Source organism: Triturus cristatus, chromosome 4_1 (genome assembly GCF_964204655.1).
Source record: "Triturus cristatus chromosome 4_1, aTriCri1.1, whole genome shotgun sequence".
NCBI lineage: Eukaryota > Metazoa > Chordata > Amphibia > Caudata > Salamandridae > Triturus > Triturus cristatus.
The window spans coordinates 729,585,366-730,072,952 of NC_140585.1; the positions used below are offsets into that span (position 1 = coordinate 729,585,366).

The following is a 487,587-nucleotide window of genomic DNA, read 5'->3' on the forward strand; positions in this document are numbered from 1 at the left end:
CATTCTAGCACTAACCTACAGTCTGTATGTATTCAATATTAATACTGTAACATTTATTGGTGTGCAATAAAGTTTGTTTAAAAAAAAACTACAGTCTGTGTGCTACCGAGGCTAAAATACTCCTTTCAGACTAACCGGATATTTTTCAAAACCCCATATAAAACGCACAATAAGCTATAAATTGGATGAACATAACCGAATATCAAAATTAAGTATGCAAAATGGGATTGACACAAAGCACCTAATGGGCTAAATGTTCATGGAAAATTCATAACCCGGATGAATTGATACTGATTTGCACAGGAATATTAGATAACCCCAGGGATGTTCTTTCCCTCCGCCACCCAGGATTACCTCGTGTATCTCCTAAACAGGTGGAGTTAAACCGAGCTAGGATTTCAGAAGCTGAGATCTGTTTGTCCCGCAGCCAAAGAGCTATTCAAACACTCCTGGTGTGCTCCATCCCATCTTAAACATTTTACAAAAATTAAAGTTGAGAGATTTTCAGACGACATTTTTGTTTGCAAAAATGAAGGGAACATAGAGAAACCATTATGTTAGTGTTGCAAATAAATAAACTGTCTCACACAGAGGATGTAGCCTTACGGCTGGAGCGGTCGCTCTCGAATCTGGGGAACCTGGCTCAGGTCTCGGCAACGACGCTCAACATCTGGGCAAATCACTTAATCTCCCCGTGCCTAACAAAAATGAATGTGTCCATCTGTAACGAAATTAGTGCTCATGTAAAGCGCTCTGATACCTGATATCTAAGGGTCTAAACAGCAATATAAAACAAAAAAAAGTAATCCCCCCCCCCCCCCACCTATTGCTCGGATCCCACAATCCACCTCTATATCTCCAGGGACATGATGGCATTGAATTACATTCATTTGCCGAAGAAATATAGTAGTGCAGAACCGAAACCACTAACATTTGTGGCAAAAATTCTTAGTTTAAAAAACAGTACACCGAGCTCTTTAAAGAATCCCTAGGGCAGAAAATCGAGTGTTAGAAAGTAAGTTGTTTCAGGTAAGTCACGAGTGTGACACGTGGATAATTGGATTGTGCATAGATGTAATTGAGAAATGGCACTGACTTGCCCCTCGTGTTATCCAATATAGGGGTGCCTACTGGAAGAGGTCAGGGGCTGAATTGAGACTTGTAGGGAGTTTAAACCCAGAGAGCAGCATTTCACTGCCAGTAGGGTTTTGTGCATGGTAGAAAACAATTCAATAAAGTCCTACCTAAACATAAATAAAACAACAACAAAAAAAAAAAAAAAAAAGAGTACAGTTCACTTCTGCAGAAAAGATAACTCGCTTGGAACTCGCTTGGAAGAAGACAATACACATCCAGACAGTTGACTTCTGAGAACCTGCACATCTTATGGCTTGGATCATCCAACATTGTAGAGATGCATTTCTGAGAGCCGCCACAGGCCAACACGCACTTAAATGCTCATCATGAATGCCTTCTTCCTGTAGGTACTGAACTACTCAACTCCTTAACACGATCAGTAGATCTGTAAACCTCTATAACGAGTTTTGTTCCCTCGCCTGATTTGAGTTCTATTTCTGATTTATGTCATTCTACAAAACACCATTAGGATCGGCTATTTAAGAGAGCGAGTTACTGAAATTTTACAAGTTGTAGTGGCCCTACCTAACATGGCTGTTTTTAGTGGATGGGGCAAGAATGAGGAAACAGAGGGGAGGGAAGAAAGAGGGACTAAAGAATAGAGAGTGAAGAGAGGGCAGGAAACAAATGAGAAAAGAGGTCGCAGATGAGGAAAGGAAGAAAAGGATAGAGGGAAACTGAGGATAGAGGGACACTGAGGATAGAGGGACACTGAGGATAGAGGGACACTGAGGATAAGAAGTGGGAGCAGGTTGGGAGTAGAGTGTGAATAGAGGTTGCAGAAAGGAGCGAGGAGGAGAGGGTGAATGAGAGGGGGAGGGTGGGGAACTATCGAGAGTGTGTTGATATGTGCGGTGGTGTGTGTGTATACGGCCGGGAAATATCGGTTGTAGCCACATTGGGCACCACTTGCATCACAGAGGAAGTGGAAGACACAAACCGAGCTTTTTGTGGATGCGTTATAATTTTTGATTTTCATTAATATAGCAATCATTGCTACCAGTAGCCTGATCCTGAACTGATGCTACCCCGCCCTCGTTTGTGCGCAGATGTACGTGTGTGGACGAGAAGGCTGTTGGTTGGTGTAGACTACACACAGAATCGTAGCTGGTGTTTGGGCGACTACCGAAGAGGCCTTCTAGCTGCAATGAACAGAGGATGTAGCAGCATACTGCAGATGGCCATCTAACGCCAATTTTTCACAGGGACTCCAGGTGTTTCAGTCCTGGGTAGCACTGAGGAGCAGTGTTGAGGCAGCAGCACACGAAGGCTATCTTGCAATGCTGCCTGTATTTGACATGCCTGCAGGACAGAGAAAATAGCGGTGCAGAGAGAAGTATATGCAATTAAATTGAGGTCTGGCTTGTCTGGGTTTGAGGAGCTGTAATGTGGCTCAATGTGCATTATTCAAGCCTGGTATATTAGCGCCTTTATGCGCTGTTCATGATAGCAATACACTTGCACAGGGAACAGCAAGCGCCACGCGCACATACGCTTGGGTTGTACAGCTTGTATAACAAGCATTGGCCACGAAAGTCATAGCGATCACGATCGCTGTGAAAGCGAAAGTGATCGAGATGACGCAGAAAGGCGTTCGAGTGCTGCTGGCTGGCCTAGCGCATGGCGGATGCCGCATGCACGCTCACGTGCACGCAAGCGCTTGGCCAGCCAGCAGCACTTAAAAAAACACATATAAAATGTCTCTCCGAGCAGCGCATGCGTGCTGACTCAGCGAGACCCAACAAAAAAAAAATGACCAATGGCAGGCTCCTGCAACTGTGGCGGCTGTAGGGCCAGCCGACCACAGAATAAGGGCCTTTGGGTTCCCTACCCCACAACCCTCAACATAAAATGAAAGATTTGGGTGTCCCGGGTGGGCACTGGGACACCAATAATATTTTTAAAAAGGAGTGTCAGAGCCACTTAAATATTATTCACTGCTCCAGACAAGAAGCAACCCAAAATGCCCTGCAATGGTGAGCGAACTGAACTTCAAAACGCAAAACACCTCAAAACACCCCAAGAATTACCCAAGGAGTTCCGCTCCAGGTTTTATCTTGCACTAAAAGGCACCCTCCTCCGCACCATCAATTTTGCAGAGTAATAATCATAAGTAACTGGGACCACTCAATATTGGAGCGCTAGATCAGAAGGAAAAGTTAAAGGGTTTAATTACAAAGTGTAAAAAATAAGCGATAAACTCGGACTGTGTATGGGGGAATCAGGTCAGAGGGTCAACTGGGCCAAGTTTCTTGTTTCCCTTGAAGGGAGATGACATTACTGGTGATTGGCAGTCCCAGCTTCCCAAAAGAAGGTGCAGCTTCCCATATCTGGAAGGTCAACATAGCCCTTAAAACGTACCTCACATGGGCCCTACATCTATGGCCTCCTAAATCCAATCTGACAAGATTCTTGACTTCCTAGGCCAAACTACCACTTAACTTACTTAAAATGATTGTCCTCCCCCGTATACTATGTCACTCAGAATTTCCCTCTATGGATCCATCAAAGCTGGTTCCAAATGTTACTCTCCCGAAATTAAGTCTTTTTTTGGGGGCGACTGCCCGCCACAAGTTACCTATAGTAAATGTACTTGATCGAAATATGATGGTGGACTGAAAATGGCAAACTTTCAAGTCAATTACTGGGACTCCCATCAAATAGTGATTAATGAATAACTAAATGGCAGATGGGACGATTGGGTAGATCGCCTTGAAATTGAGAGAATGGGGTGTCGAACCTTTATGGGATACCTACATGGCGATCCAATCCCCAGAGATGTACAGGAGATCACCCAGAGCATCTTGCGGTCATGGAGAGCGACTTTGCGATGGACAGTCTGGGACCACAAGATAACCTTTGAAACTCCCCCCTGGAGGTAGCTGGTTGCAACACTGCAAAACTTACAGGGTTTAGGAAGTGGGTCCTCATAGGCATTTCAGTGTTGGGAGACATATTGCATGGGTCGCATTTTAAATCTTTTCAGAAACTTCAAGCTGAATTTTCCCTACACAAATCTCAGTTCCACCGGTATCTTGGTATCTGCATGTTAGGCATGCACTACAAGCACACCACGATGCCTTGATTAATGTGCTTGGCTTCAACCCTCTAGAGCCAAAGCTCCTTATGGGTCCTCTGAGAGAGAAAAGGATTTTGCAGGTTTAACAACCCCTTGTCAAATACTGACCTGGTCTGGCCTGCCCCCACCCCCCGCACCCCTCCCCACCAACTCAAGGCCTGCTTGGTGGGGCCACTGGACGACCCTGATTGAGAGATGCATGTATGTCCCCTAGAATAAAGGTCATTTGCTCTAATCTCCAAGTTATACAATTTAATTTCCTCCCTACAACATGCCTTACACCGGTCAACCTGTAGAGGACTAACAAGTCATCATCCCCCTTGTGCTCACGTTGCCAAGCAGCAAAAACCCATTACTTCAATGTAGTCTAGAAATGCTCAGTGATTCAACAATATTGAGGGAAATGTTCAACACCCTTACGCGTGTGCTGGGCACGACGGTAGACCCTTGCCCCAGGGCTGCCTTGGTGGGAACAATCAATGATTTGGGGGAAACGTGTGGTGACTGAACCTTACTGGGGACTGGACCAGTACTCGCTAAGATAGAACTCGCAAAGCACTAGAGCTCACCAATGTTCCCTCCTCGGTCAGCTTGGAAGATTGCCATGGACTGGTAAGCTAGACTTGAAAAGAATCTACAGAGCCAGGGGATGTCCGCGGAAGCATGAAAGCGTGGGGGTGAAATGGTAGGAATACTACAGACGTTAAGGTGTCTAGATGGGGGTTTGCACATAGTATTTACCTGCTCTGTTTTGGAAATATCGGGTGTGTGCTTGTTGAAAACCAATCAGATTTGTTTATTAAAACCAAAAAACACAATTACACATGGAGTTATGAAAACGGCCATACTTAAGCTTGTACCTGGCTAATAAAATGCAGTTTCCTTCCCGGATAAAATTAATTGTGATCTAAATATCAGTTCTTTATCCTTCAAATACGATTTCATTCTTGGATACCCATACTTTCAGAAAACAGTCACCCCATGCTTTAGATAACTAAGTCACAATAAAACATCTTGCACTCTTAATAGGATCCCTAAGAGCCTTTTCCACAAACACCGAAAGCAGGATTCAAGTTCTGTGAAGAAATACCTAATAAAACTCACATTATTTGCTGTAACAACACAAAAAGTGCCAGGACGCAATGGCTTGCGACCTTTGGGTGAGGTCCATTTCTCCTCTATGTTATATGAACTTGACAGTGTGGCCCAGATGGTGGTTAACATCAGATAATTCACTACTGCTGAGTTCCGCATCAGTATACAGATTCTCTTTGTTCCACTACTGATACCATACTTCCAAGTCTCGTCATAAGGAAAGCCAAACACTACTCGGTGCACCCCAATTTCCTATTTTGGCTACTGTTCATTGTCATCTGATATTTTAAAACAGGTTTTTGCATAATAAGCCAGTTTGTTTGTCAAGATGGGAGATTACATAAGGAAAGAACAAGTTCACCCTCGGATACAACAGGAGCTCCTAGGCAGTGCATTCTACCCATAAGTAATAATTGTCATTTTAACAGATTTGAATCTAAATCAGCAAATTGCAGAGCAATGTTGAAAGGATGTGACTTTTTATTGGCCTTCTGAAACTTTACCAAAGCTAACACAGGCTTGTCACTTTTTTTATATACACAATCACATTTTTTCCCTACAGCCATAGTTTCATCGTTCATGGCTACCATGAATTCTGCCTCGGTCGTCAGATTTTTATTTATTGAGTGATTTAGCAAGGGCATAAAAGCCCATTCTACTTAGGCTGCTTCCAACTATACAAGTCAGGTGAGCTTACTATTTCTCCAGGCTACCTCTAAAGTGTGAGGAAAGGGACTAGAAAAACTGCAAAGCTGTGTGGAAGTAGACCAATTTTAGTTAGCCGTCTTTTGATACTATTTCCAAAAAGGTATGGTATGGAATACGCAGGTGCATTCTTTCTGGCAAGGATCTGGTCTGCCAGACAGTAACCCACCATATACTTGGACTCTAAGAATCTGCTTACTATACTTGTGCCCCTATGGTTAAAAGAATACTCATGCTCTTCATAATAAAGCGGCTTCAGTTCTACTTGCATCTCTGTCCCTTCCACCACCTGTCTGCTTCCTAGGAACACAGGCTTTCACTGTACCTTTCCACTACTGATCCTCCCTAATAGGTCAAGTTGTCTCAGTTCAACCACACTTAGGCAGGATGCTGCATGACTTTACCACCATCTTGCTCATCATGATGGGAGAGTCTGCAAGAGGTAGAGAAACTACTGTAAAACTTAGACACAAGGGCAAACACTTTAATTTCATGGGGAATTACCTGGCAATTAAAACTGCTGGTTTGCCTTAAGGGAACATTAGCCAAGCTGGGGCAAGGCCTGTCAGGAGACATGCATAAACCAGAAGGAAGTTAACTGGGAAACTTGAACCTCACTATCGAAACACACGAACACACTGTAAACAGTAGACATTTCCAGGAGTATTTTACCAGTGCAGACGCAAATGCCAAGACAGTACAAAAATAAACTTGAAAAATCTTCCGAATTACCTCAGAAGATCCATCATTGTTCACTTCCGCCACATTTCCTGGCGTGGCAGTTGAATCTAAATCGGAGCTCTGTGATCCTGATCTCCCTGGAGTCTGAAACGCAAAAAGAAAATAACATTTGCATTCGATTACCTGGAAGTGTGTGTGTAAAGGTTTAAATTGAACTTGTATTGTTATTGCTGCTGCCCGTAGCAAAACAAGGTCAGGACCCAGAAGGTACACTTTACAACGGACATTGCTGAATGTAAAATAATTTGCAACACTTGTGTGCGAGTGCTGTGATCTATCTTGAGACCTTAAAGAACCACAAAATGACTATTCTTCTCTTCCACGGCTGCTTGATCTGTGAGCATGAGAAAACAGCAGTGCAGTTACCTTCTCATTGCTCCATGCTATTTCTGCTACCCTTAACGCTACCTCTGCCTATTCGTATTGTTGTCTGAAACATGCCAGCAGCCCGCACTGTACCTCCAGCTGGCTAAACAATGGAAACAGGGTGGCCAGGGGGCATCCTCCATTTCTCCACACACTCAGAAAAAGCCCTATGGGAATTGAGATGTGGAAAACAGAGAAAAGGCATAAACTAAGGAAAATAATAAATATCCTCTTGCAGAAGTCAGGCGACAAAGAGGAATTGTGGTGCTTAAGAGAAATAGAGAGCACTTGAAAGAAAAACAAGCATTGGCATAGCCAATAGGTCTCGCTTTTGGGACCTTATAAGTGTTGAGCCATGCAACAGTTGCATAATTAAATACTTATAAGGTCCCAAAAGCGAGACCTATTGGCTATGCAAAGCGGCACTGTTGCTCTAGGCTGGCCTGGTAGCACATTTTGGAGCCCTCTCAATAAGTCTCGCCAGACCAGCGCATGCGCTGGGTCAGGCGAGACCTAAAAAACATACATGAGAGAAACAAGATGTGTGGCTGTTTTTCGGATATATAGATGAGAGCAGAACCGTATTGAGACTGGAAGCACTGTTCGGAGAGGACAGTGGACGAAGAGATGTAAAAAGTACAGTGTGTTGGAGGGCTAGACGGATTTGAGGACCCAGGAGATCACGTGGAGGAGATAAATAAAGAATACAGAGCATGCAGAAGGATAGGAAAATAGACTGGGGGAGGTTAGACCTGGCATCCTTGGCATGGCTCTCCCCCTGACTCATTACCTTCAACCCTCATGTTTAGCGGACGGTTTTTGCTGGCTTTATGACTGCACACTTAACCACTGCAAACCAGTGCCAAAGTGCTTATGCCCTCTACTTTAAAGGTGGTAGAATTGGCTTACACAAATTCGCATATTCAATTTACTTGCAAGTCCCTAGTAAAGTGGTACTACATGAGCCCAGAGCCTATAAATTAAATGCTACTAGTGGGCCTGCAGCTATGTTTGTGTCATCAATTTAAGTAGCCACACAACAGCAAAGATCTCTTCAACATCATCAAGGAGTTCGCCCAATCCACCAGCGAGTCCACCGACATCCCACCCTCACAAAACCTCTGTGACAAACTCAGCACCTTTTCCCAACACAAAATCAAGAGCATCTACGACAACTTCGACGAAGACAACCAACACACTGAACCCTCACCAACCACCCCCGGCACCCGGAAGCCAGCGATCGACAACTGGACAGCCCTCACCACCGAAGACACACTGAAGACGAAGTCAATCCACTCCGGGGCCCCCACGGACCCCTGCCCCCACCACATTTTCCACAGAGCCGCCGACACCATCGCACCCATGCTCTGCCACACCATGAACCGCTCACTGGCAACAGCCTCATTCCCTGACGACTGGAAACACGCTGAGATCAATCCCCTCCTGAAGAAACCCTCAGCGGACCCCACCGACCTCAAAAACTACAGACCCATCTCCCTGCTCCCATTCCCAGCGAAAGTCATCGAGAAAGCCATCAACAGCCAACTCGCCACATTCATCGAAGAGCACAACATCCTCAACTCCTCCCAATCCGGCATCAGAAAAAAACCATAGTACGGAAACCGCCCTCCTCGCCGCAACAGACGACATTCATTCCTTACTGGACAAAGGAGAAACCGCAGCCCTCATCCTCCTTGACCTCTCAGCGGCGTCCGACACAGTCTCTCACAGCACCCTAATACGCAGACTCCACGACACAGGGATCCAAGACAAGGCCCTTGACTGGATCCGCTCCTTCCTCTCCGGCAGAACGCAGCGGGTCAGACTTCCCCCCTTTCCGCTCGGACCCTACACCTACCACCTGCGGAGTCCCCCAGTGGTCCTCCCTCAGCCCTACGCTCTTCAACGTCTACATGGCTCAGTTCGCCCCCATCGTCAGAACCTATGGACTTAACATTGTGTCATACGCAGACGACACCCAACTCATCCTCTCCCTATCCAACGAACCCAAGACCGCCAGACACAACTTTCGAGAAGGCATGGAAGCAGTCGCCAAATGGGTGAAAAACAGCTGCCTACAACTAAACCCCAACAAAACGGAAGTACTCATCATGGGCCCATATCCCGATGCCTGGAACGACACCTGGTGGCCCCCCCCGCCCTCGGAAGCCCACCCACCCCCACGGACCACGCACGCAACCTGGGAATCATCCTGGACTCAGCTCAAAATGGACCGCCAGATCGACTCCGTCTCGTCCTCCTGCTACCACACCCTCCGCCTCCTACGTAAGACCTTCAAATTGATCCCCCTCGAACACAGAAAGACCGTCACTCACGCCCTGGTCACCAGCAGGCTCGACTACAGCAATGCACTCTATGCCGGAATTAACAAAAATCTCACCCGCAAGCTACATAACATCCAAAATGCCAACGCAAGACTGGTCCTCCACCTGCCAAGAAACTGCCAGCACCTGCACACACTCCACTGGCTCCCCATCGAAGCTAGAGTCACGTTCAAGATGCTAACCCATGCTCACAAGGCCCTCCACGACACCGGACCAGCATACCTGAACAGCTGACTCAAAATTCACGCACCCCAAAGGACACCACGATCAGCCCAGCTCTCCTACGCCGTGGTCCCCTGCACCAGAAAGACCAGATCGGGAGGACGCTCCTTCTCCTTCCACGCGGCCAGATCCTGGAATGACCTTCCGCTCCACCTCAGACAGATAACATCGCTCCCCATCTTCGCAAGAAACCTCAAAACCTGGCTCTTCGACAGACCCCCTCCTTGATGGGCTGGAACCTGCGACCCCCCCAGTGCCATAAGACCCTTACGGGTGAGTAGTTGCGCTTAAACACCTGATTGATTGATTTTTAGACGTGCCATTACAGTCTGTGTGTGCAGTTTTTAAACTGACATTTTCACATGGAAAAGTAAACCTCTTTAATACATAGACGTCACCCCAAGGGAACCCCTGAACTGCCCACAGGGCAGGGTGCAGTGTATATATAACGTAGCACATGTACTTTTACGTTTTACATGTCCTTTTAGTGAAAAGCTCCTACATTTGTTTTCCACTACTGCAATGTCTGCCTCTCCCATAGGATATCACTGGGGTTACCTTATTACATTTAACAAGCTGAAACTTCCAAATGGGAGCAGGTAGACAGATCTAGTTTGGTGTCAACAGAATTGTAATCAAAAGCCATCTAAATGTGGAGTCGGATTATTAGTCACAATTCTGAAAATGCCACTTTTAGAAAGTTCAACACACCGTGTTAGGCCAACCCAGTAAACCCCCAGGAGACTGGGTATGAACATAAACACACAACAGAATCCTCTTAAGGAGATCATTTAAACTTCGTAATTTGTTTAAGGGAAAGCAGTATAGAATATATCTGCTCTCCTTATTACCATATGAAATAAATTGCAATTCAACAATGTTGTATCAGATATACAGCGTACTTCATGTCCAAATTTCAAATAAAATGTATTAATTACAAACTGATATTAGGCAAAAAAAAAAGGGGAACAATTAATTATAAGGAGTTCAAAAACACAAAATAACTTGCACTTTCCCATTATAACACACAGATCATAACAAAGTTCAGATAGTGATCCAAGGTATTACAGGGATCACCCAATAATAAAGTCCACCTTATAGGCATTATGAGACTGGAAGCATTATGTGACTGGAAGTCTCTTAGAATAATACCCCAGTGGGCTGCTGACGCCCCACAATGACACAGTTCTTTATATCAATGACTTCACCTTTAAAGTCACTTTCCCAGTGCTACCAATCGATACTCACCTGAGCGAAATTTGAAATAAAAGGAGGGAAGAATACTGTAAACCTTGAGTGCTGGTCATCTGTGTTGCAGTCAGCATATGAGTAAGGGCGTTTAGCCCGAAAAGCGTCAGGAATGGCTGCGCTGTGAGTCACCGGCGAGCTTTCCCTGATCTTGATTTGGCCTGCCTGTAGGTGCGTCTCGCCTAGGGGCAAACTCTATTCCTCTCATACATATGGCCATGCCAGGTCGTGAGACGGCACCACCGCGGAACTGAGCGGGTTCGCGCTGTTGGATCGTGACAGCGTATGCGGAGCCGGAGGTGATTGGTAGCACTGGGGAAAGTGATTTTAAAGGTAAATTCATTGATGTAAAGAACTGTGTCATTGTGGGATGTCAGCAGCCCACTGGGGTATTATTCTAAGAGACTTCCAGTCCCATAATGCTTAGCGATCCTCACCTGAGGTAAATTTGAAATAAAAGAGGGAAGAATACTGGAAGCCTTGAGTGCTGGTCATCTATGTTGCATCTATGTTGCAGTCAGCTTATGAGTAAGGGCGATTAGCCCGAAACACGTCAGAAATGGCTGCGCTGTGAGTCAACGGAGACCTTTCCCTGATCTCGATTTGGCCTGACTATGGATGCGTTTTGCCTAGGGGCAAACTATTTTCTTCTTATAAATATTATATATTTTCACTGAAAAAACCATAGGTTTCAGGGGCGTTCTAGTTAGTTGGACATTTCACTCGTACAAAACCAATGAAATTCCCCCGTTATAGTTAGTTCAGCTAACTATAACTTGCACACCCACCATGCACTGCTGATGACGTCACATATTACATCACTCATGACATGGTCAGTGACCTCACTCATGACATCATCCTTGTGATAGAGTGGCAGACCTTCTCTCACCCTAATATAACCTTTGATACACACACTCAAAAATAGAAACAAACATTTTCAAAACAATGGACACACCAATACCAGTTACAACATACCTATTCAGTAATTCCAAGATCTAAAAACACATACACTCATTCAGCAATAGTCCTATACAGTCACTCATACATGCACTTACTCGTCATATGTACTCATAAACCTATACATCCTGTTACACACCGCCACTCATCCATAGTTACACAGTCACACATGCAAATAAAGTATCAAACATACATTTACTTAGATATATAGTTATACACACACACACCACCACACTTACTTCTACAGAAACTTGCACATACTTACTCTCTTAAACAATCACTTATAGAAACACATTTATTTATACAGAAACTTTCAATCTCTCACTCTCACATACACTCACTTATATACACCAAAACTCACATATACTAGTTTAAAACATATGTAGTTACTCACAAAGACACTATTGAGACAGTCATTCACTCACTAACATACCCATACACACACTCATCAACCCATACAGTCATGCTGTCTTCAACACATACAAACAGTGAGTCACTCATTCATGTACTAAGTAATACCCCCCACCGAACCATACAGACACTCATACTGATACTCAAAAAAACAATAACCCATATAGACACTCATGTAGCAACTCACCAACCCATGCAGCCACTTATACACAAAGTGAGAGACTGATACAGATATGTACATATTTAAACATTACTTGCTAACCCATGTATTCACTAAGATACACTTAATCAGTCAGTTACACAATCAATTTTACAACAATAAAAAATCATCCATTTAGACACTTATATACCCATTTATTTTTCCATCGGCCTTGAGATATACATATATAAAACATTTAATTTTCTGAAAACACACACATTCACTGGATGATGTCATCAGTGATGTCATTTGAGATATCATGAATGAGGTCATGAGTGATGTCACTGACCATGTCATGAGTGATGTAATATGTGACATCATCAGCAGTGCATTGCGGGCTGAACTAACTACAACAGTGGAATTTCACTGGTTTTGTACGCGTGAAATGTCCAACTAACTAGAACGCCCCTGAAACCTATGTTTTTTTTCAGTGAATTTCTAAGGTTTTTCAAATGCTAATTCCTAACTATAACGTGCCTGAAACCTATGGTTTTTTAAGTGAATTTCAAAGCTTTTTTAAAAATGCTAGTTTCTAACTATGCCTACAGAAGTAGGACATGTGAAAAAAGAAGAAAAAACGCACAGAAAGAAGAAAAAGAAATGCAGAAAGAAGCAACAGAAGTCCTCAAAGACGAAGAAAAGTGCAGGAAGAACCAACAGAGGAGGAGAAAGAGGCCTTCTTACAAAATCATCCTGTGACCACAGCTTTTTCAGACGGGTACTGATGTTAACTGACTAACCAGACCTAGAGCCAGTGGTATGCTGAAAGACACTTAGAATACAGTGAAAACACCTACATACACTAGGGAACACTATGTGTTGGAGGTACCCCTGTGATTAGCATGACCTCCTCTGTAAGCCCCTAGTATATAATAGGGCAGAGGGATTAAAACTAACTCTTAAAACACGCCACGGGGTGCGTTTGCACACTGGTGAAGGGAGGGGGGGGCCTGATATGACAAATGTGCAAACACGCCCTGTGGCACGTTTTAAGTTGGGGGATAAAGTCCCCTTGAATCCCGAGGGTCCCAAGGGTCCAACTAGCCCACTAGTTACCTCCAGTAAGCGCCCCAGAGCGGCGTTGCAGAGAGGTGTAAAAAGGGGCGTGGCCTCTGAACACATCTCTGCAACTCAGCTCCCTGGTGCATGCTGGAGGTACCTGGTGGACTAGTTGGCCCCCAGGGACCCTCAGTATTGAAGGGGAATTAATTCCTAAAAATGTTACTAGACATGCAGGTCGAGTGACTTAAATAATCTACTCAACCTAATTGAGGAGAGGATACGGTTTAGATTCTCGGCAATGGCGCTCAACATCCTGTGATTCTGGGAAAATCACTTCATCTCCCAGTGCCTAACAAAAATGAATATGTCCATCTGTAAGGTAACTGGTGCTCATGTAAAGTGCTCTCATACCGGATGACTCTGGGTCTAGTTCGCGCTATATAAAAATCTCAACAACAAAAAAATGTATAATGCTCTAGACCCATAAACGGGTTTAAAATTGTGGGATCCTGGGCAAGTACTTTAATTTACTGAGACGCCATTTTCTTCTTGATCACAAATGAGAGCACCTTCAAATACACAAGTTTGGCATGTCTGCTGTACAGAAAACTCTTGTTTGATTTAGTAGAGTAAACTCTATATATAATACAAATCTAGCCACATATGGGATACACATGACCACTGACTTGCCTCAGTTCATTAACTGCATTGTCATGAGTGCGGGGCAGGAATATTTCTCAAATCAGGTTTAAAAAATGTCACTTTTATTAAATACATAACTAAACCGTAAAGTAGCAGCACACTGCCATTTGCAATCAGCAGATTTTACATTTAAATGGCCACAGAATTTCCCACTGACATGTTTTAAAACTACGTAGTGTACAATGTCTGGAAATCGAATTTCTGTAAATATTTGTCATTTGCACATTACCAAGTAAAGTGTTCTGATTTGTTATGTGCCTATGTAAATCTTTGTTTGCATCACACTTCTGAATTTCCAAAAAAGGTTTTCATAATTCCCGATATATACTTGTACTATTCATTACAAGCTGTTTAAATGTTAGGAAAAAAAAACTGACATTTGGCAGCCTTTTTGTCCACAATTATTGTCAGATAACTCAATTGACAAAAAGCACTACCTATATCATGAGATAAAAATTAAACACCATTTTCCAGGAACAGATAAGCAACTGTTAATAAAAACAAAATGACCTTTGACCACTGTCCTTGAAAGACTAAAATAAGATTTAAAATTTAAAAGGCCTCCTTATTGCTCATTCACTTTCTGAAAGAAAACAACACAGGTTCCCTTCAGCTTAAATTAACGTGCCAGCAGGGACGAGTACATTTTAAAAATAGCTCGACCTGATAAAATCTCACTCGCAATTGCGAGTGGATTTTTCGAGGCCTGTTTCTGCAAAATTATTGTCAGCGCATAGAATTATCTAAACAGTTATATGCACAACATCTTCTACTCCATCATATACAGGGCTCGAAAATCATAAAAATGTCAGAAGACCTGCAGGTCCAGTAACTTGAAAAATCTACTCGACCGAACTGTAATGTAATGTACTTTACCTCTGTCTCTGAAAGCGGAGCAAATGTGACAAAATAACAAGATTTAAAGGCAACTTTATTGCTCTTTCACTTTGTGGGCAATAAAGAGGCCAAAAGGCAATTTGTCTTCCTACTCACCAGAAAGGGCAGTAGGCACTAAAAATAGCTCATCCTGATTAGATCTGGTTCGCTATAGCAGACGAGTGGATTTTTCGAGCTCTGCCATACTACCCCATCAATGTGACTACATCGACAATTACTAGGTTGTCAAAGGAGTTTAAGATTGTCCTCATCTTAACCACAAAAGTAACACAATTTACTAGAATTCATATTTTAATATATTCTATTCAATAAACATGAACACTAAACCAAACCATAAAATATTACAATTATTTGTACTTAATGTAATGTCTTATCGCTCCAATGTAATCCCAGTCATTCTTAATTAATTTAATTGACATAATAAAGCTGGTGTTATCATTCTGGTCCTAATACTAATTCTAACTCTTACTCTCTGTGTATTTATTCATTTGAAAGTTTTATATAGCGCGAACAAGACCCTTGCGGGTATCAGAGCTTTACAAGTCAAATATTGGAAACACGTATAAGCCTGGTGAAGTACAAGTATAGGTGCTTCAGATATAAGGTGCTCCATAAAACATACTAGTAATTAAAATACAATATTAAGTAAGTAATTCACGTGAATTTAGCCATGAGAATTGCTTTCACTTCTTTTTTGAAGGAGGCAGTAGAAGGGTTCAGTCTTGTTTCTGTGGGCAGAGCATTCCAGATCCTGGGAGCTATTCCAGAGAAGGTTTGGTTGTAAGTTTTTTCTTGGCAAACCGTTGTGGTTTCAGTAGAAGATTCTTGAAGCTCCTGGAGGGTCTGTTACCAGCGGAGAGAACCAGTTTCTGAGCTGGGTAGCTTTGAGAGTTGAGGTGTACTGCCTTGTGCGTCATACATGCGATTTTCAGATGAATTCTGGCTTCAAATGGTAGCCATTTTAGTGCTCCAAGGTCTGGAGAGATGTGCGAGGTTCTTTTTGAACCTGTGAGGAGTCTTGCAGCTGAATTGATAGCAGCTCTTAGCGGGGCTGTCACCGATCTAGGGAGGCCACACAGGGTTACAGCCCCATATTCCACTCTTGGGATTACAAGGGCTTGAACTGCGTGCTTGAAATCGTTTGCTGGCAGGAAGGGTTTCAGTTTTCGTAAGGTGTTCATGTGGAAATTTGCTCCTTTTGTGGAGGTGCTGATATACTTCTGCATCTTTAGGTTTCTGTCAAGTGTCACACCTAGCGATTTCGCTGATTCAACAATTAGTGGTTGCCCTTTGCGTGCTATTAGGTGCTTCATCCAGTCATGGATGGTGGATGATTTGTTTGGGGGGCGATTAAGAGGAGCTCCGTTTTGAGTGAGTTTAGTTTCAAGTGGTTTTCGGCCAACCATGTTTGAGTTTTTTGTAGCGTTGTGTTGAGGGATTTGATGTCCTCAAGTGAGTGGATCTTGATGTAGAGTTGGGTGTCGTCTGCATACATATAGAAATGGATCTTGGAGAGACTGGGAAGTTCGGTGAGTGGTTCCACAAGGAGGTTGAAACGAGTGGGTGAAAGGGAAGATCCTTGCGGCACTCGTAATGTGACTGGCACTGGGTTGGACAAGAATGGATTGACCTTGAATCTTTGAGATCTATTTTGGAGGAAGGAGGTAAACCAGGAAGCACAGATCCAGATAATCCCATTCTGTGTTTCAGGAGCTCTAGCAAGTTGTCATGTTTGACGGTGTCAAAAGCCGATTTCGGGTAAGATTAATAAACAGGCTTCATTTTGGTCCAGGATTTTTAGAGCGTCGATTATGTGCGTCATGGCTGTTTCAGTACTGTGACCTGTCCTGAAGCCCGAATGGTATTGGTTAAGCAGGTTGAATTGTTCGATGTGGTGGTTAAGCTGCATGTGCACACATTTTTCCAGGAGCTAGGCTAGAGTGGGGATATTGGGCGATAGTTATTCAAGTCCGACGGGTCAGCTATTGGTTTCTTAAGAATAGGGGATACTGGACCCGATTTCAGGATTTCTGGTATGGTTCCTTGAAGGAGGGAGGTATTTATAATCTTGGTCCAGAGAGGTAGTAAAAGCGGAATGAGGTCTTTTAAGTTGTTAGCCGGAAGCAGGTCTGAGAAGTGGCTAGAGGGATTCAAGGCAGTTAGTGTCTTTAGTATTGCATCTTCACTGTAGGTGTTGAAGCAGGACCAGGATGCGTCATTTTTAAGGTTGAATTTAGTGGTGCATTTGCCTGGGGCATCCGTCAGGGGCAGTACAGAGTTCTTTTGTATGTCCGTAAGGGATAACAGGTCATTGAGTAAGTCAGTTTTTATGGATTCTGATTTCGAAGTAAAAAAGGAGGCAAATTCCTCACAGTTGGGTTGAGTGTTGGAGATAGACTTGGGGTGGGTGGGTGCACTCTTGGTTTGGGCTTTGATTAGATCAAATAGTTTTTTGGGACGGTTCTTGGCTTGGTCAAGATGAGTACTGAAGAAGTCGGTTTTAGATCTTCTGATCTTTCTAAAGTAGGAGTTTCTGGTAATTCTTAATAACTTGAGATGGTCAGCTGAAGGTGCAGATCTCCACCGTCGTTCAATTACTCTAAGTGAACGTCTGTCTTCATTTAGCCTACCATCATACCAGGGTTTTGAGTCTTTTGTGGTGGTTCTTTTCAATTGTAGAGGGGCTATTTTATCTAGGAGGCTGTTCATGGAGTGGAAATAGTGGTTGGTCAGACCTTGAACTTCTACTAAGTCTTCTGGGGGACATAGGATATTTGGAATAGAAGATGCCAGTAGGTCGGCGTCCATGTTTTTCAGATTTCCCTTCCAGATCTTTATTCTTGGCAGTTGAGTGGAAAGACGTTTGACTGCTTCCATGATTTGGAATGTAATGATGTGATGGTCAGACCAGTCGCAAGGGAGGATCGAGTCAAGCTGAGTGCAGTCAACTTTGGAGATTACTAGGTCAAGGATTGCGCCTTTGTCGTGTGTGTGTGTGTGTGTGTCATGTTACAGATTTGGTTGAGATTAAGGTCTGAGAGGAAAGCTTTGAGACTGTTGACCTCTGGGTCGTTTTGGTCATCCTAGTGTAGGTTGAAGTCACCTAGGAATATTAGCAAAATTTGTTCACCGTCATTTGGGGATAAAATATCCATGAGGTGTTCTATGAAAGTGAGGTTATCTTCTGGCAGGTGGTAGAATGTGTGTAATGAACATATTTGGTTAATATTATCAGAGATGTTTAAATTAAGGTTTTCACAGGAGGATGGTGGGGGGGCATTGGCCACTGTTAGAATGCTCTGATGTATACATGCGATCCCACCACCCGGCCTATCAATTCAGTCTAGTCTGGTGATGTCATAGTTAGGGGGTACTAGTATGTCCAAGATGGGTGTGGATGATTTATTTAGCCACGTTTCCGTCAGGATTTAATTTATTGTAATTACTTAACCTTGACATATCCCTCAGAGTAAACCGAATTATATCACATTAAGGATTCTATTGCAAATAAAAAGTGAGAATGTATTGGTGGTGGAGCCTCACTATCAATTTGATTGCCTTGGTTAAAATTTAGTTATTAATTTTTGGATTGAGTTTTATTTAGTTTAATATATTTTTGTAAATTTCCATTTACCTTATCTATTTCAATATTGTAGCAGTCACCAAGTATTGCCCCAACTAAGTCAATGCACTGATGTAGTGGTGGTACATTATGTAGGGCCTCATTATGCGTGCCCTAGTCACAAAGCTATTTCTGGCCCAATCAGATTTAATAGGGGACTCATGTAGACTCTTAAAGCCTATATCCACGGATCCAAGAATATCATCTGGTAATGTAGCTAAAATAACTCCACAGACGTCTTTGTGTATCTGATACAATAGGTTTTGAAGCACACGCCATTCAATTCAAAAACAGTTGTAAACACAATTGATGAACATAGGAGATTTCTTTTATTTTTTCAATGTAGATGTATTTCTTCCAGATGACCTTCTTTTAGCCAACATGTGTTTCGTCGTTAAATGGGAAGTAAACCAACGACTTCATCAGGGCTAAAAGTAATACAAATACCACCGTTTGTTTCATGATATTTTGACACAATGCTACAGAGAAATGTTTACAAGTTGTAGGTCTCTAGTGTGAACCCTATTAAGAGCCTTCGGTGGGTTTAGAGATTCAAAAAAGATTTGCGCATATGAAGATCCAATATGTTAATTTAACAAATAGGAACATGAACCTGCTGTAAGACTAAGTGCAATTTGCAAGGCATACATTTGAATCCCTATAGGGCCAACTCCTACTTTCATTGTTCAACCAGCTACAAACAAATATGATGGAGAGTGATAGTATTTGAGATCTATATTAACCGCCAAGAAATAATTTTATGTTGGGTGCTCTATACTTGGTTATTCATAGCACATTTCTTTACCTGTTATCCCAATGTACTGGATTAATTGTGCAATGAGGCAACAGTTTTGTTTCCGTTCATACCATGAAGACAAGATGAAGCAGATTTTCAGTAGCTTCTGCTGTCTTTCTTTCTGCCATACACATTTTGTGAAAAACAGTTTGCCTTTTCAGGTATTTAAAATGTATGCTTCATTCAAATTTCTTTTTGGCACTGAAGCAGAGTGTATCGGAGGGTGCAACAGTCTCTCTGTTAATCTTACACAAAGTCTTTGCTAGGGTACTCAAATAACTTTGAGTGCGCCTGCTTTGGACAGTACTATGGAGGCTGGCACAGCCCGAGAGCTCTAGCTCATGGTCATGCAAAGAAAGTAATAAACAGGCAGGCAGAGACTGTGCAGCCCTCAACAGGGGTGTTTGAACAACTTTCAGATTGGGGGTGCTGGCCATCAATGTGAACTCACCAAAGCTAGTGAATAATCCTAGTGCTCTTACCAAATAAACAAAAGCTTAGCCACTAGAGAATCTGTGAAAATAACGGTGCCCAGTGGCGATTTCTGGAGTGCATTTTCGCACTATATTGCTAAATCATGGGGAAGTAGAGTAGTGCAATTTATAAGATCCATGCTTCATCAAAAGGACCTCTCTGTTCACCTAAGTGACCAAAGCAACTACTGACTGCCAACTCAGTTATGACTGGTGAAGAGCAAGGCCCTAATCATTTATCAACACTTGTGATAGCATGCATTAAAGAAAGACAGTGTATGAAGTTGACTTGGCACTGTCCTGAGAACCTTCAATCTCCAATGTGTGATACTTTGTGCCTTGGGGTTAGAGTGACCAATCATAAAATACTTCCCAAAGGTTTGGAACACGCCACATTTTGTCGGTCTCAGATTCTGTTTCCATCTATCCCCATCTCTCCTTTACCTAACACACTCCCTCTCGTTCTCTATTTTGTTCTTTCTGCTAATGTCATCGGAAATGTGAAGTAAGAAATTACAACATTAAGTGGCGGTGGTGTACTGCTTCTCAGTCTTAACTATCTAGTCCTTTTCCAGTCTCCACAAAAAAAACAAAATCTAATAAATGAAAACTCAATGGTAACCTCACAAAAACATGACCATTACATTGCCACAGCATTGGTCCTCTGCAGCTTAAGAAATAGTTACATTCCCAAACGATACATTTTGAGCCCAGTTTGTGTAATTTTACAAATTGTCTAGTTCTGAAACATTGAGCCATTTCAAATGCAATGAACATCCTAAGGACTGTGTCACGAGAAGCAACACCATTAGGAATAGATTGCTTTTGTGCAGTAAGAACTCCAAGTTTCATGTGTCCAGAAGAAACAATCTACAAAAGGAGGCACAGAGGGCAGATAAAGGTCCAGCACACACTCCCCCAGGGATACAAGTATCCACAGAGGTGTGTAGTTCCTATTGCAAGAAAAAGGTCAGACGTGCATGATGGATCAAGTCAGGGGAACTGATCCTTCAGGAGCAAGAGCCCTTACACACCCCAAGGGGTGTCATGCTTCATCATAGGGCGGCTCCTTGTTGGGTTGGCACTGCAATGCCCAACAGGCCCAGCAGGGGGGGTTCTCGGTCGGAGTTCTTTTAAGCTGCCATCATGAAGTGTGAGGTGCAATGTAGAAGTGCTGTGAGTGAATGGAGTGGTGTATTGTGAATCTAAAAGTAACTTGAGGTAATCCCAAAGAGAAAATTTTATGTATGGATCCCTCGGTTATGTTAAAAAAATGTATAAGGCGAAGAGTGGATGTAATGATCCAAGTTGGCTCTAAATACAGGCGAAGGTCAACATGTTTATTGCCATGTATTTGTCAAAGAGATGATCGTGGCAGTTCGTCAGGACAATGAAAGGTGAACACTAAACTTTACATGGGGAGGTCGGCCAGGAGTACATGTATTTCCTAAAGCTGTACCAAACCTCAGCTCATTAGAGTATATAGTATACCCTGATGCAATCGATGTGTTAACTGGCCTAGGCGGGATTAAAATAGAGAATATTAACATTCAGCGACAACTCGTAGTTGGTGAGTATGTTTGGGCATGCAGTGCAAGTCCAGCTGCAGGGTCAGCACCTGGTGGATATAACAGTAAAAACAACAGCAAACACAGAGATGGCGAGCATGTCATCGAGAGGGTAAAGTGGGTGTGGTCTGTCAAAATAGGCTAAACCTTAAGTAGAGGTAGAACCCAGGACATACCTCAAGGTTTTTGCATTTCCTCATGAGTAGCACTGGGGAAGTATGCACACAAATGCAGTGCATCTGTCTAGCTTCATGCAGGGTGCAGAAACCTCGGTCGTATGGTAAAAAGCCACAGTGACGATAGTGATGGGAAGCAAATTGTCTATAGGGTAGAGTGAGTATGGTTTCACATGTGACCACATGAACGGATGAGGTACAGCTCAAGGTCTACCTTGAAGTCTGTGGGTTTCCTCGTGTGCAGTTTTGGGATAGAATACAGGATAAATTCAATGATCAAGTGCTCTTACCACTAAAAATGCTGGGCTAAGGCTCCATGGACAGTACCAGAGTTCTGCTTCAAAAGTGTTGTGCCGCCTGATTGAAAAAGTTAAAGGGGCAAAGACATATTGAAGTATTCAGGTTCCCTTATACCAGCTGCCGGCATCGTTTACGGTAACATTGCCAACCAGGTAGAGTATTTACTTGCGTAAATAGCCGCCGCGTAAAGCGTGCGACCTACCCCGGACTTGGCTACTGCTAGTCTGTGAATGAGGTAGCAGAGCCGGTGAGGGAAAAGGTTGCGGTATGTGTCAATGGCATGTCTGCGATCCTAGACCTCCCCCGACTGCTGGCGAGAGGACAGAATAGACCAGCGCGATCTTAGAGCGGGGTGGGAATCAAAGGGAAGCCGATTCAATATAAAAAATATTAATGTGGCTCGCTTCCCACAGATGTCAAAGAGTTCAATTTTAGCAGAATTTAAGCAAGCATATCACTAATAGGAGCTGTCAGTGGCACCTGGAATAAATGGGAAATTGTGGTAATTTCACACACTATCTGATTTTTTACCAGGATATTAGTAGGAGCATATGTACTCTTTGAATGAACCTCTGAAGAAGGCAGAGTATTGAATCCCAAAGCAGCACAAGAGTATGTGCAATCTGTTGTTTGGGTAACCAGATCACTGGTACTGTGGGTGGCATATGGGGCACGTAACGGTATTTCAAATAGAGCTATTATCTTGTCTGGATGAGGTTAAGGGGCACCTGTTTTTAGCATAACCGAGGGATCCATACATTACATTTTCATTTTGTGATTACCTTGAGTTATTTTTAGATACACAATACACCACTCTACACACAGCACTTCTACGTAGCACCTCACACTTCACGACGGTAGCTTAAAAGAACTCCGGCAAAGAGCACCCCCCCTCCCCCCGCAGGCCTGTTGGGCATTGCAGCGCCGTCCCAACAAGGAGAAGCCATATGATGTAGCACCACACCCCTTGGGGTGTGTGAGGGCTCTCTCGTGTGAAGGTTCAGATCCCCCGACTTGATCCATCCGGCACTTCTGACCTTTTTCTTGCAATAGGGACTGTCCAGAAGAAACAACACATCATAGTGCTAGTCTGAAATAAAGTACGCCCCCACTTACCCCAAAGCAATGTACTACAGAGCTGTGCTTCCTGAAATAGTGGGGAATGCCCAAGCATGCAAAATACTGTGCCGGAGGCTGGTACCAAATAAGCAACAATAGACCTATACCATGCTCAATAACTGGGGTTGCCTGGTCAGTTGAACCCTATGAACCCAATGAATTAGGTTATGAATCATTGATATCCGGTATGTGTCAGCTACATATGCATCTTTTTAAACTTTTTGTATTGACAAACTGGTTTTGCTATCAGGTGGGTTAATCCAATTGATTACCTTGGGAGACAAATGGAAAATACTACTCACACACTGAACTTATTTTAGAAGTAAACCAGCGGCTGAGGCAATGGGGTCTTATTGATATGAAGCAACCTGAGCACTGTGGAGCAAAGCCAATGGTGCACAGGACCCTTGCAGCATTAAGTTCACGCTGGGCAGCACCCTGACCGAACTGCCTCAACAACACTCTAGTCAGGGTTGATACCTGCACGTCAGTGCGAGTATAAAGAACGATGCTGACTTCTGCAGTCAGTAGGTGAGCTTAACCCATACTGTCTCTTACCAACTCCCCAAACCATGCCCTTTCCAAGTGGTTTGTGACATGAATATTAATTTAATGTAACTTAGTAAAGTGCCATATTTACTAGAGTTTATAAACTAATTGTACGCAAACAAACTTGTTATTTTTTTTTAAGTAAATATTCATATGCAGGGAGGCAAGTGCTAAATTGCTGAAACGCTACTTGTAATAAAGAATCCTTGCACTCAAAAGTCCAGATTGAATCATCAGAACCTGACTCTTACCCAGCAGTTGAATGCCAATTAACGGCACCGTAGAATTCTCGGTTAATGCACCTGCTGTACACACAAAACAATATGGTGAAAAGAAGGAAAGAATAACGACTACCACAGATAAACAAAATACATTGAGGAGACTGTAGAATGGCCAAAACTTTGAACCTAAATAAAACAGAAGGGGTTTATTTCTACCTTTTGCTAAATAGGGAGGTAAAACAAGTAGCGGAAATAGCAGTTCTTCAAGTCTAGACGAATATATGTCGTTACTACGCATTCCGTTGCAGCGCATGCCTTTACCATGCATGCGTTACAACGGAATATTTTTTCTACGCTTTGCCTTTACCTCGATTTTTCCTTTACCCCGCTTTTTCTTTTTTGGGGGGGGGGGGGGGGGGGGGGGAGGGGGAGGAGGGGGAGACCCCCCCCCCCCCAAGCCGCCTTTCTTCTTTTTTTGCCTTTTTCGCAGGTCTCCGCCGACACTGAAAACAGACTGACGCATTTTTTCAGATTAGAAAGACGATGTTCCGTGATGACGTTGCTTGCGTGGTAAAGATGGTCGTTGAAGCATTACGCGTTGTGAAGACGTTTACGAGGTAAGTGTACCGTTGTAAACGTAATGCGTAGAAAATGCTTCGTGGTAAAGGCGGTTTCCCGTCTACACAGCGTGTGTTGAAACGTTTATGGGCTGATTTTGCACATTTACATCCCCGCATTTAGCCCCATCATTAGGTCTCGCCTGACCCAGCGCATGCGCTGGTCTGGCGAGACTTATTGAGAGGGCTCCAAAAAGTGCTACCAGGCCAGCCTAGAGCTACAGTGCATGTGCGCGGGCACGCGCGCCGCGCTTTACCGCAATTACTTTCACTTTCGCGGCCCCACGGCTGCTTTGATGTTTGAGCGTGATCGCGATCACTTTCACTTTCGCGGCCGCACGGCTGCTTTGCATAGCCAATAGGTCTCGCTTTTGGTACCTTTTAAGTATTTGGTTATGCAACTGTTGCATGGCTAAACACTTATAAGGTCCCAAAGGCGAGACCTATAGGCTATGCCAATGCTTGTTTTTTTGGTGGTAATATGTCCTAGTTTTTGCTTCTGGTCGGTACTGAGAACAAGCACTCCCACCCACCCCCCAAGAGTACCAAAACTTCTCTAATGTCAAGAATACCAGTACTCACTGCATCAGGTCAGCATTTCAGGTCACAAATAGTCATATGAGCACGCATCACATTTCTGCACTGAGGTGCATGCTCACGTGATGGCAATTTCACTCTGGTAGTGAGGCTGCTACGGCAGAGCAAAGTGAGAGGACGCAAAGCACCGTGTGACGACGCACGCCAGGTAGCTGTGCAGCAGGATCGAAGGGATGCCCTTCAAAAACACGGAATTTGCTCTGGCTTTCCCTTTCGTCTTTATCAGCACAGACAGCAGGACAGAAATAGGCATAAAATTCCGAGGAGGAGGCAAAGAAGAACACGTGCAAGAAGCAGATTTGCCACCAGCCCCAGTCAGATTGAGGACACAGCGAGGAACCTTCTGCAACTCCGACATAGGTAAGTGCCCTGTGTGCTGCCTAGGCCCCACACACCACTGCAGGGAAAAGGATGTGGCGTAAGGGCCAAAGCTGCCGATTTTGTGTAATGTAACTGGCGCTCATGTAAAACGCTCCGATAACTTCGGTTGAGTCACGTTTATATAAAACTTTTTTAAAGTACTGCATCACACAGCTGACACCTCTTTTTAGTTTTTGATGATGCTTTACTGAACTGTATTTTTAACACGCAGTTGAATGCCAAACCTTTATACAAGTGCAAAAAGAACAATTGATGGACAGACAGCAGAACAATGTCATACATTCAGCCCAGTACAGAGATCTGAGCCTAAATCCATCGTTTTTTTGCTCACCATGCCATTCCAGTTTGGACCAAGCTATATGCAAATCACTCTTGACCCTGCGCCCAATGGGAACAGTTCAGCCCGAACTGCCAGGCCAGGTCCTCCTTGGACTGGAAACAAGCATCCTAGGACCGGTTTCGGGCTTTCAGCCCTCATCAGCCAGGATAGCTTGACTCCAGTGGCATGGAGAACACGAGACCCACGTCTGGGCATACCCGTACCACGCGGGGTGACAAATGCAAAAAGAACAATTGCTAGACAGAATGCAGAACAATGTCAAACATTCATCCCAGTACAGAGATTTGGGCCTAAAACCATGTTTTTTTGCTCACCATACCATTCCAGTTTGGACCCAGCCATATGAAAATCAGTCTTGACCATGTGCCCAATGGGAACAGTTCAGCCCGAACTGCCAGGCCAGGTCCTCCCTGGACTGGAAACAAGCATCCTACCACCGCTTTCGGGCTTTCAGCCCTCATCAGCCAAGATAGCTTGACTCCAGTGGCATGGAAGCTACTTCTGAAAACGCTGTCAATCGCCCATGTGTCCCGGAGAAGGCAAATTGCATAGGAGTCCATCTATTCACCCCATTCTAGAACTTCTAATTTTGGTTTTATCCCAGAAGTGTTCCAGCTACAATTAGCTAAGGTGTTTGGAGACAATTATAAAGAACGGTTAGGCAGAGTGGCTATATGACTGGGTGTGAATGCAAAATGTATTCAGCATTCCGTCCGTTTGTTTACATAGCACTTTTTGCCCTAAGTGGGATGGTTGTGCCCAGACGTGGGTTTCTTGCTCACTGTGCCACTAGATTCAGGCTAGCCTGGCTAATAAGGGAGTAATACCCCAAAACCGGTCCCAGGATGCTAGTTTCCGGTCCAGAGAGGACTGCACTTGGCAGTTCGGCTGGACTGGTCCCATGAGTAACAGGGTCAAAACCTATTTGCATATGGCCAGGTTTAAACTGGGGTGGCATGGTGAGCAAAAGAATGAGGGATTTAACCCAGATCCCTTGACTGGGGGTGAATGTTCTGATTTGTTCTGCATTCCGTCCATCAATTGTGTGTCTTTTGCTTTCTCGCCCTAAACCTTTATACAAGAGCTCAGCCAAGGCAGATGACAGACTGACTAGTTCTTTGTAGCTACAGCTCCTGGAGGTGATAAACATGTGATAGAAGCTTTTTTCCAGTTTGAGTTACTGGGCTTTGAAGCACATCCTACACAAACAGCATGTGAAATACAAGCAGCCTTCTGGCCGCAGTTTGTAAAGCATCTCACTTGTTAACTGGAGTAATGAATGTCACATCTCCCTAGAACCACGTGGTTGGCTGAACTGTGCGGAGTTATTCAGTGAGAGTACAGAAAGGATTGAGTTTAAATCCCTCTGCCTGGTGTTCAAGGCTCTGCACGGTACTGGACCCAAACCCATGCAGTACAAATTTGGATGGTATGTCCCAACCCGGATTTTACGCTCATCCTTGGCCAATCTGGTTAAGGTGCCCAAATTCAGAAAGGTAAAATCAGGTGGGAGAGCTTTCAGCATTGCGGCAGCAAGGCTTTGGAACAGACTCCCTACTAATATCAGACAGTCAGAAGATCTGATGCAGTTTAGGAAAGGAGTCAAAACCTGGCTCTTTCCCAGGGATTGAATCATCCCATAAAATCAGCCTGCCTCGATCAATCTGCTCACGGCCGTAGATCCATCTACGGCTGATTTGAGCACATGTTTGACAGCGCCAGGATACCCTTTGGGTGACGGTGAGCTTTACAAGTGCTTAATACAATACAGAGGGTAAACTGACAAAGGCACCAGAGGGTGCAGAGGTACATGGGGTAAAGATGCAGTACACGGAGGGTACATAGGCGGATTTACCAGAGGGTAGAGATGTAGTGCACTGAGGGTGCAGAGGTAGAGATGTCAAAGGGTAGAGATTTATTGCAGTGAAGTCACAGAAGCAGAGACGTCATGGGGTAGAGCTGCAGTGCACTGAGTGTACAGAGATACCAGGCGGTAGCAATCCAATTCCCTGAGGAGGCAGCGATGTTACAGGGCAGAGATGTAGTGGACTGAGAGTGCAGAGGCAAAGAAGCTACAGGAAAGAGATGCAGTGCAGTGAGGATTCAGAGGAGAAATGTCAGAGGGTACCAAAGGCCTCAGTTTGTAAAGTGGCTCATTCGTGAACTGGAGTAATGAATGACATCTCCCTAGAACCACGTGGGTGGTGTTGCTGCACTGTGCCAGGTTTTTCAGTGAGGGTAGTCTGGAAGAGGCACCAGAGGGTAGAGATGCAGTACACGGAGGGTGCATAGGCGAATTTATCAGAGCCTAGAGATGCAGTGCTCTGAGGTTGCAGAAGCAGAGATATCAGAGATTAGAGATGCAGTGCACTGAGGGTGCAGACACATTCAAATGGGATTCACGTGCCATTGGTGCACAGGCAATCTTCAAATATGTAACATTTGAAAGAGAATGTTTAAAGTACCCTTAATACATGCAAGGGTACCAACAATACATTACAGATTTTAGCAATTTGTCATTATTCGCACCCAAAACATTTATTGAACCCTTAAAAAATGTGGCATTAGCCCAGTCGTTAGTCCTTCCTCTAGCCCCAGCTCCTTGCCACACCCCCCAGGCCACAGCTCAATTTGATGAGTACCTACATTTTTCCCCCATATAAAGCGCTGCTTGCTGCCATGTGTTTTTACCAGTTGTCACATTCCTACTTCCCATGCTGCTGATATATTTTGAATCATGCAGATTAAGCAAATGTTCTCTTTACGTGGCAAAAAAAATGAAAAAATTCCATGCTGTAATAAACCCATTTCCCACTATAGCATCCCTAGATTAAAAATACACTACTTTGCAGCCACAGAAACGAAAGGAAAACACACCTCTCTCCGTGTTGAAAGAATTATAAGCAGTTTGTCATAGAAAGCATGCACACACTCGTCCCTCCCTCCTCCGTCTTTGAACGTACAGAAAGTGTTACAAAGAAAACGATTTAAGGGCCTTTTCATGACCGATTATCCAGCTTAACAACACAAAAGTTGTATGGGGATTCTCCAGGACCCCCAAGTCCAGTGCTCCAGGCCCCAGAAGGCTGCGTTTCTTATACGTATGGTCAAGGATGATTCAGGATAGAGAGGCAGCCTCTAAATTGAAATCATCTAGAAAATTAAAATTATTTAAAGTCAACATATCTTTGATGAATATGTGAAATACCAATGGACCCCAGTTTGATGATCACTCTTATGGTTTTGGGGTGGAGCAGAAGGTGGGGTTGTGAGATCATGGAAAAAGAAAGCAAAATCCCCCCTTGCAGCTTCATGTATTTTGAGGAGAGAAGAGAATGTGCTCTCAGGCCCTTCCTACGCCTATTTATACTTCGTAGCTGTTCCTCTTTCACAAATCAACTCCTTTCCAGCCCCATCCAATCAATAACAAAGACACGCCCCTTGAAGTAGGAAGTGGAGAGGCGTCTAGAAAACTGTGTAGATGTCCCATACTCATACTTAGTCAAGAGAGCAAAAGGGAGTACAAAAGAACGGGTGATGCCGCCGTCACTAGCAGAAAGGGACAGAGCTCTGTCGGGGTCTAAACTGAGACTCTTATGTCTCCAGCCATCAAGCATTGGCAGGCTGGATCAGTGCGGCAGGAGCAAGGAACGGGTAGTAGTTATTGCACTCCCAACCTTTGACGCTCTTCAGTTATATTAGAACATGAAACTAATTGCAAAAGTTAAAAAGCATGTCCATCTAGTCAAATGAAGCGTACGACTTCTGTAGAAGCAAGGGATATTTATTAGTTTCGCATGTGATAGACTCCAAACCACTGCACCTAAACATTTAATCACTTTGCTACACCTTCATGCATATCTGAAGGCATCCTACGATAAGTGACAAGAGGATCCATGTCAGACGCCACACCTTCAACGAGTTAGGGCTCATTAGCAACATCATTTAGCCCGTTGCGATTTTAGACCAAGTATTACAATATTAAAAGCAATACTGCAAGTCCCATAATGCAACGTATTGCTGTTAAGAAGCCATCAGTCTGAACGTGTTGCATATATCATGGACTCTCTTGCCAGTTAAAGATGGATGCCCCTTGCTGGTGGAGAAGCAACGTGTTGCCTATACATGTAAAGTCCTGCCTGGTATGGGGCATATGAAAGCGTGTGAAGCAGCTTCAACGCATGTCATGGTTTCAGCTCAGTTCAGAGATGCATGACAACAGAGAGATTGGAGGTGAAAGGGGCTCAGATAGGTGAGCTCACTCACCAACTGCAGTATCCTCCGGAACATGACTGCAGAATGCTCGCTACAACTCGGATGCACCAGTTATCGGCGGGCTTCAGCCTCGGCTCCTCCGACCAGCAGCACGCGCACACACCCCACTTAGGTGCAGCTAAGCGGCCATTCAAGTGACAGGGAGTCGCAGACGAACACAGAACTCGTCAGAGTCACGTGCTCACATTCTTTCAAGGCGGGTCTTTCACCGGATGTTACTCGTAAGAGTTCAGGAAACGGAAACAAATATAAATTACACTATCAAGAGGAGGCCACTGAGGGAGGCGTAACCAGAACGGAGCTAATACTAAGCTACAACATTGACACTTGTGTTAATTGGAAAGGAAATAAAAAGAAAAAAAAAGGTTCCATTGATTGCGCTGTGATGAACGCTCTGCCTGATCCTACCATGGCCACGACAGGAACTTGCCCATATGGACGTGCGCGATGATTAGTATTTTTGATCTAGGAATGTCAACAATTTTGATTTCTTTTTTCTTGTACGTGCGATCGATGGAAGTGTGCCTAAGGTGCATACACAGAAGGAAGTGCGGAAAAACGCGTCTTGCTGATCCCGGTAGTAGAACATAGGTAAATAAAAGCACGGGCCTCTACTTGAATCAAATCGGTCAAGTGTACGGAGTGTATGCGTGAGGAAGAAATACAAAATAAAAAAATGTCTTGGAAAAGTGAAGGTTGTGATGGAGCATGAAACCACTGACCTCGTGGAAGTGCACAAATAAAGCAAGGAGAGCTGCGAGCACAAAGATGTGTAAACAAACGAAGGATACGCAGGACACAAGTCCTAAGCAGGGCTGTAAGTGAGATACAAAAAAGTGTGGGTGGTCTCTGGAGGAGGCGTAGGCTATGTTAAGGACCTGTTCTAAACATGTGAACTACATTTCTGTGATTCCCATTGATAGGCATCTGACCGGTATTTTTGTGCCTTTCTCAGCTTTCTTTTATTGCTGTCAGATATGTAACACAGCTGACCTACACCTAAAAACAGCCAAGACTATTTGCTTGATCAATGTTTTTATAACAATTTAAGATAAAAGTGCACCAGCAGTGAGTTTGTTGTAAAAAATATTGAAAATGTTCCAGTTCAGACATTGTGAGACTTGTAAACGTTACTAAAGTCTGTTACTAAGATTTCGAGGTCTCAGTCGCTCTGTCTTTCCTTCATACCACTTTTCTCTGCAGTCTCTTAGTATTATAACTTTACGTCCTTTTCCAACCTACATCTTTCTGAAACGATGCATCTGCATACTTCACACCTCATCTCTTTCCTCTTCAAGCCCTTTTTTCACTTTCTCCTAAATGTACTTCCTCACATCTGTACTTCTCCAGCCCCAAAAAACACAACACACTCTCTCTGCTTTTTTCTTTTTCTTTCTTTTATTTTTGCCTTGTCAATATTTTGACAACTGTGTACCTCATTCACTCAATTTTGCACAGAATCACACTTTTAACTGGAATAACTCGCCATTGCTCTGTGCAGTTTGCAGAGAGGCCAAGTATTTGATGACCAAGTATTATGAACACCTTTTTGACCCACTGAGAGCCACTGGGAGAAATTCACATGGCCTTCAGCCTGAACTCCAGACCTCCTAATTCTGGCCTCTTATAAACACTTGGAGGTGACTCAGTTCAAAGTATGCACTAAACAAGAGTAATATGTTACATAAAATAGAGAAACGCTTCATCCTGCAATAGCTATCACTTGTACAAAATGCAAGATTAAGTAGAACATGAAATATTAACACGGACTAAATCACAGATAAAGATTACCCTAATATTTCTTATATTCATTATTCAGAATTTTTTGGCAGTAAAGTTGAAGACGTGAACATAGGGACCGATAAGGATCTGCTTCAGGTCTGAGTCCCAGAGTGTCTCAGTCCTAAGACAAATAGCGGGTCTGGGCAACTAATTAGCATATGTAAATGTCAATGACATCACAGGAGGTGATCTCACAATATTAATGTTATACCCTTATAATGTTCACACACCTGTGATGTGGAACGGAGCTATTTCTCGAAAACAGCACGTTAATATATATCATGCAAAAATGTGAGAATAAAGTTTTGGTTTGTTTTAGTTTTCATGAATAAAATAACGTTTTTCACATCTCAGTGTGTAACTGAGTTCAGAAGTGGTTGAAAGGAGCACAAACGTGTGGAAGTTCGGATTACATTTCAAACTGTGTTTGGAGAGTATACAAAATTATCGTGATGAGTTTTTTTATTTCAATTAGTTAAACTTGTACGTTTCCTTTCTGCTGGTTTTCTTTGTTCAGCTTCAACGCACAAAGGTATTGCATATTTGCAGTTCTTTAGGCACTACAAAGGTTGATGTGAAGTTCCATGTTATTTCACACTTAAGACATCCTTCTGCACCTCTCCCACAAATATATGGGAGGCTACAGGCAGGAATGAGGGTTACAAACACACTGAGTCCAGGTTGCACACACAGCGTTTATAAATGCAAACAGCTTCAGTGCTGGGGCATACAATGACACCTCTAATGTAAAGGGAACAGAACCCCCTTCCAAAAAAAAAAACCACACAAAAAACCAACTCAGTACACCAGCGTCCACCTCCGACTTGTGCCCTATGGATACACAGTGAAACCCAAACTCCGATAAAGAAGTGTGTGTGCAGAAACCAGCAGCTGTCAGGGTGGTTACTAGGATCTTCCTTTAACACTCAAAACCAAACTTGGTAGACATCGCAGAATTAGTATTGAAAACTAAATGAAAGAAACGCACCAGTAATAATTGTTCTGGCTGCACACATTATTTTGAAACTAAGAACCCTTTCCAATACTTTACACTTGAAGAGAAAATAAAATTAGTGACCTGAGCCAACGTATTATTGGTGTGCCCTAGCCACAATTTATGTTGGGAGCTTGGTCTTGGTTGCCACTAACTTGTGCTCATGCTCCTTGGTAAGAACCCCTAAACTGAGCACGCGCCAGAGGCTCCAGCACCACAGATAAGCCACGTACGTATTAATGTGTAGCCACAATCAACGAGCGCTAGAATTTCAAAATGTCTTCCATTAGACCAGGAAGGTCGTAAAAAAATAATTGAGTGACTATTTAGCATAAGCCATGATGTCACTTCTTCATAGGAGAGTGTAAAGACGGGTCTCAAGCGGTGATGAAATTAAAATGTTTATTGAGAAATAAACATATAAATAAACCCACCAGTGCGGATGACAGAGACCCTCCAGCACCGGTCAGCACAGAACACATAATCCCCAAAAACATTCTTATACGTAACTAAGTAACATAGAATGCACCTACATCAGAGTAATGACATATAAAGATTCCAAAAAGGAAGAGTACCATTAAAAGGTATAATACACAACATGTCCCCTTGTTTTTTTTTTTAAAACCAGACATAAGAAAACAAAACAGAAAGATAAAACAAATCATTTCAAAATAAAATCATCACATTTCTTGGGTAATTTCACCACCCTTTTTAAAAAAACATCAGAAATAGCATTCCCAGAAAGAATCTCCTCAGAAGAAGAGACACCGTGAGAATCAGAGACAGGAGCAGATGAATCAGGACAAGAATTAGAATCACATTCAGATGAGAAATTAGCCAAATGTGTACTCTCAATAGAATGTCTAACATTGGGAGCAAATGCACCTTTCTCATTGGAAGGTGCTATATCCAAAAAGGAATCATTAGAATCAAGTACATTAAACAATTTTTCTTGCCCAGGTTTAAGAAGAATTATGGAACTTTTATTCCACCAACCTCTTTTGTGTAAGAGAACAGCAGTTTCAGAGACTTTAATGACCTGTACTGGAGTAGAGAACTTAGAAAAACCTTTCCGTGGCAAACCTGGCTTAATTATGCGTACCCAATTACCAACACATATATTTTTGTATTTGGTTCTATGTATGTCATCATGATATGCTTTATTTTTTAAGGCAGCTCCATCCAAATTATCTTTCACCTTATCTATAGATTTCTCAAAATTCGTATGAACAGGCAACTCAAACGAAGGTGAAACAAGTGTACAATTCCCTCTTCCTCTCATCGAATAAAAAGGAGAGACTCCTGTCACCGAGTGCGGCATGGTATGGTATGACCAAAGCTTCTCATTAAGAAAATCAAAGACATTCTTCTTACTCTCCACAGCACACTGAATGCCATCTTTAATTAATCTGTTAGCCCTCTCCACTTGACCATTAGCTTTAGGACAATATAAAGGAGCTCTCTCAGCTTGAATGCCACATTTTTTAAGAAAGGAAACCATTCTAGATGAAATGAACTGAACTCCATTGTCTGACATGAGTAACTTGGGAAAACCTTCAACTATAAAGATTTTTTCTACAAATTGCATCACTTCATCAGTGTTAGGATTCTCAACGAAAGTGTGAAAAATCCATTTTGAAAAGTTATCAATTAAAACAATGAGAAATCTATGTTGTCTGCCTAAAATATCATAAGGACCTGAAAAGTCAATGGATACCTTCTGCCAAGGTCCTTTAGTAATTTCTTGTAAACCAGCAGGCTCACATGAAACTTTGCAATGTTTATCTGAACGCACACAAACAGCACAAGCATCAACACATTTCTCAACTGAAGCATCCATACCAGGCCACCAGTAATGTTGTCTAAGAGATCTCTTAGTCCCAGAAACACCATTATGACCATGATGAGCTAACTCAATAAGCTTAGACCAGAGACCCATAGGAGGAACAAACACACTGTGTCTAACCAGAAAGCCATTCTCAATACTGAGTTCACTAGATATTTGTGCATAACTGTGTAATCCTGCCTCAAGATTCCTGGTGGGAGGCCATCCTTGGACAAGAAACTTTTTGACTTTGTTAAGCAAAACGTCTTCTTCACTAAATTTGATCCAGTCTGCTTCAGAAACCTTACTCTCACAACCGTTTAACACATCCACCAAGGCAACTACACATTCATGTTTATCAACATAGAAATCTTCATTGACATCCTTAGCTGGCAATCTAGACAAACAATCTGCAGTGATGTTCTTCCCTCCAGAAATATGCTGAATTTTAAAATTAAATTCTTGCAACCTAGCAATAAGTCTAATAAGTCTGGAAGAAGCATTACCAGAACGTACACCATCCATCATAAACACTAAAGGTTTATGATCCGTAATTAACTTAAAAGATTTTCCCCATAAAAAGTTTTTAACTTTTCCACAGCCCACACACAGGCAAGCACCTCTCTTTCAATCGTACTATAATGTAGTTCAGAACCTTTCAAAGCCCTTGAAATAAAAGAAATGGTTCTTTCTTACCCATCTACAAATTGGGTGAAAACAACCCCTAAACCAATAGAACTGGCATCAACAGTTACAACGGATTCACCATTAGGATCAAATGTTTTCAAAGCAGGAGCTCTAGAAATGAGTTATTTTACCTTTGCAAAAGCATTGTCATGCTCTTCTGACCATACAAAAGATACACCTTTCCTAAGCAATTGCCTCAATGGTTCGACTATTAGAGCATAACCCTGTACGAATCTGGCATAATACTCTCCAAGTCCTAAAAAGGACCGCAGAGAATCCTTGTCATATGGCTTAATAGCATTGTTGAGAGCACTGATCAAATCAACCTTAGGAGAAATACCCTTCCCTGAAATTTTGTGTCCTAAATAATCAATTTCTTTCACACAAAAAATCTACATTTTTCTTTGGATACAGTCATACCTCTGTCCTCTAATTTGGTAAGAACTTTATCTAATATAGAGTCATGCTCCTCATGAGACTTAGCAAAAATTAGGATGTCATCCTGAAAGGCTTGTACACCTACAAGATTTTGAAATAACACATCCACTAACTTTTGAAAAACACTGGCAGCGGAAGCTAGCCCGAAAGGCATACGCAAGAACCTATAGACTCCAAAAGGAGTTACAAAAGCTGTCAAATCTTTTGAATCCTCATCCAGAATTACTTGATGATATGCCGACTTAAGATCCATAATGGAGAAATATTTAGCATTATTGACAGCCATGAGTAATTCCTGAATCCTTGGAAGAGGATGACTGTCAATAATTATGTTCTTATTGTGTGACCTTAAGTCAATACATAGCCTCAAATCGCCATTTTTTTTTAGTACGATCACAATAGCCGAAATCCATTCTGAACTATTGGTGGTTTCAATTATGCCCTCAGAACATAGATTATCCAGATGCTCTTTTAGCTTTTGACGAACTCCTAAAGGGACCATGCGTAGTTTGTGCTGTACAGGTATAGCACCTTTCTTTAATTTGATGTGATGAGTAAAACCTTTCACATGACCAACTTTATCAGCAAAGACAGCATTGTGTTTTGATAGAATAATATCAGTATTAAAATCTTGTGTATTAATTTGATTTATAGAAATGTCACATAATCTAATAGGAGTATCAGTACCTGGACATAACATTATTCCTAATTTGCCTAGATCGTACCATCCAACAATGTTCTTACCATTGACTGCAACATAGATTTTCGTGAAAATACAACGTCCCTGAAAGTTTAGATTTTCCTCAAAATAACCCAACATTTCAATATCAAAATTTCCAAATGCTTTAGGATTGACATCCGTGACTCTAAGTTGTATACCTGTCCACTTTTCTTCAAAAGTAGCATCAGAAAGCACAGTAATAGGAGAGCCAGAATCAGCCATTACTTCCAACGTGACATCACCAATATGGACTTCTAAAGGTGCTGTGAAATTAACATTAATCATATTAACGTCAAAGATAGGATCATACAAAGTAATGATCATATTCTCTACCTCATTAGTCACATCATTAACAGAGTTTACACTTATACTGTTGCTATTTGCAGTAAAACTACTCTTTACATACTGTTTGAAAATTACCAACCTTATTGCACTTAGTACATCTTCTCTTGATGGCTGGACATTCTATGCTATTGGCAAGATGAAATTTGGATCCACATCTATAACAAGAGGGTTTACTAGACCTGGACACTATGTTAGACTTAAATACTTTTTTACCAACTTGAATGGCACACACGGGATTGTGATTGTTAACTGAACTCTCCTCAGAAGATAATACTTTAGATGATTGTATAGAACTTTCAATACCTTTGTCAATATCTATAATTTCATTTAATGTAGGATTACGACAAGCTAGTAACCTTTCTTGTATTTTTTTAGATTCGCAATTAAATACAACTGATCCCTTATGCAAATATCAACATTGGCCCCAAAATCACAATTGGCAGCAATTGCTTAGAAGAATTCAGCTACATCGGAAGGATTCAAGACAAAGTAAATTGCCTTCAGTAAAAAAAAATTTGAATAATAAAAAATAGTACGTGCAGAGGAAATCTCGGGTCCTTCCTTCACGGTGGGTGATCCCAGTCGTCGCCAATGTAAAGACGGGTCTCAAGCGGTGATGAAATTAAAATGTTTATTGAGAAATAAACATATAAATAAACCCACCAGTGCGGATGACAGAGACCCTCCAGCACCGGTCAGCACAGAACACATAATCCCCAACAACATTCTTATACGTAACTAAGTAACATAGAATGCACCTACATCAGAGTAATGACATATAAAGATTCCAAAAAGGAAGAGTAACATTAAAATGTATAATACACAACAGAGGGCTTGTCAGATATCCTATTTGCTGTATAATACCACAGCATGGAAAACATAACATGAGAAAAACACGTATTCCGGGCACATTGGATCCTATTATACATCAGAACAATTCTCCAAGTGGTCACAATGTCTCTGCAACATGATTCTATCGTTCTCTACAAATTTAACCCTGTGCATCTTGGTTTATAACAAGTTCAGACCGACCTCAGTGGAGCTCGGGTCTGATACAGGGATCGAGTTCAGCCCACTGTAAGTTGTACCTTTTTCTCTTTGCTGCTGTGATACGAGGTGCTGCGTTGGTCTGCGCTGTTCTGCGTCTGTTCCAGTGATACTTCCGATCAAGTGCCGCTATGTGAGGACCTGTGTCACGCTGAATTGGTTCCATTGAAGCTATCCATCAGGAGCTATGAGGTGTTGTGATGTGAGGTCCTGTGTTGGACTAAGTCGCATCACGTTTCCTCGGTTCTGGTGAAAGCACTGTTCCTGATGAACGGCAGACGTCTGGCACCGGAAATTCCCTTTGACATCATTCCAGCTAATAATTAAGTCGACGGGCTCACGCATGGATGGTATTACACTCCTACACCAAGCTCCAGCCAGCATCATACCTGGGCCTCGCCTTTTCCCCTCATCTAAAAACCAAGTTCTTAGAATTGCGCATGGGGAAATTGCCCTCTAACGCCGACCTTCCCAGCTGTGAAGTCCCAGGGCTCAAAAGCATGCAGCCTATGTGGCTCACCAATACAGGACTTCATACATCTAATATGTATTTGCCCAGCATAGGGTCCTACCGTAGACATCTGTTGAGACAGTTTAATGAAAGCGGCATCCGCACTTGCAGATCCGCAATACTAAAAAGTCTGGACTCAAAGCACCCGCAATTAATTTGCCAACTGATAACATTTCTAACCTGTTTCGAGAACTTAAGGAAACAGTGATACAGGCCAAACATCATTTAGTTGTCCCTCCCTATCTTTTAAGAGTTATAACGTTGTAAGTAGAACTAATTAATCAAATTTGAATGTATAGAACAAAGATGTGGTGTATCAGCTGTATATACCTACTCTAACTTTGCTTTTTTTAATATCAAAGAACGTGGGGTATTTTTAACATGCAGCCAAAGGGATCTTATGTATCGGAACATTGTGATGGTTTTAACTAACTATACAATAAAGAATTTTTCACTTCACTGTTCCTGATGTTCGAGGTGCTGCAGTGTGAGGTCCTGCGTCAGACTGAATTGTGTAGTGCCGGTTCCTGTGAAACCTTCAGTTGCACCAGGAGCAGTAAACTCTGACTCCAGCCAAGGTACAGGACCTGGAGGACAGCTTTTGGCAGATCATGTCTCACTCCTACAGGGGCTAGCAGAGGGCACCAGGTCGGGTTGGTTTTTGTCAGCTGGGAAGCAGAAGAGGCCTCTGGAAGCTTGTGTCTTGTAGCTCACACAGGTCGTCAGTCAACTGACCATTGGAGTCACTGTGGATAGCTTGGGTTCTGGGCAAGCAGGTCCAGTCTTCCTTCTTCAGACAGCAGGGCAGTCCTTCTGAATCTCCCACAGCTCCAGGAGTGTTCAAATGAGTGGTTCCATTTTTATGGGGTATTTCCCCGACCTTTCCTCAAAACTGGATCTGGTCAGTTCTTTCCCTGGCTCCAAATTTGTCTAGGGTGGCAAAAGGCAGGTTAGGCTTGGTGACAGGTTCCTTTGTATGTACTGCAGGCAAGGACCTTTGAAAGGTGTAATTAGGGCAAGGCCAAGCTCCTCCCAACCTATCCTCTCAGGAAGTATCTCTCCCCTCAATTCTAGATTTCCTTTGTCTCGCTGTCTGGAAGCAATACACAACCCTCCCCAACAGCAAAGTCATTCACAGTCAGGTGGCCTAGGGCACTGGCAGAAAGGCACAGTAGGTTGGAGCAAGTAAATGCCAACTTTCTAAAAGTGGCATTTTCAAAATTGTACTTTAAAAAAAATTGAACTTTATCATTAAAGATGATATTAAACTACAATTCGTCTGAATGTAAACAGCATAGATCTATCTGCTCCTGATCTGGAGTTAGCATTTCTTAAATGTAATTAGTTAACCCTTTGTTAGTCAATAAAAAGAAAGGCCTTACAGCTGTTAAAGACGACTCTGGGAGTTATTCACTGTCAAGATATGTAAAACTTAAATACGCATATCCTACTTTTTAAATATCATGCACCCTGCCCTCTAGGCTTTAAGGACCTACCTTAGGAATGACATTGTAAGTATTACAAATAAATGTTTAGGCATGGCAAAAGGTTTATTTTGCCAGATCGAAATGGCAGTTGTAAAACTGCACTACAGGCTGCAGTGACAGGCCTGAGACATGTTTGGTTGTAGTGCTACTTTAGTGGGTGGCACAGTGGGTGCTGCTGCCCACTAGAAACATTTCATTCACAGTCCCTGGGGACATGTAGTATCACTGGGGACTTCTAAGTAAATTCAGCATAGAAGACTAGCTTGGTATGCAGCCTAAGAGGAATGTTATAAGTTAGTTTACAGAAGGTGGTAAAGGAGGAAATTAAAGTGTCCTGGTGACATGGATTGGAAAGCAAGGTGTATTCAGGAGAGTTGAACGATGCTATCTGTGTATAAAATAGAGACATGAGAGTAGTAGGAGAGGGAGTTAAAAAACATGGAAAGCCAAACTGGGGCGTGGAGTAACACAAATGAGAAAAACACATTTACAAAGAACATTTCCACTAGGTGTCAGGGTCAATATTATAGTGCCCAGGGTGATCTAAAGAACATTACAGTGCAGAATATATAAAATGTGTTTGTGTGTAACACAGTTTCTTCATATTAATCTGATCTGCAGTTCAGCCAGGGGAAATAGCAGGATTGGACAAGTGGGTTTCTCTCCTACGTACACTGAACTTTCTCACATGGCAAAAAAAAGTTAGTATGTCTTTACTGATTCATCCCCAACACCAGTGGCCTTTAAATGTCAATGGTGTGCCCCCCTGTAAATAAAAAATAATTTAAATCCTCAGGCCCCCCTCCTCGATTTGTTATACAATTATTCTGCTACATTGGAAATGTTTGAATATGTCCAATCATATTTAAATGTTGCAGTTAAGCTCTGTTACCCCTTTTTAGGGCTCGTGCTTAGCAGCGATGCAATGCGTAGCACTGCTCGCGCAGGCGAGAGCCCTTTTGTGGAGGGTTCCAAAACAGACCCTGGAATCACGCACATGCTCGTGCGTGTGCGATTCCTTTTGGGCAACGTAATTGGCGTTTGCAGTCGTCTTTTTTAGAAAGACAGCACGCAATAGGCCAAAGGCGGTCGCGTTGCTCCGCCCATCGCCTATTGGTGTCTGTTACCCGCACGCCGACATCTGTTTTCAATTACCGTGCCCAGACACGGGCGCGATAATTGAAAACAGATCGCTCGCTGTGGCGTGCGTGCGCGCACCACTCGCGGGCGTGTTCTTGGCTGCGGTGTCCTTCTCGTTGAATAAGGAGGCATGCTTCTGATGCGATTTCATAAAGGATAGGTAGTTAGGTACTGCCACGTTTAAATTGTTTGCCATCTGGTAAATATACCATGTTTTTTCATTGTTTCCCGTGTGCTATTCAGGCATTCAAAGTACCACATACAGCGCATGACAAAAACAAACGTAAGGATGTGTCTTTTGTCGGTCTTCTAATTGTTCCCTCACAGCTTTCCCAGAGCCACACTTTCCTCTCTTTGAGTCTGTAATCGCAGCCTTGGCGGAGGACCTGCTCATAACGTCTGTTTAACACAAAGGATCTCGGTCTTGTAATGGGAATTAATCTTTTGCTCTTGGGGGCCTTCATACGCACTGGCCTATGTACTTTGACAGGCCTATTCAATGCTTGTGTAGCGCCAACCTACTGCGGGAGTGCCTTGGTCTATCCCTGCCGTGGAAGTGAGATCTTCTAGGGCGGAATCATTACTGCAACCCGGGGGCAAGGTTTTAATCGGTTTCCCCATTTTGTCAAATTGTGTGACCGTGGTTAAATCCCTTCTTTTGGCAGTGTCCATTTTATACTTATTTAAATTAAGAAGCAGTTTGAAACTGGCAGAACTGCATGCGATACAAGTTAAACATTTTCTTCCCTCATTAGAATGGACTTGTCGTGTCCCCACAAAGATGCAGGACACAGGTAGGGGTTATCACTCTTCTTTATTTCGTGCCTACGTAGCGCTGCTTGCACCCACGTCTGCCCACGCTCCCTCGTCCCCTTGACTGCCCCTTTCCCACACCCTTGACCGGATGTGGTGTCCGGTTACCCTTCTGTCCACATTGTCCACTGCAGGGTCCTAGTGCCCTGTCCCAGGTCACTACATCTCCCCCCTGTGTCACAAAGAATGACGAGAAAGTGACAATACACAGATGTGTCGGTAGGTGATAGATGCAGGTCTGTCATGGCATAGTTCAGTATGCTCCCCATCACTACATTTCTTCTATTAGTCTCTTTGGGCGCCGGCATGTTCTTCGCGGGCCGGCCTCCGCTCGTAGCTCTTCCTCTAGCCCTTCTCTATTTCTTGTTTCCTTCTTGTCGTGCTCCTGCTTTCCTTGTTCTGCTGTCTCCGTGTCATCTTCCTTTAGTCCTTTGAAGTGGGAGCTATTTCTTGTTATCCTCTGATGCTCTGACTCTGCCGTGATCATTGGGCCATTCACTCTTGTTACTGTTAGCGGGTCTTTGGAGAACATGCTGTCAGATTTTCTTTGTTGCCGTACAACTACCGTGTCTCCTTCCTTTATGGTCGACGGGATGGCATGTCGCTTGGCGTCTGCATATCTTTTCATTTTTTCTTTCGCCTCTCTGTCCCTATCTGCAATGCTTCTATGATCAGGTGGCACTGTTGCTTCCATCTGTGGTAGCCTCGTCCGACTCGTTCTTCCCAGTACTAGTTCTGCTGGGCACCTTCCTGTGGAGTTGTGGGGTGTGTTTCTGTAATCACGTAGTACTTGGCACAGTGCTTGACTAAGTGATATCTGTGCTAGATTTGCCCTTTGAACTGCCTTTTTGATGTTCCCCATGAACCTCTCCACCATTCCATTCGCTTGAGGCCATAGCGGTGTTATTTTCCTGTGGCTTATCCCGAGATAGACCATGAATCGGCGGAACTCTTCTCCTTAGAATGGCGGGCCATTGTCTGTTTTTAGTGTTTCTGGTGAGCCCCATGCTGCAAAGATGTCATCCAATATCGGTAGTGTTGCTGTGGCTGATGTTGATGAGACCTGGCGTACTATCGGGAACCGTGAGTATTCATTGATGACCACAAGCAGGTAGTTGCCTGTGTCTAGGGGCCCAAAGAAATCAACTGCTAGTGTTGTACTTACCGCTCTTGGAAGATCCGACATTTGTAGTGGCTCATGTTTAGCCGGTGGTCCTATCACTTGACAGAGGTGGCATGTCGCTATAGTCTCTTCTACCATGCGATCCAGACCAGGGAACCATACTTTCTCTCTTAGTAATTTCTCGGTGGCTACCACGCCTCTGTGTGACACATGAGCCAGATTGACCAGTTGTCTTCGGAGTGCGTTTGGTATCACGATTCTCGTCCCTCTCATCATGATCCCTGTGTCTGTTTCGGACAGTTCCTCATGGATCTTCTTGAGAGCCAGCACTTCTTCTTTGCATACTCCTGTTCCCCAGGTGCAGTTGTTGTTGATGTTCTTCCACCTCTGCTTTCTTGTTATGTCCATTGCTGTTTGCAGCATGGCATCGCCCTTGCTCTCTTTTGCTAGTTCTAGTAGTGTTATCGGCGCTGGGGTGTTTTGCTTCAGTATGAAGTTGAGGTATTCTTCTGCAATTGATGTCGTCTCGTGGAACCTGGGCAAAGGGTGTCTCGACATGTAGTCTGCCGGATTGTGTTCTTTCCCTGGCTTGTGCACAATCTTGAAATCATAGTCCATCAGTCTTATGCCCCAGCGTTCAATCCTGGGTGGCATTTTCGCTGATGGGCTGCCGTAGATCGTCACTAGCGCCTGATGATCAGTTATTATTGTAAATGATTTACCATAGATGAACATGTGGTAGTGTTCACATGCCCATACCACTGCTAAGCTCTCCTTCTCTGGTTGCAAGTATGCTTTTTCAACGTCTGTTAAGCTTTTGCTTGCATACGCAACAATTTTCCTCTGTGAGTCTCTCCCCGGCAGGTGCTGCGCTAGAATTGCTCCTAGTCCTACTGGGCTGGCATCGACCGTCAGTTCAGTGCATAGTAGCAGGTTGAAGTAGGCCAGGTGTTCCACCATCATCACTGCTTTTCTTATTTCTTCGAATGCCTTGTGACATTCCTGGGACCAGATGAACTTCTGCCCTTGTTTGGTCAGTTCTCTTAGTGGTGTGCTCACTGTGGCGAAATCCTGTATGTATCGCGCACAGTAGCTAGCGAGGCCCAGGAAGGATCTTACTTCCGCAACATCTGTCGAAGGAGTTGCGTTCTTCAGTGTTTCAACCTTGCTGGGATCTGGCCTCATCCCTTGTTTAGAGAAAATATGTCCGAAGAACACCAGTTCCCCTCTCCGCAGCTCACATTTCTCTCCATTTAATGTTAGGCCCGCTTGCTCCAGTTGTGTGCACACTTGACGCAACGCTGCGTCATGCTCTTTGTCTGTTTTTCCAAATACCAAAATGTCATCACTGTAGTTGAGGCTGTTCCGCACTGGCCTTATCACTTGCCGTATTGTTTCCTGGAATATCTCCGCTTCAGATGAGATTCCGAAGCTTAGCCGCTTGTATCTGAACAGGCCCAGATGCGTGGAGAATGTTGTGATGCATCTGGACTGGTGATCTAGTTCTAGCTGATGGTATCCTTTGCACAAATCCAGCTTTGAGAACCGGCACGCTCCAGTGAGGCAGCTTATCATGTCATTTAGGTGTGGCCCTGGGTGACGTTCCCTTGCGATTGCTGTATTTGCGATCCTCATGTCCACGCAGATGCGGATCTTTGAGGTGTTTTTCTTGGGAACTGTCACGATCGGAGACACCCACGGCGTTGGTCCTTCCGCTGGTTCAATTATGTCTTGCACCAGTAAGTTAGTTATTTCATCTTCAACTTGTGGCTGGAGATGTATTGGTACTCGTCTATGATGCTGAGCTACCGGCTTGATCGCTTCATTGATGTGCAATGTTATTTGTTTCCCTTTCAGCTTACCAATACCTTTTAGTATGGCAGGGTATTCTTGTAGAATGTTTTTCGTTTCCGACATGTGGTATGTCATTGCTAGTAGCCCCATCATCTGTGCCGTCACGTTGCTGAGCAGGCATGGTGCTGGGATGTCTCCTTTGAGCACATGTATTTCTTCTTGGTAGCATCTGTCTTTGTACGTCAAGATCTCCGTGAATTTTCCCATGTTTTCTACTGGCCTTTTTTTGGAACCCCAAGTGAACACATCTACTGTTGACGGTGATAGCTGTGGTTTCACTCTCATTTTCTGGTATTCTGACATGCACATGATGTTGCATGTTGCTCCACTGTCAAGTACAAACTTAGCTTGGTGGCTCCCTATGCCAATGTCCACCGTGGCTGTCTTCTTTATTTGTTGTTTTTCCACAAGATGAATGTGTTCTGTCTCTTTTCCTTCTCTTGGTGCATCTGACATGAGGTATAGTCTTGCTTCCGACGCAGGAGCTGCCGTTTCTTCTGCTTCGTCGGAGGAGCTGCGATTTGCTGTTTCCATGTGTCGTGCGTACCTGTTACTGGTCATTCTTGGTCTCATTGTTCTGCCTCTTTCACTTCTGAATTGTCTGGTCATGCACATGCTTGAAAAAGGGTTGTCCCTGTTGCACTTCCTGCACTTTTGACCCATAGCAGGGCAGGCACCGACATGTGGGAATTCGAGGCCGCATCAGTAGCATGTTTGTTCGCCCTTCTTTGGTACAGTCTGCGCCTGGAATTCCTTCTTTTTGAAGTTCCCAGTGACGCGATGTGCTACCGCTACTTTCTTCTCTTTTCCTACCTCCATCTGCTTGGCGTGCTCTGTCACCCTTGCTTCAGTGCGAGCCATCGTCAATATTTTTTCCAGCGTCGTGGGTTCCTTCAGAATGCGTTCTCTGAACTCCACCGATTGACAACCTTCGATGATGCGCAGTCTTATTGCTTGCTCATTGTCAAATGTGTCAAACTCGCAGTATGTGACCAGTTTTCTTAGTCTCGTTGCAAAGTCATCTAGACTCTCTTCTCCTTGTTGGCATGCGGCGTTGAATGTGTACCTCTCGAAATCGACATTCCATTGGGGGTCAAATTTTTGGGTGAGACACTTTATCACTCCTTTGTAATCGGCCGTTTGATCGGCGGGGAATGTTAACAATAAATCCTCTATTTCATCCCCTGCAAGATTCAGAAGCAGTGTAGTTGCTTGCTGTCCGGGACATCAGTGGCACTCATGTAGCGCTCGAATTTCCTGATCAATCTTTCCCACCGGATGCCTGCTTGTGGCTCCGATAGACTGAACGGTAGAGGCCTGCGGAATATGGCTTGCGTGCTCATCTTCTCATCATTGTCGCTCATTTTCCTTCTCTTGTCGTTCTTTTGTTTATTTATTTGTGTTTATTTATTTATTTATTTTATTTCCTTTCTTTATCCTTTTGTTGCCACTGTATCTTGCTTGCTTTCGCTGTTTTTTCTTCTTTTATGCCCTTTTTCCTTCCTTTTTCACTTTTTCTATTGATTCCAATGGCTGCCTGACTTCAAAATGGCCGCCACGCTGATCTTCGTTCCTATTGGCCCGTTTTGCCTGACTTCAAAATGGCCGCCGTAGTCTCGCGATGTTTCTCTCTTCTTCCAGTGTGCCTGACCTTTCAAAATAGCCGCTGCGCTGTTCTTCGTTCCTATTGGCCCGTTTTGCCTGACTTAAAGATGGCCGCCGCTCTCGCGAGAGTTCCTTTGAATCACGCGCGCTTTCCCATTCAGTTCAGTACTGTTTCTGTACGCTCCGGTGCTGGCGCTTCACGCTCTTCGCTTAATGGGCGGGGCGCTTAAATTATTTAATTTATTCTGCTCTTACCGCTGCACTTTTCCGCGGCCGGGGTGGGCTCCCGCGTCGATTCACACTTCACTGCTTCCCTCAGACCAGGGTGGGCTCCTGGCTTCTTTGGATCGGGGAATCGGCGCGATGATCACCGATCGTCGCGATTCTTCTCCAGCCGTCCAGCGGACCAGGGTGGGCTCCTGGTTCGTCGCGCCTGCTTCAGGCAGGTCAGGGAGGACGACGATTCTGCTTCTTCCTGTTTCTGTGCATCCCACCTTCGTCGCCAGTTGTCGTGTCCCCACAAAGACGCAGGACACAGGTAGGGGTTATCACTCTTCTTTATTTCGTGCCGACGTAGCGCTGCTTGCACCCACGTCTGCCCACGCTCCCTCGTCCCCTCGACTGCCCCTTTCCCACACCCTTGACCTGATGTGGTGTCCGGTTACCCTTCTGTCCACATTGTCCACTGCAGGGTCCTAGTGCCCTGTCCCAGGTCACTACAGGACTAAGTGGAGAGATCCAATCACACGTGAATTTATTAGCTAATGAAGTAGATGATGAAGAATTTGCATATTTGAACATTGCAAAAATATTAGATACCTCAAAAGGGCAATCACACATGTAATGGCTGCTACAGTAGGCATGGGGTGGGGGCATTCTTTGGTTATTTTTTTTGTAGAGTGTTCCACAGGTCTCCCTGCAATCGCTTCAGAGGGTATTTGAAAAGCTCTTGTCCTAGTTTCCATTGCAGGCGGTTGTAGGTTCTGACATCAGGGAGTACGTAATGGTTTCGAAGGGAGAGTTTTAAACCTTTATTACATATCTGGCTTAGTGGGGTGTCAATCTCCAGAACAATATGAGCAGTGACTGTTGCATTCAATGCAGGGATCCAGGATGGTCATTACTTCAAAGCAAAGCTCAACCTTTCATCATCAGGATAAAAAGCCTTGTTCAATAATTTACAGCAAAGATTGGAATGTGAGAGCTGTCGCTGCTCCTGCCACAAAACCAAATTTCCTGGAAACAACTGTGTCAGGGGGTGCTGCAGCAGGACGTGCACAATTACTGCTCGTTGCTCAACTTAGCTTTGTTTAGTGGGCAGCAGATCAGACCCCGTGCAGCGCACTATTGCTGATGTTCAGTGCATAGGAGTGTGGGAAGTCACGGGCTGCCTGCAGCACAGCCCATAAGGGCACAAATACCCTCCGCTCAATCCAACCCACATAATTCCACTACACACCACATACATAACATTCCATAACACATGGGTAAAAGACATTGTCATTTCCAACGCCAATAGGTCTAACTCAAGCCAATGCGAGACCTATTGCATTTCCAATGCTTGTTTACACATACTTCCAGTCAAGATGTAAATGACAAGAGTTGTTAGCAATGGCCCATTACAAGGTGGCTTACTGCCGCTCTTGTTTTTAACACTTAAAACAAAGCATGATGCTTTGCTTGGATAGAGACTGGCACCCCCCCTTCTCCCGAGATAACTAAGGCCCCCCCCCCACCACGGGGGCCCACCACCCAGTTTGAAGTACTCTGCCCTACACGTTCTCGCCACCAATTTGTACTACAGTATATATTTATGTATATTTAATATATGTACAATAAGTGGTGCTGTTGCATTGAAGCAGGTATCACACAAGACTCAAACTGCACCTATTTCTGCTTCATTAGGTGATATTTTCCAATAGTACTTAAAAAAAATGTGCATTTTTATATAGCATGGACTTGGCCCCAAGGCATTAGATCACTTTTCAAGAGAGCAGGACATACGTTCTGGTTAACAAACATCATAAAGCAATCATTTAATAGCAGATAGCAGGAAAAACAGAACAAACGGTTCATACAAGCAAGGATGTTACTATATAAGAAGTAGTTAGGTAACCATCATAGTAAATCAGCAGCAAGTAACCTAGAGAGCGGAGAGAACAAACATTTTGTAACAGGAAAGATAGGTCAAGGCAACATAGGAGAAGCAACAATTCCGACTTTAACCAAGGTGTCTCTCAAATAGGAGAATTTTGAGTTCCCTTTTGAATTTTAGCAGACAAGGGTGTGTGAACGGCTCGTGGGAGGGAGTTCCAATGCCTTGTTGCACTACCAGAATGCCTCTCTCATACATCATTCTAGCTGGAAATTCGGAGGTTCAGTCAGGAGCTACTCAGCATTTCTTGATCATCCTTGAGCTCAAGAGACTTTGTTTTTCAACCAGGTGCAAGGAAGTCTTTATGAGCAATGCATGCAGCCTTAAATTGGACTCTTGAATCAATGGGGAGCCATTGCAGGATGCACAGTATAAAAGAGGTATGGTCAAACTTCCATGGCTTGTCAGAAAGCAAGCAGTTGCATGAAACTCCGCTTTTAGAGTAGCTAGATCTGCTTAAGAGAGGCCAGAGAAGAGCATGATACCATACTCTAGCCTGGGAAGAACAAGTGCCTGGACCACAGATTTCAAGTTTTGCTCAGGAGTGAACAGCCTGTGGTCACAGAGCAGTCTTAGTCCATGGCTGAGATTTGCCTCTGGAAGTGGTAGTCAAGGATAATGCCCAGTTATTTGACGTTTTCCACATTAGCTGGATTGCAGTTCAGGGTAGAGAAGGGTTCCAGCAACTCCTAGGTAGGGAGGTTTGATTTTTTGAGACATTAGTAGAAATTGAGTTTTAGTTGGATTTAGTTTAAGTGGTGGTTCGTCATACATTTTAAAACTTTTTCAAGGGTGGTACGGGGAATATATCGGAAGATCTTGGAATCATCTGCATAATCTTGGACGAATTACCGATTTTCTGAAAATCCCTGCAAAAGGCTCAAGATCTAGATTAAACAGGATTGAGGAGAGGATACATCCTTGTGGGACCCTTTTGATTTGGGTTGGTTTTGTTTTCTATTTTCACCATTTGTGAACGATTCAACCAAAAGTAGTCATAACACTTTAGGAGTCTCCCATCAATGCCCATCCATTTCTTAAGGATGCAGATCAGACCGTGATGGGGTTTTTTAAACTTGTTTTTATTGGCATTTTCGTGTATGACAAACTTTCAACATATATCACAAAGCTCCACACCCAACTGAGTGCCATTAGTTAACATACTTTAACAACTGAACATTTAAACACCAGGTCAGTGCTGGAGGTAGGTCCTCATGTGCATATATACATGACAGATGTGTTATAGAATCATAATTTGTAATAGTTATCTTAATTTCTATACGCAGGAATCACAGTAAACCTTTCTACTGGGGGAGTCAAAACAATCAGCGCAGGAGTACTAGCAGGCGCATCTGTCCCATCCACCACGATATTGTCGGTAGGGCAGAGCTCGTGAGTGTGTATCGCTTCTCTGTTTCGAAACCAGTCGAGCATAGGCTCCCAGGTATTAGGTAGTAGGCATTAATTCCCAGAATAGTGAAAGTTGGGTGTGACAAAAGGTGATATCTTTCAACCAGCTATTGACTGTTGGGGTTGTGGCTGATCCCCAATGCATGGCCACTGTACGTTTCGCCAGCTGCAGTAACATGGCAAGTAATCGGCGGGATCCCGGTGGTGCATCTTTTACATATCCTAGTATGCCTAGTAAGGGTGTGGGTTTGAATGGCGCTCAGAAAATATAGCCAATAGTGATGAAAATGTCAACCCAGTAGTTCGCCATTGGGTGACAATACCAGACCATGTGTAGGAAAGTTGCAGGCGAATCCTTACATCTCCAGCAGCCGGGATCAGGCCTAATCCCTATACGTTACAACTGCGAAGGGGTGCGATAGAAACGATGTATAAATTTGAAGTGGATCAACCTTAATTTATAGTTAGGAGACAACTTACGCAGTTGACCACAGCTGTATTTCCATTGCTCCTCTGTGATCGGAGGACTTAGCTCTTCACTCCAGCTCACTAGCGCTTTGGGTATGGCCACCGGGTGTGTGTTTTGCATGGTGTTGTACAGTTGTGTGATGAGTTTACTCTGTGAAGAACATGTCAGCATTTGCTCCAGAGCGAATAACATGGGTGGAGGTTTGGGGAAAGACTCATGCCTATGTCTGCACTCTGCTCGAAGGCGATGATATAGAAAGCATTCAGCAAATTCAGGCTTTAACCCCTCTTTCTCAGCCGGGGAGGCCTGAAATTATCCGCTGGATATAGGTCAGCAAATGTATGGAGGTCTAAGTGTTGTGCCAGAGTCACTCCGCCCTTATCTCCTAAGGGGGGAGATGTGGGTGAAAGGCCGACTTCATGGAAGGGGAATATAAATAATCAAGTTTGGCTCTGTGTTTTAAGCCCTCCCAGCTCCACCGTAGTGTCTCTACTGTGTCGATCTCTTCTCGGGGGCGTCGGTACGGATGGTACACCGCTACCGAGAGTGGAGTTGGTGCAACTCTGTCTATCTCCACAGCTACATGAGGCTGAAATGGTATTGGATGGATCCAATAATGCAGGAACTGGGCTTGTGCACAGTAAGCGTAGAGCTGGAGGTCCGGGGCACCCAATCCGCCCTGCGCCAGCGGGAGAATTAACAGTTCCCATGATAGACGAGCCTGCTTGCCTGCCCACACCAGGGTCAACATTAGGGAATGCAGGGTTTTAAAGAAGGCCTCATGAGCATAAGAGGGAAGTTCACTAACAAATATAGAAATTTTAGTAGCACCACCATCTTGGCAATTGCCACCCGCCAGGCCAGGGAAAGTGGTAGTCGGGCCCAGGTTTGCACATTTTTTTCCAGCCAGACGACGGCTTTGCCGTAGTTTTCTCTCCAAGCTTCTGCATATTTATAGACAGCCAGATGCCTAGGTATCGGACAGGACTGTCAGCCCAACTGAGGGGAAAGTCCAGTGGGAAAGGCATAGTGTTTTTAGTTAGAGGAAAGAGGACTGATTTTGCCCAATTTATATGTATACCAGACAGTCTGCCAAATTTAAGGAGCTCACGTAAAACCGGATTAAGATTATCTGATGGATTATTGATATATAGGGTGATGTCATCTGCATATAGGGATATTATTAGCCCCCTGGAAGTAAAGCCCAGTCCTCTAGCAGTGTGATGCTGCCTGAGCAGTGCTGCCAAGGGCTCCGTGGCTAAGGCAAATAATATCGGAGACGGGGGGCAGACCTGCCTTGTTCCTCTGGTAATGGCCCAACAGAGCGTGATGGTTAACTCTGTCACTGACAGGCAAAATGTACAAGAGAAAAAAAATAGACATGAGTTCCCAGAGTCTAGGAGGTGGCGAAAGTCATCCACAATTTGTAGAAGGGGCGTTTTTGTGCTACAACCCTGTCTGAAGCCAGATTGGAAGATACCAAAGAGTTTATTGGCCTGGATGTGGAGCGATAGCTGTGCTGCTATGCAGCCTTCTAACACCTTTGAGAAGAGGAGGAATTGGGTGAAAGTTGTTGAGGTCATCGGTGTCATTGGTCGGCTTTTTCAGGATGACGAAGATCTTTGCAATGTTCAGACTGTTTTACGAAAATTGTTTCAGTGAGGAGTTACTAAGAAAGTCAAGTATGATAGCTGCTTATTTGCCCTTTTCTTGCTCAGTGAGCCAGTTAAAGCATTAAGAGAGGTGATTGGAAGGTGTCACTTTTGTTAAAGGTGCAAGTAACTCTGGCTGAGATATTGTGCGACCAGGACCACTAGGCTTTGTGGGTCTGTGTTGAGTCTTTTGGGATAGTGGATTTTGGCAGAAGCAATTGCCCAATAGACTTTACTTTCCCAGCAAAGGAGATTGCAAGTTGTTCACATTTGAATGCTGTTGCAGAGACTGTGCTGGTGAAGGAGTGGGAGTATGATAGTTTGATATAGAAAAAATAGCTTTGGGTGTGGTTTAAGTGGAATTAAGCATGGATTTATTGTGGCTAGATTTAGCTTTGAAAATGGTCGATTTTTAGTTTTTCCTGGAAGCCCTGAGGACAATAAGATTCATGGATGAGGGTGCTTGTCTCCAGAATTTCTAAAGATGCCTCAGATGTTTCTTTCTGTAACTAGATCCAGCAAGAACCAGGGGAGGGAAGATTTAGGTCATTTTCTGTTGAATTTCAGTGAAGCGTATTCATTAACTAGGTTACCCATTCATTTGTTGTATTCTTCTGTTGTAGAATTGATGTTCTGGCAGGAACACAGTGAGATGGATAACCCAGGCTTTGTTAGCCAGGCTGTTGATGTCTGTGTTTTCAGTATCTGGGAATCATGATTCTTGAATTGGTCCAAAGTTTTCGGGTGGGCAGTGGATAACATGAATGTGTAGTTGGTCAGATCAATCCCCAGGGATGGGCTCTTCAGCAATCATAAGTGCACCCCTGAAGATAATGAGATTCAAAATAGAGCCTTTGAAATGTTTTGAATTCTGACAGTTTTTCCTGTAGAAAAGGAGAGACCAAGTGTTATTTTCACCCTAGTGAAGACTAAAGTCTCCACTAAAGATGGACCTCATGTATACCAGGTTCGATGATATGCATTCCATGCATACCTTGATGAACGTGTTGTTTTCACAAGGAGGGTGATATACGACATTTATTTTGAAATTGGAAGTCTTGCAGGCACCGATTTCAAGAGCTATGCAATGGAAGGAGGTGAAAGTATCAGTTGGAAGTAATTTGCAGCTATTGATAAGAGGAAAAGTGGGTGTAGATAGTACCCAAAAGAGGTAGGAAGTATTCGAGAGGACAGTTGGATAGAGCATTGGGTGGAAAAGAGAGATTTAGTGAAGAAAGGCTGATAGGTAGATCAGCGTTAGGCGAGTTGGGAATAGGACTGAGAAGGGTGGATTTGGGCCGGGATTGGATCAGAAGAGTTTTATACAGGAAAAAGGTAGAAACAATAGTTGTGGAATGGTTGTTGAAGGGAGTGTTAGAGGGAGAGTGAAGAAGAATAGTTGTTGGGAGGGAGATTGTAAAGCAATGATGCAGTAGACTTAGAGCTGTTGCATTGGCTGGGTAGGCGTAAAGGTAGTTAGAAGAAGGATCATTTTGAAGCAGTGGAGAGCCAAAGGGGTAAAGTCAATGTTGGGTGAATTTGGAGCAGGGAAGAGTAATCCATGGAGAAGGAAGAAGGCCAGTAGGAGTCATATCAGGGCTGAGTTGGTTAGGAGCAGGGAAATCAAAGGGTGGCAGTAAAAGGGAAAGAGTTTTAGGGTTTGCGAGATTGAGAAAGGTGACCAGTCTAGTGAAACTAGCTGTACAATGGTAGATTGGAACATAATCTTTCCATTATTGAAAATGTAAACAGAAAGATAGCCACTGAAGTGAGAAGGTGAAAGCTTCAGTTTAGTTGAGGCAATATTTAGGGTTCTGTGTAAGATGCTGTGCCATCAGTTTGTGTTCTGAGCTAAAAGTAGATCATCAGTTTTGAGGGATCCCTTATAAGCACAGTGATACTGTCACAAGACCTGTGCCTTTGGGTGACAGGACATCAGTATGAAGGCACCGTGACTCTCTACCAAATCAGTACCTGGCAGCCCAAATCTGGGCTAGCTCACAGTGCCTCACCTGAACAACTACCCTTCCCAGAGTAGAAGGTGATTTTGGCAAACCTAGAACATGAACTCTAGTCCCCAAGGGAGCAGTGGAAACAAACCATCACTCTCATATCTCACTGATGCATGCCATTAGTAAACAAAAAAAGACACAATGAAAGTTTATAATACATTAATTGAAACTATTGTGGTCTATTATGAAGCAGATGTGCTGTGATTAGTAGACAAATAGAACTAAGCAAAGTAATCAACAATACTAGCAGACTGTATACAATGAACAACCCAACCATGGCAAATTATCTATTGGTCTAGGCCTATTCTTACTGTGCAAGCAAAGGGATATTAGTAATCTCTGGAATTAGCAATAGACCCCATACCTAATGTGCATTTGTTCCAGGACAGGTGTCTGCCGAAATTCTCCTCACTGCCCACAAAGGGACAAAATACAGTTTATATGATAAAACTACTGTATTGGAAAGCTGCAGCTGGGCTACCATGTTATGTCTAAAATATTAGGAGCTGTTGCTGACTGAGCAGAAAACAGTAGAACATGGTGTTATGTGTTCAAAACGTCCTTGCATAAAATGTACAGACGGAATCCCAAGAAGAAATACTAAATAACAGAACAACATGTGCAGCGTATTTCTAAAAAAATGTCACAAAAACAAGTTTTATGTGCAGCTGCGCAATCAGAATCAGCCTAAAACATTTAATATGCTAAACTAAGAGAGAACCGAAGAGGGCCCAGAAGGGACATCGCTTCACCCCATCCTTGGTCGAAAAAGTAATTTAGTGACTAATAAAATAATAAACGTTATAAGCTAAGCAAATTCAATGCAATGGAAAGAAGCATAATAGTAAAATATATAAGTATAAGAAAAAATGAAACTGTAAATTAAAAAAAGGTGCCATATAGGGTTGAGGTAGGGGTACCCAAGAGTTATTCCACAAGATCAATGTTTAGTGAATCCAGAACAGATTTAATCTCCTCAGATGAGGATTCCCGAGGAGCTCCATTCAAAAGCTCCAAAGAGTAGACATGATCCTCATCATTAGCCAAAGCTGAGAAAGTAGTCTGTAGTCCTGCATCCGTGTTATTAGAGCCACAAGTTTGGACATCCTGATGTAGAAGCACCCATCTCCCCAGTAGGGAGCAGCTAATACCATGCTTCTTGAAACAGCTGCAAGTTCATGGGACAACTCCAAAAGTGGTTAGTTATCGGACTCATCAACAGGTTCATGTCCGTAGGAACAGGCAGTTGCAATGCAAGGAAGACGTCAAGTGCCCATTATAAGAGACACCATAGGCAATGAAACACGGGTTGTACGCAGGTAAACCGGGCATGTTGGAATGACAATGACCAGACAGTGTTCATTTCTTGGAGTAGCGTGACTCCAAAGAGTCGTATCATGATCTCACGGTACAACTGGACCGATGGTAGTTCCATTACCAGTAAGCATCGAAACTGAACAGCCATTGCTGAGTTGCAAAAATAGAACCACAATTCTGCAAATGAGAAATAACACAGATGGTATGCCCTCCAAAAAAGACTGGAAAACAGGGAATGTATAAAGGCCGGTATTACTCTGAAGATTTTCTGAAAGGTACTGACTAAGCCAGTTTCAATTGTTTTAAACAAGTGCGCAATACCAGCAGTATTGGAAGCATTAAAGATGCAATGCACAAGCTCACCAAAATACTGCAGGAAATTTGTGCTTAAAAGAGACTGGATGTCACTGGATGTCCTTGCATCCTGAAGTTCAAAGGTTTCTCGGGCAGATGCTAATACCACACCTTTTTGAAGCAATAAAGCTTTGAGTCAGTTTAGCTTGTTAAAGTCTGCCTTCAAAGTTGGAATCGAAGGCTACATCGAACTATCAGAAACGACATGTGTTGGTGAGAAGAGGATGTTATTGCAGAATTTCACTATCTGGGAAACAGAGCACATACAGGATCCCAGACTTCATACCACACCAGTCTTGATTGCTCAACAATTAATAATTTCCATCAGAAAGAACAGCAATGAGGGGCTGGGATTCCTTTTACAAAACAGGCCAAATATACTACTGAAGTGTTACATGCCTTGTGAATTGTAATGTGTTTACAAATAAGTGGATTGCCAATGAATGAGTCACACTCCTTTCCAGAAAGGAATACCTCTCTGTCGGCCTTTTCACATCGATAGTCGAAAGGGAGTGTCAACAATTTGTGAATAAAGCTTCTTCCCAGGGCTTCATATCCACCGACCGGGAAATGTTTCATTCAAGATGTGATGTGAATTGGAATGTGGAAATCAGCAAAGATATAATGCTGTGAATTAACCAATTTCGCGGAGGGTGTTTCAGCTACAAGAAAGGGCAGCTGTTCTAACTTCTCGATATGTAACATTGTGTAAGTGGCATCTTTTTTGGCCATGAGTCGATGTTTACATGTCAAATAGAAAGGCAAGAATAACTGTGTCAAATTAAGGTAGAGCCATGGGATATGGCAATTCTTGAGGGCCTGAGGTGTCCAATTAAAATGCATAATAGGTCTAAGCTGACTTTGCCCAGGGTATAATAAAGACATGCCATTTTTCATAATATTAATAACAGACGACACAATGTTATTCAACTGTAATTGCAAGAAGACATCGTATTAATGCGATTATCAACAACAGCAAGTACCTTATCCAAGTTACCTTGATCATTTTGCCTTAAACGTGCAGCTGCTTCCATTTATGACAATTTCAAATTTTCCTAGTAAGTTGCAGAAAGAAATCTTTTAGAGCGCAGGGACTTAGGACCCAACAAGAAATCAGATAGGGCAGTGACTTCGGATAGGAGGGAAAGATGTTGTTTTAATGCAGACAGTGTGGAATTTACCACCTATTGCTAGTGCAATTTCTCTACCGAATAGATGGTGGCTATGCCTAAGTGTTACAAATTGGAATAATGAGGGTTAGGTCTGCTTGCCTTAAGCCCTGGTGTGAAATTCATAAAACGAGCATAACAACCATTTGTGTCCACTGGCTACAATGACCACCCGTTTGGACCTGAAAGTGAGGAGTTAAATGTACTATTCTGCACCATATTACTGAGCTGTTTTTCAGTATAATTTGTTAAATTTTGCCAATTGTCAAATCGGGCAATGGATGGAATGTTGAGAAAATTCATGTCTTTAATTTTAGCAAATCCTAGAGAAGTAGTCTATTGAACGGTATCATTTAGGAAAATGGTTTGTGTTGGAATTAAACAGGCTCAAAATAAAGTGTCTGTTCCCTGAACTTGCCCATGTTTGGTACCCCAAAGTGATTTCATGTCAACTGTTTCCTTCCAATGCTCATATCCTTTTAAGGATAACTGTTTGACAAACAAATCTGTATATATTAGCCTGGCTTATGTCAGCATGTATTTTTTTGCTGGTGCAGGAACAAGTTTAAGAAAAAATATTTAGGTTTTTACTATATTATGTCCAGAAAAATATGTGAATTTATCCCTATATGTTTTTGCGCTTCCCTGTGTGGGAGTTTAACAGTGTTTCCATTGTGTGTAATGAGGATAACAGAATATTTCACCATATTTAGCAGAATTTGGATACAGGTCCTCACCTTCAAAAACAGTGTAATTTTCCAATTGGTAGAATGTAACCCAGGTACAATAACATCAGCCATAGAGACTTTAAAGATGGAAGGATTGTGCAGTATTTCTGTAGGGCTGAAGATATCATAGATTCAATCTGTTACTGGGGCATCTGAAATGTTCACCAGGGACGGGTCTCTTTCCAGTCTATGTAAAGATGAGTGAGGTGATACCTGATCGACCAGTTCTGTGGCAGAGAATTCTGGAAGGTAATCGCCATTGATTAGCAAGAAGAAAACAGTCACAAATCCAATCCAAAGAAATAGGAAAACCAAGCAAAGTGTTATCCAAACATTTATCCAAGGAGGGAACAGATAAGATAGAACTGTCAAAGGAGTCGGATGAGAGATCATCTGTTCCCATAAAAGAACCAGAAGCAGTTTGGAGAAAAACAGGAGCCACAGGTGAAGTAAGAGAACTGGTAGATTCCACTAGCGGTGGATTAGTATAAGCAACATCATCTGCAGGAGACTCAGTAGTAATACAGTACTCATATCCGTTGTATGGCTGGCATCTGTAGTGGTGTTTTAAAGTAACTGAAGTTCATTCTCCCCCCCCCCGCGCTAGGGAGAATCAGCTTTGAAGTTCCTCACAAGCTGTAGAGAAATTTCCTGTACAGTCACGAGAGGTGTAAGGAACTACCAAGGACTCCTCACTGCCTACTGTTTAGAATCTGCTACATGATGCAACTTGATGTGATAAATGAAGACAAAACAATTGTCTGTAGAACCTGCAAGTGGTGGCAATATCACACATTTTGTACCGTGAATTCCAAGGATTGGCTCCTGTGATCGATATGATGGGCCAAATTCCTTCTTTACCTCAAACTTTTCTTGAACAATATCCCCAAGTTGAGGAATCCAGCCAGAAAGGGCTGGCTGCTTCTTGATTCTGTGAGAGGCACACGTCTTCAACTGCTCGTTGGATTGGCTGTCGCACAAGTTGTGTAAATCCTTGCAAAACAGCACAATGATTATTTACATCAAAGGGCTTGGCCGCTGCCATGATGGCTTCACAGTCAAGGCCTGGAACATACATTTTGATGCCAAAGAGGACCTCGTATGGGGCCGGCCACCCAGAGAGCATTTAGGGAGATTATTAAGTGTCCTTTGCACCCTATATAGGTGATGAATCCAACTACACCCTGTACCTAATACTCTTGCTGTTAAGGATTGCTTAAAGTCACGGTTCATCCTCTCCACCACCAAATTTCCCTCGGGAAGGTATGTAGAGGAGCACCTCTATACCCAGGGAAGCCATAGTATCCCTATACGCTTTGAGGGGAAAGCAAGTGGAATGTAGTGCATACATGTGTTCTAATAAAGACTTGCAAATCTTAAATAACAGTGCGAGCATCAGCCACACGTTGTGGCCACACCCAGATGAACCTTGAGCAGGAATCAACTGCAAGCAGGATAAATTTGGACACTCCATCCGAATTAAGAGGAACGCAATAGTCCGCATAAATGCAGCCAAAAGGTTTCTTTAAAATCAACAGGTGTGTCTGTGGTGGGCACACCACAGTAAAACCTTTAATTTTTTGACAAATGTCACAGCAAAGGACATACTTCTTGGTCTGTTTATATAAGGCATGCCACCTATAACGTTGCTGTAGCAGCAAAATTGTGTATGCCACACCGGCATGAAGTGCATCAAATGATCACCAACTTCTGGAATTGTAACAAAGGGAACCTTTTACTCACTTAAATGGTATGTAAATTTAGCTGGAAAGGCTTTAGGCAAAGTGGAGCAGTTACATGTAGCAGCAATGGCAGCTAATATATCTTCACCTACCCTCTTATGAGAATGAGTAATCGCAGCAACTGTTGCAGTCATAATTGCAGAATTGGCTGCTCCATCATCAAAGGAATTCCCTATAACGTGTGATTCCACACATTGATGACTCAGGGTATGAATGACATGAGTCTGGGAGACCTATCTTTTAGGTCTGCAACTTTCACCCAAAGCGTTTTATGCTTTATAGTGTTGCCTTTAAAATCTTTGAATGCATTTTGGGGCCAAAGTGTCATTAAAAGACTGCACACTTTAATACAAATCACACTCTATGAGTGTGGGGAATTCAGGAACCGTATTTTCCAGTGCAAGAAGTAAAACTTTCTGTTCAGCCAACTGTGCAGTGCAGTACCCAAAGGACTATGTGAACGTTTTTTGCGGTTGGAAATTGACATCCAACATCACTAGAAGAACATTGGCCCACGCTGCCGAATACTGGTGCTTAGTACCTATAGCAAGCTGGGCTGAACCATCAGTAGAAAATAATGTATTTATTACTACTCGAGAGGCAAAAGATTGCTGGGCATGGGATAAACATGCTCATATTGAAGAAATTCTTGCACCTGTAGCTACTTGTCAAATATGAAATCTACATCAACAGCTGTTAAGGATGTTGCCCATTAAATTCATCTAAGATAAAGAGCTTTAGCATTAGGAACGCTTGTTTTTGTGACAGCCTCTAAGGCTGTAATGGGAGTAATGACAATGATGCGTTTCCCTTCTGAAAGTGGCCTTTCTTTTAGTATAGCCATCTGCACTGCAGTCAGTATTTTTTCAGTGGATGCAAAACGCATTTCCGAATTTGAATGTAAATACGATTTACATGCAATCACCACTTTGTCACCTTCATTAAAGGTGCCATTTGTCGAGCCATTGGCACCTACGACTATAAGGATGACCAGACTTGTAATATTTGCATGTGTATGTAAGTGACATGTTGCATGCAAGTCAGACTGTAGTGATATGAGCTTTCCAGTGTTTTCTGATCTCCAATATGTACTGAAAGAATGGTGGTTGTAGTAGAACACACTTCTCTATGAAGTGTGGTGCAAGGCCTTTTCCCTCATGGGAATGTTTGTATCCTAGAAATAGGACACCTAGAGATACTATATATGATTTCTTAAAGTTGAACTTGTAGCCAAATTTGGTCAATCCCAATATAATACGAACTACTCTGGCCAAATGCATATTGAACTCATCATCCGTCAGGTAGATATCATCTCCATAGGAGAATACGCCTTGGTCCATACCATGTAGAATTGACACAGTTCAGGAAGCAAATAGTCCTTGACTGTTCCTATACCCCATGGAGAATCGAGAAAAACGATGTTGAAAGCATAGCCACGAGAATGCAGTCCAATCTCTGCTTTCAGGCTCTATATTTTGTCAGAAAAAAACATTGGAAATATCCAAGGTTGTTTTGTATTATTTACAGACAATATTATGTATAAGTGACGTATTGTGTGTATTTTGTATTGCACATGTCTATAGTCTAAGACAATATTATATGAAAGATCTGATTTTAAGACAGGAAAAGTAGGATAATTCATTTAAGTGGCACAGGGTTCAATTACTCCCTGGTACTCCAATTGATAGAGAATCTCTCTAACAGGTGCCTTAGCATCCCATTTTATTGGGTATTGTGGTTGCACTTGTGGGCTGGTCATTATGGGTATAATAAGATGAGGAGAATCCTTATTGCAGTCGACATGATAGCAATATAAAGCTAGGACTAGTGCAAGAGCCCAATCTGCTGCATATGCTTGTTCGACCTCATCAGGGGCGAACGCAGAAAATGTGGGTAGTTTAAAATCTATACCTTATGGGGATGTACGTACAAACTCTGGGGGCCAATTGATATCCGCTAAGAGAATTTTGTATGATAAAGTAAAATGTTCCCGGAATATTAGTAGAAGAGTGCATTTGTATGTCCAAATCATATAATATGTCTGGAAGAGCTACGCATCCGTCTGAGGTTTCATGTGTTAAATATTGATCAGTTGCTTTCACTGCCAGAAACTCCTGGAGATTCCGGCGCACTATAGTGACCTCTGCTGCGCAGCTGAGGAGAGTTACCACCCACCTCCTGTTCAGGAGGAGAGTTCTCATTCCTTGTGGTGTACTTTCCGGTTAAAGCCACAACTTTCTTTTTCTAAAATTGGGGTTTGAATTGAGGAGGTTTCTCCTCCTTCTTTATCTATACATCAGACGAGCATTGTGAGTCCTTTTTTGGTTTCGCAAACTCTTCTTGTCTGCATTCAGAATTCCCTCCTCTCTCTTATTGCTTGTCAGATGAGTCCTGAAAAGAATGAGAAGGATGAGTATCAGAAAGCTGATACTTATCAGGTGCTTTCAATGGTGTATGATCACGTTAGTTGTAGCATCTGTCAGAGGGCTCCGGTGGCGGAGAACCTCCTCTAGACCTAGCTTTTTCTTTAGATTTGGGCTTGTCCTATCATTTTTTAACAAAATCTTGGTTCTGCATGGCAGTGTTCTTGTTGGAGATAGGTTTGCCAAATTGTGGTTAACTGGGCCTGGTTCCTAAATTATTGCGAAGTGTGGAAGTATTTACTTCAGCAATAATTATAGGTAGCTCACGCACCTGGTTGGCTATAAGCCAAAGAAGCTACTTTCCTTTAATGTTAGACAGAATCATTGAGGACACCACAGGAAAGTTTCCCATTAATTTCATCCCCAAATCCAGGACAGTAGCTGCCCCGTGTTCATTCTGTATTTGTTTTAACACCTCCGGTAAGACTGACATGGACGAGTGCCATGTGTGATGGCATTGACAGCAGCAAAGAGTGTGCCCCAAGTGTTACAGTCACCTATTTGGGGGAACCATCCCATGGGGTAAGCACATATTCTATTCTTGTCCTGTGGTCCCGTAAGGGGAAAAACAGCTTCAATTTGATCCTTTTTTGGGGCTATGCTAAAATGAACTTCTTCATGGTTAGCTGGGATCTTTCCCATAATTGAATGAATAATTACAGTACTTATTGTAGGTACTGCAGGCAACTGTGGTTGCTTTGCTAGGCCTGCCCTCAATGGGACAACCTTCAAGGTGGATGAAACATGCTGAGTTAATCGTCTTATGGTCTAACTAGACCAGTGTAGCTCATTAGAATTGAGACCCTGTAGGTTAGGTAAGGGTGGATAACCATCTAAAGCTGGCCAGGTGGACCCTTCATTACTAAGGGGACCCATGCGTACGGGAGCAAGTATGTGTATATAGGCTCCTTGGAACCAGTTTTTATATTCCCAATGTGAAAGTAGAATTTCTAAGAGCTTTGTGAAGTTGCGGTGCTGCAGCGTTAATGTAATCAAGAATTGTCCCTGTGTTACCATCCACAGCCATAAAATAAAAGACTTCTAAATGGTAGGCATCGTGGGCTTCAAGCACAAAGATTATGTCACTGCCAACATTGCCAAGGCCATGTAAATTTAAATGTGTATGAACTGCAGGTCTGTAATTGTCATACAGACAGTGAATGCTCCATGAACAAAACAATAACGGAAAAAAAGTGCAAACACTACTATACATAATCCTTTTAGCAGTTCAAGCTTGAACAACCAACAGCAAAAATGAGGTGCTTCCTAAAATACTGTGGATGATAAATCCCCAACACCACGGATGTCTCCGGAGGAGGTGTAAGGATACTATGGACACACACACGTACTACTCATGGACCTGTTAAATGAGCACCTGACCAATCGTTGGTGGCACCATGTCGCAGGGATTCTGCTGTTAAGCAGAACTGTGCCTTGGGGTGACAGGACGTCAGAATGTAGGGACTGTCTCTCTCTACTACTTCAGCACCTGGCAGCCCAAGTCACAGTGCCTCACCTGAACTCCTCACCTTCCCAGAGTACAGGTGATTTTGGCAAACCTAGAACTTGAACCTCTAGTCCCCAAGGGAACCGTGGAAACAGGTCATTACCTTTCTTATCTCACTCATGCGTGCCTTTAGGAAACAAAAAAAAACCACAATGAAAGTTTATAAAACATTTATTGAAACTATCTAAGTCTATTATGAAGCAGATGTGCTGTGATTAGAAGACAAATACAACTAAGCAAAGTAATCAACATTTCTAGCAGATCATATACAATGAACAACTCAACCATGGCAAATTATCTATCTGTCTAGGCCTATTCTTACTGTGTAAGCCAAACAATATATTAGTGATCTCTGGGATTAGCAACGGACCCCAAACCTGGGGTACATTCGTTCCAGGGCAGGTCGCTCTGCCGGAATTCTCCTCTCTGCCCACAAACGGATAAAACAGTTTGTGATAAAACTATTGTGTTGCAAAGCTGCAGGTGAGCTACAGAGTTATGTTGAACACATTAGGACCTGTTACTGACCCAGGATGTATTCTAAACACCTTTGTACGAACTGAGCAGAAGGAATTCCAAGAAGAAGCACTGTATAACAGAACAACATGTACAGCATATTTCTAAAATAAATTCATAATAACAAAAGTGTTTGTGCAGCTGTGCAAACAGAATCAGCCTAAAATATCTAACACAGTAATCTAAGGGAGAACCAAAGTGAGCCCATTCTGGTCAGCATTGAGAATTTCCAGAAATTCCCTTAGAATCTTATGTTTGAAATTTTCATAGCATATTTCAATAAATTTGGAGGATAAGTTATTTTAAGGGAAATTATTATCAGGGAGAGTGGTGTTTTGAAAGGGAAGAGGAGTCCCTGAATGCCACATTGATTGCTATCTGGAAGGGTCGGAGAAGTATATCAGGAAGTCGTGGAGTAGTTATCCCAAATGATTCCTGACAGGCGATAGAAGATTGGGATAGTGGGATGACCTATCCTAAGTGCATTAAGCAGATTGATGAGTGACCTCTGCCTCCAGAGTGAAGAGGGGCCTTAATCTAGCAGAAGAGTTGTATTATGTTGGTCGATAGGCCTTATTCTGGAAGACATGTCTTGTCACAGAGGTGGTGGGCCTAACTCTGGCAGGAAAGCCTTGTTTTGTTGGTCAATAGTGAGTTTACAAAAGGTTTGGAGTTCCGTGAGAACGGTCCCATTGGCCAAACTGTGGTCAATAGGCCCTTTCAGATTAACAGGAGCATGCTTTGTCGGATGCACAGTCTCTCACTCACCAAGGTGGCTTGCTTCATCGAATTGTGTTTCTCATTGGGCGGCCGTTGCTAGGCCCAACAGGTCCTGCAAAGGTGCTCTTTGCTGGAGATTTTTTCTTAAGTGTTTGATTGTATTCAGATATAAGACAGTTGCCCTACGGTCCTGGGGTGCAAATACGGATAGTAGATTGAAGTGGTGATTGTGAATAAAATTAACTGAGGGCACCCAAATCAATTTTATTCTCTGTGGATATCCTTGGTAAGGTTAACAAGCAAAAAGTCATACTTCTAGGATGTCAGTGGTCACGGAGTTCAATCTGTGGTCGGCATGTTTTTTGCCTCAAGTGGTGTATCGAGAATTAAATGTCAATTAATCAGGACCAAAAACAAAAATTCCTAATCTACTTTTACAGGCACCCTAAGGTGCAGAAACGGTGCCCAGTGTAAGTAACCTAACTAGGATTATTTACTTCAGTATGTTGCGTAGTCCCTATTTTTGGAAGTTATGTCCTCTTGAACATGTGACCTGAAAGATAAAAGTAGCAACAGACAAACATTTAAGTTTTTATTTATTCACCATGAAATGCGAAACGTCTGATCCATAAGCACCCACATACATGCATACTAAGTGTCATAGTGGTCACAACACACTTCACAGAGTGATGGATGTGACCTGATAAACAAAATATGATGTATTTGATAAATGAGATTGCCAATCACTTGCCTGTTTTCTAAGTTGGTCAAGACCCCTGTACGAATGCGTAGATGAAAATCTACCCTGTGGCTATCTTCTGATCAATAAAGTTACTAGGGGGTTCTTTAGATGTCCATACCATTGTGACAAATCAAATGCCCCGTTTCACTTACTTGTCTCCATCCGATGGGCATTGCAGGGAGAGCACAACCTGATAAAGCATACACCTTGGTGGGTAAGGATCTGTGCAACCTACAAAAAATACTCCTGTTGATTTTAAAGGACCTATTGACCACAGTTCAGCCAATTGGACCATTATCAAGGAACTGCACACCTTTCGTAAACTCAGTATTTGATTGGGAGGACCTGTGCTGAACTGAAATTTCTTCTCCTTCCACGCCAATATATTTTTACTTCTTGTTGGTCAATAGGACTTATTCTAGCCGCAAGGCTTTGTCTTGACTGGTGCTGGCCTTATTTTGGCAGGAAAATCTTGTTTTGACAGCCTTGTTCAGAGCCCAGCAGACTTCTTTAAAATGGCCAGCTTAGAAAAACCTGAAATGGTCGAGAGTGCTATTTAACGCTGCAGATCCTTCACAATGCTTAGTGGGCACTGAGGAGCCTCAAGCGTGATGAGCACCAGCAGGGCCCTGAAGGACACAGGGCTTGGCTCTTAAGGCAGCTGCTGGGTTTCTCACTGGTGGCTGGGCACTCCAACTGTCAACCTCAGTTCTCCTATGTAGCTCACTCCTGGCAGTTGACAGGACAGAGCTGGATGTGCGGAACACCCATGGTAGCCGGAAAGGTCAGGTTGCGGGGATGGAGATTCTCCTCTGCTTGCTGTCGAATACTGTATTTTGATGCTTCTTTATGGTGCAGGATGGTTTTGTTGTATATCAGTAGGAAGATCGCGGATTAACGACAGAAGTTCACTTCCTCGAGCAAATACCCTTATGCATTGCCAAGGTGGAAATAGTTGTAGGATAGCAATCCCAGGCTGCGCCTCAGCAAGGGGACTCCATCTAGATGGCCATCTTCATTCCAGGTTCCATTTGGACTCAGAGAGCATCTCAGGCTTAGGCATATGAACACAATGCAGATATGTAGAATACATACTTCGGGGCAGATTTACAAGCCCCTTGCAACAACTTTGCGCTGCTAGTGCGTCACTTTTGTGACGCAGCAGCGGCGTAAAAAATGCGGGCTATTTACATCATGGCGCATCTATGGAGATGCATCACATTGTAAAGCCCTGCGTTACATTATACCTGCGCCTGGTATAATGCATGCAGGGTGGGCGTCCCCACGCAGGAAAGCCTTGTAAAAGTGACGCACTGAAATCTACAAGACTTCACTGCATCATTTCTAGGATGCCACAGCATCAAAACCTTACGTTTGCTTGAAGAAGGCGTAAGGAGTGACGCAGTATAGTGGGAATAGGCCTCAAAATGCGTTTCTGGTGTTGCATCGTGCTTGCAACACAATTCCAGCAATGCGTGACTTTTGCCCCAACAGATGCACCAAAATTATTGACACATGTCAATCCTTGCGCCATGGTGCGCCGTATTGTAAATAATGGCGCATCCATGGTGTCGCAAGGGTTTCTCAGTGTGGCGCAGGTAAGGTAACTTTCTTGTAAATCTGCCCCTTCGTTTATATTGGAAGCATAATGCTCCCCATCGGTTTACTGGGCCTCACTTTTTCCGCATTATGGTTGCTCTTCTTCACCTCCTCACTGGCCTCAGCCTTGCCTCTTCTTCCCCCTCTTCCCACAGCAGGATCCTCACTACCTCTCTCTATATCCTTGGTGCTATGCGAGGCAGACAAATAATGAAGAGAGAAATTAAGCAGCAAAATTAAATTTTTTCACATTTGTAACAAAGGGAGGTCTTTTTTACTAACCTTCAGCTTCATTGTAGAGGGCCCTCAGTCATTACAGTATGAATCAGGGCTACTTGTTTTTAGGTCTAGACTGCGCGCATGCGCTGTCTCGAATGGAGACATGCTGTATCTACTGTTGTGGGCTTCAGCCTGCCCATAGGCTTCCCATTGGCTGGCACCATTGTCGCTCCATTTGTCATTCCTCCCATTTGTTAAGGGTTTGCATACGTCATGCCTCTTCAATCAATCAATCAAGCATTTGTAGAGCACACTACTCACCCGCGAGGGTCTCAAGGTGCTAAAGGGGGGGGGGGTTAGCCGCTACTGTTCGAACAGCCAGGTCTTGAGAAGTCTCCTGAAGGTCAGCAGGTCCTGGGTCTGTCGCAGATTGATGGGAAGGATGTTCCAAGTCTTGGCGGCGAAGTGGGAAAAAGATCTGCCGCCGGTGGTCGTTCGGTGGATGTGTGGAATGGTGGCAAGGGTGAGGTCGGCGGAGCGAAGCTGGCGGTTGGGAGTGTAGAAGGTGAGACGTTTGTTGAGGTATGAGGGTCCGGTGTCGTGGAGTGCTTTGTGATCGTGGGTGAGGAGCTTGAAGGTGATCCTCTTGTTGATGGGGAGCCAGTGCAGGTCTCTCAGGTGGGCAGTGATGTGGCTGTGGCGGGGGATGTCGAGGTTGAGGCGTGCAGAGGCGTTCTGTATGCGTTGGAGTCTTTTCTGAAGTTTGGTCTTGGTTCCTGCATAGAGGGCGTTGCCGTAGTCCATCCCGCTGGTGACGAGGGCGTGGGTGACAGTCCTTCTGGTTCCGGTGGGGATCCATCTGTAGGTCTTGCGAAGCATGTGGAGGGTGTTGAAGCAGGAGGAGGAGATGGCGTTGACTTGCTGGGTCATTGACAGTGATGAGTCCAGGATGAACCCCAGGTTGCATGCGTGGTCGGTGGGTGTTGGCGCAGCTCCCAGCAAGGCCGGCCACCAGGAGTCATCCCAGGCGGAGGGGGTAGGGTCCAGGATGAAGACCTCCGTCTTGTCCGAGTTCAGTTTCAGGCGACTGTTCTTCATCCATTCGGCGACGTTCTTCATTCCTTCGTGTAAGTTGGTTTTGGCGGTGGCGGGGTCCTTGGTGAGGGAGAGGATCAGCTGGGTGTCGTCGGCGTATGAAACGATGTTGAGGTTGTGCGATCGGACGTTGTTGGCGAGTAGTGTCATGTAGACGTTGAAAAGGGTCGGGCTGAGGGATGAGCCTTGGGGTACACCGCAGGTGATCTTGGTGGCTTCGGATTGGAATGGAGGGAGGTGGACTCTCTGAGTTCTGTCGGTGAGGAAGGAGGTGATCCAGTCCAGGGTCACGGATCCCTGCGTTGTGGAGGCGTGCGCATAGGGTGTGGTGGCAGACTGTATCAAAGTCGGCCGAGAGGTCCAGGAGGACGAGGGCAGCAGTTTCGCCGTTTTCTAGTAGGGTCCTGATGTCATCGGTGGCAGCGATGAGGGCGGTTTCGGTGCTGTGGTTGCTGCGGAATCCAGATTGGGACGAGTCCAGGGTGTTGTTCTCTTCGAGGAAGCGGGTCAGTTGTCTGTTGACGATCTTCTCGATGACTTTCACCGGGAACGGGAGCAGGGAGATGGGCCGAAAGTTTTTGAGGTCCTATGGGTCTGCCTTGGGTTTCTTGAGTAGGGCGTTGATCTCTGCATGTTTCCAGCTCTCTGGGAAGGTGGCCCTCTCAAAGGAGCTGTTGAAGATCTTCCGGAGTTGGGGTGTGTCACGAGACTGTAAATCAGATCTCAATGCATGAACTAGAGGACGATACCCTCCCTGATCACGCCATGCCTTTTTTATCCCATACCGACCCCCTGCCGTGCCTTTACAGTCTCTTCCCATAATCGGAACCCCATTTGAGGGGGTCGGAATGGATCTTATCGGACCTCTCCCTAAATCAAAGAAGGGAAACCAGTATGCCCTGATAATTGTCGATTAAGCAACTAGATACCCTGATGCCTTTCCCCTTCGGCCCCCAAATACTTCCACCATTGCAGAGAAGTAGGTGGAGTTCTTTTCTCGGGTGGGGTTTCCCAAAGAAATCTTGACCGACCAGGTTACACCCTTCGTATCACGCCTTATGCAACAAGTGTGTAAACTATTGAAAATAACTCATATTAAGACCTCAGTATATCACCCTCAAAGAGATGGTCTTTGTGAGAGATTTAATGGAACTCTCAAACTAACACTCAAAAAAATGTTGGCTAGAGAAGGAAAGGAATGGGACCTGCTCCTACCCCTTACCCTTTTTGTCATTCGAGGACAAAAACAGAGTAGTCTTGATTGCTCCTCTTTTGAGCCGTTGTATAGCCATCAACCCAGAACACTCCTTGAGATGACAAGGGAAGCATGGGAACAGGAAAAGGTAGGGGATACCCCAAATCTGTTTGAGTATACCAATGCTTTAAAAAGTCAAAGTTAGGGAAATTGCGGGACCTAGCATATTCCAATTTAGAGAAAGCTCAACAAAAACAAAAAGCCTTTTATGATAAGGGAAAACAATGGAGACAACTGCAAGTAGGTAATTGGGTCCTGGTATCTGCCCCCTCTGTCCTGGCAAAAGGAAAAGCAACTTGGAAGAGTCCATACAAAATAATAAAAACCATAGGACGTACCACCTATGCTATCCAAATAAGTCCCAGAAAGACACAGACACAAACCTCCTGAAGAAATGGATAGGGCCCCCTCCCAAGTCCGCCAACCTCATACAGGGTTGCGATCTCCCCCCTTTGTCCACACTGGGGAGTCTTGACATCAATAAGGCCCTTACCACCTCTCAGAGTTCTGACCTAGGGAACATGTTACTTCCCTTTTCTGATATCTTTTCTGATCTTCCGGGCCGAACATACCTGGTGGAACATGCCATATATACAAAACCAGGTGAGATAGTCAAACAACGTCCTTACCGGATACCAGCGGCCCGAAGATTTATATCTGGATATTCTGATATAGCTACCCCTCTCACAAACCTGTTAAGGAAAGGAGTGATCAATCCCCCCTAGAAGCCCAGGAGGCCTTTCTAAGATTAAAATCGGCTATAACTTCCTGCTTTGTCCTGGTGTCCCCTGACTTTACCAAACCTTTTATTCTCCAGACTGACTCCTCGGATATAGGACTGGGGGCTGTTCTCTCCCAGATGTCAACTACAGGGGAAGAACATCCCATCCTCTTTGTCAGCAGGAAGCTCTTCCCTAGAGAACGCAAATACCCAGCTATAGAAAAAGAGTGCCTCGCCCTCAAATGGGCAGTAGAAAAGCTACGATACTATTTGGAAGGCTCCTACTTTACGCTATACACTGACCATGCTCCTCTCCTATGGATGAGTCGAAACAAGGGAAACAATCCTAGGGTATTAAGATGGTTTCTTTCCCTTCAACCCTTCCATTTCGAAGTACGACATCGGAAGGGCACCGCGAATGGCAATGCCGATTTTTTGTCTCGGATTCCCTGTTTCCCCGAACGGGAAAAGACTGGTAGGGGGATGTGTCACGAGACCGTAAATCAGATCCCAATGCATGAACTAGAGGACGAAACCCTCCCTGATCACGCCATGCCTTTTTTATCCTTTCAGGACAACAGTCTCGGGATGACCACCTACAATGTAGTACCACAGGATTACGGGCCCTTTAAGAAGCACCAGGTATCTGTGGCTAGCCCCGCCCCGAGGGAGTGTGTCACGTATAGCATCTTCCCTGAAAGGCCGGAAAAAAAGGACGTAGAGGAGGAACCCGGAAGACGTGGTGTGTATGCGGGACTTCAGAAGACGCCGGAAGAAGACGCCGTCTACAAGTCCAGCCAGTGGAAGTCACTACTGACACCGAAGCCGGAGCCTGAAGGAAACAATGGAGCCACGGGGGTCTCGTCCACCATTCCTGACCGAGAACAAAGACTACAGCGACACCACGCAGAGACCTGCCACGCTCCTGGAGGAGTGTGGCTTGCAGAGGTATGTGCCCGTTTACGGGCATTAAGGGGAGGCGGGTTACCGACACCGAGTGAACCTTGCACATCAGTGTGTACTCCTGCCTGTTTTCCCCCTTCCCTCACATTCGTGGCCGGCTGGTGCTTATCACCTCACTCCCTATCCCCGTAGAGATAAGCACTTGAGAAAGAGACCTCTGACTCTGGTTTCTTTGTGTTTTTTTTGTTTGTTTTTTTTGTTCTCTTCCGAGCATCCTACAAGCAAGAGGATCCAAGAACCGCGTGACACGAGTTAAAGACATTTTGAGCCTGTTCCCCTGCACAAATTACGGAGAATGGTTGTCTGTCTAAGTGTCTAAATAAAGAGAGGTCAAAAGAATAGATAAGTCTCACTCCGTCCTTACCGCCTGAACATTGTAACACGGTGCGATGATGGAGCTCGCTTTGTTGAAGATGTGGTGGGGGCAGGGGTCTGATGGTGAGCCGGAGTGGATGGTGTTCATGGTTTTGATGGTGTATTCGTCGTTGACGTGTTTCCAGGAGAGCAGGAGGCCGGTGTGACTGGGGGCGGTGGGTCTGAGGTGCCGGCGGCTGTCGGGGGGGTCTGGGTGTTGAGAGTTGCAGATGTCTTGTGATGGCCTCTTCCTTTGTTTAGCACTCCCTAAGCGCACCGCTCAACTTCTTTTCAGCAATACGCACTGCCAATTTAGTGCATTGTTTCTGCACTACTTTTTTGTTTCAGAGCGATTTTCATGAGCACTGGTTATGGTGCGCATTTTCCCTTATGTCCTTTACTTCACTTTCTTTTCTAGGCCTGTCAGGGGATGTCTTTGTACGATCAGCCGCCTGAAGAGGACAATAGACATCTTCCCCCTTATCTCTCCCCTGTTCTTTGTTTACAGTCCACAAGAGGAATAGAAACCGACGATCCCTTTAAGGATGACCCGGCGGCAGATGACATCACACCCCATGTGACCGCATCACGTGCTTTGCCCACCGAAGCCTACCCAATCGCGGCGGTATTTAAACCAGCGAAAGGAAGCGAGGCGCGCGCTGCTGTTGTTGTGGCGAGGAGGAGGTGCCTCACGGAAGAGGAAGAAGCAGACGAACGGGACCCCATCGTTTACCTGGCAGCGTCATCCAACTCGTCCCACGGGTCGGCGGAAGCAGAGGTTGCAGACCCCGAGGAGTCCCCAAGGTACCGAGGACAACGACACGGAAGAGACCCACAGCGGGACCCAGAGAAACCCGGCGAACAGCAAAAGAGGGAGCCGGACCCAGTCCGGTACCGCGAAGACTCCAGCCACGCATCAGGAGATGCGTGGCTTCCTACGGTACGTGCAAGGGTACGGGGCTGGTTTAGTAGGAATGCCCGACTCGGGGGAGAGGGAGGGTACCGTTAAAGCTCCGGGACTATCTTTTCTTAAGCTCAGGAAACACCTGGTGACGGTACGTGTGTACAACCCTCACCCCCTTCCCCTTTAAAGAGCAGGATAAAGAAGAGGATTTGTCCTTAAACATTTTCTTTTCTTTCTTCTTTTTTTGTTTTTCCTTGTTCTGTGGTGCATTCGGACTCTCTCGACTGAGTGTCTTCACCTACCCGACCCCGGGGGAAGTACGCCGGAAAAGACTTGAAATACAGAACCCTGTCACGCCCTGAATAACAAGAGCGGAGAGAAGGACTATATGATTTATATATCGGACCTGCGTGAATTAATAAAACGCCCTGAACTAACCCATCTTTCTCTGGCCTCCTCGTGTTTATGCACACATGGTGTCAGAAGTGGGATTGTCCATTAGACTATCCGTAATGGAAAACCTAATACAACAACTCATTGCAGGCCAGGAAAAGTTAGAATGGGCACTGAAGAGACATATGTCATCGGCTCGGGCCGACAGAGAATTGTTCAGCACATCTATAAACCAGCAATTAGAGAGTCTTTTCAAGATGTCAGACAGACAGGAAGACCTTGCCAAAACAGTACCCGTGAGACAAGGAACCGCTCATACCTATCCTACGGTACCTCTACAGAAATATCATGAAGGAGAGGACCCTGACTCCTTCCTTCTTAATTTTGAGAGGGCAGCACAAGCGTCCGGCTGGCCAGAGGATAAATGGCCGTTTTTCTTAGCTCCATTGTTAATGGGAGAAGCCCAAGAGGCATACCAAGCAGCCAATCCGATGGGTACTTCTTCATATACGGAGATCAAGAAAGTTATACTTGATCATTTGGGTCTAGAAGCTGAAGCTTACATGACCCGCTTAGAAAAGAGAGAGGGAAACCCGGGGATACACCAAAAACCCTGTTTCACAAGCTAAAATCTGCCGCGGACAAATGGTTAAGACCACAAGATCACACCAAAGAAGAAATCATGGCTATGATTTATCAGGAACAGTTTCTAGAAGCTTTACCATATGCCACACAGAGGTGGTTAAAAGAGCATGCAGGTCTCACCCTCGAACAAACCATAGAAATGGCAACCACCTATTCACGGGCTCAAGCACCCCCTACGGTCTGGGAGATAGAGAATAAACAGCGACCAGGGACAGGGAGACAGGAAAAGAAACCACCCAGAGTGATACCAGACCCCAATAAAACCCGACTCTCTAAACCCGAGACCCTGACTGGAAGGGGTCCCCAGTGTTTTGAATGTGGTACCTGGGGACATATAGCCCGCTTATGTCCCTCGAAAAAACCAACCGAAGAGCCTATGGACATAAGCTACCTACCCCGGCATGTCCTGTACACTGAAGAATTCGGCACAGGGTATTACGTAAGTCTAGCTTTGGATGGTGTTTGTGTGAAGGCACTCCTTGATTCAGGTTGCCGACAGTCTGTCATTCAGGATCGTCTCGTCAGACCCACTGACATTATTCCCCATCGTCTCATACCCATCAAATGCGTTCATGGGGATGTTAAAACATGTCCGGCGGCGCAAGTGAAACTACGATTACCAGACAATAGGGTTTTGCCTGCCATTGTAGGGGTTCTCCCTAACTTACCCGAGAAACTGATTTTAGGTACCGACCTCAGTTCATGGAATTACTACACTCAAAACTTTAAAAAACCATAGGAAAACCGACGGTACTCCTTAGTCAAGCCTCATGGCAAGACGACCGGAGTTTTAGATACGCCCAGAAGAATGACTCTACCCTCCAGCTAGCGTGGCAACAAGCCTCCACACAGCTGACCTCTTACCCTGGCTTTCTTATAGAAAACGATCTCCTCTATAGAATAGCTGCCCCAAATTCCACTAAACAACTGCTTGTACCCACAAGTTTTAGGGAACTGGTAATGTTTTTTGCGCATAGCCATCTATTGGCCGGTCACACAGGATCTCAGAAAACTAGTGAGTCCATCCTCAAACATTTCTATTGGCCTGGAATAAACGCAAATATTTCCAAATACTGCCGGGAATGTGAAATCTGTCAAAAAAAGAATCCTTACCACCCACCAGCCATTCCCTTACAACCTCTACCCATCATAGGCAAACCATTCAGTCGTGTGGGAATGGACCTTATAGGACCCCTACCCCGATCCCGGAAAAGTAACCAGTACGCCCTTGTCATCATCGATTATGCTACCCGTTACCCCGAAGCTTTTCCCCTGAGAACCCCCAATACCACCACAATATGTGAGAAGCTGATAGAATTATTCACCCGGGTGGAGTTTCCACATGAGATCCTCACAGATCAAGGCACCCCCTTCGTTTCTAAATTAATGGGACAAGTCTGTAAGAGCTTAGATATTGCGCAAATCAGAACCTCAGTATATCATCCACAAATGGATGGATTGTGCGAGCGTTACAATGGTATCATTAAGCTCACACTAAAAAAAATGATGACGGCCGAGGGACCTGATTGGGATGCTCTTTTGCCCCTAGCATTGTTTGTCATTCGTTGTCAGAAACAAAGCAGTCTCGGTTGTTCTCCGTTCGAACTCCTGTACGGTCGCCGACCGCGTACTCTCCTAGAGATGACCATGGAGGCTTGGGAAAAAGAAACACCTGAGGAGACCCAGGCACTTCTTGATTATTCCAAAGGATTGAGATCACAGTTGTCAAAACTAAGGGAGTTCGCACATACCAACCTAGAAAAGGCACAAACACGACAGAAGTGTTCTATGATAAGGGCAAAAGGTGACGCCATCTGCAGGTGCATGACTGGGTTTTAGTCCTTCTACCAGCTATCGTCCCCAAACACAAAGCAGAGTGGAAAGGCCCATATGAAATCATAGAAAAGATCGGGTTGACCACCTACCGATTACGTCTCTCCAAAAACAAGACCCAGATATTCCACATAAATTTATTTAAAAAATGGCTAGGACAGCCCCCTACGAAAAAAATACTCATAACAGAGAAAGTACCAGGTCTGTCTACCGCTCAGTATCTTGACATTAACAAGGAACTTCAGACAAACCAAATGGAAGCACTACAGTCTCTATTTTCTAACTATTCTTCCATCTTCTCTGATGTCCCAGGTCGGACGAATATTGTCCATCATACCATACCCTCCGCACCAGGGAAAATCATTAGACTGCGTCCATACCGAATCCCTGCGGCTCGAGACGGAGGTACAAGACATTCTCACTGCCAGCATTATACGACCATCAAAAAGCGAATGGTCATCACCCATCGTTCTTGTACCCAAACCGGATGGATCTGTGCGCTTCTGTATAGACTTCAGAGCTGACAACTCCATCACTCAGTTTGACTCATACCCCCTACCACGGGTGGATAAACTAATTGAGCAGTTGGGAGAGGCCAAATACATAACAACATTAGATTTGACCAAAGGGTACTGGCAGGTACCACTCGCTCCCCAAGACCAACATAAAACTGCGTTCTCCACTCCCTCTGGCCTATACGAGTTCACAGTCCTCCCTTTTGGGCTACATGGCGCGCCAGCCACTTTTCAGCGGCTAATGGATATAGTATTGAGTCCCCACCGGAGTTATTCGTCCGCGTACCTGGACGATATCATCATATATAGACCCCAACTGGGAATCACACCTCCTACATTGTGCGGCTGTATTTGGTGCCCTACAAGACACCGGGCTACATATCAATGCAAAAAAGTCCAAAATAGAATATCAGAAGGTCCGCTACCTGGGTTATCTCCTAGGGGATGGTCTAATTGAACCCCAACAAGAAAAAATCAGAGCCATCACTAATGCGCCCTTCCCCACAACCAAAAAGGGGGTCAGAGCCTTCCTAGGCTTACTCGGTTATTGCCGTAGGTTCATCCCCCACTACTCTCAAATTGCCTCCCCCTTGACCGACCTCCTACAAAAGGGAGTAAAAGAAAGCGAGCTTCTCACCCCCTCCATAGCAGCCCTTCAAGCCTTTAATGAACTAAAAACAGCTATAACATCCAGCCCTGTTTTGGTCTCCCCGGACTTCACACGCCCCTTTATTCTTCAAACCGATGCCTCGGAGATGGGGCTAGGGGCCGTGTTGTCCCAATAAGCATCCGATGGAACCGAGTGCCCTATAGCCTTAATTAGTCGGAAACTCTTTCCCAGGGACAGAAACTACGCTATCATCGAGAAGGAATGCCTGGCAGTGAAATGGGCAGTCGAGAATTTACGCTATTATCTGGAAGGAGCCCCGTTCCTACTCTACACCGACCATGCCCCACTCCAATGGCTAGCTCGCAACAAAGGCAACAATGCCAGGGTGCTTCGCTGGTTTCTTGCTCTCCAGCCCTTTTCATTTGAAGTCCGACACCGAAAAGGCAGCTGCAACGCTAATGCCGACTCCTTATCCCGTATTCCTCAGTTCCCCAAACGTGAACTGCCTAGGGGGGGGATCTGTCAGGGGATGTCTTTGTACGATCAGCCACCTGAAGAGGACGATAGACATCTTACCTCTTATCTCTCCCCTGTTCTTTGTTTACAGTCCACAAGAGGAATAGAAACCGATGATCCCTTTAAGGATGACCCGGCGGCAGATGACATCACACCCCATGTGACCGCATCACGGTCTTTCCCCACTGAAGCCTACCCAATCGTGGCGGTATTTGAATCAGCAAAAGGAAGCGAGGCGCGCGCTACAGTTGTTGTGGCGAGGAGGAGGAGCCTCACGGAAGAGGAAGAAGCAGACAAACGGGACCCCATCGTTTACCTGGCGGCGTCATCCAACTCGTCCCACGGGTCGGCGGAAGCAGAGGTTGCAGACCCCGAGGAGTCCCCAACGTACTCAATCAATCAATCATGAACATTTTTAGAGCACGCTACTCACCCGTGAGGGTCTCAAGGTGCCGGGGGAGGGGGGGGAGGTGCTACTGCTCGAAGCCAGGTCTTGCGGTGCTTCCTGAAGGAGAGATGGTCCTTAGTAAGTCGTAGGTGGATGGGGAGGGAGTTCCACGTCTTGGCAGCCAGGTAGGAGAACGATCTTCCTCCGGTGGTGGCTCTCCGAATCTGAGGGACGGTGGCGAGGGCGAGGCTGGCGGAGCGGAGCTGGCGGGTAGGTGTGTAGAACGTGAGGCGGTTGTTGAGGTATTCGGGGCCCATGTTGTGGAGAGCTTTGTGTGCGTGGGTGAGGAGCCTGAACGTGATCCTCTTGCTGACTGGGAGCCAGTGCAGGTCTCTCAGGTGGGCAGAGATGTGGCTGTGTCGAGGTATGTCCAGGATGAGTCGTGCGGATGCGTTCTGTATGCGCTGGAGTCTTTTCTGTAGTTTAGCTGTGGTTCCAGCGTAGAGGGCGTTCCCGTAGTCTAGTCGGCTGGTGACGAGGGCCTGGGTGACCGCCTTTCTGGTTCCGGTGGGGATCCACCGAAAGATCTTACGGAGCATGCGAAGGGTGTTGAAGCAGGAAGATGATACGGCGTTGACTTGCTCGGTCATCGTGAGGGAGGAGTCCAGGATGAAGCCCAGGTTGCGTGCGTGGTCCGTGGGTTCGGGGGCGGTGCCCAGTGCAGAGGGCCACCAGGAGTCGTCCCAGGCGGAGGGAGATGGTCCGAGGATGAGGACCTCTGTCTTGTCTGAGTTCAGTTTCAGACGGCTGAGCTTCATCCATTCTGCGACGTCTTTCATTCCTTCCTGGAGGCTGGTTTTGGCGGTGGCGGGGTCTTTGGTGAGGGAGAGGATCAGCTGGGTGTCGTCAGCGTAGGAGATGATGTTGAGGTCATGGTTGCGTGCGATGCCTGTGAGGGGGCTCATGTAGACGTTGAAGAGGGTCGGGCTGAGTGAGGATCCTTGGGGTACGCCGCAGATGATCTTGGTGGCTGCGGCGCGGAAGGGCGGGAGACGGACTCTCTGGGTTCTGTTAGAGAGGAAGGAGGTGATCCAATCCAGGGCCTTTCCTTGGATCCCGGCGTGATGGAGGCGGGTCATTAGGGTGCTGTGGCAGACTGTGTCGAATGCGGCTGATAGGTCGAGGAGGATGAGGGCGGTAGTTTCCCCGTTGTCAAGCAGGGTTCTGATGTCGGTGGCTGCGATGAGGGCGGTCTCGGTGCTGTGGTTGGCTCGGAATCCGGACTGCGATGGGTCGAGGGAGCCGTTCATCTCGAGGAATGCGGTCAGTTGTTTGTGGATGGTCTTCTCGATGACTTTAGCGGGGAAGGGGAGGAGCGAGATGGGGCGGAAGTTCTTGAGGTCCGTGGGGTCCGCGGTGGGTTTCTTCAGGAGGGCGCTGATCTCTGCGTGCTTCCAGCTCTCTGGGAAGGTGGCGGACGCGAAGGAGTTGTTGATGATGTTCCGGAGATGGGGTGCGATGATGGAGTTGGCTTTGTTGAAGATGTGGTGGGGGCAGGGGTCGGCTGGGGAGTCGGAGTGGATGGTGTTCATCACGTGGGTGGTGTCTTCCGTGCTGACGGGGGTCCAGGTGCAGAGGGCGGTGGTGGGGGGCGTTGGTTCGGTGGTTGGGTGCGTGGTCTGGGCACCGAAGCTGTCGTGTATATCGGCGATCTTGCGGTGGAAGAACGTGGCGAGTGAGTTGCAGAGGTCTTGCGATGGCGTGATGGCGTTGTTGCTGGAGCTGGGGTTGGAGAGCTCTTTAACGATGCTGAAGAGTTCCTTGCTGTTGTGGGAGTTGTTGCCCAATCGTTCTCTGAATGATGTACTTTTGGTGGTGCGGATCAGCTGGTGGTGTTTGCGGGTGGCGTTCTTGAGGGCTGTCAGGTTATCTATCGTCTGTTCATGGCGCCAGGCTTTCTCGAGGGTGCGGCAGGATTTCTTCGAGTCTTTGAGGTCGTCGGTGAACCATGAGGCTTTCTTGCTGCCGGGTTTGCTTGTAGGGTTCTTCAGTGGTGCAAGGGCGTCGGCGCAGTTGGTGATCCACTGAGTGAGGTTGCGTGCTGCGTCGTTGGTGTCCGTAGTGTTGGAGGGTGGTTTTTGGCTCAGGGAAGTTGTTAGCTGGTCGGTGGTGAGCTTGCTCCAGCATCTTCGGGGCACCTGTTGCTGGTGGCGGTGAGTCGTGGTTTTCCTGAAGTTGAAGTGGACGCAGCTGTGATCGGTCCAGTGTTGTCCGGTGGAGTGGCTGAAGGTGACGTGGTTGCTGGAGGAGAAGACGGGGTCAAGCGTGTGTCCGGCGTAGTGGGTGGGGGTGTTCACCAGTTGCTTTAGTCCGAGGTTGCCGAGGTTGTCTAGTAGGGTGGTGGTGTTGTTGTTGTTGCTGTTTTCCAGGGGGAAGTTCAGGTCCCCTAGGAGGATGTAGTGAGAGGAGGCGAGGGCATGCGGGCTGATGAAGTCGGCGATGGCTTCGCTGAATTGTGTGCGTGGTCCCGGGTGTCTGTAGATGAGGGTACCTCTGAGGGTGGTCTTGGGGTTGGTGTGTATCTGGAAGTGAAGGTGTTCGGCGGTGGTGAGGGTGTCGTCTGAGTTGGACGTGATGCGGATGGTGTTCCTGTAGACAATGGCGATGCCTCCTCCGGTTTGGTTGACGCGGTCCCTCCGGGTGATCTTGTAGCCGTCCGGGATGGCTATGGCGATGTCGGGGGCAGAGGAGGCGTTCATCCAGGTTTCCATGAGGAAGGCGACGTCTGGCGCTGTTGTGTCAAGGAGGTCCCAGAGTTCGATGGCGTGTTTGTGGATGGAGCGGGTGTTGAGCAGGATACACTTGAGGTGGCAGTTGTTGGCGCCTGGTCTGGCGGGTGCGGTGCAGGTCCGGAGGCAGGTGTATTTGCACGCTTTGCAGGTGAAGGGTCCGTGCGTGCGCTTCGGGGTGGCTTGGTAGCAGGCGAGTGGTCGTCCGGTGTTGAGTGCGTTGAGGGCGGTGGCGTTGTAACTCAGTCGGGTGGGCAGGCTTCGTCGAGGGCCAGGGGTCCTGGCACTGGGCGTGGTCCAGGCACAGACGGGCGTGGCCTCCATATGAGGGGGAGAGGGAGGGAGGAGCAGCTGGGAGGCAGGAGCGGGCGACCAATGGGTGACGAGGGGGCGGGGCCGCGGGGGGCGCGAGAGGTGGGAAAAAGTGGCACAGAAGGCAAAAGGGGGCACGGGGGAGAGCCGGGCACACAGAAATAGGAGAAAAATAACAAGGGCACAGCGGGCACAAGGGGCACAACGGGCACAAAAGAAAAAAACAAGGGGCACAAGTAGAGCAGGAGGGCAACCAGTCAGCAGCAAGCAGGCAACGGAGCTGGGAGCAGGCAGCAGCGGTACACAGGGGGTCTGCGCGGTGGCAGAGGGGGCGACCTACCTGGTCACAGGGTCAAGGGTCGCTGAGGACAACGACGCGGAAGAGACCCACAGCGGGACCCAGAGAAACCCGGCAAACAGCAAAAGAGGGAGTCGGACCCAGTCCGGTACCGCGAAGACTCCAGCCACGCATCAGTAGATGCGTGGCTTCCTAAGGTACGTGCAAAGGTACGTGGCTGGTTTAGTAGGAACGCCCGACTCGGGGGAGAGGGAGGGTACCGTTAAAGCTCCGGGGCTATCTTTTCTTAAGCTCAGGAAACACCTGGTGACGGTACGGGTGTACAACCCTCACCCCCTTCCCCTTTAAAGAGCAGGATAAAGAAGAGGATTTGTCCTTAAACATTTTCTTTTCTTTCTTCTTTTTTTGTTTTTCCTTGTTCTGTGGTGCAATTGGACTCTCTCGACTGAGTGTCTTCACCTACCCGACCCCGGGGGAAGAACGCCAGAACAGACTTGAAATACAGAACCCTGTCACGCCCTGAATAACAAGAGCAGAGAGAATGACTATATGATTTATATATTGGACCTGCGTGAGTTAATAAAACGCCCTGAACTAACCCATCTTTCTCTGGCCTCCTCGTGTTTATGCACAAGGCCGTAATACAAAGACGCTGGCATCAAGGCAGAATCTAGTTTTTCTTGTTTGAATGTTTGATGAATTAAGTTGTTTTTCGCCGTTTCAGACCAAGATGGAGCTCAGAATATTGCGGGAAGTGATACATTTTGATTGACTGACGTGTAGAGAATGGTAACCCATTGGTTCAAAACTCGCTTGGCACTCTCATGAACGGGGTCGCTTTATTGGATTGCTTTTCCCTCATCCTTTTATTTTTTATATCACACAGAATATTTAATTGCAAACCCCTCAGACTGGATAATGTTTCAAGTTTGCTTCATAACTGTTTCAGTAGTGTATGTGTCCCGTTTGGAAGTAACTCTTTCGTGCTTGGCTATCATTGCGCAATGTTTTTATCAGATATCTCTGATGTATGTGGTGAGCAGTAGCCCATCGGTTCAAGACTCGCTCGGGCTATCAACCCTTAGTAAGTTATTATTTTTCTTTTATTTACTTTTTATTGTATATCACACAGAATATCACATTGATAGCTCCATAGACCTGATTATGTTGAGGTTTGCTAAATAATAGGCTTCACACTTCAGTGTTCTTATTTGATAGATCTCTACAACTTTTTGATTCTACATTTCCTCACTTATGCTTCTCTTCTAGGACGCATTTTTCATTTGCCTTTTGCTTACGGGGTGATTTGTTCATTTATAACTTTTTCAAGATCAACATTCACCTGCAAGTCAAGCAGCTGACAACAATTTAGTGCTAATTAAGCAGCAATACATATATAAGACTCACATTGGCAGTGAGATCTTAGCTATTTGCGAGGAGGCTTGATGAGGAAACTTTTTCAGATTCAGGCTTAGAGAAGAGCAAGTTGAATGCTTTTCCTCTGTCGATATTCCAGTTTTAAATGCCGTTACTTTGTTGCACTTTTAGTGTAAGCTTCTTTTTTATATTCCCTTTTCTTTTAGCACTATTTGATTCCCTTGGAGCATTTTGGTAAACGTATGACTTTCTCTAGATAGTGTGTATAGTGTTTCACTACAGTGCATGAAAACCTGAATGGACACAGCTCCGTTTCGAGGATGCTTATTAGGTACTTACCGGTGAGTTCTCATCATGCTACATTTTCTTTTGTTCTACCAATCTCAGTTTGTCTGTTTATCATCTACCCATATTTTGTGCTCAGCATTAGACAGCACTATGATATCCCTACAGTGGGCAGTTCAAGGGTTTTTCAACCTTCGTATGCTGTATCTAAATTCGGATTTTAAGTGCCGGCAACGTGGTCTGACTCCTGAATTTTGCCATGTTTGTGTGTTTATTTTTTGTACACTCTAGTGCCCAGCATTACACAGAAAAGAGATATTGCGTCATTAGGATAAGCTCAAAGGTTCTTCTATCCTGCATATGGCGTTTTTAGGTGACGGCGAGCATGTATGAACTGTTGTGGTCACTTCTCCGAAGGTGGTATGTGGAAAGGCGAGAATATTTGCAGCATGTATTTGTCTTAAACACGGACCAGGAGCCATACTTGTTGGTAGCTGTCTTGCCTGATGATAAACCCAATATAGGTTGTCTCCCCCATCTCCAGTCCAGGATCTTTTGGGGGCGAACAATAGTGCACTGTTTTGCCGGTCTGTTCAGTGCACAGCTTCCACGTGTAGGACAGCCATAGCACTAGCATGGCAGAGAGGCCCTTCGTAGCTCCATTTAAAGAACTGACGGCTTCTGACATGACGTTGAAGGGCGGGGAGGGGGTATTTATTTACCACAGCATATGTGAGTGTGAACATAGCCTGCAGGTGCAAGTACCATCACACATTCAAAACACATGTGCAGCAACAGAACACATGCATTCATTATGTTTATGAAATTATAGTACAACCAAGGATGGGTTATTTCTGCGTTGTTTTATTTATTTAATGAATAGGGACAATTGTAAACCTTTATGTAATAGTTGCTAAATCGAACATTTCACAGCAATTTACCCCAATATGTATTAAGTGAAAACTGTAAATGTCACTTTATATTCCAGACTGCTACATAACATGGCCAAAAGACATTGACAAAGACAATAGCTTGCACATTGCAGAGACCGATTGGCTTTGCCAATACTTGTTCTGTTTCAGTGGCTGGTAAAGGAGAGTCATTCTACTATGGCAGTGGATTAGAGTCGAGCTAGTAATTTTTCTATTACAATGATTATGGAAGGCCCCAATCACTCCATTTTAGTGTCTTCCTTGTGAGGAAGTAGTCTATAATGAAAAGAAGCATTTCCATTTCTGCCCCACGTTCACGTTTATGACTTTGTCTGAGGGCCTAATCTGGTCGCACTTGAAGGGTTATAATGACCTTGAGGGATGCTTGGGGTTGCAGGAGGAGAGGTTCTAAAGATGCCTTGAGCATGCCAGGCCCTCCATTGTCGGAGCTCCTCACTCTGAAACCACCCACTGCATCCACCATGGGGGTCAGCCGCATTGTAGGAGGGATTACAAAGAAGGCCACAGTTAATATTGTGGAAGTAAATAAGCCCTTATCCCTGGTAAGGCAGGGAGAGTGACAGTAAATCTACTCAAAAAGGGGCATATGGTTTTTTTTAAATTTCAAAGTATTTTATTAATTTTATAAACAAGTACATTAACATTTCTGTTACGAGGTTAGCCAAACGTAGTTTGTGTTGCAGTTATTACAGGTACTTTGAGATATATGTTTAGCTAATCCCCTCTACATTGACTTTCTGGGAAATTAGGCAAAGGATGATAGAAAGAGAGAAACAGGAAAGAAAGGGGTGAAAAGAGGATACAAGAGGTACTATAGCAGTGAGCCTAATTTGGGTTTATAGCCATGTGACAAAGGCGACACCCCACTAGTTAGTCTTTGGCACGATTACCAGTCCTGTGAGGCCCCTCGAAGCCCCTTCGGCCCATGGTGGTAACCTTCTAGCTCGCTCGCCCCCCGCTCCCGGGGAGGAGGGAGTCGGGAGTCGGAGTGGCCTCACGGGGGTTCGTAGGAGTCTAGATACGTGTCGAGTGACACATCCCCCTGATTGTTTGTAGGGCAATGTTATCCGCGCCTCTGAGGTACGTCACCCAGTTGACCCAGCCTTTGTATGAGGCCTTAGTTGTGTCCTTCCAGCTGGACAGGACCATTTTTACTGCCGCATTCAGAAGGAGGTCTAGTAGGTCTTTGTCATGCACTGATCTTAGTCCTGTGGTCATGAATGCGGTGGCGAGGGAGGAAAATTCAGGTGTTAGTGTGCACCCCCGTGCTTTATTTATGAAATCAAAGATTTTCTCCCAGAACGTTTTGAGTGATGAGCAGTAATAGATAAGATGTGCTAGATCCCCCTTTACCTTGCTACAGTTCCAGCATGGATCATCTTCCCTGAGGCCACGTGAGAATAATCGGGTGGGGGTCCAGAAAGCCTTGTGGAGTAGCCAGAATTTTGTTTGTGATAGTACCAGGGAGATTTTATTATGTGAGGGAGAGGTCCAAAACATAGTCAGTTATTGCTCATTAAGTGAGATATTGCTTTGTTTTACCCAATAGTTAGTTGTCTTATCGTTAAGTTTGGTGGAGTTTGGGCGTAGAAGTTTGTAGAGGTGTGATACCTGATGACCTAGTCTGTTGATTTTCACCATATACTGTATGCTTGAGGGGATGACAGGCGATAGTTTGGCTTTGGATAGGGCTGCTTTGATTTTTAGGAAGTTGTAGAACTCAATGTCAGTTAGGTTATGTCTAGATTTCAGTGTGGCAAACGTGATGGGGTAGCTCCCTTCCTCTAGTTTGGCTGGGTGAGAGATGCCTTTCTCCATCCATGTGTCAAGGGCTAGGGATTTTCCCTTGCATCTGATCTTGCTATTGGCCTAGAGTGACTCCAGCTTCAAGTCCTTTATGCTGTTCTCCATTTTCTTATCTATTCTTAGTAGGGCAATTTTTGTGTTTTTGAAAATGGAGCTGGAGGTGTGAGTATGTTTGTTAGCTGTTAACAACGCCATTGGGTTTAGATTTTTCAGTATGGCTCTCTCGACTAGTAGCCATACCGGTGTGTATCCGTGAGGGGTGATATCCAGCAGGCCCCTTGTTTTGCCAGGAATGCGGTTTGTAAGGTTCTAAAGTCTGCTAGATTTAACCCTCCCAGATTTTTCTCCAGTCTTAGTTTTTTTATGCTTATCCGTGCCTTCTTTCCACGCCATAGGAATTTAGTAATCAGGTTATCTACTTTACGGTGGCAGTCATCTGTAAGTAGTAGTGGGACCATGCTGATCAGGTAATTGATCATTGGGGTGATCATCATTTCGATCGTTTTGATTCTGCCCCACCAAGTTATAAATTTCGGGGACCAGGTCTCCAAGAGTTTCTTTATTTTTTCTAGAAACAGTTTCTCATTGTGGCCTAATGTTTTCATGAGGTAGTTACCAAAGTGTATCCCTAGATATTTGATGAACCCTGTTTGCCAGGTCAGACCCGATCCCCTTAGGGTGTCCCTAGTGCAGTGGATGTTCAGGGGTTTGCATTCTGATTTGTCCCTGTTGAGCTTATATCCTGAGTGTCCTGAGTATATCTCTATGGTGTCTATCAGGGCCTCAATTGAGGTCTTTGGTTGTTCCATTACAATAAGAATGTCATCCGCGTATGCGGCCAGTTTTATTTCAATGCCATTTTTAATATTGACCCCCTTTATTTTCACGTTTGCCTTGGTGTCGGTGATCAGGGGCTCCAATGCCAGCAGAAAAAGTGAGGGGGACAGTGGGCAGCCCTGTCTAGTGCCGCGTTGTAGCGTAAGTGGTTCAGAGAGTGACCCATTAATGACAATACGTGCTCTTGGGTCCCCATACAGTGCCATCACCTTCCGTATATAACTTTCCCCTAAGTTGAAGGATTGCATGCATTGCTCCAGGAAAGTCCATGATACTCTATCGAAGACCTTCTCGGCATCAAGGTTGATTCTCATAGCTGGGTCTGTTACTTTTGCTGTGTGTTCTAGTATGTGGCAGAGGAGTCTGGTATTGTCGTTAGATATTCGGAACCTTAGGAAACCTACTTGGGAGCTGCTTATTAAGTTGGGTAGGACGGGATTTAGTCTTGTTGCTAGGATTTTTGCATATATTTTGCAGTCCACATTAATTAGGGATATGGGCCTGTAGTTCTTGGGTAACAACTGATCCTTACCCTCCTTTGGGATGACTATTATTTTGGCTTCGGACATGGAATGTGATACCAACCCATTTTCCGCACAGTAATTGAACACCCTCTTCATGGTAGGTTTCAGTTGCTCAAGAAAGGACTTGTAAAAGGTGGCTGTGTACCCGTCTGGGCCTGGGGCTTTGTTATCCTTCATAGACTTGACTGCCATTTCAATCTTGGCGATGCTAATTTCTTGCCCTAATCTCTCTGCTTCTACACTGGATAACTGTGGGAGGTCAAGTCTGTTGAGGTATTTTGTGCACGCCTCCAGATCTAAGATCTGGTTGTTTTTATAGAGTTCCTGAAAGAACTCTTGAAAGGTCTTGAGGATGTCCTTGTGTCTTCTGCGGATTTTGTTGTGTGGATCTGTGATGGATGAGATGGTAAATTGGTTACGCTTGTGTTTCAGGTAGGAGGCTAGGAGCTTCCCCGCTTTATTTGCTTAGCAGAGGTTAATGGCCTTGTATCTGTTAAACCACAGTCTGGCTCTCTCACTCAAGATCTTATGGTATTCATACTTTTTTCTGGTTAGGTCCGTTAGGATTTTGGTATCGTGAGTGGCCCTGGCATGGGCCGTTTCTAGACTTTTGATGTCCTGCTCGAGCTGGGGCAGCTGTAAGTTTGTGTTTTTGTTTGTTTTGGATTTAATTTCGATTATTGTGCCTCTGACGGTGGCCTTGAGTGCGTCCCATAAGGTAGTGGGGCTTGTCCCCGGTGAATCATTGTGTCTAGGGTATTCCCTTATGGCCTCCTCAATCCTTTTTTGTTTTCGGGGATAAATAAGACATCGCTGTTAAACCGCCACCTCCGGGGGATGCTTCGTTGTGGCATCCGCTCAGCTTTAGGCTGATGCATGAATGGTCTGACACTAGCCTAGGCGCCATGTCAAAATGTTCTATTAGGTGTGTGTGTGGACCTGTGATTAATATGTAGTCTATCCTGCTATACGAATTGTGCGGGTTAGAGTAGAAAGTGAAGTCCCTAGTGTCCGGGTGCTGGAGCCACCACAGATCCTTGAGGTTGAATTTGGAGCAGATGTTCTTTAGTGTGGTGTATGCACTTGTGGGCTGGTATTGGCAGGGTGACTGTCTATCCAATATGTGGTCCAGAGGAATATTAAAGTCTCCCGCCACCACCGTGAGGTCGTTCTGTGGGAGGCTATTGAGCTTGTGCTATACCCCTTCCCAGAAGGTGGGGTCGTCTTTGTTTGGGCCATATATGTTAGCTACGTGGATAAGCTCCTCCCCCCTTCTCAGGTGTGTTATCAAGAGTCTACCTGCTTCGTCATGGCACTGTGATTCTAGGGTTAGGTTGGAGTTTTTGGATACCAGTGTGATTACCCCACGCTTCTTCCCTTCTGCCGGTGAGCACGCCACCTGTGAGATCCAGTTACCTTTCACTAGCCTGACATCACCCAGGGACAGTTTGGTTTCTTGTAGTAGGACCACATCTCCTTTAGTTTTAGCAAGGTAGTCTAGTATCTCCTTGCGTTTAATGGGGTGGTTGAGCCCCTTGACATTGAGGGATACTATCTTTAGATCAGAAGCCAGGTTAAGATTGTTGGTGGGGGCCATTATCTAGGGTGAGTCATGTTTGGTAAACCTAATCTGTGTCCCCAGCTCTCGTTTGTTGTAACTCCTCCCCTCCCGCCCGACCCGGCCACATGGGGTAGGACGGGTGCCCGCCCTTTGCAAGCCACAGTGATAGGTCTCTCTTTCTACCAGTTCGAGGGTCTGGTTGAACCTTCTCTTCAAGAAATGTGAGAGTAAAGAGGTGAAAATAGAAAGGAAGACAGCGAAAAAAGAAAGCAAAGAGTTTAGGAACCCCCCCTCACCCCCTCCCTCTCCCCTACACAGAAACATCGTATGAGGAACGTGCGACGGCAGGGTCACCATCCCGTCTCACTGGGAGTTGTTGGATAATAGTTCTGTGTTTCTCTTATCCCAAGAGTGTATCCTTACGGTCTCTTTGCCATGTAAAGTCTGTGTTAGTGCCCCCCCACCATCATTTACTGCCCTTGTGTCAATATAAGTAAAAAGGATATGATGGTTGTCTTGGATTCCGTGCATAGCAACAAGTGTGTCGGTTGTGCCGCTTGCCCTCCTACATCTTCCAATGTCTGTTGTCAAGGTCGCGGTGAGGTAGTTTGCAGAAGTCTCTAGCGAGGTAGCTAATGTTGAAGCAGTGGTCTCTGGGTATAGGCACTTGCGCAGGGTTGAGTCCTTGCACGCCCGCACGGCGCGCAGGATGTGCTCTCCTTTTTGTGAACTCAAGGTTCGGGAGCTGAGAGTCTCCAACAGCTGTCGGTTGTTGATTGTCGAGGGCGAGGTGTCGGCTTGGTTGAGCCCGGTTATGCATGGCCTACAGGGCCTTCGGTGAGACTACATGTGTACATTGTGTTGCTTTTTGATGCTTTGCGGCATCTTTTCGGTAGTTCGGGAGTGTTAGTTGAAGTTGAGGTAGCTAATGAGGTAGATTGAGTTGTTACAGTAGTTCGTTACGAGTGTACAGGCTTTGTTTCACTCCTCCCCCAGCTCCGGTGAGGCTCTTCTTTTACTGGTGTGTGCTTGAGAAATCTCCATTTCTTGGGCTGTTGGGCCATCCAGATATCTGCCTAGTTCTCTCGGGCCATCGAAGATATGAGAACGTCCGCTCTCATTTATCCTGAATTTTGCGGGACCGATAAATGAGAACTGTATGTTTTTCTTCCTCATTTTATCACGTAGCGACAGGAAGCCTTTCCTAGTATCCACCTGGGCTTGGAGTAGTCCTGCGTGAAGATAATCTTCTGCCCATTCCATGTGATCTGGTGGTTTTTCCGTGCGAAGTTGAAGATGGCTTCTGTATGTTGTGTTCTCAGAGGTTTGCAGATTATTGGGCGAGCTGCGCTCCTTGTTGTGGATCTGAAGGTGGGGACTCTATGAGCTCTATCCAGCTCGAACTGATGGTCAAATTTTAGGTTTGTAATTTTGGGGACCATATTTTCGAGGAAGGCCAAGCATGAGCCCGCTTTATCTTCCGCCTCCTCCGGGACTCCTAGGATTCTTATGTTCCCCCGACTGTTTCGGTCTTCCAGCTCCGCAGTTTGCTTATGGAGTGTTGCTGTAACTTTTGTAAGAATTTTCAGCTCTTTGTTTACTTGCAGGTTCGCATCTTCGATATCGCTTATTCTTTGTTCCGCTGTGGTTAGTCTATTGCTAGCTGTGTGCATGTCCGCCCTGGCCGCTGCTATCTCCAGTTGTATCGCATCTGTGGTCTGCTTTGTGGTCTTGGCCAAATCATGAACATCCGTCAGTTTTTTTAGGATCATCTCTAGGGTGCCGTTGATGTCTGATTTCTGCTTGATTGGTGAGTCGGATTTTGCGGGTTCGCCCTTGTTTTTTTTTAGCTGTTGCTGAAGTCTTGCCTCACTCCCCGCCATGTTCGCTAGTCCTCTCTTCCCCTGGTGTAATTCAATTTGTTTGTTGAAACATTTTTTATTGTTTTCGTAGCAACAACACAGTACAAACCCGCTTCCTCCACGGCCAAAGAATGTTCAGTACACATAAAGTTACCAGCCAACAACCGGGAGAATGAGCTTCCGGCCCATACCGGCCCTCCCCCCTCCCTCCCCACCCCATGTCAGTGTGCCTCCTGTCTTTCACCTCGCTCCCGATGTGCCCCTTCCCTGCCATAAATCAGACATGGGTACTCGCCCTCCACTAGGAATTCATGTCTTTCGCTTACACTTAGCCACAGCCTTGTTGCCAGCGATCACTACTACTCCCCTTCTACTCCCCATTCACCACCTCCTCCTGCCCGCCAGATGTGTCCCCCTCTACCCCATTGTCAGCCATCAGCCCCTGAAGTTCCACCACCAGCGCCTCCCACGCCCGGGCCGTCGCCAACGCCTTTTCGTCATCACGCCGAAGAGCTAATTGCAACCGGAGCGCACCCTCAGCCCCCGCCCAACGCACAAAGGCCGCCCTCCATCGCAAGAAGCTAGGCCCCGTCCTGGATTTCCAGTGCATAGTCAGTTCCCTCTTGGCCATTATCAATCCTAAGTCGTAAAACTTGCTAGTGACCTTCGTCCGGCGGGTGTGCGGGAACCAAAGCAGCAAACAGGCCCCCAGGTCCGGGTCAATAGCTCGGTCCGTCACCTGATTAAGGCAATCCATGACCTCTGCCCAATAATCACCCAGCTGGACGCAGGACCAAAACATGTGACGAAAATCAGCGCCCTCTCTCCCGCACCGCGGGCACTGCGAGTGCGCCCCCCCAAAAATTGCAATATTTTCACCGGTGTCAAATACGCCCGGTGCAACGTGAAAAATTGCACCAACTGGAACCGGGCATTGCGCGTTCCCTTCCAGGCCCGCCGCACCAGCGTGGACCAGGTAGTCTCGGGGATCGGTTTCTCAAGGTCCAACTCCCACTTGCCCCTCAAGGTGGCAAGAGGCGGCAAGCCTTCCATCGCCAGCCTGCGGTATAGGCAAGTAAGGGCCTTGGACGTCCCCGCTGCCATCACTACATATTGGCAACCCGCAGCGACCGGCGGCACCGAGAGCCCCGTATTCCAGTGCCGCTGAAGGCTCGCTACCAGGGCCGCGTGAAGCAAGAAGTCCCCACGAGGGAGCCCATAGGAGTCCTGCAACTCTTGGGCCCCTGGTGTAATTCAAATCTCCCCTTTCTCCTTGTTTCTACGCCCGGGACTCTATGGTCTCGTGTTTCTCTCCCTTGTGTCTGTTGGGGCGCTTGCGCGAGTTCCACCTTCGGGAGGGTTTAATTGACTGCCTTCTTTTCACTCTTCTCACTCTGACCCACAGCACACCCTTTGGTAGGTCTTCCCCTGGTAGCGACAGTGGGGCTGCTGTTGGGTTGCTTGACAGCTGCACTGATTGGTGTCAGGCTTTTGTATGGCCTTCACTCTGGGCACCTTACTCTGCTCCACTCGCACTCCTCCTTCCCCCTCTGTGCTTGATAGCAGTCCCACGTGACCCTTGCTCTTGTCGCAGTGTCCCTCTGTGTCTCTCCTCACCTACTTGCTTTCCAGCGCACCTCCAGCAGTCCCACCTTAATCCCGCTGTGGATGAGTGTCTTATACCCCCCTCAGTGACTCGTAGGGTTTACCCCCACTCGGGTTGCTGGTTCCTCTCTCTCTTTCCAGACCACTGGTCTCCGCTGATCTCCACTCCTGGCTTAAATGGTGGCGGGGATGCTATTGCCTGCTCCACAGAAAGAGCTTCAATTTCAATAGCTCGTAGTCCAACAAAATGGCATTCAAGAGTCTTTCACTTTTACCAGTATTGCTTGTATTGGGTATGGCGCAGCTCTCCGCTTGTGCTAATTTGCTCCGGCGTGCTTTCACGATGCGGGATGCGCCGTCGCCTTAGTCCTTCTGTGCTGTGCTTGCGGATGAGCGTCTTGGTGAGCGTCTTTCCCCCCCTCAGTGTCTCGTAGGGGATGGGCAAATTCGGACTCCAATGCGGTGCTTACCCCCACTCGGGTTGCTGGATCCTCTCCCTTTCCAGACCACCTAACTCTAATCTCTGGCTAAAATGGCGGCGGAGGTGCTGTTGCAGCCTCGGAGCTTGGTTTCAGTTTTGCTCCTAATTGTAGTCCGCCATTTTCCCTTTGTCTTCTCCTGGGCTTCTTGTTGTTGGGGGGGGCAAATCTGCTTACCCCTGTTTCACAGTAGTCTGTGCCAAAGCCCCTCATCGATTGTTGCCTGCGCGTCCTGCTGCTTCGTTTTATTTTTTTTGCTGATTTTGAGTAAACTGGAAATTCCGTAGCTCTGTCTTCCCCGTCTAGTTGGCGCACACTCAGTTTCCTTGACTTAATCTTGCCACGTATGTGGAGCGCAGTGATCACTTTTCTTCTCACCATGTATGACTCTCAGGCAGCGCACCCCCGGTGATCGGTCCCATTCATCTCTTCGTTCCGTACCTACTCTCCGTTTACAGCGAGACTCTATCGCCTCTCCTTCCACTGTGAATACGCTCTGCGGTGTCACCCCCTGTCCACCACCGCCTAGTCGCAGACAGTAGCCAGGGTCGGTAGGCAGCAGCAGGGAGGCATCAGGTGGGTTAGGTGAGCCAAGCGAGCAGGGTCGGGGCAGTGGTAGTGGCGGAGCTACGGCTGGGGCTCAGAGCCTCATGGGTTTCGGTTTTGTTTGGCCGCCATTACCTCCTTCACATCGCTAGGAGCCCAGTGGTCTATTTGCAAATATCTGCTCTTATCTAGCTGCAGGCGTCCTGGCGCTGGTATTTTCGGTTGCAGTCACCATTCCGCCGCACGTTAGTGTCTTTGTGCCCCGTGTCTGGTCATCGGGTCTCTTGGGATCGTCGGTAATCTCCCTGATTCAACGGAGCAGCATACTCAGGCAAGCATCCTCCTTGCCATAAGGTTCATGCCACAGAGACTCAATATCAAAGTTGCAGCCATTTTGTTCTGAGCACAACCCTCTGGAAAGCGGCAGCACAACTCCAGTGTACCTCAGAATTCACTTCCCTATTGTGTGTTTCTCATTTATATATATACTTATATTTTTTAAAGGGCTGCATTTGCCGTAGTATCCAGTGTGCAGCACACACATCCCACTCCTCACCTCTTAGCCATTGGATTAGAGCCATCTCTGACCAGCAGAGCAAGAAAATTATGAAAATAAAGCCAGTCCCATCATCAGAAGCACAGCCCGTGGCCTGTTTATAGGAAAGTGCCCCGTTTTGCATGGTTGTTCCCCACGTTTTGTCTAATGTTGATGTACTCTGACTTAGTGTGCCCTGGGTTTCTACCAACCAGGTACCCAAGACCTATGTTCTTTCCCTAAACTGCACTGTTGAAAAACCCAATTGGCACATGTAAGTCCCTTGTAAAGGGTAGCACAGGTACCAAGGGCACTGTGACCAGGGAAGGCCTCCAAGGGCTGCAGCACTTATTGTGCCACCCTTAGAGGCCCTGTACCTTTACACATGCACACTGCCATTGCATGCCGCGTGTTGTGGTGCAGAACAAATTGAAGAGTCAACATGGCACACATCCCTGAGTGCCATGCCTACAATCCACTGCCATGGCATTGTTAAGCCACCCCTCTAGCTGGGTGCACTATACCAGTGGTGAAAGTACGGTTGCATGAGCCCTGTACCCCTACAGTGTCTAAACCAATTGTTAGACATTGTAAGTGCAGTAATGTCATAAAGAGTATATGGTATCAGAGTCTGTCATTATGAACTCCACAGCACCATAATGGCTTTACTGAAAACTGGGAAGTTTGGTATCAAACTTCTCATCACATTAAACCCACACTGATGCCAGAGTGGGATTTAATGAAAAAAGGCACTCAGAGGGCATCTCGGTGGTGTGCCCTGAAAAACAACCTAACTATAGTGTACTGGCTGGGTGGCTGCTCGCCAGCTGCCATCAGCGTACATGTTTCTGGAACCCTTGGTCGAGAGCCTGCCGCACTCGTGGTCCTGAAACAAAGCACATCCTGGGACAAGGTGCCAAGCCTCCTCCCCAGGATGGGCTGGGTCCATGAAGAGGAAGCTTCAAAGGCTTGCTGCCTTTGTAAGCCGCCCCAGCCATTTGATGCTCTCAGCAACTGGCCCCCACCGGTTCTGACCCCTACTTTGGGCAAAAGAATCGGCGAGAAAACCAAGTTTAGAGGAGAGGTGTGCCCACCTTTGCCTACCCCACCCCTCATGTGGGGGAGGCAAGGTGAAGTTCAACTCTCAGTCCCCGCCATCTTGAAGATGGGGACCCAGCCAACCAGAGTGACGCTTATACCTCCCTCCCACTGGAGGGTGGCATAATAGGGGGTGTGCCCACCCCAAGAAAAGGACCCATTGGTCCCGACCTGTACCTTCCTATAACACCCCTAAATTTAGTATTTAGGGCCAACCCTGACCCTTGCCTCCTCAGACAAGAAGGACCCGAGAAGCAGTGCTGAAAGAAGAAAAGGAGGACACCAACTGACTTGGCCCCAGCCCTACTGGCCTGTCCCAACCTCAACCTGTTCCACCGAAGTCCCAGTGTGGCCTGCAGCCAGCAGCCCCCAAGAACCCAGAGGACCTGCCCTGCCTTCCCAAACCAGACTTCTTCTCCCGTGAGCACCGGATTTGCTCACCCACAGCCTCTGGCTCCGGCAAAATCCGCGAGTCTGCACCACTCTGCACCCGATGCCCACGGCCAGATTTCAAGTGGCTCAAACAGCACGATCCTGGCCTGGGATCTGGCAATTCCTAACCTACCTCAAGTCTCCAACCGACATCTGCAGCCCCTTTCTGGAGGATCCCCCCGACAGGAACTGGTAAGAAAAACCCAATGCCAAAAGACACCCTTGCAACCAACATCCAACGGCGTTGGGTGGCCCAACCGATAGTGTCCTGATATTCCAACTTACCTCTCCAACCGGTGGTCGCCTCCAGAAGATATTTGTCCCTGAGCCTGCAGTGTTTGTTGCAACCAGAGAATCTCCATTGAAAACAGGGCACCCAACGCAAAACTAGCACCCTGTACCCAGCTGCCCCTGCGTTGCTGTGGGTGCACCTTGTGTGCTAAATCGTATCCCCCTTTGCCCTGAACCTAGGTCTAGGAGCTTTGTTCCCACAAACTTGAGTCCTGCTCATGAACAGTCACAAACCGGAAGCCCCCTCATTGAATAACATTGGGCCTAGGCACTCTTCACCCGGCTGCCCTAGTGCCGCTGAGGGTGCTTTGGGAGTGCATCTTTGACCCTGGGGGAACCCTGGTTTTAAACCCAGAAAACCAACTCTGAAACCTAAGTACTTACCGTTAGGTCGATGACATTGTTTTCTCCCATAGGACTGCATTGACTGCTTTCCTGTGAAAATTTAACTGTGTGTGGAGTTGGTTTGTATGAACCCTTAGGAAATTGTATATGTACACAAACTGATTAACTTACCTATAATCTAGGAAATGACCCATTGTGATATCTAGGCATATCACACTGAGTAGAGAAAGTAACTTAAAAAGTAATATGAAAAGCAACTTGGAAAGTAATCTGAAAAGTAACTGCAAAGTAATTCAAACTGTTTTATAAACAAATGGCTTACCTGTAACCAATCCAATTGCATTCACCTGCATTCAAACTGTACTTAACTGCATTATTCTGGCAAAGTATTATTAAACTTACCTGTACTAGGCCCAGCTTGGTTCTAGAAAATAAAACACAACTAAATATTTTTAAACAAACAAATTGGTCTGAATTCAGTATTTGAGTGAGTGACATCATTTCTTGCTTGAGTGTGTACAATAAATGCTTAACACTACCCTCTGACAAAGCGTTACTGCTCGCCCACACTACCACAGTAGAGTGAGGTATTATCTACTTTTACCTCTACCTACCTTTGGGGTTCCACTGGAATCTGTACACACTATACCTTACTTTGGTATAGTATATACAGAACCAGCTTCCTACACTGTTCTTCTTCGCAGCATCTTCAGAATCATGATATTGTCGGAATCAAGTAGAGCCGCTTCCAGGTGAAGGGAAGCACCTTATGATGTTCAATTTATGCTTGTGTCCTTAGTTTGCACCAATACTACAACTATATAAGGAAACTGCTCATGTCTCACAAGAAGAAGCACAGCTTAAATTTGGTGTTACGGGGAAGGAAGTAATCAGTAGCACAAGGAGAGAATTCCACTGGCATACTGCCTTATGTAACATGAACTGGTAAAGCCAATAGGTCTCGCCTTTGGGACCTAATGGCTTTGCCAATGGTTTTAACCATGCTGCATAGGATCGCTGATGCAATGCAGCATAGTTAATGAACAGGGGGAAAAAGAGCCTGCACATCATTGTGTAGGCAAACACACACATCAAGCCTAAGAAACCAATTGGCCGCACTCTGCTCGTCCTACCAGCGTGTTACCCCAAGGAATTGTGGTCCATGTAGTAGCGACGGCGAATACGCCTGTGCCAAAGTTTTAAGTGAAAGTAAGTGTCGCGTTAGCCATCCCTGGACACGTGTTTCGAGGTAGTTGCCTCTCGTCAGCAGGGAGTAGGTATGTGTGTGGGGTTGCCGAGTAGACTGCCAAAAAAGTATTCTCAGGTAAAGTACCACTCATGGCGCGCAGGTGCTGGTCCAGGGCTCGTCAGCCCAACCGGCTCAAGGGAGCCTTAATACAAAGAAACCGATTGGCCGCACTCTGCTCGTCCTACCAGCGTGTTACCCCAAGGAATTGTGGTCCATGTAGTAGCGACGGCGAATACGCCTGTGCCAAAGTTTTAAGTGAAAGTAAGTGTCGCGTTAGCCATCCCTGGACACGTGTTTCGAGGTAGTTGCCTCTCGTCAGCAGGGAGTAGGTATGTGTGTGCGGTTGCCGAGTAGACTGCCAAAAAAGTATTCTCAGGTAAAGTACCACTCATGGCGCGCAGGTGCTGGTCCAGGGCTCGTCAGCCCAACTGGCTCAAGGGAGCCTTAATACAAAGAAACCGATTGGCCGCACTCTGCTCGTCCTACCAGCGTGTTACCCCAAGGAATTGTGGTCCATGTAGTAGCGACGGCGAATACGCCTGTGCCAAAGTTTTAAGTGAAAGTAAGTGTTGCGTTAGCCATCCCTGGACACGTGTTTCGAGGTAGTTGCCTCTCGTCAGCAGGGAGTAGGTATGTGTGTGGGGTTGCCGAGTAGCCTGCCAAAAAAGTATTCTCAGGTAAAGTACCACTCATGGCGCGCAGGTGCTGGTCCAGGGCTCGTCAGCGCAACCGGCTCAAGGGAGCCTTAATACAAAGAAACCGATTGGCCGCACTCTGCTCGTCCTACCAGCGTGTTACCCCAAGGAATTGTAGTCCATGTAGTAGCGACGGCGAATACGCCTGTGCCAAACTTTAAGTGAAAGTAAGTGTCGCGTTAGCCATCCCTGGACACGTGTTTCGAGGTAGTTGCCTCTCGTCAGCAGGGAGTAGGTATGTGTGTGGGGTTGCCGAGTATATACAGAACCAGCTTCCTACACTGTTCTTCTTCGCAATCATGATATTGTCGGAATCAAGTAGAGCTGCTTTTAGGTGAAGGGAAGCACCTTATGATGTTCAATTTATGCTATGTGCCCTTAGTTTGCACCAATACTACAACTATATAAGGAAACTGCTCATGTCTCACAAGAAGAAGCACAGCTTAAATTTGTGTAGGCAAACACACACATCAAGCCTGTGAACGCCTTCAAGTTGACAAGCATTTTTTTCTCACTTTTATGCATTAAGCATCTTCCGCCCTTCACGTACGTCAGTGACGTCTCCCCCATCACCACCCCCAGCAGAAGCCTAGGGCCAGTCACGGATGTCCATGGAAAGGGCCACACCTGGTAACATTCACTGCTAATCCCACCCCGAGCTGAGACCAGCGCTGATTAGCCAAAGGGGGCGCTGCCGCTTCCAGCCTCAGTCAATGGCCGCCGGGCCTGCCTCCGTGTGGCCGAGACTTAATGCTTCCGGTGTCAAGGACGCTTTGGAGGCTGTCACCAGCCACAGGATATTGAAGCCATTTTTAATGGGACAACAGCTTGGGTCATCTGATCTCGGGGTTTAGAGGGGCCTGTCTCCTTGTTCTTTACCTCCCAGGCCCTGGTGCAGATTTAAGCAGGAAGGGCTCTGCGGTGAAGCAGGCCTGGAGCCTGTTGAAGAACATGCTACCTACAGGGGCAGAAGACATGGGGCTTTAATAAATCCTGGAGGGTCAAGGTACACACCTCTCAAGCTGAAAGGCAGGAAGTACCATGGACATAAAGCCGCCAATGTGCAGCGCGGCAAATGTGAAAATCACCCATTGGGCAAGACAGCTCGCACAGAAAACCACAGAGTGAGAGCGAAAGGCTGCTTTATTAGAGCAAAAAGGAACAAAACACCCGAGAACCTCTAAAACAAGCAATTGCATAGCCAATAGGTCTCGCCTTTGGAACCTTATAAGTGTTTGGTTATCCAGCACAATATCCTTGGTGCAACAACATCAACTGTTGCATGGCTAAACACTTATAAGGTCCCAAAGGCAAGACCTATTGGCTATGCCAATGCTTGTTTGTTGTTTCATTGGCCTATTACCACACCTCCGCTGGTTCTAACTCCCTTTTTTGTTTAACACAATTTTCTAAGAGTTTTGAGATACACATCACTGTACATCATAGATTTTCGTTTTTGATTAATTGTATACATTCAGATCATTTGTATTCTTTGTCACGCGTCTTCGTGACAGTGCAGTGTGGAGAACAGCCACATGGTATATAAGACTGTGATCCATGACACCATTTTAAATTTACAATAATCTGGCTAGTACAATCCTTCTCATAACTCCGTATAAAATCAGTTTTGTTCCCAAACACCCACCCTCAGTATGCCGCCCACAACTCTTCCCTCCCCACTAACCAATAAACATAAACTTAGCCGCTGTATTCCAATCAGTCCTGCCGGGACAGGCTCCTGAGGGTCAATCTAGGTAATGCTCTGCTAGTGTGAACCAGGGTGGGAGGGGGGTGCAGGAGAGAAGAAAGGGGGGAGGGGTTGGACCCTCCTTGTCCAGACCACCTTCCAAGCAGGGATCCGGTAGTTGTATCTAGGTTAACAGTAGGTCCAGGGCCTCTGCTGCATCTTCGTCTGTTTCTGCTTTAAACTACTCTAGTACTTGGGCCCATTCCCGGGAAATTGGTCTTTTCCTTAATCCCCTGTATTCCTCGCGACTGAGCGCCTCCCCCTCTGCCACGCCCATCTATTGACCTCCTCTCTCCATTTGCCCTCTCGTGGCGCCGTGCGAGACTTCCAACGCTGTTTTATTCATCGTTTTGCAAGCATCAGAGCTAACCCCGTGAAGCGACGTAGGAGTTTCACCTTCTTTGGGAGTGGAAAGAGACCCAACAGGAAACCCTCCATGCTGTCCCAACGGGTGGGTCCTGTGAGTTTAGAGAGCCCTTGGGTAACCTCTGACCAAAACCTCCCTAGGGTAGGGCATGACCATAGCATATGAGTGAAATCGGCAGGGTGATGAATACATCTGGGACATTGTGCAGTGGTCTAGGGATACATTTCGTGAATAGCCTGCGGTGTAAGATATGCCCTGTGTAGTATTAGTAACTGTATTGTCTTCAGTCGAAAATTACGGGACACTCGCCGGGGATGTTCTAGGGCGGCGTCTCATTCCCTATCATCTAACTCCCTTGCCAGTGCCAGTTCCCACTTCTGACGGAGAGGCAAGAGTGATATATGTAGATGTTCTCGCAGTCCGCGGTACAACCAGCGTACAAGGTGGCGCCCATTGCCCATGATGTGGAGAGACCGCAGTAACTGAAATGTAGGGGGTTCTTTTTGTGCCACTAACCAGTACCTCTGGATATAATTCACAACCGCTGCATGCGTGAGGAACAGAGTCTCTGGCACTGCATTAGTGCGGACAAATTTGCCATGCATGTGAGAACTTGGCCTGGTATATGCTGTCCACTAATTATAGTGGGCACCTTGCACCAGTCCAAACAACCCCTTATTGATGATAGGTTAAAGACAACCTTTATTGAAAGCTATCCTAGTGGTAGCTATGGAGAGCAGCCTTCAGGCTAAGTCTTGAAGGAATGTAAAGAAGCTTGTTTTACCAGTCTATAATCTCTTGAATGACCAAATGAAAGGGAACCACACCAGGTATATATATAAAATATATGTATTTATTACTGAACATACCCCTGCAGTCTCTTTATGAGGCTAGAAGTAAAAGCACATAACTTTCACTTCAATTATTACAGTAAAATTTCACAAATATACGGAAGGCCCTAGGGGCGAGCCAAACCATATACTAAAATAGTGGTATAAGAACCATGACTTAACTAGACACAAGGCCTAGAGCCTGTAGAATCGCTGGGACCCCAAGGAACCACCCAAGGTAGTGACACAGGGGACCCACGGGGGCCGTGTGCAGTGTGAGAACACAGCCACGAGCTCCCGTTAGCTACTATGGGGAAAGTCGCAGTTAGATTTTTAAAGATTAGGAACACTTAGAGATGAGCTAGGACCAAACCCTTTTGGACTTAAGAAGTTCTAGGATCAACACCCACAGGAGCACCGGAGTACTCGAGTTACCTCACCCAGGGAAGCCGGGTGCATAGGTGTCAAATGGTGTCGGGTCGCGTCGTCTCTTTCAAGGGGAGCTGGCGAAGAAGTGCTGCTGCCGGAAAGATGCGAAGTGCCCGAAGAGATCCAAGCTTGCATCGAAGATGAGAAGTACCTGAAAGCAGAGCGGACACAGTTTGGGTCATTAGCCAGTGACCAGGGGCCTGATAGACGAATGCCCACCGATGTCGGGTGATTTCAGGTGAAGAAAGTGAAGCTTGACTCTTCAGCCACGAGGACCAGGAGGCGTTTAGGATGACCAGGAGCTGGATTCGAGCTGTCTCACGAAGGATGTCGAGTGCTGCAGCGTCGGTGCCCGGATTGGACACAACAAGCCTTGGCAACACAACCCACGCAGAAGGGAGAAAGATGCTTAGGTGCAGACCAGCAAGGTCTGAGGGACTCACCACGCAGTGAAGAGTCAGGGCACGTCTGGAGCAACCAGGGAGGCCCAAGGAAAATCAGAGTTGCCTTCACAGGGACCCACCAGTCGACGGACCAGGGATCGCGAAGGGACCTCGAGAGGAATCACAAAATGGCGGCCCACGGGTCACTCGGGGTGACTAGGCTGATAATATTCTGTGGATTCTCTGCTCGGGGTGTGGACTACAAGTAACCCAATGCACAGCCTCAGGGGACGTCGAAAAGCTGATGCACTTGCAAAGGTGCACGGTGACCAGGAGTTCCGGTTCCACGTTACTCACGAGGGCTGCTGGTTTCAGCTTTGCTGGGGACTCGGGTCGGCCTCAGAGAAGTCTGGAAATCCTCTTCCTGGGCTGCAGATACTTCGGAGTCCGGCGGGAGCTTCGGAGATGCAGACTGGCAATTGCTTTGTTGGTGCCTGCCAAGCAGGGGGGTCACTCCTTGACCCCAAGGGAGATTTCTTCAGTCCTCTAATCTTGAGTAGAGCATCGAAGTTCCAGGATTCAGTTGCAGAGTTTCGTACAGGGATATCTAAAGTCCTGTTGCCAGGGGTTCTGTACTTATACCTAAGAAAGGGGTTGAACTAACTCTGGGGACCCACCTACGGGAGGGTTTGGAAAGAGGGGTGGCTACACCCATTTCCTTTTTCCAGTTTCGCACCAGAGCAGGGGCTGGTAGCCCTTGCAACCGGTTTGAGCTGGACTATGCACAGGGACACCAACTGTGCCCCAGTGTAGACTTCAAAGCACTCTTGGAGTGCTCCCACCCAACCCCAATACACTAAAGCCTGTCTGGGAGGTGGTTACACCTCCCTGTGACAGGAAACCTATTGTCCAGGCCTCCCCTGCCGGCGTATTGGTCAGCAGCAGGAGGACAGACTCGTGTCTGCGGCTGCAGCATCCATTTTGTGTACCGGGTATATCGGTGCTGTCATGTCTCTCCCTCTAGAAGGGTGGGATCATACTCCCACACCAGTTACTGGTGTGGGGGTGTGATTCCAAGGTGTTTGACACCAAACAGGACATGTTTCCATGCAGCCAGTCCAAAGTTAGCATTTACCGTTTAGCTATAATGCACTTAAGAGTATATGGTCAGGCTGCACTACTGACAACCCCAGAGGATAGATTCCGAAGGCTTGAGAGGGGCTCAGCATGAATCATGCCTGGGCACCCTCTCACATATAACCAAGCACCCTGCCTTCAGGATTGATAAGGCCTTCCATAGAGGTGACTGATAGATTTCTATATGCAGTGATAGGTGAGATATAGTGAACCTATATCTCTGTAAGGGGTGCATGCACCACCTTACCCAGGCTGCAGTGGCAGACCTGTGGTGTCATTTTGGAGGGCTTTCAAGGGGTAGCATAATAAATGCTTCAGCCGATGGTAGGCCGCTGGGGTACCTATGCCCTGGGTACATAGTATACCATATACTAGGGACTTATAAGGCCACCTCAGAATCCAATCTGTGGTGTACCTACGGTACATGGAATCAATTTAGAGAGGAAGCAGCTAGGCTGGGGTCCTGAATAGCAGGCCCCCAGCCAGACTAAGGTCGAAAAACAGTGAAACATCAACAAAAAGTGGGGGTAACCATAAGAGGCAGATCCTACTCTTCTACACAGCGGCATTAACGTACCGTCTAGGAAGAGATCCCCAACTGTGGATGTGCCCTCCTGTATCTGGTCTCGCACCCTAGCAGTAGACAAAACACCACGGCGGGTAGGTAAATCACAAAGGGGGAGGTTGGGAGAATATGGATTCAGGACCTTTGCAGATTTCTGAGCTTGCTTCCAGTAGTGTAAGGCAATGGACAACAGAAAAGGAGGGTCCTGTATCTTGTTGGCCCCAGGACATAGCAGCGCCTGCAACTTCCCTCGCTGCAAGTGTGCCAGGGTATATCCTATTTCGAACAAGTTATGTCCCGCCAACCAATACGCTAGCCATTGCAGCTGCCCAACAATACAGTACATTTTAAAATCAGGTGCTCCCATACCGCCTGCAGTGTTCGACAGCTGCATCTTGGATAGTGCTAGTCTATGTCTCCCCTTTCCCCATAACAATGACGTTAGCAAAGTATTTAGTGTCCTAAAAATCCAGGCCGGCAGAACCACAGGGATATTCACAAAATGGTATAAGAGTCTAGGTAGCATAACCATTTTGGACACCGCTAGACGGCCCACCATTGACAACGGGATGGTGTTCCAAAAGGACACATGTGAACGGAGCGAGTTTATGGTTCGCACCACATTCCCGTCAATAGTGTCAGCGGAGGACCTATAAATTTGTATCCTGAGATATTTGAATGTTGTAGGTTCTATTCTGAACTGCTCTGGACCAAACTGCAAGTGGATTCCTTCGTATGTGTCTTAGAAGGAGTATGCTACTGACTTTGTGGCATTTAGATGCAGACCAGAGATATCTCCAAACTGCGAGAATACTGCGGCAATGGGCTGCATGTCCATGCCAAGATCTTTAAAAAAATAACAGCATATTGGCCGCGTAAAGTGAAACTGAGTGTATTACTGGTGGTATTGGTATGCCAAATGGAGCCATCAAGCATCGCAATCGCTGGGCCATTGGCTCTAACGCCAACACAAACAAAAAGGGTGAGAGGGTGCAACCTTGACATGTCGCCCTATAAATACGATGAGGAGTTAATATAATCGTTCCTGACTTGGCGCGGGACGTGGGGTCAGTATAGAGTAATTGAATCGACTTGCAATATTCGGGGGGTCCACCAAACTTTACCAACACTGCAAGCATGTATGTCCAGCTTAATGTATCGATCGCTTGCCGTATATCTAGGGACAAGCATCCGACCAATGGCAATGACCCCTTCACTGAATGCATCAGGGCGTGTAACCGACGAATGTTGAGAGAAGTAATACGCTTGGGGATGAAACCACACTGGTCTATGTGTAATAATTTAAGCAACAGAGGAAGTAATCTGGACGCCAAAAGTTTACTTAGGATTTTATATTCCATAATAAGGATCGATAACGGACGGTATGACGCCAAGTCGGTGAGGGCCTTATCAGGTTTCAGTACGGCCGTGACCATTGCCTCCTTAGTAGTGGGGGGCAGCGTACCTTCCTCTAGGGAGGTGACATATAATTGTAACAGCTTCGGGGCCAACGCGTCCACATAGGTGGAGTAGAATTCTACAGGCAGGCCATCTGAACCTGGGGTCTTATTGCGTGCCAGTGCTTTTATTGCAACCCGGATTTCCGCTATGGTGATCGGTGCTGCCAACAGCTCAGCCAATGCGCCCGTTACCGTGGAAAGGTCTATATCCGCTAGGAATTGTCCTCTTATTCAACTTCTCTAATGGTTGTGCACTATACAAATTAGTATAATGTTCTTGAAAAGTCTTATTGATTTCACTCTGGGAAGTCAGCAACGAGTGGTGTGCATCACAGACCGCCAAAATGGGGGTGGGACTTAACGGGGGAGCAATCAGTCACGCTAGCAACGGGCCAGCCCTATCTGCTTCGGTGTGAGTACGCAGCATGTACACATGTAGGTCTACTGTCTTAATAGCTCGGCGTACCTAATCCTAGCCTCCTGCAATTGCTCTGCTGCCACTACATGTCCCTGAGCTGCCACCTTTAGCGCCTGTAGTTTGTCTTCCAATTCCACCAAGTCCCTGGTCACCTCTCTTCTGACCCCAAGCAAACTTCCCATAGCAACCCTCCTTATTGTAATTTTAAAAGCCTCCCATTCAACCGACCTAGTTGAAGCAGTGCCTTAGTTTTCAGTAAAATATGTAGCAATAGGGTCAGCTAGTTTAGCACGAAACACTTGATCTTCCAAGGCCACAGGTTGCAGCCGCCATGTTGGTATAGTCATAGGGACCCTTCCCCAATGCAATGTCAACTCTATTTGATTATGGTCAGAGATGGTTTTACCTAGGAATGTACTCTGATGTATGGCAGAAGATAAATATACGGTGCAAAGAAAATGATCCAATCGGGTATGTAGGTTGTGTGGGTGGGAGTAAAAGGAATATTCCCGCATGTTCGTGTGTTGGGACCTCCATACATCTAAAAGGTTCCACCCCCGCGCCCACCTAGTCAGAGCAGCAGCTTGAGACACAGTGCTGGTGTTCGTTAAGGGGGATGAGAGCGGTTCCAGTGTGTATCAAACACAGCATTGAAGTCTCCACCCAACAACCATGGGTATTGTACCCAGTCCCAGAGTGCCTGTGTTAACCTGGAGAGAAAGGCATCTTGATCCATATTCGGAGCATAGATGGAGCCTAACATTACCTGCCTACTATCCAGGGTCCCGCGAATCAGGACATACCTGCCTTGGTCATCTATTCGGGACTCACAATGAGCAAATGGGATCCCCGCCCGTATTCATATTGCAGCCCCTCTAGAAAAGTCAGAGTACGCCGTAGCATAAAATTAGCCCCGCCACCTCCTCTGCAGTTTACTTGATTCTGTTTGCACGAGGTGCGTCTCCTGAAGATATACTATTTGAGCCCTGCGACGATGTAGCTGAGCTACGATTCTTTGTCGTTTCATGGCCGACTCCATCCCTCTAACATTCCAGGATATGATAGTATAGTACAGTTTCTCAACCGACATTGGTAGGTGTAAAACCAAAAGCCCCGCCGACCCACTTCTACCCCACCACCCCAACCCCCCGAATTCCCAATCAGAATATGCGGCAACCATTAAACCAACAAAAACAATCCCCAATACAGGGTCTAACGACAGAACCTCGTCCGACCAAACTGTGCAAAACAGTGTTAACATCCTACACTTAGAACTCTTGCTTTCGCTTGTGGGGGTAGGCTACGTGTGTACCACACAAGTTACTCGAGCAATAGTAGGAATACATGACAAGTCGGGCCGGGCCATCATGCTAGTATAAGATCCCCTTTTATGTCCCCATGTGTAAGCAGTGGCACCACTTATACATTGTACAATAAAGATAAGTGAGAAACGGAGTTAAGCATAACAAGTAGTAATTTGCTGAATTGGGTGGACATGGTTCTAGCAGTTCAGCATCAGTTTTCTTTCAAAAGACCCTCCAAGCTCAACCTAATGGGTCTCGACTGAGCTGAGTATATGCGGACGGGAATAAGGCCATGCTACCCCCGGAGTCGGAGTCCGAGTTGGCCGCCTCAGAAGGGCTAGTGCTGATCGCCGGCCTTGGGACTCTGAGTGTCTCGGCTGTCCGGAGGGATTCTAGCCTCCCCTCCATCACTTGCTGGTGGGGTGGGGAAGAAGTCCCCGCACTCTGTGTGACCATGCCCTTCCTACGCCGACTGGAGGCCCGTTGAGATTTCGGCTGCGTGGAATTCATTCTCCGTTCTGACAGTACATCAGGGAAATGTCTGTCCAGCCATTCCCACGCACTATCTGGGGTATCGAAGAACAAGGTCCGTTGGTTATGGTTGATCTTGAGCTTGGCTGGGAAAAGCAATGCACGGACTCTTACTTTGACTTCCAGAAATGAGAAGCGCTTTCACTGAACAGCTAAAGTATAGTCCGGGAATATAGACACCATCACATTCTCCACCAGTAGCGGGGCTTGCTCCCTCGCCACCTGTAGCACCCGGTCTCGGTCTCTATAGTTCAATATTCGCGCCAACATTGGACGTGGGTACGAGCCGGGTATGGGGCGTCGCGTAGGCACTCCGTGAGCTCGCGCTACAGTAAAATGCGGAGATAGACCCATAGGTGCCACCACAGTTTTCAACCACTCCTTGATGTAGACTGTCGGGTTGGGCCCCTCCGTTCCTTGCGACAGACCCACTATTCTGAGGTTGTTTTGCCTTGCCCACACTACCGCATCGTCAGCACAGGCGTGCAAGGCCTCAATCTGCTGTCGCATCTCCTTCAATTGGCCAGCGTGATCAGTGATTTGAGGCCCCATTGTGTCCAGCAGGTGTTCAGTATTTTGAACTTTATCGGATAACTTTCAGTGGTCATCTTTGAGTAGGTTCAAGTCCACTGAAATTGTGCCCAGCTGACTTTCGAGTGCAAAGCGTGAATCACAAATTTCTCTCAGGATCATGTCTAATTTATCCCCCGCTTGGGTGGGTGCGTGTTCTGCCTCCATCCGCAGAGATCTGGCAGACGAGGACTCCGAGGGCGGCGAGCGAGATCCCCCTCTGCCCGACCACGAGGCGGTCCTAGTCTTCCCCCTGCCCATGGTCTACTCCAGCCCAGGCAGATCCGGTACCCAGCAGGAAGGTGCTCTTTGCGCTCGGTGTTCCAGAGCCAGCAGGCAGTTATGTAGGGGGGGTAAAACTCCTCCAGGAGGGACCTTACTATGCGAGTAGCTCACCCCTTGTAGAATCAGGCTATCTCCCGGACCCAAGAGACATCTCAGCTCTCCGTTCGGGGTCGCGACCAGGAGCCTCCACCCCAAGGCCTGAAAACCCGAGTCTGGCACCCCAGGGGGTAGAGGAGGGTGGGGTAACGTGAGGGTCAGCATGCATCCGCGCCACTCAGCGGTATGCCCCAGCAGAGTCTCAAGCAATGCGGAACCTCGTGCAAGAGACAGAACCTGGGCGTCACGTGGTCTCAGGCCCAGAATTGTGCCAGCAGCCCGTCCCTCAGTAAGCGCAGGGCCTCAATGGACTTCGACCACGGGGGTGTGTTATTCCTCCCCGCTTCAACTACCGTCGCGCCACACCTGTTATCCGGACAGCAGCTCCATCCTGATGCCTCTCCCAGTCGGATCTCGGAGGCTCCACCAGCCGCTCCAGCCCGCGGGGAGGGGGGGGGGGCTCGACCCCCATCATTTCGCACCAGGTCGAATTAACACTGCTCAAACCCAGGGGGTCCCTGCAGGGCCCAGAACCCCAGGGCCGCCCCCGGCGTCAGTGTCCTTCCAGGGCGGCCGGGCTGGGGGGGTGGGGGCGGAATAAGGAGAGAGTCCCCTTCCGATTCTGCCAGCTTTTTGTTAGGTGTAATTAGATAGCGGCCTCTCCTTTGGATGGATACTCTCAATTGCAATGCTGGTCATCACACTGTCAAGTAGTAGTACATTTCAGGACTACCTTGTATTGTTGGACCTGGAGACTTGTGACCTGCTTGGGTTGTGACACCTAAATTTCAATTTATATTGCTGTAGGTCCCTTCCTTGACTTGCGATTTTCTACTTTTAATCCTTTTCTTCTTCTTCATCATGGAACTCCTTAGGTAAGCCTCCACTTGGTGATGGTGGCTTTTTAGATTTCCCTTATACACACGCTTTTTTGGTGTAGCTTTCAAATTTCTTTACCCTTTTCTTTTTGTCTAGGGTGCTCCCTACTTAATATCCTTGTGACACATTATCCTCATGGTGGCCCTGGTCAAGTTCACGTTTGGGCTCAAACGTTGACTTACTTTAATATAATATGGGCTGTCTGAATCAATCTTAGCTGGAAACACAATTTCAATAAATATGTGATATTCTCTTTTTGAATTTGTTTGTTCCAGTCGGTCACTGCGGCCTGTTATTCCATATTATATATCCGTCTGTTTCCATTGCACCTGTATTACTTGATTGATTATAGTATTGTTTGCTTCTTTTTGTTTTGAATTATTCAAGAAATATTTTGTATTAATCTTCTATTGTGTGCATGAAGTCATTGTATAAGGAAATATTATTATTTGTATTTTCTTTCAACATGTTTGGGTTCTGTCTATTTTCCATCTCTCCCGAGTGAACCATTGTCTTTTGATACAGCACGGTCTAGTAGGCTTCAACCTAAAAAAGGTTACCAACACAGTTGACTGCAGCAGAAACAAGGCACCATTTGTTTTCTGATTAAATAGAAACAAATAAACCTGGCAAGTTTGTAAAGGCTTAATATTTCCTGAATTCAGGGGAACACGGGCCATGCAAGACAGTGTGTGCAATGGAGTAAGCCTCCAAAGAAACCTCTGAAAATCTCATAGAACAGGAGTGATGTGATTTTATTGAGAGGATCATGAGAATAGCCTTGACATTGAATTAGGGAGGTGCTGCAGCCCTTTCATCAAGATAGATACATGTTATTGTTTCTAGTTATTAAAAACCGTCACGATATAACATACAAGGTAGAATAGTGAGACATTGTAAAAACCACAAATAAAAAGTATGACTTCAATCAATTGTCATAAAACTGAATAGAATGATGGCGCATTATAAAAATGACAAGTAAAAACTCTGAGCAGTGAATCGAAAAGAGATCGATATCTGTAAAGTGCCTGTGCTTCGATTAGAAATAAATTAAAACCAATTCCAAAAGAAGAATCTGAAGCTCTCCCACAATTTTTTTTTAAAACCCTGATGCCTAAGAATTTGATCGAGCAAGCCGCGTTAGGAAGGTTAAAAAGTCGTCTGTGACACCTCAATTGGGCTTTGTCCAGCCAAACACAAATGTCATTAAAAATCAAGGTTCCATACGCAAGAATGGGTATAAATTTGGCGTTCATTACATTAGCCTGTGGGATCTGGCCCATTTAATGACACGCTATCCTCTTGAAATTCATTATCATTGATAAGGCGGGCACTTTAAGGTGCTCTATGTGTGTAGCATGTGAGCCAACGCAATTAAAGTAGATGCCCAAATATTTTAAGCTGGTTACTTGCTCGAGCACTACATAGTTTATACCGAGATTGGATTTAGCCGGCCATTTATTTCTCAGTCCACAGGCCATTATTTTCCTTTTTTGCTATAGTTGATTTCAAGCTTATTTTCTACACAGTAGCCTGCAAGGACCGTCAATGAATGCTGTAGTCCCACCGCTGTATGGTAAAAAAGTAACGTGTCATCCGCATATTGAAGACAATGTAGGCAGCAAACTGTGGGGGAACTGCATTTACTGCCTCTAATGCTATGTTAATGTTGGCAAGATTGAGATTAAACAGCAGTGGCACCAGAATACAGCCTTGTCTCATTCCAGTGGCGGTCTCGATTTTATGGGTAATGACTATCGGGTGTTACTTTTACTTTTAGTCATGTGTCATTGTATAGGCTTATGATAGCACTCGAGAGGCCTACAGGTATGCCCCACATCTACAACATTTTCCATAGTCTCCCTCTGTCCACTCTATCGAAGGCAGTTTTAAAATCAATAGAGGCCACATATAAAGGTGGAGAGTTAGTGGAGTTCGCAGTTTTAATGAATGCAGAGAGAATCGTCAAATTATCTTCCATTCCATGTCTGCTCCTAAGGCCAGTTTGGGTGATTGGAATAAGGGCCAGTTCATTATTTAGAAATGTTGCTAAATATTTGCCGTCCTCATCCAGTAGGGCAATAAGTCAAAAGTTGGCAGGGTTATCACATGGGCCCTTTTTGTGGATTGGGGACAGTATGGTGCCCCTCTAACTGTCCGGGACTGTGTTTTCTATTAGCCAATTTTTTAAGAGTGGCTCGAGAAGGTCAGCCCAAGCTGCAGCAGCAGCTTTGAAGATCCTTGTAGGGATGCCATTTGGTCCAGGGGCTCCTGCAGCTCTACAAGAGGCTAAGGTGCGCTTAATTAAATCTGTAGTAAATGTGCCACCTGACCACAGTGATGTATTTAGAGTTCTCTCTTGTTTCTGTGGACTGACGCTGGCTTCCCCACTCGCTATGTCACTGATCTCTAAGACACAGTAAAGAAACGGTGAGTTGAGAGGTCACGATCCTCTTTTTGAAAGTGCTACCAAAAACTCGGAATGACCTTGATCTGTTGATCTGTGACAGCTCCGCTATTTATATAAGCGGTGAGAACCACATCTCCATGAAAGTGATTATTCGTGTTGAGTCCAACCAGTAAAGGGTCATTTCTTATATGCAATATCTACTGTGCTGAAGATGGTCTGACAGACTGACGCCATCCAAGACCGAAACGTCGACTCCATCTATTTCCGCAATTTTTATTATATTCAGTTGATCATTATTCTCATCAGGAGATATGTCATTGTTGTTTCCATTGGAATAGATGTTTTTTCATGAAGTGTAGGATAAATTTAGGTTTTCCTCATTCATGATTTATTGCTGAATTAACTGTTCATCTGTACTCCTTTTTAATTTGATTTATACATATAAATATGTTTGTATACTTCACAAAAGATATTCCTGTTGTTTGTGCTTTATATATTTATTCATTCTTTGGTCTAGTCGATTGACATTGGGGTTTCTGTTCTTAGTAGACTCACCCGTAGAGAAACTCTTGGATTAATAATTGGAGAATCATTTTTAAACAAAATCCCTTGTAGGCACCTTGACCTGTTAATATTTAGAGTTGGGCCAGTGTCCTCCAGAAACTCTTTAAAAAAAAGTCTCAAGGCTGCCTACTAATTTATTGGAGTTATATAGATTATAGATGTAATGATTCCACTGCTCGGCTGATACAGCTGGAAACTTCTCCATGTTATTTTGGTTTGATTTTCTCTTAACAAGTGGCGAAAAGTTCTATATTTCTTTTGTTTTCGTGGCCCTGACCAGTTCCACCCACGCTTGCTCTTCTTTGGCCATGGTAATTTCCCAGGCTTTTTGTCTGTACATCTTCTGGGCCGTCCTGACCTCCATTAGCACTTTCTCCGTGGCAAAAGCCCTTATGGACCAGCCTCCGGAGTTCGTTTAGATCACATTTCAAACGCCTCAGTACAGGATTGTTGGTTTCATGTGTAGCAAGCTCTACCTATTGTTTGGGGATTGTGTACCAATTTTGCTACTAATCTAGTCATTAGAGTTTGCCACGTCAAGGAAGAAATTAATTTTGTTGATGTTATACTTTGCAGTTCGTTTCTCAATTCTGCCAAATCACCCGTGGTCAGATTCACAGACCATTTTATTCTTGGCATCCCACCAGTACCAGCTTCTGTAATTGCGGTAATTTCAAAGTCTCTCTATGGATGGAGCATAGGAGAAAAGCGTGGTCACTAATTGGGGAGTGGCAGTCTTGAAAGTATGCTGGGAGACCTAGTTAAAGATCATTAGTCAATAGTCTGGAAAACACTAACGAGATAACAGCTTGGTTTCTATGAGAATATTATAGACGAGGAAATAAATTCACTTGGTACGTGAAGAAATCCAGATTTTTTTTGTTTTTTAACAGAACAACCGACCTCTATGTCATAGTAGCCTGTTATATTATGTTGAGGATTTCTAGAGCATGCCAACACTATGAGGTTCCTGGTCTCCGATTGCTGGCAGACAAGATAATTCAGGTAGAACAAGCAATCATCCAAGTCTTGAGATATTTACGGAACAAAAGTCGATCAGCCTTAAGAAGCATGGAGAACATTCAAAAGAGTGGGCACCAGAGTAGGAAGAGATCCTTACTGAATGCCACAAATTGAACTAAATATCATTTATAAAAATACCACCCCATTGGTGTGAAAAATACAAAAATCTACACCCAATGGCATGACACTTTTGTAAACGACTTTTAGGACATTTATATCAGATAATATTTTATGATAGGATATTATGGCATAACTGTTGACACATGCATGGGGGATGTCAATAAAAATTTGCAGATTAGATTAATTATTTTGACACATCCAGTTCACTAGAGATTAAAAACAAATGTATAGAGGCCAGCATAATGAAAGGTAGCGATCTGAACTCTGAGGTGATTTGGGCATCATCAGTGTTATTCATGAATTCAAGCTATAAAGAGAAGGAGGGCCTAAAAGCATAGATATACATTGAATAAAAAGTGATCCACAAGGGCCAGAGTCATGCAAGGTTTTCAAGTTGACCATTACGTATGTAAATGATTTATACTTCTGTTATTTGTAAATTTATCATATTCAAAATCCAATACTAGGCACTCCTATTTTAAGCACATTACTGAATACAGTGGGCCTTTCTCCCTGTTTTGTTTTTGTCTAACAAGACAGGTAGGATGACAACTCAATCAATGCAGTCCTTGAATGTCAATCTTCTCCAATTAAAACAGTGTGGCAGGGTTTACAGCGTTGATAGTGGATGATGGGCCCAATATAACCAAGACTGGCAAGAGATTTTTATTATTCCCTCCGAACCCTTTCATTTTTTCCATTATTCCCCCACCAGTCATCTATACCTGACTATTCCTCTTTCTTCCAGTTATTCCCTTTTGCCCCCTGTTAGACCTGGCATCCTAGGTGTGGGTTTCCCTGTACTTGTGCCTTTGCCTCCTGTGTTTTTACTGTGTGTTGGACTTCGTTTTTGCTGATCTAGATGCTTTAGACACTTTGCAACTGCTGTTCAGTGCCAAAGTGCAAGTGCTCCCTTTGTAAATTGTGTCATGGATTAGTGTTTCCATAATTGGCTAATTTGGTTTATTGTTAAGTCCCTAGTACAGTGCACTGTGTGTGCCCAGGGCCTGTTAACCAAATGCTGCTAGTGAGCTTGCAGCACTTATTGGGCCACCCACACAAGCAGCCTTGCAAAAGAGTCTCCGACCTACCATTGCAGTGTCTGTGTGCAGTCTAGTACTGCCATGTCGACCTGTCAAGTGCACCCACTTGCCAGGCCCAAACCTTCCCTTTTCTTACATGTGATTCACCCCTAAGGTAGGCCCAAGGTACCACTGTGGGCAGGGTGCAGTGTATTTGAAATGTAGGACATGTCCTGATGTGTGTGACATGTCCGGATAGTGAAATACTGCCCAGTTTGTTTTTCACTATTGAAAGGCCATCTGTCCCATAGGATAGAATGGGGAGTTTACTTATAACATCTTACATGTAAAACTGCCCATGGGAACAAGATGGGAAACTGGAGTTTAGTATGACTGAACGCAAAATCTGAAGCTGCATCTTTTAGTAAGGATGATTTTTACATTCTGGGTTTGAAAATAACACTTTTAGAAAGTAGGTATTTTCTTGCTTAGCCATCCAGTGGGCTTGAGGTAGAGCTTGCCCCCTGTTCACAAAGTCTCAGGAACAGCAAATCTTTGGAACAGCTGGTTTCAGTCACCGCAGAAGAAATGAGTAGCCGACTGTCACCAAGTCTGTCGCTGTTTCCCTGCGCTGAAGGCTCTGCCACACTTTGCACTGCATCCTTGGTGCCACCGGCGCAGCGCCGAGCCGTTGCTTGCACCGCGTCCTGTGGATACTGCACTCCGCACCAACTCGCTTAACTCAGCCCAGACATCCCCAACAACGTCGCTGCCCGACCCGAACATGACCGGCTCCGTCGCCAGCACCGTGACCTGCCAGCACTGCATCAAGCACTGCCTCACACCACATCGTAAGCCTTGGCCTCACTGATGCCGTTGGTCTACTGTCACTGAGCCACTGCCTGAACGGCACTGTGATGGCACTGTGCGCTGCACCGCTTCCACTTCACATTGCAACTGCAACAGTTGCCCCGACCGGCCAGCAGGTGTCGGCCGCAACAAGAAAGGTACTGTCTACGAGTCAGTCGACGCTTTAGCTGGCCCGTAGCGACGCAGTTGGCTGGAACTGTTGGACACTGTCGTTTTCAGCATTGCGGTAGCCCCGGACGGAGCTACCGACTTGGAAGAACTGTGTTTTTCAGCTGTTCTTGCAAATTGGAAGTTATCTTGCAAAGTAACTATTTTTACAGTATTGTATCTTGGAAGTTTGGTATTGTTAATATAGATAAAGATTTGCTTATTTATCTAAACTGGTGTGGTGTCCATTTGCAGCGTTTTCACTGTGTTGCTGTATGCATGCACACATGCTTTACACACTGCCCCTGAAATAAGCCTGTCTGCTGGTGCCAAACTTTGAAGGGGGTGAGCAGGGGTAATTTTCGAAGTGTATCCCCCCTTACCCTGACTAGGAAGAAGTGTCACTACTTGTACAAAGGTGCAAACCTTTGCCAACTAGAGACCCCCATTTCTATCACCCACTCTTTTCAATATCCTCCTCCGACTCCCGCAAAAACCATACCTTTATCTAATGCATATCTACATTTAGATCTCTGGTCTGGTCTGCCTTCTCCCTCTTCACCCATGCTCCTTCCTTTGAATCAAGACACAAGCGATGAAGATCCCTTTCTTTCCCTCCAAACCTTTCCACTGCCCTCACCTCTCTATCCTTGCCTCTCAACCCCCACCCCTTTTACCCGGCACTGTTTTATCATTGCCTTCTGCCTCTCTGCCATTCACTGCTTAATCTATCTTCCCTAAATAATGGAAGTATGAATTAATTTCTCTCTTCAAATTCACTTACACCAACCTTCCTCCACTACTCAGAATCTATCATACATTCTTAATAATACAAGATAAATCAACAAAGAACGCTTAAACATCCACAACTCGATCTGACTTGAGCAGGATCAGGTCTTTTTAACTAGAGTATGTGTGTCCCCATGCTTCACAAAGCCATACCACCTGGATAATAAACTCTTATAAGAAACCATCCCACTAAAAAGAATGACAGACAAGTGGCAGTCATCTTCATGATTTCTTTACATGCCACAAGATTTTTCAGCTGAAACATACAAATCTTTACTATGATCATTTGGTTTCATAAACCAGAACAAACTTAAAAGAAAACCTTCCTTTCAGATGTACAGGACCAGAGTGTCTTCCAACTGCTCCTTTCCTAATGCGGACGGAAAGCTGCACCACCTCTTAATGTCATTTTCAAAACATCATTTCCTTCTTCAGGACTTCAACTTAGCCCAATCTTTTGGATTGTCCACCCCCTTATCCTTTTTAACTTCAACTTCCTCTTAAGCTATAATGCACCACCAAGAAGAGTCAGCAAGTCCCTCTTCAGACAAGAGAAACTAAGTGTCTCCACTAGCAGCTAGTATGTACTTTCAACAATCAGTCCAATGGCAAAAGTGTAACAGTGCTACCTCTAGCTGTCATCCATTTTCAACAAATTGATTACTTTCAATAGCAACAGCAGACCAGTAGGTTCTACACAAATGTAAAGATGTTGGAGACAGAAAACATAATCCACTAAAGACACTTAAAAAGGAAACACCAACAAAAACATCCAACTTAACCAACATCCAAGAATATACCATGGTACCACAAATAAACAAATGGCTCCATTACTCTGGATACAACTCCGAAGCACTGTGACCAGGTAACCAATTTTAATTGACCTTATTTCACTCCTGAAAACGCACCTCCTCTGGCATTGCCCGCTGGAAAATAATAGCAGACTACAATGTAGCAAAAACCAAGAAAGTGGAAAATTACTTTATGAATAAGTCAGACGGCGAACTGCCCAATGACTTGTAGATTCTAAAATCCTCATTACCCAGGAATGTACAATCTTGCCCCTACCTATGCTACCTTCCTTCTCAGACATAACTTTTGAGTTATGTGGGAAGGCCGGTGGTACTGCCAGTTCTCTAGAAGACCCCTACCCTCTGAAAATATTCGAGGCATCTTCCTCTGCCATCTTACTAGCCATAATCATCATCAACAGATCTTTTGTGGCTGGCAAGCTTGCCGGTATCTCAGACCTCTTAAGTTAATTTAGTCCTTACAAAACAAGGCATCAACCTCAGAGACCATCTAGCTTCCCACCAATTTCCAATAGTTCGTTCATGGAAAATTCATTGAAAGGTCCACTTATTCCCATATCTCTTCTTTCCACAAAGAAAACAACCTTTTTGTGACCATCAAATAGGATTCCATGAAGGCATATTCAAGGAATCTTCGCTGCTCGCCATCTTAGATGCTCTGAAGACCACATTAACAAAACTGCAGTGGCCATGTTCTGTACTGAATTTCCTATTACCTTTCTTAACGATCCAACATTGGTATACTTCCAACTTTTTACTATTCGCCTTTCAATGCTTATACTGACATCCAGTAAGATTCCACCATTTCTCTTCTCCTCCTCAATGCATGCCTTAGTCCTCTAGTGGTCTTAAAAAAATCATTCAACCGTATCTGGTACAGACAGATGACACCCAGATCATTCTGAATCTCAAACGTCCCTCCGATCATCACTACTGTTAACCTAGGCGATTGCTTCCAAACAGTGGTCTTCTTGCTGCTACTCTACCAGGTAATGCTCACCTCATGGAAAACAGAGGCCTTCACCTCTTGAAAATGGACAAAGTACCATCTGGTTCCTTCTGGCTTCAGGAACACATACCCACCAACCATCTTTACTGAACTAAGGAACATTGGAAATAGGAACTGCAATCTGTCCCTTGCAAGGCAATTCAATTAAGTGAGCAAAATTACATTCTTGTTGATACAAACGTTCCACTGCATTTTCTCACAACTAGGATTCTTCCACATGGTTCACGCCACAATTGATTTGGTCCTCATAGCTAGACTGCACCAAGAAACTGTACCTTGGGCCCTTCTCTATGTGCTGTAAATAGTCCAGAGATTCAGGACTGAAGCTGCCAGACTATTCCTAAGTCTATTCCAAGTATGACTGCAGCTTTTCAGCGTTGCAATCTTTCCTTGGACTGTCTATGGTTAGATGCAGGTCATTTGGGCTTTTTGCTTTTACCATAGCAGGTGATCCACAGTGTCAGGGCTACCTTGTTCCTATCAAAACTACAGACATCCTCTCATAGAAGAATGCTCCAGTCTTGCCTGATTCTTCTCTTGACCATGCCGTCGTTCCGGATAAGTGTGTTGGAGGTACTTTCTTTGTACAGACAATTGACTTCTGAGAAGGCCCGTCTATGACCACTATGAACTCTGGATGGTTGTTTCTAAACATATGAAGAGACGATCCCTCTGTCAAATTAGACTATAACGGTACATAACCGTAATCCTATTTTACACTTCTGACTCGCAATCTATGAGAAAATCCAGGTACAATATCACCATGTGACAATTGGATCGTCCCTCTAAACATAATGCTGGTCATGTAGGCCACTGTCCAAACCCACACTCTACCAACCAAACATTGCAATCACTGTAGCCACTTAACCAGTCAATTGGAGTATGGCAAGTTATGTCCAAGTGCAAATCTAACTTTACTGTTTCACTCAGTGTTTAAGTGACACCACAAGTCTGGCTAAGCTTGACTGATGCATCTCTCTGAAACTCAGGTACGACAATGCTGCTTTCTACATAGGTCAAATTATAAACTTGGGGGCATTTTTATTAAAGAGTTGCGTCACCCTTGTGCCACGCAATGGGGTACAAGAGCAATGCCACTCTTACGTTAGATGTATACCACGCATGGCCACCTGCCCCAGGGAGACATTCCATGGGTGAAGATTTGATATTTCCTTCGCATCCACCCATGAATTTCGGCGCATTCCCAGATTTACCATTACTGTTAGAGCTGGGAATGCGTCAAATTGCATTGCCTCCCCAGGTTAGGCGTAACAAGGAAAATATCTTTATTTCTCCTCTTTACTTCCGCTCTCTATGCCTCGGGATTTTCTATTATGCAGGAAGGTGTCCCCTCCTGCACAAAAACAATCCTGCTGACAATGAAGGCACCCTGCACCATGGTGCAAGGGTGCCTGCATTGGTGCTAGGCAGCACATTGTGCACCAGCACAGGGAAAAGACGGGAATGTGCCGTATAATGTTAGATACGGTGCATTCCTGCCCTTTCCCTGTCACACAGCGCAGCAAGGTGACTTGCTGCGCTGTGTGATTTTTTAATATGCCCCTCAGAATCTACTAATCTGGTACAATACAATACATTCAAGTATACAGAAAATAGCAAACTCAATCTCTCATCCAAATCAGAAGTCTGCCTTAAGGGTACACATGTGAGGAAGAAGATTGAAAGCCGATCTATTACACTTTAAGTTACCAGTAAATGGTCAGGCATGGCCAGGCATTTAAAGGTAGTTTAGCTTATTTGTCTATGCTGCTGTACCATATTCTGGTTAGAGGTGCTAAAGTTTGACTCTTGAAGTTACTGACAGAATCTTCACGTCAGAGGAAGTCTCCTTTTTAAGTTGTATGAAAACAAAGACTAATTGCTCCCAATGTAATTTTCAGCTATTTGTTAAACAATATCCCTCAAACAATTTGAGTTAATAAAAAACCTTAAATATACTCCGATACACAAATATTGATTTCAATTAGAATTACCAATGTATTTTCAACTATGGGCAGTTGGTTTTGATGGATTAAGCAAGAAACTAGAACAGACGTCCTAATCAGTGCTTATGCATCTCAAGATCCTCGGCTTCAAGAGCATATGTGCTAAATATAAGATTATAAGATGTCCTTTATTATTCGGGCAGATCCAAAAATAATGTCGTCAATGCTTTTTATTTCAAACAAATACAGCTGGGTTAAGAGCTCTTAATATGGTTTGAAGATACAATAACACCATTCTTGCCTTAATATGCTCGTATCCCTAACTACTGGGTACAAAATGAAGGTTATTTTAAATACTCAATCGTTTTTCCCTGTGCTGAATCTTCCAGGCCCTTTCCAGTATGTGACCTCTATTATGGTATGGGTTCAAATTGGTGTTTATAAATTACGAGAAACTACTTGAAACAGGGAAAGGCTATGAGCTTCCGCTCAAAGCAACAACCAACTGAAGTTCCTACACGTCAAGACCTATGAAGATGCATTAAGTGCTAAGAATCAATCTAAAAAAAGAAGATAGCTGTCCAACTCAGAAAGACTAGAGGAACAATCACGCAGGACCACTGAGTACCCAGTACATCTATTTTGGGCTTTTCTCTCACTCGAGGTTGGATGATTTATTCCGTAATCTAGATTTGATCTTTCTTTGAAATTCTTTTGCTACCAGAAAAGAACATGCATGCAATAAATTGTCTTCCCATCTTAACTAAAACCGTACAGTTTCCCAAATTGCTATTCTGCAGGTCTTCTAATTTTAATAGACCAAAATGACTGTTTTGTAAACAAACGATTGTTACTTTCTAACTCCTTTATGCCATCTGAGCAATCGGAGAGTATTTTCAGACACACTCACCGAAAAGTGTATTTCGGTTTCAAAACATTATGTAAACCAAATATATATTAATTATATTAATTGATAGAATATTCATAAAGAATATAAGTTATGTATATATAACTTATATTAAAAATATAATAAATATTCCTTTCAAAAACACTCTTCACTCGGGTTACCAGAATATAAATAAAAAGAGCAAAATATTAAGTAGAGAATCACAAAAAATATATAGGACGTGAAAGTCGAAGCTCATCCCGGGAAGTTCAATTCTGCACAATGTTCTTTTTAGTTTATAACCATTGGAGGGTAAAAGCAAAAGTCTTCATAGGTCTGCAGTTGTGGTAGGAGTTTCAATTTAGGGTCAGTGTGTCTTCTTGAATATAGCAGCGTTTTAGTTTTCAAATTGTCTGTTGCACGTGAGCTTTGGCCACAACACGGTCATCCATCTTGACATAAGCATTCATTTGGGCTTTATGTTGCATCTCAGCAAGCTGCAGATTTAGTCAATATTGCTCATCTTTGGTTAGTGCATCAATAGCTTCTGGTATCCATGAAAATGAAATCGCCTTCCATTTTGCTAGTGTGCTAAAGAGGAAAAAAAATTGGATGTTTGTTTTATTGAAATAAGAAGGACAGAAAGTTTTACTTTTTGGAATATCACGAAGACGTGATAATTTTTCAAACATTATGCATCATGATTGTATAAATTGCATGAGGTTTAAAAAGACAATTAATGACTGATTTGGTAGGTTTGTTTCCCACAGAGTTTCATTTTTTGAGGAGAGAGTTTTCAGACATTTTAAACCAGTGCATTGAAGTAGCGCAGTTTGCTCAGCACCCAACCCATTATACAACAAATGATGGGGGATGAGCATGCCCTATAAAGGTACAGAGAATACAAATCACAATAGGTCCAGACTTCGTGCTGCCATCCACGGATAGGGCGGAGGATGCTTTCAGAATAACCTCCTAGTAGGGCCGGGGTATCTTTAAGGGAAACCAAGCGAGTCTGTAACCAAGGGAGAGTGGAGGCTTTCCTTGGTGTGCATTTGGGAAGCATGTGGGTGAACATCAGGACACCGATCTTTGGCAGGGGGGCCGGCGGAGGTTGAGGGCCATCACAAGTGGTGAGACAAAGGGTCAGGGGAGAGTCCAAGACTGCACAATTGTCCAACAAGGATTTGGAAGTTACCCAGCAAAGGCTGAGGGTGTCACATCACTGGCTGCAGTAATTACAGGACAGGAAAAATAGACATTGTTGAAATGTTGTGCAGAACATATAACCATCGAAATGTGTTGCAGTGCCACACTAATGGCAGATTGTGTACACTAACCACATAAGTGAAAATATACAATGATAAACTACGTGTAAAAGCATTTTATTGAACGTTATGTAAGAAAAATGTACTGGACAAAAATATATATGCAAATATTTGTAAAAACGTAATTTTCAAACATACTAACCCTACACAAACGTAACCCAAATTCCAATCCAAGTCAGCTATATTTATGACTTTGTTTGCAAATGTTTTTCACCTCTCGTGTGTTTTTATAAGTTTTTCCTAACAATATTTAATATCTTAAAATCTTTCCAGTTCTAACATACTACAATTGTTCGCTTCTAAAATGAAGATGTTTTGATACTGCTGTTCAGGTACCACTACTACTGCTTTAGCTGCCTGCCAGAGAGCAGGTCATCGCCACTAAAAACATGCACAGCAAGGGGCTTTGGGTCCGCCCCCGTCAGGAACCGCTTCAAGAAAGGGTCACTCACATTTTTAATCAGTTTAGTATTTTACTCTCACCACTAGCGAACAGGTGCGTTAGTTCGCCTGCCTAAAGATAACCTTAGATTGCAATGTATTGGCACCTATTAAAGTATTCTGCATCATGTCAGAGGGCAAAGAAGGTATAGCAAAATAATTTTGAATTCTAGATCCAGGATATAGTGGAACGATTAAAAAGAACCTCATGGTTAAGATATGTCATTAATTAATGTAATGCATACGAGTACCTCATTCATGAAGATATTGTGCCTGAACTGTATTACGCCCACAATAATGTTCATCTAGGGGTTGAGGAGCTCTCAAGTACTGAGTAATGCATAACTGAAGAGTGAAGTTTTAGGTTTTGAACTGGACTGCCCCAATGTAAAGTTTTTACGGAGTGGATGTCTTTAATGTCCTCTGCCCACTCTAGAAGGGAACCAGTATACTTATATGTATGGAAAAAACGGATACACATTTGAACAAAGAGTGGGTTCTGGTGAATAGAGCCTCAGGTCTAGACTTGTACGGGTTGGACTTGTACCTGGTAAAAAAAAAAAAGGGATACAATTGTCTGAGGCCGGAATTTGCCAAGTGCAGAATCAGCTTGTCGGGGGTTAGAAAAATGAAAAGGCCATAAATTGTACTGTATATTCATGCAACAAAATGAAATAGGCCGCCCAATGATCTTTTGACTGAGTTTAATGGATGGAATGGAAAGGAGATAGCGCAGTACAAGACAGTAACGTGCGTTAACCAAGGTTAAGAAAAGTGTTAGATCATTGGAGCAAGGTTTGTTATGACGAGTTTTCCCAATGAACAGAGTGGAGAAGCTGAGAGAAGAAGCATCTTAGTGATTGATACTATTTTGGAGGTAAAAAAAGACGATAGCCTTGTTGTCTTTTCTTCTTCTTCGGTAATTTCTTTGTTATTATTATTTGTCATTATTATTATTACTGTGTTTATCATTTATTTGTTCTTTTCTTGAAAACGCAATAAAAAAAATGAGATAAGAAAAAGACAATAGCCTTCTGAAATGGGCCACTGACATAAGTAAGGTGATTAGGTTTCCGTCTTTCCACAGAGAAATAACCTCCTCTCCATAAATGTAGGTTTAAGTTGCCAGGAATGGCCATCAATTTTGCTCTAAATAAAGTGTAAAAGACACAATTGATGGACGGATTGCAGAACAAATCAAAACATTCACCCCAGCCAAGAGATCTGGGTTAAATCCATCATTCTTTTGCTCACCATGCCACCCCAGTTTAGATCTGGCCATATGCAAATCAGTCTCGACCCTGTGCCTCCTGGGAACAGTCCAGCCCGAACTGCCAAGCCAGGTCCTCCCTAGACTGTAAACAAGCATCCTACAACCGGTTTTGGGGGATTCACCCCTCTTCAGCCAGGATAGCTTGATTCCAGTGGCACAGTGAACCCAGGACCCACGTCTGGGCATACCTGGCGCACTTAGGGCAAGAAAGCAAAAGACACACAATTGATGGACAGAATGCAGAACAAATCAAAACTTTCACCCCCCAGTCAAGAGATCTGGGTTAAATCCATCATTCTTTTGCTCACCATGCCACCCCAGTTTAGACCTGGCTATATGCAAATCAGTCTTGATCCTGTGCCTCACGGGAACAGTTCAGCCCGAACTGCCAAGCCAGGTTCTCCCTGGACCGGAAACAAGCATCCTAGGACTGGTTTCAGGGTAAATAAAGTGTGGCATATGCTGATATCTGGTGGCTAAAGGTAGCCTCAAAAGGGAAGGATTATGTTAATGGAGAACGTAATCATGAAAAGTGACAGAAAGTAGCCCATAAAGAGTTTGTTTGGTGACTCAAGGAAAGTGTAAAATCATGCTTCCTGTATTAGGACGGGTATAACACCCTATTTAATGAAGGCTGTGGAGAAAAAAGGGATGGTATGATTTCTAAAGGAGAACTTACCATTTTTTTCTCATTTATGTTAACTTATAATGCGCATGAATCACCCTCAAAGGGGTATCTCAGCACAGCAGAGACCTACAAGCGGGTGGCCAAAGTATTAGAATAGTTCGGTTTAAATAAGTTTCCTGAAGCTACGGTTAACAGTACACTTTCATATGGGAGTTGAAAGTTTATTCCAGTAATGAGGGGCCAGAAATGAGAAACCTCTGCCTCCAGAGAAAGATTTCTTGATTCAGAGTACCGCAAGTAGCGACTTGCTCATTAATTTTAAAGGCCTTCCTGGCTGATAAGGAATTAATTTCTCCACGAGGTATCTGGGTCCCTTGCCATTTAGCACTTTGTGCACTAAGCAGCACATTTAAAAAAAATATATTTTACGCACCAGAAGCCAATGGAGCGAGCACAGCAGGGGAATGGAGGCAGATCTTGCAGGCAGCTGTGTTTTGGACAACTTGTAGTTTATCCAAAATGGATTCTTTAACAGCCGCAAGAAGAGCATTGCCATAGTCCAGGCGACTGATCACCAAAGCCTGAACTAAAGTCTTGCGCACTGAAAGTGGGAGCAAGGGAAAGACTCTGCACAGCAAACTCATTGTGTGAAAGCAGGTGCCAGCGGTAGCCATTGCCTGATCTTTCATAACAAGAGTTGTTGGGTCGAGGTGAACACCCAGTTTTTTTTTTTTTACTGACGATATGGGGGTGAAAGTGCTGCTCCTAGTTCTGAAGGCCACCAGTCAGGGGACCATAACTGCAGTGCAGTACTGAAAAGCATAATTTCCGTTTTGCCAGTGTGTAACTGGAGGAAATTCTCCGTCATCCAAGCCGAGATGGCTTTTATCCCATTAGTAAAGCGATCTCTCTTTGCAGAAAGGTCTTTATCAAATAGGATCAAAAGTGGAGTATCATCCGCATATGAGAGAGGTGCCAGTCCAAATGCTCTTATAGTGTGTGCCAGGAGGCTACATATATATTAAATAGTGTGGGGCTGAGACAGGAGCCCTGAGGCACCCCCTTCTTAATCCCCATGGTACGTGATCTGAAAGGAACCAGATTGATGGTCTGAGTTCAATGAGACAGGAAATTTCTAAACCATTGCAGAGCTGTGCCCTGAATGTCTATCTCCTCCGGTATCAGTCTGGAGTGAGATATCATATCTTTTTCTTTTTATCCTGGCAGCATCTAATATGGTCCGTAACTGCAATTTATGCATGCAGTTCTGAAGTGAGGTTTCTGCTAAGGGCAGATAGTTAATTATGCAAAACTGGCAAAAAGGAATGGTAGACAGTGGTAACATTAGGCAGAACAGATGGCAAGTGGAGTAGAGAAAGAAATGATCATTCAGGAAGCAAAAAAGATACAAGTAGAACCCCCTTCTAAAAGCATCGCATTAATTGATTATTTGCACAGACGCGTTTCTGGTTTGATGAAAGGGACCTTCATCTGTAGCATCTCACAGAACCAGTGGTCTAGCTAAAGCTTTTGCCACCCGGGACAGTCCCTGAGTTTGTCACCCAGTGACGGCCAGTGCAGGTAAAAGCGGAGGGGGGGGGGGGGGGGGGAGGAGGTGGAATCAGTCGACAGACTACGAGGGGAAAATACATTTAAAAAAAAGAAAAACACATGTGAAGTGCCGCCCTCCAGCTACGCCACTGCGGGGAACTGTAGATTTCAGGAAATGCGATATGAGAGTTTTTTTTAGGGAAACTTGCAACGCTTTAATGCATCTATTTGAATGATGTTAAATCTAAGTGACAATTGTAATTTTAGAAGGGAAGGAAGTTCAAAGTGGTTTAATTAGTGTAGAAGCTAGAAAGCTTTCCTTGCTGATACAGTGTGGAGTAAAAACGAAAATTATAAGTAAGAAGGGTGAATTTGTTTATTCAGCTGCTTTCTGTGCAAGAGTGTGTAGTATCATGTGATCACGTGCAGTAGGATCCTTGTGGTCCTCGGCAGACTCCCTACACAGTTACTTAATCAGTTGGGAGGTATCTGGGTGTGGTCAATAAAGCTTATGACGAAGTGCATTCAGTTAATGGTTGCATGCTGAAAATGAAGACGTATTACAGAGCTCCGTGCGTGGCGTGTTCCAGAGGTGGGGTGGACGTGATAGTGAGGTTTTGTTCTAAGTGCAGTGAGCAACAGGTAGTGTTATCTGAAGTGTTGTTGATACAATCAAAATTGTGTTTTTGGGCCTTGCACTAAGTTACAACTTAAAAGGTATAGTTTATATTGTGGCCGATTAAGGAATATGAAAGATTATATTGAAATCATTGCATTTAAAGGAAAACTAATTGAAACTGTGTTTCTATCAGAAAATAAAATTCGAAAGGTTTTTCTGCCAGGAAATGTGGAAAGTGTTTCTCCGAATATGTGCATTAAAAGGATTGTAATTGAGAACCTATTTTACTATTATGCCATACACAAATGCATTTCAGATATTTATGTTATTTGTATTTTACGGTTTAAAAGGATTCCTAAAAAAAATATATTAAACACAATTGTATTCTTATATCACTGGTTTAAAATAAAGTAATTAAAATATATCCTGTAAAGTGTTTCTAGAGGGATTAATGCTAGCTGGTAACATATAACCTCTTCCATGCTCATGACGTCTCCCGGCCGTCATGAGTCACGATGGGCTTGTGGGGACGACGGCCGGGAGATGTCATGACCACGCCCACGAATGGAATGTCCAGCACTGCAGCCGAATTTGCGCCGCAGCGAAGAGGCTAAGTGTATATGGTTTGCCAGGAATAATCATTTGTTACTTATTTTGAGTCTAACAGAGAATCTTTTTGGACAGTTTTGAATACATGAATCATTGTATTTGTAAGGTTTTAAACTATATAGGGATTTACAACTGTGATAATTAAAAGACACACTCTTTTATTATACAGTTAATTAAAACCGTAACATACAAACATCATATTAGTACTTAATAAAATTAAGGATTAAAAGTTGAATACACATTATACAATCTAACAATACAAAATAAATGACAATTCCAAAACAGCATTTCAGGTTGATGACAATATATCACAATTAGCCGTTTAGCGCCAAAAGCGAAGTGTGTAGTGCAGAAGGCAATAACAAAATGTCCCAATGCTTGTTACAGATACCGATAGCTAATTTTCATCAAAGTTCATTTGTACAATAACAATATAAAATAGAACTTGAGATTGATACAGCGGCTCTTACTAGGCTATCTCTGTAAGTGTGTTGTTAATCCCTGCAAGGAGATATGATTTAGCCCCCTTAAGCCCATCTCATGTTCTATGTCTATTTCTCAGTGCTGGGCTGTGTGCAGTGCAGTTAAAATAATATTAACAAACTTCCCAGCCCTTGCTAGAACTTGAGCTGAATTATTACTGATTCACAAATCAGATGCTTACCTGCAATGCCTCAGTAACGTATCCCGATAGACTGGTACCATTAGACATCGACGGTCGTGAGCAAGATGAGGGCAACAACATGGCAAATGTAACCAGGACTCATGTGGATAATTACAGAACCTACATGTTAGCTGTCCATTCCTCCGAGCCCACAGCGGGTTAAAATTGTAAATTGGAAGAGCTAACAGCCTCATGTAAATAATTTTATTGCGAGTCTGTGGTTGGAGGGTGTAATTAAAGTATGGTTGAGGTTTCCCCTTAATATATGATGCGTCCAGAGCTGTGAGGAGTGGCTTTTTGGGAAGCCGAGAGATGTCTCTCTCAAATGACACTAGGGTAATTTGGCTTTTTATTGTTTTTTTCCACGTTGACAGGGGAATGATTGGGTTAGAGAGGTTTTCGGTTTCAATCTTCAGAGTGGAAATGGCCAAGTGCAGCTGTCTGTTCCAGGGAGAGAGTTGGTCCGTGAACAATGATTGCAGTTGTTTTTTCATGGATTGAGCTGATGCACACAGACTTTAGATGTAAAATGTAATTAAGTCGCCTAGGCAGTGAAGGTCTGCACTTGCCAGGCCCAGCTCGAGTCTCAACCTGGCCCTCCTTGCATGCTGGGGAGCCGAAAATATTTTCTTATAGGCCATTGTTTGATAAATCACGAGGAATGAGTCCATTTTGCCCGGGAAAGCCAAGTGACCATAAGACAGTTTGGCACGTAAGACCCTTAAAATTGGCTCGGCAGTGGAGCTGTGCAAGTGCCGATTCAAGCGCCTCATACTATGTATAACCCTATCTCCCTTGGGCCGAAGATGTTTGAGATGGGCCACTTGGTTTGCTCTTTCATTGAACCAGACTCCCAGATAATTATAGCTGGTGCAGGTGGCTATTTGTAGACCACCTACTCACCAAGACAGGATTGTCTTTCTTTGATGTTTCCCAAAAATCATAACTTTAGTTTTTGACTCATTCATCAGAAGATTATTTTTTATGTTGTATGAATTAAGGGCAGTGAGCGCTCTTTGTAGTCCTGTTTTTGTATGATCCATAATGATCAGGTCATCGGCGTATTGCATGATCTTTAGTCTTACGCCGCCCAGTTTTGGGGCAACCAAGGTTGCACCTGCCAATGCTTTAGGCAAGTCGGCAGTATAAAGATTAAAAAGTAGCAGGGCTAATACGCAGCCTTGTTTTAGACCATTTTTGTTGCAATTTTTGCAGATACTGTTGTAGCGCTGGTTTTAATCCTCACCCAAATTTTCGGATGTAGTGACATCAGTGCAGAGAGAAGTGTAGGGGATATCCCCCAAGAATGTAGCTTGTTCCGTAACAACCCTCGATCGACTGTATCCACGAAACAGCAGAATAGAGGTAGATGATTGTCCAGAGTGGCTCTCCAGGACAAGTAAGCCAGTGCTATTAAGTTATCGGTTGTAGAGCAGCCTGATCTAAAGCCTGACTGAGTACGGGGGGAGGATGCTGTTGTCTGGGACCCAGTTTTTGAGTTCTGGCAGCAGGATACGGGCGTAAGCTTTAGCTTCGATGTCCAATAACGCTATTAACCTGTAGTTGGACGGATTTGAACGGTTCCCCTTTTTGTAGATTGGATGTAATATTGAGCCCTGCCAGGTAGATGTAATTGTGGCTGTAAGAAAGGCTTGTTTAAAGAGCGGCGTGAGGAGCTCTGCCCAAAAGGATCGATTCGATTTAAAGACTGCAGTGGGTATTGCATTGGGCCCCAGTGTGTCATTGTTCCTCATGCGACTAATGATTTTGATTACTTCAGCTTCAAAGATGTCCGGAGCCTGAATGTTTTCATAGTTTGGTGCTTGGGGCGAATGGAGGGGTGGCGGCTCCCCTGTCCTGCTGCTGTAAAGCTGTTTGATGTGATTCACCCAGACATTCTCGGGTACCCCATTCTCCTTATACTGGCCACTATTGCCAACTTGATTAATATATTTCCAGAATGGAGCTGGACTTTTTTCCTTGAGAAGAGAAAAACTTAAGCGTTTAGTGCGTTGCTCCCATGCGCGTTTCTTATAAACAGCTCGAAGTGATCCAATAGCAGCACCCTACAAGGCTTTTCCCCCTCTTTGTTTTACTTTTGGTGCATTTTTGAGAAGCTTTCATTTGCTTTCCATCGTTTCCTTATTTGGGTACCGGTTTAGCTCGTTTGTCCCCTGCTTTTGACGAGTGTCCGATATTCCACCCCGCGCCCGATGCAGGTCCATGAGGAGGGTGGGCTAGTAATCTAGCAGGGCTTGTGAGCCGAAAGAGGTTTTTAATTGTTAATTTTTAATTGTCCATGCGGACAATTTAGTGCCAAGGTTAGTGGTCCATTTTATCCTACGGGGGACTTTATCGCGTTCTTCACCCATACATTCACCTACAGGTGTGAACTTGCAAGATACAGCAGTGAAAGACTAAAGGATGCTCTAAGGGGCCTGTGGTCGCTCTCTACTCGATTGTCAATATGAAAGTCATTCAGATGTAAGGCTAGTGTACTGCCGACGAATAGATAATCGATTGTGGAGATGTTCCTGTATGTTGGGAGCGGGGCCCATGTCTGATCCTTTGCTTTCATAAGATTATGGGCGGATGATATATAGCAGGCGTTATGAGGCTTTTAGTACAGCGACCTCTTTAGATTGTTTATTTTCCTTTCCTGTCTTGTCAAGCGATCTATTAAAATCCCCAACTAGAAGTGGATTGTGATAAGGATATTTGATGAGAAGATCTCCAATGATGGCTCTCTGGTCATCAAGTGCTTGGTTTCTCTGATGCAAAACTGGATTGACATAGCAATTAAATTATAGCAATCGAAGCAGTTTATGATGGTTTTTTATTCCATTGATAAGTAATGCTTGGATTCCAGGTGAGGGGGTGCAAGTGTGATGGCTTGCAACCTTGAGGAATGCTTGATATAGACAGAGGCCACCCATTGGCCACCCAAAGATATTAAGTCTTGAGGCCGGGACATGGATTTCAAAGTACCCAGAGAGAGCTGTGGTAGACTCTGCCCATGTCTCCTGGAGACAAATTATGTCACTACTTTGAAGGTAATCTAAGGCAGATTCATTTTTAATCAATTTCTGAAGGCCAGCCACATTCCAAAAGATGATCATTAAGTGATTATTTTGCTCGTTCAATGTGTAGTCTGTATTGCCTCTAAGGGACATGGAGATGCCTTTGGGCCGAGTGATGGTCGCGCTTGGCCTGATGTCTGAATTGGCTGTTAATGTCCTGTTTGCTAGAGAAGACTCTTCTCTGATTAGTGGAGCAGGTGATCCTCAAAGGTTCATGTTGGGAGAGAGTACCGGTGAGATTGTTACCTGGACGGGTGCCGTTAGCGCATTTTAAGATGGAGTAGGTCGTTGTATTTATAGGTTTGTTGACTAAAACGTGAGGGTATCTGTCTTGAGGTAAGTGCCTAATCTCAATGCCCCAATCTGCCAATTGATTGGCTTCGAGCAGCATTGCCGTCTGGTGTGACTGTAGGTATAGGCTTTGGAATTTAACCCAGGCAATATCTGCCGAGCTTATAAGCTCCAATGATGGTATGTGATTGAATAAACGCAGAATGTTGCCTCTGTTCAAGGTATCATAATTGCCTTTGGCGTGGTATCTTGGTGTAAGTACGGCCTCCACCACTTCTAGTTGTGAACAACTGCTGCTTGTTAAAATTCCTGATATAACTTGATTGTCAAATGCTAGTGTGGGTTGATATGTTGGGGGGGGGGTTATCTACTGTAGGGCCAGGAGGAGATTTTAACGCCTGTGGATGCTGCATGTTAGTGTTATTTGCGGCACTGGAGAGTTGTGGCATGCCAGCCTCCGCCTGTGTCCCTGAGGTTATGGGCAGCAGTGTTGGCCCAGGGACGAGGCTAGTCCTCACATGTGGTCCTTCCATAGACTTAGACTGAGTTGATGTTGTACGGCCCCCTTCTCATTGTCAGGAAAAGAGGTAGAGGGGGCATTGGAGGAAATTGCCCCTCGGGCGGAATCATCCGCTAAACTCTTAATTGATGATTGTTCACTGAGTCGTAGATGGTTTGATGTCATTTTCCTATCCCTCTTTCCTGATGTCTTTGCTGAAAAAATTGGATAGAGTCTAACAGGGCCCGTGTCTGACTCAGTTGTATATGTACGAATAAGGAGGGACACTGCTCGATGTTTGGCTTTTACCCTTTTTTGTAGTTTCCTCAGTTTTTTCTTTGCTTTCCTAGAGAGCGAGCCTTCCTTCTGTTTAATCACTGGCGCGACGTCAAGTTCTTCTGCTATTTGACATCTAGTTGAAAGGCACAGTGCAGCAGTTATGGGCCCCGTCCAGTGCTTAATTTGTAAAAGATTAAGTGCCGGGGCTCAAACTTTACCTCAGACAAACTCGGCCGGAGTCATGGAGCTTTGGGGTGCTAAATACAAAGACTGAGACTCTTGCTTCTATCTCAAGTTTCTTTAATCCACCACCAGACACTCCCTGCCTCTATATCTCACTCGTGCAGGTTACTTTTCTTCCTTACTCTCTCTCTTTGTCATTGTTTTTCTGTTCTTCTTTTCCTCGTTCTTTACCCCTTTTGTATTTTTCCTCTCTGAGGCCCTGGTTTAAAGTTTGTTGAGGTAAAATACATGCTGTGCCCCTAAAATCAGTGCTGGTGGCTGTGGGCTTCACTGGGCAACCCTCACCTCCGATTAAGCACTGGCAACACAGTCTGTTGCCTCTGGGTCACAAACCGGGGAATCACTGTGAGGGAGGCAGCAATGGGATGAGTTCTGGCCTCAGCATCCCACCTCTGCCCTTTACAGAATAAGAGCGGTTGGAACATGCCACGTTCCAACCCAGCTGCTGCACATGGTAGAAATAGGGCTTTCCACGGGCTACAAATGAAAACAGTTCACATGGCCTGCTTGCTTTTAAGGTTCCCACGCTGATATAATCTACTAGGAATGTTTGCAAATAGTATTTTCTAGGTTTTTATATGGGGTTTATATTGCACGATGAAAGCATATACGATCAGATTTTCACTGCACGTTATGAACATATATAGAACCTGCTCTGTCTCCAAAGCTATACAAGACAGACTCCATTATGCAACTACTTCTTTTAAATAAAAGCTGTAATACATTTTAATGTTGTCATTGTTTTGGGATCAAAACGCAGAAGAACTAAAAGAATCGGTTTAAATATCTGTTCCCTCTTGGAAAATGGTACAAATGGCTTTGTGTCTCTTTTGACGTTCCCTTTAAGAAACAACACAGTACATTGTTTTTCTTTGTTGGCTATTTAATATTAAGAGATGTATAATTTCAACGGGTGATTATGCATATACTTTTTATAACATGGATTAAAATTAAATATTCCCCCAAAATGACGCTACTCAGACGAACTGCCGGTGTAAATGTGAAAAGGCGAATGATAGGAAATCAGTGAACACACACATCTACCTTTTGCAAATTGTACAGAACCATGTTGCCTTGTCCGACTGCCTGACTTACGTGCCTTTGCTGTGCCAAATATGGATGTCTTCAAGCAAGCAGCAAGGGTCTCACAACGATAATGCTCGGTCTCAAACAAAACGACGAGGGCAGAATAAGGCCAGCCGGTATTATTTCTAGGCAGCGAGGAGTGCAAACTTTTAACTTGCTCTTCATTGTTGAGGGCCTTTGCAGAAAACTTCATCCTGCACCTGCGCAGTTCCAGCTTGCCTCGCCCCAGCTCAGCTACAGGAGCCTGGTGGCAGGCTTCCAACAAATCTATCAAATCTGCGTCAGCAAAATTGACTAAAAATTACGATGTGCGTAAGAAGCAACCGTGCTAACGTGAAGAAGATGCAGTATCATCATACCAGGCAGCCATCCTGAAGGACAGGTACATTTATTTTTTAGTAATTATCGGGCCAGCCACCCATTGAAGGAAAACTTTATAGCCCCGGCCCTGTGAAATAAGAGCCGGGGCTGAGCACCGGAAAGCACCGGCACAAATTAAGCACTGGCCCCGTCGGAGATGTTAAACTTAAAACAGTGGGTGATGGCAAATGTAATGTTTGATTGAGCTGATAAGTTCAATATTTGGTGCAAGTCCATCTTGGTGGATTGTCAAAGTAGAGCTTTGGCAGGTGTATATTGTGGGTTATTGAGTTTTGGCGACTGCGAGGCAGCCGTAAAACTTCGGTTTTCCATGTTTTGGGAAGTGCAATGATAATGATTTGTTCCACTAGATAATCTATGCAGCTGTGGAGTGGACTCCAAGGTTTGTTCAATTTTAGTTTCAAGTTGCTGTAGAAACGATGATGAAAGTTCTCCCAAGTCATCTTGGGGCAGTATGAATGTGCAGTGCTGTGGCACTTGCTGTGCACTTGCCTCCACTGTGATATGATGATTAATCCTGAGACGAAATAGGATGGTGAACTAGGGAGACCAGGTAATTACTAGGTAAACGTAGGTAGACTGTGAGCAGGGCACACTGGTGAGCCGCAGGCCGCACCCAACCTAGTTGGGCTGCTTCCTGCGGACTCACTGGGCACACTCAGCAGCTGCCCCTAATGGCGGCTGCGCTCACTTCTCGCTCACCTTCCCTGCGGCCGTCTTTGGTCCCCTTCATGCACAGTGAGAGGTTCGCGGGTCTCTCAGAGGCTGCTATGTCAACGCGACCTTTCCGAAATGCCTCCGTCTTCCGTCTCACGGGGGGGCACCCCGGCCCAATACTTAGCCACGGTGTAGCCGCCGAACACCCGCAGTGCTCCTGCTCCTCTGCTTTTCTGCTACTGCTGCGCCGTGTCAGCGCGAAAACCTGTACCGGAGTGGAGAGCAGATCTCCCAATGTTGTTAGTCCAGCCTACATTATAGGCAATCCACTGAGTCCAAGAGATGGGGGTTAAATAGTGTGTGAGAATCTCAGCTATTCTGTGCAATTTAGTGTTTGGACACGTAAAAGCTACAAGGAGGTAAGAAAATGCTCACCACAAGGAGCCTAACAGAGATTAAAGCAGCGGAATGGGACAAATTGAAAGCATGAGGACAGCTGGACAGCAGTTCAGACAATGCTGAGGTCTCTCCTTCAGGTTGTGATCTTTTTATGTGGCAATCTGTGGCTGTTTGAACACATTCTTCTCACCGGTTGCTCACACAGGCAAGGAGCTGAGTGACAGAAACTATAGCATTAAAGCAGGACATCTTGCCAGTCTGCAGTGCAGGTCAGGACTGCCTGCAGGCCGATCTTGCAGATGAGGATTTCTTGAGGCTGACAGCCGGGCGGGCAGAGTGTGTCGGAATTCAGCTTAAACCCTACTCTATCGCTCTCATTTAACAGGCAAGAATCTTGCCAGGCAGAACACAGGGAAAGAGCAGAGGAAATGTCGACCTAAATAAGCAGGGGGATTAAATCATAACAGCTAAGCTGGACGTTTGTAGGGTATTTGTATAGCAGAAACGTAGCTGTATGGCAACTGAGCACTGTACATGAGGGGGGAGTGGGATATAACTCTGCTGTGTCGGTCTCCTAAGCTTCATTAGTCCCAACATTAACTCCCTTGGAACAATTATGTAAGTTATTTTACCAGTAGGCCACATGCTATCTTTCTATGGTTAAAATACGCGATTTATGTCACCGTGTAGGATAGAAAGTCCACCTACGGGTAAAAAGAAAATCATACATTTTGCCTTAGTCTGCCCTTTGTATTCGGGGCCCCCTGGTGGAGATTGTGTGCCAGTTCCGATAGGAAGGACAGGAGGACCAATTGATCACACTTCAAAGTCTACTCTCCCAAAATGGGACACTACATACAAAATCAGACAAATGCACCTATGTGAGAGAAGTATACAACTGGTCCCGCCATCATCTTGATTAAGGTTTTAATACTGATAAAAGCGAAACTCCTCACCCTTGAAATTTAGAGGTTGACAGAATTCAGGAAGCTCTGTGGTTGTCCTTGGTTTCTGGATGCACTTGAAAATGGTGCACTTGGTGTTGCAAATGAAAGCTTTTCATGGATTAGAACTAATGTTTCGGAACAACGTTTAAGTGTATACTTTAAACTGTGTTTGATTTTCAAAACACATATCTGCTGGACACAGAGTCTGCTCTTACTGTTCCACTGTCTCAGAAATACCTGTTCCATTGCACGCCCACACACACACACACACAAAATACTGTTTCTGAAGCGTTTGCAGAGGACGCGAGGAGCAGTTCCAGAATGCAAAGTACCTATCATGACAACTGGTGTAGACCCCAACACACATGGAGTGCACCTTCCTTGGAGGGACATTGAGGCATAAATGTGATAAATCAGGAACCGAAGTGAGGGGAAGAAAATGCACCACCGGCAGGACCTACACAATTCATATGCTTATGTGAACATGGAATAATGTACACTGCTGATGATCAATAGCAGTGTACCCTGAATTACCATCCCCCATGAATCATTTTTGGTAGGTTCTACAGCTGTCCATATGCATAAATCTGCCATAGATGCTAATGTTGCGGTTACTTTAACACAATCACTTGGGGCAAGGCGTAATCGCCTATAAACATGATGTGTAGCTTTGTCATGTGTGCAAAATGTCTGATGAAGCCACTTTTTGTAGCTCTACTATGAAAACGCTCACAGGAAACTCTGGCTCTGGATTGTACCCTCTAAATCTTATATCTCAAATATCTACGTTTTGATCAAGAGCAGATGATTAAGTGCTGACTGATTGAGATCTCCTAATATGGGGAACAAGTGAAAGGATAGGCATAGATGAAAGGCCTGCAATCTGAGCAAAATACTTTTCATCTATGAATAATGTTCCATCGTAGTAAACGTTCTGTTGATGTAAGGAATTTAGCCTTTTCATCATTACGTTGCCATAAGATGATCTCTAAGCCATGTGGCCTGCACCCACAGACAATGTAGTTGTTTTGGGGGCCCAAAATACAGGACAGTGGTCTCAGTTTTACAGGTATCCTTAACCATCTGAAAAGCCTTAGTTTTAGCTTCTCTCCATTCTGAGTTGGAGGATGACTTCTGGAGGGGCTGTGACCGAGACAAGGGTGAGGACTCAACTTCAACAAAACCTAGGAAAGTATAAAGTGAAATACCTTGGTGGGTGTTATACTAACCTTCAAAAAAATAACCTCTATTTGGCTTCAGGAACTCACATTGGACTTGTTGAGCATAGGTCCACAATATTTCAACATCACAAGATAGCCACTAGTGCAGTCTTGAGCGAGCAGCCGCCCTTTGCGTAGATCAGATTATCACTATAGTTCTGAACTACCAGTAGGGCAGAAAGAACTGCCGCTCAAATAGTTGCTAACTTAGAGGTGTTTGTATCCAATGAATCCAACATTTATTATAAAGGTGATTAGGCACACATTGCTGAGCTCAGTAACATTTGGCAGCAGCCAGATGTTAGCCCAAGATTGGAAACAAACATCAATGTGAGCTGCAGTGCAATTGTTTACCATGGGATGTACTTCCTCATCACAGCAAATATGGTGCTTCAGTCAATGACACTATGCATGTTCAGATTTGCATTACATATTGGCAGATTGTGAAGCATCACAGTGCACAACAGATGGTTCGATGTTGTTAATCCACAGCTAGTCCAGTCTCAGGATATTGCTCAATGCCTGACCATTGTTCAGTCCATTTCTTCCTGTATGATCTGTGAAGTCTTTCAAGGCCTTGGATGTACTGGTGGACTCTTGTCAGGAAGGATCTGACATACCCTGGTATGGTTGCCCTGTGGAAAAGAGAAGGAAACCATTACTACATCACTCTGAACCTATAGCTCTACTTGCTATCTAACTTTCTTCCCTGCTTGAAATAGTGCTCTAGAAAAGTGAAGTATTGACATCTCTCCTTGCATGTATAGAGATTGGTTCCTATATGATAAGGGCATATAGGCTCTGTTTTCCTGCACTGAGGGAGTCACCCTGACCTCATCATTGTATATGGTGATACCTGCTGCTTTCTTCTCCACTCTCATCATGGCCACTGCCCAGTGTGCAGAGCCCTTGGGTCAAGGTAAGGGACCCTCCAGAAAGACTACTGTGCCTGCCCCCTTAATCTGGGGATACAACTTTGGGAAAGGAGGTCTGCTTCTCTGCCTGCCTGTAAATGGTGCTCCTTTGCCTGGAGTAGACAATGTAGTCCCTGGTACAACCAATGCCTAGGGGTAACAGTGCTGGACCAAGGGAGATTGGCGGTGGCATGTCAGTGCATCCTGCGTCCCTGAAGTTTCATTCCACACCAGCTCAAGAAAGGCAAGCCACAGAATACCCTGGGACCTCAGGCACTAAGGGACAGACAGCAGGGGAAGTTCTACGACCCAACCACACCCAGGAGTACCACCTGTCATGCATGAGAAGTCCTGCAGGGTCCACTTCATCACACTAATAATTATCATGGAAAAAGTGAAACAGTGAGTCCAAGGCCAGGCAGTGCTGCTGGCTTTATAAAAATATATAGAAGGTCTGGTTTAAAGTATGTTGAATCTCTGCCCCTCATTCTGCAGTCCTCACTCTTTGCTTAATAGAGACCTGTCCCCTCCCTACCCCTTGTCCTGTCTTTCATTGCTCTTGGTCATTCAATGCAATATCTGAAAACACAACTTCATATTTGTCAGAGGTGATCTCCAGTAAAGATCTGTTTGTTTAGGTTACACTTTTGCCTTACCATTGACGAATCGGTAGATATGTAGATGATGGTTTGTAAGTAGACAATTTAAGAGTACAAAGTTCAGTAATCTTTGAATCTAATTAAAATAACTTTCCTGTTATTGCTACTTAACACTCTAATATAACCAGACATTAACCCTGACAAACTATGCAAGAACAAATAAATCAAATGTTACTTGCAAAACGCGACCCCTACACCTCTTCTAACAGCTGCTAGTGTGTCAGTAAAGGGCAGGAGATCGCACCTAGCCTCCCCTCAAACACCAGGGCTTTATGATAGACAGGGTATACTGTTCCAGTTTGTGCCGCACCGCAGCTTTAAATAAGCACGCCAGAGCAAACACAGATAATGTACTGCTGGTAGTCCATTTAATGAAATATATCATGGCTGACAGAAGCAGCCGATTCGTCTCTCTGTGCAGGTGGCACCCCTTGCACATTAAAGAGAGGACAGAGATTCCCGTTGCAGGGGGGGGGTTCAGCGAGTGACTACACTCACCTGCAGGATGATGTGGGGGGGGCTTAGGGACCCCTTATACTCCTTGTTGGACTTAGCCCTTTTTGCAGGGTCATCCCTGAACGTTTTGCCTTCCTCCTAGTCTTTTTTCTGACATGGTGTTGGTGGTTTTAGGACTCTGGGCACTTAGCACTGCTGTCCAGTGTAGAGTGTGTGTGCTCTCTGTGGTAAACATGGTAAGATTGGTCTACACCTATTTGGTGTATTTAATTTACCTGTCAGTCCCTTGTAAAGTGGTATCTCAGATACCCAGGGCCAGTAAATTAAATGCTTTGGTGGGCTTGCAGCGCTGCTTGCACCACCCACCAAAGTAGCCTTTCAAACCGGTCTCAGGCCTCTGCCATTGCAGGGCCTGTGCGTCCAGTTTACTGCCGCTGTGACAGGGACCTAAATTGTGTGCCACGTCTGTGACCCCCTTTTACTGCATGTCATTCACTCTTAAGGTAAGCCCTTGCTAGCCCTATGGGCAGGGTGCATTGTAGGTAAAAGGTAGGACATGTACCTTAATTGTGTGACATGTCCTGGTTGTGACAAACCGCCATTTAGGTGTCTCACTACTGTGAGGCTGCCCTCTCATACGAATGCATTGGGGATTCCCTGATAAGTGTTTCGGTGGCAATTCCTGATATGAGAGGAGCAGCGTGGTCAAGTTTGGTATGTTTGGAATAGTAATAATAAATGGTGCGTGATGGTGTACGTAGATTTATTATCACTATTTTAGAAATGCCACTTTTAGAATTTGGCATTTCTGTGTGCTATGTGTCTTTGCCTGCCTGATGTATATTGCATGTCTGGCTCTGGAGTGACAGGGGCTGGTGAGGTGTGTGGCTCCAGAGGGGCAAGGTGAGTCAGTGCTAGGCTGAATAGGCAGATCTGCATTTGGAGTAGTGGGAGGAGTAGCCCCTAACCCTGAATAGGTCTGTGCCTGCCTGGTTCAATGCTGGCTCCGCCCCCCTGTGGTGTCTAAGGACAGAGCCCAACCTGACAAAGGAGGGTGTGAGCATGTAAAGAAAATGCTCCCAAACCCCCCAGATCCAGTTGGGACTGGATCCCCAAGCCCTGTGCCAGGGCAGAACAAAGACCAACCTGGTATAAATATTTGGGTTGTGACCCCTTGTAAATGTTGTGCTTGGGTGCTTGCTTGTACCTGTTGGGGGCTGGAAGGACTGCTGGGCCAGAAGGAACCGCTGTGGGACCCAGCTGCCGCTTTCTGAGGGTCCCTACGTGCTGGCCTGCCTGTGCCCAGCTCTGTCCCTCGGACTTTGAGACTTGCCGCCTCGTGAGCGCTTCAGGATTGCCTGCCTGGTGCCAGGAAGCGAGAGGAATGCTGGTGCATTGCAGCGTGGGCCCACACTGCCCTGAGACTGGAGGAGTACCCTACGGGTCTTGCCACCCGTTCTGAGGGAATCCGAGCATGGGGATTCCCCCGTGCTGCCTAGCAGTGGAGCGGGAGCCTACCCGCATTTTGGTGCAGAGAGAAACCGCCGCACCACAAGCGGCGTCCAGGAAGTCAGGCAAACTGCCTGACTGTGGGCTGGGTCGGCAGAATCGTGACACGAACACCGGAAGGGAACGAGGGTCGATGGAGGCTTCACTCTGTGTGTGTTCCAGACAAGGCAGCAGGTCAAGACTGTGTCTGGTGCTGGGCGGAAGCCTACCCCACACTCGAGGGCGTCCAGGGCCCCAAAGAAGAAGAAGACAGGCGGTGGCGGCCGGATGGAGTGCTGTCAAAGCAGACAGGCAGAGGTTGCCTGGTCCAAAGCGGGGCTCCCGTAATGCTGAGGAGAGCCCCGCGGGCAGCTACAAGTTGGGCGGTGCCTTGCGGGCTCCCGGCTCACACCTGCCTTATTGTGCCGAGTGGCGGTGAAGTGGGGCAGGAAAGGCACGGTGTGTGCAGAGTGATTCCCACAGCTGCACCACCATATGCGGGTAGCTGCAACGTCGGGGGCATTTCTTGGCTGAGAAACACTAAGGGTGGATTGCACCCTCACACATTCCATTGAGTTTTGGGCCCGTGGGCCCCTGGTTCTACTGCATCCACAACAGGAGGGCTAGTGGAGGTCCCGGGTGAAGGGACAAGTGGAGAGGAGCCCTGACTTTTGGACAAGGGCATTGCGGGGCAAGCCCAGGACAGGGCCCCCGCTTGGTGAACATCAACTTGGGGACAGGATCCCAGTGGAAATTGTTACTATTGTGCACAGCTACTGAGGTGATACACAATGTGTATGCTGACCATGTTTTGCCTTACAGGCTGTCCTAGGTGATATTAGGACGTGCACCACTGTTGATGAGGTTTAGGCATAATGTGTTATGCTCAGTACCCATGTGTGCAGTGTTTATTACGGTACACTGCTGCTGACAATGTGGAATGCCTAATGTGATTTATGCCTAGGTGCCTTTACCAGTAGTTACTGGTTGTTGCATAATGCGTTTATACTACAGACAGTGGTACCCGTAGTTACTGGTTGTTTCCTTATGTTTACTACCTGTGAGTTCTTTTGGTTATGACAGTGGCCGATTGGCCCCGTCATGTATATCACTCCCTGTAAATTACTACCTAGTGCCAGTTGGCACAGTGTATTTTGTGTGATTAGGAACTACTGTGTTTATAATGATACAAAGGCTATTTCTTTTTTAATATAACCTTGTGTGGAGTCTCTTTTGTGGGGTGCCTAGTGTGTCACTGCTGTGTGTGTGTGTGTGTGTGTGTGTGTTGCTCAAACGCTTTACACATTGCCTCTGGGATCAGCCAGACTGCTCGTGCCAAGCTACCAAGGGGGTGACCCGGGGTTATCTTCAGCGTGTAACTCCTTTGCCCTGACTAGAGTGGTGGTTTCTGCCTGGCTTAGGCGCATGCCCTACCCAACCAGAAATCTAATTTTTAACACTCCTTAAGTGGGCAGACCTCAGGAGGCGCACTCACAGTGCTCCACCTTTTTGTGGTGCACGGTCAGTGCGCCACCTAAGCGCCTGTTTTTCTCTGTAAAGTATATCCCTCATTTGCATGTGGCCACACCCCCATCCAAATGAGGGAACGTCCTCAAGATGGTGCTGGTGCAACATGTGCGCTAGGAGGGACTGCATAAGTATCTGCGGCTCCTTCTAGAATACTATAGTGACCCGCAGGCACACTAAGCAAGGACACAAGCCCTTTGTTCGTCCGGGGCACCAAGCATAATACGGCTCCAGGCGCACTGCAGTCATGTGGAAAATAAGGAAGTAGCCAAGCACATAGAAGCCCACAGTGAGCGTGGTGCCTGCCCACCAGCACCCGTCCTCACATGAAGCTCCAGGACTGAAGAGCATCTGGTGCAGTCCACCACAAGAATGCCACGACTTCAGGGTTTGCGGATTGTGTTTTTCAGGCTTTACAGAGCTTATTCAGACCCTCCAGGATTTCGCGATTTCGCGATATCGCGGTTTGCCGCGAAATCGGCACTTTTGTAAAAATGCCGCGATTTTTACAAAAGTGCCCGCGAAATCGGCACTTTTGTAAAAATATCGCAATTTTTACAAAAGTGCGCGCGAAATCGGTAATGCACACAGACAGCAACTGCTGGTGACTAAGTTTCATGGGGAGACACTTATAGTTATAGTGCAAACAAACAGGATTTGTGCAAGGTCTTTATCTTGTGACATTAGTGACTACTTTCTTTAATTCAATTTGTTTTGTTGGGACGAGAGGGTGACATCAGTGACTACCTTCTCTATTTATTCCTATTGAAGCCATGGAGGGCATAGTGGCTCACATTCAGTTTCTCAGAACACCTGGTGAACCTGTGGTGTTGTGGGATGAATGCAAAGAAGGACTTCAAGTGTATGTGGAGGCTATTGTTAGTGACATTTATACAACTTTGAGCAAGCTAGCCATGTTGAAACATTGCTTAGGTGCTGAGGGTCGTAGGATTTTAAAGCATTTACCCCTTTTACCAGAGGAGGAGGAGTTTTCAGATACTGATGACTACGAGATAGGCCGAAAACAACTGCATATAAATGATGGCAAGAAAGTTCATGTTGTAGTAGAGAGATTTACATTTTTGCAGGGGGGTCAAATGCTTAGGGTGTCTATTGACAATTTTTTGACTGATTTATATAGATTGGTATCAACCTGTGATTACAAAGGATTTAAAGATGAAGTGCTGCGTGATCAACTTGTACAAAATATTTCAGACAAGCGAACTCCGGAAAAACGATTGAGCACTGAAAACTTTACTCTGTCCAAAGCTATAGATATGGCTAAAAGGTCAGAGAATACAGAAGAAGGGATTAAGGAATTGACGTCCAACAAAGCTGGAAAGGTGGAGACGGTTCAAGCTAAGTCATCCAACATTGTTAAGAACAGAGGGGCTTATTTACAAGCCCCTTGCACAGCCGGTGCATCACTTTGTGTAATGTACCGGAGAAGCATTTTGCTGCCCGATATTACCAAGGACAGGTAAAGCCACCCTGCACTGCTTTTCCTCTCCTTGTAAATACAGCCTCTTTTACATGCAGCACTCCCCGCCTCTTGATTCTACCTCATGCCTCTTCTTTCATCCACCACCAGAAGCTTCCTGCCTCTTGATTCCACCTCATGCCTTTTTTATCCACCGTTGCATACTCTCAGCCTCTCGATTCCACCTCATGCCTCTTCTTACATCCACCACCAGATGCTCCCTGCCTCTTGATTTCACCTCATGCCTCTTTCTTTCATCCACCATCGGACACCTCCTGCCTCTTGATTCCACCTCATGCCTCTTCTTTCATCCAAAACAGGACACTCCCTGCCTCTAGATAATACCTCATGCTCCCTTCCTCTTGATTCCACCTTATGCCTCATTCATCCACCACCGGATGCTCCCTGCCTGGTGATTCCACCTCATGCCTCTTCGTTCATCCACCACCGGATGCTCCCTGCCATTTGATACTACCGCATGCCTCTTCTTTCATCCACCACCGGACACGCTCTGTCTCTTGATACTACCTTATGCCTCTTTTATCCACCACCAGATGCTCCCTGCCTCCTGATAATACCTCATGCCTCTTCTTTCATCCACCACCGAACACTCCCAGCCTCTTGATTCCACCTCATGCATTATCTTTCATCTACCACCGTTCACCCCCTGCCTCGTGATTCCACCTCACGACTCTTCTTTCATCCACCACCCGATGCTCCCTGCCACTTGATACTACCTCATGCCTCTTCTTTCACCCACCACCGGATGCTCCCTCGCTCTTGATGCCACCTCATGCCTCTTCTTTCATCCACCACTAGACGCTCCCTTATATGGGCTTCTCAGAACCTATACTAAAGCAAATGGAGGAATGCATTTCCAAGGGATAACAGCCTTCACCTATGGGCTGCTTCCTCTCTTCCATATCCCAGGTTGCCTATTTCAAAGAAAATACTCTGCTAAAACAGTTTCCATTGATTTAAGGCTGAGAATGAATGATTATGAGTAAAATAAAGTGCCGCAAAAATGCCGCTAAATTTCCATATTTGTGCCGCTAAATTTCCATATTTGTGCCGCTAAATTTGCTAATCCATGCCGCTATATCCTGGGGGGTCTGCTTATTAAGAAACTGAACAGCTGCAGTCTCCTCTTACAAGACCCTGAGGAGAAACCACAAGGGTTTGCTCTCGCCCCCACTCACCCTTATCTGACCCATCGAGTTTGCATCGTCTTTTTCCCTTTCTTACCCCGCGTTTTATTGTGCGCATAAACAAGGAAAATGTAACTACACGAAATGCAAAACAAATGGCTTTTCTAAGGCAAGTTAGAAGTCGAGTTTACAGTTAAATAGGTATCGAGTTAAACGACGTGTCTATTTTATGTTGCCCACTCTGATGCAACCTCTTTTGTGCATCCCGATTTGCTTCAGTTTAGTGTCATTTGCAACAGACTATTGTTTGTGTGGCGCAATAGTTTAATTTTTAAAGTTAAATTGTGTACAATTTAAATGACAGCAATAATACATTACACATTTAAGATATGTACAGCTGTTAGGGGAAGCATTTGACGGGCCGGCAGTAGTGCGCACAAACTCGAATTAGCTGAAGATGTAATGATACGTTTACCTATTTTATATCGCGCCTTCGGTCTTATCCCAAAGCGTTCACTTCCCGCTCTTCTTGAAACAGATGGAAGAAAACAAAGCATAATATTAATACGAATTTAGAAACTCTACCAGACAACACAGATTGACGTTAAATTATTTTCCATAATTCATTATAATATTGACGTTAAATTATTTTCCATAATTCATTATAATTTCAGTCCATTGTATCAGGAGGCGAATGTTTTTTTCATTAAGTGAACGGAAAATGCACATTTGTTTGATATAAAAGTAGTGATTTCACTATTTTTCTCCAAATTTGAATGTCACGGAGGTTTAGGGTGGAAGAGACCACCAGGAAGTAGAGAAATTATTCATAACTAGATCTTTACTTTTTACAATTACCAATAAACATGGCCTACTTACTGAATAATGCTGGCTCTCCAAGTGGGTTTACAACTTACAGGTTATTCTTCCATAAACTTAGTCAAAGTTCATAATTGGAAATAGCACCGTCCATTTAAAAATCTCATTTATTTGTTCACCTATGTAGTGCCTTTGGTAGAACTAGAGGCAGGCGCGGAATGTCCATAGAGGTGAAAGGGTTTCAGCGCACCCCCCCTCCCCCGGTCGTGTCTCAGCCCGGGCTGCTGCAGCTCCAGCTGCCGTGGGCTCGCCTGGGCAGTGTCTGGAATCTTATTTCTGGCACCTGAGTTTTTCACAGGTCTTTGAAAGGCCATTTGCATTATTACACCTTTTGTAAACTGGTTACAGAGGCCTGGTTTTGTACCTGCTTTCCTTACCCCCTGGGCCTCCACCTGCCTATTCATTATATTTGGATTTTACTTTTACTGTGCTGGTGTGAGATTATATTCCTTTTCAAGTCAAGTCAAGAAAGCTTTATTCGACGATTGTCATAAAAGCATACAAAATTTATATATATACACAATACACAAGACATGTTAAAATAGTTTAAGACAATAAATAAAGGTATTTGCAGAAAAATTAACATTTCAGGGTATAGGAGTGTTTACCCAGCCAATATTTTGCTCCTAATCACCCACGCCCTTCCAAGAAACTTGGCAACAGAGATATAAACAAGTGGAATTTCAGCAGAGCGCAAGATACGTAGTGCCACTTTAGCATTCCTAGTACCCAACTGTCGGCACATTGATTTTAGCCAGGTCTGATGGGGAATTACATAAGATGGGCATTGAAACAGGAAATGATTAACAGATTCAATAGGTGCAGTACAGCCAGGACAATTAAGCACGTTAGACACGGCCCATCTAGATGAAAACTCTCTTAATGGGAGACTGCCAACTCTGAATTGAAAATAGAGCTTCCTGTCCAAAGGATTAGTAATGTCATCCCAAAAAGGTGCCAACGAAATGGTATCCTTAAAATCAAGAAAGATGCCAGACAATGAGAGCGGGGCTGTGGATCTGAAAACTCGGGTAGCTACCACTTCCCAGTATAAAGCCTTCAGTACTTGCTTAGACGGAAAGCTAGCATTTAGTGGATCCTCCCACAAGATTTTTAGGCCCAGATCCTGAAGCGACTCACGTAGCCTACGGAGCCACTTGACCTTACGAAAGGTATCCAATTTAATAATATCCATAAGGCCAAGAGCAAAGAGCCTAAGTTCAGAAGTGACCCATAGGCGCCGCCAATATAATATGGGGCGAAATAGGGCAATTAATGCTATTGGCCTTATACCTAGGTCGTAAAACAGGGGGCAAAGGGGAGTACTCTGAGGTAGTTTGATAAGATTCCTTAAAAATCTATTTTCAGAGGTAGATAGTTTGTGTACGTTATCAAATCCCCACAACTCGACTCCATAGAGCGCAGCACAAACCACCTTGCCATCGTACACCCGTAGTGCAGGGTCGATGGGTTTAGTCAGGGATTTGGTATGTTCTTTGCTTAGCGTGCCAGAGAGCTGAGAGTGTTTAAGGGATGCCAAATCCACTTGCTTTTTCCATCCCAAATCATGTTGGATGCAAATACCTAAGTAAGTAAAATCTTGAACCTGGTCCAATGGCATATTATTCATATATATTTTGTTTTTAAAAGATTTGGACTGGTTAAAAAACATACATTTGGATTTTAAAACATTAATTTCAAGCCCGCGGGCTATACAGAAGTCCTCAAAAATGCCCAAGGACTTCTGTAAGCCACTCGGGGTTTTAGAGATTATAAGACAATCGTCAGCAAACATTAAAATAGGAATTTTTCCACCTGCCAATGAGGGGGCATCAACATTTGCATCTATTAATAATTTGGCCACATCGTTAATATACAAGGAAAATAAAGTTGGCGCGAGTACGCAGCCCTGCCTGACCCCCTTCTGAATAGGAAACTGCTTGGTAACTTGGCCGACACCACCCCATCTAATCTGCGCAAAATTATCTGTATGGAGTCTAGCAATTAGGGAAATTAGAACTGGCATCCCCATCTTATCTAAAACAGCCCATAGGGATGCCCGGGGGACAAGATCAAAGGCTGCCCTAAGATCTATTAAGGCAGCATATAAGCTGCCCCCCCCCCCCAGTAAACCACCTTCCAGTAGAGCATGGCAAAATGTAACACCTGGTCAATGGTGCTTATTCTAGCTCTAAAACCAGCTTGTAAATGAGAGAGGATTACATTATCTAAAGCCCAGTCCAACACTTTGTTCAAGATCAACCTGCCTAAGATCTTTTGCGTGGTATCAATCAAACTGATTGGATGATAGTTTGCAGGGAGGGACTTGTCCCCTTTCTTGAACACTGGAATGATTTCAGCACCTTTCCAGGAAGTGGGGATCGGGGCACCTCTGGCAATCAAGTTGGCTAGAATTAAGATATAGTTTCCCCAGGATTCGTTATTAATCAAAAAGATGTCAGCAGGGACTCCGTCCATCCCAGGGGCTTTTCCAGGAACCAGCGACTTGAGGGCAATTGCAACATCACCCAGGGTAAAAGCGTCTTCCTTGTAAAAAATAGTTTGGTAATTAGAATGGGGACACATATCTTCTTCAACAGCATAAAGGGCCTCAAAATGCTTGACCCAAGCATCTTGCGAAACCCAATTTTGGGGTTTGTCAGGGTTACCCCCAGTACCCCATCTAAAAACAGACCAGAAACGTCTCATATCCTTTTGGGCACCTGCTTCCCTAAGTTCCTGCCACCTTTGGAAATCCCACGCTCTCTTAGATTTAAAAATAGCTTGCTTATAAGCATATCTGGCAGAGCGAACTTTGAGACTATCGCCAGATTTTAATGCGATGCCCAAGTTCACACGAGCATCTCTACAGTCAGTAGTATACCATCGTGGTGACAAATCATGTTTGGGCTTAGTTAATTTGCAAGGCCTTACAAAAATATCTTTAAGTTCTAGGAAAAAAGAATCATGGATCGACATTCCAGGTATGCAATGTGGATCCAAAAGACACAGGTTATATGCCACCCCTAAATCCTGGGTGGCAAGCTCTAGACTGTTAAAAATACGAGTTAAACAATCTTGACTTTGAACAACCTTGGCCCACTTAACGTGGCGCAGATCGTTAGCAATGACTACATCTTGATGGTACTGTGGAGGAGAATCACTAAGGGCAATGGGGGTCACCCAGTACAAAGTAGATAAAGAGAGAGGATTGTGGTCACTCTCCTGTCTGTCTATAACCATCATACCCCTCAGGGTCTCCCAAAGATCTAGTGATAGCAGAATATAACCAATCCTGCTAGTGCGGCAACCACTCTTAAATGTAATAGACCCTAATTTGTCTTGTTCAGACCTGCCATTTGTTGCACGAAGCCCCATATTCAAACAAAGGGCATTGATCTGAATTACTAATTCTGACCAGCGAATAGTAGGTTCAAGGTCTAAACTTGGAACACCCCATAAACCATCCTCTACTTCCAAAATGCTCCGATCAACACCAAGAAGGGGTTCAAAGGTTGTATTAAAATCACCGCCTAAAATAACATGGGAGTGCTGGGAATAAAGAAGCATAAGTTCATCCAATCGGCTTATGATGTCAGACTTCTTTCCACCTGTGCTTCTAACATAAACATTATAGATATCCAGCAATTTTCCGTCTTTAAACTTAAGGTTAAGTAGCTGAATATCTGGGTGTGAAGTAGGAAGCTCCTTAACAACAATACCAAGATCCTGTCTAATCCAGATGGTAAGACCACCGGAGGGGCGACCCTTTTTGCCCTTGACCGCCAGAACATTAAAATTAAAAAAACCCAACAAAAACTGAGCCTCTAGTATCCAGGTCGCCTGGAATAAGCAGATGTCATAAGAATTTATAAATGATGCCCAGTTAGGATCTTTCAATTTAGATTTTAATCCTGCAATATTCCAGGACAGAAGCGTCCCAAACTCTGTATGGGTTGCACTGTCAACCTCAGGGGTCTCCGGAATACTACTCAATTGATTTATCCTTGCTGTATCTATAGAGAGGCCATGCGTTCCCGCCTTAGCCAGAATACCTGGCTCGACAATAGGGACGTTATTAGACAGGAAAGAACAAACAGGAGGAGCTACTGGACTACACTTTTTACACAGTCAGTCATTTTGTTCTAAACATGACTCTCCCAGGGGCAGTCTAGAAGCACCATCTGAGCAAGGAGAACAAGTAGGAGTAGGCCTCATTTGGATTGCAGAGTAATCCGGGGAACAGCTTCTAAACTCAAGGTTAATTAGGTTCTCATCTATAATAGGATCAGTAATAGTAACCTCAATATAGTCCATCCCTCTACCAGCCTGAGAGATCCTACTTGCTCCAGCACTGTCAGCTCTGATTACAGAACAGCAACCCCTAACGTGTCTAATCCAGTGAATAACCTTGTTGGTCAGGGATTCGCTGGTTTCATAGTCAGACCCAGAGGACAAACTAGGGACATTCACCATATAAATTTTCCGAGAGTGAGAAATACGAGTGTGTGGCCCATAGTTTTGCGCTTGGTGGTAAGGATTACCCCTAGGGTTGATACCGGATCTTTCGTTAGCAAGAGAAGGCCCTCCAACAAACCTGGAATCCTGTCATATGCCAAGGGGAGCTCTGGTAGGATGGCTAATATGAGATGGAATACAAGCAGGGGGATGATCGACCCTTGATAGAGCTAGGGGACGGAACTGATTAGTCAGAGGGTGAGAGACATGGGGCAGAGTCTTACCACGTATATTGGATGGCTCACGTAACCCATCTGCCGCCTCTGGAGGGGTCTTAGTCAGACCCCCCCAGGTGTGGAAGAATTAGGTTTAAAGTGAGTACCAGAGCCCAAATTAGAATTTTCTAGTTTTTTGACAGTAACCGTTAATAATTCGATCTTAATTTGCATAGTTTCAATCAATGAGCAAAGATTTTTCACTACCACCAATAGCGATTTCATATCCTGATTTCTAGATTCAAACCCCGGGAGACCCTCGTATAGATTAGTGGTTGAACGATCCCCCGGTGTAGAAGCACCCAGATTAGTGTCCAAAGGTTCAGTAGAAGACAAGGCAGGGCTACAGGTTTCGATGTCAATGTCACTCAATACAGAAAACCTATTGCTACAAACAATACCAGATGATTGATTGGAGGCAAGAGGAGGCTTAAGAGAATGAGCTTGCTCCCCAACCAATGGCACAATAGGAGAAATAGGAGTAATAGGAACCAATGCTTTGGCCATTTCCCCGTTTGATATTTCTTCCCCACCCTTTTTCAAGAGAAACATATCCGGAACCGTAACGACACCTCTAGTAATCTCCCTCCTCCCACCAGCGGCTGTCGAAGGGATGGAATTAAGTAGTTCCCCGCATTCATCAACAATAACATCGATACGGTCCATCACACAATTACTACCCGCATGCTGGTGACTTTTCTTCGATTTAGTCCTCCTCAGCTTGGATTTAGCAGGCAGAGAACTAGATGACTCGGACCCACCCTCCGGGGCTTTCCTCTTGCCCATGGCTCAAAACACAAACAACAATAGGCAGTACCTTATAGTCCCGGACGCACGTAATCAGAGGGGAGTCCGACCCGACCCTGGTCGACCCCGGACGGCCACAGACGGCCCGCCCTTTGCCCGGGCTTCGCCCGGCGCCGCCCGCGCGCGTCCCGCGTCGCGGAGGAAGCCTGTCGTTTAAGTAGCGCCTCCGGGCGCACTGTTAGCAGGAAGTGAGGCGGGATGCGGAAGCCAGGAGCAGAGGATGATGGGAACTGTGGTCTCCCCCAACTGCGGCCAACGAAGGTGAGTGGCGGCGAGGGAGACACACAGCGTGGGCGTCCCGTGGAGATTCCGCAGCGTCTGCCAGGTAGGTCCGCTTCCAGTTTGCGTTAGAATGTGGCCCTCCTTTTCATGAAATGCAAAGTAGGGTTGCCAAAAGAAAAATACCAGCCATTTGTTGTTTAAAGAGCCTGCAAAGGCCTCGTCTTGACACTAAATAGGGTTATAAATAAAATCATATGTATTCATTTGTGATGTGACTTTTCTGTCTTTGTTCCCTTTAATTATCAGTCATGGATTATTCAGGCAGCCCTAGAACACAATAAAAAAAGCTTTCCATTTATATTTGCTGTTCCAAGTATGCGCAGATAAGTGCTGAAAACAGGCTTTAGGGGACTGCTTATTTTTGTAATATTTGGACATCAATATAATGAGCTGGCAACCATAATCACAAGACTGGAAGTTTGTTGTAGGATGAGCACAATATTCATTTCCTCCGCCCTTTATCCCTGGTCCCTGAATAATGCCATAATAGCAATAGTTCTGAAACCCTACCTACACCAGCCCTCAATAACATGCTGAGTTACTTCAAGTGTCTAGGAATGCACCTTGCATTCAGACAACTCACTACTCATTCTCGCCCTTCACTTTCACACTCACAGCGATCACAATGCACACTATTCACCCTGCACTCACAATGACCACACAGCACTTATGCCACTCACCATGAACTCACACCGTTTTCCCTCCACTTACCCTGCAGTCACATGAGCACATCACACACTCTGCACTCACAGTGATCACTCTGCATTCACAATGCCCTTGCGCTGTTCACCCTGTACCTCACCCTGTAGTCACACCAGCACACTACTCACCCTGAACTAATGGGACACTTCACTCATCTGTCCCCCTCAGCGCTCACGCATCAATCTCAAACAAGCCCATCACTAACCATACACTCATTCGTCCCACTCTGCCCTTACATGCACACCCAAATTCATATGGTCACATCACTCACCCAGCCGTCACCCCTCTCATCCTACTCTCACACGGTCGCATCGCTCACAGTGCGCTCACAGTGCACTCACATGGGCACTCCTGTCACCCACACAGCGCAGAGGGTTAATGTGCTGCTGCAAAGAACATGTACCAAGCAGATCACTGAACTGAATGCGAGTAAACTACGAGTAGCCCTATATAAAAAATTACATGTTTCTCAGAAAGGGGCTATAGAGAGATGAGGTGTATTACTGGTGAGTGGTAGTGATGGAATTCATGGGGAAGGAGGAAATGGGGGAGGGTGCCAAAAAAGACTGTTGCACCGTGTGCGACCAGTACTAGGGCAAGCCCTGGCTGGGAACATTAGCCCCCCCGGACCACCCCCAAAGTTCGAGTCTAGTTGCGCCCCTGACTAGAGGGCAGGGGTATGTATATTCGACCGTTCATTACTACTATGTAAACTGATTCATTAAGTGTGAAAAATCAGCTGTTTGTCTCGTTATGGTTCAAACACCACATTACAAAATAAGCATAGATGAAACGAGTAGACTGTTTCAAACAATATAATATATTTGAGGGTCTACCCATAAAACTTGAAAAGATAAAATTATATAAAATAAACCTTACACATAGAAATTCAAAATATTAATCTCACAGGCCTGTATGTCACCTGATAACACATGCTATAAAAAGGTATCGAGATGCATGCGCCACCGTTTAGACAGCGTTAAATTCTTCGATAGCTCCAAGGCTAGTTTCAGATTTCACAAGCCTGTAGCTCTTATTTTTTCTGAAGCGGATAAGGATGCATCCATCTACACCCTGGGTGCAGGGGACCATAAATCTCGTCTTCAGTAAGGTTAACTCCGCTTGGACAGTAGTATGTTTGGGGAGACGACAGGGCCGTTTCTAGGTGTTTTGCCGCCCTAGGCGAGAATTGAAAAATGCTGCCCCCTCCCTTTTACCACCATCACTCTCTTCCCCCTGTCATCCAGGTGTTGGGGAATAGAGGCCTGCTTTGGTGCCTCTCTATCTAGTCTGGCCTGTCAAATCCGTATTAAAGTAAGTCATCTGTGTCAATTGTTGCGGCCATGTAAGTTATTGCCCTGTTCTGAGGGGTATTAACTCAGTTATGCTATCATGGGCTTGAGTTGGGAGAACAGTAGGGCTACTGGCCTCTACCACCTCCAATCACACCCAACACAGGCAGATACACAGACCCACGCAGAATCAAACCAACCCATAGTATGCTGCTTTATGGGGCCAGATTCTCGAGACAGAGCAAGCTTTATATTAGACAAGATATCAAGCATTGCCAGGATAATCTTTTTCGGGGCGGGCCCCGGTACCAGCTGTACAGTAATAGCACAGGCACACAGGACTCTTGGTACTTAACAGGTGGAAGACCCCATGTGATCTCAAGCATTTGCAATGCAATAGGTCTCGCATTTACGCGAGTTTAAGCTATTGGCATTGTAAATGACTATGCCTTTTATTTCGGTTTTAAAAACCAAAACATAAAAATAGGCATCGTCATTTACAATGCCAATAGCTCAAACTCGTGTAAATGTGAGACCTAGTGCATTGCAAATGCTTGTTCAAAGTGCGACAGAATACTAATGTGCCGTTCAAATGACACAAGCGCTTCCTTTTACCCGCCTCGATGTATTTTTACTTAGCCTGGATAAAAAACTCTGTAACCATCTCCAAAAAGCTTGTTCCAAGAAGGAGACCACCACAGGCTCCCACATGTGAGATCTGTAGTTTTAAAAGTGATGTCTGGGTTTTTAATTAAGCAGACCGGAACGTCACTTGTCGAGTTTTGTGCCAATATATTATGTACACGTTTCTGCTGCATGGTTTTCAATCCGCATTAAATATCCAGAAGAGATGGTGGGCCCCCATGGCGACAGTAATGTTAACACAGGGCAAGTGACAGTAACGGGGGAAGCACAGCTGCAGTGTGCATTACAAGAGTACGGAGGCCAGAAGACAGTAATACAGGCTCACAGTGGCAGACACTACCAGCAGAGGGCAGTGTAACATCTGTAAAGGTGCACAGAGCAGGCAGCACTCACGGTACACCTGCCGTCACGATACATCAACAGTGGACTGTAAAGGAAGGCATGAATAGAAACAGGAATATAGTGCCGTGAAACTTGAGACGTGGCTTCTAAGAGCCAGGCCTGGTCTAGCAGTCCCTGTGGCACAGTAAGTCTGTGGCCTAGTGGTGTTTTTAGGTACTCGTTCCATCTAGGTTGAAAAAATGCATGTGTGCCCCAAGTGAGGCCCTTTGAATGCGAGTGACGGTGGGAAGGGGAGCAGGGGGGCGGTGTATCCCATTATCACTTTCTCAACCCCCAGACTGCAGCTCATGGGGTACAGCACATACTGAACGCTTGTGAGAACATATGCAGCACTTTTCACGTGTCCCGCTGTCGGCACACTTCCCAGGGGCACAGGCGTTTAACAGAAAAAGAGCCCCCATCACCAGAATCCGCATGGTTCTTGCTTCCTGGCCTCGGTTAAGTGTGACAGAAAATGCTGCTCAGGCCCTACTCCCTGCAGATTGTGATGAGGGGCCCCTGACTCTGCCGTACGACACAGATATTCATTTACCCCTGACAAAATGGGGTACTGAGTCCTGAAGGGTTGGGGCCTTCTGTACCCTGGGACTGCGTTACGCGCATGCACGCATTTTTAGTTTTTTGCCGCCCTCCCCCTTCTGCCACCCTAGGCGGCTGCCTAGTCTTGCCTAATGGTAGAAACGGCCCTGGAGAAGAGTTACCTCACTTAGAGGTAAACACGTTCAGTGGCCAGATAACCATCCCGCATGTGAAGAACAATGTTTTAGACAAGACTAGGATAACGTCACACATGATGGTTCAAATTTCTGTATGTGACTGAAAACCCAGAGTCAAATTACCATGTTGGAGTTTGAGCAACGGTTTCTCCTCTGGCCAGAGCTTATACGGGGCCTAACTTCAGAGGCACTGTTGGGTAAAACCCTTTAGGGAATTTCCAGAGATGAGGAAATTAAGAGTTACGTTTTGGCCTCTGAGGTTATAGAAGTAATTCCAAAGTTGGGTTCAAGGGTACTACTGATGTACTAGGTGGCAGTTTCAGTGGCCTCTTTCAACTGTGAAAGATTTGAATGGCCCCAAATTTCCGCTCCATAAAGAGAAGCATTCCAGCATTGTGCTTTGTATACTTCCAGGGCCAGAGATACCAGGTGCCTCCTACTTTGAGGCCTTTTTCCCAGTTTGTACCAGGATGTTCCTCATTCTGGAAACATTAGTCTTCCATGTGGTACAAGATGACAAACTGAACCCCGAATATGGGGTACACATCTAAAAATGTCTGAAACGTTTAATCATTATTTACGTTATTTCCTGCATTAACCTATAATTAACTAGACTTTTGTTCATAATGTAAAGCTTTAATATAATCAATATTACGTTGTGGCTGTGTTAATTTACTGTGGGATATTATGTGATCTGTGAACCTGTCTTTTCACCTGTCAACTCTAACCCTTAACCTCTGGTTATTCCCAGATCTGTCTACTATGGAACTATGATGATCACATCATAGCACATGTATGTATAGTGTTAGCAATAGACACCCAGTAGTTATGGCTGGTACCTTTAAATCTATAGGTAAGGGTGGTTTGGATAGGTAATAATTTGGTACAGTTTCGGGAATCTAGGTTGTCAGAAATGTCTCAATTCGCCTACTTTGTTTTCAAAGTGTGTCTTGATTGGTGAACAGAGGAGTAATGGCTTTGGGGAGGGTGATAAAGTAGCATTATGCATTTCAATCCTGTAAGAAGGTTTGCTCTCTGCTGTAACGGAACAGAACTGCCCCAAATATGGTTTGAAGATAGAAACACACTTTGGCACAACTCTGTTCAGTTGTAGAGATATACAACTTTCAAAAAGGGTTTTGGTGAGCTTTGAACGGTTATTCTTTGTATAGCAGCACTGTTGGGTGAAGGACATCCCATTGAAAAAAAGTGGTACTTAGACCATGGCAGAACCAAGGTTGTCATACCCCCCCCCGCCCTAACCCACAGGGAGGGCTGTGTCGATCATCAGAGGGGAGGAAAATGTAATTTGCTGCAAGAAAAGAATGGTTCTATTTAGCCAAGGAATTTATGAACAGTTCACAATGTGCTCTTTTTTCATATGTAACAAGCTCAAGGAATACAGTAATCTTAATTTTAACATTAACCCTACCCTGCATTTGACATTCATAATAGTAAACGCGATACAAATACGTTCATGCCTTGTCAACAGTGCCAGTTGTAGTAGCATTTTTCTAGGCTCATATTTTTTGTGAATATGTTGCTTGAGTTTGAAATGTGTCCACTGTAGAGCCAAGTGTTTGAACACATGGTCACAGGTTCGAATCCCAGCAGGTCCACACAGCCTTTCATCCTTCTGAGGTCAATAAAATGAGTACCATTGAGTTGAGTAACAATAAACATCTGTTATTTAGTGCCAAGAAACCCTTGGGTGAACGTGCACTTTATAAATACACATTATGTTATATATAGTTCACAACAGGCGATTTTGTGAGGGACGAGATTTCATTTTCAACAAAAAAATGCTTTGATGTGCATATTAACTTTTGCCCCTATAGTCGATTCTTCAACTACTCTACCGAACTCATGCACTTGGGCAGTTACTTAATTTGGGGTCTGTTCCCTCTGCTCGCTTCACCTTCCTATTTACTTGCATTCTTATCACTTTGAAGACTGTTTTTACAGCAGTTTATCCCCAATTGTATAACCTTGCATACCAACAGCAACATAACTGGCAACAGTGATTTATAAAACTGGATATCCATTGTGGGAGTCAGGAAAACCAAATCAAAAAAATCATAGTTCTTTGTAGATTGTGCAATGCTTGAATGGTAAGTGTCAGTGTTCCATTGTCCATGTCATTCCCTGGTATGAACATGCAGCCGGCGATGCCGATCTTGGCACAGACCCCTCCCTCCATTGCGGTCAAAAAGTCCTGTACATATCAGTGCTGCATTACCATGAGGCAAATTGCTAGCAGAGCTCAGTGCTGTTCATTATTTAGAGCATCTCCCTCTGGGTGATTGGTTGCCAGCGGGCATTCTCTTTTGTTTGCAGGGTGAAGAAGGGTATCAACCCCCCCCCCTCCCCCCGGTCCCTAGCTGTGCTTCAGTGAACATCCTAAATTCTTCTGGAATGTTCTTGAACTGGGTCCAGCCAAAATAGTCCGTGGCTCTACTTTCTCGAGCTTGTTGTAACAATATTGTCTTCTTTCTTAACGGGTGTTGGTACAAGTCTGATGGTTCTTCTCCATGAATGACCAGGGTTGTGAGTGTGCATGGTGACCAGGGAACACACTCCTCTCGATCCGGGAACCAACTGAGTGTAAGCGTACTCACCGTGCTGCCAATAAAAATCAGTGTGGAGGTGCCCCATTACTTCACATTTAACATTCATGCCCATCAGAAGCTTTCCTTTGCCTATGAAACATAAGGAGTACATTGTTAGTTTTTGTACAATCAGGGATTTTCCTTTCCCTTCTAACCAAGTGTATCCACCCACATCGGTGCCCCAGATTTTGAGACATGGAGTGGTTATACTTTTCATTCAACCCGCCTTCATGCGACCCATTCCCCTTTTTATTCCTGAGCTGGATGGCCCTAACTTCCATGTTGGGGTACAACTTGTTCTTTAAGAAGACCGCCCCTGTTACACTAAGAGCCACTCTCCGTCCACAGACGGATGCTGGAGCAGACATATTTGTGCACCGAGTTGGGGGTTTTGCTACCTCTGAAAATCTTTTCTCTGGGAAATCATGGGGCCATGTGATATGTTCCCCTATTTGGCTCTTCCTACGCATCCTGTCCAGCCGGTTTGGATATCAGTGGGTTCAGTCAGGATATACAAAGCTGTTGGGTTGGTGTCATATCGGGTCATGTTTACAACTACCCTGTGTGGTTTTACCTTGTTACGATGGATCTTGATCCTTATTCTACCTAAGCAAAGATGTATAAGGTATTTTGCTTTCTCGGGGGCTACTTCCTGAGACAAGTAAAGCCTCTCTACGCCTACTACATGTGGAATTAACAGACATAACATGAATTGGTTGATGCTTGGGAGCCAACTGAGGTCATGTGTTGGTACAATGTGTTATGCAGAAGGGCACTGTGCAGTGCATGTGGGACGCTGGTGTTCTGTTTGGTGTAATTCTAGGTGACATATTAGAGATCCCCACACAGGCACTGTGGTAACCTTTTAGTGAACTCCTTTTTGCTCGGCAGTATCTCGGTTCTACTCAAGTGTGAGATTACCCATAGTAGGCAGATCATACATAACCATATAATTATACATAACTTTTGAGGTGATAATGCAGTTCACTGTATGGATCCCCTAGGGGTCGTCTGTGCTCCTCTGGTGGCTGTGTTCCTTCTGACCAGTTCGTAAGAGTTCACCGTTTTTGGTCCTGCGGTGATGTTGCCATTGAATGGCTTGTCAGCACGTTGGAATGGCGCACCCACGCTCTCTTCTCTTCCTCTTTGTGGACCATGGGTGTCAGGCAGCCCCCTTGCAAAGGGCCATGGTATTTTCTTTCTATTTGCAAAGTTCAGAAATGTTCTTTTTCCCTTGGATCGTGGAGGTTGATTACAAGTTGGCGTCGGTGCACTTCGTTGTCCTTGTTGCTACCTGTGTTTGAAAGAACTTTGTTGGTTGTGAAATCAGTTAATTAAACATTACACTTTGTTTCTCAATGGTTTTGGAGAACCTGTATTTTGCCAAAGGGGTGTGATCCCATTAACATAATAGTCGTGACCTGGTGAGGTATCGTAAGGTGACCCCTGTTGAATGATTTCTCAGTGATTAGGGTAGTAAGAGCGATTATAAAACATTATTAATGGGACAGATCTCATTTTATAGGCCGTTGAGCCTCCCCCTCATCCTACTTGGGTGTTTGCAGAACTGATCTGTGTTAGGTTTATTGTGAGGTGGCCCTGTCAGTTCAGGGAAGGATAGCTTTGTGGTTTTAGCAGGGGTTCTATGGGTGTAACTAATTTTTTCCAAACTCACCTCGCCTGGTGCGTGCATATGAGCTTGATTGTGGTGTGACCCCCTTCCAGGGACTATTTCCTGCTGGGAGCTACCGCTTCAATTTTCCCCCAGTTGCACATGCTGTTGGGTGTGTCTCTGTCCTTGCACATATGCTACACACGCTTGGTAATGAGGGAAGAGGGGCGTGCTGCCACTTGGGGTTGCATTTGCCCTGGGAACACGTTTCTATGCTTGTGGGTCTCCCTGTTCCAGTCACATGGTGCACTATGTGGCCCTTACTCGTGGCATCAGACACCTGGCTTTTTCTGATTTTGCTCCCACCTTTTAACTAGAATCTTCTTTTTGGGCTGTTTTTGGGCTTTCTTTTAGTTTGGGCATTTCTCTTGCATAATCCATTGATCCCCTTACCCCATGGGGAGAGGGTCAGAGGCTGTTCTTTAGCGGGTCAGAAGTCCATGCAGACTGTATTCCCTGAAAGGTGCCTGCAAGGTTGGAGCACCGTGAACGGACTGTGCTTGGAATGGAGTTGAGCGCATCAGATGCCCCGCATTCCATCTGGAGCAGGAGCGGAGGCTTAGAATACTCCATCATGAGTATCCCCCTTTCCATCGGGTCACAGCCCATTTTCTCTCAGCGTTTTTGGTAGGCCCGCTGTCCCTGGCTTCTGGCTGCGGTCTCTACAGTCATTAATTACCTAACTACATTAGTGACAAACTCGTTGATCTCCGTAAGGGTTAGGGGTAATGTGACCAGAATTTGAAAGCCAAAACTGGGACATGTCACAAAAACAGATCGGTAGAAGAATTAACTCAACATGAACAGAGGGGCCCAGAATGGCCACACTCATCGATATTAAAACACAGGCGGGGCACTAGGGGGAAAAAGGCAATTCTAATAGAAGCTGCTAGCTAGTACTGCTTTGGGTCACAAAACGTGCCTCTGCTTGCAGTTGACTCTCACCGATAAACCCCTGGACCCAACTCAAAATTTCAAAATACGGCCGGGCCTCCTGGTCAACCTCAACTGGAGTCTTGAACTCACCATCATGCTTACCTCTTAACTCATTGACTCTTATGTGTGAGAGATGTGGAGTTTTAGGGTCTTATGACCCCAGGTGCAATAAGGACATTGTTCCCGTCACCGCGGATGGCTTCATTTTGTAACTAAAAGCAGCGCTCTATTGATATGGGGGCTTCTAGAGCATTTGAGGCACTGGTGGGACTACATACCACGAAGGAAAACTGAAGCATGGGCATGATGCCTGAAAACAGGGTCCCTTTGACTTGATAGGAATACAGCCCATTAGACTTTTGGCTGCAGGCCTTGGGTCTCTGCTTTTTAAAACAACTTGAAATGCTGTCCTGCCCCCTTGTCAGATTGCCCTGCTGTGGGGCGTGGACAGCAAATCCCACTCTGGCGGATCAGCAGCCGAGCGGTACCTTCTGCACTCCTGTAGTATTTTAGGGTGAATGCCCAAACGACGCAGCTCTGACTGGCCAAGTAAAAAAGTTTTGGATCCCCAATGTTGTCTGTTAGACAACCAACATTCAGATCAGAAAAGACTCTTATCGGAGGAGGTCTACTGGGGGTTAAGTTGCTGGGATTATTGCTACCGGTCTTCAGTTACTTTGAATTTTGGCTCGGTTGTGTGAAGGCACTACCTCCCCACATTGTCACCCTCCTTGCTGGGGTTGTGGCCCGGTCCCTGTTATGTCGGGTTCCCTTTCTGTGGTTGTTGTTGCCACATGCTCACCCAATTGCTTGATTCCTGCTGCAGTTGCGTGGTGCATGGTGGACCTCCCTGCAACTGCACATATGTGTCCTGATTACCCTTTGCTTGGTAACATGTGTTACTCAGTGCCAACATACCCTTATGGGTGAAAATGCACTTTACAAATAAACAATATGTTATGTCACAGAGGCAGGATGTTGAACAAATCCTGTTGTATGGTGTTTTGTGCCAGCTGGCCCATATTTCCTAACCTCTCCTGCTTTTACTGCTCATAGTATGGCTTTAGCCGGCATGCCCCTGCCAGGTGATCCCGCCTCTAGCAATAGTAGCACTCTGTAAGGTCTGGTGGCAGTCTGCCTCCCTGGCTTCGATTACTGTAAGGTGTTTGGAACCCTTCAAACTTTTGCAGTGGAGCCCCCATTGTGACTGGTGCCATCTGTACGGCTGGGGCCATCGTTGCTCCCTCGAGGGCAGTCCTTTGCAGCTTCTGCAGGTTAGACCTGGCCTCCTTGGTGTGGTTTTCCCTGACTTTTTACCTCTGCCTCCTGTGTTTTTGATGCTGTGCTGGATTTTGTTTTTGGCTGGCTTAGATGCTTTGGGCACTTTGCCACTGCTGATCGGTGTCAAGGTGTAAGTGCTCCCTGTGTAAATGGATTGTGATTGGTTCTCCCTGATTGGCACATTTGTTTTACCAGTGGGTCCCTAATAAAGTGCACTGAGTGTGCCAGGGCTGGTAAATCAAATGCTACTAGTGGGCTTGCAGCACTGATTGTGCCACCCACATGAGTAGCTCTGAAAAGAGGTCTCAGGCCTACCACCGCAGTGCCTGTGCGCAGTTTGTTAACTGCCATGTCGACTTGACAAGTTCACCCACTTGTCAGGCCCTACCCTTCCCTTTTCTTACACATAAGACACCCTTATGGTAGGCCCAAGGTACCCCCCTGAGCAGGGTGCAGTGTATGTGAAAGGTAAGACGTACTGGTGTGTGTAACATGCCCTGATAGTGAAATACTGTCAATTTCGTTTTCCACTATTGAAAGGCTGTCGCGCCCCATAGGACAGAATGGGGAATGCTTTGTAACATTTTACAAGCATATCTTCCCATAGGGATAAGATGTAAAAATGGCGTTTGGTATTACTGAACTCAGGATTTAATAACATCTTTTAGTAAAGATGGTTTTTAAATTATGTGTTTGAAAATAGCACTTTCGGAAAGAGGCTATTTTCTTGTTCAACCTTCCTGTGTGCCTCTGCCTGTTTGTGGATTGACTGTCTGGCTTTGGACTGACAGGGGCTGGGGAGGTGCAGTGGCTCCAGGAGTCTGGATGAGTCAGCACTAGGCTGAATAGGCTTGATCTGCATTTGGAGTGGTGGGAGGAGTAGCACCTGTACCTGAATAGGGCTGTGCCTGCCTTCCACAATGCTGGCTCTGCCCCCCTGTGGTGTGTCTGGAACCAAGGCTCACACTGACAAAGGATGTTGTTGTGCACTTGCAGAGTGTCCCCCAGACTTTTTGGGGTACAAGTATTAGACCTAAAACCCCTGAACTTTAGATCATTCCTGGAATTTGAGCGGATCCTTTGCCAAGGAGAAGAGCTGGAGAGACTGAGGAAAAGTACTGCCCTTGCTGTGTGCCTGGGGTTGGCCTGCAGTTGCTGTATCTGCCAAGGAAAGGAAAATGACTTTGCTGTGTACCCTGCATGAAGGAGATCTCCAAGGGCCTGAAGTATGCTGGCCTCCTGTTGTGAAGTCTCAGGGACACAAAAGACTTCCTGCAAAACGGCTGGTGCTGCTGGTAATCTGTGAGTCCTACCCTTGCCTGAGGTCCCTCCTTCCAGGTACAGGGCCTCAAGGTGGGTTTTGCAGCTAATCTCTGCAAGAACTGGGGGTGTGGTCTCGCCAAGCAGCAAGATGGCCGCTCTTTGAGTGCTCTCTGCCGGCCGAGACAGGATCCCATCATCAATCTGCACTAGCGGCACCACAATGTCAAGAATTGATTCCCTGACATTTCGGTGTGAAGTTTGATACCGCTTCGAGGGTGGAACACACACTTTGAGGCATTAATGAGTGGCTGTGAGGGGCCCAACACTGGCTCGTGCGATGCAGACAGAGGGCGATTGCTTCAGTGCTTGCCTCAGCCAATATCTGCGCAGCCATCCTGTAAGGCGGAGAGTGGTTTCGGGTGCGGCTGGCTGCTGCGCACACTAAACGGAGCTCTTAAGGCCTGTGTGCAACGTGGCAGCTGCGGTGGCCGTGAACTTTGGAGCAGCCATCTTTGAGCAGGGCCCTCTGGACTGTGTCAGACTGCCTCATCCCGTGCCCCGGCCGCTGTGATCACAACCACCAAGGAAGAGCGGTACGAGCGAGATGAATCCGGCGAAAATCCTGGCAGACTGTAGCGGTGACAGTTATCTGTTTTTTGGGAGCAACATCGCCGACAGCACTCCTGGGGGAAAGGGAGGCAGCCAACTCGGAACGCTGCAGCCGGGACCGCCAGCACACCAGAAACCACAGTGTCAGTCGCCCCCGAGAGGAGAAGTGAGGTGGGAGGTGGCACATCGGGAACCTCTTGCCCTGCACCGAAAGACCTGTATCCATCTGCTACATTGCAGCCGTGAAGAGGTAGCGGGGAGGAGCCAAGGGGGTGAGAGGACAGGCCTGGCTTGTTTTGCAATCCGGACCTGCCGTGGGTCTCCCCTCCTGGTGAGCACCTGCTGAACTCATGAGGAGGGCACCTGCTCGATCTCTGGGGCCCTTTCTGAGCAGGAATTTGGGCTGCAATTAAATGTAGACATCCTGGGAAATACCGCACATTTTCATAACTCTAGATACTAGGTTGTCTAACTCAAAAGCTGACTGCACGTAGGAGAAGCATACAAAAGCCAACCATAGTCGCTTAAGCACTTCCCCATGCCGAGCTGCACAACCAGAGAGATCTAACTGGGTGATAAAGCGTTGGCAGGTCTGGAAGGGGAATTGGTGCTTGTGCTGGGGAACCACTCTCCTAACAAGGACTACGCCAGAGGCCTCCCATGATCACCTCATTTACCCTCACAGCACCGTACTTGCAGCGTTGGGGCGGCAACAGAACTGTATGATGTGATTGTTGAGAGTTTGTGGTAGATCTGCCAAACGCCGTGTGGCCGGACGGTCCCGAGCTGTGCATCCTGTAGAGATCTGCCCAGACAGGGTGGCCTATTGTTAGTATTACTACACAGGCCCAGACCAACTCGGAAATAGGGAAAACAGACACTAAACAGTCCAAGTAGTCCTTTGACAGCAAAAGACATACGTGCCGGACTTTGGGACTGAAGGTGAGGGTGATAAACCCCTCCAGTGCATACCGAAGACCATGGCAAAGATCTACGTGCTCTTCTGCTGGAAATGAGATAGTCTTAAGAAAATTGATACCAAACTTGATGTTCTCACTGTGCAACTGGACCAGGTTAAGAAAAGTGTGGACACGCATGAAACCAGGCTGGACCAACTAGAGAATCGTTCATCGGATGCCCACGATTTTCAGGTGGAGGCCAAAGAACAGTTGTTGTAAATGGACAAGGTTAGAGCCAAAAATGACGATTTAGAAGCCAGGTCCAGGCACAACAATGTACGCATAATGGGGATTCCCGAAATGACTGCCATTGCTAAAATTGAGACATTTGTGGAGGAGATTCTGCGTGATTTGTTCTGAGCTAACTTGTCATCAGTCTTTATCGTGGAGCGTGCGCACTATACCCTGGGCCCTAGACCACCTGTGGGCGCCAGTCCATGCCCGATACTGGCCCGGTTGCTGAATTACCCGGATCGAGATGCGGTGCTCCGCCTGGCCAGGAAAAAGGGGTCCGTCCAACATAAAGGTAACTCTGTCTCTTCCTTTCCTGATTTCACCCGGTTGGTCCAAGCGGCTAGGCGCAAATTCGTCCCCATCAAGCGTCTGCTCCTACAAGTGGAGATCCCATATGCGCTATTGTACCCTGCAAAGCTAAAGGTCACTTACAACAGTACCTCCCATTTTTTCACAGACACTAAATAAGCGATGAAATTTGCAAAGCACGTGGGGGGATGAGACGCAACACTGCAAAAGGGCACCAGAGTCCAGAAAAAAACCTCAGTGACAATGATTGAATGCTACGTACACTTGGTATCTTGTTATCCTTTGCTAGCATTACAGACCCTGAGTACCCGCAGTTGATATGATACAACCACATCAGTGGTTTGAAAGACTGTCCTCAAACGGTATGTTTGTCTGGATTATGGAGAATTAAGGTTACTAGTGCGCCAATGGTGCATATATATTCCTCGACCATCCTGCTTTCGGGCTGGGCTGTGTGCTGGTGACCCCACGCCTCCTGGGAGAGCTCACACGTCTAGTCACCAGGTCTTTACCTGGGACACACAGTTGGTTATGTGTTGTAAGGGGGGCTTTAATGCACAACCTAATTGAAGGGTTGGTGGGGGAGTGGGATGTTATTGTTAGCAGAAGTGTTCTATTTGCTTGTACACGCAACGCTACAACACACAGTGCACCAGTTAGCCATGGTAAGAAGCACCTAAGCGGACCGGGGCTCCTCTTAGAAGAACGCAGTATGCGATTCACATGACTACAGCTTCTCATGTCAGGTACATCCAGCAGTTATGCGGATACAGAAGGGACATGACTCATATTAGATTTTTAACTTGGAATATACGTGGACTAAATGATTGTAGGAAAACTAGACTAATACATGCTTATTTAAATAGACATCATAGATATATGCATGATCCAGGAGACTCACCTAAACAGCACCTCACATAGTAAGCTGCACAGAAAAAACACTGGGGACACACCTTCTCTTCTATTTATTCAAACTATGCCAGGGGCGTCGCCATACAGGTCAGACAAGGGTTGAACTGGAAAACATTGGAGTCGCAACTAGAACCTGGAGGGAGATGTGTACTACTCTGTGGTATACTGGGAGGAGTGAAAATGACACTAGTCTCAGTCTATGGTCCAAATACCGACTGCCCTGAAATCTTTCGGGATGTATGGGCAAAAGTTCAGCTCATGGGGTGCAACACGATAATATTGGGTGAAAACTTTAATGCAGTACTCAATGACACGTTAGATAGGAAGGGAGCTTCTCGCAGTATGCACCGTAACACATGCCAGGCCTTGACGGAGCGGATACAGGACGGAGGGTTGATTGACATCTGGCGAATGAGGCACCCAGAATTTTTGGAGGGAACATGTGTGTCAGCGTATCACGGGGCATGGTTGAGGTTGGACTTCTGGTTGATGTCATGTGACATCGCTGCCTAAACCTCTGACAGCACACACTACCCCAGGACACTGACCACGCACCTTACTTGCTACAGGTGACGATCGCAGATATCACCCCCCAGATATATAGTTGGAGACTGGTCCGGATGCTTTACTGGACTCTGCTTTTAGAGAGGAGATATATAAGGACATTGAGGAATACTAGGAGCAGAATAACGGTGCCGTTTCCACATATGCCACATTATGGGAGGCATTTAAAGTGGTGGTGAGGGGAAAGTGCATATCATGTCATGCAGGGGTGCCCAAGGCTATCAGAGGCAGGTTATCCTCTCTGGAATCTCGTGTCAGAGAACTAGAAACACACTATTTTGATAAAGACAACTTCACAACACTGCCTGTTATACGTGAGCTCATTCCAGAGTTTGAAGACGAAGCTCAGCAAGAGGTAAAGTTTATGGGAAAAGCATGCTCCGGCCAGGCGATACGGGAAGGTGACAGGTCTGAGAAAACCCTAGCTAATATGTTGCGGACTCCATATACAGCCTCATATATATCAGAAATTTTAGGTAGCGACTCCACTGTCATAAGAGGCCCTAGAGAGGTTCTAGAGGAATTTTCAAAGTACTACACCAAGCTATACACCGCCACGCATCGATCGGAACCAGAGGGGCTAATACCGCTTCTAGAATCTCTGGAGTTGCTCTGGCTGAGCGGGGAACACAGGGAGTATCTGGACAAGCCCTTTTCTAGTCATAATATCCTACAGGTGATTGGCGTCCTACCTGCGGAAAAAGCCCCGGGATCAGATGGGTTAACCAGTGAATTTTATAAAGCTTACGCGGAGCTATTTGCACTGCATTTGCTGGCAGTATTTCAGGAGGCTCAGGATACTGGTGAGCTCCCCCCGTCAAAGCGCAAGGCGATAATACTAATATTGCTGAAACCAGGGAAACCCTGTCAGGAAATGCATTCTTATAGGCCGCTATCTTTAATTAATATTGATGCTCAAATCTATGCCAAATTATTGGCCAATAGGCTTAAGCCTTTACTTCCCCCTAATCGCAAGACCCAATCAATCCGGGTTCATTCTTGGCAGATCCACAGCCCACAATCTTCGCACCTTCTTCACAGTGCTACATTACTTAAACCCTGATACCAAGGCGCTTGTGGCATTTTCGGATGCTACAAAAGCATTTGATGCACTGGAGTGGCCCTATTTGTTCACCATATTGGGAAGGATGGGCTTCAGTCCAAACTTCATTGCCTTAATTAGACTGTTGTACACCAGGCCGACGGCAAGACTAGGTATGAATGGTATGATCTCAGATCCCTTTGCAATCTCTCGAGGGACATGATAGGGATGCCCCTTGTCCCCACTCTTGTTTGCTATAGCAATGGAGCCGATGGCGGCCAGAATTCGCAAACATCATTCAGCCAGGGGATTGGGATTCAGCACTAGAGGGCTAGTGATCTCGTTATATGCTGATGAAATGACGCTGTACGTAAATGACCCAGAGGTAAATATAGCGCCACTACTTGGGGAGCTAGTACGGTTTGGTGGCCCCTCAGGCATATTTATAAACTGGTCCAAGTCGACCCCGTTTCCCCTCACGCAGGCAACTAAACCCTTTGACCAGGACTACCCACTGAAGTGGGAGGTTGTACCGGTGAAGTATTTAGGGATCTGGTTCAGCCAGGATATGCAAGAACTTTGGAGTTTAAATTATGGCGTGCAGTCACCTGGCTCGAAGGGAAAATAAAGGTATGGGCCAAGCTGCTGCTCTCTCTCGCTGACAGAATAGCCATCGTGAAAACGGTTGAGTTACCAAAATTTTTATATTTATTTATTAATACACCAATTCCACTGACGCAGGCATTTTTTATCACCCTCCGGTCTCTTATGATCTCCCTGGTCTGGGCGGAGAAGCAATCTCGCGTCACCTTGGAGATACTCACTCTTCCTCTTTTTCAGGGGGGGCTGGGGGCTCCAGATTTGCCGCTATACACGTATTGTGCTCAGGTGCAGTACTTGCACTTCTGGGTACATCCTGGCCCATTTCAGCCCCATGTGGCTGTCGAGGTGGACATGGCTGCCCCCACTTCCCTCCAAGTGGCTAGGTATGAAAAATACTGCAGACCCAGGGATGGGATACAGTAGAGACTCTACGGTGGGCATGGGAAAGGCTATGCCTAAGAGCTGGTTTGGAGATACTATACGCCCCATCCGCTCCTTTACCTCATAATCCACAACTTCCGGCCATGGCTGACGACGGTAATGTGGCACTGGCCAAGTCAATGGGACTCAAAGTTTGCGGACCTGTACCCTGATAACACGTTCTGTGCCCCACCGGAATTTACTGCCGAGACCCTGAAGAAATTTTCAGCACATTTTCTTTATTTTAAGATCAGGGCAACTTGTAGGCAATTACACACAACATTTCCTAATCCCCCGGAACAGCTACCAGTGCTTGAGCAGTTGATAAACACTGCAGATTCCTGCAGACTAATAACAAGGATGTACTGCTCTTTGCAAACCACGACACCCTTGGTCATACCTAAAGCCCAGCAAGAATGGAATGAAGAACTTGACGGACATGTGTCAGACGTAAAATGGGTTTTCTGCTGCAGCCAGCTCCAATTACTTTCATCCAATTATAAATTGAGATTAATACACTTCAAATAAATACTTGCATAGATTTTTCAGAACACCTAGTCAGCTACACCGCATGGGATTAAGAGCAGACTCTAGATGTTGGAGGTGTGGATACTACCCCGCCACCTTTTTACATATGGCATGGCACTGTCCACTCATAGCCTCCTACTAGACTGCCATATTCAGCACCATTCAAGAAATACTAGGGACACCCCTAGAACCACAACCGATAATAGGGCTCTTGGGCTACGTTATGGACACCAAGGCCGAACACCGCAAATTACATGCCCTGCTACTTTTATTGGCTAAACGTAGGGTGTCTATCCACTGGGGGTGGCGGGGAAGAGAGCACCTGCTCTGAAGGCTTGGATACAGGACGTCCCTTTTAGCCATACTCGGCTGTCGATATTTTGGGAGCTGATGCCTGCCGCCTCCAGACCAAAAGACATATGGGGGCCTTTCATAGACTGGCTAAAAACACAGCAGGATGGTGCCTCAACCCCTCCCACTGCAGCTGAAACTGACACTTCGCAGGTAATAGAAGCACATGTAGAAGCAAACTCAGAGTAGCCCAAGTTTTGTTTAGTTGGATGGTGTAGTTTGATGCATGTGGATGGCCTGTGGTGGGATCCGGGAGGCACGTTGTTTGGGAACCTTATCGAGTCATGTTCTTTGTGAAGCCCGGATCACTGTCCATTGTTTGCATAATGGTGTTGGAAGTAAAGGAATAACCTCCTGTCCGTTTTTAAGCAATGTTTCTACTGTTTTTGTTAGCTTCTTTACCCACTCATATGAGATAACCTCTTATTCTGGCTTTACAGATTTGATAATGTGAAGCTGTAGGTGTATTGCAAAAATGCCAATCATAAACAAAGAAAAAAATCTCTGCAAGAACTGGCGTGAACCATTGCAAAGCCGTGCAAAGTCTCTCGGAACCGACACCAGACACTGCAAAGCCTCGCAGAGCGACGCATCACCTCTGGTGTGTCACGCATCGTATCTGTGCACCAGGTTTTTCCACGCATCACCCGCACACCAGAATCTTCTTGGATTTCAACGCCTCACTTACCCCTACAGTCCAAATTCGATGCATCACTCCTCCTGTGTACAACAGAACTCTAGCCTTGCCTCCCCAAGGACTCAGGAACTGATACATAGCTGTATTTTCCAACGCTTCCTTTCTCTGCGGCTGTTTGGCCTTGTGAATTTTGATGATCTTCAGGTACCTTGTGTAAAAGTCACGCATTCATAGTTTTCTATGGTACAAGTTCTTGAAACCTATGAAAGTCATATTTTTCACTGTATATGTTGGATTTTTGTTGTTTTGGTCTTGTTAAGTTTAGGTAAAGATACTTTATTTTTCTAAACCGGTGTGGTGTCCATTTGTGGGGTTTTCACCGTGTTACTGTGAGTGTTGGTACAAATACTTTACACTGCCTCTGAGATAAGCATGTCTGCTCATGCCCAACTACCTAGTGGGTGAGCAGGGGTTATTTTAGAAGTGTATCCCCCTTACCCTGACTAGAAGCAAGGGTCCCTATTTGGACAAAGGTACCTACCTCAGTCAACTAGAGACCCCCATTTCTAACAATGCTGCACTAATTTTGCTGTCTCTTTGGACCTGCTCCAGCTTCTCTATATATTTTTCTTTCTTTTTGTTAGGCTAATGGAGTATATGAGCTTGCATTTCCTGCCAGGGTTTGGTATCTAAGCGAACTACGCTGTCCAGCCCACTTTGGATCTCGATGGGTAACTTTCTTCAAGATATTGTAGAAAAATGTGACTTGTAGGCCCGTAATGGCCCACGACTGTCCGGTTTCCTGTCCCCATTTTCTCGCTTTCTATTTAGGAAATGGTTTATGCTTTCCTCTAGATTCATGGTCTCTGCCATTAGCCCTCCTACAACTGGAAGGTCCGGGAATATCTCTCTCTGGGTGGTCCATATCGGGTGCCTAAACGAATTAAACGTGGCCCCCGTCATACTGGATATTTGTTAGTCTGATTGCAGGAATGTAAGCTTGAGTGAAAACCGTGTTTGTCTGTTTACCAATTAGGCTGCTTAGTGTCTCTTAATGTCACCTATTGCTAGGTTGATACCTGTGGTGGTGTTCTTGAAGCATGTAATCCATTTCCCTGCCCCATCGAGCAATGATTTTAACTTCATTCTCAACCCCTCTTTGTCCATCTGGGCCCATGACACCCATATAATTCCCGCCGCACCCTTCTGTAGTAAGGGGCACATTCTCATTCTGGATGACTTTACAGGTTTATCCTGAACATAGTGCTCCTGATTTTGCGAGGCATTGCTGCATGTAGAGGAAGGTCCAATTGGGGTTTGCTCCTTCATGTCTGATGCAATCCTCTGCTACTGCCATGTCGTCCTCTGGCTCAAACGATCCTTCCCTTGGCCAAAACTTGTCCTATTGGTCCCTCACCTCGGTCCAATCTGCAAATAGGTCGCAAAATAGGTATGCAAAAGTCTTGCCTTCCTTTTTGGCTCTCTCTTTTGGGGCTAACTTATCTTTATCGTGCACCCATGCAGAGCAGCACGTATCCTCGTTGCTTCTCCCCTTGTGTGCACGTAAAGGTGCCATCGGGTTTTTTCTTCGTCAAGGGTGAGTAAGTAACAGGCTACCTTGTTCTCTTATATCTTAATCAGGCTTTCACATTTGTTGACTGAGCAGTGTGACTCTGAGCCCTGCTAGTAGCCTTTCATCTACCTCCATTTCTTCCCAGTGTTGCGCCCTGTACCCGGCCTACTTCCCTCATAAGAAGAGCGTGTTGTCTTGTCCTCTCATTCTAGAACCTGGTTGCGTGCCCTTTCTCTTGAGCATCCGCTTGCGCCTCGGTTCCTCGCCTGCCTTTTTTGCTCTTAACTACACGCTGCTTTTGGTGGCATGTCTTTACATTAAAATTCCCTCCCCATTTACTCCTCGGCTACCTGGGCAAATGCGGTAGCCCCCTCCATCATCATCAGTTCCCGGTGGACTGGAGCTCCCTTTCTCTCCCGAACTTGCTGAGTTGCTATTGAGAACTGCCACAAACTTTTCTGACACTCGTTTGCACCTGCCTGAACCAATGGAAGCGTGTGCTTTACTTGCCTTTGAGGTGTCATGTTTTGAGCATTGTGGACCAGGAGTCGAGTTTTTTGGGGCCTTCCCTTGGGACATGGGCTGTGCTGGTGGCGTCTGGGCTTGCTTGCTTTTGGCTTTCTTGGTTTTAGACCTAACTGACCTTTTTTGGTGGGTAGCTCATCAGCTTTTACAATGGCTGGATTTGACTATCTTAGTGCAGTGGGAGCTGGTCTAAGTACATCCATATTATAGTCACACGGATAGAGCAAGAGATTACCTACTTAGTTGCATTCTTCCAAATAATCACTCTCTCACAAACGGGCAGCTGGATGAGAGGAAAGAAAATGGGCAGAATCTAAGAAAGACACCACTTTATGGTCCTGCCGAGGTATCCAAAGATATTGGAATAGATACCTCACTCACTTTAGCGTGACATGCTTCATCATTGGTGCCTATCTACACTCTGGTAGGGTGGTACCACTAGTGCGAAATCAACCAAAAGAATGGGAGTTCTTAGATAATGTTTTGTTAATAAGGACGAGATTTCATTTTCAACGAAAAGTGCTTCCATGTCCAGATTAAGAAATAAATAATCATTTTCGTGATGATGCAATACATAAATGCTGAAATAATATGATTGCAGTTGAAACAAATTTAATATGACTTACAACAGTGTGTATATTATATGGTTTAGTTGTGTCACATTTTCACCAAATTGCCATATTAGTTAACATGGATGCTGTTCTCTTGCGATACTGCTCATTCACTCCTGCTCTTTTCCCCTCCCATCTCGTACCCTTGCCATCTAGCTTGACTCTAATGGCAAAGTGAGCAAGGGACCAACGTCTGGGCATACCCTGCCAACTTAGGGTGAACAAAGCAAACCCAAAGAGATGAACAACATGGGTCCCTTGCTCACTTTGCCCCTGGATTCAAGCTGGCCTGGCTGAAGAGGGTGTTAACCCAAAACCGGTCCCAGGATGCTGGTTCAGGGAAGACCTGGCTTGGCAGTTCGGGCTGGACTGGTCGCATGAGGCACAGGGTCAAGACTGATTTGCATATAGCTGGGTCTGAACTGAGTTGACGAAGTGAGCTAAAGAACGATGATGGATTTAACCCAGATCTGTGACTGGGGGTGAGTGTCTGAAATGTTTCAGCACTCTATCCATCTCCTTGTGTTTATTTATATAGATAGCCAGTATAGGTTCGGAGTTATACATGCCTTTGGGCGGGGCTTGGAATGCAAAGAAGATGTCAGTGTGAGCGTTCAGCTCCGGCTCGACTGGACACCTTTATACAAAGTACATCGTCTACTTGACACCCTATGCAACCGGAATAGCAGGGAACGGTTAATATGCAGATACCGCAAGAAATGTGTGGAAGAGCAGATCTTTTACAGTGGGGGAAGCACCAGAACATGACTTGATCCTGAAGGCGCCCCGATGCCATGATGTGTTCCACCGCGACTCACACAGTGAAGACCCGGAAAAGCAGGAAGACCTCGGACACTTCTGTCTATCCGTTCAACTGGAGCTGCGGTTCCGGACACGAAATACCAGTCATCAAATAAAGAAAAGTAAGAGTGACCTATGCAGCGCCGTGCTTGAGCAGTGCTCTGATGCCTGATCCTAAGATGGCAGACATCCTCAAGGAGCTCCACTAGAACTGCTAGCATATTACGCTACCAGAATAGCAAGGAACGATTAACAAACTGATCCAGCAAAGATATGCGTGGAAGATAAAATCCATTAAAACGGGGAAACACCAGAATGCAAATCGGCCCTAGGCCCTTGCGACGCTCTGACCCCATAACGGGATCCACTGCGGTACGCAGATAGTGGGGACTTTCAACTGGATATGCAGCTCTAGAGGCAAAATACCAGACACCCATAAAGAGGAAAGTAAGATTTGCATTTTCATTCAACGCCATATTCACACATGGCACTGATGCCGGATCCTACGATGGTGGTGTCTGAGTTGTACCACGAGGACCTCCACTAGCCCACTCTATAAACATGAGTAATCCATGTAACCAAGCATGGCTTGCAGCGTAATCCTTACTCTAAGCACAAGCGCTTGGCTAAATATTAACCCATTGTGCAGTATAGAGCACAATAGAGTGCCTGACCCCAAGATGGTCGCCGCATACTGTTCAACAGGCTAACCTCGAGGTCTCTCGATTCCTGAAATCTCCAGAAAAGATATTACCCTGAGTTGCATGTATCCGACATGGAATAGAGCTATAATAAAGGCCAATAGCTCTGGCAAACCATCCTAAAAATAACTACAGCAATCTATAGAGCGGTTTAGAGATTAGTCGGGTCACCCAACCTCAAGATGGCCACCACGCATGGACAATTGGATATCCTTTTCTGGTCAAGATCTCCTCTTGTCTATAAATTACAATATCACCTGGTACAGGTACTAGTGGATACGTTGTCCTCAAACTGCTCAGATCACCATAATACACTCTTCTGACAAATCCAGATGTTATGAAAAAAGATCAACACAAGGAAATACATCCAACCAAAGATAGCTGAAAAAGAAAACAAGACAAATCTTAAGAGAGTTAAAGCAGACCCACTGAACCCAGACTCCCTGGTCAAAACCAAACAAGATATCAACAGGACTATGGATATCATCCTAACGAAACTGGCAGAATTCCATGAGCTAGCAAAATCAACCAAAGAAAATATGAACTCCATGTAAGTTGAAATACCCACAATACCCAAAGACATCAGGGATACCAACTATAGGATCACCGAAGCCGAGAATAGAATTGGAAGACACGATGAGTATCACGAAAAGGTCAGTAACGGATCTTGGGTTAAAGTCTCACACCCTCACTAAACAAATCGCTGATCTGGAAGACAGGAACAGAAGGGAGAACCTTCGTATATCTAACATTCCGGAAGGAAGTGAGGATGAAGCAGGCTCCTGTAAAGCATTTTTAGAGAAATAGGTTCCAAAGATGACAAACTGACCTTCGATAAACCGCTGGAATTTGATAGCGCCAACAGGGTACCAACTAGGAAATATCCGAACCAATCACAGCCGATACCCATTGTGTATAAAACGCCCAGATTCCAATGTCAAGTTTATCCTTTCGTTTATGAGGAAGCAAAATCACATACTGTGGTATAGACACAAGATCTTTATCACTCAAGACTACTCAAAAATCAACAGTTGACATAAGGAAAAGTTTTCTGGCTCTTTGATCCAGGATGAAAGAAATGGGGTTTCAATATTCTTTTACTGGCCCGTCGAGATGTTGAGTGACTGTACATGGTACCCCACATCTTGTCTCTGATGGTGTAGCTCTTAAAAAATTTCTAGACAATTATGAAGACCCAACAATGGACACTTCTGCCCAAGCTGAACACGCAGACAGCGCTGAAATCTGAAAGTTACGCTCTACATGATCATTATATCATTTAAATTAACCAATTTGCAGGTATCACAGAACAGATAACTCTAAATAACCATTACGGTAGTTGCTGCAATATCAGATATTATACTCCTGTAATAGAGTTGGTGAAACAGGTTTACTGTAATAATCAATGCCTAGCTGGCACCAAAACCGTTTAAGGGTCAATAACCTAGCTGCTGCAATAACAGATATTATACCACTGTAATAGAGTTGTTGAAAGAGGTTTACTGTAATAATCAATGCCTAGCTAGCACCAATACTGTTTAAGGGCCAATTAGATCGTTGGTGTTTTAAAGACTTTAAGGTTACTTATACAAGTTTATATAAGCTCACCAGTTATGTAAGATAGGATCTTCCACAAGCAGACTAGTCTTTGCCCAGAGTAAATTAATTAGTTGGCGACCAATTGTAATTTCCCTTATATGTGTCAATTACCTGCCTTATGGAGAACTGTTCTTGACCCACAAAAACAGGCAACATGATAATTTTTAAGGTTGTTTACAAAACTCGACAAATTGGTCTTGACAATATGATGAGAAGACCAAGTTTAGTTTTTCTTTTATAGTTTTGTTAGACCTTTCATCTCAGATATGTGTCCCTGAGCTAAACGTGCTATCTTCTTGCTATCGCCATGCCTACTATTCACATAGGGGGGAGGGTGGGTGGGATAGAAGGATGGGGGGGAAGGGTTGGTTTATGAGGTTGTCTTTGTTTAAAAGTGATTCTTTTATTTATTTATTTTAACCTTATCGTTGTTTTTTCTTTACGCTTACTTACACTTTTTTTTTTTATCCTGTGGTCAAAGGAGTACACACATTCTATACATACTCGAGTCCTAGTCCCAGTAAGGTACAAGACAGCACAAAGAGCTGATGATAATCATACTCCGGTGTACGAATCACTTCATATCGATGGATATGAATCTGACGTGGTCACCTAAAAACCTAACATGATGTCTTCACCCCCAAAAATCATTAAAATTATATCATTGAATGTAAAAGGCATTAACCATCCGGTCAAAAGGAAAAGGATTTTTGACTACATCTACTAACTAAAAGCAGACATCACCCTACTGCAGGAAACAAAACTACATGGCAACCTTGCGGAATCACTCAAAGGAGCCCAATTCTCAGACGTAGTATCTTCAGCCTCTATAGTTTAGAAGAATGGGGTAATAACACTGATTTTAAGGAAAGCTAGGATAAACATAATTTTAAACTCTGCTGACAGACAAGGGAGATGGGTTATCTCCGAACTACAAAAAGAAAATGGTCTTCTTTGTAACAAATATATATACGCCCACCAATGAATACACTGATTTTTTGGAAGACCTAGAGAAAAACATAAAACTGATTCCAGACACTGCTACCTCAATCATTGCTGGTGATTTCAATCTCTCACTAGATTCCAACCTAGACAGGAATTCCTCTTGCCAATTTAAACCAAACAAATTCCATAGGGCTCTCAAAAACCTTAGTATTAAATTTAACATCATAGATGCTTGGAGATTACCGACCCGACCCACACAATTCTGACTCTCGTATAGATTACTTTTTAATATCAGAGAATTCAATAGGTAAAATAGACCAGGCAATGATAGAACCTAGAGTGGTGTCTGATCACTCTTGCATTACACTGACCATTACAGATACAACCACTCCACTTAAGAGCCTCTGGCATTATGGAGATTTAATGAAGAGGTCCTCTCCTCTCTGCAAAAACTAAAAAGCGATCAAAGAGTGATCGAAGAGGCAATTAAAAACTACTTGCTTGAAAATAAGGAGGAGAACAAGACATCACAACTCGTAAGATGGGAAGCATTAAAATCCACCGATAGAGGAGTAATTATCAAAATTAAATCAAGAATGAATAAAGAAGCAGTTTCACAACTATTAAAACTAGAATATGATATTTCCAACATGGAGAAACTGCATATTTTTAATAATGATCCCCAAATCTTAACCAAGATTTTAAATAAGAAATAAGAATACTATGAAATAATTAGTATTACAGCAGGATTCTGGATGAACAAACAAAAAAGTCTTCTACTCTGTGAAGCTAATAAAGCAGGGAAGACGCTAGCCGGGTGCTTAAAATTTAAAAGCCAGAGATATGCTATTGATACAATTAAGGATGGTAATGACAGTATCCATACCAACCCACACATAATTGCGGATACTTTTACCAAAACTTGTATGACTAACCCAAATGTAGGCCACCATAACATTAGGAAATACCTTCAAGCAATATAACTCAATACTTTAAATGATCAAGATATGGACGCTATTAATGGCCAGATTATTATGGAAGCAGTAGAAGCTGCCATTAAGAAACTCAAAACAGGTAAAGCACCTGGCCCAGATGGTTATGATGCCACCTTCTATAAAACGTTTGCTGAACACCTAAGACATCCACTACTGCTCCTGTACAATCTTTAGAAACAATTAAAATGATAATGCCTCTTATCAACTACTTTTCTAGTATGCTACCTATGATATTATCAGAAAACTTCCTAAAGAAAATCGATAAGGCCCTCAATAGCTTTTTTGGCAAGGGTTTCATCAGGAAAACTCAGATTGGCCAAGAATACTGGGAGGTGTATGTCTGCCAATTTTAGGTTTAAGATATTTTTTATTGCAACACATATAAACAAACAATACAAATCAGCGAGAGTGTCGGGGCACCTCGGCGAAGGTCAGATACCGGGCTGGAGGCCCTGCAAGGAACATTCCAACAAAACAGTAGCCCGCCGTGACCCTCGGGGATAAACAGTGTTGCGAAAATCGTAAACAGGCCCCCCCCCCCAAGCCACCCTCCCCAACCCCCAACCCCCCCACCCCCCCAGCCCCCGCCCTCCCCTCGTCCAGTGCGTGGGTCTGATCCTCCCCGTGCCCCCCCCCCGCCTCCCCAAGATGGATTTCCGCCACATGACCAATGAGGAGGCCGATTCCTCCAGCGTCGTAAGCCGCAAGAGGCGAAGATATCTAGGGCAGGTCAGTTCCCTAAATTCAGTAACCAGCAGGGACTGAAACGGCTGCCAGAGATCATTGAACTGCTCTATATCCCCTGCCACTGTAAGCGACAATTTCTCCATCCCCAGCACATGCCATAATCTATGAAGCCAGCCCGTGACAGTGGGGAGTGTCGTCGAGCGCCAGTGTGCGAGAATGTTCTGCATCGCCGACCCAAGTGCAATAGCTATCTGTCTACCCCTGCGGGATCTCAAGGGATACATCAACCCGTTCGGGAGGCCTAGTAATATGTATGTTGGGAGGCGCGGCAGTTCAGTGTCAAAATGGGAGTCGATATCGTCTATCACCTCTTTCCAGTAAGAATCGAGGAGCGGACAGTCCCACAGGATGTGTGTCAGCGTGCCCACCCGCCCGCCCGCATCCCCTCCAGCAGGTAGCGTCTTTGCTGTGGTCCATGTTGTGTATGCGCTCCGGGGTGTAGTACCAGTACGTCGAGACTTTGGTTAATGTTTCAGTGAGTCCCATATGGTATGCAGAGTGCCTGGCCCTATATGCCACCTGTTCCCATTCCTTGTGGCTCAGTGACCTGCCCAATTCCCTCTCCCAGCGCTCCCGTCCCAGATTATAGAAGTGTGAGGAAGGTGTTTGTAACAGCTGGTAAAGATCGGTTATCAGCTTCGTGTCGGACGTGCGAGTTAGAAGCCAGCGTTCATAAGGGAGAAGTCTCCTATCAGCCGTCTCCCGCACCTGTGGGTGCAACGCCCAATGGCGGGCCTGTAGGTAACGCAACCTCTCGGTCTCCGGGAGCGCGTACTCCTGCCTGAAGCGCATGAAGGGGATGACCCCTTCCAGCTCGTACATATGACACAGGGCCCGACACCCCGCTGCGCGCCCGAGAGCCCCCCTCTCCAGTCCCGGAGTGAAGTCCGGGTTATCAATCAAAGGTGTGAGAGGCGAAGGGAATGTTGTCAGGCCGTGCGCAGCGTTGGTGGCATCCCAGACCCGCATGGGCACCCTCGTGACGAAGGAGGCGTATAGATTTGCAGGGCGGTGAGCCCTACGAAGGAAAGGCACCTCTTGCAGGGGCCTACCCGCCACCGCTTGGTCCTGAAAGAACCAGTGCTTGTCGGATTCCCACCTACTCCACTCCACCAAGTAGCGCAGCTGCGCTGCCTGAAAGTACCTGCGGAGGTCCGGAATCCCCAACCCCCCGGCCTCCGGCGCCATCATAGAGAGCGCCCTCTTCATCCTGGGCTTCTTGCCCCGCCATATGAAACGCGCCAAGTCCTACTGCATCTGCTGGATCCAGCCTGTAGGCGGCTGCAGCGGTAACGCCCTAAACAAATACAGAATCTGGGGCAAAACAGTCATTTTGACGGCAGCTATTCTGCCCAGCCACGAAAGGGCACTGCAGTCCCACCGGCCCACCTCCTCCCAAATCCTCCTGCCCAAGGCGGCATAATTAGCCGCCACCATAGCCGGCAGGGTAGGAGCTAGTTCGATCCCTAGGTAGGGCACCAAATCCGTCGACCAGAGCATCGGGAAGAGGTCCTGCAACGAAGTCCTCGTAGCTGGCGTGAGAGACACATCCAATGCCACCGACTTCCCCACGTTCATTTTGAAGCCCGAGACCGTAGCAAAGGAGTCTAACTCCTCGAAACAGGCCGGAAGGGCAGTGAGCGGATCATCCAGCGACAGTATGACGTCGTCTGCATAAAGGCTAATGGCATGAGTGAAGCCCCCAAACCTCACCCCCGTTACCGCCGGGTTGTGACGTATCCGTTGGGCGAAGGGCTCCATGTACAGGGCGAAAAGCAGGGGTGACAACGGGCAACCCTGCCTCGTGCCCCTCTCGATGTCAAAACTCCTGGAGCTATAGCCATTCACCCGCACCACCGCCGTCGGGAATTTGTAGCAATTGAGAATCATTGATCGGAATCTGTACCCTATACCCACCTTCCGCAGAACCTGCTCCAGATAAGGCCAGTGGAAGCGATCGAACGCCTTTTCCGCGTCCACTGAGAGCATCATTCTCTCCCCGGGAATTCGTGATACCTTTTCTAAGAGGTGAACTATCCGCTTGGTGTTGTCTACCGTCTGCCTTCCCGGGACAAAGCCCGCCTGGTCTGGATCTATAAGCTCCGGTAGGTGGGGGGGGGCCAATCGGGCCGCTAGGATCCCGGTGAACAGCTTGAGGTCTACGTTCAAAAGTGAGATCGGCCTATAGGACCTGCATTGCGTCCGGTCCTTCCCCGGCTTGGGGATAACCGTAAGAGAGGCTTGCAACAGGTCCGGCGGGATGGCTCCAGGGGCAGAGAACGAGTTGAAGAGGCGCGTGAGGAGCGGGGCCAGCGTCGCACAAAACGTTTTATAGAAAAGGGACGTGTAGCCATCCGGCCCTGGGGCCTTCCCGTGCTTAAGGTTGGCGATGGCGGAAATCACTTCCTCAACTCGTATATCCCTGTCGAGGTGCTCCGCCTGCAAAGGCGTCAGGGAGGGGAGGGAAACCGAGTCCAGATATGCCGCCGTCGCAGGTGCATCCGGGGGGTCCCCCGAGTAGAGGTTGGCATAGAACCTATGGAAGGCCTCGGCTTTATGAGCGTCCTCCGTAACCATCGACCCTGTGGAGTCGGAGATCTCCCTCACCAGCTGCTGCTGTCGAGCCACTCTAAGCCTGTTCGCCAGCAGCCGGCCGCATCTATCCCCTCCCGTGTAGTAGGCATGGCGCAAGCGCAAAGCTGCGTACTCCGCGCGGTCCATGTCCAGGGCCACCAGAAGCTTCCTTGCCTCCTTGAGCTGCCGCCATATTCGGGGAGCCCCCGTCCTGTAGTGCATATGTTCCAGTTCGCGGACCCGCTGGGTTAGCTCCTCCCTCTTGCGCTGCCGCTCCTTATTGTCAGCTGAGGAGAGAGCTATAAACTCCCCCCGGAGTACTGCCTTCAGAGCAGCCCACTGTGTCGCCCGGGAGGTATCGGAGTCATCATTATGGGACAGATAGTCCCGAATTGCATGCGTCACGTGCGTGACTACCGCCTTCCTATGCAGTAGTCCCGCAGACGCCAAACCCGCGGTGGGCACGAGATCGGCTGCAGCCAGAGTTCGACGGTGACCGGGGCGTGATCAGACAGGGAGACCACCCCCATCTCCGTCGCGGTAGCGAGTGCACACACCGGCGCGGTGACCAGAAGATGGTCCAGGCGCGCATAGGTTTTATGTGCGTGGGAGTAGAATGAATAGTCTCTATCAGTAGGATGCATGCGATGCCAGAGGTCATGGAGGTCCAGCTCCGCCAGCTGTGCCTTACACCCGGCCGAGAATTCCCCAGTTTGCGGAGAGCGATGCGCGGATCTGTCTCAGGCCGAATCAAAGACCATATTAAGGTCACCTCCGAGGATAATGTGCCTGTCCTGTGTGGCAGTGACGTCCTCCAGCGCTGAGCGTAAAAAGCGCTCTTGTTGTTCGTTGGGGCTATACACGGATCCCACTGTGAAGTGGAGATCCCCCACCCTAAACCTGTAGGCTAATAGCCTGCCTTTCTGTTCCGAGTGTTTGTGTAGGACCTCTCCCCTAAACTGCCTGGCCACCAGGATCGCCACCCCCACTGTCTTTGTGTTGCCAGAAGAGAAGAGTTGTGTCGGGAATTTGTGGGAGCGGAGCCTGTGACAGTCCCTGGGCAACAAGTGGGTCTCCTGAAGGAGGCAAATGTCCGCTTGCCGTTTGACCGGGTTGTTGAGGCCCCGAACATTAAGTGTCATGATCTTAAGAGTGGTGGGCGGCATAGGTGAGGATAGGCGAGATAGCGCAGAGCCTCCGCATACGCAGAGTTCGTCTCAAGAGTGCCGCCGCGGCGGCCATAACCCCTATGGTGCACTGGACGACCCCCCCTCCCCTCCCGGTTCCCCCCCAATTCCCCCGTTCAACCCCCAAACAACTCCCATTCCCCCCTCAACCATACAGCCTATGCAAAACCCCCCTGCTCCCAACGAACAACCCCTTAGGCAACAATCCAACAACCCCTGACCCCCCCCCTCCCTCCCTCCTTCCTCCGACCCCCAACCCCAGGAAACCATAGTCCCAGTCGAGCCCCACGAGGGACAAGTCTGTGGTAAGTGACTTGAGTGGACGTCCAGCCACCGTCTCCTCCCCGCAGCCCCCCCCTGGAGCCCCCAAACCTGCAGTATGAAGTAGGCTGTGACGATCTCCCCCCGGAGTGTTCTTACGCCGTCAGCGCGATGTCACCGGCAGCAGTGTCCCTGGCCACCTCGAGTACTGCGCCGGCCATGATGGTGGGTGAGTCCGGCCTCCCGGCGCAGCCAGAAGAGCGCCGCCCCGCCGCCCGTTGCCAGCCATCTCTAGTAGAGCGCCTCCGGCGAGGCGTAGTCGCGTCCTCCTCCGTCGCAGTGATGCCCAAGACCCCGCAGGTCTCCTGCAAGGAGCGTAGTTGGTGCAAAGTGCCATTCCACCGAAAAATGAGACGGAAGGGGTGACCCCAGGCATAGGGCGTTCCGTGCTCCCTCAAAGTCCGTGGCGATCTTGAAAGCTTTGCGTTTCTGAAGCGTTATGGCAGATAAGTCTTGATATAAAGCTACTGGGTGGCCTTGAAAGTTCAGGGATGGCCTCTTCCTTGCCTCGGCAAGGATGCGCTCCTTGAGTGGGAAGTCCGGGAGAAAGGCCAGAATATCCGGCGGGGGTGCCGACGCACGCCTCGGCTGCCCCACACTGTGTGCTCTGTCGATCCGGATGGGGAAGTCCGCCGACTCTCCCAAGATCTCCCTGAACAGGGACTGTAAGTAGCCTGCCACATCGGACCCCTCGTCCGCGGATGGAACTCCCCGGACCCGAATGTTGTTCCGCCGGCATCTGTTTTCCAGGTCCTTGTTATGTGCCTGAAGATCGAGCTGTTGGTCCCGGAGGTGCAGCACCTCCTGCTGCAAATGTTCGATATCTTCGTCCCTTCTCTGGCCGGTGCCCTCCACGGAAGCCACCCGCTCTCCCAGGCCATCCACTTCTCTGCGCACCTCCCGCATCTCACCGGCGACCTCCTGTTTCAGCGTTTGGAGGTCATCCCTGAGGGAGCTAAAAAGGGACTCCATGAAGGCTCTAGTGACCGGCAGCTCTCCCTCGCCTGTCTCCCGCGTACCCCCGGAGGAGCTCAGCGACGGCTGCCCCCTGTCCGCTCTGGTGGGTCCTGCTGAGCATCTCGGGGAGAATGCGGTCCCCCCTCTTGCCGCCTCTGTGGCCTGCCATTGTCAGGGGGACATAAAGCAGACGGCTCTTCCTGCGTCTCAGGTGCTCAGTCGTGCCAGCCGTCCGCGCTATACCTCGGGGGCTCACCTCTCGCTCCACCGGTCACCTGTCCTCCTCCCGTGCCGGTTGATCGGGTGCCGTCGGCCCTCCAGCCGTACCCGGCTACGCAGGCAGTGTCCGGGACCTACTCCCTCCGATGGTTCCCTCCGCAGACTCCAGGCCGCTCCGCGTATGATGCCACGTGTCCTCTCCGGTGTCGCAAGCCGCCCGATCCAAGCCCTGTTCCACCACTGCAGTCCCCCGGGGCTCGCCGGCTACTCAGCGAAGCGATCGGCCAATCTCTGTGCTCCACAGGGGCGACTCCCCCAGACGGGTGCGCGCCGGGCCCCAGGTCAGGCCACAGGGGTGCTACCCGACCTCTTCTCCTGTCACGTGCACCCTGCGCGCTCTTCCTCGCTCCCCACCGGGCCCGGAACCTCTCCGCCGCTCCTCCTCTGGCATCAAGCGGCCCGCGGGGCCACCCGCCGGGGCCCCTGCGGACTCCAGGACCCTCCGCCGACGGGCCGGCGGGCCCTCTCATAGGCTGTCCCTCCGGATTTCCTCCTCACCGGTGCCTCAGAGTCGTGGCCCCATCGCCGTCGCTCTCCACCTCGAGCGCCGATGACCCGCCTGTAGGCCGCACTCCCGGCCAAGCGCAGTGAAATGGCGCCGGGCCCCGGGCTCGGCTCCGCCTCCAGCCGTCTTCAAATGTCCTCTCCCCGTGAGGCTCCTCCGGCAATCCTCCTCCCGGCCACTCCGTCAGGCGAGGTTGGCTCACGCCGGCCCAGCCTCGTCAGTGCTCCGGTTCCACACCGTGGTCTGCGTCGGCAGGCTCCGGGTCTCGGTCCCACCTTCGTGCTGCTCCGTCCCGTAAGTGCTCTCCGGGCCTCCCGTGGTGCTGTCCGGGGGCCACGCTAAGACCGCAGCTGGGCCGCCGATATTCCCACTCTTCCTCCACGATCTCCCAGCAGATCGGGGGAGATTCTGCTAAAAAGCGCGGTCCAGGGGCCTAGGGTCTCGGGAGCTCACTGAGAGTGCGGCCGCTCACCTCGCCATCTTGGCCACGCCATGTCTGCCAATTTTAAGGACTACCAGATGGCTTACCTTTGTAAATAAGGAGCAGCATGGTTCCTGGAAAAGCTTGATTACAAACCACATTTGCTAGAGATAGAAAAAAACTTGATAAACAAGATTCCACTCCCGGCTATCATGACCATGCACATTTCCATCCTGCTGCACTCCAAGTATATTATCGAAAACATGAAGAATTCTTTGGCCCGGCTTTCTTTATGTCAGAGGGTGAACTGTGTTACAGACCTGCTCTCACCTCCCGGTCCAAGGAGACCGCAAGGCTTCTTTTCTCCGCTCCTGCCAGCTCCCGCCTGACGCCTGCGCCATAACGGTTGGAGGGGGACCGCAACTACCAGCATTCCCTGTGAGGTGCTCGGCCACCTACGTCATCGAGAAGTGCCAGGAGGCGCTTCTAAAGCAGCAACGGGCTCCCGCATTGAGGGACGCACGCAAGCGTGCCCGGGCCGTGCGTGGGCGTGCCCGGGCCAAGGGCGGGCCCAGGGCGGGCCCGTCTGCACCAGTCAGAGCCAGGAAGAGGCTGGGCTGGGCCACCCCCTAAAATCTGGACTTTTTTGCGGACATTGCTTGGGTAATAATTCAGTGTGTGAAGGTATTGTGACATTCTTATTGTAAATCTCCTTTTATGCTTGGTTACTTGCGAGTTAATTCAATATTGATAAACGAAAGGGGGTTGTAGGTACTTTAGATGCATTTTTAGTTAGGGCAAAGTCATTATTGATGCACGAAATAGAAATAACTGAGCGGCGTCTTTCCCTGGATCCATCTATTTTTCAGAGACGATTATCAGTGGGTATTCCTTCATCTATATCTGGAGATCCAGTACAAATATGTCTGCCCGTTACACCTACAAATGTACCGTTTACCCCTTCCCCTTCTGTGCCAGATTTAAACTCTTTAGTACCTGTTGCACCAGAAGTGCCCGGTAGAGTTACTAGGACACGAGTCCCTAATAATCCTGTTGCAAGGAAGGTGGCAGAACCACCAGCAAAACAGAAACAGGGGATCGGTGTAAAAAAGGCTAAGATCCCAAAGGGATCTCAAGTGACTAATTGCACCAATAACGTTAATAATGTAAAGGTTGATTTATTGAAAAGTAAGTCTGTTGGCACACAAACTGACGAGGTCTCATTGACTTCTGTTCCAAGAGACGTTAATACTGTGAATGTATGACCGAAACCGATGATTCGGAACTAGGGTTGGTGTTAACCCATGTTCATGATTTGGTCGAAAAGGATTTTGCCCTCTGTTGGAACTGGATTTGCCAATTCACAAGGGTAGCCTGGCGCGAGACAGGAAGGCACCAAAAGGCATCCTGTGTGAAGTAGCTGTGCAGCACACGCATCCACCCAGGCAGAGTAACACACGCAATGATCTGACACCACACCACTTGTGTTTAAAAACAAGACTCTTTATGTAGCGTTTTGCAGGAGAAAGAGGGTTAATTCAGCATGTAATCATCTCTCAGTTTAACATGTAACAACAAATCACTGTACCCCTCCCTTTACACTTTAAGGTCGCTCGTCAGCACCCCGTAGGTACTAAATCCACCTCAAATCAGCTTAAATTCATCAATGTATTAGCATAACATTAGAAATAAATTAGCATGAATTCATCAATGTATTAGCATAACATTAGAAATAAATTAGCATGAGTTCATCACTGTACCAGCACTTCAACCCACTTTAATAGTGTCACGGCAAGTGGAGACTATATCCCATTGTAAGGGGAGCAATCTGGTGTATGGCTTCCATGTACTACCCCCAAGGGGGATTCCTTATGGGCTATAGCACTTGCCTTCCCGCTCTCCCCAGCCTCACACGCCCGGTCTCAGTTATTGCAGGAATGACACGAGCCTCCCGGAGTCTCCCTAGGCACTCGAGGCCCAGTCCCAGTCTCTCCCGGGGAGGGGCGGATGCGGGGCTGCCTTCCGTGGGATGAACACTCCTTGGCAACCCCCCCGCGCGCGCTCGAGTCTCCGCCTCCCTCCCCGGGGATGTTACCTTAGTTCTTCGGCCCTCCGGGGCCATTGCGCCTGTCTCCTCAGGCCGACGCTCTCGGAGGGGGGATTCTGAAGAAGACGCGGTCCCGCTACGCTCCCGCTAGAAGCAGCGCAGCTCGCGGGGAGTGATGACGAGGGGCGGTGGAGGTCGGGCGGGGGCGAGGCCTATGACACGGCCGGCGCCCCCGTCACATGACGGTGGAGGATCTCCTCAGGATGGATGCGGCTGCGGCCGCGGGGATGTTCTCCTCAGCTGGTGTGGGGGTCACGACATGGACGGCCGGCCCCCTTTACAGTGGTGGCTACTCCGGGTAGCGGCGGTGAGTTTGGGGTTAATTAGCACTTCACTGCTACCGCGCTGACAGGAACTCGGGCAGCGACGGTGAATGGGGTTAATTAGTGTCTCACAGCTACCGCGCTGACAGGAACTCGGGCAGCGGCGGTGAATGGGGGAATTATCAGCGCTTCAGGGCTCAGCGCTTCAGGGCTCAGCGCTTCAGGGGAAGGACAGCGCCCATCCAGTTTAGTGCTTCTAGCGCTGGAGTCTGAAGGGGTAACAACGCTGGCAGAGTCAATGAGGGGGCTCTGGGGAGGATACTCGGTTGAGTCCCCAGCAGTCCTTCGTTCAGGTGATGGTTTCTTGTGGCGCTGATGGCTCGTTGCCCTTTTCCCAGTTGAGGGGTTGGTTAAGGCAGTGAAGGGGGGGGGGGGGTTTGAGTTGGAGGCTGCTGTCAGTCAGGCCTTTCTGGATGGTCCCCTGGGGATTCCCCCACACTGGGCCAGGTCAGTGGGTTTGGTCAGGATTCCTCACACAACTTAGAGGGCAAGGCCTAGAACCAGTCACCCCTAGTGGTATAGGTGCCCCCTCCCCCTTCTGCCTAAAACTCCAGTACAGGGTCCCCCCCAGGTCAGTGATGCCCCAACTGACTAGAAAGTTTCCCGCCCTTCCTTTATATACTCCCAGGTCAGGTGACCACTCTATTCCGGAAGGTTCCAGGGGCTTCCACATTCTAGCTATGGTCAGGGGAGGCAGGCTGGTGATGTCACAATAATTAGAGGTTCCAGCCAGCTCCTGACAACTAGGGCGCTTCTAGACTTCTAGCCTGGGCAGGGGTCTGTGACAGCCATGTTAGTAGTAGAGAGCACCTGCACCTTAGCATTGGTTAGCAATGGTAAGGTGCCCGGAGACCTAGGGCCAACCAAAAAGAGGGTGGAAAAAACGAGGCAAGGGCGAAAAAAACGGGAAAGACCACCCTAGGGCGGACAGGTCTAACAGGCGTCCCCCCCAGCCGAAAGCGGGGAGACCTACCCAACCTCTAGGGAGCTCTCATCGCTAAGGCGGAAAAACCGGGAGAGACCGTCCACGTTGGTGTGGTCAACTCCGGGCCGATGTTCCACCCGAAAGTCCATCCCCTGTAGGGAAATGGACCACCTTAGCAACTTTGGGTTCTCGCCTCATTTGCATGAGCCAGCGAAGGGGGCGGTGGTCGGTCTGAATGAGGAAGTGAGAACCAAAAAGATATGGTCTCAACTTCTTCAGTGCCCAGACCACCGCAAAGGCTTCACGTTCGATGGTGCTCCACCGTTGTTCCCTGGGAAGGAGCCTTCTGGATATAAAGGCCACCGGTTGGTCTTGGCCATCCTGGTTCAGTTGCGAGAGCACAGCGCCTATGCCGTGCCTAGACGAGTGTCTGCACAATGAATTCCTTGGTATAGTCAGGCGTCCTAAGCACCGGAGCGGTGCACATCGCATGCTTCAGGGTGTCAAATGCCTCCTGGCAAGCAGCTGTCCAGTTGACTCTCCGTGGTTGCTTTTTAGATGTCAATTCAGTCAGGGGGGCAACGATGGTTCCATACCCCCTGACAAACTGCTGGTAATATCCAGTGAGGCCGAGAAAAGCTCGGACCTCAGTCTGAGTCTTGGGGGGCTCCCAGGCCAATATGGCCTCAATCTTGGCCTGGAGGGCTTGCACCTTACCCCCGCCCACCAGGTGTCCCAGGTAAACGACAGATCCCTGTCCAATCTGGCACTTGCTGGCCTTGATGGTTAGCCCAGCTTGTTGCAGAGCCCGCAGCACCTCCTGGAGATGCTGCAGATGGTCCTCCCAGCCGCTAATGAAGACAGCTATGTCATCCAGGTAGGCAGCTGAGAAGGACTCCATGCCAGATAGCACCTGGTTCACCAACCGCTGGAACGTGGCCGGAGCATTTTTGAGCCCAAAGGTAATCACTTTAAATTGAAAGTGGTCCTCGGGGGTGGAGAACGCTGTTTTCTCCCGTGCTCCGTCCGCCATGGCAATCTGCCAGTACCCCGACGTCAAGTCAATGGTACTAAGGTACCAGGCTGCTCCCAGCCGGTCAATCAGCTCATCCACCCGTGGGATCGGATGAGCATCCGTCTTGGTGACGGAATTCAAACCCCGATAGTCCACACAGAACCAAAGTTCTGGTGTGGTGCCCGGTGGGGTCGCTTTTGGCACGAACACTACCGGACTTGCCCAAGGGCTGCTGGAGGGCTCAATAACTCCTAGCTCCAGCATCTTGGTCACCTCACCCTGGATACTATTCCTCACTTTGTCGGACAGCCGATAAGACTTAGCTTTAACCGGTGGGCTGTCCCCTGTGTCCACATCATGGGTACACAGATGCGTGATTCCAGGCGTGAGGGAGAACAACGAGGCATACTGCTCCAGCACCTGGCAGCAGTCCCTCCGTTGTTCCGGGGTCAAGGATGGGGAGAGGACCACTCCCTGTACCGAACCATCCTTCTCCTGGGCCGCCAGAAGGTCACGAAGAGGCTCGCTCTCTTCCTCCTCGCTCCCATCCGTCACCATGAGGATGGTCATCTCCGATCTCTCATGGTGCGGCTTCAGGCGGTTGGCGTGGAACACCCGATGGGGCTGCCGGGGGGTCTTCCAAATCTACTACGTAGGTGGTCTGGCCTCGTCGCTCCACAATCTCGAACGGACCAGTCCACCGGTCCTGGAGGGCGCTAAGCTCCCCAGGCTCCATGACCCACACCTTCTGTCCAGCATCCAACTCCACCGTCCGAGCGTTGCGGTCATACCACTCCTTCATGCGGCTTGACTGGCCTCCAGATTGGCTGAGGCCTCCTTCTACAGCTTGGCCATCTGGCTGCGGAATTCCAGCATATAGCTGACATCACGGGGAAGCTTCATTGAAGTCTTCTCCCACCCTTCCTTGACAAGGCTGAGGGCCCCCTAACGGGAGGGCCATAGAGCAGCTCAAAGGGGCTGAACCCGACTCCCTTCTGCGGCACCTCGCGGTACGAAAATAGCAAGCAAGGGAGGAGGATGTCCCATTTCCGCCTCAAGTCCTCTGGCAGGCTCCGGATCATCCCCTTTAAGGTCTTGTTAAAGCGCTCTACGAGCCTGTTAGTCTGGGGATGGTAAGGAGTGGAGAACCGATAGGTCACCCCGCACTCCTTCCACATGGCCTGCATATAGGCTGACATAAAATTCGTGCCCCTATCCGACACCACGACCTTGGGGAATCCCACTCGGGTAAAAATCCCCATTAGGGCCCGCGCCACCACAGGTGCAGTGATGGTCCTCAGAGGAATGGCCTCAGGGTACCGGGTGGCGTGGTCCACTAACACCAAGATGAACCGGTGTCCCGAAGAGGTCGGAGGGTCCAATGGCCCAAAAATGTCGATCCCGACCCGCTCAAAAGGGGTCCCGACCACCGGAAGCGGTTCCAAAGGGACCTTCACCTTAGTCCCTGTCTTGCCAATTGCCTGGCAAGTCTTGCAGGTCTTACAATAGGTGTCAGAGGCAACTCTCATTCTGGGCCAATAAAAATGCAGGACCAACCGCGCGAAAGTCTTGTCTTGGCCCAGGTGTCCAGCTAGAGGTATCTCATGGGCTAACTCCAGCAAAAAGGTCCGGTAGCATTGGGGGGACTACTAAGGCCCTTGAAGATCCATGCACCGGAACCTTAGGCTCACTGTAAAGGAGGCCATCCTCCCAGTACACATGGTAACTACTGGTCTCCTTATTGGTCGCTTGGACTGTGGGCTGTCGCCACATGCCTTCAAGCGTGGGGCACTCCCTCTGGCCCCGGCGAAATTCCTCCCGGGTAGGCCCTCCTTCCACGCACCACTCGGCCGGGATAGGCAGGTCCCCCACAGGAACAACATCAACCTCCGCGGACTCTGGGGCCACAACCGCCGGTTCCCCATCCATCCCACGGGGGGTGTCCACCTCCTCCTCCTGACCAGCCTTGGGCTGGGCCGTTGGTTCCGGCTCCAACCCGGTGTGAGTCCTTTGCCGGGCAGCCATGGACCTTGTGACCACACAGGCCCACCCTGGTAACTCCAGCATTTCTGTGTGGGCTCGCAGCTCCACTTCCTTCCAGATGTTGGTTTCCAAGTCGTTTCCGAGCAGACAGTCCACTGGCAAGGCGGGGCTCACGGCAACTTTCAAGGGGCCTTTGACTCCTTCCCACTCAAATGGAACTTGAGCCACCGGGTAGTGACTCAGGCTGCCGTCAGCCAGCACGGCCGGATGGAACACGTCAGGGATCAACTGCTCAGGGGACACCAGCCGCTTTACTACGGTGGTCATGCTGGCACCTGTGTTCCTCAGAGCCTCCACCTCCTGCCCATTCACCTGCACCCTCTGCCGATACTTGGCAGTATTCGATGGTAAGGATATCACTGGGACCTCCTCTCTATCCCCCAGTGAAACCAGGGTCAGGCCTGTCCACTCCCCCTCCTTATCTAGGGGCAACTCCACCCCAAGCGCTACACTAGCCACCCCGGGGGTCTTACCTCCTGTGGGGGCGGGAGTTCTTTTGCGAAACTGGGCATCCCCCTTATAGTGTCCCACCTCCCCACATTCATAACACTTGACTGTTCTTGGCTGTTGACCCTTGTCAGGGTGAGTGGGCTTTGGGAAACTGGACTGAGAGGGGGTCCCAACACCTTTCCCGAACTGTCTGTTTGGTGGGCCTCGGGAGAGCTCCTTTTTACCTTCCCCCTCTTTCTTCTGGGGGGCGCTCTGTCCACCCTTCGGGCCTTCTCCCCCGGGTCCCTTGGGTACTAACCCAAGTGTCCGCCTCCTCCGCAAGTGTACGGGGGTCGGTCAACTTGCGGTCCACCAGATGTTGGCGCAGCTCCGGAAAACACTTATCCAAGAGGTGCTCTCTCAAAAATAGGTTGTACAGGCCCTCAAAATCATGCATCTCGCTGCCACGCACCCATCCATCTAAAGCCTTCCGGGCATAATCATAAAAATCCACCCAGTTCTGTGTGTTTAACTTGTGACTGCTACGGAATCTCTGACGGTATCTCTCAGGGGTGAGGCCAAACTTTTTGAGCAGGGCCTCCTTCATCACAGGATAGTTGGTTTGGTCTACCTGCTCTAAATACAGGAGGGTGTCCCTCACTACAGGAGGTATATATCGGTACAGCCCCCCCCCCCCCAGTAGCTGGTGGGCACCCCATGGACCTTCAGGGTTACTTCATACACCTCCAACCACTGGTTGATGTCATCCCCTACACCGTAACTAGCGATCAAATCCTTTGGGAGATAGAATTTAGGCTCACGTGGAACCTCTGGTACGCTGCCACCATTTACATTCCCTTGCGCACTGATCTGTAATGCCCTCAACTCCAATTCTTTTAGCTGGAGCTCATGCGCAAGCTTACTCTCCTCCATTGCTAGCCTCTTATCTTCCTTTTCTTTCTCCAACTTTGCAAGCTCCCATCTTAGTATCCTCTCCTCCCTCCTGTCCTCATACTCCTCTGGCGATGCACTCCTTCTAGATACACTACTGCCCGCCCCAGAACGTCTCCCTGACAACAGGTTTTCACCGACATCAATGGGCAGTAGGTCTAGCTCTCCTGACGTGCCCGCCTCCCCTAGTGCCCCCTGCCCCTCCTGTTACTCGTCCCCTTCTCCCTCTGGGTGGGCTAATACCCATGCTTGTAGGGCTTTACGTAGCTCCTCTCCTTTGGCTCTCTTCCCAACAGCCACCCCCATCCCCTGACAAAAATTCCTCTGCTGGACCACCGAGTACTCCTCTATTTTGGCCAGCTGGAACTCCATTTCGACAGGTGGGGTCCCAGACAATGTAAGTGGAAAGGAAAAAAAAAATATTAGGACGTAGGTAACAGCTTAGGGCAATCCCCTGAGCACACAGTTAGACAGTGGGGGCCACTTGGCTATGCTTGCTGAACAATAGGTGTCCAATTGCGGCGTACTCTGCCTCACTGGAGGGTGCTGGTAAGGTAAGCGTGGAAGGTACATAGCACCCAAACCCGGATACCACAAGTCCCCAGCAGTCCTTTGTTCAGGTGATGGTTTCTTGTGGCGCTGATGGCTCATTGCCCTTTTCCCAGTTGAGGGGTTGGTTAAGGCAGTGAAGGGGGGGGGGGGTTGAGTTGGAGGCTGCTGTCAGTCAGGCCTTTCTGGATGGTCCCCTGGGGATTCCCCCACACTGGGCCAGGTCAGTGGGTTTGGTCAGGATTCCTCACACAACTTAGAGGGCAAGGCCTAGACCCAGTCACCCCTAGTGGTATAGGTGTCCCCTCCCCCTGAAACTCCAGTACAGGGTCCCCCCCAGGTCAGTGATGCCCCAACTGACTAGAAAGTTTCCCGCCCTTCCTTTATATACTCCCAGGTCAGGTGACCACTCTATTCCGGAAGGTTCCAGGGGCTTCCACATTCTAGCTATGGTCAGGGGAGGCAGGCTGGTGATGTCACAATAATTAGAGGTTCCAGCCAGCTCCTGACAACTAGGGCGCTTCTAGAAAGACTGCTCCGCCTGGGCAGGGGTCTGTGGCAGCCATGTTAGTAGTAGCGAGCACCTGCACCTTAGCATTGGTTAGCAATGGTAAGGTGCCCGGAGACCTAGGGCCAACCAAAAAGAGGGTGGAAAAAACGAGGCAAGGGCGAAAAAAAACGGGAGAGACCACCCTAGGGCGGACAGAGTCTAACACCCTCCTATGGGAAAAATTGAATAAAAAATTGAATCAAGTAGATACTGCTATAAAAAACTTAAGTTGCAACAATGTGGGCAAACAAGTAAATGGAGTGGAAAGAAAAGATTTAAGAACAATGGTGGATTGTAATCTATCTGTAACAGAAGATGGAAAAGCTAAAGAATATCATTTGATTAATCTTATTCCCAACAATACGGAAAGTAGAAGCAGGATGTTTTTAATTGTTTGAAATGTGTAGGCACACAAGACACCCACACAGCACGTTTAGATTTAGGAACTACATTGAGTGCTTCAATTAAGAATACAAGAGTTGATTTATTTAATAATGGTTTGAAGCCTAATGTAGATGTGTTGAGCTTACCCCCAGCTTCATGCCCTTATGTTCTAATTTTGTCCGGTGTTCCTACCCTTAGGGAGGACCATAGAGAAACTTGCGTTGACCTACGTAGTAAAGCTATAGACTGGCTGACAAAATACAAAAGGTTCCACCCTTCAGATGCAAAGGATATTTTAATGGTTCATAGAGTGGGATGGGTAGGCCAATCCTTTGAGTGCATTAAAGGCGACTGCATTGTGATTAATTTTCTCAGGCCGCAGATGGTTCGTTATCTTTTGAATTACTGTGAGTTAAGTCCTATTTCTCATACTAGTATCTGTGCACTCCCTTTGGGGTACTTTTATAAACCGCCGGTTGGGCCCCCTGTAATCAGGCCTACTCCAATTCCTATGTCAAATAGGTTTCAGGTATTGTCGGATGCCCAGGACTGACAACTACCTATATTACAACAAGAAATGGTGTCTGCGGACAGAGTTCAGGTCTCGGCACCTATGCCTTTCGTTATTGGTCAAAATACAAAAGCGAATGCGAACAAGGCGCATGCAGGAATTGACTCCAGCACTCTTAAAGAGGATGAAGGAGGGTTACTTTTAAAGATCAGTCCTCAGGGCCAAATATGTAGTCCTAATGACAGGGAAGATGGGTTCAACATATGGTACCCTAGATGTGCCGCCTATACTTCTACCTGATGAGAATGGGGCAATAGCCGAGGCTACTTATTTACTGCAGAATAATGAAAGGGACATTTCCAAATACAACTCCAATTCTAAATTTTGCTGTAGAATCTCAGAAAACTCTAGGATTAGGAAACGAAAATAAAGGAATATCTAATCAACAAAGTAGGAACGACTGCCAAACAGAGATAAGATTGATTTCTTGGAATATTGCGGGATTGAAAAGAAATCAAGAGGATGTAGTGTGGCAGGAGTATATTAGACAAAATTAAATAATTTTATTACAAGAAACATGGGCTTTGGAAATACCCCACAAAGTAGGATTCAAAACATAGTATCGCTGCCACCCCTTCGGCTACAGGGAGGCCTTCAGGAGGCCTTGTGATTAGGGTAAAAGTTACCATAGGTACTGACATAAAGCAGGTGGAATTCCTAACTCAGGACATTGTGGGAGTAACGTTTTTAACACTGGATAAAAATGAATTGTACATAGTAAATATCTGCAGCAGACCTAGCTTAGCGAGTAGGGAATCTGTGGTTATTGAATATTTAGACCAATTGCTATCTTCAATTAACCCAAGGGCAGTGGTAATCGTGGCAGGTGATTTTAATCGTAAATTTTAACCTGTGGCGGGATTTGAAAATATCTTCGAAGAAGAAGATATGATTAATAATATTCCCACGTTAGAATGTAGCTCGGTAGTAACCTGTACATCCGCCGTTGCGCAGTTAATAAGACTGGTCTCGGGACATGGCCTTCGAACCTGCAATGGCCGACTGCCTTCTGACAGCCCGAATGCTCCCACATTTAGTAGGAGTAATTCCAAGAGTTGTATAGATTATATACTGGTATCGATTGCCTTGTGGCCAATTCTACATGATTTGGTAGTTGATGATAGATCTGAAAGCGATCACTATACCCTATATCTGACACTAGCTGCCCACCTTTTTAAGCCAGCTACTTTGAGGGTAGGAGACACTAATTGCAATGTTACTGAGCCATTATTAAGTAACAACCATAGAGCCCGAAAGTGGCCTTCTATAGGGGTTTATAAAGTGGCGATAAAGCAGATCTACAATGTTTTTGCAGAGACTATTTCCCTGTATGTAGATTCATTTGCTACAGAGATTCCAATTATGAGTATACACCAGGTATTGGTAGAAGCTCTGACACCCATATTAAGTAGGATCCCCAAACAGCGTAAAAAAGGGATAATAGATGTGAGTAATTTGGATAACCCCTGGTATAACAAAGAATGCTGAGAGGCAAAAAAGAAACTCATTTTGGCAACCACAGTTAAAAATGTAGCGACTTTAAGGGATAAAAGGAACAAGTACAAGAGATTATTAATCCAAACTAAGAAAAATTTGGAAGATCACTCAGGCTTTTGGTGCCTGATATCTAAAGGTAATAAAAAGGGAAGATGTAGCAAAGACCTATTTCTAGATGCCAAAACTTGGGTAAGCCATTTTTCTCTCCTTTATTCGATATCTACGAGTGACAGAGTTCAGTCTTCAAGATTATTTAACCATCCCAATCATAGCTCCATTACATTTTAGTTTTGATGAAACATTGGCAGCAATAGATGCAGTTAAACCAGGGAAGGCACCAGGACCAGAAAAGACACCAGGAGACTTATGGAAACATGATAAAGAGGTTTGGGGCCTCTATATTAATCTCGTATGTAACTCAGTTGTTGCAGGTGCCCCTATACCGGAATCATGGAAAGGAGCAGAGATTAGAAATATTTTTAAAAATAGGTAACCACCAAGACCCTTTGCGTTATTGACCGATTAGTTTAATAGATGTTTTACAGAAAATATTTGACTGCAAATTTTAAAAAAAAATTATGACTGGATTGAGGAGAATAGCATTTTTTCAAAATATCAGCCATGTTTTAGAGCCAAAACTAGCACAATTGACCAGGTCTTTAGATTCCTCTTCATGAGTTGGAAATACACAGTATTTAAGAAGGGTCACCTGTACATTGCCTTTGTTGACCTAAAGGCCGCTTTCGACCTCATCCCTAGGAATCTCCTCTGGAAATCCCTAAAATAAACTAGGGGTACCGGGGGGAAATACTCTTACAGATAATAAGATTGCATGAGGACAATTTTGCAATGGTTAGATGGGGCCCGAGGGGCAAGCTTACTGAACCTATTCAGGTAACAAGGTGCGTAAGGCAGGGATGTGTGCTGGCACCCACCCTATTTTCATCATATATAAACGATATTCCTGAATATCTATTGGGCTGTGAACATGATTCTCCCAAGCTAGTGGGGGTGCCAGTACCGGTGCTTTTATTTGCAGACGACACCATCTTAATACCCCAAACCCCTAAAAGCTTAAAGGACACCTTCGGGGTATATTGCGAGGCTAAGGGTCTGTAAATAAATTCTAGCAAAACTAAATATATGGCAGTTAATCCACATAAATCTTTTTAAAAGAACTTAACTGTCAAAAATCCGAAGCTAGAATATGTGCATAATTTTAACTATTTAGGTATTCCTTTGGATACCAAAATGACTTGGAAACCGCAATTGGGGAAAAGTAAGACTATTTTATGCCAAAACTCTCTACCAATAGTAAAAAAACATATGAGTAGTACGTCTAAAGCGGTATCCCCTGCCTTTGAGGTATACAAATACAGGGCACAATCGGCATCCTTATGGGGGGCAGACCTGTGGGGGCCCTCAAGTAACAGCAGTTTTATGGTGGGCGAAAATAAGTTTAGACCATTACTAAGCCTTCCAATGCGAACACCGCTAATACCCATTGTAATGGACCTAAATACACCGTACAGATTACCAGGCAATTTTACGACCTTTATTATTCTAGGTGCGTCTGTGGTCCACAGTTGAACTCGTCCATCACAAAGAAGGGTTAGAGGGAATCGCTAGGCTCAAAAATGGTATAAGTTTACCATGGTTGAAGCATGTCTATGGTTGGTTTCATAAATTAGGACTTAAGCATTTTCGGGAGGACCCCGCTGAACTTTCGATGGCCTCAAAAAAGATATTAAAGCTAACCTTTTGGGCTTACATTTAAGATAGCTTGTCCCATAGTTCAGCCACAGGTACACTAACAATACGATTCCTTTCAATGGAACCAACTTGGAATTTCGAGCCATTCTTGGACGAAGTGCAGCCGCACTTAGCAAAATCGTTTTATCTGAAACTTTGATACGGTGTATTACAGATAAATTCGAATACATAAAAATGGGCTCGCAATCATGGGGACGAAAGTACTGAGTGCTGTTTCTTATGCCATACGGGTGCAAAAGAAAATGAATTACATCTACTATTCTTCTGCCCAGCTTACACAAAATATAGAAGGTAATGGATCAAACCCATTTGCCGGCTATTGGGTACAAGCTCCTGCTATGAGGCAGAAAGAATACGGAGAACAGATACATCTCGAGCAGTGGTTTTCAGTGTTAGTAGGTACCTGTTTGATGCAGGTTTAATAAGAAAAAAGGAAGGCTTGAAATTATAGCTTAATATACTTGAGGTATACCGGCTTTTGCATTTGCACTTTACTTAGTTCATATGGAACTCACTGTCAACTATTAATTATTAATATTATGTTAGTCCTGTGTTGTACTGAAAAAAACGTGCTTTTTAAAAAATATAAATCTTGTATTGTGACTATTTTAAAATCTTTTTATTAGAGTCGTAAACCATGATGTTTAGTTTATGGATGCCAGAAATGATATCTTAGTCTTGGTAACCTACAATGAGATTTGATGTAATTCCTCGATGTTTTTAAAAATTCTGAATTTTGCAATTTTAACTATATTTATTTTTTTAATGGCTAAGAAAGGTCTTGTATTGGAAATATGATTCCTAATAAGTATGCATTGATCAAGCGGTACCTTTTTTGAAGGTTATTATATGAAATGTTTTTACTGTGATGTGTAATGTACATCTTTTATGGGGTTTTTTAAACCGAAAAAAAGATTTAATTGATTTACACTCACACAAAAATTCACTTATCAAATATTACAGCTATCTGGTAGGACCCCAAAATAAAAACAGATAACCAATATACTAGCAGGATTGGTCTCAAAGTTATTAATCTAATTAAAGACCTGTCCGAGGATACTGCACCTTTTCCCTTCTCTGTTGTTAAAAGGGAGAGGGGATTAACCCCCAGACTTTCATAATTTCTTGAAACTTAAAGCACAGATCTCTAAACTGACGCCGAAGACTACTCCTCTGTCGCTTCCCACCAAACTGATACACTTGGTATATGGTATCAAAAATGTATAGGATGCTACTGCCTGAACCAAGGAAAGCTCATTTGCTTAATGAAAGGGAATGGAAATCCTAACTGAAAACGAAGGAAATAATGCTTGAATGGGATCAAATCCACATGATGCCTTTCAAACATTAAATATCTCCCTCGCTATCCCAGACAAAGTACATGATTATAAATAGAAACAATTGGACCCCTGCCAGACTACAATCTTATACAATCGCCTCAAAGCTGGAACTGGAACTCAGACGTAGTGGACCTTAAAACACATCCTTCTCTCATGTCAACTACTGCAAAAGTTTAGGGATAGGATCTTTGAGTGTATCATCCAGACATTACAAGTCACCCCACCCAAATAACTATCATATAGCTTAGGTGGATTTCTAGGCTGACTCTGGCCTGTAAAATTGTTGTGTAACTGGAAACAGACAAAATATCCTTCAAAATTTGGCAAGAATAGCTGACCTTTTTGAGAGGAGCAGACAATAGGGCTTTTCAACTCTCCAAATGACACCCCAGACATAGGAAAATATCGGAATCTTTAGACACCGCCTCACCGGCAATCAAACCACCCTGAATTCTGGCCATACTATCCCAATCAAATGGGTCCTTTAGAGGTCCATTCAAGTCTCTGCCTGGGATTCCTGACAATCCTCTTCTTTATGACAGACGCACCCCGGAGTGCCACTGCTGACCAATTACATGTAACACTAGAAACACAGTGACCTTAGTTTTGATTTCTTTCCTTCTTTCTTGGTTCTTTATTCTTTTTGTGTCTAACTTCTATTTATCTTGTATAATAGTACGATGGTAGCAGTTTTATAATACAAACAACCGTATCAAGGCACAGCATGAGCCAATATCTCCGAACTACCTGAGCAAATAGATATATCTCTATCAAATCTACATCCCAACATAGATCTGGCAATATCAATTGTGAATTAAACCATATTTGCTTTCTAATTATATACCATTTGTAAAATAGCACACTACTATCACCCTTGTGCTGAAAGGGTTAGTAAGCAATTTTATTGTGTTCTCTTATTTTTGTCCTTATATATTATTTACTAAAAAAATCAAAAACTATTTCAAATAGAAAATACAACGCTTTGGTCGACTGTGGTCTCGGAAGAGACTTCGGACATCTTCTGGAATCCTATAAAGCATAGTGCCTACATATTGAATTGTAAAAAGTATGTTGCCCATAAGGTTCATACTTTTATTTTTTTAAACTTTATTTTCAGGTTTCCTTAAATGCAAAGGTTACATATATGCATATCTGTTCACTTATGAATTGTCTCACATTGTCGCCATCCGGTAATACACAATACAAAAATTACATCAGTGTTATATGTTCACAGGTTATATATAATGAAATTATGTCATACCTCGTCCTCGTGAAGGGTACATCTGACCGCATCCCAATCATTACCCCATTCCCCAGCAGCCCAATCTATCCCTCAATCCTGCCAGTCCTTGTCCCGTTTATGCATGATTCTATATGTTCCTCTGAAGCTAATAAGATATTGCTTCATGAGACACTATCCCACTCCCGTCGGGACGATGCCCTGTTCTATCTGGGAGCCGGATGCCTGATTCATGTTCTCCACATATGAACGATACGGGCCCCATATGTCCTTAGGACGGGAGGAACTGGGCATTACAGAAGCGTAGTTTTAGCTATTAACATTGCAATAGGCGAGGCTGCGTAACCAACTCTGGACAGTGGGTACTGATTTGCGGCCCCAGTGAAGCACCACCTCCCGTTTCGCCAGTACGAGCCCCAGTGATGCAAACCATCTGACTTTCTTGGGAAAATTAACTGTATAACCCAATAGGGCCACCTCCGGCATAGGTATCAGTGGCAAGTCAATCATTAGCCCAAGTGTATTGTGTGTGCACTCCCAGTATGGCTGCAGCTTAGGACATGTCCAGGTAAGATGTGCGAAGTCTCCTTAGGGCGCTGCGCATGTGCGACAGATGTGTGATCTAGATGGATCAATTCTGTGCGATTTAGCATGGGTGAAGTATATGCAGCATAGAAATTTGAAGTGTAGGAGCTTGTGCCTGCTATTTAGCGAAACTTCTTGTGTGACGGCGCAACATTTGGTCCATTGCTCATCTGTTATCGGATGGCCCAGATCAACTTCCCAGTCGCTGCAGATCTTAGCGTCATTCACAGGTCTTATACCGGCACATATCTATATATCTTGGAAATTAAATGTGCCCTATTTGTGCTCTCCATTATCATTGGGGGGGGGGGGGGAAGATTCAGGCTTGACCGGGCAGTTGAGTAAAGTGGAGCGTAGAGCGGACCTTATGCGGCCTAGGACGAATCTATCCATAACGCTACTAGTTTCAAAGCGAGCATCATCGGATAGTGAGAAGATGTGACTCCCAGGGAACAGATCGCCCATCGTGACAATTTCCAACGTTGTCAGAGTACGTTGCACCAAGCGTTCACCCGAGATTGGAATCCAGCGGGCGTTGGGGATGGGCAATGCAGAGGAGTATAATGTGGCAGCACCCGTCATTCTCTTTAACCTATCCCACACCCAGCTAGTAGAGGAAACAGTTTGGATGTCGTGGGGGTCTCTGGGAACACCCTTAGGTAGGACTGTTGAGAGCCGCTCTGGGAGAACAAAGTTGGCTTTAGGTCGTAAATATGGTATTCTGGCGTCTGCATGAGACCAGGAGTGCGCGTAACAACATTGGGCTACCACATAATATAACTGGAAATCTGGGACGCTATAAGCCCCTCTATCATACGGTAATGAGAGTATTGACCATCGGACCCTTGCCTACTTCCCACCCCAAACTAGCCATGTTAACACAACGCGAAGTGTCCGAAAAAAAACTGTAGGTGAGGGGAATTTGACTAATATAAAAAATATATAATAATTTAGAAAGTACCACCATCTTCAATATCGCTACTCAGCCGGTGAGCGACAAAGGTAAACGCAGCCATGTTTCTACCTGCGCTTCTAGTGTGTCAATGGTGCGCCCATAGTTTAATCGGTTTATCTGTGCAGAGTCCAAGTAGATATGAATCCCTAAATATTTGACACAATTTGTGCAACATTCCTGCGGGAATTCACACTCCCACGGTTTCGTGCTTGATGTTAAAGGGAAGATGAGCCCATAAGGCTCATACTTGGTAATAAAAATATACGCTGATCAGATGGCAAAATACTGTGCATTACAGGATGAGACAGCAGTGCAAGAAAATGAAAATGAGGAATCCAGAATAAGTACTATTCAAAATGCATAAAATGTGAACATTTCTTTATGAATTCCATTCAAACTTCGAGTGAACGGAGAAATCTCCAGGAAGAATCCCCCAGGAGAAAAACAAATGGGAAAAATTGGGATGCAAGAAAAATTATCAAGATTTATATGTCAATACTGAAAGTAAATATGTACTCCTTGACTCAATGTTGTATCCAATGTGTAAATACTTATATAGTAAACCACACAGGAAGAGATCTAGTCTAGTGTGCATGTTAAAGTAATACCAGAAAAATACAGGATTAGGAATTGTTGCCAAGGACATCTCTAGCAGGTGTATGATATGTCCGTTGAATAATCAAGGCAGGAAAACACAAAAAGTGATTAAACAGATTGGCAAAACAGAGGGCCCATTTACAAGACTCCAGGGAGTTTTTATTGAGATGTCAAATGACAATGGATTATAGTACTTCTTGGTAATTGTCTATTTTCAAAATGGTTCGAGGCAAATCCCACCTGGAGATCAGATAGCCTTACAGATGCTAAATTTTTGAGGGAATAGATTCCTAGATTTGGTCTTCCGACTCCTATTGAGACAGACCACATACTCACTTTTATGAATGAGGTTTTTGCAAATCTACACAGCATTTCATATCAAGCAGATATTCCATTGTACTTATGGTCCACAAACTTCTGGGGTTATGAAAAGGCCAATGGTACTCTCAACAATAAAATAGCGTACGTTTGTGCTTTAACTAGTTTGAAATGGCCTGATTGATGTCCTCTAGTTTTGATGAGCATGAGAAGTACTCCTGATGGTAAAACTGGGTAACGGCCCCATGAAATTTATCATGGAAAGAGCAAGTGAGACTTGCATACATTCCTTCAGCTGCAAAGGTCTTGCTGATATGGTGAAATCTGTCTCTCAACAGGTGAATGTGGCAACAAAAGAAACAAAGGACGTTCCCTGCCACATTCTGTACCCAAGAGACTGGATCGGGATCTGGAAGCAATTCAGGAAGAGCTGCCTTCAGGAAAGGTTACATGGACCCTATTAAAGTCATACTAGCACCGAACACTGTGGTAAAAGTGTGCTGGAGTGCCACTGTGGATTCACGTTGCTCACACTAAGAGTGAGAGCAGCAGAAGGAGGAGTGGAAGAATCAACTGATTAATCTGGTATAAGAATACAGAGTCGAGAGCAAAGCTGAGCACAAGGTGAAGCTCAAGCTCGCCATGTGGATCAGGAGGAGGGTGAAAATGTTGAAACTGGTGAAGAAAATTGAAGAATTAAAGTTATGAAATTGCAGGTTAGTGAAAGCAGTGATGAAGAACCTGAAAATTTTGAAGTCTAGTTTCAAAACAGTGATCAGAGTGAAGAGCAGTTACAGTGCAAAAGACAAAAGCAGCAATTAGTAGTAGTCTCTGAAAAGTTGCAGTTAAAAAATCAGTTTCAAAACCCCCCAGGTGAAGAAAGACGTTCACAGTTAACAAAAGAGACAAAGTGCTTCAAGGTTCAAGCTCAAGTTTAAGTTCTAGCTCGAGTCAAAGTTCCAAAGAAAGCACAAGAGGCTTTTAGGCAAAAATTAAAGGCAAAAGACTTATTGAACATGATAAAAGAATAGGATCAAAGCCTCAAATAAACTATTGAAACAAAGACATTTTTGTTTTGATTATTGTTGTAAAGTCATAGGAAGAAAAGAATAAACGTATTGTTTTAAAGAAAAACGTTGCTGCCATTGATTTCTGAGTCCACAATAGATATTTTCTGTCTCATTTGGAAGATGAAGTGCAGCAAATGCTGTAAAACTGTAAGGATAATGATATTATTGAAAATACTGATATTTTCTGTTGAATTGGTGGTGGAGGGGGATCCAGGAGCTGAGCAGCATTCCCCTTCCTCCTTTGGTGAGGGTACAACATACATGTAGCTTCTTATACCACATGCAATGTTAAAAACCGTGTATAGTGCCATATTTAATAATGATTCATTTCTTTCCCCTTATCTAACTGATGTTAATGTTTGGTTTTAAATATTCCAATAAGAGTGTATAGACCGGATGTTAAATATGGTACATATTTAAGAAATATTTTTTAACTGGAGCATGGAACTAAATCTACTAATCAGTAATGCATGGTTTAGCCAAACAATGAAATGATTTCATTTGGGAATACAATGAGAGAAGATTTAAAATTGTGAGGGATTGGAAAGCGGGAAAGGCTGAGGAGGAACAAGAAAGAGGAAGAAGAACGTAGATTGTCAAAAGATACATCCTTTATTAAAGCTGGAGCAGGAACAAAAAGGTGTGTTGTGTATGGTACAAAAAGGATCCTTAAAAAAGGAAAAACATTGAAAAGGTGGGAGAAAGTGAGTGTGGAAGTAGGTATGAGGTGAGTGATTATTTTCTGTTCAGTGGTGAACCAATTGTGAGAGGAATTTATTAGGTCTATGGGAAGAATGCGGAATTAACATGACTGCAGTTGAAACATGTTAAATAGGACTTACAGAAGTGAGTTTATTGATATGATCTAGTTTTGCCACATTTTTTACAAAACCACCTTATTGGTTAACGTGGATGCTGTTTTGATATTTCTCATTCAACCCTGCCCTTTCCCCCCATCCCATCTCCACCGCCTGTGAATCTTCACTCCCCAAAGGCTCTGCAGAGCAAAGACAAAGTCATGTAATAGAATTCTACTAGTGCGCATGTATTTTGAATTAACTTTTGAGTATTTCTGAAAAGCAATATTCCTCAAGGTACTTCCGCTGTAGTTCCTGAGCCTAGTTTATTTGCTTGTGAAAACATTAATTATTAGATGTTTCATATTACTTTGGATACCTCAGGATAGCAAATTGAGAGAAGATGCCTGAATATTTTCTTTGAATGGGATGGTCTTTATGAATTTAACAGCGGCAATGAAACCTCCGATTTGTCTAACATTGCTTACTTTTGATCATGCCATGATGAGAATGCATTTTCTTATCATTTGTTATGTAAGGATTGTGTATAAGAACCCTTCAATTTTGTGGGTAAGCCAGAAGACTTTACTATTCCACTAGAGATGCTGTCCGATTTCTTTTCTTTTTTTGCTGTTCATCTGGGACTTGTAATATTGCAGATTATTTGCTACTCTGTACAATTTTGCATACGAGCCTCGATGGTATTTATTCTGTACTGCTTGATTTGATATATTATGCAATAAAACCATGCAACATCTTCCTGATCTAGAACTCAATTCTTGAGTGGTTCCTGTTACTTATTTGCTACTCTGCTAAAGTCGGGGATGATGTTGGGAAGAGTGCCTTTTTGTGCCATTTCAACCCTAAGCAGAACCTGAGGTACATTTTGGGGTGATATATTAATTTTGGGGTGTCCTGAAGTTGTGGTATGCATTTCATTCTGGTATTGCATAGAAAAAGCTGTGCTGGATGCCTAAAACTTTATCCATCCACTCAAAATCAAAATATTTGACAGTTTTAAGCAGTTTAGTCATTGTAAAATACGCTGTAGGGGTGACTCAAAAGCTGTATTGCCACTGGAATTCTTAGAGGAAATGATTTCTAAGCAAGAACACAAAATAATGTCAAAGTACCACACAGGCAATGGTTGCGGTGGACTGCACTGTGGGCATGGCCAAAGACCCCCTTGTACAACCAGTACCAGTTTGTAGAACTATATACTATTAGTGCAAGTAGCCTTAGAAAAACATTTCTTGATTGTTTATAACATGCAAACCTGCAACAACTGTTCCAGAAAAATATGTTCAAGTAAGTTTGAATGTGAATAGATGTGTGCAGAATTGTTAAGTGGGAGAAGCTATAAGAAAGTCACATTTTCCATTTATTTTCCCTTTGGCAATTTTTGATCAGCCAGAAGGCAAACAAATGATAGCTGAAAACTTTGCACAGTGAGTACAAAGGGCTGGGGAATCATTTCAGGGTGTTGCCATCGGCCATATTGTGTATCTACTACCTACCAGATATGGTTAAAGGCAATGCTCACTAGGTAGCTGGGGCAGCAGGAGTGGGTGCAGTCCCTGGCCACATCCTTTGTGGGCATTGAGTATTGTGGAACTAGTTATAGGGTATGGATGAATGTCACTTGGTTTACCTCGCATAAACCAGCCTCATGTGTAATCAGCCAAGTGCCCCTTACCCATGCTGCGTTACAGTGGCCTTATCTTAAAAAGGTGGACACAGGTACAGTCAATTTGCCATGTGATTACAGTGGATGAGACATGTAGTGAGACACACCCACAGTAAAAAGTCCAAACCCCTTGGTCCTAGCATTCATCAATTTGCAGACAGTCTGTCAAACTAGTCACAGAGTGCGTCTAAAGGCCATGTCTTGAGTCTAGCTCCATTCAAGTGAAATTCTGGGATCTCTCCTACTCACAGATGAAAAGCCACATTGATGTGAGGAATACCAGTAACTACTGTCCCATCATTCTTCTACCAGTGCTTGGAAAATTACTGCAAACACGGGTATCTAAATTGATCTCAGATTTTTTAGTTGGGACAGATGCTCTGGATTTCAGGCATCTTGGGGTTCTGCCAGGCAAGGGAAGAGACACTTTGCTTGTAATGAGCCCTTCAACCAAGAAGAGTTGACAGCCATTTTGGGACTCTGACTCAGCCGAGTGCCAAACTAAAATGTAAAAAAAGAGAAGGGCGAAGGGTAGGAATACCCTGTCTCCCGATGCTGGGGTCCCTCAAGACCACACCAGGGCCAAAATGAATTTTTTAAAATGATTGCATTGAAAATCACGACAGATTTGCAAATTTGCAGCAAAAACTAAAAATAAAAAGTGTAATCTCCCGTGCTTGTTTCAACATCATTCCCTGGGAGAGCCAGGACATGGGGACAAGGTTATACTAAGCTAAAGGGGAGGGGGTCACATGGGGGCCACCTCCAAAAGTACTGTTTAAGCCCCAGGGACCACCACCTCCCCGGGGTTTATTTTATAAATTTAAGGAAGGGGGGGCCACGCAGCCGCCCTCCTGTGGCCATTAAAGGCCCAGATACCACCACCTCCCCGGTGCTTAATTATACAAAAGCAGGGGGGCCGCACGGATCCCCCTCATAGGAATCATAGGAACCCCGAGGACTCCCTGAGGCTTTAAAAGTAAATTGGAGGGGGGCCACGCAGACCTCCCTCCTTGGCCCAGTATGGCCCTGGGGACCACCACCTCCTAGGCCAAACATACAGCCTAAAGGAGGAGGGGGTTATGCGGCCTCCTCCCGAGGAGGCCGTAGGCCCAGGGACCACCACCTCCCCAGGGCAGGCCCTTCAAAGTGAAAGGGGGGCAGTGCGGCTCCGCTCCTGGACCCATTAATGGTCCTGGCTACCTATCTCCTGAGGTGCCCACCTGACCAAGTCATGAGTGATGTAATCTGTGAGGTCCTAAGTAGTGCATTGCGGGGGTGTAGGTTTTATTTAGCTCAGGTAACCACGTGTGGTCCAAGCCTCCAGCAGGATTTCCACCAAAGATCAGAGGCCTACCTCGTCCCGAGTGACCATGGGCTCCTGTGAAGTGAATCCTCCGAGGCGTCTTCGCGATCCCTTGCCAGTTGGCTTGTGGGTCCCCAGAAGACTTTTCTACAGAACCAAAGGGCTCCCCTGGTTGCTCCAGGCCTGCCCTGACATACCCTTGCTGGGTGAGTCCCTCAGACCTTGCTGGTCTGCACTGCTGACTTTTTCCACTTTCCACAAGACTTGCTGTTGACAAGGCTTGTTGGCTCCAATCCGGCTGCCGACACCTCAGTAAGCGGCAGACTTTGTGGGACACACCGAATCCAGCTCCTGGTCGTCGTCGACGCCTCCTGGACCTCGTGGCTGAAGAGTCATGACACCCATGATCACATGAAATCACCAGACGACTGTGGGCATCCATCTTCCTGGGCCCGGGTCACTGGCAAGTGACTTTGAACACTGTTTCCTCTGCTTTCAGGTCTTCCTTCTTCTGAATCCAGCCTCGGATTCCACCGGACACTTCTTCTGTCTTCACAAGCATCAAGTCTTCTTTGGCTCCCATTGAAAACTATGCCGCGAGCCGACACCAAAAGACACCTTTGCACCCGGCTTCCCTGGGTGAGGTAACTCGTGCACTCCGGTGCTCCTGTGTGTGTTGGCTCTAGAACTACTTACCCTGTAAGTGACTTGCTTGTAGACTCTCCCAAAGTATCCTAAAACTTTAAAATTCCAACCGCGACTTGCTCCTTTGAAGTCTATTGGGATCTGCAGCTGTGTTCTCACACTGCATGCGTCTCCCGTGGGTCCTTTACTTACCTGCCTTGGGGGGATTAGTGAGGCCCCAGCGTTTCTGAAGGCCCTAGGCCTTCTCTCTTCTCAAGTCGATATTCCTAAACCTCTTTTTTAGTATATAGTCTGGTACGCCCCTAGGTCCCCAGCCATATTTGTGCTTAACTTGTTGTGAAACGTTGATTTGTGCATATGTTCCTGACTTCTAATCTCAAGGAGATTAGTATAGTGTGTCTAGTAATAAACACATATTTTATATATATATGTATATATACACACACCTGTGTGGTGTTCTTTCATTTAGTAATTCAAGAGATTATAAGGAAGAACAAGCTGCTTTACATTCCTCTAAAGACTTAGCCTGAAGGCTGCACTCCACAGCTACCACTAGGATAGCTTTCTTTAAAAGGTTTTCTTAAACCGATCTACCATAAGAGTCGAATTGTACTGGTGCAAGGTGGCCACTTTAACTAGTGACCAGCATATACCAGGCCAACTTCTCACATTGGTGGGCAGCGTGTGGGATTCCAGCTTGCCATTGTTTTACAAAAACAATTTAAAAAACTCGCTTGAATTGAGTACCATTTCTTATTAAACACTCAACACTAGTTTTCAAATTGATTCCAAAACAAGTATTCATCTATGCTAAGGTAACATTGAGATAATATGGTTAGCCTAACATGCCTTGCTAATGAAAACTTCCATGAATAGAACAGCATTCTGTACTAAACATGTCTTTAAACTGCTTTCCCAGTGAGGCTTTTCTATGTTGCGCCTAACATGCCCTGTTGATGAAAAACATCCACATGTAGAATAGCATTTGTTGCCAGGCAAGTAAGTTGGATAAAATAGGAGGCAGATTAAAAGCTCACCTATTTTGGATAGAAGGTATATAGGCACTGTGAAATCATGTGTATATCACTGGGTCAGTGTGAAATGGACCTCAGGGAGGTTGCTCAAGTCAACAAATTCCCTGCAGAAAAATGCACTATTGTATTGTACTGGGAAGAAGAAACAGAAAAAGTGTTTTGAGAGGCAAAAGAATATCTTTTTGAGTCAGAAACAATTAAAACAAGTATATAGTTATTTTGCTTAGATAACTATGAGCAGGGCCTTTAAATTCAGCCTGTGACTGCTAAGAAATACAGCTGAAACTCACTGTGACCAGAGTTGCTGAAGTTTGGAAAGGAGGCCTTTCATCATCAAAATTAAATCGGTTTTCAAGTGCCCTTTAGTCTTGCACTGCAACTGGAAACAAAAATGAATTGCAGTTTCAGCACGGAATGGCAAATGACAGATTAATGTCTTGCGGGGCCGTGTGACTTACTTTCTGTTTCCTAACTCTGCAAACTCAGGCATCTCTCCTGGGCCATCAGCTGGACTGCAGAGGGGCGTGCTTAATTTGGGAAATAACACTGCGGTGACTGCGGTGACGGCAGTGAGGACACCTACTTCTACACATTCCAGTGTCTTGACAGTGGGCATTAGTACGTAGATTGGCTGGGACAAACATTTTACCACCCAATTTTTGCATTGGCGAGCTGCGAGAGTGGTTTCAGGAAATGTTTGCTTGAACATTAGTAGTTTTATTAATTGGGAACAGAGGATACACATGGTCCTCTTTCAGTCATTTATATAGCGCTAAAACATGTACAATTAAGCTCTGTGAGCAAGGGATACATTTACATTGCTGTTCACCTGGACGAATATTGGGTTTATATTCTTCCTGAGTGACAGAAGGAGGTCATTGACGCTAGTCTCATTTAGTAAATTATTCCACAATTTGTATGCCGGAGGTTGAAACGAGTAGCCATCTGCCCTGAGTGTCTTCAGAACTGAGGCTCCAGCAGATTTGTTCCCCATGAATCTCAATTGACTTTGAGGGTGATACGATTTTAGCATGTTTTTATATAATTTGGTGCAGTCCCAAATAGTGGACCAGGATCACAGTTTTACATTTGGCTTTCACCGTGAGCCAGTGTATTTGAGAGCAATCCGATGTTTAGGGAGACCAGTTATTGCTTTGGAGCTGAATTCTATGGCAGGACGGGAGGCGAGGATTATACTCTGCTTTCTTTATTTTCCACAAATGTAAAAACAACAGTTGATGGACAGAATGCAGAACAATGTCATACATTCAACCCAGTACAGAGATCTGGATTCAAGCAAGCCTAGCTGAAGATGGCTGAAATGCCAGAAACTGGTCCTAGGAAGCTAGTTTCCGGTCCAGGGAAGGCATGGCAGTTCGGGCTGGACTGTTCCCATGAGGCACAGGGTCAGACGGATTTGCATATGGCCATGTCTGAACTGGGGTGGCAGAGTGGGCTAAAGAACGGTGATGGATCTAACCCAGATCTGTTGACTGGGTGTGAGTGTTTGATTGGTTCTGATGCTCCGTCCATCACCACCCCCTTTTGTACCGCTTTGTTCGCCATAAGTTGGCAGGGTATGCTCAGACATGAGTCCCTTGCTCACTTTGCCACTGGATTCAAGCAAGCCTGGCTGAAGACGGCTGAAATGCCAGAAACCGGTCCTAGGAAGCTTGTTTCCGGTCCAGGGAAGGCATGGCATGGCAGTTCGGGCTGGACTGTTCCCATGAGGCACAGGGTCAGACTGATTTGCATATGGCCATGTCTGAACTGGGGTGGCAGAGTGGGCTAAAGAACGGTGATGGATCAAACCCAGATTTGTTGACTGGGTGCGAGTGTTTGATTGGTTCTGATGCTCCGTCCATCACCACCCCCTTTTGTACCGCTTTCTTTATTTTCCACAACCATCATTATTTAACTTCAGTACAAAAAACAATCTTTCCCATGGAGCCTAGGGAAAGGTCAACAAAAAGGTGAACCAATAGGCAGCTCCAAGGGTCCTGAAAGGCACAGGCTGCTGGGATATGTCCTCTTTCTTTTCCTGCTCCACCAGCAGTTAAATCTAAATTTCTGTGTTCCTCTTTATAATGCTTAAATGTGCCTATAGTGCTAAAATGTGCTTGCCTTGTGTATGTTTGCATGGACTGTAGGCGTTTGTTTATTTGAAGCACGCGGCGATCTTGATGCAACTTTAGGGTCCACGGGAACACCACTCATCGCTCCATTTTTTGCATCTTGTAGCCTCCGGCAACACGGTAGCAGTAGAGGGCAGCTCGAGGGCGCATGTGCAGCGCAAGCCATGTCTCGTTGCTCTGCGGGGACCGCACGTACTTTCCAGTCAGGTTTCTTCTGGTCAGCCGTGCGTTCACTGCTGAGCCACAGCGCACGCCGCCTGGAAGCCATACGCCCGTTTTCACGGGTCAATAAAATTCTATGTTGAGTGGTTGGCATTTCTCGCATTCCTGCTAAGGCGGTCATTTGGGGCCCGGCCCAGGTGTTACAAATACCCCCCTTACAACTGGGTGAGTCAGCTCCAGGGGTCCCATTTTCCCCTAATTTCCGTGCTTGCCCGGCCAAAACTCAGGGCTTCTAGGCCTGCCAAAAGCCTTTAGAACCCCAGGTTCGCCAAAATTGTGAGGCAGAGGAGGGGGGGGGGGGGATCAGCATTCAGTGCAGCCTTCGGGTCCTTTAGCCTGCCTTTTCTGCATATAAGTGCAAGCAAGAGTCGACTGTTGACCTGCACGCCTTAAAAAGGCCTTTCTCGCCCACCCCTACCTTGAGCATCCCGGAGCGTTAGGCGAGGTAGCTCCCATGCCCCCGCAAGGCAGGGGAGATGATGGTGAGGATTCCCCCACCGAATCCACCGATGAAGTGGGCCCCTCCCGGCCTTGGTGCCCAACGGCGAGGGGTGCGGACCCTCCCTCAGACATGTTGGTTCCGGAGGACCTCCTTCACCCTCGCTACACGGAATGGATTCTGGGGGATAAGGTCGCTCAGTTTGTGGCAAGCCGCCTGAGGAAACCTCTGGAGAAAGAGGTCAGGGCCTGCCTGAGAGCAGAATGCCCACGACCCCCACTAGTGGTTAAGGTGGCGGTCACTCCCAAGATAGGCCCTAAGATTGCCCACAAACCATCCAGAAATAGATCAGTGACCCTAAGAAAGGTATGGAAGTCCTGGAGGGTATGCCAGGACAAGCTCCTGGAAGCTTGCAGGCCCCTCACGAAGATCTTGGACCTTGCAGAGGAAGCTACGGCATCAAATACCACGCTCTCTCTGGAGTCAGTGTCTGGCTGGGCCCAGCGTGCCATTGTGTTTCTGGGCAACGCTAACTGCACCCTCTCAGCCGAGAGGAGGCACTCTCTGTTGTAGAAGGTTGACTCCAAGCTTGGGGATCTTGCTTCCTCAGACGCAGGAGCTGTGGCCGACGGGGGGCTCTTCAGAAAGTCTTTTGTTAAACAACTCACCAAATTCATGACAACCTTCACCACCTTAGACAAGGCGCAGGCTTCCATAAAGAAGGTGTTTCAGCCGTAGGTTTTTGTTGGGGCCAATCGTGGCAGGGGGGCGGACGACCAGCCACTTCTACAGCCAAGCACCTTCCAGAGGCTTCAAGAAAACTCAAGAGCAACCCAAGCAAGAGTTCTTCCAGTCCAGAAGAAACTACAGGGGCATAGGCTCCAGAGGCGCCGCCAGAGGTCACAATCGGGTAAGAATTTATCTTTACCCCCCAGTCACAGAGAGGGGGCAGGTTGACTTTATTCATGCACAATTGGGAGGCTATCACCTCAAATTCATGGGTTCTCCAGACCATCAGAGGGTTCCGCATAGAATTTTACGGGAGCCCGGCGCAAGAATACCGCCCCGTCCCCTACTGTTAACCAAAACCCAGAACTCCCTGGTAGACAGGGAGGTGAAAGTTCTGTTACGCAAAGGAGCGATCACTCACTCCTCCCAAGGGGTTTTCTAAGCAACATCTTTTTGGTGGACAAAACCGATGGAGGTCAGCGCCCAGTTAACAATCTAAAGGAGTTCAACAGCTGGTTGATGTACTGCCATTTCAAAATGGAGGGGATCCGACTGCTACGCGACCTCCTGCACCCAGATGACTGGATGGTGCATCTAGACCTAAAGGACACATACCTGGTGGTTCCGATCTTTCCCCCGCACCGCCGTTTCCTTCAATTTCAGTGGAAGGGACAGGTTTACGAGTTCACTATCCTTCCTTTCAGTCTGTCTTCCGCACCATGGTGCTTCATGAAGGTCCTCAAATCAGCAATAGAATGCCTCAGTTTACGCCTCATCATATATCTGGACGATTTCCTTCTTTTGGCTCAATCCCCAACACTGCTAACAAACCAACCGCAGGCGACTGTTGCTTTATTGCAAGGCCTCAGTTTCGTGATCAATGAAAAGAAATCCCTCCTCACACCGGAAAAACAAACTACCTTCCTTGGTTTTGTCATAGACTCAGTCAGCAAGACTTTGAATCTACCAACCAGCAAGGTTTCAAAGATTCGTCTGGAACTCAGGAGAACTCTAGCCAGAACTACCATTTGTCGCCGACAGGTCGCCAGGATAGAGGGTCTCCTGTCGTCCTCTATACAGGCCATTTTTCAAGGCCCTCTCCACTGCAGAGCCCTCCAGAGACTCAAAGTCACCCACCTGAGGAAGATTTTGCAGTATGCAGAGCAAGTTCCTCTCACGGACGAGGTGAGGTTGGAGATGTGGTGGTGGTTGGACCATATGGAGGCTTGGAACGGGCGAGTCATCTTGGCTCAGCACCGGACTTGGAGTCAGACTCCAGCAAATCAGACTGGGGAGCACGCTGCTGGGATTCCTTTACAGGAGGAAAGTGGTCCGCAGATGAGCAGCGGCTTCACATCAACTGCCTAGAACTATTGGCATGCTCCTTCGCCATTAAGTGCTGGACAAAGGACAAGGTAAGCTGCAGTGTCCTCCTCAAGATGGACAGTGTCTCTGCTGTCCGCTACATAAACCAACAGTGGCACAAAATCCATAGTGCTAGCGGACATGGCCAAGGAGTTCTGGACCTTTTGCCTTGAACGCAACATCTCAATGACAGCGGAGTGTATTCCTGGGGTGTCCAAATTGGTCGAAGACTGGTGTTCCAGAGCATGGTTGGGTGTGAGTCTCTGGCAGCTGGAGCCCAGAGTCTTCTGTAGATTGCACGCTCTGTGGAGCCCGATCTTGACAGACCTTTTTGCCTCTCGCCTGGACCATCAACTTCCCAGATTCTTCAGTTGGAAGCCAGACCCACTGGCGGCAGCCACAGACGCCTTTCTCTCCAGGATTGGTCAAAGGAGGGGGGTTATGCCTTAACTACGTTTGCCATGATAATGCGCCTCTCGGCTCAGGTCCGCAGGCAACAGGCGAAGGTGGTGCTGATCACGCCTTATTGGAGATCACAAGTATGGTTTCCAGTTCTTATGGAACTTTCCTGCGATTCTCCAATCCTTCTACTCCAAGATCGGATGATTCTTTGGGATCCCAAGGAGATCAACACCTCTTGATCCTACAGAATCGGATGCCCCTCATGGCCTGGTGGATTTCCAGCAATGGATACTCGGGGGCTTATCAGGAGAAGCTCAGAACATCCTGGCAGCAGCATGGGCAGAGGGCACCAACAAACGATACAGATCAGCCTGGTCCAGATGGGTGGGTTGGTGCCTTGGGAGGAATCGAGATCCTGTGGGGGTGCGAAATGGTCCACATTTTGAATTTCCTGGCCTCCCTGGCCACAGAAGGTTTGGCGTATCACCAATTAATTCTTACAGGTCTGTGATATGCGCCGGCCATGTTCCAGTTCAATGGAACACGGTGGACGAGCACCCGTTTGTATGCAAGCTGATGAGAAATATTCGCCTGTTGCTGCCTCCACTGCCTAGATATTCTAAGCTGTGGGATGTCAACAAGGTGTTAATCCATTTTAAGGCCTGGTGGTCGAATAAATATCTTTCTCTGAAGGAGTTATCAGCGAAGCTAGCCATGCTTCTGTGCTTGGTCTCTTGCAGGAGAGTGTACTAACGCATTTCCAGATGAAGCGCCATATTTTTCATTAAAAATGTGGCCTACTGAATCTTTCACAGTAATTCTGGCAAAATATAGTGTGGCCATCAAGGAAGAAAAATCTCTTTATTGCACCAACAAGCGGGCCTCGGATAAATCATCTAGAGATCTCTTCAAGCTCATCAATCCTCTCCTTAAGCCTCCTCCAAAACTTGGGGGTACCTAGGATTTTTGTGATCAAATTGCCAAATTCACACACATCCAAAATTCTCATCATCTATAAAGAACTTGACTGCCTGAATTCTTAGTCTCCTATCCCCTCTCAATTGGATTGGCAGGCTGACCCATGTCTACCAAAGACCACGAACCCTAGGGAAAGCCCTACTCTTCTACTTTCTTCACTCCTTTACACAAGAATTGACGGAGCTCTATCTACGCAGTGTTAAAGCATGGTCCCCATTGGAACCCTGCTCATCCAATGTCATGTAAATGGGATGCTAATATCATTGTTCCCCATCTCACAGGAACTTTGAATAATGCCAGCATGTCTGGGTGTTTCCCTCAACTCTGTAAAAAGGCTGTTCAGCCTCTTATCAAAAAGCCTCATTTAGAACCTGCAGATCTAGAAAACTATTGGCCTAGTTCTTTGCTGCCTGGACCCACTACAATTCTGGAGAAACACCCGAATACCCAGCTGATGACCCACCTAGAACTACATCAACTGCTGGAGGTCTCAGTTTGGATTCACGAGTAACCATGGGATGGAGGCTGCATTAGTATCAGCAGTCAACAACATCCATTCCATGGTGGATACAGGGGAAGCTGTGGCTCTGATCCTTTTGGACTTATCCGCAGCCTTTGACACCATCTCCCCAACCCCGCTTGTTGAGTGGCTGCAAGAACTTGGGATTACAGACCTAGCACTGAAGCTCCTGGCATCTCTTTTGAGTGTTAGGCCTCAGATAGATATGGTAGACCAGTTTTGTTTGGAGTCCATAACTTTGCCACGTGGGGTTCCTCTGAGCCCTACATTATTGAACTTGCATGTCTCCGTGCTGGCAAAACTCATAAGATCCTTTGGGCTCCAAGCGCTATCCTATGCTGATGAGACACAAATTATTGTGTCCCTCTCTAAGGACACCGAGGCAATCGCTATCAATTTTAGAAATTGTATGCAGGCTGTTGCCACATGGATGGAAAAAAATACCTAAGACTTAATGGAAATAAGACAGATGTCTTGATCTTTGGCAGTCAGCAATCCATATGCATCCATTTGTGGTGGCTAGAGAGGCTGGGCGCTCTACCCACTCCAACTGACTCGCCCAAGAACCTCGGCCATTGGTTGATGAAAATGTATTGCGCAGCTTGCAGGTCAACCAAATGGTTTTGACCTGTTCTTGGAATATGAAGTCCCTTTGGAAAGCGTTTCCTTATATCCCCTTTTTGGCACATGAACAAGTGGCTTTGTGACTTATTATTTCCAGATTAGACTACTACAATGCTCTTTACCTGGATATTAATAAGACTGTTTTGGCAAACTGCAGTTGGTCAAGAATGCGACAGCTAGACTGATCCTTGAGTGTCCTAAATTTCAATCAGTCTCGGTGGGGATTCGGAAGCTTCACTGGCCGATTTAAAAAACAAAATTATTTTCAAGGCTTTGTCTATCGTTCACTAGGCTCTCCATAATTTTGTTCCTGGAGGGCTTCAAAACATGTTCTAATGATAAAATCCACCCCGACTGCTGTGATCCTCAGGCAGAAATCTTTGAACTGTTCCTAAATACAGAAAATCGAGATAGGGAGGCAGAACCTTTTTTGGCTGCCGTATCCAAGCTTTGGAATTATCTTCCTTATTCCATCTCCAGTCATCAAGCTCACATTCTTTTTCATAAGGCCTTAGAACCTTGGCTTTTTACTCTTTAACGGCGTGCTCGTACCTATACCTTTTCTGCCCCTCTTCCTACCTAAGGTAACTGCTACCAGCACCTTGGCGCCTTTGGGCAATTGTTTGCACTTTATACGTTTATTTCATTTCAGTTCATTGGCATGATGTTATTCTAATTACATTATTTACTGTGTGCTATTGAATGGTTTACTGCATCAGAGTTCCAGTCCAACACCAGTCCCCAAGAGTTAGCCTTGACTGTTCGCTATGACAACCCCCCTCGAAGTCAAAGCCTTAACAGATGGTACTTGGCAATTCAGTGAGTTTGCACTTTTATGTAGTTCTAGTGGTTCCAGGAACAAATGGCCCAGAGGATGCTTCTTTCACAGCGAGGATGCTGGAGCAGGATTTTCTAAATGAAAATCTATAGGGTTTTGAAGCTCTGGTTTGTCCATTTGTCATGATTAAAATTAATAATCATTAATTAATTATTATTTGTTTTGTGTAAGTGTGTGTTTAAACTTACCAACATACTAATGATAAGAAAACCGACACGTGGGAACGCTTTTGTATTGCTATTAATAAATGTGCATGTTTTATTAAATAAACGTTGCTGAGTGTTGTTTATTTTAAGCACGAAACGCTTTTGAATTAATGCTTTATTGTGTTGCTAAAGCTAGATAATTACATACATATAAGGGTATTAGTGGGGTTAACACTGTTCAATCATTATGCTGTGGTAACGTTGTTTTGTCTCTTTTAATTAAGATGGTCTATTGTGGCCTATTGTGGCCTAATCAAAGATGGCTGACTTTTGAAGCCAGGTTTCGAGTGAGAATTTGTGATGGAAAAGGCCTTGCTGAATATGGATGCGAGTCATCTGTCCACAGTCCTTGCCTGGTTAAAACTTTCCGTGAGGACAGCAGCAGATCTGGGCAAGTCTCCAGATGCATTGGGACAGCCTTGGCAGCCTTGGAAAACCAAGGAGCTTTAAAGAAAGACTCTAAACTCTGAGCTCACCAGAGGAAATGTGTGGAAGTTGAGAAGATACATTTAATATTTGGTTCCTGTTCTGTTTTTTTATTTTTGTGATTTCCTGAGCGGAGATTTTTCCAAATGTAGCGATGCTACATCCTTTTCCTTCTCGCTCTGCTCAGCGGTTCGGCGGATGAAGTAATATTAAATGTTTCTTTCTTTTGTCTGAATTATTATAAATATATTAGACTAGAGAGTGTTTGTGTCATTGCGTTTTGCCACTTTGCCATTTTCTTCCCAAACCTGCGTTGGTGAGGATCGATGCTGTAAAGACGGTGACTTGGGAGATTTCTATTGAGAGACTTGTCCTGATGACCCATTCTGACATTTAGCTAGAATAGGTAATTATGAGAAAATGATTTATTCTGATTAATTTCTTTTGACTAATTTTAGATAAAGAATCATAATTTTAAATATGGTGTTGGTGATTATTCCTTGTCAATTATTGAGTACTCTATTTGATTATTAATGTATAGATTGTTTAGATTATGACAATTGCAATAGCTAGGTCTTATCGACCTCGGTGTAGGTGTGGGGTTTAGGAGTTTATGAAGGTTTCTTTCCACAGGTTCAATGCTGGTAGAGTATTAGAGTGTATGTTAGTGAAATGGGCCCTTGTGTATGGTGAGTGTATGGGCGTGTAACTGTGAAATTACTCTATCCGTGGAAGTAGGGAGATTTTGTACACCCCAATCTGCATCAAGGACACTGTTGCAGGACTTCCTTGTCCTGAAGCACCACATCTGTTCCACTCAGACCCAGCCTTCACATGCTCACATACATTTTCTTTCAGGTTGTATGAACTTTAGATCCAATGTTCTTTATTTAACAACTGAAAATTGACCTTGAAAAAGTTCACTGGGATCTGATGATTACTTGAGCAGAGATGCGTTCCCAAGCACAGCTGAGGCCCAAGTCCCAACTATGAGAAGTTACCAACCCAATGCTTGCTTATTGGCAAACAGACAAAGTCATCATACGATTGCAGTTGCAAGGGAGGTATATATCCAACATGAAAGTTTCAAACACTTTTAGAAAGGTGTAGGGATCAGGGAGTAGTAGTATACCCCACAGATTACAAAAGGGCAAGTAAATAAGTCATCCTCGTCTATGAAACTTATTTTAGTCAGATAGATCATGCTGATCTTATGCACCTTGCTTTAATATTCAGTTTACTTGTGTATTTCGAGTTGTGTTTTGTTTCATGTTGCAGTGTGGATGCTACGTTCGAGTGATTTAGGGCTGATTTGTCTTTGTGGATCTTAAGGGAACGGGAGGAGGTTGTATCTTACCACAATGCTAACTTGTCTTTCGTTTTACGTCTGGGGTTTTATATTTGTTGGTCTCACCTTAGGTGGGTTTCTCTTGCTAGGCTGCCTTGTTTATCGGGCTTTTCATCGTTACAGGAGAAGGTTCTTATATCATCCAATGTTCCTAGCTCGACACTTTGGCCTCAGAGACGTCAATCACATTCCCTGTGCCCTGCATACCTTACACTGTTTTCATCAGGAGATGCAATTAAAGAGCCTTTGTACATTGCTTGTCTGTGTTCCTATTTAAACAATGTTAGAAAGCAACTGCCTATAAGCCTACTTACTTTTTACCAAGGTAACCAGTCAGCCCTCTCCCACACAAAAATAAATCAAAGAGTAAACACTGCACAACTGTTCCACGTTGCAGAATAATTATTCCTGGTAGATATAGCCTATCTATCCACCACAGCTCTTATTTTTCCTAAAAAATAAACAAAATTAAATTAAAATAATACTTTTTTGCTGTGGTTCAAGGTATTTTTCAGGAGGCTGCTGCAGCTTGTACCACCCACTAATCTACTAACCATCACACTCCTACAAACGTGACAATGTGGATCAGAACAAGTCATTCAAAGCTGTAAGAATGGCAAGGCGAGCTGGTATTAATTCTTTTTTTTTTTTAAATGTATATTGACCTGTTAAACCCACTTCTAATTTGTTCAATTAAAAAAAATACATAGCACCACCATGTGGTGATGCCTTGAATGTGTGCCAGTGTGAAGAACCGAGCACCAGCAAACACTGGGACAAATTAAGTACTGAATCACCCCATCCATCCTACCCACCTTCCCAGTGCCGTTTTCTGTCTGGCTTTTTTCACCATATCGGACGGTGTAAATAGCTAAGTAAAAATGATAACAAACTAACTAATATATAGTAGCCGATGCTGCAGATAAAAAAGATTGACATGTAAACATGGATAAGCAAGTGCAAGACACGAGCATATGTTTAAAAAAAAAAAATTGCTTACCTGCCCGACTTTTCTCAGGCTGAATGCAAGGGTTGCATCATCTGTTGGTAGGCCCACATACACGCCCCCATAACTCCTTGATCAAAGAAAGTTGTCGGAAAAAAAATGTTTATTTTAAACACACTTGTCTTGCTTTCCCATGTTTAAATTTATTAAAACAATATGCCTTCTTAAAGGAGGAAACTATAAGCCCAATTGCAAGAGAAGCACAGACCTTTATTATACATCATTTGTCTGCGAAATTTTGACAACCATGGACACCGAGTAAATGACCACTACATTTTAGGTCTTGGCAGTAAGGAGATATGTTGATAAAATACATATTTTTTTTTTTAGAATCACAGAGGATTTACCTCTGGTTTTAAATATCTGGCTAGCTGGTCAGTTTACTATTCACAGGCTGCTTGCGAGGACATTAGTTGCGTTGTAGTATACTAGCATTTATAGCGCCTCATACCTCATTGCTGGGCACCGTAGCAATTAATGGGGAAAGCTGTATAGTAAAGCTTATAATGTCGGTCGCACTCCTTATTAATCCTTGTAATTCGACTGGCTTTAAAACTCTTCGGGTGCTGTGGGATCCTATCTCCTGATCAAAGAGATGTCCATGTATATAGAAAGATGATCCTTCACCACTGGAAGGTATATCCCTTATAGCACTCCACTCGGCTTTCATTTCCTTCAATACACTTAGTCAAATTTGAATATTCAAGCGTTATTTAATCATGCGATATACAATTTCATGAACAAATTCATTGAAACAAAATCTTCTGTATTCACACTGGATAGTTGAACCCATTAGTGGTTCGTGGTACTGGGGTCACAGGGTTATTAATCCCCAATGCATTTCGGGGCACGCCCTTCTTCAGGGGGTTCTCCCTGTAAACAGAAATGTGGTCTTTTACCATCGTCAGAGCTAGAATGCGTAAACTTAAAAGTAAACGGGTCTGTAGTAAAACTACGGTGCCAAATAATAAAACGTCCGTAAATAGTTAGAGTGCAATTCTCAAAGTGTTCCCCAGCGCGTATTATTGTGATAAAGTGAGCTGAGCCGTTCTCACTTTATCACAATAATATTATTTGGCACCGTAGTTTTACTTTTGGGTTTCTCGCATGTCAATTTTGGACTTCTGAGCACGCAAACGCAATTGGGGAAGGCAGCACAAACCACCGGTTTATTTTATTTTATTTCGGTGTTAACAACTGAATGAAGTTTCACGCTTATGACAAAGTAGCTGCACATTTAGCTACTTCACGCATTTCACTTATCTAGCGAATCGGATGTGATAACACGTATATGCACCAGTTCATTTACTGCATGTCTAATACACTATAGACCCATTTACTTTTTAGTTTACGCATTCTAGCTGACGATAGTAAAAGACCACATTTCTGTTTACAGGGAGAAACCCCTGAAGAAGGGCACGCCCCGAAATGCATTGGGGATTAATAACCCTGTGACCCAAGTACCACGAACCACTAATGGGTTCAACTATCAAGTGTGAATACAGAAGATTTTGTTTCAATGAATTTGTTCATGAAATTGTATATCGCATGATTAAATAACAACGCTTGAATATTCAAATTTGACTACGTGTATTGAAGGAAACGAAAGCAGAGTGAAGTGCTATAAGGGATATACCTTCCAGTGGTGAAAGCTGTATAGTGCCAGTGGGCATTTCCATTTACTTGCATCACAACTGCACTGAATGTTCTTCAAATAGCCAAACTCACAGAATAACTTCAAAACATGACAAACAAGCCGTAGGGTAATGCCCAGTTTGCTCTGCCACATATACATCATATAAGCGGAAACTGTCCTCTAAGGCAATATCTTTAGAACAGCTAAAAAATACTGGGGTGTGGAACCTGAAAAGTTTAGCATGGGGCAGCAGTATGAATGATGACAATTGTGGTGGGTATTTGAAACTGAAGGAAAGTGAGTGCAGCTGTGTAAGGACGAGGTGCCTGTATAGAGTATGTGTGAGAAACTGTGCGCTAACAAAACCAAGGATCATAATATGAGAATAGGTATATGCGTTCATGTGATTGATTGTAATTATGGAATGGTCTCGTCTAACTACCAGTCCATTTCTTTAGTCCCTGCGCCAGAAAAAAATTAGAAAAACTGGTTGATGCCCAACTGGTCAATTTCTTAGATTCACATAGCCTTCACTATTTTCAAGCTGGTTTCAGACCTAGACACTCCACTGAGTCTGCACTCCTCAAATCTCTTAAGCTGATGTTAGATAGTGGAAAGAATGCTGTGCTGATTCTTTTAGACAGGTTGCCGGCCTTTGACACATTTGTCATGATAGTCTCCCTTAACATCTAGCAGAGATGGAGATTTGTGATCATGCTTTAACCTGGCTTCAATCTTTTTTTAGAAACCCGAAAGCAAATTATCACATTGGAGCCTTTTAGACCAAAGGAGAAATTGCTTATATATGGTGTCCGCCAGGGCTTGACACTAAGCCCAACTTTATTCAATGTGCTTATGTCCCCCTTATTACTCTGTCCAATCATTTGATATCTCCACCATGCCGTAAGTGGATAATATGTAACAGATTCTTACCCTTGACAAGAATTCTACTAGCTCTGAACGAAATTTTTTAATTTGCCTTTTTTTTATAACCAATTTTCTTGATTTTTGACAATATAAACAAATACCAGCGAATCAGCACATTACATTATACAGGACAATTCCCAATCAGTTGGAAGAGCAGTCACGTAGCGCGGGACAACACTCGATGTAGCATGGTATAGACATTTAGCACACGCTCCAGCTTTAATCCATAAAGCCCAACCATTTGCCCCACACTCTACGGTATTTCTTCGGGCAACCCCTTGCCTCGTACATAGGTTTTTCCTCTGTCGCACACAGTCCACCCCCCTCCCGCCACCTCCGATGCTAGGCGGAGCTGGACTTTCCAGGCAGCGGCTATGTCCCACTTTGCTACTACCATAGCCGTGTTAAAAAACAGCTTGTCATTCCTGGATCCATCCATCCATCCATCCATCCCATCTGTGATCCCCAGGAGCTAAAATTGGCTTTTGAAGGCTATTACGTTGATGAATGAAACTTTCCTAAAGTCCAATGCTGATAAAACGAAAATTTTACCTTTTGGGCAGAACAACCAGTTCTTCATCTCGGATTGGTGGCTAGAAAGGTGGTGAAAACCGTGGGAGTCAAGTATTAATAATTATTCTTTTCCCCCCCCATATAAACAGGTCAGTCAAGAGTATGCTTTTCTGTGATTAAGTCTCCTAAAAGAAAGGTTTTCTGACTTTCTAGCTTTTTCAGCAAGGACGTTGGTTGTTCATGCTCTGATCACCTCAGGGCTTCACTATTGCAATAGTCTCCTCTTTTGTCTGCCTAATTATCTGATCCAGAAGCTACAGGTGTTACAAAATGCTGCAGCGAGACTAAGACATCTACTCCCTTGTCAAAGCTCCAGCACACCGGCGTAGCTAAATGGGGGGGGGGGCCGTGGGGGCTGTCTGCCCCAGGCGGCACTATTTTCAGGGCTGCGGCCACGCGGCATTGATGGCTCACGGCGGCAGCCTTTATAATTTATTCGCGGACACTGACACAGTGTCCCCAAATAAATTATAAAGGCCGCCATCATGGGCCATCAGTGCCGTGCGGCTGCCGCGTATGTGGGTCCCAGAGCCATCAATCTTGTAGGGCCCGAAAGCGCTACCAATGATGGCACTGGGAATCATTTTTTGCCAGCCCCTCCTGCGTTCAAAGCACAGCAGTGACATGCGCCACCACCACGCGCTCTCGAGTCTGGAGAGTGCAGGGAGATACCGCCAGGCCTTTGAATTATTTCCGAACATCCAGAGAGCCCGGGCCGGCCCGATGCCACTGGGTGAAGGAAGGAGAGTGCTGCGTCATGCACTCAAGAGACCGTGGTGAGCGGTTGAGGGCCGATCGTCACTGGTAGAGTCACGCTGCCTCTGCCTGGGGGAAGAAGAACGAAAACTGTAAGTTAACCAGCCACTGCCACTAGTTGCCAGTCACAATATCACAAGCAAATTACTTTCATTTCTGGAGCGCGCACGACGTTTCTATTCTAGTACTGCTGCAGCAAGCGGTGCATTCATTAGGGCTCCCATGAGGCCGAACATTGAGGACAGCAGTGGTCGGGCTCCCCCGCACAGGTATCAGCTGCATTCACTGGTGCACAGTCAGGAGTTAGAGGCAGCGTAGAGCACGATTGTGGGGGTTATTCCCAGCTAGGGATCCAGCCAGATGCAAAGAGGGAGTCTGGCTGGGGATGGATCCTATGTTTAGCTTCAGGATTATTACTTCTCAGTGTCTCAAAGTGTCTTTTTGAAATAATACAGCATAGATATCTAGGCTATGTGCACCTCACTCAGCCTCTTCTCCTGAGGCTTGCCCCCCATCATGCCTCATTGTCTTGTAATGTAATTACTTAGACTAGCCATGCAACTTACTTTCAGCCTCAGGTTAATAATAGCTGGTGGCGCTGCGCGCAGTGCTGTAATCAACTAATTGATTTTTATTAAACTGCTCAATATGTCTTTTTGAAATAAATAGCATCATTATGCATAGCCAAGGTTTCAGATTGCTATGTGTGACATTTTTTGAATTTCAGTAATTATGAGTGACATTTCAACAACTATGAGTGACACCCATTTGAGCAACGAGAAACTATAAGATCTTAAAACGGCTGGAAAGCACCAGAAATGGATGGGAACGCACATTGCTAGGGGTCACAACCCAGGCTGGAAGGCACTGAATGTGGTGATGAGGAATAAGGTTAAAAATACATGGTAACGGGATGGAATAATGGAGTATGTCTAACGTCATGACGTAAAGCATGGCAAGAATGTCAGAACACAAAAGCAGTGTGCGATTTCTCTAAGTCACAAGGCCTTGTGTGAAATTAACTTCTATATATCAATAACAAGCTGGAGGTTTTTGGTGCGATAGAGCCAAGCTACAGGGTTGACTTCATTGGGGGCTCCGGAGCAAATACGTCCTTTTTTCCGCAGCACCCCTCCTCCCCCTCTCGGCCATGGGCGGCAATCTGAGGGATAGCCCCGGGCGCCAAAAGCTCTAGCTACACCACTGCTCCAGCACATAGGGTTTATGAGAGCGCCATTGTTTATCTGTTGGTAAATATATCCTTTTCAAAGTTTTGACTATTGTATACAGGGCCTATTATCAAACTGATCCCAAATTCCCATATAATGGTTTTGATCTACACCGACCACAGAGAATATTGAGATCTGTCCGTAATAATCTTCTAGCTATCCTGAAGTTCAGATTACGAACTAGGGGTAATGGACAGATCTATATCTGTTCTAGAAGGAAAGGCGTGGAACAGTCCTGTGCTCAGTCAAAAGCAAGCTGCCTTTCTTGCTACTTTCAGAAGAATTCGGAAAACGTGTTTTTTCACTCAATCTGAAGCGTTTATTTTCTGGAGGGACAGGTTTTTTTCCTTTTATTTGAGTGTGGTTTGCACCAAGATGCCTCTCAAGGTGGTCGTTGCGATTTACAAATGCCAAGTATATTCATTCCTAAACCAGATGCTGGTATAGCAAACCTGGCGGTAGAGGATTTCGGTTGGACATAATTGCTGATTATGAGGGCACCAGAGTAGGTTGCAAAGAAAAAGTTAGAGTCTCAGTCACAACCTGGAGCTTGGCTGGAAAAGCAATGTATATGGCTGGAAACTCTGATCAGTGGATACACTGTATGGGCATAGACAGGAGCAGATTACCCTTCACCATTAAAGCTGCTGTTCACACTGGTTCAGGTGTGCAAATTAACGATGGACTGAGATGCAATCCCGAGTAATTGCCAGTAGCGGAGATTAATTTAAGCATTCTATCACTTTTTGTATACTTCAGCCCAATGCCCCAAATGGACAGGTGTGCCCAGACGTGGGTTCTGTGCACACTGTGCCTCTGGAGCAAAGGTATTATACCTGACTGATAAGCCCTAACCAGGCCAAAATTAGCCTAGACTTGCCTGCGTTTCAGTCCAGGGAGGACTTGAACTGGCAGTTCGGGCTGGACTGTTCCTATTGGAGTAGGGTCAAGACTGATTTGCATCAGGGACAGTTTCTCTATTAGGGCTCTGGGGTGCCCCCCTTTGGCATTTCTACACATTTACCTCGAACAATATTAAATAGATCAATTTATTTAGCTATACGATCTGCTCTGAAGCAGGCGACTAAAGCCAGGCAGTAAATTAACTTTCTGCAATGTGAAGCATGACGCAGGGCTTACATTTCTAAATTTCCCTTCAATGCCAATGCCTTTGCAGTCTACGGTGGTATCCACTATGGGCCAGTGACACAGTGAGCCTCATGGGTTCCGGCGTCAGGTCATCATCCCTGTGTGAGGCCAGGCGTCTGTCATTCACAGCCTAGAGCCCACCATTTCCCATTCGTCACACAGTAGGACTGGATGCAAGGACGTGTAATTTGGCACCTTGTCCTTGGTAATGGTAGGTGGTATAATGCTAATCTTGTATAATCTATATTGGGCTGAGCCCCTTGGTCGCCCTACCTTCCCTTCCAGTGACCCCCCTAGGTCCTAGCTGCAGGTCACAGGACCCTTTAGAAGTGGAGAGGATGTATGTCTTCCCCCGTGAAACGGATCCAAAATACGAGCAGGGTTTTTGTTTCCTTGCGAAGTGGATCCAAATATCTGAGCCAAGCGCAAAGGGAGGAATATGTGCTTATACTATAGGCAGTATCATACTGTATAGCATTAAAACTGGCCCTATTGTCATACCAGTAAGGCCAAAAACGTGGACTGATTTACGAACAATTAATGTTAAACACTTTAAGGTAATGCACGTCAGATATTTAGTACTTCTTTTATTTCTAATTTTTTTTTACTTAATCTTGCATTGGCTAAAAGTGTGTTTTTTCACTAAGTTGTGTTTTTGTTATTTTTCTGCATCTTTTCACTCTTGTGAAATGCATACTTTGAGTCCTGCCAGGTGTTTGAAGGGCTTTGATTGAGAGCTCTGTCGGTGAGGCTGTAGGCAAAGCAAAGTGCCTGTCAGTGGGTTGGCCTCTCTGCAGATCACACAGAACAATGGTAATTTATTCCACTTGCAATTGAAATTCTGTGTAAATGTGTGAGACTGGGTACACAGATGTTAAAATATTTACAAAGCAAAAGTAAAAGAAAACAAAGTGCTTAAATGTGAATGAGTGCAGTGTATTTTTAGAGGTGGTGAAGTGAGGTGGATGTGAGGAAGTGCATTTGGGGCAAAGAGTGAAAAGATGGTGCTAAAGAGAAAAGCAATGAGGTTGAAGATGTGCAGATGGAATAAATGTGCAGAGAAAAAGGACATACATTTCTAACAAAGCCCACATAACTGAAGGCCAATACTCCTTCCTCAGGCCTAAAATATTTTTTAATTTTAGTCTGACAAATTCGGAATTGAAACATTTCCAGTGTTAATTGTTTATAACAAATCACTGTGGTTACTTATTTATCCTAAACAGCTAACAACCATTGGCAAAGCCAATAGTACTGACAGGTTTTGGGTTTATGTCAGTTGTTGTATTATATATCTGTATGCAATAACATAGCAGAGAGAAACCAAAATACAGATCAGATGGCACTCTATGGGATTTACATAAATTAATTTTACATGTTCCCTTTTAAAGAGCCCCAACTTTCTACATCCCACTTAAAAATCTGTTTGCACATATTGCTATATGACTGATCGCAGCCATCAGCTGTTGGTGCTTCCCAAAGCCTGGATAGAGCTTTTTTTTTTGCAAAGTCGATGACACACACTGCAAGACAAGGCGGCACACACTTTAAAGGGCCTGAAGTTGTTGTGCTGTACAATTTGAAGATTCGAGTAACTGTTCAACATATTAGTGCAGTATTTCAAGAATATACGTGCCCACTGATTTATAAACTGTGCTTTCTCACTGAATTAATTTGCTTTAAAATGCACCATTTGCAAATCTTTTTAAATTTTTTTCCTCAGAAGGACGATCCTCCATCCCAGACATTTGTCCATTAAGCTTGCTCACTATGCTCGTTACATAAAAGAAATTCCCAACTTTAAAGCCCACCTCTTTTAAATGCCACCAACCGCCACTGATTTGCATACTGCTGGGTCTAAACGGAGGTGACATGGTGTGCAAAATAATGATGGACTCGGATGAGACCCAACTAATTACCAGTGGCTGAGATTGAGTCAAGCATTCCATCTGTCACTTTCTTGTAAACAACTTGTTAAGGAGGTGCACAAGGGTGCATGTGGAGTTGTGCAGGAGGCACAATGGCAAACTGTTTACACATGTAGTAAGTGAATAGCGTGCTCTTCAAACTATAGTGTGAAGATGCCAAGGAAGGTGCCTTCGGGAATGCAAGAAAACGCTGGTGCAAAAGCAAGTGCACAATTCAAGCCAGGAGCACTGTGAATGTGCCAACCCTGGGCCACATGAGCAGCTGCTGGATTGCTGTGAAGGACATTTGCATGTAGTCTTTTGTAAGTGTGTGTACGCACTGTGACTAGCTAGTAATCACAGAGGAGTGGGTTTCTCAGGCCACCAAAGAATGGCCGGCACCACAAATCATGCATAGCCAACTGTGAGACCCTGTTTACAAATAGGAAAGGACTAGTGTCCTTGGCCTTCCCGTAACCAAACACTGCTGTAGATCTCAAACAAACGAGATCCACAAAGGCCTACAGAGGACTGTAAAGCAAAAGTATAAACAGAAATTACACAGAAACAACTGAGGAACATTGTCCTATACATTCTCCAATGTGAGAATGCCAAAAGGAAAATGGACATGCCAATATGAGTAGTTAAAGAACATTACTACAAACCCTGTTTAGACCATTGGCATCCTACTTCAGCAGGATAAAATCCATGCTACACTGGTAGAATAACCAGTGCATGAGGAATATAAATGCGTTTAAATAAATGTTATTTAAATTCATCTTTTGTAAACATCTTGAAAATATAAGACAGATGTGAACCTCTGTATTGGATGTTGGACACCCGTGAATCAGACAGGCTAGAGAAACGATAATGGACTCATGGGTGGGAGTCGTTAAGCGTTTAGAGAAATATTTTACATCAAGAAGAAATCTGGTAATCGAATCAGATGGTGCTTGGGCGTCTCGCGCAAATCCCATAGTCTTGATATTCACCTGCTGCTGCTTTAAGAAGTCTACACAACAAAATACCTCTAACACCATCGATCGGTTATTCATTCTGCCTCAGTGGTTATCTCAATTGACCCTGGGCTACCATTTATTTATGAAATCATTCAATATTTTTTTTAACACAAATACAAAAACCCATATACACTATTTACATTGCAAACATTAATGTGACCTAATACTTAAGCAGAAAATATACATACGTCCATGTTCCAGATTAGGACAGTGCTAATACACGTCTTATTGACAACAGTGGTCAGTCCTACGTTCTTATCGGGTAATTGGGACTTTATTGTATTTGGTCCTCAATTATTTCTTAGTCCTGGGTCAATTGAGATAACCACTGAGGCAGAATGAATAAGCGATCGATGGCGTGAGAGGTATTTTGTTGTGTATATTGATGTTGATATGGAGTCCATCCTCTATTTCACCTGAACTGAATCACTCCCCCTTTGTTGAATTGCTCTAAGAAGTCTGGCAAGATCCCACACACACTGACCGTGCTGAAAACTGCCCGTCAATCATCATGGAACTGGCTAATGGTATAAGCGCTCACCTCATACTTCCAGAGTTCAGACATGCTGAGATTCCTTCCAGTCCTCCTAACGGTCTATTTTGGGCAACCTGCATTGGGCCCATAACAAAGGAGTTGGGCTACAGACTACAACACAGGGACACCCGGGATCATATTACAGGGGTTCAACTGGCATTTCTTGCTCTCCAGAGGAACATTGGTCATACAGGGAGGGGCTGGAGTGCCCCCTTCTAGAATACGGCTTGTGCAGCTGCTATCATAATAGACCATTTCCTGGGAGTGAGATCTCATGCAAATGAGGAACCTGCCTTGGTGCCCGTCGTATCGTGGCCTAGGCCCAGGGCAGCTGGCAATGACGACACACGGAGGCCAGTTAACATTAGTGGCCAGCTCCGAACTGAGCCACGCCCAGAGCCCTGGGCGATTTATTGACACCTACCACGTTGTCCCAGCGTGCGCCAGGCCAAACCATTCGGGCACGCTCACAGGAACGGTGGCTTAAGGGGGCCACCCCCCTGCACAGTAGGAGACGTGGAATGTTCCACAGTCTCCACAACATTACAGTGCCTGTACTGTATTACAAATATGGGTGAAAATGCAAAGATGCTGGTAGGCACACTGACTGTGCGCCAGATAGGAGGGAGCACGAAGGTCATCCCAATACAGGTAGCTGCAGTAACACCGCATCAGTCTGCCGGCAGCCGGCTTTCCCTATCCACCTTCGGTGAAAGGCAGTCTTACAATGCTGAAACTGCAGCTCTGTATTACACTATTTCACTCACCTCAGCGCAGAAGCCAACTGCGAGAGTTTACACCTGGGCAAAGGACGGCGCATTTTGTTGCGTGATCTGCCTTACACCCTTGTCTCTGCCGGGCGCAGACCAGGGGACCTTAAAATATGCCTTGTTTCAAACAGGGACAGTGAGCCAGATATGCCGGTGCCCGCGTCCCAAGCAGTGGGACATCAGCAGGGCAGCATGTTAGTGGCCGCCCGTCGGAGCCTTCCCCCCCCCCCCCCCCCCCTTGCGGCCTCGCGCGCGAGGCTACGCCCACTTGGTATGTCCCACCTATGGTTTCGAACTGGAGGCGGGCCATTGGGGGCGGGGGGCGCGGCCGTTCCCTCTACTTAGGGGGCCCTCTCGCCCAGTTCCTCCTCTGTTTCCCGCGCGCCGCCCCAGCCTGGACACGCGATTTCGTTTTCCGCGAGACCTGTTGTTGCCGCTACCTTCGATTCTCCACCCGCCCCCCCACTTTCGACGACGTCGTACTTCGAAGTCCGAGCATCCGGTGAGTCTTGCTGTCCTCTCCCACCCCGGCCCTGTCCCTGGGCATGACCAGGTGTACAGGGCCCCTGTGGCCCGGGAGGCCATGGGTGTGGGGGGCGCAAGCCATGGCCACATCACAGCGTTCTAGGCGGGTGTTGGTGATTACGAGGTGGGGGGCAGGCGAAGTGGGGCTAGGTCAGGCGGGCGGGGATCCCTGTCCGAAGGGGCGGGAGTAAGGAGACAGATCACGTGACCCCGTGGATGATCTGTAAACAATTATGTGCCACACTGCCGGGCATCGACCCACCGTGTGTGCGGGCTCACCAGGCGGGTGGAGCAGCAAGGGGCTGCCTGCCCTGGATCGCCCGTAAGATAACCCAATTTTATTATCATACTGTGTTGTATGAAAATAAACCTGCAGCAGTTTTCACCCACAAATAAAGTGTCAGTGTAATCTTTGGGTGACGTCTGTGTATGCGTGTTGTCTGAAGCGGATGACGGTGTGGTCACTATGCCGGTGCCCGCGTCCCAAGCAGTGGGACATCAGCAGGGCAGCATGTTAGTGGCCGCCCGTCGGAGCCTTCCCCCCCCCCCCCCCCCCCCCCCCCCCTTGCGCCCACTTGGTATGTCCCACCTATGGTTTCGAACTGGAGGCGGGCCATTGGGGGCGGGGGGCGCGGCCGTTCCCTCTACTTAGGGGGCCCTCTCGCCCAGTTCCTCCTCTGTTTCCCGCGCGCCGCCCCAGCCTGGACACGCGATTTCCCACCCTTCCGCTTACCCCACGTGTCAGGCGCAGGGCGTCATTGGAATGTTTTAATGTTTTCTTTTGCGTTGCAGGTGGAGTTACAGGGCGATCTGGATGCAGACGGGTACAGTAAGGGTACCCCTGCGACAGGCGGTACAGTAAGGGTACTCCTGTCCGGCACAGTAATGGTGCCCGAGCCAAGGTCCACGAGCCGAAGGGGGTTCTGGGAAGACCGCGACGGCGCCCCGTTAGTCCTTCGGGCGGTTGGGGGGCCTGACCAACCGGGGGTGTGCCACAACACGCTCCGCCCCTGTCCGAAGGGGCGGGAGTAAGGAGACAGATCACGTGACCCCGTGGATGATCTGTAAACAATTATGTGCCACACTGCCGGGCATCGACCCACCGTGTGTGCGGGCTCACCAGGCGGGTGGAGCAGCAAGGGGCTGCCTGCCCTGGATCGCCCGTAAGATAACCCAATTTTATTATCATACTGTGTTGTATGAAAATAAACCTGCAGCAGTTTTCACCCACAAATAAAGTGTCAGTGTAATCTTTGGGTGACGTCTGTGTATGCGTGTTGTCTGAAGCGGATGACGGTGTGGTCACTATGCAATTTGGTTCCAGATGCCATCGGAGAAGCAGAGAAAGGAGGTGCCACGTGTCTTCGGCCCCTTTTTGCAAACCTCCCCAGTTGCCTTTTGGAGATGACACGCTGCTTCCAGAAGGAAATGTAGTTTTGAGGCTATGACAGATCTAACCGAGGCAAAGGAGTAAGCACTTCGCCGCTGCTCCTCTAGTGAGTGTAGCTATCTCACGAGTCCTGCATCCGTTTGCTGTCTTTTATTCCAATGAGGGTCATAATATTTACTCCTGATGGTTCATTAAATATTAGAGTAATGCCCAAGCCCTTTATAGCATCAGGACAGATTTGAGCAAGTCAAAATCACATAACCCTTCCATGCGAAGGAGCATAAACAGCACAACATAAATATGCTAGGTTTTTGTCTCTGTGCAAAGTTTCACTGTACGAAGCAGACCAGGGGCTGATTTAGAGTTTAACGGGTGCAGGGCATTGGCTAAAAGCGACAAGTATCCCGTCCACACTGTTCTGAGTGCACTGATAGCCACACACTTTAAAGAGTGCAAAGGGCCCCCCTAGCTTTTAGGCAGATGTCCTGCACCTACCACCTTTTAAATCCATCCCGGTGTTTGGAGGAGCACTGGTCTGCTCCATCTCTTATGTCACACAAAAACACTCAGCAAACATGCCTGTGCCAATGCCTTTTCTCTTGTGCACGCACGCCTTACAAAGCAAGGCACTGAATGCACCGAGTCGGTCATGGGTAGGGGCAGCCGAGCCTCGTGTATGAAAGTTGAAATCCAGCGGAGCCCAGAATTGCGATGACGGTTTTATCACCTATTGTGCGTTTCCTCTGGATCGCATCTGTGCTTCCCACGGGAACTGCAGCTGACCGCGGCCCCCGCAGGGGGCCACTCGGCAGTCGGCGCCTTAGTGGCCCCGGGGCCCCGGTCACCCCTCCCCACTCCCTCCCTTCGGGGGGGGGGGGGCAGGGACACAGACTGGTGCCCCCCTCCGTGTCAGGGCCGGAAGTGACGCGCAATGCGCGTCACTTCCGGGCCCAGGTGTGAGGGGGAGGCTATTTAGCCTTCCCCCACCCTCACTGGCGACCTCTTTTGTCGCCCACCTCGCCTTTTCCCTCCCTACCGCTTAACCGGCGTAGGCGTGGTTGGGGGGGGGGGGGGGTTCTGAGCGTTGTAATGTTTTCCTTTTCGTTGCAGGCGGAGTTACAGGGCGATCTGGAAGCAGGCCGGTACAAAGGGTACCTCTGCGCGGCACCACGTGGTGCCTAAGCCAAAACGAGGAGCCTCCAGAGAGGTCCCGGAAGCCGGTCGGCGCCCCACTAGTCCTGCGGGCGGTTGTGGGCCTGAACAACCGGGGGCTTGCTATGCGACGCTCCGCCCCGAGAGGGGGGGCGTGAGTAGAATTTCAACGGCACGTGATCGTAAAAAGAATCACTTGGGGGGCAGCACTTGCGGGTCGTTCCCGCGCTGCCCGGCTCATCAGGCGGGCAGGAGAAGAAGATGGTCGCCTGCCCTTGGGTCGCCCGTAAGATAACCCACCCATTACATATACTGGAATTATGTAATAAACCTGCAGCATTTGTTACCCACTTACAACTGTTTCTTGTGTTTCATTGGGTAACCTAATTTGGGGGAGGGGGGAAAGCGGGGTGCCCCTGGGGGTACTATGGTGCCACTCACTGAGAAGTTAAATAGTTCACGGCCATGGGCAATGCAGGAGAGATTCTTACCTCACAGAGATGGTGTGCTTAGACGAGAGGAGATGTTTGGTGGGTGGACATTCTGCAAAAGATTTCACTTCCACTTTCCGCCTGCCATCTCTTCTGTGGAGAACACAGTACTTCACTTTACCATATTAAATTCAGTATCGCATTTCAACAACAAAGGTATTCGCTCAAAACTGTACATTTAATAATTACATGTGATCCTTTTCGCCAACTTTAGCACTTGCAATGCTGGGAACAAGGTCCCCTCACCCGCCCTAATTGGAAACTGTAGACACATTAATTCACCTATCAGCATCCATTATATGGGTTGACTGATCATTGCCTGGATCTTGTTAGGTGCCTCCATCCTAGCAGGTTGACCCTAACAGAACGCAGCAATTTGATCCATCTTAGGCAAAGGTTTTCAACAAGGACAATTCATCTGGCGTGTGGCCTAGCAGGTGGCAAGATGGCTGCACAGACCTCGAAATCCAAACTTCCAGGAAACTCTAGTTCAAACCAATGGTCGTAGTGGGTGGGATTGGAGGGTGCGGCATGCCCATACTTTTTTTGATTTAAGTAAAACAGTTCCCCTACTTTCTATGAAAAAATAACCTTCCCAGGACTGTTAACTCAGAGCCTTGAAATGCTTCAGCCTAAGTGGAGGGGAGGGAGTCTCCTGTGCTGTGAAACAGAGGGAGGCGCAGACAGCTAAACAAGCCTCCTTGCCAGGGTGCCTGCTACCTGACAAAAAAAGGTAAATGTGCACAACTGGTCAATCTGCATACGTAAAGGGTGCTTGGAAGCCGGTAATTGCTTTAATTCTGTGGCTTTCTTGTTACAAAGACCTTTGCAGTGCATCAACTAATGAGGTTTCATAATGTACAATAGTGTATTTCCCACTGATTAACGTAGCTTGCATTTATTCTAAATTTAAGCTATGCCATATTTTATATACAGTTACCTGAAGGTAAAAGACTGAAAAAAAGTTCCAGAATATTTTGTTTTTTTAGCCACGCCTTTGATCTCGCCCCCACACTTATTCACCCCGCCCCCCCATCGTGCGCAGCATCACAGTTCCCTTACTTTTAATACACTTCGACTGCTGGTTAAAACATCCTGTATATGGACATGAGTGACTGGGTCAATCTATGTCTAGCACCGCAGGAGGGTGCACCCCTATCTCAGCCAAGGCCATGTGTGGAGAGGAGCCATCAGAGCTGTGCACTCAGAGGGGTCAAGCCGCTGTAGGACCTGGCCGTCTGCACGCAGAACTCCAACGATCCTTGCTTGTGAGTGACTGGGGAACCGCAAAGCCAAGCGCACCGAGGAGAGCATATACTGCAGAGCTTGGCAGCTCGAGCATAGGGCTAAGAACCAGACTGCGGGAGAATGCAGTAAGGTGCCATCCCCTCTACCCTGAAGTCAGAAGCCCCCTCGAGAGACCCTAACTGCTCCTGGAGAAGCAGTGTACAGAGCGAATGGACACAATGTGAACTCCCTCGCTCAAGGTTGGTATAGTACATGAAGAGCAAGCCGATGGTGAAAGAAGGTCCACCTCATAGCCTAGCATTGAGGTGGGAGCGATGGGCTTCGGAAAGACTTCAGGTGGAAGGTGCTGGTCACGGTGGTGGGCACCTGTGTGCTGCTGGACAGTGTTTTCCTTGGGGAAGTAAGGGGAAGTAAAGAGTGTTATAGTAAGGATAGTTGGACCATACCTCACCACTGTTGGGCTGTGAAACCTGATTTGGTTATTGGGGTGGACAACTTGACTAGGGGGATGTGCTTGTGATCCATGCAGCACCTGTGCTAAAGGTGGCAGCATTTAGCTGTAACATTCTCAAAGAACTCTGGGTATGATGTTGTGCATCCCTGGCTGAAGTCACTTTCCGACTGCCTCCTCTCTGGGCTTCCAAGTTTTATACAACACATTTTTGACCACTGTGAAGCTACAGGTAGGACCTGTCTGCCATCATCTTGGGCAGGGAAGGAGGGGCAAGGCACTCATGAAGACCATCACAGCAGACTCACATCATCTATTCCAAAGGGCCCGGGAGGGTAAAGGATTTTCAATTGGGCCCAGATAGTGGAATTGTGATGATCCTAAAGATCTCTCAGCTTTTTTGCCCATCACACAAGTGCACAGGATCCTTGTGTTTTATGCTCGACCTTATGACTGCTTGAGGGCCATTGTTGTCCAACTACATGAACCTCTACTAATGCCTAGGATGAGAGGCATGAGCACCTATGAAATTGCCCCAATACTTCTTGTTCCTCATTTCACGCCACCTGTGCAAAAACAAGGGTGGAGCTTTGATTCCTCAAAGAAAAAAGGAGCTGGAACTTAAGAACACGATGCTCTATCATGTAAGCTCAAGGGCGTTGTAGAAGGGAATTCCTACCAATTTCAATACTTATAACCTATATGGTACTGTATAGATGGCTAGATGATGCAGGGTTGCAAGTGAGGGGTGTCTCTACAGGGATGAGACCCAAATGTAAAGCACAACTCTGGGAACTGACAAAGGATAGATCATGGAGCACAACACCATCCTTACTAAATTATTGACTAGACAAGTCATGTCTGCAACTTAAATGATTAAAGGGCTATCTGGTCCCTAGTATGAGTCTGATGGGTAGGTCTGAATCCACCATGCAAGAGTGTGGATTGGGTGGGGAGTTAGTTATCCGGTTTTTACAGGGGTTAGAGGGTTGCTCTGCAGGACAAGTATCAGTGAGGGAACTGTAGCTGTGCCATAGGACTCAGGGGAATTTTGAATTAATTCAAATCAATGGCCTGTTTTTTTTTTTTTTCTTTCAACTTTCACTCTACCTGTCGCACCTAACAGAACAATTAGTGGCTCTATTAATATTTACTTTCCACTTGTGTGGCAGTCCTAGAGCTGCTGGTGGAGGATGAATACTACACAATTTCTTATAAACAGCAGGTACGCCTACAGGGGTCCTGTAGCTTGTGATTAGGGCCTTCTTCCACATTTAGTGAGGTTAAAGAATGGTTCAATGCCACCAAAGACCTCATCTTTTATGTGACAAGTCATTGTTTTCAGGGTTGGCAGTTCACCTGAATCAGGGCTATAACACCCATAAGGCATTAACTTGATTATCTAAGCGCCAGGAGTGAAATAAACCAAACTGCTAAAAACAGAAGAACAGAAAAAAGCACACCCTTTGACCACCAATAACATCACACTGTTGACCTCTTAGGTCACTCAATGTCTGCCCTACTTTTGAACTTTTTTTAGCTGGTTGTGGTTTATATAGTTTATTTTACAAATTATTTTAGATAGGATTTGTCAAATGGTAGAGCAGGTGGGGGTTGGGGAGGAGGGGGTATGCCTGCCACCACTACTTGAAGCCAAGCGTCTCCAGGAGTAGTTGCAGCTCTCATTCTTTTAGTTCACAAAAACCTCCTCCAGTGGCAGACCTTCAGAAGTCCACCCTCTCCCAGAGAAGCGTGTACGCTGGGGCCATTTACCAATGGACTGGTCTGGCATGCGCCCAGGCCCCGGTGCAACACTAATGGGAAGAGAAGAGATGAGATGAACCTCCTGTAACACCTCGGGAGGGAGGTGGAGGCATCGTTTGGTAAGTTAGCTTAATGTTTGATAATTGTTCTAATTAATGGACTTGTTTTCAGTGAAAGCCATTACAGTGTATACCAAGTCCAAAATCCAGATATTCACTGGTTTCAATGTTGCGCTATTGCCAAGGGAAGGATTTGTGTCTCCAGTGTTCTTAAGCCTCACACTACAAAGACATCAGTAATGCACTAGACTCGAGAATGACGGGCCTGTCCCACGTCTAACGGGTCACCACAGACCACGAAGAGGCACTAGATTGACTAGAAGGAGGGCGGCGCCCATGCACTCCTCAGCAGCCATTTCTCCTATCAGCTGCATGTCTCGCAGGACCACAGCGGTCACGAGGACGTCAACCAGTGTGGACACAACTCACGGAGCTGCTGGCAACACTGTTTTCGGGACTCCACTCTTTAGCTGAATGCACAAAGCATGGTTCTTGGGCGAGGAGACGATCGTGGTGAATGCATCTCCGCGTCAGTGGGTGGAATCACGATGCATTGTGTCCCCAACCCTCCAGGGGGCCAAACTATTCAGGGGGGCCCCTATTAAACCAAAAACCAATCAACATCTGTAAGATATTGTAGACTCAGAGGTCCTTTATCCCAGTCTTCAGGTGGGCCCCATCATTTTCAGTTACACCACTGGGTGAAATAGCAAGCATGCTGCTCGCCATGCCCTTCCGGCAAATGTGTCTCCCTGCGGCCAATCTGGGGGCAGAGGACAGTCTGGAGTGACAGAAGGGACAACAATTATCTGCAGCCGATTTCCACCTGCGAGACTCTCAGCTCAAAGATACTTTTTGATTTTCAAGTAGCTTTTTGGGGACTGGGAAGCCAATATGGCAGCTAGGCAGTTTGTTTCCTTTCTGTGAAATTCACCAGGGATATAAAATAAACAAGCATTTGCAATGCAACAGGTCTCGCTTTTGGTAGAGTTAGAGCTATTTGCTTTGTAAATGACAATGTCCTTTACCCGTGTGTTTAGGTTTGGAGGGTAGTGGATGCATGTTGTGTGGAGTAGAATTCTGTGGGTTGTATTGTAATTGTGTGGGGTGGAATTGTGTGGTGTGGAGTGTATTTGTGTACTGGAAATATGTGGCATGGTGAATAGATAGGGGTGAGAGTTGCACAGAATATATAGAAAGGAAGATAGAGAGGGATAGGTAGTTTGTGCATGAAGTGGTGAATGAACTCGAGATAGACGAGCCAAAAGTGTGTGTGAGAAAGAGAGAAAGAAGAAGAGAGCAGGCGACAAAGAGGGAGGACCTGTGCACGCAGAAGACACCTCAAGAAGAGGAGGAAAGCATGGGTTTGAGGGACAGAAACTTTAAAATGGCATGCAAAAGAAACTGTGCATTCTTTGTCTGAGCAGTCAGTATAGAGGAGATAGGGAACATGAGGGAGGGAAGGGAAGGGGCAGTGTGAGGGAGAGATGATGGGGACAGTGTGTGTGTGTGTGTGTGTGTGAGGGAAAGTTGACAGGGTTGGGGGAGGTGCAAGGGAGAGATGTGTTGGATTGGAATAGTTTGTTGTGGAATTGTGTGGCGTGGAATTGTGTGGTGTGAAGTAGTGTCGTGGAAATACGTGGTGACATACCTTTGAATGTTGTTTCCTAGAATGACTACTCATCCATGCTCCAAATGGTGACACGTGTTTGCTACTTATAGGGTAAAGCTTTGCTCACTTCTTGAAAGCATTTCCATTTACTGTTTAAGGGCTGGGCCCTGTTCTGTGACCAGATTAGTGTGCCTATTATCTAAGCATGGACCTCTAACTTTAAGTCTTTGTATGAGCATTGGTCTTTCAATCAATTTAGGCACCTTCTACTACAAACTCCTGACGGTATATGACCCTCTTCGTCACATATCTTATAATTCCAACTCTTTGCGGTCCTTTGGCATCTGCCTCCTCACTCGTCCAACCACCCCTAGTCTATAAGCAGAAGATGTTCACATGCAGTAGTGTTTATAAAGCATAATATGGTTCCTTTCTAATTAAGATATTCTGACAACCACTGAAAGAAGGCTAAAACGTTTAAAATATATATATATATATATATATATATATATATACACACACACACATATATACATACATACATACATACATAACAAATACACCTTGTTAACAGGGCAGCATAAAAGAAACCAATGTGAAGAATTGTAAAACAAAATAAAAAATAAATTGTGCTAAAGCTATCTTTTTCACTTTGAAATATGAATGTAATGCAGAAACCATTACGAAACCACTTCAAAGGTATTTGAGCTAGAGGGGCTACTGCTAAATGATTATTTAAACAAAAAGAGCCAGAATCAGCAGGTTTAAAAAGAGTTCTGACATTTCCTGGGTTCATGGTAGAGAAGCTCATCCAGGTCAGATTTTATCTTGGCATTCTGTTATTGATCACATTGCATAATCAGGACTGCAAGTCCCATAAAGCATACCAAAAACATGGACTGGATGAAGTGCTCAGGCATGGACCTCGAAATCTTAAAAGCGCTGTCGTAATCAAATTTCAGCTTATGGCACTTCAGTTCCAAATGGCTGGTATTTTTCTATAAGAAGGGTGTGCCATTCCCATCTGTAAGGAAGATTAGCATTGTGCGGTACCCATAAATAGTATTTCACTTTTGAACGGCGTTCCTGTGAATTATTTTTGATTGACTAACACGTTGTGATATCTTTGGGGTCGCTCGCGCACATGCTATTGGCGCAGCGATCGCAGTGAATGCACTCGGACACTCGTACTCGTCTCAGCGTGGCCCCGACTGTCGTTCCCGGGCCACGCCCCTTTATTTATACTAAGCGCCTGACGTCATGCATCAGCGCTCGCGCAACACCTCCGACGCAGTTAGACTGCCCGCTACCCCATGTCGGAGAACACTACATTCCTTCTAACCTTTATCAAACAACAAATAAACATTGATCATGTAGATCTGTTACCAGTCACTAGAATTCCAGTCCCAGGTCTGTCACACCAAGAAGTCGGCCAGCTGGGAGGATGGAGCCGGATTTCTTCTCAGGCTATATCTGGAGTGCTGTCCCCGCAATGACGGTAACGTTGGGGTCATTCCTTGCGAGGCTTCGCTTCCAGGGGATCTCACCGGGGAGCTTGGCAGACCTCCGCCTGGTGTTCCCGGCACAGAGGGTGCACCCTGGTCGGATCAATCATCATCGTCGGTGGGGGTCGTCCCTTGATCACCTTCTGGGCCTCCCTCCACTGGCGGATGACTTGGTCTGGCGCCCAGGTGTTCTGACAATTACGGCTCCGGAGTCCCGGCGTGCACCCTTTTGAAGAACGAGATGTTGCGTGTGACCTCCTCGGTTCTCTGCTGTTATCATGGTGCCAGTTCGACGGACAACTGTCCAGGGCCTATGTTCAAATGGGAGCCTGAACTTGCTCCCAGGGTACCGGTCCTTGATATAGACTTTGACTCTTACTTGAATGGCTGACCTTTGGGCTCGTCGGTCGGCACTGGCCTGGTCATTGGAGTTGGTCCTGTTGGCTAGGACCTTTCCGGCGAGACGGAGTCCAGCTTGGGTGATGCGGGATGGTGTCTCGCACTACCCGGCCCATGCTTGCCGGTCCTGGAGCTGCCTCTGTCGTAAGATGAGGAGTCAACCGATATTCTCTCAGGAAGCTGTAGATGGCTCTCTCGAGTGGCGACCCATCGGCATGCGCCATGTGTATTACTTTGTTGAGAGTACGCATGAACCTCTCTACTTCCCCATTTGCCTGAGGCCAGCGCGGGGTCACTTTTCGGTGTTGAATCTTCCACGCCTTGAGATAATCAGAAAACTCTTGCCCTTGGAAGGGTGGGCCGTTGTCTGTTCACCACTTCGAATATTCCGTGGGTGGCGATGGTCTTTTCGAATTTTGTGATGACCTCTGCGGCTGTCTGACTTCCAACCACCTCGACCTCTGGGTATTTCGAATAGTTATTGATGATCACTAGGGCATAGCGTCCATCAGGGAGGTGCCCAAAGTCTGCACTCACCCGCTCCCATGGCCGTTGGGGGTTTTCTTCTGTGATAACGGGGTGGGGGTGATCCGGCTGACCCGACGCCTGGCACCACGGGCATGTTCTGACTGTTTGCTCAACCAGTGGGTCCATCCCTGGGAACCATACCTTGGCCCGCAGCCAACTTTTCGTCTTCAATATGCCTTGATGGCCCCAGTGTGCGAGGTCCACAGCTTGTTGAGCCAGACTCGATGGGATCACCAGTCGCGGGCCTCGGAGTAGACATCCGCTGTTGTCCACTGAGAGTTCATCCTTGACCCGCACAATTGGACTCCAAGACGGCCTTCACTTGCGGCGTTCGTCTGGCCATGGAGGACTGAATGGGGCGCCAGTCGTTCGACTGGACCGCCATCAGGGCAAGTTGCAGGCATTCATCCCTCTGGGTGGCTTTTACGATCGTCTCCAGGCTCATGGGAAGCGGCCGGGATCTTTCTGATACAAGCCAGACATATTCCTTCGTGTCTTCGGCGTCCTCTTCTTCCGCTTTGGTGGCCACCCTGGGGTGCCTCGAAAGATAGTCCGCGGGATTGGATGAGCCTGGTTTATATTCCACTCGGTAGTCACACTCCTGTAGTTGAAGGATCCAATTATCAATCCTCGGCGGAGGCTTCGACGCTGACCCTTGAAACAGGGGAATGAGGGGTTTATGGTCTGTGGACACTGAACGGATGGCCGTACACGTAGACGTGGAAATGCCGACAGGCCCAGTGAATGGCGATTGCTTCTCGCTCTATCTGCGAGTATCTCTGTTCTGTGTCCGTCAGGGAGCGGCTCGCATATGCTATCGGGGCCCACTCTCCGTTCCCTTGCAACTGTGTGAGCACTGCTCCTAGCCCATATGGGCTGGCGTCCACAGCGACATTGGTAGATCGGGACGGGTCAAAGTATGATAGGGTTGTGTCTGCCTACAAGGCTGCCTTTGTATCTTTAAAAGCTTGTTCCTGTTCGGGGCCCCATTGCCATGGGGTGGTGAATTTTGTCAGTTCCCTGAGGGGCTTTGTGAGGTTCGATAAGTCCGGGACAAATCACCCACAGAAGTTCACCATCCCTAGGAAGCTCCTTATTTACGAAATGTTCGAAGGTGCCGGGGCTTCCTGTACATCTTTTACCTTGTCAGGGTCCAGGGCGACTCCTTGGTCGGAGAATGTGTAGCCAAAAAAACTGATCTTTCTCTTTAAGAACTGGCACTTCTCTCTGTGTAGGGTCAATCTGGATTCTTTGATCCTCTGGAGGACCCCGCGAAGTCTCTGGTGGTGATCTTCTATCGACGAGGCGTATACAGGTAGATCATCGCTTACGTTCAAGACCCCTGGTAGCCCGCTAAGAACTTCCCGGATGGTGTTTTGGAACACCTCCGCGGCACTTGAGATTCCGAAATTGAGGCGTCGGTAGCACCGGAGGCCGACATGCGTGGAGAATGTGGTGATGTAGCGAGAGTCCGGGTGTAGCGGCAGTTGGTGATATCCGGACCGGAGATCCATCTTCGAGAACCATCTTGCGCCGTTCACTTCTCCCAGGATGTCGTCAATGGTGGGTGTTAGGTGACGTTCCCTTGTCACCGCGGCGTTTGGGAGTCGCATGTCAACGCAGATGCGGACCTGCCCCGGCTGCTTCTGTTTCCTTGCCACTACGATCGGGGACACCCAACGGGTGGGTCCACTGACCTTTTCTATAATCCATTGCTTCTCCAGTGCCTCCAGCTCTTCCTCGACCTTCTTGTGCAAGTGGAACGCAATGCGCCTGTGCCTCAGCGCCACTGGTTGGACTGACTGGTCGATGTGGAGAGAGACTTTTCCCTTTCAGGCATCCGATGCCTTTGAAAACATCTTCGCACTCCTCCATAATGGCCTCTAATTCTTCCTCTTGCACCGCCAGGGCGAATGATATCAGCCTCAGCTCTTCTGCGGATTGTCCGCTTATCAGCATACCGCTTCCTTCTGGAGTCACGTACACTGTGGTGGGGATCTTGAGGTCTTGGTGTCTCATCTCCGTCTTGAAACACCCCAAGAGCGGGATTGGTGTCTTTTGTCCATATGCGAATACTCTGATCCTTGCTTCGCCTAACGGTGTGCATGGACTTAGTCGATTATATAAATTGGCCGCCATTAGCTCGATCGAAGCCCCAGTGTCTATGGTGGCTCTCACGTCCTGGTTGTGGATCTTGACTTTGCACCTTGGAAGTCGTCGTCTCTTCCGTCGTGGCTGATCTACTGTGAATACGTAGTGGACCGGGTATTCTCCCGCGTCATCATCCATGTCCTCTCCTTCCCGCTCTTCAGCCACGGTCTGAGCTGCCTCCTTCCGTGATTTCGTAGACCGGCATACTGCTGCGAAGTGGTTCATCCACCCGCATGCACTGCATCTCTTCCCTCTCGCCGGACAGTCTTGCATGCGATGGGGTGTGCCTCGCCAGCTGCCGCATCCCTTTTTCCTGTCTTGCTGTTTTCTCCCTGTGTTTTGGCGCATTTTGGGCCTCACCACGTTTGTTGAGTCCACCGCATTGACCTGCTCCGTCTTGACAGGGCGGTGGAGAGCTGCCTCCATGTGAGATGCTCTGGCTTACGACAATTCTTTTGACCGGCCCAGGGTGAGGATATCCGCTAGAGATTTGCCACCCTCCTGAAGAATGTTTACTCCGAGTTTGGACGAGTAGCATCCTTGTATTATTTGACCTCGGATTTCTTCCCGTTTGTCCCTGAAGCCGCACGTGCTGGCCAGTTCTTTTAGGCGCCCGTGGAACGCGTCTAGCGATTGCTCAGCCTCTTGCTTGGCCTGGCGAAAGTCCCTATTCGCCATCGGCTCGAAGTGCGCATTTAGGGCGTTGAGAAGCGTTTAGTAGGTTTTGGGTGTGGCCTCCACCAGGGTCTTGTAAATGCGATGGATGTCTTTGCCTCCGAGGTGGAGGAGTAGGGCTCTGCTCCTGTCCCGGGCTATGCCCGCCCCTTCAAAGTAGATCTGGAGGCGATCAGTCCAGTCTCTCCATCGCAGGGCAAGGGACGAGGAGGCACCGTCCACCACAAAAGGTTCGATGGCCGGGATTGACGCCATCTTGGCGCAGCCGCAAACACACCTCGCAGCACGTGCGCTGCCTACCTCATGGGCGCAGTGCCAGTCGCCCGGCCGAGGACGATGAAAAACTGTCCGGCCCTTCCCTGTGGCCTGTCTGTCCTAGGCCTCACCGTAGGAGCCTCCCCCCTCCAGGATGCTGGGCACACTCCACCGTGTGTGCGTGGAAAAACCCCCTTTTGCAGGCACTCTCCGGGGTTGCAAGGCTACTCTGGGATGCAGCCGACTCGCTGGGGGCACACAGCAGGTTAGCCCAGGCCAGGCAGAGCTTCATGGAGCCAGGGCTGTGATCAAAGCTCACTTTCCACATTTGGATCGTCCCATTAACACCTCTGCATGGGGTCGTTTCTTCCCCTCGTCGCCAGTGTGATATCTTTGGGGTCGCTCGCGCACATGCTATTGGCGCAGCGATCGCAGTGAATGCACTCGGACTCGTCTCAGTGTGGCCCCGACTGTTGTTCCCGTGCCACGCCCCTTTATTTATACTAAGCGCCTGACGTCATGCGTCAGTGCTCGCGCAACACCTCCGACGCGGGTATACTGCACCGCTACCCCGCGTCGGAGAACACTACACACGTGACCAATTATATCTGGCATATAAAAATGTAGCTGACGTAATTCATGTAGCCTATATTGGTCAGAGCTCTTTAAACATCAATTTAGAAAAAAAAAGTTGGCTCTTTGCCTTCTATATTATTAAGCAAAACAGGCATAGACTTGGGAATGATGACCGACACGTGTTAGGACAAAAAGACAGCACGAGGACAGACACGGATGATGCACAGGTTCTGTATTTTATATTCATCCGCCCGTGCATCAAGTCCCAGTAATTCATCCACTCATTCATCCAGTCCCAGTCCGTTGCTAATGAGGGGAACAGACATCTCCACATCTTTAATGGAAGTGGAGAAAGACAGATGCATGCACATTGACAAGCACATAGCGCAAATCACTGAGGGGAAAGTGCAGGTTTCAGCACATATCACAATCCTGTGTTTACGAGTAGGGGTCTTTTACTTTCCGATTTTACAGCATTTTACACATACGTAAAAACAGTGAACAATCTGCTGCTACCCTGCCTGTATTTATTATTTTAAAATAAAAGGAATTCCATAGATCTCAAGTCACTAATTGTGAAGATTGACTGCACGAGGCATTAATAGTGTGCTGACTGTGCTACTGAATGTAAACAGCTGACCATGCACACCGAGACACGAACCTGCAGTCCTGGGCTAATGTGTTCAGGTGCGTGCATTGGTTGGGTGTTTATGTGGGCCCTTGTGGCGCTAAAAACTTCAAGGCGCCCAAATGTCAGTACACTTATCCGGTAAATAAACATGGAGCTATACTACCTCAGCTCAATGTTATCCCAAACACGTCTAAATATAACCAAAAATGTCCGGAAAAAAACCCACTGTAAACCCGGGTAACCTGATTACTAGGGAGCTAATGAAGTTTATGGAAGCGTGTTTGACTTCACCTCCCTCCATAGAGCACGAGATTCAGTGCATATATTTGCCATAGTGACCACACCGTCATCCGCTTCAGTCAACACGCATACACAGACGTCACCCAATGATTACACTGACACTTTATTTGTGGGTGAAGAACTGCTGCAGGTTTATTTCATACAACACAGTATGATAATAAAATTGGGTTATCTTACGGGCGATCCAGGGCAGGCAGCCCCTTGCTGCTCCGCCCGCCTGGTGAGCCAGCACACACGGTGGGTCGATGCCCGGCAGTGTGGCACATAATTATTTTACAGATCATCCACTGGGTCACGTGATCGGTCTCCTACTCCCGCCCCTTCCGACAGGGGCGGAGCGTGTTGTGGCACACCCCCGGTTGGTCAGGCCCCCCAACCGCCCGAAGGACTAACGGGGCGCCGTCGCGGTCTTCCCAGAACCCCCTTCGGCTCCTGGACCTTGGCTCGGGCACCCTTACTGTGCCGGACAGGGGTACCCTTACTGTACCGCCTGTCGCAGAGGTACCCTTACTGTACCCGTCTGCATCCAGATCGCCCTGTAACTCCGCCACAGCTCTGGGGAGGCTACCGTCGCTGCCAGAGCCCCCCTCTCCTAATAGGTGTTACTGATGTCCCTTGCTAGCCAGTGCCTCTTGTACGTCAAGCAGGAACATGTCCATCCCTACCCTGGACAGGTGCACCCCGTCCGCCTCATAATACCCCTCCACCTTCTCCTGGATCAAAGCATGTCTGGTGAAGCCCATGCCCCTGCACTCCATGAATTTCTGCATGGACCTATTAAGCCTCCTACGGGACCGCTCTACTGCCGCCGGGGACCTGGCCCCTCTCCAAACCCTACGGGGGACGATTTCAGACCACCAGACCTCGCATGACCCCCCGGCTTGGCTAATGGCCTGCAAGTCAGTTTGCATTGACAGGAGCAGAGCCCTCCTCCCCCTGGCAACCAGGTCATTACCCCCTAAGTGCAAGATGATAACAGAGGGCAGGCCCCCTACGACTGCCAGGCGCTGCTCAACTGTGCCGCGGGCTTCACTCCATTTCATGCCCGGGGAACCCAACCACACAAGCTGTGTAGTAGCAAAGTTCTGCGACCAGTTCCTGTGTGCTGCCCAGCGTTCCAGCCTCGTGATGTAGGAATGGCCTACCAACCAGACCTGGGGACCTGTCAATAAAGCGTTGTGAGCCCCAGGTATGATTTCGTTCCTATCTTCATAGTTGACAGTGTCTCTATCTTGCCAATACCTGGGGCACGTCCGCCTTAATGACGGGATTACATCTGGCTTTCCGCTAGCCTTGCCCATTAACCTGTCAAATGTCTGTGAAGAGCAGCACGTCTCTGGTCATGCTCGTGGTCGCTCTCTGCTCTCTAATTATTGCTATGGAGCTGAGGGCATGCCATACACGGGTGTCTGGTTGAAGTATGCACCGGTCATCGACACTCTCCCGCGTGCAGTGCTGTGAACCGTTTGAAGTAGTACATCAGATTCAGCCAGCCACCCCCTAGGTGGAGGCTTGCACTCCCAAACTTCTGCTCGTGTGAAACCCGGCCCATCTCCAGTTCAGTGAAATTTTGTAATTCACGACACTGACAACCCCAGGGGCCAAATACTGGGCTGTGTAAATGCGGCCCAAAACCCCCATGAACAATTAGCTTGGAGTGGCTGGGCGTTGCCTAGGCTGGCTGAAGGCAAAACCTTTGACCATCACTCCTGGCAAGATGTGCCAATGCTGGTAGAATAAAGGGTTATCCTGCCCTCCTTACTTCCTATCTCAGTTCGACACGGGTCGAAGAAGAATGCCTCTCCTGGAGGTCACGGCCTTATCCCTGAAGCCTATCCATACAGCATTCTACCGGAAATCTACAGCATTGTTTTGTAAAGCTTTCCTGGTTCCACATTTGTTTGTGGTCGATATGCTCTCCCTCAGCTTGAACAACATCTTAGCTAATCGAATGCCTGCCTAATTCCCAGGGCTGTCTGGCTTAATGCTTTGCGCCTGGAATTGCCCCACCAAACGTAGCCTTGCCCAGGAACTAACCTGGTTGTCTCAACTTTCCTTTTAGAGCTAGGAATGCCCCCCGTGCTCCTTGTGCTTACTAAATGGACCCGCTCCTTAATTTCCAGCACACAATGCACTCAAATGTCATCTGGGCCCGGTGCCTCTCAAAAACAGTGACAGCCTCTCTCACCTTCATACAATACATAAATAAACCACACAGGTCGCAAAAGCGGCAAGCCAGGCTAAGTCTCAGTAAACCATGTCACTCTGTGCTGTCCCTGGCCTCCCTGTGGGACAGGGAGAATAACCTCAAAGATGTTAAGTATGATAGACAAACCCAGGCCTCCGCCAGTCTCAAAGCAGCTCATGCTGCGGCCTTTCCTGTATCGACTAAGCTGCCACTATGACTGAGTTGCAGAAAATATCACACCAGCTGTTTCCGAATAGCAATGCTAACGATGAAAGGCAGCCGCATCTCTTGACTTGAGCGTGGAACTCACCAAAACACCTACAAGATGTTATGTATGACACACAACCCAGGCCTACAACTTGCCTCAACACAGCACAGGCTGCTGACTCTTCCATATACACTAAGCTGCCACTATGACTAATTGAAGGGAAACCTACCCCAGCTGTTTCCTAATAGCAAGGCAAAGATGAGAGACAGCAGCATCTCTTAATTCAAGCGTTGAACTTACATTAATAACAGTGGTCGCTCAATTTCCGTGTTACACCTTTCCACAAGCTGACCATTGCATCATGGCAGAGTCTGGGTTTTAGGCTGAACCTTGACATATCTTTACACCTGCTGCCAGGGAGCATATATCTACCCATATACCTTCCCTCCTCCTGTTGCACCACTTGGGACACAACTTCGTCCCTTCGTACCCACCGGCATGGAAATAAATGCCAACGAGATTCCCCCCCTAGTACCGGAGAATCCTAATAAATGCTGCATTATGTGACAAAGATACCAGGGAATAAATGCAAAAGGGGGGCTCTCGAGTGCGTGTGAACCCATGTCCTTGCGATTAGTAACAGTAGCTCTGTTCGAGCTAGAACATGCAACTTTATTCATTAAATCAATTAACCGGCAAAGCATGCCATTCCCCATCTGGGACATACACACAACCGCCTCTAGTGTCCTGCAATACCAGCTAGTCCGAATCTGGCTGATGAAAACTACCATTGGCCAAAAGCTAACTAAACTACACCATATGTTTCTCAAAACGCTTACCATAAACCGAAATGAGTACAGACTCGTCATAGATCACCCTGGTCCCCCAAACCTTTCCCAGGGAACTGGAGAGAAATGAACTCAAATGCGCAGGGCATGAAATACCAGAAGTTACTGATGACGACGTTTCCATGACCACACTCTCAGATGCATTTAATTGGTTATATAGCGCACTCCTACCCGTGTAGGGTGTCCGCGACTTTGCATCTCATCCAAAACCCGCCGAGCCACTCAACCATCTGCATTGAATCAGTGTATAGGAAAGGAGACCTGAGCCAAAGGACTCAAAAAGTAGGCGATTCATGGCCTTCCCCACTAGCAGGCCGTATAGTTTAAGGCTGCTTGGAGTGGAGAAGCACCAGCTCGGTCGAGTCAGCCAAATTAACCCTCTTTGCAACACCAGTCAATGTTCTAATGATGTCTGCTTAGTGGTGTGTATGCAGCTCTAGGATGAGCGTTCGTAGCTCACTGTTGACTATTAGGGTTGTAAGATATACATTACAAGTGACAAAAGGGGTGCCTCCTTTGAACACAGTAACCTGCTGACCTCTATACATCATACGCACTCCAAAAATCTACTTGGCACACGTTCTTTGCAGCGGGCATATTTAACTCTCAGCACCACTACACTGAAGTCCAAAACCTCCACTATACAAATTCTTGATCTTTCTCCAGGAAGGTAACGAATCACACGAGTTATCCTGACCTGCATGTGGGGCCTGGAATTGCCGCGGAAAGAAACGCAGCACCGGGTGCTTCAAAGCAGTATCTAGATCAACATTAAAGACACCAACATATCCCGCCTCTGCGTGTTGGGCAGCAAAAGGCAACCATTCCAGTACGTGTAATCTAGAAGCACCAAAATGTGTATGTACGATCAAACCAGTGCAAACCGTCTTTCAGCATTCACGCAATGGCGGGGGCTGGCCAGAGCTCCGCCGGTTGCACCAGCCCGAAGCAGCGCCCCACGGATGGCGGAACCCATCACCAGTTCCAGCAGCCCGACACCCGTGCACGCGTAGCGGCGACACGCACAAAATGTAACCCATGCTACTTTACCCAATGCACCAACTAGGATCGAACCGTTGACCTTCGGTGTTCCCACACAGATATTGGGAATGTTTGCATCAACCCACGGGGCTGCTTTAGCTGCCGGCTTTCCAAACAAGGAACCACACCTGTTAAGCCCGAACAATCACGCGTCAGGGCCTCCAGGCGCCAATTTGCCGCCGGCTCCGGAGAAAAGGGAGACCGATTGCATTGCAATTATTACCATGTAGATGAGGGGAATGCCAGCCCCTGTTAGCAAGGGGTAGATAGGGTGATTTGCAGAATCACCAGGATGCTCAGCGTCAAACCAGAGACTCGAACCCATATAGCACGAACTCGACCCGAACGGCAGCAGAGCGCTTTCCACGAGCACCATATTTACATTACTCCAGCAGGCACAGAGAGACCAAGCGACACGCCCCAGAAACCCGGAAAGCGACCCCAAGACTCGGACTCTGGCACTCAGCCCCAAAGTCGGCCGGCTAACCGCAGCGCCACATCCCCTCCCCGACTGATCCAATCCGATCGTCATACATAAAGTGCGATTCTGAACCGCCCCCGAGCGGGCCCGGAAAGGAGCAAGTGACACCCTTGATAAATCCCCCCGTAAACAAAGGTTAGGAGGTAGGGGACATAGCAAACAACTAAGAGCCCGGGCACCCACTTCGTCATGGCGATTACGTCACTTGACAATTTAAACAAATTCCATGTAGGGTGCGGGCCGCTGACCCTCTACCCCTCGCATGCTAACCCAATGCTCGGCCATCCGGACCCGCTACCCATGAGTCGGAGCCCCCACCCGGACCCTACTCGAGGCACGGGGGAGTGAATGATTTGCTCTGGATCACAGGATGTAGACGCGACCACGAGGCTCGCAACCCGCTGTACCGCACCCGAGGCGGCCACGCCGCAGCCGGACCACCACCTCATCACGGGGATTACATGATTCCAAAGTGTATGCCCATATCCCCTTAACGGAGAGTGCGGGCTTCGATCCCATTACGTTTCGCGTGCGTGCAAGTATTCGAACCCACGCACTACTTCAGAACCGGCCCCCACTCCAAAATTGACTGGTTTCATCATTATTGTACATTGTAAAGTATTTAATTAACTATAAACAGTACAGATTCCGTATTGCCACACTGTTATTATCGGGACAGGCGGAAATCACAAATATTTCTCCATTCTCGAATCCGCTCCAAGTCACCGAAACAAAGAGCACCTGACAGAACAGGGTCATCGTATGTGAATTCAAAATCAGAAACTCTAAGGTCAGCAAAACATTATCTATGTCCAATGGATCCAAGAACATCACGTCCCAATAACCCTCATTTAATCTCTGGTGCTGCAGACAAAGTTTTGTGAAGCCGCAACTAATCTATGGCCTTTTTCCAACTTATTAACGTTGCACTGAACTATAATGCACTGCCTCAGATGTGAAGCCAAATTGTACAACGTAGATGGCCACCAGATGATAAATTTCTACCCTTAACAAAAGACACATATCAATTTTGCTGTACTCTTGGGAAATAATAAAAAGGTCTCTAAACGGTCAATTGTACCTTTTACCCAACTCACTCGCAATGTAATAATGTAAAATACAAATCAATGACAAATTTTGGATAGCTGCTAAACTCATAATTTAGACGCCGCAGTTAAAGCTGCTGGACACATTATCTATCAGGAGGCAGGAATGTGAGCGCTAGCATTGCAATTCGCCAAGATTATTAGCTGTGGCTGATCCCTACAACACACACACTGCCAAAATCGGGGCCTAGCGCCACATGGAATGGGGAAAGACGAGAGGCGGCACTGCCCCGCACTCCCCAATGAACACAGCGCCAGACCAAGGGCACAACCGCGTGACCGACGCCAGACCAGGAAGCAGGGCCACAGGAGTCTCACGGCACAGGAAACCAACGGCCTGAAAGCCCTGCACCACAAAGACCCCTCCCCCAGCCTCGCACCCACACTCGGCGTCCCCTGCACCCTACCCCGCCGCTTTTACGGCAAACGATCGGCTACTAGGGGGTGTAGGGTGACCAAAGCAAAAAATTCCTTTCCAGCGCATTACCTTAAGCAATCGCGCACTGGGCAGCCGCTGGGACGATCGGCGTAAAAAGGGGGGGGGGGGCACCCGATCTGGTCCTCCCTACCCCGCTTACCACGAACAATTTAAGGCTACCTCCGCGACTAGCCGAATCCAATGTGAGTGCTATATCCGCAACTTCACTTAGTCTAGGGCCAGCCCATTATAAAATACAAACGCCTACCAACTCCGGCAGTCGGATCGGACAGTGTTTATAATTACATGCTGCCGAAAACAAGTGCGGACTCGACATCCAATGAGAAACTCAGAATCTGTGCAACACGCTAGGATTGGCCATGGAGCTCAAAAGACTCCAATCCAAAGTCACCTTTTCCTTCATGAGTCTGCCTTTTTTTTCTGAAGACTCCCAGAATATGTACAGCCACGGCATTGGCTGCCTTGGCACCCGGAAATACTCAAATTACGAAGAAACGCCGGTGAGTAAAACGATCAGTAACGGAGAATAGCGTGAGCTATGGACTGATTCAAGGAATTTGCGAACTAAATCAATAACCTCCAATGTCTCCGGGTGTGAGTCCAAAGGCTGTTGTTTCCTAAATGTAAGGCCAGCGTTCGATTGTTCAATCGCGCACTGGGCAGCCGCTGGGACGATCGGCGTAAAAAGGGGGGGGGGGGGCACCCGATCTGGTCCTCCCTACCCCGCTTACCACGAACAATTTAAGGCTACCTCCGCGACCGCCCTGCCCGCAACCAAAGAAACCCCGCACTGTTTACCACCGTGCCTGACAGTGCCCGACAGACTGCGACATTGCCGTAACGCATGCAGTGCGTGGAGAGAAGGGATCGGATGCCGAAATGAGATGGTGAAAAGCGGCAGACCCAATAGCTATGCCTGAGAGACGATCGCGGGCCCGGGTACCTCGACAGGCGGTTGGCAGTGCAGGCATGCCACCGCTGCTCGCAGAGTGGCAAGGAGAAAGCGAGGATGCAGAAGATCGAGGTGGGGAGAGCCGCGTGCAGAAAGTTAAGTGCCGCAGAGACCACTGCGTGTGTGGAGAGTCGTGAAGTGCGGCCTACCTGAGTAGAGGTAAGCGCATCGCCGGATGAACTAAGGAGACTCCAGGTGCTGGGAGCCTGGTAACATCCCGGCCGATAAACTGCGTGTGGCCCACTGAGAGACAGGTGCGCGGCAGTGAGCTACGAGTCTAGTGCACTGCTGGGACTGGGCTGAGTGAAGGGACGCTCTAGAGAGTTGCTGAAACCCGACCCGTAGAGCTTTCCAGGCCTGTTTGAGGCGATCCTAGCGTCGAAGCATAACCAACACCATTGTCGATCCCTGTCCCGCAACTAACCGCCACCCTGCCGCTTCCGACCCTGCGCGACCATCTCCGCCCCCCCCCCCGTGGTATCCGACCACAGGGCCCCTGTACTACCTGGGCTTAACCCAGGGACGGGGCCGGGGGGGGGAGGCAAGCATGGACATACCGTAATGACGAGCGGCGACGACGACGATCCTGATAACACGTGTCCAGGCTGGAGCGGCGCGCAGGGAACAGAGGAGGAACTGGGCGAGAGGGCCTCCTAAGTATAGGGGGCGAGCCGCGCCCCCCGCCCCCAACGGCCCGTCTCCAGCTCCACACTATTGGGGGTCCTAACCCTCGTGGGCGTAGCCTCGCGCGCGAGGCAGCAAGGGGGACGGCTCCGACAGGCGGCCACTAGAATGCTGCCCTGCTGATGTCCCACTGCTTGGGACGCGGGCAGCGGCATTCTTTGATTTTATATGATTATTTCCTATTTTTTTTGGGATGTTACCTAGCGTCCTAAGCTGCACCGGCCTTTCAGAAGCTTTACATCTTGTGAATGCGAGGACCGCCCGCTGTTATTCTCCACTTGCTTCCCTGGAAAGACTTCAGTCTAAAGCACCTTCAAACTTTTGTTTACCAGGAGAATCGTGACATAAGGGTGATTTAGTTTTGCCTGGTGGAGCGGGTTGAAGGCCTTAAGCGCTGCGCTACAGTCATGTATCTGTCCGCATAATCTCTGCTAGACTGGTGGTGAGCGGTGGACATCAGAGAGCTCTGGCGGGAGTGTCGACATCAGCAGTTTTGGTGAAGAAGGCCTTATATGAACAATCACTACAATACAGAATTTTAAGCTTGCAATTTTTCTAGGAATTGTTGGTGGTACAAGTTTGCCTTAGTTATTCTTTTAGAATCACAAAGACGTGAATACTGTTGAAGCCCGATGCCCGTCTGCATGAAAACAATTTAAAAATACACTAAAGCTGGCCCTGTGCTTAAAGTAAACGCGGCGTCCATCAGTATGGAAAAAAAAAAAAATACATGAAAGATGGCGCCGTCTACATAAAAAAAAAGTGATTTTAAAAACCCGAAAGCAGGTGCCGTGCTTTTGCGGCGCCTTCACATGAATGTGCTTTTAAAAAACCCTTTCATAAGAAAAGCCTTCACTTTCGTAGCGTTTTCCACATTACCCATTGTACCCAATGAAATTTTTTGTAGACATGGGGAGATTAATCGGCTGCTCTGTTAAGACATTTAAGTAATGTCCTGAGCTGCCAATTAATCTCCGCGTGTCTACCAAAAATATGAAACAGAAATGTGTAATGTAGCTGGTGCTTTTGGAAAGCACTACGGAATGAGAACAAAAAGCCCGAGAGCGAGCTGCTGCTACTTCGTGGCTTGAGGCAAACAAAGAGTGACTCCAGCAGAGATGACCAGAGCAAGAGGACGTGGCTGAGCAGTCAGAGCTGCAGACTTAGGAGCTGGGGATCCGTGTTCGAGCCTCGGCCTGTGAAGGATCCTGGAAATGTCCTTCACCCTAAAATGCACACAAAAAAAATAACTAAAAAAGCATTGATCGATATTGGAGGGGTAGCTGTAAAGTTGCAAACATTTGGCTAATGATGACACTGGGAGACAGTATGATGAGGTTAAACTACTTTAATTACTCTCAATACGAGAGCGCCGGGCAAGACACGATCGCGCGGTCGATTCTCCGACTCGCGCATGCGCAGATCCGTTGTGTGCTCTGTCCTCGCGCGCTACGTACCGTGCGAGGAATAGAGCGCGACACTACATATCTCCCTCCTTTTACATTGTCAATAGAAGATAAGGTCCTTACGGTCTTGCAGGTTGCCTAGCTCCCCTCTAGATCAAAGTCTTGTAAGTGGCTGGGTCTTACCACCACTCTACCTGCTCTGGTACGCCTTACCGGAGTGGAGGAAACATCTGGGGTACGGTCTTCAGCTGGGCTCCCCACCCTGTCTCGGGGAGTACCTCGTTCACCTCTCCTCAGGGTACCGCACTCCTCTCCCTGCAGTTCCTCCGTCTCCATCGTCCCTGGGTCTTCCTGCTCCTCACGGCTCTCTTCCACGGTCATGTCTCTTTCCTCAGCTGTTTCTTCCTTCGTTTTCGCTTGGCTTAGGTTCTAGTTGCGTCTTTTCATTCTCTTCCTGGGGCAATCTTAGGATCTTGTTGCATTTGGACATGCGATCTTGGGACCACACATTCCCATCGCTGAGCAATGCTGCCCTCTCGTACACTTCCTTCACCTGTAGGGGTGGACTGTACTTGCTGTCTCCTTTCTTTCTCCATGTAGCTAATCTAACTCTCATCCATTCTCCTCTCTCCAGGGTTGTTTCCTTCACTTTTCTCCTCTGATTATAGTAATCCGTGTATATCCTCTGGGCCTTCTCTAGATTGTGCTGTGCCACTGCGGGAGACCATTTACTGGTGATCGTCTTTTCTCTCCAGGTCACATTGTCCTTGGTGAAGGGGTGTCTTCCTCTTAAGATTTGGAATGGGCTATACCCCGTGCCCGTGGGGGTAATACGAAAGGCCCAGATCATGTTCTGTATCTCCTTATCCCAATCTTTCCCCATCATGATGTCTGCTTGAATGGACCCCATGAGGACTCTGTTAAATCGCTCCACCTGTCCATTACTCGACAGATGATTCACTGCGGTGTGTAGTAGTTTGATTCAATTTCTCTCGGCGTACTTGTACCATTTTTCCGATGTGAATTGAGGCCCAATGTCACTCAAGATGGTTCTCGGAATACCTTCCCTTAGGAACACGGTAGTTAGGAACTTAATCACTGTCTCTGCATCCATTACTTCTTGTATGTGTATCTCCGGCCACTTTGAGTATTTGTCGACTAGGACGCATAAGTATTGGGGCGTTCCTTGGGTGTCCAGCACAGGTCCCAGAATGTCCACGGCCACTTCTTCCCACGGCCCACTCGGTAGTGTGAACTTCCCCAAAGCTGGTCGTAGGGGATTCAGTGTTTTGTCCGCCCTTTGGCACTGATCGCATTCTCTCACGTGTCTTTCTACCTGAGCGTCCATCCCTAACGACCAGTACATGTGCTTAGCTCTCGCTTTGGTTTTTACTATTCCTAGATGTCCTTCCTGTAGTAGTGCTATCAGTCGAGAGACTAACGCTGCTTGGGGGGATTACTTTATCCCCTCTGTACAGGAATATGCCTTTGTCCCCCACAGATAGTTCTTCCCTGACTTCGTAGTATTTCCTGAGCGTCTCACTTAACCGTTTTTTTTCCGGCCATCCATGAATTAGGTTTTCTTTGACTTCACTAATCTCCGTCTTCTTCGTACGCTAAAGCCCAGTCTTGCTTGCTTATCACTCTCTCTGGGTCTTCCATCACCGCTACCATTTCTTCTTCTTCTGCTGTCGTGTTGGGGGCTTCTTCCATGGCTGCCGCTCTACTCAGGTAATCTGCTACTTTGTTTCGTGTCCCTTGTATGTACTCCACATCATACCTGTACTCTAGTAACTTGAGTGTCATTTGTGCGATGCGTGGCGTGGCACTGGCATACCCACTCGAGGTGAGTACTTTGACTAGTGGTTTATGATCAGTTTTGAGTTTGAACCTGGTGCCCCATAGGAATTGGCGGAACTTCCCCATGGCCCACACCACCGCTAGCATCTCCTTCTCAATTACGCTATATTTCTGTTCGGTGGGTGATAGCATTCTTGATGCGAAACTGAGAGTCTCCGTTGTTCCTTCTCTCCTCTCCTGCATGAGGACTGCTCCCAGTCCTTTCTCACTGGCATCCGTCAGTATTGATCGCCCGTGCGGGTCATATCCCTGCAGTGGCACTGCTTGGCTGATGTCTTTCTTCAGGGTTTCAAATTCCTTTTGCGCTTCTTCTGTCCATTTGTATACCGTTTTGTCCCTCGTTAACTGTCGTAGGTGGTGTGTCTTGGTGGCAAAATGTTGCACAAACTTGCTGTAATATTCTCCCATCCCCAGGAATGATCACACCTCTTTGTTGGTTGGGGCCCTGGCATTGCATATCGCTTCCACATTTGCGCGTTTGGGCGTGATGCCTTGTCCTCCTATTTCATGACCCAGGTAGGTGACTGACGTCATTCCCAGTCGGCACTTCTTCCATTCTGCTGTCAGGCCGCTGTTTTCTAGCACACGGAGTACCTTATCCAGCTTTTCATCATGATTTTTTCTATCTGTCCCCATCACCAGTATGTCATCTTGAAAGTACTGAATGCCCTCTATGTCCTGGAATAGGCGATGCATTAACTTCTGGAACACCGCCGCTGCTGAGGCGAGGCCGAACGGCATTCTGCGGAATTGGTAGCATCCAAAGGGTGTTCTAAAGGATGTCAGTTTCCGGCTAGTCGGATGTAGATCTATCTGGTGATAGGCCGAGGTAAGGTCAATGGTGGAAAACCACTTTATCCCTTTGGTCTTGGACAGCATTTCTTCGATACGAGGTAATGGGAATTTTTCCACGACTAGGCATTTGTTCAGTTCTCGAAGGTCCACACACAGGCGGACTTTCCCATTGGGTTTCATGGCCACTACCAAGGGGGCGAGCCATTCCGAGCTGTCTATGGGCTCTATTATTCCATTTTGCTCCAATCTGCGGAGTTCCATTTGCACTGCTTCTTTTACAGCTAGGGGCACGTTGCGGACTTTGTGGGATACTGGTCTGGAGTTCTCTTTGAGTACAATCTTGTGTGTGAATTTCTCCAGTTTCCCAACCTTCCCTCCAAATACCTTCGGGAATTTGCTCTTCATCTCTTCCAGTCCTGGCCAGCTCCCGGGCGCTGTCATAAGCACTTGTGTGTCCTCACCTGGGTCCAACTTGATCCCTAGATCACCTTGATCCATCCATCCTAGGACGGATGGGCCCTTTTCCGCTACATATAGTCTGCACTCCGCACTTCTTCCTCTGAATTCAAAGATCAGCTTCCTGTATCCCACCATGGGAATCGGTTCACCTGTGTACGATACTGGTCGTATATCTGGTGGTTCTAGCCTTGATCCTAAGCTGGGCTCGAATTCTTCCTTCCACACTGCTCTTTGGATGATGGTGTATGGAGATCCTGAGTCTATTACTATCTTGATTCTCACTCCTCCTATGACCATGTCACATTGTGGTTTGCGGGCGCGCTTTCCATCTATACCAAGTACTTGGTCTTCCACACATAGTACCTCTACATCTTGCTCTTCTTCTTCCTCCTGTTGATCGTGCATAACATACTTCACCATCGGTCTCTTCATTTTTCGTCGACAAACCTTTTCATAGTGTCCCATTATGCCGCAGAACATACACTTCGCTCGAAACGCAGGGCAACGTTTGTCCTGGGCTGTATGCGCTTGACTTCCGCACCTGTAGCATGACCCGTTGTTGTCTCTATTCAGCTTCCATGGTTGCCCTGGTTTCCCTTTCCATTTAGTCGGACCCTTGCCTTCGGGGGGCATGGTTTTACTCCTTCCCTGCGGTTCTCCGTCGTCGACTTTGTTCACCATGGTCTTCTGGAGCATCTCCCTTTCTGCTGCGTCAGCGCACCTTTTTGTCAATTCCGCCTTTTTTACCATGGCAATTACTTCTTTTAGTGACGCCTCACTGTTTGCCCACAGCTTATCCTGCACACTTTTGTTGGTGGTGTGCATGACTATCTTGTCTTTTATGACCTCGTCATGAAAAGTCCCATACTTGCATGCCGCTGCTAACTTTCTCAACGCTGCTACATAATCGTCTATGGATTTGCCAGTCTCTTGTTTCCTTTGTTGGAAATTGTATCTGTCAATGTAAACACTCACCGCTGGGCGGTAGTGGGTGTCAAGATCCTCAATGGCGTGCTTAAATACGTCGTCACCGGCAGCTTGTCTGGGTGTGGGGACTAAATTCTGAAAAACTCTTATGCCTTCCGGGCCTAAGTTGTGCAGGAGAATCCTTTTCTTTCTCGCGCTGGGGAAGGGTTCTCAGTTTTCGTCTTCTAATTGTGCGATGTAGTTCTTTGAATACTCTCGCCAATCCTCCCACTTCATTTGGGGTTCTCCCAGTCTCGGCAGGAACGGAATTGGCGTCGTCAGCGAAGATCCTTGCGCGCTCATCTCGGCGCGTCTTTCTCGCGCCGCCCCTGGGCCTCTTGGACTGCCTGGTACGTCCGCGCTTCCTTTATGTACCTGCTCCTGTCGTGTTTCTTCTGCTCCCCTGTCTCCGCGTGCTGCTGCCTGCGCCAGGTTCCCGATGGGTTGGAGTCTTCGCTGGCCTCGTCTTGTCTGCTCCCCCCTTTACTGGTTACTCCCCTTGAGGTTGGCTCCTGTCTTGTCTTGTTGCCTCTGCCGCGCTCTCCCTCATTTGCGTGTGCTTCAAGGATGGTCTACTGACTTGCAGTCCCCAGTGGTGGTTTCCAGGCTGGCCTGTGCTAGCAGGAATGGTGGGTATGGTCTCTCAAATCTTCACCACATACATCAAGATCCTTTGACTCGTCGCCACTGTAAAGTTGCACGTTATTTGGCTAATGATGACACTGGGAGACAGTATGATGAGGTTAAACTACTTTAATTACTCTCAATACGAGAGCGCCGGGCAAGACACGATCGCGTGGTCGACTCGCGCATGCGCAGATCCATTGTGCGTTCTGTCCTCGCGCGCTACGTAGCCACGTAGCGTGCGAGGACTAGAGCGCGACACTACAGTAGCCTGGCAAGGAATTAGAGCATTTCCTGTAAGCAGCCAGTCAGAAGAAAAGCCTTCACTTTCGAATGCGAAGTGAGCAGAGGCAGGAACAAGCCCAATCAAATTATCCTACCAAAATAAAAGCCCAACATACGACGAAAGAGTGCAAAAAATTAAATAAACCTAAAGCAACACAGCTGGAAGCACTGCAGGGGAGGCATCAGTAAAGTATCTGTGGCATAAAGAGGAGATGGGAGTAAGAATACTACATTTAAACGGTAGCAGGTAGGGAGCTGCAGTTCAACTCAGACAAACACTAACAGAGCAGGAAAGAAAGAAAAGAGTCCCAAAAAGAACAGATAAAGAACCATAGTGGAATGAGACAGTACTTAGTCCCCGCTGCATGGGAGGAACGAGGAGAGAAAGGAAGGACAAAGAGGCAGGACTGACCACTTGCAAGCAAGAATGTTTGAAGGACACTGACATCGATAAATGAAAAGCTGGGGGATGGCTGTAACCCAACATAAGAAATTACAATAGGTCTCGAATTCTTGACCTAATTTTTATTTATTTTTTAAATCAGACTATATGTGGCGGAGCCAGGAGGACAGCAAGATGGAGTCCCGGGTCAGAGGTGTGTTTGAGTCCTCGGAGATGGGCACAGATGCAGATGAGTTTGCAGATATCTGACGGAGGAGGTGACTGCCAGGGAGCCAAGAGACCATTCTTGGGAAAGTGGAGGAGCCCTCACCGCATCTCGAGTTAAAGATAGGTCGAATCAATGATTCAACATGGTGGGTGGACTAACCAGAGCCTACTGTGAGTGGGAGGACTCTGGACTCTGTCCTCCGTCCTCGCTAGGCTTCAACCCAGGCCTTCTTAACCCATGGTAGTGGTTGTTGGCAGTTGCCCGGCCTGACCAAATAGCCATGGCAAACGAGGTTGGGTGGGTGGGAGGCAGAACAAATCCGGGAACTAATGACAAAAATGTTCAACCTAAAAGGCAAAGCACAAGGAGCTGTGGACCTAGACTATAGTACAACAGAAAATGCTCGGACTCCGGAACAGAAAGATATGATGGGAGCACTAGGCTATATTGGAGTGGTAGTGCCAGACCCAGGATCCAAAGCAACTCTGGCAAAAATGCTCAAACCAGCGCCGCTTCCTACGTCTCCTTGCGTAATTATCTTTCCATCATTCCATTACTATCTCTCCTTCTCTAATCACTTTCGCTCTACCTTCTTCCTCCCCTCGCTTTCTCTGTCTTTTGAAGCCTCCCCATGCCTGCTGCAATCAACCTCAGGCAGTTGGAGAAAGTGACTGAGGCGTCAGGAGCCTCCCTGGTCAAGGACTCCAACCCACCACGAAAACGCTTGCTGGAATCAAAGGGCTGTTCGGCCCTGAAAAGAGGCAAAACTAGAGGCAACTGACGCCAGTAGGAAATGTGTTGAGACAGTGACATCCTCGCTGGAAAGTGGTGCAGGGAGCCTAGAAACAACGGCAGTTCCTCGTAATGGCGGAGGATCGTCGCCCCACTGTGAGCCAGCAAAAATAAAATGATAATAAAAGACTTATTATAATTTTATTTTATTCTCTGGGAGCCTGTTCTGTGTGCTACGTGACAGAGGAGCACCGAGGCGGCCTGCTGAGTCAGGTAAATCTTTATTTAATTTTTATTGTCCCTCCTCATACCCCTTCCCACTTTATATGGCAGTAGCCTGTAGTCACCACTGACGGGTTCAGTGGCACAGTGACCGGCACGCTTACCACTTAGAGAACAAGTAGGAAATACTACAACATCTGCATAGTGGACTTTCCCCTAATCACGGCTAAAACACCCTTTCTGTAGTAGACAGCACAGCATCTTCTTCGGTAACATATAACCTTCCCAGAAGAGGGCGGGCAGTAGCGTAGCCAGGACGCCATGCACAAGAATGCAAGGCTGCCCCGGGGGGTTGCGCAGCAGCCCCCCTAACAGGGCGGCCGCCTTAGTGCCACATGAAGGCACTGGGGGCAGCTGGTCTAGTCCCTTGGCCCAGCCAGTAAAGATGTCCGGCGAATGGGTACTTCCGGCGGAGGGGGAGGGGGCAGGGGTATTTAGGCTGTCCCCACCCCTTCCTCGGCCTCTTGTCCCTCTCGTCTCGCCTTGATCGGTTTCGATCCTCCTGGTCTTGCGTCGGGTTTTTCGTGGCTCTGGGTATCCCGGTGAGTGCTTTGTGGGATGAGAGCGAGAGTTTGTGGAGCGGCGAGGTGATGTGCACAGGGCGCCTGGTGTTGTTGCGGGCCGGGTGGGCCCTGTGCAGTGCTTTTGATTCATTACGTGGTGGGGAGCACGGGCGTCTTATGCCAGGGAGCTAGCTCAGTGGTGAGCGCATGCAGGAGGCCCCGGGTTCAATCCCCGGCACCTCCAGTTGAATGTTTCGGTCTAGGGGAGGAGACCCCTTGCCGAGTATGGCATGGTATTTTCTCAGGGCAATGTTATTGGAAGCAGAATGGCGGGGCGCCTCCTGGGGCCTTATCAGGGCGCGGGAAGGGGGAGGCAGCACGGGGGGATGGAATGATCGTTGTACCCCCCCCCAACCACGAGGGTGGACAGTAGTGGCCGATGTAGTGGGAAGAGCGTTGCTTGCTTCCGCTTTTAGGGGACTTTTCGTCCAGGGGCAATGACAGAAGATTAATGGGTATAGGTGCCCGTACTTGGCCTGGGGCGCGACCGTTGCCATGACTCCTTGCCCCTCGGTAGCCTCGGCTTGCACGGTGGCGTGGGAACGATGGATCACCCTTTCGGGTGTTCCGGTCGCGCAGCGGGGCCTCCCTGAATTTTCCAACGACTGCAGGGTAACGTTGTGTCGGCTGGGCTGAGTGAGGCGTGTACCCGCAAGCCCCCTCCTCTTAAGTGGCTGGGGGCTTGCACAGCCTAGCCTGGGGCGAGCCGCATGCTCGGACCGTGGGGGGGGGGTGAAGTGGGGTTGCAGCTCCCCGGCCCGGTGTTGATGTAATTCGAATTTGTTTGTTGTGTTAACATGTTGCTGCTTGTATAAAAGTTGGGGCGGCAGTCGGGATGCGATAGGGCTGATCCCGAGTGTCCCTGCATTCATTATAGTACGGCGGTTTCAGTTATCATGTTTCCACTACACGCTGTGGGGCTTGAGATTGGGGACAGTCTAGGGCTCCTCGTATACCATCCCTTCAGTCCGTGAGGCGCTATGAACTTGCTAGCACCGCTGGTACGATGGCTGAGCGAGCCGATTGCTCGAGCTGTATGACTGGTTGTCCGTAACTTTACCCCTGGGGGAGGCCGCGCTTCAGGTGGGTGGCTCGGGCGGAGCCTTTCCTGCCACGCTATTTACTTTACCTAGACTAGTGCTAACAGCGCCGAGTCGTTTGGCAACGGAAGGTATTATGCGAACACAGACACACAGGGCTCATGGTTCGAGTCCCGGTGTCGGCCAGGCCTCGGAGTGCGGGGTGGCTCCAGGAGTGCGGGGTGGCTACCGGAGTGCGGGGTGGCTACCGGAGTGCGGGGTGGCTCCCGCGGCACAGCTCTGGGCAGTTGCAGGACTAGTAAGTACCCCTTCGGGCCGCGTCAGCACATGAGGCCTGAACAGGCACGCTCTGCTGCTTTCGGCCATCCACCCTGAATGCGCGCAATCGTGTCCGACCTCGTAAGCTGAGCAGGGTCGGGCCTAGCACCTGGATGGGAGACCATCGGGGAATATAAGGTGCTGTAGGATTTCCGAGGTCGCGTCCTCACCCGTGATTCTGGGCAAATCATTTCTTCACCCGTGCCTGAAAGTGTATTGTAATAACGATGCGCATGTACAGCGCTCTTCCCCTCGGGTCGTTTCGCGATATATACAGATGAACAATGAGAAGGGTGCTTTTGATTTCTCCTTTGGTCCCATCGGCAAGTCAGAAGTAGACATGCACGAGCACACCTCACATGTTATGTAGATCCAACAGTAGATTTTATGCGACATGTAGGCGGTGATAATGTAATTCCTAGGCACAGCGCTTTGTAAATGTGGGAGTTAATAGCCAGGTATCTGCTCTGAACCTTCCAACTGCAGGGATGTTTGTAGGCAGGCCTGCTGTGTCTGATCTTCGCCGTGGAGAATGAACTCTTATGGCCCTAGTACAGATCACAGAACAAAGTTATTGCTGTTTTCTCTACTAATAGCAGGCAAAATGTCCCAGAAATGTGGGAAACATGCGTGAATAGGGGCTAACTTTTAAGGCTCGTTTTTAGCCAGCCTGAAAGTATTACCACCTGCAGTATTTGTACTTCGTGTGTGTATTGACCAATGCAAAAATCCTGCATCAGTTGTAATTAGGACTTCAGCCCGCATGAAAGAGATTGTTTATTGGTTGTTACTATGCAGGATATGGATTAACTTGGTTGAAGACTGTTTAGATATCACCATCTTATCATAGAAAGGAGCTTAGTTGAGTAGACTGCCTTAAGTCTTTAGTTTTGACTAGGCACTATTTAAGAACTCTGCTTCATGGGTGTGAAAAGATTTTCATCTGGCAAGGAAATATAGGGAAAGGGCGTTTAAGGGACAACATAATCTGATTGGCACAAATTAGAAATAACTTTGAGGAAGGTAGGGGTCAGGTTTATCATTGCCTTGTTTTTGTGGAATATGATATATGGCTTAATGAAACATGGTGCTGCATCACACTAATTATGTGTGTGAAGTAGTAGCAACTCAGCACAAACGGTGAACTGCAGCTAAATGCAGGGGCTTTGAAGTGGAAGGCATTCGTTTAAATAGCTCATTGTTAAGATCCGTTGGAGAACCCAACATATTTGGAGAGGGAACCTTTGTACAAACTTCCATAAAATCCTTACTACTGGGAGAGTGAAGAAAGAAGTAGGGGAAGAACGTTGTTTATATGCAGCAAAAGCTGCAAAGAGAGCAAAAAAATGCACTTAATGAATTACAAAACATGGCCTAGTACTGTTTCTTTTGGGCCCTTTAGTGAATCAACTGACCTCTTGGCAAGCTTGATCCACAGCTTCTTCTAGTTGCAGGTGGAGGGTGGCCAGATGCTCTTGGGATTTAAACGTCGACTATTATGTCCTAACCACTTTTCATTATGAAGGAACTGATTAAGTCTACGGTTCCTCTATTCTAAAATATTGTGCTGGTGGTAAGACTATCTTATGTATTGCAGACTGTATATATCCTGTACTATTTTACCATTTACCTTCATTTTCACTGCACCGTCACATGTAGCACCTTATCATTGATTGGAATGGTCACTCAATGAGGTGATTTATCTCATCATTAAAATACCTGAACTATGTTCATACTCTTATTCGTATCGCAGGATTCTTTGAACTGCATTTCCCTGTCTACCTGCCTAATTTCCCCATAATGATTGACTTTGGAATATCTCTAATATTTATGGCTTCATACCCAGTGCCGTTGGAAGGCAGTGCCCCTTTTCTTTATCAGGATGTGACATACTTAGCACAGTGACATTTGAAATGTTGGATAAGTGTATGGAAATTTTGGCATCCCGTAAAGGTTTTGCCTTCTGTGACAGAACCTGTTTTAGTCGGTCACAGGGCTCTGTACACTTCAACTCTTGCTAACCATAAGTAAAAGGCTTGTGCACTCCCACTTAAACCTGGTGAATTCCAAACACCTATTTCGCACACTTAATTTACTATTAAATACTTATTATATGGTGCTATTTGTACCTAGGACTTGTAAATTAAATGCTACAAGAGGCCTGCAGGACTTATCGCGTCTCCCTACTACGGAAACCTGAGCTAGTTGGGGAGCCCTGCAGACCAGTTTTTAACTCTTATTCAATACTTGTAGCTTGCGCTGTTGGTGTCTTTCCTAAAGAATTGGCTGTTTACTGGTGTGGGGGGACAGCCCAGCTGTCGTACTCGCAGGCAGGCTGACATGAGGTAGAATAGCTCTTGGTGGGCCTTGCAACAAAGCTATGATGGTGAATTATTTCACTATATGCAATTAAAAGCACTGATCAGCCGATAGATGGGCTTGGGTAGGTAGTGCTCTTCGCGTTGTAAACATAGAGATGCGATGCTAGGTGCGCAGTATGTCATGTAACTGGAGCTCATGTTTATCGTTTCAACACCTTTGCGCTCACATACACAGACATTTTTATAATCAAAATGCATTTCTTTATGCGCATTAGAGTAACGCTATGAATGGTGATCATGCGGTCTTCCACGGAGCGGGACACCTGTTAGGCGTCTTAAGGCTGTTGCCTTCCAGTGGGCCCCCGGCACGTGCACGTTTGACCCGGTTTTCATACGCTTCTGTTGGTCAGCTGGTTAGCCAATAGAGGGGCTGGTTGTAGGGAGTGCTTATTTTGTAGTTAAGATAGGGACGCATGACAAGTGCTCAGTATCCCTTGTAATCGGGAGCTCTTGTTTCACGTTCCTACATCGGCGTCACATCATTTACATTTGTAAATTGAGAGGTTTGTTCAATGCGCGGAGATTCGCCATGAATAGTGATCAGTAAGGATTTCGGTGTGCGGAACACCTAGTAACGACGCGGTGTGCTGGTGGCTGGTCTGCTTACCAGGGTGATCGCCTGAGCAAACGGTGTAGCCCTGCAGATTAGTTAACTGTTAAATGATCCTTGAACTAGACGCTGGGCTCCCCCTGCCCCGTTGGTGTCGTTATGTTGCCTTTCACTTCGGGTGATCGGTTTTCAGGAGTGAGGCAGTGGAACCTATATCATTAAGGCTATCAGGTAGGTCTTTTGTTGGATTCTGTGGAAGGCAGGAGTACCCATTTTCGCAGTAACTGTGCTCCCCTGTGGTGGGATTTGGCTCGTCGGTTACATTCAGCTTTCCTTCTGCCCAATCTTCCTTCGAGCCGTGGGGGGGGCGGGTTTGCCTCTTTTGGCCTCTTGGGGTCAAGGGAATTAGAGGTGTGAGCTCCCCAAGCTTGATTTCCACGTTGCTGCGCTTCTTGACAGATGTTTTAAGTCTCCAGACAAGTGCTGCTTGCAAGGTTAGTTTACTTTGTTTTGGTGAACACATTATCCTTCGTTGGCGGTCGGAGAACGTAGATTATGTGTTGGATTTAGCATTTCATGTCCTGGGACACTGAGCGGTAAGCCGGCTAGCAGTAGGACGAAAGCTTCGTTAGTAAGGAAACCCCCTGGGTGAGGCGTGCACGGCTAGGATCTGAGGGCATCCAGCAAAGGCTTGCTTCCAAGGTTTGGGAAGTGGTTGAGGGGCCAAGCTGTGCGGCAGTGCACCACGCTTTTCTACTCTCAGTTTGAATTCTAGGTCCTATGCTCAGGCACAGTTCGGTTCGGATTCTTATGCCTGCACACCTTCGCGTATCCAGCTAGGCAGGAGTGGTACTCATCGTGTATTGGATATTTGTCTCGCTGGCAGGCCGCCATGCAAGGGGACCATGTACCTAGGCACACATCAGGCAGTGCCAGGTTAACAGGGACGACGAGTACAAGAATAGACAGGTGTGGTCCCACCAATGTTGGTCAGATGGGGTGCTTACCCCTAAGGTTCGGCGCGCTTTATTACACATCTGTTGGAGGTAGGTCCAGGATGAAAGGGTTGTACTGAGTGAAGCTCAAATCCTAAGCGATTGTGGTAGCCTTCCAAGGGGCACAGCTGGTTGGGCAGTAGGAAACTTTTAAGTACTACCGGAAGCCCATTCCCTTCTGTCATTCCTGCTCATTGGTTGTGCAGCAGGGTCTTGGGGGCAGGTTATGTGGCCCAAACTGGTGGGTTTGATGTTTGGTCAGGTCAATCGACCGAGTACAGCAAAGCTTGCTGGATCATCTGGGAAGGTAGGGAGGCCAGGCAAGATTTGAGCGAAATCGCTTGGCAGGTAGGGTTCTCACGGTGTAGGTGATGTAATTTTCAATGCCAGGCTGCTTGGCAGGGAGACATTTTACCTAGGTCACTGACATCAGGCAGAGATGCCCAGTGGAAGAATGTGGGGGCTGCCCAGAACAGGATACTGCACAGGTTGGATGGCGGCAAATTGTCGCTACACTACTGCAGATGGCAACATAAACCTTACTGATTACAGGCGGGATATGGTGGTGGTTGTGGTCCAACCGTTTCTTTCTCAGGATCACTCCATGTCTGTTTAGCGGTGCTCGTTATCCCATCATTAGCATCTACTGCTGCGGCTCCATAATCATAGGGATGGGAGGGAGCACTCATCCGGTCAACCACATGAGCACATTTTGCAGTCAGAGTAGGGGGAATTGAGATTTGATGAGCATGGCGCCAGTTGCTTCAGTTATGCGCGTTTCCCTTGGCAGTTGTCAGCGAACATTCGGAATGCATATAGGTGGTTAGCCGGTGTTTTGCCTCCCAGAGGTGTTTTAGCTCAGGCATGGCAAACATGGGTTAGATGCCTGTGGTTTGCCCTGGGATTCATGTTAACGGGCACGTCGAGCAGCAGAACTTAGAGGGGCTTGGGTCCGACCTCTGGTTCAGGTGCAGATCCTGGTAGGATCACTTAGTACCAGGTTGTGGAAGTGGTCATCCAACAAGGGCGATATGGTCCATATGATTAAGGGAAACCCCGGGGTAACACTTTTGGGCTACAAAATAGCAGGAGAACAATTGGCTTTACCAGTATTCAAAATAGAGAAGAATTTTACACGTTGGCTCTCCTCTGAGGTAACTCTGTCCTGTCTCTCCCTGGTATACTAGCAGAATTTTAGGAGGGCAAGGCTTCACATTGGGTGGTGACTGACGGAATGCGATGGACATACTCCGACTAGTGCTAGACTCAGACAACTGAGAGAAAGAGGAAGTAGGCGGGCTTGTCAACTCTTACCTCCTCCCGCATTGGCACTGCCGGGCAGGAGTGTCTTGTCAAATGTATTGTTCTTCAGCCATGCAAAACAAAGGTAACATTGGACCAACGCCTAGTTTTAGGTTTCAGGTCATTTCAGTCAAAATCCACAGGGAGTTTAGAAAGGATGGGGGCACCTGTCCTGAGGGTGCATGCTGGCCGCCGGTCCGGTTGGGCTAAGACTTGTTTTGGCTGGACGTGGGAGAGGCCAAGTAACGGCATGCTGTAGGTATAAAGGCCACCTTGAGCCGTGCGCAGTTTCGCAGAGCAATGAGGTTTTGGATTCATCAGGCATGGTCTTATACACGCAAAGTCCACAGGGTGCCTGGAGGAAGATGGGGTGAACCTCTAGTTTAGGCATGGATCCTTTCCTACTGGACCTAGGGGAAGCTTTGGCTGCAGCAGGTTGTAAGGAAATAAGGCTACCTTGGTGGGGGGTCCTGGTAGTGACGGTGGCCACTCCCAAGGCTGTGGAGGAGTTACAGGGCGATCCAGAGTCTGCAGATACCAAGGGGTACTTCATGCAGCAGCACAGCGTGGTGCTAAGCCAGGATACCCAGGGATGTCTAGAGTTGTCCCCTGGAAGAAATACGGCGCCCCGTTAGTCCTACGGGTGGTTGTGGGTCTGAGCAACCGGGGGCTGCCAGCATACGCTCCGCCCACCTCTTTCAGGGGAGGGGCGTGAGTAAGCACGTGGACTGGTGGTCCACGGATGGGAGGGATGGCCCCTCCCAAGTTTTGGTATGCACCAACCGGCGACTGCCATGGTGTAATTTAGGCTTATCAGACGGGCAGGCTGCTAGGGGTTGGCCTGCCCTGGGATCGGATCGCCTGTAAGATAACCCACCATGTTTGCATATTGGTTATGCTAATAAACCTGCAGCAATATTTCCCCACTTACAAAAAGTGTTGTGTGGTTTATTTATGTATTTATTATGTGTTATGTGACAACAGTTGCCGATATTGGCACTATGCAAGGCTGCCCTGGGGGTTTGCGCAGCAGCCCCCCTAACAGGGCGGCCGCCTTAGTGCCACATGAAGGCACTGGGGGCAGCTGGTCTAGTCCCTGGGCCCAGCCAGGGAAGACGTCCGGCGAATGGGTACTTCCGGCTCAAGGGGAGGGGGCAGGGGTATTTAGGCTGTCCCCGCCCCTTCCTCGGCCTCTTGTCCCTCTCGTCTCGCCTTGCCCGCCCCTCCTCTTACCCAGCAGACGGAGGTACAAGGAGGGGGTTAGGCTTTCTAACATGTTATTTTGTGTTGCAGGAGGAGTTACAGGGCGATCCAGAGTCTGCAGATACCAAGGGGTACTTCATGCAGCAGCACAGCGTGGTGCTAAGCCAGGATACCCAGGGATGTCTAGAGTTGTCCCCTGGAAGAACTACGGCGCCCCGTTAGTCCTACGGGCGGTTGTGGGTCTGAGCAACCGGGAGCTGCCAGCATACGCTCCGCCCACCTCTTTCAGGGGGGGCGTGAGTAAGCACGTGGACTGGTGGTCCACGGATGGGAGGGGTGGCCCCTCCCAAGTTTTGGTATGCACCAACCGGCGACTGCCATGGTGTAATTTAGGCTTATCAGACGGGCAGGCTGCTAGGGGTTGGCCTGCCCTGGGATCGGATCGCCCGTAAGATAACCCACCATGTTTGCATATTGGTTATGCTAATAAACCTGCAGCAATATTTCCCCACTTACAAAAAGTGTTGTGTGGTTTATTTATGTATTTATTATGTGTTATGTGACAACAGTTGCCGATATTGGCACTAAGGGGAATGCCCCTTTGCCTACCGTTGGGATAGTACAGCAATTATCAATGTTCAGCGGGTTACTCGGGATACTGGTGCCATTGCACCTGCTGCACCAATGGTTTTGTTCAGCTGGCGAAACTGTTATTGTCATCCTCATCGACACAAACTTCAGGGGCCCAATACTACGAAGAAGACCTTCCCTCGGAGAGGCGCTCCACAAAGACGGAAAATGCATCCTGCACCTCCCTCACCCCCACCCCCTTCCAGCGTAACTACTCTACAAATGAGACAAACTACAAGTGCTCCGCAGTTTTCTCTTTGAGAACGGTAAAAGGGCCTCGATGTAGAATGCTGCAAGGCTACGCGTTTGGGTCAAGAGTAGGAGCTATGCGTTTTCCCTTGTGGAAGCAGCTCATTAATTTCTGGATGCACTAAAGTAGATCCCTTAAATGCAGCTTAGAAGCCCAGCTGGTGAACCTGGGATGAGATTCGATTTCGAAAGTTCATCACCTGCTGCTCTCTTGTTGTCACTATATTGAGGGCAAGGGTGTGTGTTGTTCTCAGTGCATTTAAAAAACAAATGAAACCCTGCAAAACCCACTTTCCTATACTCTCTCTAACTCAATTCATCTTCGTTTAGCCCCCTCCCCTTCTTCCCTTTTGGTTTCTTTTCTGTATTTTTATAGTGTGGGCGTCACTGTAGAATTTTTTATTTGCACATTTATATAGCGCGAACTCGACCCGAAGGTATTGGAGCGCTTTACACGAGCACCGTATTTACATTACACATTCAGGCACGGGGACAGGGGCGGCTCTAGGCTCATGGTGGCCCTGTGCAGGGAGCGTAGGTAGGGGGCCCCGGAAGAGGGGGTCCGGGCGGGGCGGAAGCCGGAGGCCGCCAAATCCCTGCCATGGGCCGCCACGAATATGTATTGCATGGGTCAGATGCTGCCAATGAAAGCTTCTCCCGGCGCCATCTTGGAACGGGTCAGGTCTCCCTTACAGAGGTGCTGAGCCATGCAGATTTATTTATTTTGCATCTTTTATGTAGTGCGAGCCCGACCCGTAGGTATTGGAGCGCTGTACATGAGCACCGTCTTTACATTACATATTCAGGCACGGGGAGATTAAGTGATTTGCCGAGAATCACAGGATGTGGACGCGACCGAGGCTGGAACCCTGGTTTCCAGCACCAAAGTCGGCAGTCTATATGTCTGCTGCCTGCTTAGTGCTCCCCTTCCATATCCAGCTGCACCGCCTGCCTCGGGCCCCTGCCTGGTTCTCGAGCCCCTGCCTGGTTCTCCCACGAGCCCCAGTATCCCTTCACCTCAGGGGCTGCTGCTGGGGTTCTTGTTGCTCCCCTCACTGCACATGGACAATGGGCAGAAACAGTTTAAACTTAAAATAATTTCAAGTTTCGATATGTTTAACCTAATTAAGGCACAAGAAGGCCAACTTTAATACAAATGCATTTTTTTAAGGAACTTTTTTTTTTAATAACAACATTCCCGGCCCCTCTCAAGGGAGCCCTATTGGCCCGGTTACGTGTTTCCCCCTCCCCCCACCCAGAGCCTACCATTTCCCCCAAATTGTACAGTGTGTTTAGGGCGTCCCCGCGCCAGTCAGTTCTCCTAATCTAGTTTAGCGCAGAGGTCCATACCTGCCCCCATCGGCTGTTTTTGGCGATGTCCCTCTTCGCCAGTAGCGTGCCAGGCCCCACCAAGGTCCTGTCAGCGCCCGGATCACCCAGGAGGCAAAGCACATCCTTTCTTGGGGAGGCCTCAAGTGTCAGGCCCAGTACCCCAGAGAATGTCCTGAATATATTATGCCACTATCATTGGATGATCAGGCAACACTTTTACCATATGGAAAAAGCCTCCCTTGTCTTCTTAACAGCTGGTACATACGGGTTTAGGGCCCCTCTGGGCCATCCACAGTCAGCGTGTTGTAAACTATGAACAGTGCAAGCAGCTGAGTTGGATGAGGGGAGTTATGTTACCTTTTTAAATTAGGTTTAACGGCCCAGAGCAAAACAGTATGTAATTTTGACATTAGACTCCATCAAAGTCCAAAGAGAGCAATAAAATATTTTTTTATGTTAACCAGTCATCCACATGAGGAAAAAAAAACATAATTATTTGCATACCTGGGTGTGGAGCAACAGTGAACAAAATATTTTATAGCATCTGGGAAAGACAGAAAATGGCATAGAAAGATAGAAAACCTTCAAACTCAGCGAGTGACAAGGGCAACTACAATCAGTCTTGCTTACGTCACGGAGAAGGAAAACTTACCTGGGTTAGGCTTCCACTCCCAAGGACAGTGCAGCCTACTGGCATTATTAGTAAAGACAAATATTGTGTCCTTAGAATATACTGAGACCTTTTTGGGTGCTTAACTGAGGCTGTTCGGAGGGGAGTGTCCCCTGCTTGGTAAACAAGTGTGCACCCCTACCCAAAGTACCTAAGAGCAGTGCTTAGTTTGTAAAGAAAATAATAAGTGCCAGAGACCTCATCAGGAGGCCACTGTAGCTTGCACCGCCCGTCGCTCCCTCCAGTGCAGCCAGTGCCAGTAACAACACAACTATTAACCACCACACTCCTACAGGTGTGGCAAATCAGACCATTCCAGGCACCTAACAGCTAAAAAAAATGGCTTGGTCGGCATGTATTCGTTGTTTTTGTAGTTCGTTGTAGTTGTTCTCATCTCCAATTTACACTAACAGCGGTGGTAGGCTGTAATACGTTTGTATCCGATTCCTCGTGACCAGGCGGCCCCTGGGGTTTGGCGGCCCTGTGCAGGTGCACAGCTTGCACATGCCTAAGGCCGCCCCTGACGGGGAGATAAAAGTGATTTGTGCAGAATCACAGGATGTGGACGCGACCCCGGGGCTCGAACCCTTGTTTCCAGCACCAAAGTCGGCAGTCTAGCCGACGGACCAAAGAGGCTTGATAATGGGCAGAGTCGTCAGGTGTTTGGTGTCTGCAATATTTTGTAATGTCTCCAAGCCTGAATAAGACCATTTAACCTTGAAAATTAGAATATAAAGCACTTATTAAAAACAAGATGTAAAGTAGAGTAAAAAAAGTTATGGCTAAGATTTAAGTCTATGAAAAATCAAAATAGAAAAAAGAACCTTTAATTTTTTTTTTTATTTTTTTTTACAGTTTTTGTGTATTGTACTGGCACATTTACCCCGAGCCCCCATAACCCTAAAGGAGAAAGAAGGAGGAGGAGGAGGCCATTGCTGTTCCAGAGTGCCACCCATCCGCCAAAGATTTCCACTGCTGCAGTATCGGTGCTTGGATACCATCGTTAGACATGTTAAAGTTGTGGTTTGCTAACCTCAATGGAATCGATGGGTTGGGTACTAGCACACATTGCCTTTTTACTCTTTAGGGCCACCAAAGCCCACTGCCGTAGAGGCAGAGGCACAGAAAGATGAGACAGGGGCCCAGAAAGATGAAGCACAGGCAGTGGCAAAGTGTTGGGCTCTGATGCAGAAGACTACCCACCATCCACAGCAGTGGACTTCCGCCAGCTGAAGACTCTAGGGAAGGAAGCAGGGCAGCCCTCCCTCCCCCCCCTAGGAAGGTTGGATCCTTCTAGCATGGTTCCCCCCACTTTTTGCATAGTGTCAGTGTGTTTTTGACTAGTCTGATTGGGATCCCGCTAATCAGGACCCCAGTCACTGTGCTTCTTCCTTAAATGTGACTATGGTAAGTACTTTTTTACCTCAACAGTTGGCTACTGGTGTACCATTATGAGTCCCTAGTATATAGTACTAAGGTATCCAGGGCACAGGTACAACAGTGGTCTCCCATGGGCTGCAGCATGTATTATGCCACACATAGGAGACCACTCAAACTGTGACTACAGGCTTCCCATTGCAGCCTGTGTAAACTGGTGCTAGCACCACTTACAACAGATACAAGTGTTCTTATATATGAGGTCACTACACCTAATACCTATAAGTCACCCTAAGGCAGGCCTGTCAATCCTGAAGGTGTGTGTGTGGGTGCCCCTGCATGAACATAACACTTCTACAACCCCTCCCCACCACAAGTCAATTCTCTAGGCTTTGTAAGGGAGGTCAGCCTTTTTAGGTCTCGCCTAGGCAGCACGCATGCGCTGTTCTAGGAGATGACCTTTAGAAAGTGATCAGCTCTTTTCAAGCACTCGTGCTTGTGCTGGCATCCACCTTGTGGGAGTGAGCAGCGGCGCACGTGCTAATTGAAAACAGATGGCCTGCGCACCGCTGCTTACTCTAGTGGATGCCAACGCAAGCACAAGTGACTAGGGCTGTCTTCTCTGTACGGCTGTCCTTGCCCTCACTTCATCAGCCTCCCAATGTCCGTAATTCTGCACCAATAGTGCGCAAAAGCTAATATGCATGGCAATCCCCTCACATCAACGCACTAATCTATCTAATCCGGGAGTTCATCCCCCGCTCTCTCACCAGTCCTCCTTTCCATCTCTCCTTCCTTACACAAATATTTACACCCTTTCCCCTCCTGTAGAACGCTGGCGCTTCACTCTTCTGCGGCAAAGGAAAGCCTGCACCAACTGTCACCCTCTGATGCAGCGCCAGTCCGCGCACCTCTAAGCCTTCGGGACACGCGCGTGCCCTTCCGCGCGACTCCCTCTCCAGCATGGCTCGCTCTGTACCTCCCCTGGTTGGCACCTGCATTCATTAATGTTACTGGTGCCGCTCCTCTGAGGCTGAACTGAAACTGTCCAGCGCCAAGAGCCAGGCGGGCAGTCCTCAAGGTGCATGGCTTCGGCGTTTACAAGACCTCCTGTCAAGAAGCTGCTTGGGGGAGGGGCTCACACAGCCCAACGGCTCAGGCTGCACATGTCTTCCGTCTTGTTTCCTGTATTCTGTGATAGCGAAGTTGTTTTATTTTATTCAGTTTTCCCTTCTATCTGATAAATCTTTTTTTCTCTCTATGTGATCCTATGCCCTATTGCTTCGCTCGACATTGTCGTGTCTATTTCTCGCCCCTATCTCTTCCTTTCTCACTCATAAAGCCTCTTTTTAACCACGTATTATTTATTTCTCTTTCAGTTTCAATAGCACTTGTTTCTGAGCCGCACTCTTCGTCTGCTGCCCGCATCTCTCTCTTGCCCTTCACCCTCACCCCAGTCGCCCCCCCCTGCCCTTTCACAATATCTATTCCCTCACTCGCCATCTCTCCTTTTTATAGTCTTTGAAGCCCAATCTTGCTGTATTCGTTGTTTGTAGCCCATGCTCTCGCATCCCAGCTCTCAGCACACCCTCCTTTATTGTACCTTCTACTGTCCTCTTTCTACCGATCCCCTTCCCATGCCTCCTTCTGTGCTGCACATTTGACTGTATTTTCATATATGGGATTCATACCTACATTTCTGTGGGTTTTCGTACATTTTCTTGTTTTGTGAATATATTTTATAACTTTTTTAGCAAATATGACGTCATATACTATCTGTACAACATTGCTGCGTGCTCCAGACACGTTTGGTGTTTTATATTGGGGGATTGCTCAATGAAAACATAACCAGGGCAGGTTTATATATTCTAACTTTACAACATGCTTCCCAAGAGCCACACTACTCTACAACATAGCTTAAATACAGTGGCAAAGCCAATAGCTCTGACTAAACACTTATAAGATCCCAAAGGTGAGGCCTATTGGCTATGCCAGTGCTTGTGAATACATATAGTGGCCATCCGTCATTACATGATGACTAACTATATAGTGGCTGTGCCTAACCTGGGCATGTTTGGTATCAAACCTGTTGGAATCATACTCCAACACTGTTACTGGTGTTGGAGGTACGATCACATACACTGGGGGGGGGGGGCTCCTCCAGGAAGCCCCCAGTACTCTCAGTAAGAGCCTTTCAGGATCTACTAGCAAGCCAGTGCTGCTGCCGACCACAGACACGATTCTGCTCTGCTGCTGCTGAGCTCAAGCAGGGGGAGGTGGAACAATAGGTTTCCTGTCACTGGGAGGTGTGACCACCTCCCAGACAGGACTAATTGTATTGGCCTGGGGTAGGTGGCGCTTGCCAGTGCCACCAGACTGCTTTGAAGGGCACATTTGATGCCCTCCTTGCATACTCCAGTTTGAGCCAGTTCAGGGAGCCCTAGGCTCCCGCTCTGGCATGAAACTGGACAAAGGACATGGGATTATCCTCCCCTCTGTCCAGCCCCTCCTCTGGGAGGGACCCCCGAGTCGCCCCAACCCCTTTTCTAGGGTACTTAAGGACTTACCGGTGGGTGGGTCCTCAGATTCGTCATGGGAAAGACTCAAGCCGGAAAGCACGTCACTTTTCGACCGCCTAGACACTTGGTCTTCGCTGCACTTCGCCTGGAACAGAGACTGCATCATGGAAGACTCCTGCTGCTCCTGGTCTCACTGTTCTGCAAGTCTTCTTGGTCGTCTGTTTAAACCAGGATCTTCAACAGAACTATTGTCTATGACGATTTTAGATGTCACTTCGTACCAATGCACCCAGCTTCCTTGGTGTAGGTATCCTGGTTCCTGACGTATCCACGGTTGGGGTGACTCTCCAACCTTCTGTCAACCACAGGGGTTTCTTCAGGGTCCACTGGAAAGTGTCTTTCTTTAAAGCTGCAACAGTGACTTTCCCCATTGACTTCTATTGAGTAAGTGGCTGTGTTTCCACTCTGCACACGAAAGGCGAAAGGTGCATGCTCGCGCTTTGTGCTGCTAGTTAGTGAAGCGTGGTGCGCTTTTAATTTACATTTTAGACAGCGTTTTTTTGTTTTGCTGTAAAACGTTCTTTTTGCTTTTAAATACTGCAACTGCAATACTGCAACTACTCTGCCCACACTCTTGCATTTAAATTGTGCCCTCACCGCATTTTGCGGAGTCTGTTGTCCTCCTCTGGTGGCTCCTGTGCTCCTTCGCGTGGCGCTTGGCCGCCATCTTGGGGGGTGCTTGGTTTGCTGGGCCATCGGCTCGAGCGCTCCAGCGCTTGCCAGGACTCCAGATGAGCCGGTACTTAAGTCGAGCACTCGGTTTGCTCGCTCTTGGCGAAAGGTGCATGTTCGCGCTTTGTGCTGCTAGTTAGTGAAGCGTGGTGCGCTTTTAATTTACATTTTATACAGCGTTTTTTTGTTTTGCTGTAAAACGTTCTTTTTGCTTTTAAATACTGCAACTGCAATACTGCAACTACTCTGCCCACACTCTTGCATTTAAATTGTGCCCTCACCGCATTTTGCGGAGTCTGTTGTCCTCCTCTGGTGGCTCCTGTGCTCCTTCGCGTGGCGCTTGGCCGCCATCTTGGGGGGTGCTTTGTTTGCTGGGCCATCGGCTCGAGCGCTCTAGCGCTTGCCAGGACTCCAGGTGAGCCGGTACTTAATGCTCGTACGGGCCGCGCAGCGGTGACGCGCAGCGGTAGCGCCTGACTCTCGCCTGAGTCAAGCCAGAGTCTGCCCGTCTGCGCCCGTCAGCGCTAAGGAAGTGCGGGGTGCGGCAGACTCTTACATCACCACTATGGCTACTTCCTCTCTCAGGTACGGTAGAGCAGACTTACTGGCCGTACGGGACCATTGTCCCATCTGTCCACTTCCACTTGTAGCACCGCTAAGGGGCCCTTATCGGTGCACCTGTTGCTGCTGGCGCCTGCCTCCCCCGTCTCGCGCCCGCTCTATGCAAATTTCATCCCGGCAGATTAATGTGTCGGGGGTGAATATTGTCAGTATATATAGCCTTAATGTCAGATCTCTGGTCAAACATCAGGCGGAGATTTTTGATATTGCTACCAATGACTCCCCTGATGTGTTTTTTATGACCGAGACATGGCTTCAAGATGCTGATACTGCGATTTTAAACCTCGCCTTCCCCCCTGACTATACCGTGGCAACTCTCAACCGTGGTTCGAGAGGTGGCGGAATTGCAATGGCAGTGAAACGTCGCTTTCCTTGTGAATGGAAAGAACTAAAACTCCCAGGTTGTGAATGTGCTCGTTTTAGAATCTCTCTGTCTCATTGCTTTAGCTTCTCAGGTCTTCTAATATACCGGCCTCCGGGCTGCGATGCGGCCTTTAGGGCCGCTCTCCCGGACGTCATTAGTATAGAAGCTCTTGGCTGTGCAAATTTCAATGTGGTAGGTGATCTCAACCTGCACTTCAACTGTCCTTCCCAATCCTCCATTAAGAGCTGCTTAGCAGATCTAGAAGCCTTGCAGCTCACACAGAGAGTGACGTCCCCCTCCCACTCTGGTGGACATATTCTGGACCCGTTTTTTACCTCCTTAGAGGAGATTACCTTATGCCAACCTGTTCAGCTGACTTGGACAGACCATATGCTGGTGAAAGCAGCTCTCACTGTGGTAGATCCTCTTTTTGTGGCACTGAACAAAACATCTGTTTCCCGCCAGTGGAGTAAACTAAAACTTGAAGACTTCTACCTCTTATTAAGAAAATCACCCCTACCTCTCCTCGCTGATGTTGATGGTGGGTATGAGTCATTCTGCACTTGGATTGGCACGGCCTTGGACGTTTTTATTCCTTTTGTACGTTCTAAGTGCCGGACCAAGGCACATAGCCCGTGGTATGATGAGACCTTGGCGTCTCTTAAGAGAGAGTGTAGGCAAGCGGAAAGGCGATGGAGGAAAGCCTATGATCCCGCGCTTAAGACCTGCTACCTCACTCTATCCAAGGCATACCACAGGGCGGTGTGTCGAACACGTGCCGCATTTTATGCGCAGGAGTTCCGGAACAGCCCTAATCCCTCCAAATTAATCTTTTTTTTTTTTTTTTTTTTTTCCTTTTTTTTTTTTTTTTTTTTTGTTTTTCAAAAACCTTTATTGTTCCATCGAAGAGTACACCGCTATTCAGCCAACAACCCGGAGGCAGGCAGCTAGTATACGAGGCGGAACTCCGCCCAAGCATTTGAGATCGTACTTTCAAACGGCAATACAGCATCTTACAATGGAACAAACAAAACAGAACTAATAAAGAGCCCGAGTCGAAGGAAAGCAAACAGTAAATGATCGATATGACATAATCATCTTCACGCTGCGCCCACAGCCCGCCCAGACAGAGCAAGCGACAGACAACCCCTCTCAGAGAACGAACCCCATATCCCAGATCACTTATGCCAGGCGGATCACCACTTACAGCACCCCACAGTCGAACTCCAACCTCTCCACGTCATTTAAGCCACGATCAGCCCGCTTGGTCATCTTCCAACGCTGTCGTACTAGCCAACCAGTCTACCAGTGGCTGCCAGATATCTACAGGCCGCGAGCGCTGCGGCAGCTGGTCCCAGTATGAGGTCAGCTGCTCCCTACAGTACACCGCCGATCTTATCCAGGCCTTCACGCTTGGCGGCATTGTCTTCTTCCAGTGTAGCGCTACCTGACGCTTAGCAAGTAATAATAAAATGGCCACAAGCCTACGTGAGGTCTTGGGCACATTTCTAACGAATCCCAATAGGGCCACAAGTGGGTCCGGCCCCAGCACCATCCCCACGATCTGCCCCACGGCATTGAAGACTGCTATCCAGAAGTCGCGTATGGGGCCACACACCCAGACAAGGTGATAGAACGCGGCATCCTGCGCACCGCATCTCCAACAGCACGCATCAGACCGCAGACCCATCCTACACAATTGAATGGGCGTCCGGTAGGTCCGGTGCAGATAGTTGAAGTGTACCAACCGCAGCCTATAATTAGGGGATAGGTTTTCAAGTTGGGAGCAACAGTACTCCCACTGCTTCTCGGTAATAGATATACCCGCTTCGAGTTCCCACGCGGATCTGGAGTCAGTGTGCGCAACCGGAGCCGTGCTTTGAGTAGCTCTATAGATCCGTGTGATCAGTTTGCGCGCGGAGGAGTTCGAGAGTACGTCCTCCAAGGCCGCAATCGTCGGCGGAGCCTCTGGAAACATAGGGTACCTGCCCTTGCAGGCGGACCGCAGTTGATAGTAGAGAAGGAGCTCCGAGGCCGTCGGTTCCGGCGCTGCCGCCATGTCCCGCACTGTGAGGAAGGTATCGTCCGGGTACAAGTCTCCCGCCACCTTCAGTCCGCAGGCCCGCGCCCGCCGCGCCACTGCCGCGTCCGTCAATGGCCCCAATAGTGGATTATCCGCGAGGGGCATACTCGGCGCATATAAGTCATCTACGCCTGCACGTTTGGCAATGCTTGACCAGGCCCAGCGCACCATCTCAACAGTGTCAATGTCGTCCCTGGAGCGTCTGTATCTCTGATATGCCGCTGCACGAAGGGGGCAGGGGGCCGCAACATCCATCTCGATGGCCACGTGCGGCTGGTAAGGGATCGGGTGCTGCCAGTAGTGCAGATATTGGGCCTGAGCACTGTACGCATATAGCTCCATGTCCGGGGCCGCGAGTCCCCCCTGACGGAAGGGAAGTGTGAGGAGGTTCCAGGCCACTCTGGGCTGCTTACCCGCCCAGACCAGTTCAATCAAGGCGGAGCGGAGCCGGCGAAAGAACGACTTAGTGAGTGGCACGGGGATGTTTACGAATAAGTAAAGAAACTTAGGAACGGCCACCATTTTAGCAATTGCTATGCGGCCCATCAGAGATAGTGGCAGCGCTTTCCAGCGCTTCACTTTGCACTCCAGCCATTCCACGGCCACCCCAAAATTGGCCAGCCATATGTCCTGTATCGATCGGCTAAACCGTATGCCCAGGTATTTAATCTCATCAGTGACCCAGTCGATCGGGAATTCCGTGTGGCATTGACTCGTACCGTCCGTCAGCGGGAACATCGCCGACTTTGACCAGTTGATATCGATACCCGTGAGGCCGCTGTACCTCGTCACCTCACGCATCAGTGGGTCGAAGTTTTCCGATGGATTCATCAAATATATGGTTATGTCGTCGGCGTACATAGAGACCAGCAGGCCACGCGACGTGAAGCCGATACTGCGATGAGTGTGGTGTTGGCGCAAACGAGCCGCCAGCGGCTCCGTCGCAATAGCGAACAGCAGTGGCGACAAGGGGCAGCCCTGCCGAGTGCCTCTTGTTATGGGGATCGGGGAAGACGTCTGACCATTAACCCGTACCCTAGCCGTCGGGTGATTATAGATTATTCCAATACGCCTGGCAAAGGAGGGGCTGAAACCCATGCGAGTGAATAACGCCCGTAGGAATTTCCACTCTAGTGAGTCGAACGCCTTAGTGGCGTCAAGCAATGCGGCCGCGGCTTGTACCTTGGGATCCAAATAATGCAGGAGCCCAAACAGCACTCTAAGATTGTGGGAAGTGGACCGCCCCATCACAAAGCCCGACTGATCGGACAACGCTATCTGAGGCAGCATAAGTTTCAGGCGGTCAGCGAGTAGTTTCGCGTAGATTTTGGCGTCAAGATTAATTAGCGAGAGTGGGCGATATGAGTCCGGGGTAACAGGATTCTTGCCAGGTTTAAGCAGCGTAATGATGAGGGCCTCTCGCATCGAGGCAGGGAGGATGCCAACCTCCATCGCTTCCTCAAAAACATTATGCAAGCGAGGGACCAGTAGGTCTGCGTATTCCTTGTAGAAGGCTGCCGTCAGCCCGTCTGGGCCTGGTGCCTTGCTGAGCGGCATAGCGGCTATAACCGCTCGAATGTCCTCCTGCGTGAAGGGGAGGTCCATATATTGTCGGGCACTATTACTGAACCACGCAAGAGCTATGGTGTCCAGGTAATCACTAATAATGGTGTCGTCAGGGGACACCTTAGAGGTGTACAAGTCCTTATAGTAGTCTGTCATCACCGCCAGTATAGCCGGAGGATCTCGAATTACTGCACCCCCCGACTCCTGTATCTCAAGAATATGCTCCGACCCGCGTGGCGGGCGCAGCAGATTTGCTAGTGTTCGGCCAGCTCTATCACCCTCTCCGTAACGCCTGGCCTGAGAATCTTTGGACAAGAACCTGACCTCCCTCTCAGCCTCCTCTTGATACTCGGTCAGTTTCGTCCTGAAGTCTGCACTCGCACCACCAGACGGGGTTGCCACCATCGCAGCTTCAAGCCGAGCCAGTTCAGACTCCAACCTGCCGAGAGTAGCTCTAATGGAGCGTAAAACCCCAGTTTTTAGCGCCATGCAGTGGCCTCTTGTCACAGCTTTACAGGCCTCCCAGAGCACGCCAGGTGAATCTACTGAGCCCTCGTTTAGTGCGAAGTATTCCTCCAGTTTTTCCCGCAAAGAGTGCTGGAAGACCTGGTCGCGCAGAGCCCGGGACGGGAATCTCCAACTAAACGGCTGAATGTACTGCGGCGGGGTGGATATCGTTAAGCAAACCGGGGCATGATCAGAAAGTGACCGCGACAAGTGAGTCACCTCTAACACCGATGAGTGCAGATCTCTGGACAGCAGCCAGAAATCCAATCTGGACCAGGCCGCACGATGAGCTGTGATACACGTACCGGCGCGGGTCTCAGGGTGCAGTGTCCTCCAGGAGTCCACCAGCCCTGCCTCTTGCATAATATGGCCAAGCGCCTCCGACGCCCTAGGGTGATGTTCCCGAGTGGTGCCCTGCCTATCTGCAGTATCTGACAGTACCACATTATAGTCTCCTCCCCACAGTATCGCAGCAGGTCCACAGTTCCGCACCTTATGCCACAATCCCTCGTAGAAATCTGGATTATCGTCATTCGGGCCATAAACATTCACCAGAATCACTCTCGCGCCGCACAGCGAACCTACCAACAGAACAAACCTGCCCCCCACGTCCCTGATTTCCTCATGCGTCCTCCAGTGAAGCCCTTTTCTGATAAGTATCGCCACCCCTCTAGAGTAGTTAGAGTAGTGAGCGTGAACTACCTCACCCCATCGGTTGTGTCTGAGCAGCTGCGCAGCATTGTCCGTCAGGTGCGTCTCCTGCAGAAGGCAAATGACCGCACCCTTCCTAATCAGAAAGGCCTGTATCAGTCTCACTTTCCGCCTATCATTCATGCCCCGTACATTCCAGGTAATACACTTCATGCTATTCACCGCACCATACGTGTTAACAGAGTTCGGGCAAGCCTCAAGCATACACCTACCCCCCAGTCACCCGGCCAAGTCACACCAACTCTCGAAGCACGCATTTCCAATCCAGCGGGTCCCAATATATGAGGGCGGCAATGCCACAGCAATCCGCACGCCCGCCAACAGGGCAGGGAACCTCCACCAGGCACCAAGCAGGGAAATAGAACTCGAGCAGGCCACGGACCCGTTCCTCGTTGCATCGATTCCTGCAGCCCGTCCCTGTCAGACAACACATATCCCACCCGGCCAGCTGGGCAGCCTGCCCGGTAAATGCCAGTACACCTCTTGCTAGGTGACTGTCGACATGACAGCGCGCTGCGCACAACGTGTGATTCAATAGCAGTTTTCGCCACCTCCGACCCGGCTCTGAAACTTAAATCAAACACAACAAAAACCCCCAGCCCCAGCCAAACCCCTAACCCTCCCGCTCCAACCCCCCAATCAGGTTGTGCAATGAACTCCCTGGACCCCCTCCCAACTACAACAACTGTAACTACAGTCTCTAAATGTGAACAGTGAATGGGAATCATCCCTTGAGGTACGCAGGTTGGCCACCTACAGGCCCTGTACTTGTGACAGGGCGATCGAGCGCGAGACTAGTGTACCAGCTCAAGGACCATCCCCCCCCAATCCCGCAGCCCTGCTCAGCTCCCTCATAGCATCTGAAATTGGAACTCCAGGGAATTAAACATTCTCAATATGGCCCAGCACAGCGTAGCCAGGCGACACCCAGCGATTTAACAAGAAGCAAACAGGAGTAGTCATTCAACGACACTTAGCCTGTCCCGCTGGTCCGGGTCAACTGCCGGTGTCTGAGCCTTTTGGTCCTTTAACAGTTGTTTGGCATATTTCATAGCCGCCTTAGCGTCAACAAAAAAGGATGGCTTACCGGGACCTTGGACCCGGAGTTTAGCAGGGTAGATGAGGGAGTATTTGGTGCCCGCCTGTTGAAAAAGTTTCTTCGCCGGCAAAAATTCCCTTCGAGCGGCTTGAACCTGCGTCGTATAGTCCGGGTATAGTGCAATGTGGTTGCCCCTGTATTGCAAGTCCGATATGTCCCTTGCCATTCGTAAGATCACGTCCCGGTCCCTATAATTCAAGATTCGTGCAATAATAGGCCGGGGCGGTGCACCGGGTTTAGGCCTGGGCCCCAGTGATCTGTGAGCCCTCTCGACCAGGAACATCGGAGACAATCCCGACCCAAACAGATCCTTACACATTTGTTCGACAAAGAGCTCCATGCTGGTTATGTCCGTCGTTTCCGCCACACCCGTGATGCGGACGTTGTTGCGCCGCGAGCGCGCCTCCAAATCCTCATTTTTCTGCTGAATGAGTGTTAGAATCTTCTCCATGCCCCGAAGTTGGCCGGCAAGGCCGGTCTGATTTTCCTCCGTGTCGGCCACACGTGTTTCGAGCGATTCCACTCTCCCCTCTTGTTTGTCCATGCGGGACGTGATACCGTCCATGCGGGCAGCCAGCGCATCCATTTTGCCATCGATGCCATGTAAGCTTGTTTTCAGTTCCTGAAACATGGCCTTAATGTCCGCCTCCTGAGCACCCCTCTGGTCCGCTCGAGTAGATTCGGCCTCACGGAGGTCTGGGTCTGGGTCCGGCGGCTTCTGCTTGGACTTGTCGAAAGTGATTTTCGGCTGCCGCGTGTCCGGTTTGCCCATGGCCACTCACCAGCCGCCACCCGGCGCCGCGAGTATGCCCTGGCGGCCGCGACCAGTCGCCGCCAGTCGCCGACCCTCAGCGTCTCACCGAGGGCAGCAGGTCGGTTAGTTCCAGTAGGTAGGCTGAATGGCTGGGCCTCCAATAGCGGGGCGCGCACCCTAAGCAGAGCAGGCGGGGAGAGTCACAGCGCAGGCCGCCGGAGCAGGACAACCCTAGTACAGCCGTGCACTTTCCACATAAAAGGTCAACGCTCCAACCTCACCACAGTATTGTCGGGGCATGTACGGCAGCCGGCCTCGTCTCTCCGATCGTCTCCCTGGAACCTTCGACCATGGGACTTCTGCTTCAGGCAAAATGGCCGCCACTGCGATCAGCCGCCCGGGCCCGTCGCCGTGCGCCGTCGTGCAATCCAGGGGCGGACGTTCGGCGGTCTTCCACACCAGCCGCCGCCTCCTCAGCTTCACTCCGACAGCCGTAGGGGGTGAGACCTTCGCCGGGGTGCGCTTTTCTTTGGGCGAGCGAACAGCCTCTGCCTCACCCCTCGGATAGGTTTCGGGCACTCCACACGCAAGGCCCCGGCTCTAGCGAATGGTGTAGGCCGCCACGACTCCGCGCCGCCCGCGGGCCGCTCTCCGTCCACAAGCCGCCGACGGGGTCAGAAAAGCCAGAGCACAGGGCGGACACCCAGGACTACCGTCTCAAGCGGGGAGGACCGAGCTCGCACCCCAGTTCAGCTAATAATTGAAGGATTTCTGTGCTCGATCGGCGGAGCTGCGGTTTCAGGCAGCCATTCCGCTCGGCAGCCAAGCCACGCCCCTCCAAATTAATCTTTAAGGTCCTAAAGGACCTTATAACTAAGAGGGCCTCCGCGGCTGAAATCTGCACTGACTCATTGCGAGAGTCTGGCTTTGTTTTTTGTTCATAAGGTGCAAGCAATTTACCACTCTTTTCCAACTATCGTGCACTGCTTGGACTCATTTGATTGTCCTAAGTTCAATGATAGGATCCTGGATTTTTTGGCCCCCCTATCTGAGGAGGGCTTTGACTTTGAGCCAAAAAATTAAATCTGGCTCCCCTGCAGACCCCCTCAAACCGGCCCTATTTAAAAACATGCAGGCCATATGTCGTGCACCCTTGCTTGCCCTTATCAATATGTCACTGGGTTCAGGGACTGTACCCACCAAGTGGAAGCAAGCGTTAGTCACCCCCATCCTAAAAAAGCCTACCCTCGACCCCACAAAACCTGAAAACTATCGTCCCATCTCTTTGCTGCCGTGGGCTGCTAAAGTCATCGAAGCCCACGTGAATGGGATCCTGGCTGACCATCTCGATAAAGCTAACATCTTGGATCCCACGCAAAATAGTTTTCGTAAAGCCCACAGCACGGAGACTGCCTTGTTATACATGGTTGAACATCTGCGCTCCGTGCTGGACACCGGACAAACAGCGGCACTCTTGCTGTTAGATCTGAGTGCCGCCTTTGATACGGTGTCACACGATATCCTGTTGCGGCGCTTAGAGGAAGCTGGGGTTAGGGGGTTGGCATTAGGCTGGTTCCGCTCCTTCCTTTCCAACAGATCCTTTCAGGTTGCGATACCTCCCGGTAAATCCACCTCTCACCCGCTCACCCTGGGGGTCCCACAGGGTTCATCTCTGAGCCCCACTCTCTTCAATCTTTACGTGAGGCCGCTGGCTGCGGTAGTCAAAGGCTGGGGCTTGACAATGGTGTCCTATGCTGATGACACGCAGCTGGCGGTCACACTAAGTGGGGACTCAGCTTGGGACGCCCTCAACTTCTGTGAGGGGTTGCGCTCGGTGGCCAATTGGATGAACCAGAATTGTCTCCAATTGAACACAAACAAGACAGAGGTGATGGTGTTTGGGAAGCAACCTGGATGTTGGAATGACAGCTGGTGGCCCCCCGAGTTAGGAATGATCCCCTCTCCTGCTATGGAGTTAAATAACCTCGGGGTCTGGCTGGACCCTTCACTTAGTTTTATTTGCCATACTAAGAAGGTGGCTGCGTCTTGCTTTGGCATTATTAGGAGGATCAGGCCGGTGCTTACATTTTTCGATGCCAGCACTAGACAGCTCGTGGTCCAGGCATCGGTACTATCCAGGATAGACTATGCCAGTGCTCTGCTTGCAGGCACGAACAAGGCTGAACTTTTGCGGTTACAACGAGTGCAGAATGCCGCCGCAAGAGCGATATTTGGGTTGCCCAAACGTTGCTCAGTGTCCGGAACACTGCAAACACTCCATTGGTTGCCTGTTGCGCGGCGGATCGAGTTTAAGGTGCTTTACCTGGCCTTTAAAATCTTGAAAGGCCTGGCTCCACCTATTCTCCTGAATCTCCTGACTCCATATATCCCCTCTCGCTCTTTGAGATCGATGGGCCAGAATTTAGCTGTTGTTCCCCGTTTTCTGTTGAGCAGGACTGGAGGCCGCTCCTTTCGAGTAGTAGCCGCCAAGCTCTGGAACTCCCTCCCTAATGACATCCGTGCTTTGGAAGACTTAACCAGGTTCAGACGTGTCATCAAAACGCTCCTTTTTAATAACATTAACTGACTTTGCTGCATTTTGTGATGTTGTGTTCACCTTTCTTGGCGCCAGGACGCCCCATTGCTGGGGCAGCTGTGCGCGGTACAAAAACCATTAACATAACATAACATAACACACAGGCTCCATGGGGTCCCTGGGTACTTACCGTTGTTGATTCCTTGTGTCATCAGCTCTTCTCAATTTCCTGGTCCAAGTCCCAACTTTGGTGGAAGTTCGCATTCCACATTTTTAGTATATGGTTTGGTCTTCCCCTGAAGACCACTGTATATTGTGCGACCTTAACATTTTGCAATTGAAGTATTGTTGTGTATTTGTGTCGATATCTCTGGGTAGGAGATATACCAATGTATTAGTGAGTGTTGTGTAATAAATAGACATTTTTTATACATACACTGTGTGGCTCTTTTTTATTTAACCTACACTACATTAGTAGATCTGGTAAAACAAGCTGCTTAACACTCTTTCTGGATAAGCCTGAAGGCTGCTCTCCACAGCTACCACAGAGAGCTTTCTATGATTGTCCACAACGACTAAAATCACCATAATGATTAGTGCAAGGTGCTTCACTTAAATAAGTGTGCCCCATATAATAAGCCAGACTCCTACACCCCCCCCCCCTTACCACTGCTGTTCAGGAGTGCCACCCATCAACCCAAAATTATCCACTGTTGGTGCCCAGAATGCTTTAGTTTGACTTCTAATTGGTGTGAAAAGACATAGAAAATACTGAACAAAATATTTCCAATCTGGTTTCTGCACAAGATTACATTACCAACCTGGCAGAAGTGGATATCAAGATTGCCAGCCCTGGAAGAAAAAAAAACATTAAACTGCTACGTTGTTTTTTCTTAAATGAATACTGTTGTGGTTAGGGAAAGGAAGGTTTGGTGGATGTGTTGGTGGGATGGATAGAGTTTAGGGAGTAGGTGGATGTGTTGCTGTGGGTAAGATACTTAGGGATAAGGGATTATTGTTAAATAAATATATGGCTTTGAAACAGAATCATTTTGTGTTTTTCCTCTGTTCAAATACATACTAAAGTGTATAGTGCTGTACAATTTGTATAGCCCTTTCCTACCAGTCATGAAGCACCACTGAAGCAGCAGCCACAATTTCTGCCAAGGTGAAGGCACAAGCAAACCTCAAATTAACCAATGCTGAATGCTTTGGAAGCTTAGCACAAAGCAGTTAGGCTTAACTTGTAGGCAATGTGTATGATATTTATGCAGCACTTTAAACAGTAATGAAGTGAAAACAACACGAGAAAAATCCCACACCAATTTAGAAAAATAGAGTGCGCATACCGGATATGCGAACCAAGTTAGCAAAGTGCAGTTGAGCAAAGTACTTATATCTTAGATGCAAGGTTTTGCAATGCTCACAACTAGGATATTGTCAGGCAGTGACAGTTCAAAGGAGCTGCAAGGCAGCGATGTAAAGTCCTGTGTCGTCATTGAGGATGCCATCCACAAGGGTTTGCCGGAAGGGCTGCGACAAGAGTCCGTCACGTAGTGGTGGTTCTGAGGAGTCCGTGGACTGCGATGCGAGGTTCGGTGTCAGGGATGCGTCACGCTCTGGCAGTTGCGAAGCGGAGCTGCAAGGAGATGTGTCTGTTCTGCCCACAGCTGAGTTAGCAGAGCATCTTCAGGCCACTTTCAAGGGCTCAGTACTGTGGTGGCATCATTTGGAGGAGAGGAACTTACAGGGGACAGAGTCCAGGTGCTTGGTTCAAGGTGGTTGGAGCCTTTTCCGTCCTGGAGACCCTGATCAGGAGGCCATCCAACTAGCCCTTGGAGTCACTCTAGTGGCCCAGGGATGAAGATGCAGGTCCAGTCTTTTCACTCAAGCCTCAGGCAACAGAGTAGCAGTCCTTCTTGCAGAGCAGCACAGCAGTCCTGAGTCTTTCACAGGTCCAGAGGTGTACTGGAGTTGGATCTGAGGGTTAGATATTTATACCGGGGAACCACTTTGAAGTAGGAGAAGGTCCTGTAGGTTTCCTCTTCCAGAGCTGCTTCGAATCTCCTGCCTCTCTACCCTGGCCCAGCTTGTCTCAGGGCGTCACAATAGACTACTGTCAAACCCTTTGGGAGTGTGCTTAGGCAAAGCCTTTGTGATGTGCAAGTGTGGTAGGTGACAGCTCCTCCCCCATATCAAGTCAGAGATGGCTCATCCTGCCAACACCTATTCCTCCTTTGTCTAACTGTCTGGGAGACATACACAAAGACCAACTGCCAGCTACACGTAGTCATGTGACCCAGGATACAGGCGGCAGACACCAAATGGTTGGGAGAAGACAATGCCAACTTTCTAAAATTAAAAGACACACAAATGGACGGAATGCAGAACAAATCCAAACATTAACCTTCAAATCAGACTTTACCATTAAAGAGGGTTTTAAATTAAAATTATTTAGACAACAAACTCAATATTCGTACCTTTTTCCCCAATTAAAAGTTATCACTAACTAAATGGTTATAAGTTAACCCAATGTTATCCTAATCCTATCGGAGAGGTAGGCCTTGCAGGAGTTAAAAACGAGTTTAGGAACTCTTCACTACCAGGACATACAAAAGTTAAAAGAACATGCCCAACTTTTTAAATATACTCCACCCTGCCCTATGGGCTGTTTATGGCCTACCTGAATTTGATTTATGTATTATATAGGAAAGTTTAGGCCTGGCAAAAATATTTATTTTGCAAGGAAATATTTTAAGAATGCACTCCTTCCCTTTATGTAGATTCAAATGTCATCCGTTGGTGCGTGCGATCAGACTATGAAATGCCCCTAATCACAGCTCATACCAAAATAAACATTGATAGGGCACATCTCTCACGCACCCATCCGTCGCACTGCGGTGTACGAAAACATCCCTCTCTCTTAATTGATTTACTCTTCAATCATCCAATTTCATCACTTGATACCAATGTTAATGCCACTCCTTAATCCATACTTTTCCAAACTTCTTTAAGCACTGAAGAGACAGCGTTGTTCCACCTTATTGCTTTATTCAACATTTTCTTATGTCTTCTGCGTGCCAATCCAGGCTTTTTCACAGCGACACGAAAGATCCAAACGTGTTTTTGGCCTTTAAGTTTACAGAGGTTGTACATCATGACCAATATTATTCAATGCAACTTGTCTTGTGCCCTCCAAATGTTAGGGTTTAATTATTTTCGAGTAATTTACTACCAGGTCTTACCGGGTCTCTTCACAAGAGCAGAAATCCTTCAAGGTTCTCTACTATTAGAGCAGACTTGTTCTTACATACTCAACTTCGTATTGAATGGCTTTAGATGGTTTGGCAGTTCGGGCTGGACTGTTCCCATGAGGCACAGGGTCAGACTGATTTGCATATGGCCATGTCTGAACTGGGGTGGCAGAGTGGGCTAAAGAACGGTCAAACCCAGATCTGTTGACTAGGTGTGAGTGTTTGATTGGTTCTGATGCTCCGTCCATCACCACCCCCTTTTGTACCGCTTTGTTCGCCATAAGTTGGCAGGGTATGCTCAGACGTTGAGTCCCTTGCTCACTTTGCCACTGGATTCAAGCAAGCCTGGCTGAAGACGGCTGAAATGCCAGAAACCGGTCCTAGGAAGCTTGTTTCCGGTCCAGGGAAGGCATGGCTTGGCAGTTCGGGCTGGACTGTTCCCATGAGGCACAGGGTCAGACTGATTTGCATATGGCCATGTCTGAACTGGAGTGGCAGAGTGGGCTAAAGAACGGTGATGGATCAAACCCAGATCTGTTGACTGGGTGTGAGTGTTTGATTGGTTATGATGCTCCGTCCATCACCACCCCCTTTTGTACCGCTTTAGATGGTTGTAACACAAACAATGGCTCCCAAAGGATTGATTATATTACTATTGATTAGATTCAATCGCTCCATTTGGTCCAGTTTCTAATTTTCCTTTTCAGATGAATTCGGCCAACTGCTTTGAATTAATCAATAAGCTATTCCTTTGGAATCTACTGTATCTTGAATGTATTTACCAGTAGCTGCTGGTGGCGGGGCAGGGCGGGAACGACAGGGAAGTGGGGAGGAGGGGGTTATAACAGACAACACACTAAAAAAAGAAAAGAAAAAAAAAAAATAATCAATCTAGGAACTTACCTGCCGCCTGATGCTCATTTCCGTGTCGTGGCTGCTGTAGGCTCTGGATGCAGTCTACTTCCTCCTGGCTCTCCTTGGCTGACTCTGGCAGAAAGGTAAGGACATCCGCCCAAGGACAACGCAAACCCAGCCAATAGCTGGACCAGGCTACGCCAGCGCTTATTTTGATCCCTCAGTTGTTTCTCTGCCTTGGGATTGCAGGCTCTGAACTGCGCAGGGTCAGATTTGACAGCTGTAGGCAGTTGGCCTGTCTGACCCGGCCAATCTGACCTGCGCAGTGGCAGGGGGCTGTATTACTAGTGCATTCGCACTGATTAGCTCCACCCCCAGCCATCGCCTTTAACAGCCCGACCTTATATACATTAATGAAATTGTATTTATTACCATTTTATTAATTTGTGTGCCTGCTGCGCTGGCAGCAGTGGGGAGGGTGATGCTCCTCCGCCATAATGGAGGAGCCGCCGCTCGTATCTACTCAAGCTCTCAAGGCGTTATTGGGTTTTCCTGGTTTAGTACTACTAACGGCGCAAGATGATGGTATTAAAAAGTTACTATCCTTTTGTGAGGTCTGTTCTAAACTCATGATATATGGTGTGAAAGTCATAAATATAGTCTCAAACGTATCTTCTTTCCAGGTGGTGACATGATTAATGCATTTTAGTGTCCAATTTCTCATTTCAATTTTGCTATTCCCATGGAATTCCTGCACTCATCCAAAAACTCTGCTTTAGAAGCTTCACAATTACAACAGTGGGAGGAGACCGCTCTCCTCCATTCTCAATCTGTATGAGAACAAATTGAATAAGGCGCCAGATATCCCAATTTAAAATATCAAAACAACATTTAGATTTGTACTAGAGTTACAAAAAAAAAAAAACATGTTGCACATATTAGGACCTCCTACCATATGGGAAAATTGTGACTTGTGCCCACCAGCGGTCCACCCACCATGAGCAGGCTGCTGCAAAGTAATTGTCTATCTCTGCCTTAGGTCACTGAAGGATGCACTTGAAGACATCCTGACTGCTTGCTTTCTCTTTGGGTCTTTCCTATTTGTCACAAATACAGATGCTTGTTGAAACTTTTGCCCTTTAAACTGGATAGGAATTAATTTTGAGAATTTACACTTACTCAACAATCCAATAATACTGGTGCGCCCCAAGTAGACACCCTTATATCAGAAAGCTTAAATATCAGACTTGCATCCCGTTGCCTGACCTTCATGATCTTGACTTGATCCATCAAGGGAGCAGTGGATTTGGGTTTTAGGCTACTGAAAGTCCATTTTAGATTGAACACTTGCTGGCATCTGCCTATTCATTTGTTAAGATGAAATTTACTATTTTGTTGCCGAATATCAATACTGGGAAGGTCCTGGCTCTATCCTCATAGGCCACCACTCTACTGCTACTTCTGGAACATGATATGATACAGCCAGGGCATCTAAATTAATAGAAATGCAGTTTGTTTCTAATTTGCTCACACCTTCCCAACAGTTAGAGTTTCTAGGGCTCTCAGATGCACTCATGTTAAGGCTCAGAGCCTTTACAACATATGATGAGATCCTCATATTGTATGATGATGCAAGTGTCTGCTGCAATCCGGCTTGCAGGTCAAGCTATTAGATTGCATGTCAAGAGTTTCACTCAGTCACTTTAGGACTGTTAGATCAAACCTTCTGCAGGAGGTCCTGGTGAGAATTCCATTTGCTATTTCTCCTTGTTACTGATCAGCTTTTTACTTATGGCAGAAAAATTCCTGTCATCCATTATCTCCCACTGAGGAATATCATCTTTTGAAAATCAACAATCTGAGGCTTTATTCTGCAAGTTTGAAATGTTAATTGTCTTTTATAATGTCTAGCAACTTCCTCTGATCAATGTGTGATAAGGCCAATGAGTACACCATTATAGAATTATTGCCTTTTATGAAATGAAAATGAAATTTGTAAAGAACGAAACATTCACCGAGAGTGTCAAGGCGCTAGTTCATCGTACAGGACCAACTGGACGGTTTCAGAACATCAGAGATTAAACAGCCAAGTCTTCAACGCCTTCCTAAAGGCCAACAGGTGAGTTTATTCTTTTAACCTCAGTGGAAGATAGTTCCACAGTCTGGTCGTACCGACCAAAAAAATTCCTTCCACCCCAGGAACATTTTTTAAACCTGTGGACTATCAGATTATGGGTATGAGATGAACGAAGATGGCGAGCAGGGATGTAAGGCTTTAGATTCTGTTTTAAAAAGGCAGGCCCTCTGTCATGCATGACCTTAAAAGCGATGCAAAGTGCCTTAAACTCGATCTGTCTCTTCACTGGCAGCCAGTGTAATTCTTTGAGCGTCAGTGAAACAGATTTATATCTTTGAATGTTCCGCAAAAGACGTGCAGCAGCGTTTTGCACAATCTGCAGCTTGGCCGGGCACTTCTTCCGAAGGTTAATGAATAAGCCATTACAATAATTGGCTCTAGATAGAACAAGAGCCGAGACCACTAGCTTCCACAAGTTAGCCGGAATAAATGGGAGAATCCTTCTCAGTAGCTTTAATGTATAAAAGGAAAGGTATGTGACCTGGTTAACGTAGCCTTCGAAAGAAAGCATAGAGTCAAACGTGACTCTCACGTTTTTCACCTTATTCGTAGGAGTCGGTAATGAGCCCAACTCCAAAGGCCACAAAGCAGGGGACCAGATATTAATATGGCCACTAAAAAGTAAGACCTAGGTCTTACTAGAGTTCAATTTCAAACAATTGGTGGCCATCCAATCCCCGACCTGACGAAGACAAGTGTGAAACTGTGCAACAGCTTTAGCAGGCGAACCGATCACTGAGACTACAATCTGGGTGTCATCGGCGTAAGAAATAGCAGAGAAACCCAGGGACCTGATTAACCTAGCCAGCGGTGCAACAAATATTAAAATGAGTCGGGCTCAAAGAAGAGCCCTGTTGCACTCTGCATGGCAGCAGGGCCGGACTGGCCATAGCGGGCAATCCCCCGGTGCGCCGCATGGGTGCGGGCCGGTTTTGGGACCCTGGGGGCCGGTTTTGTTACAGGGCTCTTTTTGCAGCATAATCGGCCCTGTAACAAAATCGGCCGAAAAACGGCCCTGGCAAAAAGCTTGGCGGCACCCCCAAACCCGGGGGGGGGGGGGGGCGGCTGAGCACTTTGCCAGGACCGGTTTTGGTTCCCAGTCCGGCCCTGCATGGCAATGTAAAGTTCGGCGACTTCAACTCATCAAGAGCCACAAATTGTTCCCAGCCAGACATGAATGATTAAGTAAAGCAAACGCTTTCCCTTTAATACAAATCCCCCTCAGGACTTCCAATAGTTTTTGATGGTTCACCGTATCAAATGCAGCAGGTAGGTCAAGCAGCACAAGTGCTGCATTGCCTCCTGCATCAACTGTCTGCCTAATCAATTCGGACGCTGTGATCAAAGCCAGTTCGGTGCTATGGTGCTTTCTAAAACCAAACTGTGTAGCATCAAGGAAAACGTGCTTCTCAATATAGTCAGATATAACACCATTCATGGCTTTTTCCACCATCTTTGCAAGCAAAGGGAGACTGGAAATTGGACGGAAGTTGTTAGGATCTGCCCCATCTAAGTTTGGCTTCTTCAGAAGCGGGAGAACAGATGCCAGTTTCCAACTGGTGGGAAATCTACCAGAAGAGAACATTTTGTTAAAATTAGGAGACAAATGCAAGGAGAATAATTCTGTTAAAAGATGGAAAACTTTAGGGGCCATGGGTCCATTGGGGAGCCAGATTTAGTGGACCGAAGAAGATTAATGGTCTCCTCAGTAGTCATTGAAGGAAAAAAAGATTCGGGGGGGAGGGTCACTGATATCTGGGAGGACTGAGGAGATTTCACTGTCTACACTAGATGCAGCTAACATCCCAAGAGAGGGCGAGGTCCCTTGGGCAGGAAACCTAGAGAAATCACTATAAACCGCCTTAACTTTGTCTTGGAAAAAAAGTAGCCAAAGAGTTACAGAAAGTCTGATTTTTCGGTGACTCCGTTACCTCAGAGCATTTAGCCAACTTTTTTACCGTGAAAAAAAGTTCCTATGAGGAATTTTAGCGGTTGGTATGGCTGTAGTAAAATAACAGGCTTTCTCCGCATGCACAGATTTTTTTGTACTCAAGCAGAGCTTGTTTATAGACGGTTCGATCATGCAAATCGTAGGAAAACCTCCACTTCCTTTCCAGGCGACAGCATTTTTGTTTTTTGCAATCTAAGCTGTTCAGAATACCAGGGTTCAGTGTGTCTTACCCTATGGCTAGTGATGGATTTGGCTGGTAGCACCTGATCAATTGACCTCCTAAGCCATTCCTCAAAGGCAATGGCTGCTACATGCGGATCTTCTATAAGGTTTGGTGGATTCTGAGATGGAGAATTTTCAAAAGTATCAGTTACCATCATTCCAAGGCCGAATTGTTTATTTTTCAATCTCCCTGCCTGAGGATTTTGGAGGAAAAGTGAGAACATAACAGCTTTATGGTCAGACCAGACAAAAGGTAGCGATGGAAGGCATTGTAAGGACTTATTGCTGGTTAACAATCCAACAAGCAAGTGTCCTCCGGAATGCGTGCTGCCAGTCACGTGCTGAGTGATGCCAAGGCTGTTTGCGGTATCAATAAATTGTACTGCGTCTCTATCTAATGGATCCTCAAGGTGAAAATTAAAATCGCCCAGAAGAGTGAAGTCTGATGAATGGGATATTACATCCAGGGAGCTGCCTATGGTATTCAGAAAATCGGCCCGGGGGACAGGGGGTCGGTAACATAACACCCCGTTAAAAGTATAGTGGTTATCCTTTAAAATGTATGCAGGTTAACAACAAATCTGCAGATTACTCTGCGGCTGTGTACAGTCAATATGCTACAGTTGCCATCTGCCTTGGATATTGCCATATTGAAGTGCTCTTCATTTTGATATTTTTTCATGCTGGTGTCTTTCAGAAATAATGCAATGGCTGAAGGAGCCAGTGATGCTTGGGGGATTTGTGAGAAGTAAGGGTCACCTCGGTTTCTTCCTCAAGGAGACGAATTGAATCCCCTCCAGTGTTTTGCTTCTAGATTGAAGATGAACTGATTGGAGACCTTTAAGGCTCGAATCAATCAAGGCTAGTCAATTAATGTCACAAGCCAATCTTTCACCTCAGATTTTGCAGGATGTCATGGATTAGTGCCTTAACCTCAAATATTTTCCTCCACATGTACGGAGGTTTAGGGATTTCTCTCATCACAGTGCTTTGCAGAGGTCACACAGCCCAATTAATACAAATGTCAGACTTGCCCACAGACATAAGCATATACCTAGATCTGTATTACAATTTACCCGTTTCGACTGGTAGAGGAGTTATCAGTAAAATTGGGACACCAATTTTCGTGGGAATACCTTGACCTCTGGATTATGTCACTGACATTAAATCACCAGGACAAACCCGGTTGGGTAAATGCTATATATAGTTTCCCTGGCAAATGTCTGTACTGTGGAATATACATTGGCTTACTGTTAGGGTTACTGTGAGGTTTCTTTTTTTATATTAAAAACACATTTTCACATGAAGAATCTTTCCCTCATTTACCCAGCAAAAAACAGGATTGTTGCATTCATTACGCAACGCCTACTGAAACACTTTCCCAAGGAACAATTTGGATGCACGTTTAGAAGTGGTGGCAGGTCATTGCAAATGCTACCACTTTTCAGAGGGTTCACACTGCCTGCACCATGACACTCTCCAGGCAACACACACAATTACTCATAGATATAACCACTGTGGAAAAATAAATCTACACGTCTTGTCAATTTTCTGTATTCGTATGTCACGTCTGTGATTCTACCTAAATCTAAAATCAGCAGTTATTACACTTCGAAGTCGGGATCCAATTTTGTGTGTTATTGCCAGTTTGTCTGCACAGAAGTTACACTTGCACACGGGACATTATTTGCGACTTTAGCTCAGAAGGAGATACAGTTCAATGCCTAAAATCTAAGGTGAAAAGCTATTTAATTTTCTCCTAAGGACGTATAGCTTAACCATTAGGTTCTGGTTATCCTTCTCAGTCCGGAAGAGTTTAGCTTTTAAATTTTTCGCTGAGCTTGGGGAGTTCATGACACGAGAGCTAAGTGCAGACAAACTGGCGATCTGCTGCATGAGGTACTAAAAGGCTTGGCCTGTACTACAGAGCAGCCAGTTGAGCTTGGGGGTTTTGCCTACAACATGTATGAGGAGATGGCTACATTTCCTTTATAAACTCCTGATGAAACAGCTTTTGTTGTGTATTATACTGATCACAATTCAGGGTATGTTATTCCGTCTATTTGAAATTTACTCAATATTTTACTATAGAGATTTACTCACAGATGGGAAAAGAGAGCTGCACCCTGGTTGAAGGAAAGGTTTCATTGTTCCCCCAGTTACACCATATATTGTATTAATTAAAAGTATTATGTAGCTTTGACTCCAACGGATGGTCCATTATATTATGGTGAGATCCTTCGCTGCCTCATTCTCCCCAGTGTCTGGTCAGCCAGACTATCCCTTACTCACAGTAGCAGAGCAGATCTACCTCAAATAGCTCAGGGGTGCCGTGCTCATTGGCAAAGGTAACCTGGTCTCTTGTGAGCGCAGGTGTTTCTACTGAATCCGGTCAAACAAAGTAAGTTGGAGGGAAACTCCCCATTTCTTTTCATCAGAAATTCAGGCTAAATAATTTTTACAAACCCTCGAGTAAACCCTTTGCATGCGCATGAAGAGATAAGTCTGTTTTTGGGTGATTTTTAGATATGATGCTTGATGTGGCCCCTTTTGGTATTTCTTTGGGTTTTTAGGTCTCGCCTGAGCCAGCGCATGCACTGCACTGACAAGACTTTTAGTATGTGGGCTCCAGAAAATATTCCCACAAGATGGCCTCAAGCTTGCGGCTATGCGCTCGGACGCGCCCTTACGAGCAGAGGCGCGATCTGGCTTTCCTCGTCATGCTCATTAAGCGCATCGCCGCGATCACTTTCACTTTTGCGGCCGTGTCAATTTCACAACCGCGCGGCCAATGCTTGTTGATATTTGCAAACCTTTGCACTACCTTCTCACGCGAGTCTGCACTTGCTAAGCTCCCGCCTGAATGTACTGACCTGCACTTTTTTAGTATTAGAGTGCAATGCATATAAATGGGAGAGTACCAGTACTTCCTGACACATTATCGTGATGTATCCTTTCCGCCCCTTTAATTGTGTTATATTTTATTTACATGTTTTTTTTCTTTGAATGCCAAGCCTGTGATATTCACGTGCAGCTTTTCTGTGCATAGTTTGAGTTGTAGCTGCGTGTAGCACTTTCAGTGTTTGCTTCCAGGCACGCTGTTGAGTTTTCAAGTGCTGCTTGTGGGATACCTATGTGCATATATCATGCATACATCATGTGCTTTTTCTTTAATGCAGCACATGAATGATGTACATGCGCCAGGCCAGTGTGTGCCTTACTTTATCTATCCCACTGTTACCTGGATACTGTTGGAGGGCGTGCAAACCGAGCCAGAGGGGAGCTCTGGAACTCACAGCAACCTGAACATCTTCTGTCCTGAAATGTTACAAGGATGAACAGGCACTAACAGATGCCACCAGCGGTCCTCAAACGGTGACTCCTATAGAAAGGGGCTGATGAGAGGAAAGAACAAGCATTGGCACATCCGATATGTCTCGCTACGTGGCTTTGCTCGGACAGATGTTTTGGCCTTCCCAGTGCTTTTTGCTGATTCTTTTCTAAATTGGCAAAAAGTAAAACAAGCATTGGCATTGCTAATACGTCTCACCTTTGGGACCTTATAAGTATTTAGTCATGCAGCACAATATCCTTGGTGCAACAACATCAACTGTTGCATGGCTAAACACTTATAAGGTCCCAAAGGCGAGACCTATTGGCTATGCCAATGTTTTCATTTTTTTTTTTTAAAGAGAGAGCATGAGTGAGGGCTCTCTTCTCATCACAGGACCGGATTGGTCCAGCCATTAGCGAAGGGTGGTGGGACACAAGGGGAGGAGGGTGGGGGGCATGGGAGGGAAGGGGTGGGGGTAAGCAAAGGTTAAGGCACTTGTTGGTTAATATGTGTCATGATGTTTGCATATGCTTAAGGAAGACTGAAATGATCTGTATGAATTTTCATAAGTTAATGTTACTGATGGAGAGACATGATATGGAGATTCTTCAATCTAAGAATAATGGGTAAAACTCGAATTTGCTCTTTAAATGTTTGTGGCCTTAATGATGGGAAAAGAGGGGGATACTTGCTAAATACCGCCGATATATGCAGATTGAAGTAGCTTGTCTTCAAGAGACTTATACCCTGGAACAAGCGTGGGTGGTTGCAGGATTTGGGCTTCAATATCCTTGTGATTGGCTCCTGAGGCGAAAAGCCGGGAGCAGGGGACAAATTGATTTTTAAACATTGTGTGTGATACTTTGTTTTTAATCCTGTACCTGGGCTTCCACAAACAGCGCTCCTCGCTGCAACGACCCCCTCATTCCGACGCCATTCACGAGGGCGAGGCGAGACACGCCCCCTCGGCTGGCCACGCCCCCCCGCCAGGAAAACATACAAATAGAGCGCGCCAAACGCCCTGTGCCGCACTTGTGATTGGCTCCTGAGGCGAAAAGCCGGGAGCAGGGGACAAATTGATTTTTAAACATTGTGTGTGATACTTTGTTTTTAATCCTGTACCTGGGCTTCTACAAACAGCGCTCCTCGCTGCAACGACCCCCTCATTCCGACGCCATTCACGAGGGCGAGGCGAGACACGCCCCCTCGGCTGGCCACGCCCCCCCGCCAGGAAAACATACAAATAGAGCGCGCCAAACGCCCTGTGCCGCACTTGTGATTGGCTCCTGAGGCGAAAAGCCGGGAGCAGGGGACAAATTGATTTTTAAACATTGTGTGTGATACTTTGTTTTTAATCCTGTACCTGGGCTTCCACAAACAGCGCTCCTCGCTGCAACGACCCCCTCATTCCGACGCCATTCACGAGGGCGAGGCGAGACACGCCCCCTCGGCTGGCCACGCCCCCCCGCCAGGAAAACATACAAATAGAGCGCGCCAAACGCCCTGTGCCGCACTTGTGATTGGCTCCTGAGGCGAAAAGCCGGGAGCAGGGGACAAATTGATTTTTAAACATTGTGTGTGATACTTTGTTTTTAATCCTGTACCTGGGCTTCTACAAACAGCGCTCCTCGCTGCAACGACCCCCTCATTCCGACGCCATTCACGAGGGCGAGGCGAGACACGCCCCCTCGGCTGGCCACACCCCCTCCAAACCTCCCGGTCAGCTGCATAAAGCATGTGTCTTGGTCGGACGCGCAGCGGACGAGCGCAGCGGGCGCGACGGTGGCGCGCCGAAGGCGCGCCTAAGGCAAGTCCGTCTGCGCCCGTCCGCGGCCGGCCGGGGCTAGGGGCACGACTCCATGCCAAAACTACATCCTTTTCGTCCAAGGATCTAATTGCTCTACGAGGCCATTGGCCACTCCCGGATCCCATCCGCAGACGGATCACCTCTCTCGGCCTGGCCTCCTCTCCCCCCACAGCCCCTAATCCCCCATTACATGCTCCCCTGTCACCCTGCCCCCTTCCCCCTGACCTCCTCCCCCGCTCGCCAGCACTGTCCGTCTTTTTACTCAACACCAGGTCAGCGGTCAAGCACCACCATGAGCTGTTCGTCTTACTCGACTCCGAGAAACCTGACCTACTGCTCTTGACCGAAACTTGGTATTGCGACACTTCCCTCCCCGTTCTCCTGGCCACCCTACCCTCCTCCTATGTGGCCCTGCGAGCCGACCGGCCGGCAGGCAAGGCAGGCGGTGGTGTCGCCCTGATTGCTCGGTCCGAGTTGAATTTCCAATCACTTCCCTCCCCCCCCATTCCCCCTGCTGACTTCCTGGTAGTCCGCTCTCTTTCATTTTCTCCCCCCATTACCTGCCTATTAATGTACCGGCCTCCCCAGCCCTCGCCCGCTTTCTTGCCGGCCTTTCAAGACCTGTTGGCCAACTTGGTGGTCAACTACGCTTCGGTCTTGGTGCTAGGGGACTTCAATTACTGGCCCTCTGACCCACACGAGTGCTCAGCCTCAAAAGAGTTTACAGACTACCTCTCATCCCTTAATTTCGTGTCGCACATATCCGTTTCCACCCACTCCCATGGGCACACTCTGGACCAGGTCTGGTCCCTCAACCTCCCCGTGGCCTCGGCCACCGCCTCGCCGTGCCCCTGGTCCGACCATGCCCTCATCTCCTTTTCTATTCCCCGTAACACGACGCCTAAAACTCCGCATGCCAAAAACATCTGGGCACGGAACTGGAATAGACTGGATTACCCCTCTTTGACCTCCATGCTCCGTGACTCTACCCCTACTCTTGTTGGCTTACCATCTTCCTCTCAAGCCAAGGCCATCAACACCTGGCTGGCTGAAGGCTGCGATTCTGTGGCGCCCCTACGCCGCATCTCCATCCGCCGACCAAAGGACTGCAATAGATGGTTCAATGACCACCTAAAAGATTTCAAATTGAGCGCTCGACGGGCAGAGAGGCAATGGAGGAAAAACTACAATCCCTTATTAAAAACCCACTTCCTTTCAGCACTGGACAAATACAAAACAGCAATCCTGGCTGCTAAGACCGCCTACTTTTCGTCAAAAATTACCTCTGCCGAAAATAAACCCAGGGAAATCTTCAGGATAGTGAATGACCTGGCATTCTCAGATCGAACCTCGCCCAATATCCCTCCCTCCCAACCACTCTGCGATCAGCTTAATACTTATTTTTTAGACAAAATAGCAACTATCAAACTCAATATCCCTCCACCTTCTTCTGCCTTCGTCCCCCCCTCCCCTCCCCTGCCTGCTTACCTCCATCCCCCTCCTTACTCAGGATTCTTTTATGGAGATACTCCCTAAAGTGAAGTCGGGGTCTCCCGCGGACGTCTGCCCAGCACGTGTCCTGCAGCAAATCTACTCCAGCTGCCCTGACCCCCCCATTGCCTTCCTCAACAGCTCCCTGGCACAGGGCATAGTGCCCACTGCGCTCAAGGCAGCTACCATAGTGCCCATCCTAAAAAAACCTGGCGCTGACTCCTCTATCTCGGCCAACTATCGCCCCATCTCCCTGCTACCCTTTTTGGGCAAGGTGCTGGAACGCCATGTTACCGCGGTGCTTTGCGCCCATGTTGAGGCAAATGGGGGACTGGCATCCCGCCAAGCCGGGTTCCGTCCCAGGCATTCGACCGAGTCAGTTGTGGTCTCAGTCTTGGACAAACTCAGAAAAGGTATGGATGGAAACAAACACCAGGCACTGGTCCTCCTTGATCTCTCCGCCGCCTTTGACACGGTGGACCACACCATCTTACTTACCCGTGTCAAGGCGGCCGGCATCGGGGGATCAGCCTTGATCTGGCTCTCCTCCTTTCTGAGGGAACGCACTCAGGCGGTCCGGCTAGGCGACTTCACGGCCACTCCCCTCCCTGTCACCTGTGGTGTCCCCCAGGGATCCTCTCTCTCCCCCTTACTTTTCAACCTTTATATCTTTCCTCTTATCTTTGCACTACAGCAGCTGGAGGTCACCGTCTATAATTACGCGGATGACCTCCAGCTCATCTTTGATCTGTCCCTATCTCCTCTCTCGGTTTCTAATTTCCAGTCAACTATGACATTCATCAGGGACTGGATGAACCACAACCACCTTAAGCTGAACCCGGATAAAACCGAGCTGGTTCTCACTGGTGGTTCGTCCAGTCCCTGGAACTCTCTCTTCTGGCCCCCCTCCCTCGGCACTGCACCGACCCCCTCCACTACGGTCAAAACACTTGGTGTCAAAATAAATAGCCAACTCACCCTCCGTTCACAAATCAGCTCTGTGGTGTCCTCCTGCTTCCTCTCTCTTCGCACTATCCGCACTGTCTCCCGCTTCTTTTCCCCCCAGGCACTTAAGACCATTATGGCCGCACTCGTGATATCGAAACTGGACTACGCAAACGCTCTTTACCACGGTATCCCCGCATACAGTTTGCGTAGACTCCAGACTGTCCAGAACCAAGCAGCCCGGCTGGTGTACGGTCTTCCTCGGTATCACCACTCCACCCCTCTTCTTAGGGAGCTTCACTGGCTCCCCATAAAGGAACGGGCCCTATTTAAGATCGGCTGCATGGTCTTCCAGGCCCGCCAGGGCACTGCCCCCGCCTTCATCTCCTCACTAATCAAGTCTTATGTACCATTAAGAGAACTCCGGTCTTCCTCCAAGTCCCTCCTTCAGATCCCTCGTTTCTCTCGCAAAAAGTGGGGCGGGGCCAATTTCTCCACCCTGGCTCCAACCTTTTGGAACTCGCTCCCTGATCATCTCCGCTCTGCCACTCAGTATCTCCCCTTTCGCAGAGATCTGAAAACGTTCCTCTTCAGCCAGGCTTTCCTCACTTAAACTCCCTCAAAATTCCCTTCACCTCTCCCTGGTCTTTCCCCCTCAGTTGCCAATCCCCCTAGCGCCAAGAAACCGCAAGGTGTACGCTGCGCTCTAGAAGTATTTTAAATTAGAAATTAGAAGGCACTCAGCAGGGAACCACTACAAGGGGGGGGGGTCACAATCCTTGTAAAACATGGTCTAGGTCTCTGTAAGAGAGTTAAGGAAGATAAGCTGGGACGACGGGCTATAGTGGAATTTTAACGTATAGTTGATAAAGACCCTATCACAATATGCTCCATTTATGGGGCTAACCTAGATGATTCAAACATTAAATTTTCGAAGAATTGAACTTACCCTATGGCCACGCCCCTTGATCCTTTGTGGAGATTTGAACATTCATTTAGATGGTAGTTTTAACTTAAATGCTGACCTACCATACCAGGGTAGGAAAGTAAAAGTGTATAAAGCTTTGCAAAGCTTAGTGAGATAGCTGGGCCTGATTGATAGCTGGTATGAGTATAGTTCAATGGATAAGGATTCACTTTCTACTCGGCCCCCACACAATAAGCTAGTACGATTGGATTATTTTTTTATTTGACCAATCAGTTAAAATAATTAAAGTAGAAAGCTATCCAAGGACCATATCTGATCAGACTGCTCTAGTAATTGAAGTTTTATTTTCTGGGGATACCAGGACTCAAAGGCCTTGGACTTTGGAAAGAAAACTTGTGTGTGATCAGCTTTACCTGGACCATATGACTAAATGGATTATTGAATTCTTTAATTTTAATAGAGGTTCATCTACCGATACTATAGTATGGGAGGCATTTAAGGCAGGGATTAGGAGGTGAGACCCTAAGTTTATCCATTTCCCGACAGAAAGCTCTGCAGAATGAAATAGGGAACTGGTTCAAGCAGCTAGAAATGGCGGAACTAGAACTGATGAGAAGAGTTAGCAAAGGGCTCTATAAGGAGGAGTGCCAGCAGGAAATTTCAATTTTCAAGGCCAAAATACATCAACATTTTTGCTCTGAAGTGGCTGCTAAATATATACAATATATGGCTGAACAGTATGAATTAGGGGAGAACACAGGGCAGATCCTGGCAAAACGCTTACGACAACTAGTGGTAGCGAATAGAATCGTCAAAATTAAAGGCCATCTAGATCAAACTCAAGAATCCCCACCAATAATATTGGAAGTTTAAAAAAAAAAAAATTACGAGCTACTATACACTGAGGGAGGGATCCCATCAGACGGAGGGCTCGAGGCAGCATTGTTTAAGGATCTAGAAACAAAGGTGGTCACAGAGGCACAAAATGAAAATTTTGCATCACCAATTACTCTGCAAGAATTAGAAATCGCTTTAAATTCTTTAGCCCTTGGTAAGGCCGCTGGCCCCAATGGTATTCCCCTGGAGTTTTACAGTAAATGTTTTAAATCTTGTCAGCAGGAGATCCTGCAAATATTCCAAAAGTCTCAAGGGGGATATACCCCTTGCTCATGGCAGAAGATGGCTATAGTAGTATTTAAAAAACAAAAAGGGGAAATCTGATTTGATACCAGCATCGTATCGGCCTATTTCACTTCTAAATCTTGATAGCAAAATGTACTCTAAGATACTTGCAACTAGATTAGGCAAGGTCATTACTCATCTGGTTTCCCCTCATCAGCATGGATTTATTCCTGGCAGGGATACAACAGACCATGTATGTCGGGTTATAGCGCTACTAAATTGGGCTCAGGCTACGGATTCACCGCTGGGGGGTTGCCCTGTTGGACGCAGAGAAAGCGTTCGACAGGTTCTCCTGGCGGTATCTTTGGTTTGCCTTACAATGCAAGGGATTCTGTGGAGAATTTGTTCAGGCAATCAAGACATTATATCTTTCTCCAAAAGCTGCAATCCGTATATCAGGTCAGAGCTCAAAGGAGTTTAATATTAGTAGAGGTACAAGGCAGGGTTGCCTGTGCTCACCTCTGCTTTTTGCCCTCTATTTAGATCCTTTTTTCAAAAATTGGAGCTGGACATTAATATTAAGGCAGTGAAGGTCGGTGATATTAACTTTAGAGGACTTGCGTATGCTGATGACATCGCAGTTCTCACAAGATGTTATTTCGGCAATTGCAGAAGTAAAGCTTTTAGCAGAACAGTTTGAAACCTTCTCAGGTTATAAATTAAACATTGAAAAAACACAAATCTTATGCTCTGGACCTGCTCAGACACTAGATCTCCCGATTGTCCAGGAGGCAGTTTATCTGGAAGTAAGGATCACAGCCGCAATAGAAAAAATACCTGATATGAATATTACTCCAACAATGGATAGTGCGAGTAAAAAACTGGAGAGGTTAGATCATCTTCACCTCTCTGTCGTCGCAGTAACGTCATTAAAATGTCAATCCTCCCAAAGTTTTTATACATTTTTAGAACAATTCCATTACAATTCTCATCCTCCCTAGCAAAGATCGATAGGATTTGTCAGACATTCTTATTGGGGTACAGTAAACCAAGAAGAGCGGCCAAATGGAGGACCCTACCAAAACGGGGGGCAATTCCCAGCTTTCTCTTTTATTACTGGGCAGCAATGTTACCACACATGGGGATCCTTTTAGTGGGGGATAAAGCAGACATCCCAGAGGAGGCCAGACCAATAATATTTGAAATAGGATTGGGGTCGGAAGTTAAGGGATGTCTGGTCAAGATCCTTGAACCTAGTTATTATTAAAAAAATAATTTTTAAAAGCAGCTTACGGGGTGTGGAGACAAGTGCGGCGAAAAATAGATTCCAAATTGAAATGCATATACTCCATTTTTTGCGCCGGGTCTACTCCCACCACTCTTTCAGGATCAAATTACTTTTAGATGGAGGGAAACAGGAATTAGTAACCTTGGTGATCTGTGTAGTGGAAGTCAGCTTATGTCTTTTTTGAATTTGTAGGAAAAATTTGGGGTAGATAAAAGGGACTTTTTTAAAAATTCCTAGCAGATACGAAGCTTTCTTGTTAACAATGAGGGCAGGATAAAAGGGATTTCAGAAAGGATTTCCTTGGTGGTTAATCAGGAATAAGTCCAGGATTGGGAAGATCTATCAAAATATAATTCCATCTGTCCCGGATGATCTGGAAGCTCAGAATAGCAAAGGGGAAAATAGGCTGGGTAAGGATGTGTGTGTGTGTGTGTATATATATATATATATATATATATATTCACTGAAAAAACCATAGGTTTCACACATGTTATAGTTAGCTGGACATTTTACTGATAAAAAACCAATGAAATTCCCCCGTTATAGTTACTGTAGGCAACTATAACTCACGCGACCGCAATCCTCTGCTGATGCTAATACTGTATTTAGACACTTATTTGCCCATATCTTCTTCCATTAAATTTTAGCTATACATATATTACAAATATTTTTTTTTCATAAAGACACATATGTCATCAGCAGAGGATTACGGTCGCGTGAGTTATAGTTGCCTACAGTAACTATAACGGGGGAATTTCATTGGTTTTTTATCAGTAAAATGTCCAGCTAACTATAACATGTGTGAAACCTATGGTTTTTTCAGTGAATTAGCAAGGTTTTTTAAATGCTATTTCCTAACTATAACGTGTGTGAAACCTATGGTTTTTTCAGTGAATATGTACGGTTTTTTAAATGCTAAGTTACTTTACGCCATTTGTGGCGTGCGCGCCCACTTAACGCAGTTCGTTCCGTGCATGGTTTTTATCAACTTTAATAAGCCCTGTACATTTGGTGGCCTTCGGCCACCAAAAGCACAGGGGGTGAGGTCAATGTGGATAGTGTTTTTTTTATTTCGATTTTATAATTTCATGTTGCCAAAATTACGTTTTTTTTCTCTATTAATAAGCACTGCACATTTGGTGGCCTGCGGCCACCAAAAGCACAGGGGGTGGGGTAAGTGTGGATAGTGTTTTTTTTATTTTTATTTTTTTACCGTAAGCGTACGGTAAGCTTACGGTAAGCGTACGGTAAGCGTACGGTAAGCGTACCCCGCAAAATTGCCGAAAAAAAAATAAAACCGTTTTTGCTCTTGGGGGATGTTTGGGGACTCCCTCAACATGACTATGTGGGAGGGAGTTGTCAAAACAGCCCCGTAACATGTTTTTGGCCATCATGTTTGATAAACAACACTCAGTGCGAGAGACAAAATGGCGGACGCCGCTTCCTGGTTTCGGCCGATTCGAATGTTTACTAAGATCTAAGAGCCAATCAGAATCGCGCTCGCGCACGCCACCGTAAGCTTACGGTAAGCGTACGGTAAGCGTACGGTAAGCGTACCGTAAGCAGGCTCAGATATATATATTGATTTAAAGGCTATTTTCTCAGAATCTACTGAACAGATTTACACCAAACCTACAAAAGGCACTTCCTTGACCTAGGGACTACCTCTCTGCCAAATTTCTAGTAATTCTGTTCAGCCGTTCGGGCTGTAGCTCGTTCTAAAGGTCCTATGGAAAAATGCATGGGAAAAACGCGTTTTGGGACCCCCCTTTTATCTCAGCCCCCGCTTGACGAATCCCCCCGAGACTTTCAGGGTAGGAGCGGAGCGTAGCGCCCCACCTATTTTGAGAAATTCGCGAGGATTCGTCGACCGGCGCCAAAGTTATTCAAAATAGAATGTTGAGGTTTTCCTATGGAAACGTGGTCCTAACTATAACTACCTACTGGCGACCGCCAGTAGGTAATATATATATATATATATATATATATATATATTAAAATTATTCATTGGAGCTTGCAAATCAGGTTCTATTAACAGTGAGTCTTAGAAGCCAACAGTATATATGTCAGCTTTTGATCCATATTATACTCCAGCAAAAGTAGCTCTATGGGCGAAAGGGGGAAGAGGGGGAAAATTAAACAGATGCGATCTAGTCGCTGCTGATACTCTACATATGTTTTCCACTTTTCCAAAAATGGATATCTTTTTGCAGGAACTAGAGGCCTTTTAACTAAGATCTTAGGCTTCCTGGTTTTAATCACTCCGACATTGTTTATTTTAGGGCTATTAGACAGTATAGAAGTAAATAAAAGAAATAAAATCAGCGATAGGGTTCCGGCTTAATGCTATGGCCATTGCTCGCTCTTGAATAACCTCTCAATGGATCAGCACAGATCCTCGTACCTTCTCCAATTGGAGATCGAGGATGCTAGCCATTTACAACATAGAATCTTCAGTTTATATATTAAAGAGTAGAAGGAAAAGGGAGTTTAGGCAAAAATTATGGGCTCCGATCAGTAATTTGATGAAGTAGTACATTTGTAATTATTAATCTATTTATTGCACAGACATTTTATCTCTGCTATACTATATGATCTGAGCTACTGTACGGATTTATTTTGTATATCTATGAATGAATCACGAAATACTTGAGATGGTCTTTTTTTACAATGTATTCAAAATGGCATGATGTAATAAGCTGTTTTTTTGGCGAAAAAACCCCAAAATCGGGCTAGGGTATGCAAATTCTTGCCCGCCAACCTAACGTTGGAAAGCCATGTGTGAGGAAAAACTCCACTACGTGGTGGTTGGCAGAGTTTTGACGGAACTCCTCGCAAATCTCCCCACACTCCACCAGTGGAGTGCAATTTTCCACGCACCTCCAATCTTAAGACAGTAAACACCTCCCATGGTCATCTGCTTTTGGGATGAGCTGTCCAATCTTTGACAAGCAAAGAAAAGTTTTCACATACCAAGCAAGCCACACAAAAAATGGGTCAACACCAGCACCTAAGTAACATAGGTCAGGGCGGGACACAAACAATACTGTGCTAGTTAGAGTAGCACACGACTAAATGGGAAATTGAAAAACTCACACCGCTCAGTAGAAGCAACTTCCAAACATTTCCTCTTGCCATTTACTTTGCTCAATACAATTTAGGATTAGAATTGGGCATTTATGAAGAAGTATTTTTTGTCATGCCAAAAAAGGATTTATTCTTGATTGCTGTTAATAATCCATACAAACAATGACATATTACAGACCTCTTTTGGTGATCTTCTGTTGCTGATTCTTCTGTGCTGTAAAACAGAACATATACTTATCAGGACCAAGAAGAATTGTCAACATTGAAAGAAAACTTTGAGTGTGGACACATACAAAGGGCACAGTAGCAAATGTATGTGCCAAGCAAAGTAAGCGGAACCATGCCTTTAAAAAATAAAATCACAAAAACAAATTTATAGGCTCTTTAAATGGGCAGTTATGTCCGATACAGAGTATCTGCCCTTCTTTAATTCAGTGGCGGCTGCCACAGCAAATTTGGTGAGGAGGGTGTAGGGGGCGCGGGGGAGTGCGGGAGTGGGAGCGTGTGGGGGGTTAATAATACCAACAAAAAAATAAATAATAATTACCTGGAGCTTCCGCGCACCTCCCGCCTTGTCCTTCCTAGTCCCAGTAAGCACTGAGGCCGTGTCACTGACTCCCTGCAAACCCCGTGCTGCTCACGTACTATGAAAGCAGAGCAAGGGTTGGCCTGAGCAGGCTGGAAAAAACTCCGCTCAGACCAGGGAGTCTGTGGGGATTTCTTCAGCCCGGCTGTTCAATGCTGGAGAATCCTAAGTGTGCATGTGTGTTTTGGTCAGACTGAAACGGCTGGCCAAACACATTGTGCAGTGCATTGCAGGGGCATAAGTTAGTTTGCTTAGGAAACGGTTACTGCTGAATGAATTTCTATGGTTTTGTGTGTGTAAAATCTGAACCAAACTATGTCCCAGTAACCTTTGCTTTTTTGAGTGAATTTCACCGTTTCGCTTTTTAATTAAATTGTATTACAATTTCACCTAAAAGTTCAGTTTAGTAATATACATTTTTACAAGCTTTTAAATACGTTTTATTTACACATCATACATATTAAAACTAACAGTATACAAATTAACAAATTATTAAACTTTTTACAAATACAAAATAAGTCTCTGTTTTGTATTCATTTTATGAATTCGTAGATCTGCTGCGATGCCACCATGAATGTGTGCACCCATCCAAATTGAAAACCATACCCTTAATCAGTTATTTCGGTTTTGCATCTCTCTGGAGACAGTCTCAGAAGCACAGCTCCATCCTATTATAGCCTTTCCTTCAAAAGAAGAGCGTTTCAAAGTAAACATCTCTACTGCTGAAGATAGAAGAGAACAGAAAGAACAGGACGTAGAAGAAGACTTACTACCTCCAAAGTTTGGACATATTGCTCTCTCCCTTCAGGAGAAAAGAAAGCTCATGCAAAATTTGCCCACTGCAATCTATGCAGCAAAAAACTGTCAAGAGGTGCTGTGAAGTGTTCACTTGGCACATCCTCCGTTTGAAACACCCAAAAGCTATATTATATATATATATATTCACTGAAAAAACCATAGGTTTCAGGGGTGTTCTAGTTAGCTGGACTTTTCACTTGTACAAAACCATTGAAATTCCCCCGTTATAGTTAGTTCAGCTAACTATAACTCGCGCGCCCGCAATGCACTGCTGAGGACGTCACATATTACATCACTCATGACATAGTCAGTGACATCACTCATGACATCTCAAATGACATCACTGATGGCATCATCCAGTGAATGTGTGTTTTTCTGAAAATTAAATATGTTTTATATATGTATATCTCAAGGTCGATGGAAGAATAAATGGGTATATAAGTGTCTAAATGGATGATTTGTTTTTGAAAAATTGATTGTGTAACTGACTGATTAAGTGTATCATAGTGAATACATGGCTTAGTGAGTAATGTTTAAATATGTAAATATCTGTATCAGTCTCTCACTTTGTGTATAAGTGGCTGCATGGGTTGGTGAGTAGCTACATGGGTGTCTATATAGGTTATTAGTTGTTTTTTTGAGTATCAGTCTGAGTGTCTGTATGGTTCGGTGGGGGGTATTACGTAGTGCATAGGTGCCAGAATGAGTGACTCACTCTTTGTATGTGTTGAAGACAGCATGTGTGCAGGACTGTATGGGTGGATGAGTGTGTGTATGAGTGTGTTAGTGAGTGAATGACTGTCTCAATAGTGTCTTTATATGACTTTTTAAAAAAAAAAACTTTATTTGGCATTTATAGATAGGAAAACACGTATGCACATGCGATATCACCATTATCACAGAGATTCACATTTCAAGTGCGCCCAGTCACAGTTCTTACAATCCAGCGGCCTCTCGGCCCCTCAGGCCGTTCATCGCTGTTCTGAGTGGGGCTGCAGATGTGTGCCCGGGTCCAGCCTCTGAGTGTGCCCTACTGGAGTGCGCCCTGATCGCCTCGCGGCAGGGATGCCGTGTAATGTGACTGAACCCCCTGTGAGGGGCGTCGCAGAGCCTATGGAAGTGCGGCCATTGAGTAACTACGAACTAACTGGAGGGGCAAAAAAACCAGGGAGAGGGGGGTGCACTGTGTCGCCCATCAGGGGTACTATTAGCTGCACGCTCTTGAGGTCAGACCATCATGCGAGGGAGGGCCGGTATGGCCGCGGATGTGGAAATGGGGAGGGGGCAGGGGGGGGGGCAGAAGCATCGCGCCTGGCCTATGAGGACTCTGGCTGTGGGGCCTGTGGTGACAACCCCTGCGAGACGCCGGGTGCTGGACCCGCCTGCACATTACCCAGGGTGGATTCCGGAGTGGCGGGCGCCCCCGAGGGGTCTACCTATCCCGAGCTCGCCGCGGTCTCCGCTTCCTGTGTGAATGTGTGCATTAGCATGGCCCAGGGTATGGAGATCGGGTGTTTGCACATCCCACGGGCCTCCTCCGTTCTAAGTGTGGTTTCCTCTGCCTTGCCCCACTTCCTGACGGCCCCCACCCATGCTGCTATGGGGTCCCCCCCCGGCGCCTTCCAATGCATAGCAATGCATCGTTTAGCAAGGATCAACATTAAGAAGGCAAACCTCCTCTCCACCTTCTGCCGCTTATGCCGTCCATGAATTCCCAGCGCACACGCCTCCCATGTGCCAGGTCCTGGAACCCTGTAACCCCCTCAAGGGCCGCGTGAATCGTGTGCCAGTAACTGTAGATCGTCGGACAGTCCCAGAACATGTGCCTAAACGTGGCAGCAGGCTCCGAGCATCTAGGGCAGCCAAACACCCCCTCGGGGAAATATTTCTGCAATTTTTCGGGGGTTAGATACGCCCTATGCAGGATATGCAACTGTATGTTCTTAAACCGATAGTTGCGGGATACTTTTAGTGTATTCTAGAGCCCTCGTCCACTCCCTGTCGTGCAGGGGCCGTTGGAAGTCCTCCTCCCAGTGTTCTCTAAGGGTCGCCAGCGTGGGACTCCGCAGGGCTCTCACCGCTTTGTATATCCATGTGACTAGATGGCGGCCGGGTCCCATCTGGAGTACCGCATGGATGACCGGGTGTGAAGGGGGCTCCGCATCGATCCCCCCCCATTGCCTACGGCAGTCCATGAGAAGCTGTCTATGCCGCAGGAATTGGCCTCTGGGGAGCTCGAAGTCTCCGACCAGCGCCTCAAAGGGCTGCAGGCATTCCCCAGAGAACAGCATCCCCACCTCCGTTACCGCGTGATCCGTCCACACCCGCATCATTTGCTCCGTATAGTATGCCCGACCCCTAGGTAGCCCCACCAGCGGCAACAACGGGGAGTACAGGGGAGTACCCCGGCTAAGTCGGTGAACACGCGCCAAGCAGGCACGCGCCGTCATGACCTGGATGGGCCGGGATGTTGGCAGCGCCGCCCCTGGTAGCAACATGCGGTGGACGGCGGGGATCGAAATCCGCCCTGTCGCCGTGTGCAGCTCTTCTTGCGCCCTGCCCGCCGTCCAACGCGACACCCATTGCAGTTGGGCAGCAAGGAAATACGCCTCGAACGAGGGAGCCGCCAACCCGCCCTGATCAAGGGGCAATTGCAGTTTCGCCAGGGCTATCCTCCGGCGGCCGTTGCCCCAGATGAGGGTCCCAAGCAGGGTATCCAACTCCCGGAACAGGGATCTCGGGGGAACCACCGGGAGATTGGAGAAGAGGTAGAGCAGGCGCGGCACCAGGATCATTTTCGCAACGGCTATCTTTCCCGGGACAGCCAAGTGGAGACCCTTCCAGAAATGGACCAAGGATCGGATGTCACCCATCAACTTGCGGTAGTTCCCCTCATATATATCTTGCGGCGTATGGTATAGCTTAATGCCGAGATATCGAACTGCTTGGGGACTCCACGAGACTGCATTGTCTCCGATTCGTATCGGACCCTGGGGCCCGACCTGTGTTAAGGGGTAAACAGTGGACTTGGCCCAATTCACCCGAAGGCCAGTCACCTCTGCGAAATCATGCAGAATGCTTCATATCGGGGTCAGGTCTATCGTGATGTCCCGGACATATATGAGTACGTCATCGGCATACAGCGATACTGCGTGGGTATAATCACCTATCGGGATGCCCCACTCCTCGCTCGCCCCTCGCAGCAGAGCCGCCAGCGGCTCCATCGCCAACGCGAATAGTAGGGGGGAAAGGGGGCACCCCTGTCTGGTACCGCGCCGGATTGGGAAGGAGTCCGAGATGAGAGGGCCGATGCGCACTCTGGAACTGGGTGAGGAGTAGCTGAGCCGAGTGTAGGCCAGCAATTTGGGCCCGACACCCATGCGTAACAAGACCTGAAACAGGTAGGCCCAAGAGAGCGTGTCAAACGCCTTTTCGAGGTCCAGCACCAGATACGCTGCCCGAGGGAACCGTTCCTGCACCTGGTCCTGCACATGAAACAGCCGCCGGATATTCGAAGAAGTGTTCCTACCAGGCACGAATCCACTCTGATCAGGGTGGACAAGCCGCGGGAGGATCGTGGTGTACCTGTCCGCCAGGGCCTTCCCGTAGATTTTATAATCCGCCGACAATAGAGTTATGGGTCGGTAGGAGCCTAGCTGAAGCGGGTCTCTATCTGGTTTAAGGAGGGACACGATAACAGATTCACGCATGGAGTGCGGTAGGACTCCCGCGTCTAGAGCCGCTTGGAACTGCAACTCTAATTGGGGGACCAGCTGGGACGCAAAAGTCTGATAAAAGTCAAGGGGGAAGCCATCTAGTCCCGGGGCCTTGTGGGCGGCCAGCGCCTTCATGGCGTGCCGAATCTCTGTCGCCTTGAGAGGGCGATCGAGGTCCAAGCGCGTATCCCGGTCAATACGGGGGAGCTGGACACGGTCCAGGAAGTCAGCCGGGGCGGCAACCAACCCCGAGGGCCGGGGGTCATCGTACAAGTGCATGTAATGCTCTTGGAAGGCCTTGAGTATCTGCCCCTGTGAGTACACGGTGGTACCCCGGAGGTCTCGTATGGCCGTGATGGTCGGGAGGCTCGAATCCCGCTTTATGAGCCATGCCAGCAGGGCTCCCGCCCGATAGCCCTCCGTATGGGCTCTAGCCGCGTATGCCGCGAAATTAAACCGACGCATGCTTGCCAACGCTGTGGCATACGCAGTCTCAGCGCCAGCTAACGCAGCCGGCGTGGCTGCCGCAGGGTCCGTCTCCTTAGTAAGTGCGGCCAGCGCCCCCTCCGTCTGCAGAATATCCCCCTCCAGCACCCGCCGGACCCCCGTAATATGACGAATGCAATTGCCACGCATTACCACCTTAAAAGCATTCCATTCTGAGGCTCGGGTGCTGGCGGTACCTGCATTCTCCCTGAAATAATGACCGATTTGGTCTGCTAAGGTTTGCCGGAAGACCGGGCCTTCAAGACTGTCCCTGGGGAGGCGCCAGGCTGGGACGGGGGGATGCGGCGGGCGCCATTGCAGGGTGATCGTGTGGGCATCGTGGTCGGAAATAGTTCTACCCAGGTAGTCAGTATCTAGAACGGCAGGGAGGATGGTGGGAGAGCAAAGGAAACAGTCCAGGCGCACTCTAAGGTTATGCGGTCTGGAATGGAACGAATAGAGTTTAGCGGTGGGGTTCCGAAGCCGCCAAGCGTCCGCCAGGGACCAGTGGCTCACCCAGGTTGCGAACCGCTTCGCCTGCGCTAAAATGGGAGAAGATGGGGGGGGCGGGTGAGATCTGTCTAAGGGTACATCTTGCACGCAATTGTAATCACCCCCCAGGATCCATGGTACCTGCGCATATGCGCTTAAGGGATTGGAGAGCGCGTCCCAGAATTTGGATTGGTCGACGTTCGGCCCATAGATACTGCCCAGTAAGATCGTCTGGCCGTCTAATCGGCCAAGTAACAATACAAAGCGACCCTCCGGGTCAATTACGTGTGACAGATCCTGGAAGGGGACTCCCGGGCGCACCCAAATGAGAGCACCGCGGGCGAATGCAGAGTAAGTTGTGGCATATAGGGCCCCCCGCCAGCGTCTGCGCAGCTTTGCCACACCCCCCCGCCGCCAGGTGTGTCTCTTGCAGGAGTGCAATCTGTGCTTGATGGCGCTTAATGTATGCATATACGGAGTACCGCTTGCGCGCTGTATGCATGCCTCGCACATTTAGTGAAAGGAGTGTAAGTCTACCTGCTTGCGCCATCAGGACCTGTCTAGTGCACGTCTCAGGGCTGGGCAGTCTGGACCTCCCGGGCCCCCCCCCCGGCAGCAATCCCCTCGTCCCACCCCCACGGGTCCGGAGCGGCAGTGTGGACTCTTAGCAACGCATGGGCAGGGACACAGTGCTGAGAGTGTGCGTGGATGGGGAAGGGGAAACTAGGGTGAGGCGAACGTAACTTGCCCCAACACAAGGGACCCATCGCCAAGCGCGATACGTCCAAACTGACTCCCCAAGTTGCAGGGGAGCATGAACCTGTTAAGAAAGGGGGGTCGGCTAGCGTCTGCTGCAGGCTCTACAAGCGGACTGTGCGCGGTATCTATAGTTAGCCACTGGGGGAAAGCGGGCGCTTCTTGGACGGAAAGTGTCCTGGTCCGCAGGGGAAACGCCTGGAGCGCCGGGCCTGCAAATTGTATGTGGTGGGGGGCAGCACCCCGGGCTGCGAATGTGTGGCCTTCTACACAGAACCAATCATATCAGGTCATCCGCTGTCCGCGGGGTGACTGAGGGCAGGGCCCCCGAGTCCACCCCGGACTGTGTCGCCTCACTGTCCTCTTCCTCCTCGGACGTGAAGACTTGGGGGGCTCGCTCCAAGTCCGTTGCCGGGGAAGTCGGGCAGAGACCCGCCGCCGCTTTCAGGGCCTGGCGCCGTTCCTGGACTATCTGCTCTAAGTCCGGTGACCCCAGAGTGCGTGACGGCTCCCCGGGAGTACCTGGGCGGATCCTCCTCCGCGAGCGCTGCCTCCTGCGTCCTCCCGCAGCCGCTCTTTGGTCGAGCGGACGCCCGGACCTCCGGTCCCCGGTACAGTTCTGGTCAGCCCAGTCGTGCGCCTCCTCCGGCGCCGTGAAGAAGTGTGTGACGCCGCCGTGGATAACCTTCAGGCGGGCCGGGAATAGGAGAGAGTATTGGATGTTTTCCGCTCTAAGGCGCCGCTTCACCTCCAGGAAGGACGCGCGTTGGCGTTGGACCGCTCGTGAATAGTCTGGGAAGATCATGACAGTTTTGTTCTCGATGCGTATCGGGCCTGCCTGCCTGGCCGCTCGCAGTACCGCATCCCGGTCCCTGAAGTGGAGGAACTTGGCCAGCATCGGGCGGGGTGGGGCCCCCGGCGGCGGCCGACAAGCCGGCACCCGGTGCGCCCGCTCAACCGAGAAGTAGGCCGTGCGGTCTGCATCAGGGGTGAACGACTTTGTCCAGGTTTCCACGTACTCCACCGCATCTGCCCGTTCGATCCCCTCCGGCAGCCTGAGGACTCTGATGTTGCAGCGACGGGACCGCCTCTCCAAGTCGTCAACGCGTTCTTCCATGGTGGACATGCGACTCACCAATGCTTGCATCGAGTCCCTGTGTGTGTCCACCATAGGTTGGATGTCAGCGACTGCTTTGGCGTTGTCCGAGACCCTATCGGCGAGCTTGCGGTGGTCATCCCGGAGGAGGCTGACGTCCGTGGTCAGGGTGCCCAACTGTTGCTCCAACGAGAGTCGCGACTGTTCGATCGCCACCAGCACCTGATCCAGCTTGGTCGACAAGGAAGGCTCCCCATCCGATCCCACGGTCACCGGGGTCCCTCCACGGGTGCCGGCTTGGATCCCCGCCGCCGTCCCCGGGGCCGACTGCCCCGTCCTGGACTTGCCCATAGCGTCCCCTCAGAAGGCCGTCGTACAAGCGCAGTGTCCGGACTAGATGTGGCTGCCGCCGGACCCGGACCCCTTGGCCCCCCACCGCCTCTCGCCTCCAACCGGCGGTGTCTCCGGGCCGTAGTACTCGTGGGGCAGGGAGGGCCGCAGAGGGCAGAGCAACCGCTTGAGCGGCAGAGGCCTTCAGTCCCTTGTCCGCTACGGCCTGCGCTCTCTTCGCCTCGTGTCCCCGGACCGGGCTCCGCCGCCGGGTCAGTGCCGCCTGGAAGCGCAAGACTGGCTCCGTACCTCTCAGGGCCCCCGCCGCCGTCCAAGCAGGAGCCGGGCAGCACCTCCGGGCCTCAGCAGCAGGCGCGCAACTCCCCCAGAGCTCGCTGATCCACCGCTCAATTCAGTAGGCCGGGACGCCTCAGGCCGCCATCTTAACGTCAGGCGGGCACCCTCGCGATCTGCACCGGAGGCCTCCCCACGTGGGAGTCACCCCCTCCCGGGGGAGCACCGCCACCACACCGGGTCACCGCCGCGTGGGCCCACCTGTAGTCCAGTCGCCGGGGTCTCACAGCACGGCCGCCTCCTGGTCCTCCTCGGGTCAGCGCACCCCTGCAGCGGCTGGCAGCAGCGGCGGTCCTCGCCGATCAGCGCTTTCAGTCTGCGCGCCTCTCGTCGGCTCACTCCACCCCACAGCGCCGTCAGCACTCCAAGCCGTCACCAGTGGCCACCATACTGGGGGGAGGAGGGGGGACTCACGGGGAGCCCATCGACACCATCACAGCTCCGGAACCCGGAGCCACCCGCAGCACGGTCACCCCTGCTTCAGGCACTCAGCCGCCCTCGGCATGCAGCCGGGGAGCGGAATCGCCGCCACCAGTGCCTCGATCCCGGGCCTGCAGGTCAGCAGCAGCCGCGGCAGCCCCAGGCAGGCGCCATGTTGGAACCGGCGCCTCCTCCTCCAGACAGCTCCCGCACCCGGGGTCCGGCACCTGAAAGTCGTTCCGGCACCGGAGCAGCAGCGCCGGGCTCCCCGCTTCTCAGGACAGCCTCAGAGGATCATGGGGCTCCCCCAGGCGGGCCGCTAACGGGCGAGGGTAAAGTCCGAGCCCGGAGCCCTAGCAGGTCGCGTCCGTCTCGGCGGCCATCTTGGCCACGCCCCCGTCTCAATAGTGTCTTTATGAGTAACTACATATGTTTTAAACTATTATATGTGACTATTGGTGTATATAAGTGAGTATATGTGAGGGTGAGAGATTGAAAGCGTTCCTGTATGAATAAGTATGTGTTTCTATAAGTGATTGTTTAAAAGACTAAGTATGTGTAAGTTTCCGTAGATGTAAGTGTGGTAGTGTGTGTATAACTGTATATGCAAATAAATGTATGTTTGAATCTTTATTAGCATGAGTGACTATGTGTGTGAGTAACTCTATGGATGAGTGGCATTGTGTAACAGGATGTATAGGTGTATGAGTACATATGATGAGTGAATATATGTATGAGTGACTGTATAGGACTGTTGGTGAATGAGTGGATGTGTATGTGGATCTTAGAATTACTGAAGAGGTTGTTGTAACTGGTATTGGTATGTCCATTGTTTTGAAAAGTTTAGTATCTATATTTGAATGTGTGCATCAAAGGTTATATTAGGGTGAGAGGAGGTCTGCCACTCTATCACAAGGATGATGTCCTCAGTGATGTCTTCAGTGATGTCATTTGAGAGGTCATCAGTGATGTCATGAGTGATGTCACTGACCATGTCATGAGTGATGTAATATGTGACGTCATCAGCAGTGCATTGCGGGCGCGCGAGTTATAGTTAGCTGAACTAACTAGAACGGGGGAATTTCAATGGTTTTGTACAAGTGAAAAGTCCAGCTAACTATAACACCCCTGAAACCTATGGTTTTTTCAGTGAATTTCAAAGGTTTTTTAAATGCTAATTTCTAACTATGCCTACAGAGATAGGACATGTGAAGAAAGAAGAAAAAATGCACAGAAAGAAAAAAAAGAAGTGCAGAAAGAAGCAACAGAAGTCCTCAAAGACAAAGAAAAGTGCAGGAAGAAGGATAACGTGCAGAAAGAACAAAAAGAAGAGCAGAAAGAAGCCTTGTTGCAAAATCATCCTGTACCCTCAACTTTTTCAGACGGATACTGCTTGTAACTGAGTCTGACTAACCAGTCCTAGAGCCAGTGCTATGTTAAAAGACACTTAGAATACAGTGGAAACACCTACATACACTAGGGAACATTATGCGTTGGGGTCCCCCTGTGATTAGCATGACCTCCTCTGTAAGCCCCTAGTATATAATAGGGCAGGGGGATTAAAACGACCTCTTAAAACAGGCCACAGGGGGTTTTTGCACACGTTAACTCAGGCTCCGTCCCCTCCCTTCACCACTGTGTAAACACGCCCTGTGTCCGTTTTTAGTTGGGAGATTAAGTTCATTTGAATCCTGAGGGTCCCTAGGGTCCAACTAGCCCACTAGGTACCTCCAGTAAGTGCCACAGAGCTGCGTTGCAGAGAGGTGTAAAAAGTGGCACGGCCTGGACCACCTCTCTGCAATGCAGCTCAGTGGCGCTTACTGGAAGCACTTGGTGGGCTAGTTAGCCCCCAGGGGCCCTCAGTATTGAAGGAAAATTATATCCCCAATTTAAAACGTGCCATAGTGCGTGTTTGCACACGTCACCTCAGGCCCCGTCCCCTCCCTTCACCACTGTGTAAACGCGCCCTGTGGCTGTTCTAAGTTGAGAGATTAAGTCCCCTTGAATCCTAAGGGTCCCTAGGGTCAAACTAGACCACTAGGTACCTCCAGTAAGCGCCACAGAGCTGCGTTGCAGAGAGGTGTAAAAAGGGGCTTGGCCTCAGAACACCTGTCTGCAGCGCAGCTCCCTGGTGCATACTGGAGATGCCTGTTGGGCTAGTTGGCCCTCAGGGACCCTCAGTATTGAAGAGGAATTAATTCCCCAACTTACAACTCGCCAGGGGGAGCGTTTGCAGAGTGCTGCAAGGAGGGGGCGTGGCCTCCGGCACGATGCCAGTCTTTTATTTATTTTAATTTTTTAAGAAGGGGGGCTGTGTGGTTCCCCTTCTTATTCTAATTTATTGGCCCTGATGACCCCATCCCCCAGGGCCTGTCTCCTAATTATATTTTTTTGACCCCAATCCCCAGGGCTGGCCACTGTTTATTATTTTTAAAAAATATATATTTATAGACACACCCAGGACATGCTGGACAAACCGTACGTACCTATCACCATGACGATTTGCGTGATATTCATTAAAAGGTGACTATGCATACAATGAATCCACGTGGAATGTATTTACACCACTAGTGAAGCTCCGACATGTCTGATGCCCTACCGTGCCTAATCCCGGTAGACACCCTTGTCGTTTATTTATACAAACATGGGTAGCTATTGACGGGCACATTTAATACACATGCACACCAAGCCATTCAAAGGGGATTCGACAAAAATTCCACCAAAACTATGCAAGAAACCCCCCTCACGGTTAATAAAACACACATCCACTGCCGGATGTGTAATACTTTTTATTTTACTCTCTGGAAAGGGGACGAACATCACTTGAGAGTCACAGCGCGCTCCTGACAGAGCCCAATGCTGTGTTACACCCACCATTGCCTGCTGAGTGCCACACACCTCTGTGTTGTATTCCACTAGCTAGTGCATATGCAATGACACTCTCTAGCCCATGTGCACTGTAACACCACCCCGTGAATATGTCATGCCACACTTGTCTTCGCACGGGTTATATTGCCCCATCTAACGTGCCTTCCTCGATGCCTATGTTATAACGCTCAGTGCTATGCCATACATATTACAATCTGGGATCCATATCTTTGTCACAGTGCATATGCAACGTTACACTCCCCAGCACATATTTTATATTACAACTTTAGAGACTAGTTAGGTTACACAACACTGCCCTGTGCATATTACACTCCAAGGCGCATATCGCATAGCACGCGCTAGTGCCTGTGCTATCTCGCGCTCTCCAATGAATCTGTCATTGCGCACAATGTATTGCATATGATATTTCACGCCCGGTTCATCTTATATCACACTTTTTGGTGCATAGTTTATACCATACACTATATCTAGTTTTCATTTTCAATCGTGCTCTCAGGACTATGTTCTATATAACACTGTGTTCACCTACCCTTTTCACGGGCATTACATTTTGCGATAGGGGGTGGAGGGTCAGGGGGTGTTTCTGCCAAGTGAGCCCGGAGTCAGTCACAAACGTCCTCTTCTTCCTGAATAAAAGTGAGATTATGCTGCATACTTGTTCATATTTTAAGTAGTTCGCACAGACACACGTTTTAAAAACAATAAAGTTCCCAATACCCGCCTTCTCTGAACAGTTAGCTTGCTGCCCCATCCCCCTCCGCCCTATCCTCTGTTGTGTGAATCCATGGACTAGCCTCCTCCCTCCTGCCATGCATGGTCTGATGTGCTGCCACTGCCCTCAATTTAGTATGATGTACCAGTCCACTCCTCCTGCCCTCCATTGCCCAATTCTATGCCCCATCATTGACCTCCTGCTTAAACTCTGTGCTTAGCTTGCTGCCCCTATTCTCCTTCCCCCTGCCCTCAGATGTCTTTGTGTATGCCCCTGCTCCATCCTTTTTGCCCACCATGTTCCATGGAGCTGCCACTCCTATCTACTCTGTGTTCTGTTGAGCTGCCACTCCCCTCCCACCTGCCTAGCATTGTCAGATGACTGTAACCTGTCCCTGCCACCTCCACCCTGCCTGTCCACATGCCATGCCCCTATCCTCTTCCTCCTGTCCTACATGGTCCATTGTACTGCCACACCCTTCTGCCCTCCCTGGTCTGTTGTGCTGCAACTGCTCCTCCTGCCTGCCCCGTGCGGTCTATTGTGAGGCCCCTTCCCCTGAACTTTCTTGTCTGTGCACAGGTCCTGACCCTCCCTTCTATCCTCCATCGTCCTTTGTGCATGCCCCTGCACCCTCCTTCTTGCCCATCATAGCCATTGTGCTACCACTAACCCTCCCACTTGCCATGCATGGTCTTCTGTGCTGCCATGGCCCCTCCCACCTTCCCTGTGTGGTCAGTTAGCTGCCCCTGAACCCCTCCCACCTTCCCTCCATGGTCTGTGTGTATGCCATCACAGTCTCACTGTTGCTCTTCATGGTGTGTCTTGCTTCTAGTGCCCATCCTGCCTGACCTCCATGGCTATCTTGCTGCTCCTGCCCTGCCCCCTTGCCCCCAGCCCTCTGTTTACATGTGCAGACCCCTACTCCCTCCCTCCTGGCTGGTCTGTTCCATTGTAATGCCCCTGATCCATCCCTCCTGCCCTTTATGGTCTGTTATGCTGCAGCTTTCTCTCCTGTCTGTCCATTATGGTGCTGCCTCTTGCCCCTCTGTTCTCTGTTGTCCATGTGCATGGTCCTGTCCCCTCCCTCTTGCTTTCTATGGATTGTTGTGCTGCACTCCCGTCCCGCATGCCCTGTGTGGTGTATTGCGCTGCTGCAAACCCTGATGCCTGCCCTGCAGGGTCAGTTTGGTGCACCTCTCCATGTCCCTCCTGTCCTCTGTTATCCAAGTCCATGTCCCTACCCCATTTCCTTCCATGAACCAATGTACCATACTTGCGAACATTTTGAACTTGGTAAGAGGGAGATTTTGAAAAAAAACTGGGGTATTGATTTTCCCCTTTGAGTTACATTGAAAAAGAGGAGATTGTAGACAGGAGACAGATAAAATAAAGCCCATTTGAGCTTAAAAACATTGGACGTTTCCTGGCTGAATCGGGTCTGTTGGCATGTATGGTTGTACTACCAGTGCCTCTTCCTTCTGCCCACAATGGTCTATTACATTGCCACAGCCTCTCTTGCAAGTCCTGTATTGTTGGTTTGTTGCCCCTGCCCCCCTTTCCACTGCCCTCCATAGTCTGTTGTGCTGCCACGGCCCTTCCTGCCTGCTCAGTGTGGTTAAATTGTTGCCTTTGCACCCTCCTACCTGCCTTCAATTTTCAGAGTCCGTGCCCCTGGCCTCTGCCTCTCAACAGTATCCTAATGAACAACTAGATTGCTAACATTCTATATTTATTACAAAAGTGTGGAACGCCTGACGTCATCTTGATGTAATCAAAACTGTAATACCTAGAGCATTTCCTTTAGAAATTACATATATAAGAGGGTCTTATTGGAATCAAAATTATGGTTAGTGCTCTAAAAGACTAAAATAAGGACATATTTTCTGAGTTTTCAAATAGCGAGAAAGCACTTTTACATTATTTGTTACCTTTATGTTTTTTTATCCAGTTGACCACTTGATTAAATGTTGCACTTAGGGGAGAGGATGTGGTGTTACTTCCAGAACTGCAGACTTTGCAACTGGGGAACCAGGTTGGAGTTTCTGCTTCAGCTCGACATTCTGTGATTCTGGTCAAATCACTTAGTCTCCCCAGGTCTACAACCAAAATGAATTTGTTCTTGTGTGATGTAACCAATGCTCATGTAAAGCACTCCAATACCTGACAAGTCTGCACTATATAACACTGCAAAAACACAAAATAATAAGTGTTTTGCACACTTCTGTCATTGGGCTATATTTGGGCTACATCTGGGTGATTTTGGGCTACATTTGGCCTCTTTTGTCTCCGGTGGCCATCTTGGAAGATTTATTTGTTATGAAGTTTCCTAATTTCCTCATGTACTGCAGTCTCCTCAGTAGGAAATGCTTTCAGTTTTTTACTTTGATTCCATCATGAAGGTATTCAGATATGTCACACATTTGCCATAAATTCTGAATGTTAGCACTCTAGTTGCTCATTAGATCACTGTAGTAAAACTACTGTTCACCATGGAAGTCTGCTCCTGGTATTAAAAGTGCATGTTTCAGTCTGCATGTCAGAATTTTTTTATGAAATAGAAGAGGATTTGAGAAGTCACTCAAAATGTGCCCTCATTTTTTTTCTTCAGCATTAATCATAATTTCTATGGCAAAATGAACCCCCTCATTGTGTTCCTTTTTAAATTAAATGTTTTAAGTGTTACCAGTTTATTCCAATCAAGATGGCTTCAGGTGTGCCATACTTTTGTCATAATGAGGACAGTAAGCGCTCTAGTTGTTTTTAAGAACACTCTGGGACATTCTGTCATTGGGCTATACTTGGGCTACATCTGGGTGATATTTGGGCTACATTTGGGCTCTTTTGTCCCTGGTGGCCATCTTGGCAGACTTATTTGTTATGAAGTTTCCTAATTTCCTCATTTACTGCAGTCTCCTCAGTAGGAAATACTTTCAGTTTTTTACTTTGATTCCAAAGGCATTCAGATGTGTCACACATTTGCCATAAATTCAGAATGTTAGCACTCTTGTTGCTCATTAGATCACTGTAGTAAAGCTACTGCTCACCAGGGAAAACTGCTGCTGGTATTGAAAGTGCATGTTTCAGTCTGCATGTCAGAATTTTTTAATGAAATAGAAGAGGATTTGAGAAGTCACTCAAAATGTGCCCTAATTTTTCTTTCTGCAGCACTAATCATACTTTTTATGGAAAAACGAACCCCCTCATTTTGTTCCTTTTTAAATTAAATGTTTTAATAGTTACCACTTTAATCCAAGCAAGATGGCTTCAGGTGTGCCATACGTTTATCATAAGTAGGACTGTTAGCGCTCTAGTTGTTCTTTGGAACACTCTGGGAAGCTGCAGTAGAACACAAAGGAATCAACTGACAGTCTCTGCCCTTGTTGGATGTACATGTTTTACTGAGAATGTCAGACTTCATTCTCACATGACTGAGAAAGATAATGTGAATTTACAGAAAATAAGCTCTCAGTTTAGCTTATAGATCACCTTCCAAACCTCTGTGGGAAAAGCATGAGAAAATATTTTTTTCTCTCAATCATGATATCCCAGCAGAAGGCTTTTTCACATGGGGAAATCACCTTAGAGCATACCACAATTCCTAAAATGAGTATGGTACCATCAACAAATGATTTATAATGCAACTAAAGTCTTAAAACCTTCTATTAACTGCAATGCTTTTTAATGAGGTGCTATCATGTATATTGGTCCCAAGATGGCTCCCAACACTTCTTGGATGAAGTGCTGACAGCCAATCAGATCTCAGGATGAGATGTGTGGTTAGGCTCCGCCCACATATATATATGATTTTACTTTTGATTTTCTCAGGAACTACTGAACAGATTGACACCAGACCTGCAAAAGGCACATCCCTGACCTGAGGACTACCTCTCTGCCAAATTTCAAGTAATTCTGTTCAGCCGTTCGGGCTGTACCTTGGACTAAAGGTCCCTATGGAAAATTGCATGGGGAAAACGCGTTTTGGGACCCTCCTTTTTTCTCAGCCCCCGCTTGACGAATCCCACCGAGACTTTCAGGGTAGGAGCGGAGCGCCCCACCTATTTTGACAATTTCGCGAGGATTCGTCAACCGGCGCCAAAGTTATTCCAAATAGAATGTTGCGGATTTCCTATGGAAACACGGTCCTAACCATAACAATCTACTGGCGACCGCCAGTAGATAATATATATATATATATATATATATATATATATCTCAGAGGATAAGGGCGAGGGAAGGTGGTGCATTATCATCAGCATTTGGACCATCTGTGGGACCGTTACCACCAGAACAAATGCTTAACCATCCCCACACTTTCACTAAAACTGTAAGACATGGTCACTCATTGTGCCAAATGCCATATTGTAGTTGAACTAAATGTCATCTATTGCCCAGTTTATGGATGCTGTCAAGAAGCATAATTCTGAATATTTGTATCACCTCATCCTTCCATCTTCCATTACTCTTTAAACACAAGTACACATCTGAAAAGTAAATATAGAATACATTTAACTTGGAATTACATACTGCAAGCAAGTGAGTAGCTACACAAGTGGTTATGTCAATGGTTAAGAAGCTGCACAAGTGTATGGGTGTATGAATGGGTACGTGAGAGGCTGTATGGGTGGGTGACTGGGTGTGCGAGTGGTGGAGTGGATATGTGAGTTAGTATCAATGCCTCTGTGGGTGTGTCACTGGATGGGCAAGTAGCTGTGTGGCTGGGTAGGTTAGTGATTTATGAGTGTCTAAATGGGTATGAAAGTGGCTGTATGGACTGGTAACTGCTAGACTTGGCACCATTTGAGTGGGTCTCCCTTCCATGTTTTGCTGTTCCCTCATCTGTTTTTGCTGGTCTAGATGCTTTGGGCACTTTGCCACTGCTGTTCAGTGCCAAAGTGCAAGTGCTCCCTTTTGTAAATTGTTGTATGGATTAGTGATTCCATGATTGGTTATTTGATTTACTTGTCAGACCCTAGTGCAGTGTACCATGTGTGCCCAAGACCTGTAAATCAAATTCTACTGGTGGGCTTGCAGCACTGATTGAGCCACCCACTGAAGCAGCCTGTAAAAGGTGACTGAGGCCTGCAATTTAGAGCCTGGGTGCAGCCTGGGCCTGCCATGTCGAATTGGCAAGTGCACCCACTTGCCAGTCCCCAAACCTTCCCTTTTCCACATGTTAGTCACCCCTAAGGTAGGCACAAGGTACCCCTGTGGGCAGGGTGCATTGTATGTGAAAGATAGGACATGCTATGGTGTGTGTGTGGCATGTCCTGATAGTGTAGTGAAATACTGCCAATATTGTTTTTCACTATTGCAAGGCTATCTGCTCCCATAGGCCAGAATGGGCATTTTGATTATAACATCTTATAAACATAACTGACCCTGGGAACACAATAGGAAAATAAAGTTTAGTATGCCTGAACTCAGAATGTTAAAGTGCATCTTTTAGTGTGGGTGATTTTTTCATTCTGTTTTTGAAAATACCACTTTTAGAAAGTAGGTATTTTCTTGCCTAACCATCCAGTGTGCCTCTGCTAGGTTTGTGTATTGCATGTCTGGCTTGTGAGTGACAGGAGCTGAGAGAGGGCTGCGGCTCTGGCAGTCTGATGAGTCAGAGCTGGGCTGAATGGGACATGGGTTGAATTTAGAGTAGGGGGAGGATATTTCCTTTCACCTGCCTGGGCCAGGTCTGCTTTCAACAATGCAGTCTCCACCTCCTGCCAGGAAGCTGCACCAGTGAGGACAGAACTGGTTTTGGTTGGGTACAGACACACTCTGACTTCAGAGAACAAAGAATGTGTGTGTATAAAAAGGGGGATCCAGACCCCAGAATTTTAGATCACTTCGGTAAAAATCAAGAGGAAACCTTTGTCAAGGAGAAGAGCCGGAGAAGCTGAGGAATATTACTCCCCTCAGGAAGCCCGTTGGGTCATCACCTGCCATTGCCTGCCGCAAGGGACTACAGGAGTCAGCAGCCGTAGCGCATCAACACGCACGTCATCGTTAAGCTCCAGGAGCCGCTATAAAATCTAACGCGGGCTCCCGCAGTGTGGGAAGCCCATTGTGTCATCACCTGCCGCAAGGGAGTACAGGAGCCAGCAGTACAGCAGCCATAGCACATCAATGCGCACGTTATCGTTAAGAGCCAGGAGGTGCTATAAAATCCAAAGCGGGCTCCCACAGCCCATCACGTGCGCGGGCAGCGCCTGGGCAAAGCCCGGGCCAAGGGCGGGACCCTCCTTGCCCGTCAGAGCCCGGAAGAAGCTGGGCTGGGCTGGGCTGGGCCACCCCCCCCCCTCACCCCACCATCATCACCGGCTCGAGGTCCTGGATGGTGAATCCCTGAGGTACTGTTTAATGCTCGACTATTATTTGATTATTGCCCTTTTCTGCTTCGCCCGCTTCTTTCCTTTACCCTACACAGACTTGGCCTGTGGACCTATTGGTTGTTGTCGGAATGGGGAAAGGAAAGGGGATTGAGGCTGGGGTGAATGGTGCGTCCAAAAAGAGATCTAAGAAAAGGTCCCAAAACCCAGGGCACGAAATTGCGAATGAAGGGATGATTGGAGAGCAAGTGTTAGACTGCACTGAGACTATTGTCGCTGATTGCGAGGGGTTGCTTTTGTCACCTACTGTCATTTTAGATGCATCTACCCTTGAAACAACACAGAAGCCTTCCCATGCATCCACTTCGACTGGGCCTAAAAGTACTGGGTGTGGGAAAATCCCAACTCTTTTTGTAAAAGCGTCTAACAAAACTAAGCCAGTATTAAAATCAACACCAGCTCCAGAAGCCCCAGTAGTTAAGCCCCCGTAATCCTCTGAGCCCCTCTGATGTGTGCTTCCCTGAGCTTGATATAATAGTCTATCTTCCCTTGAGTAACCGGTTTGCCTTCCTAGATGACCTTTCGGCCACTAATGACATACATAGCTCTCTGGAGCATATTAGTACTCCTGCTCCTAGGCCCACATCGCACCCCCCACGTGGAGAAATGGGGGCTGACAACAACTGTGTACCCTCCAAATTAGATCTGCAGAGGGAAATAGCTGCCCTAAAAGGTTCCATAGAATCACTAACAACCCTAGTGTCAAAAATGTATCTCAAACTAGAAGAATGCATTAGACCTCAGTCCCCCTCACCAGTGTCCACTGCCCACAACTACGCTAATTTGAGGACAGGGCTTGCTTTACACCACCCCCGAAGCAACCTGACCAGAAAGTTCCAACTAAGAATCCCGCTCGACAGCTAGGCCCACTTCCTGCCAATGGGAGGGCAACAGTTATTCCATCGATTGCCCATGATAGGACCCATAAGGACCCGGGTGAGAAATACAGGGCTGCATCATGGGACCTTGCAGGGCATGGATCATTGTCCAAGCAGACGCCAAAGGGATCAAGTAGAGGTTTTAGTAGGGCATTTCCACCCTCCCAACTTACCCAACTAGCTTAGCCAATCTATTCTGCACCCCAGTCGAAACAAATATACATGACCAACATCCCCAAAGTGGATAGCAACAGTTCCAAATATGAGAACGTAGAAACCCTTAAAAACAAGGCCATACATTGGCTGACATATATCAGGGCTTGTAGATCCATAATAAGGGATGAAATTGTTCAGGCAAAAAGATGTGTCTTAAAAAATAGTCTAACTGATGCCCTAGAACTTATTCTAGTAAACGATCTACTGGTTCAGAATCTAGTTGACATGGAATTGAGATCGCATTCCCCCTCGCCTACAAAGATTAGGCTGAAACTAAATATCCCTCATATATTGGAACAACCTAATACGGCACCTCAGCTTCTCGGGGGCTCACCCATCTTATCACTCACAGAATAATTGACTTTCTACACCCGTAGTAAAGGATCTCAAGTGCATCCCTAGTACAATTTACTAACACACTCCCTTTACAGCCCATATACACCGAGAGGGTCCCCCTCGAGAGCATGCTCTGTAACACACAGCTAGTCCTAGATATTGCTCCAGTCTTTACATTAAGTGATCATGTGCAGGCTATTATTCCGGATACATTTGTCGTCTCCTCAATAAAAACAAACACCCCACACATCCCACTGTCTCCCCAGATTCACTTTTCAATACCCTCTGGTAGGGCGCTGAAGATAGTGTCTTGCAATGTGGTGGGCATATGGGGGAAATTCGACCACCCCCAATGGCTAGCTCATTAACCATCACGAGATTTGTTTACTTCAGGAAATATGGAGTCTGACCTCCACATTTATACCTGGGTTCATGACTTTTCATAGACCGGCCATTCCATCTAAACATGGCCGGCTGTCAGGTGGGTTGCTCATCCTAATCAACATCTCACTCAACTGCGATTTTAAGGAAATGGACACTAACAGTCCTGACATTTTAGGGGCAAGGCTAAACAATGGCAAGGGGAAGTCCATTGACATTTTCAACGTGTATGCCAGAAGTACCAGAGGAGGTAGCTCTCCAACTTTGTATGCCCTGGATCAACTATTGGAAGCTAGACAGGATGGTCACTCCCTAATAGTCGGTGGTGACTTAATGTGACATTTGAACCACTAGACTGGGCAGAGTCCCATGATGTGAGTGAGGAGGAAAAAGCATTGATGGTGCCACCTCTGGAGCTTACCCCTATTAAAAAAATGGTTGAAAGCAGCATTACAGCTGGATGCCATTACTCTAGAACACAGGCTAAGAGCTGCAATGGGTAGAACCAGCTCCAACAAAGGAGGAGGGATGACCTTCAGCGGACCGAATGGGGCGAGTAGGATTGACTATCTCCTAGTAGACCTTGCATTATGGCCCCTGGTACAGGACATGGCTATCATTCCATCCTGTGACAGTGACCATATTACCCTTAGCCTGATTGTCGATCACTCATGGGGTGAGAGGGTGAAGGTCGGATTGATTCCATTGAGTACCAAGGGGGTAATCCCCTCCAATAACAAACGTCGGCTCAAATGGCCTGCCGTTATGGCAGATGAAACTAAGACGAGATGGATCATAAACGATCTAGAAAAGCACCTAGAGACCTTGGGTGCTGAACCAGACGATTGTCCTAAAACATTCGCTTGTAGCAGCTCACAAAGACTTCTTTGTCCACTTGACCAGTTTCTTTCTTGTACATGGACACAAGACCGGGTTAAAACAGGGTAGACCATTGGGCTCCAATTTATGGTTTAATAGGGAATGTAGAGTGCCGAGAGGGAGACTGACCATAGCTATTAGACATAGGGACACACCAAGCATTCGCGAAGCCAGGAAGGAATATAAACAAGCCCAGGCTAAAGCGAAGAGAGAATGGGATGAAAGGAGGTGGGCCGATCTTGGGGAGGCCATCCGCCATCCAAACAGCAGGAAGTTTTGGACTCTCTTGTCCAAAGACAACTTTGAAAGATCGCCCCCTTTGGCCAACAATATTCCAGCTGTAGAGTGGCATAAACATTTTAGCGACCTCTATTCTCCCATTGGAACATATGTAGGCTATCTGGTTTTAGGTTTAAACCTATAATAACTGATAAAACCCCAACAAAAGGAAAATAGTCACCACCAGTGCAAACATATAAACACCGAAAAAACACCTTCACAACCACAAACGAAGTGCCATACAAACAAAGAAAAAGCTAAGTGAAAGTGATTTTTTTTCTTCCTGAAGGGGCCAATACAATATCATTTTTTTTTTTTTAAATAGATTTTATTCGTCAATAAACACAAAGTGCAGGCTCCTGAAGTCCCAGGGGTACCTGCCAAAGCATTGCAACCATGATATCATTGACCTTTTACATTAGTAGAATACTTAAAGATGCACTACATTTGAAAAACAAACCCGACCCCCCCCCTCCAACTCCCGAATCCCCCCGAGCGCACTATACCATGACCAATAAACAGCATCCTGTATGAGCATAAGCTAGACAGTTCCGACCCCGGGCCCAGAGTAAGCCCTCCCGCCCCATGGGAACAAAAGGGACCCCTCCTCCCGCTCCTCCGGGATTGGCTCCAGGAGGATACCCCTGTAGTCTGCCCAACGCTTCCATATCTTATAATGTTTACGGGGACACCCCCTGGCAGCGAATATGGGGAGCTCCAAACCCATGCTAAAGTCCAGACCCCTCTTCAACACGTTCAGAGAGGGAGCCACCGGAGCCTTCCATGCTCGGGCGATATCCCTCTTGGCCAGCGTAAGGCCCAACAGTATCAAGTGTCTCTTATATACGTTTCCAACAATATCGTCCATGACGTGCAGAAGTGTCAACTTAGGGTCTGCGGGGAGATCCCAACCCAGCACCTCGGATAGGCAGGACAACACCCTCTCCAAAAACGAGACAATGACACACAGAGCCATACCGTGTGATAGAAGGAGCCCTCCTCCTGCCCACATCGGAGACACTCCGGAGACGTGATCAGTCCAGCCCGCCACAGCCTCCTACGGGTAAAATAAGCCCTGTGCAAGTATTTAAATTGAATGAGGCGTAGTCGAATAGCTATTGCTGCCCCCCGGGGTGAGGCCAGCGCCTCCATCCAGTCCGTCTCGTCGAGGGGCCCAACATCACCCTCCCATTTCCCCTTTAGATGCTGGAGCGAGGGGGAACTGTGAATGACGAGTGTTCTGTATATCTTGGAAATTTTCCGCTCTAGGAGGTCCCCCATGAAGAGCTTCGCTTCCACTGGGCTAAACTCGGCTATGGAATCCAAGCCCGCTAGGCTAGGGGATAGTGCATGACGGAATTGGAGGTACCTGTAGAACTGTGTCCGGGGCAAGCTGAATTCTTGTTGTAGATCCTGGAAGGACTTCAGGGCACAGTCCTGTACCACATCGCCTATTGTGGAGATGCCTATCCGATCCCACACCTCAAACCCGGACAGGGCCGCCATCTGTGGTAATCGCCCATTGTGCCACAAGGGGGTTTCCCGCGTGAGCACGTTCCACCACCCAATTCATGTCAGCGCCTGGCACCAAATCTGAAAAACTACCTGCGTCGCCGAGGGTAAGCGTGACCGGAGCAGGGCGGAGTACAACAGGGTGTGTATCGTGTATGGAACCATGAGTCGCCGCTCCACCGCGTAGGCCGGATCCCCCCTGTCCCCATACCACCACTCATTCAGAACTAGCAGGTGGGAGGCCTGATAGTAGGAAAGCATATCCGACGTAGCCAGTCCCCCTTCATACGTTGAAAGGAAACATGTCCGCAGGGCCACCCGAGCCGCCCCACCCTCCCACAGAAACTGACCCAATGTCTAGTTCACCCGACGGAACCAGCCCGGTGGAATCGTATACGGATGATTCTGCAGCTGGTACAGAAGACGGGGAAGGGCCACCATCTTAAAAATCGCAGACCGACCGAATATAGTGAGCGGCATACAGGCCCACAATTTGATGTCTTGGCAAACGCGCTCCCACATGGGCACCACATTACGCTCCCAAGAAACCGCCGGGGTAGTTGATAAGAACACCCCTAGATACTTGAGTCCCCCCGCCGTAATCCGCACCGTGGAAGCCCACTCCCGCAACTGAGTTGGACCCCCCAATACCCACAGGGTAGACTTCCGGGGATTCATGAAGAGACCCGAAGTCTCACCAAAGATCTGCATGATACGGAGTATCCGGGGCCCCGTGCGGTCAAGGTCCGTCAGGAAAAAAAAAAGGACGTCGTCCGCATAAAGAGCAATGCGATCGACCAGTCCATTCTCCCACTCAAAACCGGAGATTTGCGCGTCTATCCGAACCCAGGCTGCCAAGGGTTCCATAGCCAGGGCAAACAGTTATGGGGACAGGGGGCACCCCTGGCGTGTTCCACGTTGTACAGGGAAAGTCGTTGAAGTCGCCCCGCTACCCTGACCGAGGCCGTAAGCTCCGTATATAGAAGCCGCACATAGGATATGAACCGCGGACCAAAGTTCAAGCGTTGCAGCAGCAGGAACAGATATCGCCAGCTGAGGGAGTCTAATGCCCGATCCATGTCCGCCAACAACAGGGCTGCTGGAACCCCCAACCGCTGTACCTCAGTAATCGCAACATGGGCCCGCCGAATATTATGCCGCGTAGCGCGGGATGGCATAAACCCCGCATGATCTGGATGAACCAACGAGGTAATGTATGGTAAGAGGCGGTTGGCCAGGGCTTTCACCAGGATTTTTGCCTCCACGTTGAGGAGGGAGATCGGACGATACGAGGCGTGCTCCTCCGGGGGTCTGCCTGGTTTGTGGAACACCACAATTTCAGCGTGCCTCCAGTCTCGAGGTAACAATCCACACTCTCGAGCCTCCTCCACCACCGCCGTGTAATGTGGACCCAATTGGAGGAAGTACTTCTTGAAAAACTCACTCGGGAACCCATTTGGGCCCGGGGCCCTGCCCGGGTTGAGGCCACCCAGCGCCTCCCCAAATTCCTCCACTGTAAGCGGGAGATCCAATTTAGTCCTAGCCGCCTCTGATAAGGCCATGATGGGGTGATCATGTAGGAACCGCTCTACTTCCGTTTCCTTGAGGCATTCACGGGGACTATATAGGCCTGCATAGTATGTAGCGAAGCTATTAGCGAGCGCACCTGGTTCTGCAAGAGGCGTGCCCTCCGGGTCTACGATCCCCGGGAGATCCTGGGTATGATGCACACCCTGACACAGCCTGTGTAGCATTGCGCCTGATTTATCCCCCCATTGGTACACCCGACTCCTGGTGGCCAGCCAAACCTGGCATGCCTCGTCTAGAGAGAGCCGTACATCTGCTGTGCGTATAGTAGTAGCCGCCGGCGGGACACCTCCCCCCCGTTCTCCCGGCCCCTACGCTCCAATTCCGCAACCTCGGCCTCCGCTTGAACCAGCCCCGCTCGGCGCTCGCGGCGGGCCGCCGCGCAGTATGAAATATCCGCCCGCGAAGTGTCGGCTTCAGCGCCTCCCACAACATATCTACCCCGGACACGGATCCCACATTCAGTGTCAAGTATTGATCTAATGCCTTAGTCATGTGAGCCCTATAGTCGTTTTGTTGCAGGTGCCACACCAAGAGCCGCCAACGAAATGGCCGCCCGCGCCCCCCATCCGTAGGACCGCCGACACTGGGGAATGATCCGAGAGCCCTCGTGGAAGAATCTCCCCTTCCTCCAAAGGGGACTCCGCGGCCCCAGATAGGAAAATGTAGTCGAGGCGGGAGAAGGAGCGATGTACCGCCGACAGGTATGTATATTCGCGGGCAGTGCTATGGCAGCGCCGCCAGGCATCCACCCATACCAGGCCCCCGACCAGCGCATTGAGTTTTGTCGGCCCACCCTCCCCTCGCCCTCGGCCCCCCGACTGTCGGTCTCTGGGGAGATCCATCACGTCATTCCAGTCTCCCCCTATAATCCCCAGAGCCTCTGGGATGTCTGCCCAGCGCGCCAGGAGTTGTTCAGCAAATGTCCAGGACAGGGGAGGGTGGGCGTATACGCTACCAAAAACTACCTGTTCCACCCCTATCTGCCCCAGAGCAAAGATATATCTCCCATGTGTGTCTGCCCAAGTCCGGTGATGCGTAAATTGGACCCGCTTATGTACCAATAGGCCTACACCCCTGGAACCCTGAACAAACCCCGAATTAAATACTTGTGTGTAGCCATAGCGCTGGAGGCATAGGACTTTCGTCCCCAACAGGTGCGTCTCCTGTAGGAGCAGTACATCCACCGCGGCCCTCTTCGCATATTGCAGGATAGCCCCCCTCTTGATTTTGTCTAGGGCACGGCGGACATTCCAACTCAACACTTTAATTGTGGCTACTCGCTCACTAGTCCCCTGGGAATCTGCCACCATGGGAGGAATGACAATGGTATGATAGCAACAAAGAGACCCCGGCGTCTGTCTCTGCCCATGCCCAGCTCTGTACAAAAGTGCGGTCAACACCCAACCCAAAACCCCCACTACCCAACACACCCCCCAACCCCGCCTCCCCCACCCCATACCTCACAAACGCTGAAGTACCTGTCGCGGTGAGAAACATCCCAAGGCCCCAACCATGAACCTCAGGAGTTCCCAACCAATGGATCCCCAACTTGCCTCCCACAACTAAAACACAGAAACCCCACCCGCAACCTGCTACGGTGGTATCTGCCCTTCACTCCATTCTCCAGGGCCGAGGCCACCCCGCGCACCAGGAAAGTGTAGCAGCCAGCGGCCAGCCCATGAGGCAAAGGCAAACAGAACCCGAGCCCATGGAGCTCCCGGGCCCTCAGGAACCAGACGGCGGATGACCTGTCTCCGAGTCAGCCCTACGCCGCCCCCCCCCCCCAGGCTAATTGCAACGGCGGGCTCTGGAACGCCATTGTCTCTTTGAATTTGTTCCCGCCGCCTCGTTCTGGGACGAGTCCGATTATCTACCTGGGGGTGTATGAGGACGCAGCTTTACTGTCTCATCCGTCCATTTGAATACGTCCTCCGGCGAATCAAAGAACAATATATGAGACTCGTAGACAACCCTCAGGCGAGCAGGATAGAGAAGGGCGTAGGATAGATGAAGCTCTCGCAGCCGAGCCTTAGCCGCCAGGAAAGACTGACGCTGCTGTTGGACAATGCGCGTGTAATTCGGGAAGACAAGGATACAGGAGTTTTCAAAGTGAAGGGGCTCCTTCTCTCTGGCCTGGCGGAGAATAACATCTCTGTCGTGGTAGTTAAGGATTCTGGCAATGACTGGCCGCGGACGGGCCCCCACCGGCGGCTTCTGGATGAGTGCTCGGTGCGCCCGCTCCACCTCGAAGCAGCAGGACAGCGAGTCAGGCGGGAGCCAGCCCTCCAGCCATTGGGAAAGAAAGCGCTCCATGCTACTCCCCTCGCAGCCTTCCGGAAAACCCACAAAGCGCAAGTTGTTTCTGCGGGCCCGCCCTTCTGCATCCTCGACCCTGCCCGCCAGACCCCGCTGGGTCGACTCCAAGGCCGCCACCTGCTTCCTCAGCGTCGCCACCTCATCTTCCACTCGACACCCTGGTTTCAGTCTCTGTGATGAGGGCAACCGCTATTGCGTAGATCCTGGCGCAGCAGCATCACATCCGAGCCAACTACCCCAATCTTGGCATCCAGCATGTCCCGGGACTGCGTTATAGCTGCTAAGAGGGCAGCGTTGTCCGGTGGCGCCGCCGAGGAGCCCCCCGCGGCCGCCCCGGCCACGCCCGGGCCCGTAAATTTATCAATCGGCCCTTGTTTCGCCGCGCCTCCGCCATGTTTGTCCTTGCTCATTGTCGCAGACCCCACTCCTAGGCCACGGCCGCTCAAGACCCGGTGGACCCGAGGGTAGGTCGTCTCCGCCGCCTACGATGCTGCCTCCGGGATGTTGCCCCTTACTCTTAGGCACCAAATGTCCGGTGAGAGCAGTAGGGATCAGGGTCCTGACCACCCCGCCCCAGGCACCCAGCCGCAGTCTCCTGGTCCGCGGGTCCCTGGCCTGTTCCGGACTAGGCCCAATCACCGCCAGAAGGATCCGGCCGCCCCCTCTCAAATAAGGCCCCAGGGAGGGCGCGACGTCCGCACCCACCCAGCCAGCCAACCGAAGCAGGTCCCTCTGTCTCAGGGGTCCAGGAAGCTGCAGCCCGCCCTGACCGGACCGGATTACTGTCCGTCCATCCCTGCCGCCCCCAACAGGTCTCCTCACCCCCTGCAGCCCGAATCGGCCGCCGAACCCCTGAGTCTCTGGTGCAATTGGGTGGGGTGGGGGGGGGGTAGGGGAAAGGGAGCGCGGTGCCCGGAAAGCCAGGGGGCGACCCTGGTGCAAGGCCCACTGCCCGGCCAGAACACTCACCGCACCTCTCCACCACTCGTGCTACTCCAGGCCAGGACGCCCCAGGATTCCTCCGCAGGTCCCCTCCAGGCCAGGCTGAGTCGTCTCTACCCAGGGCGCTGCTCCGCCGACACAGTCTGGCCACCGCTGGGCTCGATGCGGGTCTCCACCGCGGCTCCGCGCGCGAAGGCCAGGCCCCTCCTCTCCACATACTGGAGACCACGGCTCACAGCGCCACACTAGGCCTGAGGGCGCCGCTCAGGTGTCTGGCGGCTTGCGGGGGACTCCAGCCCTCGAAAGTCGCTCGGGCTGCCACCGCTGTCCACCGCACCTCACTGCCGTCACGCAGGGCACCCCAGCCCCGGGGAATCAGGATAATATGCAGGATATCTGTCATGGACGGGAACCGACTCAGAGCCTGTCCACCATCTTGGCTCACCAAGCCACGCCCCCATATAATGTAATTTTATTATACAAGGCAGCAGCAAGAAAGACTGGGCTAACATTCTGCTTGAGTTATGTTGTTTAGAGATGTCACTAAATTATTATTTCTTCTTCCTTCTGCTTGTTTCAGTTTTGTGGTGTTTCGTCTAAAGATGCAGTGTTTAGAAGCATGTTTTAGGTCTTATTTATTTTATAAACTGTAGAGAATCAGGAAATATCAAAATCATATTTAATATTTTGGCTACATTTGATTTCACTGATCAGTAAAATGGCTGGTTTCATAAGAATCTTTCCCAATATGTACCATCACATTTACCACGGACAGAGAATGGGTGAAATCCTTGGATACATCCACCACCTATTCTAGCGAGTCAGTATTGATTGTAGGTGAAGTGCCAAAAATACCAGGCTTTCAACATGTGAAAAGAGTGTTGACACCAAGCATCTGAGATAGTGGTGAAAATATGACACCAGATGTTTGGTAAACATGGGATGCAGTGTCACTTGGAACGCTACTGCAAAACGTTCCTACCAAGTTCAATAAAGATTGAAGTGATGTTGTTTATATTTGCAGTAATTCAGCTTATATGAAAAAGTTGTATGATAGCCTGAGATGAAGTGCTTCACTGTAAAATATCTTTGTCACTTGCTAGATGGTATGCTGAAAGCATCTTTACAATCTTCAAAGTTAATGAAGAATGCGATTGACTTTGTGGTCCATTCTGGTGCACTGTTTCGTAATGCCCAGGAACTCAAATGCAAATATTTCTCATTTTGGGCTTTGTGTGGCATCAAAGAGAGAGTCATCCTAACTGTGTCATTTAGCCGGTGGTTCTCAGTGCTAGAGGCTGTGAATGCTATATTATCCTTGTGGCGACCGTTTTCAGAATTTTTGCTTAATGATTATGCCAAAGGCAAGTAGTGTCTTTGGTCACATATTAATAGTGATGTGAAAAAGTACAGTCTACTGCATGCTTAGGTTTTTACAGGAAAACATGACTGCTGTAGTGGGCATAATCAAAATACAAGAGTCTGAAAACACCCTTGTCTACCAAGTGTTCAGCGTGATTGGTGTAGATGTGAAACATCTCCTTGAGAGTAGGCTGGGCGACACTTTTAGTGACTTTGGCACTGCAACATGCTAGACTTCTTGCCACTTGGTAAGCAAAGAAATGTTGAGGAGCAATTCAGGAAATTTTATTTTACAGTCTATAGGAAATGGCTTGCAATGATGTATAGAAATGTCCCTTCACCAACCATGGCATTTGAAGTTAATGAAGCCTGAGGCACTCTGCACAAGTTCTAGATCCCTTCTGAATTTTCTACAGTCTTTGAAAAGTTCTGCTTCATTTTTGACTGCTTCAATAACTGAGGGCAATACAACATATATGTTTCAGAACATGTCCCAGAGAATCACAATCTTCGGGAGCACCAGTAATGGCATGGAAAGCTAGGTCGTGTACTGGCTGTTTTGGCATTGACTGTTTCAAGGGCCAATGCCGAGAGGGCCTTTTCACAGATAAACGTCCACATAGGAAGGACAGAGCAAGCGTGCATGAGCAAAGACTCACTATAGAAGTATTGTATGATGTACTACTATAAGGTTTATTTGCAAAACTATACCCAGTACACAAGCGGTCTATACACATGCACTATCAGTGCAAAATGTGTGCAATAATTAAAAAGGAAACATTCCATAAACACCAGAAAAACACTGTTTTTGTTGTTTTTAATGGCTCAAAAGTGTGTAACCACGGATAACCAATGTTTTTTTAAGGTATTGAAAATACTGGGGAAAAAAACCCACCAGAATGGACTAAAAATAGAAACGGAAAACAGGTCTAACCATATGATAGAAATCAGTAGTTCCAGGTTATTAGGCTACCCAGCGCGTATCCTTTCAGTCTCTAGAGAGGAAATGTTGTCCTCCCTGGACGCAATTGTACCTGCGAAAGCACTAGGCCTGGATGGCATCCCAGGTGACCTTTTTTGTGTAGGCAGGGAAAACTGGGCTACATATTTTATGGTATTGGCCAACGACATGGCTGGTGGGGGGAGGCTTCCAGATTCATGGAAAGGGGCTGAAGTAGTACCCATCTTCAAGAAAGGGGACAGGTCGATGCCTTCCAACTACGGTCCGATCAGCTTGATCAATTGTGCCCAAAATGTCTTCGGTCATTCCGTCCTGGCTAAAACCAAGGACTGGATGGATAAGAATGACATCCTCTCTCCACTCCAAGCAGGATTCCGAGGGAGGACCGGCACAATGGATCAAGTATTTTGCTTAGTTATGTTATACTGGAAGGTTGTTGTCTTGGGCAAGGGAAGTGTATACCTTGCCTTCATTGATTTAAAAGCCGCATTTGACCTTGTGCCAAGGGACTCATTATGGCGGGTGCTTAGGGATATGGGAAAGCCTTTGGAGATCCTGAAAGTATTAGTTAGGTTGCATGATGGAAACCACGCCCGGGTGTGGTGGGGAAATCAGGGCCAACTTACCGAGCCCATCACGATCCAGCAGGGGGTCCGCCAGGGATGTGTTTTAGCTCCAACCCTTTTCTCCCTGTACGTTAACCAGGTAGCAGACCTCTTGTGCACCCTACTAGCTGATGCACCATCTCTGGCGAACCAAAAAATTGCTACACTGCTATTCGTCGACGATACCCTACTGGTTTCCAAAACTGCCATGGGTCTCCAAAAACTTTGAAACCATTTTAATGTATTTTTCGAGGAGAGAGGCTTGGTCATTACCACCACGAAAACCAAGTCAATGATGTTTAACCCGCACAAATCTTTCAAGGGGAATATACCTCTGGATAATGTCCCGCTTGAGAGGGTTAGCTCCTTTGATTACTTTGGTATTAAATTATCGGAGGGAATGGCTTGGAAGAAACATTTAGAGAAGGTTTCCTTGAAATGTACCCAGCTTACTGGGGCTTTGAGGGATCATTGCTTGTTGTATACCAGGCCCATAGCTCCTGCTCTTAAATTGTAAAACTGCAAGGCCGTGACTAGTGCCCTTTATGGGGCGGAGCTGTGGGGCACAGCACCCTCTAATGAGGTCATAGCTGTGGAAAACAAGTTCCTTAGGAACCTGATATCCCATCCCCTAAGTACACTCCTTCTCCCTCTTAAGCTTGATTTGAGTATTACGTCCATTAACGATCTTGCGAGGCTTCGCCCACTGTTATTTTGGCATAGAATGGACTCCACCCCTGATTTGGCACATTATGCAGCTGCTTTTTGCGAGATTTCTGATTTGGACACCGCAAACAAAATTGGCTGGATTAAACAAGTAAACGCCCTATGGTCTAGTATTAATTTGCCAATTCAGGCTATTAGCCACCCACCTTCATACTCAAGAAGCCAAGTAAAACTTCTGTATTGGGCTTGGGTCGACGAGAACAACTTTCAGAAAAGTCAACCTGGCAGCCTTACATATGCTTTCACTGACCTGAAATCTAATTGCCATCTAGAAAGCCATTTCAATATCATCAAGGTGCCAGCCGACAGGAAGTTGTATACACAGTTTAGACACAGGAGTCTACCAATTAATGCTTTTATTAATTCCTGGCAGAATAATAAACTCCAACCTAAGGGCTGTCCTGGCCGTCCATGTTCACATAAATCTTTCGGGCATGTACTTTTTGCCTGCAAAGCGTACGCGAAGCCAAGAAGCAAATGGCTAGCTCCTGTGTGTAGACAATTAGGGACCCAAAGCTCTAAAGATGCCCTACGGATTTTAAAATCAGATGCCAGACCTCTTCTGGCATGTGCCACTGCGAAATATTTAGGCCATTTCTGGGCGATTAGAAGGAGGGCACAGCTAACAGGGTCAATTGGTATGAATAGATAAAACAGACTGTGCTGACCAATCCGACTGTATTGACCAATCAACGCTGCTATTTTATGGTTGTATTTACTGTATCTTGTTTTATCTATTGTGACTAGCGCTAGTGTCTTGTTCTTAGATAAGGGGCAATCCTCTCTTCTGCTCATTGTGCAGGCTATTAACCCGGAAATTGATTTACACAAATTTTGATGATGCACTTGCACTCTAGCCCCACAACCATGTTAGAGAGACCAAAGTTATGAATTGTTTAACGTGCACATTGTCAGTCATTTTTTATTATGTCAACTAGAGCGCTTTTACTCCTCATTTGCACACTTGTCTTCTGAAACGCTCTTTTAGTCTATAATGACACACTCATGATTTGTATGGTTGCCTCTTTTATGGTTTATTAAACCGAAATAAAGAATTTGAATTGAATTGAATTACTGCCCCTGTGCTGTTTGGGATTGGCCTGCAGTGGCTGCTTGCTGCTAAGGAAAGGAGAAAAGGACTTTACCGTTTTGCTTTTTGTCACCTGCTTGAAGAAAATATCTCCATGGCTTGAAATTGAGCTTGCCTCCTGTTCTGAAGTCTCAGGAACACAAAGACTTCACCCCTTCTCTCCGCCTGCATCTAGTGCTGTTGTTTTAGCTGCTACAGAAGCAAATTGCAACACCGATGCCGTCATCTGCACCAAAGCTGTGAGCGCTGCTCCGACTTGTGACGTGGGCCCGACGCCTGCTGCTGTGCCACATCGACTCCGAAACCCACTTCATCATTGCGGAGCCGATCCTCGACGTGGGTGATCGCAAATCCATCGACATCGCGATATCGTAAGGAACAGTGGTTTTGGCGCCATTGTGACGTCACCTCCCCGATCTATTTTTGATATACCACTCCTAAATGGTCACTTTTTTTTTTAACCCTTTCCAGGTTTCCTATAAAGAAGCCCAATTTAGTCGTTATTTTTGTGAATCCGCTGATTTACCATGGGGTTCAAGGCAGCCCCCGTGTGATCGGCGGTGGATCTGCAGATTCACATAAAAGCCCTTAAAAGCATTCAATAATCTGCTGTTAAAGCTTTTCATTTCGGTTGACTTTTGTAAAATATGGTCAATTACAAGACATACACTCCCTACTGAACAATTTATGTACACCAGTCTGCTTTTCAGTTTCACACTGCAGTCTCTTTTGTTCCCTTCCCCCCACACTTTTACCTCTAATTCCATGGTAACCATGTTTCCAATAGTTTCTGCCTACCAGTAGGTGAAAAGTTCACAAGACTTTCTCTAAACAGCATACTAGCGTCACATTAACTGTAGCAGGCGTGGTTGACTTATCAATTCCAAGCATATCCCAAACAACATACCGTGTTTTTTTTTTTTGCAAAAGCCACTCACAGAGGTACTTACTTTTTTTGTTAAGGTCACTACCTAGTTCTAGTTCCCTGCACATCCCTACTATTCAATTAAATATGGTCTTTTATATTTTACTTGTCCTCTGTTTTAGCTGCCTTTCCTCTTCAAAACTGCCTCATTCTGCTGTAGTCTTTTCCTGAGTGCTACTCCGGTTTGTCTCGAAAATGGTCAGAGTCTGAATCGTGGGCCATAGTTTTGTGTTTTGGGCCAGAGAGAGCACTAGAGAAAATGACATTGACAGGGACCTATGTCTATCTAACGTGGACATTGCCTGGGTTTCCCAGAGAGGGTTAAAGTGGCATCAATTGCTGCCTTTGGTAGAAAGCACTACAGATTGCCAACATCAAGACATCATGATTGTGCACTGTGGTGACAATGAGCTAGGCACAATTACTGGGGTAAGACTTGAAATCCTAATCATGGAAACACTTTTCACACATACTGACTTGGAGTTCTCCAAAATTTGTCAAAGACAAAAGTGGCAGTGGTCAACCCAATTTTGTCTGCAGATAGAGAAAACCAGGATACATATCAATAGAGCAGTTTCTGCATTTCTCCAAAACCACAACATGGGCTCTATATACCATAAACTTACGCTTCGACATGGACGGAATATATAGAAAACACGGAGTCTATTACAGACACATGCAACATGTTGTACCTCAACAACTTAAAAGACTGCCATTTGCCTGGGCCTCCCTATAAACCAAAATCACAGACTTTAGATGATTCAAAATCAAGCTGCTAGAATTATCTTTCAACAGCCTAGACATTGGAACACAAAGCCACTGATGAAGGAGCTTCATTGGCTCCCAGTGGCACAGCGATCCATGTTTAAAACCGGATGTACTATCTTCGAAGCGATCCACAGAAAAGGTCCCAAATACCTATCCACTAGGATCCACAGATATTCCCCAAAACGCAACCTCAGATCTGCGCAAATGAATTTACTGGTGGTCTCGAGATTTAGATGCAAAAGGATGGTAGGGTCACGATTCTCCACATAAGGACCCCAACTTTGGAACTCTATGCCCATTGCAATCAGTCAGGCAGCACATTACATGTGTTTTAGAAAACAGTTGAAAACATGGCTACATACTCAAGCCTATAGCAAGGTGTGGACTCATAACCGTGGTTACTAACTCAGCACCAGAGACCCGTTTGTGTAGCGCGCTCTATAAATCTCCCCTAACATACAATAACTGCATCCTGTTCTATGTGGAGTTATCTAAACCCGTAAACAAAAAGGGTCTTTTTAGAGACAACCCTTTTCCCAAACACTGATTTTTTTGTTTTCTAATCTTTTTTTCTAATTTCTCCCTGAGATACGAGGATCTGCTGAGGATCCTCAGCCAAATAAGGCGTCTGCTGGCTATACTGCAGGTGGACTTGCGACCGCTCCGCACATCCGCTCCTAACCAAAGCCCACATTCCATACAAATGAAAACACATTTAATACAGTGGGTGTGTGAGCGGTTCTATGGGTGTGTGGGTGGGTGTGTAAGTGGCTGGGTGGGTGTGGGAGTGTGTGTGTGTGTGGGGGGGTCTGCAGTGGGTGTGTGACTGGTACTAAGTATCTGAGTGGATGTATCTTTGAATGGATGAGCAAGTGCTTGTGATTGGGTGTGTGAGTGGCTGTATCGATGTCTGATTGGGTTCGTGAGTGGCTGTATCGATGTCTGATTGGGTTTGAGAGTGTCTGTATAGATGTGTGAGTGGGTATGCAAGTGGTTTTCAGGGTCTCTGAATGTGTGAGTGGCTGTACGAGTGGCTGTACGAGTGGCTGTACGAGTGGCTGTACGAGTGGCTGTACGAGTGGCTGTACGAGTGGCTGTACGAGTGGCTGTACGAGTGGCTGTACGAGTGGCTGTACGAGTGGCTGTACGAGTGGCTGTACGAGTGGCTGTACGAGTGGCTGTACGAGTGGCTGTACGAGTGGCTGTACGAGTGGCTGTACGAGTGGCTGTACGAGTGGCTGTACGAGTGGCTGTACGAGTGGCTGTACGAGTGGCTGTACGAGTGGCTGTACGAGTGGCTGTACGAGTGGCTGTACGAGTGGCTGTACGAGTGGCTGTACGAGTGGTTTTGTGAGTGGGCATGTGTGTGTGATGGTTGGGTGTATAACTGGGTGTGTAAGTGGCTGTACACGTGTATGTGTGGGTCTGTGAGTGGGTGTATGAGTGTGCATGTTCATTTGGGTTCTGAATCCTCAGCAGGATGAACATGGGGGCTGGGCTGAGTGCCACCGTGGATTGGATGATTCTTGCATGCCCCAAAACATTTTTTGGGACCATTTCTTACCCATGGGGTTCTCTCACCCCCCCCCCCCCCCATCATTCCCATAGGGTCAAGATACCTCCATCCTGACACCTTATATCATGTTTAGACTTTATTCCCCCCACCGGAAAACATGTAACAATACACAAAATGGCAGCCGCAACCTTTCTCTCGGGTTGTGGCCAGCCAATCACGGCCTTGCTTTTGGCATGGGGATCTGTAGCTCCACCACAGTGGATCTGCATTTCTAGATATACATAGATCTGTTATCTTTAATAACTCCAAAACTACCGAACAGATTTACCATAAATTACAAAAAATCACTCTTTCTGGACCACGTTCTAGCATTCCGCCAAATTTGGTGTAATTCTGTTCAGCTATTCAGGCTGTAGTCATGTCTAAAATCTCTACGGGAAACTGTCTTATTAAAAAGCGTTTTGCCCCCCCCCCCCTCCTTTTTCTAGGTCCCCGCTTGACGGATCACCCCAAAACTTTCCAGACAGCAGCTGTAGTGAGCGGCTAAATTAGTTTTTAATATTTTGTGAAGATTCATCAAACAACGCAAAAGGTATTCGTAAAACAAAAAATGCTGTCTCTTTGGAAGCCAAAGGGCACATTTATGAAAGAACAGGTTTGCGAGTCCTTAATAGCGATTTTTTGCGAATCTCTATTAAGGATTCGCAAACTGCTATGTAGGTAGGTTTCGCATTTAAAATAGCTATTCCTACGCATTCCTCATTTGCGACTCGTAATTTGCGAGTCGCAAATAAGGAATGGCTTCCCATTCATTTCTATGGGCCAAGAGGCCCATAGGAATAACTGGCAATTGCGTGCTCAATTTGAGAGTACCCAACTGGCAAATTGCGCACGCAATTTCAAGGGTTCCAAAAGGACACCCTGTTGCACCCCTGAAATGTACGTGTGCACATGTGGCGCACATACATGCCCTAAGGGCATGTATGTGTGCCACATGGCATTTTGAAAATTACTTGAAGTTGGTGGTAATTTGCGATTCCTTACAGCAATATCACAATTTGCGATGGCTACTGGAATAGCATTTAGGGAATCGCAAATTGCGATTCTCTAAATGTATGCGCAAATTAGGGAATAGCAAATTTTGTGATTCCTTATTTTGCGAGTAGGTTTTTCTTTCCTACATTGCCCACAGCTAAATTGTGAACGCAAACACTGAAATTCTGCGAATTTCAGCGTTTGCAAACGCAATTTAGCTTGATACATCTGGCCCCAAGCACTAAGTATAGCTACCCAGTAGGATAGATATATATAAAAAAAAAAAAAAACTACAACTCATAAAATACAGAGCCTACCCAACATAAATTAAAACAATGTGAATCATAGAGGTTTCCACCTGCATCATTCACAAAAAAAAAAAATATAACGTTTATACATACTTTAGTAACTTTTCCCCAAAGTAAAGAAACAAAAAAAAAGACAGCATTCCCATCAGTAGAGAGATCGATTGTAATCAGCGTTGGATGTATAGCAGGACGTCATCCACATGTAAGAAAATGCGATTCTCAGTGCTTCCCTCCCACTCAAGTCCCCATACTTGGGCATCCCTCCCAATACATTCCGCTAGCGGTTCCATTACCAGGGCAAATATAAGGAGTGAGAGCACAACCCTGCTGGGTGCCCCTACGTACGACTTATTGTCAGGACCTAGCATAGGACTCCTGTCCAGGGATCCATGCATAATAATTTCACGTAAGCTTCAGAGTCAAAGATCTTTTCAAAGTCCAGTTGGATGTGGGATCGGAGACAGAGTTCAGGTGGGCCAAGACCATGTTCAGCCTCTTGAGGAAATGCTGGGTGGCCCTAGTGGGCATGAACACGTTTTCGTCATAATGTATCCGGGAGCGTATCTGTGTGACCAGAGGGTTTGCCCAGGCCTTCGCAAGCAGCTTAGTCTCCACAATGAGTAATGAGTTCTGTCTGTATGATGTCTCCGTAGGTTGCCAATAGCTTTGTCATAACAAACGGAGGGCCCCTGAAAAGGATAAGAGAGAAAACACCAGGGAAGCAATCACAGCTACAAAAGACAAAACTCAGATCTCTCTGACCAATATAATCGGGTAGAACTCCTGAAATTTATCAAGATAAGTAAGCTTAAGGGAAGACACAAACCTGCGTAATAACAAAAAACTTTGTTTATTTTATTTGTGTTTTTATATTTCTAATTTGGACATTATTAACACATACAAAAAACAATCTCTTGAAGTACAGAACAGAAGACGAATAGTATAGTTAGATGAATCCAGAATTCAATTACATGGCATAATATATGTCAATATACTTTAATACGAAGAAACAACCACCCAACCATCATTTAGATTAAAAACACATACAAGTCAGTCATTCACTATACTCTCTTATACTCAACACACTAAAAATGTAATTAAACAAAAAAACAAAATTCTTTCAGATTTGATTCTACATGGTTGTTCAATAATACAATCATTTTAGAAGGTTAGAGTAGGTACGTTCTCAAAAATAGAAAAGGTCGTGGGCTGCAATAAATCGTTTTGATCATAGAACAATATTTCTTTCTCGGTTTACACTTTAAGACACAAAAGGTAGTGCCGACGCGTGTTTCGGTGAAACAGCAGGGATAAGGTGACACCTTCCTCTGGGGTTGTCTCTTGTTTCCCCAAGGTAAAAAAAAAAAAAGATGCGCCAGGTGGCAGTCTTATGTCAGGCGCAGGGAGAGGTATCCTCTGGAGGGACCAACAAACCAAATTCTGCTGATCAGTTGTATAGGGTGCGCCACAGTGTCCCCAATAAATGTCAAGACGCCATAGAGAAAATAGCATTAAACGAGGGGAAGAAAATAAAAATAATGCATTTAAGAAGTATTCCTTTTGAAAAAATAGTATCCAGAAAATGTACAAGTGATGGGGGCACAAGTCCAAGATAATACACAGGGCTTTGACTAGTTTCGGGGGGTATTAAAGGAATGGCTCTGAAATAGCTAAAACATTTCCTGGCGGATAGATCCCAAACAGTTATCCTGGGTCCCTATTCCTCGCCAAAGATGCCCTTGAAGAGAGGTGTCCCGCAAGGCTCTTGTTTGAGCCCGACCCTCATCAATATGTACATGTCTCCTCTGGCAAGAATAGCTGAACAGTTGGGTTTCGAGATCATCTCTTACGCAGATGATACGCAGCTCTTGTTCAATATCGGGGGTAACTTAGAGGCGGAAAAAATTCGCTTTGCAAATGGTCTGGAGACAATATATGATTGGATGACGGCAAACTTCCTACAACTAAACCCAGACAAATCAGAGATTATGTTACTGGGTAAAGCAACCGATGCCTGGTCAAGCGATTGGTGGCCAACTAAACTGGGCTCTGCCCCCACCCCAAAAATTTCAGTAAATGACCTGGGCATAAAAATTGCCAGGGCTCTGTCTATGAAAGAACATATCGTGTCTACATCTGCATACTGCTACTATAGCCTTCGGCTTTTGCGGAAAATCCTCCCTTATATGCCTACCTACCATCGCAGAACTCTGGTACAAGCCCTGGTCACCAGTCGGTTGGATTATGGCAATGCATTGATGGCAGAAGTAGGCGAGACCCACCTAGCTAAGCTGCAGGTAGTCAAGAACACAGCTGCAAGGATGATCTTGAATCAACCTACAGGCACCCCCTCTCGACCACTACTTCGAGAACTTCACTGGCTAACGGTGAAAAAGAGAGCTTTCTTTAAGATCTGCTGCTTCACCTATTCTGCTCTTAACAATAGTGGACCTCTCCATTTACAAAAAAAACTTTTTAAATACTGTCCCGCAAGGAATCTCAGATCTAGCTCTCAGGGTCTTCTGCAGGTCCCCCGTTTCCGTCTTTCTCGGTCAGGGGGCAGGTCTTTCTCTTATCTGGCCCCAAAATATTGGAACCAGCTCCCGTTTGCTCTGCGAGCAACGCCCAGATATGAATTTTTCAAGAAAAAGCCTAAAGCTTTCTTGTTCTAAACTTGCTCCTAGTCTTTTCTGCTGGTTTTATTTTGTCTAAGTTGTTGGTCTACTAGGCAGCGCCGAGATGCCCCAGGGTGAGTTGAGCGCTTTATAAACACAATAACATAACATAACAATTTGATGGAGCCAAACGATATTCCTTCTAGTATGGATGAAAAACAATGACGTCTATCGCATCTCGCGCAGACTCCCCGGTCCGCAAACAAAAACATCAGGTTTGTAAATGACCGCCACAGTATTGCCCTGGATATCCACGGGGAGCCGTGTCTCGCTCCCAGCCTTCCTGATTATCGCAAGAAGATGTGTGACTAAAGTGGAGTGTGATTTGTGAGGGTAAGAATTCTGCGTGTATTCTCGTGCTGTTGGGTTACAGTCTCTCTGTACGTCGCACAGACCCAGGGAGTCAGCCCAGGATGCCAGAGAGGATGGTCTCCTCTCACTTGCCCTATTATGCGAGTCCAAATGTGGGTGTAAGATGTTATAAAAGTCACCCACCCATGATTACACCCCCCTCCCCCCATCCGGGGTTGCTGCAATAACCCTTGTCAACTGTCATTGTGACTGCCGGTAGGTCGGGCGTAATGTATACATTGGCTATCATCCATGGCCTTCCATGCAGGTAGCCCTTAATTTAGATCTATTGACCCAGCCTGTCCCAGACAACCTCCATAACCACCCTGGGGAATGTTCTGGCAAGCAAGAAAGCCACCCGTCTTGACCCTCTGGTGAATCCAGCATGGTACATCCGATTCGAGCCCCAGCAGGCCAAAAAGGAAAACCAAGCAAGTGGGTCACCTGGAGCAGAAGGACAACCAGAGCCAATCTCATGGGCTTTTCTTAGGATAGGTGACCTCTTAACCTTGTCCACCAAACAGTTTACATTCCAGGACAGAATCCTGCAATATGTTTCACCCCTCGGGAACAGGCCTGCATGACAGGGGCAGTGAGTAAACTACTGTACTTTTGTGTACCTATACTGACCGAACTGAACCCCCCTCCTCAGCCCCCCCCCCCCCCAACAACTTAACTGCAAACAAAATTAGCAGATGTTGCGGGGATCACCATCCCTGCACCAGTTTCACATCACAGGAGACATGAACCCCAGGCGACCACCCTGGTGTCAGGCACCAGGACGTGGACAGTCCCCTGGTTGGGGTCAGCCCTCTCCAGCACGATATCCAAAAAGTGTCACAGTAGTATCCATCTGAGGCGGAGGAGTCTCGGTTCCGGCCTGAAGGCTGATGGTCGCTCTTTTGTCCACTGCATTTCCTCTGCCGACTCCTTCTCCCGGGATGGTGCCTCTGCCCCCATAGGGCCTGCAGTTGTTTCCTCTCAGTAGCCTAGTGCTACCCCCGTCTCCAGGACTCTCAAATAATATTGATTGATCTGGAAACAGCACCTTAAGTTTGGCCGGGTAGAGGAGTGCATATTGAATGTCCACGGCCCAGAGCTTCCTTTTAACTTTAAGAAACGATTTGCGCATGAGCTGCACCCTGGTGGTGTAATCCGATAACAGCATTACTTTAGACTCAGCACAGTGGATGTCTTGGCGCTAATGGGCTTGGCAGAGTATGGAGTGTCTATCGGCATAATTCAATAGCCGCTTAATTAAACGTCTGGTCAGGGCGCCAGAAGGCAGCTTCGGGGCAAGTGCTCTGTGAGCCTTCTCTAAAGCACAGCAAAAGGATGGCACCCCTTCCGGTAGACCTGCTTTGAGCCAGTTAGTGGAAAAGACAACCACTTTGAAGCAGCCTGCCAAGCCCAGCGCACAGAGATGAGACAGATCAAGCAAAACGCAGGATCACGACATCACGCCAGGGCTGTACAAGGACGGAGAGACCACTCGACAAGCTCACCATGATCCAGCACACAGTCACATAGCTCCTACCGGTCTCAACGATCAGCATCCAGAGAGTCGTCCTCTCTTACACCCATCTCACAAGACAGTGATGAATGTGTGTGCATGGTGGCAGATCCAGATAGACTGAAGTACCCGCGACTGCACATCCGAATAGTAAGTCATTCTGCCAAGCTCGTTCTAGACACAGGCGCATCCCTCAACTACATCTGCACCACCGAATACCAGAGCATGAACCCAAAACCGAAACTAGAACCGGCGGCAGTAAGGGTTTACACGTGGATGTCAAGAGAGCTACTACCATGTCTAGGACAATTCAGTACCACGCTGACATACAAAGACAAACATTCAAGCACAAATCCACGTAATTGAAGGCCCTGAAGTGGCAGACTGTCTCCTCAGCCTGCCAACGACAGAACACCTGAAGCTAGTTGAGATCCTGTACAAAGTGGATGACTCGCCAGACATTGTCATCAAGTTCCCGAAGCTGTTCAGCGGCCTAGGAAAACAAGCTCACTTCAAGGTCAAGCTACACATCAATGAACAAGTAACACCAGTGGCACAGCATGATAGGAAAGTGCCTTTCCATCTACAACAAGCGGTAGACGACGAACTCCATGATCTACTAAAGGCAGACATCATAGAAAGATCAACTGGACCCAATCCATGGGTGTCACCAGTAGTGGTTGTGCCCAAGAGAGGCCAGGACAACAAAGTACGCCTGTGCGTAGACATGCAAGCCCCTAACACAGCCATCGAAAGGGAGCGACACCCAGGCCCCCACATCAGCGACATGATCACATGCCTGAACGGAGCAACAGTCTTTTCGAAATTCGACCAGAACAAGGGGTATCATCAGCTCGAATTGCACGAACGATCAAGATACATCACCACATTCACCACACACCAAGGACTTTTCAGGTATAAGCGCCTCAACTTCGGAATCTCATCAGCTGCTGAGATTTTCCAGGAGGCTGTCCTGCGAGTCATACAAGACATCCCGAACGCTTTCAACTACAGCAACGACATCTTGGTGTTTGGAGAGACCCAGAAAGATCACGACAAAGCGCTAGACCGGTTGTGTCACACCCTTCTCAACGCCAACCTCACACTCAATCAGGACAAGTGCGAGTTTCACAAGTCGACACTCAAATTCTACGGACACATTTTCTCCAAAGAGGGTATGAAACCTGACCCTGAAAAAGTGTCAGTACTATCGGACACTCCACGGCCGCACGATGTCAGTGACATCCGCTCGTTTCTGGGCATGGCCAGCTACTGCACTTGCTACATTAAAGACTACGCCACCATCAGTTTCCCCCTGAGGGAACTCACTTGACAAGGGCAAAGTTTCCAGTGGTCGGCCACGTGTGACCGACCTTTCAACAAGATCAAGACAGCGGTGAGTTCAGCCATTAATTTGGCATATTTTAAACCCAAGCGAAAGACGGAGATCACCGTGGATGCCAGCCCTGTTGGGCTAGGGGCGATTGTAGGGCAATACGATGACGAAGCTGACCAACGCCACATCGTTGCATATGCCAGCCGTAGCCTTACTGACACCGAAAAGCCGTACTCTCAACCAAAAAAAGAAAGCCTGGCAGTCGTGTGGGCATTTTCATATATAGCAAGCACTTCACACTAATCATGGACCATCAAGCGCTGACAACCATTTTTGGGAACCCCAGGGTGAAGATGCCTCCACGAATAGAACAATGGGGCATCCGCCTGCAAGACTACACGTACACCATCATCCACAAACCGGGGAAGGCAGAAAACCCAGCAGATTACATCTCACAGCACCCCCAGGCTCTGACACGAGCGTGACACTCAGTGGCTGAGGAATACCTCCACTTCGTCATTGATTGAGTTGCCCACTGGCTGTTCCACTAGAAGCTATCATTGACGCATCTACAAACGACGACAATATTCAAAACATCATGCACCACGTTCGCACAGACTCATGGCGACACATAGAAGAACCAAAGACAAACGACATCATCAACACGCAGGAACTCATGGCGTTCAAGCACGTCAAAGACGAACTCTCAATCAGCAACAATGGACTACTACTAAGAGGTCGGAGGATCGTTATCCCAGTCAACTGCGACAGGGAGTCGTAAATCTAGCACACGAAGGACATCGAGGGGAAGTAGCCACAAAGTAAGCGCTACAAGAGCGCGTCTGGTTCCCTTCTAGTCCCTCAAAAAAAAGCTACCTCCAACAGGAAAACCCCTTCTCAACCATGGTTCACTGACTCACTAAAGGCACAAAAGCAATACTGCAGAAAGGTCGAGAGGAGATGAAGGACTAACTATGATCAACAGTCGAAAGACTAATATAAAACCTCTTTGGCCAGTTACAAAAAATACTAGAAGAAAAAAGCAAATATTTTATTCGAAAAATAGAAGAGGCAAAACATTCTAGTAAAGAACTCTTTACTACTGTAAACAAAACTAACAAAAATCTATAGCGACAAACAGGCAGTAATTTGCTCTGAATTTTGCAATACTCTGGGCCAATTTTTCATAGAAAAAGTGACATCAGTCTATGAGTCCTTCAAACTGACTGACAAGCACTTGCCTACACGGTCAGACACAGAACCCAAAGAGGAATCTCTCCCACTAAAGCAGAATCTCTGTTTCCACTTTTCGCCACCTTCAGTGGAACAGATTCTTCAAATAGTGAAGACTACTAAGTCCGGTGGCCTAACGGACCCTTGCCCACCGAAGGTAATGCATCTATTTCCTGAGCTGGTGAGCGAACAACTAGGAAGGTTATTCTTACTAATAGTAAAATCAGGCCGCTTCCCAGATACATGGAAAATCACCTCTGTGCTGCCACTTCTAAAGAAACCAAATCTGGACCCACAGGAACCCTGGAACTACAGACCTATTGCGAGAATTCCTTTTGCCGCAAAAGTTCTGGAGAAACTATTGAATAAGCAGCTGGCCCTTTGCCTCTTGAATACAAATGCCTCAGACCACTCGCAATTTGGTTTCCGAGAGGGACATGGAACGGAAACAGCCCTGCTCATGGCAGTAGAGGAACTCAGGAGTGTTCTGGATGCGGGAGGAAAGGCCGCCTTGATCCTTTTAGATCTCACGGCGGCTTTCGACACGGTAAACCATGATACACTCCTGATCCGACTAGCTGAAGCTGGAGTTCATATGTCGGCTCGATCACTGCTAGCATCCTATTTGTCTAACAGAACTTTCACAGTGGAGCTAGGAGAGGCGAAATCAAAACCTTTTAACTCTCCGTGTGGGGTACCCCAGGGGTCCTCTTTAAGCCCTACTCTTTTTAATTTGTATGTAGCGCCTTTAGCAGCAATTCTTAGGAATTGTGGGTTCTTACCTGTCTCTTATGCCGACGACACCCAAATAGTGTTATCGAAAATAATGTCAAAGAGACGGCAGAAACATTTCAAAACTGCATGATGCGAGTCAATCAATGGATGCAGAGTAATTGCTTAAAGTTAAATTGAGATAAAAGCGAAGTCATGCTGCTAGGGACAGATATGAAAATTTGGTCCCCGGAGTGGTGGCCAGACAGTTAAGGCCACTGCCCATCTCCGGTAAACAAAGTGAAAAATCTGGGTGCAATACGGTACAACAAACTGATATTTGACGCCCAGTCTAACAAACTGGCATCAATCATTTGGGACATCCTGAAAATAATAAGGAAGCGCCTGCCATTTATCCCCCTGGATTTCTGCAAAACGGTGTTAACAGCCCTGGCCTTATCAAGGCTAGACTATGGGAGCGCTCTATATTCTGGGATACAGGCTCAGCACTTAGCAAAACTACAACGCTTGCAAAATGAAACAGCAAGGTTGGTACTGGACATTCCCAGGTTTGAGCCGATTGCACACATACTAAGATCCCTACACTGGCTCCCAATGGAAAAAGAATAACATTTAAGTCTGTATGTTTGGCCTATAAGGCCCTGAATGGCAGGGGCTCTCAGTTTTTAAAAACTCATTTATGATTGTATTAGCCATCCAGGAATCTCCGTTCTAGCCAAGCAAAACTGATTCAGATCCCAAGATACAAACAGGTCAGGTGGAGGGGGGGGGGGGGGGGGGGGGTTTGGGAGGGAAAGCTTCCTGTTACACGCAGCAAGGGCCTGGAACCTTCTCCCAATCACAATCAAAAATATCCCTTCCATGGTGTCATTCAGGAAAGAGGTAAAAACCTGCCTGTTTTCCTCCAGTTAGACCCAAGTCGTGGTATTCTCTGCATCTACCCAGCGCCAAGACGCCCATGGGAAAACGCCCGCTTTATAAATTCTCAAATCAATCTCTTGACCAGATAGTGGAGACCACACTACAAGACTGCCCACACTGTCAACTAGTAGGGCGAGAAGAACCACACACTCCACTGCAGATGTCAGGCCTACCAGATGGTGTCTGGCAACATGTAGCCATTGACTTCTTCGGCCCGCTGAAGTCTGGAAAATACATCCTCGTCATCATGGATGAATATTCCTGATTCCCCATTGCTCACCAGATTTCCTCCACCAAAGCGACCACTGTCATACTGGTAATTGATTAAGCGTTTGCCACATGGGGAATCCCCACGGTGGTGAAGTCAGACAACGGGCCACCTATTAATGGGCAAGAATTTACAGATTTCGCAAGACACCTAAACTTCAAACATCGGAAAATCACTCCCCTGTGGCCCCAGGCAAATGGGATGGTGGAGCGATTTATGGCCACCATCAAAAAGACAGCTCAACAAGCTGAGCTAACTCACCGCGACATTCAACCAGCACTAAATGAAGTGCTGCGAGCATACAGGACTTAACCACACAGCACCACGAACCAATGTCCCGCCACCCTGATGCTCGGCCGAACCCCTCGTACCCGGATACCAACCACTGATGCTGTCACGCAGTCCAAAACTACGACTTCTGACCACGAAACCCTGGTCGAGTTGGATCGGCTTAAGAAGGCACAGATGAAGGAATATGCAGATCACCGCAGACACGCCAAGACATCTGACATTCAAGAAGGAGACTGGGTGCTGGTGAGACGAGAAAGGAAATCCAAAACAGACAGCCTTTATCACTATCACCCACTACAAGTAACAAGAAGAAAAGGAACCATGATTACGCTGAGTCTGGAAGCAAGAGAACGACCAGAAACGTGTCACACTTTAAAAGATACAACCTGACAGCCTACACCTGGACTCGGAGACCTGACTGGGACACGGACGTATCCAGTCAAGAAGAAAACAGTCACGAAGAACTCATACGAGTATCGGAGGCCCGTGATCTGAGAAGAGAACTTCCCCACAGTCAACCACGACCCGGCCGACAACAACGGGACATCCAGAGACCCATTCGACTCATTGAAGAACTCCGAGAGACATTGAACATTTAAAATACAAAAGGGGGAGATGTCATGTCGTCATGCCTGTCCTGGGTTTGCCCCAAGGTCAGGCATGGCAGTGAGAGGAAGGGGAGGAGCCACGGGTGGAAGCGGCAGTCCGAGAATGGGTGCGCGATAATAAAGACATTTCATTCAGCACTCCCGTGTTGGCCCCTTCATTTGTGAACGGCATTAAAGAAGCCCTCACTGCGAGGGCCAAGGCTCCTGTTTGGGTGGGCCAGGCTCATGTTTGGGTGGGCCTGGCCCACCCGGCCCACCCGCTAGAACCGGGCCTGAGCCCCACCCCAGTTCTAAGCCACCTCTGTCACAGATGGGGGCCGACCAGATCAGCCACACCTCTTGACCCTCTTCAGGATTTACGTAGTATTTTTTAGGGAGGGTTGGGGGGGGGGGGGGGGGGGGAAGAGTAGGCCTCCCCGGCTCCCACTCCCGCGGGGCCCACCGACAACACAGGCTCCACCTTAGCTGCGCGACTCCAACCTGACCCAGCAGCACACAACAGGGGAGAAGGAGAGAGTGGCTGCCTCCATGCCCTGCAGACTCAGCCTTCTTCACCTCCTCCAGCACCGCGGCGGTCTACAGCCCCCCTGCTCCTTCCGGTCGGTTCTCGGCTTACCTCTTCTCAGTCTCAGAGGCAGCTCCTGGGTTGTCAGGGTGCAGGCAAGGCTCTGGGATCCACCAGGCAGTCAGCAGCCCATCCTCACTGTGGCCATGCCCCCCAGCACCATCTCTGAGGAATCTGTAGCCGGTGGCTCTCCCATGTGGCCTGCCCAGCTCTCAGTCCTCCATCACTCAGCTCCAGGAAATGGCCCGTGGGAAGGGTGAGAGGGCATAAGGTGAGCTCCAGGCAGTGGGGAGCAAGTGGGCAGTCGTCCCCACCATCGGTCATCCCTAGATAAGTTAGGATACAGCAGGATGTCTGGGCCAGTACAGATCTAGTTTAAAATATGGTAGCCATCATAGGCTTCCAAGCCACACCCCATAAACACATTTAATGTATTTCTAGCTACTGAATCTGCCGGAATTAAAAGATTAACATTGGTTGACCCCAACCAGTGCAGAAAACATGACCAAACAATCTTAAAGTGATGGCTCATCCACCAACCCTGGAAAGCCAAAAATGGAGCCAGCAACAGCTACATCATACAGACCGGCATGCACAGAATTGAAGTTAAAAATAGAAAGCAAAGGAATCTTTTCCCTGCGCCACGGAGTTGTTAAACAAGCATTGGCATAGCCAATAGGTCTCACCTTAGAGATCTAATATGTTTTAGCCATGCAGCACATTATCCTGGGTGCTACAACGTGTACTGTTCTTTAACATGGACACTTTGACACTAATAGGCATATTATAGGACTGCATTGTGAAGTACTTAAAGTTTTTTTGGGTACAACTAATATTCGCTTTGTCTGTGCTGTCAAGGTAGTGTAACTCAGTTGTGTAATGCCATAGTTGGAGAGATTTGTTTAACTTATTATTTGGAGGTCAGATTTTGCCAGACTAGCTCGGCCTTACATAGTTTTATGGTTGATAACATGAGCAGAACTATATAAGGTGAAACGACATTGCAATGCATTAAGGACAACATGGTAGGATAGTAAGTAGTATGTAAACGACTAGCCCTTCTAAAAAAAAATCCACATCTAATTAAATGCCATTCGATGTTATTACGAAAATAAAACAAATGCTTGAGTAAGCATGTCTGACATCACCGCTGTGAATGGCATACCAAACTGCTGACAGATGTTTGCATTTGGAGGTAATATTCTGAATTGGACAGTTTACTAAGGTGGCATTTACTAGTATTGTCTTTGCATTGGTCATGTTTTATGTACATGTCACAATTACCCGTGAATGATCATTTTCTGAGAAGGCGGCTTTGCCGGTGAAATTGTATGCTTTTTATTGTGTTTGGATTTTGCCTTTGAATATAATTAGAGCTATGTAATCGGGTAACCAGAACTGAAACCAAATACAAAATATATGCAAATATATCAAAAGTACCAGAATGTAGCACAGAATGTAATAAGAAAATAAAAAAAAGAGAACGAATGTAATAAGAGGCCTATACAAATGCAAGAAAGAATGTGCTACAAATGTAAAAGAGAACCAGAATGTAGAACAACCAGTATTATTTCTTCTGCTTTTTTTTTTAGTTTGTAGTCGATAGGAAATGACACCTTTGTAGGCAGGGCCCCAGGACACATCTTGTAACAGTCGGAAAGTATCAGATTCCACCTGTGGACAAATTCCTGCCAGCAGCCAGTCAATAATGTTAGTTATCAGCCCCAGCTAAATTACAGAATGGATGTGAAGGTGAGGGCATCAGTTCAGGGACCGAGGCAATAAACACCACTAACTTCTCCAAGCCCTGTACTGTCAGTCACCCCCCCCTCCTCTGAACCCCCCCCCCCTCTAAAAAGGCAATGCCCAGAGTGTGAGGCGTGTGCCCAGACGTGCCTCCTGTGCTCACTGTGCCATGACACTCGAGGACACTGTTCCTACCGGATCCCGACGGATTTGCACATGGCAGAGTTCTGCTTGAGATGGCATGGTGGACCGGTGTGCTGCCCAGAGATGTGACCACTGGCTGAGATTAATTCAAGGATTTGGCAGGGGGGGTGGTAGCCTAACATTTACCTCATGGCGGTGCCTTCCAGAATATTCAATAATGGTACTAGATTAGGGTTATCGTCAGAAGGGCACAACTCTCCCAGACCTGAACGTACCTTTTACAAGTCATTGCCCTCAGGTGTGATAGCCCAGTGGTTTCCAGCGCTGTAAACCAAGACTACAACTCCCGGAATGCAGTGGTCTGGTAAAGGATAGCCTAGGACTGGTAGCAATTTGTCATCGTGCTACAGGGGTATACAGTAAACCTATATTCTAGGGTTCTAAGCTCTGGGGTTAAAGTCAGTCAGCACAGAGAGGTCGGTGCTCCTCCGCACAGTTGGCAGTTCGATGGTTGCGGGCACGCGCCGACGAGAGAGCGCTTGGGGGAGAGGAGGTGTTTGTAGGCGCTGACATGGTGGTAGTGGGTTCGAGACCAGCCCTCCCAAATATTTGCACAGCTAAACGCTACTCTCATAATGAAGGAAGACGTGAGCCCGCATGGGCCGTGAGACAGCGCATGGTGGCTTGGGTAACATGTCCTGGCACAAAGGATGCACGTGAGAGGGGTGTTAGGGCCACCTGAACGACGAACCGAGCCAAATGTTGGCATCTTCCATCGCTGGCCCCATACAGTGCATGGGTAGTGGAGTGATGTGGCAGCGATCATCATGGCATCTACAGTGCAGGGGTAGCGTGGTACTGGCACGGCACTGGCACCATGCAATGCAGTGGGGGAAGTCACTAATGAAGTGTGGATTCTGGGATCACAGAATAAAGGTGATACTGTAGTAATGGGGAAAGGACGCTGACACCATGGAGTGCTGGGGGGGAATCAGTGCTGCTGGCACTATATAGTATGCAGGTAGTACAGGAACAGTGCAGGGGTTCTAGCCCTATACAGTGATGGGGAAGTAAAGGCTTGTTTCAGGGTGCAGCAACAGATAGTGCACAGAGTCGTGGAGGAACATGCAGGGCTGTTGAAACCCACAGCCCAGGAGAAGTTAACTCTAGACAACATTATACAAGGACGAGGGGGTGGTGTAGTAACGGTGCAGGCATCATACAGTAAAGGTGATAGAGAAATATGGGTGCAGGAGTACTTACACTGCAGGGGAGTCTGGGCTTGGCAATGGCGTGGGCACTTTACATACAGTGCTGAGGAAAGCGTAGTAATCGCAATATACAGTGCATGGGTGGGTGTAGTGGGTACACTGTGAAGAGTGGGTCATTGTTTGGCAGTAGTGCGGGCACAGTGCAGAGTAGTGCAGAAACGGTGCAGGGGCATGGACGCCATACATAGCAGGAGAGGGCGTTCATGCCGGCGCAGAGTCCGCTAGCCACCCCGGTGAGACCGTGTCCACACGCAGACGGCTTCCCTCACGGGTCAGCGTAACGTGACGCAATCCCCTCCGGGTTGATAACTAGTTACAGACTAGGATGCCGTTTCATTGCCTGCATGCAATATTAAGAGCTCGCAGCCCTCTGCCGAAAGGCCTCATATGGAGTTAAATCTATTCCACAAATCTCTGTGAGTTATTACAGAGTACAACTGCCCCGGCGCTGCATTCCTGCGAATGAAACAAGCAAATAAATCCTGCCGATTTCCAGGGCTACGAGCGAAATGCACTCCGCGGAATGGGAAGCCGAGCTGACGGGATATAGAATTTCACGCCAGTTTGTTGCCTGACAAACGCGGGGCTTTGGGGCAAGGGCGGGTGGGGGACGTCGTGCCTCCTGATTGGAATACGGGTTTACTCAATCTCTTCCAGATTCAATCAGGTCTTTGCAGCGACCCACAGAAAATGAACAGCCCTCGGCATCTATGCAGTGAACACTGGCACCAACTGAGCAGGGCTGTGCACTGAATACCGGGAGGGGTGTACTGCTTGGAATTGTGCACTGAAAGTGGTGGTGGGCTTACTGTTCAGGACTGGGTAGACTGCTCAGGATTGTGTAATGAATACTGGGGATTGGCTTAAGGAATCAGCAATGAACGGGGCGGTAGGTGCCTGCTCGGGACTGCATAGGGGCCGGGCAGAGAAGGGGGGCTTCACTGGTGAGGACGGTGCATTGAACATGGATGGAGCCCTTGGATTGCCCACGAGAGCTGACTGCTCAAAATTGTGCACAGAACACTGGGGTCGAACTGCTCAGGAGTGTGCACGAAACAGCAAACTGACGTAACAGGATTGGGCACCTAACATAGCAGACTGACTGCTCAGGATTGTGCACCTAACATAGCGGGCTGACTGCTCAGGATTGTACACAGGTAGGAAGAAGATGGCTTTGGATTGCGCACCATTAGATGGGTGAAAACTATTCAGAATTTCGCACAATTTGTTAGGGAGAAAGAAGCCTGCTCAGGATTGTGCACAATTAGATAGTGAGAACACTGCTCAGGTCTGTACATACTTCGGTATAGAGAAGCTGCTCAGGATTGTGCACAATTATGTAGGAAGAAGACTGCTCAGGTTCATGCACAATTTGCAAGGGAGAAGCTGCTCAGGATTGTGCACAGGGCATTCTGCATTCTTCACAATGCATGGGGGGGTTCATCAATTGTGCACCAGTCGCACAGCAGAGAACATCAACAGCTTCCAAGCCCAGGTCACAATACACTCCAAAAAAACAAGCCCGGGAGTAGTGCGCGCGTACTAAAAGGAATTTGCACCAGGGCCAGCACGACCGCCATCTGTTTCCAATTAAGATAATTGGAAACAGGTGGCGCTGCTGCTCGCTACCGAGCTGCCTAGGCCAAGGCAGAGAGAAGGCTGGCCATGCACCCGCCTTTGGCCAATTGTATACTGTCTTTCTTAGAAAGATGCACGCAAAGGCCAATAGGTGTGATGGAAAAAATAAAAAGCACACGCACGAGCGTGTGGTGCGAGTTGAAAAGCCCTTACTAGAAGCCTCGCCTCGCAGCTCCTGTGCGCTGGCTCAGGCGAGACCTAAAAAAGAGGAACATGGGAGATTGTACAAGGTTTTCCTCCTCCACATGGAAGAAAAAAAGGTGAGGCTCTCACATTGAATTCTGCTAAAACTGTCCAAGATAAATGATTCAGGAATAAATATATAAGTAGCAGGAGAGTTTCACTAGACTCGAGAATACATGAATAGAATTTTAGCAGTTGAGAAAGGAAATGAAATCAATTATTACAGTCAAACATAACCAGATAATGATTTAACGCAATGTTCAAGTTATTTCATCGATTCCACTATTTATGCAGTTGTTAAGGTGTTCACAAAAAACCTAAAATACACAGTATAGGATTATATTATCTAACTGTTTGGCAGCGAATAGTGATTAGTCCAGATTAAGACCTTTTCAAGATGCAATTTAAAAACATCTCATAGTAAAGTCTCCAATGCCACCAAAAGTCCAGATGTTTACAAAACTTTTGGAAAGAACACCGTGCATTAATAATCATTTATGATTAGGAGATGATTAATTTGGGTGAGGATTTTGTTGCCGGGATTACATATTTGTATCAGGACTCAATGTCAAGCGTACTGGTGAATGGAACATTATCTGAGAGTTTTTAATATAGAGAACAAAACTGAACAAGATGTCTAAATGACCAATTATTTTCAACATTGCATGCAAGGTTGTGCCCGAGGCTATACAGAGCAAAGGAGGCTCCATGAAAAGCAATTAAATGTAGAGTTCACTGTTTTAATTTAACATGTGTTTTGATTTGTCGCACTGTTAGAACTGGGGGTCTCTTGTTGGCTGAGGTAGGTACCTTAGTACAAATAGGGACCCTTGCTTCTAGTCAGGGAAAGGAGGGACACTCTCAGATAACCCCTGCTCACCCCCAGTAACACCACACTGGTTTTATAAAAATAGCGATAGCTCTATCAAAAGGAATGCGATGAGACCAAGCAATAGAAATCCAACATATGCGTATTCGTAATATTTCACTTTGCTGGTTATTAGGCCAGCAATCACTTGTAGGTTCTTGCAGTATTAATGAGCAGTTCACGATGATCTAATGCAGTCCTAATGCAATGCTATGCAGTTCGTAATGCAGTTTGTAATGTAGTAAGACAGTCCTTAATGCACGTACTAATGCAGTTTGTAATGCAAGAATCAGGCAGTTCGTAATGCAAGAATCAGGCAGTTCGTAATGCAAGAATCAGGCAGTTCGTAATGCAAGGAATAATGCGATAAGCCAATCTGCACGGTCAACTCGTGCACCTCTAGGCCCCAACAGCAGAGACAACGGTCGTAAACTTAAAGGGGCGGCCCCGGTAATGCTGGGCAAGTATGGGCCGCTCGGGGACTCGGCGCGTCTAACGCGGTGCAGCGGGAGAAAGATCGGAGCACTCCTGTACTCCTACTGCACGCCTCCCCAGGCCACACACGCTTGCTGCTCCCGACCGGAGTCCAAGCCTTACCTGGAGGGTGCGCTGCCTCGCTCTCTCTCTCCCCCCGCTCGTCGGACATCCTGCTGGGCGGCCCCGATGACGTTTCAGCTCCGTTGTTAGGTGACGCTGTAGACAGACGAGGTACAGCACTGCCTTCTCCTTCATTGATGAACTTGGACAGATTCCTCTTGGCGAACAACGATCACTATCCCTTTCACCTTGCAGCTTCCTCAGCTTCAAGAAATCCTTCATCACGTTGCGGCTTGGGCCAGCGGCGGCAATCTTTACTCACATCCTCAGTTACGATGATGGCTCGGGCCACAAACCGCAATGCAGCAGCGTGACCGATGTTTCACGCTGCGGTGGCAGTGCGGTCACGGGGCACCTCGTAAACAGCACCACGGACCACACGGCAGTCTCAGGCGTGCAAAAAGCACACGCACCAAGCGTCGCTGGAACACGGTCGGAAACTTTGATGTTCCTGGGTTTCCGTAACAGGAGACCAGCTCTCCTCAGGCCCTTGGAGACAAGTTACTTCAGGACACAGCACACAGCAAAGTCCTCTCAAGCAGGGGGGACACACCACACAGCAAAGTCCCTTGTACTCTCCTTAGTCTAATCAGCAAACTGCAGACCAACACAGCCCTCTTCACTTCACGGTGGCTACTCCTCCCCCCACATCAAAGGCAGGCCAGCCTGTTGCTGTCTCACCTACTCCTTCCTGGTTCCAGGACACTTCCCAGACCCTGTCACATCCAAACGCAGACAGGCAATACACAACCAGGCAGAGGCACACAGGATGGTTTAAGATAAGAAACCAGTCACTTCTAAAAGCAATGTTTCTAAACACACAATTTAAAAACCATCTTCACGGCTGTGGGATGTCATGTCTCCGGAACTGCTTACGGCCCGCCTCACTCACACCGACAAACGATATGACAACATCTGGCACCCACTTATACGCTATTTCACTCAAATCAAACACTCTTGCTTGATGCCCCCTAGATTGCGGGCCTTACATTTGTTCAAAGACCCTCTGGAGCCCTTCTCTCGGGGTCAGAGACCGGACTCCCCAGAGTAATCTGCTTGGTTTGTCTGGCGAACCCTTTTGACCTCGCGACCACTGGCCTCCACTCTGGGCCCTGGCCCTTCCCCCTCCCCCAGGTTCATCCTCCTTTGTCCCTTTTTCCCTTCCCTTCCCCTTTGGGGGACGCACTCTTAGCCGTTTTCTTCTTTCTTTCTGTCCTCACCTCTCTCATGTTTCTTTTTCTGCCTCTTTTATTTTTGTATGATGTTCTTTGTTTTACCCATAGCAAAGTATATTAATATTGTCGCAGTACAGACTGTTTCCTTCATGCGGGCCTCACCTCGATTTGGAACTTGCTTGCCTGGACCACCTGTTTGACTCGTTGGCTGTGCTGTTGTGTTATCCCTCTATTGGCTAATGGAACTCTAACTTGGCTTCTGCCTTTTGGTCCCTTCCATAGCCCCTCCCTTGGGCATGGTGAGGGTTCTCTTTTTGATGCAGTCACTTGTGTTTTGGGAAGAAATTGTGCCTTCATTACATCTGTGTTTCGAAGTCTATGGAGCTGGGGTTGCCCTGTTGAAGGGGCCCAGAGTGGATTGCTTATTACGTAGCCCAAATTTTGTTGCCCTCCCGCCCTTGCCTTTTATTTTCTGCGACCTGTATAATTTTCTATTTGTTTGAACTCAAACAGATATTAAACAAAAACCATCTTCACAAAAAGAGGTGTTATTAAATTCTGGGTTCAGGCACACTAAACTCCATCTCTCCATCTTATGCCTATGGGAAGATATACTGGAAACGTGGGACACAGCATTCCCCATTCTGTCCTATGGGCAAGATGGCCTTGCAACAGTGAAAACACGAATGTGGTATTATTTCACTGTCAGGACATGGTACACACCTCAGTACATTTCCTACCTTTCACAAACACTGCACCCTGCCCAGGGAGGTACCTTGGGCCTACTATAGGGGTGTCTGATGTGCATAAAAAGGGAAAGGTAAGCCTGGCAAGTGAGTGCACTTGTCAGGTTAACAAGGCCGTTAACAAACTGCTTGCAGGCATTGCAGTGGCAGGCCTGAGATCTCTTTTTAGGGCTACTTGTGTGGGTGGCACAATTAGTGATGCAGGCCCACTAGTAGCATTTACATTACCAGCCCTGGCACACATAGTGCACTTTACTAGGGACTTTACTAGTAAGACAAACATACCAATTATGGACAACCAATTACCATAACACTTTATACAGGGAGCACTTGCCCTTTGACACTGATCAGCAGTGGCAAAGTGCCCAAAGCATCTAAGCCAGCTAAACTAAATCCATCACTGCATCAAAAATAGAGGAGGTAGAGGCAAAAAGTCTGGGGTAACTATGTCAAGAAATGCCAGGTCTAACACGCACGGATTGAAATCTCCTCTATAAGAGGTAAATAGTATTTCTATACTTTGGTAGCTTCAACTTTGTTACTATAGGCACACTGGAATGTGTGTCTTTATAGGGGTTCCTAGATTTAAAAACCCAAAGTAACATTAAATAATAATAATAATCTATATGTTGCATTTATTATTAATAAGCATGTATGGGCTTGTTCAAAATAATACAATTTAGTTGCATATTTATATTTAGATAACCAATTGTAATGCACTGGTGTTAGAAATTGGGGTCTCTAGTTTGCAGAGGTAGGTACCTTTGCCCAAGTAGGGGCCCTTGCTTCTAGTGAGGGTAAGGGGGATACACTCCTAAAATAACCCCTGCTCACCCCCTTGGTAGCTTGGCATGAGCAGACCGGCTTATCTCGGAGGCAGTGTGTAAAGCATTTGTGAACACATACAGTAACCTAGTGAAAACACTACAAATGGACACCACACCAGTTTAGAAAAATAAGTACGCTTTATCTAAACAGACCAAACTACAAAAATCCACAATACAATATTAAAAATAAGACTTTCAAATGGTAGAAAAAAGTTCAGTTCAATGCAAGTTGTAAATTGGACACTCTTCTCACAAACTACCTCAGATGCGTCACGCAAAACAAACAAAAGGGTCACAGGGAAGGTGATGTGTCAGTTCCTTGCTTCAGGGGAGGTGATGCGTTGGTTCCTTACTGCAGCGCAGGGGAGGGGATGTGTCTGTTCCTTACCGGAGAGAAGTTGATGAGTCTGTTTCTTACTGTGTTCCGGTTACGATGCTACAAGATGGTGCCTCGATGCATGGCGACGATGCGGTGAAATGCGACAAAATGGCGGCTTGATGCGATGGTCCGGTACGATGCGTGATCTTTTGCAGATGCACAGCAGGTGCCGCGATGATCTTCCCGACGATGCGTCGGAACCAAGCGTGGATGCAACACGCTTCTCCCCCATGGCTCGGCAATGCGACGGGAATTGGTGCGGATGCGACACGCTTAATCTCTTTGCGTCGATCTTCCTGCTCCCAGTGACAAACAGTCTCTAGAGGTCCTAAACAGCAGCAGGCCCCTCTTTGCAGGTTAGAAATCCCAGCAAGGAAATTCAGGTGAGCTGGTGGTGAAGACTTTGTGTCCCTCAGACTTCAGAGCAGGAGGCAAGCTCAGTTTCAAGCCCTTGGAGATCTTCGTCAAGATGACAAAGCAAACCACAAAAGTCATTTTCTCCTTTCCTTGGAAGCAAGTAGCCTGTGCAGGCCAACCCCAAACAGCACACAGTACAGGAGCAGCAATCTTCCTCAGCTTCTCCGGCTCTTCTCCTTGGCAAAGGTTCATCTTGATTTCCCCATAAGTGATCTAAAGTTCTGGGATCTGGGTCCCCCTTTTTATACAAACAAATTATTTGTTCTCTGAAGGCAGAGAGTGTCTGTACCCAGCAAAAACCAGTTCTGTTCTCACTGGTGCAACTTCCTGGCAGGAGGTGGAGACAGCATTGTTGAAAGCAGACCTGACGCAGGCAGGTGAAAGGAAATCTCCTCCCCCTACTCTAAATTCAACCAGGTCCCATTTAGCCCAGCCCTGACTCAAACTGTCAGAGCCGCAACCCTCCCCCAGCTCCTGTCACTCACAAGCCAGACATGCAATACACAAACCTAGCAGAGGCACACTAGATGGTTAGGCAAAAAAATACCTACTTTCTATTTTCACAGAATGCAGAATGTAAAAATCAGGCATACTAAACTTTATTTTCCTATCTTGTTCCTAGGGCTAGTTATGTTTATAAGATGTTATAATCAAACTGCCCATTCTGGCCTATGGGAGCAGATAGCCTTGCAATAGTGAAAATCGAAATTGGCAGTATTTCACTATCAGGACACGCCACACACACCAGGGAATGTCCCACCTTTCACATACAATGCACCCTTCCCACAGGGTTACCTTGGGCCTATCTTAGGGGTGACTAACATGTAGAAAAGGGAAGGTTTAGGGACTGGCAAGTGTGTGCACTTGCCAAGTCGACATGGCAGTCCCAGACTGCACACAGACTTTGCAATGGCAGGCCTGAGCCACATTTTACAAGCTGCTCCTCTGGGTGGCACAATCAGTGCTGCAAGCCCACCAGCAGCATTTGATTTCATTACAAGACCGGAGGCTACATTATGCATATTACTTTTAATGCGTCACCAAGCAGCCGCATACATCATAAAGAACAAGTTCCAGAATAGAACGTTAACATAAGGTAAAAGGCATGAGACCACAACAATCAGCCTCTTTTAAATACGGCTCCAAGCAGATAAGTGGATTTATTTTTACTCCTTATTTAACATTGTATATCCTTGTTTAGAGTTTGTATATCAGCTTTATTATACTGTTGGGCTTTCTCCCTCTTGTCTCTGACCTTTCTCCGGTTGTTTTTGGGCATCAACCCCCTCAAACCCTACTACCTCAGTCTATCTCCAATTTACGGAGATCGACTTTCTTGCCCCGTTACCCACCCCGAGGCGCTTCGCCTCCGCTATTAACTCCCCAACGAAAAATACTATCATCGCTACGTGTACGAACTGGGGGGGGGGGGGGGGAAGAGCCACATCCCCCGCTCACGGCTCCCCCCCCTTACCTCTGACTCCACTTGTCCGCTTGCTCCAAGGCTATTTAGCTAAGTGCGGTACTAGGGGCGGCTTTCTCCCGCTCCCGTCGCGATCGTGATGGCATTCTTTTACCTTCACCTCGGCATTTGGGCAATTAGAGGAGTGCACCCTGGCAACGAGCGCACAGCGCTCCCGCGTTGCCAAGGTGCTTTCCTCACCATTGCACCACGGAGACTGCTGAATCGTTCGCTCGAGCAATTTGACAGTTGCTCGACCGGCGATCAGCTGATTTTCTCCGCTTTTCACCCACTCTTCCCTAATAAGAAGCTATTGGTCTATATTTTATGCTAAATAGCATACAGAATATCACTCTTCCCTAAAAAGAAGCTATTGGTCTATATTTTATGCTAAATAGCATACAGAATATCAATATTCACATAACCTTATGTGATATATCTCTATATTTATGTATATAGTGAGTTAATTTAAAATGTATATGTTTATATATATTTATATATTTCTTCTGACTTACCTTATTTATCTGACCACTCCTTAAATTGTATAAATTTAAAAAAAAAAAAGAGAAAAGATAAGAGAGCATCACAATTCTTAATATTTATAACCTAAAAAAAAAAAAAAGACTTAAAATAACATATATTTCAATATGTCCGACATTGAATCAGTTGAGGCCAGTGCGCCAATACCCAACATGGATAATGAGGCATTTAAAAATCTTATACATAAAGAAATGAGATCCTGTATGTTGGAGACTTTATCCAAGGTCGTGACTTCTAAAAGATCACTTCCCTCTGACCAAGATGACTATCGAAAACCAACATACCACATGTAACGAAGATCTCAACGAAATCAGGGGGAAAAGACATAAAAAAAACTAAGACTATCATCTATACAATCCCCAAGAGCACGGGAGGTCCTAGCACCTCAAGTTTCACGGGAGGTCACCGCACCTCAAACAATACGGGTGTCCTTAGCGGCATGACTTTTAATGGTGTCCTCAGCGGCACAAACTATCAGGGTGCTCATGATATTAATTTTCAATTCGAAGACGATATCTTTGATGACAATGCCTCTGACGTACCAGATGAATACGTCCTAGATCTGGATGAAGACGATCATGAATTCGATTCTCATCCTTGCGAAAGTGAGCTTCCCTCTTCTTCTTCTAATGATAATATCATAGACCCTCTAGGTGGAGAAATGTTCTCACCATTGAATATAAAACACCCTAGGAGCTCGGAGTGGTTTCCCCATGAACATGTCAGCAAATGTATTAAAAAATGGTTAAGGTACCCCCTTGAGAGATACCAGAAATCTTCTAAGAGCCGAATGCTCAAGACCTTCCATAGATGAAAAAGTATGCCAAACCCCAAACCTTGACCCTGAACTTATTAAATATCTCTTTAAACTCGGAAGAGACCCGAGAAAAGGTATGGAGAGGTCACTAAAAACTTGCCAAGACCGTGTCATTGATATCCTAGGCCCACTAGCCAGGATCATTGATACAGCAGAACATAGCCATATAAATGGAACACCCCTCAATACCAAAGTAATTAGAGGTCTGAGTCAGAGAGCCTTGATTCTTTTGGGCAATGCCAACGCTAGCCTCAATTCGGAAAGGAGAAGAGTAGTTCTTACAAAAATCTCTCCTAAATTGAGCGATCTGGCTATCAAAGAGCCCTCTACCAATCCTAAAGGACTCCTTTTTGGTGAAGATCTTATCAAGACACTTGGCAAATACGTATCTACCTTTACGGCCCTGGACAAAGCACATCAAAACATGAAGAAGGTCTTCAACACCAACAATCTTTTTGGCAGGGCCGGAAGAAGGGGCCTTTCTTCCGGCCGCTTCAATCGCAGGCTCTACTCCAGATACAGAGGTTACGGCGGAAGAGGCTCACAACCCTCTAGTACCCCTGAATTCTACCCACAAAGAGGAAGAGGATTTCGCTCTCGAAACTTCAGATCACGTGGAGCACCTAACACCAACTTTGCCCAAAGTGAGTACAATCCTTCCCCCTCCCCCTCTTTCTTCTTCCCCGAAAGTAGGAGGCAGACTAAGATTCTTTTTTCAGAATTGGAAATTGATTACTCAGGACCCTTGGGTTCTCAATACAGTAAGGGGATTTATGATAGACTTCATAGAAACCCCCTATCAAACTTCTTTCCCGAGAGATATCCCTCTCACCTTAGATCAGGAAAAAATAATAGTGGGAGAGATTTCTTCAATGCTTCAGAAAGGGGCAATCATAGAGGTTCCAATAGAGAACCTAAGGTTCATAAGTACTCTCTTCCTCGTAGAGAAAAAAGACAAAGGGTGGAGACCTGTCATAAACCTAAGGGAGCTCAACAAATATCTAGTCTACAGACACTTCAAGATGGAAGGTGGAAGGTATCCATCTACTCAGAGATTTACTACTAGAAAAAGACTGGCTAGTCAAACTAGACCTAAAGGACGCCTATTTTACCATCCCTATGGCCCAAGCCCACCAACCCTTTCTCCAATTTATATGGAAAAACCACCTTTTTCAATTCCAGGCTCTTCCCTTTGGGCTTTCCTCCGCACCATGGTGTTTCACCAAAATAATGAGATCAGTAGCATCTTCTTAGAGGGAAAAAGGGATCCGTATGATCATTTATCTAGACGACATCCTTATTCTTTCACAAGACCACTCTCAGATAATCCAAGACCTGGAAACTGCAATAAACTTGTTGGAGAGTCTAGGCTTTATCATAAACAAAGAGAAATCCACACTATCCCCTTCCAGGACCATGGAATTTTTAGGATTCACAGTAGACACCACGAAATGTCTTCTCCTCCTTCCCCCAAAGAAAATAACGAAAATCAGAGAGGAGATAAGGCACGTGTTGAAATTGGAGAACTTATCCTTGAGGGAACTAGCCAGACTACTAGGCCTACTTTCTTCCTCCATCCAAGCTATCTTTCCTGGCCCCCTAAATTATCGTGCTTTTCAGAGAATAAAAGCAAGAGCCCTTCGCTCAGGCCTATGGTACGGGGATCGCATTTCCCTGGATCCCGAAGCAAGAATAGAATTGACTTGGTGGTTAGAGAACCTGGATGCTTGGAACGGAAAAGCAATTTTTGGTTCAGCACCAGAATTCGTTTTAGAATCCGATGCAAGCCTTCATGGTTGGGGAGCCTGCCTCTTAGATCAGAACACAGGGGGTGTTTGGTCTCAGGAAGAATCCGAACACCACATAAACTTCTTAGAACTGACCGCCGGCCTATATGCTCTAATGAGCTTCAAGCACTCCCTTCAAGGGAGATGTGTCATTTTGAAAATGGACAATATGTCCGCAGTTGCATATATAAATCGCCTAGGTGGAACCAGATCTGTAGACCTGTCCAATCTAGCCAGAAAACTCTGGATGTTCTGTCTGGAACACAAGATTTCCCTGAAAGCCGAATACCTTCCAGGGAAATCAAATATTTCGGCGGACTGGAATTCAAGGTTCCTTTTGGACCACAGCGACTGGAAACTCAACGTCTCTGTCTTCAATTCTCTCAACAAATTTTGGGGGCCAATGAAAATAGATCTTTTTGCCAGCAGATTAACTTGCCAACTAGAAGACTATTACAGCTGGATGCCAGACCCGGGTGCTCTAGCAGTAAACGCTTTCCTTCAGTGCTGGTCAGGGAAGAAAGCTTATGCCTTTCCCCCATTCGCAATGATTCTGAGAGTTCTTCAGAAAGTGAGACATCAACGTTGATCAATTGTCCTAGTCACTCCGGGCCATCTCAGGCTTGGTTTCCAACCACCCTGGAACTAGCCTGCGATCTCCCCTTCTTGATTCCATCCCTAGTAGATCTTCTTACAGACGTAGACGGGAGAATTCACCCTCTTGTTCATTCAGGGAATTTGAACCTTCTTGCCTGGAGAGTGTCAGGAGATCCAATGATCTCGCAGGCCTTTCGTCAACAGCTTCAACTCTCCTCAGAGAATCTTGGGCACCAGGCACACACTACCGATATAATAACATCTGGAAATTTTGGGTACGTTGGTGCTTGGAAAGGAATCTGGATTCCGTGGAAGCACCTATCGTTGACAGTTAATTTCCTTGTGGAACAATTCGAACGTGGTCTTAGCTATAGATCGATCAATTGCTATAGATCTGCTATCTCTGCAGGACATTCTCTCATCAATGGCAAAACTATTGGCAAAAACCCAATTATTTGCAGGGTGCTTAAAAGTATTAGACTCGGGAGACCTCCTAAACCTAGATATCAGTCTCTATGGGACGTTAATTTGATCCTCGATCTCTTTTCTAACTGGCCTGATAACTCTTTTGAATAGAAAAAATCTATCTATCAAGCTGGCCACCTTACTCTGTCTCATTTCTTGTCATAGAGTTTCAGACGTTAAAGCACTTGAAATCTCCAATAGATCCTACAACATGTTTGGAGTCAAATTCGATTTATTTAGAAGAACCAAAACTATGTCTGATTCTATTTTCTATCCTCGCTTTGACCTTTGCAAAAAACTTTGTGTTGTGGAGTGCATGAAAAAATACGACACTAGAATGAACCCTCTACGTTCCCCTGATGTAAATCAGCTACTTATCTCCTTTGTTAAACCTCACAAAGCTATTACTTCTGCCTCCATTTCTAGGTGGGTTAAAATTGCTATGAACTTGGCTGGTGTTGATTTAAATATCTTTAAAGCTCATTCTATCAGAGGTGCTATGGCCAGTAAGTCCTTCTGGTCTGGAGGTAAGTTGGATGACATCCTTAAAGCTGCCGACTGGTCTAATGCTACTACCTTTGCTATGCATTATTGTAAACCAGTTTCGCATAGGTCTGATGTGGTCTTACAAAGCTACCAACATGCATAATGTAGCCTCCGGTCTTGTAATGAAATTGCGATTCTCCTATTTACATGACTAGAGAATCTGGATTTCATTAAAGACACGGAGGCTAACATTATCCCTCCCTCCCTTTCCCTTTATTGTCTATATCTTAAGACATTTAACTTACAGTACTAATGTTTACTGTTTGCTCTTATATATTTTAACGTATTTTACTTTTTGACTCTCTCATGATGAAATTGTTATACCTTGTCTAACTTCTTTTCTTGCCTCCTCAATTTAGCATTTATTACTCTGGAGTTACTTGTACTTCTCTTTCTTTTTCAGATAATCAATCATAATCTTTGCCTCAGAAGATTTCAACTCTGGCTCTCCCATCGTTCTTCTTTTATTCGTTTGTTGATAATCCCATGGAACTCTATGCTGTTTTTTGGACTGTGACTCTTCGCATCTTATCCTGCTCTACATTGCATTTAAAAGAGGCTGATTGTTATGGTCTCATGCCTTTTACCTTATGTTAACGTTCTATTCTGGAACTTGTTCTTTATGATGTATGCGGCTGCTTGGTGACGCATTAAAAGTAATATGCATAAAGTTAGCCTCCGTGTCTTTAATGAAATCCAGATTCTCTAGTCATGTAAATAGGAGAACCGCAATTTACAGGCCCTGGGCACACATGTTGCACTGTACTAGGGTCTGACAAGTAAATCAAATCAGCCAATCATGGAATCACTAATCCATTACATCAATTTTTACAAAAAGGGAACACTCGCACTTTGGCACTGAACAAAGTGGCAAAGTGCCCAAAGCATCTACACCAACAAAAACAGATGAGGCAACAGCAAAAAAAAAAAATGGAAGGGAGACCCACACCAATGGTGCCAAGTCTAATAACTGGTTAAAAAAAACCAACACATTTTTAATACGATTCAAACCTCTTAAATGCGTTGTCCCTATACAGCTCTTAAAAATCTCAACACTCTTTGTAACAAATAGCAACGTTCAAGTGTACACTGTTAATCGTACTTCTACAACATGCCTGGGAAATAAATATAACCAGTTACCTTCACCGCAAATGGGACTCTAGACACATGAATGGATCAAAGCTGCCTGTTTCAGGATTATAGGATAAAAATCATTACTATGACCACCATTACCAAGACACCTTTACTTTGATCACCCATCTCGTTGACTTCCGATGAATACCACTAAAGTGACCACAATTACTTCTGCCCCCTTTAGCAGACAGTAAATGACCATTGCTTTAACATCCAACATCCATCTAATGACTAACCCGAATGATAAAAAAAACACAATAGAAGGCCACTGGGTCTAATGCAAACGTCAAATGTGGGAGTATCCCTTGCTTAGCATGATTACCATCACCCACACGAAGGTGGCATGCTTCATCATAGGGGGGGGGGGGGATCTCCTCGCCCTATGAACCTAGTCGTAGTGCGGGCTGCAACCCCCTCTCTGAGAGGGAGGAGCTCAGGTATGTTTGAAAGAGATAATGAGGTATACTAAACCTCTAGATGAGCTGGGAATTGGGAGGAGTTAAGTGAATAAGGGAAGTGTTGTTAAAACTAGCTCTAAGTTATGCTACACAACTTTAATATTGCATACATAGGCTAGGATTAAAAAGAAAATAATCTTCGACTGAGGGATATTCAATTTGTCAAAAATAGTGGAGAGGTTGACCTGTTTCAGCCTAGTGCTCCCCGAAGGGATGCTGCGGCTTCCATCAGGACCACAAGAACGTGAAAAAAAAAAATATATATATATATATATAACGTGCCAATAACCACATATTACCTACTGGCGGTCGATATGAGTTAAAATAAAATATAAAAAAAAAAAATAAAAAAAAAAATTATCCACACTCTCTCCACCCCGTGTGCAAATGGTGCCCGAAGGGCACCATTGGTGCATGGCTTATAAAATGTACGAAAAATTAAAATATTACCTTTCAAAACGAAGTGCATCATATGTCCTCCATGTGCGCACGGTGCGCGAAGCGCATCGTGCGTACATGGCCCATCTAGCGTAACGTGGGCACGCGGTGCGCGTAGCGCACCGCGTGCCCACCGTGCGTGCACGGCACTAACTGCGTAAAGTGGGCGCGCGGTGCCCGAAGCGCACCGCGTGCTCACTGTGCGCGCACGGTGCGCGCACGGAACGAACTGCGTTAAGTGGGTGCGCACGCCATGAATGGCGTAAAGTAACTTAGCATTTAAAAAACCGTACAAATTCACTGAAAAAACCATAGGTTTCACACACGTTATAGTTAGCGGAAATTTTACTGATAAAAAACCAATGAAATTCCCCCGTTATAGTTAGTGCAGGCAACTATAACTCACGCGACCGCAATCTTCTGCTGATGACATATGTCTCTTTATGAAAAAAAAATATTTGTAATATATGTATAGCTAAAAATGTATGGAAGAAGACATGGGCAAATAAGTGTCTAAATACAGTATTAGCATCAGCAGAGGATTGCGGTCGCGTGAGTTATAGTTGCCTGCACTAACTATAACGGGGGAATTTCATTGGTTTTTTCATCAGTAAAATTTCCGCTAACTATAACATGTGTGAAACCTATGGTTTTTTCAGTGAATCACTTATAAAGCTGTGGTATACTCAATATAGAAAACCAGTAGGTCGAGTGAATTGTCACCAAAATGTAGAATGTACTTTGGAAGTACAGGTCTGCAAAACTCCCTAGAAAGAGAAACAAAAATAAATGCACTTAAGCAACAGTACAACATACAGCCTTTAATATACATGTTTATAGTTGCAGTATATATAGTAATCTGGTTTACCGTAAACATGACAAAATGCACCTACCCTACTTGTCGGGTGAGTGCAAGAATACCTGTTACCTCTGTAGCATAAACTCAAGGCCGCATTCAGTCCCTAGAGAGACATAAAGGTGGTGATGTAACTGTAGTTATAAAATGTAGTTCCAAAAAACACAGTGTATACAGTGGATTCAACATGTGTTAAACACACAAAGGGTCATAAGATTATAATCAGAAAGCAAAATTAGATGAGGTCAATCACAACTTGGAGATAGCAGACCAGAATTGGAATCCCTGCCATTTGTGACGCGCAACGACTCGGGCTGCGGAGTCAAAGTTACTCTGACTATGGCGATTGTAAGGTGTATGTTACATCTGCTGTGCTGGGGCAATAAAACATAGCCACAATCTGTGGTTAGTGAGGTCAAAGACCTCTGTAATGTGTACTCGCTGCAGTAGTATGTTGTTGCTGAGGCATGTTAAATTGTTGAGGTTAATGTCACGGGTGTTCCTTTTCCATTGTTTGGGTTTCTCAAGTTGGGGTTTGTGTGTCTTAGTTGGTTTGGTTATAAGGAAGGTGATGTAGTGGTGATCTGTACAGTCAGAGGCAATGATCGATTCTAGTTTGGTGGAATTTGGTCTAGCAAGGACGAGATACAGTGTAGCACCCAAGTTGTGTGTCAGGCTGTCACAGATTTGCACCAGGTTGAGGTCAGTGAGGAAGGTTTTTAGGCTATTGACTGAGGGGTCGTTGCGATCGTTCCAGTGAAGGTTGAAGTCTCAGAGGAAGATGTAAGCGCAGTGTTGTTCAGTGTTGGAGCAGATGATTTCCATGATTTGTTCGAGAAAGGAGTGGATGTTGCCTGAGGGTGGTAGTTCAGGTGTAATTTACACAGTGGACTGTTGTTGCCTACAATGTTTATGCTTAGGTATTTGCAGGTGGGGTGGTCGGTGGTTTGTGACTGGTTTACCTTGAGGTTATTGCGATGTATACAGGCTATGCCACCCCCTGATCTTTTTGGTCTGTCTGCCCTTATGATGCCAAAGCCTGGAGGGATTAGAATGTTAAGGATTGGTGCAGAATCTGTCTTTAGCCATGTTTCGGTTAGAAGGATTAGGTCAAGATCATTCGCAAGAATGAGGTCTGCTATGTCAGCTGCGTGTTTTACCGTCAACCTGCAATTTAGGAGCATGCACTTCAGGTGAGGATTGGCGTTCGTTGAAGTTCTCTGTGAGAGGTACTATTTTGAGGTTGACTTTTTTTTTTTACCTCTCTAGAGTTTGGTTTTTGTTCTCTTTGTGGGTTCTATGCAATTGTTAAGATGGGGTTCAGATTATGTGGAAAGTCATGATGTTTTGTCCTGTATGTGAGAAGGGCCTGGATGTCCTTTTCAGAGAGGGGAACATTGGTCCTGGTTGGTCCTGAGGAGGAGTTGTGGTAGGGTGTGGATTGCAGTTTTGTGACCAGGGGTGGGTGAAAAAGGGTGGACCTGTTGAGTGTTTCTTGGGAGATGGGAGTGGTGTGTGTTAAGGTGTAGTGGTCTATTATTCTCCTGTTACTTTGATGGTCCTCTGTTGTATGCGATCTCAGATGTGATGTTTGTTAGATTCAGTAGGTCAGTTTTGAGTCGCTGTCGAGCCTGTGTGATTTCTCCAAGTCAAGATTTAATCTCAGCATGGTGGTTGGGGGATGGGCTTTGGGGCGCGAAGTACTGAGATGTCTGTTTGTCTGAGTTTCTTTGTTGTGTACATTTTGTGGAGGGGGAGGGGTGAGTGTGTTGGTGCACTTTTTGCGTTGTAATTAGGGCATGGATGCTGGGAGGTGGTGGTGGACACATTTGTCAATGTGTTCCTTCTCGACGTGGTGATCGAGCAAGGAGTGGTGTGGTGAGCTGGGGTTGCCTCAGCACAGTACGGAGGGGTGGTTGGGTTGGTCAAGTGTGGTATGTTTGGTGAGGTTGTGCGAGAAGGTGAAAGGAGCGGACTATCTATGCTGGTAGGGTTGTGAGGAGAGGGGTCTGTTTTATTATTATTATCATTATTATTATTATTTACCTTCTGTTTGACGATAGAGAAGAAGTGATTGAAAAGGTAGAGATGGTGATCAGATGAATGTATGAGTAAAATCCCCTGGTTGAAAATGGATAAGAGTTTTGCATTGAGGACGGGGGAGGGGGCTATGCAGATTGTAAGGCTGTATGCCGTTTTTCTGGCTGCGACAATAGATATCGTTAAATAGAGCGTTTGTCTCCATTGGGCTCTTTTTTGTGTGTAAAATATGAGATCACTAGTTATGGTTCCTTTAGATGTGCAGAAGTATTGATATTGGATATGAGTGTTTCTGGATGTGATTTGAGAAGACAAGGTTTTGGCAGCCTTTTTAGTTAGATTAGGTGGGTATTTCATTATGTATGCGTTGTGGCATTCTGGTACTAAGGAGATGTCCAGTGAGGTAGGTGATTCGGGGTCCGTGCCTGAAGTGAGTGAATAGTGATCCTCCGAGGGTTATATCGGTCGTATATTAGGAGGGCTATGAGTGAGTATAGTGATAGCTGTATGACTTATGTAGTTGGGTGTTTGGGGGAATGATAACATTACCATAATTCTGTATGGCAGGTGGGTGTTCGGGGAGTCAGAGAAGGCAGCAGTGATAGTACGTCCCAAGCTATAGTCTGTAATTCTGGTGCGAGTCCTCCGTTGTTAGGGGGGGGTAAGCTTGCGGGTGGTATCAGCCAGTGTCGTTCCACGATGGTTGATACTTTAGACTAGGATGTGTTTGCGGTTTGTGGCGAGCCTGTGTTCCTTCCTTGATAGGGTGAGGGTTTCAATATTGAATGAGGAGGGGGGGGGGGGAACCTCCATGACAGCAATATCTTTGAATGATTGGGGGCCGGTCAGTTAGAAAGCGAGAATCTTAACGTTGTTGTTTTCAGCCTCCATTTTAGAGTCCGGCAATGTCAGAGGCACTGCTAGGGCTCATGCAGGGTTTTTGAGTTATATAATGGGGATACAGCCCCTGCAAGTCTTTAAATTTCCTCTGGTCCTTCTTTGTGTGATACAACCCTAATGATAACCTTACATCATAATTCATGATTGGAACCATAATTACAGTTGTAAAACCTACACTAAACCCAAGGCTAACCCTAATCTTAACAATAAATGTCACTCTGTAAAACTTACATTAACCGCAATGCTAACCCTAAACATCACTGCAATTATATCGATATAAATTGCATTAAAAGAGAATCCAAAGTCAATATTTACCGTTTTAGGACTGAAGTACTTTTTCTGCAAGTAAATCAATGCAGTAAATGTAATTATAATAAAGTTATTTAAATGAAAGAATGAACCCAATCCACTTTCTCAGGGCTGTTGGCATCAGGGACTTGGCACTAAAAATGCTAAAGTGATTTCTTCCTGGAAAAAGAAAAATGGTGGCTTGGACCCTTTTGTTTCCAAACCGTTCTGTCTGCCATGTGGCATTCCGCAGGGAGCTGCTCTCAGTCCCACCTTATTTAACATTTATTTTAAACCACCAGCAGCATTGATAAGATCATTCACTTTGGATCTTACCTCCTATACAAATGATACCCACATTGTTGTAGCTATGTCCTCCCCACAACTATGGGGTGGAAACTTCCATGACTGTATGAAAACAACTGGATGGATCAAAATTGCTTTCAACTCAACTCGGGGACAACAAAGGTCATCTTGTTTGGAATGAACCTCTCCCTGTGGTCCCCATCATGGTGGCCGGAGGAAATGGGCTTATCTTATCTTAAGTGCAATTTATAGAGCGCGCTGACACCAAAGGCTTCCTGGCGCTTTAAGACAGAGTGAGTGAGGGAGAAAGCGTGAGTGGCGTGGTTTTAACCAAGGGGAGGGAAGAGGTGGGTTTTTAGTGATTTCCTGAAGTTCAGGAGAGAAGGGGTGGATTTGATGGAGAGAGGGAGGAGATTCCAAAGCCCGGGAGCCAGGTGGGAGAAGCGGCGACCACCGAATTTCTTGGTTTTAGCTTTGGGGGTGACTAGTAGATGACGGTGAGCTGATCGGAGGTTGCGCGTTGGACGATGAGGAGTAATTAAGGATTTGAGAAACGCGGGGCCGTAACAGTGAAGGGCTTTGAATGTGAGGCAGGCCACCTTGAAAGCTGCCCTTTGGCCTATTGGTAGCCAGTGCAGTCTGTGAAGTAAGGGTTTGGCCGATTGCCATCTGGGGGTTTTGTGAATGAGTCGGGCCGCTTGGTTCTGAACTACCTGAAGGCGGTGTAGCAGAGATTGTGGGAGACCGTAGTAAAGGGAGTTGGAGAAGTCCAGACGGGAAAGCACAAGTGAGATGACAACTTGGGTAAGTGCGGCGAGCGGAAGTAGGTGGCGAACTTTGCGAATCTTCCGAAGCTGGTACATACAAGATGAGATTACCGCACCCACTTGGGCTTTGAGGGACAGTTCGGTGTCGATAATCACTCCCAGACTCTTCACTGATTTGACCGGGACTGGGGGGGGGCGAGCTCCGAGGGCCAGAACTGCGGGCCCCAATGAGCATGGCTGAGTCCAGGAAGGAGGAGCTCGGTTTTCCCGGGGTTTAGCTTCAGTTGATTCTGGTTCATCCAATGTTGGATGTGGATCATAACTGCGTGAAATGTTTTGATGGCATGGGGAGAATTGAGCGGGAGGACAATCTGTAAATCGTTGGCGTAGTTGTAGATAATGATGTCCCATTTCTGGAGAGAGTGAATCAAGGGCCGGAGGTATAGGTTGAACGGGAGCGGTGAGAGGGAGGAGCCCTGGGGGACTCCGCAGGTCGTGGGGGTTTTAGTTGCAGTGTAGGGGCCCAGGCGGACAGCCTGTGTTCTACCAGTCAGGAAAGACTCGACCCACTCAGGAGCGGAACCCTGGATGCCTGCCTGTCCGACACGGTGGAGAAGGATGTTGTGGTCCACCGTGTCGAACGCGGCCGACAGGTCCAGGAGTACGAGGGCTTGGGGAGACCCCGCATCAAAATTGCTCCTGAGTGTGTCCAGGACTGCCAAGATGACGGCCTCAGTAGAGTGGGCATGCCTGAAGCCAGCTTGATTGGGCTCGAGGTGACAAGAGGATTCGATAAAATTTGACAGACATCGGGTGACGTGGGCCTCCATTAATTTTGAAAAGTAGGGAAGGAGGGAGATGGGGCGATAATTCGACGGTTCTGCGGGGTCGGCGCCAGGTTTCTTGAGGAGGGTCACAAGGATGGCCTCCTTGAGAGAGCTAGGGACGATGCCACTGCTGAGTGAGCCATTCAGCAGGGGTAGAATACAATCGGGTAGATTGAGGCAGATACTCCGCAAGACAGATGGCGGACAGCTGTCATTAGGAGAGCCAGATTTCACGTGCGTGGCGAGTTCCGCTAATGAGATAGGGTTCAGGGCGGAGAAGGTAGAGAGGGTAGAGGGATTGTCAGAGGAAGTGTCCGATGGGTATGGCTGGGGTAGGGGAGGTATAGAGTTTTTGATTTTTGCAATCTTTTCCACAAAAAAGAGGTTGAGGGGGTCACATGCCTCTTGAGTAGGGGTCTGGGCTGGGAGGGTTCTGTCGTCAGTAGTAAGTTCATTCATGACTTTGAACACCTCCTTTGATTTGTTGACTGCTGACGAGATCCTGTTGGAGAAGTGTTCCGTTTTGGCTAGGGTAATGGCAGTTTTGTATTCTCTGCGCGCAGTCATGTAAGACTGCCTGGCTGAGTAGGAATAATTGCGTCTCCAAATATGTTCCAGCTGGCGCGTTTTTAATTTGTGTTGCTTAAAGTCATCAGAGAACCACCTGTGGGAGTTGTGATGCCTAGTGGGGGGGGAATTTGATCAAGGGGGCAAAGAGGTCGCTGGCCGACTTCAGCCAGGATCCGATGTCGTGTTCTATTCCTTCGATGTTATCAGAGGGGATGAAGACTGGACGGGTGTCGGCCAGGGTTGTGAGGAAGCCCTGGGAGTCATATGTACTCCATTTTCGTGAGGAGCCGCCAGCCATCAGAGGAGCAGGAGTCCGGCCGACGACAGTGATGGTGGTGTCTACTAAGTAGTGGTCTGACCAGTCACAGGGGGATATAGCTGGCTGGGACAGAGCCAGATTGCAGGTCCAGATCTGATCCAGGATGTGGCCCTTCGTGTGGGTGGGTTGGGTGACCTGTTGGTTGAGGTTCAGACTACTAAGAGTCTCAAAGAGCTCTATAGCATGGGGACCGGCGTTAGTGTCATTGAACCAATAATTTAAGTCGCCGAAGAGGGCGAAACTGGAGTGCTGCGTTAATAGATTGTACAGTTGTTCGCTCAAGATGGTAGAAAAGGATGGCATAGGATGTGGAGGCCGGTATAAAAGGAGGAAGGTGAGGGCACCGGTGCCAATTTCCACGCTAATAAGTAAATTATCCACCTCAGGAAGTGGGAGGGAAAGAGAGGAGATAGAGTTCAGGCGCTTGGATATGATGGCTGCCACCCCACCTCCGGGCCGGTCACCAGGGCGATCGGCATGGAGAATGTAGTAGTCAGGGGGGAGGGCCGCCAAGATATCTGGGAGGGACTCTGACGTTAACCATGTTTCCGTGAGCAGGAGTATGTCGGGCTGTTGTCAGTCAACAGGATGAAGATATCTTCATAGTGCTTTACTAGAGAGCGGGTGTTGAAATATGACACCCTGATGGAGATAGCGTTCCTGGACGGGTTGACTGAAGGTGTGCGTCCGCATGGAGGGTGTAGAGCGGGGTGCGTAAGGCCGGCTGTGTGTATACGGCGGTTGGTGTTAGGAGACAGCGGGGGGGGCAAGATGCTGTAGCTCTTTGAGAGATTGAGACGAGTATGAGATGAGATGGCCAGCGTGGCGTGCCCTAGTGCGCGGCCTGGCGCAGACGGGCTTACCTTTGGCGCACCTTCGGCGCGCAGACGGCTCGCCCACTGCGCTCGTCCGCTGCGCGTCCGAAAGATGCACATTTATAGGTGTGGAGGGGCGGCGTCGGGGGCATGGCCTCAGAATGGGGCGTGGCCTCCGTCCTCGCTGAGATGGCTTGCTTCCTGTTCCACTGAGGAAGGCAAAAACATAGGTGTGGTTATGGAGAACAACCTGACATTTGTTCTACAGGTTAATGCAAAGACATCTTCTGATTTTTTAATCATTAGATGCTTTAAAAAGTATTTCCTTTCATTCCTTTACGTTCGCAAAAAACTGAAATTACGGCTTTAGTTTTAGTCACAGTAGATTAATGTAATGCCCTTTTTCTTAATGTGCAGCATCAACATTTAAATAGGCTACAGGTACTGTGTAATTCAGCTGCCAGAAGTTTGGCACACATCCCTAAACACAAGTCAATTGCACAGGTCATCACCAAGCTCCACTGGGTGTCAGGCAACGTGTTAAATTCAAGGCCCTATGCCTGCCTCATAAGTCTCTGTATGGAACTGGCACGGACTTTCTGCAATATTCCTTTAAATGGTACAGATTGGGGAGAAATATTTGATTTATGGGTGCTCAGAAATTGGTGGTCAACAGATTCTAGGCTTAAAAACTGGATGGGAAGAAGTTTTGTGACTTCAATGGCAAAATAATGGAATATACCCCCTCCTCACATCAGAGCCATATCAAATTTTCTTATGTTTAGGAAGGCTTTAAAAACATGACTTTTTGCCAATTAGGTAACCAATAAAGTGCTTCAGTTTTTATCACTTTGAGCTAGTGCCTTGACCCCTACAGGTATTTGTTTGCGCTCAATTAACACATGCAAGTGCTTCTTGTGGAGTCTCACTTTTGTACTCTTTCACCTGCAATTTTTAATTCTCTAAAACCTTACCCAATATTGTAAAACATCACCGGTAATTTTCTTTCTTTCCGTGTAAAGAGTTACGTGCTGCAAGGGAAAGTGATTACTTATTGTTGCCTGTACTGGCAGGAAATTTCAAACATAATCTAAGTAATATGGTGTGAAGACAGTTCCTGCATTTCTCAGCAGGGTTGGTACATGTTAAGCATTACCATTCATTGACAGATCTGCAGGAAGGCCAATGGCTTTATTGCATAGAGCAGCCCCCTTTCTTTGCTGCTTGCACATTTGTAGCAATTCATCCATCCTTACCCACTCCCAATGCAGGCTTAATTTGGAGTACAAAGTAAATGTTACCTTTCTTCCATCAAACTATTAGATAATTTATTATCCTTGTTTGACTTTTATAGATAAATATAGCAATATTTGACAGAATTTACTTAAGAAATTGAGTCATAAATTTGAGTTGAAGGTACTCTACCAAATAAATAAGTGAATATCCTGCTAGATCACAATACAGTTCTATAATAAAACTGCTCATCCCCTTGTTGCTAAAGCAGTAGGTTTTTCCACAGAGGAATTGGTTCAAGCATCACCAAACAATACTTAAGTCAAGAAAACCATCAATACATTAGTGAAATAAGGAGTAATGTCGTAAGCAAAATGACAACAAAAAAAACGAATGACCTTATTACGATGTTGGTCGGAAAGCAATCCGACCGACTCAGGTTCGGCGAGTCCGACCAAACACGATGTTTCTAAACACTGTGCGGTCGGACTTCCATTGACTTCAATGGGAGCCTGTGTGCTGACCGACAACACAAGCTCCCATTGAAAAAAGGGGTGGTTGCGGAAAACATTGCACCCTGTGGCAGGCCCCCCCTGGTGCCTGCCACACTGTGCATGGTTGTAAAGAGGGGTCGCATGGTTACCCCGCAGGCCCCAACCAGAGGCTTCTGGGTGAAGGGGGGCCTGCTACTGGCCCTCATAGTCAGTCTCCACCAGCCATTCCATGTCGGACAGACCGATTCAGAAAGGCTGTCTAAATCCGACATTGTAATACGTCGGTTGGAAACACAGTCCATAGTGATGTACGATACGGCTTCGACCCACTCTGAGTTTCCGAATGCCAGTCGGAACAGAGTCAGAACGACTAAACGGTTAACTTCTATCGTAATCAGTCAGTCGGAAATGTTTCCAAGTCAGCCAGAAACCTGGGTCCCACCATGGGTTAGGAAAATCTGAATGCTGTTCAGAGCCTTTCTGACGGACATCGTAACCGGCCCCTAAAACTGGATCCAGTGAACCAGAGATAAGAATTTCGAAAGATTTAAGAAAAAAAAGTGCTAAGGAACAGCAGAGCACAAAGGTAAGGGTGGGCGTAGTTCGCGAAGTAGCACTTCGCGAAGCTACGCAAAGTGAAGTTCGCACTACGCGAGCTACGCGTAGCACTTCGCGAACTGCGAAGTAACATGTTCGCACTGTGCAAGATGTTGTTTTCAATGATTGCACAGTGCGGACAAGCAACCGGCACTGTGCAATCATTGAAAATGGCATCTTGCACAGTGCGAGCTGTAGTTTTCTGCTGCTCGAGTAGATTTTTACTCGAGCTGCAGCTTTCTCAACGCGAACTGGTAGTTTCTCATCGCGAGCGGTCGCGAGCATACGCGACCCCTCGCAATGAGAAACCTGACCTTCTCGCGTTGGGAATCTCGCCGGGAGGTTTATTTTCCATGCTCGCGATCGCGAACAAGGAAAAAGTCTCGCCAGGATGTCATTTTGCTTGCTCGCGGTCGCCAACTTGACGTTGAGGACCGCGAGCAAGCAAAAAATGACCGCAGCACTACGCAACACTACGCTACGCGTGTTCGCACTGTGCTACGTGCAGTTCGCGTAGCGCGAAGTAGCGCGAACTTCGCAAACTACGCGAGCGTAGCGTAGTGCTTCGCCCAGGCCTACACAAAGGTCAATGTTCATAGTATAGAGCTGCGATTAGAGGTTGACAGCAATGAGTAGGGTAAACCCTGTATATCACACCATGGCAATGTTTTACCTTGGAACGTAGAGCCGTGGAAAGGGTTAGTTCGTCATAAATGTGATGAATATCCTGACCACCTTCTTACTAAAAGTGCCATAGGATATAATGGACTTGCAACAAGGCTAACTAGATACATGTCACTTTTGTGACACAGTAACACACCCACCAACCTCTAAATCATTTGAGATGTCTGGGATGTGCTCAATAAGAAGGATGAGCTTTCAAAGGAATTCTGCAGATACTGCCCAGTAAATGTCACCAATCACTGGCCAGTGCAGTAAACAAAACAAAAAAGCACCCCTCACCCACACCTAGGAACAGAAAATATCAGAATTTAAAATCCAGCCTGGCCTGCATTTGAGGAAAACTGAGGTGTTTGCTGCTCTCCAATTGAACTCAGCAACTAGACGTGCTCTCTAATGCGCAATTGGCTGGCATCTTGCACAGCTTCAGGTACACAAAAGGCCAAGGAAATCCAATCTAGTGTAGGAGAGGCAGCTGTCTAGTTGGGAGTAGACTGCTCTGGACCCTAGGGCAGCCCTAACAAGAAAGGGAGCTATATTCTAGAAGCATACCTTGAGGACCTGTGAGCTGTAAGAGACAAGGAGTGACTTTTCCATCTTCAAGAATTGAGAATTCTAACTTTTTCTTTTTTTGCATCTGGATTGGAGGACGTGAAAAGGGTGCAGCAGCTCCCCGAGTAAGGTGTAACTAAGGTTGCCACGATTTGTTGGTTTGTCCTCCTATGACCTTTTCCAGCAAAGTTTGAGCTTATGTAGGTCCATTGAAAATAAGTGTCTGACTCTGAAATCCATATCTGCAACAGACTCCTTTGCCCAGATGAAGGAGATGGATTTCCTGAAAAATAGTTGATAGTAAAGCTCATCCTTAATCTTGGGCATATACCAGACAGCTCTATTCAGAATGGCATACATGAATCTTCCCTCTCGGACTCCAAACCCCTTCTCATAACCCACACTACAGATAAGGGGAGCCACCATCACATCCTTGTCTGGGACTTATTTCACCCCTTTCTTGGAGCAGAGAAGAAGGTCCACGAGGGTACCTTGATAAAATGCTTCTCGCACACGGGGCCCTTTATTCCATATTCATATTAAAGAACAGGGCTCTGCCTCAACCCTTTGTGAAAAAGCCTTTACCTATTTAGTTAAAACTGTTTAGTAGGGGCTCACTGTAGGCCCATCGGTTTATTTAATATCCAACATGTCCCACTTTTATGCATTAGGCCTCCAACCCTGTGAGCTACAAAGCAACTTGGGGGAGACCAACAGAATGTCTAAAAGTAAGTTTGCCTACAAGGAAGTGCACTTTACTCAGATATGTGATTGCAGGGAGAGTAAAGCTGCAGCCAGCCATGCAATAATGTACCTGCAGTCATACTTTAGGTCAAACAAGAGGTTGGTTTAAATCTACAACTGCAGCCCACATGTGTTATTAAAATTCCACTCCAGTTTTGTAATTTCTGTGTCAACTTACTAAGACCTTACTGGAGAGCTAAATCAGATGTTTGGTGGTAACCAGTTTTATCTCACGTTTTTGGGACACAGCATACAGACGGACTCTGAACAGCAGTGTCATAGTGCAAAGAGCCTACATACTAGCAAAAAGTAATACATCCCCCCCAAAAAAGAGAGATTTGAGTGTGGGATGTCAGTTGGCTGCTGATCCTTTCACGAAATGAAGACTTCGGAATAAACTAGCTTTACTTTTTCTTTCATGTGTCTACGTGTGCCTTCTGGCTTTTACAACATTGTTGGTGACTAGCAGCGACTCAGCTGCGAACTCACAAATGCAGATGCTTCCTGTTTGGCTAATGTATGGTGTGATCTCTCCATGAGGAGAAGTGACAGTGTACCGGGTGTGTCTTACCACCCTATTTTATTCAGCTGACCCTACATGACACACATTATCTTGGCTCAACCCTGGATTGGGCACCAGCATTGAAGCAATTCAACTTTCTCTGGCAGTTGAGCCAGAGGGCGCACGTCACCGGCAAGGTGCAATCTTGAATTGAGCATCGGAGTGGTGCTCAGGACTTGTGTTGTTCAAACTACTTTGCGAGGTGAAATGCCATTTTGATTTCCTTATGGATATGGTGAATACTTAGAACTCACAACAACTAATTGGTGAGGTGCAGCGGCGGTCATCAGCAGAATGCTGGGCTGTGGCTTCCTACGTGGTATATTTTACTGTAATGAACTGCCTTGCTTTGTTCATCCTATCTTGAACACACATGTCACCGTCAAGGAGCCATTTGGGATTGGGCCAAATAAGCATTGGTGTGGGGGAGTCACACTTCTCAGCTGTTCACCTCGTGATTATTTAGACTGCTCCACGATTGGAGATGGTACCATTTTGGTTTGGGGCATCTGTGACATTGGTTATTCTTATATAGGAGAGAAAAACAAGACTCAACTCATCTTTTCTCTCTCATTTTGGAGTAACTTTACAACAGCATTGATTGTGGACTAATTGTGACCACTTTATTTTAGTTACTTAGTGTACTTGTTATTGGTATGGTCATAATGTTACCCCATTTTTCTGTTCCGCCACTTTTTAGGTCTCGCCTAGGCAGCGAGCATGCTTTGCTCTAGGAGATAACCTTTACAAATTGGCGCACGCGCTAATTGAAAACAGATGGCCCGCGCGCCGCTGCTCGCTCCAGCAAGGTGGATGCTAGCACAAGCATAAGTGCTTGAAAAGAGCTGACCAATTTCTAAAGGTAATCTCCTAGAGGGGCTTACATTCCCTCCCCCCCCCCCACCCCCCCCAATAAAGTAAAATAATGGGGAGCCGCAGCCAATGGCCAATATGTCAAGGGGGCCATGGGTCAAAAATGTTTGGGAACCGCTGCTTTAAACGATAGGTTACCTAGGGCCAGTTCACAGCCTTGTGACCCCAGCTCCAGTATGTATTTATAATTCTAACCCTCGCTGTTTTTGGGCTGTCGAGATATTCTCCCTACAGGGCTAAGTTTCGGTCATTACTCTTAATCTGTGACCTATCTGGCTACTCGTAAACTCCGCTCCCCGATCGGGACCCTAGGGTGTGCTATCGACTTGCCGTTGTAATTGTTTCTTCCAGATTAAAATCACCCACAGACTTAAACCATCTCCCAAAATACAGGTACAAATGTGTTGGAAGCAGTCACTGGAGCTGGTTCCTTCGGCACAGTCTGTATATATACTTGCACTTGTATGTATAATTTCTACTGCCTGTGTGGCTGAAGATGTGCACGCATTGTAGACAACGGAAGCTTTGGAGTTGGAGGGCGGGGTGTGAGTGAGTTTGAGAGCGGTGCGTTTGTGTGTGGGGAGGGAGGGGTTGGTGTGTGCGTTTTGCTTGTCTGTCTTTTCCTAAGTGCTGCCAGCCAGGTACAAGAACTGCTTACCAGGCTATCCTGTAACAATACAGCGCCGGCTTGCCCGAGCAGGCGCACACTGAGTGAACTTTTGACCTGGCTCCGCTCTGAGCTACAGAAAGTTCTCTTTAGGCGACGAGGGCCGCCTCCGTATTGCACGGTTCTATGTATTAGTGATGAGAGCGTGTACACGTTTTTTGTCAGTGATGTGTCTGGGCGTGTCCGTATCAGTGAAGGTTTTTGTGTGCCCTCTCTCTCTCCCTCTCTTACTGGATGTGCAAATGAAGCAGTGTGTGGCTGTCTGACAGCGATGTTGCGAGTAGATCGGTGTTCTGCATCAGTGGCGTATATCTTGGTTGGTGGCACTTTTAGTGTTGTGTATCTCTCGGTCTTCTCTGTCAGTGACTCTGTGTTGGAGGTTTTATGTGTGTATGTATGAGTGACAGCGCAGGTGTCAATGCAGTTCTATAATATGCCTAATAAATATGTTAGCTTTCACCCACAATAATGTAAAGCATAACTAAAAAAACTATAAGGTCCCAAAGGCGAACCCTATTGGCTATGCCAATGCTTGTTCTACCATGTCCTGGTGATCCTCAAACTACATGGGAGGAATTGGTTGATGTTTTAAAATATACATGTGGAATACATGTTGGCTGCTGGTAATGAAAGGTTAGCTAATGAAAGGAAGAAAGAAAAATTATTAAATTTATTGGGTTCAGGAGGGCCTAAGAATTTATTGCACACTTTCTGATATTCAAATCAGGAAGAAAGTGATAGTTTGTCTTTGTGTTCTAAATCGTTGAAGCAATTGGACTTACATTTTGGTAAAAAGACCAATGTCATTTTGTAACATTATAAGTATAATTCACATGTCCGAGCATCTGATGAATCAATAGATTGAGTTCTTACTGGTTTGAGAGCATAATTGGTAAAACGGTGCATTCATGGGTAATCAAGATGAGTACATTTGTGATCAATTAATGATGCACACCCCTAATACGCATCAGAAGACTTGGATATTGTCACAGGGGAATGAACACCAAGATGTGTTGAAGTAAAGTACAAGTTAAATGGTGAGTCACTGAGAGAAGGGCATAAGGTTAATTTTGTTAAATGGAAATCTAATGTTCAGATGAATGTTGGAATAAGGCAGTGACTAAGGTAAAGGACTATTGAAAGTGGTTAAAAAAAAAACTTGGGCATTAGGTGTGGCACTGTAAATCATTAGGCCAATGATAAGTTGTGCACCGCAAGGGATGTAATTTGCTTAAAGTGTGAAAACATAGGGCAATATGCACATGAATGTAAAAGTACGTCGTCTAAGTGTATTGGAGGTGTAAGTGATGCGAGTGATGGTGATATTATGTTGGATGAAAATAGTGATGGTCAATTTTTGTGTTTGGTTGATGAAGAGGTTCATCATGAAGCTGCTGATAAGTATATGTGGACTGTCATCGATTTGACCAAGTAGAGATGATTGGGTGCGAAAGATCCCATGTGCAAAGTTAAAATTGATGGTACTCAAATTAAAAAGGTTGGGGAATTCTGGTGTCAGATACACCATTGATTTTGAAAACTGTCACTTTTTCAGAAGTAACTGTTTAAGTAAACCAGGCATTAAGCTAAAAACATACAATGTGGGCTTTGTGGAGTTACTGCAATTGTTTCTTTTAGGAACAGTAACATTTGTGGTAGAGTGTATGTCACTAGAAAGGGTTCATTGTTGGGTCTTAGTCATCAAGCTGCTACAGGCATGCATTTTCATCATGGCACTGCCGAGCAAATGTTGTCAGTGAATTCTACAGTTGAAAACAATGGTATTGTGAAATTGTTTCCGGAAGTCTTTTCCAACAAATTAGGAAAACTATAAGGCTTTTAACACCAGATTGTGTTGCAACAAGGTTGTCAACCTAGGGTTCATAAGGTGCAAAATCTTCAATTTTTTGTGAGAGAGGATGCTATGTTAAAGCTAAAACGTAAAAAAAAAAAAGAAGAATTTAGACATACTTGAATCATCAGAATGGTTGGCACCTATTGTTCTAATAGGCCAACCAGACCAGTTCATCAGGATGTGGATCGATCTGCGTGATTTCAACAATGTCATATGGATAGACAGTCATCCATTACCAAATATCAATAAAATGGTCGCTATTATAGGCAAGAGTTTTGGCTTTCTATGATCGATTTGTCATCAGCTTACCATCAGATCGAACTGCATCCTGATTCTCAACATCTGATCACATTTATTATGCCCTTCGATGCATATCATTTTAAGTCAAAGTCAAGTCAAAGTCAAAGCTTTATTTCGATAAAAAGTCATTATCATAAAAGCAGCTCAGTGTATAAAAAGTTACAGTTAAGAACAACAGTAATAAATTTAAAAAGATTTTATATCTCTGTTCCAACATCTAGGAAGGGCAATAGTTTCAAAAAATGCTTGTTCAGTTAAACTAGCCAACTAGTTGATTAAATTTTAGAGGTTAAACAATTATGGCAGCATTTTCAGTATAAGAAATTTTTCTAACAAAGAATTAAACGGATTGTTTTAGCTTTTTGGCCCGGATAGCCCAAGCCCAGGATAGAAACTTGGCTAGGGCGCAAGCATAGGGTACGCTACTGTCCGAAATAAGTATCCTGATTGCCACATCATGACTCCTAGTCCCCAGCTGACGGCATAGGTTTTTGAGCCAGACCCTCCTTGGAGTAGCATATTCGCCGCACACAAACATAAAATGTGCTAATGTTTCCGGTTTAACAAGACACGATGGGCATAGCTCAGACATTTCCATACAGGATTTCCATCTTTTAGTAAAGGTGTTAAGTGGTAAGGTTCCCATTCTAAATCTAAAATACAAGGCCCTATCAAAGGGTTTTCCAATTGCATCCAGGTACAGTTCCCGCCTGGGGCAGTCTTTGAACCTCAGAAAGTCCTCTGTTAGCCTGCCCAGGGAGGTGCTAGAGTTTCTTTGAGAACAAATCCAGTCCCAATAAAGCTTTTTAAGTGTTTGCTTTGGGGGTGAAGTTCTACTTAGCCATGATTCAAGTTGGCCCAACTTAATTAATAAGTTTTTCATGTCTTTTAGCCATTTGATTTTATACCAGCTTGGTGATGACATGATTTCCTTGAGGCCTCTGGCATATCCGCTTAGTTCTTCTACCCGCCAAATACGGGCCCATAATAATAAAGGGCAAAATTTCGCAATTTCGCCAATCTGGGTACAGCCAAGGTCCATGAATAAAGGAAGTGTCGGGGTGCCTTGTGGAAGGGACATTATTTCTCTGCAGAATTTGTTCTCAGATCTCTGCAGAGCGTCAGTGGACGAAAAGCCCCAGAGTTCCGCCCCATAAAGGGCAGAGCTAACTCCTTTAGCTGTGTAAATCTCAAGGACTGTTCCTATAGGCCTTGTTGTGCTGGAACGTTGCTCTCTTAATAGGGCACCTGTAATCCTTTTGTGGCTCAACAGCATTTTATCTAGGTGTGGCGTCCAGTCCATTTTATCCGAACGGCGTATCCCAAGGTAATCAAAGACCTTTACTCTTTCCAGAAGCTCAGCGTTTAGGGTGGGGGAACGCACATGTTGTTTCGGTGGATTGAGGACAAGGTACTTCGTTTTGTTAGTATTTATTACCAGACCTCGTTTGGTACAAAATGATTGGAAATTGTCCAAAAGTCTCTGGAGTCCCATTGGGGTTTTGGAGATTAAAAGTGTATCATCCGCGAAGAGGAGGGTCGGTATGCGTTCGCCAGCCAGGGATGGCTCGTCAGATGGATGTTTGAGGAGATGCTCAACCACCCCATTGATGTAGAGAGAGAAAAGGGTGGGAGCCAGAACACATCCCTGGCGGACTCCTCTCTCGACCGGAATACTGCCCGTTTTCTCCCCTCCAGGGCCCCACCTGTCCTGGGCAAAGCTGTCCTGGTGTAGTCTGACTAATAGGGATAGTAGATAATGTGGCAGCCCCATGTCAGCAAGTACTTTCCATAATAGGTCCCTAGGTACAAGGTCAAAGGCAGTCTTTAAATCGATAAACGCGAGATAAAGACTGCCCTTGCCTATAACCACAACCTTCCAATATACCATCATGAGCCTGAATGCCTGCTCAATCGTTCCAGTACCCACTCTAAAACCTGCCTGGAAGTCGGAAAGGATTTTATTTTGTTCTACCCAATTTAGGATTCTAAGTAACAGGACTTTGCCGACAACTTTTTGGCTGGTATCTAACAAGCTGATTGGCCTATAGTTAGATGGGTCATCCCTCGAACCTTTCTTATGGATGGGGACCACCTCCGCCCCTTTCCACGATGAGGGAATAGGGGCACCCCTACAGATGGCAACAAGAAGGGAGTGGATCAATTTGCCCCATTTGGTGCTATCGGATTTTAGCAGGTCCCCGGGAATCCCATCAGGTCCGGCCGCTTTTTGTGGAATGATAGAGCTTATTGCGTATTCCACTTCCTTTAGCGTAAAATCAAAGTCAGTGGGGCAGAGTGCATAGTTTGTGGTAGGCAGGGATATAGCAGACCCTCTCCCATTGGAGCCGTCATGGCAGGAGTAGAGTTTGGAGAAGTGGTCCTCCCACACCTGGCTTGAGAGGTTACAGGTTAGCAGATCACTGTCTGGTCTATTACGTGCCCTTATAGTGTCCCAAAAATATTTAGAGTCTTTTTTCAGGCTGGCTTCTTTAAGGGTTAACCAGTAGGCATCTTCCCACTCCCTTTTGGCCAACCACAAGACCTTTTTATATTCCCTTCTAGCTATTTGAATTGATAAGGGGGGCTTCCCTTTAACTGCCTCAATTAGACATGTCTTGGCCTTTCTGCATGATGCAGAATACCAGTCGTGTCTGCCTTTGGGTTTGGTTAGAGGTTTGATTTTCCCTATAATCCCTTTTACCCAGAAAAGGTCCCCTATAGTTTTTATGGCTACTTCGTAGATAGTTGTTACCTTATCTGCTGCCATAAATAAATCTATGGAGCTGATTACATCTTGTGTGCCATTAATCACCTCTTCAATATCATTTTAAGCGGATGCCATTTGGATTGGCATCCACGTCTTTGGTATTCCAGAGATTGATGCAGAAATAGTTTGGGGGTATTAGTGGCTTATGCTATTTTCAAGAGGACATTCTGGTTTGTAGCCATGAGAAGAATGACAATGACAGTAAGCTGAAGGGATTAAACATTTTAGCTTTTAATGATCTGACAGTGAAAGTAGAAAAATGCAAACTTAAGGTTATAAGTGCTACATATTTAGGTCATGCCATTGATGCCAATGGTGCCAAACCTTGTGAAAAAAATGGTGAATAGCATCATAAACCCAATGGTACCAATTAATAACCACGATCGGAGGTCATTTTTGGGTGTAACTGAATTCTATGCAAGGTTTGTAAAAACTGATTCTGAAAAAAAAAAACCACTAAGGAATTTATTGAAGAAAGACTAGAAATGCGATTGGTGTGAATCCTGAAATAAGAATTTAACATCAAGCAAAAAATATCTGATGCGCCATATTTGGGCATTTTTAAGTCAGCTTGCAAAAGTCTTATGTCTACTGATGTAAGTTGCTATTGTCTGGGAGCAGTTCTGACACAGATACAGAATGGTGAAAAATTGGAGCGTTCCTATGCCTTATTTTTGTTATCAGAAGTAGAACATTATTCTGGAATAACAATAGAAGCATTAGCATGTTTTTGGGCCAGACATTTAAGGACGTATATGTGGTGTTAGAAAGTCAACCTTTTGCTCTGCTAACCCACATTTTTGCTGAATGATACTGGTGTTAACTGACTCGGATTGTACCCTTGGCTCTAACCAGACCCAGGGCCAGTGCCATTTGTCAACAGGTTTAGGGTACACTTACAATTGGCAATGACAGACCCTATAGGTCCTTAGTAGATAATAGGGCAAGGGGGTGCAAACTACCTATAAGCTAATGTTATTGGGTTTTTGTAAAGCTGGCAGCTACCCAAAGACATCCACTAGCTCCTAGTACCAGACCTGGGAAGACTAATGGGCGAAAAGCCAAATCTTCAAGGCCTTCCTGAAAGCCAGGAAACTAGGAGTAATTAATGGAAAGTGGTAAATCATTACAGATCTTAGCAGCACCCAGGATGAAGCTTCGTCCTCCCCAGTTGGCTTTTTTAATATGGGGACTGTCAGGAGATTTGCACTGGAGGATCGAAGAGTCCTGCTGGAAGAATACCAGGCCAGCTTTGATTTGCAAGCCCCTAGTATACGATAGGGCATGGAAGTTTAGAGGCCCAGCAGACTTCCTACACTTGCATGTGTGTGCTGTTGTCCTTTTAAAGAAGAAGCTACAATATCTCAACTGGTATCATTAAGGGGGTCAATTAGATACGTATGTGCAATACATTACAAGGAAAGACGAAGGGAGACTCAGGATCAGTTTTTGAAATGTGCACATGGCATCATATAATTAAAGTCACAAAATAAGAGGGTACAGTTGTAACAGCACTGTAGGCATGGAATGCATAGGCAGCCCAAATTGGACCTGGTGCACAATTGTGCTCATGACACATAAAAGTGGAGACGCAAGTGACAATGTGAAATCAGCGAAAGGCGCACGGTGACAAAATGGTAAACTATGTACAGTGAAATTAGTGGTTCTAGGCAATTATTTACAATGATTAGGTAGGTAATGACAATGATTTAATTGAACTACACAAGGCTTTGCGCCGTCAGTTGCGCTGAGGAGTCGATGTTTCGATCCTACTAAATCAGGATCATCTTCAGGACTGGTTTGCAGGATAAGCAGTGCTGTACAAGGAGGGAATGGAGAGAGATCAGGGAGTGGGAGGGGGGGGGGAGCAGGAAAGAGCATGTGAGATCAATGCGGGCGATCGGGCCTACCTGAGGGTCAACCTTAGTCGTACCCCATCACATCTCACCTCGTGAGCCTTCCACATCTGACTCACTTACACTCCCTCCCCCACAGAACTTCGGATATTCGTCGGAGCCTCCACGCGATTAGCTGCTCCTCACCACCCTCCATTCCCTTTGGATTGATTCCTCCTGCCATACTGAGGACACGGGATCGAGTCCTATTCAGGTAGAATCTTTCACTCGCATCGATGCCTTGCACGCGCCACGTTTTCATGCGCCGCAACTTGATAACCCATTCTTCCTCTCAGATTTTTCCAGCCTCTGGCTCCACCATACGCAGACATTGTTCCCTGGGCCACCTTTGGACCCCCCCCCCTCGACCCTGCACAAACCACCCAGCTGGACCCTCAGGTAGGCCAGATCGCCCGCGTTGATCTCACTTACACGCTCTTTCCTGCTTCCCCCCTCCCACTCCCTGATCTCTCTCCATTCCCTCCTTGTACAGCACTGCTTATCCTGCAACCCAGTCCTGAAGATGATCCTGATTGAATTGTCATCGACTCCTCAGCGCAACTGACGGCGCATAACCTTGTGTGGTTCAATTAAATCACTCAGTCATTACCTACCTAATCATTGTAAATCACTGCCTTGAACCACTAATTTCACTGTACATAGTTTACCATTTTGTCACCGTGCGCCTTTCGGGGATTTCACATTGTCACTTGCGTCGCCACTTATGTGTCACGAGCACAATTCGGCACCAAGTCCAATTTGGGCTGCCTATGCATTCCATGCCTACAGTGCTGTTACAACTATACCCTCTTATTTTGTGACTTTAATTATATGATGCCATGTGCACATTTCAACAACTGATCCAGAGTCTCCCTTCGTCTTTCCTTGTAATGTATTGCACATACGTATCCAATTGACCCCCTTAATGATACCAGTTGAGATTTTGTTGCTTCTTACGTACCTACCCAGATCTCAACCTGGTTTATGGGTTATACTCCTGTTTTCACAAGGTTGTCCTTTTAAAGGCAGCCCTGCCTTGCAGCCCGTCTTTAAAAGTAAATTGTCAAAATTGGTACTGACAGAACCTATACGTCCCTAGTATATAATAATAGGGCATGGACGTTTTGAAGCCCAGCAGATTTCTTGCACTTGCATGTTTGCAATGCTGGGTGCCTGCTGTCATTTTGAAGGCAGCCTGGCGTGGCAGACTGCCTTTAAATGTAAATTGTGTTCTAACTCGACTTTGGTGGTATGGGCACTTAATATGTGATAATCTACCTTATTTTTACATATTAGGTACCCCCAGGGTCTCCCCACGGTGTCCCGGGGGTGGGGAGCCCCGACACCCACCGACCACGCACGCAACCTGGGAATCATCCTCGACTCAACGCTCTCAATGACCAAGCAAGTCAACGCAGTCTACTCCTCCTCCTTCAACACCCTCCACATGCTCACAAGATCTACAGATGGATCCCGACAAATACAAGAAAGACAGTCACCCAGGCCCTCATCAGCAGCAGACTACTATGGAAACGCCATCTATGCAGGAGCCCCGACCAAGCTCAAACGACTACAACGCATCCAAAACGCCTCGGCACGACTGATCCTCGATGTACCACGACACAGCCACATCAACCCCCACTTGAGAAACCTGCACTGGCTCCCCGTCAACAAGAGGATATCCTTCAAGCTCCTCATCCACGCACACAAAGCACTCCACAAGACCGGCCCAGCCTACCTCAACAGACGGCTCTCCTTCTACATCCCCAACCGCCAGCTCTTACTCGCCACCGTCCCGCGCATCCGAAGAACAACCACCGGCGGGAGATCCTTCTCCCACCTCGCCGCCAAGACATGGAACAACCTCTCACTGAGCCTACGACAGACCCAAGAGCTGCTGACCTTCGGGAGGATACTCAAGACCTGGCTGTTCGATCAGGAGCGTCCCCCCCCCCCCCCCCCAAGCTCCTGGAGACTCTGCAGGTCTGTAGTGCGATTTACAAATGATTGATTGATTGAAATGATTGATTTATTGGAGTGGAAGGGGGGTGGTTCATGCAACTATAAATAAGCAGGGACCTTATAAAAGATGTGTTATATGCCCTTGTGAGAGAAAAACTGCCCATTTCATTGTTTCACATTGTAGATACTTAGCTCCATAGGCTAACATTACAATATTTGATATAAATATTGCTAGGAATGGAGTAAAATATCAATAAAGGACTTAAAAGATTGTTTGTTTTTGATAAATGCAACAACTTTCCACTGTTGAATTTATCATAACTAGTATAGAAGAGAAGTTATAGAACTTTCTCTCCTGCAAGCCTAAATCCAGCCTTCTAGTGGTTTATGCGGATTAGCCAGCCTAACAAGCTTATCCAAGCTGCTTTGATTAGGTGATACTTGGCTTGGCAGGGGCAAAGGTTATCTGATGGAGAGCTCTGCAGTGGGGAGGATGGGTCCTACGGATGGGGCTGGGTAAATCCAACTAAGCTCCAAGAGACAGCAGATCAGTAAGGAATGCCAGGCCCACCTTTCCCCACATCCTGTGCCCCAGCTGGATAGCAGGTTTAGAACCGGAATTTGAAGAGGTCAGGGGGAGGAGATCTTATGGAAGTGAATCACACTGGGGGTTGGTTTAGCTAGCTCTTATTCCTCTGGAGAGATTATCCATTTTGGATTTTTTAAGAGCAGTGCTTTGTGGAACAAGAAGATCCCCACCCTTTGTAGGAAGTTGTCATGCTTTTGGGTGCAACACAGCATCTCATTGTACAGTGCTGCACCATGCTTGTTGCTACAGAACACTGAATAAATATATGAGAGCTGCTCAGTCTCTTAAATCTGATGCCTGAAGCTTCAAGGAAAAGCACAGCCCTACTGGAATCTGAATTCACACCGAAAGGACTGCATTCTGAATGATTGCGGCTGCTGAGCAATTTGGTACTACCACCCTGGGGAAGTCATCTTCCTTCAGGAAGGAATAAAAGGTGGACTTCCTGCAAGCTGAAATGTTAACATAGCTCACCTGCATCATCTCCACCCAGAGTCCCCTGCCTGGAGATTGTCCAGTGAACTTAAGGATTTGGAAGAGTGCATTGTGGGGATTGTGGTCCAGACCTTCCAGACATCATCCAGGTGATTCCAGACCTTTGGATTTGTGTTTGACACTTTGAACCTAAAAGGAGACCTTTAGGAAGCTTCTCCTGAAGTTTGGAGAGCTTAGAGAACTTTTGGAAAAAAGTTCCATAAGGTGACCAACCACGAGAGGCAAGAAGACTACCTTCAACCTCGACCCGGCCAAGATTTCAGGTTTGTCCTGCTGAAAACTCCAGAGCTCTGTACTTCCAGGATGTGACCCGGGCCTCGCTGAAAGTCAAGCCGGTGAAGCCCCTCCAAATCCGACCCTGCTGTGAAGGGTCGAGGGCCATCAGAAGAACATGCTCCAGAAACATTTCCAAGTGTGAAGGTAAAAGTTTGTGTATCTGACCAGGGCTCCATTACGGTCAGCCTCAAACTTTGGCTTTCTCCCTGTCTAGCGCAACCAGATGTCCCAGAGTGGCGCTCTAGGTTTTTAAACACTGTAAAGTGGATAATCTTTAAAAAGTCATGTTTCCGGTCCCCTACATTGAATTTTTGTTGTTTTCGTGTCTATTTGTTCATATAAATATTTCCTATGTTTATGAATTGGTTTGGGATTTTTATTGTGCATTATGCATTACTTACTTGATGTACTGGTGTTTTTAAATGCTTTACACTCCTGTCTCATAAGTTAGCCTTGACTGCTTGTTGTCAGCTACCAAGGATTGACCAAGAGGCTAATTTACTGAGCCCTTTACTGGACCCAATACTGCGTTAGTGGCCTTATTACTAGTGGTAGGTGCATTCTTGTCCCTAACAATAACCTACTTCCCAACATGTGGGGCATACCCTTTGTGGTAAGAAATGATCATAAACTATGATTTCATGCATTATCCGCGAAAGGGTCCGGTGTTACGTCACCAAGAATTGCTAGATGGTTAGCAAATTTGAAAGAGTATAATTTTGTATTGCATTATGTAGCTGGCAATCAACATGTTTTTACTGATGCTTTATCCAGGCTCAGAATTCCCCAGGAAGTGAGATAATATTCTGGAGATAATGTAAAGGAATTGAGATGGGTTGCAGCCGTGGAGAGGAATGATATGGAAACCACTTCTGCTAAAGAGTGAATGGATGCTGTCAAAAGTGATAGTGAATTGAATTTCCTGTGTAAGTGGACTAAGGAGGGCTGGCCAGCCCACACTGATGGTATAGAAGCATGTGTGAATGTCAAGGTTGAGTTAAATGAGGATGAACAAGGTGTGATAATTGGGACAGAATTGGATTCCTTTGTTGCATTGAGGAAAAGAGTGAAGAATGTTGGTCACCAGGGTTATCGGAGTAGAAATAAGACTAAATGTAGACTTGGAGAGTTGATTTGATGGCCAGCATCGACAAGGATATTGAAAGGGTTATTAAGAAGCGATTGTTCTGTAGTAACAGTGACAAGGTTCTTAAGAGGAGTACTCAACCTCTCCAAATGGTTAGTTATCCTATTAGTCCATGGATAAACTTGGCTACAAATATCTGGAGACTGGTGGATGTCATGGGATCTCATAATAGGTGTATCCTAGTTGTGGTGGATGATTAGCCCAAGTGGTTTGATAGAGTTTGTTTGTAAAGTAACCAGTAAGGTAGTTATACAATACACAGAGAAGATATTTCACAATGAAAGTTGTCCAAGAGATTGTAATGGACTATTGTCTGCAGGTTTCTTCCTAGGAAGTGAAAAACTATTTATCCCAGAAGAACATTCACCATTGCAAAACTGTGGTGTATAATCCTATGTCCAATCGCTAGGCAGAAAGAGTAAATAGGGTCAGAAAAGAAAATATTCAAATGGCTGTTGCTAATCATAGGAGTATTGTTGATCATGTGAAACAAATGCTGTGGACCTACAGAACCAGTGTGCACTGTACCATGGATCAATCTCCATTTGAGTTGTTGAAAAGGAGAATACCCAATGTGGCTCGGTTTCCATGTGTGGGAGTGGTCAAGCAGTTGACATTAATGAGAATGAATTTTCGGAAGAGTGTATATAAAGCAGCAGTTGAATGAAAGGAAATTTTAAAAAAATTTAAAACTAAATAGCAGTCGTAGCCTCCACTAACAAAGGGTGGTGGGGCAGGTGTGCAGAGGGAGCGGGAGAGCAAACGCCAGGTGGTACACGGGACGGATAAATAATTTAAAAATCTTACCGGACGCCACCGGACGCCTCCCGTTCCACTCCTGCTGGCCTCTTCCCGAGTCCCAGCAGCCCCTGGGACGGACTCCCAGCCAGACCCAGTGCTGCAAAGCAGTGATGGGATTGGTCTGAGTGGGCGGAAAAGACACCATGCTCAGACCAGGGAGTCTGTGGGGGGTTTGCCAGCATGACTGCTGAATGCAGCTGGGCCGAAGAAACCAAAGTGCGCATGTGTGTTTTGGTCAGCCCGAGTCGGCCGGCCAAACACACATGAGCACTTAGGAGTGCACAAGCACTGCTCCTCCACCCGCCCATGACCCGCCCCTCCATGCGAAAGCTGGCAAACCAAAAATAAAACTATGCTAAAGCATTGTTTTATTTTTAGTTTGCTGGCTGTGCGCCAGGAAGTGGGGCAATGCTCCTTTGCCATTGCGGAGGAGCCATCACTGCTAAAGAGTTTGAGATATCTATTGGTCAAAGTATGCTTAAAGGCAAGTCCGCATTTACTGAGCCTAAAACTGTGAAGCAAGGGAGGAGGAATTATGTTGAATTGGATAATGGTTCCTGGTGGAGCAAGATTAGATTGGTAAAGGTTTTTGATGGAGACAAAACTGTGTTGGAAAAACAATTATTTGGATGTACAAAGGAAGTACTGGAAAAGGAGAGAAATACAAATTGCAAGGAGTACAAAGATTTAGTGTGTGAACATCTCTTGTCTCTTTGGTAATGAGCTATCTTAAACCATCATACACTCTGTTGTGATAGGTTATTGGTGACATCACTTTGCTATTTTTTATGTTTTCATCCAATGTGTGTGTACATATGTATATATCGACACAGTTTGTTTTTATTTATATCATTAGGTATAGTTTTCATTGTGTTTCAATTTGATAAGAAAGGGAGATATGTACTAGTCTAGTGTACCGCTATGTGATATGGAACTTAGAACCTTGAGGGATTGTTGGGATTTGGGAGCAAAGTGTCAGTTGCCTTCTGATCCTTTCACGGAAGACTGCACTGGGGAGTCTAAGGAAATAAACTACTTTTACCTTCCATGTGTCTACATGTTCTTTCTGGCATTTACAACAGTGAGAAGGTGGTTATGAGGCTTGATTTATCAGCCAGTGATCTATATTTGGCCACATTCATTCTCCACTACATAGCTGTAGGTATGATGGGTTTCAGCTGAAGGTCCAGCTGTATGGAGGAGTGATAGGATATCCCATCCTCCAGTACAGTTAGATAACGTTCTAAGTGGTGGGCTGGACATGAGACAGAAGTCTAGCCTAGAACTTGTGCCAAGTACACATGAAACAAAGGTATACTTATGGTCCCTATCACTAGGGTGCATTATGTGGTAGAAGTCCATTATCTCTCTAAGAATGGCTCAGTTTCTCACACTGTGTTTATCAGGAGGGCTGCTTTTAACCATAATCCTGTCCAATGCCAGACGTGGCTTGTCCCAAGTCTCCCATATGGCTCGTTTCAGTTAATACCCTTTAGGTATGGGGGGTGATTCCCTTTGTCACAGGGCAGAAAGCCTGCATTTGTACCTCAAACCACATCTCATTCTTAAAATAAGTCCTCTTGTGTTGTGTTCAGTTCCACTATAGTCCTCTTTAATTTGAAGTGCGCAGGGACACACATCCTTATGTGTGACGCTGGAGGGCCTTCCCAGATCTCATCCATGGTTATTGCTGTGTTGGCTCTTTTAAACCACAGCAGACTGCACCTCTCCCCCGCTTGTACCAAGGTTCCCATCATCTGCTATTGGAGGTCACAAGTCATTAGGGCTCCAGAGTATGGCAGTGAGGTCCTCTACACTGAGTGTGCCTGCTTTATAAGCATCTATTTTGGCATTCCCCAAGCTTGTCAGAGGAGGCCTCCATGCAGGGACTCACTTACAGGTCCAGCACCCCTGCTCATAGGCTAGCAACCTGGCTGCAGATCAGAGAGCTGGGCTGTGAATGAAGTGAAAGAGGCCAACAATGTTCTCCGCCTGAGGTGCAAGGTGAGATGATGTACGAACTCAGTGGTGACATCTCTGGGGAAGATGGCCGCCGCACCAATTGCCTTTCTGTACTCCTGTGCCATTGCTCACATCTGCATTTGGGACGTCGCCCTGCTTGGGGCCTCAGGGGACTCTCATGCATCATGTGGAAAGTCAGGAGCAGGTACTGGTGTCTTACAACAAGTGTAACAGTGAAGGATCAGACCAGAGATCCAACAAATGGCAGCAATCTTGCCCCATCCCCCCTATTTATACATTTTGAATTAGCCCTGGGAGGATTCAGGAAAAAAAAAGCCAAAACCGGCATCGACCTGTACCACAGTTCCTAGTTTAATGTGTAATTCTCCATCTCCTTCTTTACCAGGACATATTGTCAAACAATAAATTGCTTACAGTCAGAGATTTAAGTGGGCCAGGGCCGGCTGGGTCTCAGACCTGGTATTAATTAAAAACAGACATTGAAACGGGTCCCTATTGGGTTCTATGTTCATGTACCCAACCTTACTGTCAAAAACATTGATAAATTTCAGAACAATTAATGCAAAAAATGTGAAAGTAATCCATGTCAACAAATTAGTTTCTGGATATATTTCACACGTTAACACGCTTAGGGAATGCAAGATTAAGTAAGCTATTTCCAGAATGTTGTATTTTTAATTAGCATATTACTCTTGGCTAATGCAGACTTTTAACTAGGTTGCCTGCAGGTGTTTATTATGGGCCACAACTGCTCTGGACTTGTGACTGCAGGCAGGGTCAGTTTATTTCTCACAGTTCTGGTCCGTGGCAGCTTCTCTCTCACAGTGCCCGTCAGTTGTTGTAAGAAATTGGGTTTCTGGTTGGCAGAGGTATGTACCCTGTCCAAGCAGGAACCATAATCGTAGTCCGGGTAATTCAGATACACACCTTAAATTGACCTGTGCTTACCCCCACGTAGCTTGCAACGGAGCAGTCAGACTTAACTTTAGAGGCAATATGTCAATATTTGTACAACACTTCTAACAGTAAAACTGTGAAAACACCAAATAAAGAGATACCAACTTTATTTTTACAACATTTGTAAAGACTATCTTGAAATTTAGTGCATAAATGAATAAAGCGCCAACTGGGGCTTTCTGATTGCGCTTGACCGGGGCAAACGCAAAAGTTCAGGCAGACTAGGATGGAGCACATGTCGGACCTTGGTCCACCGCAAAGTACCTTGTTGCGTCATCAACGGATCGGAAATGCGAGCCGCAAAGGGGCAATGTATCGGGTTTTCAGCTGAAGGCGATGCTTTGCACAGTCTGCAAGCAATGTACTGGATACTCGAAGATGCGTTAGAAGGGAAGGTGACGTGCCACGGAGTTGGTAAGCGACGTACGGTATACTCGCACAAGTTTCGCTATCCAGGGAGATGCTCCAGTTCAAATCGGCACAACGTAGTCATTGTACGAGTTCCGGGAGATGCAGCACTTTTGACCCAGTTCCTACGGCCCAGGACTAGATGGGCACCAATCCGCAGGGCAAGGCTCACAGATGGCAGAGTCCAGGTGCTGGTTGTGGAGTGGTTTTAAGTCTTGCATGTCCCTGAGACTTCAAACAGGAGGCAAGCACTTGGAGTCACTCTGGGTTCAAGTGGTGTAAGTCCAGTCCTTCTCACCAAGGCAAGGAGAACAGCAGCAAGGTCAGCACAGCAGAAAAGCAGTTGTTCCAGAGCAGCAGTCCAGTATAGTGGCAGTCCTTCAGCAGCACAGTAGTCCTCCTCTCTAGAAGAGTATCCATAAGTATACTGATTTGGTAGAGACAGAATTCCAGTTCTTGTGCTCAGTTGTGCCTTTGAAGTGGGGGAGACTTCAAAGAGAGGTTTTGAGATGTACAAGAGTCCTCCCTTCCTGCCCTGGTTTCAGACTCACTACAGGAGGTTAAGCAGACTTGTGTGGGGACAGCACACGGCCCAGTCAGGTATAAGTGAGGATGTGCTAAGCTCTGCCCCCCCACCCCCCATTAAGCTAGTTAGTGGCCCATTAGGGTCCATCAAGTCACACTCAATCTCCCATTGTTGGTGGGGGTCTAACCAGAATGTACAAGGCCCAGCCATCACCAACCCCAGACTTGTATTGGAGACAGGCACACAGGGCTAAGTGCAGAAAAATGCCAACTTTCTAAAAGTAAAAGACACAAAAACGATAGACAGACTGCAGAACAAATCAAACATTCACCCAAGTAAAGAGATCAGGGTTAAATCCATCGCTCTTTTGCTCACCATTCCACCCCAGTTTAGACCCAGCCACATGCAAATCCGTCTTGACCCTGGCTCCTCATGGGAACAGTCCAACCCAAACCGCCAAGCCAGGTCCTCCCTAGACCAGAAACAAGAATCCTAGGACTGGATTTGGGGTATCACACCTCATCAGCCAGGCTAGCTTGAATCCAGTCTGGGGAGGACCCAGCTTGGCAGTTCGGGCTGGACGGTTTCCATGGGTATTGGCCAAGTTACCTAATCATCTTACAAGCTGTTCCCATTCCTCTCAACTATTCAAGCCACTCTTTTATGTAGCAAACTTACTCATGGAAAATTGGTCTTTTTTATATCTAGATCGCCCCTCAAGGTATTTTTGATCCACTCTAATATACACCATTTAAAATCCCTTTCAGTACGTTTACATTCCTTTCAATGTTCCACCAAGGGGGCGTTTACCTTTCCTGTTCTAGTACCGGTTACTAATATCAAGAACTAAGGAGGGAAAAGAATTGTAAGCAGACTGGAATTTATTAGAACTTGTTGCCTGCAGTAAAGGTGGCCGCCGACAAACGCATCGCAGCATCACGCATACGTGACCGGGGAAGTGGTTTGAAAGTCGGTGGTTCAAACCTAGTTTCTTTTCCTGAATTTGAATATTTCGATAATGAGAGATGTGCAATTTAAAAGGTAATTACAGGGTTATGAGGGAACTCCAACTTAGATAATATGAAATGTGCTAAATATTGATAAAGCAATGTCACTGAAAAAACGGGGAGAATACTATTTGTCAGATAAAGAGAGGATGTATTTTTTTTTTTTATTCAACAAATTCGATCCATCCATGTACATAGTAGTCATCAAACAGGTATGTTCTACACAGCTTCCGTTACAGGGAAAGCGACAATACACATATATGGAGAAAGTCACAAACATCAATTATGACATCTTGAGGATAGTTTCACAATCTCTTCCTGACATACACTCCCTCTCCTTCAACCGTTGCTAGGGCCTTAATTTCTCCCATGGGCTCCAAATCTTTTCCCATTTCTTTGGGCAGCCCCTGAGCGGATGTATTATTACACGCTCAAGGTGATCAATAAAATCCAATTGGAGTACTGTATTTTGATAATGCCGATTACCTTAGAAGAATAGCATGTGGCGATAACTCGTTTTGGGCATTTGTGGCTTTGTTGCCTAAAATGCCTTTCATAATTAAAACAATGTTATATAACTCCAGCACCCTAGTGTTTCAGTAAAGATATTTCCAGATCAGAATAGTTTTTAGGCTATTTTTATAAAATAAAAAAAGATGATCTAAATATTAGTTGTAGTAGTAGAGACAGATGATTCCATTATTTTTTGTACCCATCACAGATCAAGAGGAAGAATATCGACCGCGATACCTTTAAAACAGCGAGCCAATATAAAAAGGGCTCTGCATATCTATATCAAATATGAAGAAATTAGAAACAGATCTTTAACACAGTATCTAGATCTAAGGTAAGAACTCGGAGGAAATCACGGGACGGTCTCTTATGGTAATCAATAATACTGAAAAAATTATCTTGTAATAAGGTCAAAAATGTCTTTTTTAATACAGGTGGATTGAACAACCACATACAGGCTGACCAAATATTATTCAACTTTATACATCCGAGAAAAAAGTATTGGAATTTGTAATACAGAAAGGTGATCAGTATAAAGGAGCTATCTAGGTACTCTGTTCTTATTTTACACTATTAAATCATAATGTAGGTTCTGTTCCTTCTATAATGGCTAAAGAAAGAAACTTATCCAAATGAGGACTGGACCAGTACAAGGTTGAGAAAGGAAAGGAAATAAACTAATTTGAACATATAGGTAGGTAAAATACCTTGTGAGTAAATAACGGTCCTTCATAGAATTTTGTTAGGTAGTTGTCATAATGCAGGAATTCAAATAGTTCTTGATACCCTAGGATTTATTGGTTTCCCTCAAATCTATCTAGATGTCAAGTACCTGGAACACGAGGGGAATATAAAACTCCTATATGAAAAGAGTTTTTTTTTTTTTTTAAGTTAAGTTCGTACTAATTCTGGGGATAATTGATAAACAATAAGAAATCAATAAGAATGATTGAATGTTCGAGGGATTTTAGTATTATGACTTTTGCATTTTAAAACCCCGAACCTGGATTTGTAAATTGGTCACATTTAACTTAATGAATGAAATATGTATAAATACTGTTTCATTTATCTTTTAGATTTGTGTTCTGAAAATAACTGTTTGTCCTGAAGACGGTGGAGAGAATATATAATAACACCGAGACGCCGCGTCAACATTTTTTTAGCTAGTGTTTGGATGAAATGTGATATTGAACATTTATGTTTTTCTACTATTTGTGTTTTTACTATTTTTAAATTATTGATGTATTTTAAGATTATGGTGTAAAATGATTGGATAAAGTGATACAAATTGAAAATCAGACATTGTACTTTGTGTGCAACACATACATTAGAGAATTTGACACATGTAAAAACTTATTTTCTCTCTTCTTTTAACTTAGTACAACTCAGTGCATTGCGTTACACATTTTATATATGAATAAAATGTGAAATAAATCTGACTTTTTTGCATAAATACAGGTGTCAGTATATAGTGGCAATATCTACATGTTGATTAGTGATAAAGGTTTTTCCTTCTGATTAAAAGTCATATAATAGTTCTTCTGAATGAAAGATATAGGTTAGTGAATGTGTCCTAAGGAAATGGAGATTTTCTATTTCTGAATTCATTTAAAGATTCCTCCACTGAAGGTGTCCCAAGCTACTAAGATAATTCATATGAAACAGTACAGACTTCCAGGAGGGCATGAGATCAGTGTGAGGTAGTCCCCGGCCACCCACGACCCGTGTTTCCCCCCCCTGGATTGTCCCCCCTGCAATGTTCTCCCTTCCAGGGTACACCATACGGAAAACGATCTACAGCGTCCGTGACAACGGAGACCCCGCCCCTCTCTTTGTTGCAGGAGCCAATCCGGAACGACAGCGGACTGGAAGGACTGCCCCGTGACCCCGGAAGTCCCTCCTCCATACGGCCGGCCAGACAGAGAAAAGACGGAAGGAGGGAGTCAGCGAGCGTCGGAGTATCGTGGCAGGAGGTTTCGACTGGAGTTGCGGAGAACGGTGAAGGCGGTCGCGGAGAAACCGAAGAGTGGTCCGAAGAGTGGTGGACTCCTACGGAGGTGGCTGAAGAGCGGCCGTAACTCGGAGGAGAGTTACGGCGGAGCGCGTGAGTACCAGTTACCATCTTAATAGCACGCTAGGTGCTCTGTGTAAATAGTGTAACTCCAGTGTAAATGCCCCCTCTCCCCTAGGCACGTACTTTTTCACCGGACAGACCCTGTCTCAATCATATACAGCACCGTGCACTTTGTAAATATTGTCCCACACGCCCCCATTCCGAGCACCCCTTTTTCCCTTTGTCCGCCCCGCTCCGTCCCCTTCTCTTCCCTTTGCCCTCACGGTCATTTCTTCGCCTTTCTCACCCCTGGTTATGGTTACGGTTTCAACCAACGAGCCTCAGTAGGACTAACGGCTCCTTTTCTTTCTCTTACTGCCCTCCGAGGAACCATCCCCGCCGGGTGCCGAAGTCGACGTCACCGATTCAAAGTTCCTGGGACACCACAAAGATGGAAAAAGAGGAAGAATCCGACTCGGAGTGTCGTCCTTCTCACGGCTTAAGACCTTTCTGGGGCCCCTTCTTTACTATACAACCTGACTTGTGTACAATAAAAAGTCAATATTGCCCACTATATCCGGCCTCCTTGCCTGCTTTTCCAGTCCGCCTACAACCCACGATCACAATCAGTGAGACCATACGAGACTTGATAGAGCCAGGGGTGATGATTACAATTATTACGCCTGGAATAATCTTGTGTGGCCTGTGCTCAAAAGTGACAACAGTTGGTGCATGACAGTTGCTTATCGCGAATTGAACAAGCCTGCTCCTCCACTGACTGCCGCTGTCCCAGATACGATCACTTTAATTGCAAAAATACAGAAACATAGTTGGGCATGGTATAATACTATTGATATTGCCAATGTTTTTTTCTCTATACCATAGCCCTTGAGAACCAAGAGCAATTTGTTTTCTCCTGCAACTGTAGGCAATTTACATTTCAAAGACTCCATATGGGGTATTTGCATAGTCCTACCATCTGTCACTGGCTGGTGGTGGAGCATCTGGATGAGGTATCAGTTATTCCAGGGGTGCAGCTTTGTCATTACATTGATGATACAGCGAGACTAAAACAAGTACAGATCCAACTGGACATGATTGTAGAAATACTTGCAGAGTAAAGGGTGGGAGATGAATCCCACAAAGGCAAAGGACCCTCTCAAAATATGACCTTTCTGGGTATTCAATGGCATCAGGGATGCAGAGAAGTGGTGCTGCAAGTGAGACAAAAGATTAAAGAATTTGATGTGCCACGAAATAGGAAGGAACCTCAGAGGTTCATTGGATGGTTTGGTTTTTGGAGCCCGCATACTCCTCACTTGAGTCAGATTTTGGCCCCTTTGTACAAAGTTACATGAAAGAAAAAAAGAGTTTGAAAAGAAATGGGCAGAGCAGCAACATAATGCATTTGAATTAGCAAAGGAGGCTATTCAGTGTGCTTTGGAATATGGCCAGTGCGCAAGGGGGATGTTGAGCTGAATGTGACAGCCCAGGGGCAGTATGCAAACTGGAGTTTGTGGCAGAAGCAAGGAAAGAAGAGGGTGCCTTTAATATTTTGGGCAAAGAAGATACTAGATGCTGGAGAGAGGTACACTCCCTTTGAAAAGCAGTTGTTTGAATGCTATTGGGCAATTGACACAGAGCAATTGACACTGTGGCACAATGTGATTTTGAGACCCAAGATGACCATAATGCAACGGGTGAGGAGTTCTCCCAAGACTCATAGAATAAGGCATGCGCAAGAAGCCAGCATAATCAAGTGGGAGTGGTGTACATACAAGATAGGTCCCAAGTAACCCCAAAGGTACTGCAGTGATGCGCAAGCAGGTGGCGCAGGCCCCAGTGGAAGATACAGAGATCTTACAGGATGTGCCTGACATAAAAGAGTCCCCTGTGAACTGGCCTGTGTCGTTTGCAGCGTTGTCTTCTAAAGACAAGAGGCATGTGTGGTTTTCTGATGGCTCAGCCAGGTAAGTGGGGGCTAAGAGGCATTGGAAAGCAGTGTCACACACTCCTGTGACCAAGAAATTGTTGACTACTACCGGAGAGTTTGCAGAACTATACGTGGTGTATCGAGCTTTGAAGCAAGACTTGCTGGGCAAGTGCCACATCTATACAGATTTGTGGTCTACTGCCAATGGTTTAGTCACATGGCATGCCCATAACTGGATGATACATTCAAAAGAGGTGTGGGGTAAAGCGTTGTGACAAGAGATTCGGGAAATGTTTCCGCAAAGCACAGTTATTATGTGCCATGTAGATGCCCACTGTCCCACAGACTCACTAGAAAGATGGTTTAATTTCCTTAAAGATGAAAAGACTAAAATCTCGGATGCCAAGGTGGCGACGCAGGATTCCGATTTGGTGGGAATGGCTAAGTGGTCACACCAAAAATGTGGACACCTGGGAGAAAAAGCCACCAACAGGTGGGCAGAGAATAGAGAGATGCATATTCCCCTACATTTCATCAAAACCGCTATTATGCAATGTCCTATTTGTCAGGATACACAGCACAGACCCATCCCACAGATCGTGCGAGGTCAGATAGGTAGAGGAAGATTTCCGGTACAGATATGACAGATTGATTACATTGGGCCCATGCCAAATAGTCGAGGAGGTCAATATGTGTGCACAGCTGTAGATACCTACTCTGGCTATTTAATAACATTTCCATGTAAATGTGCTACTCAGTTGAATACTCTTAAAATGTTAGACTTGTTGATTCTGTACTATGGAATTCCACTGCAGACCCTAAGTAACTATGGATCGCATTTTAAAGTCAAAATGGTGCAGGATTAGTTTGCATAACACAAAATTCATATTCCTAATTACCTGCTGGCTGCGGGTCTCATCTAAAAGGAAGAATGGATTGTTGAATGCCCAGTTGAGAAAATTATCAGGTGGGTCATTGAAAAATTGGAGGGATCATTTGAATGAAGTGTTACAAATATTGAATAAAAGACCCTTGGTGGATGCAGAGACCCCTTTGATGTGGATGCTAACCCCAGCGTTGCAGATTCAACCTCATGTGGCCACTAACATTGTCTTGTACTGGGACACAACTCTAGAGCCTTGGCTCCATACTGGGTGACATCAGAGGCTGCATGTCCTAATTTGCAACCTGTACCAACTCAAACTAAGACATAGTATTCATAGAGGCAGAGTGAGAATAAAAATTCTCCCTGACACTTCGGATTGATCGTTCCTTGATCTGGGCTCTCAAAAGGTATTCAGGTGTTGGGAGGAGTGATGGATGCAGACTATCAAAGGGAGTTAAAAGCAATATTATTGAACAGTGGAGACACTGATTTGGTAATACAAGCTGGAGACAGAATTGCTCAAACAGTGATTATTCCAGTGTACAGAGGGATAATCAAAAAGGGGACTGCCTCAGCCCTTCTTACAGTGCGAGGCTAAGGAGAGTTTGGCTCCACCAACAAGAACCCTTGGGCCAACGTGTGGGTAGAATCTCCAAATAGTCGCCCCAAACAGGCAGAGATCATTGCAACAGGGAAAGACAATGCTCTCTTAATAATGTAACCAGAGCAAGATAAATGGGAACATGTGCCTGCTGACAAATGCTACTTGCGAGAATGAATAATACTTGCTGTTCTCTGTTCTTCTAGATCACAGTATGGCGTGTTTGTGTCCTATTTGCTCTGAGTGGAGCATGTTTGGTCGTGTTCAACTGGGGCCAAGAGGTACCAGGAGCCCTTCAATCCAAAGCGACAAGCCGACAATGCAGACTGACATCTTTGCTTAATCGACCTTACAATGTATGAGATTACCTAGCATAGACTGCCTTCAACAGGTCATACTTTTTCATGACTTGGGAACAAACTATGTAAGAGTTATAATAAAAGGATGTTTAAACATTTACATAATAGTATGTCATGTAAGAGTGTAGTATCTGCTGCCAGTCATATCAAGCAGGTTAAATTGCCTATAGGATGGTTATTTTTTTGTGGCAATGTTACATATACATATATTCCAGCAATTATAACATGTGGACCATGTGCTTTCACACAGTTGGGACTTGGGATGTTTTCATTTAATCCAGCATTACATGTCCGAAATATGAGGGGAAACTGTCCAGCTTGATTTAGATTGCGAATCTGGAATTCATTCACTATCTAAGACAGAATGTCTAAGTGTAGCTGCTTCAATAGTAGGCGTTCCAGGCTTAACCATTTATAATGCTAGAATTATTAATACATTTGCATGTTTGATGGTTAAGAACATTAATTACACGTGTTGGTTTGGCAGAAATGCTTTTAGATATGCAGGGGGCAAGAACGGCTATCTTACAGAATAGAGTGGCAATTGTCTATTTACTTTTAAAATAGGATCATGGGTGCTCAGAATTCGAGGGCATGTGCTGTTTTAACCTTTCAGATCATTCTAAATCAATTGATTCTCACATTGAAGATTTAAACGAACTGGTCAAGGGAGTGAGACGGGATGTAGATAAAGGATTGTGGGATTGGCTTTTTGTTTTGTTACCAGACTTTGATTAACCTTTCTCTATCTTAAGTGGAATAATAATGGCAATATGTATTCTGATATTATTATGGTGTTGTATACAATGTGTGCCTAATCTTATATCTATGTTTTGACCTAAAACAGTAGACCAATAGGTATGAAAGTCCATGGTCAAAAGGTGGTGTGTGATGCTATGAGGAAAGATACATTGACCATCAACTCCATTTTGTATAACTCACTTTCTGTGCTCACTCTGTTGCAGGGTGGGGAGGGGATGTTTTTGCTCTTCACCGTGCAAAGTAAGGTGCAACAAATCATGTGGAACGCGCACTTGGTACCGTTCACAGGGTTGAGATTGCTTTTGCCAGAGAATTATGCAGAATGTACAGCTCTGCCTCTAAGCGCACACGGGGCAGACCAGTACAGCCAGCCTGGTTTCCTCAACAGAAGGAAGGTGGAGAGGTTTCGAGAAACATCTCCTTGGGTTGAGTAAAATGTATTAAAGATGGAGAATCTTGATTCAGAGAGGAGCTCGCCTGTGAAGCGGACACAGTGTTCCCGATTAAGATTTCTGACTGAGTGTAAGGACTCCCCAGACGTGCTGGCCAGAGTGTTAAAAGACACTCTTTCGGTGATGTAGTTCTATTACTTACTTTGTGTACGTATGCTAGAAGTTTCATTGCAACAGATATCAAGATTTGGTTCTGACCATCGTGACCCCAGAGGTGAGGCTGTGCTGATGTCCTGGGCCTCCCCGGCTCCCGGCAGTCTGACGGAGACTGGCCGGGTGACTGCCGAGGGGCGGTGGGGTTCTCTGGCAAGGAGCTGCCCGCCCCCCTTCATACTAAAGACTCCCCTGCACTCCTGGGACTGGCGAGCTTCATTCTGTGGGTCCGCCGAGGGTCCCGACGGGGGTGGAAAGAAACAGGCCGTGAGTGGTGGATTACATCTGGCCCCACGGAGACGCCCAATAAATAACAGCGGGACTACAGCACAAGACCCTTGCAGGCACTATGTACAATACAAAAGCACCTCCAGTGCGCTAATTGATGGGTGGCACCAGACCATGGGCAGACTAAGCACTATACTAATGTGGCTTGGAATAAACTGATAACGCAGTGCATACAGTGCGGAACGCAGTAGCGTGCTAGAGATCTGCTCCTGGCAATAACTGCAGTGGCAACCAGAAGTGCCCACGCTTAACAGCTAGCCTGGCTTGGCTGTGTAACTGGGGTGGCTGTTTCTAGACTGTCTCTGCATCTTGCATCTGCCTACTGCCCCGATCGGGCGGCCGTGGATGAGGGCCGCTGCACTCCACCCCTACGAAGCCTCTGCTGTGAGGCATGTCCTGCTTCCTGATCGTCCGGCTGCCTCATCCCGACGCCTCTGCTGAGACGCCTGCCGGGACTCCCAGCCTGCATATGGCCAGGAGGCGCAAGGTGGGGGACTTTTAGTCGGCGCTCGGTGGTGAGCCTGCTCGGAAGTGCGGGAAACGGTGCGGCTGTTCCCAGCCGAGCTCGGCTGCTCAGGAGCCTCTGCCAGCTGCACCAATAGTGCGGCCGTTGATGAAGTTCGCGGCACGCACAACCCCCACCCTCCTCCCAGCAGTTGGGTGACGCAGAGCTTTATCGCGGACTGGGTAAGTGCCCTTCTACTGCACCACCCTGATATCCAAATTAGTTGATCGGAACCTGACACAGACAACCGCAGATGACCGCGGATCTCCTGACTGCCTGACCTTGGGCAGGTCATGGCGGTACACTAATCTCGGCCGCCTGAGCACTTACATTGCTTAGCTTTGGCCTAAACTCTACATGTTTGGAGCATTTTGTGTCTTTTTGTGTCGCTGCATTCGTCTGAATGACCGCCATTTCGTGTCTACTCAGCAACACGTCTCTATCTATCAGCCCCTTTCAAAATGGCCGCCCCTGATGAATCCTGTTTCCCCATTTGGAATTGCAATCAGTTTAAGAAACTCACAGCTTTTAATGATCACCACTACCAGCCTGTTTATGAGGGTTAATGTTGCTCTCTGATACTCACATCGCCTTATTTAAACTAGTCTATTTAACATACCACACTCTAGAAGAGCCTGACCCAAAGATGGTGGTGCATTGAGCACACATACTGACCTACCACCTCTCATAACAATTGCATGAGGAGCAGCTCCGAGAATAAACAAACTCAAAGGAAGAAGTAGAGGACAAACGGAGAGAAGCTTCTAGAGGAGCAGCAAACAGCTGCTCTGTGTGATGAGTAGCAAAAAGTCTCGCCGAGCGACAGGAATGGCCCCCTCCCACTCACATTGAGAACAAGATTGTACTGGTGATATTCTGCATCCTGCTCCTCGGCTGGACTGCCTTATTTCGTTCTCCCCCCCCCCCCCGCCCCCCCCCCGCCGGCCCCCGTCTCTCTCCCATCACATCTCCCCCTCCCTCCCTCTACCCCCTTGGATGTTTTGTTTCTCCGTTCACTCTATAGATAAATATTATATAATAGTTTTTAGCCTAATCTTTGTGATAATGGAATCCTGAGTGAATTTTCTATCTGCAGAGACACAACTCTTACCACCAATATATGTAGTAGTTTGTTGTACTTACTATCACTATTTTGTGATTTTGAGCTTACCCGTTTGCATCTCTCCCCAGAGTGACTCCACAACTTATACATTTCGTTTTCTTCTATCTGTTGCTCTTCCTTGTTGAACTCTACAACTCGCTGACTCCCTCCCTTTGTCTCCCGGTTCTCCCCGACCCTTGCCTTTCAAGGACCCTGTCTTTTTCTGTCTTATGTTCCCCCTCTGTTGTCCTGCCAGTTCTGATCCTCCTCCTAACCCCCTGTCCCTTGTGCCCTTAGACGAAGCACTATTTCGCCCCTTGCTGGGGATAGATCCAATATTCATACCCTGGAGTCTCAGTGACCCCTCAGAGAGTCCACAGCTCTCCCTCTCCCCTTGTTGGGGAAGGATCCAGTAGGTAGGCCTTGGAGTCTCAGAGACCCCTCAGAGAGACAACTGCATAGAGGGAGCATCTCGCAACGGAGATGTGGGATTGATAACATTTCCCCTGGGATCACAGCTTACCGGACCTTGGACACAGCTTTTACTCGTCTACCGGTTTGTGCACCCTCCCCCTCTTTCATGCTTGGTCTCTCATCCTTCCCTCTTTCCCCCTTTCATTCTTTGTCCACTTCCCCTGCTCCAAGCCCCTCTCCCCTTGCCTGCTTTTTTCCTTATGTATATGGCTTTATTTTTTTTCTCAACATAACATGCATCTACGCCGCCATAGCCACCTGTCACTTGGGCCCTTTGTCTAAGCACTCCTTCTCCCCTTGTTGGGAAAGATCCAATATTCACACTCTGGAGTCTCAGTTACCCCTCAGAGAGTCCACAGCGTCAAGGGAGCCACTCACAGTTGAGGTTATGGTATGCCTCCCCCCTTGCCAAAGCACTCCCTCTCCCCTTGTTGGGGAAGGATCCCGTAGTTAGGCCTTGGAGTCTCAGAGAGTCCACTGCGTCAAGGGAGCCTCATGCAACGGAGATGTGGGAATGATTCCACTTCCCCTGGGATCCTAGCTTACCGGACTATGGACACAGCTTTTACTCGTCTACTGGTTTGTGACCCCCTCCACCTCCTCTTTCATACTCTGTTTCTCTCCCTCCCCCACCTCTTTCCCTCCTTCATTCTTTGTCTACTTCCCCAGCTCCAACCCACTCTCCCTTGAATCTCACCCCATGCCTGCTCTTTCCCTTACGTAAATGTCCTTATTGTTTTTCTCAACCTAACATGTAACTATGCTCTGAAACTGTTATCTTGTAATGATGTAGCCTGCAACTATGGTCTGATACTCATGTAAAGCGCTCTGATACCTTCGGGTCTAGCCAGCGCTATATAAAACCTTTCAAATAAATAAAAAAATAAAGATAGGGTTAGTTCCTCCTTTGCCTAAACGGTCACTAAGAGTTGACCCAAGTGGCTGGTAGTCCTGTCACAGGAAGAGCTGAAGGTCAGATCTTGGTGCCCTCACACACCCATTAGGGTTCATGCTTCATCATTGGGCGCTCCTCGCCAGGCTGGCGCTTCAATGCCAGACGGGCCTGGGGGCTCTTTGTCGGAGATCTTTAGATCTGAGGACACCGAATAGATGAGTGCAAGTGAGGGGGCTAACTAACCGCGTAACTAGTAGCGTGAGTGAGTGGTGGCTAAAATAGGCTCTGGTACCCAATAAACAAATCTTTATAGAGAACAGACACCAGGTCTAAATAAAAACAACGGTGCTATCATGTGATCTTCAAGTACCAGGATAGCTTCCAGTGTGGAGTAGTCAACATGTTTTCGTGCCTCGGGGGCCCAAGGTTCGGGCGCTACTTTGTCAGGACCAAAGGTATTAGGGTATGCCCCCCTCTGGGGCTTCAGGTCTCCCTTCTAATAAGGGATGACCTAACTAGGTTAACCAGCTTACCCCTTAATGTATGCTGGCCTACTGTTCCACCTAAAAGAGGGAGACATAAGGTAGAAAGATACATGCGACAGGTAATTCAAAACTAAGTTGTCACCTTAGTGGTACATTGGTGAATTCATTCATGTATGTAGAATAGGTGGCGTGTGCCTGATCAGCCATACAGTGAGGTGACAAACGCTCGCTGATCGAAGTTTAACAAACATACAGTAAAAATATATCTCGCTAGCAACACGTAGAGGTACGGTGTGGATGGTGGTATAATTACGTACATCTAATCCATGCACGTGATCAGTTGGAAAAAAGGCTTACACATGTGTAATGGTATTTACATTTTGACATAGAAGTGACTTACCGCGAGAGGGGCAGAATAATGCTCCTTAGGAAAGCTGGAGGGTCACGGTCAATTAGTCACACCTGTGGTCATAGGTTCCAAATCGGGCATCATGTGCTACAACTAATACGTACGTTAGTTTAAGGAACCGAAAAAAGTTGTGGAAGACTGCGTGGGGTAATTCAATAACATGGAGAGAGGTACATATGTTGAATCTCTCTCTAACTAAGCAGGTTCCAGTTGGATTAAGAGCCATTATGCGCGATTGTTGTCAATGGAAAGGCAGAACAAGCAGCGGAGTGTTACATAAGTAATGTGGCGGGAGTGCGGTCTAGCATTATTCTGCCCCTCTCGCGGTAAGTGCCACCCATGTTAAGTGTTTGCCCCATTCAGGGAGTGGGTGTAGTTGTGAAGGTAATACACCCAGTTCCTGATGTGGCAGGGAAATTCCCTTGTCATATTGTGTTGCTGGTGGTGCCTGTACCCGGCCTTTTAAATTACCAGAGCCATTCCACGATGTTAGCATGTCTGGTTTTATCAGCAGTCGAGAGTGGTAGTATAATCGGTTAGTCAAATGGTACCAAGCCCAAGGGTATATTCCAGTTGCTGAGGGGTCAAAGTATGCAGAGTCATAATCAGTCCAGGAACAACTGGCAAGCGGAGCTCACCATGTTCGCAGAGAACTGACATTACAGAATTAACTACGTAACTAAGCTACGGGGGACGCTGGCATAAAAAAAACTATGTAATGAATGACAGTCTTTATTATGCGGGTTCTTAACCTCACGTTATGCTCAAGGTGTAAGAAACCCCCTCCCCCCATCCCCGTGTACTTACTTGTTGGTGGTCGGTTGTCTCTGGTCTCATAAGTTTCATTGCTCCATGTGTATATTTCATATGTTTTTCTGCGTTGTATACATGCTCTTTATATTGGACTTCTTTCATTTGACATCTGGGAAGGTGCATTCTTCCTTTTATAAGTGCTGTATTAATAAATACATGTGTTTCATTTTAAAAGCACTTTGATCAGTTTATTTGCCTAATTTTGAGAGTGCCGAGTTTCTTTTGTGTGTGTGTCATTTAAAGGTGCAGTAATACATACATCTGCCTCCTTTTTAGGATCGCTGAATTTAAGCGTGTCCTATTGTTTCAAGTTTGAAGCAGTACACTTAGTGAGCAAAAGAACAATGGGTTTAACCCAGATCTCTTGACTGGGGGGGGGGGGGAGAATATTTGATTTATTCAGCATTCCAACCATCATGTTGTTGCAGAACTTTCTAAAAGTTCCATTTTTAAAACTGTAATGATAAATTCAACTTTACCCTTAAAGAGGATGTATCATAATTCTATAGGTACTAAACAGGACCGCTCTACCCGTGTCCAATAGGGAATTACACTTCTTAGAAGCAGCAAAGAATCCCTCCTGTTAACCCGTGGGAGGGGTAGGCCTCCCAGCAGTGAAAAACGAATTTGGGAGTTTCACTAGAAGGACATGTAAAACTTAAAAGTACATGTCCTAAATTTTATTTACAGAGCAGCCTGCCCTATGGGCTACGTAGGACCTATCTTAGGGGTGACTTTTGTAATGAAAGGGGATTTTAAGGCTTAGCAAAGGGTTTTAAATGCCAAGTCGACATGACAGTGTAAACTACACACGCAAGTCTTGCAGTGGCAGGATGGAGACATGTTTAAAGGGCTACTTATATGGGTGGAACAATCAGTGCTGCAGGCCCACTAGAAGCATTTAATTTACAGGCCCTGGGCACATGTAGTGCACTTTACTAGGAACCTATAAGTAAATTAAATATGCCAATTATGGTTAAGTCAATGTTACCATGTTTTAGGGAGAGCACATGCACTTTAGCACTGGTTAGCAGTGGTAAAGTGCCCAGAGTCCTAACACAAACAAAACAGAGGTCAGAAAAGGGGAGACAGAAGGCAAGAAATGTTGGGGCGACCCTGCAGAAAGTGCCTTTTTCCAACAGTGGTTCACAAAGGTGTTCAGAATACTTGGCTCTCCAATCCTTGGCCTCTCTGCAGAATACACAGCAATGGTCATGTGCTTCAGTTGCAATTGTGATTCTGTGTAAATTAGAGGAAAGAAGGTATACAATTGACAAAATACTGACAAGGCAAAAGTAAAAGAAATTGCAGTGCTTACAGTGGAGCAGTGTGTTGTGGGTCTAGCTGTGGTTAAGTGAAGGAGATGCTAGGAAGTGCATTTAGCATAGAGTGAAAAGAGTGTGCTGAAGAGGAACGAGATGAGGTCTAAGATTTGCAAGACGAGATGTGTGAAGACAAAGGGTGTACATATCTAACAGAGATAATGCAATGGGAGTGATTGATACACTCTGAAGACCATTACCCTCCCCATAGGCTTCAGTAACGTTTACCTCACATTTGCAGTTTCAGAATTGAAACATTTTCAGTATTATCTAAAACAAAATCCTTGCTGTTACTCATTTATCTTAAACAGCTATCGGCCGTTGAGACAGCCAATAGTCCAGACTAGTTTTAGGTGTATGCCAGTTGTTGTGTTCTAGATCTGGGTGCAATGACCGAAATCTCAGAGGCAACAAGCGCTATCGGAATCACATATATGGTTTGTGTTTAAGGCACGCTTCTAATGATAGAGGCACCCAATTTAAGGACCCCCCACACTTATCATCATCAGTCTTTATTCGATTTAAAACAATCATAAAAGACACAAACATAGTACATAAAACATAAGTTTCAATAAATACATTAAAATACATTTAAAAAAACATTAAACACATCGATGGACTGACATATAATAGTAAAAAACACTTTTAAATAATCCCTAGTTCAATAGTTAAATGGAGAACCCAGACGCTAAATTCCATTAAAGCCCATCAAGGGTACGCTTAATTGCCTTTCTCCGCAATGCCCATGCCCAGCCCAAGTATTTTGCCAGTGCGACAGAAACTATTGTTAAAGAGCTAGTGCGCAGAATGCGTAATGCCACAGCGCAGCTCCTTGTGCCAAGAGTCTTACACATGGGGGAAAGCCAAAAGCGCCTTGGGATGGTAAATACCGGACAGGCAAACAGGAAGTGGGGAGTTGTTTCTATTGCAGCCCCGCATGCAGGGCACTGCAATTCCGAGTTCCTGGCCCACCTTCCAGTCAGAAATCTAAGAGGCAAGGAGCCAGCTCTAAACTGGAAGTAGAGTTTCCTATCACCCACATTGGTGACCAGATCCCAGTATAATTCAAGACTAGGGGAGTCTTTGGACTCAAGAAAATTACCGGACATCCCTGTAGCTCTACTCAATACCTGGGAATCTATTCTTTCCCAGTATGCTATTTTAAGAGAACTTTTGGATGGAAACTGGGCAGTCGCTGGGTCATTCCATATCCCTTCCATACCCATGTCTTTTAAAGACGCATGTAAGTTCTTCAGCCACTCGATTTTATGGAAGACATCAGTTTTTATGATGTCCATAAGGCCATTAGCATAGTGGGAAAGTTCAGGAGTAGTCCAGAGCCTCCGCCAGTATAAAACCGGGCGGAGCCTTGCAATATCCTTAATGGACCTCCTGCCCAGATCATACCTAAGTGGGATCAGAGGGGTGCTCTGGGGAAGACCAGTTATGCTTCGCTCCACACTGGTCAAAGTCGCCAGCTGATCAAAACCCCAGAGCTCCGCCCCGTAGAGCACAGAGTTTAGGGCCTTCGCTTCGTCTTGGCACATAGTTTAGCATACCCTCGAGCTCAGCAATGGAATCAGCTAATTTCTTATCTATATCGGCGATAGCCAGAATGTTATGCTCGAGCTCACCCCACTTAAGTCTACGCATGTTGTTCGTTGAAATTACCTCAGGCAGGCTCGGAGCCGTCTCCCCGTCTAATAGGCGATTACTAGACCACCATCGGTGAGTTACACAGATAGGGTTATGGTCACTCTCAGCTCTGGCCTCAACAACCATATCTAGAACAGATTGCCATAATTTCAAGCTACATAAAACATAATCAATCCTGCTGGAGTGCCGACCATTATCAAAAGTCTTCGCCCCTTGTTTATCACCTGGCGTCCTCCCATTCAAGGCCCTCAGACCGTACTCATAGCAGAGGGCATTAACCTGGACAATGATCTCAGTCAGGTGGACTGAGATCTAGCACAGGTACCCCCCACAATTGATCTTCCACAGGGTCAGTGCCCCACCCAGAATCAGGGTCTAAAAGTGGTTCGAAGGTAATATTCAGATCCCCGGCGACGAGCACTCGCCTCTCACCAGAGTACTGGTCTATAAGGGAAACTAAGTGAGCCAAAACCTGGGAGCCCGTCCTATTGGGGTCTCTCAGGTACAAGTTATAGATATCCAGGTCACCCAGAATCCCAAGTGATACCCTAACTAATTGGATATCCCCAGACCCAGTTAGTATTTCACAAGCCTCTGGAAATACATCCTGTCGAACCCAAATTACCAGGCCTCCCATTGGACGCCCCCTAGGACCCTGGGTTACGGGGACATGAAAATTCAAGAAACCCTGTAAAAACTGGGGCTCACAGGACCAGGTTTCCTGGAAGAGGCAGACATCAAAGTCGCCTATATAAGCTAACCATTCCGGGGAATCCATTTTTGACTTTAAGCCTGCAATATTCCAAGAAACCATTGATCCCCCATCCCTTCCTGGGCCATGAACATGTGCAAAGTCAGCACAAGACTGCTCACGTCCACATTGCATTTCCCTGGACAGTTCAGGGGTGATTACATCTACTAACTCAGCCGTCCCGTTAACAGGGGAATAATATACATTTTCATTAAGCTTGGGCCCTCCGACTGAAATACTTGGATTGGGGGATGTAATAAGAAACTGCGTCCCAGATACCGGTCAGGCAAGAGCTACTGGGTAGCACAGGTCTTTTGCTTCCCAATTTTTCAGAACTGAGCTAGATCCTGCAGGAATATTGGGATTGAAATTGTAGAAGTACCCTAAATCATGCACCCCAATTTTTGACTGGTCACTAGCCAGTCGAGAGTCACAAATATAATGCACTATACGACTATCTCCAAAGTTGACAATAATGGAGTCCCCAGCAACATCTTTGGGTCTTGGGCCTACCCAGCTAACCCTTCTAGCAAAGAGGATCTTTCCGTCCAAATAATTTGGAAGCGGTCTGTTCCTATTTAGCCAGAAGGTGACTGTTTTTCAATTGCTGGTAGGACTCCAATACACCTTCTTTTAATTCCGGGACTCCTGTCAGTACGGCTACATAAGGAGTACAAGCGGGGGGCAGATGTATGTGAGCCCTGGACAATATACTGTTTTCAACCCCAGATTCCATAATCCTTCCCTTGTGCTTGCGCTTTTTCCCAGCATTGGTACTACACACACTCGAAGGGTTATCCCCCTCATGGTCAACATGTTGTTTAATAGAATTGTCAATAACCTGAGCCTTGGGGAGAGCAGCCTCAGGGGTTACCCCAGGCATTACTTCATAGGCAGAAGATACCAGCGGGAGAATGGGGAGAGTAGAAGACACCCCTAGAAGATTATCCCTTTCCTTGGTAGCTAGTTTGATAACATTTTTAAGTGAACAAAAATTGTCTAAGACAGTTTGTTCTAGTCGATCTACCTTCTCACTAACCAACTTAACCCTTTCCAGCAGTGGTAGTAACAGAGAACGGACCATTTTCTCTATCTGGGGAATCATATTGCTCGATTGGGGCTGATCTATATGCCTAGTAGCATTCCCACCTGGAGATAAATGATCTTCGTCCTGAATCACCCCCATTGGAGATTTTTCCGTAACATTAGGGTGTTTGGCCTTTCTCCCTCCCTGGGACATCCCTACTCGTTTCCTCTTAGGGTTGGGAGGATTTGCAGTTTTTTTGCTAGCCCTTGTCTGCGGGTAGGTTAAAGCAGATTTAGTAGTAACGGGGGGGCTGTGTGTTGTTATGGCAATGTCGCCTGAATCACCAGGAACATCACACACTTCTCTACAGGTCTGCGATATAGAAGTACTAACCCCAAGATTCTCCCGTGGTACTAAATCACCCCCATCCTGTTCCGCTAGCTTCGAAGGAGATTTAGCCAGTGCCAAAATTCCCAGGGATGAGCGTCTGGCTTGCGCTAGCTCTGTGGACAGGCGTCGCTCAGTTATAGCAAGTTTGTGCTCTAGAACTGATACAGCTCTAGTAATGAAATGGTTAAGAGTACCGGTCACAGACCCACACCCACCGGTACGTTTCCCTTTGGTCGCCATCATACACTATATACACAACACTAAGGCCAATATAGTCAGTAACCTAGATGGAGTCAATTAGAAGTTAATATTTTATACCACCAGAGCAGAATACTTGCGGTGTGGAATATTCGCCTATAGGACAAAACAAAGAAATACAACAAACACTTGCGAATCCAATCAATGTAAGTGCACCCTTCTACTTTAAGTACACTGCCACAGCAGCAGCGTTAGAGATGTGGCCCAGCCCAGTCAGAATCGGTCAGAGACGGGCAAGGACGGGCCCGCCCTTGGCCTGGGCTTCGCCCGCGCGCGTCCCGCGCTGCGGAACACCGAAGCCGGCTTTAAGCTCCCCCGGCGCTGCCTGCTGATGTCAATGAGAGGCGCCTGGGGTGAGCACTGGCCGCTGGGAATGGTAGTTCGTGCTGGCCGTTCCCCTCACGGCGGGATGGAAAAATGCCGGTAAATGCTGCAGAAATCCTTGTGGCCGTTCCCCTCACGGCGAAAGCAAACAGAGCAATAAACTGGTAAGGGTCAAGGCTGTTAGCACGTCCCGCGCTGCGGAACACCGAAGCCGGCTTTAAGCTCGCCCGGCGCTGCCTGCTGATGTCAATGACAGGCGCCTGGGGTGAGCACTGGCCGCTGGGAATGGTAGTTCGTGCTGGCCGTTCCCCTCACGGCGGGATGGAAAAATGCCGGTAAATGCTGCAGAAATCCTCGTGGGCGTTCCCCTCACGGCGAAAGCAAACAGAGCAATAAACTGGTAAGGGTCAAGGCTGTTAGCGCGTCCCGCGCTGCGGAACACCGAAGCCGGCTTTTCAAATTACATAAAATATATGAAATACACAGTAGGGCATAACCAGTACCTGACGCTTGCTTTAATTGGTGTAATTTTGTGCCTTGGCAAGATTTTTTTCTGATCGATCTTCTTGTTATATCAAATCTATTCAATATGCCTGGCCTTTCTGAATCTAAGCTAGCCGAGTTTGTAGATCCTGGTTGTGCTGGACCCGTTCGTAACTGAGTGGGAGTTGGCAGGCACAGTTTACCGGCACGCACTCTCGGTTTGGAGCAACACTTATCACACCACTTGAAACCCTGCTTACAGTTCAATACATTATCTGAAATTGATAGCCTGATCTACACTTAATTTGGAAAGTTACTGTAAAAATATGCAATTTCATAGTAAGAAAAATATACTTAAGCCTTTTTTTTTAATCCTATTCAATCTGTTCCATTATGTATATCAGAAAATATACTGAATGGAACTTTTTAGGTCTCGTCTGAGACAGCGCTTTAGCGCTGTTCTGGCGAGACTTATAGTAAGCACTTTTGGAAGTGCAAACAGTGCTTTCCAGGCCTCCAAATACAGTGCATGTGCCCTGGGCGCGCGCACCATTTGGCAGCCTGAAAAGCACTGCCTGATCACTTGCTTTGATGTCCTCAGTGAGCCGCGGGGCCACTGAGGACATCAAAGTGCACACCATTTGCCACCCCTTGTTTTTTTTTTCCTTTGATCCCTATCTTTCCCTTCCTCAATCTCACCCTCTCCCTGCCTTTTACAACTGCGGCCCGCACCACTGCGCCCGCCCCCACTCCCCCCTCCCACTCCCTCCTCGTCAGCTTCAGTGCCATTTTGCATTTAATAAACCTTTACCGTGTCGGAATGCCAACCTGTGCTTTATCAGAGGAGTTTGGTGGATTTATAACCATTGTAAGCGGGGACGCCAGAATAGGGCACCAACGACGATTGGGCTGCGCCCCAGCAACCGCTAGTGCTTTCGTGATATATATATTCTGTATGGCACTGAAGTTCAAAAAACAAGATGAATGACGTTCTATATTGAAGTGACTACTTGTAGTTGTTCTTGCACCGATAATGGGGGTGAGTAGGGTTAATGTTACGCATACGTTAAGTGATTAAGCTATATTACAAGGGTGTGGATTTTTGCTGAACATTTTTCTCTAATGCATAGTGTAGCTCCTACAAATTATGGTTACATTGATGTTTCTCTATGTGTATCTTACTGCTGGTATACAGATTCGTTATCTTTTTTTAAATGTCCTTCTATGAAGCATACAATGCAAAATCTAAGAAAAATGGCTGCCTTTAAGGAACGAGATGCCCAGAAGTCCTCTTTAGGTTACGGGCGAAAAGACAGTCTCACGCGGAATTTGAGGTGGGCCCTGTAAGCTCTCTGCTGCCACCATGTGGCTTGAAACATCTCACCTTCTTTACTGTCCACCACAAGAACTCAAGCCCTAGAGCCCTGCACACTTACATCCCAGGACTACACACCACCTCCGCACACCATCTTATGTAAAGTGGCTTCCCTATGAGGGCAAGAAAATGCTCCTGCAGCAAGAAACTGACTGAGCTCTGGACCTATAGTGGCACCGTATACGCCTGCTCCTTGTCTAACCCACATACTGTTGATAAAACACTTCGTTATTTGTGTTGACTCGTTATTATGAGCACTGTTATTGCTTTTGGTGTTGTGCTGAGGTCAGGTTGTGTTTTATCTCACTACTCCAAAAGGCTTGCCTGGACCCGCCCATCTCCCTCTGCCTTTTCACTTCACTGTCTCTGAAGGGCCAGCTGGGGGATCCTCTCCTTCAGTCATTCACACGTCAGGGCGGGAAGCACTGAACAAACTTCCCCAGAAGCACTTAGACCCTTTAATAAAATGTTCAGATTAATTTTAAAAGACAAAACACAGTTTCAGCATGACATCACACTCTGTTCTCACGTTCCTACACGTCGTGTATAATGAAACGATTGATCTGACACATGGTGTTAGTTTCCAAATGAAATATATTTAGTTAAATTACTGAGTCCATGGTCACCAAAATGTGTTGGTTTGTTTACAGATCCCGTTTTTTGTTTGTGTTTTTTGACCGGTTTTTTTTTCTGCTTCTGAGCAATAGTCCATCCTTCTGAATCATTCGGCAAATGGCTGTGCAGTCTGAGCGCCAGTATCTTGTAGTGTCTCTCTTGGCTGTCATCATGCCTCTTGCTGTTAGTGTGCAGGCGTGCGTAAAACCCCTTTGTGTCGTCCTTGATTACAATTGCTATTTTTGGAGTGAACGTTGATTGGAAACCCAGATTTTTTCCCCAAGTGTGTTGTGTGTGCGTGACCAAAATTTATTAATAGGGTAGTCCCAAATGTAATATTTCCCCTTTACTTCTGAGGCACTGAGGGTCGTGGCTTCCATTCATTTTCGAAAGCCTTTTGGGGTGGAATAAATTAGATGAAATTATTTAAATTGAATGAGGTGAAGGCGCAAAGAAATCCTGGCTAGCGATTCTGCTGCTATTTTAGCTTCCGTCCACTCTTCATTGTCCAGCCTTTGCACATCTCCCTCACATTTGGTTCGCAGGTCGGCTAACAGGTTCAGGATTTTTAATTCTAGTGACCTATAGACATACTAGAAAATCCCCTTTCTTTCTAGTTACTCCATTGTGACTTTTGGTTGCAGTGGACCGAGCTCTGGTGTAATTGCTGGTCTAGTAAAGTGAGTCTCTGGAGCATTCCTTGGCTATAGGTATCACAAGAACTGGTATTCGTGTGTATGTTGCTCGTAGCATTTTTTTATGGTTTCCTTTACCATAGATCACCCAGCCTTGTGATTCCAGTCATGTCCTATGCCTTGAAACGAATTAGTTGTGTAACTTAGCTAACCAGTTCCTGTGCCATTGTGTAATTTGATGGGTGGGTTTCTCCTTCCATTTGATCCATTCCATTCCATTGCATGTCGTCAGGAATGTATTGGAGTTCTAGGAACCCTGGGTAGTGCCTCTGACGGGGCCATTCTGTATAACCAGTCCACTAAGCCCAGACTTTCTAGCATGCCGAATTTCACCTCTGTCCCCAAATATCCTGTCATTGATGGGATCATTTAAGTTACCCAGTAGCATCTCTTAATTCCTGCTACTCCAGGCCCCACCCATCGTAGGGTGGCTTTTTAGGTCTCGCCTTGCTATCGCGTAAGCGATCGCAAAGCAAGACTATTGTAAGGGGGCATTTCAAAGTGCTCCCAAAAGCGGATTGCATGGCTAGCACGCGCACAATCACGCGCATCGTGCCGCCATGCAATCCGTTTGGCATCGCACTTCAAAGGGTCCGCTCCCCCGCCTGGAAAGCGCTCCCCCGCCAAGCGCGCGCGCCACGCTCTGCCGGGCTTGTCTTGTTATCATTGTAAAATGGAGTCCATAGTTTCAGGAAGCAGCTTTAATTAACCAGCAGGATTGTACTAGATTGTTCTGCTAGTCTACGTATTTTAATGTCCAAAATCCCATGTTTCGCAACTAGATCCAAAAGGGAGATTTGTAACTGGTCACTTAAATTTTTCTCCTGGCTTGCCTCAGCTCTAGTTGTCCGAATCACTAAGATTTGTAAATACGTTATAAAAACATGGATGGTGCATGTTTCAGGTTCCCTCTATTGCCCTTACCTCGCAGCTGTGTGTGTTGTGCAACTCCAAACCGGATGTGACTGAAGTCTGAAAGGAAGCTTTGGAAGTGCGCTGCCGGAATTACTTTAAAGCCACATCATACCGGAAGCTGCAGAGTGTAAAGGAAGGCACGAGAATGGAAACCCTTTCAGTTTACCAGCAGACCTGGCCTATCCCGGCCCTGCCAGAACAGCCGAGAAAGGCCAACAGGCAGGAAAGCACGTTCAAAACTCAAGCATAATAAGGGACCCACAGTCATGAGTCAGGCAGCCTGGCTGTCCGCGTTTTTATTCTCTCATAAATAAACTCTGCTGGCTGTGTGAGAGTATTTCGAAAGCGAAATCTTTCCCTGACTGAAAACAACCGCCAATAGCGTTGCTCGCCGTGCTGTTCGTGAAAGGGAAGGTGTGACACAAATTAAATCATTCACCCTCTGCCTCTGGCCCCGGGTTTCGAGTAAATTTATTTGATTGATAGCTCTCCAGTGCACAACTACTAATATTTTGCACCATTCAATTTTTTAAATGTCAAATGTTCCTAACAAGGTAAAAACATTCTGCTTGAGTTTTGAGGAAAGTTCTTGCACGAGATAAAGACAAAATTCAGTGGCGCTTTCTTAATTTTCTACAGTTAAGTGCAATGTGCATCATCCGAGACAATTTGAAAGAAAACAATATGTCTAATTTTGCATTTTATTTTATCACTGATAGATCAAACATTTCAAACATTAAAATGCTGTTGAGTCTTTCTTTAAAAGCTCTTTTGCAATGTGCTCTTGGTTTTCAGAGACCCCCTAGAAGTGGTCAGAACGCCTCAGGCCTTCTTGCCAGAGCTCGTCTCCCTAGTCCTCAGTTTAGTTCCTATAATTTGATGGTCAGTGTCTAAGTATTTGGTGCCTTCTGCTAAAAGTCCAAAAGAAATATGTCGGAAATATATTGGATAAGTATTACAGCTTTTGCGTGTTGCGCGCATCCAGTACCACCACCTCCTGTTTCAAAATGTCTTCTTGCAGCTATTATACTAGAGTGATACTCTTTCCCTCCCTGAGTCCAATCAAGGCTGGGCTGCCCACACGGGAGACAGGGTAGATCCGGATACGTTGGAGGACAGTGGTCTGCTCTCAGGATTGGGTTTACTGTAGGGGATTCAGTCAGGCAGACCCAAGGGTGACTTCAGTACAGCAGCACACATCTTTTAGGCTCATATGTACCACTAAAATTAAATTGGGTAACACTTGCAACGTACAGAAGCAGCAAAATTGCGGTCATAAGAGCCATATAAAAGCAAATTTTAATTATTTGCTGCAACGAAGAAAGATATTGTACCAAATTCTGTACTGGCATATTTCTTGAGTATCTCATCAGAACTGCCCAAAAATGTATTGGTTTACCACCAATATCTTATGAATAATGTGCTGTAAAATCAATTAGTAGGTACTTAAAAACAAGCATTTGCAATGCAATAGGTCTCGCATTTGTGAGAGTTTAAGCTATTGGCATTGTAAATAACAATGCATTTTATTTATGTTTTAAAAATCAACAAGTAAATAAAAGGCATTGTCATTTACAATGCCAATAGCTCAAACTCTAGTAAATGCGAGACCTATTGCATTGAAAATGCTTGTTTCTTTTCAAACTGTTGCTATATATTTTGTTACATTAACAATGAAAACCAACGTGCTCTTTGACGTCAGGGGGTGGTGCGCAGTAATGGTCCACGTGCACTTCCAATAAGGCGCCCATAGGGGGCTTCCAATGAAGATCAAAGCAGGATGGCTTCCGTGCTGAGCAGTAACGAGGCGCACACTGCGGTGCACATATTCCGCGATCACACTACATTCACAGATCATCGCCTTTCATGGAGTTACCTCAGAAGCACTTCAATACGAGGGCCCACTGTCCAAGGCGGCAGAGGAAAGTGTAAATAGACCTCGATATGTAAATCAATGCCGGATCGCGGCACCTCCAAGCAGGACGTGTAACCTGGACGCGCAGGTGTTCTCGGAACCATGCGGAGGTGCAATGAGCCTCCTAGAGCAACTTTAGTCGTCGCTGCTGGTGCCCGATGGGGTGGGGAGAGAGGAGTGTGACCTTTAACAGTATAAACTCAATTATAAAACAGAAATCAATGCAACCAAGTAAAAAATAAATGAAAGGGAAGTGTGTGTAGAGAGCTTGTGACAAATACTAGGAGTGCAGCCTATCACCAGGACAACAGGCGCCTCCTGCTTCATTATCAATAGGTTTTAAAGGGGCCGACATCTAGTGAAAGATGTCGCAACAGATCCCAAAACACAAGCCGGCATCGTCACACAAAGGAGCCTTCTCCAAGGTCAAAAGTGGCCGATTGTTCGAGATGGGGCCCTCGGAGAAGGGAGCCGTTTTTCTCCACACTGGATGGCCCCTTTAGGAGGAAACACATCAAAATGCTTACATAAACACAAGGGGAAACATCTCTCCTATAACCACGGGCTGACGGAGTTCTTTTTGCAACTTTAGTTTGTACTCCCCGACCTGTGTCTCCACTCTCCATAGAAACAGCACTCCAGTAAAAAGTGGGTTGTGCTGCAACATATCCTGCGAGGTACAATAAGGTAAATTAAAGTGTAATGTACAGAAAATCAAAACAAAGTATTAGTGGTCTCAAACCGAGACTGAATGAAGCGAACACAATAGATATTTCTGCTGAAAGGATCTATAGTAGCAGCAGATAAAAGCCGGGCTCTTTCTAGTCAAACTCGTGATCGTATTTTTTCTACAGCAGCAATCAGCCCACGTCTGGTGAAAGAGGACCAACCGTTGCATTTTGAAGGACGGTCACTAGGACACCGACGGAAAGGCAGGTAGTAGGACGCAGATTTAGCCATTTACCTGTTAATAGTTTAACACTGAAAAGAAAAAAAAGTGCCTTGGTAGACGGAAATCTGGTGTCCAGTGTGGGGGAACAACAGCCCTTTCACACGGTCTCCGATGTGAAAAATCTCCGATGTCAATGTGAGAAGTGCACAAAACAACGACCTGGATAGCGACGCATTTAAAACGGATGCCAGCTGCAAGTCTGAAGCAGAAAGCCAGACCTTTTTGGGGGATGAGGTTGCGTGGCGTGGAGGCGGCGACAGGGGGCTTCAGACTGAAGTAATGCAGTACAAAATCCAATCTCATACAATCATGCATTCATAGCAGAAACCCTATATTATGCATATTCAAAGCATGTTTATGAATTGAAGCAAAATATGCTTTACTGGGATGAAGTAAAAATGTCCAAGGAGCGCAGTTACCTAACCAGCATTCACATTTCACAATCACCCCCCAACGTAACTGCCTCTGGACGCTTTCGACACCATTCACCCCTGGAGGAGTGGGTGCAGGCCACGAGTGTCTAGTGTGTATTGGTAGTCTCCTTATAAAGATCTCAGATGTTGTATTCTTTGACAACTTCTTACTTCTAGCCAACAGGTCTTTTTTGGTTGGGAGATCAATTTCCCATCGACTTTTTCCAAGGATAGAGTAAGTGCTATATAATAATATAGCACCGGTTGATGGTAAATGTATAATCCTTCATCAAGGTCACACCAATTTTGAGAATATTTGGCAGAGAAACTGCGTTTTACGAATTAGGATCTCATAGTTCATAACATTGAGGCATCCAAGGCTCTCGGAATCCGGGGATGGTTGTCTGAAATGAAGCAATAGATAGAAGTAGAATTGAAGAAAAGGCATCAGAGTTGGAATCCGATGACGCTAGTGTGGCTCAGCGTTGGGGGATGCTAGTGTTCACATACCCAACAGATTAATCTGCCACCATGAACCCATGTGTTAAATCTTTATACAAGTGTCTCATCTAAAATCAATCACAGACCAGCATTTGCCACAGAAGGGGTCTACATCAGGGATGGAGAATGGTTGCAGTCATAAAATATTTTGTACTTACACCTATAATCAGCGCTTGAAATGGAACAATAAAAGTGCAGGTACTCTAACAGAGTACCTGCTTGTTTCTGAAAAGTGCTGGTACTCTCCAATCAAAAGTATTAGGTCACTCTTCAGAAGTGTCGGTACTCTACCTCTCAAAATAAAAAAGTGCCGGTACTCCGTACCGGACAGTACCGGCCCATTTAACCCCTTCAGTGCCCATGACGAGCTGGACTCGTCATGGGCTGCGGTGGCGCTGTGCCCATGACGAGTCCAGCTCGTCATGAACTCCGCCCGCTAATACAAAGCGCGGCACTGGGTGGGGAAAGGGGCGGGCATGCAAGGGGTTAAAGCACTGCCTATAATGTAAATAAACTATGAAGTTGTGATTTCCTATATTTTTGTGTTGTTTAGTTTACTACTTCCTACACTGCTCCTGCTGTAGTACTTACCAATGTCAAGCGATAATGGCAAATATTTGAGTTGCGGGATGTGAAACAAAAAAATACACATTTTTAAAAAATAACTTTGCTCCAACAGCGAATGCTCTCCAAGGGCCCCAAAGCATGCCACAATTCAGCAGACGTTAAAGAAACCAATCACCACAGACTTTTAGACCAGTCTCCACCCCCCCTCCCCCCGAGGTTGAAAGATCATGGAAAGGAAGGCCGCAGGACCACTACAAGTATTCAGAACGAATTTCTAGTTGACAATCTGAGAAGGAGTCTGATGGTTGGAAATTTTAATCTTACTATACCGGTGTGCTGCTGGCAACAGTGGATAACAACAATTTATTGGCGTGCTTAAAGAAGTGAGCAGGAGTCTTTGGAACAGCTGATAGTGTTCTTGTTAGACCAGAAATTATAATTGGTTCTTCATCATCAACTATGATATCAATCTAATATGGGGTCCACAGGGATCTACCCCATGTCCACTTTTATTCAATTTAAACATGAAACCGTTAGCACAGCCCATCTCCCAATTCCACCTAAAGTTTTAAATGCACATCAATATATGATATTGATCTTCATATTTGTGTGTGTAATCCCGATAAGTAGTGTAGTAACATCAATATCTGCCGGAAAAGTGCTGCAAAAACAAGCCCATGAGGACTGATCTGGCAACTTCTCTAGTGTGAAAACCTCCTTCACCTGGCCTGAGGAACTGGTGTCACGTGGTCAGGTTAGGCCCGATTAGAAACGCCACCACTTACATGTTCACGTTTCTTAAGTTGCCTTTTCCTTTAAACAAGGTGACTTTTGACATACGTTTGAGTGTGTGCCAATGCAGGATAACATTCTCTGAATCGGCATTGCTTACATTTCCACTTCGTGGGTACATTATCACGACACTTTGAACATTTAGTACAATGGATAAAGTTCACTGCACAAATGATATTTATGTTATTGTCCATATGGTGACAATGCTATCCAACTTAAATAAACAATTGCGACCTGACCGGGGTGCAACATGGCCACACGGGTAGGGTGACCAGGCGTCCCGGATTTGCCCAGAGTCCCGGTTTTTCGGCAGCTGTCTCAGCGGATTTCAGGCTACTAAGCTGATGTCCCGGTTTTTACAGAAGGTCGGCTGAAAACGGTGGGAGGTATCTTTTTATGTTTTGCAAACCAGGGATAGTTAGCAGCTGTTATAAGAAAGCAATTTAATTAATAGGCATGCTACTGGCTTTAAAATCCTCATTTATGCATGTTCTTACTGGGTCCTCTGTAATTCTCTGCTAAGGAGTGCTGTCATTCTGTGCGCTGGGATGAAGTAAAATTGAAGTCCTTATTCTATTTTTGGGAAATGTCCCAGATTTTGGCTTTAAAATTCTGGTCACCCTACACACAGGTGTTATTACAAGTACACAACCACTTCCTGGTTTAGGCAGAGGAGCATTCAGCTGACACTGCAGGGTGACTTCATGCCAGAATTCTAGCTCAGCTGATTCCTGCATACCAACATGAGGGATGCCCAGCTCTACACTAAGACGAGCAGCCTGATGACACTTCCCCACAGGTAACGGGGAGTTAGTCTAACCTGGCAGGGACTAGACAGATCACCCACCCTCTGCAAAACTAGGTTAGGGGGCGCTAAGTAGCAGTACAACTATGCACAGTACTTATATGCCTGCATATATTCACTGTCTTAGCACAATGATGGAATTGTACATCCTTTTCACTGTTCTTGTGAAACTAATTATACTAATCTATTTCATTATACTAATTATCACAGCACATGTATATTATGCAAAAATCACAATGCTTCAATAAATACTGAAAAGCCTTGCTGAATATTTCTGGAATACTTCTTTGGGTATGAACGGGAGTCCAAACGAAAAGGTTCTGGATCTGCTACCATTATTTCCTTGGGGAGGTGAGGAAAATCAGGGTTGTCATGTTCTAGGGTTGCACGCTCATTTGTTGCCCTATAAGGTATGGGGTACAGATGATGCACTGTGGCTAGCAGGGACATAGGCCAACATATCCTGAGGGCGTGCACAGAATCAGTCTGGCACAATGTTGACGTTTATGTTGTCCGACAAACGCACAGTTTTACTAAGGGAGGTTCAAACCGTATGACACTAGGTGCCTCACTGACCTATGCTAAAGCAGTAACAACAAACTCATGGTGTCCAGTTCAACTCAAAGTTGCTTTTTATAAACCTATTACAGTGGTAACCAAAAAACAAAAATGGCATTTTCATCTCATGATTCTGAGAAAAATCCTGCTACTGCTTCAGCCATCTCATTCTAGCTGACAAGAGCTTTGGTGGTATCGAGGCTGGACTATTGTTATGATGCTTATGCCAGAGCACTGAATCAGGGAATAGTGGAACTCCAGAGATTTCGAAACCAAGCAATCTAATTTTAGGAACACCAGTTTCAGATTTAGTTGAGTGCAATAACGATGCCACCTGGCACTGGGCCACTCATAGTGAAGGCCTATAAAAAGGATTGTGATAAAGTAGAACCTATGCATTTACTGATTGGTGCTTTCTGATTGAGGATACAACAGACATGCTAATATCCAATAGTTTTAGGTCCTCCACAGACATGAAAAAGTATCATACTGGGAAAGTGTAAAACAATTTCTCCAGTTTGTGAAAGCTTTAAATGGAGTACATACAAACCCAGGACAGCAGGGACACATAGCAAAACTATATATGTCGATATGTCTTGCACGCCATAAAATCTGTTGGAGGGTGTGAAGTGCCCTTCACCTGAGTGGACTCACTATAAGGCAGAAGAAAATTGACTGTGTGTCTTCCTTAAAGGTCTCAGAACATGACGTGTATCCTCTGCATCCTTTCGACTAGAATACATTAGGGAAGTTGGACCCGGACGTGAATTTGCCTACGACTTAAGAGTGGGGGCGGGGTACCAAAAACCTCCAGATATCAACACTTAATACTGGAAAGTGGCACTAGTTACCAGACTAATAATGAATTCACATATAACTAATTCACAAATATGATCTTTGAAGTGGTCAACTGCAGTTCAAAATAAATTGACATAATATTATACAACAAAAAGACATCTTTAGTCCAAAGAAACTAAATGCACTGGATGTGAAGAAATAAAATGGAGTGTAGGCTACAGGCAAACCGGTTACTACCAGCCAGGTAGCCAAATTCTGCAGTATGTCAAAAGCATGAGAAGTATTAAGACATTCATCTTAATTTCCTTTCAGATTGTCACAGTTGATGACAACTGGATGCCCTAGCTGGAATGCTGATCCTTTACTTATTTGTGCTGAAAATGATGCGTGCCAGGCTTTGTTCCAGAAATTGGGTCATCTGGCCAAAACTAGGATGTTTTTTGCTACGTTTGGACTTGGAAAATGATAAAATATCTGACATCAACAACCCACTCACCAAGGAAACAACATTTGCTTTGTCACAGAACACGTACTTATCAATTCCTTGTCTTTCGACTGCTGGAGCTCCTGGGTATTCCATACAAAACAATGTGCTAACATTCCTTTCTTATGAACGCTATTCAAATAGATTGCATTGAATGAATTATACACAATACATTCAAAGAACTGAAGAGGCTGAAGGCTACAAGGGATTACTACAGTCTAGAAGCATTGTTAGATCTCCTGGAAGTTTAAACCTGGTTAACCACATCATCAACCGGCAAGGTTAGGAGCCTTTTGGGCAATCAGTGTAGCATCATAACCCAACTCTCTCCTGAATTACTGTAAACAGAGCTCCTGTATTACCTAAGCCTCAAGCTACTCTGATGTAGTCTACAACACACACACTTCCCAAGATATTGCACAAATTGCATTTGTTTTCCATAATATCCAACCAACAGCAATGTCACAGGATTGATACGACCCGGGAGGGCAAGGAGCAGACAAGGGTCTCTGGAATGTGACGCCTGCCGATCTTCCTCTTATTTCCCTACAGCAGGTCGACTGGAACGGTCTCTTTAACCCCACGCTGGGAGAAAGCAGGTGAAAACAGGTACGGCTCCTTTAACTGGGAGATCGCTCCCGAGGATACCGCCATCGACGAGGACGTCACGATAGCTGGGCCAACAAGAATGCCGAGAGCCAGGAAGAGGGTGTGTGGCATCACCGGAGCAGGAGAGGACGAGGAGTTGGAGGAAGACGTGTGTGGAAAGGAGTGGAGGCTGCCAAGCAGAGACTTTACTGCGGAGCGGCCGAAGGAACCAAGGCGGCCAACGACACCGCGGTTCGCCCAGCCACGCTCCAGGAAGAGCGTGGCTCTTTCAGGTACGAGAGAGGTTTGCGGGTTGGGTTGGAAGGAGGGAAAGACCCAACATATAGGGTAACAAACTCCCTACCGGTTCCCGACAGGTTACCGCTTCCTGAGCACTTCACCTTCCCATTTAGACGTGGGTATCCACTGGTGATCCTTCACTCCCCTCCCTAAATTGTGTGCTAGTTCCCCTCATGTACACCGTTTCCGTGTTTTCTCTTTTCATTTGCCCGTCTGAACTCCGGACCCCTTTCCCCGGCAAGACCTGACAAAGGTTGATGAGAAGGGGGTGGAGAACGCCAGGAGACCCGGAGTGCTGGGATAAGACGCTATTATCCCAACTCTTAGTAAAAGACTGGCTACCCAAAGGAGACGAGTGTTTCACAAAATAAAACCATCCTTAAGCCGACCTGGTCTCCTGCCCCCTCATTTCGACCAGCTAGAAGCAATCCTGTTTATTTAAAAATATGAATGAAATAAGCTATTGATCAATACTGGTGCATCACAATTCGACATGTACAATGGTGTTTATTCTCCGATTCATTTGTCACCAGTTTAAACAGGTGTGTAGTTGGTCGGGGGTGTATGCAGTAATACACAACAAACTGGCCCAGAAGAGGGTACCAACTGAGTGCTATGGTCAGCGTGACTCACCTAGCAAGGATGTTTCCAATATAGAATCTGTTTCCTGACCTTTTGCCAGCACCCCGAGTAATCTACAGGTTGTCATTTGCAGCCGATTACTTCCACCAGTGCCCAATTAGTACCACAGGTAGGAGCCTAGATTCCTTTAAAGAGCTACACGCAACTCACTGTCAAACCTAGTGACTGTGCCTAGTCGGTTCTCCATCTACAGAGCAAACCCTTAGTGACCAGAACCCTGCACCGTTTCCTGTAAATTGAATACTATTTCCGTCACCAGGACTCCAAATATTCCGTTCTATACAGCAGATTAAGTAATGATAGAGATATCTAAAGGAATGTCTAATTTCCAACAAGACTCACTAAGTGACATGTTCTGCAATATCCATTTACTTTTTATGATCCCGATTTTATTTAATTTTTTTGAGCTTCTTTCACCATATTCATAACAAAATATGTTACACATTCTCTGCCTTATGCAAACTATTTTGAAAGGGGAAGTACTTATGATGGAATAGTAGTCTTTTTGTGAAGCGGTTTAGGTGCATTCTTATTGTTGCTGTAACAGAAGTGGAATTACAAAGTTTGCTTTCCAGAAATTGGAATATTATTTTACTTAATAAATACACTGTTAGGCTGCCATACAAGTTTCCAGGAATCTCTGCTCAACCCCGGATAGTTACTGCAAATGCAGCAGGCAATCCGCCCCCCTCCCCCTCCCCCCCCCCCCCAAAATGAAATTCCTAAACCAATTTAGAAAAATATAATGAGTAAAAACATGAGAATTCGTCAAATTAGGTAAGGGGGAATCGGAGACAAGCAATTTTTTAAACTGTAAGGCAAAAATCTCCAGAAAAAAGTAAAGCACAGATCAATAGTAATAGTTTGCAGTTGACCCGTTCTTAGACAGTATTTCAGGCCAACCGCAATGGTATGTCACCATGATCAAGGATTTTACATTAGAACTTAGACTGAATTCTAAGTCCTTCAAGGGATCAATGTGGGTTCAAAACTGAAGAGAATTCTTTGATGCTGGGGTAGGTTTGGTGCCTTGTCTCAGTCCAAGGTTTTATGTTTGGACTTGGTCACTTTTGTGGTTCTCCGAAACACCCAGGAGGGGTAAGGCTGGAAGTAGAGGCTGGGTAGTGCTCCACAAGGCCAGATATCTTTAACTGGATGTTCCTCTGAGCTGCCCTTCACTACAGCAAAAGGCTCGGAGCAGTAAGAACCTGGCTTTCTTGCCCAGTTTGGGTGCAACATCACTGGACAAGCCTCAATATCTTGCCACTTTCCTCCGGTGTTTGGAAAAAATGTATACGTCCCCTTTACTCCAACTGCTGCCAAAGTTCTTTCTCGTAACTCCTGTCAACAAGTCAGCCAACCATATCAACCACCCAAAGTCCTTAGGGCAGGCTTCTATTCAATAGGTCTCTCTCCAGCCCGGGGACCTTGTTGAAGTGAGAAATCCTCTTTATATTTGGGTTCAAGGAGCAGGCAAACAGAAGGTCAGCATCTGACCCTTGGAGAACAGTTCCAGTGTTCGTTTTAGTGATGTCAGTCATATACTGGTACTAGCACTAGCCTTACCAAATTTAGTCTACTTTCATATCCTTTGTTCTTCATTTCTAGCACTTCTGCTTTGCTTTACAATAAAAACAAAAAAAAAAAAAAAAATGCCCAAACGCCCCAATTTGAAATTGGCTAACCTCTTTTTCCACTAAAAGTGTCACTTGCTCTACTTTAACCACAGCCCTTTCAGAGGAGCCATCTTCCTTCTGTCAGGGTCAAGAACTGTTTTCCATCTGCACGAACTGGAGCACGAATGTGTTGGATGGCCCTGTGATTCAGTCAATCCTATTAAGCATCTCCAAGTTAAATGATCTAGTATGAAAGGCAGCCCTTTGTTTTGCCTTCCGTCTCTTCATCCGCCACAAATGGCTAATAACTGTTAAGTGGCTAGTTGTTGACAACACATTTGCCTTTCAGATCACAGAGACCAGGCTATTGCTCTTTGGAGATCAGGGCCGTTACCTTCAGCCAAAAATGGTCATTGGCCTTTGGAGAGGAGATGAGTGGCAATACTGGTTCCAAGTTGGTTTTGGATCAGGCAGTGCAAATTACATTTTTATAAAGTTATCAAAAATCTAACTTCAGCATAAAATGAGGGTGACAACTAACTAAATCATTTTTCTAGCATTATCCTGATTGAAGATACAAATTAAAACGTTTTTGTTTTATCTAGGCATGCTTACGGAAACTTCAACTAAACCCGCACTGTGAAAACAGGCGGCAATTATGTTATTGGTGTTAATACACACTGCAGCTCACATGTGGCACTTAACTCCCAAACATTTGTGCATTTAAGCACCATTTATGATCACCCAATTGGTTGATTAGGTTAAAACAATTTTAACAGCATCATTTTAGGACCACAGCATGTGCATTGTGGTAATGAACGGCAGTGTCAAAGAGTACAGAGTTCTTATAATAGCAGCATAGTTAGGGTAATAAAAGAAAAATGACAAAAAAAACATGGTGATACCAAAGGGGATGATGGACGGAGCGCTTGAGCTAATCAAACACTCACCCCCAGTCAACTGATCTCGGGGACAATCAATCATCATTCTTTAGCTCACTCCACCACCCCAGTTCAGACATGGCCATATGCACATCAGTCTGACCCTGTGCCTCATGGGAACAGTCCAGCCCAAACTGCCAAGCCAAAAAACGTGGTGACCATGATTAAAAGCTGAACCTGCTACACTTACACGCTAAAGTACACAAAAAAGTGGTGGAGGGAATGCTTGAATTAATCTCAGTCACTGGTAATTACTAGGGCCACAACCCAGTCCACTGTTATTTTGCACACCATGCCACCACAGTTTGGACCCAGCCATATGCAAATACGCCTTCGCCCTGCTCCAATGGGAACAGTCCAGCCTGAATTGCCAAGCCAGGTCCTCCCGAAATTGAACACAAGCATCCTAGGAATAATTTCGCCCTAGTTAGGGTAATCAGCCAGGTATGTCTTGGTTCCAGTGACACAATGTGCACAGGACCCACATCTGGTTATAACCATCTCCTTTAGAGTGACACACTAAAATATAAAAAAAAAAAAAAGCGATGAATGGAATGCTTGAATTAATCTCAGCCACTGCTAATTAATCGTGCACACCATTGCCTTTGGGGTGGCATGGTGTGCAAAATAACTATGGCCAGAGTAATTTTCTATGGCTGAGAATAATTCAAGCATTCCATCCATCACTTTTTATATACTTTAGTGTGTCACACTTACAGACTTGGCATAGGCACTGTGTTTGTAAACAGTCGAGGTGTATCTGAACAGATCCACCGCAGTGGAGATGAGCAAATTGAATTGTTTCATGTGAATGAACTACTCTTCCGGATAATGTGACTAAATATGCCAAGGCAATTTTGACTCTGTGTGCCTCATTATAACGTTAGATCAAACTGTTGGCCCCTTTCCATGCCATTTTAATTTCTGTTTAGTGATATTTTAAATATTACAATACAACCTTATGTCTGAATAATTAATGAATGAATGCAACTTCTGGCAATATGAATTTAATTGCTGGTTGTATATCATACACTATTTCTCCCCACACTTTAATATTATTGTATAAAGGATTGAACATATTTTAGATAGTTGTTGGAAATTTAAAATCCACACAGCCTATGATGGGGCTCAGACATCCAATCTTATTATAAAGTAATGAACGTTTCAGTCACCATTGATTTATAAGCTTCCAACAGCAGCTGAAAACAACCTGACAAACTGACTGCACTTCACATATGCACTAGTTTTCCTGAGCTGCACACCTAGTACTGGAGTACTTTAGACAGTGGTAAGGAGAGGGTCCTACAAGCCACCGAGGGAGGGGTACGGATCACGGTGGGTTGTAGGCATGAATGGGGAGACGCAGAATTCCTTTTTCCGAGGCAGAGGTAGGAGAAACAGGTATGGTCTTCATCAATGGTGCTTTGAGGTGCAACTTTTAGAACGGAGTCTTTAGCTCCTTTGTGAACTACGCCAGTAACAACTCAAGTTGGATGCAAATGAGGATGTTAGTCTAGATTCTATGTGCAAAGATGATCATTTCTGCTCTTATTGGTTTTAGAACCTGGGGAAGAACTTTACCAACGATAAAGAACCAAATATAATTATTTGAATGTATTATCGAAGTATTGTCTACAGAAAATGGCTTTTTTGCCTGTGACTTTGCTTTAAGTATCAATTAAAAAAACATCATCAATCTAAAATATAGAGTGCGCCCATTATAGTCACTAAATTAACCTAAGCTCAACATCCTGGTAGCTATGGCACACAGCCATAACTTTGAGTAACGTGTAAAGTATTGATGGAGTACCAAAACAGTAATAAAGTAAAAATGCCAAACAATCAAAATTCCAAACCGAATTATCAAAAGAGTAAAATGTAAAAAAAACAAATTAAGCACAAAAAACCCACACAATACAAGGGACCGAAAACATGAATTTCCAAAGTTTTAAGTAGAAATAGCACAATAGTTTATGGTCATTGTAGACTGAGATGTAGACACAACTTCAGGCAGACTGCAATAAAGCGTGGGTTGGGTGGGCCAACCAGGTTCGACCCGGTCAAAGATTTTACTTTTAGACTTAGTCTTTAAGTCAAGGAGGACTTGACAGCATGGTGTGACAGGATGCCCATACCCGCTCTGAATATACTAGTGAGTTCAAGGTAGTGATTTTTTCACCTTGAGGTCAGCCTATTGTTTGCTTCTGGAAGCAAACATAGGTTAAGACCTGAAGACAGGGTCGGATAAACTCAAGAACTAATGCAATTAGCCTCCGGGAGCTTCAGGGAGGGAAAAAGGTAACCATCTAAAAGATACTTTTAATATTTATTAAAAGTCTAATTCGATAGTGAAGAGTTAGGTTTTTACTAACTATTGCTCATATTGATTTTTTAATTTTTCTAAAGCTCTCTGTCCCGATTTAGCAGTTCTAGTACTTTAATCTGCACTCTGGTTTTCTAAATGTGACAGCTAGGCTTGCCACAGTAAAAATGCCTTTTGGGCCTCATCACTGTAAAGACATGGTAATATTAATTCCCTACATGTCCCACTTATAAATACAATGAATCCTGCCTTGTGGGATACAAGGCTTAAATCGAGGGGATTTACTAATATGTAATGGGAGGTTTTTGCTGTCAAAAAGGGTTATTTTAACAAGTCGTACTACAAATTTTACACTGTAGCAACCAGGCTACAGGTGTAAGCCTGAATTCAAGTTTTCTTTTGCCACACTAGAGAATGGCATAATAAGTGTTGCTTTCCACATGTGACTGTAAACCTTTCAAGCTATGGGTGTATTTCTGCACTATATGCTGTGACCTTAAAAAAAAAGTTAAACATGCCAGTTAGGGATTAGCCAATTGTTCCATGTTTTATGGGTTACAGCAGTGCCTCTGTGTGCAGAGACCAAAAAAACAGCAATAAAATATGGTGCAGCAAAAGGCTTAAAATCAGGAAGACCACGCAGAAAAGGCAAATTAACTACCTACGTGATATGATTGGAGTTATGCAAAAGACACAATTGGACGGAATACAGAAAAAAAAAACAAAAAAAACATTCACCCCAGTCAAGAGATCTGGGCTAAATCCATCATTCTTTTGCTCACCACGCCACCCCAGTTTAGACTAGGCCATATTGAAATCAGTCTAGACCCTGTGCCTCATGCGAACAGTCCAGCCCGAACTGCCTAGTCAGGTCCTCCCTGGACCGGAAACAAGTATCCTAGGACCACCGGTTTCGGGGTGTCACCCCTCATCAGCCAGGATAGCTTGAATCCAGTGGCACAGTGAGCCCAGGACCAAAATCGCTTAGGGCAGTAGTTCTTAAACTATGGTCTGAGGGCCCCTAGGGGACCGTGAGCCCTATTCTAAATATTAAAGTTTATAGGTAAAATTATTACATATTATACAGATCAAGTAAAATTGAACCTTTTCTATTTTTGATGTGAACAAAATAATTAAATATTTGAGAAATTAATTGGTGCGTACTAATTTCAACATTTGTGTGTATTGGTTTGAGGTTCAAATTTCAGAAACCACTTAGGCCGGGGTTTCCTGGCTTTCAATAATTATTCAGTGGGATACACAGAAGTCAAATGTTTAAACACTGCTGGCTTTGGGTCATTCACAGTACACCAGGGAGACTTCCAAGCAGTTCTAAAATAAAACGGGCCCACTGAAGCTATAATTTCCCCAGTAATGGAGTAGTTGACCACAGCGCTCTCTAGAGGCCAGCCATCTTCATTGCAGCCAGGCTCCACCCTTGATAACTTTAGCTTTACATTCAATGCAACATACACACTTGGGTGTGGAAAGCTTTATTCCATATGACCATCTTAGGTCTCCATTATGCTTATGGCACGCTACTGGATTGGTCAACATGATCCTTATGAAGTCTGAGATCATCTTCGCTGGCACCCAACCGATCCACCAATAATCTCCATGCTCTTGGATTAAATCAAAGGTGCGCAATGGCAATTTATTCCATTGTTTCTTAGTGCAACAATTAACCTGCCCCACAAAAACATTATTAGAAACAGCATAAAAAAAAAAAAAGGAAGAAAAAAAAAAATGGAAACAGTTTATCTCTGTTCATGTTCAAATGATGCTCGACTTCTTAGGAATCCACCTGAGCAGTGCTTGAAGGAGGTATTTCCATGACGAACACTTTATTTTTCAAACACAAATAGCAATATTTTAGGTTAAAAGACTTTCCTACAATGTAAGCAAAACAGTCATGTCTAATCAAAATGTACAGAGATGTTACAAGTAGCAAAAGACTGTATCAAAGTGTAAATACGTGTACTTGTGTGCGAAGAGAGCACACCAGAAGAAAAACAGGACCAGACAATTATTTCACTGTATCTTTATTTTTCCTCGCCTTTTGAGAAGTCTTTCACTGCAACCTTAACTCAAATAGAACTCTACCTCCACCCTGTCAGCATTAGCGTTAGCAATAAGTAATTTACTGAAGCAGCAAACTCACCCATTGAGAGACGGTGAACAAAGTATTTGGCTAGAGTTTTTGGAGTTCAATGGGTATCGGCATCTAGAAAGGAAATGGCGTCCGCATTGTCCATTTTTTACATCCTATCTCTGCTTGTGCATTATGTGATGCTGCAGCAGCAGCTGCAAGTGCTCAAGGTTGTGTGAAACCTCCTTTTCCTATATTCTTCATTCCGTATGTTCCTGGTTCCCAGCGGTTGTCTTTTGGTAAAGAGTTGGAATGATGGGGCCAGGCCAGCCTAGAAACTAAAGACATCCTTTGCAAAACGTTCAAACGAGTCCCAAACTGGAGGTATCTGCAACTAGAATGAGACCAAAGGGGAATGTTTGGGTCATGGCAGCCCATCCAACTCTGAAAGCAACCCCTTGGGCTGTAGCCTGCTGGGAAATTCCTAAAGTGTGAGATGGCCAGTTCAGCCCGGCACGGATCAGAGATGTTGCTTTACCAAACATGGAAGTTGCCCTCTTGCTGATTTACTGATACGTGGTACAGGGCAGCAGATATGCACCCACAGAATGTTAGCGCTGTCTGGAGAAATAAATAAGTGGGGAAAAACACTTGTCACTCAACCAGTTTTCTTGGTCAATGCCATAGAAAGCCCATAATCAAATTCTTTTGTGACAGAGCTCTATCATCTCCGTAGATTAGTGTTTGGAAAGATATGCATGGGAGCAGTAGACAGTGCGATACACGTCATACAATTTTATTTATTCCTTTTCAACCAGTGAGGCAGGATTTCTCAGCCCCTCTGACATACAGTCCTGCATTAAAACATCTAGCTGAAGCCTCTTTCCAAAGAGCCTGGGAGAGTTTGTATGCCCTCTTGTTTTAGCTATGGACTAATCTGGATCTTCAATACCCCACCCCCTTTTCCAGGCTAGCTAGATGCAAAGAATAGATGTCTCACCTTTGGAGGCCAAAATGTAATCGCCTGCATTATTTGACAATACATCTCTAAACAGTATGTATCACAGACCAACTATCATTGACTCCATGACAGAGAGTAGAAAAATACAGAAAGGGGGAAGCGATAGTACACTTGGAGAACCTGGACCTGATATCTGAACCCCCAAACCCCTCTGTTTTACACAATCTATTGATTTTAACTTCTTTTTCTATTCAACCTTATCTTAAAGACGTTTTAAATTTGAGGCTTTGTCCTCACACGTCTAAGATTAGACCTATTCCATCGATTATGTACTTCGCCAATCATGAATGATTGGTCAATAAAATGGACAAACTGCCCATGTGATAGTAGGATGCCCCAATGCACAATGCACCTGGTTCTTATGTAAATTTTACTCACAGCAAAGGAAACTGTATATTTTACCCATTTTAAGGCAACAAGGCTTTACACAACGCCGTCCGGCTTATTTATTTTTACAAACTTTGCCCTCCCTCGAAATTTGTCTTAATGTCTTTTCTGTGGGCTGCTTTCTATGTCAAAAATACGTATGATTTTAAATAAAATGTAAATCCTACTGTGAATTATAACCCAAGTGCATGTCTAACTATTTTTACATGATTAATTATATTTTGGCACATAGGACGGGAAATATCTATAGCTATTTACAGAAAAGAAATTGACTATATAGCACATTTAATAACTAGGAATATCCCACTGGCAGTTAAAAGTTTATAAGTAGAAATGATGGTCTTAAAAGGTATTGTTCTTAATGTTTATAATGAAATGTTTATGGGAATTGTTTTTAACATGTGTAATTGCTTTTATGGATGCCTTTTTTCTATGACTCCGAATAAAGCAAATTATGAACGAGTATGGACTCCATAACAGAATCAGAAATAGTTCATTATAATTGTGCACACCACTAAAAAATACACATCTAAATAATAATCCAAAACAATGTAGCTCAATTTGGGCCTCATGTGTTTAATTCGTCTCCCTAAAAAAAATACATCTTAAAACAGATGTTAATGGTCAATTATTTCACAAGATGAACAACCTCAAATTGTGGTACTTACACATCTTTAGCTGCATCCGTAGCTCCTAAAATCAAAAAGGCACAAAATTCAAAATAATTATAGAAGAATTAGAAAAGCATTCTAAATTTAAGAAAAAAAACTTGATTTATTGTTATTCAATAATAGTTCATGATGTATGTTTGGCAGTGAAGACAGACCCACAAAACGAAATGACAAATGCTGAGACTTTTCATCCCACTGTGTAGAAAGCTTGGTGCATTCTATACACATAGATGAAGCAATCAGATGCCAGTAGAAAGTCCATTTACCTACAAGCATTGCGACAATATACATAGTTTACACAGAGTACGCTTGCAATTCCTGCGAGTAACAGATGCTTGACATTTTACACAAAGTAGAAGAATTTGTAAAATCTCATGACTGGTCAAGAAAAAAAAAAAACTGTAGAAACAAAAAGGCGATAATGGGCTGCAATAACCTTATATCCTTCAATAGAATCCTACCTGTTTCGGGTATTGAAGCAGCACTCATTCACTCAGCCAATCATTTATTGTGTCCATTTATAAAAATTGGCACAGTATACACCATATAAAAAAAAAGAAAAAAAAACCCAAAAAATTAATGATTTACAAATACTTTTTAAAAGTTCTAGTTATAAAAGAATAAAAAATGTACCATGATATTTTTTAATCAGGTAAAACAAAATACGTGTGTAGGGGTAGGCCCATGTTCCACTAGGATGGACTTTTTTTTTTTATAAATGGCAGTATGCAAAATGGTTAGAAACTGGCCAATTAGTGCGAGACTCATCAGTCTACGATCCCTTCGGCAATAGGCTCGAGCTTCTTTACACGTAGAGATACCCTGTGCTAAAATCATTGGTCTCAGTAGAACAAGACGTGTCGTTAAAAATACGTTAAAAATACTGAATTGCAACATAGTATATGGAGCGTGGATTTACACCTAATGTCAAAAAACCAGCAACTCAGCCTGTTGTCCAGGTTTACCCAATTGAGTATGCTTTAGTGTATCTGCAGGGTCATTAATCTGGCACATAATATTAAACATTGGTTGTTTCAGAAGAGGTTGCAATCAAGTTTTCATAAGATGCGTCCTGAATGATCTCCATGTCTATTTTTTTTCAAAAATAGATCAACTCCAGTTTTTTCAAAATTTACATTAATGCCATAGCTTTTATGAACAAAGATACTACTGACTCTAGGTTGACCATTAGGTCATTGGTCGCTTTGAGAAATTGGATTGCTACTTGACTGGGGTGTGAGCCCTGGTCAAGCAACAGCCACAATCCCTTGCAGGGTGAACCACAAAAAAAAAAATCACTACATTAACCTGTGCCTAGAGTAGCTTGGCACAAAAAGCAGTCAGACTTCACTTCGAGGCAAAGTATTTATGGCGCACACAAACCGTGATAAAGTGCAAACACAACACAAGAAAAATACCCTACTAATTTAGAAAAATAGATCACATTTTAATAAATTTGACACCAAAATGAGAAAAATCCCACCAGTAGAACCGGAGTTATGAATTAGTAAAGGTTTTAGAAAAACTAGCTCATAAAAGATCAAAAGTGCCAACCACTGACATCTAGTTCCACGAGACCGGGTCCCGGTTGAAAAATTTGGCAACCACGATGAAGCGCGTTTCATATAGAAAAAGAGGACTGGGTCCAGTCAGTGCTTCCCTTCGGACAAAATGTTCTCAGAAGGTAAAGTTATGCGGGGCAATGCTACAGGTGTCGTCCAAGGAGGGACAGTTATTGTCTGATAGCATAGGGTCGAAGCCACTGTGAAAATTTCAAAGTTCGGACTTCGTCCCTGAAAGGAAAGTCGAAAATCTCCAGCAGGACAAGCCCGATGGCTGCAGCCAAAGACAGTACCAAGAGGTCGGACACCCCTTTTGCGAAGGACCACTAAAAAAAAAGGATTTGCTGCTGCAGAGAAGTAGGTGTAACTGCAACAAATAATGGACGGAATGCTGAATGATTCAAACATTCTCCCCCAGTCGAGATCTGGTTTAAATCCATTGTTCTTTTGCCCATGACGCCACCCCAGTTTGGACCCAGCCATGAGCAATTCAGTCTTGACCCTGTGCCTTATGGGAACAGTACAGACCGAACTGCCAAGCCAGGTCCTCTCTGGACCGGAAACAAGCATCCTGGGGACGGTTTTGGGGTATGTCACCCTTCATCAGCCAGGCTATCTTGATTCTAGTAGCACAGTGAGCAAGGGACCCACGTCTGGGCATACCTGTCTCACTTAGGGTGGAAAGTGTAGCTGCATCAAATGATGGAAAGAATGCTGAACGATTCAAACATTCTCACCCAGTCAAGAGATCTGGGTAAAATCCATTGTTCTTTTGCCCACTATGCCACCCCAGTTTGGACTGTTCCATGCTTCTGCTGGACCGGACTGGAAAAGAGAAGTAGAGACAGATGTTGCGGAAAAGGTAAGATTTTCAACCCACCACCCCTGTTCCCTACCGGCTGCCACTGATGTTAGGTGTACCCTGCAGCATAGCTAGTAACCAGCTTCAGTCTTTCTCTTTAACTTCCAGTTGATCTGTTTAAAAACGGTATGCTTCCCTTTGTGTTCTTTTCTGCAGCTTACCCAAATTCGGCATTTTTATATGCATTATGATCCAAGGAATTGAGAGAATTATTTAAGATACCTGTAAGGTTAGGCTCTTTCCAGTCCCGTTTGTTGGTGTTATCTTAAAAATAGGATCTTGCTGGCTTAATTTTGCATTGTTCCATTTTTCAGTATTCAAATGCTGCTCGTTCTGTCAGGGCTTGATTCACCTGCTGTGAGGAGCGCTAGGTCACTATGGTCTCTTTGTATTGTGGAGAGCGGTCCGACCGGTCGAATCGAACTCAGAGTATGTCCTTAGATTTTAAGTGCTTTAAAGTAGGGATGTGCTAAAATATGCGCAGAATGTTTGCTCTGTTTAATATATCTTTTGTCCCCCTCAAGACATATAATGGGCGGAAGATAAGTTGGGTAGCATTACGTTCATTATCCCCCCATTATGGGTGGCTCATACAGTTAGTGGCTGACCATGGTGTGTATTTATGTTCTGGGATCTGATTTTCCCCAGGAGGTCAACAGTGTCCACAGTTAGCATTGTGGCAGATAACGGTTTATCAGGCTCCTGTGTCTTTAGTTGTAATTGCATAGCGCTTGGTGCATCTTGGTCATTACTGGGTTCAATTGTTTCAGACATCTGTGTCATGGATGTTTGAAAGCGGTTCAGTCCCACTAAGCTGGTAGGGTCTAAGTTGCTATTTAGCCCAGGGCTCATAGTTCCAAACCTTGGAGAGTTCAGGTAGGTCTTCCTCAATGTTCTTTAAGGTTACAAAAAAATGGGGCCTCTTGTGGTTCACCTTAGATTATAGACATTTCCAGATGGGGGGGGGGAGTGGGGAGTGGGGTTGGGGCGGTTTGGGTGGGGCACTGCCGGCAGGATAATACAGTGGTGGGATGTGGGGAGAGCGGGGGGGCCGTGGGGTAGGCGGGTGTGCTAAATGCGACAACTGTTCTGACTGTTTGGAGCACTATTCCTTTCATTGTATTATCACTAATCAGGTAAAACTGGCATGCTTATTCATACTCTCTGGCAAGGCACGGCAACTTTTGGGTGATGGCTGTTGTATTGGATGTGCACAATGACTTGGCCGTTTGGATCATAATTTTCTCTCATTGTATTATCACTGTCAGGAACTGCTTGGATTTCCTATTTTGTACTTCTTTGCAATGCCATGTAACTCTCATGCGCTATTGGAAAAATAAAGTGTAATTAAAAAAAAAAAAATTAAAAAAAAAAAAAAGTTACAAAAAATGGGGAAGATTCTACTCTGAGATGTAGCACTTAGATTATCCATATACACTAATCTTTGTAGATATGGCTTGCCTAATGTTTTTGGGAGGCGGGTGGGTGTTTTTCTTCACCCCGCTTTCCCCTCGTAATAAGTGGTTTGTTAATTTGTGCTGTCAATACAACACTCTTCTGTTGGTATCCTTCGCCCAAAGCAATCGCTGTCTTCAGTCCCTCATGCAAGAAGTCTTTAGCTCAAGGAGGCTCGGTGTGGTCATTGGTGAGATCATTCATTGTTGGAGTATTGAAAATTAATTTGGGATTCACCCCTCCCGTTTCCTTTGAGGAAAGTTATAACTGTTAGAAAGCTTTAAAGTATCCATAAGCAGTTATAGGAACTCTGGAAGTGTGCATAAGTTATCTACTGTTAGGGTACCGGCACAGCTAGTGCTATAGCTGGTTTGCTAGAATGCATTTATTTTTTTCTTCCAGACTTGCAATTTTTGAATTAATATTTGATATTGTGTTTGCCAGTGACTGCATTAGGTCAATTCGTAGTTCAGGTTTGTGCAATTGCCATGTAAGCGCATTAGTTGCTGCCAGCAAAGATTAATTGAATGACATAAGATTATTAATTGTGGAACTGCTTTCCTGTTTTAAAAATGATCTCTTGATGTTTGATCCTGAAGTGTGATCAGCTATCAACTGCTCAAATACTTCTACCATTTTGCATCCGAGTCGTTCAAAAGGAAGCTTGTAGACACCCTTAATGATGGTCCCTTTGTTGCCCCTGGGGGTGGAGGATTTCCCATTTACAAAGGGTTCATTGCATTAATCCGGGTAATTTGAGCGGCACACTTGTGCCAATGTTTTCTGTAATTATGCCACAGTGGCCCAAATATATAAAGCTGTTGAGGGACAATGTGGTAATTGCTTGGGGTGAGTTGAGGTCAACTGATGAAGACAGTTCAATTATATTTAGCTCCCCCAACCTCCTGAGATGCACAGGTAACTTCCAGCTAGAGCCGAGGATGCCCCTGTTAATGCTTCATAGGGGATATTAGATGTGGTGGGTAGTTCCGAAGGCACACAAGGCGCCTCGTTTCGCTCTGGTTTCTTTTTAATATCATTGTCAGATTTGTGCTTCAAAAAATATTATTCAATCAAGGTAGCAATAATTTTGGCATCTGTATTTTTGTCTCTTCCTTGAGCAAGACTGTTTTCCAGTAGCTTCTGTGGCAGAGTTTCAATAATGGTCCCTGTTGAGTTCAAATTGACCGGTATGGTTTAATTGGTTTTGGGAGCTCTAAATCTCTTGGACGGCCCAGATTGTTTGCAACACATTACAGAGGTTTTGTATGCAAAAGCCCAGTTTTGAAAAAGGACTCCACAGAGCAAGGACATTCTTTTGCCACAGTTGCAAGTTTTTTAGTTGTAGTCATTGACACCACAACCTGGAATGGGAGGGTAATGCAGGTTATTAACTTTTATTTTTGGTGTTGCTGCCTCCTAGTAGTAATCAGCTGCAAGCTTGGTAAGCAGTACTGAAGCAAATTAGCTTATAGTAGGAACAAATAGATGCAGGGGGCATGAGCACAACACTTTGCTTAAGAGGCTCTTCCTCCTCACTCCTTGCACCTTGGGTTAGCGTGCTAAGTGTTTTATTAGTAGGAGCGAGTAACACTTGTTAATGCTGAAGAAGCGTTTAGTCTGTTTCGACAATGGAGGAGGAGCAGCAAAGAGGTCAGCGCTGAGGTGGGCAGCAGACAAATCTTTGAGAATGGGGGTGGGAGGGCAATGGGCATGCAGGCAGGGAAAGAAGTGGTAATTGAGTGACAAAGCAGACATCAATGATTTATAAATTATCCAGAACTTATTTTAACCCAGCACTTACAAGGTGAGATCCAGTTCCGCGCTATGTTCTTCTCCAGGTCAATGGATCTTTGCCTCCATTTTAGAATGGAGCATAAATCAAAAAAATGTTTAAAAATTCTTCATTTTTGTCATTTTGTTCAGTCAATGACAAGATTTTGGCATATATTCAAAACCCTTGTCTCCTTAAATTCTTTATTATTTTTATTCAAATTAGTAAACCTGATCGATCTGTTTACAGAAATATCATTAAGATCATGGTTCGAGATAAAAATAAAGTAAACAGCTTGTACCATAATGGAAAAAAATCCCTATTCTATACAAGTTAGATATACAAAGTTACATAAAACCCACATAGGGTTCTTGAAAAGAGCGAAATCTGTGGAGTTTTCAAGAAGTCGAACTCCCCATTAAAAACTGTCCAAGAAACACATCCAAGTCTTCTTATTCGAGCAATAGGTGCTGCAGTTGCTACATCCATAAAATTCTAAAGAAAGGAAAGAGATACATCGTAGGAGTCACTGCCCAAGTGGCAAGCAACTAAAGCACTCAGAAGTAGCTTTCTGCTAAGATCTGTAAATGGAGGACTTCAGAGAAGGTCAGGCAAGGAACTCCTCATAAAGAATAGTTCAGAAAGATGCGTCATACTCTAGCTGGGAAACGCATACCAATATAAAACTACAAAACATGCATCAATGTATTCCAGTGTTCGGTCAGCTCGAGCCGATGAAGAGCAATCATCTGATCATCTAGTAAGTACATTTTTATTTGAAGAGTAATTAAAATCATTGCACAGAAAACAGTACAATCTGAATTAAAATCACGTGGCAGATAAAACATATTCAATTGATACAGTGGGTTTTTTAGTTTAAAAAAAATCTAAATAGTTTTTTTAAAAAATGGTTAAACCCTGAACGGAAAAAAAATCCAGACAGTTACTGCGAGTGGTTCTAAGCAAGATACTATATAGCAGATGTGTGGGGTAGCATACCATAGGCAAAACTATGACTCAGTCCCCACACTGTGCCCCTGCTGCACTAATAACGGTCTGTTAACTTGGAACAAAAACTTTGTTGCCCTGCAGGAGAGCTGCAGCGACTGACTGGCATGACAGCAAGGAGGTAGGATCTTATCTGGAGGGCCCAGAAGGCTGGCAGTAGCAGTTTCCGTCTAAGCCAACGGACGGCAGGGCAGATGCACAAGAAGTGTAATACACTCACCTCAAAGTGGCCGCATAAACAATAAGGGTCCAACCAGGTCCTCTTTCCAGACTGGAAACCTCGTCTTTTGATTGGTAGGCCCCCAGACTGATTAGGAGCAGGAAGTGTTGGTTTGATGAAGATATATGTGACTTGTGAGGTAGGGTTGTGGGCTCCAATCTGTGTAGGTTTGCAGAACTAACCATTTGTGCTTTTGCGAGCCATCTCAGCTTTGTTGCGTGTCCAGGCTTGTAATTTAGCCCCTTTAACAATTTTTTTGTAAAAAATGCAGTCAAACAGATGTTTAGATCCCAGACTTTAGACAGATCAAGGGTAGTTAATGCTTGCTGAAGCACCGTTGGCCCACCTCATCTGCCTGCCTTGTCTGCCTGTCTTTCCTTGGGGGTGGGGCCTGGTGGTTGATGAGCCCGTGGGCCCAGGAGGCTGGAGACTGGAAGCGGGAGGCATGGGTCTAGGCTCAAGGACCAAGCCAGGTGCAGGTCACCGACTCAGGTATTCTGGGTTTCCCATTGGTCATATTGAGATCGCCATTGAACATTCTAACTACTGCCCGGGTCTGAGTAAGCATGGCCCTGCCTTCGATCCTCCCTCTACTCCTCCTCTGCTGCCACGGCTACCAGCCCCACTCCTCGTCTTTGTTTGACATCACTTTTATGTATTGGGCCTGCAGAACTCTAGAGTGTAGATTGAGCCTGGCTCTCTCCAAGGATATACAGAATCGAGCTTCTTTCTTCATACCCACGGTAAATGTACGATGCCGACGGTTGACTAACTAAATGTATCAATTAGTTACTCAACATTCATACAGGTTGCATTTGTATTAAATTTCCCTTGAGAATCTCAGCAATGTCTAAACTACAAGCTTATTTGGGTTCCACTGAATAACAATGAACTGCTCTAAGGACAAACATTTTAATTCAGCATCCTGGTTAAATCATGAGATTCACGTTATCTTAGGAGCTCCATTTGTATAATATACTGCTCTTTACTAATCATTTTGTGAATATGTGGGAGCTACAAACAATCTAAATACAAATGAGAACATGCAGCTTGGAAAGAATAAATACATTTATAAAAAGTCAGCACATGCTATAGTAATGGAAGTTTTAATGCAGTTCAGCTACCATGATTTAACATCTCTTAAAACATTTATTAAAGAGAGAAATTAAAGAAAGATCGAAAAATGAAAAGAGGCCTAGTCTGGTCCTAGCAATGGAAATACAATAATAATAATAATAATCCACATTTGTAAAGCGCGAACAATCACCCGTAAGGGTCTCTAGGCGCTGGGGGCCATCGGGAAGATTAAGCAAGCTATTGCCCAGAGTCACATGGTGCTGGGCTAATCTGCCACCGGCGCTGGGGATCGAACCGTGATCCCCAGATTCCGGAGTCAGTCACCCTGGCCGCCGCGCCACACCTCTTCACTATAGAAATTATGACTTGGTGCATTTTTGCAGTAATTGTTTTCGTGTCATTTTGACAAAAAGCTGCATATTAATTCTACACACAAGCATATGTGAGTGTAATAAAGGCACATTTTCCCTGCATGTCGGTTTTAACTTAAAGAAATATGTTGATAACTAATGCTGTCTGTCTGTAATGTAAATACAATTTTTAAGATGTCTTCTGCGTTATCAATTCCCCCATCTGATGGTTAGTTTAGCCATCATGCCAATTCCATTTCTCATGTGAGTTGGTTCAGAGGGTACTCTCATCAGTTGAGTCTTGTTGTTTTCTTTTCTGGCCTCTACATTTCAATGATTTCATACAATCATTATTCCATTCAGACTCAAATCTCTCAAATAACTTCCATTTTGTACCCTTCGCCTTTTATGCAAAATAAAGGTATAGCTTTTGAACAAAGCAAAAAAAAACACAATTAAGTAAAGCCCCTGAATTATTTTTGGCATTAGAATAGCCTTCAATATACCCTTCCCTGCCAGTGAGAACCAATCCACATGGCGTAAACTACCTTTCAGGAATTTTCAAAAGCAATTCATATAATTCAGGTTCTAAAACTGAAATGTTCTTTCCAAATCTTTCCATTTCCTTGGTTTGGTCAGGTATGTATGAGCAGCAGTGAGTCAATTTAAGCATTTTGCAGACTCTGCCCTTTTCTGCAAGTAAAATGTCTAGTGCAGGTCGGTCCCGAAGAACCATAGACCGTATAGCGACTAACTCAGTATTAACTATAAGCAAAGCTCCAAATGCGCTTGTTGCCATCTTGTCAGCAACAGTTAGCACCTTTCTAATCTTTTCATCGTCTAATGTGACTCCTACGAGTGGAATGATTGCACCATGTCTACCACTAAACCAGTTCCAGTGTGTGTATTTCATTTAGGGCTATGTACTGGTGTCATGGTCAGTGCGTCTAAGCTTTGGACATGGTACCTCTTAGGGATTAGTACACCCAAAAAACAAATACCCTCCCAATTAGCAGGCAATAGAAAATAAGCATTATGTTCACACATTAAGTAAACTCCAGGTATCGCAGGAGAGTCTCCTTGTAAAATTTGCCAGGACACTCCCGTCAGCTCAAATTTGTGTTCACAACTGCTTTCTCCTACCATTCGTTTAGGTGTCTTCCTATTGTAAACGCACATTTTCCCCTTGTGTGGACGGTCTAATCCTAACTTAAGGTTAACCATTTTCTTTCTAAATTTGTCTTACTCCTTCTTCCAAACATACATCAAAACATCACTGCGCTTTTCATGAGTTCTGGTTGTGTTAGTGTATCTTTCTTCTAAAGCCATAATGAATATTTTCTCTAAAGGTCGCATAATGCAGGTTAAATTGTTTGTTTAAGCCTTAACACCATCGGTAGGCCTGTATGGAAAAAAGTAATACCAAGTTGTGTCCCTTTACTTTGCTTGTGGGTGTAAATTCATACTTTCTATTAAAGGCATACTAGTCATACATGTCACTTATAGAGCGCATAGCTAACCGTAGGAATCCCAGCACTAATAAGCAATGACGGCTGGCATGGCTCATGGGTGGGGGGTGGGAAGTGGGAAGGGGGGTGGGAAGTGGGAAGGGGGACAGGCAAGTGGTCGCGTAGGGAGGAGAAGGTAGTGCAGTGGATTTTAAATAATAATTAAAACAAATTTTTTAAAAAACAACTTAGCTTTCCCCGGTCCCGCATTTCCCAAGCTCATACTCTTGCATTCATGCCTGCACAAGAACAGGAAGCAGGCAGCCTCCCTCCCCACCCCTAAGCCAATCACAACTCTGCAATGGCAGTGTTGTGATTGGCTGGGACGCCGACCACACAGGCATCTATGGGGAGGCCATTTTCTCCATGTAGGCTGGTTTGGTCGGACCCAGAGGGCCGACCAAACAGTCTGGGCCCCCCAACATTGGGCTAGCCACTCCTCCCCTGCCCTCGAGCAGGACCGAGCAAACCAAATCCTTCTTCTGCTTTCTCGCAGTGCGAGAAGCAGAAACATAATATGGTAATTATAATACCATTTTATGTTTCTGCTTCTCGCACTGTGAGAAAGCAGTGGGGCGACGCTCCTCCTCCCACGTGGAGGAGCCGCCACTGCTAATAAGTGCAACTTAGGCTGGCCAGTGAACACTAAGGGAGGCAGCTGTCAAACAGCCAAGTTTTCAGAAGCTTGTGAAAAGGAAGTTCTGGGTTGGCTGTCCGTAAAGTGAGGGGTAAAGAATTCCAGAGTTAGGTAGTGTTCTATCTGAAGGACCAGCCTCCACTCCTGACTTTTTTGGCTAGAAGGAACAGCAGCCCGTTGAGAATTGGCGGATTGCAAATTACTAAAAAGGGTGTAGAGGGAGATTGGGGATCGGGAGATTGATAGGTCTTTGTCAAAAAGTGCCCTGTAAGCTACACAGGGGGCTTTAAATGTAATCCTCTGGGTGACCGGGTGTTAGTGGAGGGACACCAGAGCTTGCCGGGCTGATTTGTCCCAAGGGATATTGTAAAGAAGTCAAGCCACAGAATTCTGTACAATCTGCAGTCTTCCGATTACAGATTTTGGATTAACTAGGTACCATGTGTTTCCATAGTCCAGGTGAGAGAGAATAAGGGCCTGAGTTTTCCTGAGCATCCCAAGGATGCCATAGCAGATTTCAGGTAGATATATGGCCTGGGTTTCCATGGTCAAGGAATTGTCCAGCCATATCCCAGACTTTTTATGGGTGACTTGGGGGTATGCGGCCTACCCAGGGAGGCCGGCCTTCCTAGGTGAAAGTTAGGGAAGTTTCCTAGAATCATAAACTCCATCTAATCCCCATTTAGTTTCAGGGCAGAATTGTTTATTCAGTTATCTGCTTCTTCTAGACAGAGGCTTATTGTTGAAGAACAGGGATCTGGATTATGAGCAAGGGCAATGACCAGTTGAGTATCGTCCGCATTTGAGATTATGGAAATCCCAAATGGGAGGACGATATCTGCCAGCAGACGCATGTACAAATTAAATAGAGTGGGACTCAAAGATGAGCCTTAAGATACTCCGCAATTCAGTGGAAAATATCTGAAGTGTGGCTTTCCTGAAAGACCTGAAACATCCGGTTTCTGAGGTAGTATTGAAGCCAGGTGAGGGTCTGCCCGAACACTCGTGCGCAACGGATTCTGTTGGTAAGAAGTGTTGAATGCTGCACTAAGATTGAAGAGAATAATAGCCGCTGGTCCTACCCATCTAGCAGCATTTTAGAATAAAAATATTCAAAACATCCATGTCCGTAAACTAGTGACTGGGCAAACATGCTCGCCCCCTCCAGAACTCTGACCGACAACGCACCACGAAAGCCACCTGGTTCATCACGGACCTCCGAAAATCCAAGCGCACTTGCCGACGACTTGAGAAAGTATGGAGGAACAGCAAAATCTAGGAAGCACGCATCGCTTACAAGATCGCCATGACAGAACACCAACTCATCAGATCTACAAAGTGGAACTTCATCCAGGACGGAATCCTCTCCAACTCCCGCAACTCTAAGGAACTCTTCAGCATCATACAAGAATTCACCAAACCACCTCCCCCACCGAAAACTCTGAAGTCCCTCCCTCCCAGGACCTCTGCAACAAACTCCGCTCCTACTTCCCATCACAAGATCAGGATTCTCTACGACAACTTCGATGAACGGAACCAAGGCACCAACACTACATCCACCACAGGCAACGCCACCAAGCCTACCATCACCGCCTGGACCCCTGTCACCAAAGAAGACACCACTAAGACCATGAGAAGCATACACTCAGGAGGCCCCACTGACCCCTGCCCGCCGGACATCTTCCACAGTGCCACATCCGCCATAGCACCCAAACTACGATGTACTATCATCTGCACCCGCGAAACAGGCACGTTCCCCCGACGACTGGAAAAGCACAGCAGTCAAACCCTTCCTAAAGAAGCCATCCGCAGACCTGACGGACCTTAAGAACTACTGACCCATCGCTATCTTCCCCTTCACAGTCAAAGTCACTAAGAAGATAGTCAACAACCAGCTCACGAACTTCATAGAATCCAACTTGATCCTCAACACTTCCCAATCCGGATTCCGCAGCAACCCTCCTTGCCGCCATGGATGACATCTACACTCTCCTCGACTAAGAGCACATAGCTGCCCTCATTCTATGAGACCTCTCAACAGCCTTCGACACCATCTCCCATCGCACAGTAACGGCCAAACTCCACAACACTGGAATACAGAGAACTGCCCTGGACTGGATCTGCTCCTACCTTGCTCTCCAATCAACCAATCAATCATTTGTAAAGCGCACTACATACCCGCGAGGGTCTCAAGGCACTCAAGGGGGGGGGGGGGTGCTACTGATCAAACAGCCAGGTCTTGAGCATCCTCCTGAAGGTCAGCAGGTCTTGGGTCTGTCGTAGGCTCAGTGGGAGGGTGTTCCAACTGTCCAAACTCAAATAATCATTCCTCTCCAAACCCACAGAGATCAGCTGCGGAGTACCCCAAGGATCCTCACTCAGCCCCACGCTCATCAACATCTACATTGCCACCCTTGCTACATTCGTCAAAATACAGACTTCGCATAGTATCCACTCCCTCACCAAGGGACCCACATCACCAGACACAGTTTCCAGGAAGGAATGAAGGACATTGCATCCTGTATGAGCAGCAGCTGCCAGAAGCTCAACTCTGAGAAAACGGAAGTCCTCATCCTCGGATCCACCCGCCTCTGCATGGGACAACACCTGGTGGCCCTCTGCTACCCTCCCACACCCACAGACCACACCCACCCCCCCCCAACCTCTGCATCATACTAAACTCATCCCTCACCATGAACTGGCAGGTCAGTGCTGTATCTTTTTTTTTTTTTAACATTTTATTGCCATTTCACTTGTACACATTATCACTGTCAGGATATAAATGTACATTCCTAGCTTACAGTTCTAGCTTTCCTTCTCTGTTACAAGAAATCAACTCCCTCTCCCCCCCACCTGACAAGTTGTTTAGGTGCAGTTTAGTGTCACTAGTATTCATGTTCTCTGTTTAGTTTTTTTAACTCTCATTTGGGGTCTATATGTGGCAGGGGAATTAGTGTGCTATTCTCCCAATCTCATTCTCTTGGGGTCATCGTTCCATTGTCCCAGTCTGGTGATTGTGGGTTCGATTGGGCATCATCTAGGTCTGGTGTCCGAATCTCATCTAGCAGCCTCCCCCAAGCCCTCGCAGTTTCCAGGTTCCCTACACTGTGCCTTGCTTCCCTAAGTAGGATTCTATTTTCTGTGCCCGCTCATTCATCTAATTCTCTTTTCCAGGTCTCTATTCTCGGTCCCCCTATCTACTTCCAGTTCCTGGCGATTGCCTACTTAGCTAAAACATATGCAAGTTACTGAAACCTCCCAGTGATCTTCGTCTTGGTCATATGTGGGAACCAGCTCAGTATGCAATGGCCTGGTGTCTGTGGTACCTCTATCAATAACACTTTCCACTAGATGCATCACCTCCTCCCTGAAGGCCCGCAGGACAGTCCCAGAACATGTGCAGTACAAGTGCCTCTTATTCTCCACATTGGGGGCAGACCACCTCCCCTTCCCTGGAAATAATGTCCGATTTGCGCTGGCATAAGATACGCTCTATGTAAAACGTAGTAGTTTATCAGCAACACTGCATCTTCCACGTGCTTCATTACCCTACGCATTCTATGCAAGACCTTCAAACGGATCCCCCCCAAAATCCCAGAAAGCCGTCACCCACGCACTCATAACCAGCAGACTATTACGGGAACGCCCTCTACACCGGAATCAAGAAATCTCTACTCCTCAAACTCCAGACTTTCCACGCCGCCGCAGCCAGACTTGTCCTTGGAATCCCACGACAAGACCACATCACGCAGCTCCTAGAAAACCTCCACTGGCTCCCCGTCGGAAAGAGTGACCTTCAAGCTGCTCACTCACGCCTACAAATCCCTCCACAACACCGGACCCCAATACCTCACTGAAAGAATCTCCTCCTATGCACCCAAGAGAAACCTCCACTCCGCCGACCTTGCCCTGGCTGAAATCCCTCGCATTCGCAGAGCCAGAAGGGGAGGAACAGCCTTCTCCTACATAGTGGCCAAGACCTGGAACAAACTCCCCCCTCAGCATCAAAAGAACCCCCACACTGCAAGCATTCAGGAAGTGCCTTAAGACCTGGTTCTTCGGATGAGACGGAATCGCTCAAATCCCCCCCTCCCTCCAGCTCATTGAGACCCTCACGGGTGAGTAGTGCGCTTCACAAATCCCCAATTGACTGAGTGAAATTAAAATCCAGCATGGAATAGCATACAATAAAGGCATGTAGTAATAAGTGATCTCCTCTGTAGCAGACATTGGTAAATACGCACACACGTAGCAACCATAGCATTAGTGAATTCTTGTACGAACCTAGAGTAGACATTAGTAGCAGAAATCAGCCTACTAATAAACAAGGACTTTTATTGATCATCACTAATGTATGTGTGTGGTTTAGGGGAATTATTTGCTTTGGGTAATATTATTTGCACTTATTTCTAATGCAGCACATTTCTTCTCAAGTCAGACTCGGTGTGACTTGAATTTTGTAGTTCTATTGCAAGTTCAGTGTTTTGACGTTAGTTTTTGTTACTAATTATACAATATTTAATCCTAATCTGTGTTCTTCTACAAATGTTGTCTTTCTTTCTTTGTCAAAATATTTACCCTTAATTTCTCAATTTGTTCTTAAGGAGGTTCAAGTAATTCAGGATTCACATTGCACAAGTCTTCCAAGGTAACATTCAGTGCGTTAATCACCTATTATGGCCATTCAAGTGAGGAATATCTTTGACAAGACACTTCTGCTCTTTTCCATTTTCTCATTGACGGTTTGTTTTGTTCTATTCCAATTTCGTCCCTGGACTCCGTTTCTTCAGGTATAGTCTCTGGTATGTGGGCTATTGAGGAGCTGCTTCTTGTTTTTCCTTGGTCAAAACTTCATGGCCATTCAGCTTTACGATTTATTCTTCTGGATCCAGTACTTGTTACTTCATCTGGATCTTCTAGTTGCACCGATTATATTTCATTGGTACTTTCGTTCTGAAGCTCAGTCTATAGCTCTTTTTCGTTAGAGACTTTGATGCCACTTTGTGTAACTTCAAGCACTTGGACTGGTCTTTCAACTTGCCGATTTCCCCCCCACTTTGTGTTGCTGTACTGGCAACAGTGCTAACAGTGCTACTGGTCTTGGTGGTATTTTAGGTGGTGGTGCAGTCACCAATTCTCTTATTTCAGGATCATAGACCACAATCGCTTCCTCTAGATTTCTCATTTTCTGTGCGTGTGAGGCATGTATCCAGTTTGGATTTGCAGCACATTTGTCATCAAAATTATTTGAAAGGGGTCTTTCCGCCTTTGTTCTAGAAAAGTCTTCTGAACTTTCATCTTGAGCACAACCCAGTCACCAGGATGAAGGTAATGAGATTGATGTGGATTTTTTTGTCGCAGCTGAAAATTGACGAGAGATAGAAGAGACCACATCAATCCTATGCAGTAATCCAATATAATGTCATCAGTGATATTCATCATAGCATTTGCAGGAACAGCAGATAATCACATTGCCCTGCCCATCAATAATGTGGCGACAAACAAGTCTTCCTGTCAGGAGTACTTCTAATGCTCATTAACACCAAAGGTAGTACATCTGGCCATTTCAGAGATGTTGAAGCACAAAATTTTGCTAATCAAGACTTTATGGTCTCATTTACTTGTTTAATTATTCCTGATGCTTTGGGTCTGTTACTGCAATGGAGTCTTTGCTCAATTTGTAGTGCTGTGCAGATCATTTTCATAACTTAATTATTGAAATGGTTCCTCCAACTCAAGAGAAAATCTGCATTCTTTACCTTCGTATCGATTCTTGCAATAAGAGTTTTGCTACACAGATTATCGTTTATTCTGGTTGGGTAGGCTTCGACCCATCTCGACTTGGATATACCTCAGCCCATTGTAAACAGGCATCTCAATAAAGTCCATCTGCGTTCTGTTGAATGGTCTACCCGATCTCCTAATGTGGGTTAGTGTAACATGTGCTCTCTTTCCTGCATTGATCTGTTGGCAAATGATACCTCCGTGGCAAATTCATTCAGCTAGCTTTCGAAATCTGGGATTATTTCAATTCCGCCTAAAAAGTCTGTCCATGGCATCCCTTCCTAGGCATGTGTATCCATGATAATGTATTTGGAAACAAGAGAAACACTGGTTTCCCCCCCATCGGCTGACATCCAAATTTCATTTGCATTTATCTCACAATCTGCTTTTTTGCCAAATGTTTTGTTCTGCTTCGGAAATATCCTCCTGCGCCCTCTTTATTCATTCCTAGTATCAGTGATTTTCATCAACACCGTAAATAAAGTTTCCTCCTTGGGCTCACATGTGAAATTTCCATTAAATGTGCAGGCCAGCAAAGCACAATACCGTGCAACTAAATCCATGCATCTATTTATCATTGTAACATATCCATTGCCACCTTGATGAGCTGTACATCTAACCACTGCACAATTTCGCTGGGCAGCTGCAAAGCTTCCAACAAATCTTTAACATATACGCCATTTAAAATCAGGGTACCTGAAGAGGTCATGAAACCTTTTTGTGACCATAATTGCCCAAAATCGTGTACAACACCAAACCCGTACTGGCAATCTATAAAGATGGTGACTCATTTGTGCAGTTCACCTGCATGCTCTGGTAAGGGCAATCAATTTGGCAACTTGTGCTAAGGTAACTCTTTGAAGCAATGAAGCTTTGGCAACATCATTTATAGTGCACATTGTATATGCTGCTCATAATGTGCCATCATTACCTCTTAAGCATGAGCCATCCACAAAAAGGACCTTGTCGGGTTAATTCAGGGGTTCATTCTTGATATCTGGTTCATAAATCCATGACATTTAGGCAATTATGTTCAACTTCATCACAATATACATCATTTACAGGTAACAGTGTTGATGGATGAAGAACATTGAATCTCTTTAAAACAATATTTTCTGAGAACAAAATGGTCTGTTCATACCGTGTCAACCTACTGTGGGTGAAATATTGTGCTTTCGTTCTTGTCAATAATAGCTCCACAGAGTGTGGGACCATAACAGTTGGAGGGTATTCCATCACTATGTTCTCACTCTTTTCCAGACTAGTGCTCACCGCGGCAACTGTTTAAAGGCCTGCGGTTATAGGATCAAGTGTAGTGGAGAAGTATGCCACAGGTTTTCCAGCTTCGCCCATGAGTCTGCGTCAGCACAGAGAGCACACCCATCCCTCACTGCAGAATAGTGTAAACTCCTTTAAATAATCTGGCATTCCCAGTGCTGGGGGAACAACACAATTTGTCTTTCAGCTCTAGGAGATTCCTTTTTGTAACGTAACCTCTTCTCTTACTGGTGTTATTCCTGCAATTGTTTCTGGGGTCAAATGATTTGGGGCCTTTCTTGGATAAACTGCATTTGTCTTTACAGTAATTCAGACTAGTTCTACACCTTTGAGGAATCCAATGCCTTTGCCCATGAAAGACACACTTTTATATCAACTGTCTCACTAAATATTCAGGTAATTTTTCAACAGTTAATAAGGGAAACATTTCAACAATGTTCTGTTGTCTAATCATTTTAAATTCCTCTACGTCCTCATCATGGGTCTGGAAAGCTACATAGTCCGGTGTGCAATAAATGGTGCAATTTAACTTGCACAGCAAATCTCTTCCTAACATGTTCACTGGACTTGAGTCACAAACCCCAAACTGATGATTTTCTTTAAATGAACTTATTTTTACTTGCACCTTTTCAGAAACTGAATTTGTAAACTGTTTATGTTTAACTCCCACAATGTGGATATTTTTCCCCGAGTGGTAGGTCTGGGACTTCTGCTGTTCTAACAGTTGATTTGGTAGCACCAGTACCAACCAAAAATGATATGGGGTGGCCATAGACTTCAGCATCTACATATGGGCCACCCTGGTCTACCTCCAAGACCAAGTACGCAATCTTCCTCCCTCCTCAGACACCTTCATTGGGAAGCATCTCAACGTGAACTGTTATTTTTGAAAAATGGGTATTGGTCTAAAGCATTCAGATTCTAATTTTGGAATTGTGGCATTTGATTTTGAAATGCACGTGTGTTCATTTTAGGCATTAGATTCAAATGAAAAATCGAGGATTTCCCATACTCTGGGAATTCATTTGAGCAGGTGGAACAGGTAACACAGGGATAGGTTCCTGTGTACGCATTTGCATCTGCTGTGTAGGCATTTTTTGCATTTGCATTCCTCTGGTCAATTATTTCCACTAGTATCAGAATTATATCTACATTCCCTCTTCCAATGTCCAATTCTATCACAGAGAATAGTCTTTCATAGCAGCAAGCCGCATTCCAGGGCCTGTACCCACAGGAACACCTCTAGCTCTACTGTGTGTCATATTAAACCCTCCTCCACTTCCCTGCAAACCAGCCTGCTGAACTGCAACAACTTGCACGTTCACTTGATTTCCTTCAAAATGAGAATTCTGAAAACCTTGCGGAACCAACTTAGTCTGTGCAAACATAAATGTCACCTTAATTTTCTTCTGACAAAAAACACATCTTTCTCCTCTGGAACCTCTCGTTCACTGTGCTACTGAAACACCTGCAACAACCACTCAGAATATTCATGAACTGTTTCTTTCAGCTCTTGGGTAGTTCTTTTCATTTTATACCAATCCATATATTTCAGTGGCACTCTACCCTTTAGAAAGGTAATCAGAGCCTCATATTTCTGCATCACTACAGGAGATGGTGCATTTGTTCTAACATCCCTCACCACTTCATCTTTTGGCCATTAAACCAATGTCTTGCATTCAGCGCATATGTCAGCAGGTACCACAATGCTGAAAACGTATTCAAATCAGTCCACAACACCTTGGAACTGTGTATAAACCATTCTACTTGTGCATACCACTGCACTGGCTTGTCTCTGCTTTTTGGAAAATGGTTAGTAAATTTTCCAAATCACCTTGACTTCAAAGAACATGTACATATTCCTCCAGCTGTTTTCTGAGTGGGTGTGCTGATGTTTCTCCCTCATTTTCTTCATCACTATTCCCTGCTATAGCCACTTCTCTTTTTCTTTTCATGCTTATTTGCCCATTTAATTTCTGATATTTCAGTCGAACTCCATTTGCGAATGCACATGGCTAATTCCATAATGCGTATCGCATTCCTGCAATTTGCATGTTTGCTATGGTTGGATTATCTAATTGGACCCCATCACTTTTCTGCAAATGAAATTTTTTGGAAAGAGTATTTCATATTTCTGGGCTATTTCAGTCAATTTGTCATATACCATAGCTGCCCTCTTTATAATTTACTAAACAGATAAACCAATTATTTTCTCTTGTATTGCTCTATGTAGTCAAATGCTAAACATCCCCTTATTATTTCCTCCAGTTGCACCTTTAATTTAGTCATTTTAAGGGCATTTCCACCTCTGAATCCGTTTATCATTGTATCGCTGTTCCTTCCATCGTTTTAATTCCCACAGAGTCTTCCATCCAAGCTGGCATACTCCCTCCCTCATAATAACTTATATCACCAGGAGCCATGGGGTTTGTAAAGCCTAATGTCCCGCCATCTATTAATGCTTGTATTGTCTGGGGTGGCCTCCACACAACAATTTGAGAATTTTGTTAAGTTGTAACAAGTCCTGTTGGAGGTTTACCTCCAGCAGTCTGTTGAGTTTCTGGCCTTAATTCTGCAATTGGAGGAGCACTTGCAACAATGGGCACTGCTTGGATGTTTACGGGAGTTATTGGAGCTGTGCTACGAGCTGCAGTAGCATTAGTTCCGGTAGGAACCATAACCGGTGGTCGAACCACAATTGGTGGGCATAATTTGGAGAACTTGTACAGGATGTTCAAGTTGTTCTACACCTGGGTCTATAGGAGAGTTGCTATGGCACCACCTGTACCAACACTTTGCTCTCCTTATTCAATAGGGATTGCAAAATGTGGCGTCCTTGAAGCTAATGTCTGTTCTAAAATATCATCCCCTGAATCTGTCAGTCTTAGGTGGGTACAATCTGGTTCCCTCCAATATAGCCTTTCTCCATAGTCCTTCATTTCACCGAGCATCTACATAGATGCACACTGCTCTTTTTGCTCTCTCCTGGTATCTTTCCCCTTTCCTTTTCCCCCACACACTCAGAGCTTCGCATTTAACGGGTCTAGGTGGTGGCGTCATTTCGTACAATTTTTCCTTCAAATGATCAAGAATCCAGGTATTAAATGTCACATATCTAGGGAAACTCAAAGCTCATTTCTCAGGAATCTTAGACTATCATGAGATTCATGTCTTCTTCTAAGTTAGTGTTCTTTATTAATCAGTGTGCAAATATGTGGTAGCTACAAATGACCTAAAGAAAATGGGAACATGCAGCTTGGAAAGAAGAAATACATTTATACAAAGTCAGCACATTCTACAGTAATGAAATGTTTAAAGCAGGTCAACTACCATTGTTTAGCATTTCCTAAAACATTTATTACAGAGAGAAATTAAAGAAAGGCAGAAAAAACTAAAAGATCTAGTCTGGTCCTAACAATTGAAATATAATAGGACTTGGTGCATTTTTTCACCATTTGTTTGCGTCTTTTTGAAAACCATCTGTACATTAATTCTACACATAAGCATACGTGACTTTAATCAACTTTAAGACCTTCTGCCGGCCACATCTGTTAGTCACAGGAAGCCTGCCAGGTGCTATGCGTGCTCCACTGCTTCAATAGTCACTAAGAGGTACCCACTTGAGCTCAAGGCCTTTTCCAGGCCCTGGCACCGTTTGGCTCCAGAACCAGCACCAAGGTGCAGATCCTGCCTCAAGTCCGACTCTGGCCCTCAGCATCTAACACTGGACCTGCACCTTGGGTGGCCAGAAATGCTGTTGGGATTTCGTCGGGCTCAAAGGACCGTCCGTCCGTGGACTGTGCTCTGAACAGCAAGCTCAGCCTCATGCAGCAATGGGAGTACATCCTCTTTGAACTAAATCCCTTTGATTGGTAGATTTAGTTTTTTAATCCGTAGATAGACGTTTAAAAACACAGAACTGCCCAAATGTTCTACAAATTTTTAATATGGATTTTAGGCTTAGATTGAGGTTTGAGAAATGTACTGTGCAACATTCTGTAGCAGATGGCTTGGTGGTCCCATTCTCTCCCTGAAGAAACTGGGACTTTTAAATCTTATTACAAAAAACAATTTTTATTGACGATATTGCAAAGACTCAATTGTTCCCCAAGGCATGAAAATCACCTTGACCATTGGGATACCACTAATAGGTCACAATCATAGTTTGATTGAATTAATGGAAACATGATTATAACTTGTAAAATCATTGAACATATGGTGGGTTCTATCAGCCATGCTGTAACTATGCTCAGATATTCAAAGCAAAGGTCAACTGTACTTTACGGATATGCTTCCCTGTAGCCCTGCCAAAAAAAGTGAAATTCCACATTACCTGAAACTGAGGCTCAAGTCCAATGTAGCTATTGGTAAAAATGTTTAAATTCTAGATTCCCTTGAACACGGATCTCCTGGGAGACAAATGAGGAAATGGAAGGATGGATGATAAACTGGCCTCGCTCTGCTGTGGTACCTCCCCCCGCCCACCCTCCTGTGCCCCCTCAATCAAATCTCCCATTCCTCTGGCAGGTCTGTGGCCACCCATGACAGATAGTGGATTGATCTCTATACTCTGCAGTACTCTGACAGGACCACTGCTGGCATCACACACACCTTCTCTGTTGGTCACAGAGTGAAGAACTCAGCCTTTTGGGGAAGAAAGACGAGAAAAGGTGGTATAGAGATGAGGGATGGGGCGGAACTCCGGGTATTTTGTACTATTTGTGAAGGGTGTTAATGAGGTAGAGTAGACATAGAAGCAAGTTTGGCATTCTACTTTGAAAGGTAGATGAACGAAGGCTGGGGGTGGGGGGTTTAAAGAGTGCCAAGTATATGCACAAGAGGTCATACAAAACAAAGACCATTATTGCAAAGTCAGAGGTATATCCAAAGAAGGATGTAAATAGTATTTGTGCTCCTTTTTATTTATAGGTGTGTGAAATTACCACAGCTTCAGAATTTTCCCAAGCAGGCATTCCTCCAGGTACGGTTTGGAGGAATATGTTAAGGGAAAAGGAGATAGTAATCACAAAAAGATCTGTTTGGGTGCTGTAAGAAATTAAATAAAAATAAAAGAAATCGCACTTCCACGTTATTCTCAATTCCAATCTCAAAAGACAAACAACGCTGTGATAAAATTGACAGGAGTAAAACCACATGGTGTGGTAATAAAATGTTTCCTAAGGGCAAGTTAATCCTGACTTCATTGCAAATAGAATGAGGGCCTTAGTGTGAATGTGGCTGGGTCATCATTACTCATCACAAATTATTTGTCTGTCTTCATGGCCATCCTCTCAGTTCAGATTGGTCAGTTTCCTCCAACTACCCAAAGGCATCTCCCAATACCTTGCACCTCTTCAAACTGAGGCATCCTCTTTATTTTATGCATCCTCAACATCCTAGGCTGTATAATGAACGGTACAGTGACTGCCTTTTTGTATCTGAGATAGGGGTGGGCGGAATTTGCGAAATTCACTTTCGCAAATTATTGCGAAAATGTTAAAAATCTCCGCAAACACGCGGAAATATCGCGAAGATGCGGAAGTTTTTTTCCCGCCCGTTCGCGGTATTTTCTGCTTGGTCGCGGCTCGCCAACTTACCCATGCGGTTGCTCACGGACGCGGCCATCTTGTTTTCACTTGTCTCACGGTGCATGATCGCGAGAAGAAAGACGTGATCGCGCGACGAATGACGTTACTGCGGGCGCGAACTGTCGCAAGACAGAGCAAATGGCTACCAACAATCCAACATCTTGTGGAGAATGCGAACGGATCGGGAAAACTTGTCGGCGAACGCGGGGATTCAGGTAAGGCGATCGCGCGCACGTGAGAATGTATTATTTTACAGCGCGAGCAAGCAAAAAATTTCCAGTAAAATGCGGATTGCGGAAATTTACATTTTCGCGCTCTCCGCGGAACGCGAAAATGTCCAATACACGCAATTTCCACGAGCGGGACGGAATTTTAGCCCAGGCCTAATCTGAGCTATGCAGGCTTCAGCACAGGCACCAGTTCTGAACTGTGATCAAAGAGGGTGGATGTATTGGTAACGACACTCCAAATATTTTTTAGTTTTACAAAACCAATTCCAACATTTTGTTAGGAAACAACCATTCCTGAATGGTTACTGCTGACTAGACTCCGGCCTGAAAGGGTAAGAGGTCTCCTATACTGTTAAGCCACGGCAGATGCAGGCAGTGAAATAAGAAACAAGCCTTCTTGTCAGGGTGCCTGCTACCTGAAATAAATTTAAATGTGTACAGTTGGTTAATAATTAAATCTAAAGGCTATCTGAGAGGTAGAATATGGCTTTAACTGATGGAGACATTTGAGGATTAAAGGTGACAAAAATGTGTTCTTTTTGAGAGAGGATGTAAGCAAAGGTGTTACCAGCAGAGTTCTGGAGTGTGTCCTAAAAAACTTAAAAATAAGGTTTACACTAGGCACAATCTTACTATGTATTACTAAAAATAGATCAGTCCATTAATTTATTGTCATCAGCACAATTGCCTTAAAATATAAAATGTCTGTGTGGAACATATTTACCATTTAGTTTTTTAATTAATATAAAACAATCCATAAATACTCTATACCCAACCCCTTCTGTAAAGAAGGTATATGATGTTTGTAATATCAGATAATTAAACAAATATACTAATAAAAGCTTATAAAGCAAACAATAAAAAGATAATAGTCACTTCCTGTGCCAAAAGCAACAATTGATCAATCAAGAATCGTTAAAAATTGGGTAACTGGTTGACTAGGGTGTGAGCTCTGGTCAAGCAGCAATCTCAATCCTAGACAAGGTGAAGGCCTGACAAACCCTAAATTAACCTGTGCTCACCTTCTGGTAGCTTGACACAGAGCAGCCAGGCTTAACTTAGAGGAAATATATAAAGTATTTGTGCAACACTTTAAACAGAAAAGCAGTGAACACACCACACGAAAAAGGACCCCACACCGGGTGAGAAAAATATAACTTAGTTTAATAAATAAAACATGACCAAATCTACAATAATCCAATGAGTAGAACTGTAGTCATTCAAATTTTAAAGTTTATAGTGAGAAATAGTTCCAAAAAGCATAAAGCGCAATTGTGAATATCTGGTCACATGTGGCAAAGTCACAAGTTCAGGCCAACTACGATGTAGCACGGGCCGGCTACAGGGATCCAATTAGGCCCGCTGAACAGTGTGCCTTAAATTGTGGTTGAGGAGAATTGCATGGATCCACATTGAAGATGCCTTGCAGAGCAGAGGCTATGAGTCAGTTCCGAGATGCAGCAAGCCTGCAGTGTAAGGACTTGTTGCATCAACATTGAGGATCCAGTCGACCGGGCTTGCGATGACCGGTGCAAAGGATGAGATGCACAGCTGAGGTGATGCATCGATTGCGATAAGCGGTGAAGCTGCAATGCAGAGTTTTGCCGATATCATCGAGGCTGGCGCCGGCGAGGAATTTAAGGACCTGCGCGGGGTAAAGAATCGCACAGTGGCGGTTCCAAAGGTGGTGCGTCACTCCCAAGTTGCGAGGGCGATGCTAACCTTTTGCACTGGGCCCAATCCACACAGCAGGGAAGAGGCGTCGGTTCTGTTCGGGGATGCGTCGCTCAGCTAAGTACATGCGTCGGTTCTGCTCGGGGAGGAGTCATCAGAGAAGATATGTTGGTTCCACTGGCAAGCATCTTAGGCCCACTTTCAAGTGTTCAGAACTACGGTGGCACCACTTGGCAGGGTAGACTCACAGATGGCCGATGTCCAGGTGCAGAGCTTGGAAGTCTGTTATGTGCCCAAGGCTTCCGATCAGGAGGCCTGCAAACTAGCCCTTGGAGTCACTCTGCGTTCTGGGTTCAAAAGATGCAGATCCAGTCCTTCCCACCCATGCAAGAGGGCAGCAGGCAGAACATTAGAGCAGGAGTCCGGTAAACTACAGATCCAGCAGAGTGGCAGTTATTTAACAGCATAGCAGTCCTTGTTCCTGGCAAAGTATCCACAGACCCAGAAGTGTACTGAAGTGGTGGTGTCTGAGGTCCAGTCTTTATACCCAATGGTGCCTTTGATGTGAGGGAGACTTTAAAAGAAACGCCTTTGAAGCGCACAGATACCCTGCCTTCCTTGCACCGGCTCCAGACTAACTACTGGGGGTATGCAGCCCTTTGTGTGGGGACAGGACACAGTCTATTCAGGTTTAAGTGAGGCTGTGCCTAGCTCCCGCCCCCCCCCCATCCTGCCAGAGATGGCCCATTGAGACAACTAAGCTCCCATTGTGTGGGGCTATATTATTAGTATGCAATCCAATTACGGTACTCAAAAGAACCATCCACACCTATCTTGAATAATAATGGCAACAATTTCTCATGAATAACAAGGGCAACAATTTCTCATGAATAACAAGGTCAAAAGCTGACTTCAGGTCAACATATACCTAGTACAATGGGCTCTTTCCTGGGATAGTCCATGTACCAGCCTTGGTACGCCCCCTTGACACAAAGTTTAGCATAGTGCTATTTGACTTTTCTCTAGGACTAATTTTCTGAGCATTTCAGGTTGTGCGCTAGAAGTAAATTCCAAAACACCTCTAAGCAAGGTTTGTGTCACTTCTGATCTGGTACTTACTGAAGGTCACACAAGGGGTTGTTCATCCCCAAGGACCCTCAGCCGCCAAGTGGACTTCCTCCCCCAACTAGTAGTGCAGCAGGAGGCATTTATTTGCAGAGTGGTAGACAAAGGGGGCGGCCACGAAGACCTTTCAGCAATCCCGCAGTGTGGCACTTACTGAAGGTAACAGGAGGGGTAGTTGGCCCACAAGGACATCCTCCTGTTACCTCCAGTAAGTCCCACACAGCGTGATTGCTTAGAGATCTTCGGAGGCCACACACCCTTTCTCCAACACTCTGCAAACACACCTCCTGGTGCAGTGATGGTTGCGGGATGAAGTTCCCTTGGCTGCAGAGGGTGGTTGGTGGCCAAATACCCCTCCTGCTACCGACAGTAAGTCCCACACAGTGGGATTGCTAGCAGGTTGTTGGGAGGCCACAGCCTCTTTCTCCACCACTCTGCGAATGTGCCTCCTGGCACGCTACTGGTTGGGGGAATAAGTGCATTTTAGCCCTGAGGCCCCCCAAAAAGCATCGCACCAGGACGTGTGTTTGTAGTGTGGTGGAGAAAGGAGGCGTGGCCTCTGAAAACCTCTCAGCAATCCTCCAACCAGGTTTCAGACCTCTGACTGGTTAAGCACACAAAAACATCTGCAGCGATCGCAGCCAGTGTATCATTTGTAAAAAGGTTAAGTGCCGTAAAACGGATTTTTCTCAGAAGCCTGCTAGTGCTACTGCCTAGTGTCCGGGCTGCTCAACACCAAGTCTGTCTCCTCTTGATTTCACCTCATGCCTCTTCTCCATGAACATGCTCCTCTATCTCATGCTTGCATGAATGTTCTTTTTCATCCCTCTTATCTTCTTTATCGTTGTTTTTTCTTATTAGTTTTTCTCCTTCTCTCCCGTTCTCTTTCTTGGTTAAAGTGATAAATAAGTACTAATCCCTAAAAATCTGTGCCAATGGGCTCCAAAAGAGTTAATGTCCCAATGATTACTTTAATATATATATATATATATATATATATATATATATATATACACACATACACACACACACACACACACACACACACACACATATATACACACACACTTACCTGAAAGTCAAAGACCAAATAAAAGTTGCAGAATGTTTTTTTTCCCCTTATTAGCCATGCCTCTGACCCACCACTACTGTACTCGGGATCACATTTCCGACACTTGATTTGCACCCAACAGCCGAATGTGGGAAATTCCAAGATAAAAATATGTGCTTTAAAAGTGTAGACTTAACTTACCCATCATAAGCACTTTTCCCACATTTTCCTTGGATGGCGGCTCTACCATTTAAGGCAAAGCCAGCAGAGCTCAAACTTCCCAGGTCCAGGGTGAGTGGCTGACCCAGTCCAGGTTTTTGCTTTACATTCTGGGACATGCAGTTTGACTTCTCTTATTATAACATCAGACTCCCAGCACCACAGAGCAAGGCAAACCCCTCGACTGCAAGAGCGTCTCACTCACCCACGAACTTGGTGAACTCCAGAGTTCTTTGCCCTGCTAAGAAGGGTGGCTCTCGCCGCGCGCTCCTGTAGGGCCGGCGCGCTGCCTACTCTCGGTGGCACAGCAGAGATACAAAATAAGCCGCTTCACTTTACAAAGCCCGGCTCTGTAACCCGGACGCACGGCGGCGCGGACTCTCCCTTATGCTTTCCAGCATCTGATGAAGCGCTCGCTCAATACTTTGCGGCGTCCATCGCCAAGGAACTTTTCGCTAACAGATTTAAGCGCGAGCCGCTTGGCTCTCAGATAACTGACAGATGTATCAACCGGAGATCAACACTTTACATAACGCTCACAATAACAGAGAACTAATTTGTTGCCAACTGGTATCACTGTAATCGGAAAACCACTTTGAGCATAATGCTACAGTGTAACGGGGTCACGGAAGGAACGCTTCAGCCCAAGCCTCGGCTACACTGACTGGGAACCCCTGGAGCGGGCCAAGGGGCACACAAGCACTGGGGCACCGGCGGGGTGCACTGCCTGCTACGAGTCACCCACCCTCAATCGGCAGACTCCTCACCTGCACCGGGTTGGCTGGCTGCCACTGACTTCCCGCAGCCCATGCTGCTCCGGCGGGCGCGATTCTTCCCCAGTCGGTGGGCTGAGATAGGGCTTACCCTTGTCTGATGTGAGTGGAAAGGCGATGCCGGAGGTTACGCTACATCTCAGGGGGTGGAGGGACGGGGGCGGGGCCGAGGCTCCTGTGGTTCTCGGGGGCTGGGGGAGGGGCACGGGAAAGTGCGGCAGGTGGATGGACGGATGACGTGCTGCGACCCACCTGCGAGCTTGATCATCGAATGCAAAACGAGAGAATGCATAGAGGCGTGGACTTGATGGCGACCGACCGCAGCCAGTCTGTACCCTGCCGCACCCCCTCAAAAATACTTTGGTAAGTCACTAGGGGTGGAGCATGAAAACGGAGTTTAACGGTCAATGTATACATTTTTTTTTTAAAATAAATCTGCTGCAAAGAAATTGACATAAATGACATATGTGACAGTGAATCTTTTGTAGCTTATTTGCATGAGTTCTGTGTTTCATCCAGTGGCGTCACTAGGGTTGGTGTCACCCGGTGCGGGTAACTCATGGTGTCACCCCCTCACGACTTACCGCACGGACCTCCTCCGCCCCGAGTCCGCCAGTGGACACAGTTGGCAAATAACGGGACCATACAGAATCCTTAGTAACGTTTGTAAATGTAGGTCCTATATTTACAAAATGTGCCTGTTAACAACAGTGTGATAATGACTCATTCATCAGGTTGTACAGTGGGCTACCTGCTAGTCAACAGTTTATTGGAATTTATAATATCATAGGTATGGTACTTTTTACTGGTGTGGTGTTCCCACTATCCATCAACACGATATATCAGTGGTCGAAGTGGGGGAAAAAAAGTAGGGGAACTGTGGGCGGAGAATCAAAGGGCGGGAATAACCCAAGGATTGGATCAGTGGGCGGAGCCAGAGGCGTGGCCAGAATGCGCAAACATCCCAATTTTTTGTATTTGTTTGGTTTCACTGCCCAGTTTAATCAACCAATGGATACACATGATTATTTAAGGTTATAATGAGTTATTGACAGTAAAATGTATACAAAGTGGGATATACTTCTAATCACAGAATGTCCCCAAATACGATAAAATGTGGAAGCACAAGCCATTTGTCTCCGAGCCATGGAGTTTCTGTCATCAGCACTTCTCCCTTTACCAAAACAGCAGTTCAAACATGAATTGCTAAAAATCCTAGTTTGCAAATGTTTTCTAAATAATAATGGCTCTGCCATATTTGCCTCATGATGCAAGATCTGCAGCATGATCTCACCATTTAAACTAATAAATTGTTTGTTGCTCAAACGTATCAAAAGTTAATAAAAAATTTGACTTGTGATGCTGCGGAGTAGATGACAGTTAATAGCTCACTGTTCTAAGTTAGGATTTTAACTTATAAACTGCAAGTAACAAAAGGATCTCTCTGACAAAAGCAGTAGCCCACTGGCCTATTTACATTATGTGCACTTTGTGATCTGCATGGTACATGTTCTTTGCAGCAGGTACATTAACCCTCTGAGCTACCTTTCCATGAGTCAAAGCTTCCATTAGACAAAATTCCGATCTCTCTCTAGGAAGAACATTAATCACCAGAGTCATCATGACATTTTTATTGTTACCGAAAATTACTGGAGGCCAGGAAGGACGCAGCAAGCGCTTTTAAAACCATAATATACTTGCAAAAATGATGCCTCCACCGAAAGTGAGCACCTGGTGCGGTCACACCGGTTGCACCGCCCTAGAGCTGGCCCTTCTCAAGGGTCCTGTGATCTCAGTGACAGGGTCACTGTTCTAGGGTGTACTGCTTCATAGGCCTGCCGCAAAACTGGAGGTGAACTTCAGTATGAATAGTGGTGGACAAGCCTTGAAGGTTAACCTACACTTGTCATGCTAGGGTCCACCTGCTGGTGCTACGACACCGGGGCTTCTAATGTCTTGCGAAGCCTTCTAAGGTCTAGCATGAGATAGTGCTCTCTCAGGAGAGTGGTCTGGCGGACTGGTTATTAAGGCTGAACCTGGTTCCCCAGTTCCAAATTCAGCAGCTCTGGCCATAGTGCCACATCCTCTCCCCCACTGAACACCATACTGCCCCACTGAGAAAAACTCAGACTGCCTTCAACTACAACCCAATTGTTGCCAGCTATAAACACCTGGATGCGGCTCAATTTAAATTACGCACTGGGCAAGAGCAATATGTGGCCTACAAAAAAAAGTGACAGCATCCTGGAAAAAGCAAACAATCAAAGGGAATGCAACATTTTGCAAACCATGTGAAATGTAAGCAGGAACAACATGGTTACCTTAACGCTTTTACACTCACTGTTCAGAAATCAGTGTGTGCTTTTGCCTGAAAAGTTAAGGACATGACTACAGGGCCCTGAATGGACCCATTTCAATGACCATTGCTTATATCCTCACAAAACGTAAGCAGGCTGGTAAAAAAAGACAACATCCCTAGATACAGAGCAGCAGTACAAATTTTGTTTTTCAATCCTCACATTGCAGTACCTCCAGGATTGGTGCACTAGCTCCAAGCCCAGGGAAAACAAAGCCAAGACAACAAAAATAGCGCTTCACTGGCAAACTCTGTAAAAGTGGCGCTAATGTGTTTGGGTGTGAATAAAAATCAATCTGGACAGTTTGCTACCACTCTGTCTTACTTTATTTAGTTATTTATTTTTCATATTTTTAAACTTGTATTCCTGATGCTGCATTTTGGAATTAAATGTCAGAAAAATACGACATTGATTTCCAGCAAAAGTGATTTTCTTTTTTGGATCCATTTCACAGGTAAGCAAATAAAAGAAAGGAGAGGAGACAGTGTGCACTGCGCACAGGCACGTCCTCTTCCTAAAAGGTTAGGTTGCTCTGCGCACACGGGCCCCAGGGCCGGCTTTAGCGCTGGTGGCGCCCTGCGCGACAATGTTTTTATGGCGCCCCCCAATGACCACCTCCACCACGGATTCTCTCACTAGCACCCTTTAACAGTGACCAAGTCACCATAACCACACTCTCTCAGATGCATTGAATTAGTTATATAGCGCCACTCATACCAGTGTAGGGTGTCCGAGCACTTTGCATCACACACACATTACACAGAGACAGTCAATCATAGGTGTGTAAATCCGTGTATAGGAAATGATACATAAACCAAAGGACTGAAAGTGTAGGAGTCATTTGTCATCCATACTGGTAGGCAGTATAGTGCTTGGTGTGGAGAAGCACAAACGCAGAGTCGAAAAAGAAACAGCATAGTTGGGAGTTTTCTTTAATAATAAGAATCTATTTCTAGCCAAATTAACCCTTTTTGCAACATTAATCAATGTTCTAATAATGTATATTTTGAGGTGTGTATGCAGTTCTAGGATGAAAGTTAATAGCTCACTGTTGAATATTAGGACTTTAAGTTATAAATTGCAACAAAAGGATGTCTCTTCTGAAAGCAGTAACCAGCTGATCTGCACTCTGTAATCTACTTGGCACACGTTCTTTGCAGCAGGCATATTAACCCTCTGCACTAACTTCACCTAAGTTAAAACCTCAACTTTACAAAACACTGATCTCTCTCCAGGAATATAATTAATCACACGAGTTATCTTGACATTTATGTGAGGCCTGGTAATTGCTGGCGGAAAGAAACGCTGCAGCAGGTGCTTCAAAAGCGTAATAAACTTTCAAACACGGCGCCCCCAGGAAGCCAGCACCCGGTCGTACTGCCCTAAAGCCGGCCCCTGACGGGCCCTGTTGGTGTCACCCCACTTGAGGGTGTCACCCGGTGCGGTCCGCACCCCCCGCACCCCCATAGTGACGCCGCTGGTTTCATCCAATCACACCTTTGACTCAGTGGTCGAAGTAGGGAATAAGGTAGGGGAACTGTGGATGGAGAATTAGAGGGCGGTAATAACCCGAGGATTGGAAAAGTGGGCGGAATTAGTGGTGTGGCCAGAATGCACAAAACATCCCAATTTTTTGTATTTGTTTGGCATTTCACTGACCAGTTACAGCTTATTATGTTATTTAATTCAACCAATGGATACACATGATTTTTTAAGGTTTAATATGAGTTATTGACATTAAAATACATTCACAAAGTGGGATATGTTTCAAATCGCAGAACGTCCCAAATACGATTAAAAGTAGAAGCATAAGCCATTTGTCTCCGAGCCATGGAGTATCTGTCATCAGCACTTCTCCTTTTTCCACACGAGCAGTTCAAACATGAATGGCAAAATATCATAGTTTGCTAATGTTTTCTATATATTTATGGCTCTGCCTTATTTGACACATAACACATCTGCTACGTGATCTGCCAATTTTAACTAATAAATTGTTTGTAGCTCAAACAGATCAAAAGTTGCAAAAAATGTGACTTGTGTTGCTGCAAAGTGAACGGCCCTTCGCAATGGTTGACTGATCACCTTCCTCACTGCTGTATTTGTAAGTTACACTGGTACTATAAGGCAAAAGCTTTCCAGGGACTGTTAGCATGTGTAAAATTTCAAAATAATAAAGCATCAGAAAATATACTGCATTAGGCTGCAGCCTTATTTTTGCTGCATAATTTAGTCAACATAGAGGCATAATTTTGTCCTCCTTTGCTGCATAATTCCAGTGGCCCCAAAGCAGGCAGCACATATTAAAAGTGCTTGTGCATGAAGCAGAGAGACTGTGAAGTTTGCAAACTTAGTTTGGTGTGTATGCAAATCCTGCATTTCTGATCCCTGGTGAGTTGCACCTACTACTGCAGAAACAAGGCCAATGGAGGTACCAATGGGTGAGGCAGACTGGCCTCAAGGGCAGGGCCGACTTTACCGCTGGTGGTGCCCTGTACAACAATGTTTGTTGGTGCCCTCCAATGACCACCTCAGCCACGGATTCCCTCACTACTACCCTTTAACAGTGCCCCTCAATTCTCCATAACTACACTCTCTCCCAGATGCATTTAATTTTATTTACAGTGCCGCTCATACCATTGTAGGGTGTCTGAGCACTTTACATCACACACACACAAAGGAGTACAAGGTTTAGGAGTCTAATGACAACCATACTAGTAGGCAATATAGTTTAATAGTGATTGGTCTGGAGAAACACAAACTGAACATTTAAAATGTAATACCATGGTTCGAGGTTCTCTTTAATAATAAGAATTGATTTCCATCTGAATGAACACCTTTTGCAATATTAGGATAATCAAAGACTGAGGAAAAACCATACCGCTATAATTTATAACTTGCAGTTTGCATGGCTCTTAGATGACAGTTAATAGCTCACTGTTCTATGTTAGGATTTTAACTTATAAACTGCAAGTAACAAAAGGTTCTCTCTGACAAAAGCAGTAACCCACTGACCTATTTACATTATGTGCACTTTGTGATCTGCATGGTACCTGTTCTTTTTAGCAGGCACATTAACTCTCTGCGCTACCTTTTCATGAGTCAAAACTTCCACTAGACAAAACTCTGATCGCTCTCTCTCTATCTCTCTCTAGGAAGAACATTAATCACCAGAGTTATCATGACATTTGTATTGTTGCGGAAAATTACTGGAGGTCAGGAAGGAGGCAGCAAGTGCTTTTAAAACCATAATATATTTACAAACACGACCCCCCCACCCAAAGTCAGTGCCCGGTGCAGTCACACCGGTCACACCGCCCTACAGTAGGCCCTTCTCAAGGGTCCTGTGACCTCAGTGACAGTCACTGTTGCTCTAGGGTGTGCTACTTCATAGGCCTGCCCGCAAGACTGCAGGAGAACTTCAGTATGGTTTGTGGTGGACAGGCATCAAGGTTAACCTACACTTGCCATCACTCGGGTTCCACCTGCTGGTGCTAAGAAACCAGTGCTACGAAGGTCTTTCGGGGACTTCTAAGGTCTAGCATGGGAATGTGCTCACTCAGGAGAGTGGTTTTGGGGACTGGTAATGAAGGCTGAACCTGGTTCCCCAGTTTCAAATTTGGCAGCTCTGGCCATAGTGCCACATCCTCACCCCCACTGAACACAATAATGTCCCACTGAGAGAAACTCGCACTGGCTTCAGCAACATCCCAATTGTGTCCCGCTATAAACACCTGGCTGCGACTCAATTCAACTTACGCACTAGACAAGAGCAATATGCTGCCTAAAAAAAGTACCAACATCCTGGAAACATCAAACACTAATAGAGAATGCAAGAATAAGTAAAGCATGTGAAATGTAATCAGGGACAACATGGTTACCATAATGTTTTTACACTCATTATTCCGAAATCAGTGAGTGCTTTTGCCTGAACAGTTAAGGACATGACTACAGGGCCCGGAAGGGACCCATTTCAAATGTCCATTATTTATATCCTTACAAAACCTAAGCAGTATGGTTTAACAAGACCACATCCGTGAACACAGAGCAGCGGTACGCATTTTATTTACCAATCCACCCATCAATCAGGCATTGCAGTACCTCCAGGATTCGTGCACTTGCCCACCTGGGGAAAACAATGCTGTTCAAAGAAAGACAAGAAAAAAAGTAGCTCTTCACTGGCAAACTCTGTAAAGTGCCGCTAATATGTTGGGTGTGAATAAAATCAATCTAGCCGCTTTGCGACCACTCTGTCTTGCTTTATTTAGTTTTTGTATTTATTTTCCATATTTTGAACCTTTTATTCCTGAGGCTGCATTGTGCAAAAGAAAAATGTCAGAAAAAGACGCCAAAAAAGTGTTGTTTTTTTTTTATCCATTTCATAGGGGAACAAATAAATGAAAGGAAGAAAGAGAGGGTGAGAACTATTTCTTGGACTCAAGGTTTTCAGTAAGTGAGGAAAACCTAGTCATAAAGAGATGGAATAAGAAGAAGAAAGAGGGGTGGGAGGCACTGCCAGCGGCAGAGCAGAAGTGGACACTGTCATTGTCTTCTCTGGGGAAAAAGAAAAAACCTTTTCCTTCTCTACCCGCCATGCTTGTCCCCGAACGGCCGCGAACGCTGAGCCTTCTCTGCAGGCCGTGGCTATTTCTGCAGTCTTGCGGCGAATGTTTAAAATAAAAAAGTAGGAGAACGGAATATAGTGAATAAAAGAAGTAGGGGCACGAGGTGCCCTGCCGATCATGCCCACTTCGACCACTGCTTTCACTTATAAACTAGCAAAGAGAGAATGTCCCTACAGCAAAGGACATTGTGTAAAGTAGATCACAGATATGTTGTTTATGTAAATACTAGGTAAGCCGGGCTGCAGCTTTAGACAACAAGATCATTTTACTATTTCAAGTTCATAAGTTGCAATCCTTCTAATATAGCCCCGTGATACGGCAGCAAGGAACTGCATGTGAATTGTAAGTCGCAGGTTTAGATCCTTATTGTTTTTCTCAATCTAAGATTTCAAAGAAGGGTTACTTTGGGAAGTAGCAAAGTCACGTTAGTACAGACAACCACTTCACTGCGTTTCATTTTATATTCTGACATTGTGTTCCTCCGGACCATTCACTCTGAACATATATCTAAAAGCTCGGATAATATGTGATTCCTGCCCCTTATAGCCCTCATTGTCTTGTTACACTTTATGTACATTAATTTATGCACTTGTATGATTTATTGTACCTCTGTGTGTGATGTAAAGAGCTCAAACACCCCACAGAGGGATGACCAGCGCTGTAAAAGGGTGAACAAAATAGTAGGTGCCAGTTAATTCATTATTTGTGTAATTACTCAGGCACACAGATAAATTATCATAGCTTCTTTAAATGATTGGTGAAGTGCCTTTGTTTCCTTTCATTGCTTTGGCATCTTGGTAATAGGCTTCAGATAGCTCCTATTCAAGGGTTATAATTGGAAAAAGAAGGGCTGATGGCCCTTTAAATCAGGCTTTTGTTTTTGGCTCGGCTGGAAGTGAAATTAAGAAAGCCCCCGTGCTACCTGCAAGTTGCGACTTTTCTGAAACCCGCCTGACTAAAGAGCCCAGGGTGAAACCTGTCTTGGGTTGCAGGGCCGGTTCTAGGGTTTGTGGGACCCCGGGTATAATACGAACATGTAAGGCACCTTTCAGATGTGACATAACAGGAAGTGACATCACAGAAAGTGATATCAATTGGACATTAATTTTCTGCCATTGTTGAAATGCATTTTCAAGAAACTACTTCCCTAGTGTGGCTTTCGCTAAAATGGCTACAAATATAAATAATAATCCTAATAAAATAAGTACATATATTTTAAAGCTGTAGTACAACAAATACATTACATGAATCAAACTGGTTGAAAAAGCTAGTCCTAGGTCTCTTCCAAACTGATATGATTACTATGATATTAACTAATTGTTTCCAAAATAGGACATGATTAAAATTCCAGGTCAGATTGTTTCAGAATTATACAGCGTTCTCTTTGATCCAGTGAAGTTCAAGATAAGGCATTTGGTTTTCATGGGGGATCAACACAAACAGATATATGCTAGATCGGATGAGTGACCCGCAAGAGCTGCAGAAAACAAGAGAAAACACGGATTCCAAAAGATAAGAGGAGGAGATAGCAAAAATGTCATGCACGGGTGGGGTGGACCACACCTGCACACTGAAGGCCTAAACACAGTCATTATTCTCAAACTCAATTTTTAAGAGATGCAAAGAGCTGAACTAACTTAAAGATATACAGAAGAGATGGCCGAAAAGGGAAAACATTTTGTGACCATGGAAAAATAGACTGCCAAAGCTATACTAGGAGCCAGTCACTAAAGAGACACATTAAAGCAACAAAACAAAAAGGGCTTTCTATAGCACACTTGATGCAGTTTAAAACTATATGGAAAGGAAATGAAGCAACATGGAATAAGTAGGTTGGGGGAGTTGGTGCGTAACTTGCAAAATAACTCTAAAGTATTACCCGAGGGGTGTGGCCAACATGGCGGAGAGCTAAGACGTGCCCTGCTGACGACAAGCGAGGTGACTAGTGGCGATCCTGCACGGAGCGGCGGCCTGACACCGGAGGACCCGGGGTGCATGACAGACCTCAAGGGAGCTCCTGGCCTGGTGGAAGCATGGTGACCGCACAGTGGGGTCCAGCCCTCGGACCCGTGAAATCTCCTGGAGCCGGTGGTGGTGAGTGCAGCTGCCCCCTTCCCTGGCCCCTGACTCCCGAGGACATCGGAGGGCCGTAGTTGAGCCCAGCCTGCTTGCTAGAGTGAACGTTATTGGCACGGGGCCTGCCTGGGACACACTCTCTATCCCTACTTGTTTAGTCACTGTGGTGCTGCCTCTCGGGGCTGGGCCCCTGCTCAGCAAGGCCTTCAACTCCCGGTCTCCCACATCGCGTACTACAGGGGCTCCATCCTTGGGGGTCCCCCGGACTCTCCAAGCACACAGCACTCTCCAAGCACACAGGCCCTGCACCCTCTTCACGTCAGTCTGCATCCTGCTTTGGGGACTGCTGGCAGGGGACGCGAGCCGGCACTGAAGCCTGTGTGATAGCGGGGAGCATATCGTGCTCTCTTTTCACCACCCTGGGGGTCCCGGGAACACCACGGAGCCCGTTGCCCAATTGCCACCCCGGTGGTGCCACATTTGATGCTTATTCGCATTGGCTGGGTGAAGTGCGACCATAGAGACTTACTGCCCCCGCTGACACGTGGAGACGGGGCCTTGCCAGCGTGGGACCCTGAGCATGGCTTCATCCCGGGACAGACGTGACAAATCTGCCACGAAGGACAACTCGCTCAGAGATCTCTTTGCCCGAGCGCAGAGTAGTGGCCAGACAGCTCCTGGCCGGCAGGGTGCGATGGAGTACATGGCCGATATGGAGGACGCACCAGTGACACGGGCCCTCCTAGAATCCTTATTTGCTGCTCTACGTGACGACCTCCAGACGGTGAAACACGACTTCACAGCGGAGATTAAGGACATACAAAAGGATGTCGATGATATAGGGGAATGGGTGGCGTCCTTAGAAGACAAGACTGACGCTCGCGACACCGATTTGGCCGCTATGCAGCAGGAGGTCCTTTGCATACATGATCAACAGGTAGATGTCCAATCCCACCTAGAAGATCTCGAAAACTGTTCCCGCAGCCACAACATACGAATTTGAGTGATAGGCACTGACGAAGAGACTGGAGACATCTTCGGTTATGTATGTGCTCTGTTCAATCACATCTTGGGCAATCCGCCTGACACTGACCTGAAACTGGATAGAGCGCACAGGGTGGGCCCACCCAGGGCATCAACGGCTCCCACCCAGGGCATCAACGGCACCTCCGCCAGACATCCTGGTCTGCGTACAGGACTTCCGTACTAAAGAGGAGATTCTACGTAAAGCCAGACTGCTCCAACCAATCTCCTTTTGTAACCAGTCACCTGCCCTGTATCAAGATCTAGCATTCATAGCGCTTCAGAAACGTAAGACTTTCCGGCCCATCACGGAGGCTCTACGCCAGCGAAACATTGCCTATTCCTGGGGACACCCATTCCGGCTCGTCTTTCACCATGACGGGAAATTATTCCAACTCCGCTCCCTGTCCGAGGCAAGCAAACTACTGGGGATCACTCTTCCGGAGGACACGGAGAACGACGAGCACACCGATCCCGGCCCCAGCGATGGCCGTCCCAAGT

At 46.3% G+C, this 487,587-nt stretch overlaps 2 protein-coding genes across 17 annotated transcripts in view; both read right to left on the reverse strand.

Moving 5' to 3' along the window:
• The window catches only part of EEA1 (early endosome antigen 1), a 603,471-nt gene extending 573,110 nt beyond the window's left edge, over positions 1 to 30,361 (reverse strand). For both annotated transcript variants that reach the window (XM_085653202.1, XM_085653203.1), the window contains exons 1-2: positions 30,132 to 30,361; positions 6,749 to 6,841 (exon numbers count right to left, since the gene is read on the reverse strand). In XM_085653202.1, coding sequence (XP_085509328.1) covers positions 6,749 to 6,841; positions 30,132 to 30,155 — 117 coding nt within the window. In that variant the 5' untranslated portion in view covers positions 30,156 to 30,361. The remainder of the gene's footprint in view (positions 1 to 6,748; positions 6,842 to 30,131) is intronic.
• An 88,874-nt stretch (positions 30,362 to 119,235) lies between these two features.
• On the reverse strand, positions 119,236 to 477,306 carry C4_1H12orf75 (chromosome 4_1 C12orf75 homolog). Of its 15 annotated transcripts, none has more exons than XR_014981318.1 (7): positions 477,003 to 477,266; positions 448,831 to 448,855; positions 310,722 to 310,757; positions 233,900 to 233,992; positions 219,835 to 219,910; positions 136,466 to 136,746; positions 119,236 to 120,507 (listed from the first exon to the last, which is right to left on the reverse strand). XR_014981318.1 is itself a non-coding variant. In XM_085653217.1 (7 exons), exons 1-6 carry the CDS (start codon positions 477,043 to 477,045, stop codon positions 144,297 to 144,299), a joined length of 285 nt encoding a protein of 94 aa, XP_085509343.1. In that variant the 5' UTR covers positions 477,046 to 477,263; the 3' UTR covers positions 119,236 to 120,507; positions 144,259 to 144,296. The 15 variants fall into 15 exon arrangements, 14 of the variants coding, with proteins under 14 accessions (XP_085509343.1, XP_085509341.1, XP_085509335.1 ...); XM_085653217.1 differs by lacking the exon at positions 136,466 to 136,746 and adding an exon at positions 144,259 to 144,308 and having other exon boundaries at positions 477,003 to 477,263; XM_085653215.1 differs by lacking the exon at positions 136,466 to 136,746 and adding an exon at positions 144,259 to 144,311 and having other exon boundaries at positions 477,003 to 477,263.
• Between the last annotated feature and the right edge of the window lie 10,281 nt (positions 477,307 to 487,587).

What these genes read in the sequence shown, in the direction of transcription:
- C4_1H12orf75 (XM_085653204.1), bottom strand. Translation starts at nt 477,045, where the DNA reads ATGGGCTGCGGGAAGTCAGTGGCAGCCAGCCAACCCGGTGCAG. An exon ending in ACAGAAGATCACCAAAAGAG is followed by an intron (nt 233,993 to 310,721) that starts GTCTGTAATATG and finishes TGTTCTCCACAG; the next exon opens with AAGAGATGGCAGGCGGAAAG. An exon ending in AAGCACACCATCTCTGTGAG is followed by an intron (nt 219,911 to 233,899) that starts GTAAGAATCTCT and finishes TCTTTGATCAAG; the next exon opens with GAGTTATGGGGGCGTGTATG.